Here is a 557496-nt window from a genome sequence, read left to right as displayed (position 1 = left end):
ACTGGTGTGCTTGTAAGAGGAGGAAATTTGGAATCACAGGGAGACATCAGGGACACGCATGCATGGAAGAATGACCTTGTGAAGAAGCAGCAAAGAGGCTGCCATCTGCAAGACCAGGGGAGAAGCCCCAGAGGAAAGCAACTCTGTTAGTGCTTGATCTTGGACTTCCAAACTCCAGAACTGTGAGAAAATAAATTTCTGTTGTTTAAGCCACCCAGTCTGTGGTGCTTTGTTGCAGGAGCCCAAGGAAACTAATATAATTACCATACAATTGGAACAGGTCCCACGGCGGGGTGGTGGGGGTCGGGGGGGGGTCTCTCCAGAACCTTTGCAGGGATGCAGCCCTGATCCCATGCTTTTGAGCTGAGATGCTCTCCTATTCACACGCAAAGTGTATACCTGGACATGTGATACTGGTAGGTAAAGAGGCCCTTTCAGGTTTAGAGGGAGGGACACATGGGAATGAGGTCTCTAAAAGCTGTGAATGGGGAAAAAGGACATGACCGCTGAAGCGAGGTGGGGCAGGGCATAGTCCCGTATCCTGCAAGTGTGTGTGCGCATGTACTTTACTGAGTGTATGCATAGCTGTGTGTACCTCGCTGCTCTAGGACATGGGGTGAGAGGCCTGGGACCTCCGTGCCCACCAGTACCCTCCCATCAACCCCAGTCTAGTTCTCTGCTGTGAATGGTGTCCCTGTAGAGGAGATGCTGTTGTGTGGCATGCAGCTTGACCTGCATATGGGCTTGGACCATGAGGAAATTGGCAGCAGCAGCGAGTTGCTCTAGGTAAAATAGTACCATTCCCTATTCTAGCAATACCCTAGACAAGAGAATGGGGTCAGTATTTCCCACCAACCCAATGGAATGGGAAACTGGAGGTAAATTTAATTTTATTCAACAAAAACAGATGACGTGACCCTTCTTGCACCTTGAAGTTTGTGAAATAAAATTCCTGTTTTATGTGTGATTCAGAAGCAGAGTCCCAGCAGGAAATTGATGGCATGCTCAAATGGAGTGACTGGAGAGGGATTCATGGGACCATTTGCAAAGATGTGGGCAGGGTTAAGGTGAACCAGCAAGAGATGAGGGGGAAGCCTAAGCGAGCAGCAGCTGAAGTGATTCCCTCCCTGCACCTGAGGGATGGATAAAGAACCAGAAGGACAAACAGGAAAATCCAGCACACCTTCTAAACATGCCTCATTCCATCTATTTTTCCAGCGGTCCTCCAGTGAGGTCCAATTATCCCCATTTTATAGCTACAGAGGCTTAGGCTTGGGGAGGAGTTTAAATGATTTATCTCAGTAGATTTTAGAATGCAACCTCTGTGAGGGCAGTAACCTTGCCTGTCTTGTATCCAGTTGTATTCCCAGTGCCTAGAAAAGCGCCTGGAACATAGTAGGTGCCCACTACATGTTTGTTGAATGACTAAGTGAATCCCTCCAAGATCACACAGAGTCCACACGATAGCACTGGATTTGAACCCAGATTGATGGCAAAGCTCACAGGCCTAATGGTCACAACCATGTTCCTAAACCAAGGCCTGTAGATCCCTGTAGGTCTAAGAGTTGGCCAAGGTAATTTTTAAATTTTGTGATTTTTTGTATTCATTTCAATGATAGCCTTAAAAAGTTAATATTTGCACATGCTGGCTCACCTATGATCACATATCCCATAAGCAGGTACAGTGTGAGATTTTCAGGTCGAAGTCTCTGTTTCAATTCACTGTCCTATTGGCACAAAGTGGTGCCACTGTAGTTATCTCGAGCTAATGAGAAAGGTACATGGGTGGACTTAATTCCTAAGTGATTCACACATGATGCCTGTGAATGCCAAATGACATCATGGAGCGCTGTACAAACAAGAAAAGTTAGGGGCACCAGGGAGGTCACAGCATACTCTCCTTGTGGTCACCATTAATGCAAACGCCATTTCTCACGTCAATGCTGTTGTTCTGATTTGTGCTTGTTATGCATAGGTTTTTGTTTTGTTTTATTAAATTCAGTTTTTTTTTTTTTTTTTTTTTTTTTTTGAGACGGAGGTTTGCTCGTTGCCCAGGCTGGAGTGCAATGGTGTGATCTCGGTTGACCACAACCTCCGCCTCCCGGGTTCAAGCGATTCTCCTGCCTCAGCCTCCTGAGTAGCTGGGATTAGAGGCACCTGCCACCATGCCCAGCTAATTTTTGTATTTTTAGTAGGGACGGGGTTTCTCTCTGTTGGTCAGGCTGGTCTCAAACTCCTGACCTCAGGTGATCCGCCCACCTCGGCCTCCCAAGATGTTGGGATTATAGGCGTGAGCCACCGCGCCCTGCCCAGTTTGGTTTTATAGTTGCATAGGAGTTTAGGTCTAATTTTATGTTTACGTACGTTTGGGCAACATGTAATTTAAACCAACCCTTAAATGCCTTTTCTTTTCCTTTAAAATATGCCCAGGCATTACTCAAGTGTATGAAATGCGAGTGTCATGCTATGAAACAGAGTATGAACTGCTTGTAGCAGGAACCTAACAGAAGCAGTCTAGATATAATTAGGGGTATCTGGGAAAAAAAGGAAAATCTTGATCTTTTTCCCCTAAAGCTGGAAATAGTCATTATTTATTGAGTGCTTACCAGTCACAGCACTGAGTTCTTTTTTTCTTCTTCTATTTTTTGAGACCGAGTCTCGCTCTGTCAGCCAGGCTGGAGTGCAGTGGTGCGATCTCAGCTCACTGCCATCTCCGCCTCCCAGGTTCAAGCAATTCTCCTGCCTCAGCCTCCCAAGTAGCTGGGATTACAGGCGTCCGCCACCACACCTAGCTAATTTTTGTATTTTTAGTAGAGATGGGGTATCACCATGTTGGCCAGGCTGGTCTCCAACTCCTGACCTCAAGTGATTCAACCACCTTGGCCTCCCAAAGTGCCGGGATTATAGGCGTGAGCCACTGCACCTGGCCAGCACTGGGTTCTTTATCTGTGTCATTTCAAATCCTCCTAACTTTGCAATGTAAATATTATTTCCCCATTTCACAGAGGAGGAAGCTGAGGCTCATGGAGGTGTGTAACTTGTCTGACACACACAACTAGAAAATGGAGAACAAGGAATCAAGACCAGTCTGTCTGACCTTAACAATGACATTACTCAGTCTTTCCTGGCATCAAAATAATTTTTAAGACTGTAGAAGGATGGCAAAACACTCTTGATATAATTCCATTTTGAAATATGACTAGTTTCATAAAAATAAAGGTTTGTAGACTTTTTAAAAAAGTCCTCTACCTTCCAAGTCCATATTAATAGGTGACAAGGGGTATTCTATCATCTACAGTGACTGTCAGGCTGTTAATAGTGATAAAAACATTTCCAAGTCCTATGTGGATACTGTCTAAAACTTCACTCAATTTTGTACTGATCTATGGACCATTTCTTATTAACATGAGTGTTAACTAGGGTGAAGCTGATAGTTCGGCTCTAATTATATTAAATGTTGAGCATCTTGGAACCTAGCATCTCTTCCCACTGAAAAGCAATCCTGTGTGAGCAGAGTATGGTATTTGCTGAAAGTCTCCTAGAGTCACATGGCTGAAGCTTGGATGAAGGAGGACTGGAGGCTCTCAGCATGGCGATCACAGAGAGCTGGGGCTACTCAGGGTACTCTAGCTCCTTGTGGAGCTTTACCAACTCAGCGGTGGTTCATCCAGGCCAATAAACAGCATTATGGGTCACCCTCAAACACAGAAGCAATTAAAGGCACAGCAAGACCTTTAGGTATATGGAAAATTCACATACATCAACTCAAGTATACTTCACTTAGGGGTATGATCCGCAACTTAGAGATGAGAAAGCTAAATCTCAAAAAGGCTAAATGATTTGTAGACTTTTTTTTTTTTTTAAGACAGAGTCACTCTGTCACCCAGGCTGGAGTGCAGAGGTGTGATCTTGGATCACCATAATCTCGCCTCCTGGCTTCAAGCAATTCCCATTCCTCAGCCTCCCGAGTAGCAGGGATTACAGGTGTGCACCACCACACCCAGCTAATTTTTGTATTTTTAGTAGAGACGGGATTTCACCATATTGGCTAGGCTGGTCTCAAACTCCTGACCTCAAGTGATCTGCCCACCTTGGCCTCCTGAAGTGCTGGGATTATAGATGGGAGCCACCGTGCCTGGCCGATATGTAGAGGTTTTGAGTTCAAGTCTTTGGACCAACTCTAAGTGTAGTGCTTATTTTTACAATTCTATTGGTTTCTTCAATCTGGGGGCTGTAGACTCCTCCGAGGCCATGGTGTGCTTGCAAAGGAATCTGTACCAGCATATGCTTGAATTATGAGAAATGTAAATTACACGAGGGTGGGGGTTTCCAGTTTTTTAAGAGCTGGAGCTCTGGACCTAGGTGGCTAGATTCAAATCTGAGCTCCATCATTAACTAGCTGTGTGACTTGGGGAAAGTACCTTAACCTCTCTGTGCCCTAATTTCCTCATTTAGAAAATGTTTATATTGATATATGATATGTAATTTATATAAATATTAATGGCATCTACATTATAGAGTTTTAGGAATAAATTAATGAGTACTGTACATATAAAACCCTTAACATAATGTTTAATACAATGAGTACATGAAATGCTCTCAATATCTATGACTATAATTATTAGTGCTTACCACTGAATTATTCAGCATACAGATTAGTGCCTGATACATAGTGTACCCTTCAAATATTTGTTGACTGAATTAAATATATTAAAAACAATTTTTTTTACCATAATCCAGAAGACATTACATAAATAAATATTTTATCAGAGGATTCTAAAAAAAATATTGTGGAGAGGGATCCTTAAAACATTTTTACTTTAAGAAGTATTTATCATATTCAAAAGAAATCTCATCCTGGGACAATGACATCTAATTTTGAACTTATAATATTTCTAGAGGACTTCAAATATCGGGAAGAAAATTCATTTCAAATCACTTTCACTTTAAAAAAAAATAAAAACACCAGTGGCTAGCACAAGTGGATGGCACACAATAGGCAATAAATATTTGTTGTTGATAATGAATATTGTATTTTGTGGCTGTTGTGGGCAGGAACGAAGAAGAGAGCATCACTCTTCCTAAAAAATAATTTCTGCAGAGCTGGCAAAACAATCACAAAGGCTGGTCCCAACATGACTGCTACTTTGAATGTTTCTTACTGAGTGTCAATCTTTATATTAGGAGAGGTAAACTCTACCCTGAGAACAGAATTTCAGGGGATTTTTCCCCCCTTCCTAGACTCAGGAACTCTGTTTTTGTGTAGTAATTTAGGAATCAAGAGGGTGGAAATACAAGTGGTTTTGCAACCAGGCAAGAAGCACAAGGCTGGGCATGCAGTATACCTGCATACCCTGTGCAGCAATTTACACAGAAAGCTCTTCGGTGTCAATTTTCACCATTCAGAAGAGATCAATGATCCTGGGTGAAATTGCCAGTATGAGAGCAATTTTTCTAGTACCAAGAAATTTTAAGCCGGGTGTGGTGGCTCACATCTATAGCCACAGCTACTAGGCAGGGTGAGGTGGGAGAATCACTTGAGTATAGGAGTTCAAGGCTGCAGTGAGCTATGATTGCACCATTGCACTCAAGCTAGTCTCTGGAAAAAATTAAAAAAAGAAAGAAATTTTGCTGCTTAGGAATTTGTGGCTTTGCAGTATGCAATTTCTCCCTTTGCAACCAACTTTGCTTCCCCTTTCTTATTAGACATTTCAACTTTAATGAATTTACTTAGAAAATTACATTTTCAGAGCAACTGGAATTCCTCCTTCCAGGATGGAGTTCACCCTCCTTCCCTCCCACACTGGGAATTTTTCCTGAGACAGGTTTCCGCAAAAGTACTCTTGAGTCTTTTCGACGTGGCGACTGTTCACAAGGCACAATTGTTTGTCTTCAACTCGGAATTCATCTCCATTGAGTCAGGAACAAAATCAAGGCAACAGAGGCTTTAAAATTCAGACAGGAAGTTCTGCCCTTTTGACTTGGGAAACTGAAAGGAAGGTGAGGAGGAAGATGATAAAGAAAAATACCAGGGGGAGGTTGGATATGTGTGCCTCTTATACACATTCCACATTTTCCCAACATTTTTTTAAGGCAGAAGCAGTCTTCCTAAAGACTATTGATGAACAAACTCCAAGTGAGCCAGGAGACAGCCCACCACCACCATCCAGCAGGCTCCTTTGCATACATCCCTTTTGCACAGATATAACGAAGGCAAGCAGTTCCAAGAGAGAGGTGGGGGAAAGAAACCTTGAAAAGAGTTGTACCCTCCCAACAGAGATGTACTTTCAACACTCAAGTCTGCCCTTTCCCACTCTGGTCTCTCCCTCCCCATTTTCTTGCCTTTGTTCTTCCTTCCTGTTTGGTTACTCCTGCCTCTTGTCTGTCTCTGACTTGCTTTGACCTGTTCTCCCCTGCGGTCCTTGGTGCATCCTTCCTCTTTCTGCTCTGCCCTAGTTATCCCCCAATCAATTTCTCTTTATTTATTTATGTTACAGACGAAGTCTTGCTCTATCACCCAGGCTGTAGTCCGGTGGCATGATCATAGTGCACTGCAGCTTTGACTTCTGGGTTCAAGCGATCGTCCCATTTCAGTCACCATGCCCACCTAATTTTTCACTTTTTTTTTGTAGAGAGAAAGTCTCCCTATGTTGCCCAGGCTGGTCTCATACTTCTGGCCTCAAGCGATCCTCCCATTTTGGCTTCCCAAAGCACTGGAATTACAGGTGTGAGCCACCACACCCAGCCCAATTTCCTCTTTATTGAAACCACTTTTATCCCATTTCCTTAATTTCTACCATTTATTCTTAACAGGGTTTTGAGAAACAGCCCCTCCTCCCTGTGTGTAGTATCAGAGGCTGCTTTACAAATTGTACAGTAGGTCCAGGAGTTACACATCTCAGTGAATGCTCCACTGACAACTGGGACTAAACTAGGCTAAAACTAAATCCGTCAGCCTGTCCAGATTCCTCTTACTCCCGCTACGACTTCTTTGGTCCTCCTTTGCCTCATCTACTTGGTAGAGCCAGACTAGATCCCTCTCTCTTCTCCTTCCCCAAGGCCTATTGATTGATATTACTACAGTGTCTTTTTATTTTTTTAACTTGAATGTTTTTTGAAGTCAAAAGTCTCCCTATTTTGCCCAGGCTGGGCTTGAACGCACATCCTTCTGCCTCAGCCTCCCCAGTAGCTGGGACTACAGACGTGCACCACTGTGCCCGAACTGGAGTGTTTTGTTTTGTTTCTTTGTGTTTTTTTGAGATAGAGTCTCGCTCTGTTGCTCAGGCTGGAGTGCAGTGGCGTGATCTCAGCTCACTGCAACCTCTGCCTCCAGGCTTTAAGCAATTCTCCTGCCTCAGCCTCCTGAGTAGCTGGGATTACAGGTGCACACCACCACACACGGCTAATTTTTTTTATTTTTAGTAGGGATGGGGTTTCACCATGTTGGTCAGGCTGGTCTCGAACTCCTGAACCTGTAATCTGCCTACCTCAGCCTCCCAAAGTGCTGGGATTACAGGCGTGAGCCACTGTGACCGGCCTGCAGTGTTTTTTAAATGTTTTCCTTCCTCTCTCCTTCCATTGCCCTAGTTCAAGCCTTCATCATCCTCACCTGAACTGTTTATATACATTCTAATCCTGCTTTGGCACCTTCTGCTCCTCCCCTTTCCCATCAGATTTGGTTCTCTAAAACACAGATATGATCGCATCATTTCCCTTGCTTAAAAATCTTCAAGGTTCCTAGCTCCTAAGGGCAAGTCCACGTCCTACAACAAGACATTCAAGGCCTTTCACCACCTGGTTCAAATTTACTTTTCGAGCCCCATCTCCCATCATATGCTAGATCCTTGGCCACCATGCATTGAATAAAAAAAATGGTTTGGTTTGTCTTAATGTTTTGTCCCATGCTTGTAGTAGCTGGAGTTTATTGCCAGGGCCCCAAAATGAAAACACACTGGTTCTTGACCGGGTAAATGCAGAGGCATGGCTACCCTGAGTTGTCAATCTGGGTCCTACAAAGGATCCCAAATACTAACTGTGTGAGCTGTGGTCAGTCCTGTGGGTCACCTCACTTCTTCAGGCCTAGCTTTCCTCATTAATACCATGAGGCTTAGATGACTTCAGGATTACCCTCCAGCATTAAAGGAGGATGCATAAGATGTGCAAACTCACCAAGCCAGACTCCATGGGCTGTGGAACCTTGGTGCATTTCCCCGGTACTAACTGACCTCCCAGTTCTGTCTGTCCGGAGCTGTTATCTCATCCAGGGATGACCTCAGACCCTGGGAGAACTGACTCATACTGCCTAGACTCGGACAAGTCAGATTTGTTCCAGAAAGCTCTTTCATTAGTATGCAGTAGCAGGAAAACTTTCATATGCTTTCCAGAACACCTTTTCCCTAGATTAATGGTATATGCCTGTTCATATACTCTCTAGATCTTTTTTCCTCTGGGTAAGTCAAATGAGTTATCAAGATATTGTATGGACATACAGATTCAGAACACGAAGGCCTCATGATCCAGAGGCTATTGTTTCCAGGTTGTGATCAGGCCTGATGAATTCCTTTTGTTCTATGTGTCTGTTAGGAGGGCTCGATGGCAAGCAACAGAAAATAACTGGCTGCTTAAAGCAAGAAGGAGGATTCTTGTGAAGATTATGGGCAGCTCATGGAGGATTTCCCTAACCACCCTGTCTGGTGTGGCCTCCCCAGCTGGGCTCCATCACCTACCTTGCTGATTTCTTTCACAGCTCTTGTGTAGTCTGAAACTGCCTTGTTCACTTGTTTGTTATCAGTCTTCCTCCTTAGACTACATACTCCATGCAGGCAGGGACATTGTCATTCTTGCTCATTGCTTTATCACCAGACTTAGGACAGTGCCCAGCACACATGGTACGCTCAGAATTATTTGTGGGATGACTAAATGAGTAGAAAGGAAGAGCTGAAATGTTAAGCCCTGGAAATGATTGGAGATAAGCAAGAGCAGTGGCAGGAACTCCTGGACCATCTTTTTAGGCGTTGCCATGCCATGACTTAACTAACTGCACTTGTCCCTCTGTGTTTCTGCTCCAGGTTTACATGCCTAGAATAGAGAATTAGTTGGCCCAGATGAGCATCATGTGCCCACTCTAGAGGCCATGAGGTTGGAGTCTTGGGAGGGGCTGCAGAGCACAGCCTCACATGGAAGGTAGGCGGTAGATCAAAGAAATGGCTACCAGGCAGATGTCCACTGCCTTCCAGCATAGTGGTCACTTTTCTTAGATACCTGTCCGTTGGATATAGCAATTCTGCTCCCTAGATAAATCTCTGTAAAATGTGTCCATGGACTCAGTTTTCTTGTCTCCATGAGTTCCACCTAAATGGGACTCACCTACTTAAAAGGTCTCCCTATTTTGCCCAGGCTGGGCTTGAACTCACATCCTCCCACCTCAGCCTCCCCAGTAGCTGCTCAAAGAAGACAGGCATGCTCAGGGCCTGCTGACGTGATCCAAGCACTCCCTGCCTAGCATATCCCACTACATCTTTTAATACATTTGTTTCTTATTTTCTAGCTCATGAATAAAACATACGACTACTTTACATTTGAAAAAGGTATGTTTTCACTTAACCCAAATTCCTTGTTTTCTGTAAACCCACATTTGGATGACTTCATTGTGGCTGATGCTCTTCACTGTCTACCCAAGGGCCTCTTGGGGCTGCCACTCACTAAGCCCCAGGGATGAATCATAAGGGAAGCCTCTTACTCCTTTGCCCATGGTTAGATTAGAGGTAAGATGTAACCCAGCTCTGGGATATGAGAAATCATGGACAGTCTGCTGAGGGCTTCTGGAAGGACTTTCCTCCCCGATGAGAGAATCATATGGAGAGAAGGGGTTTTTGTAACTACCCCTTCCTCTTCCTTCATTCTTGATGGGGTTGCCTGCATGTGAGGATATGATATTTGGAGCTGTGGCAAATGTGAAGTAATAAACATGGGAACAAAAGCCAACATGCAGAGGATGGCTGAGGTGGAAGAATATAAAGATCTGGGTTTTTGGACTTAATTAAACTAAAAAGCTTCTGCACAACAAAAGAAATAATCAGCTGAGTAAACAGACAACCCATGGGGGAAAATCTTCACAATCTATACATCTGACAAAGGACTAATATCCAGAATCTACAAAGAACACAAACAAATCAGCAAGAAAAAAACAATCCCATCAAAATGTGCACTAAGGATGTAAATAGACAATTCTCAAAAGAAGATATACAAATGGCCAACAAACATATGAAAAAATGCTCAACATCACTAATGATCAGGGAAATGCAAATCAAAACTACAGTGTGATACCACCTCACTCCTGCAAGAATGGCCATAATAAAAAAAAAAATAGATGTTGGCATGGATGTGGTGAAAAGGGAATACTTCTACACTGCTGGTGGGAATAAAAACTAGTACAACCACTATGGAAAACAGTGTGGAGATTCCTTAAAGAACTAAAAGTGATCTACCATTCGATCCAGCAATCCCACTACTGGGTATCTACCCAGAGGAAAATAAGTCATTATATGAAAAAGATACTTGCACATGGATGTTTATAGCAGCACAATTTGCAATTGTGAAAATATGGAACCAGCCCAAATGCCCATCAATCAATGAGTGAATAAAGAAAATGTGGTATATATATATATACCATGGAATACTACTCAGCCATAGAAAAAGAATGGAATAATGGCATTTGCAGGATCCTGGATGGAATTGGAGACCATTCTAAGTGAAGTAACTCAGGAATGGAAAACCAAATATCGCATGTTCTCGCTCATATGTGGGAGCTAATCTATGAGGATGTAAAGGCATAAGAATGATACAATGGACTTTGGGGGAGTTGAGGGAAAGGGTGGGGGTGGTGAGGGCTGAAAGACTACACACTGGGTACAGTGTACCCTGCTCGGATGATGGGTACACAAAAATATCAGAAATCACCACTAAAGAACTTATTCATGTAGCCAAATACCACCTGTTCCCCAAAAACCGATTCAAATAAAAAAACTAAAAAAATTTTTTAAATAAAGAAATGGGTTCTTGATGACTTTTTTTTTTCTCTTTCTTTTTTTTTTTTTTTTTTTTTGAGACGGAGTCTTGCTGTCACCCAGGCTGGAGTGCAATGGCGTGATCTCGGCTCACTGCAACCTCTGCCTCCCAGGTCCAAGGGATTCTCCCGCCTCAGCCTCCTGAGTAGCTGGGATTACAGGCACACTCAACCATGCCCGGCTAATTTTTGTATTTTTAGTAGAGATGAGGTTTCACCACATTGGCCAAGCTGGTCTCAAACTCTTGACCTCAAGTGATCTGCCTGCCTTGGCCTGCCAAAGTGCTGGGATTACAGGTGTGAGCCACCATGCCCAGCCTTGATGGCATTTTTGAAGCACATAAATCAACTCTGGATTTCTTAAGTGAGGGATGAGTGTCCATATGGCCTAAGTCATTTTGTTGAATTTACTGTTCCTTGTAGTCAAAAGCATTCCTACCTGTGAGACCTGCAAAGAACCACTCCTTTTGATCTTAACTCTGACTCCTTTGCTTTGTCACACTAGAGATGCTTCTACGGCCTAAGAGGAGGGGTTCTACTGGGGGTCGACGTGAGAGTAGGTCTGAGGAAGAGCCTAAACATTCACTGTGCTTCGTTATAAACTCTCCACTGTTTATAGCTACTTCTTATCAAGTGATCATTATGAATAGCTACTTGAAAGAATACTATGACTATTCATATAAATCTCTTTGATATATATTAATATGTTATCTAACTTCAAATCTTTTTCACATTACAATTTAATAGACTCCCATCTGGTGTAGTTTTAGAATTTCTATACAGAAGGGACTTAAAAGTGGCAATTAAGTGGGAAGTGAGGGTGGGGTCTTGAAACTGCTCTGTACTTTTCAGATTGAGGGCTGGGTGCAGTGGCTCATGCTTGTAATCCCAGCACTTTGGGAGGTCAAGGCAGGAGGATGGCTTGAGCCCAGGAATTTGAGATCAGCCTGGACAACATGGTGAGACCCTGTCTCTACAAAAAATAAAAAATGAGCTGGGCGTGGTGGTGCATGTCTGTAGTCTCAGCTACTCAGGAGGCTGAGGCTTAAGGGTAGCTTGAGCCCAGTATTTAAAGCTGCAGTGAGCTATGATTGTGCCACTGTTCTCCAGCCCGGGCTCCTGCGTGGACCTGCCTTCACTCCTCCCTATCCTGTGATAAAGTCAACTGAATACTAAATGCTTTTCAATCTTTTTTTTTTCCATAAATGATTTCTTTTTTACTCCCCTATCCAATGATAAGGATAACTAAGTGCTTCTCAATCTTTTTTTCTTCATAAATTATTATTATTATTATTAGTGAGAAACAGGGTCTCACTTTGTTACCCATGCTGGTGTACAGTGGTGTGATCATTGCTTACTTCAGCGTCAAATCCTGGGCTCAAGTGATCCTTCTGCCTCCCAGGTAGGTAGGACTACAGGCACAAGCTACCACTCCTGGCTAATTTTTAAATTTTTTGGCAAGATGGGGTCTTGCTAAATTGCCCAGGCTGGTCTTGAACTCCTGGCATCAAGCAATCCTCTCACTTCAGCCTTCCAAAGCACTGGGATTACAGGCAAGAGCTACTGGGCCCAATCCAAGGTATCAATGTTGATGGTTTTATGGTGTGAGCCTCCAAGATTGGAAACTTGGTAAAATAATACGGCGTTACATCTGCATTGTCATTGCTGCTGTCTAAATCACTCTACCTTGCAACATTAGAGTATCACTGGCATTTAACTTTAAAAGAAATTCAGGCTCAGCAGGCTTAAGTGACTGTACAAAACACACAGATAAGCAGCAGAACCAGGTCTACAACCTTGGTCTCCTGCTCATTACTCTTCCCACTGCATCAAGTTGTTCTCAGCTTAGAGATGAAGTCTTTAGGATCTGGAACAGTGTGGCTCAGAAGGAAGGTTACTGGTACATTAAAAGGAGCCTTTTAACAGCATGAGCCTTTTCCTGCCAGAGAAGAGGAACAAAAAACCGGAGGGTTTGGGGGTAAAATGAGTCATCTCATCACTCAATGAATCTGAGTATCTAGCTCCATGTTATGACAGCGTATTTATCCAGAATATGAACTGGCTTCTGCCCTACATGTGCCTAAGTGATACTGACCAGTGTTAACCAGGAAGAATGTTAGATCTTTGAGGAGGACAGAGAAGAGGTAGCCATGTCCTCCAAGTCTCCCCATACAAGTGGTTTGGAAGAGAATGTCTTCAATTTCTCAATAGGCATGTGATCTCAGAAAAAAGGTCCTGTGTCCCAGAGAAAGAGAAGAGTGTCTGCAGGAGCAGGCTGGCGGGCCAAGTGAGTGGAGGGTTTCAAGTCAAAGGCAGTCCTGAGTTTTCCAAGCCCAAAGGGAAACCAAGCTCGAGAAGAGACATGGAAAGTTAGAGCAGGGCCAGAGTGGGAGTGAAGGGGGAAGAAAGCAAAAGGAAAACTCATGTTGACAGACTGACTGACTAAAAAGGTTCACACATAAATGTGAAGAGAAGGCGAGTCTGACTTCTCCACTCAGGACCAGGGTAATGATGTAATCAGCATAAGTGAGACAGAGTGGTCTGGCAAACATGCCAAGAATGCGGGCTGGGGGGGCCTGGGTTATTCCAGGTTGCCATGCTTTTTAGCCAAAAGTAATAGAGCCAGGCAGGGAAAGGAGGCAGCCTTATGCCTCCAGGATGTCCGTGCATACTCTGAGGTCCAGGACAAAGGAGTCTTGTTTGTTCCCTTACCATGTTGGCCAATGAGCACAGCTAGGCATAGACTAAGTGTTCAAAGGCACAGGATCTGGAATTGGACAGCCTGGCCTTCAAATCCTGGCTCCTCGATTTACTTGCTGGGTGATTTTGGGCAAGTAACTTAATCTCTTGGTGCCACACAGTGTTCATCTATAGGCTAATCAGAGCACCTAACTGATAGGGTGATTGTGAGAATTAAATAAGATCTAGTCTGAGAGATGCTTGATCTAATGCCTAGTACAGAGTCAAAGCTCAATCTTTACCTATTCTTTTTCATAACAAAGTATGTACTGGGGAGAAACCAGAAAGACTAAAAGAAGTAGGAGAGTAGTCAACACTGATTTTGTATGTATCATAAAAATGTATTGAATGAATGAATAGGGAAGATGTGAAGACTAAAAATAGAGTCTGGGCCAGGCACAGTGACTCACAACTGTAATCCCAGCACTTTGGGAGGCCAAGGTGGGAGAACCATTTGAGGTCAAGAGTTTGAGACCAGCCTGGGCAACATAGTGAGACCCCATCTCTACAAAAAATACAAAAAAATTAGCCAGGTTTGGTGGTGCTCTCCTGTAGTCCCAGCTACTTGGGAGGCTAAGACAGGAGGGTTGCTTGAGCCCAGAAGTTTGAGGTTATAATGAGCTATGATTGCACCACTGCACTCCAGCTTGGGTGACAGAGAAAGACCCTCCCTTTAAAAAAACAAAAAAGAATAGTTTGTACCATCAGTCTCAGAGAAGAAAGCAGATGAAGTCATCTGGAATACTTTCACCAAGGAAATGTTTGGTTTGAGTTGGGTCAGGATGAAGTGAGAAATTTTGAGCCCCCAAACTACCACCAGGAAAAAGGAGACACTCGTGTGACATAGATTTTCTTTTCTTTTTTCTTTTTTGAGACAGAGTCTCACTCTGTCACCAGGCTGGAGCGCAGTGGTGTGATCTCAGCTCACTGCAACATCTGCCTCCCTAGTTCAAGTGATTCTCCTGCCTCAGCCTCCCGAGTAGCTGGGATTATAGGCACACGCCACCATGTCCAGCTAATTTTTGTATTTTTAGTAGAGACAGGGTTTCACCATATTGGCCAGGATGGTCTCGATCTTTTGACCTCATGATCCACCCGCCTTGGCCTCCCAAAGTGCTGGGATTACAGGCGTGAGCCACCGTGGCCGGCCACATGACATAGATTTTCAAATAAATGTTCACATGTGGAGACAATACCTTTGTTTTTATTTTTTATTTTATTTTATTTATTTATTTATTTTGAGATGGAGTCTCGCTCTGTTGCCAGGCTGGAGTGCAGTGGCACAATCTCAGCTCACTGCAACCTCTGTCTCCCAGGCTCAAGTGATTCTCCTGCCTCAGCCTCCCAAGTAGCTGGGACTACAGGCGCCCGCCACCACGCCCAGCTAATTTTTTATATTTTTAGTAGAGACGGGGTTTCACCATGTTGGCCAGGATGGTCTCGATCTCTTGACCTAGTGATCCACCCGCCTTGGTCACCCAAAGTGGTGGGATTACAGGCGTGAACCACCGTGCCCAGCCAATACCTTTGTTTTTAAAAAGCAGCAATTGTCACATTATAAAATATGACTCCAGAAAGGGCTGTGCCATTTACTGTCTGACCTAAGGCAAGTTGTTAAACTTCCTCATGCCTTTCCTCATCCATAATCATACGGGGAATAATAATCATACCAACTTCACAAGGTTGTAATGGAGATCGAATCAATTAATCTGCATCAAAGTGTTAGAAAAGTGGCAGGCACAGTGTTACCTCTGCTTATCCTAGACCACAAAAGCCACCTCTGTGTGTCGTGCCAGTGTCACCAACTCACCCACGATCTACCACTTCATAAGAGCCGCCTTTAATATTTCACATATCTTCTTCTGATCTTTCCTCATGCAGATGTAGTCATAAAAGCATTTATTTCTCAGAGAAAGGATTCCTCTGTAATAGTTTCTTATGACCTGCCTTTTCACCTAGCAAATTATGGCAAAGTGCTTCCCACTTGTCTGTCTCCAACACCTTCAGGGATCATGGTCACCCTCTCTGAGGATTCACTTTGGGTCTCAGTAGGGGTAGCCCCTGTTTCGGCAGATGCTTTCCATTTCTCAGCTGCTGCTTCTCACTCTCCCAGCTGTGCCTGCTTGCATGCCTGCTGCTCCCTTGCTGGCTGTGCAGGTCTGCAACCCCTCGGTGTAGGGCAGCTGCACCATGCTAACTCCCACGGGGGGCTCAATCAGGGAAGTTTTACTTTCTTCTATTGCTTATCTCTCAATTTTCCAAAATAGCACCAAACAAGACTGTGCATGCTTAACAGACTTTCCCAAAGGGTTAAGAGTAGCTGGGCATGGTGGCTCACTCCTGTAATCCCAGCACGTTGGGAGGCCAAGGCAGGCGGATCACCTGAGGTCAGGAGTTCGAGATCAGCCTAACCAACATGGTGAAACCCTGTCTTTACTAAAAATACAAAATTAGCTGGGTGTGGTGGTACATGCCTGTAATCCCAGCTACTCGGGAGGCTGAGGCAGGAGAATTGCTTGAACCCACGAGGTGGAGGTTGCAATGAGCCGAGATTGCACCATTGCACTCCAGCCTGGGCAACCAGAGCAAAACTCCATCTCAAAAAAAAAAAAAAAAAGGAAGAAAAAGAAAAGAAAAAAAGGGGTGCCCCATGGCTCACACCTGTAATTCCAGCACTTTGCAGGGTGGAGGCAGGAGGATTGCTTGTGTCCAGGCACTCGAGATGAACCTAGACAACATGGCAAAAAACCATGAGAAGAATAAAACCTTAAAATTTGTTAACTGTTTATTGAATCCAAGTGGGTGAAAAAAGTATGCCCTTCCTAGGAAGTCATCCCACTGGCATACCCCAGCCTCATTCCCGCTTCCCAGTTTTGGGGAACTTTCTCCTAGTTTCCCTCTGCATGTCCATACCGTTACTCAGGCAAACTGGCAGCCCTCAGGAACAATTCAACCATCAGAGGTAATTTGGTCAACAAGGTGCTTCAAAAAGATGTTTTCTTTTGAATGAGTTGTCATCATTTGAAAACCAGGAGATTTTATGTATAAACCTAGATTTCCAGCTTCTGTTAAATGATGAAAAGCTCTGGCACATTCCTGTATGGCAGCAATTTAGGGGCTGAGCAGCTCTTGCTCCACATAGATGGGACATGTGTCCACCAGGTGGCCTTGGTCTCCAGCATATGGCACTGGGTGGTATCACTTGTTTTTCTACCTCCCTGGCTCCTGTAGAAATTTTTCTTAATTTTTTTAGTTTTTTGGAGACCAAGTCTTGCTTTGTCACCCCGGCTGGAGTGCGGTGGCACGATCTCAGCTCACTGCAACCTCCACCTCCCGGGTTTGAGTGATTCCCCTGCCTTGCCTCAGCCTCCTGAGTAGCTAGGATTACAGGCGCCTGCCACCATGTCCAGCGAATTTTTTTTTTTTTTTTTTTTTTTTTTTTTTTTAGTAGAAACAGGGTTTCACCATGTTGGCCAGATTGGTCTTCAACTCCTGACCTCAAGTGATCTGCTCGTCTCAGCCTCCCAAAGTGCTGGTATTACAGGTGTGAGCCACCATACCCGGCCTCCTATAGGAATTTGAGTAAAAGGTGGGGAAAAAATTACACACTTTCAGCTCCTCACATTCACGGAGAACCTGCCTTTCAATCCTCCTCTCCACCCAGATGGCTGCCATCCTCTGGGTGAGCTTATGCCCATGAGGGCTGTCCACATCCCACCTGAAGCCAAGGCCAGCTGGGTGAAAGCAACCTACTCTGGGGTGGTGTCCAAGAAGGAGGGTGCTGGGGAGGAGGACTCACCTGAGAGAATCTGAAGATGTCGTATTCGGATGGAAAGGTGGAATCGTTGTGGGGCCCAGTCAAAGCCATTACTTGAGAGTGAAATAAAAAGCATGCAGGAAATCTGAGGAAGGAGGCAAGCAAAGGTGAAGCTGGTGAAATCGATGGCTGGGAGGGTTCGTGGAGACAGGATGTGGGGCAGGCTATGGCTCAGGTCGTCCACGTCTTATTCCTGGGACAAGGCTTTTGAGGTTTTACCCATTTTATGTGAACATCAAAAATCAAACTCTAATCTCGAGCCTTCAGACCACAGATGTGTAGCCTTTCTGCTTTCTTGTCGAGGATTTGAACCACGTCTACTAACCCCCATTGCTTCATGAACTATCTTCCTGTTCAGCCTGGATTCCACTGGTTATCAGTTTGCACTCGTGTGCTCTGCTCCTTCAGAGTTCCCTTCCAACACCTGCCTCCAAACCTTCAACCTTCACTCACACGATAACTGCCTTCTCACCTAACACTTGGTCACCAAGCACAGCGGAGCCAACCAATGCCTCCATGTCCAGCATCACTAAGTCTGCTCCTGCACTGAGATTCAGATCTTAAAATGCTCCCTTGACCCTGCCTCTGATACAGGAGCTAGAAATTATTTAGGCAGATAGTAAGGGCAACAGAGCCTTCAGCAAGCTTTCCCTCTTAACAAAAAGCAACTCCCAAATCATTTCCTTTTTAACAAAGAGCAGCCTGAAAAATCGAGCTTCAGAATAGATAAGCAAGCTGGAAGCTTGCACAGGTGAATGCTGGCAGCTGTGCCAATAGAAAAGGGCTACCTGACATGGAGGCTCCATCTTCCCTTTTCTTTGTCACCACATGTACAGTAAAGAAGCAGGCAACATGTTGCTGGCCAGGTAGAGAACCTGTCTGCATAATAAAAGATTGGGGTGGGCAGCCAGCTTTTTCACGTGCTGTGCAAACGGCATAACTAGTCCTAACCAGTTCTTCCCATGCTATGCAAATAGCACACCTGGTCTGACCAATCTTTCATGCTCTATGTAAATCAGGTACCACCTCCTCAAGCTCATCTGTAAAATTTCCTGCATTTCACCATGGAACCGGCAACCCATTTTTTCTGGGACCCCTCTCTGCAGGGTGCTCTTCTCTTTCTTTCGCCTATTAAACTTCCACTCTTAACCTCACTCTGGTGTGTCCGCATCCTAGTTTTCCATGGCTGTGGGACAACGAACCTTGGGTATTACCCCAGATGAGCGATGCCGCTTCACCTCCACTTTGTCTACAATCACATTCATCTCATTTCTGTCCCTCTTATCTCAGAAGGTTCTTGCTTCTGTTCCCGGGATCTCGTCTTCTCTTATCTCTCCTAGGACTTTGCTCTTTCAATAACCCTTTCTGTCTCCTGTATTTTCAACTTTACCCTCTCTCCTGGGTCCTGTCCAGACCATAAACATATCCACGTTTCTCTCATCTTTGAAGAAAAGTGCCCAAGAACTTCGGTGGAAATGACCACAAAATGATAACATTCAGGGTTCTAAGGAAGGAAGGAGAGAAATCAGCAAGATAAAGAAAAATGGGCTGCAGGAAGGTAGACTTTCATGAACTCAGGGTTTTGGCAAGAAAAAGCCAATGCGAACGAAATCTGAGGGACAAAGGTTCTGAGTGAACAGGATGCCCTTTTCACATCCTATGCTAAATTTGTCATGCTACCCTTCTCGTGTACAGGGTGGTGTCGCTCACATTGAATGTTTCTTCCAAATCCCACTGCGGTCCAGTGAGTTAGGCAGGGGTGAGATTGGGTGGGTGAGCAGAGGCTTCGGGGACTCCAGGAGGAGCTGGCACTGAGCTAGGGTGGGGCCCGACAGGCACCTCAAGAAAGAAGGGAAAAGATATCCCAGTGGCTGTGGCCAGCAGGGGAACCAGAGAACGGAGAGTCTCACGGTGCCTGCAGGAGAGATCATTTGCGTGGGAAAAGCGCAGCTGAAACAGGTTTCCTTAGACCTGGGAGTGCCTGTAGACAGAAATCAACTTATCTTTATGGATAGGGATCATTGAAAGAAGAAAATGATGGTATTAGCAAAAAGTTTGTGAGACAAAAAGGAAAAAAAGCCAGTCTTCAGTTTGTAAGATCAAAAGAGAGGACCTCGGGAGCCAGCTTTCTCCAGAAAATGTTGACACAAAAGCACAGACATTTTATGAAAAGAAGTCCAGGACCATCTGAACAGAGCAGAAATCCCTCTTGATGAAGCTCTGGAGGTGAGGCCAGTAGGCTTACCACTACTTACAGGCCTTTCTCCACTATTTACCAACTGAGTGATCTACAGCCTCCCGATACCTTTTTGTTGTTGTTGTTGTTGTTTGTCTGTTTTTTGAGACGGTCTTGCTTTGCTACCCAGGCTGGAGTGCGGTGGCATGCTGCAGCCTCAAACTCCTGGGCTCAAGCGATCCTCCTGCCTCGGCCTCCCCGAGTGCTGGGATTATAGTCGTGCACCACCATGCCTGGCCTACACGTTGGTTTTCTTCACCTCCATAATCCACCAGCCAGGCTCTCTTGCAGGTGTAACAGGAATCAAATGTGACAGCACATGGGAAAGTGCTTTGGGAATGGCAAAGCCTTAAGCAGCTCTAAGCCACTGACACTGACAATGGTGGGAACTGGTAAAGAACATTCTAACAGCCCCTGCACTCAGCTCAAAAGAGCCGTGTGGGACTAGACAGGAAGATGGTGAGTCCGCCCAGCAGGGTGAAGCTCTGAAGGCTGGTGGAAAACAAGGAACAGTTTTTTAAAGCTGCACAAGGGAACTACCATCTGCATTAATAACACGAACCAGGATTTTTCTTTCTTTTCTATTTGTACAAATTTATGGGTTGCATGTGCAATATTATTTACATGCATAGATTGTGTAGTGGTCAAGTCAGGGCTTTTAGCGTATCCATCACCTGATAAATGCAGATTTTTCAAGGTGGACCTTGTCAGGGGATTCTCCACTGGGGGTTTCCCTCTTGGTCACCTCAGAGGACCAGAGTTAGATTTTATTTAAAGAAGACTGCAGAGTTCTTACAAGGTGAAATCTCCATCTCATCAATGGGGAAAGGATGACTCAAGTAATTACAAATCTACTGTGCATCTAGAGAAAAGGCTGCATTTGATGATGGAGAGAGCACAGGCTTGAGATCCTAGCTGACCTAGGTTCATATATGCCCTTTGGTAGCTATGTGGTGCTGAATTCATAGCTCATCCACTCTCTGCCTATCAAATGGGGGCAATAAGGCTGATCTCAAAGGATGAAGCTGCACAGCACAGACAGGGCTCCTCAGTATTATACATGCCAAGTCCAACAGTTCCTGGGATGCTGGGTAGTGAAGAATGAAGCTCTGTGATGAGCAAATTTTCTTGAACCAATTTAATTTCTGTCTGGAGAGACAAGATCAGAGGGAAATCATGCATCTGGGATGGTTGTTCTCAACTGGGGGTGATTTTCTCCCCCAGGGGACATATGGCAATGTCTAGAGACATTTTTGTGACAACTTGGGGGTAGTTGCTACTGGCATCTAGTGGATAAAGTCCACAGATGCTGCTAAACATCCTACAATGTGCGGGACCGCCTTCTACAATAAAGAATTATCTGGCTCTAAATTTCAATAGTGTCAGAGCTAAGAAACCCTGGTTTGGCCCAAAGCAGAGTTTTTGTTGTTCTTCCCTGATATGGTTTGTCTGTGTCCCCACCCAAATCTCATCTTGAATTGTAGCTCCCATAATTCCCACGTGTTGTGGGAGGGACCCAGTGCGAGATAATTGAATCATGGGGGTGGTTTCCCCCATTCTGTTCTCATGGTAGTGAATAAGTCTCATGAGATCTGATTATTGTATAAGGGGTTTCCCTTTTCCCTTGGGGCTCTCATTCTCTCTTGTCTGCTGCCATGTTAAGACATGCCTTTTGGCTGGGTGCGGTGGCTCAGGCCTGTAATCCTAACACTTTGGGAGGCCGAGGCAGGCTGATTGCCTGAGGTTAGGAGTTCGTAACCAGCATGGCTAATATGGTGAAACTGTGTCGCTATTAAAAATACAAAAATTAGCCAGGTGTGGTGGCGCATGCCTGTAATCCCAGCTACTCGGGAGGCTGAGGCAGGAGAATCGCTTCAACCTGGGAGGCAGAGGTTGCTGTGAGCCAATCCAGACTATGCAACAAAGCGAGACTCCGTTTCAAAAAAAAGACGTGCCTTTTGCCTTCGGCCATGATTGTGACACCTCCCCAGCCACGTGGAACTGTGAGTCCATTAAACCTCTTTTTCTTTATAAATTACCCAGTCTCAGGTATGTCTTTATCAGCAGCATGAAAACAGACTAATACATTCCCACAGTATCTGTCAATAAGCCAAGTGGACCCAACTGCATATGTGGAGTTGTTCATGATCTGAAGCAATAGGTAAGGAGAAATATTCGTTGTTGATTCAGATGTTAGCTTAGGGGTGTTAACAATCCCTGTCTGAGGCTGGAGTAATTCATTCAGAATATGTTTATTGGTCGCAGAGGACACCAAGTTGGGATGACTTGTTAGTAAACTGGAGGTAGGAAATCATGTCCTAAGTTACCTCGACAAACAAGAGAAGTGGTTTTCCAAGAGCAGAATGAAATTCTTATTGGGGAAAAACTGGTTGAGACGTTAGGGTCATAGGAATGACCTGATGGCCACCAGAGACTAAAACATAAACATGGCCCGTGGTCTAGATAATGAGAGACAAAGGTTGAGAATGAATCTTTCAGTATTCCTCAGACCCAACGAGGCCGTTTTAAAGTCTTCAGTGTAAGGCCCTGCATTTTAAGAAGAGACATGGAGAAATCCACAGAAAAGCCAGAACAATCGCTGGAAAATAAAAAGATCTTCTGAAAACAGATAAAAGAGTTTGAGTTATTCAACGTGGAAAAGAGAAGATTAAGTGTGCCTTGATTTGAGCATGAGAAAGATTATCACAAAGAGAAAAATGGCCAGCTGTTTTCCATCTCCATGGAGGAGCAAATTATAGGAAATAGGCTGTGATTGCAGCACAAGGATGGTTATGAATAAGAAAGCATTCCTAATTGGAACCTGGAACAGACTTCAGAGGAAGATGGTTCAATTCCCTTTACTCAAGTTTGCTTTTTAGCAACTTTCGTGTATTTTTATACATGAAGTATTGACCTGACCACAGACAGGAGACTGGACATAACTTCCTGGGCCCCTAGTTTTATCGTTCTTTCTGCCTATGTCTTCACAAGGCCCAATTAACTAGCTGATGAGTGAAAAATTCAGTTGTTTTGCTGTATGGCCTTATACAAGGTAATTTTCTAACAACTTATTTGATAGATTTTCATCTATTCGTTTATTAAATTGACCGGTTGTTTTAGGGTCATGTTGACAAGCCTATAATTTTATAACATTCATTTTACTCCACAGAACTTGGACATGAACCTATAAACTACATTATGCTTGTGGGTCATCAAGTAGACCTTGTATTGATCTTAATATTAAATAGCTCAGTTTTATGAGCCAGTAGATTCTTGAATGCTGATACCAATATGCACTTGATATGGTTTGGCTCTGTGTCCCTGTCCAAATCTCATGTTGAATTGTATGTAATCCCCACTGTTGCTGGGGAGGGTCCTGGTGGGAGGTGATTGGATCATGGGAGCGGATTTCCCCCTTGCTGTACCCATGATGGTAAATGAGCTCTCACTATCTGGTTGTTTGAAAGTGTTGGGGCCAGGCATGGTGGCTGGTGGCTCATGCCTGTAATCCCAGCACTTTGGGAGGCCGAGGTGGGCGGATCCCTTGAGGCCAGGAGTTTGAGACAAGGCTGGTCAACATGGCAAAACCTCATCTCTACTAAAAATACAAAAATTAGCCAGGCTTGGTGACGCATGCCTGTAGTCTCAGCTACTTGGGAGGCAGAAGCAGGAGAATCGTTTGAACCCTGGAGGTGGAGGTTGCAGTGAGCCGAGATTGTGCCACTGCACTCCAGCCTGGGCAACAGAGGGAGACTCCATCTCAAAAAAAAAAAAAAAAAAAGAAAAAAAAAGAAAAAGGAAAAAGAAAGTGTGCAGCACTTCCCCCTTTGTTCTCTCTCTCTCTCTCCTGACATATGAAGATCTGTCTGCTTCAACTTTGCCTTCCACCATGATTGTAAGTTTCATGAGGCCTCCCCAGAAGCAGAAGCCTGGACAGCCTGCAGAACTGTGAGCTGATTAAACCTCTTTTCTTTATAAATTACCCAGTCTCAGGTAGTTCTTTATAGCAGTGCAAAAATTGACTGATACTCACTCTGATGTAATCTGAACCAGTCATTCAGACCAGAGTAAAAAAGGTGAAGAAATAGTTCCAGGCCTTTGGGAGGCTGGGGTGGGTGGATCACGAGGTCAGGAGATCGAGACCATCCTAACATGCTGAAACCCCATCTCTACTAAATATACAAAAAATTAGCCGGGCATGGCAGCGGGTGCCTGTAGTCTCAGCTACTTGGGAGGCTGAGGCAGGAGAATGGTGTGAACCCGGGAGGTGGAGCTTGCAGTGAGCCGAGATCGCACCACTGCACTCCAGCCTGGATGACAGGGTGAGACTCCATCTCCAAAAAAAAAAAAAAAAAAAAAGAAATAGTTCCAGGCTTTCAATTTGCTCCAAGAGTGTGCTCTTTGTATCAAGAATATATTATCGTATAAATGTTGAAGCCAAACATCTGAGTTTGAATGTGGCAGGTGGGGGGTTGCAAAAGATGTGATCCTGCTGTTTCTAGCATTGTACAGAAATCAATCTATTCCATATTCAAGTGAATTTGCTGAATTGCTGATCAAAAAGGACTAAATCCATTAAAACCTTATGTCCTATGCTGCAGGGGCATCAAGCTTGTGTGCTTCCTGGGACTCTCTTGTGCATCGATTTTAACTTTTTTATGTGGACAACCTAAGTGGGAACTGGAGCATAGATTGGCATCATCATCCATTAAGTGTTTAGCTTCTTTGTTAAACAATGTTCCCCTGCAAATGTTCATATTGTAAACACCAATAACCACTAGATCCCTTGTGTTCTTAAAAGGCATAGAAAATTGTAAAATTTTTAATGTGGATACAAAATGGCTCACATTCAAAGAGCAATAAGCCTTATCAAGGCAGAATTCTACACAAGGTCTTTTTACTTGATTTTGTCCCAGTGGCAATAGAGCAGGTTATCCCCTAACAGCTGATCTTCACTTCTTCGTTTAATAACATAGCCTCTGAATCTTAGCCAGATCCATGACTGTTCCACTAAAAACTATTTTCTAGCCTCCCTTGCACTTGGTTGAGGTTAGAAATACATTTGAACTGATGTAGGCGACGTGATCTGGGCAAAAGTGATAAGTACCACTTCTGGTCCATGACCTTAAAGGAAAAGGATAACACCCTCACTTCTTCCTTCTCCCCTTTCTGCAGGCTGGGATACAGCTATGATGGCAGGACCTGGAGCAGCAATCTTCAACCATGAGGTGGAAGACTTCTGTTGAGGATAATGGAAAATCAAGGTGGAAGAAATTTGAATTTCCGTGATTGTGGAGCCCCCGCATTAGCCTTGGACTGTTGATGCTCTGACTGAATTACAGGACAGAAGATAAACTTCCACTTGTTTAAGCTACTGTTATTCTGACCTTTCCAACAGTAGCCAAACTAGTATCCTAACTAATATCCTAACGCTTTGGGCACTGGAACCTTAACTTTAGTAATTTACATGTTTTTTCCTTTTTTTAAAAAATTTATTTTTTGTAGAGACGGGGGTCTTGCCATGTTGCCCAGGCTGGTCTTTAACTCTGGGCTCAAGTCATCCTCCCACCTTAGCCTCCCAAAATGCTGGGACTACAGGCATGAGCCACTGTGCCTGGCCCTAATTTAGGTGTTTTTTCATACAGTAGAAAAAATATATGTTGTTCCAGATAGATAGATAGATAGATAGATAGATAGATAGATACACAGACAGACAGACAGACAATACACACACTCATACAAACACTTGAGAGATTTATTAACTAGGGATTTAGAGGATCACTGCAGAACTGGTTGTAAAGAACTCATCCCACACTCTGCAATGTGAAGTATATACAACTCATTTTATTTTTTTGAGACAGAGTGTCGCTCTGTCACCCAGGATGGAGTGCAGTGGCACAATCTCAGCTCACTGCCTCAGCCTCCCGAGTAGCTGGGACTACAGGCGCCCACCACCATGCCCGGCTAATTTTTTGTATTTTTAGTAGAGATAGGATTTCACCGTGTTAGCCAGGATGGTCTCGATCTCTTGACCTCATGATCTGCCTGCCTTGGCCTCCCAAAGTGCTGGGATTACAGGCATGAGCCACCACGCTGGGCCCATTTTATTTTTTATATAGAATGTTCTAAAGGCTATAGAGTGAATGATAATGAACCTCCAGTGAGGTGGCAAAGAGCACAAGTTCTGGAACCAGACAGACCAGCTAAATGACCAGGGGCAAGTTACTTAACCTCTGAGTGTCCAGGTTGCCCCATCTGTACAAAGCAGGGACCATGAGGATGACCTGAGATCATACAGGTAAGACGCTTAGAACCAGACATTAGTGCCTGGCACATACCAAGCACTGAATAAATATTAACTACTACTATTATTATTAGTTACACTAATTAGCCAGTAATGATGCTATAGAAATGTGGCTAATGGAATAATTCTAGACTTTTCTTGATCTATTTGTACGTATCAGACGTGGTCTTATTCAAGACATCTAGTCAAAAATGTTTACTTCTGGCTGGGCATGATGATTCATGCCTGTAATCCCACACTTTGGGAGGCCAAGGCAGGAGGATCACTTGAGCCTAGGAGTTCAAGACCAGCCTGGGCAAAATAGCAAGACACTGTCTCTGCAAAAACCAAAAGCATTAGCTGGGCATGGTGGTGTGCACTCGAAATCCCAGCTACTCAGAAGGCTGAGGCAAAAGGATCACTTGGCCCAGGAGTTTAAAGTTACAATGAGCTATGATTGCACCACTGCACTCCAGCCTGGGTGATCCAGCAAAGCCCTGGCTCTAAAATTCAAAAAGGGGAAAAAAAGGTCTACTTTTGCCTGGAATGCCTTATTAACGAATCCTAATCTTGGTTTATGTGCATCCTCCAGGTAGTATCTGAAATAGTACAGCATCGTCTCTTTGTAAATTGATTTCTAAAGGAAGTTTGAACAATAGCAATAGAAGTTTAGATATAGCTGTCTGTCTCACTGGAGCCATCACCTCTGGCTTCTCCTTGCTGTGGACAAGGCTGTAATTTATCCTCCTCTCTGATGGCCACAGTCATCTCTGCTCATGGCAGTGGGGGCTTGGAGAAGTGGATTTACTGAGTAGTGAATGAAGTTTAACCTTCACGGCCTTTCATTTGGTTGGGCCCATTCTAAAGCTCCAAGCATTCCCTGCCAGGATTGCAAAGACCATGGGGCCAGTCCTGGGGCTGCAGGCAGGGTGGATAGGCTTTTTGCATCATATGCACAGCCACCCAGTGCCCACCTGCTGTTGGTGGACCTCCAGGAGGCTTCTAGTGCTATCTCTGATCCTAAGAAGGAAGGTTTGAACGAGATGCCGCTCTGTTCCCTGCTCAGAGGCTACTACAGCCAGGTTTCATGGCCACCCCAGGACTAGCCGGAACATGGAGTGGCAAGGAGCTGGCTGAGCTGGACCGGCTGCTGTCAAAGACACTGTTTGATTGGCCGGGTGTGGTGGTGCATGCTTGTAGCCCCAACTACTCTGGAGGCTGAGGCGGGAGGATCTCTTGAGCCCAGGAGTTTGAAGCTGCAGGGAGCTATGATCATGCCACTGTACTCCAGCCTGGGCCACAGAACGAGACCCTGTCTCTAAACAAAATACACTGAGCAAGAAACCATAGAGGATGTTGGAGGAGGAGCATTGCCAACAAAGAATTCTGAAGCACAAAGAAACTTTTCTAAACTACCAACATTGGCCAGGCAAGGTGGCTTACGCCTGTAATCCCAGCACTTTGGGAGGCCAAGGCGGGTGGATCACCTGAGGTCAGGAGTTCAAGACCAGCCTGACCAACATGGTGAAACCCCGTCTCTACTAAAAATACGAAAAATTAGCCAGGCATGGTGGTGAGAACCTGTAATCTCAGCTATTCGGGAGGCTGAGGCAGGAGGATCACTTGAACACGGGAGGCGGAGGTTGCAGTGAGCCGAGATCGCACCACTGCGCTCCGGCCTGGGCAACAAGAGCAAAACTCAGTCTCAAAAAAAAAAAAAAGAATAAAAATAAAAATAAAAAATCAACATTAGGAGAAAAAAAAAACATGCAAGAGGAAAGCCAGGATTACCTTTCTATTCTCTAAAATAACTATTTTACAACATTGTTGTTATGTGAACAGGTAAGACGGAATGCAGTCAAAACTGTAGGAAAAAACAGTGTTCTTGAGGTGACTCAGGTAGTTAATTAGCAGAGAAAATATTATGTTATTTTAATGGATTTTGTGGTGTTTGTGGTATTTGTCAGCTTTTTAAAAATTTGTCAATACTCATTTCATACCTAAGCTTGTACTTGTAATTTTGTACTCTTTTCCTTAAGGAGCCTCTCTGAAATTGGGTAAGCCGTGACACCCACAACAGCTGAATTTTCCCCCAGGAGAGAGTTTACACCCACTTCAGTGAGAACACTTTTTTGTTAGTGTTTTAGCTGAACACTGACTGGCCATGTTGAGTGACACTTTCTGGGCAATGTCATTAATCGGCCCCCAGAAGCAGGAACTCCAGCATCCGTGGAGAATCAGTTGATGCACAGGTCCGGGTGCCTTGCACAAGGATTAGTGATTCATCTCCAGGGGGTAATGAAAGTGAATGTGGTGTTTCCTTTTGATTCCTTGCAGCTCTCTTTCCAAATATCATGAATGTGCAGTTACTTCCTAACGGTAACTGAAAGGTCAAGAAAAGAGCTTTCACTTTTGGCCTTTCTGGCCTCAAAACCTCAGTTGGCTACAGTCTAGTTGCATTGGGTGCACTGACTGTGGTCTGGGAAAGTCACTGTCTTATCTCCCACATGCCCCTTTCATGCTTCTCTGCTCCACCACATGAGATGTTGAATGGAGTAAGGCAGTTCCATTTCTAAACCCAGCAAAGGAAATAGGCTGAATTTTAAAGATGATCTTGGCTAGTGTAATCCCCTTCCCTTGGAAATGAAGCTGGAGGGGGTGGGGAGGAGTTGAGGATGGGTCAAAGGTGAAGAGAAGGATGGAGCCTGCTTGTGGACCATGACATGTCATTCCTCACTGCTGTGACCGAGTACAAGACACAGAATCTCTCATGTGAACCTTTGTGATACTTAAGAGTTCCCCAGACAAGGCTTGCCCCTACCCCCAGCCCAGTCTCCACAGAAGGGCCAGAGCTGTTTATAATAAGATCATATCACACTTCTGCTTAAAATCCTCCAGTGGCTGCCCATGGCCATGACAACAAAAGGCACACTCTATACTGCGGCCTAGGAGACCTCCCACAGTGTGGCCACTGCTTCTGCTTCTGCTAACCACACATCCCCCACAACCCAGTCCCAGGCCAGTCTGCGCTTTAGCCTCTCTCCCTCCCTCCCTCCCCCTTTTGTCTGCCTAACTTTCTCCCTTCCTCTCTCCCTCCCTTCCTTCTTTCCTTCCCTCCCTCCCCCTTTTGTCTCTCTGCCTTTCTCCCTTCCCTCTCCTCCCCACCCCTCCTCTTCCATCTTTTTCTTTATAACAGCTTTATTGAGGTATCATTCACATACCATACAATATCACCCATGTAAAGTATGCAATTCAATGATTTTTAGTATATTTACAGAGTTGTGCAACCAGCACAATAAATTTTAGAACATTTTCATCACTGAAAAGAAACTCTGTACCCATTAACATCCTTCTTATTTACCCAACACTCCTCAACCCCAAGCCCTAGGCTACCACTAATCTATTTTCTATCTTTATAGATTTGCTTATTCGTATATTCCTTCTAAATGCAATACCATATACAGGCTTTTGTGCCTGGCTTCTCTTACTTAGCATAGTATTTCTGAGGCTCATTCATATTGTAGCATATATCCGAATTTTATTCATTTGGCTGAATGATATTCCATTGTATTGGTATTCCACACTTTATTTATCCATTTATCAATTGATGGACATTTGGATTTTTTCCATGTTTTGGCTATTATGAATGATGTTGCGTGAACACTTGTGTGTAAGTTTTTGTGTAGACATGTCTTCAATTCTCTTAGGTAAACACCTAGGATAAGAACTGCTGGATCCTGTGATAACTCTATGGTTAACATTTTGAGGACAGACAGACTCTTTTCCAGGGTGGTTAAACCATTTTATATTCCCACTAGCAATACAGAGTATCAGGGTTCCAACTTCTCTACACCCTCATCAACAATTATTATTTGTCTTTTTAAAAATAGTCATTCTAGCGGGTGTGAAATGGTATCTCCTTGTGGTTTTTATTTGAATTTCCCTCGTTATACATCTTTTGTTGTGCTTATTGGACATTTTGTGTATCTTTCTCGAAATATTTGTTCAGATCCTTAATCCATTTTTTTTCTTCTTTTTTTTGAGACAGAGTCTTGCTCTGTTGCCAGGCTAGAGTGCAGCAGCACGATCTTGGCTCACTGCAACCTCTGCTTCCCGGGTTCAAGTGGTTCTCCTGCCTCAGCCTCCCAAGTAGCTGAGACTACAGCTGCCCACTACCACGCCCAGTTAATTTTTGTATTTTAAGTAGAGGTGGGGTTTCACCATGTTGGCCAAGCTGGTCTTGAACTCTTGACCTCAAGTGATCCACCTGGCTCGGCCTCCCAAAGTGCATGGATTACAGGCATGAGCCACCGCGCCTGGCCTATTGACCCATTTTTAAATCGGGTTGTTTTCTTTTTGTCGTTGAGTCATGAGTTCTTTATATATCGTGGAGAGTAGACCCTTATCGGACATATGATTTGCAAGTATTTTCTCCCATTCTGTGGGTTGTCCTTTCACTTTTGATGGTGTCCACTGACGCAAACATTTCTAATTTTTATTAAGTCCAATTATCCATTTTTTCTTCTGTTGTGTATGTTTTTGATGTCATACCTAAGAAAGCTTTGCTTAACCCAACGTTATGGAAACTTACTCCTATATTTTCTTCTAAGAATTTTATAATTTTGGTTTTCACATGGAGGTCTATGATTTGTTTTGAGTTAATGTGTGAATATGATATGAGATAAGGGTCCAACTTCATTCTTTCACATGTGGATATCCAATTGTCCCAGATCCTTTTGTGAAGGACTATTCTTTCCCCCATTGAACTGTCTTGGCATTCTTAGCCACATCACTTTCTATTCCCCCATTTAAACAATGTAATAGATTATATTAGAATAGACAACATCAAAGTATAGTTAACCATGGACTCTAAAGCCAGACCTGCTGTACTGAACCTCCACAGTGTGACCACTTACTAGCTATGTGGCCTTTGGCAAATCACTTCTCTGTGCCTCAGTTTTTACACCTGAATAATGTGTTCTTCATAGAGCTATTGTAAATATTAAGTGGGTTAAAAAAATTAAATGGGTTGGTATATGTAAAGCACTTAAGCTCAGGTGTGGTGGCTCATGCCTGTAATCCCAGCACTTTGGAAGGCTGAGGCAGGGGGATCACTTAAGCTCAGGAGTTCAAAACCAGCCTGGACAACATGGCAAAACCCCATCTCTATAAAAAACACAAAAATTAGCCAGCCATGGTAGTATGCACCGGTAGTCTCAACTACTCAGGAGGCTGAGGTGGGAGGATTGCTTGAGCCCTGGAGGTGGAGGTTGCAGTGAGCCGAGATCATGCCATGACACTCCAGCCTGAGCGACAGAGCCAAATCCTGTCTCACAAATAAGTAAAGCTAAAAAGCACTTAAAACAATGCCTGGCAGGTGATAAACACCTTGTAAGTATTTTGCTATACAATTTCTACAAAAAGTTTTTGCTCAGTTTCTGCCATTGTGAAGAAAATAATGTTTATGAATCTGAATCACAAGGCATGATTTGTTTCTTATTGACCACGTTTGTAACAGTAGATTGCTAAAATAATGCCACATAACAATCAAAAATCTTAGTGGCACACAGCATGAGGCATTTACTTTTTTTTTTTTTTTTTTTTTTTTTGAGACGGAGTCTTGCTTTGTCACTAGGCTGGAGTGCAGTGGCGCGATCTCAGCTCACTGCAACCTCTGCCACCCAGGTTCAAGTGATTCTCCTGCCTCAGCCTCCTGAGTAGCTGAGACTACAGCTGCGAGCCACCATGCCCAGCTAATTTTTGTATTTTTAGTAGAGATGGGGTTTCACCATGTTGGCCAGATGGTCTCCAACTCTTGACCTCGTGATCCGCCTGCCTCGGCCTCCCAAAGTGTGAAGCATTTATTTCCCATGAGTTTGGGGGTGGCTGGGCAGCTCCACTGATCTCATCTGGGCTCACTCACTCCTCTGTGGATCAGCTGATAATCAGCTAATCTAGGCTGGGCTTGGCTGAGCAGGTCTGCTTCAAGCTTCAGGTCTTGCCAAGCTTGGCTCCCCATCACTGGACTTGGTTCTGCTCCACATGTCTTCTATTTGGGCCTAGTCTAAGGGGTAGCAGCTTCCTGGGGGAAGCTCTTATCATGATGTTAAAGGCACAAAAGGGCAAACTTAATCCTCTAAGCACGTTTGAAGTCTCTGCTTGTCTCCTGTCTGCTAACATCCTATTGGCTGAATGACAAGGTCAGAGAAGTTCACTCCCACAGTCTCATTGATCAAAGCCAGTCACACGACTGAGCCCAACATCAGTTAGATACAAAACAACGATCTGTTGAGCAATAATCTAATATATTCCTAGTCAAAAGAGTTTGAGAAGCATTGCTCTAAAGCAGCAGTCAGCAAACTAGTGCCTGCAGGGCAAATTGAACCCACCACTTTTTTTTTTTTTATATATAAAGTTTTACTGAAACCCAGCCTGGCCCGTTTATTTATGTATGGCTGCTTTTGTGATACAATAGCAGGATTGAGTAGTTGCAATAGAGACCTCATGACCTGCAAAGCCTAAAATATTCACTACCTGGTCCTTTACAGGAAAAGTTTGCCCACCTCTGTTTTTTTTTTTTTTTTGAGACGGAGTCTTGCTCTGTTGCCCAGGCTGGAGTGCAATGGCATGATCTTGGCTCACTGCAACTTCCGTGCCTCACTGGTTCAAGCAATTCTCCTGCCTCAGCCTCCCCAGTAGCTGGGATGACAGGCGCCCACCACCACACCCAGCTAATTTTTGTATTTTTGTGTTTTTAGGTTTTGTCATGTTGGCCAGGCTGGTCTCGAACTCCTGACCGCAAGTAATCCACCCACCTAGGCCTCCCAAAGTGCTGGGATTACAGTCATGAACCACAGCACCTGGCCCACCCCTGCTCTTAAGAAGGCAAAGTTTAGGAACTGATGAGAATTCAGCATCAAATCAAATCAAATAATCAAGGAGCTCCTTCTAAATGCCAGACACCGGTGAATGCTGCTCAATGACTATTTGATTTAATTTGACGCTCTGCTCTCATCCCTGCAGAGAAATGAGTGCTTCCTAGTTTGCAATAATCACTTGTGTGGTAAGAGAGAGCCCCATTCTGGTCTGGCACTTGGGTCTGTATCAGAGCATCATCATTGTAATTCGTATGCTGACTTTCCTATTCTTGTCCTGTACGGAGTTAAATATTGTGAGCTTTGGTTAAATGACATGCTACTGGCCAGGCACGGTGGCTGACACCTGTAATCCCAACACTTTGGGAGGCTGAAGTGGATTGCTTGAGCTCAGGAGGTTCCAGACCAGCCTGGGCAACATGGCGAAACCCTGTCCCTATGGGGGGAAAAAAAAAAAAATTAACCGGGTATGGTTGCACATGCCTGTAGTCCCAGCTACTTGGGAGGCTGAGGTGGGAGGATCACTTTAGCCCAGGAAGTTGAGGCTGCAGTGAGAAAGCAGTGATTGTGCCACTGCACTTCAGCCCGAGCAACAGAGTGAGACCCTGTCTCAACAACAAAAAAAATTAATAAGATATACTACCTTTGAAATAATGATGCTCAAAGTAAAAAAAAAAAAAAAAACTAAAAATTATACAGTCATCCAAATAAAACAAGATTTTTGAAACTTTACTGGACTACAACCCTCCAAAAGCTATAATCTTAGGTTGAAATCCAATATAGAAAACTGATCTAAGTGGAGTTGCTAAGGTTCACTGGTAGGTGGGAGGGGACTTGGGCTCAGGGCCACATCCATTAAGCAAGCTCCCCCATGCTACACCCATGGTCCTCTCAGAAGTCCCAGAAACTAAGACATGCCAGGGCTCCTCGGAAATTAATTTTGTTTTTGTGGATTTTCTAATGTCCAGAGAACAACTTTGGTATACAAACAAACAAACAAACAAAAAATTACTATGCACCACTTTTTTTCCCTAAGCAATATTTCACTTATTGGAATAACAAATTTACAATCCAAGGTTTTCCTTCAACCTTTTAAGTCACTTTTATAAAACTTTTTGGGCTATTTCTAGAGAAAATTTTACTAGCCTGTTTTATGGGAGGCTTTGCTTAAGGGTTGATTCCACTCAGACTTAATGAAACAACTGTAAGCGTTTTAAACTGCATTTGTAAATTTATTTGATTTGTGTTTCAGTGATACCTAACAGTTACAGCCCCTACCATGGGCAGACACTGTCCTAAACTGGCTGGGTGTGGTGGCTCACACCTATAATCCCAGCACCCTGGGAGGCCGAGGCAGGCAGATTACCTGAGGTCAGGAGTTCGGGACCAGCCTGGCCAACATGGTAAAACCCCGTCTCTACTAAAAATACGAAAATTAGCTAGGTGTGGTGGCATGGCCTGTAATCCCAGCAACTCAGGAGGCTGAGGCAGGAGAATTGCTTGAACCTGGGAGGTGGAGGTTGCAGTGAGCCAAGATCGCACCACTGCAGCCTGGGTGACAGAGCTAGACTCCATCTTAAAAAAAAAAAAAAAAAAAAAAAAAAAAAAAATTTACACCATTAACTCCTTTAATTCTCGTATCACTTCTAGCGAATATCTTATATTATTATCATCTCCGTTGCATATACAGGGAAACTGAGGTATACAGAATAATTCTCACAGTCATATAGCTAATAATATGTGGGCTACTTTTTGAACTAGCTGTCACTGAAAACCAAATAAAATATATTAAATTTATAAACACAGTTAAAAACCCTTGAAGTTGTTTAATTAACTAAGTCTGAGTGGAACCAACCCTTAAGCAAATCCTCCAATAAAACAGACTGTGCCCCAGATTCCAGGTTTGCGTGCTTACCTTTTACATTAAGAAGCTGACTACAAATTAACTAAAAAGAAAAAACCCTGACTCCTTAGTCATTTTCGTAAAACTAATATTATACTTATAAATATAGCATAAAAGGTTCAAATTATTTTATATATTCCAAAACTTACTTTTTATTTTTATTTTTGTGTGTGTATTTCTGCTGTTTAATATTTTTTATAGAGACAGGGTCTTGCTATGTTGCTCAGGCTGGTCTCCAACTCCTGGCCTCAGGCAATCCTCCCAGCTTGGCCTCCCAAAGTGTTGGGTTTATAGGCATGAGCCACCCCACTTGGCCTACAGATTCTTTTGTAATTCTCTTACAAAAATTTCTTGACCGGGCACAGTGGCTCATGCCTGTAATCCCAGCACTTTGGGAGGCCGAGGCGGGTGGATCACAAGGTCAGGAGATCGAGACCATCCTGGCTAACACAGTGAAACCCCGTCTCTACTAAAAACACACACACAAAAAATTAGCCAGGCATGGTGGCAGGCGCCTGTAGTCCCAGCTACTTGGGAGGCTGAGGCGGGAGAATGGCATGAACCCAGGAGGTGGAGCTTGCAGTGAGCCAAGATCATGCCACTGCATTCCAGCCTGGGTGACAGAGTGAGACTCCGTCTCAAAAAACAAAAAAACAAAAAAAGAACCCTCAGTATATCAAGTTGTTCAATATGCCAAATTCATTTAAACATTTAAGTGCTTAAAATATCAAACATATGGATTATTTTCAAAATTTATGTATATTTTTAAAAGACTTAACCCTACAGATTTGACATACTCCATCACCTTTATATTTAATTCTAAATCTTCCCTGGGTTGAAGACATTTAGCTATTACGGAAATTCCCTGTCCTCCCTGGGAAGGAGTGTTGAGGGGAGTGAGCAATGGAGTTGGTGCTGCTGAATGTCTGATAAGAGCTGAAAATTAACCACTGCATTTGGCCAAGTGAAGGTCATAGTGACCTTGACAAGAGCTGGTGTTGATGGTTTGATGAAATGAAGGTGTAAATAAAAAGGATACATGAGAGAAGAACAGGAGAGGATAAGGAGGCAAGTCTTTTTGCCATTAGAGGAGCAGGAAAGTGGGACAATAGCTGAAGGGAGATGTGGGGTCAAGTAAGTTTTTTGTTTGTTTGTTTTGAGACAGAGTCTTGCTCTGTCACCCAGACTGGAGTGCAGTGGTGCGAACTCAGCTCACTACAACCTCCACCTTCCAGGTTCCAGCAATTCTCCTGCCTCAGCCTCCCAAGTAGCTGGGATTACAGGCACCTGCCACCACACCAGGCTAATTTTTTGTATTTCTAGTAGAGATGGGGTTTCACTATGTTAGCCAGGCTGGTTTCGAACTCCTGATCTTGAGTGATCCACCAGCCTTCCTCCCAAAGTGCTGGGATTACAGGCGTGAGCCACTGCGCCTGGCCCCAAGGAAGACTTTTTTTAACGGAATTTATTGTAAATAAGTTGATAGGGTGGGAAAGGATGAATTCAGGAGAAAAGAGGCAAGTGACATTCCTGGGTAGGTAGAAGAGTTGGAATCTACTCTCCAAGTGAAGGAACTGACCTTGGAAAGGCACAGGAACCGCTGGACCATGGTCACTGGAGGGAAAGTAGCATAGAAGGACACAGGAACTGCTAGATGTGCTGGAAGCAGGTGCAAGTTTTTTCTGATTGCTCCTGTTTTCTCCAGAAAATAGGAAGTGAGGTTCTTAGTGCAGCACATTGGGGAAGGATGTATTGATGGTTTGAGGAAAGGGAAAGCATGAGATCGTCCTTTGGGAAAGTGGGAGAGTAATAGGATCACGGAAATGTAATGGGATTATCCATTAGCCTGAAGGGCCGTTGGTATATGAAGACTATCTGAAGCCTTAGGACTGGATGAGAACAGTACGGAGTGAGTTTGGACAGAGGAGAGGACAGGGTTGAGGATGGAGCCTGGCTGGCAGAGCTCACTGTAGAGCCAAAACGATTAGATCTGTGTGCAACATTATTTAATCCAGCAAACCACAGGGATTAGAGGGAATTCCCACTTCTCCAAACTTAGTTAATAATTGATCACTCACTTACCAGTCGGATCAAGTTCAATGGTTTACTTTCTGGACCAGGAAACGCTTTTGTGATACATTTTCCCCCACACAAATGGATGTCTGGTGCCTGCTGCCTTCCAACAATATTACTTGTATTTCCTGAAAGTCAGAACGACAAGGGACTTCAAACGCTATTATCAGTTAGGGCTGCAAAGCCAAACACAGCTGTAGGCTTTCAGAACCAATGAACACATCAGGTTTCATTAGAAACTGGAGAAGCCATGACTTCTGGTGATAAGTATCACTGGGGCAATATACTGAAATATCAATATCTGCACAAGGGAGCTAATTAAAAATTGGCAAATCATTTGCTCATAAAGGTTCTGGTTTTTCCTTCTGATACCAAATGCTTTCCAGTTGCTTCCAGCAGACCTCTTCCTCAGGTCCATCATCCCACCCCATTCCAATCCTATCTGTGCAGATACTCAGTTCACTTCACCATCTTTTCTTGGTCAGAGGTCTCAGTCTAGACCAAGGTTTCTCAGTGTCAGCACTACTGACATTTTCGGCTGGATAATTCTTAGTTGGGGGGCTGTCCTGTGCATTGTATTGTAAGATATTTAGCAGCATCTCTGGCCTCTACCCACTGGATACCAGTAGCACTTCTCCCTCCTCAGGTTTGACAATCAGAAATGTTTCCTGACATTGCCAAATGTCCCGAGGGGCAAATTTGACTCTGATGGAGGACCATTGGTCTGACTATTAGACTTAGAAACACTGGGACCCACAGGTACCCAAGTTAGAGCTTCATATGGAATCTCCCATGGTAACCCTTACAGTATAAATTAAGTCTGGTAGACCAGGGCAGGAGATGACAACTTCAGAAGTGAGAAATTAGACACTTTGCTTCTGCATAGAATGTGCAGTTAGCTGGCTAATCCCATTTAAACAAAAAAAGGAGAAGAACTTGTCACATTTTCAACCTTCTCACGAATTGCTGTGAAGATTCTCAGGAAATGATAATTAGTTGCCAACAGCATGAAAGATAAAATGCACAGAATGTTAGAATTGGGAAAATGCACAGGGAAATATAAAGAGGGAAAGAAGGAAGGAAGGGAGGAAGGGAGAGAGGGAAGAAAAAAGGAAAGGAGGGAGGGAGGTATAGAACGAGGGAGGAAAGGAAGGAAGGAAGGAAGAAGGAAGGAAGGAAGGGAGGGAGGGATATCGAGGGAAGGAGAGAAAGAAATGGCACAGAACCCAAATGCAAAGTCAGAGTTCAACTATACCAAGTCTTAATCTATGATAGCAAAATGATGTCTGCATTCAAATCCAAGTTGTCGGGGCCAGGTGTGGTAAGCTCATGCCTGTAACCCCAGCACTTTGGTAGGCCAAGGCAGGCGGCTCACTTGAAGTCAGGAGTTTGAGACCAGCCTGGTCAACATGGTGAAACCCGTCTCTATTAAAGATACAAAAATTAGCTGGGCAAGGTGGTACACGCCTGTAATCCCAGCTACTGGGGAGGCTGAGGCACGGGAATTGTTTGAACCCGAGAGGAGGAGGTTGCAGTGAGCTGAGATCACGCCACTGCAATTAAAAAAAAAACAAAAAAAAAACCTTAGCCTAGCATCCCAGGCTCTAAACAATCTAACTCCCACAGACCTGCTCCCACTACTTACTTTAATCTTCACCCTATTCCATCTGCTCCACTTACATCTCTGCAAGACACCTCGATCATCACTATTCCTAAATCTTTACAGACACGTGCTCCATCCAGCCTTGCTTGAAGGTTAAGAATTCGTTCAAATGCTTAACCTTCAAAAGACTGTCATCAATTCCCACCTCCTTCATTCACTCACCCACTTTAGCATAACTAGGGGCTGAAGCCAGGGTAGATGATAACAGCTAACAGCTCTACAGAACTTACCATGGACCGGACACTGCTCTAGGCAAGCTTCATTTTGGATGTCAAAGGGGATTTTGTTTCCAGGGCTGCCCACTGTGCTATCCACGGCTACCCCCATGAAGCAGAAGCAGACCTACTGGGACCCGCCAGTGTCTGCCATTGTGACATTGGCAACCCTTAGTCTTCATGAGCAGAAGTGCAAGGCTAGAGAGCCCAGCCTGGGAGAGGTGGGCAGAAAGTAGCCTCTGTGGCTGGGTGTGGTGGCCCACGCCTGTAATCCCAGCACTTTGGGAGGCTGAGATGGGCAGATCACCTGAGGTCAGGAGTTCGAGACCAGCCTGGCCAAAATGGTAAAACCCTGTCTCTACTAAAAATACAAAAATTAGCCAGGCATGATGGCGGGCACCTGCATTCCCAGCTACTCGGGAGGCTGAGGCAAGAGAATCACTGGAACCCAGGAGGCAGAGGTTGCAGGGAGCCGAGATCGCGCCATCACGCTGCCAGCCTGGGCGACAGAGTGAGACTCCATCTCGAAGAAAAAAAAAAAAGAGGCCAGGCGCAGTGGCTCACGCCTGTAATCCGGGCACTTTGGGAGACCGAGGCGGGCGGATCACAAGGTCAGGAGGTCAGACCATCCTGACAAACATGGTGAAACCCCATCTCTACTAAAAACAAAAAAAAATTTAGCCGGGCGTGGCAGCATGCGCCTGTAGTCCCATCTGCTGGGGAGGCTGAGGCAGGAGAATGACGTGAACCTGGGAGGCGGAGCTTGCAATGAGCCGAGATCACGCTGTGTCCGGAATTGGTGGATTCTTGGTCTCACTGACTTCAAGGATGAAGCCGCGGACCCTCGCGGTGAGTGTTACAGTTCTTAAAGGTGGCGTGTCCGGAGTTTGTTCCTTCTGATATTCGGAAGTGTTTAAAGTTTTTTCCTTCTGGTGGGTTCGTGGTCTCGCTGGCTTAAGAGTGAAGCTACAGACCTTCACAGTGAGTGTTACAGCTCTTAAGGCGGCTGGTCTGGAGTTGTTTGTTCCTCCTGGTGGGTTCGTGGTCTCGCTGGCTTCAGGAGTGAACCTGCAGACCTTCGCAATGAGTGTTACAGCTCATAAAGACAGTGTGGACCCAAACAGTGAGCAGCAACAAAATTTATTGCAAAGAGAAAAAGAACGAAGCTTCCACAGCGTGGAAGGGGACCCTACCGAGTTGCCACTGCTGGCTCCGGCAGCCTGCTTTTATTCTCTTATCTGGCCCCACCCACATCCTGCTGATTGGTCCATTTTACAGAGAGCCGAGTGGTCTGTTTTGACAGGGTGCTGATTGGTGCTTTTACAATCCCGGAGCTAGACACAAAGGTTCACCACATCCCCACTAGATTAGCTAGAAACTGAGTGTGGACACAAAGGTTCTCCAAGTCCCCACCAGAGTAGCTAGATACAGATTGTCGATTGGTGCATTCACAAACCCTGAGCTAGACACAGGGTGCTGATTGGTGTGTTTACAAACCTTGAGCTAGATACAGAGTGCCGATTGGTGTATTTACAATCCCTGAGCTAGACACAAAGTTTCTCCACGTCCCCACCAGATTAGCTAGATACAGTGTCGACACAAAGGTTCTCCAAGTCCCCATCAGAGTAGCTAGATACAGAGTGTCGACTGGTGCATTCACAAACCCTGAGCTAGACACAGGGTGCTGATTGGTGTGTTTACAAACCTTGAGCTAGATACAGAGTGCTGATTGGTGTATTTACAATCCCTTAGCTAGACATAAAGGTTCTCCACGTCCCCACCACAGTCAGGAGCCCAGCTGGCTTCACTCAATGGATCCCGCACCGGGGCTGCAGGTGGAGCTGCTTGCCAGTCCTGGGCCGTGCGCCCGCACTTCTCAGCCCTTGGGTGGTGGATGGGCCTGGGCGCCCTGGAGCAGGGGGTGGCGCTCGTCGGGGAGGCTCAGGCCGCACAGGAGCCCACGGAGCGTGGGGGAGGCTCAGGCATGGCAGGCTGCAGGTCCCGAGCCCTGCTCCGCCGGAAGGCAGCTAAGGCCCGGCGAGAAATTGAGCACAGCAGCTGCTGGCCCAGGTGCTAAACCCCTCAGTACCCGGGGCCGGTGGGGCCGGCCGGCCGCTCCGAGTGCGGGGTCCGCGGAGCCCACGCCCACCCGGAACTCGCGCTGGCCCGCAAGCACCGCGCGCAGCCCCGGTTCCCGCCCGCGCCTCTCCCTCCACACCTCCCTGCAAGCTGAGGGAGCCGGCTCTGGCCTTGGCCAGCCCAGAAAGGGGCTCCCACAGTGCAGCGGCGGGCTGAAGGGCTCCTCAAGGGCCGCCAAAGTGGGAGCCCAGGCAGAGGAGGCGCCGAGATTGAGCGAGGGCTGTGAGGACTGCCAGCACGCTGTCACCTCTCAACGCCAGTGCACTCCAGCCTGGGTGACAGAGCAAGCCTCCGTCCCAAAAAAAAAAAAAAAAAAAAGTGGCCTCTGTGATTCAGCTGGGGGTGGGGGTTAGGACGGGTGGGTTGCAGGGAGCTGAGCTGCTCAAGTGGCAGGGCGTGGGGGAAGGGTTTGTCAGCCTGCAGTGACCTTAGGGTTGGAGAGGAAGCAGATTTTTGCTGCTCCTGCTGAAGGCTTCCTGAAGGCGGGGTTCCTGTTGTCTGCTGTTCTTTGGCCTTCCTCTGGGCACAGGCTTAACCAAGGTGCTTACATGCCGGCTCCTTGATTCACCCTCTGAGGCTTTGATTTCACGGTAACTTCATTTCCCCGACGTGGAACCCAGCTCGCTGAAGAGCTAAGGCCAAGACCTCACCGTGTGAACTTCTGTAGTTTCTGGCTTCAATAGCCGAATTCACTTTGATTCTAAAATTGCTTTTTTGAATTTAGAATGGTCTCTTTGTTACCTCCTTTCTTATTTTCTGTTTTCTCCTTGTCTCCTTGGAGTCTGCTCAGTTATCGAGGAACTGCAGTGCTACTTTCAGAAATGTTCTCGGGTCGAGTGCTGGGCGCCCTGGGTGACCGCAGCCAGGTCCTAGGCTCTTCCTGAACCAAACATCCAAACCCCAACCCATGAGGGGAATTGTGTTCCTCTTAGGAAGGATCCTGGTCTGCTTGGGGTGTCTGTGACTGAAGCCTGTCTTGTCCAATTCTCTCATTCTGGAAAAACGGCAGTAAGAAACATTCACTGGAAGATTGTGGAGGTTTAAGTAATGGGAAACGAGTGTCTCTGGTGAAACTATACTTCTATGGTCCCAGTTCCTGGCCTTCATCTTCCCTGCTAGCCCAACTAGGCTGTCCCCTCCCCTGCCTTCCCCAGACCCCATCACAGTGGTGTTGGAAAGTGGAATAGCCAGTGGCTGGGGAAGGAGGCTTTGGATTCTGGCAGTCCTGCCTTTAACTCCCGGCACCATCACATGGGTTTGTTACTCAGTTTCCCCATCTGTAAAATGGGGACGATGATCGCTATTCCAGCGATTTGCTTGGAGGGTTGAATGAAACAACAGAGGTGTAAAGAGAACTTTTTATGTATCAGAATTCCTCTTAGGAAGGTAGAGCTGTCTTTGTTGAGAAAATACTTTGCTAAGTTCAAGTAGGAACCGAGATCCTTCTGGCCGGAGGTGGGAGGGAACGCTCCCAACAAGACAAAGGGAGGATTTTGTTTGCAACTCCAGGGAGGAAGTGGGGGGCCAGGAGAGGGCGGAAGCCCAGTGCTCCAGGAATGACCCCTCCCCATGGATACCGCACTCCCATCCCCACCCTCCACCAAAATCTTGAATCAGGTTTACTGAATTCATGGAACACTTGAAGTAATGAGGAAAGCAGAGAGGGGCTGAGTTGTGTCTCTGGGGAGCTCTGAAACAAAACCATAGTAGCATTTCAGAATGAGAGGGGATGGAGGCAAAGGACAGCTAAGGACAAAAGACACAGGACCCCGGGCTGGGCGTGCTGGCTTACGCCTGTAATCCAAACTGTTGGGACACTTTGGTAGGCCGAGGCAGGTGGATCACAAGGCCAGGAGTTCAAGACCAACCTGGCCAACATGGTGAAACACCATCTATACTAAAAATACAATAGCCGGGTGTAGTGGCAGGCACCTGTAATCCCAGCTACTCGGGAGGCTGAGGCAGAGAATTGCTTGAACCCAGGAAGCAGAGGCTGTAATGAGCTGAGATCATGCCATTGCACTCCAGCCTGGGCAACAGAGTGAGACTCTGTCTCAAAAAAAAAAAAAGGAAAAAAAAAAAAAAGACGCAGGCACCCTCCTAAGAAGAGATTGGACTATCAAGGGCAGCAAATCTGAGAGGTAGGGGCACCAGCCACAACCTGCATATGCAAGAAAACAAATTGTAGTTTAGTATCATTAGCCCCTGTTTCGTGCCTTCCTGGGTCTTTCCTTCTTGACCTTCCATCTGGTTAGACATTGCTTCCTTCAGGAAGCCTTCTCTGATTTTCCATACATGGGTAAGAACTGTACATTCTGAGCTCCCTTGTTCATTTTCATCCTGGAGATGTCACCCTGAGTTATAATTGCTCGTTTGGATGCCTGGTCTCTCCTACCAGACTATACACTCCATGGGGTGTACATCTTTTACACCACTGTGTTCCCAAACCTGGCATAGCACCTTGTACATCTGTTTTCAATAAAATACATGTTCAGCAAATGACAGTCTCATAGAAAAAGCCCAGTCTTTGGTGTTCTATAAAACCTGGGTTCAGATCCTGACTCTGTCACTTAAAAGCTGTGTAACTCTGGGCGTATTACTTAACCTCTCTGAGCCTCACTCATCATCTCTGTAAACAGGTGTAAGGTACAAGGTCAGTGTGAGGACTCAATGGGAGGAAATGTGGAAAGTGTGGTGCATGGCCACAGTCAGCACTCAGCAGATGTTGGGTTCTCATCTCTGTCTCCTATATTTAACACATCTATTCCAGCCACATGTCCCCACCAAGCCAGGGCCCTCGGCACCTTATAAAACCTCCTACTTGTTACCTTACTTCACACTGTCTGTCTCAGATGTATTAAGCTCTTCCTTTGTACCAGATACTGCTCTAAACTAGGTGTCAGCAGACTACAGCCTGTGAACCAAATCTAGCCCCACACCTGTTTTTGTATATAATGTCCATGAGCTAAGAAAGGTTTTCACATTTTTAAATGGTTAGGAAAAAACTAGAAATAATATTTCATGCCACATAAGAATTATTTGAAATTCAAATTTTAGTGCCCATAAATAAACTTTTTTTTTTTTTCGAGACAGCTTCTCACTCTGTTGCCTAGGCTGGCGTGTAGTGGTGTGATCATGGCTCACTGCAGCCTTGACATCCGGGGCTTAAGCCATGCTCCCACCTCAGCCTCCCGAGTAGCTGGTACTACCCGTGCGCCACCACGCCAGGCTTATTTTAAACTTTTTTTGCAGAGATGGGGTTTAGCTATATTGCCTAGGCTGGTCTTGAACTCCTGGGCTGAAGTGGTCCTCCTGCCTCTACCTCCTGAAGTGCTGAGATTATAGGCCTGAGCCACTGCACTCAGCCATAAATAAACTTTTATTGATATATAGCCATACAAATTATTTTTCATCTTGTCCATGGCTGCTTGTCTCTTTGGGCTGCTACAACAAAATAGCGCCTTATAAACAACAGACATTTATGTCACACAGTTCTAGGAGTGGGGAAGCCCAAGATCAAGGCCCCAGCAGATTCAGTGTTGGGTGAGGGCTTTCTAGTTTGTAGAAAATTCATTTCTAATTCATTTCTAGATGATACCTTCTCCCTGTGTCCTCACATAATGGGAGAGGCTAGCTAGCTCTCTGGGGCCTCTTTTACAAGGGCATTAGTCGCAGTCTTGAAGGCTTTACCCTCATAGCCTAATCCCCTCCCCAAAGCCCCATCTCCTGATACTATCACCCTGGGGGTTAGGATTTCAACATGCGAATTTGGGGGGACACAAAACATTCAGACCATATCCTCTGCTTTTTTTTTTTTTTTTTTTTTTTGAGGCAGAGTCTTGCTGTGTCACCCAGGCCGGAGGGCAGTGGTGCGATCTCGGCTCACTGCAACCTCGCCTCCCGGGTTCAAGCGATTCTCCTGCCTCAGCCTCCCAAGTAGCTGGGATTACAGGTGTGCATCACCACGCCCGGCTGATTTTTATATTTTTAGTAGAGATAGGGTTTTGCCATGTTGGCCAGGCTGGTCTTGAACTCCTGACCTCAGGTGATCCGCCCGCCTCAGCCTCCCACAGTGCTAGGATTACAGGCGTGAGCCACTGCACCAGGCCTATAGCTTCTACTTTTGGACTACAATGGCGGAGTTGAGCAGTTGTTGCAGAGACCATATGGCCCACAAAGCCAAAAATACTTACCATCTGGCCCTTTTTAGAAAACGTTTTCCAACCCCTGTTCTAAGCAGTGCCCACACTGATGACTCTCAAGCCGTCATAAGCCATGTGAAGTCAGCCCCAGTACTTCTCATTCTACAGTGGAGGAGCCCGAGGTGGAAAGAGGTTAAGTCCCATGGCCACAGTCACACAGTGGTAGATGGTAGAGTTGGGACCAAGCTCCTATTGCCTCTGAAAGAGGAGGTCACTGCTCAGGAGGCTGGGGACAACCCTAGACAGCCTCCATGCTGTGCTGGGGAGCCTGGCCTGGAAGGTTCTTGATCAGGGGAATGACATAATAAAGTGAAACCCTAAGGTGACCACTATGGTCACTGACTTGCAGGAGAGAGTGGGTGGGAGAAGTGGGATAGAGGAAGGACTAAGAACTGGAATTTTGGAACTAAACTTCCTGGTTTGGGTTGCAGCCAGCCACTGATCTCTGCCACCTTGGACAAATTAATTAGTGTCTCTCTGCCTAATTTCCTTCACTCTACAAAGAAGATAATAATAGAATCTGGATTCTACCTTATGGGGTTGTTGGAAAGATTAGAAGAGAAAGTTCTGTCTTATTTATCTGCCTTTGAGCACAGAGAGGCCCTCAATCAGTGTTAGCTATGGTTATGCCTGTTATTCATCCCAAAGGGAATATATATATATATGTGTGTGTGTGTGTGTGTGTGTATATATATGTGTGTATATATATGTGTATACATATATGTGTGTATATATGTGTGTGTGTGTGTGTGTATATATATATGTGTGTATGTGTGTGTGTGTGTATATATATATATATATATATTTAGATGGAGTCTTGCCCTGTTGCCTAGACTGGAGGCTGATGTGCAATGGCAGATGTGATCTCGGCTAACTGCAACCTCCACCTCCTGGGTTCAAGCAATTCTCCTGCCTCAGCCTCCTGAGTAGTTGGGACTATCGGCGTGCACCACCACGCCTGGCTAATTTTTTTTTTTTTTTTTTTTGTATTTTTAATAGAGACGAGGTTTCACCATGTTGGCCAGGCTGGTCTCGAACTCCTCACCTCAGGCGATCTGTCCACCTTGGCCTCCCAAAGTACTGGGATTACAGGCGTAAGCTACCATGCCTGGCCTCATCCCAATAGGAATCTACTGCTCCCTCCGTTCCAGGTGCCATTCCAAGCAATCAGGATGCAAAAAGGAAGAAAGAAAAATGAACCAAGTCTGATACCTGCCCATAAAGAGCACACAGACCACTATGAGGGACAGAGGAGTACATGAGTACCTGGGGAGTGGTGTGACAAGTGCCAGAGTGGGCTATGGCGGAGATCAGAGAGAGGAAACACCTTGTTCTACTTCTCCCTTCTGTGGCTCAGGTTCTACTCCTTCCTGAGCGCACCAGGCATCCTGTTGGGTTTGCCCTAGGCCTCTTCTCCCCAGGCCCTGGAGCCAGCCTGAATGGGGAATAACATGGGCACAGGCAGTTTTCCAGCGCCCTGGCTCGAGGCTGTGTCTGGAAGACTGTACAGTACATATCAGCCGGAAGTAGAGGGCCCCTGGGAGAACACGGGCAGGGGAATAGCTTGGTCACTTCCACTTACCAAACAGCAAAACAACAAATTCACAGCAAGGGATGTTGATGCCAAAAACCCGTCAGGTTCCAGCCTGGAATCTTGTATTTGTCAGATGAGTGTGCCCTTGAGGTGCAGCAAGAATCCACAGCAATTAAGAATGTGATCATAAAATGTGCCAGCAGCTCCTGCCTGCCTTGGTTTTTATTTTATTTTTTTATTTTTTGAGACGGAGTTGTGCTCTATTGCCGAGGCTGGAGTGCAGTGGCGCCATCTCGGCTCACGGCAATCTCCGCCTCTTGGGTTCAAGCGATTCTCCTGCCTCAGCCTCTCCAGTAGCTGGGACTACAGGCACCTGCCACCATGCTTGGCTAATTCTTTTTATATTTTTGGTAGGGGCAGGGTTTCGCCATGTTGGCCAGGCTGGTCTCAAACTCCTGACCTCAGGTGATCCGCCCACCTTGGCCTCCCAAAGTGCTGGGATTACAGACATGAGCCACCACACCCAGCTGGTTTTTTTTTTTTTAAACTACCATTAATTAGTGTTTGGTTTGCCATTTACAAGTGTGTATTTATGTGTATGCATATGTAGCTATGCCTGGAAGAAAGACTGGAAAGATACACGGGTGACATTCGACTGGGGTGGCAGTGAGGCAATTGGGGAGTAGAAGAGAAAAGTGGAGGCTGTTTATTAGCATCCACTAAATGTTTCACCCCAAATCCTCATGCCTGTCCTTCCTCCTTGAGTAAAGTACTTCAAGTATATACATATTTCAAAAGCTCCCCCAAGTAATTCTGAAATATGTTCTTCCCTTTCACTCCACATCTCATGTCTAATTTATCCACATATATCAAATGTTAACAGTAGTTATATCTGAGTATTGGGATTATAATGATTTTAAAACTTTTCTTTTTCTTGTTCTTCTTTTTTTTTTTTTTTTGCTTTGCTGGTGTTTAAAAATTCTACCATGGCTAGACGTGGTGGCACTTGCCTGTAGTCCCAGCTACTCAGGAGGCTGAGCAGGGAGGATTGCTTGAGGCCAGAAATTCTGGGCTAAAGTGTGCTATGCCAATCAGTTATCCGCACTAAGTTCAGCATAAATATGGTAATCTCCTGGGAGCAGGGGACCACCAGGTTGCCTAAGGAGGGGTGAATCAGCCCAGATCAGAAACAGAGCATGTCAAAACTCCCATGCTGATCACTAGTGGGATAGTGTCGGTGAATAGCCACTGCACTCCAGCCTGGGCAACATAGCAAGACCCTGTCTCTAAAAAAATAAAAATAAATTCTACCATGAACATGTAAACTAGTATAATAGTTAAGTGTGTTTGTTCTAGAACCAAACTACCTGAGTTTAAACTTAATAGTGGTAGGTCACTGTAACTCAGTGATGTCATCTGTAAAAGGAGAAAAATAATAACAGCTATCTAATTGGGCTGTTGTGAGAAGTAAATGACAATACAGATACAGCTCTTAAAGTAATGCCTGGTACATGTGATGCTTAATATGAGTTACTCCTTACTATTAAAACATAAGGAAAGTTAGCAATACATTTTAAAATTTAAGAACATTTTGAGCTGGATGTGGTGGCACGTGCCTGTAATCCCAGTACTTTGGGAGGCTGAGGCAGGTAGATCACTTGAGGTCAGGAGTTCGAAAAATACTGCCTGTACTAAAAATACAAAAGTTAGTCAGGCATGGTGTTGCATGCCTGTAATCCTAGCTACTCGGGAGGCTAGGCCAGGAGAATTATTTGAACCTGGGGGACTGCAGTGAGCTGAGAACCTTGAATCGCTTGAACCTGGGGGGCTGCAGTAAGCCAAGATCATGCCACTGCATTCTAGCCTGAGCGACAGAGCCAGACTCTGTCTCAAAAAACAAACAGAAAAGAACATTTGGAAATATATATATATATATTTATATATATATATATTTATATATATATATATTTATATATATATATATTTATATATATATATTTATATATATATATATTTATATATATATATATTTTTATATATATATATATTTATATATATATATATTTTTATATATATATATATTTATATATATATATATTTTTATATATATATATATATATATATATATATATATATATATATATGAAGAAGAAAAGGAGGCCGGGTGCGGTGGCTCATGCCTGTAATCCCAACACTTGGAGAGGCTAAGACGGGCAGATGACTAGGTCAGGAGTTCGAGACCAGCCTGCCAACATGGTGAAACTCTGTCTCTACTAAAAATACAAAAATAAGCCAGGCATGGTGGTGCGTGTCTGTAATCCCAGCTACTCAGGAGGCTGAGGCAGGAGAATCACTTGAACCTGGGAGGCAGAGGTTGCAGTGAGCCAAGATCGTGCCATTGCACTCCAGCCTGGGCAACAGAGCAAGACTCCGTCTCAAAAAAAAAAAAAGAAAAAAGAAGAAGAAGAAGAAAAAAGAACCGACGATCTTGGCATGCCTTTGGATCTTATCTGAGCTGGATGGCAAGCCCAAGCCCTACTCTTCCCCATCTGTGAAGTGGGAAAACAATAGGCTCTACCCGATTCTGTTGTGGGGATCAGATAGGAAGGGAAGAGATGGGAAAGGGCTATGAAAACATAAAGCAAAATTTTATAGTGAGGAGTGTTTATTGTAATTAGGAAGAGGATTATGCAGCATTGAAAAAAGAAAAAAAAAAAAGGCCAGGCGTGGTGACTCACGCCTGTAATCCCAGCGCTTTGGGAGGCCGAGACAGGCAGATCACTTGAGGTCAGTAGTTCGAGACCAGCCTGGCCAACATGGAGAAACCCTGTAAAATTACAAAAATTAGCCAGGCGTGGTGGCACATGCTTATAACCCCAGCTACTTGGGAGGCTGAGGCAGGAGAATCACTTGAACCCGGGAGACAGAGGTTGCAATGAGCCGAGATCACGCTACTGCACTCCAGCCTGGGCAACTGCGCGAGACTCCATCTCAAAAACACAAACATAAAAACACACACCAGCAGCCAGCTGCAAAGGCTGGTGGCAACAGGAAGGGGACGCTGGGCTTCCTCTTCCTGCTCTCTGGTTCCAGCCCAGAAACTACACCCTGGCTGGAGGAAAAAGATTGAACCTTACTGAAAGGCACAACAGCCATTCCTTTTTCTGTCAGACATTAAGTGGTATCTGCTTTGTATATGCACTTCTCTTCCTTTCTTTCCATTCATTTTTGCCTTTGGTGCTTTTTTTTTTTTTTTTTTTTGTAACATTATTTCTTAGCAAGTTACAGGCAACCCAAAAGCTAATACTCAGTAAACATTTATTACGTGCCCATTATAGACCTGAATGTTTGTGTCTCCCAGCCCCAAATTCGTATGTTCAAATCCTAACCCCCAATGTAATGGCATTAGGAGCTGGGACCCTTGGGAGGTGATTAGGTCCTGAGAATAGAGCCTTCATGAATGGGATTAATGCCCTTTTAAAAGGGATCCCAGAGAGCTCTGTCGGCTCTCTGCTGTGTGAGGATACAACGAGAATACAGCCATCTACAAAACAGGAAGCAACACTCACCATTCATGGGATCTGACGGTGTCTGGATCTTGGACTTTCCAGCACCTAGAACTGTGAGAAATAAAGTTCTGTAGCTTCAGCCACCCAGTCCATGGTCTTTGTTATGGCAACCCAAACTGACTAACAGAGTCCCAGGCATCATTCTCAGACTACATGTAGTAACTCATTTATCTTCTAAGCAACTCTAGGAGATAAATACCTTTTTATTATTTTAATTTTACAGGGAAGGAAACTGAGGCATAGAAAGGTTAAATAACTTGTGCAGTCTGTAGGTGGTAGATCTAAGGCTCAAATCCCAGCAGTGTGGCTGCAAACTCCTGATGCTCTTAGCCACTAAGACAATTAGAGAGCACAGGCTCCAGGAAGCCCACCGTACCACAATCCCTAAAATCTCAACCGCCAACCCTGTGCAGAGGATTTGCTAAGACTGGGATGCAGGGGCCATATCTGCCCACTGCCCTCAGCCCTGAGACCCCTCTTTTGGGTTTAGTAGTCCTGGAGGAGCCAGGAGGGAAGTCCAGGTAGTCTGATTCCACTGTCTGTCCTGCTCTCCGTGACCTTAAACTGTCTCCCAAAGAGCACACATTGGTAAAGGATTTTCAGGAACAAATGCTGAAGAAGGGTGTTGCTATTCTTGGAGACTTTGCCTTCAGAATCAGTTTCTACCCCATGCTTCCAGAAATTGATGAGGATGACTGTAAACACTCCAGAAGCTACTTGCCAATGATACTCTGTTTCAGGGAGAAGGACTGGCCCTCGTTGCTGGGGGAGCAGCTGAGATCCTGTGATGCCAGGTGATGTCTGCTGCGCTGACAGTTCCTGGGATCCATTCCTCCAGGATTTTGGACAGCATATGTTCTGAAGGTGGCCTCTTCTCTTACACAGCATGATGTAACCCTCCAATCCTCAGGCTCAAATAGGTTGCAGATTTTCTAGGGTGACTATTTCCTGTGTTCCAAGATCACAGGTGGTGAGAGCATTCTGCCTGAGAACTGTGGATAGCATTTATGTGAAAGCTGCTTATGTGGGTCAGGACATGCTTAGTGGCAAGTAATAGAAAATATAGCCCAAGGCCGGGCACGGTGGCTCACGCCTGTAATTCCCGCACCTTGGGAGGCTGAGGCGGGCAGATCACCTGAGATCACGAGTTCAAAACCAGCCTGACCAACATGGAGAAACCCCGTCTGTACTGAAAATACAAAATTAGCCAGGCATGGTGGTGCATGCCTGTAATCCCAGCTACTCGGGAGGCTGAGGCAGGAGAATCACTTGAACCCGGGAGGCGGAGGTTGCGGTGAGCCAAGATTGTGACATTGCACTCCAGCCTGGGCAACAAGAGTGAAACTCTGTCTCAAAAAAAAAAAAAAGAAAAAAGAAAAAGAAAATACAGCCCCAAATGGCATAAACAATAAAGGAAAGTGTACTGGCTCATGTAGCTGAACAGTCTCTGGATAGATTTCAGGTGAGGATGGATGCAGTGACTCAACCATGTCACAAAACACCTGGCTTTCTTTTTAACTCTTTCCTCTGCTTTCCATGTCAAGTTCATCTTAAGGGTGATTTCTCTCAAAGGAGCAAGAGGGCTACCAGAAGCCTCAGGGAGCATGCTTCCTTGTTCATTTCTAGCAGAAGCAGCAGCATCTCTCCCAGATTGTTAAATGAAAGTCCTGGGCCTCCGATTGGATAATCTAAGGTCATAGGACCATCCCTGAACCAGTTACTGCAGCCATGGCACCCAGTGGACCATAACTGGTTGAAGTCAATCAAGACCTACCCCTGGCCTGGAAATCAAGTACTTTATCCACCACAGTATACTGTTTATTTGATTTCTGACATGGAATTTTCTGGAGTCATTAAAAATACCAAATATAGTTTAATGGAGCAATAAAGTAAATGGCAACTACATTTTCCCAATTGCTCAAGTCAGAATCTTGAAATCAGGCAGGGTGTGGTGGCTCACGCCTGTAATCCCAACACTTTGGGAGGCCAAGGTGGGTGGATCACCTGATGTCAGGATTTCAAGAACAGCCTGGTCAACATGGTGAAACCCCACGTATTTTGTATTGTGTAAAAATACAAAAATTAGCCGGGAGTGGCGGCGCACACCTGTAATTCTAGCTACTTGGGAGGCTGAGGCAGGAGAATCGCTTGAACGCCGGAGGCGGAGGTGCAGTGAGCTGAGATCATGCTTGGACAACAAAAGTGAAACTCCGTCTCAATTAAAAAAAAAAAAATCTTGAAATCATTCTTGACTCCTTTATTTCTCACATTCCACTCCCATATCCAACCTATCATCAAAATCAATTAGCTCTACCACAAAAAATATCTAGAATCTGATCCCTTCTCACTTAACCACTACTGTCTCTTATCTACAGAGAAGCCAAAGTAATCCTTTTAAATAGTAAGTCATACCATGTCACTCCTAAGCTCAAAGGCCCTCAGTGACTCTCATATCAATCCAAAGAAAAGCAAAAAGCAAAAAGCAAGACTCTTCATGCTGTGGCCTGTTACCTCTCCACTCTCATCTCCTACTACTCCCATCTTGCTCACTCTGCTTCAGCCAGACTGGCTTCTTGCTAGATCCCCAAAAATATCCAGCATGCCCCTGCCTTAAGGCCTTTGTATGTGCTGTTCCCTTGGCCTGAACACCTTTCTTTCCAATATCCGCTGGGCTCATCCCCTTTGTTCAAAAATGACATTATCAGAAAGGCCCTGCATGACCAGTCAGCGTGAAAACACACCCAGCCAATCTTTAAGTCTCATACCTTGCTTTATTTTCATAGCACTTACCATTACCTAAAATATTTAAGTATTTGTGTACACGTCATTTTTCTCCCCTCCTGAATGAAAGTTCACGACAGCAAAATTATTCACTAGTACAGCCCCAATATCTAGAACAGTGAAGGCATTCAACATATAGTTACTGAAAGTGAATGAAAGCTTTAGAGCAAATAATATACGAAAGAGGAAATAGCTAACAACAGATGAAAAATGTTCAGTTTTTCCAATAAGCAAAGAAATACAAATTAAAATATAGCCAAGACAATATTTTTGCCTATTAAGTTGGCAAGAACTATCAAGTAATAAATCCATTGCTGTTGATAAGCATTGAAATTGGTATTTTCATGTAATTTTGGTGGCCAGTCTCATTAATTCATTTAAGAGATATTTATTGGGTACCTACTATATATACACTGTGCAATTTGCCAATATATACTCTAATGTGTCATAAGGCTCAGAGTCTCTGTATTAGTCAGGAAAGACTAGGTTACCAGTGGTAACAAATTAACCCCAGAATCCTAGTAGTTTACTGTAACAAAAGTTCCAACATACCCACCTCAGGTTGGTGAACAGGGAGGGTTGTTCTGTGTCACTCAGGGACTCTACCATCTGGAATGTCATTGGTCACCCTTGCAGAAAACAGGAGAGATTGGCAAATCATGCATAGGCTTTCTATAGCCACATCCAGGAAATTCACACATCACTTCCATTCACAATGAAGTGTGCTTCATTGTCCAGAGCTATTCATATGACCCTACCCAATGGCAAGGAGGCTGAGAAGTGAAGCCTCCTTTCTGCATGCCCAAAAGGAGCAGAGAAACACAGATGTTGGTAAATACTAATAATGTCTGCTATAGTCCTTGACCAAGAAATCTTACCACTCTACTAAAATAACCTAAAGTACATAAAAGGCCTCATTAAGGAAAATATTCATTGATGTTTTATTTATTATTTTGATAGCCCAAAAGAATCTTATTGGATAATGAGGAAATGAGTAATGGAATTATGGTTTATCCATATGCAATAAATTATTGTGCAGTCATAAAAATAGTAGTTAATGAAGAATCTATATATGGAAAAATAATTTTAACAAAGGAGTAAGTAAAAATTAGGAAACAAATAAAATGGGTATTATGATCACAAGGCCATAAAAATATACCTGATTTTAAAAAGTCTGAGGAAATACACTGAAATGTTTTCATTCAACAAATACCTGCTAGGCGCTAGGCCCTGCAGATTCAAAGATTAAATACACTATCTTTGTTCTAGAGGTGCTACAATCTTATAAGAATATCCAAAATGAGCCAAAAGAAATCCTTGCCTAAACCCAGAACAGTTATTCTAATAATTTTATGGTTGTACATAAGGATACACTTTCATGCCGTCATGATTTGAATCACTCAGAGAATGAGAGGCAGAGAGTCATCATTCATTCCATAGATAGTTATCAAACATGTCCTAAGTGGGTCACAGAGTTGATCAAGACACCATACCATGCTCACTGACCCCAGAAGGCTTAGAGTCTAGCTGGAATCCTACATGTCAAACAGGCTGGTCCTTGCTGGCCTCAGCTTCTGGCCTGATGAACTCCTTTACATAATGCTCTGTATCAGACCTATGAAAGTTCCTGGTGCCTAAAATAGTTCCTGGCATATAGTTTATAGTTTGGTGTCCAGTAAATTCTGGTGTTTTCCCCAAACCAACTCTACCTATAGGCTTTCCATTTCAGTTGATGGTATCTACATCCTTCAATGCTCAGGTCAAAAATATGGAGTCATTCTCAACACCTCTCTTTCTCTCACACCCTACAAATCTTTTTCAGAAAACCTTATAGCTCCCGCCTTCTGAAATATATCACAGAATCAGACCACTTTTCACTCCTCCACTGCCACCTCCATCTTTCGCCATTAGTGCCGCAGCCTCCTACCTGGTCTCCAGGCTTCTCCCCTGGCCCCTGCATTCTGTTCTCCATACGGCAGGCATGAAGAGCTGTTTAAATCCTAAGTCTGACCCCACCACTCCTCTGCTCAACTCTACTCAAACAACTCAGCTTAAAGAGTGAAATTTAGAGTTCTCACAATGACCTTTATGGTCCCTCTCTGGAGTCTCAGCTTTGTTAGATGCAAGTTAGCAGCTGTTAGTAGCAACATGGTATAACACCGCCTTTGCAATCCAGAATTGGAATTCAGAGATAATATGACCTCCCTCCATGCACAATTTTTAAGAGTCATATCTAAAATACAAAGCAGAAATAAAAAGAAAGCCCACAATAAGAGATGCATTTTAATATGTAAACATTCAGGCACAACTACAGTAGAAGACAAAAACATCTCCGTGAATTTCACAAACACCCACTATCAGATGGCACCACCCCATTGAAAACCACTGCCCTTTACCATCTGGGCTGGCTTCCTCTCTCTAAACTAAACACCAGCCCTCAGGCAGTTCACTCACTCTGCTCCAGCCACACCTGCTTCCCTGCTGTTTTGGACCAGTAAGTCACCTTCCTGTCTGGAGTCTTTGCAATTGCAGGATTCCCTCAGGGAGCCACGTGGCTCACTCCCTCCGCCTTCAGGTCTTTGCTCAAACATTCTTTTCTCAGAGAAGCCTTCCCTGACCACTCTCTTTAAAATAACGACCTTCCTCTCCCCAGACAGCACTCCTTCTCACCTCTCCCTGCTTATTTTTCTCCATACGCTTATTGTCTGACATACTAGATATTTTATTTATGATGTTGTCTGTGTCCACTCCATGAGGTCACTGATTTTTCCTGTTTGTCTTCTACTATATCCCTATTATGTAAATGAGTGCTTGGCACAAGGTGAGCGTTCAATAAATATTTGTTGAATGAATGAAAACAGTGAACAAGGGATATGTATTGAGTGACTGACTGAATGAATTGCTACAGACACCCAGCAATCATGGCATTAGTCCTGAACGCCTGGCCTCTGCTCCTCTGTACCTCACTCCTTGCCAAACTTGTTCTGTCCCACATGCTTGTTGCTTTCCACTGTATACATTCTTCATTTCCCAATTTGAAGCTCGACCTGGCTTCTTCCAACCTTGACTTCACATTATGAATTTTGTCTCACCCCCAGGCATGATGAAATTGTGACAGCTTCCTAGCAACACCCAACTTGACCTCCTTCCTGCCTTCTATCCTGTGTCCCTCCCCTCCCCGCTTTTCAACACTCCATAGCTTTATCCACATATGTACTTGCTCTAATATGCCTGTCAAAATCCTACTGGTTCTTCAAGGATAGATTCAAATGCCCCCTCCTTGCTCAATGAAGCCTGATCCACCATCCCGAAGTCAGTCTCATACCTCTAAGGCCTTTTAAGTATTTGTAACTCTTATGGCCCTCATCACAGCCTTTGCTGTATAAAATCTTGGTTTGCTTATCTTATCCCTTCTGCTGGAGTTTAAATTGTTTAAAGGCAGGGAGTAAGTCTTACTTATTTCTTGCGTTTCCCATGGTATATGAAACATGGTCAATAAGTATTAAATAAGATAGTTTCTATAAACTTCTTAGTACAGTTCTTGGCATATAGCGAATGTTCAATCCATACTGGCTGCTAATACCAGTTCACACACAAGGAAGGCAGAGTCAGTTCCACTCCAGATGAGAGCTATACCGTGTGATTTTAGCTAGGTGACTTTGAGAGCCCGTGACATGTCTAGGTCCTTACTTTTCACTGCCTGTGCCTCTTCCTATCTGTAGCAGGTTCCCCATGTTTCCTGGACCCACCTGAGTGCCCCTGAAGCTGTGGGCAGTTCCTGGCACAGGCAGACTGATGGCTTTCATCCCAAGTGCCTGCATAGGCCTTCTTTCTTTGTCTGGTACAGAAGCCTGATAGGCTACTTATAAGTGCAACCCATAGTTGAGGGAGAGGGTGTCAATGTTCCTGGGGCCGATTCTCAACCAATTTGGATGGAGTTGTTGGAAAAATGCCCCAGTCTCCCTGGCTTCTAGAGGGACAGTTCTGAGGCATGTTCCACATGGTTTCTCAGTCTGTACTGGGATTGAGTCTTTGTTGCCCCTGAGAGTAATCTGCTTTCAGCTTTTCTCTTTCCCTAACTTACTTCTCCTACTTCCTTACTTGGGTGTTCTGGGATCACTTCCCAGAACTCAAGTCCTGCTTGGGAGGGAACTATTGTCACTCAACCTTCCCGAAGAAATGGCTGTCTAGCCCCTTAGGCTGACAAAGTCCTACATGCCTCCCATCATGACACACCTTTCCTGTGGTCTGTCAGCACCAGATATGTCAATGATTGAGGTGGTGGGGAGGTGATAGGAATTCTTGGGTTATTGGCAGAGGCAAAGAATTGGGGGTGATGGGTGGGGTACATGTGGAGTTTAATCCTAGGTTTGCTGCTATCCTTACAGAAATTATCCCCCAAGGAAACAGTTGCAGTAACCCACCATTTAACAACAAAGGCCTACTCTCACTCCCAGATGTGATTGCTTAGACTTCATAAGGAAGAATACTACCTTATGAAGACCACAATGCTATGAAGACACAAAGGACTCACTGGTTTGTGGCCCAGTTTTCTTGGTGCTGTATAAGTTCATCAGAGAGGTTGTCATGTGTTCACCAAAGCCCGTTCGCCCTTCTCACTGAGCACATAACTACATTATATCCCTCAGCCTCCTTTGCATTAGGTGTGATCATGTCTGGGTTCTAGCCAGTGGAATGTGAACAGAGCTGATGTCCACCACTTCCAGGCCTTGACATTAAAAACCTCCCATGGGTAATCCTCCATGTCCTTAGTGATCTGCTGCCTGGAAGCAAAAGACTCCATGCTCTACGGCATGGCAGACACAAGGTGGCAGCAGCCTGAAGCCCTGAATCACCATGTGGAAGATGCCTGCTGTGAATTGACTGTGAGAAGAAATAACTTTTATTGGGTTAAGCTACTGAAATTCCAGGGTTAGTCATAGTATCTGGTGTCATGTCAATCAATACAAAAATTGGTATCTAGAAGTGGTGTGCTGCAATAACAAAAACCTAAAGTAATATGGCATTGGCTTAGCAGTGGAGTGGTAGTTGGTGAGAAAAGTAATATAAGAAGCTGGAAAAAGGAAACCTAATTTGTAAAGTGGCAAGACATGTAGTAAAGTATTTCCTTCGATGACAGATAGCATCCTACTAAGCCTGTAGTTCTCGGGAAAGTGGTTGGAAAGAATCAGAGTAATAGGATATATAGACGTTTCACAGGGCAGAGACAAGGGTGAGGTGAGTGAGGCACCTAGGATACAAAAGTAAGGAGGCAGTCTCTTTTGCCACCCTGTTTTTAGCTAGACATTATAAGACAGATGAAATTTATAGGAAAGATTTGTTTGCAAACAGAAGTGAAAGAGTCTAGAGAGGGCCCAGAAACACAGGGCCTCAAGGGTTATAAAGGCCCACCACTTCTGGACCTCAAAGAGCAACAAAATATTATTGAAACACAAAGGCCCTTTATGACTAACATGTATTAATACTATTAAAGATCTGATTAAGAATGTGAACTTCCCATCTCTCTTAGTCCATTCTGGCTGCTATAACAAATTACCATAGACCAGATAGCTAGAAAACAACAGAAATTTATTTCTCATAGTTCAAGAGGCTGGAAGTTTGAGATCTGAGTGCTAGCATGGTCAGGGGCTGGAGAAGGTTCTCTTCTGGGTTACAGATTTCCATCTTCTCACAGTGTCCTCACACCACAGAAAGAAAATGAGAAAGCTCTCTGAGGCCTCTTTTATAAGGGCCTCATGAAAAGAATGAACTTATCCCACTCATGAGGGTCCCATCCTCATGACCTAATCACCTCTTCAAGGCTCCACTTCCTAATTCTATCACCTTAGGGGTTAAAATTTCAACATATGAATTTTGGGGGACACATTTAGTCTTTTGCACCATCCGTGCCTGTTGTTTCAGAAAGCTCAAGCTAGCTGCTGTTAACTCAAGAGAGGGAGCCAGACATCCATGCCCTAGGGCATGGCAGAACGCACGATGGCAGTAGCCTGAGGCTCTGAATTACTATGTGGAAGATCCCTGCAGTGGACTGACTATAAATGATGTCTAGGAAAGAACTTTGGGCATGATCATTGCTTATGGAACTGATGGGAAGCAAAGATCAGAAGCTTTCTGTATTAGTCCATTTTCATACTTCTGTGAAGAAATAGCCAAGACTGGGTAATTTATAAAGAAAAAGAGATTTAATGGACTCACAGTTCCACATGGCTAATGAGGCCTCATAATCATGGTGAAGGTGAAGGAGGAGCAAAGGCATGTCTTACATGGCAGCAGGCAAGACAGCATGAGCAGGGGAACTGCCCTTTATAAAACCATCAGATCTCGTGAGACTTATTCACTATCATGAGAACAGCATGGGAAAGACTGGCCCCCATGATTCAACTAGCTTCCATCGGGTCCCTCCCATGACATGTGGATATTATGGAACCTACAATTCAAGATGAGATTTGGGTGGGGACACAGACAAACCATATCAGTTGCTAAGTTTCTGGGAAATTATATTGCCAAAGAAAAAAATGAGTCTACATTTAAAAGACTTTTGACAGTTAGAACCTTGAACCAATCCTTGAGTCCCCAAATTTGCACAAGCAGGGAGTGGGCTTCAAAAGCTGTGCAGCCTTCAAAGACCATGGGCTCCCAACACCCACCTCAAAGGCTTATAGGTGGCTGTGGAGAATAACCGTCAAGGAAGAGCCTCTTAGATAGCAGACAGGGACTACAAGGAGCTTCTCCCAGAGAGCCAGATCAGGCACCTTGTTCTTGGACTTCCAAGCCTCCAGAACCATGAGAAACAAATGCCATGAGAAATAAATGTCTGGCTATACAAGGTGGTTCACGTCTATAATCCCAGCACTTTGGGATGCTGAGGAGGGAGGAGGACAAAAGTTTGAGAACACCCTGGGCAACATAATGAGACCTCATCTCTGCAACAACAACAACAACAACAGCAACAAAAATCAGCTGGACATGGTGATATGTGCCTGTAGTCTTAGATACTCAGGAGGCTGAGGCAGGAGGATCACTTGAGCCCAGGAGTTTAAGGTTACAGTGAGCTAGGATCATACCACTACACTCCAGCCTGGGTGATAGAGTAAGACCCTGTTTCGGAAGAAAGAGAGAAAGACAGACAGGGAGAAAGAGAAAGAAAGAAGGAGAGAAAGGAAGGAAGGAAGGAGAAGGAAGGAAAGAAAGAGATGGAAGGAAGGAAGGAAGGAAGAAAGGAAGGAAGGAAGGGGCCAGGTGCGGTGGCTTACGCCTGTAATCCCAGCACTTTGGGAGGCTGAGGTGGGCGGATCACAAGGTTAGGAGATCGAGACCATCCTGGCCAACATGGTGAAACCCTATTTCTACAAAAAATACAAAAATTAGCTGGGCATGGCAGCGTGTGCCTGTAATTCCAGCTACTCAGGAGGCTGAGGCAGGAGAATCACTTGAACCCGGAGGCGGAAGTTGCAGTGAGCTGAGATCGCACCACTGCACTCCAGCCTGGTGACAGAGCTAGACTCCATCAAAAAAAAAGAAAGAGAAAGAAAGAAAGAAAGAAGGAAAAGAAAGAGAGAGAGAGAGAAAGAAAGAAGAAGGAAGGAAGGATAGAAGGGAAGGGAAGGAAGGAAGAAAGAAAGGAAGGAAGAAAGGAAGGAAGGAAGGAAGAGCCTGCTGTTTAAGCCACCTGTATATGGTATTTGTTATAGCAGCCTGAGCTGACTATATATATGTGGATATATGTATTAGTCTGTTCTTGCATTACTATAAAGAAATACCTGAGACTGGGTAATTTATAAAGAAAAGAGGTTTAATTGGCTAGTGTTTCCACAGGTTGTACAGGAAACATGGTTGGGGAGGCCTCAGGAAACTTACAATCATGGCAGAAGATGAAGGGAAAGCTGGCACTTTACATGGCCAGAGCAGGAGGAAGAGAGAATGGGAGAGGTACCACATACATTTAAACAACCAAATCTCAAGAGAACTCTGTCACGGGAACAGCACCAAAAGGGGAAATCTGCCCCCATGATCCAATCACCTTCCACCAGGCCCCATCTCCAACATTGGAGATTACAATTCAATATAAGATTTGGGCCAAGTCTGTATTAGTCTGTTCTCACACTGCTATAAAGATACTGCCTGAGATTGGGTAATTTATAAAGAAAGGAGGTTTAATTGACTCACAGTTCCACTTGGCTGGGGAGGCCTCAGGAAACTTATAATCATGGTGAAAGGTGAAGGGGAAGCAAGGCACATCTTACATGACAGCAGGAGAGAGAGAGAGAAAGAGAGAGAGAGAGAGCAGGGGAGACTCCCACTTTTAAATCATCAGATCTCTTGAGAACTCACTATCATGAGAACAGCATGAGGGAAACCACCCCCATGATCCAATCATCTCTACCAGGTCCGTCCCTCGACATGTGGGGATTATAATTGGAGACGAGATTTGGGAGGGGACATAGGGCGAAACCATATTATTCCACCACTGGTCCCTTCAAATCTCATGTTCTTTTCACATTTCAAAACCAATTATGCCTTCCCAACAGTCCCCCAAAGTCTTAACTCATTCCAGCATTAACTCAAAAGTCCAAGTCCAAAGTCTCATCTGAGACAAGGCAAGTCCCTTCTGCCTATGAGACTGTGAAATCAAAAACAAGTTAGTTACTCCCAAGATACAATGGGGATACAGACATTGGGGAAATGTTCCCATTCCAAATTGGAGAAATTGGCCAAAACCAAGGAGACAGAGGCCCCATGCAAGTCTGAAACCCAGCCAGGCAGCCATTAAATCTTAAAGCTCCAAAATCTCCTTTGACTCTGTGTCTCACATCCAAGGCACACTGATGCAAGAGGTGAGCTCCCAAGGCCTTGGGCAGCTCTGCCCCTCTGGCTCTGCAGGGTACAGCTCCTGTGGCTGCTTTCAAGGGCTGGCATTGAGTGCCTGTAGCTTTTTCAGGTGCACAGTGCTAGCTGTTGATGGATCTACCATTCTGGGATCTAGAGGACAGTGGCCCTCTTCTCATAGCTCCACTAGGCAGTGCCCCTGTGGGGACTCTGTGTTGGGGATCCAACCCCACATTTGCCTTCCACACTGCCCTAGCAGAGGTTCTCCATGAGGTCTTTGCTCCCGCAGCAGACTTCTGCCTGGACATCCAGGCATTTCCATACATCCTCTGAAATCTAGGCAGAGGTTCCCAAACCCCAATTCTTGACTTCCGTGTACCTGCAGGCCCAACACACGTGGAAGCCACCAAAGCTTGGGGCTTGCACCCTCTGAAACAATGATCTGAGCTGTACCTTGGCCCCTTTTAGCCACTGCTGGAGCTGGAGTGGCTGGGATGCAGGGTGCCATGTTCCAAGGCTGCACATGGTAGCAAGACCCTGGTCCTGGCCCACAAAACTGTGTTTTCCTCCTAGGCCTCTGGGCCTGTGTTGGGAGGGGCTGCCATGCAGATCTCTGACATGCCCTGGAGCCATTCTCTTCATTGTCTTGCCTATTAACATCCGGCTCCTCATTACTTATGCAAATTTCTGCAGCCAGTTTTAATTCCTCCTTAGAAGATGGGTTTTTCTTTTCTACTATGTGGTCAGGCTGCAAATTTTCCAAACCTTTTTGCTCTGCTTCCCTTTTAAACCTAAGTTCTAGTTTCAAGCCATCTCTTTGTGAATGCATATGACTGAACACTTTAAGAATCAGCCAGGGCCGGGCGCGGTGGCTCACGCCTGTAATCCCAGCACTTTGGGAGGCCGAGGCGGGCGGATCACGAGGTCAGGAGATCGAGACCATCCCGGCTAAAACGGTGAAACCCCGTCTCTATTAAAAATACAAAAAATTAGCCGGGCGTAGTGGCGGGCGCCTGTAGTCCCAGCTACTTGGGAGGCTGAGGCAGGAGAATGGCGTGAACCCGGGAGGCGGAGCTTGCAGTGAGCCGAGATCCCGCCACTGCACTCCAGCCTGGGCGACAGAGCGAGACTCCGTCTCAAAAAAAAAAAAAAAAAAAAAAAGAATCAGCCAGGTTACCTCTTGAATGCTTTTCTGCTTAGAAATTTCTTCCACCAGGTGGAGGTTGCAGTGAGCCGAGATTGCGCCATTGCACTCCAGCCTGGACAACAAGAGCAAAACTCTGTCTTAAAAAAAAAAAAAAAAAAATTATTCTACCAGATAACCTAAATCATCTCTCTCAAGTTCAAAGTTTCACAGATCTCTAGGGCAGGGGCAAAATACCACCAGCTGTTTTGCTAAAGCATAGCAAGAGTAAACTTTGCTTCTGTTCCCAATAAATTCCTCATCTCCAGCTGAGACCACCTCAGCCTGGACTTCATTGTCCATATCATTATCAGCATTTTGCTCAAAACCATTCAACAAGTCTCTAGGAAGTTCCAAACTTTCCCACATCTTTCTGTCTTCTTCTGAGCCCTCCCAACTGTTCCAACCTCTGCCTGTTACCCAGTTCCACAGTCACTTCCACATTTTCAGGTTATCTTTATAGCAGGCCCCCACTCCTGGTACCAATTCTCTGTATTTGTTCATTCTCACACTCCTATAAAGATACCACCTGAGACTGGGTAATTTATAAAGAAAGGAGACTTAATTGACTCACAGTTGCACATGGCTGGAGAGGCCTCAAGAAACTTACAATCATGGTGGAAGGGAAAGGGGAAGCAAGGCACATCTTACATGATGGCAGGAGAGAGAGAGAGAGCAAGAGAAGCTGCCACTTTTAAACCATCAGATCTCATGAGAACTCCCTCACTATCATGAGAACAGCATGGAGGAAACCAAACCTATGATCCAATCACCTCTCACCAGTTTGCTCCCTTGACATGTGGGAATTACAATTCAAGATGAGATTTGCGTGGACACACAGAGCCAAACCATATCAGGGACACACATCCAACCCATTATATATACTTTTTTCTGGTGAGAGGCTTCATAACCCAACTGCCTGATTCTCAAAGGTACCCTGATTAAAGAAATTTGGAGTCCCATTTGATTTTCTTCTCTCATTATCTAACATATGCCTCTACCAGAGCATGGGATCTCATCCCCTTCCCCTTTTATGATACCATTTATAATGGTTAATTTTGTGTATCAACTTAACTGGGCCATGGGGTGCCCAGACTTTGGTCAAACATTATTCTGGGTATTGTGTCTGGGTGAGGGTGTTTCTAGATGAGATTAATATTCATATCAGTAGAATGAGTAAAGCAGATTGCCCTCCCTAATGTGGGTGAGTCTCTTCCAGTCAACTGAGGACCTGAATTGAACAAAAAGACTGAGTAAGAAGGAACTTTTTCTGTCTGACTGCTTGAGCTGGAATCAAGTTTTTCTGACCTTGAACTGAAACTTACACCACCAGTTTTCCTGACTCTCAGGCCTTTGGACTGGCCTGGAACTACACCGCCAGTTCTCCTGTATCTCCAACTTCCCAACTATGGATCTTGGGACTTCTGAGCCTTCATAATTGCATGAACCAATTCCTTATAATAAATGTATATCTATTAATGTAAAAAAAATAGGTAAGGTCTCTGTCTTATTGAACTTTATCTTTAGAAGGAGAAGATATGAAGAAATATCAGTTAAGAATGCTAGGGCTGGGCGCAGTAGCTCACACCTGTAATCCCAGCACTTTGGGAGGCCAAGGCGGGCAGAAAGAGACCAGGAGATCGAGGTCAGGCAGGCGAGACCAGGCTGACCAATATGATGAAACCCCATCTCTACTAAAAATACAAAAATTAGCTGGGCGTGGTGGCATGCGCCCGTAATCCCAGCTACTCGGGAGGCTGAGACAGGAGAATCACTTGAACCCAGGGGGTGGAGGTTGCAGCGAGCCGAGATCATGCTATCGCACTCCAGCCTGGGCAACAAGAGCGAAACTCCATCTCAAAAAAAGAAAAAGAGTGCTTTGAGTTGCATGAAGCCATCCTAGCCATGGCTTAAACTTTTCTCACATGACATAAAGTGCAAAGGTAGGTGGTTTCTGGCAGCAATTGTCATCAAGGACCCAGGCTCTTTCTCTATTTTTGCTCTGTTATCTGTGCATCTTGACTTTATGCCATAACGCTTGTCACTCATGGTCACAAGAAGGTCACAGCAGTCAAGGTAGAAAGAAGGAAACAAGAGAACAACAGTGTCTACTTCCTTTGCAAGGAAAGCAAAAGTCTTCATCAAAACATACCAGAAGACTTAACTTTCTTCTGTTTCATTGGCAGGAGGGATACCAGGAAAGTCAGCATCTGCTATTCTTGCATCAGTTGCTGGAAGCAGCAGTTAAGAAGGCTGGGCTGGGCATGGTAGCTCAGGCCTGTAATCCCAGCACTTTGGGAGGCTGAGATGGGTGGATCACTTGAGCTCAGCCTGGGCAACATGGCAAAATCCTGTCTCTACTAAAAATACAGAAATCAAAAATTAGCTGGGTGTGATGGCATGGACTGTAGTCCCAGCTACTTGGGAGGCTGAGGTGGGAGGGTGGTTTGAACCCGGGAGGCGGAGGTTGCAAAGGCTGTCTTCACTCATTCCTGGGCATAAGTCAAGCTAAACATGGGAAGAATTTAGTTCATGGTTTAACTTTAAAGCAAGGATGGTAATAGTCCTTCCTTAAAACGAATCCCCTTAAACAAATCCCCTCCTTGCTCAGGGACAAAAGCTGCCTTTGTAAAACTAATGAAAGTCCACGAAGTTAGGATTATGGCGGTGGCAGCAGCGGGGGAGAAGGGAGGGGGCTGAATTATCTGAAAATGTAGGCATAGTTTCCATGATTCCTTGCTGCTCAAGTGTCTGATTTAGGGGCTGCCTGATTCTTGAATCATTCTTTGCTCAATTAAACTCCATTGAATTTAATTTGTCTAAGACCTTTCTTTTAGCGAGCCACTGAGACCCTGGAGTTGTTTGGTGTGACCACATATTCCAACTAATGAGATTTAGACTGAGGAAAGAGCATTTATCTCGTTTTTTTCTTTTCCTATAAAGCCAAATTGCTGGAAAGTATAATTTACCCTTACTAAATACTTTCTCAGGTTGTTACCATTTGGTTTCCACCCTTCCCATTTGACTGAATCTGCTTGTACTAAGGGTGACAGATAAGGTGCCACCATACACTGGTTCAAAAGTCACCTTGTTACCAGAAAGTAGGCCCGATCCAGACCCCAAGAGAGGGTTCTTAGACCTCACACAAGAAAGAATTTGGGGCAAGTCCATAAAGTAAAGCAAAGCAAGTTTATTAAGAAAGTAAAGAAATAAAACGATGGCTGCTCCATAGACAGAGCAGCGGCATGGCCTGCTCAACTGAGTACATTTATAGTTATTTCTTGATTATATGCTAAACAAGGGATGAGTTATTCATGAGTTTTCTGGGAAAGGGGCATTGATTTCCCAGAACTGAGGGTTCCTCCCCTTTTTAGACTGTATAAGGTAACTTCCAGATGTTGCCACGGCATTTGTAAACCGTCATGGTGCTGGTCGGAGTGTCTTTTAGTATGTGAATCCATTACAGTTAGCGTGTAATGAGCAGTGAAGATGATCATAGGTAACGTTTTTCGCCATGTTGGTTTTGGTGGGTTTTGGTCGACTTCTTTACTGCATCCTGTTTTATCAGCAGGGTCTTTGTGACCTGTATCTTGTGCCAACTTCCTATCTCATCCTGTGACTAAGAATGACTAACCTGCTAGGAATGCAGCCCAGTAGGTCTCAGCCTTATTTTACCCAGCCCCTATTCAAGATGGAGTTACTCTGGTTCAAACACCTCTGACAACCTTCTCTGTAAAAACATCACTGCCTCCCTCAGGAAGGGGTTGTTGTTCTCACACCTGTGGTTCCATGCCACTAATTATACATTAAATTATACTAAACAAGAGCAGGCACCATTTGTGTGTGCTGAATGGATTCTGTACAACGTGAGAGTCATTTCTTTGCTAATACTGGCAACCTACATACCTCTCAGCTGCATGAGCTCCTTGAGGATAAAGAGGGTATTCCTTATAACACTCTGACCACCAACACTAACTCATGGCTTGTCCTGGATGTTTCCTAATAAATGCTGCTGACACAGACCCACCCGCTCACCCACTTGCTCACGAAGCACACACTTGACACATGTTAACCTTCAGGTAAAGTTCTGTTCAACTCCTAGCTGGATTCCTCCAAGAGTTGCAGTGTTCCTCCCATGGATAGGTGTCAGGGGAAGGAAAGCAAGGGAAGTTCTGCTGGTTTTTTTGCTTGTTGCTGATGTTATGATATCACTGAGGAATGTAAAGGAGTGCAGGGAACCTTACCACAACATATGGCTCCGTGGGATAACGAGTATTTTTTTTGTTGAGACAGGGTCTTGCTCTGTCACCTAAGCTGTAGTATGGTGGCTTGATCACAGCTCACTGCAGCCTCTACCACCCAGCTATTTTTTTTTTTTTTTTTTGAGACGGAGTCTCACTCTTGTAGTCCAGGCTGGAGTGTAATGGCGCAATCTCGGCTCGCTGCAACCTCCGCCTCCCAGGTTCAAGCGATTCTCCTGCCTCAGCCTCCTGAATAGCTGGGATTACAGGCGTCCACCACCATGCCTGGCCAATTTTGGTAGAGATGGGGTTTCACCATGTTGGCCAGGCTGGCCTTGAACTTCTGACCTCAGGTGATCTGCCCGCCTTGGCCTCCCAAAGTGCTGGGATTATAGACATGAGCCACCATGCCTGGCCTAACTTTTTAATTTTTTGTAGAAATGAGGCCTCCCTATGTTGTCCAGACTGGTTTTGAACTCCTGGGCTCGAGCATTCCTGCCACCTTAGCCTCCCAGAGTGCTGGGATTACAGGTGTGAGCCACTGCACTTGGCCAATGAGTATTTTTGAGTTAAAGGCTCTCAAAGATCACAGATGCCAGAAGAGACTTTCCCCCTATCTACATAAAGACTGGACAGACCCACCAAGGAGAACAATTGTTTTTCCTCCCCGCTTCCTGTCTCTCAATCCCCTACCTCTCCAAAGCACAGGCTGAAGTTCCCTTATCTGCCTAAAGTCCGGACCTACCAAAGAAGAAAACAATTACCTCCAGTCCCTTCCCTGAGTTTTCATTAACAACCCATATCACAGGAAGTCTGTCAACAAACCTGGACAGACTTTCGTTATAAACCATTATCTGCTCTATGAGTCCAATAGACTTTGCCCCAGACCTTTGCACATTTTTCAAGCCCATTGAATTCCCCCCAAAAAGCATTAACCATACCCCAAAGTCAACCACAGTTCCCCATCTCCCTTTCCCCTAAGAAGTAGGACATATAAGCATCTGTACCTTTTGGGATATTGGGCAAACACTCTGTGATTCTCCCTGTGTACTCCGTAGTAATAAATTTGTAAAGTCTTTCCTCTTATTAATCTGCCTTTTTTGTGAGCTGAATTTTCAGTGAAACTTCTGAGGGTGAAGGGGAACTTCCCTTGGCCCCAACAAATACAAAACAAGACAGGCTGGGTGCGGTGGCTCATGCCTGTAATCCCAGCACTGTGGGAGGCTGAGGTGGGCAGATCACGAGGTAAGGAGTTCAAGACCAGCCTGACCAACATGGTGAAACCCTGTCTCTACTAAAAACAGAAAAATTAGCCAGGTATGGTGGTGTGCACCTGTAATCCCAGCTACTCAGGAGGCTGAGGCAGGAGAATCGCTTGAACCTGGGAGGCAGAGGTTGCAGTGAGCCGAGGTCGTGCCACTGCACTCCAGCCTGGGCGAAAGAGCAAGACTCCGTCTCAAAAAAACAAAACAAAACAAAACAAAAAAAACCAAGACCATGTGAATGGCTCATAGGAACAGTCAGCAACCAAGGTGAAATGATTTGTTTTTCCAAAGGTGAATCCTCAAGGCTGTTGTTCATTCATTCACAAATATTTATTGAGCACCTACTGCATGCTAGGCACTGGGTTAGATGCTGAGGGTACAGCAGTGAACAAAATAGACACCATCCTTGCTTTTTCTAATTTCCTAGAGCTGCTATAACAAAGTACCATAAACTGGGTGGCTTAAAACAACAGAAATGTATTGTCTCACAGTTCTGGAGAGTAGAAATACAAGACTAAGGTGTTGGCAGTGCCATGCTCCCACTGAAAGCCATAGGAGAATCTTTCCTGCCTCTTCCTAACTTTTGTTGCTTTTTCTTGTCTTGCAACTATGTAACTCCAGTCTCTGTCTTTGTCATGACATGGCATTCTCCCTACATGTCTGCATCTTCACAAGTCTGTCGGTTTTTTTGTTTGTTTGTTTGTTTGTTTGTTTTCCTGAGATGGAGTTTCGTTCTTGTTGCCCAGGCTGGAGTGCAGTGGCGCGATCTTGGCTCACTGCAGACTCCACCTCCCGGGTTCAAGCGATTCTCCTGCCTCAGCCTCCTGAGTAGCTAAGATTACAGGTGCACACCACCACGCCCAGCTAATTTTTGTATTTTTAGTAGAGACAGGGTTTCACCATGTTGGTCAGGCAGGTCTCGAACTCTTGACCTCAGGTGATCCACCTGCCTCGGCCTCCCAAAGTGCTGGGATTACAGGTGTGAGCCACTGTGCCCAGCAAGGCTGTCTTCTTATAAAGACACTGGTCATATTGGGCTAGGTGCTCACTCTTCTGCTGTATGACCTCATCTGAACTAATTACATTTGCAATGGCCCTACTTCCAACTATGGTTATGTTCTGAGGTACCAGGGGTTAGGATTTTAACATCTTTTTTGGAGGCTGGGGGAATAACTTGACCCATAACATTGCTCTTATGGAGCTTATAGTCTAGAAAGGAGGCATACATTAAATGCATCATCACACAATTAAAGATGAAAATGTCATTAGTAGTTAAGTGCTCCAACAGTAACAAGAACAACAAGAAATCGTAACAGGTGGACTGGACGTGGTGGCTCGTGTTTGTAATCCCAGCACTTTGGGAGGCCGAGGCAGGTGGATCTCCTGAGCTTGGGAATTCGAGACCAACCTAGGCAATATGGCGATATCCTGAGTCTACAGAAAATACAGAAATTAGCTGGGCATGGTGGAGTGCGTCTGTAGTCCATGCTACTGAGGCTGAGATGAGAGAATCACTTGAGCCCAGGAGGCTGAGGCTGCAGTGAGTCAAGATCGTGCCACTGCTCTCCAGTCTGGGTGACATAGTGAGACTCTATCTCAAAAAAAAAAAAAAAAAAGAAAAGAAAAAAAAGGAAGGCTGGGCGTGGTGGCTCAGGCCTGTAATTCCAACACTTTAGGAATCCAAGGTGGGTGGATCATGAGGTCAGGAGTTTGAGACCACCCTGACCAACATGGTGAAACCTCGTCTCTACTAAAAATACAAAAATTAGCCGGGCGTGGTGGTGCGTGCCTGTAATCCCAGCTACTCAGGAGGCTGAGGCAGGAGAATCTCTTGAACCCGGGAGGCAGAGGTTGCAGTGAGCTGAGTTTGTACCACTACACTCCAGCCTAGGTGACAGAGCGAGACTCCATCTAAAAAAAAAAATCGTAACAGGAGAAGCTAAGCCATGGTTGAAGGGGGTGGTCAGGAAAAGTTTCTCTGAGGAAGGAACATTTAAGCTGAAGCCTGGAGTGTTCCTCGGGGGGAGAGCAACACCGAAGGGGGCCCCAGGCTGAGGAGAAATTTGACAGAGGTATATTAATACATAAGAGACCCTCCAAAAAGGTTCTCAGAAAAGCTGAGAAGAAATAGAGTCTCTCTCTGTCACTTTGGTAATCTTAATGGTCCCAAACAGTTGTGTGCAAGAGGAAAATTCAGTTACTGAGTCTACCAAAGAAGGAAGGCCTGTCTTATTATTAGGTTCTCCTACTACATAAGTGGTTGTTTTGTTTAGTCTTTTTAAGGACCATGTTGAATGAGCCAAATTACATTTATATTCTTATTCCTTTGGGATCTGGACAAGTCTGCCAGATTTCTGGATTAGCAAAAATTGATTCGAGTGTATGATTTCAGTTAGCGGCTGCTGGGATCACTGTGAGTTTTCAGCATGACATTGTTTAGTAAGCAAACCTCTGAAAGTATGCTTTTATATCTATCAGTCCCCTCCCCAAAAAGCCTCCAAAACCCAGCTATTCTAAAGGGAGTTAAGACTTCCTAAAGCAGTAGACAAAGAACTGAGTGTCAGCTCCTTGGTTGAGTTCAAATTGCCTCCGACAGCAACTGGGCTACAGTATGTGGCACACATTTTCAGAGCCAGACGGGGAGAGGGGGTGGGTTGGTTCCCCCTGGAAAGGCTGTGCTGTGGCTGGGTGGGGTGGGAAGTTAGCCTCCCTTTTCAGGGACAATGTGTCCCACCCTATGCCGGATAGTGGCACATCACAGCTCAGCCTCCCAATTTCACCCACTGGCCTCCGTTTCCCATGTCATCTGAGGTCAGAGAGGTCCAAGCCAACAGAGGTGACTCCGCAGCCTTGCAGGAAGCTGAAGCTGTGAGAAGAAGGATATGCTGCTCCATGCACACCCCCGAGGAGCTGTCCACGGACGGGCCAGGGCTGCTTCCGGGCCAGCGTCCAGGTCTGCTGCTGAGGGCCAGGTGGTGTTGGAGTTGGCCGACTCTCCCTCCTCCATCACATTTTCCAGGAAGGGGTGGCTAGGGACCGGTGGTAGGTGGGGATATTGTCAGCAATGAATGTTGGTGTTTTTGACCAAGAGCCAAAGTATTGTGTGTTTCGGGGGTCTGGCAGACTGCCTCCGCCCAGGGAGACATGCATAACGAGCCTGCCGTCCCAGCCTATAGCACAGTTGTTTGAACTTCGCAGGGTAGGATGGGTGTGGGTGTGTGGTTCTCACCATGAGGATCAAGCCCCCCCTCTTTTTTTTTCCCCCCAACTCCTTTACATCTTTAAGTAAATGAAGCAAAGGAACTGACTGGTGGACTTGAGGAGTGGAAAGGGGCTGTTTATTACCATTCTTGCCAGTCATTTCCCAGGGTTAGAAGTCAACAGAGAGTTCTTTTCTTCCTTTCGTCCAGTATTTGAGTTTAAGTCTTAACAGAGGCAAGTGGGCATTAATAATAGTTGTCCAGGCCAGGCGCAGTGGCTTACACCTGTAATGCCAATGCTTTGGGAGGCTGAGGCAGGAGGATCACTTGAGCCCAAGAGTTCAAGATCAGCCTGGACAACATAGCAAGACCCTATCTCTCCAAAAAATTTAAAAATCATGCAGGTGTGGTGGCACGAGTCTGTAGTACCAGCTACTCAGGAGGCTGAGGTGGGAGGATCGCTTGAGCCCAAGAAGTTGAGGCTGCAATGAGCCATCATGTCACCACTGCACTCCAGCCTGGGTGACAGAACAAGACACTGTCTCTAATAATAATAATAATAATAATAATTTAAAAGTCCAGTTTGGCACCATGGGCATATAATCTGGCCTTGTTGGGTTCCCGTTTATAAAAGATCTCCCTGCTGTGGGCTGACTCCTTCCTCACATAGCCCTCCTTGGCCTGAGAAAACCCAGGAGAACAAAGGTGGGAGGAAATGTCAAAATCCAGAAGGGCCAACTTCTGAGCAACTCCGGGAAGTTTTCTCCCAGAACCAGGTCCTGCCCGCAGAGAGCTCTTCCTAAGGAACCGGGTTGCTGAGGAGTGGGTGGAGCTCAGCACCTTTCACACTCCATTGGATCACAGCCTGTTTCCATTAGGAAGGTTGGATGCTGCAGCCCGTTTCCCACCTGGTGTAAATTGCAGGGGCTACCGCTGCCACCAGCAGGGTATCAGCAAATAAAACCAGGCCTGAGGCCATTTGTTACAAACTTGAGGCTTGTGGTATTTGAAGCTGCACAGTCATTTGGGAAACTGAGTATTCCACAGAGGAAAAGGCTGGTGGGGCGGTGCATGTCCCAGAGGACACAAAGTGTTCTCCAAACCCACAAAGTCTGAAAATCCATCAGTAGAAATTTCTAAAATTTCAGAGATGCCAGATTTGGCTAATCAAAATTCAGGGTGTTCCATTAAGTTTGAATTTAAAATAAAGGAGGAACACTTTTTTTTTTAAGGATAACTATGTCCCAAACATTGCATTGGAGGACATACTTATGCTTACAAAGTATTTGTTCTTCCTTGTATGATGTTGGTGAGAATGTAAATTAGTATAGCCACTATGGAAATGAGTATGGAGGTGTCTCAAAAAATTAAAAATGGAACTGGCATATTGCTATGGTTTGAATATGTCCCCTCCAAAATTCATGTTGAAACTTCATCCCCATGGTGGTGATATCAAGAGGTGGGACCATTTGGGGAGTGATTAAGTCATGAGGGCCCCACCTTCATGGATGAGATTCAGGCCATTATAAAAGGGCTTGAGGGGGAGGCTTTACTCTCATCTTCCTTCTGCCACAAGGACACAGCAACAAGACGTGATTGTGGAAGCAGAGAGCAGTCCTCATCAGATACCAAATGCTGGAGCCTTGATCTTGGACTTCTGAGCTTCTTCAACTGTGAGAAAATACATTTCTGGCCAGGAGCGGTGGCTCACGCCTGTAATCCCAGCACCTTGGGAGTCTGAGGCAGGTGGATCACGAGGTCAGGAGATCGAGACCATTCTGGCTAACACAGTGAAACCCCGTCTCCACTAAAAAAAAAAAAAAAAAAAAAAAAAAAAAATTAGCTGGGCGTGGTGGCGGGCGCCTGTAGTCCTAGCTACTCAGGAGGCTGAGGCAGGAGAATGGCATGAACCCGGGACGTGGAGCTTGCAGTGAGCAGAGATTGCACCACTGCACTCCAGCCTGGGCGACTGAGCGAGACTCCATCTCAAAAAAAAAAAAAAAAGAAAAAGAAAGAAAAGAAAGAGAAAATACATTTCTGTTCTTAATCAATTACCCAGTGTCAGGTATTTTGTGGTAGCAGGACAAATGGATGAAGGCACGTGCAATCCAGCTACCCACTACTGATTGTATATCCAAAGGAAATGAAGTCAGTATGTCAAAGAGATATCTGTGTCTCATGTTCATTGCAGCATTATTCACAGTAACCAAGATATGGAATTAAAGTAAGTGTCCATCATGGATGTATGGATAAAGAAAATGTATATATACAATGGAATACTATTCAGCCTTAAAATAAAAAGAGGAAAATTATGTCACTTGTGACAACACGAATGAACCTGGAGGACATTGTGCTAAGTAAAATAAGCCAGGCACAGCAAGACCAAAACCACGTGATCTCACTTCTGTGTGGAATCTAAAACAGCCCAACTCATTAAAACAGAGTTGAATGGTGGTTACCAAAGAATGGGTTTGGGGAGATGTTGGCCAAAGGATACAAAATTTGAGTTCAATAAAAGGAATAAGTCCAAGAGATCTATTGTACAAACAATGACTATAATTGATAACAATATATTATATACTTAAAAATCACTAAGAGAATAGATTTTCAGTGTTCTCACCACAAAAAAAAGTATGTGAGGTAATGTATATGTTATCTCAATTTATCCTTTCCACAATGTATACATATTTCAAAATATCAAGTTGTACACCATAAATATATACATTTTTACTGGTCAATTACAATTTATTTTCAAAAGTACTTGTTCTTTATCTAAAACTTACATTTAACAAAGCATCATCTATTTTCTCTGACTACCCCACCCCAGGTACAGAATGCCTCCGGAAGTTTCTTTATCTTTTCTTTTTTTTTTTTTTTTGAGACAGAGTCTCGCTCTGTCACCAGGCTGGAGTGACTTGATCTTAGCTCACTGCAACCTCTGCCTCCCGGGTTCAAGGAATTCTCCTGCCTCAGCCTCCCGAGTAGCTGGGACTACAGGCGCGCACCATTACACCCAGCTAATTTTTTTTGTATTTTTAGTAGACATGGGGTTTCACTGTGTTGGCCAGGATGGTCTCGATCTCTTGACCTCGTGATCTGCCTGCCTCAGCCTCCCAAAGTGCTGGGATTACAGGCGTGAGCCATCGTGCCTTGCCTGCCTCCAGAAGTTTCTACTGAAGGCAGAGGTGAAAGGAAACCCGCTGTGAATGCTGACGTCTTATTCACTAGTCTTTGAACTCTTCTAGGGGCTGGCTGCCAGACTCAAAGCATTGTTTGCTTATGGGATGAACGTCTTAATGCAGGGAAACTGAATGGCCAGTTGTCATCAACCCAACCAAAGGGACTCCGCAAAAAAAGTAATGTTGTTGTTCTGTAATAGGTAAATGTCAGATAGTTCTATTCTCAATGGCAAGCTGATGAAGCCCACCCCAGTCCACACACTTTCTCTCCTGTTCAGAATCTGTTGCTAGGTGGGTGGCTCGGGCTGTTCTTCCTCTCCCTTCCTTGTTGCCCTCTCAGCCTCTGCAATGGGGCTGTGAGGAGACCAAACCCCATCAGCTCCTCCTTGGTATTTCCTCATTCCACCATTCAGAGCATTTCCCTGAACCTGTTTGCTGAGCATCTGGGCAAATATTTGGTGGGGAAAGTGATTTAATTTTTTTAATTGAGGTGAAATTCACATAACATAAAATTAACCTTATTTTTTTTTTTTCTGAGACAGAGTCTCACTCACTCTGTTGCCCAGGCTGGAGTGCAGTGGTGCAATCTCAGCTCACTGCCTCCTGGTTTCCAGTGATTCTCCTGCCTCAGCCTCCCGAGTAGCTGGGATTACAGGCACGTGCCACCATGCCAGGCTAATTTTTGTATTTTTAGTAGACATGGGGTTTCACCATGTTGGCCAGTCTGGTCTTGAACTCCTGACCTCAAGCAATCTGCCCGCCTTGGCTTCCCAAAGTGCTAGGATTACAGGCGTGAGCCACCGTGCCTGGCCAAATTAACCATTTTAAAGTGTACAATTCAGTGGCATTTGGTACATTCACAGTATTGTGCAACTTCCACCTCTATGTGGTTACAAAGCATTTTCTTCGCCCCTAGAGAAAACCCTGTACCCATGAAGCAGTTGGCTGTCAGCAATTTAAATTTAATTTTAAATTTTCACATTTTTAATTAAGCAAATTTAATTTCAAATTTGTCTCTTTAGAAATAGAGAGGCTCCCTCAAACTGCCCCTTGTGAGGCTGAAGTGAGGGGAATGAGAGAAATGGAAAGAGCAATTCTTGAGTTGAGTCAGTGGACAAGACTGGTTTCCAAACCTAATTGCAGATCTCTCACTGGTTTATAGGATTGAAGGCTATAGATTAAACGGCTCCAGAAAGACAGGTGTGTGCATGAAATGAGTCCCTGGTGATTGACAGAAGAGGGTTCACTTTAAGGCAGGGCTTACCAGGGAAAGTGGCAGAAGCTGCCAGACTATGCAAACAATGGGGAAGGGAGTCACAGGGCATGAAAGGGTCTTGTGAAGGGTGTAACCTGCTCACAGAGCACATTCTTGGGGACTAGGGTAAGAGAAGAGTCTACAAAAAGGAGCACAATGGGCTTGAGCTTCTGGGTTCAGAGGGAGCCGATGAATCACCTTGGGGAGGTGTCCCATTGCCCCTTGGCCAGTGAGAGCCTGAGATTTCCTGATTTACAGGAGTTGGTTCCTTCTCAGAGGAACACTTGACTCTCTCCTGTCTAGAGAGACCAATCCTCCTTATTGTATGTAAAATCTGGTGCAACTGCATTTTTGGAGACCACTGGTACTTCCTGCAGTGACTTGCTTGCAGCAGTTTTCTTTATTCTCCAGCTGGTTCCAGCTTCTTTTAATCTCTAGTTGTTTTCAGCAGTCCCTAGCTCACCACAAAGCCAGAAGCTTCCCAGTTTGGAACAGAGTTGCAGGGGTAATCCTCTTTGTTCAAGATTTGGGAGTTAACTGTTGGGCCAATGCCCCCTTTATTGCAAAGTTTGCAAGGAAAAGAACAAAGGAAGAGGAAGATCCACTGGGACAGTTGGAGCTGCCAGGTGGCACAGAGCTGTACAGTCCTTCACTGAACAAATGTTTATTGAGGGCATGCTGGCACAAGGCACTGCTGTAGAAGATGCAAGTGGTTATAGCCCACCCTGAGCTACTGCATTTTATGTGCCAGGCACTGTTCTTGGGGCTTTGCTTATATTCACTTATACTGAAGGACAACAGCCCAGTGATTATTTATGGGAAAGTGAGCTTTTCCCACCCTTGCCTCAGGGTGGCGGTTGCCCAAAAGTGGGGTTCGTCCTGTGTCCATGCCTCCTTACCTGCCACCTCAACCACCAAAAGGAACTGAACCTCCCCTGCTACTCCAGCTCATGTGCAATAATCACAGAACACAAGGAAGTTAGGGTAACAAGAGCAGAAAAGTGGAAAAACAAATACCTCTACCCCTCTGCACAGATGCTGTGTCTGCCTCACAAATATCTTTAACCTCCATCATCTCATCATTGCTCCCTTGCCCCATGGATGGAAGCAGTTGTCCCCTCTGTCTAGCTTTACAGACACTTTGCTCAAGCATCAGAGCAGATACAGTATTCAAATGGGATGCCCTGAATAATATGTCTTCTTTAGGCATCAGGCAGGAATGTCTGAAGATGAAAAACCCTAAAACAAGTGCACAAGGGCCTTGTTGATGTTTCTAAGAATAGCGCTGGGAGAATCTCCTTGGCCTAGCCTGGAAAGTCATCATTCATCCTGGGTTGCGGGGATGAAGAATCCTGCCAGTGTCATTCTATATACTCTTTTCTGATAAAGATACTTTGTTAAATGTAACTCAGTGCAATTTGATTTTATATCCTTAAAAGATTTCTTTCATATGAACAAATCCACAAGGTAAAAAAAAAAAAAGTTTTGGCCGGATGCAGTGGCTCATTCCCGTAATCCCAGAACTTTAGGAGGCTGAGGTGGGAGGATCACGAGGTCAGGAGATCAAGACCAGCCTGGCCAACATGGTAAAACCCGACTCTACTAAAAATACAAAAATTAGCAGGACGTGGTAGTGTGTGCCTGTAATCCCAGCTACTCGGGAGGCTGAGGCAGGAGAATCTCTTGAACCAGAGAGTTGGAGGTTGCAGTGAGCCGAGATTGCGCCACTGCACTCCAGCCTGGCGACAGAGCAAGACTCTGTCAAAAAAAAAAAAAAAAAAAAACCCTCCACTTTTTTTTATTTTTAATTTTTATTTATTTAATTAATTTTTTTGTATCATTATTTTTTTTGTGATGGAGTCTTGCTCTGTCGCCAGGCTGGAGTGCAGTGGTGCGATCTCGGCTCATTTCAACCTCTAACTCCCTGGTTCAAGAGATTCTCCTGCCTCAGCCTCCCAAGTAGCTGGGATTACAGGCACACGCCACTACGTCAGGCTAATTTTTGTATTTTTAGTAGAGACAGGGTTTCACCATGTTAGTCAGGATGGTCTCAACCTCCTGACCTCGTGATCCGCCCGCCTCGGCCTCCCACAGTGCTGGGGTTACACACGTGAGCCACCGTGCCTGGCCTAAAAAAAAGTTTTTATTGTGTCCTCAGTGGGGATCAGAAAATATAGTTACTGTGTTTTTCCTTCTGCATTCTGTCTGAAATTATGTCTTATTTTTAAATTTATTATTGAATGCCGCATACTGTCATTTTGTTTCCTATCTTGGATCAGGTTGTAGGTACTGTGTGTGAGTGTGCATTTGTGTGTGTGTGTGTGTGTGTGTGAGCGAGAGAGAGAATGTTGAATTGAGGTCTTTCAAGGAAGGGTTAAAGAGCCATGTGCGAATGAGCTTCTGTTCCACGGCAGGCATTTAGAATCACGGTGCTTAGAAGACGTGGTATAATGATAGGCTGCTGGTGATGATATTGCTTCCCTGGGACGCTTCAGGAAGGGTGAGGAGACTAATTGGCTGGTCTGGCAAACAATTCAAGATGAGACCAAAAGGAGGAGCCATCTGCTGGCAGGAAGTAAATGGAAATTCACCTTAGCGCTGGCCCTTCCACAGTGGGTGCACAGATGGTGACAGGCGGAACCCTTAGGGAGAGAGCGAAGGCCCTCATCTGCCAAGAGAGGAACAAAGGGGATTTGCTATTGCCTCCAGTGAACAGCCTCTTCTTTCATTTTGAGATCATGTAAGGAGTTTGCCCACATCACAAACCTGTTAGTATGAGCTTGGTGGCCTTGGGGAGTTTCCAGGCAGTATTACTGTGTAGAACTAAGAGTGAGGCTTTAGAGGAAGCAATGGAGATGGAAGTAATTGGTTTAAGATCCTGGACATGGGCACCCTCTAATCTGGGATGACCTCATGTGGCTGTGCAGCACAGAACAGCAACGGGGCTCCATTGACATGCAAAAGGCATTTCCTCGACACTCCCCCTCCCAGCCCTGCTGCAGGTCCCAGTCTGCACAGTGCTTCAGGGCAGACCTCCTCCTGACTGCTTGTAAGTTGAACCTTCGATTCAACTTTATTCCACCTGCTCAATGTAGTCCTTCGAGTTTCCAAGCAGGAAGCATTGCAAGGGCGAGTAGCTGCTGCAATAAGCCCTCATTTCTGCAAAGGAGTGGTAGTGTATGTTTTCCCAATATACCCACCTCAGATATAGTAATTTCTAAACATATCAGTGGAAACAGAATAAAACCTCTTAGATGCAAATTATCTTGGTTGCAAGGGTAAGGAGTAGGGGGGAAACCAATATGAGTTAATAAAAGAACTGAACATACTTAAAATAACATGAAATTTTTTCCCTCTAATTCCATGAGAGGTTAGACATGTAATTTCTTTACACTTGAATACATTGAGAGAATCAGTTAGGATAGCACTTTTTAAAATTTTTAATTTTCTGTCTGAAAGCCATCACTGTAAGGACTATTACTGAAAATTTAAAGGCCAAATATTTAAACGATATGAAAAATATACCATCTTGCTTAACAAGAAGTCCTGAGACAGGACAGATGCAAAGTTCGTCAACTCAATGGCTTAACAAGGTTAAGAAAGATTTGGGCTGTTTACAACCTTCCTATTCCGTTCTCACTTAGCAGGGCAGTTTTGAACCACCAGGTACCTCCCCTCATGGTCACAAGATAGCAGCCATGGTTCCAGCCATCTCACACAAATCCTACAACATCCTTTAGATGAATATTCCCTCCGTGTGTGTGTGTGTGTGTGTGTGTGTATGTGTGTGTGTGATCACAGAGGAAAAAACCTTCCCCAGGAGTACCTCATATACATACAGCTTAAACTGCTAAAACAAAAAAACTAAAAAATACGATGGTTCAAAGAAGAAAGCAATTTATTTTCTTTTCATGTATCAGTCCCAATGTATGTAAGTCTTTCTGTCTTGCTCTGCCATTCTCTGGAGTCATGTGCTTGCTTGAAGCTGGATTAGCAGTACCACCCAGTGTGCAGAAAGGGATTAAGAGAGAAAGTAAAGAACAAGCATTCTCCTTCTTAAAAACATGGTCTAGAAATTAGACTCATTATTTTTTTCTCACATCCCATTAGCCAAAACTTGGCCACACCTTGCAACGATGGAGGCTGGGAATTATAGTCTGTAATTGGGCATGCGCCTAGCTAACACTGAATGTAACTTCTGCTGAAAAGAAAGGTAAAGTGAATGTAGGGAGAAATTAACATTCTCTGCCATACTCCTCTTGTCAATTTCTGCTCACGTCTCATTGGTCAGAATTACTTAACATCATGGGATCTAAACCACTAACAGCTAGGGAATGAGACCACCAGGACTGGTTTAGGTCAGGGTTCTCAACCTCAGCACCATTGACATTTTGGACTGGATGGTTCTCTTTGTTGTGGGGGCTGTCCTGTGCATTGAAGAATGTTTAGCCGCACCCCTGCCCTCTACCCGCTAGATGCCAGTAGCACAATATGCTTACCTCTGTGGCAACAAAAACTGCAAAATATTGCCGAATTACCTCCAGTTGAAAATCACTACCTTACATCAACCACGATTTTGCCCTCTAGCAGGAATAGGATGCCCCCTTCCCTGAATCAAGTTTTTAAAAGATGGACGCTGCCAGGTGTGGTGGGCTCACTCCTGTAATCCCAGTGCTTGAGGGGCTGAAACGGGAGGATGGCTTGAGTCCAGGAGTTCAAGACCAGCCTGGGAAATGAAGTGAGATTCCATCTCTGCAAAAAATAAAATAATTAGCCTGGCATGGTGGTGCACACCTGTAGTCCCAGCTACTCAGGAGTCTGAAGTGGGAGGATCACTTGAGCCCAGACGTTCCAGGTTGCAGTGAGCTATGATCACTACATTGCATTGCAGCCTGGGTGATGGAGTGAGACCTTGTCTATAAAATAAAATAAAATGACAAACACAAAATCAGGGTTATTCTAACAGGAGTAATGGGGGCAATGGCTGCTGGGCAGGCAACCAACAGTCATCAATGTACAATGATAGAAGAAATGTCAAATAACATGTTATCCAATGAAGGCTGGTTGTGGTGGCTCAGTCCTGTAATCTCAGCACTTTGAGAGGCCGAAGCAGGAGGATCACTTGAGCCCAGAAGTTCAAGACAAGCCTGGGCAACACGGTGAGACCCTGCCTTATTTTTTAAAAAAAGGAAAAGAAAAAATAATATTATCCAGTGAAGGTTCTGTCAGATGATCTTTAATTTGTTTATTTATTCAATATATATGTATTAAAAGCATACCTGGTAGGCTGGTGCTGTGGCTCACGCCTATAATCCCAGCATTTTGGGAGGCTGAGGAAGGAGGATTGCTTGAGCCCAGGAGTTCGAGGCCAGCCTGGGTAACATGACAAGACCCCGTCTCTACAAAAACTACAAAAATTAGCTGGGTGTAGTGGTGCACACCTGTAGTCCCACCTACTCGGGAGGCTGAGGAGGGAGGATGGCTTGAGCCCAGGAGTTTGTGGTTATAGTGAGCTATGATCATACCACTGCACTCCAGCGTGTGTGACAGAGGGAGGCCCTGTCTCTAAAAAGTAAACTAAAATAAAGTAAAATAAAAAATTTGGCTGCTGAGGCTTAGCCAAAAGAAGAAGAAAAGAAGAAATATTTCCTAAAAAGAAAAAAATTATGTAATTAACAAAATATTTATGGGTAAATTGCTAATATCAAAGCTTTTTAAGTGCTTAAAAGCCATTTGACTTCTTAAATAGATTGTTTACATTATTTTCCTAGTAAATCCTTTCCCCCATTGAGTGGAAAAATAAACTTAAAACCAACTCCTATCTAAATCATGGGAAATATGGGTAAGATCCACATGAATTTATTTGGGTTTTAATTTTTTTTTTTTTTGAGACGGAGTTTTGCTCTTGTTGCCCAGGCTGGAATGCAATGGTACGATCTTGGCTCACTGCAACCTCCGCCTCCTGGGTTCAAGCGATTCTCCTGCCTCAGCCTCCTGAGTAGCTGGGATTACAGGTGCCCACCACCATGCCTCGCTAATGCTTGTATTTTTAGTAGAGATGGGGTTTCACAATGTTGGCCAGGCTGGTCTGGAGCTCCCGACCTTAGGTGATCCGCCCGCCACAGCCTCCCACAGTGCTGGGATTACAGGTGTGAGCCACCACACCCAGCCAAAGTTTTACATTTTTTCAAGTTATCATGTTAAATTCATAGACTTCATCTATACAAATAGATTTGAATTTGCTTAGAGCTTATTTTGGCTAAAGAAGTGGAAACAGAGTATAACAAACAATAATTGAACAAACTCTAAGAAATTATTGGTAACAACGTTGGCTGTTCTTCCAATTTGCTTATAATTATTTTATTCTGACTTTTTTTAGATAATCGAGCTAGTTTCACTTAGATAACCTCTAGCTCTCCTAATGTAGATGTATTTAATATAAATTAAAGAAATATTTCTTTTTATATCCTGTGGCAAATTAAATATAAATTGGGGAGCAATTGAAAAGTATGAGAGAAAACAGGCCCAAATTAATGTCATGCTGTCAGGTAGGGCTTCAGGGGCTGTTATCACATTCCTCATTTCTGCAAAATGTTTCACTTAAATCTGGAAAAATGAAAAGGCACAGTGTTTGTTAAATGCCTGAGGGCAGAGATGGGAAAAGCAAAGGTAAACTTTGTAGAGAAGTGAAGTTGGCAGGAAATTGCAAGATGAGATTTGGCTTGAAAATAGAAGCTTATTTATCAAGAAGAAAACTATGAAAAGATAAAAATACGCAATCCTCCTTGCACATTCTCCCAAATGACCCTGTGTATGGCTTGTGTGATTAGGTTAACCACTTCTATATTAAAACTAGAGAAACTTTATATTTTCCCATTGCTACTTTGCCTGAAAAAAATGGGTCATTGGCCGGGCGTGGTGCAGTGGCTTATGCTTGTAATCCCAGCATTTTGGGAGGCCGAGTGGTGGATCACGAGGTCAGGAGTTCGGAACCATCCTGGCCAAGATGGTGAAACTCCATGTCTACTATAAATACAAAAATTAGCTGGGTGTGGTGGTGCACCCTGTAATCCCAGCTACTTGGGAGGCTGAGGCAGAGAATTGCTTGAACCCGGGAGGTGGAGGTTGCAGTGAGCCCAGATCGCACCACTGCACTCCAGCCTGGGCAACTCTGTCTAAAAAAATAATAATAATAAAATAAAATAAATAAATAAAAAATCATTGCCCCAAGGTGAGTGGCAGGACTCAACTTATAGCTTTTATCAATTAGCTAGGCTTTTGCACATATAGATAACTGCATTTCTTTTTATATCCTGTGATCCAATTATATATTTTTCCCTTTAAAATATCTGTTGAAATAAGAAGCATAAGTTGTAATCACTAAAAGCATTTTTACATATTTAAAACAAAGTAAAATCTAGAACAAGAGTTGAAGACACACCAACAAGTACGTATACTCAAGCTCCTCCTTCTTGAATTAAGTCAGCTGCTAATATTTTCTGGTTTGACCTCAGAAATTAAGTAAGGAAACCACTGTGAATATTTTATTAGAGGCAAAAGTCCTTGATAATTTTTTCTTTTTTTTGAGACAGGGTCTTGCTCTGTCATCCAGGCTGGAGTGCAGTGGCATGATTACAGCTCACTGCAGCTTCAACCTCCCAGGTTCAAGTGATCCGCCTACCTCACCCTCCCAAGTAGCTGCGACTACAGGTGCCAGCCACCACACCTAACTAAGTTTTTAAATTTTTAGTAGAGATGGTGTTTTGCCATGTTGCCCAGGCTGGTCTGGAACTCCTGGGCTTAAGCAATCTGCCCACCATGACCTCCCAAAGTGCTGGGATTGCAGGTGCAAGCCACTGTCCTCGGCCCTTTATAAATGATTTTTCACTGTTGGAGCTTACTGTGCATAACAGACACCTCTGGGGATCTGTTCAACCCACAGTCCCACCTTTGTGGCCACTACTTCTGTTGGGTGGCCTCTGCCATGACTCCTCTCACTGGTCTCTAGTAACACCTTTCCTTTCCCGTTGCCCTTCAAGCCTCAGGGAGGTGCTGGCTCGTTGCTGCTGCTAATGCCTTGGTGATTTCTCATCCTGTTTGTTCGCCTTTAACCCTGGCCAAGCCTCTGTAAAACACAGTGTCTCATTAAACTTTGGTCAGTTATGTCCTATATGTGCGCCACTCGTTCCCCATAGGGACCCTATCACACTCTCTATTATTTCCTATTGCTTCTCTAACAAATTACTACACATTTGATGGCTTAAAAAAACACAAGTGTAGTATTTTATAGGTCTGGAGGTCAGAAGTCCAAAATGGGTTTAACTTAGCTAAAAGCAAGGTGTCAGCTGCGATTCATTCCTAGTGAGGTTCTAGGGCAGATTCCATTTCCTTGCCTTTTCCAGCTTCTAGAAGCTGCATTCTTCGGATCAGGGCCCCTTCTTCTCTCTTTAAGGCCCACAGTGTAGCATCTTCTCTCTCTCCTCTGCTTCCATCATCACAGTGTCTTATCTGGCTCTCACGCTCCCACCTTCATCTTTCCCTTAGAGAGCCCCCTGAGATTTGATGGGGTCCACCCAAATCATCCAGGACAATCTCCCCATCTCAACTTCCTGACTTGAAGCACATCTGCAAAGTCCCGTTTGCCAAGTAAAGTAACATACTCATATTTCCAGGAATTAGGACTTGGACGTCTTTGGGAGGCCAGGGTGGACATTATTCCGTCTACCATCCTTCCTTCAAGGCAATGGGTCCTTCTGTTTTCTTTCCCAATGCTCTGTTCCCCCAAATAGAAATACAGTCAAGTGTCACTTAACAACAGGGATATGTTCCAAGATATGTGTCACTTGTCAATTTGACCGTTGTGCAAACATCATGGAGTGTTCAGTACTTACACAAACCTAGATGGTATAGCCTACTATACACCTAGGCTATATGGTGTAGCCTATTGCTCTAGGCTGCAAACCTGAACAGCACGTTACTGTACTGAATACTGTAGGTAATTGCAACACAATGGTATTTGTATATCTAAACATATACAAACGTAGAAAAAGTACAGTAAAAATATGGTATCAAAGGTTTTTTTTCTTTAAAAAGGATACCCCTCTATAGGATACTTCCCGTGATTGGAGTTTGCAGGATGGGAAGTTGCTCTGGGTGAGTAGTGAGTGGGTGGGGAGTGAGTGTGAAGCTTCCTTCCAGTGGTTGCTCTGCTCTTCCCCAGCTTCCTGTCCTCACCCTCCTGTCAAAGCTGCCTCACTACTCCCCTAACCCTGTCCCAGCCTGGGGACAAGGAAAAGAGGACATAGAGGCAAGCAGCTTCCCTTTAAGGATGGAACTCTGAAATTGCAGACATCATTTCCACTCACACCTCAGGTGTCTAGAATGCAGTTATATGGCCACATCAAACTGCAAGGGAGGCTGGGAAATGTCGGCTCTCCTTGGGCAGCCATGTGCCCAGCCAAAACTCATGAGCTCCTGTTATTTAAATAAAGGAAAAGAAAATGGAAGTTAGGAAACCAGGAGGAGTCTCTGCCACGTTCTCTGCAGCTTAGTTTTCTCATCTACAAAATGAGAAGGCAGTTTTGATGATTAAATGTCATGCATAGAGAGAGATGAGAACTGTGTGCAGCACACAAGTGTTCAATAAACATTAGTTTATGTTATTGGATTATATTCTCTTCTCTTCTCCTCCATGCTTGAGTCTTGTCTTTTTGTTGTTTTTTGTTTGTTTGTTTTTGTGTTTGAGACAGAGTCTCATTCTGTAGCCCAGGCTGGAGTGCAATGGCGCGATCTAGCTCACTGCTACCTCCGCCTCCCAGGTCCCAGTTCAAGCAATTCTCCTGCCTCAGCCTCTCGAGTAGCTGGGATTACAGGCACGTGCCACCATGCCCAGCTAATTTTTGTATTTTTAGTAGAGATGGGGTTTCACCATGTTGGCCAGGCTGGTCTTGAACTCCTGACCTTGTGATCCACCCACATCGGCCTCCCAAAGTGCTGGTATTACAGACGTGAGCCACCGCACCCGGCCAATGCTTGAGTCTTAATGTCTGCTCCAAGGTAAATGAAGACCATGAATGATCCAAGGATGTTGGAGGCACATTCCATTGGGTATTGACCTCTAGGGTGTAAATGGACCGATTCCTTTAAAGGTGCAAGAATAGGGTGAACCATCTGGCACCCACAAAGGGCCTGGCCCACCAAAATTACTGGATGAATGTGTGGTGCGATGAATTAAATCATCTCTTTACGGACATGGAGCAGGTTCAGCCTGAAGAGGAGAGTAAGGAAAGAGAGAGAAAGGCTGAAGAAAGAGAATGATGGGGAGGAGGACAGGAAAACAACAGAGGAAAACGAAGGGGCCAGCACCTTTGTGTGAATGAGAAAAAGACTCCCCTTCCTCAAGACATGTTGCTGCCATCAGCCTCAACATTGTCATAATACATATGCAAACCTATGCTGACTATGGCATGAATGGTGCCCCCTGGAGTTTTCAGTTTACAATAAATACAACTAGCCCTAGAAAAGCCATATAAAGATTGAGGGATGGCGGATGGGGGTCGGGGGAAGAGTGGGAATAACAAGAGAGTAAGAATGAAAAACCACATTGGTAGGAAGTGTGAGAATTAGGAATTAAAAAATGAAAGGTACGTGTTATAAACTGAAGAGTGTCCCCTCCAGATTCACACAATGAAGCCCTAACCCCTGGTTTGACTGTACTTGGAGACAGGGTCTTTAGGGAGGTAATTAAGATTAAATGAGGTAACTTGGGTGGGGCCTAATCCCATAGGACTGGTGTCCTTATAAGAAGACGCTCCAGATCTCCCTCTCTCTCTCCCTCCCTAAAAACCCTATCTGCAGGTCGGTGCAGTGGCTCACACCTGCAATCCCAGCACTTTGGGAGGCCAAGGCGGGCGGATCACGAGGTCAGGAGTTTGAGACCAGCCTGACCAACATGGTGAAAACCCATCTCTACTAAATTACAAAATAATTTGCTGAGTGTGGTGGCGGGTGCCTGCAGTCCCAGCTACTTGGGAGGCTGAGACAGGACAATGGCGTGAACCCAGGAGGCGGAGGTTGCAGTGAGCCGAGATTGCACGACTGCACTCCAGCCTGGGCGACAGAGCAAGACTCCGTCTCAAAAAACAAACCAAAAAAACCCTATTTGCAAATACAGTCAAAATGGCGGTTAGGGCTTCATTGTGTGAATCTGACATCTCTCCATCTCCCACTCCCTCTCCTTCCTCTCTCTGTGTGGCACAGAGAAGAGGCCCTGTGAGAATAACAGTGGGAAGGTGGACAGCTACAAGCCAGGAAGAGAAGCCTCACCAGAAACCAGCCCGTATGGCACTTTGATCATGGACTTCCAACCTCCAGAACTGTGATGCATTAAATATCTGTTGTTTAAACTACTGAGTCTGTAGTATTTTGCTGTGGCAGCCCAAACTGACTAATATGTATTAAGTGGGAAAGAAAGAAATGGTTCATTACAGCAGAGAGTGAGCAGAGATGGGAGAGAAAGGAAGGGCAAGAGAGAAGAGGAACTTCACTTCAAGGCCTAAATGGGGTTCAGTGCTTTTTTTATTTTTTTTCAATGTGTATCTGGACTTCAGGAGGGAGTTCTCATGAGTCTCGTGTTTGGGTTCTGCCTTGATAGTGAGGCTCTTCTGCCACCTGGTGGCAACATGCTTAACCCAGTCATTCACTCATTCATTCCTTCATTCCAGAGACATCTGTTGCGTGCCTGCCCTGTGCAAGGTATTGTGCCAAGCAAAGGATATAATCCTTAATGTCTACTCTGTGCTGAGCTCTGTCCTATGTGTGTTTTGTTTTGAGACAGAGTTTCGCTCTTGTAACCCAGGCTTAAGTGCAATGGCACGATCTCGGCTCACCGCAACCTCCGCTCCCGGGTTCAAGTGATTCTCCTGCCTCAGTCTCCCGAGTAACTGGGATTACAGGTGTGCGCCATCACGCACAGCTAATTTTTGTATTTTCAGTAGAGATGGGGTTTCTCCATGTTGCCCAGGCTGGTCTTGAACTCCTGACCTCAGGTGATCCACCCGCCTAGGCCTCCTAAAGTGCTGGGATTACAGGCGTGAGCCACCATGCCCAGCCTGTCCTATGTGTTTTACATGGAGAAATGATTCACACTTCACCACAACCCTCTGGGCTAAATACTATTATCTCTGTTTTATAGAGGAGGAAATTGAGACACTAAGAAATTAAATAACCTGCCCAAGAGCCTACAGACAGTGAGAGAGTGAGATCAGGAAGCAAGGAGCCCAGCTCTAGAAGGCTTTACAGACATACTCCCTGCCCTGGAAGACCTTACAGTTTCCTTTTAAAAAGAGGTAAATAACCAGCTTAAAGGATATGTATTTTTAAAAAAATGAATAACGCGAAATGGCAGTGTACCATTTTATTCCGTATTGACAGGGACAGGATGCAGAAAAATTCTGGGCAGAAGAGGGTGGGTCCCCAGCGACGGCCCCGGCCTCAAGGTGAAAAGCGTAATACCGCGGCCCAAAGTGAAAACTTACATCCCTGTTTTCCTGCTGGAATGTTGCCTTTTCCAAAACCACCCACAGCCTGCCCTGCCCCCATCTTGTGTCTATAGTAACCCCAGAACTCAGCCGGCAGAGAGGAGAAGCAGCTTGACTTAAAAGTGTGCAGCACCTCCACCTTAGCTCTCTCTTGCTCTGCCTCCCAAAGTGCTGGGATTACAGGCGTGAGCCACCGCAACCAGCAAGGCTGTTTTCTTATAAGGACACCGGACGGCTTGACGTTGTAGCTTTCGAGAGGAGTCCAGCAGGGACGGCTGGACTTCAGGGGAAGATTACCTTCCTGCTCTGTCCCTTTTTCAGCTCCCCTTTCTGCAGAGAGCCACTTTCACTGGCAATAAAATCCCCCACATATACCACCTCCAATTTGTTGTGTGACCTCATTCCTCCTAGATGTCGAACGAGAACTTGGGTGCGAGTGCAAAAGGCTGTCACACTGACTTTCCACTGAGTTATTAACACTTAAGCTGTCCACAGATGGCAACGCTAAAAGAGCACTGTAACACTCTTTCTGGGGCTTCAGGAGTCATGGGTACCCCACTAGACCGTGCTGCAGGGCCTCATGGAGTTTTGCTCCTGCCAGCGCCCCAAAGCACTCGCCCCAATTCCTGCACCCACTCACCTGCACTCCCCCTCCTGTGAGGGGTCAGGGAAAATTTCCTGCTTCAGTATGAATTCTGGTTTTAATTAACTGTCAAGAATCCTGGGGCCTTCATCCCAGGCGAGGAGATCTGGCAGCCATGGATCTCATCGCCACTCAGAGATTTTAGAACTTCAGCTATAAAAATGGGCAGAATTTTCCTTGATCATATCGGTGGTACCTGTCTGTGTTCCTGTGCAAACTGACATGATCCTGACCAACCGCCCAGAACTCATCTCCACTCAGTTCACAGGCGCCCTGGCCTTTTAACAAGGTCGTTAACCTGCTGTGCAGTGAACTTTAAGATCTGGTCATGCTCACTGGCAGCCACAGGGTTCAAGATGTGAGCTGCAAAAGTTGCAATAGCAAACCGGGGTGGATTTATGAATTTGCCACTGGAGATAGCCATGTTATAAGGAAGGCTGTGTGATCCTGGAAAGTGCTGAAGTTCAAGAGAGTGAAGGCTCTGAGGAGCATGTATCATCTGATAATTCTTGAAGAAAAAGAGATAAATTCATCCTTCCCAGATCCCCCTTACTGAAAACAAACATCAGGTGACATTCACTGTCACCTTAGCATCAGAGTCAGATGTATGACCTGCAGGTTGCGAGAATCTAAGATGGAACCTTTAAAACAAAATTTTGTATTTTCCATCCAACAGCAGTGTATAGAGAGAATATTAGACAGATGGCCATTAATTTTTTCCCCTGTGTTTACATCTTGAGGTAGAAGAGTCTGTCTGCAGCTACATAGTGGGTTATGTAAGAAAAAATATCTGGGCTATTGGCATGAAAAGTGTGTTTTATGTGAATTTTGAAAGGAAAATATGACAAGAGTATGGTTTTAAACTTACTTGGGCTTCATTTTAAACTTAAAAAAAATTCCAGTTATTTCACTTGATTTGCTAACTTCAGAGAATAGATCTGAATCTGTGCTTGGCACTGAAGGCCCAGTGTTAGCATGGCTGTGCTGGCTGGTGTGCCATATTCTTGTTGGAAATGAACTGTAGCACCAGAGCCCATTCTTCCTTGTTGGTCTTGACCCAAAGCTGTCACCATTCCTAGTTATTTGTTGTCACATAATTGGTGATGATTGGAAACTTTTTCTGAAATGGGCAGAACTGCTTAGTTGTCTTTCTTCATGTAACTTAAGCCTAGTAATATAAATAAAGAAATACTTGGAAAAAAAAAAAGAATCTTTCCTTTTGACTAAAAGAGGCCACATTCAACTGGCTCATTGTGCATCCATTAGGTTAGGGCACTGGCCCCAACTGGGAGGATTTTTAAAACACAGGAAGTTGGCCAGTACAGTGGTTTACACCTGTAATCCCAGCACTTTGGGAGGCTGAAGTGGTAGGATCACTTGAGCCCAGGGATTTGAGACCAACCTGGGCAACATAGGGAGACCCTAGGAATTCAAGACCAAAACAGAGCAAGACCCTCATCTCTACAAAACACTAAAGAATTAGCCGAGTGCAGTGGCTTACACATGTAATCCCAGCTATTCTGGAGGCTGAGGTGGGAGGATTGCTTGAGCCCAGGAGTTCAAGGCTACAGGGAGCTATGATCAAGCCACTGCTTGGGTAACAGAGTAAGACCCCCATCTCTTAAAAAAAAAAAAAATGGAAAGCCGGCTGAGCACGGTGGCTCGCATCCATAATCCCAGCACTTTAAGCGGCCGAGGTGGGTGGATCACGTGAGGTCAGGAGTTCGAGACCAGCCTGGCCAACATGGTGAGACCCTGTCTCTACTAAAAATATAAAAATTAGCTGGGCATGGTGGTGGGCACCTGTAATCCCAGTTACTTGAGAGGCTGAGACAGGAGAATCGCTTGAACCCGGGAGACGGAGGTTGCAGTGAGCCGAGATAGTGCCACTGCACTCCAGCCTGAGTGACAAGAGTGAGAGTCCATCTCAAAAAAAAAAAAAAAAAAGCCACATTCCACGAGAGCATTTCTGCAAGAGGGGTGGTAAATACATAGAAGGCAGAGCAGGAGAGGGACGAGAGAGAGAAAGAAACCATCGAGCTACACTATCCCATATGGTAGCAACTGTTTAAATTAATTTTTTTTTTTTTTACAAAGTCAGATTGCAGAAGTGCAACAATCCCAGAGCAAAGCAAATGGTCCCTCTTCTCCTGACCTGTCTCAGGGATAAGCTGAGAGTGGCGATGTTGAGCTTAATTAGGACTTAGCTATTTTTCTATGTGAGGTGATAGGATTTTAAGAGTGACCTTATTCCTCCCTTCCACTGAGTCCTGCAGCTGGTTTTTGGGTGCTGCTACTCACACCTTACAAGTGTCCTCTTGCCTGGTGGTTACAGAAAGGAAGGACAACTTCACCTTCCAGTCTCCATTTCAATTGGGACCGTTGCTGGCAGTTTATGCTCCATTAAGTTGCCCAGGAGCAGCATTTACTGCACACTGAGTTATGTGGGTCTCTGAAATTCTACCCCTATTCTTATGAAGACCTGAAAGTATTGTTTAATAAAAGCTCTTTCTTATAATAATCATGCTTATTTGCTTATATGTGAGTCTCTGATTCTCTATCATTAATTTTTTCACTTGTGATAAACTAACAGAGACGGGTGATTTAGACAGGCAATAATCAGCCAGTACAATAAACTTTTAATTTAGGCTGGCTGCTAAAGAGACACCAAAAGAAACAAATACGCAGAACAGGGTAGCACTCAGGCTTTAATCTAACTATTGCTCCACCCCACTCTGTATCACTGCCTTGTTAAATCTTTCTTTGGTATTTGTCCCTTCCCTTTCAATCCTACTCTTCAACTTGGTTGAGTCCCTTGATCACATCTCACACTAAGTCCATTAGCCTTCCTAAAATGTCCCTCCTCTAAGGTCAGTCTCCTTCAAAACACCCTTCAGCTGAATTCATTTGACAAATATTGAGCATCTACTGCCCTCAAAGAATTATGGTTAGTAGGGAGACACCTTGGTAAAATGAAATACATATAGATATATAGACACAGATATACAGTGAAATGTATTTATTGGTTAATGTTCCTTTGGTTGCAAATGATAGATAAATCAAGCAGGCTTAAGCTCAAAAAGGGAATTTGTTAATGCACAAAATCCAAGAATATATCTTGAATTTAAGTGAGGCATCATTCAGAGGATCAAATAATGTCACCAGCAGACTCTTTCCCATTCTCTCTCATTCTTTTCACTCTCTTTATTTTTGCTTCATGCTCAGGCAGTATGTGAAGTCTGCTAGCAGCTCCAGACTTGCAACAAAAACTTGTGTGTTTCTTCCCAGCCGCTCATGCTCAGTCCCAGGATTCACTCTAGTTCGATGAACCTGGGTCTCATGATCACCTCTGAACTGTAGCTCCTTAGTGCTCTGATTGGCTAGACTTAAATCACATGGGCTACACCCAAAGTACGGGGTGGGGGTGGGGTGGGTTCCTGAACGCTTGTCAGAGAAGGCGGAATAGAAGCTAGTGTTAAAAGAAACAGTTTAGACAAATTAAATTTAACAGAGTTTATTTGGGCAAAGAATGATTCATGAATCAGGCAGCACTCAGAACCAGAAGAGGTTCAGAAAACTCCACTTGGCAGTGTGAGCAATGAGCTTTTCTAGGGTGAACACAAAAGCAATGTAGAGAAACCACTTGATCGGCAACAGCTAGGCATCTGCCTTATTGGGCGTGGTCTCATCAATTGGATGCTTATTATTGGCTGAAGCTTCTCTGTGATTGGCTGAAACCAGGCTATATGTTACAAAAATATACTCCTAAATTAGGTTTCAGTTTGTTTACATACTATTAGGTTGCTGTTTGTTCCACAGAAACTCAAAATATGGAGAGGGCCTCTGGCCAATGGCCTCGTGCTTATTTAATTTAACACTAGGTAGATAAAAAACAACAAATATTTCTATAGTATGGGTAAGATATATTGAGAACACAATAAACAGGTGCCTAAATCTGCATGTGAGTCACAGAAGACATCACAGCAGAGGGTAAATCCGAGTTGATGCTTGAAAAAGGAGCAGGAGTTTGCTGACAGGCAGGGAAAGCCAGGAGGATTGGGAGGGAAGGGGTCCCAGTGGCAAGAATGGCCTATGCAGAGTCACAAAAGAAAATAAACTATGTGTCCATCAGACATGGCTTGGGTGTGTGTTCCCATCAAATCCATGTGGAATTGTAGTCCCCAGTGTTGGAGGTGGGGCCTGGCGGGGAGGTGATTGGATCATGGGGGCGGATTTCTCATGAATGGTTTCGCATCATCGCCTTGGTGCTGTTCCTTTGGTGCTGTTCCCGTGATAGTGAGTGAGTGCTTGTGAGATTAGGTTTTTTAAAAGTGTACATCACCTCCTCTCTAGCTCTCTCTTGCTCTTGCTCCCACTATGTGAGACACCTCGCACCCCCTTTGCCTTCCGCCGTGATTGGAAGCTTCCTGAGGCCTCCCCAGAAGCAGAAGCCACCAGGATTCCTGTGAAGCCTGCAGAACCATGAGCCAATTAAACCTCCTTTCTTTTCTTTTCTTTTCTTTCTTTTTTTTTTTTTTGAGACGGATTTCCGCTCTTTCGCCCAGGCCGGACTGCAGTGGTGCAATCTTGGCTCACTGCAAGCTCCGCCTCCCGGGTTCATGCCATTTTCCTGCCTCAGCCTCCGGAGTAGCTGGGACTACACGCAACCGCCACCACACCCGGGTAATTTTTTGTATTTTTTTTTAGTAGAGACGGGGTTTCACCATTTTAGCCAGGATGGTCTCCATCTCCTGACCTCGTGATCCACCCGCCTCGGCCTCCCAAAGTGCTGGAATTACAGGCATGAGCCACCGCGCCTGGCCAATCTCCTTTCTTTGTAAATTACCCACTCTCAGGGTTTTTTTTTTTTTTTTTTTTTTTTTTGAGATAGAGTCTTGCTCTGTCACCCAGACTGGAGTACAGTGGTGCGATCTCGGCTCACTGCAACCTCCGCCTCCTGGGTTCAAGTGATTCTTCTGCCTCAGCCTCCCGAGTAGCTGGGATTACAGGCGCCTGCCACCACACCCAGCTAATTTTTGTATTTTTAGTAGAGATGGGGTTTCACCATAAGCCAGGCTGGTCTTGAACTCCTGACCTCGTGATCCACACGCCTCGGCCTCCCAAAGTCCTGGGATTACAGGTATGAGTCACCGTGCCTGGCTTCTTCTTCTTTTTTTTTTTTTTTGAGATGGAGTCTTGCTCTGTCACCCAGGCTGGAGTGCAGTGGCGCAATCTCGGCTCACTGCCACCTCTGCCTCCCGGGTTCAAGCAATTCTCTGCCTCAGCCTCCCAAGTAGGTAGGATTACAGATGCCTGCCACTACACCTGGCTAATTTTTGTATTTTTAGTAGAGACGGGTTTCACCATCTTGGCCAGGCTGGCCTTGAATTCCTGACCTCATGATCCACCCGCCTCGGCCTCCCAAAGTGTTGGGATTACAGGCGTGAGCCACCGCGCCCAGCAGATATTTCTTTATAGCAGTGCGAGAACGGACTAACTCACCATCTTTTTGCACAAGGCAGAGAGCCAGATTAAAAAGGCAGGTTGTGGAGCCTGATTGCTTGGTTTGAATTCCGGTTGAATCTTGGCTGCTTACTTAATTGCACCATGCTTCAGTTCACCATCTGTAAAATGGGAATAGTAATAGTACCTACCTCTCAGGCTGTTGCCAGGATTAATTGAAATGTGTTAATACATTTAAAGTGCGTAGAAGAGGGCCTGGGATATAGGAAGTGCTAAAAACAATTGCTAAATAAATCCAATGAAGTAAAATAAAATTGGTGTGATTATTAATTCATGCTGTGCTACAACCTACTTTAAAATAATGGCCTACAATTACTTGGTTCAATGCACTATAAATTTGGTTTAAAAGATCACAACAAAAGAACAACATGACTTTCTCATGATCATTTATATAGGTAACATACAATCCAGTTCCTTCTCATATATAAATTTCCCTGTTTGTAGTCATAGTGTTGTTACACTGTTATCCCACAGTTCCACATTTTATAGGAAATGTAGTTTCTCCTTCCGGCTTTTGTTGCCTAAGGTCTAATCTTGCAGACTTATTATAGCAAAATGTTGCTCAATTTAGCCCACCCAGTCTCATGAGACAACAGGCTGACCCAAACAACCCCAAAGGAGAGAAACTGAACAGAACGCGCATACAACCCACACTGCCTTGTGTTCATTTTGTAAACGTCAAGCTCTGAAATTGGGTCAATGGTCTTGTTATCCCTTGTCTGTGAGTTACATTTTCTGAATTGTGTATGTGTTAGGAACTTTGGTTAGATATTCTCTGTATATTTTATTCTTTGGAAATCTTCCAACCTCCACCCTTAAGTAACAATGACTTTTGAAATGGTCTAAGAAAAAGGAAAAATCTCATTTGCAATGTTTTGCGCGGTGAGGGGAAGAGAGGAAGTTAGAAAAAAAGGCCTGTGGTGAGGCCAGGGTATAGGGCAGTGTTCTAAAAGGATGTGTTCTGGGGTCTCATTGTCTGGGTTTGAACCCCAGACCTGCCTGTTCCAAGTTGAGTTGACTTGAGCAATTATTTATTGGAGCTTCTGTTTCTCCTCTGTGAAACAGAGATAATGCCTCACAGTGGCAGCCAGCTTCCAAGGAGTCTCCCAGTGATCACCCCTCCTGGTACTCATGGCTTTGTGGTGTGCCCTCCTATTGTATTGGGGTTGCTCTGTGTGACCACTGGAATATAACAAAAATAGTTGTATATTGTTTTCACGGCTCAATTGTGTTAGCAGAAGGCAGCTTCCCCATGGCTGCCATTTCCTCCACTTTTAGAGAATGGGAAACTTCAGTGATTCCCTGCCCTGATCACCAGGCCAGGGTAGACTAGACGGCCCCAGTGCACACAGACATCTTGTGTAAAATGTGAGGCATTCATTCTTCAGAAAAACACGTGGGGGTTCAATAAGTGTGTCTTAGTCCATTCAGGCTGCTATAACAAAATACCATAGACTGGGTAGCTTATGCACAACAGAAATTTATTTCTCACAATTTTGGAGGCTGAGAAGTCCTTGATAAAGATGCCAGCAGATGTGATGTCTGGTGAGGGCCCATTTTCTGGTTCATAGATGGTGCCTTCTTCCTGTGTCTTCACATGGTGGAAGGGCATACAAGCTCTCTGAAGTCCCTTTTGTAAGAGCACAAATTCCATTCACCAAAGGCCCCATCTGCCAATACCATCAACTTGGGGGTTAGGATTTCAACATATAAATTTTGGGGGTGACACAAACATTTAGACCATAACAAAAGATGAGTTTTTTTCTGAATTTGCTTTTTGTTCCTAACTTTGCTTATAACTGTCAACCTCATAAGAAGTATTTTCCCTCTCAAATACCCATCCAAACTTTACACATTCATTCATTAGAGGTTTCCAAAGTAGTATGGACATAGGCGTATGGACATAGGCACATGGCAATTATTTGGATGCAGGCAGAAACTATTAAATCTTTAAGATTATTTATGTAACTGGCTTCACAAACATAATTTGTAACATACAATTATAAACAACTATATTTTATTCTTCTACTGTCCCTTTAATTTTTCTCAGTGAACTGGTATTTCCTCTGCCTCTGGATAAACCTTGTGCAGGCTCGTGATTTTTCTGGATCCTCAGATAATTACAAGTTCTATGATCATGTTTCATATATTGCAGCCTTAATTTAGAAGTTAGAATGTAAGCATAAGTGAGTGCCTGGGTCAGCTAAGGCTGCCAAAACAAAATATTATAGACTGGGTGGCTTAAACAACAGATATTCATTTCTTACAATTCTGGAGGCTGACAAGTTCAAGTTCAGACTGTGAGCAGATTCAGTGTTTGCCATGGCCCCTTTTCCTGGCTTGCAGATGGCCACCTTCTTGCTGTATCTTCACATGGCAGAGAGAGGAAGCTCTAGTCTCTCTTCTTCTTATAAGGGCACTGATTCCATCACAAGGGATCTACCCTCATGACCTCATCCAAACCTAATTACCTCCCAAAGACCTCACCTCGTAATACCCTCACATTGGGGGTTAGGGCTTCAATATATGAATTTGGGGGAGACTTAAACGTTTAGTTCATAATATTCTGCCCTTTGTCCCTCTCAAAATTCACATCCTCCTTGCATTTAAAATACATTCATTCCATCTTAACAGTCTCAAAAGTCAACTCATTCCAGCATCAACTCTAAAGTTTAAAGTCTCATCTAAATATCATGTAAATCCAATATGAGTGAGACTCAAAATTCACCCTAAGGCAAAATTCCTTTCCAACTGTGAATCTGTGAAACCAGACAAGTTATGTGCTTCCGAAATACAATGATGGAACAGGCTCAGGATAGATATTCCTATTCCAAAAGGGAGAAATTGAAAGGTAGAAAGGGGTGACAAGTACCAAGAAATCCAAAATCTAGAAGTCAAACTTCATTAGGCTTTAAAACTGAAATACAATCCTCTTTGGCTCAAAGAATGCTCTGCCCTGTAGGCCCACTGGGGTGGTGGTCCTCCCTTCCAGAACCACTGGAAGGTATCACCCCCATCTTTCAGTGGGGTGTCCCTGCTTCTTCAGCTCAGTGTAGCACTGCCCACATGGCTGTCTGTGAGGGCCACACCCACATGAGTGCTGAGTAGCAGTCCCACTCTTTGAAACCAAGATGGAGGTAGCCTTGTTCCCAGGGGCCTTTCCACTCTGGGCCTGTGGTGGGAGTAGCAGCCCTGATGATGTCTGAATTGCCTTTGGGATCCTTCCTCTCTTTTCCTGAAGGGGATTGCATATTCACAGCCTTACTTCATTCCATCTTGTTTTCTCTTTTCCTTTTAGTCCCAACTGGCAGGGGACTAAAGCATTATTTCTCCTGGAATAATCCCAACTCTATTTCTGGCTTCTGTTGAGATGGCTGATTAGGTCCATGGTTGATACTCACACTACTCTCCTTATCAAATGGGTGACCAGCCACACTCTTAATAATCTCTTCTTTTCTTTTCTTTTTTTATTTTTTAAAATAGAGATGGGGTCTCACCATGTTGCCCAGGCTGGTCTTGAACTCCTGAGCTCAAGTAATCTGCCTGCTTTGGCATCCCAAAGTGCTGGGATTATAGGCAGGAGCCACCATGCTTGGCCTAACTCTTCTGAACATGGTTTCTCATTTTTTTTGCAGTAAGGACAGGCTAAGAATTTTCCAAATCTTTAAGTGCTGGTTATTTTTTGATTAACAATTTCTTCTTCAATTCATTTCTCTCTTCTTAAATTTTACTATCAGTGGTCAAGAGGAACCAAGCTGCTCTTTCAGCACTCTGCTTAGAAATGGCCTCAGCCAACTATCCAATTTCATTGTTTGAAAGTTCTACCGTCCACAAAACACTAGAACATAAACAATTCAGTAAGTTATTTGCCACTTTATAAAAAGGATTTTCTCCATTGTCCAATAACATGTTCCTCATTTCCATCTGAGGCCTCACAGAATAGCCTTTGCCACCTATATTTCTGCTAGCATTCTGTTCACGATTGTTTACGCATCCTCAAAGAAGGAAGACAGAAGCTCTTTTTGAGTCCTCACCAGAATCATCTTTAGCAATTTTTTCACAGCAACCTTGGCTTTTTGTAGCATGTATCTCAAAACTCTTTTAGCCTTCACCCATCACCCTGCATCATTACTGCTTCCACATTTTTAGAATTTATTTTAATTTAAAAAATGTATATAATGTAATTCAGAAGATCCAAAGATATCCCTTATGCACCATATGGATGCCAATTTCACTACGCAAATTTCACCATGCAAATTCTTCCTCCCTCTGAAATACTTTGGTCTTTATTAGTAGTAGTATTATTTTAATTTGAGATTCAGGAGGTACATGTACAGGTTTGTTACATGAATATATTGCCTAATGCTGAGGTTTGGGCTTCTGCTGAACTGTCACCCAAATGGTGAACATGAACATAGTACCCAATAGGTAGTTTTTCAACTCTCTTTCCTCCCTCCTTCCCTTTCCCCTTTTGGAGTCCCCTGTGTCTATTGTTTCTATCTTTATGCCTGTGTGTACCCTGTGTTTATCTCCCTCCCACTTATAAGTGAAAACATGCAGTATTTAATTTTGTTTCTGTGTTAATTCACTCAAGATAATGGCCTCTAGCTGCATCCACGTTGCTGCAAAGGACAGCTTCTTTATGGCTGTATAGTATTCCATTGTGTATATGTACCACATTTTCTTTTCCAATCCATCATTGATGGGCACCTAGGTTGATTCCACGTCTTTGCTATTTTTATACATTTGTTATAGCAGCACCCATCCTGGTACCAATTTCTGTCTCAGCTTGAGCTGCCATAGCAAAATAACAGTGAGCAACAAGAAAGATTAACAGACCTAATAATTCTCCTACTCCAAGATAAGATGAGTGTATTAACAAACAAAACAAAATAATGATGACAAATAAGATCTGACAAAATGTGCCCCCCATGCAAATCATAATTATAAGATGCTTATTTAAAGTAAGGATTTACATTGACCATTGTTAAGAGTAAACCTTGCCCTCAATGTATTTTGCATCTTAAGATATGATTAATTAGCACATGTAAAGAATTTGCAAACATTTATTGAGGGTGTGCCCACCTTTTTTGCTGATATTGGTGAACAATAACAAAAATTAGAACCCCCTGTTTTTTATTTCCATGCAAGCCTCACTGCTTCCAGGAAGATGCCCACTGATGTCTCCATTGAGCTCCTACAGCGTTTGTGACTGGTCCACCTGGATACCCTTTAATTATTCAGTCTCCCACACTGATCTTTGGTGGTTTAATTTTATAGTCCCCATTTTCCCAGTATGTTTGCAAACTTCCAAGGGACAAGTGGGCATCCCTGCTGTTTAGTACCCACAAAAGGTGTCTGATAACTTGCCATGGATGTGTTTATGCTTGCCATGATTGCCCACTTCCTTTTGGCCTAGAGTTCAGGAATTCTAGAATTGTCCTTCTCCAAGTGAAGATCAAGGAGTAGAGGATGAGGAGAGGGAGAAGAAAAGTTTGAAAAAAAAATCAAAGAAACTGGAAGGTTTGTTTTGTTAGATTTTGCAAAGAGCAGCAGAAAAAGCCAAATCTATCATAAAATATAACTTGATTTCTGATATTATATTATTCTAGTTCAATGATTCAATGAAATAAAGAGGAAGCATTTAAGGAGTGAGAGATGAGAAGTTCTGGGAAGCCACGCCCGCTTAGATAAGCAGCACCCTCAGCTTCCATGGTGCGTCTTTTCGTTCTGCCATCGTTCCTTCTTTTGTTCCTTCCTTTCTCCACTCCTGTCTTTTATTCCTTTTGAATCTTTTGAGGACCTACTATGTTGTTTGTACTGAGCTGGGGGCTGCAATAGAGACGACAGAATTGTAAGGTATACCTGGAAGAAACTGCCCCTCTCCACTTCTTTGGGAACAGAGTGAGAAAGGTATAAAGAAACAAATACAAATTAACCAGAAGGACAAGAAATATATACAGTCGATTCTCATGATTTGCAGTAATTATATCTTAGAAAGTTCATAAACATTGCATTAGTGAATCCTGAACCTTTGCTCCCAGGGGAAATATAGTAGGTTCCTGAGAGCCTCTGTTCACATTTTCATCAATCAATACAAAATCTCATTGTATATGTTTTTCTGTTTCAAGACACTTTTGTAATATATAGTTGATTCATTAACATTGAAATCACAGCCAACAGCACTGTAACTCATGCTTGATGCAGCTTATCTAACACACACACTTTGTCCCTAAACACATCGCAGCCTTCTTGCGCTTAACCCTGGACAGCACTTCAGCACCCACTTGGGGAATATTTTAAACTGCAAAATCACCAACGAAAAGCACAAAAATGTGTAAACAAGGTGACATTAGACTGCAAAAAGGACACTTGTTTACAGTATAAGCGCAGAAGCAGGAAGGCAGAGGGTCACTTTGTTTAACCTCAGTTGAGACTGTGTGCCTCCGGAGACTCAAATTTCTCACAGCTCTGAGTGTGTCCAAGAGTGACCACAAAAGCTCTGTAAATATTGATTTTGGAATAACAAATAAATTTTGGCAAGTAGGCAAACTTGTAAACACCAAATCCATGAATAATGAGGATTAACTGCATGTATATATGTATGTGTATATACATACACATACATACATACATACATAGGTATGTGAAGTTCATGTTCAGAAGAATTAATAACCAAAAGAGAGAAAAATACACTGGGAATATATCTATGGCGAAAGGGGGCAGTTGAGCAGAGGTGAGAGAAGTGGGTATGGAGGGCCTTCCAGGACCGTGCATTGGTTGGATAGAGCTGAGTGGGGTGCAGTGTGTGTGTGAGGAAGAAAGGAGAAGGGGGCTGCTTTGGAAGCCAAGGGGAGCAGCTTGGAAGGGAGGAGGAGGTCAGGTCTGGGAGGTTTGCGGAAGTGCTCGGCTGGGTTTAAGAAATCCTGAGACACATGTGCAGGAGAGGGCAGAGAGTGAGTCAACCATGTGAGTCTCTTCCATGGGTTTACTCAACTCTGAATTTCAAATAAAAACCTTTTGTAAGAAATGACAAAATAATAGTTCCTCAAACATGGATTTGTAGATGAGAAGAACGTTTAGGAGGAAAGCATTTGGGGTTAGCCTTTGCTCATGAAAATGTTATTTCCATGAGCAAATAGGCATAACCTGCTCTGTTGGCAGAGCAAGAGAAACTGGGCTCAAAGCCAACAAATATGACACAGAAATAGGACTTTTGAAAATGAAACCCTGCAAGCACTTATCAAAACCTACTTGTGCTTTAAGTCATCAGAACAAAAGGTGTAAGTACCTGCTGTGATGAAATATCACTGCCTACTTAGTGGGAAAAATGTAAGCTGAGCTGGAATCTGAGTCAGAAAGAAACAGGTACAATGAAGCTTGCAATCAGGCTTACCTGGAAAAGAAACGGAAGTGAGTGAGAGGAAAATAAAGTATGAACAAGGCCAGCAGTTGTAAAGAACTTTTTCTTGTAACTTGAAAACAGCTTCCCTCCCTACTTCATCTACTTTTAACCCCTACCCAAGCTGGGGTAGGGAGAAGGGTGTTGGATTTGTGTCAACAACTACAGAATCAGGTTGCTGCAATGCAGTGAATGTTTCTGGCCTGGTGCAGGGGTCTTAAAGGAAATCTCCTGGCAGGGTGCAACTGTCTAAACTTCAAAGCAGCATGTCAAAACCTGGCTACAATGTGTTCACCGAAAGACACGTACCAGAATATCCATAGCAGCACCATTCATAATAATAACTCAGAACTGGAAATCACCCACATGTCTATCCACGGTTGAAAGGATAAGTAAATCATGGTATATCCACACATGGAACACTGTACAGCAGTGAGTGTGCACAGCCTAGATGTACACACAACATTATGGAGAAATCTTGCAAAAGGAATGTTGAGCCAAGGAGCCAGGCATGACAGAATATACTGTATGTGTCTGTTTATGCAAAGGAAAGATAAATAGCCGAACAGGTCAAGGTAATATGCTATTGGAAGTCAGGCAGTGGTTACCCCTAGGAAGCAGGATTTATAGAGACTGAAACGGAACTTAAGGGAGGCAACAGTGCAGTGGTGGTAATGTTCTGTCTCTGATCTGGGTGCTGATTGCACTGGCATGCTCAGTTTATAAAGTTCAGTGAGCTATACACTTACAATATGTGCATTTTTATGAATGGATAGTATGCTTCAATAACAATGTTTTTAAAAGTGTTTACAATTAGTGGGGGGGTGGGCTGGCAAGGGCATTCTGTATCACAAACAAACATTGCCTGGTGACATCAGAGGACAAGGGCAAGTGCAGAAGGTGGCTTTTTCTTTGCTGCAAAGTCAACACAGAGTGAAACACTGAATAAAAGTTTGCCTGGAACCTCATGTGAAATCTCATTCGCTCATTTATACATTTGTTCATTCATACAACAGACATGTGCTGAGAGGGAGAATATACAATCAGGGTCTTAAAGACCCACCATGTAGTAGGGAAGGCTGACAAGTAAACTGACAATGATGCAGTGTGGTAAATGCTTTGTTGAGGATAACACTAGGGTATTAAGAGAGTACTGATATGGCGGTCAAGGGCAGTGGACCCTAAGAGAAGGAGTCCTGACATGTTTGATTAACACTTGGACTGAATTTTCTCCAATGCCAAAAGTATTTCTTGAGCCTCTAAGGCAGTGATCTCATTTAAAATGCACACAGATCTCCTGGGGATCTGAATAAAATGTGGATTCTGATCCAGTAGGTCAGGGCAGGCCTGATATCTGCATTTTTTTTTTTTTTTTTGAGACAGAGTCTTGCTCTGTTACCCAGGCTGGAGTGCAGTGGCGTGATCTCAGCTCACTGCAAACTCCACGTCCTGGGTTCAAGCAATTTTCCTGCCTCAGCCTACCAAGGAGCTGGGATTATAGGTGCACGCCATGCCTCAGACTCAGCCTCCCAAGTAGCTGGGATTACAGGTATGCACACCACGATGCCCAGCTAATTTTTGTATTTTTAGTAGAGACGGGGTTTTGCCATGTTGGTCAGGCTGGTCTTGAACTCCTGACCTCAAGTGATCCGCCCACCACAGCCTCCCAAAGTGTTAGGATTACAGGCATGAGCCACCCGGCCAAGATCTGCATTTCTGATGAGGCTTCTAGGAGGTGCAGATGCTGCTGATCTTCAAACACACTTTGTGAGACCTAAGAGAGAAGGCCATGTGATGGTTGGCACTGTCTGGCTCCAACTCAGGACAGCGTGACAGCCTATTTGGTTCAGGCCAGTCCCTCCCAAGGACACAAGCCGAGAAATAAAAGACAGAACTGTGTGGGAGGAAACACGGGTGGCTGTGGGGCTTTCCAGACTCTGCCTGCGGTCAACCATGGGGTGGGGTGGGGTGCCAGAAAGGCATCTGGGAGGAGACCACTTATGCTATTTTACAAAATTGGCAGAACTTTTTCTCGTGCTTCTTTCATTTTGGCCTTCCCAGCTGCCCAAACCTTGGGTTTTTGTTTTTTTTTTTTTTTTTTTGAGATGGAGCCTTGCTCTGTCACCAGGCTGTAGTGCAGCGGTGCGATCTCGGCTCACTGCAATCTCTGCCTCCTGGGTTCAAGTGATTCTCCTGCCTTAGCCTCCCAAATAGCTGGAACTACAGGTGTGCGCCACCACGCCCGGCTAATTTTTATATTTTTAGTAGCGATGGGTTTTCACCATGTTGGCCAACATGCTCCTGATCTCCTGACCTGGTGATCTGCCCACCTTGGCCTCCCAAAGTGCTGGGATTACAGGCATGAGCTGCCGCACCCAGTCCCAAACCTTTTCTTGACATGCAGAACAGACTGGAGATGTGACTATAAATATAGAATTCATGCGCATGGCTGCACAAGGAAGAAGAAATTTCACAGAAGATGGAGAAACTGGTCAGGATTGCCTCAACTATGTTGTAAGGTGAACATTAAAAATGTGGCTAAAATCATTTCTTCTATTTGCTCACACACTGAAGGGAGGAAGAGAAGGGTGTCACATGCACCTTGTTCTCTTAGCAAGGGAGATTCTACTAGACTCTAGCCCAGACTGGAGGGTGGTGGGGGGCAGAGTCCTGAAGGGGAGGAGGAGAGCCCTGCCAAGGTTGCGGGAAGAGTGGGAGTGGGAAGGGCATGCAGGCTCAAGGAAGGGCCAGAGAGTGCAGAGAGCTTGAACACCTTGGTTCAGCATGGCTGACGCAGGGTGTATCGAGCCACTCAAGTGGAAGCTGCAGAGCCCCGCGGGGCCAGTGGTAGACACTATGAAGTCCACAGGAAGTCAGCAAGGGCTGTTTTTGTTTGTGGTTTGGGATTCCAGTGACCTTTATTTTTTTTCATATCAATAAATAACCTTTTGACTGGGAAATATATTCACATTAAAATTCAAAAGGCTTACAAGATTATTCAGTTGAAATATCTACTTTTCACCTCTGTTCTTTGGCCTTCCTTCTCTGTCCACACAGGCAAACAATACCATGAGTTTCTTGAGCATCCCTCCAGAAGTATTTTATGTAGATATGAACAAATTTTTAGAATAAATTCTCTTCCCCCTTTTTACACAAAACAGTGAGTCATCCATAGTCAGAATTTCATCAGGCTCCCTGACCACACTGCTCCTTTATTTTTCCAGATGTCACTTGTCATCCAAGACACGGACTTCCTTGGTTTTCCTTCTTCATCGAGGCCATTCCTTTCCAGTCTCCATAGCTAGCGTCTCTTCTTCCCCCTGTGCCATCCACATGCTGAACTCCCAAATGTGTATCTCCAGCCCAGTTCCAGCTTTTCTTCTGGACTCATACTCATATGTCCAACTGCCTACTCAGCACCTCCACTCGAATCACAGACACCTCAGATTGAATATGTGAAAGATTGAGTTGGGCACAGTGGCTCACTCCTGTAATCCCACCACTTTGAGAGGCTGAGGCAGGAGGATGGTTTGAGGCCAGGAGTTCATGACCAGCCTGGGCAACATAGCAAGACCGCTGTCTCTAAATAAATAAGTAAATAAAATTAAGGGGAAAAAAAGGATTGGACTCCTGAATTTACCCTCGCCCACTCCAGTCTGCTTCTCCCACAATCTCTCCTTCTCAGCTAATCCTACTACATTTTCCTGGTTTATCAGGTCAAAAGTCTTGGCATTATCTTTGACTCCTCCCTTTCCCTCATACTCCATATCTAAACTGCCAAGAAATCCTAGTAGGTCTGCCTTCAAAATTTATGCTGAATTTGATCACTTCTTACCAATTCTACTGCTGATTCCTGGGTCCAAGCCACCATCATCTCTCACCTGAGAATTGCTGCAGCGCCTACTTTTATTCTCTCTCCAGTCTGTTTTCCTATAATAATCACCAATAAAACTCTCTAAATGGAAAAGAACTACATGTTTGTCTTTTTTTTTTTTTTTTTTTTTTTGAGACGGAGTCTCGCTGTCGCCCAGGCTGGAGTGCAGTGGCTCGATCTCAGCTCACTGCAGACTCCGCCCCCCGGGGTTCACGCCATTCTCCTGCCTCAGCCTCCCGAGTAGCTGGGACTACAGGCGCATGTTTGTCTTTTAAAGCAACAAGGGAAGAGGGCAAGAGGATGCATGGGCTTGGGAGTTTATTTTCTCTCCTCCTGTCTACACCTCCTCTAATCTGTCTCCCATGCTGCCACAGAGAAATCTTTCTAAAAGACAAGTACCGACCATGCATATCCCAGTTAAGACTCGTCGACTTCTTGCAGCCTTAAAGGTAAGTTCCAAGCTCCTTCTCAAGGCATGTGAGGTTCTTTCAAGTCGAGTCCCTGCCTACCCCTTCAATTCACCTCCCGGGTCTACCCGACATGTTCTCACTTTGCCAACTACTGCAGGTTGCGTCAGGGAGTTTTCTAGGCAGAATGTGGAGAAAGCAAAGAGGAGCAACATGTTTCTGGAGAAATAACACAAAAGCGAAGAAGTGGAGTTGTGAGATAGGCTGATGTGAAGGTGCAGTCCAAGGACAGAGTGCTTTGGGGGAAGAATGAAGTATGAGATGGGAATGGTAAGCAGGATCAAGATCCTGACAGACCTGGTGGCCACAGTAAGACTGGTCATTTATCAATCATGAACATTGCTGTGGACCAATATATAGAAATAAGTTTGATTTAGCTGAGCATGGTGGCTCACGTCTGTAATCCCAGTGTTCTTGGACCAAAGTGAGGGTCAGGCTGCTGTTTCTCGTGGCCCAATAATGAGATGCAGGTGAACTGGGGAGGAAGCGAGTTTTTATTTCTGTAACCGGTTACAGGAATAGGGACCTTTATTTTTTTCTAAGGAGAAGGCCTGGAAATTATCACCAGACCAACTCAAAATTACAAAGTTTTCCAGAGCTTATATACCTTCTAAGCTATATGTCTATATGTAAGTGTGCATTCATCTAAAGACGTAGGTGATTAACTTCTTTCCGTCTATAACTAAGGTCTGAGTCTTGAAGACCTTCCTGTGGAGCGTCAGTAAATTAATCTAAATGGGTGCAGGTGCTGGGGTGATTATCCTTATCTTGTCTCCTGCTAAATCATGGAGGTTTGGGGAGTTCCTTCAGACTCCCAATAAACTTGTTTAATCATGCTTTAAGGTTCAGGAAAGGCCTAGGCAAAACTCTTGGTGGGCTTTTGTTACATTCCAGCCTTTGCATAAGGGTACTGGATTTTAATATTTAATTTAACCACTCAGTCAGTACTGAAACAGTTGTTATGGAGGCCTGCGTTAGTGGACCTGGCCTGCCATACCAGCACTTTCTGGGAGGCTGAGATGGGCACATTGCTTGAGCTCAGGAGCTCGAGACCAGCCTGGGCAACATGGCAAAACCCTGTCACTACAAACAAACAAACAAACAAACTAAAAATACAAAAATTAGCTCGGCGTAGTGGCTTGTGCCTGTGGTCCCAGCTACTCAGAAGGCTCAGGTGGAGGATCACTTGCGCCCAGGAGGCAGAGGTTTCAATGATCTGAGATCGTGCCACTGCACTTCAGCCTGGGTAACAAAGCAAGACCCTGTCAAAAAAAAAAAAAAAAAGAAAAAAAAACAAAAAGAAACGTTTAATTTAAAACTAGGGGTTTATGGCCAGGCGCGGTGGCTCACGCCTGTAATCCCAGCACTTTGGGAGGCTGAGGTGGGCGGATCACGAGGTCAGGAGATTGAGACCATCCTGGCTAACACGGTGAAACCCCATCTCTATTAGAAATACAAAAAATTAGCTGGGCGTGGTGGCGGGCGCCTGTAGTCCCAGCTACTCAGGAGGCTGAGACAGGAAAATGGCGTGAACCCGGGAGGCGGAGCTTGCAGTGAGCCGAGATTGTGCCACTGCACTCCGGCCTGGGCGACACAGAGAGACTTTGCCTCAAAAACAACAACAACTGGGGGTTTATACTACTTTGAAGATAATAAGCTGAGTGATTTAACTTGGTGTAAAGGGGGATACACATTTCTTTTTTTGTTTTTTTTTTAATTGACATAAAAAGTGTATGTATTTATGGGGTATAGTGTGATGTTTTGATGCATGTAGAGGATACACATTTCTGTAAAAAAGAGGCAAGAGGCAGAGTTTAATCAGGAGCTAGCTAGACCACATCAGCAGGCAGAGCAAAGGGAGGAAACCATTCTGTTTAAATGGCAACATGGTCTCGAAGAGCACCCAACTGTGGAGTCCAGAGGTACTGCTGCAGTCTTCCATGTCATTTCTCAGAAAATTAGGGTTCTCAACTCTTACAAACATCAAATGCCAAAACAACAACAACAAAAAAGTGAACTTATACAAGAAATGAGACTCATCTTTCATTTTAATATAATTTCAGATTTAAAAAATCATAAAAGCATACAAATATAATATTATAATATACTGTGAATAACTGGTTATTTAAAAAAAATTTGCCAAAGCTTTCTTTAAAAAAAAAGCTTACGTTCATCTTTTAATCCCTTGGATTGTATGCCAAAAATTCTAGTATTTGAAAATGGGCCTTAAATCAAAAAAGGCAGATAATATCAACTGGCAATGTTAGTAAGACCTTGAAGGATTTTAAGCAGGGGAGTGAGATGATTACATTAGAAAGAATGCTCTAGCAGATAACACAAGCAAGAAGGAAGAAAGATCTGTCCACGATAATGTGGTGGAAAACCAACAGATAAGGGCAAGTATCTGGGGCAAAACTGATAAACTCACCCAACTGAGACCAGGAGTCTTAGTAAAGATTGAGTTCCCTGTGAAGGACAGAAAACCCAAGATAACACTGTCTTAAACAAAGTAGAAATTTATTTCTTTGAGAAATTCAGAGCAGTTCACATGGGGTTTCCATGATCCCCAGAGACCTGGCTATTTCCAGCTCATGGCTCCTTCTACCTTGCTGCTCCACCACTCTCAGCACATGGCTCCAACATCATGATACAACATGGTAGTCAGAGCTCTAGCCATCAATGTATCTTATCTACATTCCAGGAAAAGAATAGAGAAAAGGTTAAAAAGAAAATAAAGTTACTGTTAAGGACACTTCCTGGGAGTCATAATTGACAATTCCACTTACATGCCATTGGACAGAACTTAATGGTATGGCCTAACTGCAAAGAAGGTTGGGAAATGTCTACTTCCGGGTGGCCATGTGTCCAGCTAAACATGGAAGGTTTTACTACTAAGGATGAAAAGATATATAGGTATTAGAAGACAACTAATGATCTCTATCATGCCAGATGTATAACCTGGAGAGGAAAGAAGAAAGGCAGATTATTGAGGAGTGTGTGAGGGCACTGCATTAACTTGTAGGACTTTGTACCTTCAGAATTGTTCTTTCCCAAACACATCTCTACTTCTGGCCCCACGCCTTGATTCCTGCTAAGTCCACCTGAAAAATCTGCCCACCTCCCACTCCCCATGCTCAATCCTACCATTTTTCCTATTAATATTCGGCTCATCCTTCAAATCCCATCTCAAATGCTATGTTAATCATGACGTTATTCTTGACTTTCTCCAAAGGGATAGAACTTGTCCCTCTAGAATTTCATGTATAGTTTTTCTAGGGCCTTAGTCTCCTCTTAACACCATGTTGTCTTAGGTCATTAGTACAGCTGGGTACTAGAGTATAAATTATCCAAGAGGTAAGACAGAACCTTCCCCAATTATTTTCTAGGTAGCACAGTGTAGTAGAATGCATCTAATAAATATCTGCAAATTACATCGACTATTTCAAGAAAGGAAAGGTATATGTAAAGGAAGGGGAGAAAACAATGTAAAGTCTTTTTGCCCTTTTAAGGGAAGCATTTGTGCAACAATTGAAATTTCCCGTAAATGCATTTCAAAACATATCTTTGCTAATGTTGCCATTCCTTTTTAGAGGCCTAATTTGGTGTGACTTGTTTTGCTGTACAAACCGTGGTTGCTTCTCACTTCCCAGGTTGTCCTAAAAGCTCTTGCTAACACAACAAGGAAAAATAACATTACAGTGGTTAAAATAGACAAAAGCCAACAGCAATAATCATATTAGCTAACATGTAACAAATGCCCAATCTGTTTCAATCACAGTGCCAAGCAGTTCCCATACTTTATCTCATTTCATCTTTTCAACAACTGCACGGGCCACAGGTGCCTCAATTATCCTGAGGGGATTGAGGGATTAAGTAACTTTTCCAGGTGAATAGCAGGGCTGGAATTCTTCCTGTTCATATGGCTCTATAAATATAGGTATTATTTCTTTTCATAATATTTTATATAGATCATCTTTTCATCTTTAAGTCTCCTTTGGTAACTAAACCCTGATATTACCCTTCTTTTATTATTATTATTACTATTATTTGTAGAGACAGGGATTCACCACATTGCCCAGGCTGAACTCAAACTCCTGGGCTCAAGCAATCTGCTTGCCTCAGCTTCCCAAAGTGCTGGGATTACCGGTGTGGGCCACTGTGCCCAGCCTTACCCTTCTTTTATAGATGCAGTGGAAAGCCTCATTTTTTGAAGCATTCTCAATTCCCCATTGGATATCAATAATACTCCAATTGCTTGTAAATTGCAAATTTTGTACATTCTATATTTGGGGTGAGTGGTATCTCAGAAAACAATTCCTACTGTAATTTATTTTTTGATGAATATATTAATGGAGGAATTTATTTGTGGTTGTGTGTGGATATTTTTATTTAAACACAAGTGGCATAAACTCTGTGGGTTCCTGGTAATCAATAATAGAAGATGATGATAATGACGTTCTTATTAAAACAAACTATCCTTTCTCCATACTAGATAAATAAGATGATTTGACTGTGTATTATTTGACTAAATGAATTCTATGTTATCTATTGTATTTGTCACCCTAGATTTGGTGACCTCAAAAAATGTTTGCGGCTCTGTGTGGTGGCTCGTACCTGTAATCCCAGCACTTTGGAAGGCCAAGGCAGGTGGATCCCTTGAGCTCAGAAGTTTGAGACCAGCTTGGGCAACATGACAAAACCCCATCTCTAAAAAAATATAAAAATTAGCCAGGCGTGGTGGCGGGCGCCTGTAGTCCCAGCTACTTGGAGGCTGAGGCACGAGAATCGCTTGAGTCCAGGAGGTTGAATGTGCAGTTACCCATGATCATGCCACTGTATCCAGCCTGGGCAACAGGACATTTGCCAAAAAAATCCGAAAATGCAAATGTTGATGACAAATTCTTACACCCTATGAATTAGGACCTATGCATGTGTAAGGTATTAGATTTCATAGTTTGGGATTTTTTGGTTTTATTTTGTTTTCCTTTGGCTTGCAGGGGCCAACACAAGGATATCCAGAAATATAGCAGTTTTTTGTTGTTGTTGCTGGAGCTAAATTTCGTCACTTTTGATAGAGAATTGAACCATACCAGCATGCTAAACCCATCAACTATCCCTCACACCTCTGAAATCTTTACTTTCTTCTTCTCTACCTTTTTGCCTCTGAGTCGATCCTTCTGCAGAAACTTTCCTCTTCTCCAGAAGCCCTTTCACCTGTATATCTAAACATGTTAAAGTTTTCTCTTGCCTTAAAAAGCAAACATTAAAAAAATTCTTTCTCGGCCGGGCGCGGTGGCTCACGCCTGTAATCCCAGCACTTTGGGAGGCCGAGGTGGGTGGATCACGAGGTCAGGAGATGCAGACCATCCTGGCTAACACGGTGAAACCCCGTCTCTGCTAAAAATACACACACAAAAAATTAGTCGGTCTTGGTGACGGGCGCCTGTAGTCCTTGGAGGCTCAGGCAGGAGAACGGTGTGAACCCGGGAGGCGGAGCTTGTGTGAGCCGAGATTGCGCCACTGCACTCCAGCCTAGGCGACAGAGCGAGACTCCGTCTCAAAAAAAAAAAAAAAAAAAGCTTTCTCAATGCTGCATTCCTCTCTAGCTTCCCCTTTATCTTCCCTTCTCACATTGGCCAAGCAACTTGACAGTGGTTTATGCTTCACCTCCCTCTTCTCTTCATTGCTCAATCCACTACTCTCTGGCTTCCATCTTCAACCAAATCACGACAGTCAACAAAATCACCACCTTCCCCATTCTCACCCCACTGCCAAATCTAGAGAATTTTCACTTCTTACTTCGGTGGTCCTCGGGACTGCATCTGGCATTGTTGGTTGGCTCTTTCTGGTTTATTTCATGGGTTTCTCTTCCTCTAGCCCTTTTTAAAACAATAAATTCTGGTGTTCTCTCAGCTTCCAACCTGTTTTCATTACCCTTCTCTTTACACACTCTTCTTGGGTTGAGCTTACCCACTGTCATAATTTCATCCACCACGTTATGTGACGTGGTCATGTCTACCTGGCACTTCCCCAGAGCTGTGGACTTAAATATCCAAGTGACTCATGGACATCTCCACTTCCACTCCCATAGGTTCTCAAATTTCATATGTCCAAAATTGAATTTAGCATCTTCCCCTTAAATCTGTCTGATTTAGTTTGAATATATGTCCCTACCAAATCTCATGTTGAATTATAATCTCCAGTGTTGGAGGTAGGGCCTGGTGGGAGGTGTTTGGGTCACGGGGGCAGAGCCCTCATGGCCTGGTGCTGTCCTCGCCACAGTGTCTTGTGGGATCTGATTGTTTAAGTGTGTGGCACCGGCCCCGCAATCTCTTGCTCTTGCTCGGGCCATGTAGAGGCCTGCCCCTTCTTCACCTTCTGCCATGATTGTAAGCTTCCTGAGGCCTACCTGGAAGCATACTGGAGCTATGCTTCCTGTACAGCCTGCGTAACTGTAAACCAATTAAACCCCTTTTCTTCCCAGTCTCAGGTATTTATAGCAATGCAAGTACAGCCTAACATACTGTCCTCTTCATATAGACTACTACCTCTGGTTAATGACTAGCCAGCCACTGAAGCCGAAAGCCTGGGCCACCTTCGTCTCCTCTCAATCTGTGAATCCACTTATATAAGTATTCCTTCTATTCATTCCTTCCTCTCTATCCTAACTTACTACTTACCTATGTCAGGCCCCCAGCATCTTCTGATTGAGCCATTTTAATAGTTTCCTAAATCTCCTGCTAATGGTTTTGATACCGCATTTTATAACATGAGTCTGACCATGCTTTATCAGTCGCCTGCTGAAAACTCTTCAGTGGGTCCCCCATTAATGCACCCAGGATTAAAAGGCCACCTATTTAAGGTCCTTCGAAACCTAGCCTCTTCCAATTTTTCCAGTTTTAATTTTGAGGCCCCACCCTAAAGGCAAGGCATCCTTCAATCCTCCTTCACCTGCCACAAAGGCCCCAGAGCTGAGCTAGATGTCCCAGCTCTGTACTCCCATTGCGACCAGTGCATAACTTTTATAGAAATTCATTAGTTTCTAAGATGGGAATGTTGGCTTTCTCCGTTTGAGAGATGCAGGTTCTGGGGATATACATAATAAACACTGAAACTGACAAAACAACTGTTTAAACCTTGAATTACTTACAGCTAAAAACAAAAAACAATTACTGTGCCTCCCCGTCGGGGAATCGAACCCCGGTCTCCCGCGTGACAGGCGGGGATACTCACCACTATACTAACGAGGAACCGCACGAAAGAAAGCCTTCTGATAGGCCTTTTCTACGTTTTTGCTCCGCCCCGCCCTCGCTATATGCAAACACCAATGAACCTGATTTTCTTACGTTTGCCACCACAGCTTCCACGAAAGTTGAACAGAGCCAAAATGGTAGTGTTCAGTTTTATCTCCCCCTCCATTCTCATCATTTCCCTTCGGCCACCCTTCTAACTGCCCCTACTCCCCTCCTCTTCTTCAGCTCCAGGAGCACGCTTGGTCCCCCTCAACATCCCTAACACACACGCTCCCAGGTAGCCAAGCGCCCGCTTGCCGCGCGGCACCATGGAACTTGTAGTTCCTTCACCCATCCCCCAACGCTCGTCTGACTTTAAGAAACTTCCTTTCCCGGCGTGCACCGCGAATCCCTCCTCCTCTTCTTTACCTCTCTCCCTCCTCCTCAGGTTCTCTATCGACGAGTCTGGTAGCTGAGCGTTGGGCTGTAGGTCGCTGTGCTGTGTGATCCCCCAGAGCCATGCCCGAGATAGTGGATACCTGTTCGTTGGCCTCTCCGGCTTCCGTCTGCCGGACCAAGCACCTGCACCTGCGCTGCAGCGTCGACTTTACTCGCCGGACGCTGACCGGGACTGCTGCTCTCACGGTCCAGTCTCAGGAGGACAATCTGCGCAGCCTGGTACAGTGGGGCGCCTGCCCAGTGCCCGCCTCTCCCGGGCTCCCTGCCCCTCGACCCTAGTCCTTGCGGGCTCCCGGATCTCCGGCTCACCCCGCCGCGGCCCCTGCCTAGCCCCACGTCCCCGTCTGCTCTTCTGTAGCCTCCATCCAACTCATGTTGTGCACTTCAGCCCCCAGATCTCTCACAGCACCCCTTCTCAACCCCGCTTACGCCTCTGCATCCCTTCCCTCAGCCCCCACTTATACGTATGTCTCCTCCGCCCCTCGCCTGGATCCTCTCTCCGAGGTCCCTGGGCACATCCAGCGCCTCGTCCACTCCTCTCAACTCACCCAGCCCTTAGGTGTCATCTTTGCAGTAGCCCCCATAATTTTAGTTCCTGGCTCTAATTACTCCATGGCCTCCCCATTGCTTCGGCCTGCGGCCCAGAACCCCCTTCTTCAGGCCCCAGACTTTTCCCAGCCCCCTGGGCACCTTCCTCAGTCAACAATCTCACCCAAGTCTCAGATCCCATGTCCTGTCGATCCCTGATCCCACGGTTGCCTCCCGGGAACACTTATTTCAATCCACAGGTCTGCAGGGCACCACCCATCCGTCTCCCTCCTAGTTCCCTGGATCTCCCTGCTAGTCGTTCTCAAGCCTCTTAGGATTTCCAGCCCCGGCCGGGCAGGCCTCTTCTTTCCGCCCTACTTTGAAACTAACAGTCCCTGCTTGCTAACTCTAGGCGCAGCTCTCTCTCTTCAGGGTCCTTTCTACTTTTTAATCTTATCAACTTTCTTCTAATAATTTAAGAACGGATGGGACGTTCAAATTTTCTAAGGATGATTCAATACGCTTTTTTAATAGTTGGTTCCAAGGAGCCAAGTAGTTATTTCACTTAGAAAACACATACTTCTACAAACTCTATAACCATTGGAATGAAGAAAGGTTGTAGATTCATGGAATATTATTCAATGATTTTATCTGTATCATAACCTATATTTAATGTTCTTGCTCAAATTGCCCAATAGTATTTGGTTTATACCTTTCATCTGAAGGTACCTTTCACCTGAAGAATTTCATAGAAGATCATTTTAAAAATAAGAGGGTCATGAAAAGACAGCCAAATTCGGCTTCTTCACCAGGGCAGGATGCTACATGTGTATTTTACACAGTGTAGCATGGTGAAATCTACTAAAGCACATCAATAAGCAATCAGATCAGATCGGGCAGATAAGAATTGGTGGCTTTCAGGCCTCTTTTTCCTACTTGTGTAGGAAGGATCTGAATTTTGATTTCATTAATATGAACTAATAAGTACTTACTTTCTTACTCTTCATCCCTCAACATTTTGCTAAACTGATTGATTTGAAAAATAGGTCGATTCCTCTATGTACTGATAGGTAATCAACAAAAGTACCATAAGAAAGAAAATTAAGATATTATAAGCAGGAAGGCATCTATTTCCTTGCAGATCGCACTTTGGTCTTCTTGAAGTACCATGCTATCTTTAATTGCAGTAGCAACTTTGCCTGGGCAGGGCTGAAGTCCTATTTCAATGCAGTTTCAAAACTAAACACCGCATGTTCTCACTCATAAGTGAGAGTTGAACAATGAGAACACATGGACACAGGGAGGGGAACATCACACACCAGGGCCTGTTGGGGGTAGGGGCCTAGGGGAGGGATAGCATTAGGAGAAATACCTAATGTAGCTGACGGGTTGATGGGTGCAGCAAACCACCATGGCATGTGTATACTTATGTAACAAACCTGCACGTTCTGCACATGTACCCCAGAACTTAAAGTATAATAATAAAAAAAGAAAAACCACACTGTGAGACTGCCATATTTGAACATGAGTTTATACGTCCTACATTCAAAAGTACTAGAGATTTAAAAATTAAGCAATTCAGGACACTTGTGTTCAGATGTGAATAATTGCAAACCAAAACCGAGGTCGCTAGTGGAAGAAATTTAAAGAGGTTTTTCTAATATATGAACAGCAAATTCTTCCTTGAATCTTTAGCTGCAACATATATTTCAGAAGAAATATTCCAATTGGTTTAAGATATAATAAAACCTTGACTAAGCCCCAAACCCACTCAAAGCTCTTAGTTAACTGGAAAGTTCTTGTTCTTCACCTTTATTTAAAAAAATTAAATTATAAACTATGCTGATAAAAGTAAAAGAATGAAAATTTTTATAGCTTTTTGCTGCTTAATGTGACCTCACACTTACCTTTGTTTTGTAAAATAAAAACTTAAAAAATTTATTATTTGAAGTTCAGGTGTACTTCAAATGTGCAGGTTTGTTACATAGGTAAACTTGTGTCATGAGGGTTTGTTGTACAGATTATTTTGTCACCCAGGTATTAAGCCTAGTACCCATTAGTTACTTTTCCTGATCCTTTCCCTTCTCCTACCCTCCACCCTCCAGTAAGCCCCAGTGTGTGTTCCCCACTGTGTATCCATGTGTTCTCATCACTTTTGTAGAATAAAAACTTTATCTCTGTTCTATAAGTAAGCAAGAGTCAGGATGTTTAAATTTTGAAAAGAATGTCCCAATCTAAAAATCTGCTCATTGTTTTTACATTCCCCAAATCTAGAGAAAAGTAAGATTTTAAAATAGTGATTTCTGGTTGGCATGTCTGTTTAGCAAATTAGAGCCTGGAATTATAATAATGTTACATGTTATACAAGGAAGGCAATTTATGGTACAAAATAACATGTTTATAATTGTTTGCTTATTTATGACAAAAGCCTTAGACCAGGAGCTTATCCTTATTAATTAGTTAATTAGTATTTATTTAAAGTTAACTTGTTTCTTTCCTCCACTAGATTGTGGACTCTTGAATGTAGAGACTGTGTTTCATAACTCTTTGTATCTCAGCTTCCTAGTATAGTCTATGTCTGGCATGTAGAGGACATTCAAAAGTTTGATTAATGGATGATTTCAATTAGAAAACAGTGCCTAAGCTTAACATGGGCTACATTGATAATAGTGCCAGCTGTATTTCAGAGGTGAGATGGGAAGACCCAGTGCCAGTGCGGAATCAGGAGAGACGTCATGTCTTCTTTTCCTCTCCGTTCTTAGAGTTTGTGATGTTGAGGAATGCTGAAGGAGACTTAATCGGACAAATTCTAAGCTTTCTAAAATTCTTTTCAAGTTTTGGGTTATTTACACTGAAGTTTGATCCTCCAAATTTATGATAACTTTCATACATTTGTTTCTTTTCACTGAAACCTTCAGAAATGTTTAGGTGTTCTTTTGGTTAGTGGCTCAAGAGGTTTTAGTGCCATGGCCAAGGCAGAAGCCAGCAGTTAACAATAGGTAATTCTGACTGCAAACCATCTTGTTTTCACTAAGTAAATGTCTCAACTGGGAATCAAATCAAGGTGGTTTTTTAGTTTTAGCTTTGTGTTTCACACATAAACCTATTTTTTTTCATCATATCCCTGCACATAGCAAGTAGAAAATGTAAATTTAGACATCATAATGAGGCATAAAGCTTTTTTTAAAAAAACTCTGCTTTGTTCTAGAAAGGACTGAGACTGCTTGAAGCAACATATATAGTATAAGATTAAAAATAATTAAATAATTTGCAGGAAGAGAGAATAGGGATAGGAGAAACAAAACCCATGGCATAAAGCCCTCTATACTTTAAAAGAAGTGGGCCACAGGGTTGACATGGAGCTTCCTACCAGCCTGTGCAAAAAAGGAATCAGATACCTATTCCATGTCAACTGACCAGCTACTGAGAAGTACAACTGCTTTTTAGGGGGATGGAGGGTATTGTTCAAAGAGGATACTGTGAAACATATAAATTATATCCTATAATTAGTAGAGCTGTTGATGCTTAACACGTTTCTTAAAAAGTACTAAATCCAACTTGTCAACAATCCAGTTTTCTTTATTTTTCTTTCTTATTACAGTTTTTGACTATTTTTTAAAAATAACATCGCTGAAATTTGAAGGGGAATTTTAAAAAGTAGTTTGCAAATGATAGTTGAGACTTAGGACTTGAGATAATACAGCTTAAACATTGCATTTTTTGTTTTCTCTTGGTCTAGGACCTGCTTCATGCATTAATTGACACCTAGTGTTTTTGAGGCAGAGTGCTAAACCCTGGGAATACAGACCTAAGTAACATTCTCTGTTTTAGAACCCTTAGTCTAATGGAAAAAGAAATCATTATAATGCAGTACAGTAAGTATTATAGGAAAGGGTAGGGCCAAGAGCTATAACAGACACAGGGGATATCAAAACGTTTCACAAAAAATAGTTGTCACTATGACACTTCTGATTCTGAACAGATTTGGAAAGTTTAGCCAATATAGAAAACAGAATATGTTCCACTGGGAAATGACCCAGTTAATTCATCTATATAAGCATGTGTTATAAACACAAGATACTCAAATCAAGTTTTTAAAACAAGTTAGCTATTCTGAATAGCTATTCAGAACTAGGTACTAGACTATGAAGAGACTAGAGAGGTACTAGAATATGAAGGAGTAACCCTATTATTTTAAATAAGATATAAACCGTATCTTCTACTAATTTAGAGTAAGGATAACAAATGAGGTACCCCCAAAAGAAAGTACCCAGGGGCAGCTGGGAAATGGCTGGTTCTTGGCCTCACATGTAGCCAGGTCAGATTTCAGAAAAGGAAAAAAATAATGCCAGAGGTAGGGAGATCTGGTAGAAAGCAGTTCTGCCAGTCCAGGGCCTGACCTGGGTTAGTAGTGGAAAGAAAGGAAAAGTATGAAGACATTGTGAAAGAACAACTTTTAAGTGGCTGTGTGGGGTTGGGAAATGGGATCAAACCTTAGGTAACTGGAAGAGTTCTTTTAACAGAATCAAGAAATCTGGGGAGAAATCTGATTCAGGGAGTATAAAAATCATTTTTGGAATTTTTAGAAGCCTATTCAATGTGTGGTGCTATGTCCCATGGAAATGTTGAGCAGGCGATTCGACTGAGGTCCTGGGGAGGGAATACAACTGTAGAACTAGAATGGCAGGCATCTTCACAGAGATACTAATTGAAGATGTGGGCATGAGTAAGAGCTAGGGAGTGAAGGATATGGCAAGAAAATCAAAGGACCGGGGCTGGAACATTGGGACATATCCATATTTTTGAATTGGAATAAAGGAGGGGAAAGGAAAAAAACATTAGACAAATAGAGAACCATTTATGATGTATGCGTACAGGCAAAGAAGTGAAGGAAGGGGTTTTAACCAGATGACATAGTCCATAAGGGCTGTGAGTAGACAGAGGTCAAGGTTATTGGACAGAAAAGACTTTGTTGATCGGGGTGGGGGCTGCCCTTTCAATAGCAAGAAGCCAGATGGAAGAAGGGGAAAGGGAGGATGATTAATGAAGAAGTAGAAGTAGTAGTCATAGCAGTCAAAAACTCCCTTGGAGTTTAAGGAAGGAAGGAGGAAAACTAGAATATTTAGTGGGTAGATCCATCAAGTAGAATTTTGTTTATGTTGTTAGGAAACAGTCTTGTGGCATAGGAAGGTTCAAGATTCTAGGACAAGAGATTAGTTGAGAGATAATTAAAGAGTATGATTTGTAGGGCTCAGGATTTTGGGGATAGAAAATACTCTGACACTTGATGTCACTCCTTCATGCCCAAAGCAGTTGTCCTTAATTGGCCATGGCAAGTAGATATGGCCTCCCAATCCTCTGCAGAATCATTTGGTCTGAGTTACCATACCAGGTTGGGCTTTTTCTAGATATACAACCACAGTGATATACAGTTTGCTGATTTGCTTAACGAACATGAAGTTTGAAAGTACATGAGTTCTAGGAGGAAATATATTGTGTAATGTATTGAGGAGCCAGAGTGAAAGAAACTTAAGTTATAGATAAAGTTTTTCATAATAGAGAAAATTTTAGGAGTCAGAAGCAAACATATTTTGATTTAGATTTGACTTTTACTTAAAGCCCAAAATTTGTGTGACTGTCCTAGGGTTATTTAACAATATATATGCAAATCTTAGAACCCAAAAATTTTCAAGATGCTTAGAGTCCCAAAAAATGAGACCTAGACTAGCTTTTGACTCTTCAATTCTTCTAATTTCACTCTGTATTTTACTCTCCATAAGCAACTAGTTGTTGTAGCCTATATCTAATATGAGTTTTTTCTGGTAAATGAAACTATTTTCTTACTATTTAAAAATATTAATTTTAGGTTTTGGATACAAAGGACCTTACAATAGAAAAAGTAGTGATCAATGGACAAGAAGTCAAATATGCTCTTGGAGAAAGACAAAGTTACAAGGGATCGCCAATGGAAATCTCTCTTCCTATCGCTTTGAGCAAGTATGAATGTTATGATCTTTCTCTTTTACAGCTAAATAATGGGGAAACATATTCTTAACTAATTTAAATATTTTTTCTTTTTAAATTTTAGTTTGTAAATATGTAATGATTGGTACACTACTTATCCTGATCTTCTGTTCAGATTAAAGTTGATACAGCAGTTAAAATTATATATACTTAAGATACTAAAAATGTTGTTTGTATATAATACAACAAGGACTTTGGGAACTGTTAGTTTCTAAACGATTCATCCTTTTACTAATATCTAGAGTGATGGTGGGGGCATGCCATCATAAGAAGGCATTTCAAGATAACCTGGGCAGCTTTACAAGTTGCACCCTCCTTGCCCTTGCCCCAGAGGCCAGCTGCATTTATTAATGGGACAATGATAATGCCAAAGATAGAACTGTTACAGTGCAGCAATCTTGGGATAAGTGCTTTAAATGCATTCTTGTATCTAATCCTTACAGTAACCCTGCTGGTATAATCTACACTTAAAGATGAGGAAAGGGAACCTTAGAGAAATAACTTATTCAAGAAAGTGGCAACCAGAATTGTCACACTGGGAGTATATGCCACCTCTTGAGGGGAAAGAGGGTGAAAACTATTGGCCTAGAACAAGGGTGATCTACCCCAGTTGTTCAGAGGCCAGTGTTTTCATGCCTTCTCTTTCCCTTTAAGAGAAGGGAAACACTTAAGTCTAGCTTGTGAGGTAGATGGTATTCACCCCATTCTACAAGGAAACTGTGGCATAGGGAGGTCAAATAATTTCCCCAAGTTTACAGTACCAGTAAGTGATAGAGTCAGGATTCGAACACCAGCAGGGCTGCTGGTCTCTAAACCTCTGCTGTTTCCTTATTATCAGTGCTTCTCAAACTCTCTGGGGTAAAGGACCAATTTCTATCCTCTTCAATCTGTCATAGACTGATACTTTTGTACAATGCAATAAAAATGAAATATGAGGAAGAAGAGATGAAATACAAGCACACATTTTTTATTATTAGATTCAACAGACAAAAATGACTCTAAAAGTTTTGCAATGCTGACTCTCAACTTCTGGTCTTGTCTTGTCCTGGGCCGGTAACAGTTTGCAGACTAGCACTGCTCTGTGTCATGCTGTGGCACCTGCTGCTGTGGTAGTTGAAGCCCCAAAAATGATTTCTTTTACTTTTTCACTCTAATAAAATATTAAATGATATCACAGATGCAAAGTACGTGACACACAACGGGGTAGTCAACCACTGTTAGTTGCCATTAAGCCTTCGCTAGCAGTTAGCATGGGAGAGGTAAAAGGACCCACAGGCTGGCAATTAGGTAGGAAAACTGAGAGGAGACTTACCCACTGAGGATGTGGCATACCTAGAGCTTACTGCCAATCAGTGATGAGAATGCATACTATGTTATTTATATTATTCAGTGTATGTATTATGAGTTTAAATTTTCACTAGATGGAATCATACTCTACTAATATATTTATGTGTTTCATACAGAAATCAAGAAATTGTTATAGAAATTTCTTTTGAGACCTCTCCAAAATCTTCTGCTCTCCAGTGGCTCACTCCTGAACAGACTTCTGGGAAGGAACACCCATATCTCTTTAGTCAGTGCCAGGTAAAAAGGATTCCAGAATGATTTCTGATGCAGAAAATTTCAGCACCTATGGTTGAATGAAGCAAAATGAACAGTGGTTTTATGGATTATGTAGGTTTTACCTAATAAAATGTATTAATTGATCTTATAGAAACATATAAGATGAATTATATATTTTCATTTTATCTTTCACTATTAATACACTCATGCCTTACTTTAAATAAGAAGCTTCTTTCAGTTTGGAAATATGTCCACCTAGATTGGACTCTCTAGGCCTGACTTAGAACTTAGCAGAGAGTAGGTACTCAGTAAATAGTCATAAAATGAAAGGAAAAATTAATAAATAATATGTACTGGTTATGAAAAATGCTAATAGTAAAGAAATGGAAAGTGAAAGATTTAATTTCCAAACCTTTTCCAGACACCATTGCCCAGAGGTAACCACCATTGAGTTTGGAATGTAGCTTTTCCATATTTTTCTTACACATTTACAAAAGTATGTATTATATCAATATATTAACTGTACCTTTAAAATTGCATGACTTAAACTACTTTTGTTTTCTGTTTTAAAACTAAGGGTAAAGAGCCATACAATTAGAGATAACCTGTCACAAGGATAATACATTTCAAACTGTCTTCTGAAAGAAAAAATACCTACTTTTCATAGTAATCAAATAATTTACAATTAAGGGAACTGACTTCATTAAACGTTTGCTCTATTTCCAGGCATTGTGCTAGATTCTTTACATGTTTCATCCCTCCCAATATTCCTGTGTGTTAGGTTCAAATTTCAATACAAGTCCATTTAAAAAAGGAATTAGCATATGAATCAGACCTGTTTACTTTCTATGGCCACTTGAAACATCTTTTTAATCTAAGAAACCCTCAGTTTAATAATCTAGAAGAGATGAAATGTTCTACGCAAGAGTGTACAAATTGCACAATCTGTATCTCATAAATATCTGATTTTCAGGCAGTATGTCTTAATAGAATGTCTATTAACCAAAGTTGGCAAGAAATGCAAGATTTATGAGTCATGAAAATGTTAATTTTGAATATATTATTCCATTTCTTATTGGCAGCAATGGTGGGAATATGGGAAACAGATTTCAGCTAAATTAATAAATGATTGAGGTGATAGGAATCATGTAGACATGATTTTGTTTGATGAATTTGCTTACGGTTGTTCTGTATGCATATTTGCCTGGGTTTGGCCTTATCCAATGAAATACATTTAAAAACCCCTTTGGTGTTGCCATGTCACCTAACTAGAAACCATTAAGGAACTATAGAGGCATGGTCTTGGAAATCTATTTTGGGAGAGAGAACCAGGTGGCTCTGCTAGTCCTACTTAATCCATCTAGAGGTCATTTGGGAGCCTATATCTTTGGAGAATTTTCTAGAACTGAAATGAAAAGACCTGGAGTTTGGGGGTTTTAAGAAAGCTTGTGGTGGAATGAAGTATGTTTAGGATTTGTAATAGCTTCAGAGAAGGGTGTTAATATCAGAATTCCTTTGAGTTTAGTAGACTGTCTCAATGAGGCTGGGTTTTCATTTCATTGTTCACCAGCAGTAGACAGACTTATTTGTAAACAGACCGGGTATAAGATTGTAGGTGCTCTTTTTTTTTTTTTTTTGGAGACAGGGTCTTGCTGTGTTGCCCAGGCTGTAGTGCAATGGTGCGAACTTGGGTCACTGCAGCCTAGAACTCCTGGGCTCAAGCGATCCTTTTACCTCAGCCTCCTGAGTAGCTGGGACTACAGGTGTGCACCACCATGCCCAGCTAATTTTTTTTGTGTAGAGGTAAGGTCTCACTATGTTGCCCAGGCTGGTCTCAAATTCTAGAGCTCAAGCAATCCTCTCATCTGAGCCTCCCAAAGTGCTGGGATTGCAGGAGTGAGCCACGGCACCTGGCCTGTGGTCATACTGGATGGAACCAATGTTAATAACGATTGGTGTGGCAGTACAGAAACACTTTGCATATGATATGAATGAATATGTCTAGATGGTATTGAAAGAGACTGTTCTTTCTCCCTTCTTTGCTTCTTTGTTTTACTTACAAGGTTTGCTGCAAGATTGAAGTGTCAGGATTACAGCAACATTTCTCAGGCTGTGTTCATTAGAATACTGACATCCCATTAGGTGTTAAACCAGAGAGAAATGGGTTTTGTGTTAACATAAATGTAAGAAATCAAACAGGTTTCTTTATTGTAGGTCTGTTCAGAGCCTTCAGGCGGCTAATATTCTAGTGGCTCTGCAAGACAGTGGTGCAGTATGCCATACTTCTCAGGTCTGTTTTGCTACAGAGCCCTTTTTTCTCAGGTTTCTAAAAGCTTCTCACTGGGCACTACTGTCACCCAGACCATAGAGTAGGAAACACTGCTTAAGAGTTTCTCCATGCTTCAACTGAAATGTGAGGGTTAACCATAGATTAAAATGGAAAATCTGATTTTTAAAAGTCCAAGAATCTATTTTTGGACTTTAAAAGATCCCAAAAGGCCAGGCGTGGTGGCTCACGCCTGTAATCCCTGCACTTTGGGAGGCCGAGGTGGGCAGATCACCTGAAGTTGGGAGTTCGAGACCAGCCTGATCAACATGGAGAAACCCCATCTCTACTCAAAATACAAAATTAGCTGGGCGTGGTGGTACATGCCTGTAATCCCAGCTACTCGGGAGGTTGAGGCAGGAGAATTGCTTGAACCCGGGAGGTGGAGGTTGCAGTGAGCCAAGATCATGCCATTGAACTCCAGCCTGGGCAACAAGAGTGAAACTCCGTCTCAAAAAAAAAAAAAAAATCCCAAGAAATGAGGACTGTTTTTATTTTAATGTCTAAGAACAATGCTGCAATTTTTAATGATTTCTTAATGACTTATGCGAAAGATAAATAGCTATTTCTTCTTGTTTCTCCCTTTTTCAGGCCATCCACTGCAGAGCAATCCTTCCTTGTCAGGACACTCCTTCTGTGAAATTAACCTATACTGCAGAGGTAAATATTACGAATTATTAACTCAATTAAATGATGCATATCAGTAAATATGGTATAAATGATAAGCAGAGATGATAATTGAATTCCTAGAGCTAGAATTATTTTTCTTAATGAAATTCTACCTGAAATATGTAAACAAAGAGGCTGTGGCACTCATTCTGAATCTCTACTTTAAAGGCAGTTTTAAACATTTTAACTGTGAAAAAAAGGAAATGGAAACCAATCTGACTTTTAAAAAGGAATTCAGGGCTAGGTGTGGTGGCTCACACCTGTAATCCCAGCACTTTGGGAGGCCGAGATGGGTGGATCACGAGGTCAGGAGATCGAGACCATCCTGGCTAACATGGTGAAACCCCATCTGTACTAAAAAAAACACAAAAAATTAGCCGGGCATGGTGGCGGGCACCTGTAGTCCCAGCTACTCGGCAGGCTGAGGCAGGAGAATGGCATGAACCCAGGAGGCAGAGCTTGGAGTGAGCTGAGATGGCACCACTGCACTCCAGCCTGGGCGACAGAGCCAGACTCCGTCTCAAAAAAAAAACCCAAAAAACAAAAAAACAAACAAACAAAAAGAAGAAATTCAGAATCCTGGATCTAGAAATAAGAACTTAGGAACAATTTTTACTTAACTTTTAAAAATTGACATTTGCATGATTTAAGTTTCTATAAATGCATTCTGTAGCCATATAAGCCTAGTGGGCATATATTCCAGACTTGTCTGTATGCAATTCCAACTTATTCCCTTGGTAGGTACTGCTAATCCTTTTTGGAAAAGGCGGACTGTAATTACTAAATAATCACTATCCCGGAGGCTAGACCTACTTAGACCAAGCAAATAGAATGAGGACCAACCCATATTTATGGGGCCTTCTTGCTTCCCAAATCATCCCACAACCAAATTACATCTAGGATAGTGCAGTGATATATTATACTTGGAGGCAAAGAATCCCAGGGCTCTGGCTCTTCTCCACCACTTAATAACTGCGTGAAGTCCCAACTACTTGGGAGGCTGAGGTGGGAAGATCACTTGAACTCAGAAGTTCAAGGCCAGCCTGGGCGACATAGCGAGACCCCATTTCTAAAAAAATAAATAAATAATGATGTGACACTTGAACAAGTTTTATGACCTCGCAACCTCAGCTGGCACATATATATAACGTATCACCACCTAAATGAAGGGAGGTGGCTGAACCGAATTATTTCCTGAATAGTTTTGTGCTTTAGAATCTACAATTGTTGTAGCACTGGTTCAGGAACTTCTAATTCTGTGCCTGCCTCAGTCACAGCTTTGGGTCCTGAGCCATGCAAGAAGAACATGAAAGTCTAGCCCCTACTGGAATATATTCTTGTTTGATCATTAATACTTGGGGGAGTCCTTTATTCTGGCATTCATCAGAAATCAAACTTTCAGAATCATGGAGCTAGGATACACAGTTAAATGACTATATGGTTTGCCGCATAAGGGTCTTTTCCGTATGGATTTCCAGAGAAAATTATTTGACAGTTTTTAGCAATAAATTTTAGTTTTTCACAGTTACTACTTTTAAAATGTTCCTCTATTTGTAACTCCAAGTGTGTGTTTTCAAAACAAAATTGTTCAAAACCATTCTGTCCTACAGTGAGTATATAACGTCCTTTTGAATCTGTTTTGTGAGTGTAGCGGGAGCAGGGATGGTGGCTGCCATTGCCAGGGATGGTGCTGGGCTCTTCACTTATATTATTTATTCCTTGCAGCAAGCCTTTGAAGTTTTACACTTACTTGATGGGGAAACTGAGGCTCGGGGGTTATATTTATTTGCCCAAGTTTGTGCAGTTAGTTATTAGGTGGCAGAGCTGGGATTTTAATCCAGTTTCTACCAAAACTCTGCTCTTAATGTGCATGGGTGAATGGATAGAAATTTCACATTCACTTTTAAAGAAGCCAGTTTCCCATATTGCTAATTTTATTTACAAAACTGATATGTATATGTGTATATATATACTTTTTGTATATGTGTTTTATATATATACACATATATATGTGTGCATATATATACACATCTATACACGTTGTGTTCATATATATGTGTGTGTATATATATACTTTTTGTATATGTATATACTTTTTGTGTTCATAGTCTGTTTATTAGATAGTCAAGAATGGGAAGAAAAGGTTATTTTACATATATGGTTTAAGACACATAGAAGCTTTTATTTATGACTAGAAATGATTTTTCTCCTTGATTAGGTGTCTGTCCCTAAAGAACTGGTGGCACTTATGAGTGCTATTCGTGATGGAGAAACACCTGACCCAGAAGACCCAAGCAGGAAAATATACAAATTCATCCAAAAAGTAAGATCCTAGGGTCTAGATTTTTGTTTTCATTGGCGGTAAACTACAGTTAGCTTGTACACATCCAGAGGGCAAAATTACTTTTGAAATATTTCAGAATTTTGAGAACAGCTTTTGGTTTTTGTTTTCTTCATTTTTTTTTCTTTTGTGCTTTTAAAGGGTTTTGTTCTACTTACAGAGTGTTGTATTGAAGAGAGGGTTTGCTGTAGAGACAGAATAGGGAGCATACCTGTTTTCATTTTCCCTCACTCCAGTTCAGGGGCTGGCTTCCTGTTCTTTTGAGTTCTTACGCATTCACCTGCCCTGGTACTACAGTGTGGGCAAGTGGCTGTTGAGAGTGTTTACAAATGGAGGAGTCAAGACCAAAAAAGCACTCAGTTACAGTCCTGGTCATTAGACATGTATCTTTGACCTTCAGTGAACAGAATGTGTATGCATGCGTGAGTGTGTGTGTGTGTGTGTGTGTGTGTGTGTGTGTGTTTTCTTAATTGACCTCACAATGGATAATTTGACTTCCACTGCAGCTTCTGTGGTTCCAAGCTCCCATAACTTTGGCATCTACTTATTGCCGGGTAACTCTGTGTGCCTCTACAACATGCCAATAGTGCTTTGAAACATAAAGGAATAAAAAAAGAAAACCAAAACCTTTTAAAAGTCAGGAGGAAAAAGGCAAACATATGGGAAATGCGCTTCCTGTAGGTTACTTTTTGAGAAATGCTCAAAATGCACCTTTTAATAGTATGTGTGATCTTGTTTTTCATGTGTGAGAAGCTTTTGTTCCTAGCAGAATAAAAGGCAAATAGATGTTTTGAACAATGTTTTATATCACAATTTTAAGCTATATGTTAAAGATGAGAACTATTTGAGAAGTATAAAAGCAAAGTTATCCCTACTAATATTAGGAGATTTGAAAGGGAATTTACTTACTTTTAAATATGAATTGTCTTACTGTGTAACATTTGTGAACACTAATGCAAGCACGTGGTGTGCGTTTGTTTGCCCTCTTTAGGTTCCAATACCCTGCTACCTGATTGCTTTAGTTGTTGGAGCTTTAGAAAGCAGGTGAGCTTTTGGAAAAATTTTCAGGTTTGTGGAAAGATCAAAACTTAGGCATCTTGAACTTCTCTCAAGGTTAATTGGTCAATCATTTGCATATTTCTCAAGATATCAAGCTGACAGCTCTAGAAAAATTCAAATCTAAAATGTAGGCAACAAATTAATTTTACATTTAAAAATCTTGACCAGTTACCCCTTATTTTTTCAAGTATTGTAAAATGAGCATGCTCTTACCTTTAGAGATCTGGATTCTCATGTAAGCTTGAACAAGTCACTCTCAATCTCTGTTTCCTTATCCTTGAAATTATAATGTCTGACTTTCTACCTCATAGGGTGGTTATGTGAAACAAATGAGATAAAATATATTAAAGAACTTGGAAGCCTACAAATATTACAGAAATGTAAGATATTTTATCAATATTTTACAAATAAAGTGCCCTTCCTTCTTAATTTTTTGTTCATTCTTAGTTTTAAGCACACTTAACTGTTTTTAAGTGTGCGGTTCAGTAGTGTTAAGTATATCCACATTGTTGTGAAACAGATCTTCAGAAATTTTTCATTTTGCAGAACTGAAACTCTGCACCAATTAAACAATAGCTCCTCTTTCCCCCACCGCCCAGTCCTTGGTAACACCCATTCTATTTTCTGTTCCTATGAATTTGATTACTTTAGATACCTCACATAAGTAGAATCATACAGTATGATTTTATCTCTTTGTGTCTGGCTTATTTCATTCAAGGTGTCATAATGCCCTTAAGGTTTATCCACGTTATAGCATCTGACAGGATTTCCTTCATTTTCTATTTGTTTCTTCTTATATAAGAGTATTCAACCTTTAAGTGCATGACAAAGTTTATACCCATTCCTGTTCTAGAATAGTCTTACAGGCTGGGCTCTGTGGCTCATGCCTGTAATCCCGTCACTTTGGGAGGCCAAAGTGGGAGGATCGCTTGAGCCCAGGAGTTCAAGACCAGGCCGGGCAACATAAGTGAGATCATGTCTCTACAAAAAAATAAAAAATTAATCGGGCATGGTAGTGTATGCCTGTAGTCCCAGCTACTCAGAAGGCTGAGGTGGGAGTATTGCTTGAGCCCAGGAGGTGGAGGCTGCAGTGAGCTGTGATGGCCCCTCTGTACTCAGCCTGGGCAACAGAATGAGACCCTGTATATTTAAAAAAAAAAAAAAAAAAAACGCTGGGCGTGGTGGCTCACGCCTGTAATCCCAGCAATTTGGGTGGCCGAGGCAGGCGGATCATGAGGTCAGGGAATTGAGACCATCCTGGCTAACACAGTGAAACCCTGTCTCTACTAAAAATACAAAAAAAAGAAAAAATTAGCTGGGCGTGGTGGCGGGCACCTGTAGTCCCAGCTACTAGGGAGGCTGAGGCAGGAGAATGGTGTGAACCTGGGAGGTGGAGCTTGCAGTGAGCCAAGATCGTGCCACTGCACTCCAGCCTGGGTGACAGAGCGAGACTCCGTCTCAAAAAAAAAAAAAAAAAAAAAAAATAGTTTCTTATGAGTTGTGACTGGGTTTCTATAGTTGTGAAATTGAGGGATGAAATGAGACCCTCAAGAGGTCTTACAAGAGGCAATAAACTAATTGGGGACACCTTATGTCTTGGTTTTTTTCCTTTGGCCCAGCCTGTACCTCCTTAGAGAGCTGCATATCTATTGCTGCATATACAACAGCAGGTTTGCAGCTCACGCCATGTAACCTCATCCCTTTCCCATAGGCACATGGTAAATGCACTCTCACTGTAAAGGTTTGTCTACAAGACATTAACTACTTTTTAGAACCAGATGAATCATTTGCCATGAATTTCTTTTTTATTAAGCTTTTTAATCTTGCAGGCAAATTGGCCCAAGAACTTTGGTGTGGTCTGAGAAAGAGCAGGTGGAAAAGTCTGCTTATGAGTTTTCTGAGGTTGGTCATTTAGTTATCCTTTGTAATCATTGTGATAGACAGTAGATTGAAGATTTTGAGTGTGAAATGTGATGGTTTTAAGTGATACGGGGAAAGAACCAGATTGTCTTTTATGTAGATGTGTAGTTGCTACATTCTTTTTATCATTTTCATTTAACATAAAAATCATTAACTTGTAACCTTCATAGAAAGCAATATACAATTTTAAGAAATGTACAATGGTGATAATTAAGGCATACAGACATATATATGTTGATTTTTCAGACTGAATCTATGCTTAAAATAGCAGAAGATCTGGGAGGACCGTATGTATGGGGACAGTATGACCTATTGGTCCTGCCACCATCCTTCCCTTATGGTGGCATGGAGAATCCTTGCCTTACTTTTGTAACTCCTACTCTACTGGTAAGTGTAAATGTTTCTTCATTTGAAATTGACGTTTCAAAAATAAACTTAAGAACCTTAGGAGTCCTAATAATATGTATATATATGTAAAGAACCTTAGAGTCCTAATAATGTATATATGTATAAAAATCTTTTCTCTTGTTCGTGTAACCTTTGTTTCTAATTTTATTGTTTATTGTGGTTATCACAATCTCATTTTTTTTTTGTTGTTTTTTGAGACACAGGCTTGCTCTGTTGCCCAGGTTGGAGTGCAGTGGCACAATCTCAGCTCACTGCAACCTCTGCCCCCGGGTTCAAGCGATTCTCCTGCCTCAGCCTCTTGAGTAGCTGGGACTATAGGTGCACACCACCATGCCCAGCTAATTTTTGTAATTTTAGTAGAGATGGGGTTTCACTATATTGGCCAGGGTAGTCTCGATCCTCTGACCTCGTGATCCACCTGCCTTGGCCTCCCAAAGTGCTGGGATTACAGGCATGAACCACCCCACCAGGCCTCCATCTTGTTTTTGAAAGGAAAATAATCAGGCCATTTGGAGAAGGAGAATATTATGTTCACGGTATTTGGGGAGTTGGGCATGGGGGTGCTGTGTAACAACAATTCATTGATAAATTATGTATCCAGACAATCAGACTATACCAATTACACTTGGTGTGTAGGTACAATTAAAAAAAAAATCAGTACACCATGTACAGGAAAGGATTAGGGCCATAGAACGCTGCTATGTTTAATATGCCTGTGAGCTACTTTAAATTCTTCTTAGAACCAAAATGAGTGATGGATTAGCAATAAAATAAATAAAATACAGCACAGGACACATAGGACACTCTAAAGTTTTATTAAATATATTTTGGGTAATAGGAGAGAAAGAAAGTGATGGGTAAATAAGAGCAGATATAAAAATGGAAGTAGAAGAAATGTTTCATGGAAGTTAGACACAAATAGACTGGCTTTCATTGTATTGCAAAAATTCCCTAGAATTAGGGCAAGAAAGAATGATGCTAATTTTTAGTTCTGTATTTTTTTTGTTTTTTCAATTAAGGTCTCTTTTACCTTCTTTGAAGTGCTGTAGTAGAAATACAGTGGATCACCAGTGCCAGTATGCTAAGTATTTAGGTAGGCAGTCTTTTAGATAGTCTGTAATTCGATTACTAAAATACTAAGGTAATTTTCTTTTTTTGTAGGCAGGCGACAAGTCACTCTCCAATGTAAGTTAAACTTTTTCATTATGGCCTTACCTTCAAGAAGTATTACGTCAACTGATTTTAAAATATCCCTTGTATTTTTATGTTAAAGATATGGTTATAATGGACAATTTGGGGACTCTTCTCACATTATTAACAATTAGATGTAATAGATTTAAGGAAATTTTATGGTTTGATCTCTTCATATATTTATGAAATATTTTTAATGCAGTGATATATCTATTTAATATTTTCTAAGTAATTTTTGTTTTCTAATTACTTTATGCCATATTTGTGTGTGTGTGTATGTCTTTGGTTAAATTAAAGATTTTGCTGAACTGAGTAACTCCCTGAATATCTCAGCTAATATTTTTTAAAAATTGAATAACATGGAGTGTTTACAGTAGAATGGGTTATTTTAGGTTAAGATAATCAGTCTTACTATTAATCACACTGTTTTCTTTAGGTCATTGCACATGAAATATCTCATAGCTGGACAGGGAATCTAGTGACCAACAAAACTTGGGATCACTTTTGGTAAGATTTTTGTTATTATTTCTTTATTGGTTCATGTTGCTGATTTTTTTTTCCCTGCCTCCTACCACTCTGAATTGTTTTGTGTGTATCTCTTGTTTTTCTTTGTTATCATCTCTTAGGTAGGCAAGGATTTTTTTTTTTTTTGACATGGAGTCTCACTCTGTCACTCAGGCTAGAGTGCAGTGGTGCGATCTAGCTCACTGCAAGCTCTGCCTCCCAGGTTCAAGTGATTCTTCTGTCTCAGCCTCCCGAGTAGCTGGGATTACAGGCATGCGCCACCACGCCCAGCTAATTTTTTGTATTTTAGTAGAGATGGGGTTTCACCGTGTTGCCCAGGCTGGTCTCGAACTCCTGAGCTCAGGCAATCCACCCACCTTGGCCTCCCAAAGTGCTAGGATTACAGGTGTGAGCCACCATGCCCAGCTATTTTTTTTTTTTAATTGGAGACAAGGTCTCACTCTGTGGCCCAGGCTGTAGTGCAGTGGTGCAATCTCTGCTAACTGCAACTCCAGGGTTGCAATCCTCCCTCCTCAGCCTCCAAAGTGGCTGAGACTAAAGGCGCATGCCACTATGCCTGGCTAATTTTTGTATTTTTTATAGAGATGGGATTTCACCATGTCGCCCAGACTGGTCTCAAACTCCTGAGCTCAAGTGATCCGCCCACCTCGGCCTCCCAAAGTGCTGAGATTATAGGCATAAGCCGCCACGCCCAGCCAACAAGGATTTTTTTTTTTTTTTTTTTTTTGAGATGGAGTCTCACTCTGTCGCCCAGGCTGGTGTGCAGTAGTGTGATCTCTCTGCCTCTCAGTTCAAGCAATTCTTGTGCCTTAGCCTCCCGAGTATCTGGGACTACAGGTGCACGCCACCATGCTCAGCTCATTTTTGTATTTTTAGTAGAGACGGGGTTTCACCATGTTGGCCAGGCTGGTCTTGAACTCCTGACCTCAGATAATTCTCCCGCCTCGGCCTCCCAAAGTGCTAGGATTACAGGCGTGGGCCACCATGCCCGGCCAACAAGGATAGTTCTTAAAAATTCTGTAACACTTATTACAGCGTTAGGAGTGTTAGGTTCAGTCTAGGTGTTAAGTTTAATTCCTGATATACTCCCACTTTTAACATAGGGACATGCAAGAGCAGAAGCAGGGCTTAACTTTCCCTGCTGCCATCTGCTGGGCTGGGCTTCCCATTGCTCTGGATTGACTGCCTGGGAGCCAGAGTCGGCTTAGACTGTAGTGGTCATGCCTTACAACTGCTTTCCTCTGTAGAAAAGCCAAAAAGAAAATATCTTGATTGAAATGTCTTTTCTTCTCAGCTGTGTCCGTGTTTTTATTAAAATATTTTTTTTTCAGGTTAAATGAGGGACATACTGTGTACTTGGAACGCCACATTTGCGGACGATTGTTTGGTGAAAAGTTCAGACATTTTAATGCTCTGGGAGGATGGGGAGAACTACAGAATTCGGTAAAGGAGTCAAAGTTTTAAAAACCTTCATCCAAAGTTGTATAGGTGTTAAAAACTGAGTTTTTATAAAAGCGTCTTTACTGTGTAGCAACCAAAAAGTCATTTTTACAAGTGTGGAAAGTGAAGTCAATGCTGGTATAACACTGTGTTGATCCACACTGTTCACTGTTCTATGTAAGGTAGTTTTGATGACCTGGTCTAAATAGGGAGCTGTGGGACCTCACTGGGTCTTTGCTATTAATATAGCTGTTTACTATGTTTGCATCTTATTTGGTATGTCATTTTTAAGTGTTGTCTCCTGAAAGCCAAATTTGCTGACCAGGCATTAAATCATTTTTCTAGTCTTTTTATAAGAATAAAGCCTGTATTATTGAGCAAGAAACAACAGAGAATATTACTTAAGTAAGCATTCTATTAATAGACTTCCAGAAGTTTATGCCAACATATCCTAGTGTTCCAGTCTCCAAGTTTTAGATTCCCCTAAAGTTACACCACTGAGTGAAGTAATACCTCCTTATTAGCTTATTTGCGTGGTGATAGCAGTCTTTCTATATGTTTCTCCATGTTATTTCATGTCTTGCAGGTAAAGACATTTGGGGAGACACATCCTTTCACCAAACTTGTGGTTGATCTGACAGATATAGACCCTGATGTAGCTTATTCTTCAGTTCCCTATGAGAAGGGCTTTGCTTTACTTTTTTACCTTGAACAACTGCTTGGAGGACCAGGTAAGTAGTTGGTATTTTATGATTTTTTTTTTCTTTTTGAGGGTAATGTGAGAATTAGGAAGAATTGTAAACTATTGTTTTGTTCCATTTAATACTTCCAATTCATTCTGGATGTAGCTGCTGAAGAAATCTGTATTGTTTTCTGAGTTACCTCTCAACTTAAAACCATTAATAACCCCTAAGGTTTAAATTATGCTGCTTCATTTTTTAAAAAATCTCATCAGTTTTTGAAATTAGGATAATAGTGTGTATTCCCTGAAAACATTTCTATGGTACAGAAGTTTATAAGAGTAACAAGTGAGAGTCCATCAACCCCTTTCCACTCCCCAGGGGTAACCACTGTTAGCAGTTTGGTGTAAATGGCTCCAGATCATTTTCTAGGTGTAAATTAACAAGCAGACAAATAAATACATGTAATTATTTTAATTACAAAAAATGGGTCATGCTATATATTGGCTCTGCATTTGTGTTTTGTTTTGCTCGATATTTCACATACACCCTTCTGTGTCAGTACATATAAATCTGTTTCATACTTTTTAATGCCATCATACTAGTTCATGATAAAGCTATGCTGAGTTATGTACCCATCCCCCACTGATGGACATTGAGGTGTTCTCCTTGGTTGATTGACTTGGAAGGCTGTCTGTCACCTGGATCCATTCTGCCTGTCCAGTCTTATTTTTCTCCTTTCTAGTCATGTGAAGGTTATTGCTTTTAGAACTTGGGTTATGCATTCCTTTTCTGTGTCTTCATGTGTTATCCCCTTACCTATAATTAGAATTTCTCTTCTCCCTTCCACTGAATTACATATATTCTTCAAGGCCCAACTTAAGTCCCACCTCCTTTTTTGAACATTCTTTCACTCTGAAAGTCCTCGTAGATTTCCCTATTCTCTGAATGTTCTCTGTTCTCTGTGGTTAATAGTACAATGCCAAACACGCACACAAAATGTCAAATAATTACCTTTCTATGAATTGATTTCTTTTCTTTTTTACTCTTAGAGATTTTCCTAGGATTCTTAAAAGCTTATGTTGAGAAGTTTTCCTATAAGAGCATAACTACTGATGACTGGAAGGATTTCCTGTATTCCTATTTTAAAGATAAGGTTGGATTTAAAAACCTTTTCTATTTTTCATGCTCGATATATCTCTATTTATTGACTGATTAGGTTAACTTGTATTATCTAATAGTAGTATTGGTTCAGAACTTTAGGACTCAACCTCTCATTGCATATTTTTTCTATTTTAAATGTGATCTTAACCACATGAACTACCTGTAGAATTTTCCTATTTCAGAGAAGTCATCAATAGTATGGTGATGAATATAAATTTTAGAAGATAGAGTTAGATGAGGTAATGGATATATTAGCTTGACTTAGTCCACATTGAGTACATATATCAAAACATCGCATTGTGTCACATAAGTATACACAATTATGATCTATCAATTTAAAATATTAATTTTTAAAAAAGATTTAGAAATTATCTTGATATAGCAGATTAGACAAAATTATATATCTAAGGACTTACAAGTTTAAATTTTTTTTTGACAGGAAAGGGCATTCTATTGTAAACTGTGAATTCTTACTATTCATAGGTTGATGTTCTCAATCAAGTTGATTGGAATGCCTGGCTCTACTCTCCTGGACTGCCTCCCATAAAGCCCAAGTAAGTACTTGCCTGCTAATGCTTTCCTTCTCATTCTCCTAACTCCTAGAGAGCCTCAAAATATCTGAAAGAATAGTATGCCTTCCTGAAACTGTTACTAGTAAATGATGAAAGCAGAGTTCTTAGGTGTTTTGGCCTTAACCCTGAGGCCAAAAGAATAATTTCTGCAGTTTACAAATATGGTTTTTCACTTCAAGTAATTGAGTGCCTCCTTTCTGCACAAGGATGGTGAGGGATTTAGACAATAAGCTATTGTATCTTCCTTCAAACTTCTGCAATAAAAATATTTTATAAGTATTATGTTAATTACAACACTGTTATAAGTTATTATCCCCATTTCCCAAGGAGGTAAGTTAGGTTTAGCTAGGTAAAGTGTCTTGCCCTAGGTTGCACAGCTAGTGAGTAGTAAAAGTTGAGATTCAAACCCTGGCAGTCTTATTGCCTCCAATATACTGCTTTCTTCCTTCTTTTTTTTTAGAAACAGGGTCTCACTCTGTGGCTCAGCCTGGCGTGCAGTGATGTGATCTTAGCTCACTGCACCCTCTGCCTTCCAGGCTCAAGTGATCCTCCTACCTCAGCCTTACAAGTAGCTGGGACCACAGATGCGCACTACCACACCCGGCTGTTTTTGTACTTTTGCTAGAGGCAGGGTTTCACCATATTGCCCAGGCTGGTCTCGAACTCCTGAGCTCAAACAATCCACCTGCCTTTGTCTCCCAGAGTGTTGGGATTACAGGCGTGAGCCACCGTGCCCGGCCTCAATATACTGCTTTTTATACTGAACCCCCTCCTTCAATCGGACCTGAACCCTGGTCTTTCACGAGTTGTGTGAGGACACTGACCATGGCATGTTCCATGGCATGTTCTCTTGTTGCCTTTCTTTTGGATCACCAAAATTGCCTACCAGCTTCTCTTACACTAAACAGGCCAGTTTAATTGATGTTCAGGGAGCAGCAGGAGAGAAGCTAAGAAACAAGATGAGGCCTGGTCATGTTTGTTTGTAAAGCACTTTAAACAGCCAGGCCGAGAAGTGTTTGGTTGAGAAGTTACTGGGAGTTCTGAGTATGGAACAAATGTGGTCAGAGCGCCCCACTAACTGGGCAGTCCTGGTTATCATAGGCTGTGGTGGGAAACAGGAGCTCAGGTAGGGAGGGGTGATTACGATAGAATGTTTCGAATTTTGTGTTGGAAACAGGTGGCACAAATCATCAGTAAACCCTTTTAACGTCTAAAAAAGGTATCAGCAAAAATAATACTTTAGATTTTTTTCCTAGCACTTCATTAAGAAGTGCCATACATTATCTCGTTAATTTTTACAACAGCCTTGCTAGAGATTATGAGGACCTGAAGTCATACAAAGGCAGTGGAAAAGAAAGGAGTAACTGAGAGAAGAGACGTTTGGGGGCTAGAATCTATTGGCAACTGATTGGCTGTGGTGAGAAAAGAAGAAATTAAAAATGACTGAGCAGAGATGTAATAAAGATTCAGCTCAATCCAGCACACATTTATTGTCAGGCACTAATATGATGAATAAGGAACTCACAGAGCAAATATGTATGTATCAAGTAATTATAATACAATGAAAAGTATTTTTTTTAAAATATTAAGTGTTGTGGGTGAGGAAACTATTAATTTTAATGGTGATGGATTTGGACATCGTCTTGGAGATGACTTACAAAGGAGAATACAAGAAGTAAACTGTAGAACCTTAGAGGATCTTCATTTTAGAGCTAGGACAGAGGAAAGGTAGCAAAATAAATGGAAAACTAAAAAGATTTCAAAGGTTCATTGTTAAGAAAGCTGTGGGAAGAAATAATTTAAAAGTGGTACGGAGAGTGGTCAGCAGTCTGGTGTGCTGTAGAATTATGAGGAGCCTGAGAATAAAAGCATAGAATTTGGAGTTTGGAGTCTTTCAAAGACTCTAACTTCAGGGGCCTGATATAGCCAAAAGACAGTTCCAGGAAGTTTAGGAGTGGAGAAGGCTTTGCCCATTGCTTTTAAAATTGGGGAAATCTGGGTGGAAAATTAGTTCTTCAAAAGTGTTTCTTTGATATCACCGCTGCTAAGGGATCCTTTTTGGGCGTTGGTTCATTCTAGATCCCTTAAGATTGCTTTCAAGTAATACCAAAGTGCTGGAGGAACCCTGGAATCATTCGTGTGCCCGGGAATTCTGTAAAGAGAGAGTATCTTAGAAAATCTCAAACCACAGAAAATACTTTGATCCATTGCAGCACAGAATCTTGGCTTCCACGATCCTCTTTTTATAATGCTCTCATCATTTGTATATGTATTTAAATATCTGAGTCTATCCACATCTCTCCATTTCTACTACCACTGTCCAAGTTCAGTATCACATCTTCACATCCTGGAAGACTGTTCTGGCACCCAAACTGTGCACTTGTATCTGTTCTGACTTCTCCCAGCCACTCTCCACACTAAAGCTAGAGTAAACCTTTAAAAGCACAAATGTGTCATGTTGTCCTCCTGCTTAGCAGTCTCCACTGGTATCTCTTTGCTCTTGGGCTAAGACAAAATCCTTTAGTGGGGATTATAAGCTCCTAACACTCTAGCTCCCTTTGCTTCAGTCACACTGGCAGTTTTGGAGTTTCTCGAACTCCCCATATGTCCTCCAACATAGTACCTGAGCATGCTGTTTTCTCTACCCGGAGCCCTTTGCCCAGTTAATTCCAATCTCAGCTCAAGAACCACTTCCTCTTGGAAGCATTTCTTGACATCCCTGGCCAGGTCAAATCTCCCATTCTAGGGCTTTTTAGTGCTATATCCTCTCTTCGTAGCAGTTGCACAGTTCTAACTTTACATTTATTTATTCGTATGATTAAAGTATTTCCTCTTCGCTATACTGTCAGCACCATGAGAACAAGGCACATATCTGGTTTTGCTCTTTACTTTTCTGAAGACTTTGCCATAAGTAGGGTCCTTTCCCAGGCTAATTCTTAACTTAGTACTTTTAATTACACTAATAAGGAAGTTTCAGGACACGAAGAAACAGACCAGCTAAAGGTTTTCTACTTTGCTATTATTTTTTAAGAAATCAATGCTAATAATGTTTTGGTTGAAAGCAGTGTATTCTGATCAGTCAAGGACCTCTGATCCCACCTGTTCTTGAAGACAAAATGGCATGCCTGCAGTCCACAGCCTGACACTTCATGTAATAAACTGGCAGCTGCTTCGAGGTGGGAGCTGTGTTGACCTTTTTATTGTCTCCCCTAGGGAACAAACGGAGTCCCAGTCACAACTCTCTTTAAGGGAGATTCAGTGGTAACTTCTAATCAAAACTTACTTCATTTAGGCTCTAAGGGGCAGGTGCCTCTCTGTTCCCTAATACAAGCATTTCAGTACAAGCAAGCATGATTTACGGAGAAAGAGGGATGTTTTGCAAGAATTTTGCACACACTACATGTTCTTTCCCATTGTTGCAAAATATGATTTCTAAGTTGAGAACACACAAATATTGGTATAATTTGCTTAACAATTACCATGTGTTAATTTCATTTTCTTCTAAAAAGGAATGAAATCATCAGGCAATGGTATCGGGCTCTCTCAAGGGTCTAGCATCTAGAACGGTGCCAATTATGTAGCAGGTGCTTGCAGGTTTGTTAGATGATTAGATGTTTGGAACAACCAAGTAAAATCCATGACAGCAAGGACTTGATGTTGTTCATCTTGTTGTCTTGAGTGCCTAGAACTGTTCCTGCCATGTACTAAATATGCTCAACTGATTCCAACTACTTTAGCATATACTACTCGAGCACATGACAGTCTTTTGCTGAGGTGCTTTGGCATTCTTTCTAAAAGATAGATGGGTGTTTCATTAATGTGGTATCCATTTGGGTTTGTGAGTTCTTGGATGATGCCAGTAGTATGTAAGTTAGGTAAAATATTTCCTATTTTCCTCACTTTGGAGTTTGTTTTCCTTATTTAAAAGGGACTTTGAAATTTAAGTATGTACTGTAGCTTTAAAACTGCATTTCTGCAAAAGCACGTGCATTTTTAAACAATGTAATCTTTATCTTTGCAGTTATGATATGACTCTGACAAATGCTTGTATTGCCTTAAGTCAAAGATGGATTACTGTAAGTAATAATGTGTGATTTTTGATTCCTTTTTGAATTGTGCAAATATGTCTTTACTCATGAAGCAGGGAGGGTACTTTAAATCACAAACAGTTATATTTGGAAAGGCTATTTGAAAGTCAGGTTTATCTAAGGTGATATTATATCTACTCTCAATATAGAAAATTAAGGGTTTGAGACAGGGTCTTGCTCTGTTGCCCAGGCTGGACTACAGTGGCGTGATCATGGCTCATTGCAGCCTCAACCTCCTGGGCTCAGTCAGTTGTCCCACCTCAGCCTCCCGAGTAACTGGGACTACAGGCATGTGCCTCCATGCCTGGCTAATTTAAAACTTTTTATACAAACAGGGTCTGTGTTGTACAGGCTGGTCTCAAACTCCTGGTCTCCAGTGATCCTCCCACCTTAGCCTCCCAAAGTGCTGGAATTACAGGCATCAGGCATGAGCCACTGTGCCCAGCCTAGAAAATTAAGTTTTATGGGGGGAAAAATTGATGTTGAAGGCATTAATCCTGATTTTTCTTGCTTCTTAACTCTTAAAAAAAAAAAGTATGCAAAAATATTTGCATCTTACCTTTCTTCTTTTCCTTTTAAATCATTTATAAGATACTGCTTCCAATATGGCAATTTCACATACCAGGTAAATCTAAAATGATCTTGGGTGACCAGCTGCTGACTATTAGTGGTGCAAAGAATCGAAGCACTTTTGCTCTTTGTTCACTTTCTATGAAGCTTCTTAAAGAGGAGCTTCTTCATATATGTACTAAAATAGAACCCTTTACTGAAGCCAAAGTAAGGATGAGCCCTTGATAATTCTTTAATGAAAAATAACAGAAGATTTAGGAATACTTTTATTCCTATTAATTTGCAACAGATTTATCATTTTTTTACGTAATTTCAACTTTTAAGTTCAGGGGACACATGTGCAGGTTTGTTACACGTGCATATTGTGTGATGCTAAGGTTTGGGGTATGATTGATCCCATCACCCAGGTACTGAGCACAGTACCCAGTAGTTTTTCAACCCTTGCCCCACTCCTAGTAGTGCCCAGTATCTATTGTTGCCACTTTTATGTCCATGAATATACAGTCGTTTAGCTCTCACTTGTGAGAACATGCTGTATTTGGTTTTCTGTTCCTGTGTTAATTCACTTAGGATAATGGCCTCCAGCTGTGCAATCAGTTCAGCTATTGCCTTTTAAAACCTGTTTTGTGTAGTTGACAAACTTGTCATGAAGAAAAGTATAAGAGATTTCTATGGGAAACAGGATTTTTTAACAGTGTGAGTGTATTAAAATTCTCTGTTTTAGTTTGAAAAATGTATTCCAGCTTATTTGGTGCTAGTTAAAACTGCTACTAATTTCTGCTCAAATATTCCTTTGGGCCCAGCAGTTAAGGTGGATAATGATCAACTCTTCAATATTAGTAGAAACAGGCATTGTTAGGAACAGATTCAGGACACTGTATTCACTAATGCACTCTTTTCCTTATGTATTTTATTTCTCAATGATTTGTCTTAAATAGTAAATAAATGCAAAAGAATATTTATAACATATTCATATGGTGTATAAAACAATTGTGTGACCCACCACTAGCATAAGAAGTAAAATCTTAGCGGTACCTCTGTAGCATCCCTCCCCATCTTATGCCCCTCTCCACCCTCCTTGCTGACCCATCCAGGTTACCATTGTCCTGAATTTTGGTTTATCATTCTCTTGCTTTTTATGTTTTTACCACATAAATATATCCTTAATTAATATATAGTTTAGATTTGCAGGTTTTTGCACAGAAAATGAGCTGGAGCTGTAAGTTCTCATATTAAGGATAAGTTGTAAAGGGAAAAGAAGTATTGCTATTAAAGAGAGTTCTGAAGAGGGGGAAGATGCAAAATATTTATTTAAAAGGGTATATACCTATGCATTAAATTTAGTGGAAGGATATACAGAAACTACTAATATTAGTTACTGAGGAGTAGTACTTGGAGACAGGGAGCAGATCCAAAAGAATTTTTCCTTCTGTCCTATTTGATTTTTTAGTATTTGCATATATTTCTTTTAAAGTAACAAAAGCCCTAGTTTAAAAGATTATAAAAGTAGTTCTAAAAGATTTAAAAATCCTTATTTTTATAAGCTTTATTTAATATTGCTTAATCATCTTCTCAAAGATTTTTGAGAGTAAATCCAAATTTGAAAAGTGCAGACTCATTTTTATTTTTCTTAGATGGTTTCTAAGATTAAGTGGGGAAAACAGAATATGTGGGGATGGAGGAAAACATTAGTTTATGGCCTTACCAATTTATTAATGTAATATTTAAAAATATACGATTTCATTCTTTACCTTTTTGAATTGGTCTATAGATTAGTTGACATGCATACATTTTGAAATGTTTCTTTGCTTTGGAAATTTCTATACCTCGAATGGTACAATGAATGTCAACAGTTTCTTCCACTCTTCCTACCCATAATCTACTTTTTCTTAAGTAATATAGATTCTAGGAGTCATATCAGCTATTTAAATTACAGTAACTCAATCTCAGGATTATTTAAGTAACTCAGGCTTAAATTTATTTTGAATAATCTTGTTCATTCATATGGTTCTTTTTCTCAATTTTTACTTTTATGTCAGATAAACCAATAAGTATTATTAAATTGTACTTGAACAAAAATAACTAGGTAACATTTATTTCAGGCCAAAGAAGATGATTTAAATTCATTCAATGCCACAGACCTGAAGGATCTCTCTTCTCATCAATTGAATGAGTTTTTAGCACAGACGCTCCAGAGGGTAAGTACTAGCTCAAAATCTTAGAAATTAAAATGGACAGAAAGGCACAGCATTTATGTTCTACCCAACTTGGCAAAAGATTATTAATGTGGAAACTAATGGGGAAAAAATCATTTATAAAATTTATTCATTTCTTTAAAAAAGCATTGAATGCTTACTGTGTTTTATATTGTGCTAAATATGAAAATATGTAAGAAAGGATATACCTTATCTTCAAATAGCGTATAATCTAGTAGGAAGGGGAACACATGCAAAATTTAGCAATAAGCCAGGCACGGTGGCTCACATCTGTAATCCCAGCACTTTGGGAGGCCGAGGCAAGCAGATCACTTGAAGTCAGGAGTTCGAGACCAGCCTGGCCAACATGATGAAATCTCGTCTCTACTAAAAATATAAAAATTAGCCGGGCATGGTGGCAGGTGCCTGTAATCCCAGCTACTCAGGAGGCTGAGGCAGGAGAATCACTTGGACTGGGAGGCGGAGGTTGCAGTGAGCCGAGATCACACCCCTGTACTCCAGCCTGAGCAACAGAGTGAAACTCCATCTCATAAAAAAATTTTTTTAAAAACATTAGCAATAAAAGGAGGCATACTTTAGGTATCATTTGGAAAAACTTAATTAGTGAAAGACTCTTCCAACTGGGGGCATCAGAGAGGGAATTTTGGAGGAGACTTGCTTTGCACCCCCAGGGCTAGCAGGGAGGTAGAAATTGAAGGTGGAGGGAGCAGCAAGGGCTGGAATTCGTCTGCAGCATTGCTGGAGTAAACAGTAGCACTGGGTAAGGAAGTCAGTGAAGGTAACACTAGAAAAGCTGGTAGGACCAGATGTGATGACTCTCAATGCTAAGCTAAGAAATTTTAGATCTTACACTGATCAGTAGGAAAAGATTTTAAAAATCCAGCAGAAGAGTCGGGATGAAATGCTGGGTTGTAGAAAACTAATCTGGGGCCATGAAGGTTGCATGGTGGTGAAGTTACTAGTTGGGAGACTGGCAGGAGTACCGGACTTGAGGGAGTAAGTTGCGGGGAGAGGAGAGAACAGGACGTGAGAAAGAGTTTACACAGGGTGAAAGCACAGAGCTCTGTGACTGACTGGCTATAGGGGTTGACAGTAAAGAATCCAAGCAGATTTTAAGGTTTCGAATCTAGGCAATTGAAAGAATAGATGAAACCGAAAGGAGTTGCTGCATTTTGAGATAAACCAATGACTGGATTTTAAAGACTTCCATGAAAGGGAAGTCTTCAGTCTAAGGACCTTGAGAAGAAAGAAGATTTGGAGCGGAATTTTCTGTGGAATTGATGCAAAAATTAGGAATAGGATTTTGACGCAACAAAGGACCCATCAAAGAGAGAATCTATTTTTAGTGCATCGGGTCATCATGGTTTCATAAATTGCTCTACCACTGGTGGGTGGTCTAGGGCCACAGAGAGAGAGAACATGGTAGGGTGATTCTGGAATGGGTATAGCAAAACTTAGGGCAAGTCAGGGAGCCTTGGAGATGACCTTAACCAGTTGGTCTACCAGGGTAGACTTGGAGTTGCATGTGTCCATAAGGGGCTAATGGACTAAATTATTAGCGACAGGATTAGTAGTTCATGAAAGCAGAGATTGGTTAGTGAGTGTGGAGTCCTGTAAGGTAAGGAGGTCGTGGTTGGAGGGGAGAGTTATCATCTACCTAGAGGCACCTCTGCCTCTCACAGGCACTACAAACTCTCTGCTTGTCCAAACTGAACTCATCTTTTTTCTTTCCTTCACCCAAACTTGTCCTCCCTTTTAGGGTGAGTTAAGGTAGGGATAGGATGCTTATAAACCCCCTGAAATTGTATACAGAAGTTTGTATTCATGTAGTAAGTGTATTTTCCCCCTAGGGAAAGAGTCCACATTATTCATCAGATTCCCAAAGAGATCTATAATACAAACATTTAAGAACTGCTATTATGTAGGTATGCAGATAATTTAACAGGGATTTCAGAGGAAATATACAAAGATAAAGCTAGGGGGAATCAGGCAAAAATTAAGGAACTATGATTTCATCTGGAGAATGGAATTGCATTTAAGATATATAAGTTATAGAGAATAACTAGAAAAACTCTAGGAAAAGTCTGAAAGATAATATTTATACATGCTAAAAAGTCTAAGAAGAGCAATTCTCATTTAATGCTGAATACTTCACAAAGTAAATTATCCCTGTGCTCCCAGTAGAATATCCTCATCTGGAATAAGTTTGCACAGAATTTACTTAGTGTGCAATTTGTTTCTTTTATTTTTATCTGACTTATTTCTATATTATAAAATATTTAGGATTTTAATCTGGCTATGCATTTCTCTCCAGCTCCTTTCTTCCAAGGAATCCTGTTGAAATGATACGGTATACTTCTTTATTTTGCTCTTAGGCACCTCTTCCATTGGGGCACATAAAGCGAATGCAAGAGGTGTACAACTTCAATGCCATTAACAATTCTGAAATACGATTCAGGTACATCATTTTAACTTGTCTCTGTGGAAGAAAGCAGAAAACTAAACTCCTTTGAAAGATGGAGAAAGGGAATGCAGAGTATGAGACATACTTGAGTCTTGAGAATTCCTTGTCAAACTGACTGCTTCTATATAAATACTTATAGTGGTATTTAAGGAATAGTTGCAATATGTAATCTGGTAGTATTAATCTTTTTGTTAGACTTTGCTCTAAACCTCTCTTGCCTTAAAAGAAAAAAAAAAAATTAGAATGAAGGATTCCGTGGTAAATAGGCTTTCTCCACAACCAACTAAATCTACTTTGAAATGGGAATAGTTAGAAATATTTTATTCTATTATATGTTAATCTTTCTTAATTCAAATTTGTAATGTGAGGCTTAAACCAAAGTTTAATTCCTTCAGAAATTGCATGTATAAGGTATGTGAGCACCTACCTGATCTTTCTTAATTCAAATTTGTAATGTGAGGCTTAAACCAAAGTTTAATTCCTTCAGAAATTGGATTTATAAGGTATGTGAGCACCTACCTGATCCAGACCTTTAAAAATATATGATCTTTTTCAAGAACCAGCTCCTCTTCTTTCTCTTCACCAATTATTAAATTGTATATATAAGGATTTGAGAGTCTCAGAATCAAGACATACCATAAAGTGGTGTACAGTATAACTATAGTGGGGTTATTCATATCACTACAGAAGTAATATTAAGATATACCTGTCATATCCTGCCCCTTCCTCATTTTCTACTCCATGCTCCCCCCAAATCCTCCTTTTAGATGGCTGCGGCTCTGCATTCAATCCAAGTGGGAGGACGCAATTCCTTTGGCGCTAAAGATGGCAACTGAACAAGGAAGAATGAAGTTTACCCGGCCCTTATTCAAGTAAGAACCCACTCAGACCGTACTTTGAATTCATCTAAGAAACAGGAAGAAAACTGTCAAATATTTAAACGTAATCTATATGACAATATTTTTTAATTTGTTAAAGTTTATCAGTATAATTTTGGAATAGGGATTCACACTTATAAATATTTAAAATGTGAAATAATTTCATTCCTCTTTTTAGAAGCATTATATATGGATTACTATTTTGGATCAAATAGAGTTAGATACTGATAAAATAGAAATAAATCAAAGATAGCCTTATATACACAAAGATTTTTAAAGGTAACTAGAAGATAATTGGTGGGTAGGTATAGACAAGAAAGAGAGTCTGAAGTTAAATGTAAGGAGAAATAAGCAGATAAAGCTAACTCTTTTGTGTTCAAATGTTGCATAGAGGTCAAGGGTAGGTTGCTTGACATAATAAAGGAATGCTTAGTGAGAGGGGGATAAGTTGTATCTTGACAGCAAGATACAAGAATATCTCAGTCAAGGTCTTTATGAATTTTGTCCAAATTCTGGAAAAAAAAATCATGCCATAAATATCCATGATTACTTTTGTTTGCTTTTCATTTACTTCACAAGTATTTAGGTGGGTGCAAAAGTAATTGCAGTTTTGGCCATCAAAAGTGATGGCCATATAATATCATAAAACTTGGCAAAATAAGTCATTATCTCTTTTTTGATGTGACCACAAAATTAAGTTTTAAGTATATTTTATATGCTTTCCCTAATTAAAACCCATCTAGCTTTGAATTGAGTAAAGTATACTTTAAATAGGTTTTTAAATAAGAGTATACTTGGGCCGGGCGCGGTGGCTCACGCCTGTAATCCCAGCACTTTGGGAGGCCAAGGCAGGCAGATCACGAGGTCAGGAGTTTGAGACCAGCCTGGCTAACATAGTGAAACCCTGTCTGTACTAAAAATACAAAAAATTAGCCAGGTGTGGTGGTAGGCACCTGTAATCCTAGCTACTTGGGAGGCTGAGGCAGGAGAATCGCTTGAACCCGGGAGGCAGAGGTTGCAGTGAGCTGAGATTGCGCCATTGCTCTCCAGCTCCTCCAGCCCGGGTGACAGTGCGAGACTCTGTCTCAAAAAAAAAAAATGAATAAAATAAATAAGAGTATACCTTTTGTGGGAAAAATAAGTATTTCTGTTTTATGATGTTTATAGTAGTTACATTAAAAATGACTAATCCTACCTTTTGTATGGTAGGTCCTTTTTATTTAGTGTATTTATTATTTATTTCGTGTATTATTTATTATGTATTTATTATTTCACTGTGGTCAGGACTTTTATTCTCAATTATTTGAAGTTTTCAGAAATTCTATATAAATTTTAGTGTTTTCATACTCTTAAAATCTTGATTAAAAAATTTTTTTTAAAAGCAGTTTTTAAAAAGAAAGGCTTTGAGGCTCACTCTCACATACAGGGCTGATATTTAGCCAGGAGATGAGAGGACTCTGTTCAAATAATAAAATCCTTCCATGCTGCTTGGTAAATAGCCACGGGTCCCAGCCACTCTAGCCCTTCCCTGTAACTTGCTGCAAAATGTCTGATCTGCCAGTATAAAGGCCAGTCTCTGGTACAGAAGGAGGTCTCTGGGACCCTGTGGCAGGACCATACCCATCTGATTGGCTGGGACTGGTGCCTTATTTGGGTGATGCTGGCTGTCACCCCTGCTGACATCCTTTAATTTAATCTTGGGTATTGACTTGTGTTCTTATTCTCTTTCTCCTTCCTTTTTCCTTTCCTCTGAACCCCTTCCCTCCTTTCTTTCTTCTCTCCCTCCCTTTCTCCTCCTCTGTCTCCTTCTCGCCTTTCTTTCTTTTCAATTTTTTCTTTTTTGGCAGGGATCTTGCTGCCTTTGACAAATCCCATGATCAAGCTGTCCGAACCTACCAAGAGCACAAAGCAAGCATGCATCCCGTGACTGCAATGCTGGTGGGGAAAGACTTAAAAGTGGATTAAAGACCTGCGTATTGATGATTTTAGAGATTTCTCTTTTTTAAATGGAATTCGTAAAGAAATATAAAACTTCAGCTCACAATTAAAACTGTCTTTTTAGTTTTGGCTTTTTATTGTTTTGTTGGTGATTTTACTGAAATAAAGTTGAGCTACTTCTTCTTATAGTGGCATATTCTTTGTAAATTTTAACAAGGTTTAATCTTTTGATTTACAAATTAAAAAATTTTGAATTAGCTTTATATTAATTTTCTCTCAGTATGATCACAAAATATGTCAAGGTAGTATTTTACCTGATATATGATTTAAATTCATTAATTTGAATCTGCTGCAGATTCAAAAATTCAACATGGTTAGGATTTTGCTTTGCTTTTTAAATAACCTTAAACATAAGTCCGGGCGCAGTGGTTCATGCCTGTAATCCCAGCACTTTGGGAGGCCAAGGCGGGTGAATCACCTGAGGTCAGGAGTTTGAGACCAGCCTGGCCAACATGGTGAAACCCCGTCTCTACTAAAAATACAAAAATTAGCTGGGCGTGGAGGCACGACTGTAATTCCAGCTACTCAGGAGGCTGAGGGAGGATAAGCACTTTAATCTGGGAGGCAGGGGTTGTAGTGAGCCGAGATGGCGCCATTGCACTCCAGCCTGGGCAATGGAGACTCTGCCTCGAAAAATAAAAAATTAAAAAAAAACCTTAAACATGAATGCTTAGTTGTATTTGCACACCACCTACCTGGTGGACAGCAGATGAACTCCTTACCAGAATGTGTCAACCCTAGCAGGAGCTCTCAACTCCCTCCTCCTGGACCCCTCCGGCTCATCCAGTGGGCTTGTCCTGGTCTCCTGTCCATCAGGGGTCAGATGGCCACCCCAAGCACCAGTCTTTCCCATCCCTCTCACAGTCTGTTCAAAGACAACAAAATAACTTGAACCAAATAAAAGACAAACATAACAAAGCACCCCTGCCAATGCAACGTAGTGCCCCAGGGCATCTCAGCACACATAGCTGTACTAGGTAGAATTATTAGTGTATTAGCTCTATTAGTTAGAATTAATTAGAACCATAGCTGTGTTAGAATTCTTTGATTGCAAGTAACAGCAATCCAAGTGACCAGAAGTCAAAAAGGGAAAAGGAAGATTATTTTAAGGATGCTAGGTATGGGGAGATTATCAGAACCTGGGACGGACAGAAGGGGTCTGATGCCCAGGACTGCAGCACCGTCAGTGCTCCTGTCCCTCACCTCTGCCTCTCTAGTCCACGTTGTACAGGCCGGCCACTCTCCAGCTTTACTGTTACAAATAGCTCTGACCACATGGGGAGGCTATCACAATTCCAAATTCCCAGAGGTGAGACTCTAACCCAGGTTGGGTCCACCTCTGGTCAAATAAATTGTGTAAGAGGAATGGTGTCTTAGAGTATAATTGTTGGCATGGGGTGGGGGTGGGGAGCGGTGTCCTGACCAAATAACCCCTCAAAGTGCTAATGCAGTGACTAAAGTTACAATAGGAGTGAACACCCAAGGTGGGACAGGTATGGAAGAGACATATTCCTGCCTATTCCCGGAATCCTGACTTTTCCCTGGCTCTCACTCTCCCTAGCAGTTTTTGTTTTGTTTTGTTTTGAGACAGGGTCTCACTCTGTCGCCCAGGCTGGAGTGCAGTGGCATGACCATAGCTCACTGCAGCATCAGCCTCTGGGTTCAAGCCATCCTCCCACCTCAGCCTCTGGAGTAGCTGAGACTACAGGCATGCACCACCATGTCTGGCTAATTTTTGTTTTGTAGAGAAAGAGTTTGGCCATGTTGCCCAGGCTGGTCTCGAACTCCTGGGCTCAAGCAATCCACCCGCCTCGTTCTGTCCTCTTGGTCACTTATCTATGCTGCAGTGTGATTCTTTCTCCAGGCTCTGCTCTCCCTTGCCTTCCTTGCCAAGAATACAGAGAAGGGAGTTCAGCTCAAATCACTGGCATAAGATCATGTTCTAAGATTAGACTTTAGCAAATCCATTTACCCAAATACTGCTCTTTAAGGCTTCTGCCCTATGAGCTTACAAGACAAGCTGTAAGTTAATGTCGTTTTTAGTTATCACTTAGTGATACTGAAAGTGAATTGTGACAAGGGATGCTTGAAGGGTGGCATGGAAGGGTGCTGTGAAGAAGGTAGAGGGCGCTAAAGACAAACTTAATCCTGCTTGCTGGTTTACCTAGGGGCCAGCTCGGTGCAGTTCACATTTCTTCAGTTCAGCTAGTAAGCATATGCTAAATGTCTTTGTGCCAGATCGGATATATACATAATTATGGATGAACACAGACAAGTAATTTCCTAGATAATACTAAAGAAGAGCTATGCTAAGGCATCCCAGAGAAGGGCCACTTAACCCAACTGAAGAATTTAGGGAATGCTTCCTGGAGAAGAAAAGGCCTAAACAGGCTTAAGGAGTAAGAAAGATCTAGACAGGCAAAGGAAGTTGGAAAGTGCGTTTCTGGAGAAAGAATAACAAGGAAGACTCTGCTCCACAATGCGTAGGGCCTGAGTTTAGAATCCTCAAACTGCTGGGGGTGACTTACATGGCTGGGAGGTGGTATCACCTGGAAGCTCCTTCCCTCACTAGTCTGATGCCTGGGCTGAAATTACTCAGAAGCTGGTCTCGGCAGTGACAGTCAACTGGAGCATGCAGTAGTTTGGGTTGTTTTGCAGCATGAAGATAGTTAGACCTCTTATTAGTCATCTTTATACAGCTTTATCCATCACCAGACAGTAAGCCTCATGAATGTAGAGCGTGTTTGTTATTTATTTCATCCCCAGCACCTCGCATAGAGCTTGTTACATAACAGGTGTTGAAAAAATATTTGTTAAATGAGTCAAGGAATGAATGGGGGGGGGTGGGGCAGAAGGTTAAGGTGGTTCACATGTGCAGTCCTCAGTTTTCTCACAGATGTAGGAAGTAAGGTCTCCTTCTGAGAATTAGAGGTGGATGTCGAGAAGGTCCTGGCAGAGGGGTCAAAGTTTTGGAAAGTCACTGTGGGCTGGATGGAATAAAAGGGCAATACCATCAAACTATGTGATCACAGGACTTTCTCTATCAGTGTCTTCTGCCTGGGTGAACAGATATGACAGTTTCTTTTAATTTTAAACAGGGTCTTGCTCTCACCCAGGCTGGAGTACAGTGGTATAATCATAACTCATTGCAGCATTGACTGCCTAGGCTTAAGCAATCCTTCCAAGAGATGGCTGTTTTTTGTGATGACTAAGGGGATGGGTGTTATTCCAAGTGTAGACATAAGTTTAGGGATGCAAAGGAATCTCAGAGTGCTTAAGAAAGAGTGGTCCAGTGAGCGACTAGGGACCAGCTTCCTAGGATAGTAAGTGAGGATGCTGGTGGGAAGTGGAGGGATGAAGAGACTGACTGGAGGTCAGGTCCAAGGCTGGCAGTGACTAGAGTAAAAGGGCAGCTGGAAGGTTGTGGTCAGAAGGTGGAATATTGGAATTTCAGATTTCTTAAGTGTGTCAAATTCAGGTCGTGACAGATTCCAGGGTGATTTCTTAAGTGTGTCAAATTCAGGTCATGACAAATTCCAGGGTGCAGTCATGGTGTGGGTATCTGAAGAGCAAGTTTCAATAAGGCTCAAGGAAGGGTAGCTATTTGTACGCTTCCTGGGAAGCTGTCAGCAGATGAGAGGGACTCTGGGTATGAGTATAGGTGTTTTTCTTGAGCAACCATGTCTCTCTTCCCAACAGAAGTCTGATTTAGTGGAAACAGACTTTTCAGGATTTTTCTAGTGCAATAATCAAATCTCTAAAAATTGGCTTACGATGAAAGTGCTGCTTAGTCAAAATAGCATCTGCATATCTTTGATGCCGTAATCATGCTATCCAGAGTTCCTTAATACCAATGGTAATAAGGCGGGTGCAGGGAGCAGTTATCTGTGGTGAAGAAGCTTAATTGGGTGAGGGATATCCATGTGCCAAGATGAAAGAGCATTTATGGAACTTTATAGCTTTATGATTCATACAGAACATTTATAAAGCATTATAGTTACATGGAGTATTGGTGTCCAGATACTAGTAATCACAGACACTTCTATAATATTTCCACTATGCCAGGTGTTGTGTTGAGGGCTTTACATATATGAACTGACTTCATCCTCCCAATAGCCCTTTGACATATATACTATCATCATTACCATTATCTTCATTTTACAGATGAGGCAACTGAGGCCCAGAGAAGTCAAATCACTTGCCCACAAGTCATACACTTAGCAAATGGCAGAGCCAGGATTTGATCACAGGTAAATCCTGCACATACTGGAAGGAGGCAGTTAGCCCCTAGGCCTTCTGATAAGGAAATACAGGGTAATACTCACCTAATCAAGGCTAATAAGTAGTAGAGCTGGACTCTCATCCACGGCTGTCTGAGCCCCTAATCTCCAAGTCAGAGTGGTTCATTTGCCCAGATGACGACCTTTAGTTGTGAAAATGATCTCTGGCCTTTGCAGTCTTCCCTGGTGGAAAGAAAGCTTCAGAAAACCTTACTGGTGACAGGAAGTAGTTGCTCAATACATGTTTGTGGAATAAACAAATGAGTGACGATTGCCACACTCCCAGTGTCACAGTTGGCCCACAGAACACGTTTTACAGTTGAGTAATCTCAGATAAAGACAGGAACATGGTGTTTATAAGCTGCCCTTAATGGCAGAGAACACAGACAGAAACGAGGGAAGAGAGAGAAATTGGGGACCCTGAAGAAAGGGGGCCAGCAGCAGGTAGGTGCCATCAGGGACAAGAACAGCACCTCCCAGGGTGGGAGACCCCAGGCCTTTCTGGCAGCAGGTCTGGATGGAAAGTGGACAGGAGGCTCACCCGTCTGCATCCCCTGCTCCTGCCCCTGCTCGGCTACAAAAACCAAAGGGACAGCAGGTACCTCAATAAATATTTGTCCAATGCATGAATGAGTAAAGGTGAAGGAGGGGGAGTGGTTTGAAAGTCTATTCTCATCCTTCCAGCTGACCACACCCCGGTAGCCACTCCTGCATAAAGCTCTCCCCTCCTGTGACCAGCTGAGGACCTCAGGCTGCAGCGGAGCCATGCCCAGATACACGGTGCACGTACGTGGGGAATGGCTGGCAGTGCCCTGCCAGGACGCGCAGCTCACTGTGGGCTGGCTGGGCCGGGAGGCCGTGAGGCGCTATATCAAGAATAAGCCCGACAATGGTGGCTTCACCTCCGTGGATGACGCGCACTTCCTTGTGCGCCGGTGCAAGGGCCTGGGCCTGCTGGACAACGAGGACCGGCTCGAGGTGGCCCTAGAGAACAACGAGTTCGTGGAAGTGGGTGAGTGGCTGCAGGAGAGGGCCGCGAACGGGTGCGGTTTGGCCTGGCTTAGTCTTTGCAGCATTGAACCCCCACCTCAGGGAAAATGATGAGCAGAGGTCAGGCTTGCCGAGGCTGGCCCTGTGCAGGCACATGCCACGCCTCTGGGGATCTTAAGTCCTCACACAACCCTGTGAGATGGGTAGGATTCTCCTCCACCTCTGATGGAGGAGAAATCAGAGAGGAGGTAACTTACCCAGACTCCAGCAGCTAGTAAGTAACAAAGACTAGACTGGTACTCAAGGCTGCAGGTCTGAATCCCTTTGCAGTGACTGAATCATTTTGAGGTTATTTTGCCTTTCGAAAGAATCCACCCCCACCCCCAGACTGGAGGCCGGCAGCATAGCATCAGTTCAGATTTTGAAGAAAATAAAGCTGGGAATGGGGATGGAAGTGGAATTCTGTCTTGAACTTTCATCTAAACCCCTGGTCTCTGCCCTGACACCTACCTTTCTGCTTTTTGCTCTCCTCCTACATAAAGATGCTAAGACCACATGAAACCATCTGAAGCAGTTTTAAAGCAGCCATTTCTATAGAATTCATGGGCCAATGATGGGCCGTTCCTTGGTTTAACAGGGGGAACATGGCTGTACAATGTGATCTGTAACGAGTCTCCCGTGCATTGTTTTAGTTATAGAGGGTGATGCCATGTCTCCTGACTTCATTCCATCTCAACCAGAAGGAGTTTATCTGTATCCTTTCCCACAGGCTCTTTGGTCTGCTCTGGGGGTGGCTCCTGCAGATGGTGGGGCTGGGGGTTTTTCCACACCACCCTATATGTTCCTTTACCTGGATACAGATACAGCAAGTACCGGGAGCCTGAAAAGGTAAGCTTCAAACCACTTTCTTTTTCTTCAGAAAATTAAGGCCCCTTATTTAAGAGGGAGGAAAGCCAGGAAAACTTCTGAGAAAACACTGTCAATTAGAACAGGGCTGGCCGGGAGCAGTGACTCATGTCTGTAGTCCCAGCACTTTGGGTGGCCGAGGTGGGCAGTTCACTTGAGGTCATCAGTTTGAAACCAGCCTGGCCAACATGGTGAAACCCCATCTCTACTAAAAGTACAAAAATTAGCCAGGTATGGTGGCGTGCACCTGTAATACCAGCTACTCAGGAGCCTGAGGCACGAGAATTGCTTGAACCCAGGAGGCAGAGGTTGCAGTGAGCCATGTTTGTACCACTGCACTCCAGCCTGGGCTGGAGACTCTGCCTCAAAACAAACAAACCAACCAACCACAGGGCTTTATCCAGCTCTGTAGTGGGGAAAGGGGGCTTGGAAAGGCATTATGCTTTTGCACCAATAAGCCTCCTCTTATGCAAGATGCATTTTTATTTAGCATATTCATGTTTCACGCAATGATCAGATCTCTGAAATGTCAGTTTGGTTCTGTTGGAGGTGTCCCTACTCTGGTTAGAATAATCAAGCTGTTCAGACTCACTGAGATCCCCTTCTTTTGTGTAGTACATCGAGTTAGATGGAGACCGTCTGACCACGGAGGATCTGGTCAACTTGGGAAAGGGACGCTACAAAATAAAGGTATGGGGAGGGAGGGGAAAGATGTCCTCTGGCCATTTTTGTTGCCCGTGGAAGTCTTTAACGTGCTCAGTTCTGATCAACATTTTCCTAGCTCACCCCAACAGCTGAGAAGAGGGTGCAGAAATCCAGGGAGGTCATAGATAGCATCATAAAAGAGAAAACAGGTATCTTTTTATCTTTATGTTATAAATATTTTTATAAACAAACAAAAATCCCTGCATTTAATTGCATAATGTCTCTTTTTATTCTAGTTGTTTACGGTATTACTACAGGTTTTGGGAAATTTGCCAGAACTGTAATTCCTATCAATAAGCTACAGTAAGTTTAAAACACACATATGTTCACGTTCCACCTACCCTCATCTTTTAAATATTTTTCAACAAGGGAAATAATTCACATTTGCCCCAATTTACAGATCAGAGGATGAGGCTTGGGTTACCTTGCATGTGAGTTGGTATTGAAAACCCAGGCTGGCTGGTTTCTCCCATTGCCTTCCTTCTGTCCCTCCAAGGATTTGACCATGATTCCCTTCATTTTCCCAGCTGAGGGAACATTTTCTCACTGCAATGTATCTAAGAGGGTTTTTACCTTTCTGTTGCAGGGAGCTTCAGGTCAACTTAGTACGCTCACATTCTTCAGGTAAGTCAAAACGTTGGGTGCCTCCTGGATCTTGTGTGATTAGATGAATAAAGCACAGCACAGTGTGAGTTATCCAGTTATAGTCACAAAAAGCTAGTTTCTCAAAACAGCATTTCAAGAACTAGGTGCCGAGGTGAGAAGGGATGCAGAAAGAATCAGCTGAGCCTCAGAAAAAGAAATGGGCCAGGTGGAGGGATGGGGTTGGTATGAGAACACATGTCCCATGCCATGGAGACACTGTTGCATTCAGGGAAGGAAATAAAGCCTGGAACTCAAAGAATGAGTTAGGATGGGCATAGTGAGATGGGAAAGACTGTCACCAATCAGCACCCATCAGATGGTAAAGAAGTTGTGCTAAGGACTCTGGATGCTATTCTAAAGGTGAGTGGGAGGTCAGGGGTTCACTGAAGCTTCCCAAAAAGGGGAATTGAGAAGGCAAAACTGGGGTCTTAACCTTTGTCAGGAAGATGGGGCTCAGACAAGTCAGACAGGCAGGAGGGAGAGTAGTCCAACTACCTGAGCCGAGAGGAGAAGGTAATAGCAGGCTGGGCTACATATGGGAAAGATTGGAGGGAGGGAGGGCAATTGTCAGGAGACAAAAAGGAGTTTGCTTTTCTTGGAGAAAACATCAATTCTGTTTTGCAGGTGTTGGGAAACCACTAAGTCCTGAGAGGTGTCGGATGCTCTTGGCTTTAAGGATCAATGTCTTAGCCAAAGGATACAGTGGCATTTCCCTGGAGACCCTCAAACAAGTCATAGAAATGTTTAATGGTAATGCAATGGCTCCCTAGACGGAACCTCTGTGGAGGCTGGACATGTACCACAGGGTAGAATTGATTGGCCAGATGCTGAGGAATCACCTGAGAAGACATGAAATAATTGAAATGAGTGGGAAATGCCGTTGGCAAAAAGTAGGATAGTTAGATGGGGGAAGAGGAGAAAGTCGATCAGAGATGCTTACTCCTATGAACTTTAACTTATTCTGCAAGACCCTTTCCCTAGCATTTGTCATCTTCAAGACTAGAACAGGACTCTTAAGTCTGCCCTTACATTCAAGCCTGCCTAGAAGAAACTTGGATTAAGTGGTACATGAATATGGTTAGAAAAATTGCATGATATCAATGTCCATCCCAAAGGCCAATTCAGTAGTTCTGGTTGGTGCCTGGGAATCTGAAATCGTAATGTCCCCCAGGTGATGGCCAGACTTGCACACTAAAATCCAACTTCTTGCAAGGGTAGAACAGAAATGCAAAGAGGTTAATGACTCCCTTGTAATCAAGAAGCCATGTAGTGGCAGGATATGAGGGAACTCAACTCTGGAGCTTTCTTCTTGGATAGGAAAATTCTAATGTGGAAACCAGATTTGCAGTGATTGGAGGTATTGTCCCTTCTCACAGGTAAGGACAAGCCTTCTAGGTCAGTGGAGACTCAGAACTCTTTGAGGGGAAGGAGAGGGAGGAGAAGCAGTGCTGAGGCAGTCACAAACAGCAAAACACATTCTTGAGTTTCCATGTTATGGACGCAAGTGGCACGTGAATAGGATCTGCCAATGAGTGGAGAGCAATTTCAATGAGCAGTCTATTGTATATACAGGGCTGTGCTGAACAGACTAGTAGTGATTCCAACACCTATTTTTACTCCTACCTTGGTCTGCCATACTATATAGCCCTAAAATCCCAGATAGTAGCACTCCAACCTTAAACCCACCTGTACTTTATGGGGGAGTCTAAGGCACCTCTGAGAATTCCCCAGCGTGAACTATCAGCCAGAAGTTGGTCTGTGGATGGCACTGCCATACCCGACTGACATTATTTAACAGTTGGAAAAAATGCTGCTGTCAGGAATCTGATTTTATTTCAGAAAAATGAAGCCTCTTTTTTGGTAACTTTTTGGGAATTTCTTAGAAAATGGCACGTGTTCATTGATAAGGGGCAGTGGAGTGTAGACTGGGTGACTGGCAAAATGAAAAGACTCAGTTGCCTATGACTTCTCTTCCCCTGGGAAACCTTGTTAATGCTTTGGTGCACCACCTCCTTCTGGAACATTTTATATTACTTTTCCAATGTTTCCAAACATTTTCCAATAGCTGTGAATGGCTAAACTTGGTCAAATGAATGTCCTTTAATTTCATATTTAGATAATTTCTAACTATTTTTCCTATAATAAACAATGAACTGTAAAACAAAAACAAAAACAAAAAAAAACAGCTAGTTCCTGATCACTTCTTCAAGATATATTGCTAAAATTTCTACAAGTGGAAGTACTAGGTTGAATTAGAGCACACAGATTTTGAGGGCTTTGCATCCAGAAGTGTCCTCCTTCCTTCTTCTTATTTATTTAGGAGACAGGATCCTGCTTTGTCACCCAGGCTGGAGTGCAGTGGCACAATCTCGGCTCACTGCAACCTCCACCTCACGGGTTCAAGTGATTCTCCCATCTCAGCCTTCCCAGTAGTTGGGACTACAGGCATGCACCACCATACTTGGCTAATTTTTGTATGTTTTGCAGAGACAGGGTTTCACCGTGTTGCCCAGGCTGGTCTTGAACTCCTGGGCTCAAGTGATATGCCCGCCTCGGCCTCCCAAAGTGCTGGGATTACAGGCTTGAGCCACTGCGCCTGGCCCTTCTTTCCTTCTTGCTGACTTTCCCTCCAGCCCTCCTTTCCTCCCTGTCTCCTCTTTACCTTTCTCTCTTCTTCCTCTCCACCCCCACTCCTCTTTTTCTTTCTATAACAATTCATCCAGGTCCCTTACATATTAGCTGGGTTTGAAGAATTGTCTTTCCCCAGGTATCTATGCCATAAAGTGATAGATATTGGAGGCAGGGTGTTTGCGGGGGCAGTGGGGGCACTCACTGGCAAAGCAAGGAGAGTCAGAATGCAGTACTCTTGAACTAATTGCTGCCTACTTCTCTCCCAGCCTCCTGCCTGCCCTATGTCCCAGAGAAAGGAACCGTTGGTGCCAGTGGAGACCTTGCCCCACTCTCTCATCTTGCTCTTGGGCTAGTTGGAGAAGGGAAGATGTGGTCTCCGAAGAGTGGCTGGGCTGATGCTAAATACGTAAGACTCGTAGCAGCTTCTATCTGCAGCAATTGCCCCAGGTTGGACACCAACTGTGCTTGCATGCTTCGTATCACCTAGTCCTTACAACAGCCCAGTGAGGGAGCTCCTACTATCCTTACTTTACAGATGAGACAGCGAAAGCTTAGAAGTCAGACTAGGCAAGACTGTTGTTAGCTTCTATACTCGGCTGTCAGCCTTCTGGGTTTGGTCATCACCTTGGTGAAAAGGCATAACTGCTACTGTTAATCCCAACTATTTATCCTGCACCTACAACATTTCCAGTGCCTAGCAGGGAGGTCACACACTCTCACAATTTTAATTACGAGCTGGTCTCACAGGTGCAGTGGTATGGCTCATAGCACTTACTATATGGCTTCTGGAAAGCAGGTTTCATTTTTCCCTAAGCTCTTACCCTAGTGGCTAATCAAAAAAGCCTGTTTTTGATAAAGCTTTGGTGTTTTCTTCATCTGTGTCTGAATTTCATTACAGCAGCATAAAGCATCATTTAATGTATCATCCCTGATGAACTGCTGGGAGCTTCCCTGATAGTAAGTGAAAGGGGTAGAGGGCCCCAGAAGAGGAAACAGCTAAGGAAATAGATAATCCTTTTGGGGATGCAGCTTCTAGATCATCTGTCTTCCGTGCAGGCTTGTCTTTGATTATTTCACTATGGACAGCGTTTTCCTCCGACCACCCTCATACAGCAATCACCCTGACCTTTCTAAACAGCAAATTCAAGCATGTTCTGGTGAAAACTTGTAATGCTTCCCATTGTCCTCAGGATAAAGGCTAAACTTAAAGTGGCTTTCAAGGGTCTTGTTTGTCACATTAGCCCCTAATCCCTTCTATGTGTGGTTCTGCATTGCAGAAACTGGAGGTTGCTTGGAGAAGGAATGTTCTGGGCAGAGGGTCTGGTACAAATACGTTCTTCTCTCTCCTATTTCTGCTTCTGAAACATCTTCTAGGGATCTTTTGAAGCCAGAAGTTCAAGACCAGCCTGGGCAAGAAAGCGAGGCTCCGCCTCTACATAAAATAATTAAAAAATTATCCTGGCACAGTAGCATGTGCCTGTAGTCCCAGCTACTCAGGAGGCTGAGGATCACTTGAGCCCAGGAGTTCAAGGCTGCAGTGAGCTAGGATTGCACCACTGTGCTCGCTCTAGCCTGGGTTACAGAGACAGGTGTCTAAAAAATAAAAAGAAAAATAGAAAAGCCCTCTAAGAAGCTTCCGTCTCCGCTGCTCCACTTCCTACCTCTCGAGTTCCTTGTGACCCTCCTGTATGCTCTCCTAGCAAATGATTGTTTTCCACTGCACCCCACCCACTTCCCACATCCTCAAGCACTGAATGTACTATTACTCAGATTGCCCTGAGCTTGCCTGTCTTCATTTTGCCTACTCCTAGACCGACCCCAACACCCAGAACAGAATCCAGCCTCTAGCTGATACTTGAATCTGTGAAATTGACGTAGTAAATGGGACCAGCTCTGTCCTTCTCTTACCTTAACTTCCCCTTCCTTCTTTCCTAGAGAGACCTTAACTTAATGACTCTCTACTTCTTTTCTTTCAAGGGAAGATTGTTCTGCCCATCGCCCCCTCGGGATTCTGTCTCCATCTAGTAGAGGGAATTTTATAATCCCCTCTTCATTGGTGCTCACACATGTGCCACAAAAACCCTGCTCTGAGGTTTTGCCAGTATTTAAATGAAGCACTAATGAGGTTAGAGGACTTTTTAGGTCAAGCTCTGGAGGCAAGGGAGCGTGAACTGGGAGGAGTCCAGCCTGAGCACAACACAGATGCATGTATGTGTGTCAGATGCCTGCATGTCAGGAGGCAGTGGTAAAAAAGGTGAACTGCTAAGGTAGAAACTGAACACGAAGGACGTAGAAACCAAAATTTAGGGTTGATTCTATAGACAATGGAGCCCCTGATTTCAGTACAAAAATTAATTGAAAGATAAGTCTGCTTTCATGACTAAAGAACAGAACTAGAGAATAGACCAGAGAACATGAATACAGCCAGTTCCTGTAGGTCTCATTTCTTATAAGATGGACTTTTGGGCATAAAGAGCTATTATTGGATTCCATATGATATTGGAAATAGGCTAGTATTTCATTTGATACCCATTTTCATATTTTTAATCATTCTATAGGTGCTAGAAGCCCATGGATTGAAACCAGTTATTTTAAAACCAAAAGAGGTAAGGAAACTCAAGAAAAATATGTTCATAGTGCATGAGTTTTTATTTATGCAGTATTTTCAGTTTTAATCTCAGCCTCAATCATTCCTTAAATGCAACTTGCATGTTTGCTTAAAGTTCATCCCTGAAGAAGGGGCAACTCCGTAAGAATTTAAAAGATTCTTTATGCCAGGCATGGTGGCGGATGCCTGTAATCCTAGCACTTTGGGAAGCCGAGACAGGTGGATTGCCTGAGCTCAGGAGTTTGAGACCAGCCTGGGCAACATGGTGAAACCCATCTCTACCCGCCCCCCCCGCCCCGCCAAAAAAGACAAAAATTAGCCAGGCATGGTGGCGCACACTTGTAATCCCAGCTACCCTGGAGGCTAAGGTGGGAGGATCACTTGAGCCCTGGAGGTCAAGGCTGCAGGGAGCCATGATCGCACCACTGCACACCAGCCTGAGCAACACAGTAAGACCCTGTCTCAAAAAAGAAAAAAAGATTCTTCATGCCACAATGCATAGGGGGTCTCTTAGGAACTTAAAACTTCAAATCGAGTTCTGTTAGGATCTCTGAGAGATAGATGTTCTCAGCCCAAATTCCTTAGAATGCTCTAAGCTAAGAGTCTTGGACCAGAATTGGGTTTTTTTGGATGTCTCATCTATAACAGTAAGAATTTAAGGAAGAAATGCAACCTAATGCACTAAAGATTTTATGTGCAGTCTACACTCCAGAGCTGCATTGCTGCTTTGGGAATGTGGATACTTAATGAGTGTTTCATTTGCCAGATTTGTGCTTACGAGTTCACATATGATAGCACTTATTCTTCAAGGGCTTAAATAAACATTACTGTCCCGCACTTTAGAAAACATAAACATAATTTTTTATGTTTATGACTGGCTAATTTTTCTCTTATGAAAGCAAAAGATACAAAATCCACGGGTATGTAGGTTCGTTACAATAATCACAGTAGGAAACTTTGCTCTCTCCCCCGACAGGGCCTGGCACTCATCAATGGGACGCAGATGATCACATCCCTGGGCTGTGAAGCTGTAGAGCGAGCCAGTGCTATTGCACGGCAGGCTGACATTGTGGCAGCCCTGACCCTTGAGGTGCTGAAGGGCACCACCAAAGCCTTTGACACTGGTCAGCAGGGTTCTTCCTTTTGGTTGTTATTCATTCAACCAGAGGTGGTGGGGCGGGGTGGCTGAGATCTTTAGACACAGAAGTGGTGGGGGCAGGTAGTAGGGAAGGAGAAAACCCAAGTGCCTGTGGCGTACCCAGTGTGCTGCCTCTTCATCTAGGCTATGGCACAACTGATCTTTGAAAGAACTGCAATTTACAGATACACACAGCCCGGAAGTTGAGTGACTTGCCTGAGAGCACCCAGGGATCTGGGTGTGTCAAGCTCTGTGCTGTCTTAGGAATCTTTTTACAGGACTTAGGAGTCCTGTAAAAAGGAGTAGGATTAGAGTTGGTCCCGACTAGAAAATTGGGGAAGAAAAACTGTCGAATTGGTAGCTTATTTAGAAAGTAGTGAATTTTGACGACCTCCCAACTATAATATGAAAAAGGGCAGAACATTGTCTAAAAGTGAATGAGTTAAATTAGGCCACTGTAGGGCTCCCTCCTGTTATTCGCCCTGTTCCTTTAAGGTAGGCCCAGTGTCTTGAGTGGAATTCCCAGTGGTCTCAACATATAGTTTGCTCTCAGATATTTAAAGTAGAAGGAGTCAAGTCAATAAGGAAAATCGTGCTTTCGGAGTTAAGTTTCTAATTCTGAGTGGTGGCTAAGGACCCCTGGGACTTTTGAGGGCTGTGTCAGCACCGTAGATGGTCCTGAACCATTGATGGTCATTTGTTCTAATATCAGAATTACTCGACCTGGCATGGTGGCTCATGCCTGTAATCCCAGCACTTTGGGAGGCCAAGGTAGGAGGATCGCTAGAGCCCAGGAGTTTGAAACCAGCCTGGGGAACGTAGTGAGACCCCCATCTTTAAAAAAAATAAATAAATGGAATTATTCAGACTTTTTCTCCTTCATCAATTCTAGACATTCATGCTCTTCGACCTCACCGTGGGCAAATTGAAGTTGCTTTTCGGTTTCGGTCACTCTTGGACTCAGATCACCACCCATCAGAAATAGCAGGTCTGACCATGTTTATGGGAGTGACCTATTTGGTTACGTGTTTTGTGAAAAGAATTGGTAACATGATCCCTGTCTCATCCCCTCCACCTCTTCCACAGAGAGTCACAGGTTCTGTGATCGCGTCCAGGATGCATACACCTTGCGCTGCTGTCCACAGGTAAAATAAAGAAAAAAAAAAAGGTCAATAAAAAATGCCAATAAAGTTTTTCTTTCCCCAGGTTCAGGATGAAAAATTTTAAAATAGGAAAGTGTTAGAAAAACATGTAATGGTCAACTATAGTCCAAATTTCTTACTGTCTCTATGAAAAGTTATGTATATTTTACCTTTATGTGTGCAATTGTTGTAAAGTTTCTATTCTATATGGTGAACTATTTGTTTTCTTTTGATTGTTCAACCTACTTTCAGAGGACAACCTCTTTTTTTTTTTTTTTTTTTTTTTGAGACAGACAACCAACAAATAACCTCTTTGATTTGGAGACAGAGTCTCACTCTGTCACCCTGGCTGGAGTACAGTGGCATGATCTCTGTTCACTACAATCTTCACCTCCCAGGTTCAAGTGATTCTCCTGCCTCAACCTCCCGAGTAGATGGGATTACAGGCATGTGCCACCATGCCTAATTTTTGTATTTTTAGTAGAGATGGGGTCTCACCATGTTGGCCAAGCTGGTCTCGAACCCCTGACCTCAAATGATCCACCTGCCTCAGCCTCCCAAAGTGCTGGGATTACAGGCGTGAGGACCGTCCCCGGCCCAGACAACCTCTTATGTTGATTCAGTGCCCTAACTTTTAAAAATTCTTAGTAATAAAATCATAACCAGTTAGTAGAGTTGTACTGTTTCTCCCTGTTAAGATGAAACTTTAACCAGATAGTCAGAGGTGTTTACAGGAAAGTCTTAATTATATCATTTTGAAACTCAGGTGCATAGTAATGGTTATACCTTACTTGCATTTTATGGGCAATATAAATTATTTTAAATGAATTTGTGATGCTTAACTTTAAATTAAAAATGCAGATGACCTGGGTTGGCATTAGGCATCTGTATTACAGATGTGTAATTTACATATGACAGTTAGAGAGCCAGTCATCTCAATAAACCATATTTTGGTCTGTGCCAAATTTCAGTCTATGGTGTAATAGAGAGTCCTCCCTAGAATAAATACCCTCATTTCCCTTTAGTCAGCAAGTTATCTTTTCTAGCTAGCTTATTGAGCAATAGATCAAAACACCTATGGGTAAGAATTGCCAAATTAGATCTACAGGAAGATTAAGTCCTGATGTAAGACTTCCCTGATATTTTAATAACGATAGCAGATTCTATGTGACAGGCACCATTATCACTGTCTTTCATTTATTAATTCATTTAATCTTCCCAACTATAAGATACTCTTTCTCCCATTTTGCAATGGGGAAACTGAGGCACAGAATTAAGTATCTTGCCCACGATCACACAGACAGATAATTACTTCCTTGACTTCTGGGAGAAACCAGAGCCAGGTGCTGCTTTATAGCATTGTGGCTATTTCTGGGGTTTGTACAGCGTAGCTGCCTTATGTGTGAGCATCTTCTAATGTGATGCCTTCGTGCTTAATGAACTTTACCGCCTTGGATAATAGCTACCATTTGAGTAATCTCTGCGAGTCACATCTAAGAATTTGTTTGCATTATTTTATGTACTTCTCAAAAGCCATAAGTGCTATTGTCTCTTTTCTAAGTCTTCCTATCTTTTAACTATAAACCTAAGGAACTTGCCCAAGTCCTACCACTAACCTGGGAGTGAATCTGCCTGTGTCTAGAGTTGGCATTCTTCCTCCCACACCATGCTGCTTTGTATAGATTGATCTAATGTGAATATATATGATAATGAATTTATTCTAATTTGTTTCAGTGAAAACCCAAAAGAATTATAACAAAATTATCTTCAGTTCAAATAATTTCCATGGTTATAACTTTAAAATAAGATCTTCTGTATTCTTTATAACTTTAAGATAAGATCTTCTATATTCTTTTAAGAATATTGGTACTCTTCAGGTAATCAAATGGGTCATATACCTTATTTTGATTGTATTTTAGGTCCATGGTGTGGTGAATGATACAATAGCATTTGTGAAGAACATCATTACCACAGAACTGAACAGCGCAACAGATAATCCTGTATCTTTTGATTGTATACTAACCTGCAATTATAGAATTGCAGCTGGTAATTTTAGGATCTACTGAAACAATCATTTTGTGTAGCTTCTCAGTTCCATTGCTCCATTTCACAGAGTAAATGAATCAGTACCTGAGGCTCAGAGGTTAACTGACTTTCTCCAGGTCAGAGCTGGTAAGTGGCAGAGGTGACCTGTGAACTTACTCTCAGGTTCCAAGTCTAACATGCTGTACTTTCAAAATGGACCTATTCAAGATTTAAGAAGATATTTCCAGCATTGGCTGACATGTTTCCTGAAGACACTGGCCCTAAAACCCACTGCCAAGGTTGTTGGTGGAAGGGTGAAGACGTGGGTCACAAATGTGATTGCAGAAATGCTGAACAATTTATGCAGGCCTCTCTGCTTTGAGTGAGAGCAGTTTGCATTATGCAGAGGTCAGCCTTTTAACACTTACCAAAGTATTGATTAAAGAGTTATGGCTTCCTCATCCTGAGGTTTTTGGCATTTTTTTTTTTGTTTATTTTTAGACGGAGTCTCACTCTGTCTCCTAGGCTGGAGTGCAGTGGTGCCATCTCGGCTCTCTGCAACCTCTGCCTCACGGGTTCAAGCGATTCTCCTGCCTCAGCCTCCTGAGTAGCTGGAATTACAGGCATGTGCCAGCAGGCCTGGCTAATATTTGTATTTTTAGTAGAGACAGGGTTTTGCTGTGTTGGCCAGGCTGGTCTCAAACTCCTGACCTCAAGTGATCCACCTGCCTCGGCCTCCCAAAGTGCCGGGATTACAGGTGTGAGCGACTACACCCAGCCCCCATCATGAGTTTTTATTTGTCATGCGCACTTTGCTCAAATTAGTGCTTTTGCGTTTGTTCAAAGAAATAGTAAAACTGATTCCATTTCTCAAGGATGGAGGTCCTCTCTTAATGGTGTGGCTTATCTCAGAGCCATCTGGTTTTTCTCTGGAATGTTCCATGATGGCTCAGTTCCCCAGATGTTGAGGTGATCAGTCAGGAGTCACACTGGCACAGTTTTCATGGAGATAGCACTGCCTCTGAAGATAATCAAACGCCTTTGGAATCTATTTTTCCTATTCCACATCTGCCTCAGTTCTGAATCCTAGAGAAAGTGCTGAGTAAGCAGCCCCAAAAGCAGGTCACAGGCTGAGTTAGAAGATGGTTATGTGATAGCTCCATAAGGTTTCCCATGAGATGGCTTTTGTATGTATGTGTTTTTTGACAAGCTTACTTCAGAATGTGTGTTTTATGTTCTCTCACATTGTTTTACACTGAAGTCAAACCCACACTAAATAAGCCTCAGAAATTGTGGGTCTCTCCATTCACCTCAATACCACCCCATCCCCCAGATGGAATAGTAGTTTTTATGAACTCTATGTAGTCTTATCTCACGTACCAGTCTTTTCACTGTAGGGAAGAGGTATCTATTCTACATTTACATCATTGCTTTTAAAGGGTATCTCATAGTTTTTAGAAATTACCATTCAATTACTGAATATGGGGCAGGGGATAATTAATTCCTCACTAAATTCTTCTGCTACCAATTGCCTCAGCAAGAATTTCAGCCAAAAGTCTTTTATTTTTTTCAATTAAAGATTGCTAATTATTGATAAATTTCCAATAGGCTAATATTTGGGAGTTCTCTTGCAATACTGCTGTTACCTGAAAGAATATGTGTCTCAATTTTCTGTTGCAGATACGGAGCCCCATCACACATGCTGGATATTATGGGAGTTAAATTCTAATTGTTTTAATCTAATAGCCAACAAACAAATTTGGAACAACTAGAGGACAATAAAAACATGTCTAAGTTCTAAATTGATGCAGAATTCCATTGCTATAGGGATTCAGAGAATGGAGAAGAGGCCAAGACCAAGGAGCTAGACCCAATGGGCTCACAGTTACACATGCAGAACAGAGTAATCCACACTTGAGTAGGTTAATGTAACACATACATCTCTAACTCTTTCAAAGTTAGAAACTTTCTTGCACACAGCAAGTTCTCAGTTAATAGGTAATGAATATTCTTGAGCCCAAGAGGCAAAGATTAGCTCTTTAGAACCAGGAAGAAGGATCTGTTACTGCCTTTTCCTGGGTGCTTGCTGGTTTAAGTAAAGTGCATGATGGAATAGAATTATCTGAGGCTGGGTTTGGTGGCTCACACCTGTAATCCCAGCACTTTGGGAGGCCAAGGTGGGCTGATCACTTGAGGCCAAGAGTCCAAGACCAGCCTGGCCAACATGGCAAAACCCTGTCTCTACTAAAAATACAAAATTTAACTGGGTGTGATGGTGCATGCCTGTAATCCCAGCTACTCAGGAGGCTGAGGCACAAGAAATCACTTGAACCCGGGAGGCAGAGGTCGCAGTGAGCCGAGATGGCGCCCCTGCACTCCAGCCTGGGTGACAGAATGATACAGAAAATAAAAAAAGAATTACCTCAGAGTAATAATATTCAGCAAATTTAAACTTGCCACCTACTTAAAATGGATTCATGAGGACATATTGGCCACCATCTGCTGTTGAACGCTGACACCAGATTACTGAGTAAAGAATTTGAAAATTTTCTCAAAATTGATTGTTCCAGACATTTTGGTAGTTGCTCATCAGCAGAGTTTCCCATTCAACAGATTCTTCTATGGAACACAAATTTGCAGTGCCCATTGAAGAAACAGAAGTTGCTTTCAAACAGATGTGTTGGTCTCTGTTTTTAGTTTCAGGCTATAAACCTTTTGAGGGCAGGTACTAACCACCAGGTTAGTACAGTTATGGTGCTTTAGAATCTAATCTCAAGAGAAAACATCATTTCAAGGTTCATGTTTTTTCAGCCTCCAAATTGGGTGTACATGATCCACCTTTAAGGCTTTTTGTTTTTTGCTTTTGTGCCCCTTTATATCTCTTGCAGGAAGACTTGTCTCTTTCCCTCCACCCCACATTTGTACACAGACTGCCACCTCCACGTTAAAAAAGAAGGCAGGAAGGGGTTGTACTTGAAGTGACCAGCAAACATTATCTTCAAGCCTTAACCTCTTTTGAAAGATGGTCTTTGCCAATAGGGGAGAGACAGTTTCTGGAGGAAACTTCCATGGTGAATACCCAGCCAAAGTAAGCTTTTTAAAACTGCTCCTGACCCAGAAGGCACATTTCAATATAGGCTGACTAAATGGAGACCCTCTTTCAGGCCCTAGACTACTTGGCCATTGGCATCCATGAACTTGCTGCAATCAGTGAGAGAAGAATCGAGCGGCTCTGCAATCCCTCCCTCAGTGAGCTGCCTGCCTTCCTGGTGGCTGAAGGTGGTCTGAACTCTGGGTTCATGATAGCTCACTGCACGGCAGCAGCCCTTGGTAAGGACACTGCCCCTTTCCCAGAACACACGCCCGTCCATCTAAGGGTCTTTCCATTTCACCTAGAAGTATCAAATGTGGTCTGTGAGTGAGATCTAACTTTTCACCACTTTTATCTGCATCCTAGTTCTCTCAGTGCAAAGGTAACAGGTTAACTCTAATATTTTTCAGAAAAAAATAGTTTAAAAACTTCGATACTGTTATGCTGAAATATAATAATACAATAATAAGGCTGTAATGGACAATTTCTCTGTGGAAAGCAATTTGACATTGCATATGAACTTCATCTCTATAGCTTTTTTCCAAATCTCCATTTGAAGACTATTGGAAAAAGACTAAGATGGTTATAGTTAATGGTGAAACTTGAACCAACCTATAATTAAACTTTGAACTTTTAAACCTATAATTAAACTTTGGATTCATTTCACTAGATATAACAACCACTAAAAACATAAAGATGTTATTGCAACATTAAAAAAATGCTTATAAGAATCAGGATACCCTCTGTGAAGATTGAGCTTCAATATAGTTTATTTCTGACTCAAGATTGTAAGAGACAGATTAACACATCAGAACAGTGCCTGGCACTAAGTAAGTACTAAGGGCCTCATTTATGTTCATTCACTTAATTGCACAATTGTCACCTGAGGTAAGTGCTATTATTGTTATCTATAGATGAATATCTGAAGATCTGAGAGTTAAGTGACTTGCCCAATATTGCACAGCTAGCAAGATGTAAAGCAGAATTCAAACCCTGAATTTTGGCATGCAAAAATGTGCTTTTACTTCAATTAATGAGGATCTCATTTTAATCAATACTTAATCCTAAAATAGGGTTGTCAAATTTAACAAAAACACAGGATGACTAGTTAAATTTGAATTATTTGGGACATACTTGTACTACAAAAATTATTTTTTTAATCTAAAATCAAAATTTAACTGGGCATCCTTTACTTTATCTAACAACCCTACCCTAAAAGGCAGGATAGCATGAGTTATTACATGCGTAGATGCTAGATCAGAAGCCCAGCTCTGCCATTTACTAGCTCTGTGAGCCTCTTTATCCTGTTGATCCTCAATTTACACCTGCATAAAATGGAGATCAGTTTACCTAAGGGGGTTGTTTGGAGGATTAAATGAATTGATGTATATAAAGCCTGGCACATCATAAGCACTAAAAAAATACTAGTTGCTATTAATATTATTCCCAACGAACACAAATAACCAACTAAGAGCCACTGAATTCACCTCCTCTGACCGGTATCTTCTATTTGCTTACTTGCTTATTAATAAAATACCCCTTTAACAGGTAGAAATTTCTCACAATAACGTAGTAGTGGGGGAGTAGTCATTGATTTCTAGAGAACAGGATGGACATTGGGAAGCCTCATTTGAATATGTTTTAGTTTCCCAAGCTGCCTATTGAGGTTGTTTGGCTTGCTTTCATTGTAGTAAAATTAGTGTTTTTCTTTTTTTGGCCCTTGTAAGTTATCTTTCCGAACAAGCCTTACCACAGTTTACTTATCTGTATAGTCCACAGTTTAGGGTCCAAGGACTTGGGACTTACAGTGCTGAAACCTGGAAAGTCCTTGGCCAACCAACATGACCTTGACAAAGTAGCATGACCCTAGTTTAAAGCGAGATCATCTTAGGATGCGATCCCATGCAGCATAGAAAACAACTGAAGCCTCACCCATGACCACTCTTAAAGCCAGAGAAAGAGGAGAAGAGACTTTGAGTCTGACCTTTCCTGACTTCTAAGCTAGGGTGAGGGAACTTCATAACCTAAGTTTTTGCTACTTATAGTGTAGTCCTCAGACCAACAATATGGCCATCACCTGAGAGCTCGTTAGAACAGCAGAATTTCACGCCCCACCCAAAGCTCAGTATATTTGTTATAACAAGGTCCCTGAGTGATTCATGTGCACTGGAAAGCTTGAGAGTCCCATGTCTTGGTCCTCCCTAGAATTCCCCCACCTCCCAGATATTTCTGGCAGTCATCGAGCCCCTGTTTACATCCATTTATGTCATCCTTGAACACTCTGAAGTGTTAAATCTTCTTGCCCAAGATTTATGGGTCCAGCCTCAGTCCCCAAATGCCACATCGGAATTCTGGTGACACAACCAAATTGACGTCAAGTACCTGAAAATGGCCATCATGTCTCTTTCTCCCCTAGTCTCCCTGGCATGCTATATGCTTCCCAGGTTGTCATCTTGGCCTTGTTATATTAGAATTCCCAGTTCTCCCATCTCCGTCTTACCTCAGAACTCACTATTGCTTTAGAGTCCTCACTTGGGGAAAAAAAATGACCTGCTTCCTTTTCCCAAAGCAGCTTTCTACCATCAGGTGCTTGGATAATGTCCAAGATCTTCTGGAGAGTGTATCCCATGCTGTGGAGCACTCTGTGGAAGCCACGGGTCCTTTAGACAGCTCATCCTGTGAGGAGCACTTCTTAACTGGCACTGGTCTCTTGCAGTTTCTGAGAACAAGGCTCTGTGCCATCCCTCGTCTGTTGACTCCCTCTCCACCAGCGCAGCCACGGAGGACCACGTCTCCATGGGAGGATGGGCAGCAAGGAAAGCCCTCAGGGTCATCGAGCATGTGGAGCAAGGTAATGCTGATGAGTTCGGGGTGGCGGGCCTGCCTGATAGACCACTGTGCCCGTGGTTCTCAAGTGGGATCTCCCACCAGCAACATCAGCATCACCTGGAAACTTGTTAGGAAGGCAGACTCTCAGGCCTCCTTGCAGGCTGGCTAATTCAGACACTCCAGGAGGAGAGCGGAGCAATCTGTGTTTAACGAACCCTCCAGGTGATTCTGATCTTCACTAAAGATTAAGAACCAAGGAACCATGCAGAACTAAGCTGGTCCTTTGGCTGGCTTTTTTTTTCTCTTTTTTTTTTTTTTTTTTTGAGGCAGGATCTCTATCTGCCACCCAGGCTGGAGTGCAGTGTTGCAACAATAGCTCACTGCAGCCTTGAACTCCCAGGCTCAAGTGATCCTCCTTCCTTAGTCTCCTAAGTAACTGACACCTCAGGCAAGCACCACCACACCTGGGTAATTTTTAAATTTTTTGTAAAGATGGGGTCTTGCTGTGTTGCCTTGGCTGGTCTCAAACTCTTGGCCTCAAGCGATCCTCCCACCTCACCCCCAAAGTGGTTTTTTTTTTAATGAGACTTTTAAAACATATTCAAAGTGGAGAGAAGAGTACCATGAACTCTCACACCCCACCTTGATTCAACAGCACATTCAATTTATGAAGTACACTATGAACTCTAGTGAGTGCAGACAGGTCACAGTGGGAGAGGATGAAGTTGTGGAATTCACGGTGGACCTGGAAGCAATTTCTCATCTTCTAGTCCAGTATCCCCACCCCGCAATTCATATGGAATTGGAAACCACGAGATGTAAAGCATCTTGATGAAATGCATACAATTATTTAATAGAACTGGGGCTCAAGATGAGGATCAGCTCTTCTTTCTGACTTCCTTCCCTACCCACATGACCCAAACTTGGCCAACAAACCTTTGTTAGAGGATGTGAATGGGGGACATGGCAGATTTTGCTAGTGCAGATGAATGGGCAGCTTCCTGGGTAGGTGTGCAGGTCTGGTAATTATTCAGGTAAATGTCTCAATTCTCCCCTTCTCAGCATTAAAGATATAGTCAAGGGGTTAGAAAACAGGTTAAAATGGCAACTAAATACCAAAGCAACTTCATTCTACCAATAGACAGAGAACAAACCATCTGTTAGTTGGGTGGTGATGGGTGTCAACTTTGGGAAATCCACATTCCTTAAGCATGAAGTCAGACTTTCATAAGCTACCCTCTTGGAATTTCTTGTTTCAGTGCTGGCCATCGAGCTCCTTGCAGCCTGCCAGGGCATAGAGTTTCTACGTCCCCTGAAAACAACCACTCCGCTGGAGAAGGTCTATGACCTGGTGCGCTCTGTTGTAAGGTAAGATCAAACAGGTCTCTGAAAATTACATCAGTTCAGCACTGTGAACCCTGGCAGGGTTTCATGTTTGGCTGATGGGCGGATGTGCTCTCCCTGTAGGCCCTGGATAAAAGATCGCTTCATGGCCCCGGACATCGAGGCAGCCCACAGGCTGCTCCTGGAGCAGAAGGCAAGCTGGCTCCTTGGCTTGTTTCTTAATTTTTAATTGTTACAGGAAAGCAAAGTCGGGGATGGAGAAACATTGCCTTATTCTATTGTTTTCTGGCCATTCCTTGGGAATGAGCAAAAAGGTATTTGAGCAACAACTTGCAGCACCACTAAGAAGCCATATAATAAACACTAAGTGCACCAGGGTGCAGCCAACGGTTGAATATCTAAGGATTAGAAACAGAAATGGATTTTAAATGGAGTTTTGGGACAATATTCATGGGGAAAAAAATAAGATGTCAGGTTCATTGATGCCTCCCCACCCCTGCAAGATGTCCTCTTTGATTCAAAAGTGCGTTCCCTTCTGGGTGATGCTATCACAACTACCACCACTGGGTGCAATGGCTGCGTAGACCTGGAGAGAAAACCAAGGCCCGGGTGTTTACTTCAGAAGACTTTCGGTCTGTCTAGTGCTCTGGTGAGATGCGGGTTTTTCTTTCTTGCATATTTCCACTGGTTACATTGACCGTATACTCAGCTGCCAGGTACAGATGCCCAGCATGCTGGCTTATCTTTTAAATATCGTTTTTGAAGTGCTTTAAACCTTTTGAATAACTTGTGGGTGTTATGTTCCCTAGAATCGCTTGATTTCCTTAAAACAGTTGCTCTGCTCTGGGGCAGTGATTTTTCCCTGTGATTTTCACACCCATTATTTCTAAGCATGCCCTGCACTCTGGATGGGGAAGCTGCTTGCCTGCTGCCAACTTTGGTGCTAGGAGGGAGGTATACGAGAGGTTAGCCTTTAAGAGTATTCATTTGCTAAGGTCATAAAAAATAATAGGAAAGGCTCCTTGGCTGTCAGTGGCAATCAGTTAAAAAGCAGATATAAACCAAAAACAGGGCCTTAATTTCATTCAATTTAAAAAAAAATTTTTTTAGAGATGCGGGTCTTGCTATGTTGCCAAGGCTGGACTCAAACTCCTGGGCTCAAGTGATCCTCCCACTTTGGCTTCTTGAGTAGCTGGGACTACAGGCACATGCCACCATGCCCGTCCAGGGCCTTACTTTGAGATGATGTTATGCTTAAGAAAAAAAAAAAAAAAGAAAAAAGAGGTTGGTGGGTGGGAGGCAAAAGCTAACCAAGGATCTGAGGCAGTGCCTCTCCAACATTAAAGTGGCTATGAATCTGCTGGGCATCTTGTTAAAATGCAGGTGTGGATTCAGTAGGTCTGGGTGAAGGCCAAGATTCTGACTTGTCCCAGGTGATGCTGATACTGCAGGGGCACAGGCCACGCTTTGAGTAGCAGGGTCAAAGGAACAGAGCACCTGTGGCATGGAAATAAGGCAATAGGGAAATACAATTCACTGCCTTTTACCATTTAAGGCTTGCTTTAGAAAACACACAGGTCCAGGCCATGTGTGGTGGCTCACGCCTGTAATCCCAGCACTTTGGGAAGCTGTGGTGGGTGGATCACTTGAGGCCAGAAATTCGAGACCAGCCTGGCCAACATGGTGAAACCCCATCTCTGCTAAAAATACAAAAATTAGCTGGGCCTGGTGGCATGCACCTGTAATCCCAGCTACTCAGGAGGCTGAGGCACAAGAATTGCTTGAACCTGGAAGGTGGAGGTTGCAGTGAGCTGAGATCATGCTACTGCACTCCAGCCTGGGCGACAGAGTGAGACTCTGTCTCACAAAAAAAGAAAAAAAACAAAAAAACAAGAAAAAAACCACATAGGTACTGTTAAGACCCTGGAGCAACTATCCTTCACTCTATCCACACTGAATTCTCTGGGTTTTGTTATTTGCTTGCTTGTTTTGCTTAGGAAAAGTATGCAGCTTAAAATCTTTATGATGACTTTAGAAAGTTTTGGACTTTGTATATTTACAGTCTTTAATGCAACCAAAGACTAATTGACACAGGTCATGTGTCAAATGGCTTAAAATAAAAGCAAGCAAACAGCAGCTGTGTCTGGTCATGTATAGAGTATGTTTTGACTTCGGATGAAGTTGATGTTTAATAGCATGTGGAAACAATGTCGTCAATATTTCAACTTTGTTTTGTCCTTGCTTTTCAGGTTTGGGAAGTAGCTGCTCCATACATTGAAAAATACAGAATGGAGCATATTCCAGAATCAAGACCTCTTTCTCCAACAGCCTTTTCACTGCAATTTCTGCACAAGAAATCCACCAAAATCCCGGAGTCTGAGGACCTTTAATGGGCTTTGTCATGAAGTAGCAGATGAGAGGGCAGTCAGTTTAGCACAAAGCAATACTAGGCTGAAGGAGAGACCTGAGAACTTTCCTAGGTAGATCAATCCATTGTATCATTCAGTTCTTCTAAAGCCTACGTTGGTTAGGCTGATGGCAGTATTATAGTTGCTAAATTCAGCACTGTGTTCCTGTTGTCGTGGTTCAAGACCCACCAGGTATTTTCAGATTATAAAACTTTTCTTTCTTTCTTAACAGTTTCAACAGGCCACTCACTCTTAAGGGTGAGAAGAATAACCACAATTGTATGTGCCTGTTTTTTACTCTTAGCATTAGATGAATTCAAATTTGGAAACAGATTGATAGCAATTTTTTCTAAAAACATTAGACTTTTGTTAACCTTTTTTTTTTTTTTTAAATTTGCTTCAACAAGCTCTCCACCAGTTGACTTTCTTTGGCTAATTTTACTTTGCATGATATGCCTTAATATGCCTTCATAAATAACCATTTTAAGTCATAATTTGTCCTTAAGCTGCTTTTTTCTTCTATTAATTGGATCATAGTAAAGAGTAGTCAATAGGGTCTTCAGCTATTAATTGTAGAGGTGATTAAAACCAACAAGGAGTTTCATGTGCAAAGGAGATAAGGAATGAATATAAAGATTGCTATTTGGGTGGCTCTTATTAAACTGTGTATTTTGTACTTATCACTACACGTATCCCCCAAATGCTTACATGGGAGTTTGAGGTTAGTATTTTCACTTCCTTGGTGTTAGTACTCTATTCACATTCTTATTGTAACCTTCCTCATTTCACAGATAAGGAATCTTTGGGGATTAACCAACCTCCTTTCTGTAATGGTAATCATTAAAATAAGTCCTATTGATAAAGGTCAGATGGAGCCCTAGAGTGTATTACTGCATCTATTTTTTTCCCCGAGAAGATAAAGGACCTTCAGGGATGGCTTAAGTGTATCTGTCCAGATGAAGGATGGGTCACATGACCTCTTGGCTTCCCAAGTCTAAGCTCTGTGACTTTGCACCAGTGTGTGCATATATGTGCAAGGCCCTTCAAGTGGTCTGAAACCGTGGCTCTAAAAACCACAGCTGGTGGAGAGGAGGACAGACACACTTGCCACCTTGCCTACCTAATTGCCATCTAAAATGGGCCGAACAGTGGATTTCACAATAGAGTTTTCACCCTTTAGATTTACAACCTGTCAGGTGGAAACTGAAGTGAAAACTGCTGCACACAGCAATTCAGGGAGCAAAAAATGTGCTGAGGAGACTGTTTACCTAAAGGTTGTTCTTGGTGCTATTCCTTGTCAAAATGTGAACACACACAAATGAGGTTTGTGCATTGTCATCCGTGGGCTGCCATTGAGCCAGTAACCCCCAGTGGTCTCATGGTGCTCTTCGCTCCAGTTTGGGGAATGCTGGATTCTTTCAGCCCCTGCAGCCCTCCAGGTCAAAATGACACTTTGTCACTGAGTTTTCTACACAGCTCTATTAGTAACTGACAGCACACGCCTTCAAGGGAACTTCAAGGGAAACATGGAATAAACTAAGTCTCAATTGCCTTATGGTGTCGCTTTATTCTTAGGTATTTATAGCAAAGTTAAGCGCCTCTAACAGCAGTTAATCAAGCTTCTGAAGGATTCAGTTGACAGATGTCAACCGTTTTAAGAACAATATGCTTGACTCAGTACACTCTTTTTCCCATTGGCTAGCAACAAAAGAGTTGGAGGTATCAGGATTTCCTCCCCAGCCCCGCAGGCTCACCTGGTCTTTGTCACAAGTTGTCTCAGGGCAGCTGGAGGAGGCAAACCCTAAAGAACAAGGGCTTTTCAAGTCCCTGTTGTGCCACGTTCGCTAATGTCCTGTTGGCTAAAGCGAGTCACGTTCCAGGCCCAGAGTCAATTTGGGAGGGTAACACTCAAGGGCATGGGCATGTGATTTGACGTGATCCATGGGCCTGTATCTGACAATCTACCACATGCATAAAATCCCATCACAGGCTGGGTGCAGTGGCTCATGCCTGTAATCCCAGCACTTTGGGAGGCCAAGGTGAGTGGATCACGAGGTCAGGATTTCAAAACCACCCTGGCCAAGATGGTGAAACCCTGTCTCTACTAAAATTACAAAAATTAGCCAGGCACCGTGGCAGGTGCCTGTAATCCCAGCTACTCGGGAGGCTGAAGCAGGAGAATTGCTTGATCCTGGGTGGCAGAGGTTGCAGCGAGCCAAGATCGTGCCACTGCACTCCAGCCTGGGTGACAGAGTGAGACTCCATCTCAAAAAAAAAGAAAGAAAGAAAAAAAAGAAAAGAAAAAGAAAAAAAAGTCATTACAACCGGCAAAATTCAAAAGCAGATACATTTCATACTGCTTTAAACCTGTGTCTGATTTTTGGGTCTGGTCACTGGATTGCTTTTTATTAAACTTTATGGTTCTCTTTATGGTTCATTTTGCTTTTTTTTTTTTTTTTTTTTGAGATGGAGTCTCGGCTCTGTCACCCAGGCTGTAGTGCAATAATGCTACCTTAGCTCACTGCAAACCTCTGCCTCTTGCGTTCAAGCAATTCTCCTGCCTCAGCCTACCGAGTAGCTGGAATTACGGGTATGCGCCATCACACCCGGCTAATTTTTGTATTTTTAGTAGAGATGGGGTTTCACCATGTTGGTCAGGCTGGTCTTGAACTCCTGACCTCCAGGGATCCACATATCTTGGCCTCCCAAAGTGCTGGGATAACAGGCGTGAGCCACTGCTCCCAACTCATTTTGCCTTTTTGCTTACTTTTGTTGAGAGTATTAATTTATTAAATGTAAACATTGTAAATGTAAATGTAAATGTAAAAAATAGTTGGAGAACATTAGTTTCAGCCCAGAGGGTAGACTTCATTAGTCTAACATACAAAAGACAGTTAAATTACAATGCTACAAAGGCTATCATAGAGATGTGGGAATGTGGGGAAGGGCGTCCAGCTCCAGTTTCCCATGTAAGGAAGAGAAGGAAAGCATTCTGGGCAGAGGGAACCGTATTGCATGGCCCTGAGCAGCTCACTGTCCCCTAAGGAACAGTGTGAAGATTGGTGTGATTAGGGCTTAGAACTCAGAGCTGCTCAGACCTTAATGTGCATGTGAATCACCCGGGGCTTATTAGCATGCAGATTCGGACTCAGCAGGTCTGGGTCCAGCCAGAGGTTCTGCATTCCTAGCAAACTCCGTCAGTTGCACGGGCTTGCAGCACGCTGGCCTGGGAGGACTAGGGCAGTTTGGGTAGATGTCTTTTTCTGTCTTCTTTCAAAAAAGGCATGAATGCTATTTGTTTAAAGTGAGTGCCTCCTAGATGAAAAATCAGATGTGCTTCTCCTTCTTGTTTCTTCAATAGAAGAATCTAATCTTGTGTTGCTTGAGTTCCAGGGAAGACTCGACCTAACATTCCGTTTTGGCTTTTATGTGTATCTCCTGCGCCCCAAATGTTCAGTGCCTAGGTGACTGGTCACAGGGGAGCCATCACACACAGCAACTGTGTGCCCCCTACACTGTCTCAAGACTTCTTAAATAATCGCATGAGGTTCAGAGCTCCAGAGACCCCATTGTGATTGTGTCCGGAATTGGTGGGTTCTTGGTCTCACTGACTTCAAGAATGAAGCCGCGGACCCTCGGGCTGAGTGTTACAGCTCTTAAGATGGTGCGTCTGAAGTTGTTCGTTCCTCCCGGTGGGCTCGTGGTCTTGCTGAGCTCAGGAGTGAAGCTGCAGATCTTCGTGGTGAGTGTTACAGCTCATAAAAGCAGCGTGGACCCAACGAGTGAGCAGTAACAAGATTTATTGCAAAGAGCGAAAGAACAAAGCTTCCACAGTGTGGAAGGGGACCCCAGCGGGTTGCCAATGCTGGCTCGGGCAGCCTGCTTTTATTCTCTTATCTGGCCCCACCCACATCCTGCTGATTGGTAGAGGCTAGTGGCCTGTTTTGTCAGGGCGCTGATTGGTGCGTTTACAATCCCTGAGCTAGATACAAAGGTTCTCCACATCCCCATCAGATTAGTTAGATACAGTTTCCACACCCAGGTTCTCCAAGGCCCCACCAGAGCAGCTAGATACAGAGTGTCGATTGGTGCATTCACAAACCTTGAGCTAAACACAGGGTGCTGATTGGTGTATTTACAAACCTTGAGCTAGATACAGAGTGCCGATTGGTGTATTTACAATCCCTGAGCTAGACATAAAGACTCTCCCTTTGGGAGGCCGAGACGGGCGGATCACGAGGTCAGGAGATCGAGACCACCCTGGCTAACACGGTGAAACCCCGTCTCTACTAAAAATACAAAAATTAGCCGGGCATGGTGGCGCGCGCCTGTAGTCCCAGCTACACGGGAGGCTGAGGCAGGAGAATGGCGTGAACCCGGGAGGCGGAGCTTGCAGTGAGTCGAGATTGCGCCACTGCACTCCAGCCTGGGCGACAGAGCGAAACTCCGTCTCAGAAAAAAAAAAAAAAAAAGACTCTCCACGTCCTCACCAGAGCAGCTAGATACAGAGTGTTGATTGGTGCACTCACAAACCTTGAGCTAAACACAGGGTGCTGATTGGTGTATTTACAATCCCTGAGCTAGATATAAAGACTCTCCAAGTCCCCACCAGACTCAGGAGCCCAGCTGGCTTCACCTAGTGGATCCCGCACCGGGGCTGCAGGTGGAGCTGCCTGCCAGTCCTGCGCCATGGGCTCGCATTCCTCAGCCCTTGGGTGGTCGATGGGACTGGGCGCCGTGGAGCAGGGGTGATGCTCGTCAGGGAGGCTCGGGCCGCACAGGAGCCCATGGAGTGGGTGGGAGGCTCAGGCATGGCGGGCTGCAGGTCCCGAGCCCTGCCCCGTGGGAAGGCAGCTAAGGCCCGGCGAGAAATCGAGCACAGCGCTGGTGGGCCAGCACTGCTGGGGGACTCAGTACACCCTCCGCAGCCACTGGCCCGCGTGCTAAGTCCCTCACTGCCCGGGGCCAGCAGGGCTGGCCGGCTGCTCCGAGTGCGGGGCCTGCTAAGCCCACGCCCACCCGGAACTCCAGGTGGCCCGCAAGCGCCGCACGCAGCCCCTGTTCCCGCTCACGCCTCTCCCTCCACACCTCACTGCAAGCTGAAGGAGTGGGCTCCAGCCTTGGCCAGCCCAGAAAAGGGCTCCCACAGTGCAGTAGGGGGGCTGAAGGGCTCCTCAAATGCCACCAAAGTGGGAGCCCAGGCAGAGGAGATGCCGAGAGCAAGCGAGGGCTCTGAGGACTGCCAGCATGCTGTCACCTCTCATGATGACAACAATGTGCAATGTTACCCTTAACCTTCCAGTGAGGGGCATTTTGAGTTGCTTTATATTGACTACAGCAAAGCCTCATTCATTCAGGCTCTATTAAACTGAAATTAGTGATCACTTGGAGAGTTAATCTTTACTTCTCAAATCATTTCTTACCAAGTTTGGTAATGCAGTTGTGATTATAAAGATGATCGAAACACTTAAAAAGATTTCAAATCAACTTACATGGCTTTTAAAAACACCCATTTATATGTAAATAATTATCGACTCTTTACAAATAATTTTGTAATTTCCTAAAAACTCTAATAGACAACGCTGCTGATCTACTTCCAGGCTGAAAGGAAACAACAACAATAAGAGCGACAGCAAACATTTATTGAGAGCTGTAAAATGTGTTTCACCCAATTGTAATGTAAAGAATCGAAAATTTTAAAAAATTTCCAAAAAAATTACATGATTGTAGTTGGTAAAAATGCACCCATTTCAGGAAGGCCCCTGTGCCTGTGTATAAATGATGTGTCTTGAACGCTGCTGGGAAGCTCTATTGCTGAGATTGAGAAGACCTTAGAAACGGAAGGACACTCTTCATCAGAGGACATTAATTCATTTGACAAGCATCTAGAAAATGAACTACTTGGGGAAAGGAAATACTATTTGCTTAACAGAAGGCTATATTTTAGCTTCATTGGGGCGTATCACTTAGATTTCTTTCGATCCCTCAATGTTCACTAAATATAGTTTAAAAACTGAGATGTGAAATACAGACACAAAATGGAAATTTTAAGCCAAGCCTACTTTTCCCCACAAAGGCATTTTTGTGATACCCCACCATATTAATCTACAGAATATTTGTAACCAATATTTGTGAACTAATTGGATGTTTTGTGATTTTAATCACAATAGGTTTACCTGTTTATATGTCAAATGCATGTGTTAAATGAAAATAAATCTATCCCTTGGGTTTTTTGAGTGACTTAAAAAGACATTGAAGTACATTTAGGTTTAAGTGATATAATTCTTGTAAATATTAAGGTGTTTTAACTTTTAATATAACTATATTGACTTATTTCATATAGTCAAAAAGTCTTCTCTTTTCAAATCTATCATGTTTTATAGATGAGTTTTCCTTTAGCTATAACATATTCAATTAATTCATGATGGCCTCCGAACTGGTAAATCAAATGCTCCCATCTAGAAAAAAAAAAAAAAACAACAAATATTACTTCAATGTGTGCAAGTAAAAATTATTACTTTATCAATAAATGCTAATTTTAAAATGCATTCCCTACACATTTATTTACACCCAGTCAATGGTATTTGGGCTTTCTAAAAAACCGTATATAACTAACTGGTCTATGGTAAATCAAACATTGTTTAATAATATCATTTAAGTACTTGATCTTAAAATATTTGCTTCATTAAATGATACATAAATGTCACCATCAGCATTATATCCAATACAGGGAGTGGTTTCTGATCATGGAGAGAATTTTAAAGCAGGTGTCTCTGGAGGACTTGAGGTCCAAGGGCTGCAATGGGCTCGTAAGAGTCAAGTAGCCATAGGATTTACAACTTGTAGGTCTAGAACAGTAAAACCCTGATATGGTTTGCTGCTATGTGCCCACCCAAATCTCATTTTGAATTGTAGCTTCCATAATTCCCACATTGTGGGAGGGACCCAGTGGGAGGTAATTGAATCATGGGAGTGGGTCTTTCCCATGCTGTTCTCATGATAGTGAATAAATCTCACAAGATTTGATGTTTTTATGAATGGGAGTTCCCCTGCACACGCTCTCTTGACTGCTGCCATTTAAGACATGACATTGCTCCTCCTTTGCTTTCCGCCATGATTGTGAGGCCTCCCCAGCCATGTAGAACTGTGAGTCGATTAAACCTCTTTCCTTTATAAATTACCCAGTCTCGGTATGTCTTTATTAGCAGTGTGATAACAGACTAATATTACACTGGAGGCCCAGGTGGCAACAGACTATGGGTGGGTGAGTGATAAGTCACCAGGAACAAGAAAACTAAGTTTAAGCTTTTGGGAGCCAGTCGGCATGAGAAATCAGAGAGGGAATGAATCAGAACCAAAGTGAGAAGCCAGAGTTGGGAGCAAGTTGAAAATCAGAAGCCGAGCAGAAAAACACAAACACATGCCAGAGGGCACAACCCGGCCAAAGTCCAGGTAAACAGAGCAGAAATCTGGAAATCTACGAAAAATACCAGACAGATGAAGAGATCTTGAAAACTTGGTCTACCCTGTTGTTTAGGGTCTGTCAGTAGATTTGCTCTTTGGAAAGGGATCAAGATAGAGGGGACTGGATAGTGTCTGAGTCCAGACAGAGTCTGACACTAATAATTAGTGGAAAAGGGATTTAGGCCTCATCTGCATACTTCAGTGGGCATAATATAAAAGAGCTAAGTTGAAGCACACTCACCGGGATGAATTGATGATAATGAGATCTCCCTGTTTGCCAACTTCCAACGATCCGTGTGTGTGAGACTTTCCCAGTGCATAAGCTGCATTGATGGTGGCAGCGGCCAAGGCCTCAGGCATGGACATTCTCATGTTTACACAGGCCAGATGCATGACCATTGGCTAAGGCAGGAAGAGAAAAGTGTTGGAGGAAAGTGACATATGGCAACTGCAATTTAAAACATTTCTCAACACAGCACAACAAATAGAGGCAGTTAAAGGTATAGGAGGAATTGGCTCAGTTGCAATGGGAAAAATCTAAGTTTATACATAAAGATTCTTAGACTTTGGAAAAGATTACTTTATTATAGGGATTGCGTATTTAATATTTATTGACAACTTTTCAAGACCACTTACTGCACACAATGAAGTTCACTTCCATACTTACTAAGACCTCTTGGAGTTTATGCTATTCTCTGGAGAAAGGAAATGGGTTACTGTAAAACTACAATACTCAAAGCTGAATCAGAAAATAATGCATGTAGAAGCTTCTCTCCTCTCTCTATGCCTGCAGGCATTTATGTGGGACAGAAAAATCCAATTACACTGCTGTCTACCCCTTTTTTTCTTGTTTCACAGAAAAATATTTTTAGATTTTTTATACTGTTTTAAAAGCTAGTGAAATATTTTTAAATTATTTATATGCTTGGTAGATACTCTGCTCAGAAAGGTACATGAAAAAAATAATTACCATTGAAAAGCAATATGCATTGGGGTTGAAATCACTTCCCAGAGCAACTATTACTCCTTCATCTAACATCTTCCTGGCTCGAGGTTGTTTCAGTCTAAGGGGAGGAAAAAAATATGTCAGTCTCTAGAATGGGAGCTTTTGTAGAATAGCTGTTCAGAACAGAAGAGAACTTGAGACAGTCAACGCCTTCATATTCTGGAAGAAGAAGCAGAAACTCAAGATTAAATGATTAGTGGTAGAGTTACATATATAATCCAAGGACTCCTGATTTTTATCATTCTGCTTTTGCAGTTACTTAGATATGACTAACATTTAATTAATGATTGTTTATCTCATCCATCTTTTTACATATTAAGGCATTCTTGCAAAGGGAGGAAAATATAACTTACAAATGGTTTTGGAATTTAATAAGCTTTTTGGTGACTCCCAAATTAAATAATAAATGAGGTTACACTATGCTTTTTTTTTTTTTTTTTTTTTTGAGATGGAATCTCTGTCTCTTGCCCAGGCTGGAGTGCAGTGGCACGATCTCGGCTCACTCCAACTTCTACCTTCTGGGTTCAAGCGATTCTCCTGCCTCAGCCTCCCGAGTAGTTGGGACTACAGGCACCCACCACCACGCCCAGGTAATTTTTATATTTTTAGTAGAGATGGGGTTTCACCATGGTGGCCAGGCTGGTCTCAAACTCCTGACCTCAGGTGATCCACCCACCTTGGCCTCCCAAAGTGCTGGGATTACAGGCATGAGCCACTGTGCCCAGCCACAATATGCTATTTTTATTAGTTTCCATTTTGCAATTTCCTATTCACATCTCTCCCTTTGCCCTCTTTTTTTTTTTTTTTTTTTTTTTGCCTCAAACATCTCTGTAGGTCCTTTAAAATCTTGAAGGCCCAAGAATTTAGTGTGTAAAATGTTTATACTTCTTCCTGGATTAGGCATCCCCTTGACCTCCCTGGTGAAATATTCTTTATTCTTTAAGACATATCTCAAAAGTGTTACATCAAAAATAAACAAAGCCTAAAAGCTCGTTAAAGCAATGAGGACAGATTTAATTTGGGAATAACAGCTGCAATAGAGAAAGAGTCCAGCAGAGATAATTCTCATCCTAGAGTCACTCCCAGTCTATGATCGATCATTTGTAGGACCACTTAAAATGTTTTTCAACAACGTATGAGAGGAGGTGAGTGAAGCAGAGACAGAGAGTGAGGAAAGGGTACAGCTTCAAATGTCCCTGCAAGTCATTTGAATGGCCCTCCCCCCCTTCCATAAATACTTAGGGGTAAAAGAGGAAAAAGTGAGGCTGTAAAAGTATTAGGGCACTCCATAAAAACCAAGGTGAATATTTCCTGAATACATTTAAATATTACATGCAAATTTACATAAAATACATGATTAAAGCAAGCCCTTAAGTAGCATAAGGCAATGGTTATTCTGGAAATGAGAGTCAAGAGAGGGTTCAGGGGAGAGCAGGGGGCCCTGCTGGTCTCTCCTGATGCAGAGATCAGAAAAATATAGAAACGAGAAGCCAGAAAGCAGAGTGTGGCCTTCACTTCGACTGCCCCTGTGGTCCTAATAGGAGGCTAAACCTGTCTGTGGCAATGGCAGATGACAGCCTCCGCTGGTATAGGAACAAAGTTCAGACTTTTAATGCTGAATTGCCCTCCAGTACCACAAAGTCTTAGGCTTTTGCTCCATGTCAAGAGATTCAAGACTAGTTAAAGAAAGGCCTTTTTTTTTTTTTTTTTTAAGATGGAATCTCACTCACTCTGTTGCCCAGGCTGAAGTGCAGAGGTATGATCTTGGCTCCCTGCAACCTCTCCCTCCTGGGTTCAAGGGATTCTCCTGCCTCAGCCTCCCGAGTAGTTGGGACTACAGGCGCGCGCCACCATGCCCAGCTAAATTTGTATTTTAATAGAGACGGAGTTCAACCATGTTGGCCAGTCTGGTCTTGAACTCTTGGCCTCAAGTGATCTGCCCACCTCGGCTTCCCAAAAGTACTGGGATTACAGGCGTGAGCCACTGTGCCCAGCCGAAGAAAGCCTTTTCTTTCCAAAAAAATAAAAAACAAAAAACTTATTTCTTGGGTGGTGGAGACAAATATTGATTGATGACTTAGACTGATGACACTTGAAATGTATAAGACGTTGGTCATACCAAGAACCGTTATTGATATTTCCTGATTATAGTCTACATTGTGTTTACTCTTTAAGAGAATAGTAATAATAATAAAAATGTATAATATCATACATGTGCATATAAAATCATAGTAGATTTGAGAAAAGCACTGAAGTATTCCTTTCTTCGCCCTTCTAAAAGTTACTTGGAGCCTGGTCTTACCTAACCTCAGTACAATTCATGTCTTGGGCTGGATAATTCTTTGTTTTGGGAGCTGTTCTGTGCAATGAGGACTGTTTAGCAGCAACCCTGGCCTCTACCCACTAGATGCCAGTAGCATCCCCTAGTTGTGACAACTAGAAATGTCTCGAGACATTGCCAAATGTCCCCTGAGGGACAAAATTACCCTGGGGTTGAGAACCACTGTCTTAACTGCAGAATCACTCCCCATGAAAAAGACCACATGTCCTAGCTACACAGAAAGCACCTAGTCCTAAGAGAAGATAAACTTCCTCTTGACTGCTGGCCTCCCAGACCACAATCTTGGATATCATATAAGTAAGTGGTACAATGGGAAGTGTCAGAAGACCTCAGATCTCATATTGGTTAGAATCAGAGCAACAGTAATAACAGACGAACTAAGTATATTCAATTCATAGACAGCATACAGCAAAATATCTGGGGAGATTTTATAAAATATATGTCTCCTCTTTCCTCCCACCCCCAGGATTTATAAAGATTTATGGCAATTATGGTACCCACTAACATCCCTTTAGAAAACAGCTCATGCAGATTCTGAATACTGCTAAATATCTTTAACATCTTATGCATATATTTAAAAGTATAGCACCTATTTCATTATTTACTAATTATAAAAGTAATGCATAGTAATTCTTTTTAATTGAAAAATTCCAAAATCCATGAAAAAAAAGAAAAAGAAAAAGAAAGCACCATCTTCCTCAATAATCCTGCCACTCAAAGGCAATCTGGGTCTAAGTTCCTTCCTCAGAGAAATTCGTTTACGAACATCAGTCCAGGGTTGGCATCTTCATTAGCTGAGTTTTCTTCATCTGCATTTTTAAGGGATTTGTAAGGGCAATGAAATAATGTCTGGGCACTTTGGACGTCTGTGTCTTCACAGCTTGTACTTGCAGCTCTTGGTCTGGGGTGAGAAACGACCTTACCTCAGCATGTAGGCTGTGGTGGGCAGAAGGATGGCAGAGCACCTGGCCGTTGCCATGGCAACGATGCCTTCATCACTCACTTCTTCCAGGTGGCTGATTGCCTGCGCTCCCAGTTCAGCCCCAAGCTAAGGAGAATGGGCAGAGAGGGAAAGATTTAACAAATAGCAACAACGAATCCATGAAGTTCCATTAAATTGCTTTGTTTGTTTTATTTTTGAGACGGAGTCTTGCTCTGTAGCCAGGCTGGGTGCAGTAGTGCAATCTCAGCTCACTGCAACCTCCGCCTCCTGGGTTCAAGCAATTCTCCCACCTCAGCCTCCCGAGCAGCTAGGGCCACAGGCGTGTGCCACCATGCCCAGCTAACTTTTGTATTTTTAGTAGAGATGGGGTTTCACCATGTTGGCCAGGATAGTCTGGATCTCTTGACCTCGTGATCCGCCTGCCTCGGACTCCAAAAGTGCTAGGATTACAGGCGTGAGCCACCGAGCATGGCCTAAATTGTTTTTCCCATAAAGAGAAACAGCGTTTTATTATTAAGATTTCTTGCCAACCAACCGTTGTAAGCCCAATCCCCCAAATGGGTAAAGGGTTTGTAATGGGCACTCATTTGAAAATTAGCTAGTGGGCTACTTCAAAAACTATTCTTAAACACAAATCCTTCAGACATTTTCTGAAACAGAAAACTTTATGAATCTTATGGATCAGAGGTGAGATAAGGGGATCTAGAGCTATTTGGGAGAATTGGGAGGAATTGGTGTTTGCATGAAATGCGGTAGGTGAGGGAGAGGCAGCAGTCAAAATGATATCCAAGATTTTGACTTAAGCGACAGACAGGTGATGGCGTCATTTACTGAAGCAGAAAATGGGACAAGACTTGGAAGAAATACGAAGAGATCAAGCTGGATATAAGCCAGTTAAGAGGCATGCAGGTGGGGTATCTATGTCTGTATTTATGCCCCAAGGGCTTGTTTATTTAGGTCTCAGGCTTTAGAGGAGAGAAGCCTAGACTCATGATTGTAGGGACTTTGTCTTACTGCTGATTTCTCAATGCCTAAAACAGTGCCTGGCACACAGTATTCATTCAAATATTTGTTGAAAGGATGAATAAGTGAATTAATTTGAGCAAAGATATATGGATTTGAAAATCATCTTGTGGCTATTTTTGGTGTGCTCCACTAAAATGATTTGGATGCTGCCACAGAAAGATCTGAAAAGGTACAAGTGAAATTAATATACTGTGCTAGTGTGGCTTTGTGTGCCAAGCAAAATACTTTAGAAATTTAGTAAAAGAGATCACTGAGGTAATTCTTTTTCTTTTCTTTCCTTTTTTTTTTTGAGATGGAGTCTTGCTCTGTCCCCCAGGCTGGAGTGCAGTGGCATGATCTCGGCTCACTGCAACCTGTGCCTCCCAGTTCAAGCAATTCTCCTGCCTCAGCCTCCCGAGTAGCTGGGATTACAGGCGCGTGCCACCACGCTAATTTTTTATATTTTTAGTAGATATGGGGTTTCACCGTGTTAGCCAGGCTGGTCTCAAACTCCTGACCTCGTGATCAACCCACCTCGGCCTCCCAAAGTGCTGGGATTACAGGTGTGAGCTACCGCGCCCAGCCAATTCTTTTGCTATTAATACTAATATCACCAGTGGATGATAATGAAAGTAAATCATCAGCAAAAAAGTAAGTTTTTAATAGAGGTCAGGGTTTTCAAGTCTCAACCAGACCAATCTGTACATTGTTCAAACAAATTTCCCCATTCAATATCTTTTCAGAGGGCTTTGAAGAAACTAATTAAGTTTCCCATAGCATGAATGTGCAAGAATGAATGTTGACGAGGGAAAAACTAAAAGTCAACCACACCTCAGCAGCCTTCATCGGGTGGAGTTCATCCCCATGGAAGTTAATCTGTAACCCTATATCTTTTCCACGTTGAAGAATCCTTCTGGTGGAATCGAGATCAAAGACACCTTTCTCACAAAATACGTCTATATTGTCCACGTGTATTTCCCCATTTCTGCCAAGTTCCTTCAGCTTTGGGAGGTGGTTATTGATGATGTCATCAGCAGCTTCAGTAGCAGTTTTTCCTCTGGGGAAGAAAATGAGATTGCCATGGGCAAATATTAAAAACAAAACACAAAAAGACAGGGTAATCTGGCACTTGAAGAACCTGAGGAGCAGTAGAGGTAAATGACTTCAAGCCTCAGAAAGGTAGAGAAAGACTCAAAGCTACAACTATGGGCTCTTAACTATTGGGCCATGTCTACATAGTGGAGGTATTGACAAGACTTCTGTATGCACTGACCCTATGCACAGAGACTCAAATGGTTTATCCATTCTGGCATACCTGTGTTACCTTTGGGGATGCCAGCAAGGCTACCTGGCTGAAAAGCTTAATTTGGCCAGGCACAGTGACTCATGCCTGTAATCCCAGCACTTTGGGAGGCCGAGATGGGCAGATCACTTGAGGTCAGGAGTTTGAGACCAGCCTGGCCAAAATGGCAAAACCCCGTCTCTACTAAAAGTATCGGGGCATGGTGGCATGCATCTGTAATCCCAGTTACTCAGGAGGCTGAGGCAAGAGAATTGCTTGAGCCAGGGAGGCGGAGGTTGCAGTGAGCCGAGATCGCACCACTGCACTCCAGCCTGGGCGACAGAGCAAGACTCCGCCTCAAAAAAAAAAAAAAAAAAAAAAAGCATAATCTTCCTGTCAAGGACACTCAGAGGGCATCCTGGATACTCCCCCTGATGACCCACCTGTGGTCCCCTTACCTGAGTCCAGCTATCACCCTGCCTTTTTCTTCCTCCACAATGTTTCCTGAAGCACCTGCCTTAGCTTTCTGTCTCACTATCTGGGGGTATGGGGGAGGAGGATAGTAGGAGGCTGTGAAATTCTCTCTAAAATTCTGGTGGAGTTGGGCATGGTACCTCATGCCTATAATCCCAGCAACTGGGGAGGCTGAGGCAAAAGGATTGCTTGAGCCCAGGAGTTTGAGGCTGCAGTGAGCTATGATTGCACCACTGCACTCCAGCATGGGCAGCAGAGCAAGACCCTGTCTCTAAAAAAAAATTAACAATAAGAAGAGTAGATAAAATAAAGTTCTGCAGTAGTTATATGTTAGAAAAGCCTGGGCTTTTAGAGTCTGGTAGACACAGAGCTCTACCACATGGTGGCCACGTAACTTAGGAGATGCTCTTTAGCTGTTATTTGAGCTCAGGCTTTACCAATGGGAATCCAGATGCAGACCTCAGAGGCTCATTGGCAGATGGAGAAAATTTCTGTGAAACTTCAGCCCTATATTTGGCACACAGAAGGCTCTCACTCAGCAAAACCATTTGGGTAGGTGGGTAGAGGTGGACTATGAGAGACAGGCACTTACGCAAGTTATTTCTTTTTCTTTTTTTCTTTTCTTTTTTTTTTCTTCTTTTTTGAGACAGAGTTTCGCTCTTGTTGCCCAGGCTGGAGTGCAATGGCATGATCTCGGCTCACCGCAACTTCCACCTCCCGGGTTCAAGTGATTCTCTTGCCTCAGCCTCCCAAGTAGCTGGGATTACAGGCATGTGCCACCACGCCCAGCTAATTTTGTATTTTTAGTAGAGACAGGCTTTCTCCATGTTGATCAAGCTGGTCTCAAACTTCTGACCTCAGGTGATCCACCCGCCTCGGCCCCCCAAAGTGCTGGGATTACAGGTATGTGCCACCGTGCCCTGCCTGCGCAAGTTATTGTTAATTCTCAAGACAATCATATAGAATAGGGTGGCATTTAGCTCTGTTTCACAGATGAGTAATTCATGTTCAGAAAAGTTAAGTCATGACCTCAAAATCACCCAGCTGGAAGTAGCCAAGCTGGATTCAAACCCAGGTCTGGCATCACTTCAAACTGAGACTTTTCCACCATGCCACACTATCCTTTCTACTGCAAAAGAAAACAGACTATTATACACTTTATATTCTGTTTGAAAAAAAATCTACTGTTTTCTATAGAGAATGTCTCAAGAGTCTCAGTGAAATTTTGAGCTTTAATAATTTCAGAAATATAAATGCTAAAAACTTACAACAAAGATCACTGGAAATATTAAATATTTATGTCTTTTCTACACAACTAGTTTTGTTAATTTTGAATAATAAATTTTAATGTTACTTTTTTAGTTCCTCTGATTGAAGATAACATGAAGTTAATTTTTATTGATATTAAATATTTATATTTTTCCATTAAAAAGTGACTATAGCTAATAGTAATGTATTGTTTTCCTAAAAATTGTTAAAAAATAGATTTTAAGTGTTCTCACCACAAAAAGTGATAAGTATGTAAAGTAATGCATATATTAATTAGTTCGATTTAGCCATTTCACAAGGTATACATATTTTAAAACAACATGCTCTACATGATAAATATATTATTTGTCAATTAAAAAAATATATATATATTTTTTGAGATAGAGTTTTGCTCTGTCGCCCAGGCTGGAGTACAGTGGCACAATCTCGGCTCACTGCAACCTCCGCCTCCCGGGCTTAAGCGATTCTCGTGCCTCAGCCTCCTGAGTAGCTGGGATTACAGGCATGGGCCACCACGCCTCGCTAATTTTTGTATTTTTAGTAGAGATGGGGTTTCACCATGTTGGCCAGGTTGGTCTCAAACTCCTGAGCTCAAGCGATCCACCTGCCTTGGCCTCCCAAAGTGCTGGGATTACAGGTGTGAGCCACTATGCCTGGCCTAAAAACGGAATTTATATTCCGAAGTTTACAAAATCAGATAAATGTAAAAGAAATTTAAACAATTAAATTTTTAAATAATGATTGTAAGTCTGTAGTATTATATTTATCTATTTAAGTTATCAATGTTTAAGACCACACTAAGACTTTGGAGGCACCTTATGCATGTTCAAGTCCTGGATTTCTTTTAGATAGTTCAGTTGGCTGTTGGAACCATGAGCCTTCCTATTTAGAAATTCCAGGACCAAAAGGAACTCTGGACAAATAAAATGCAAGTACAGAAAGGAACAGAGTTCTCTACAGTAAGGCCATGTAGGAGGAACTTTTAGATAAAGGGGAAGGCTAAAAATCATTTACAACAACAAAACAAAAATGTTTGCTGTTAAGAAAGCAAGCAGATGAACAAAAACGAACCCCTTTGAGTCACCTAGACCACAAGGTTTGAGCTACCTCTTAAAGAGCATTACTATTAACTTCTAAAGTGCTTTTAGAAATGCTAATTAATTATCATGGGAAATTATTCAAATTAATATGTGTAATTTTAAACGACCTACACGGAGCCATTTCTTTGTCTTAACCCAAAGAGCTTGAAACATCTCTTCTATCATAATTAAAGGACTAGCAGACTGATGAGGCTAAGGGATCGCCTTCCTAAAACCGAGTCTGCGGGATGAGTGGCCATTAGAATCAGGTCTTTCCAAAGACTTCTATCCATCTCCCTGCAAGAGCTAAAGTGCTAATGCGCCTCCACCCCCGGGGTTCGTTTTCAATGCTCTGAGTTAAACCCGGGCCCCCACTGGCTGAGATTACTTAGGCACTGAATGAGCCCCGCAGTAGGTAGCCGAGATGCCGATGTCCAGCTCCCGCCGGGCGCGCTCAATCACGCGCAGCATCTTGAGCTCGGTCTCCAGGTCGAGGCCATATCCACTCTTGCACTCCACCAGCGTGGTGCCAGCCCTCATCATGCACTGGAGCCGTTGCTGCAAGGAGCGGAACAGCTCCTCCTCTGTGGCTTGGCGCGTGCGCTCCACGGTAAAGTGGATCCCTCCTCCGGCCTGGTGAATTTCCATGTAGGTGGCTCCTGCCAACTGAACACACGCCTCACCTTTAGGCCAGCACATGCCAGGAAGTTGCAGGGAGGTCTGAAGAATCTACTTCCAGGGGCAATATTATATAATGATTAAGAAGCCATATGGCATGGGCACCAACCCATCAGATTAGAAAGGTGCTGGGATACACAGTCCTGGAAGCCCCTAGTCTGCCAGACACTGGATTGTGGGGAGCTCCGAAGGGGTCTTGGGAAGAGACTGGAGTGGTAGAGATGGGAGATGTGGTGGGTGGCCTGTTGGGATCTTAGGGCAGTGAGGCCTGGCGCGGTGGCTCACGCCTGTAATCCCAATACTTTGGGAGGCCTAGGTGGGCAGATCACGAGGTCAGGAGTTCAAGAACAGCCTGACCAATATGGTGAAACCCCATCTCTACTAAAAATACAAAAATTAGCGGGGGCATGGTGGCACACGCCTGTAGCCCCAGCTACTCTGGAGGCTGAGACAGGAGAATCACTTGAACCCGGGAGGCGGAGGTTGCAGGGAGCTGAGATCGCACCACTGCACTCCAGCCTGGGTGACAGAGCGAGACTCTATCTCAAAAAACAAACAAACAAACAAAACAAAACAAAACTGGCACAGGAGTATTGCAATATTTTAACAAGTCAATCAACCCGCAATGTGTACTTGCTAAGTATCAGCCCTCCCTCCATCCCTCAGCTTGTTTGAGAAAACAAAGCTTAGGCAATTCAGGAGTTGCAGGGAACCCCATTGCAATTATTCAGATCTCCACTAAAGCGGCCCCAGGAAGTTTCCTTGTCTCAATATTTGGCCATCCGAGTTTGGAGCTTGATCTTTGTCACTCAAAGAGGCTCTTTCTAGGGTCCCACTGGGCTCCAGTTACTCTGGGCAGCAAGGAGTGTGGTGCAGAGAAAGGATGCAGGCCTGGGGTCTCCTGGCCGGAGTTTTCATCTGGGTTCTGCCATCCTCCAGCTGGTGACGCTAGTCAACACTCTTCCCTTCTCTAGACCCAGCTTTCTCCATCTACATAATGAGAGGATTGGACTGTAAATCTCTTTCTCCGTCTATACAATGAGAGGATTGGACTGCTTTTGGCTCTGAAATTCTGTGATTTAATAAAACAATCTTAAAAACAGCTCTAGTTTGTTGAAGCAGGTACATGATAGCTGAAGAAAAGAATTTTTTTTTTCTTTTCCTGAAATAAGCCAGTTTAGCTGCTAGGAGGCACATCTTTTTTTTTCTTTTTTAAAAAACACATGTGAAAATCTCTCCAACCAGGGATTTAGGAGTTGGTTACAGCTAATATAGGACTAACACAGCTTACATTTTGTGATTCTTAATAAGTCTCAGTTTATAACAGAAAAATTAAGGTATTTTATTTTTGTGATTAGTAACATATTTTTCCAAGCTTTACTCCAATGAATGGCAATTTTCAAACTATTCCTTGGAGCCCTTTCAAAAGCTACTAGAGATAGCGATTTGGAATGGGAATGTGGGGAAGGAAAGAGAGGGAGACATTAGTGGGCAGGAATAGCCCTGTGTATAATACAATGATTTGGGGCAGTTATAAATAAGTTTTGTTGTCATTTGTTTCCCATACCCAAGCAAGTAAAAATATCCATTAAAAAATATGTTGACATATGTTGCAAAGCTTGATAGCCTACTAACTCTTCAGCAAAAGACTTCATATTTGTGCTTTATTTTGATTTGCCATGATTTGTTGCAGTTACCTTCATTGCAAATTCGTGAACTCTTTCACCAGCCCATACTGGATGTGTGTGTGCATCCACCAAACCTATAATCAATAAATCAAGTTATCTTACAATTAAGAAATAGAGAGCACTTAGACAGCAGGCAAACAGCAGCACTATACCCTGCTGCTCTGGGGAAAGTGTGATGGTGGCCATCCATTTTGGAGGAGCATGAAAGGAAGAATTTGTCTGTCTGGTTCCCTTGATAGAGAGAAAAGAAGACTGCCCTGTTGTATGGTTGGTCTAGAAAGCTCTAATGAAGGAGGTGATGCAACATGATGAAAATATCCCTTACAGAAATACAGCTCCTTTTGCTCAGTAAGTCCATGCTCACCAAATAAGCTTTTATTTTATTTTATTTTATTTTATTTTATTTTATTTATTTTTGAGAAAGGTTCTCACTCTGTCGCCCAGGCTGGAGTGCAGTGGCACACTCACAGCTCCCTACAGCCTTGACCTCCCAGGCTCAAGCAATCCTCCCACCTCAGCCTCCCTAGTAGCTGGGACTATAGTCATGCACCACCACACAAGCTAAAATTTGCCATGTTGCCCAGGTTGGTCTTGAACTCCTGGGCTTAAACGATCTGCCTGCCTCAGCCTCCAATGATCTGCCTGACTCAGCCTCCCAAAGTGCTGGGATTACAAGCATCAGCCACTACTCCTGGCCCAAATAAGCTTTGAAATTAGGTTGTCAAGCCCCCTAGTTGGCAAAACCATGAACCTTATCACAAGGAATAATCTGGATATGAAAACAATACTACAATCCCCTCCCCCTGCAACTCTGAGAAGGGAAAATGTGAAATCAGAAAGATTAATCTATTTTCAAGAAAGAAATGTATTTTAATTAAGGAGAAACTGTAAAGCAATCACTTGAAACTTTTGTTTATCCAGGTACAATTCAGTAAAGTGTGTCTTTCCAAAATGTTTTAGATACCTTATGGATTAAATGACTCATTATTGGCTCTGATTGGACTAAAATCAAAAGCGCCTACTCAGATTGCTTTCTGCTATATTCCTCTTTTTCATAACATTTCACCCTGACTTTGTCTCCTGACTCTCAAGAATCATAAGGAAGGCCGGGCGTGGTGGCTCATGCCTATAATACCAGCACTTTGGGAGACCGAGATCAGCAGATCGCTTGAGATCAGGAGTTTGAGACCAGCCTGACCAACATGGTGAAACCCTGTTGCTACTAAAAATACAAAAATTAGCCAGGCATGATGGTGCATGCCTGTAATCCAGCTACTTAGGAGACTGAGGCAAAAGAATTGCTTGAACCTGGGAGGTGGAGGTTGCAGTGAGCCAAGATCACACCACTGCCCTCCAGCCTTGGTGACACAGTGAGACTGTCTCAAAATAAACAAACAAATGAAAACCCATCAGTTAGAAGCTCTGTCAGATGTGTACAATAAATATTTAAAAGTATAAAAATTTTATATAAAAAAATATAAATATGAAGCCCTTTTGTTTGTGTAGAACTGAAAGTTTGTGAAACTTGTTTTGGATGATTATATGAAGCCATACAACATAATGTAGGAGATGATGGTTAATAAACTGATTCTGTTGTCAATCATCAAAGATACAAGTGAACTGCAGTGAAAGCTCTAGGATTTTTGTTTTTCTTTTTCTGCCCAGAGCTGGATCCTTTGTTTCACATCCTATACAAATTTAGAGTATTTCTAGTATTAGAGACAGCAGCTGCCTTGTTAGCCTCTCCTATGCCATGGATTAATAAAGTTCTTTTGACTGTTTTTGAACCTAAACACAACACAGCTGGTTTCTATTCAGCATGTGAGTGGGAAGAAGTGGAGTCGAATGAATGGGCTTGATTCCTAGGTTGTCTGTTTCCTGTTTAGGAACCTTGGGTAACATATTTCACCCTTAGCTTCAATTTTCTAATCTGTAAAGTATAGATAATGATACCTCCCACACAGGGCAGTTATAAGGATTCAAGGTGAAACCATGTTTGAAAGCAGCTATACATTCAATAATAGAAATTCAATACATGGAACGATGATTTTTTTTAAATATTATTTTGAGACTTTAAAATAAGCTGTTACTCTTCCTCTTTACATTTCAGGAGCAACTGTTAAAGCTACTTGTAGACCTTTACTGAAAAAGAGGTAAATACCTGGTAGAATACATTTCCCAGAGCAGTCAATTATTTCTTCAAAAGTTTCTCCAGAAAACTGTCTTTGAATAACATCAGCAGGACCAATAGCTTTTATAAATCCATCTCTGAAGAAAAATCAAGAAATAGTTATTAAATTTGGGGAAATCTTGTGAGAAATCTGATGAGTGACTTAAAATATGTTTTCAGATTCTTTGGTGTTAATTAGTCAACATTTACTGTGCTTCTATCTTGAACCTGAGTCTGGAAAAGCGTCTCTAGCCACATTCGAGGCAACCATAAAAGACCCAGATTAGCCAAAGCCTCCTCAGCAAAATGAACAAAACTGGAGGAATCACATTACCTGACTTCAAATTATACTACAGAACTATAGTAACCAAAAGAGCATGGTACTGGCATAAAAAACAGACACATAGACCAGTGGAACAGAATAGTGAACCCAGAAATAAGTCCATACATCTACAGTGAACTCATTTTCAGCAAAGATGCCAAGAACGTACATTGGGGAAAAGACAGTCTCTTCAATAAATGGTGCTAGGGAAACTGGCTATCCATATGCAAAAGAATGAAATCAAATCTAAATGGGTTAAAGACTGAAATCTAAGAACTTAAACTATGAAACTACTCAAAGAAGACCTTGGGAAAACTCTCTAGGACATTGGTTCAGGCAACAATTTCTTGAGGGATACCCCACAAGAACAGGCAACCAAGCCAAAAATGGACAAATGGGATCACTTCAAGGTAAAAGCCTTCTGTACAGCAAAGAAAATAATCAACAATGTGAAGAAACAACCCACAGAATGGGAGAAAATAATTTGCACACTATCTAATTGACAAGGGATTAAAAACCAGAATATATAAGGAGCTCAAACAGCTCAATAGGAAAAAACCTAATAATCTGATTAAGAAATGGACAAAAGATCTGAATAGACATTTTTCAAAAGAAGAGATACAAATGGCAAACAGGTATATGAAAAGGTGCTCAACATCAATGATCTTCAGAGAAATGCAAACAAAACCACAATGAGAGATCATCTTACCCCAGTTAAAATGGCTTTTATCCAAAAGACAGGCAATAAAAAATGCTGGCAAGAATGTGGAGAAAGAGGAACCCTTGTACACTGTTAGAAATGTAAATCAGTACAGCCACTATGGAGAGTATGAAAGTTCCTCAAAAACTAAAAATAGAGCTACCATATGATCCAGCAATCCCACTGGTAGATCTATATGCAAAAGAAAGGAAGTCAGTATATTAAAGAGATGTCTGCATCCCATGTTAATTGCAGCACTATTCACAATAGCCAAGATTTGGAAGTACACTAAGTGCCCACCCACAAATGAATGGATAAAGAAAATGTAATACATACACACAATGGAGTACTATTCAGCCATAAAAAAGAGTGAGATTCTGTCAATTGCAACAACATGGATAGAACTGGAGGACATTATGTTAAGTGAAATAAGCCAGGCACAGAAAGACAAACTTGGCATATTCTCATTCATTTGTGGGAGCTAAAAATGAAAACAATTGAGCTCATGGAGATAGAGAGTAAAATGATGGTTACCAGAGGCTGGGAAGAATAGAAGGGGAGAGGAGAAAAATGGGGATTGTTAATGGCTAGAAAAATATGGTTAGATACAGTGAATAAGACCCAGTATTTGATATCACAACAGGGTGACTACAATCAGCAATAATATGTTGCACATTTTAGAATAACTGAGGGAGTACGATTGGAATGTTTGTAACACCAGGAAATGATGAATGCTTGAGATGATGGAAACCCCATTTACCCTGATATAATTATTACACATTGTACGACTGTTTAAAATAACTCATGTACCCCATATATATGTACCCATGAAAATTTACAATTAAAAAAACTTTAAACGTCAAATATATGTAGCAGACAATTGCCATTTGTTCCCCAAGATCAATGTTCCCTTTTTTACACTAGTAGAGCCCTAAATTTTAGCTGGACACATGATGACCCAAAATACAGACTACATTTCCCCACCTCCCACTAGCCAGGTGTGGCTATGAGACTAAGGTCTAGCCGGTAAGATTGTCTTCTCTTCCTATTCTTACTGGCTGGAATGCAGACACCACAACTAGAGATGGGGTGGCCATCTTGGGTCATGGAGTGAGTGTAAGAAAGTGGGCCATGCATGGGAGAGCAAGGCAGCAGGGGCCTGGCTCCTAAGGACCCCATGGAGTATTGCAATCAACTAGCCCTGCATTCGTATGTCTGGATTTTCACATAGGAGAGAAATATACTTCCATCTTGTTTCAGCCACTATTAATTTAGGTCTTGGTCACTTACAACAAATTCGTATTTCCAACATGGAGATTGAGGGCTATAAACCTGAGAGCTGGAATGTGTTGTGAAAAGCAATTAGGATAAGGGATTCCGAACTGGGACAGAAGTGGTTGGGGTAACCTAACAAAATGTAAGAGTGGAAGAGCAGAAGAAACTGGATGGAAAGAGAAGATGTTATGATAGGAAAAGAAATAATGATTGTGGGAGATTTGGGGAGGATAAACTTAGGGTGGAATAAGAAATTAAGTCTTGAAATAGAATTTAGTATCCTGATTAAGACAATTCTTCATCACTAACAGCTTTTATCTGGCCCAGTTAGATAATCTACCCAGTGTGCAGTGAATCTGGTGGTGGAAAGGACCGGCAGGATTAGAAATTGACCCTTGAATGGGAAAGAACAAAGAGAATGCTCTTATGCAAAGAGTTAATGACTGACACTGCTTTAAGAGAGGTTGTTTTAACAAAGTCAAACCTAAGAAATAAATCTCTAACATTCTCCGTCTGTGCAGGAGGTGAATTTTGAGGGCACTGGGTCCTCTTCCTGACCCCACTAATCCCATGCTTATCTACCTTTCAACAGTGTGGTTCTCTCATTCATCTGTGGATGTACCTATGTTTGAACAAAGGCTTATGTTCCTTTGTTGAGGACATAATGAGGGCAGTTATTGAAGGAAACCAACAAAAAGCATTCCCCCAAAAGTGTTTTTTTAAGGTAGTCATTAAAATTACAAAGATACATATTACTGCTATGGTGAGATTTTCACTATTTATGACTAAGTGAAAAAACCCGAATACAAAACAATATGCATAGCTTCCTTTTCTAAAGCATGCATTTTTATGTGATTCTATTTGCATAGGAAAACATCTGAAAGCAGAAGCACTAAATGTTGGTATTAGTTCACCTAATGATGGGGTTTGAGTGACTTTTTCCTTTTTGTTCATCTGTATTTTCTTTTCCTACAATGAACGTATATCACATATACTTTTTTAGGGGATACAAATAATAGGCACATGTGGTTTTATTTACTTTGTATTCTGAGAAATTTAGGAAGAAAAATTCTGCAGAGTCTTCTGAAAGTAAAGCAAATTAGCAAGCAAGACCCTACTTTAGGAGCTAAAGTATAATTATAATGAAAACAGTAATGATGATGATTTAAGGAGGATGATGCTTCTTTGAGTGGCTCTCAGGGTGCTTTGTGAAAATTTAGAATTGGCACATACACTGTCTCAGTTTCTAAAACCTAAAAATTGGTCTTGTTTTATAGTAGATAAATCTGACACCTCTCCCGATCCTCCCATTGGTTCAGGCACCCCTCTGTGCAGTCTCTTTTTTTTTTTTTTTTTTCTTTTTTTTTTTTTTTTTTTAATTTATTTTTTTATTGATAATTCTTGGGTGTTTCTCACAGAGGGGGATTTGGCAGGGTCATGGGACAATAGTGGAGGGAAGGTCAGCAGATAAACAAGTGAACAAAGGTCTCTGGTTTTCCTAGGCAGAGGACCCTGCGGCCTTCCGCAGTGTTTGTGTCCCTGATTACTTGAGATTAGGGATTGGTGATGACTCTTAACGAGCATGCTGCCTTCAAGCATCTGTTTAACAAAGCACATCTTGCACCGCCCTTAATCCATTTAACCCTGAGTGGACACAGCACATGTTTCAGAGAGCACAGGGTTGGGGGTAAGGTCACAGATCAACAGGATCCCAAGACAGAGGAATTTTTCTTAGTGCAGAACAAAATGAAAAGTCTCCCATGTCTACTTCTTTCCACACAGACACGGCAACCATCCGATTTCTCAATCTTTTCCCCGCCTTTCCCGCCTTTCTATTCCACAAAGCCGCCATTGTCATCCTGGCCCGTTCTCAATGAGCTGTTGGGCACACCTCCCAGACGGGGTGGTGGCTGGGCAGAGGCGCCCCTCACCTCCCGGACGGGTCGGCTGGCTGGGCGGTGGGGGCTGACCCCCCCCCCACCTCCCTCCCGGACGGGGCAGCTGGCCGGGCGGGGGGCTGACACCCCCACCTCCCTCCCGGACGGGGCGGCTGGCCGGGCAGAGGGGCTCCTCACTTCCCAGTAGGGGCGGCCGGGCAGAGGCGCCCCTCACCTCCCGGACGGGGCCACTGGCCGGGCAGGGGGGCTGACCCCCCCCCACCTCCCTCCCAGACGGGGCGGCTGGCCGGGTGGGGGGCTGACCCCCCCACCTCCCTCCCGGACGAGGCGGCTGGCCGGGCGTGGGGCTGACACCCCCACCTCCCTCCTGGACAGGGCGGCTGGCCGGGCGGGGGGCTGACCCCCCCACCTCCCTCCCGGATGGGGCGGCTGGCCGGGCGGGGGGCCGACCCCCCCACCTCCCTCCCGGACGGGGCGGCTGGCCGGGCAGAGGGGCTCCTCACTTCCCAGTAGGGGCGGCCGGGCAGAGGCGCCCCTCAACTCCCAGACGGGGCGGCTGGCCGGGCGGAGGGCTGACCCCCCCACCTCCCTCCCGGACAGGGCGGCTGGCCGGGCGGGGGGCTGACCCCCCCACCTCCCTCCCGGACAGGGCGGCTGGCCGGGCGGGGGGCTGACCCCCCCACCTCCCTCCCGGATGGGGCGGCTGGCCGGGCAGAGGGGCTCCTCACTTCCCAGTAGGGGCGGCCGGGCAGAGGCGCCCCTCACCTCCCAGACGGGGCGGCTGGCCGGGCGGGGCGCTGACCCCCCCACCTCCCTCCCGGACGGGGCGGCTGGCCAGGCGGGGGGCTGACCCCCCCACCTCCCTCCCGGACGGGGCGGCTGGCCGGGTGGGGGGGCTGACCCCCCCATCTCCCTCCCGGACGGGGTGGCTGGCCGGGCAGAGGCGCCCCTCACCTCCCGGACGGGGCGGCTGGCCGGGCGGGGGGCTGACCCCCCCACCTCCCTCCTGGACGGCACGGCTGTCCGGGCGGGGGGGCTGACCCCCCACCTCCCTCCCGGATGGGGCGGCTGGCCGGGCAGGGGGCTGACCCCCCCCACCTCCCTCCCGGACGGGGTGGCTGCCGGTCGGAGACGCTCCTCACTTCCCAGATGGGGTGGCTGCCGGGCGGAGAGGCTCCTCACTTCTCAGACGGGGCAGCTGCCGGGCGGAGGGGCTCCTCACTTCTCAGACGGGGTGGTTGCCAGGCAGAGGGTCTCCTCACTTCTCAGACGGGGCGGCCGGGCAGAGACGCTCCTCACCTCCCAGACGGGGTCTCGGCCGGGCAGAGGCGCTCCTCACATCCCAGATGGGGCGGCGGGGCAGAGGCGCTCCCCACATCTCAGACGATGGGCGGCCGGGCAGAGAGGCTCTTCACTTCCTAGATGTGATGGCGGCTGGGAAGAGGCGCTCCTCACTTCCTAGATGGGATGGCGGCCGGGCAGAGACGCTCCTCACTTTCCAGACTGGGCAGCCAGGCAGAGGGGCTCCTCACATCCCAGACGATGGGCGGCCAGGCAGAGACACTCCTCACTTCCCAGACGGGGTGGCGGCCGGGCAGAGGCTGCAATCTCGGCACTTTGGGAGGCCAAGGCAGGCGGCTGGGAGGTGTAGGTTGTAGTGAGCCGAGATCACGCCACTGCACTCCAGCCTGGGCACCATTGAGCACTGAGTGAACGAGACTCCGTCTGCAATCCCGGCACCTCGGGAGGCCGAGGTTGGCGGATCACTCGCGGTTAGGGGCTGGAGACCGGCCCGGCCAACACAGCGAAACCCCGTCTCCACCAAAACCAGTCAGGCGTGGCGGCGCGTGCCTGCAATCACAGGCATTCGGCAGACTGAGGCAGGAGAATCAGGCAGGGAGGTTGCAGTGAGCCGAGATGGCAGCAGTACAGTCCAGCTTCGGCTCCGCATGAGAGGGAGACCGTGGGGAGAGGGAGAGGGAGGGGGAGGGGGAGGGGGAGGGGGAGGGGGAGGGGGAGGGGGAGGGGGAGGGGGAGGGGGAGCAGTCTCTTATAATAAGCCTGCATGCACACATCTCTCTACCTTTGTGCTTACCATATTGTATTATAATTATCTTTTCATGTGTCTTGTTTCCCAGTAGACTTTGAGCTCTTTGAGGTCTGAACCAGTCTTAGTCATTTTTGCATCCTCTACGCTGAGCACAATCTAACTACTCAGCACATATTTGTGAATGAATGAAAATGTCCTATTTTAGGTTCATTGTCCACCTGACAGTTTAATTGGCTTCTAGGAAGGAAAATATAACACCCACCAATTTTTCCTTCAACATTTTCCATTTTTGCCCCTCCTCTGAAGTGCTAAAACAAATGGTCCTTGTGTATGAATCTATATTTTAATTCCTGTTTGTTTTGTTCATTTAGACATTTTCATCTAGGTTTTAGCCTTTGGATGGGACAATTGTCAACTGGATGACAGTTTGTGCTTCTTTTCCACACCTGGGAGCCTCTTCAAGATTAACTGCAATCTACACACACACACACACACACACACACACACAGAGAGAAAGAGAGAGAGAACTTAATTTAAGAATGAGATACCTTTAGAGACCTAAATGAATGAACACAATGGTGGAATTTACACCCTATGGCAGACAATCACTGAGATATTTATTTTTAGGAAGGGGGAGTTTCTGGTGTCCCTCAAACCATATTCTTTTCCAGGACTCATTTTATATATCTATAGCATATAGGGGATTAACTATTAGTTGATCTTACTGAGATTCATTCTAATCAGGACACACCATGGTATGTATATACTTGTTGGGAAAAAAAAAAACACACACTGTTAAAATCCATCCAATTCTGGGCTTTGAAATGGAACTTTCTTCCACTTCTCTGTGCTTTTAATCAGTACCCCTCTCCCTATACACACTCACACTCACAGCCTGTGTTCTTCTTGTCTACCAAAAGAAGAGCAGGATTAAGTTGTCCTTGAACACACAGGTTCTGCATAAGGGAAGTGATGTGAAAATTTAAGACAATCACCTAAATAATTCACCCTGAAAACACTTTTACCTTAAAACATTCAGATAATGAGGTGGGAGATATATTTCAAAGCATCTCAAATAACCAGATAATTATTCCAATTCTATACTTGATTTTTGCACCAACCTAATATATAAGACAGTGATGATAGTAAGTGAAAATAAAAACAACACCATCCTGTACCGAGCTAATCATATTTGAATGGCAAAGTTCTCAATATTCTTGTAAATTTATTTCATTGTAATAAATCCAACAAACTGTGAGAACAATGTAGCAGACTCAAATGAAAAAGCCCCATCTTCCAGACCACAAGTCAGCTCCCTCCTTTTCCTTTCCCTACTTTTTGTGGTTTTGATGTGAACATAGAACATGTCTTGGAACCCAGGACTTCATGTTGGTGCATTAGTATCATTTTATTTATGTATTTATTTATTTATTTTTGAGACAGAGTCTCGCTCTGTCACCCAGGCTGGAGTGCAGTGGCGAGATCTCAGCTCACTGCAACCTCCGCCTCCCGGGTTCAAGCGATTCTCCTGCCTCAGCCTCCCGAGTAGCTGGGATTACAGACGTGCGCCGCCATGCCCGGCTAATGTTTGTATTTTTAGTAGAGATGGGGTTTCATCATGTTGGCCAGGCTGATCTCGAGCTCCCAACCTCAGGTGATCCACCTGCCTCAGCTTCCCAAAGTGCTGGGATTGCAGGCGTGAGTCACTGTGCCTGGTCGCATTGATATAATTTTTATAAGATACTCCAGTCCCAACCCAGGTACATATTTTTCAACTTTCTAAGCAAAATTTTAAATAATATTTTCATAGTAAATTGGGAATGTTTTCATCCCTTAATTAAAAATAAACCAGTCAAGCTGGGCGTGGTGGTTCACGCCTGTAATCTCAGCACTGGGAGGCCAAACCAGGTGGATGGCTTGAGCCCAGGAGTTCAAGACCAGCCTGGGCAACACAGTGAGACATTGTCTCTACAAAAAATACAAAAATTAGCCTGGCGTGGTGGCGTGCACCTGTAGTCCCAGCTGCTTGTCAAGCTGAGGTGGGAGGATGGCTTGAGCCTGGGAGGTGGAGATCGCAGTTGAGCCTGGGAGGTGGAGCCAAGATCATGCCACTGCACTCCAACCTGGGCAACAGAGCTAGACCCTGTCTCAAAAAAACAAAAAATAGGCTGGGCGCAGTGGCTCATGCGTCTCAAAAATAAATAAATAAATAAATAAATAAATAAATAAATAAATAAATAAAATTAAACCAACCCACAGTCCCTTAAAAGCTGGGCTCTTGCACAACCCTAAACTGCCTCAGATAAGCCGTGGTCAGTTTGTGAGACTCATTGATCGTGTGCAATTGTGGTCCCATGGCACGCTTTGGATTCAAATTCTCATCCAACTTCCCTTGCTACCCCAGGTCGCCCTCAAACTTTGTTCTTTTATTCATATCTGGCAGGAAGCTCAGATGAGTAAGAGAAATATCTTGTTTTCTGATGGTCAAATCTTGATTTATTATCACTCAGGGCCATTATCGTCTAAATGTTCTCCGTGGTTCTAAAGCTTTAGTGTACGAGATCACGAGGATGTGAAAGGTACTTTTGAAAAATTCAGGTCTCAGAACTCCAGCCCCAGTGATGCTGATTCTAAAATTCTAGGGATAGGGAGTGGGGGACGCAGGTGGAATCAGAAATCTGCCGTAAGAATAAAATAACCACAGGCCACCCTGACAAAGGTGGTCTTCTGGCCTCCCTTTAAGAAGCACTGGGGAGGACCTCAACCCCTTCTGATGGTTGGACAGTGATATTTTACCAGCAGAGGCAGGACCCTGATGCGTTCCAATGGGGTGTTCCTCTCTGAGCTCTTTGGACGGAATGACAACCCCAAGCAGCAGAGCGTGTTAGCAACAGGTACCCCAAAGGCTGGCTTGCCCGTGTATCTCTGTGCAGGGACGCTTTCACGGCGTTGTTTCCCTCCAGAGTGCACAGTGAGAGGAAGAGCGGCCAGCTCCGCCCGTGGCGGTCCCCACCCTGCGCGCCCGGCCACTTACTTGCCCACCACCAGGCTGGCGCCTTCCAGCACCGCCAGGCTGCGCAGCGCATCCCGCGCCAGGAAGCGCTCGCCGCGGGCGCACACCAGCACCACTTGCTGCGCGTTCTCCAGCAGGAGGCTGTGGCCGCTTGCCATGTCGCCTCGCGCCGAGGGTCGCCGGGAGGCCACCGGGCTCGGGCCACCGGCAGGACTCAGTGGAGGACGAAAAGCCGCAGCCTGCGCTGTCCGGGGCTGGGAGGGTGGGGCGGGGGCGGGCGCTCGCAGCCGCTGCCCTTTGCTCGCCTCCCCCAACCACAGCAACGGGGGCGGTAATCATTGCAAGAATGGCAACGAGTAATAAACCTGATGAGGAATCCTCTCTTTTTTGGTCGTCTTGTCCCATCCCGAGTAAACGAGATGGAGACTAGTGTCCCTACTTTTCAGATAAGGAAACTTAAGCTTGGTCACCCCGAGAGATCAAAGTGAGCTGTGTGGATCACGTGGTATGTGGAAGCGCGTCAAGGGTTGGCTGGGTGAGGGCACCCGGAGTGTTCGGGAGTGAGGGACCGGAACCTGGGGTAGAGCCCCGGAAGGGGGGCCATGGGGGAAACCTCTGCCCGGGGGGTTGGGGTGGGAGCCTGGAGATAGCGCTCCTGGAGAGGGCAGAGTAGGGGAAAGCTGTGCCCAGGGGCAGGGACGGGAGCTTGGAGGTAGAGCCCCGGGAGAGGACAGAGTGGGGGAAACCTCTGCCTAGGGTGCTGGGACGCGAGCCTGGAGGCAGAGCCCCGGGAGGGTACTGCGTGGAGGAAACATCTGCCCACAGGTTCTGGGGCGGGAGCCCGGGACGCGGAGGGCCGCGAGCCGAGGGAACCTGGGGGTGGGGAGGAGGGGGATGCGGTAGGGGAGGTGCTCCTGGGTCCGCGCGGGTGGCGGGTGCCCCGCACTTATCCGTTGGCCAGCTGCGTTCCGGGATCAGCTACCAGACGGTCCCTGAGATGACCGGGAACCGGGCTGGGGGAGGATAGAGCCGAGACTGGAGGATCGATTGGCACCTCCGCCCACTTTTCCCACAACGCCTTCCCGAACGATAGGTTGGAAAGGCTCCTGGATCCAAACTCGCTGAGGTAAAATAGGTTTCAGCTCAGTGTCCGCCCCTCCGCATGCCCCCTCCCACCCCTCAGCTGTGTCTGGTGGGCCTACAAGCAACTTGCGACCAAAATTGGAGACAGAATCAAGTTTATGGAAGATGGTCTGTGATTCTCAGCCTCGTCGCTTCCTGCTACCAATTGCTATGGAAACACTGCCAGGCCCAGGCTTTTGAGTCCTTAATTACTTGATTTCGTTTATTCATGTTTATCACAAGCTCTGTGTTAAGTCTTGTGGAACATACAAAGATAGGAAAGGCGCTTTCCCTGCCCAGTAAAGACTTTACAATAAAAGTGATAGATGTGGACACAAATAATATACTATAAAAGCAGACTAAGCCTGCAAACCCACAAAATATAAAAGTTAATTTAGTCTCATTAAAAAAACCTGGAACAGAAAGCAAACACTCCTTTAGATGACCACGATAAATAAGAATATAATTTAGCTTCATATTATGGCCTATAAAAGAGAGATCAGTTAGGAAAGAGAAAGATAAAAATTGGAAAATATATAGACAATGTGAGTGAAAGAGACCCTAAGGGTGGGGGGGAGGGGGCATCAGAAGATTATTCACAGCTCATATACACAATCACAAACAGGTTGTTTGTGTGTGTGTGTGCATAGCTTTTAAAAAGTTTATACATACATATATTTCTATGTCTTTAAAAAGAGAAGTAGAAATAGTGGGGAATAGAAACACATAAAGTCACTAATTCACAGAGAAATATTAAAATTTTCTATTATAAAATTTCTGCTGAAGACTTTAATCAGTTACATTTTGCAATTTTAGGCATATTTGCAGAACTATGCAATTGTATGTATAAAGGATGGGTTAAAATTATAGAAAAATAGGGTTCAATAAACTTGTCTTAGTCTGAGTTCTGTTTCCTATAAGCTGTTTGACCTTGGGGAATTTCTTTACAGTAATTTCTCGAAGCCTCGTTTTCTCATCCTCATCATAGGGAGAGCTGTTTCTACTTTATGGGCTTGTCTGAGTTTTAAATAAAATAAAACATAAATCACTTAGCCCAGTGCCCAGCTCTAAACAAGTAATAGGTATTATTACTATTATTCGTGTGTTTTAATCCTGCTATTTGTCTTCCTGGCCAATTAAGTTAAAGATTAGATTTCAGCCAATAGTATAGTTCCTCTCCTGACTTCACAGACCATGTACTTAAAGCTTGCAAGTTCTGGGTGAGTCTAAAAGAAATTATATTTCTTTTTCATAGGTATTTATGTTTGTGGGTGAACTGTGCATCTGATTCACAGTCCAGACAGACAACATTACCTGATAAGCTCCTGCAAACAGGAGGTTTGCAAAAGCAGAAAGGATGAGTGAATTTCTTTCCTTAGTTACTGTTCAGTAGTTATAGATGGATAAGGATGACACATTTTTCCTTGGTAATAACCAACATCCCGATAGCAGCTCTTATAAAATACTTTTCACATTATCTGACTTGTATATGCTGACTCCTTAACCCATCCTTCCTTCCTCTTGACCTCCAGTTTTTTTTTTTGTTTGTTTGTTTGTTTTTTTTCACTTCGCAAAAGGGGCAGTCAGAAATGTCAACAGAAGCGTCCATACTAAATAGCCTGACGCCAGCAGTGCCTTAAAGGTCAAGGTGAAAGTAATTTCCTCATCATTGTGCTGTGCTCTGACCTAGTCAGAAGCGGCAGCGTGCATCTAAGCAGGCCAAGGACCCAGTGGCTCCTGGCTTTTAGGTAAACAAAAAATTGCTAACTGTGATCTCCCCACACCATCCAAGGACACAGTTCACAGCCCCTTTTCCTAGTATTTGTCCAAGGTAGGCGGAGAGGAGGTGGGAAAAAAAAATGGAAGGGCATTGGGTCTGAGAGAACCAGTCTAAATCCTCATATGCATGTGAAGATAAACATTGCTTTTTATCTCACATTGAGATCATCTGGAAATTCGTTTTCATTGGGTTTTAGAGGGGGTTGTTGCAAAAAAACAAATAAACTGATTCGAATAATATCTGGTAGACAGTGTTATTATTCATTTTATTTAGAGTTGGTTTAGAAACTTAGGACTGGGCCTTATCAAATCCCACTCCTCTTTCCCCACTTCCCCTGGAGCTCAGAATGTTAAGACTCTACATGAAGCTGATTCAGGTCCCCCAGATTTGCACTGATATTGCTGGTAGACTCCTCTCCAATGACCAGGTTTCAAGAACTTTGATTGGGAGTTTCTTACAAAAAGTAGTTGTCAGTTATGCTCCCATTTCAAATGGCGGCAGTTGACAGAGTGGGCCAGAAAGAGGAAGGATCTGGACAATATCTAGTTTGAAAAAAGTATAAGGGATCACTTCTTCACAAGCCTACTATGAGCAGGCACTTTGCATATATTATCTGTGTTTGAAAATTGCACCAGGCCTGTAAGGAAGGTGTTATTATTCATACTTGATAGAAGATTCTACAGTGCATTAAGCATAATTCTCTAGACCCAAGAGAAAGAGTGGATAAGAGTCAGAGGCAGGAGTTAAACCTACCTGCCCCCAAAGGCCAGGGGTCTTTCCATAGTGCCATTCCTACTACCCTTGCAATGACACTTGTCAAGAGACCTGACTCAGAGACCACATATAATTGTACAGCTATTAAAGGAACACAACAATTAATTAAATCAACCAGCATGGGGTTCACTTGAAAGAACAGTATACATTACACCCATGTCCCTTTAGATATCTAATATATATCTCAAATTTCACATGTTCCAAAATGAGCCTCTGATCTTCCCAAGTGCCCCTTCCCCCACTGCCTTCTCTGTCTCCATTTATGGCAACTCCATCCTTTCTGCAATCAGTTCTTTATCTCATACTCCACATCCAAACCATCAGCCAATCCTGTAGACTCTACTGTCAAAACACATCTAGAATCGGACCACCTCTCACCACTTCCACTGCTATCCCAAGGAAGGGATAGCATTATCTCTTGCCTCCCAGTGGCTGTAGTCTCCTAGTAGATCTCCCTGTGTGACCCTTTTCCCTTTCTACAGTCTCTTCTCAGCTCAGCATCAGAGTGATTCATTGAATGGTTCCATTTCACTGAGAAAATGGCCTCCAGGGCCCTCGTGATCTTGGACTTCTTGTCTCTCTGGCTTCATCTGGGGTGCTGTCCCCTTTGTTCACTGTGTTTAAGGCCCACTGGTGTCCTTACTGTTCCTGAAACACACCAGGCACATTCCTCCCTCAGAGTGCACCTCTCCATGTGCTTACACTCCCATAGCACATACTATGCAACTGAGGCCATCCAAAGGCTGGACGTGGTAACTTACCTAACAATCCCACAAGGTAGATACTATTTGCATCATTCCTCTTGAAAGATGGGGAAATTGAAGTGTGAGGATTAAGGGACATAGAGAGAGTCTATGTTCTTAATCATTTAGCTTATGCGACCTCTAAAATGGATGGCTGGCAGTTATACACCACCATTTTACATTCCTGATATTTCTGAGCTTTTGATCTTTTTCATCTATTGGAAGTTGGATGTGAACGTGTATTTAAGATGTGAACTTTCAGGCATTTGCTATGCAATCCAATAACATTTTCCCTCTCTTTTGGTACAGAGCCTTTGTTTAGCCATCATGCTATTTTTATTTCGCACAACAAAGACATCCACTGACTTCAACATTTTTTCTGATTGGAAAGGGGACTTTATAATCCCTTCCTAACAATAACTGGTTCTGTTCCTCTCCCTCCCTTTTGTTCACCAACCTTTCATTCATCAATACAGGAATTCATGCATATGGAAGTATAGAAGTATAACAACATCTGGAGACTGCTGATTGCATTTACATGTTATATGAACTATATAATAGAGACAGAATAAGAGCAGATATCTGCTCTTAGCAATTGGTTTAAAGGAACAGAACTTCCAGTTTTTCTGTGAGTGAAAAAGTCCTTGAACCCATGGATAAAGATGCTCATTGCAAAAAGACTTTAAGGATAAAGGGAATGAGAGTGGGAAGGAGAGTGAATTTAGATAGATAGAAGGACCAAAGGAGTGAAAATGTGACAAGAAAGAGGTGATCAGAATCCTAAGAGTGGAGATGAGTACAGAGTGTAAAATTGAGAAAATCTACAAATCTTTAGTATTAGCCATCCAAATTCCAAATACTCATCAACCACAGGTTGTCACCAATTTTTCACCGATCTTTCTTTTCCCCCGTGAGAATGAATTTAATGCCTGTGAAAAAATGTTCAGTCATTTGAAAAAGTATAATGTCAATGTTATAGTTTTTATTCATTTTTTTCTCTTTTATAAGCTTTGACATAATTTTTTAAATATTTGTTTTTATAACCACTGGAACTAAAATCAGATGCTAATTAGTAAATATTAGCACATAATAGTTCCCACTTACTGAGCTGGTCTGTAAGCCAGGCACCCCACTTGGTTAAATCCATTGCCCACTGAATCCTCAAGAAAGCCTTAAGAGGTGTGTCCACTTTATGAAACAGGAAGCAGAGGCTCAGAGATGCTGAGTAATTAAGATGTAGGCTCCATGAAGACAATAGTTTTTGTTCTTTTTTGTCTTTTTAAAAATTGCCCTGTCCCCCACACGTAGAACAGTGCCTGACACATAGTAGGTACTCAATAAATGTTTTTTGAATGATACATGAACTTGCTCACACATAAGTAAATACCAAACCAAGATTCAAAAATCAGGCTTGTCCAAAGTCTGTGTTCTTAATCATCTGCTGCTCTGCTTCCGGGATATTTAGCTCTTATATATGGCTCTTTGAGATTCCTGAGGCACATATTTAAATGAGTAGCCCAAAATAGAATGTGTTGTCCATTGTTTCTGCTGCGGGCACATTTTTAAATATAAACTCCTGGGTGTCCTTTATCCCCAAAATGAATATATCTTTATTATTTTTCTCATTGTAACAGTTACACCAGCTCACTGAGAAATTTGAATGATACTCAAAGTATAGAAATCAGAACAAGGATTAGGGTAAGGCCAGTGAAGCTCTAGCTTCATGCATAAAATTTAAGGGGAAAGCAAAAACTCAGTAATCAAAATAAGCAATATTTTAATTCACTATTTTAAATATATAAATTAATGTAAAAAATTCATGATAAATGAAATAACAGAATTTTAAATAGAGACAAGTTCTGTGGGCCAGGATTTGGGTGAGTAGAGTGAGGCACTGGCTCTCAGGGTCACACAAGTACAGGGTCAGAGACTGTCCGTATTTACAATTTTGATATTTTGTTCATTATAGAATTTCCTGCATTTATTTGGAATTTTATAAAAATATATTGCATTAACATTTAATTTATCATAATAACTGAAAGTTGATTTTTTTGTTTTGTTTTTGTTTGTTTATTTTGGCAATCCTTAAGCTTTGCAGCTAAGATTGAGTGCCTCAATCACCTAACCCTAATCCCAAACCTGGTAAAAATGAGAGACTGCACCAAATCACATGTAATCAAGATTCATGTTTGATGAATGGCATTTCAAACACCTCTCAGATTTTTGCATGCATTTTTTAATCCACACTATCCCTACTCTTTTGAAATGTTTTGTTTTTTAACCAATACCATGGAGAGAGGTAAATAGTGACTACAGCATCATTTTAAGGGCCAACTGGAATTTATTTTATGGATATACCATAGTTATTTGGTCAACTCTGTATTTATGAAATGACATTGAACAAACATTATTGCACATGCTTTTTTGGCTGCTTGTCTGATTATTTTCTTGACATAAGATACCAGAATTGAAATTGCTGGGTCAAAGAGTATGTGTGTGCTCACTGCTTTTAAAAGCCATAAGGACTGTTAAGGAGTCATTGGCAGTTGAATTTAGCCCTTTTATATGATGTTCATAGAATTTTTAAAAAACGTATTTTTTTTTCTTTCAACAGGGCCAGGCAAGAAAATGTCCTCAAATTTATTGCCAACACTGAATTCTGGAGGTAAAAAGAAATCAATCAATATATTCTTGTTTGGGCCTGGCAGTGTTAGGCTCCATAACAGATTGTGAGCATAAGAAAAGGAGAATGTTACACCATAAATATAAAATGTAATGAGTTTATAAACTACCTGCAGAGAAGATTCTGTTCTACTTTTTAATTCAAAAAAAAAATCTTCAAATCAGAGGGTGCATTAAATTGTCATATTTAGCCAGATTGCCCCAGTCTCTCATGACAGAAAACAAGTAACTCAATTATTTGTCATAGTCAAGGACATACCTAACTAAACTTTATGAAAATCTGCCCTCTTCTTTCCTTTCCCACCCTTTCTCATCTTATCCTTCTGCCTATTTTTTATTTTTATTTATTTTATTTTATTTAATTAATTACTTTTTTTGAGATGGAATTTCGTTCTTGTTGCCCAAGCTGGAGTGCATTGGCGCAATCTTGGTTCACTGCAAACTCCGCCTCCTGGGTTCAAGTGATTCTCCTTCCTCAGCCTCCCAAGTAGCTGGGATTAGAGGCATGCACCACCACGCCCAGCTAATTTTGTGTTTTTAGTAGAGACAAGGTTTCACCATGTTGGCCAGGCTGGTCTCAAACTCCTGACCTCAGGTGATCCACCCACCTCGGCCTCCCAAAGACCTGGGATTACAGGCATGAGCTATCATGCCCAGCCTCCTTCTGCTTATTTATGAGCATACAAGGAATTAGTATTTATTGGTATATAAGGAATTACAATTTTCTCTTACAAATCTGACAAAAATTTAACATTTGGATAACACTAAGAGTTTGTAATAGGTAACAGGCACTCAGGCTCTCTATAGGCATTCTCTTTAAAGGAACATTTGACACTATTTGTATTTACAATGTAAAAGTTTGGCTGCAAGAGACAGAAAATATAAAACAACTGTGGCTTAAACATGATAGACGTTTGTTCTCTCTCAGGTTAAGTCTGGATACAAGCATTCCATATGGAGGTTCACATCAGGGGCCCAACTCCTTCTGGCCTGTTCCTGGGCTATGTTCTTGGTCCAAGACGGCTGCTTCCACACCAGTGATTACATCCATATTCCTGCCAGCCAGGAGAAAAGGGGAAGGGGGGACATGCCCTGAAGTTGCATTCACCACTTCCGCTGACCTGCCTCCAAGGGAGGCTGAGAAACATAGCCTCTACTCTGAGTGTTCATTTAGGGTTCTATTCCTATAGAAGAAGGAAGAATGGATATTGGGGGTTCACTAGTAGTATCTGCTCCACTACCATTTTTTTTAAAAAAGCATTTAAAAGGAGCCATGTTTGGAATTTATTCTACAGATATGTATGCACAAGTGATTAAAGATGTGTGTACAGGAATATTTATTGCAGCATTGTTTACAATAGCAAAAGACTGGAATCAATCATAATGTCCATTGGAAAGGGTTGGTTATGTAAACTATAATACAACCAGGGAATGGGATAATGGGATACTAGACAGACAGCTTCTCTGTCACCCAAGCTGAAGTGCAGTGGCACCATCTCGGCTCACTGCAACCTCCGCCTCCTGGGGGTTCAAGCAATTCTCGTGCCTCAGCCTTCCGGGTAGCTGGAATTACAGGTGCCCACCACGCCTGGCTAATTTTTGTATTTTTAGTAGAGACGGGTTTTCCCCATGCTGGCCAGGCTAGTCTCCAACTCCTGACCTCAGGTGATCCGCCCGCCTCGGTCTCCCAAAGTGCTGGGACTACAGGTGTGAGCCACCACACCCAGCCTAGTTATTTAGTTTTTTTTTTTTTTTTGATGTCGTGAATATATATTTGCTGATATAAAAGGAACTCCTAGGTATATTGCTAACCAAAAAAAACAAAATGCAGAATATTAGACTAGTATGGATTGGATGATGCCTTTTTTAATTAAAGGATTTATATTACTTTGTCAAGAACTGTGACAGGGCTAAGATTTTCCTCTACTTGCAAACTCATAAGTTAGCTTGCTACAGTTTCCTGGATGTTGACAAGAGATACAAAACTCTTGGGTCAGAGACAAACGACTTTATTACTCACAAAACAACAAGCAGCATGAGTTTTGACATATTTGGTACCAGTTCCCTAAGACCCATAGCCTTCTTTTAAGATTAATACAATTATATATTAATAACATAATATGAACCTTTGAACCCATCAGAACCCAAAGACGAGGATCTTCACAAGAAATTACAACCTGACAATAACTACATACCCTATCCCTTGGCTTTCAACACCTAAGCCAGGCACCATGTTGAAGTCTGTTTAGAATTTTTCTTCACTATTTTATTTGTATGTATAGTTTTATACTGTATATATGCAGTCTTAAAGAGCATATTTTTCATTTTAGTTTTAACTTTTAAAAAAGTATATCTTGTTGACTATCATATTTTAGAAATTTTTCAGTTAACATTATATATATACATACATATATATTTATTTTAATCTTTTAAAAACAATTGTTTTTATAGACAAGGTCTTGCCATGTTGCCCAGGCTGGTCTTGAATTCTCGGGTTCAAGCGATCCACTTCAGTGTCCCAAACTATTGGGATTACAGGAGTGAGCCACCATGCCCAGCCAACATTATATTTTAAGATTCATTCATACTGTTGTATGGTTTAGATCATTCATTTTCACTGCTGTATAATATCACAAAATGCAAATGTACCATAGTTTACAGTTGACACTTCTTTGGGTATTTGGGTTGTTTTCAGCTTATTGCTACTAAATGGTGCTGCTAATAAACATTCTTGTTCACATCTCCTGGTATACAAGAAAGTTTCTTTGCATGTATACCTAGGAATAGAATTGCTGAATCTGACGTTAGCTGAGTATTCAACTTCAGATAATAATGTCAAAGTGTTTTCCAAAGTAGTTGTGCCAATCATAACTCTACAAGAAATGTATTAGAGATCCTGTGGAATTATATCCTCTCCAAACACTTGGCATTGTCAAGTTTTTTAATGCTTTGCCAATCAAATGGGTGAAATTATGGTCTTTATTTGCATTTCCCTGATAACTAATGAAGTTGAACAACTCTTCATATGTTTATTGACCATAAATGTTTCTTCTTCTGTTAAATGCTTATTTAATACAGTCTTTTTTCTATTTTTCTTTAGGTTGTTAGTGCTCTTTATATTGATTTGCAGTTTTGTAGATGTGGTATATCCCAATTATGTCATCTCTATGGAGTACAAATATTTTCTCCCAGTTTTAATTTATCTTTCAATTTGTTTATGGCGTCTTTTGATGAACAAAGTCTTTAATCTTAATATAGCTGAATTTATCAATATTTTCTTGTATAGTTACTACTTTTTGTGTTTTTAAGAAATCTTTCCCTAGCAAAGGCCTAAATGATAAAACCTATATGTTCTACTGTTTGTTTTAAAGGTTTTTGGGGGACAATTTTATCCTTATTTCATCTGTAGTTAATGTTTGTATGGAGTGTGAGGTAAAGATCCAATTTCCTTTTATTCCATGAGAATAACCATTTTCTCCGACTCATTTTTTGAACAGTCTCTCCTTTCCCCATGTATGGATATGTTCCTGAGATTTCCATTCTAGTCCATTAGTGAATTTGTCTTTCCCTTTACTGTAGCTCCATAATGATACACAGCAGAGCAATCTCCCCATCCTGTTCCTCTTGGGAAGGGTTCTCACTATTCTTGTCTCTTGGTTTTCCTTACTAATTTTAGAATTTACTTATCAAGTTTATTTAGAGAAACTCGTATGGGACTATGTACTTATATTACTGTGAATCCATTGATCATTCGTGGAGAATTGGCATTTTTATGAAATCATGTCTCTCTATCCACAAACATGACTCATCTCTCTATTAATTTAGATCTACTTTAATGTATTTTAAGATTATGTTATGCAGTTATTTCAATTCTGCAGTTTTTTAGTGCCTTTTATATACTAACCTAGCTGCTCGGGGTTCAAATATGAATACATCAGTACGATTGGAGACAGTAAAAGCCATGATTTCTAAAAAGATACTTAATATTGGTATGTACTCCAAATATGATTTAAGAAAAAACAAAATCAAGTCCAGAAACAACACCAAAAAATGAAGAAACAAATGGAAGGAAGAAAGGAGGGAAAGAAGGAAGGAAAAATGAGTGCTTGAGGGAAAATACCTCATATGCAATCTATTAGGGAATTCTGTTGGTTCTCCCTTCAGAATGTACTCAGAACCCAACCACTTTTCACCATTTTACTCCTACCATGCTGGTCTGAGCCCATTACCTCTTACCTGAACTAGTCTGATCTCAATCCTTGACTCCCCCACTCCAAGTCTCTTCTTATCCAACTACAAAGTATTAAGTAGGTCAGACCACATTCCTTCTCTGTTCAAAGCCCTCCAATACTTCTCTGGTTTACTGAGGGTCATTGCCAAAGTCTTCAAGACTGCCTACAAGATACTAAGTAATTATCCTTGCTACTACAGTCCCCCGACCCCATTTATTTCACTCCAGCTACACTAGCCTTTCTTGAACACACACAAGAGATGATCCTGCCTCAGGACCTTTGCATTGGCTGTTGCCACAGCCAGTACCTCTCTTCCTCAGATATCCACTTGACTGGTTCTCTCAACTCCTTTAAATACCACTTGATCAATGAGACCCATTCTGATCACTCTACTTAAAATTGTTCACCCCAGCCCTCCTATATTCTGCTTTATTTTTCCCACAGAACTTTATTACTTTAAAACATAAAAGTTACTTTATTATATTAATGTTTATACTTTCTATTTCCAAACCTGCCACTTCACCTCAGTATAAGATCTTCAAGAGCAGCCATCTTTGTTTTGTTCACCAGTGTAACATCAGTGCCTAAAACACTACCTGGCACATAGTTGAGGCTTCATTGGTATTTGTTGAATGAATGAATGAGTGGATGAATGAATTAATGAATAAATAGAAGAATTAGGACAAGACAAATAGAGTGTCAGTAAGGAGCAAGTCTAGGAAAGGAGTGAGACTGTGTGAGACAGAATAATGGCCCCCCAAATGTGTCCACATTCTAATCCCTGGAACCTGTAAATACGTTACCTTACATGGCAAAAGGGACTTTGCAAATATGATTAAGTTAATTACCTTGATATGGGAAGGTTATCCTGGATTAGCCAATGGGCCTAATATAATCCAAGAGTCCTTTTATTCAAAGACCGAGAAGGTGATGTGACAATGGAAGTAGAGGCTAAAGTGATGCACTTTGAAGATGGAGGAAGAGACCACAAACCAAAGAATGCAGGCAGCCTCTAACAGCTGGAAAGAGAAAGGAAACTGATTCTCACCTGGAGCCTCCAGAAGGAACACAGCTCTATCAACATCCTGATTTTATGCTCAAAGGACTCATTTCAGACTTCTGGCCTCCAGAAGTGTAAGAAAATAAATTTGCATTGTTTTAAACCACTAGGTTTGTGGTAATTTGTTACAGCGGCAATAGGAAACTAATACAGTGAGGCAGAGAAGAGAAAGCCTTCTCTCAAGGTTGTTAATTAGTAATGTCAGGGATTTGCAAGGCAGCTTAGAGAAGAATATAATAGTAACAAAAGGAAGAGATCTAGAGTTTAGAGTTTAGAGTAGCCAGGATTCAGCTACTAGAATTTGATTTGTAGATCTAAGCAGACCCCTTATTGCTAAAATGGAGTATTGGAGAGAGGTTGAGCCTAGCGTCCAGTTTGCTAAAGAGCTGGTAGAATGAGACTCTGTGTTGAGGTAGAAGACATGATTAATGGTGGAATTTGATGTACATTGCAGGTATGGAGTGCTGTAAGGGGTTGAATTTAGACTCCAAAAGATATTTCCACCAAGAACCTGAAAATGTGACCTTGTTTGGAAAGGGGGATCTTTGCAAAAGTAATTAAAGTAAGGATCTCAAGATGAGATCTTCTTGGATTTAGGACAAGGGCTAAATCCAATTACTAGTGTCCTTATAAGAGAACAGAAAGGAAGATTTGCGATACAGACACACAGAGGGGAAGGTCATGTGAAGAATGGAGGAAGAGATTGGAGTGATGGATCTACAATCCAAGGAATCCCAGGAATTTCACTACCAGAAGCTAGGTTAAAGTCATGGAATAGATTCCCCCTCAGAGCCTCCAGAAGGAACCAACACTGCTAACATCTTGATTTTGAACTTGTGGCCTCCAGAACTGTGAGAGACTACATTTCTGTTGTTTTAAGCCACCCTGTTTGTGGTAATCTGCTACAGCAGCCCTAGTCCTATGTGACTAGGAAAGAAATACGGGGAGAAGTGTTGCCTAGGGACTAGTTCATGTGGTGAGTTTATAATATAGGAAATTTGGTGTAGCGGGTTGAATAGTGGCCCTCCACAAATGGTTGGCCTTCCTATTCTAACCTCTGGAAACTGGGAATGTGGCCTTATTTGGGAAAAGGATCTTTGCAAATGTAATTAAGATAAGGATCTCAAGATGAGACCACCCTGAATTTAGGGTGGGCCCTAAATTCAATGATAAGTGTCCTTATAAAAGAAAGAAAAGGAGAAGGCCATGTGAAGTTGGAGGCAGAGGTTGGAATTATCCAGCCAATGAATGTCTAGAGCCATCAGAAGCTAGAACTGTGGAAGGATTCTCCCCTAGAGGCTTCACCAAGAGAGCATGGCTCTGCCATCACCTTGATTTCAGATATCTGACCTCCAGAATGGAGAGAATACATTTCTGTTGTTTTAAACTACCAATTTTGTGATATCTTATTATGGAAACAAGAGGAAACTAATATACTTGGTGTTCAGAAATTTAGTTTTCTTCTATTTCTCTGTAAACTGAAATAAACTCAGCTTTGAACTTGGAGGGACAAAAATATCACCTTGTCAATTCCAAGACAGTTAACCTTGGTCAGTAGAGATTTTAACTCAGGCATTAAAGATTTTAAGACACTTGCAGGGGAGGAGCCAAGATGGCCGAATAGGAACAGCTCCCGTCTACAGCTCCCAGCGTGAGCAACGCAGAAGACAGGTGATTTCTGCATTTCCATCTGAGGTACCGGGTTCATCTCACTAGGGAGTGCCAGACAGTGGGCGCAGGTCAGTGGGTGCATGCACAGTGCATGAGCCGAAGCAGGGCAAGGCATTGCCTCACTCGGGAAGTGCAAGGGGTCAGGGAGTTCCCTTTCCTAGTCAAAGAAAGGGGTGACAGATGGCACCTCGAAAATCGGGTCACTCCCACCCGAATACTGCGCTTTTCCCATGGGCTTAAAAAACAGCGCACCAGGAGATTATATCCCGCACCTGGCTCAGAGGGTCCTACGCCCACAGAGTCTCGCTGATTGCTAGCACGGCAGTCTGAGATCAAACTGCAAGGTGGCAGTGAGGCTGGGGTAGGGGTGCCCGCCATTGCCCAGGCTTGCTTAGGTAAACAAAGCAGCCGGGAAGCTCGAACTGGGTGGAGCCCACCACAGCTCAAGGAGGCCTGCCTGCCTCTGTAGGCTCCACCTCTGGGGGCAGGGCACAGACAAACAAAAAGACAGCAGTAACCTCTGCAGACTTAAATGTCCCTGTCTGACAGCTTTGAAGAGAGCAGTGGTTCTCCCAGCAGGCAGCTGGAGATCTGAGAACGGGCAGACTGCCTCCTCGAGTGGGTCCCTGACCCCTGACCCCCGAGCAGCCTAACTGGGAGTCACCCCCTAGCAGGGGCACACTGACACCTCACACGGCCGGGTACTCCAACAGACCTGCAGCTGAGGGTCCTGTCTGTTAGAAGGAAAACTAACAAACAGAAAAGACATCCACAGCAAAAACCCATCTGTACATCACCATCATCAAAGACCAAAAGTAGATACAACCACAAAGATGGGGAAAAAACAGAACAGAAAAACTGGAAACTCTAAAAAGCAGAGCGCCTCTCCTCCTCCAAAGGAACGCAGTTCCTCACCAGCAACAGAACAAAGCTGGACGGATAATGACTTTGACGAGCTGAGAGAAGAAGGCTTCAGATGATCAAATTACTCCGAGCTACGGGAGGAAATTCAAACCAAAGGCAAAGAAGTTGAAAACTTTGAAAAAAGTTTAGAAGAATGTATAACTAGAATAACCAATACAGAGAAGTGCTTAAAGGAGCTGATGGAGTTGAAAACCAAGGCTCAAGAACTACGTGAAGAATGCAGAAGCCTCAGGAGCTGATGCGATCAACTGGAAGAAAGGGTATCAGCGATGGAAGATGAAGTGAATGAAATGAAGCGAGAAGGGAGGTTTAGAGAAAAAAGAACAAAAAGAAACGAGCAAAGCCTCCAAGAAATATGGGACTATGTGAAAAGACCAAATCTACGTCTGATTGGTGTACCTGAAAGTGATGCGGAGAATGGAACCAAGTTGGAAAACACTCTGCAGGATATTATCCAGGAGAACTTCCCCAATCTAGCAAGGCAGGCCAACATTCAGATTCAGGAAATACAGAGAACGCCACAAAGATACTCCTCGAGAAGAGCAACTCCAAGACACATAATTGTCAGATTCACCAAAGTTGAAATGAAGGAAAAAATGTTAAGGGCAGCCAGAGAGAAAGGTCGGGTTACCCACAAAGGGAAGCCCATCAGACTAACAGTGGATCTCTCGGCAGAAACCCTACAAGCCAGAAGAGAGTGGGGGCCAATATTCAACATTCTTAAAGAAAAGAATTTTCAACCCAGAATTTCATATCCAGCCAAACTAAGCTTCGTAAGTGAAGGAGAAATAAAATACTTTACAGACAAGCAAATGCTGAGCGATTTTGTCACCACCAGGCCTGCCCTACAAGAGCTCCTGAAGGAAGTGCTAAACATGGAAAGGAACAACCAATACCAGCCGCTGCAAAATCATGCCAAAATGTAAAGACCATCAAGACTAGGAAGAAACTGCATGAACTAACGAGCAAAATAACCAGCTAACATCATAATGACAGGATCAAATTCACACATAACAATATCAACCTCAAATGTAAGTGGACTAAATGCTTCAATTAAAAGGCACAGACTGGCAAATTGGATAAAGAGTCAAGACCCATCAGTGTGCTGTATTCAGGAAACCCATCTCATGTGCAGAGACACACATAGGCTCAAAATAAAAGGATGGAGGAAGATCTACCAAGCAAATGGAAAACAAAAAAAGGCAGGGGTTGCAATCCTAGTCTCTGATAAAACAGACTTTAAACCAACAAAGATCAAAAGAGACAAGGCCATTACATAATGGTAAAGGGATCAATTCAACAAGAAGAGCTAACTATCCTAAATATATATGCACCCAATACAGGAGCACCCAGATTCATAAAGCAAGTCCTGAGCGACCTAGAAAGAGACTTAGACTCCCACACATTAATAATGGGAGACTTTAACACCCCACTGTCAACATTAGACAGATCAATGAGACAGAAAGTCAACAAGCATACCCAGGAATTGAACTCAGCTCTGCACCAAGCAGACCTAATAGACATCTACAGAACTCTCCATCCCAAATCAACAGAATATACATTTTTTTCAGTACCACACCATACCTGTTCCAAAATTGACCACATACTTGGAAGTAAAGCTCTCCTCAGCAAATGTAAAAGAACAGAAATTATAACAAACTATCTCTCAGACCACAGTGCAATCAAACTAGAACTCAGGATTAAGAATCTCACTCAAAACCACTCAACTACATGGAAACTGAACAACCTGCTCCTGAATGACTACTGGGTACATAACCAAATGAAGGAAGAAATAAAGATGTTCTTTGAAACCAACGAGAACAAAGACACAACATACCAGAATCTCTGGGACGCATCCAAAGCAGTGTGTAGAGGGAAATTTATAGCACTAAATGCCCACAAGAGAAAGCAGGAAAGATCCAAAATTGACACCCTAACATCACAATTAAAAGAACTAGAAAAGCAAGAGCAAACACATTCATAAGCTAGCGGAAGGCAAGAAATAACTAAAATCAGAGCAGAACTGAAGGAAATAGAGACACAAAAAACCCTTCAAAAAATTAATAAATCCAGGAGCTGGTTTTTTGAAAGGATCAACAAAATTGATAGACCGCTAGCAAGACTAATAAAGAAGAAAAGAGAGAAGAATCAAATAGACACAATAAAAAATGATAAAGGGGATATCACCACCGATCCCACAGAAATACAAACTACCATCAGAGAATATTACAAACACCTCTACTCAAATAAACTAGAAAATCTAGAAGAAATGGATAAATTCCTTGACACATACACTCTCCCAAGACTAAACCAGGAAGAAGTTGAATCTCTGAATAGACCAATAACAGGAGCTGAAATTGTGGCAATAATCAATAGCTTACCAACCAAAAAGAGTCCAGGACCAGATGGATTCACAGCCGAATTCTACCAGAGGTACAAGGAGGAACTGGTACCATTCCTTCTGAAACTATTCCAATCAATAGAAAAAGAGGGAATCCTCCCTAACTCATTTTATGAGGCCAGCATCATCCTGATACCAAAGCCGGGCAGAGACACAACCAAAAAAGAGAATTTTAGACCAATATCCTTGATGAACATTGATGTAAAAATCCTCAATAAAATACTGGCAAACCGAATCCAGCAGCACATCAAAAAGCTTATCCACCGTGATCAAGTGGGCTTCATCCCTGGGATGCAAGCCTGGTTCAATATACGCAAATCAATAAATGTAATCCAGCATATAAACAGAACCAAAGACAAAAACCACATGATTATCTCAATAGATGCAGAAAAGACCTTTGACAAAATTCAACAACCCTTCAGGCTAAAAACTCTCAATAAATTAGGTATTGATGGGACGTATCTCAAAATAATAAGAGCTATCTATGACAAACCCACAGCCAATATTATACTGAATGGGCAAAAACTGGAAGCATTCCCTTTGAAAACTGGAACAAGACAGGGATGCCCTCTCTCACCACTACTATTCAACATCGTGTTGGAAGTTCTGGCCAGGGCAATCAGGCAGGAGAAGGAAATAAAGGGTATTCAATTAGGAAAAGAGGAAGTCAAATTGTCCCTGTTTGCAGATGACTTGATTGTATATCTAGAAAACCCCATCGTCTCAGCCCCAAATCTCCTTAAGCTGGTAAGCAACTTCAGCAAAGTCTCAGGATACAAAATCAATGTGCAAAAATCACAAGCATTCTTATACACCAATAAGAGACAAACAGAGGACCAAATCAGGAGTGAACTCTCATTCACAATTGCTTCAAAGAGAATAAAATACCTAGGAATCCAACTTACAAGGGATGTGAAGGACCTCTTCAAGGAGAACTACAAACCACTGCTCAAGGAAATAGAAGAGGATACAAACAAATGGAAGAACATTCCATGCTCATGGATAGGAAGAATCAATATCGTGAAAATGGCCATACTGCCCAAGGTAATTTACAGATTCAATGCCATCCCCATCAAGCTACCAGTGACTTTCTTCACAGAATTGGAAAAAACTACTTTAAAGTTCATATGGAACCAAAAAAGAGCCTGCATCGCCAAGTCAATCCTAAGCCAAAAGAACAAAGCTGGAGGCATCACACTACCTGACTTCAAACTATACTACAAGGCTACAGTAACCAAAACAGCATGGTACTGGTACCAAAACAGAGATATAGATCAATGGAACAGAACAGAGCCCTCAGAAATAATGCCGCATATCTACAACTATCTGATCTTTGACAAACCTGAGAAAAACAAGCAATGGGGAAAGGATTCCCTATTTAATAAATGGTGCTGGGAAAACTGGCTAGCCATATGTAGAAAGCTGAAACTGGATCCCTTCCTTACCCCTTATACAAAAATTAATTCAAGATGGATTAAAGACTTAAACGTTAGACCTAAAACCATAAAAACCCTAGAAGAAAACCTAGGCATTACCATTCAGGACATAGGCGTGGGCAAGGACTTCATGTCTAAAACACCAAAAGCAATGGCAACCAAAGCCAAAATTGACAAATGGGATCTAATTAAACTAAAGAGCTTCTGCACAGCAAAAGAAACTACCATCAGAGTGAACAGGCAACCTACAAAATGGGAGAAAATTTTCACAACCTACTCATCTGACAAAGGGCTAATATCCAGAATCTACAATGAACTCAACCAAATTTACAAGAAAAAAACAACCCCATCAAAAAGTGGGTGAAGGACATGAACAGACACTTCTCAAAAGAAGACATTTATGCAGCCAAAAAACACATGAAAAAATGCTCACCATCACTGGCCATCAGGGAAATGCAAATCAAAACCACAATGAGATACCATCTCACACCAGTTAGAATGGCAATCATTAAAAAGTCAGGAAACAACAGGTGCTGGAGAGGATGTGGAGAAATAGGAACACTTTTACACTGTTGGTGGGACTGTAAACTAGTTCAACCATTGTGGAAGTCAGTGTGGCGATTCCTCAGGGATCTAGAACTAGAAATACCATTTGACCCAGCCATCCCATTACTGGGTATATACCCAAAGGACTATAAATCATGCTGCTATAAAGACACATGCACACGTATGTTTATTGCAGCACTATTCACAATAGCAAAGACTTGGAACCAACCCAAATGTCCAACAATGATAGACTGGATTGAGAAAATGTGGCACATATACACCATGGAATACTATGCAGCCATAAAAAATGATGAGTTCATGTCCTTTGTAGGGACATGGATGAAATTGGAAATCATCATTCTCAGTAAACTATCGCAAGAACAAAAAACCAAACACCACATATTCTCACTCATAGGTGGGAATTGAACAATGAGAACACATGGACACAGGAAGGGGAACATCACACTCTGGGGACTGTTGTGGAGTGGGGGGAGTGGGGAGGGATAGCATTGGGAGATATACCTAATGCTAGATGACGAGTTAGTGGGTGCAGCACACCAGCATGGCACATGTATACATATGTAACTAACCTGCACATTGTGCACATGTACCCTAAAACTTAAAGTATAATAATAATAAATTAAAAAAAAAAAGACACTTGGGATAGGGCAGAATCTAAGTTTGTAGAGTTTCTCTTGGAAGAAGAGAAGGCTGATTGGGGAAGAGGTGTCCAGCCCACTAATTACTCATCCCCTGGAGGACAACAGTGGCTCCATATTGGGATGTCTGGGGTCCAGCCCTGGCCTGGGAGTGATGGTATATAAGGCATAGGTCCATGGACTCTGTAAACACCACTGTATTAGGCAGAACTCTCCAGAAAAACAGAACCAATAAGAAGGAGATTTACTATGAGTAATTGGCTCATATAATTATGGAGGCTGAGAAGTCCCATGATTTGCCATCTATACGCTGGAGACCCAGGAGAGCTGGTGATGTAATTCAGTCAGACTCAGAAAGCCTGAGAAGCAGGGGAACTGATGGTGTGAGTTCCAGTCTCAGCATAGGAGAAGATGAGATGAGATGTCCCAGTTCAAGCAGTGAGGCAGAAAAGAAGGGGTTACTTCCTAATTCCTCAGCCTTTTCTACTCAGACCCTCAAGAGATTGGACGAGACTCACCCACATGGATGAGGGCAGTCTACTTTACTGAGCCCACCAATTCAAATGCTAATCTCACCTGGAAATACCCTCACAGACACAACCAGAAATAACATTTAATCTGGGAACCCATGGCCCAGTCAAGTTGACGCACACAATTAACCATCACAGGCACCTGGCCCCAGGTCCTTTTGAGTCCTCAATCTCTGTGGCTACCTCCTGGTCTTCAGCCTGTTGGCTTTGCTCGTCTACACTTCTGCTGTCCCAGAGTCTAGCTGCCTGGACCCACCCTCAGCTGTTTCTACTTCATGTTTTTAAGGCCTAAAATTGTATGTGCTGCCTTGACATATTTCAGCCTCACAGGGCCCCAAAAGCCTAACCATAAATCCTCTTGCTCTTGCCAAATATGACGTCCACCTAGCAGGAAACTCTCCCGGCCTGGCTAGTTCCTCTATCAATTGGACCAGCTGCATTCCACCTGGTCTTCAACCTAATGGGTTTCACTGCACTGTCAGCCATGAAATTATTCAAACAAGTCAATCACATCCTCCTGTGGGGACCAGGGGACACCTCAGCCTTTTGTTACTACAAAGTTGCCTCCCACCACTGGTGATTCACTGTGCTCCTGAGTGCAATTCCCATGTGGCACTGCATTGCAGGCAGCATTCTCCTCCCCCAGGCTATGAGTATATATGACTTATAAACTGCTTTCAGTCTCATATGTCCAGTGTTGGGTATCATGTGTTCAGCTATCTCGTAGTATTTAGGATGGGGGATTCACTCCATCACCATCAGGGTGAATAGGAGATGATCAGAGTACTCTGTGTTGAACCCAAGACTTCCACTCTGCAATTTTCTTTCTCTCTAACTCATGACTTACAGAAAAATGTGTTTGGAGTTTCTATAATCCCAGCCACTCCCACTTTCTACACTGAATCTTTGGGCAAATGGCTGCTTCTCAGGTAGACTTTAAGCTCCAGTCCATTAATTCCTTAAACTTTGGTCCACTAGCTCTTAGTCCTGGATGTACATTACAGCCACCTGGGGGACTCTCAAAATATTCCAGTGCTGATGTTTCCTTGACAAATTAAGTCAGAATATCTGGAGGTGGGTGGAGCCAAAATGATTCTAGTGATTTGGGGCAAGAATCATTGAGTTTCTTCACAGGCCCTCTGCTTGCTGGGAGGATGTGGAGTCTTTTTGTAAGGTTGAGGTGGACATGGGATGTGGGGTAAGAGTTGGGGAATGTGTCTTCAGGAATCCTCTTCCTATCTTCCTATCTCTGATTTAAGGTGTCAACTCCAGGCTCCCAGTATTCTTGGTTATATGGTTTGGCTCTGTGTCCCTACCCAAATCTCATCTCAAATTATAAACCCCACATGTCAAAGGAGGGACCCGTAATCCCCATGTGTTGAGGGAGAGAGGTGATTGGATCATGGGGGCGTTTTCCCCCATGCTCTTGTGATAGTGAGTGAGATCTCACAAGATCTGATGGTTTTATACATGTTTGGAAGTTCCTCCTTCATGCTTCTCTCTCCTGCCACCTTGTGAAGAAGGTGCTTGCTTCCCCTTAGCCTTCTACCATGATTGTAAGTTTCCCGAGGTCTTCCCAGCTATGCAGAACTGTGAGTCAATTAAACCTCTTTCCTTTGTAAACTACCGAGTCTCAGAGAAGTTCTTTATAGCAGTGTGAAAATAGACAATTACACTTGACCTTGACTATTGGTTTTGAAAGCCAAGATTTCCATCCTGCCACATCCCAAGAGTTAGAAAGTAAGAAATAAAGAAATAAAGAGAGAGAAAGTTTTTTTGTCATATCAAATGTTATAAAGAAAAACAGGAAGTCCATGCAGAAATTCAACTGACTTTTCTTTTTCTTTTTCTTTTTCTTTTTTTTTTTTGAGATGGAGTTTCACTCTTGTTGCCCAGGCTGGAGTGCAATGGCATGATCTCGGCTCACCGCAACTTCTGCCTCCCATGTTCAAGTGATTCTCCTGACTTAGCCTCCCAAGGAGCTGGGATTACAGGCGTGAACCACCACACCCGGCTAATTTTGTATTCTTCGTAGAGATGGGGTTTCTCCACGTTGGTCACGCTGGTCTCGAACTCCCGACCTCAGGTTATCCACCCACCTCGGCCTCCGAAAGTGCTGGGATTATACGTGTGACCACTGCGCCCGGCCCTCTTTTGCTTTTTTAATGGCCAGCCTTCATTTTTTATTTAGTGTAGAACAATTATGTGCAACCATCACTACAGCCAATTTTAGAACATTTTCACTAATTCAAAAAGAAACCTGCACCCCTCAGCCATCAACCCCTAGGCCCCATCCACCCTCCAGCCCCAAGCAACTACTCACCTACTTTCTATCTCCATGAATATGCCTATTCTGGATATTTTATATAAATGGAATCATATAATGTGTGGTCCTTTGTTACTGGCTTCTTTTACTTAACATGTTTCCAATGTTCATCCATGTTGTAGCATATATTGTACTTCATTCCTTTCTCTGGGCAAATAAGAGTTCCTTGTATGGATATACTGCATTTTGTTTATCGTTAATCAGTTGATGGATATTGTATTAATCTGTTCTCATGCTGCTAATAAAGACATACCCAGGCTGGCTAATTTATAAATGAAAGAGATTTAATGGATTCACAGTTCCATATGGTTGGGGAGGCCTCATAATTATGGTGGAAAGTGAAAGAGGAGGAAAGTCACGTCTTATATGGTGGCAGGCAAGAGAGTGTGTGCAGGGGAACTCCCCTTTATAAAACCATCAGATCTCATGAGACTTATTCACTATCACGAGAACAGCACAAGAAAGAACCCCTCAACACGATTCAATTACTTTCCATTGAGTCCCTCCCATGACACATGGGAATTATAGGAGCTACAATTCAAGATGAGATTTGGATGAGGACACAGCCAATCCATATCAGATATCTAGGTTGTCTCTATTTTTTGGCTATTAAAAATAATACTGCTCTAAATATTCATGTACACGTTTTTTGTGAGCCCCTATGCTTTCATTTCTCTTTGGTATATCCTAGCAGTAGAATTTCTAGGTCATGTGGCAATTCTGTGTTCAACTTTTTAAGGAACTGCCAGATTGTTTTCCAAAGTGACTGCCCCACTTAAACATTCCTTCTAGGAGTGAATTTGGGTCCAATTTCTCCACATGCTCTCCAGCACTTTTTATTATCTTTGACTTTCTTTTTTAAGACTCTCTAATCTGGGCAGAGGCTCTCCCTAAGGGTAGTGGCTGTATCTGTTGCTGTTGAAATGGTGGTGTAAGGGTAATGGTGGTATATGTATAATGGTGAGAAGAAACATATTAATATCTCAAAATTTTATCCTACTATTTTGGTAAAGACCTCCTTATTTTATCAACTCATTCCTCATGAAGCAGTAAGAGCTATGTCGGTGCTGTGGGAAACAGACAGAGGAGCTGTGACTTCTACCCAGGAGATGTGGAGGCAAGGCTATCTGCATTCTACTGTTAAAGCAAACTAAACATGGCCTGAGAAGGACTCCATACTCCATACTTCTATATTTGAGTCCTTGTGAACGAACTGCAACCTAACTTAATAGGTAGACAAAATTAAAACCCTAACGTAGAAGTATGCCCTGTAACAATAGCTGAATCTTGGCCTAATCCCAGCAGCCGTACCTCAACCACTCATACACTGCTGAGTGCTCAAACTGTGTTCAAATAAGGCAAATGCCGAGCTGTAACCAATCCAGCTGTTTCTGTACCTCACCTGAGATTTCTGTACTTCACTTCCCTTTTTTGTCTATAAATTTGTTCTAACCATGAGATATCCCTGGAGTCTCTGACTCTGCTGTGATTCTGGGGGCTGCCCGATCCACAAATCATTCATTACTCAATTAAACTCCTTTAAATTTAATTCGGCCAAAGTTTTTCTTTTAACACTACCTTCTCAGAGATCCCTGCATCCCATTCATTCCACCCTAGCTGGTGGGAGACTTACTATTCTGGTCAGCAGAGGAAGGATGACAGAATTCATTCATTCATTCTTTCTTTTTTAACAGGTAAAGTAAAAGATGGCTCAACCAAAGAGGACAGGCCTTATAAGATCTTTTTCAGAGATCTCTTTCTTGTCAAAGAAAATGAAATGGCAGCAAAGGAAACGGTAAAGTTTAATTAAAATCACAACCCCAATTAATGTTAGAATCATATCCACTTACCTATTGCTCTTATGAACTTTGCTGGGCTGAGACATGGAGTCAACTAGACGCAGATGGTGTGTGCCCCACACCATGATGGGGAGACAGTGTGAACACAAACGACAGAAAAACATCCAGCTGACAGTAGGCAGCACAAAGATCGCCACCTAACGGAGGAAGAGAGATATACCACTGCAGTCCAGTAGGACACGTATGGTACACTGTCCTTCATTGATTCCAACACACACATCTCCACATTTTTTACATTTCTGAAATTGGTACCTAGCTTACATAGATGGGATGTCATACATCACTGGCCCTGCATAAAATAATAGCACATCTTACAATAAGTGGCATCTCAGAGTGGAGGAAATACAGTAACAGAGGCGTGCCAAAGAAATATAGAGAAAGGGGTGTTCATCTTTGTTGATGAGAAGATGGAAAAAAGGCTGTTAGTGGTGAGGAGATAAAAGGAGGTGGGTCTTCAAGAATCAGATATGGATAAGACAATGCATATGTGTGTGCTGGGGAAGGAAGAAGGGATGAAAGTAGAGGAGGGGGTGTTGTTTTCAAATTTTGTGGTATGAAGCTAGATCAATGATAAGGCTGATTTTCCCACTGTGCCTTGCAGAGTTAATCTCACCACTGCTGTGGTCATCACACCTACATCGCCTGGTTCACATTTCAGTAGATTTACTTTCTTTCTTTCCAGAGGTAAAAGTTGATTACAGGACTTTGTCTACCCTAATTAAGATAAGGAAATTATCTAGAAATGCTCAACAACAGATTCATCTGTATGCGATGGTTCCTCAGCAAGTGTTGTATGGTTTTGTGGAACATACTTAAAATTAAATTGAGAGAAGATGAATGAAATCACAAGCCTAATTTTTAAATATCTACTGGGGAGATCCCTTTCCTCTCAAGTTTTAATTCCACAGAACCAACACTTAGAATTTCCTTTTTTTTTTTTTTTTTGACAGTCTTGCTCTGTCACCCAGGCTGGAGTGCGGTGGTGTGATCTCGGCTCACTGCCACCTTTACCACCAGGTTCAAGTGATTCTTGTGCCTCAGCCTCCTGAGTAGCTGTGACTACAGGCACCCGTCACCACGCCCGGCTAATTTTTGTATTTTTAGTAGAGAGGGGTTTCTCCATCTTGATCAGGCTGGTCTTGAACTCCTGACCTCAGGTGATCTGCCCGCCTTGGACTCCCAAAGCACCAGGATTACAGACATGAGCTACCGCACCCAGCCCGGAATTTCCAAATTTTAACTGCATTTTGAGCAAGACTAAATTGTGAAAATGAAGCTGAGAGGACATTTTCCAGTCTTGTATTTGTGATGTACATATTTAATAAAAGTTAAATGATCTCAGCTTCATATGAGAAGGAAACTAAAACAACACACATTCCTTCAAAGAGAAGAACCTGGGGTTGTTTTTTTAATGTTAAGATTTTTGTTGCAAATGTTATTTTTATATATAATCACTAATTTTAAGATAACATACTTTGGTATATTAAAAATTCTTTTCAACTTTTCCACTTGGGCAGGAAAAATTTATGAACCGTAACATGAAAGTCTACCAGAAAACTACTTTTTCATCCAGAATGAAGAGTCATTCATACCTGAGCCAACTAGCTTTCTACCCTAAAAGGAGTGGTAGGTCATTTGAAAAGTTTGGGCCAGGTCCTGCTCCGATTCCTAGATTAATAGAAGGTGAGTCTAAATTACTCTTTAAGAACATCATTTTGAATATTTACTATTAATGTCAGGTTTGGGAGCTTTGTTGGAGGGTGATTAAAACAGACAGTATGCTCTCTTATAATGGTAGGGAGTCTTAGTACATGGGGATTGAGAGTTAGGAGAAATTCTATGTTAAATAAGAAAACATACTTTTCCAAGATGACTGTTACTCATTTTCATAACCGTCCTCCCAGGAGGACAGTTACTGCCAAAAGAATGTAGTATTAAAGTTTGCAAAAGCGGATAAAATGTAAAGGTAATAGCTCTGGCCATTCATACTCAGTTCTAGATGTCAAACTTAGAAGTTTCTAAAGATAAAAAAGCCTTGATATCCAAGCCAAAGAACTCATGCATCCAGAATGAGGAAGCTAATAAAATTAAATGAGCTTACCTAATGTTGCAAATACCTAATCTGGTTTTAGTGACCTTTGGAGGCAACATATTAAAATACTATAAGATGATCATTACTACTCAACAAAAGAAGGCAATCTGATTATCAAAAATGACAAGTAGGGGGTATCCTACTTGTCAAACCAAGTAGTGCCTATAGATGAGATAGAAAGTACTTTGAAGTTAATGAAAATAAAGTGATTAATGCTAGGATGATGGAGTCTAAAATCTTCCCCCAAAATGAATGTTTTCCAAATTGTTAAATTAAAAAGTTTAAAATAAGAAGGGAAAAAAGGAAGGAAGGAAGGAAGGAAGGAAGGAAGGAAGGAAGGCAGGCAGGCAACTTAAAAAAATTTTCTCTGGATCCCAAAGCCCATGCACTTTCTCAAACTGTAAAAAAATTTTTCAGAGAACAAGCAAACCACTTAGGGAAGGGCTTTGGAGTCAATAATTAATGTAGGAAAAGGAAGCCATGTTAACTTATTCAGAAGAGCTTCCAAGTGCATATATAATTGTATGTAAAAGCAGCAAATGATAGGCAGCAAGGTGATGCCAGGGACTGTACCACAAGTTCTAGGGCATATCTACGTTCAATCACATGCCTCATAGTTCGCCTCCGTAGAGTGGTAAACCTTAGGTCATCAAGAGCATTTACAATTACATGTGATATGTTTTAGAAAGAGTTCTACACCAAGTGGCTGGTTTAAAATACCCAGGACACTCCAGCAGTTCTTAAATAACTCAGAAGTATGGCTTTGCAGATGACCCCATTCAACAGCATTGCTATTTAACAGAGAAGTTACCGGTCTCTTAAAAGTAGGTGTCTTGGATGAATTTTGGGTACAAAGGAAAAACAAAGTAAATGGCATAGGGTCAACTCTTCAAAAGGAAACAGTAAAATTGTTTGGCATTATCCAAGGCAATTTGGGCTCTGTCAGCAATGGAAACCAGATTGTCAGTTTCTGCCAATTGCACAGATAAGCAATTTGGACATTTTAACTTAAAATATAGAAGTCACCCTCAGACTGTATTTCCAATCAGGAGCTGATTTGAGTGAAAACCTTACTCCTCAAACTTGCATCCCCTGCCTGAATCCTGATTGAAAACAAACCTACATGAAAGCAAAATGAGCAAGCAACCACACGCTGGGAGGTTAGGTGACTTTAATTTTTTGTGTATGCAGTAAGTGGCAAACTGCTCGGTGCCCATCAAAGAAATCACATGCACAACTAAGTGTCAGAGACAGATCAGTCTGCCTACATGAGAGAAGTGCCATTTCCATCTTCGCACAGCGAGCAGCCTGACTCTGGTTTTGCTCTCAAAGCACAACACCTGGGATAGTTGCAGGACTCTCTGTTGCAGTATTCTATGTCCTCAGATCTCTCAAGCTGGTCTTTACATCCCCAGAGAGTGGTGGAGGTGCCCTCAGGTCTAGGAATGTTAATGCTTTGGGAGGGCTTTATTAATTCATGGCCTCTTGGTTCAAAGATCTGCCTGATAGCTAGAATAGCCAAAATGGGAAACTCACTATAACGAGTCTACTTAGAGTTGAAGAATAAAATTCTATCAACTCAGCCAGAGAGTACCATGTCAAAGTAAGCTGAAATGGTGAATATGGCTCTAAGATTTAGTAAGTTGACAGCACAGGATTTTTTTGGATATTGAAGTTTATTTTCAATTTGGCTGACCCATCAGAAATGATCAAATGAAAGCTACAGTAAGCACTTTCATTCTTTTCTTCTATTAAAAATGTTTGAGTAAATTGAACCTGAATCTAATCAAATAAATATGAGGATTGAAGACCATGTTAGATAACACCATGAGGATACAATATGTCAGATCCATTATATGGGAAATTCTACAGAGAAATTGACCTCGTTTCTTGAACAAATGAATGGCTTGGGAAAAAAAAAAGTGTGTGTAGGGTATAGGGTGTGAGGAGCGGGGGTGGCTATTATAGATTTAAAAGAGACTTTAGGATCCTTACCATAAAATATTTAGATTTTAATTTTTAAAATTCCAAAAAGGTATTTTTAAGACAACTGGGAAGATTTGAATGCAGACTGTGTGTAAAACGACACTAAGGAATAGTTCATTTTGTTAGGGGTGATGGTGGTTTTATGGTTATGATTTAAAACTTTTTATCTGCTAGAGTTTCATATTAAAGTATTTATGGGTGAAATGATACAAAGGCTTGAATTTGTTTTGAAATACTCCAGTGACGGAGACATTAAGGAGGGTGGCAATAAATGAGACAAGATTGGTAAAATGTTGATAATGTTGAAGTAGGTGACAGGTACACAGGGAACATTATATGGCTCTTTACTTTTATGAATGTCAGTGATTCCCATAATATAAAGTATTTCTGTTTTGTTTTGTTTTGTTTTTGAGACGGAGTCTTTCTCTGTCACCTGGGCTGGAGTGCAGTGGCGCAGTCTTGGCTTACTGCAAAATCTGTCTCCAAGGTTTAAGCAATTCTCGTGCCCCAGCCTCCGAGTAGCTGGGACTACAAGCACATGCCACTATACCTGGCTAATTTTTTGTATTTTTAGTAGAGACGAGGTTTTGCCATGTTGGCCAGGGTGGTCTCGAACTCCTGTCCTGAAGTAATCCACCTGCCTCGGTCTCCCAAAGTGCTGGGATTACAGGCATGGGCCACCACTCCCAGCCTAAAGTTTTAAAATCTATTAAAAAGACAGCTGTGTGATAAATGCTGACTGATTTCATATGTATTTTATTTAATCATCAACAAAACATTGTTAAATATTTTTGCCTCCTCGTTGTGTCTGATGAACGTGGCTCACGGAGTCTGTCACTTATTCGAAGTTCTCGGTGGGTGCAGAATTCAAGCCAAGGCCTGTCTGATTCCAAAGCTTGCTTTCTTTTACCTCCCAATTAACATTTATTAATGATTATAATAATCATTGTTGCCATTATTAACCTTGAGAAATTAAATAATTACTCATCCCAATTGTATTGTTTAAATAATAGCCAGTAACAATTATTAAGAAGTTACTATGTGTTTTTGTAATATATTGCATCATTTTCCTCTCACAACACCATTACAAAGTAAAGTAGTGTATCTACCCGGGCTTACTTATGCTTTGGTAATAAATCACTCCTAAATTTCAGTGGCTTCCAATAACAGAGGTTTAATTATCCTTCACTTTCCAATGTGGGTGCTTTTCTCTGGGTCTTCTGCTGAAAGAATATTTCCTGTCTAGGATGTTGCTGGAGTTATAGCAAAGGGAGAAAGGAGAGAAACAGGTAGTGGTTCTCGAAGCTTCTTCCTGGAGGCAACATAAATCCCATCCGATCCCATTCCCATTCCCTGGGCTGAATCTGTCAATAGGCAAGTTTGACATCAACTTAGTGGGGAAAGAGAATCCTCTCACAGAGAGGGGCAGCAAATATTTGGGAACAATAACATAATCTGCCACAGGCAATATCCTCATTTCACAAATGAGGAAGCTGAGGCATGGAGAGAGGGTAATTTACTCATATTCCCACAGCTAGTAAGAGGTGAAGGTCAAAAGTGACCCAGGAAGATGTGGGCCTCCTAGGCAGCACAGGCTCACAGGTTACTTGGAAATATTGTTTCCTTTCTATTTCTATTTGCATTTTTTTTGCTTTTATTATTAACTTTTGAGACAGGGTCTCACTTTGTCACCCAGGCTGGAATGCATTGGTGTGATCATGACTCACTACAGCCTCGACCTCCTGGCTCAAGGGATCCTCCCACCTCAGCCTCCCCTCCCAAGTAGCTGGGACTACAGGCACACACGACCACGCCTGGCTAATTTTTGTATATTTTTGTAGAGACAAGCCTTCGCCATGTTGTCCAGGTTGGTCTCAAACTCCTGAGCTGAAGCGATCCACCTACCTCAGCCTCCCAAAGTGTTGGGATTACAGTCATGAGCCACTGCTGCTGGCCCTGCTTTTATTACTATTTTTAATTGACCCCATAATAATCATACATATTGATAGGGTATGGTGTGATGTTTCAATACATGTATACAATGTGCCATAATCAAATCGGAGTAATGAGCATATTCATCACCTCAAACATTTATCATTTATTTGTGTTGGGAACATTCAAAATCCATTCTTCTAGCTATTTGAAAATATGTAACAAACTATTGCTAACTATAGTCACCTTACAGCGCTACAGCACACTCAAACTTTTTCCTGCTGTCTAGCTGTACTTGTGTGTCTGTTAACCAACCTCTTCCTATCCCCCCACCCCCATCCTTCCCTGCTTCTAGTGACCACTATTCTACTCTCTACTTCTATGAGGTCAACTTTTTTAGCTTCCACGTAGGGATGAGTATTTAAATTCTTAAATTTTAGATTCAGGGGATACATGTGCAGGTTTGTTATGAGGGTATGTTGAATGATGCTGAGCTTTGGGCTTCTATTGATTGCATCACCAAAATAGTGAACATGGTACCCAATAGGAAGTTTTTCAACCCTTGCTCCTCTCCCTCCCTCCCTGCTTTAGGAGGCCTCAGTGTCTATTATTCCCATCTTTCTGTCCATGTGTACTCAATGTTTAGCTCCCACTTATAAGTGAGAACATGCAGTATTTGCTTTTCTGTTTCTGTGTTAATTCACTTAGGAGAATGACTTCCAGCTCTATCCATGTTGCTGCAAAGGACATTATTTTATTCTTTTTATGGCTGCATAGTATTCCATGGTATACATGCACCACATTTTCTTTAGCCAGTCCACTGTTGATGGGCATCTAGGTTGAGTCTCTGTATTTGCTGTGGTTAACATTGCTGTGATGAACATACAAGTGCATGTGTCTTTTTGACAGAACAATTTATTTTTGGGGAGGTAGGTACCCAGTAATGGGATTGCTGGGTTGGATGATAGTTCTATTTTTAGTTCTTTGAAAAACCTCCAAACTGCTTTCCACATGGGGCTGAATTAACAGTGTATTCCCATCAACAATGTATAAGCATTCCATTTTTCTCTGCAACCTAGTCATCTGTTATTTTTTGACTTTTTAATAATAGCCATTCTGACTGGTGTGAGACGGCATCTCATTGTGATTTTGATTTGCATTTCTCTGATGATTGGCAATGTCGGGCATTCTTTCCAGTTTATCGGATGTCACTTGTATGCCTTCTTTTGCCTACTTTTCAATGTGTTTTTTTCTTGTTAATTTGTTTAAGTTTCTTGTAGATTCTGGATATTAGGCCTTTGTCTTTGACAAAGGTTGCGAATATACATAGCTTGCAAATATTTTCTCCTATGCTATAGGTTGTCTGTTTAGTCTGTTGATAGTGTTTTTTGCTGCGCAGAAGCTCTTTAGTTAAATTAGGTGTGAATTGCCAATTTTTATTTTTGTTGCATTTGGTTTTGAGAACTTTTCCTAGGCCAATGTCTGGAAGAGTATGTCCCAGATTTTCTTTTGGGATTTCTTTTTATAGATGGAGGTCTTACATTTAAATCTTGAATCCCTCTTGAGTTAATTTTTGTATATGGTAAGATGAAGGGATCTAGTTTCATTCTTCTGCATATGGCTAGCCAGTTTTCCCTGCACCATTTATTGAAAAGGGGATCCTCTCCCCATTTTTTATTTTTGTCATCTTTGTTGACAATCAGTTGGTTGTATGTGTGCAGCTTTATTTCTCTGTTTTCTATTTTGTTCCATTGGTCTGTCTATTTTTGTACCAGTACCATGCTGTTTTTGTTACGGTAGCCTTGTAGTATAGTTTGAAATCAGGTAATATGATGAGTCCAACTTCGTTCTTTTTGCGTAGGATTGCTTTGGCTATTTGGGCTCTATTTTGGCTTCATGTAATTTTTATTTTATTTTTATGAATTATTTATTCATTTAGAGACAGTGTCTTACTCTGTCCCCCAGGCTGAAGTGCAGTAGCATGATCATAGCTCACTGTAACCTTGAACTTCTAAACTCAAGCAATCCTCCTGGCTTAGTCCTGTGAGAGGCTAGGACTATAGGCACGCACAACCATGCTCAACTAATTTTTTAATTTTTTTGTAAAGATGGGTTTCTTGCTGTGTTGCTCAGTCTGGTCTTGAACTCCTGGCCTCAAGCAATCCTCCCACCTTGGCCTTTCCAAGTTTTGGGATTACAGGCATGAGCCACCATGCCCAGCCTGAATTCTAGAATAGTTTTTTTCTAATTCTGTGAAAAGTGACATTGGTAGTTTGATAGGAATAGCATTGAATCTGTAAATTGCTTTCATAAGTGTGGACATTTTTAATGACATTGATTGTTCCAATCCATGAGCCTGGAATGTTTTTCAATTTGTTTGTGTCATCTATGAATTCTTTCAGCAGTGTTTTGTAATTCTCATTGTAGAGTTCTTACACCTCTTTGTTTACAAATATCCATAGGTATTTTGTGTGTGTGTGTGTGTGTGTGTGTGTGTGTAATGTAAATGGGATTGCATTCTTGATTTGGCTCTCAGCTCAAATGTTATTGATGTATACAAATGCTGTTGATTTTTGTACATTGATTTTGTATCCTGAAACTTTGCTGAAGTTGTTTGTCAGATCTAAGCCTCTTTTGGTGGAGTCTTTGGGGTTTTTTAGGTATCGAACCATATCATCAGTGAAGACAGATAATTTGACTTCCTCTTTTCCTATTTGGATGCTTTTGTTTCTTTCTCTTGCTGGATTGCCCTGGTTAAGACTTCCAGTATTATGTTGACTAGGAATGCTGAGAGTGCAAATCCTTGTCTTGTTCCAGTTCTTAGGGGAAATGCTTCTAACTTTTACCTGTTCCGTATGATGTTGGCTGTGAGTTTGTCATAGATGGCTGTTAGTATTTTGAGGTATGTTCCTTCGATGCCTAGTTTGTTGAGTGTATTTATCATAAGGGGATGTTGGATTTTATTGAATGCTTTTTCTGGGTCTATCAAGATGATCCTATGGTTTTGGGGTTTAATTCTGTTTATGTGGTGAATCACATTTATTGATTTGTGTATATTGAACAAACCTTGTATTCTAGGAGTAAAGCCCACTTGATTGTGGTGAATTAGCTTTTTGATGTGTTGTTGGATTCAGTTTGCTAGTGTTTTTTTGAGGATTTTCATGTCTATGTTCATCAAGGATAGTGGCCTGTAGTTTTCTTTTTTGTTGTGTCTTTGCCAGATTTTGATATCAGGATGATACCAAATTCATAGGATGAGTTAGGGAGGAATCCCTTCTCTTAGATTTTTTTGTAATAACTTCAGTAGGATTGGTACTAGCCTTTCTTTGTACCTCTGGTAGGAGTCGGCTGTGAATCCATCTGGTCCAGGGCTTTATTTGGTTTGGTAGGTTTTTTATTACTGATTCAATTTCAGAACTCATTATTAGTCTGTTCAGGGTTACAATTTCTTCCTGATTCAATCTTGGGAGATTGTGTGTTTCCAGGAATTTATCTATTTCCTCTAGATTTTCCAGTTTGTTTTCATAGAGGTGTTCATAATAGTCTCTGTGGATCTTTTGTATTTCTGTGGGATTGGCTATAATGTTACCTTTGTCATTTCTGAGTGTGCTTATTTGGATCTTCTCTCTTTTTTCTTTGTTAATCTAGCTAGTGGTCTGTCAATCTTGTTTTTCTTTCAAAGAACCAACTTTTTGTTTCATTGATTCTTTGTATGATTTTATTTTTTTGTCTCAATTTCATTTAGTTCTGCTCTGATTTTAGTTATTTCTTTTCTTCTGCTAGCTACAGTTACATTCTTATCAAGAGATTTTATTTTATGCCACATTCTGTTGGTTTTTATGAAGCAAACATTATTGAAATGTAGCATATGTATAAATTTCCAGAATGAAAAAAGCTTGAAAAGAAACATTTGGTATTTTCTATTGCTAGATGGTAAAACTAGTTGTCATCATTTCCTTTCCTGACAGAAGTTTGGTTTATGAGCCAAAAAAGATTTTGCCTAAGAGCTTTGGTATGTGTAGATTGGCCAAACATTAAGATTTAAAATACTTCAGTCTTACTTGGTACAGCACAAGCTTAGGTTAGTTGTGTGACCTTGGATAAGAATTTTGACAGCCCCCTCTCCCTCTCCCTCTCCCTCTCCTCCCTCTCCCTCTCCCTCTCCTCCCTCTCCCTCTCCCTCTCCCTCTCCCTCTCCCTCTCCCTCTCCCTCTCCCTCTCCCTCTCCCTCTCCCTCTCCCTCTCCCTCTCCCTCTCCCTCTCCCTCTCCCTCTCCCTCTCCCTCTCCCTCTCCCTCTCCCTCTCCCTCTCCCTCTCCCTCTCCCTCTCCCTCTCCCTCTCCCTCTCCCTCTCCCTCTTTCCACGGTCTCCCTCTGAAGCTGGACTGTACTGCTGCCATCTCAGCTCACTGCAACCTCCCTGCCTGATTCTCCTGCCTCAGCCTGCCGAGTGCCTGCGATTGCAGGCGCGCGCCGCCACGCCTGACTGGTTTTCCTATTTTTTGGGTGGAGACGGGGTTTCGCTGTGTTGGCCGGGCTGGTCTCCAGCTCCTAACCGCGAGTGATCCGCCAGCCTCGGCCTCCCGAGGTGCCGGGATTGCAGACGGAGTCTCCTTCACTCAGTGCTCAATGGTGCCCAGGCTGGAGTGCAGTGGCGTGATCTCGGCTCCCTACAACATCCACCTCCCGGCAGCCTGCCTTGGCCTCCCAAAGTGCCGAGATTGCAGCCTCTGCCCAGCCGCCACCCCATCTGGGAAGGCCGCCACCCCGTCTGGGAAGTGAGGAGCGTCTCTGCCTGGCCGCCCATCGTCTGGGATGTGAGGAGCCCCTCTGCCTGGCTGCCCAGTCTGGAAAGTGAGGAGCATCTCTGCCCAGCCGCCATCCCATCTAGGAAGTGAGAAGCGCCTCTTCCCGGCCGCCATCCCATCTAGGAAGTGAGGAGCGTCTCTGCCCGGCCACCCATCGTCTGAGATGTGGGGAGCGCCTCTGCCCTGTCGCCCCGTCCGGGATGTGAGGAGCGTCTCTGCCTGGCCACCTCGTCTGAGAAGTGAGGAGACCCTCTGCCTGGCAACCGCCCTGTCTGAGAAGTGAGGAGCCCCTCCGCCCAGCAGCCGCCCCGTCTGAGAAGTGAGGAGCCCCTCTGCCCGGCAGCCACCCCGTCTGGGAAGTGAGGAGCGTCTCCGCCCGGCAGCCACCCGTCCGGGAGGGAGGTGGGGGTGTCAGTCCCCCGCCTGGCCAGCCGCCTCGTCCGGGAGGTGAGGGGCGCCTCTGCCCGGCCGCCCCTACTGGGAAGTGAGGAGCCCCTCTGCCCGGCCAGCCGCCCCATCCGGGAGGGAGGTGGGGGGGTCAGCCCCCTGCCCGGCCAGCCGCCCCGTCCGGGAGGTGAGGGGCGCCTCTGCCCGGCCGCCCCTACTGGGAAGTGAGGAGCCCCTCTGCCCGGCCACCACCCCGTCTGGGAGGTGTACCCAACAGCTCATTGAGAACGGGCCATGATGACAATGGCAGTTTTGTGGAATAGAAAGGGGGGAAAGGTGGGGAAAAGATTGAGAAATCGGATGGTTGCCGTGTCTGTGTAGAAAGAGGTAGACATGGGAGACTTTTCATTTTGTTCTGTACTAAGAAAAATTCTTCTGCCTTGGGATCCTGTTGATCTGTGACCTTACCCCCAACCCTGTGCTCTCTGAAACATGTGCTGTGTCCACTCAGGGTTAAATGGATTAAGGACGGTGCAAGATGTGCTTTGTTAAACAGACGCTTGAAGGCAGCATGCTCGTTAAGAGTCATCACCACTCCCTAATCTCAAGTACCCAGGGACACAAACGCTGCGGAAGGCCGCAGGGTCCTCTGCCTAGGAAAACCAGAGACCTTTGTTCACTTGTTTATCTGCTGACCTTCCCTCCACTATTGTCCTGTGACCCTGCCAAATCCCCCTCTGCGAGAAACACCCAAGAATGATCAATAAAAAACAAACAAATAAATAAATAAATAAATAAATAAATAAAAAGAAATCTTGATTGGAAAAAAAAAAAAAAGAATTTTGACAGCTCTACACTTCAGGACCTCATAGACAGGATGGGGATAGTAGTAAGTACCTTATTCAGGTTGTTGTTAGGATTAAATGATGTGCTTAAAGTGGCTAATGAGGTTTCTGGAATATGATAGACATAAAATAAATTGTAATTACTATTACTAAATTAGTTTGAGTGGCTAGGAAAAGGTTTATTTCAAGATATAGTATTTTTAAAAGATCAGATACATACTGTAGAATAATTTAATTATATGGCTTTTATTTTATACAGCATTTTTAAGGATGATGAACTAAACTTAAGTCTATTTCAACTTTCTTCACAGGTTCCGACACAAAAAGGACTGTCCATGAATTTATTAATGACCAGAGAGACAGGTTTCTGCTCGAGGTAGTAAAAATAACTTTTCTCCCCTAGCCAAGTGGAAGACTTCTTTCATAGTGTTTTCAAATATTTACCTTGACATTTTGCTTGTCTATTACATGTCCCAAATCTATTGGTTGAACAGGTTGGTTTTTTCACGTGTTCATTAATTTGAAAAATACTTACGGAGAGTTTACTATGTGCCAAGCAGTAAACAAAGCAAAGACCTGCCTCTCAAAGGATTTACATTCTAATATCCCAGACAAGGTTTTATACTTCCTGGAACCTATCAGAAAAATTATTCTAGAAAATGTCTGGTTCTAGTTTGTCCCTTTTTCTCCAATTATCTCTTCTATGACCAGGATAGTGCCTGAGATGCCCTATTTAATGCAGCTTCTCCTGATGCTTTGGCTGAAGATGGTGGGAATCCAAGCACTCTGGAAATTCAGACAATTCTAGAATCCCTCCAGCTTCCTTGATACCTATTCATGTCAGAACAGTGTGCCAGGTCCCTTATGGAGTCTTTTATAAAAAATAATAGAGGCTTTTTTTCCTGCCATCAAAAACTTTAGCTAGATGCCAGGCATATAACTGAAAACATGATTATTTGCTATGTCTATATGCATATTCATTTGCCATAGATAAAGCAGAGATGCCAAGCACTTAATGGGAAAATAATTACAAAATGAATGAATTGAACATTTTTATACCTTTATTGTCAAGTATCTAATAATCTAAAGATGTTGATGTGTCTCAATTAAACTCTTTGATGCTAATGAGTAAATAACAATGTACTTGACTTTTCCTAATTTCACATCACACATTTTGGGGCATAAATTTAGTTAGTTAGTACTTCCATACGCTGCCAGCTGCAATCAACATAAAATATCTCACTTAAAGTAACTGATAAAGTTATAAATAGAACCTGATGGCTTTGTTTGTTAAAAAGCATTTCCTGGGTGTGAGTTTGATCTTTATTATAAAGTCCTACTGACATAACTGATGTCCTAGGTAGTTTAAGGTGGTGCTTGACAGATACACTAGGATTTCAGGACATTTATATTAAATATACCTCATTTCCTTTCTTTACTATATCCCTCCCTCCCTCAACCAGTTTGGTGAAGTGTCCACTTATCAAAAAGACTTGTACAGTCTACCCTCTGTATCCACAGGTTCAGCATCTGAGAATTTAACAAACTGCAGATCAAAAATATTCAGAAAAAATGATAAAAAATAACAACAAAATAATACAAATTTTGAAAAATTATAAAGTATAACAACTATTTATATATAGCATTTACATTGGTATTAGGTACTATAATTAATCTACAGATTATTTAAAGTATATGGGAGAATGTACATGGTTATATGCAAATACTATTCCATTTTACATAAGCGACTTGAGCATCCACAAAGTTTGGTGTCCTTGGGGATCCTGGAGCCAATCTCCTGTTGATGCCAAGGAACAACTATTTGTAGTAAAAAATCTGGCCTTGTCCAGAAAGAGTCTGGCCTTTGCTCTTGACTTCCGGGTGGTAATCTATATCATACTTAATCAGGCTGTCTTTCTTTAATATAGAACTGGTCACATCTGACAGTCTTAGGGTGGAGGCTGCCCATCCCAGAAATATTAACAATGGGACTTAGAGGTGGGGCTTTGGGTCACACTCAGAGGGTCTGGAGACTGGAGACAGATCAACCACATGGTCAATCAATTAATCATGCCTAGTTAATGAAGCCCCAGTGAAAACTCTAGACACTGAAGCTCATTTCTGCTTCCCTTGTTGACAATATTCTCTGTGCGTTGTCACATGTAGATGCAGGGAGGATAACACCTCCTAGTTCCATGGGGAGGGAACACTGGAAGCTTTGCATTTAGAACTTACTCAGGCTCTGCCTTATGGGTCTCTTCCTTTGGATGATTTCAATGCATATTCTTTCCTTTTAATAAACTATACCCATGAGTATAATAGCTTTCAGTGAGTTTGTGAGTCCTTCCAGAAAATTATCAAAACTGACGGTATTTGGGGGAACCCCTCAAACTTGCGGTCAGTGTCAGAAGTGAGAGCAGTCTTGGGGACTATGATATGAAATTTTCAATTTGGCTAACTCTGGGTAACTTGTAATAGTTTTCAAAAACTGAAGTGGCTTCATGGCATCTTTATTTTTTTATTTATAGCAGAGTTGGGACATGAAATACCCATTTAAAAATTATTAACATTGACATATTATGAATTTAATATTATAAACACTTTATGCCAATAAATTTGACAACTTAGATGAAATAGATTCCTTGAAAGATGCAAACTACCAAAGCCTACCCAAGAAGAAAGAAATAAATGGTAGCTTTATGTCTCTTAAAGAAATTGAACTTACAGGTAAAAAACTTCTCACAAAGAAAAACCCAGATTTATTGGTTAATTCTGCCAAATATTTAAAGAAGAAATAAATTTAATTTTATACACACTGTTCCAAAAAAATGAGTAAGAAGAGGGAATACCTCACAACTCATGCTGTGAAGCCAGCATTACCCTCATATCAAAACTAGATAAAATGATTAGAAGACAAGAAAGCTAAAGACCAAGATCTCTCGTAAGCAAATATGCAAACATTCTGAACAAAATGTAACAAACCAAATCCAATAATACTAAAAAGATAATACATTATGACAAATTAGGGTTTAATCTAAGAATACAAAAGTAATTTAACATTTAAAAATAAATCAATGTAATACACATTAACAAATTAAAAATGAAAACCCATATGATTATCCCAATTGATGCAGAAAAACCACTCAACAATATCCAAAATTCATTCTTGATGGAGACTCTCAGCAAAGTAGGAACAGAAGAGAAGTTCCTCAACTTTATAAAAGGACATCTACTAGAAACTTATCACTAACATTACATATCTAATGGTAAAAGACTGAATGCTTTCCCCCTAAGATTAGGAACAAGGCAAGGATTTCCACTGCACCACTTCTTTTTGTCAGTGTTCTGGAGGTCCTAGCTAGTGCAATAAGACAAGAAAAAAAAATGAAAGACATTTAGATTGGAAATGAAGAATTAAAGCTGTCTTTATTTACAGACAACACGATCCTCTCTGCAGAAAATCTGAAGAAATCTATTTTAAAACTACCATAACCTATGAGTTTAGCAAGGTTGTAGCAAGGTCAATTTACAGAAATCAATTGTATTTTTATAAACTTGTAATGAAGAATTAAGAAACTAAAATTTAAAAAGCAATGCCATGTCCAACAGCATCAAAATATGAAATAATTCTAGATATGTTTGTAAAATATGTACAATAGATGTACACTGAAAACTACAAGACATTGCAGAGAAAAATTAAAGACCTAAATAAATGGAGAGTGATACCATGTTCATTGATCCAAAGACTCAATATTGCTGAGATGCCAAATCTTTCCAGATTGGTTTATAGATTAAATAATTTATTTAATCTATAAATGCAATCTCAGTACAAATCCCAGGCGTCTTTCTTGTAGAAATTGAAAGGCTGATTCTAAATTTTTTATGGAAATGCAAAGGACCTAGTTTCAAGAGCTATGAAGGATCTAAAATGCTATCCTACTTGCAAGCTAAGAAGTTAGTCTGCTGCAGTTTCATAGTTTCAATAGAAGACACCAGACTCCTGGGTCAGAAATAAAGAACAGTTTCTTATTTATAGCCATTCCACTCCTGGGAATTTATCCAAGAAAAATAAAAGCATATGTGCTCATAGCAACCTTATTTGAAGTAGCCCAATGTAGGAAACAAGCAAAATGTCCATGAACAGGTAAATGGGTAACCAAACTGGGGTATATCAACATAACTGATTACTACTCAGCAATAAAAAGGAATTAGTTATGGATATTCTACCAACATGGATGACTCTTAAAATAGTTGTACTAAGTTTATAAATCCAGACAGAAAAATAGTTCATACTATAATTTCACTAGATAAAATTCTAGAAAATGCAAGTTCGTCTATAGTGACAGAAGACAGGTCAGTAATTGCCTGGGAAAGGAGGTGGGGAGGAGGGAAGAAGGGATGGATTACAAAGGGCTTGAGTAGACTTTTTGAGGTGATGAATATGTTCATTGTTTTGATTGTGGTGATGATTTCCCAAGTATATACATATGTCAAAACTTAACAGATTGTATACTTTAAAAATGTGGAGTTTATTGGATAGTTATACCTCAATTAAACTAGAAAAAAATTATGAAAATGATTCTACAATTACTGATCTTTTCTAATTATTATTTTTCCCTCTCTGCTGGATTATTGCCACCAACATACAAACATCCTATTATTTACCCCATCTTTTAAAACAACCCCACCCCAAAAACCCTCTTTAGATATCAGTTTGGCTAACTCTGGGTAACTTGTAATAGTTTTCAAAAACTGAAGTGGTTTCATGGCATCTTTATTTTTTTATTTATAGCAGAGTTGGGACCCTCTTTAGATATCACATTACATACCATCTTCTGCCCCAATTTTCTGCTCTCCTTTATAGCAAAATTTTTCAAAAGCATTATACTTATTTCCTGCCTCCACTTCTTCTCTCCCTATTCTCTGCTAAATCCACTTCCATCAGGGTTTTGTCCTTATCATTCACCAAAACGACTTTTGTCAAAGTTACCAGAGACTTCTCTGTTGCTAAATCAAATTGTCACAGTATTCCTTTTATTTAACACTTGGCCTTTCAGCAGCAATTGGTCTATTCACACCTTTTTTGAAATACTATCTTCTGTGGGTTTCTGGGAGCCACTCTCTCGACTCTTCCACCTTGCTAACTGCTGCTGCTTCTCAGTTTTATGTGCTTGTTCTCCTCTTCTCCCTGATCTTCAAGTGTTGGAATGTCCAGGGCCCATTCCTTACCCTTTGCTCTGTCTACCCTCCTTCAGGCTCATGTCTTCGAATTCCACCTCCATATTAACAACTTCCAAATTTATTTCTCTAGCTTGATCTTCTTCCCTGAACTCCAGGCTCACAGATGCAACTGTAATTCTTAACATTTCCCATCGAGATGTTCAATAACCATTTCAGACTTCATGTTTCCTAAACTCCGCCCCTAATATACTCTTTCCTACCCCTGCAAGTCTGTATCTCATACCATAGTCCCTGGCTCACTAAATAGCAATTCCATTTTTCCACTTGCTTAGACCAAAAATATTGGGGTTATCCTTGACTCCTTTTTACAATCCACATCCAAACAGATCTTCAAAAATATTCTTTTTCAAAATATATCCATAATCAGACTACTGTTCATGACCTCCACAGCTACTACTGCAGTCCAAGCCACCAACATCTCTAGCATGTATTAGGGTTATAACTTCTAAACCTGGGTCTCCTGCTTCTACTGTTGCTCCCCTGCAGTCTGTCTGTTCTCCATACAGTGATAGGATCATGCCCTTCCTCTGCCAAAGGCCTCTAGCGACTTGATCTGGTCCCCAGCTTACTCTCTGACCTCACTCCTATCACTCTTTCTCTTGTCCCAAAAGACAACGATCCAAAATGCCATAATCCCAAACACTGAAATCCTGAAAGATCAAAATCTCAAAAATATAGTTCTGGAAAATGTAAACTTAAAACATTTTTAAAAGATATTTATTTATTTATTTACATTTTTAAAGGGGGATTTTTTTGAGAACATATAACAACATGACAGACCACCTGTTAAGCCACTTTGCACAATGAAGTAGGCAATAACAGCAACATATGTATTTTTGCCAGTACAAATACTCAGGCATTCTAATGACAATTGCACAGGTGTAACCATTATGAGCAGACTAACTATATGCAGAAAGAAATAGATCCAAAAGCAAAATGTATAAATGAATATTGCTATGGTTGGTAATTTGTGCACCCAGCTTTACAACTGCAGTCATCAAATAAACTTTATCAATAACACGTTGAAATTTTTTTAGAAGTCTTTGATCACCCCTAATTCCAAATCTGTCATTATGTCAACATATTGTTTGGAGACTCAACTGAAATCCGTTTTCGTCTGAATAAAGACGATAACAAGGTAATAGTTTTGTCTAACATGATGCCACTATCCTGTGATTTTGATTTTCAGGATTTTAGACATTAGGGATTTTAGAATTTTGATCTTTCGGGATTTTGACATTTGGGATTATGGCATTCAGTATTGTGTATTAGGGATTATGATTCAAACCCTTTCTCTTGCTCACTCTGCTCCAGCCTTGGTGGTCTCTTTGCTGTTCCTGGGACACACCAATCACTCTCTTGTCTCCAGGCTGATGCACTGGAGGCTCTTCCTTATATTAGGCTGGTGCAAAAACAACTGTGGTTTTTGCTATTTCAATGGCAAAAACCACAATTACTTTTTCACCAACCTAATAGGAGGAACATTCCTCCCTCAGAAATCCTCATGATTGGTTTCCTACTTCCTTCCAGTCTCTGTTTAATTCTCACCACATCAGGGAGACTTTCCTTGGCTGTTCTATACATGATAGCAACCCCCTGCCCTTGTCCACAGCACCCCATCCCGCTTTCATCAGCTTCCTTCCTCTTCTAGAATGGACACTCCATACAAGCATTTATGTTTCTTTGGTTCATCACTCTATTTACACCCCTTAAAACAGTCCTGGCACACAGTAGGCACTCAGTAAGTACTTGCGGAATAAAGTAATGAATGAAGCATTTTTTGCTATAAACTTGGAGGGTCTAATTATTGGTTGTTATCTCTTTAAAATCATCTCATTTCCATATTTTCAATTCATTTATATTATGTATGTGGCCTTATTTATGATTTAATTTTTTCCTGCATGGTATTAAAAACCCAAATAGGTCTGGGTGTGGTGGCTCACGCCTGTAATCCCAGCACTTTGGGAGGCCAAGGCAGGTGGATTGCTTGAGCTCAGGAGTTTGAGACCAGCCTGGCTGACATGGCAAAAACCATCTCTACTAAAAATACAAAAATGAGCTGGGCATGGTGGTGTGCACCTATATAGTCCCAGCTACTTGAGTGGCTGAGGTGGGAAGATTGCTTGAGCCTGGGTGGTCAAAGCTGCAGTGAGCCAAGATCACCCCACTGCACTCCAGCCTGGGTGACAGAGCAAGACCTTGTCTCAAAAACAAAACAAAACAAAAATCACCACATGGACTTTTATATTCTGTACTAAAAAAATAGAAGGAACTAGAAGGCAGATGTCAAAGTTGTGTTTGGGGATCTAAACAGGCCTCTTTGATTACAGTTAGATGTGGTACCCTTGGGCTGGCTCCCAGGAATGCATCACTGGCATGGCAGAGTTGAAACTGCTTTCTCCCATGGTCTTCCTATTGGAGGAGAAGCTGGTAGCTTTTGTGACTGCAGACAACCCAGTTTCCCAATTCCCAGAAAGTACTGGAGGGTAATACACTGTAGGTAATACCAGATGCACCTGCTCTTTGGAGGAATATGCAGCTATTTTTTATTTGTAGGGCAGAGCCCTTTTGGAACAACACTGACCCTCTTCATAGAAGTAAGGGAGGGAAATTAGTCTCCCCTCTAATTATCCCTGAAAATAAAACTCCTTCAAGAAATAAAGTCCATTGCTCCAAGATTTAGGCGTACTATTATTTCTAATACAAATGTTCACTTGCTGTGTATAAGACTGTTGAAATTACTAAAAATGTGGAATCATGTTTTTACACCTCTGTCTTCAATGCCCCTAGTATGCTTTGTCAACCAAAAGAAACACAATCAAAAAGTTTGAAAAAGACATAGCAATGAGGGAACGGCAACTAAAAAAAGCAGAGAAAAAGCTCCAAGATGATGCACTGGCCTTTGAAGAGTTCCTTCGAGAAAATGACCAGAGATCTGTAGACGCTCTGAAAATGTTTGTTTCATCACTCTGGCCAAATCCTTCCCACCTCTTTTGTTTGTTTGTTTGTTTGTTTGTTTCTAAGAAGCAAATTAACAGATCTTCATTGCTTTTCAGGGCAGCACAGGAAACAATAAACAAACTCCAAATGACAGCAGAGCTGAAGAAAGCAAGCATGGAGGTACAAGCAGTGAAAAGGTGAGGGTGGGCACAATCTTCTCGTGGCCAAATTTCCACGACCCATTAAAACCTATTCATGCCAGGTAAGACCTAATAATCCTGATCATCCTTATCAGTTGATGATGTCATAAGTATGAACGAATTTTAAAAAATAAGTAACCTGTCCATCAAGATTTGTTCCTGCCTGGGTATCAGGACAGTATGTGGCTTCCGGTTGGAAAGTCTCTCTAACTTGTAGATACAGAAGCAAAGAAGTTAGATGAAGCAAAACAATTAGGAATAAACAATAAATTATTATCTAAGTGCCCTTCCTCATTCATTCATTTTTTTCTTTTTATATTTTTAGTTTAGTCTGGTTGCACTTTTGCATTCATTCTGAGACATTTTTTCCCCCACATTTTAACATCTCTGAAATTGGGACTCATTCTACGATCATCTTACAGTCATCATGGGCAGTATTTTTTATATTTACGCTTACATAGTGGAAACTAGTATTGCTATTAAAAACTAAGATCTGCTGGGCACACTGCTTGCCTCTCAGCTCCTTTGGAAGCTGAGGCGGGAGGATCGCTTGAGCCCAGGAGTTCAAGTGAAGTCTTAGCAACACAGTGGGACCCCATCTTTAGTAAAAATAAATAAAAATAAAAAACTAAGATCTATAAAGAGAAAAAAGCATTGGAGCAGGAGTTGGGATAAAATTGTACCATCTGCCACTCTTTTTCAAACTTGGATGTTTCCTTCTATGGTCAAGGAAACTCACTTGAACTAATTTTTTTTTTTTTTTTTTTTTTTGAGAGGGAGTTTCACTTTTGTTGCCCAAGCTGGAGTGCAATGGCATGATCTCGGCTCACTGAAACCTCCACCTCCTAGGTTCAAGCGATTCTCCTGCCTCAGCCACTTGAGTAGCTGGGATTACAGGTGCCCACCTCCACGCTTGGCTCATTTTTTGTATTTTTGGTAGAAATGGGGTTTCACCACGTTAGCCAAGCTAGTCTCAAACTCCTGACCTCAGACAATCCACCCACCTCAGCCTCCCAAAGTGCTGGGATTACAGGCGTGAGTCACCGCGCCCGGCCTAACTAATTTTAAGTAGCTAAAGAAGCTTCCTTCTGTCATCATTTTTGGACAGTAATTTCATGATTCAGAATACACTGTAGTGTTGGTATCAGGTCAATGCTAAAACTTACTTTTCCTTTTTGAGAACTTGATGCTTACCTCCCCTCTAGAACTAGGTCCTAGGCTTCTTACATCCTTCAGACAAGCGAGTCTGAAATAAAGCAGAGTTGGTTTCTCTGAAACCAACTGCACTAACAGAATGTGCATTTCATATTCTGGCTACAGCAGGCTCTTCTATTTTAGGAGCCTAAAGCTGAAGCTGCTCCAAGATGGAGAATTTCCTTCTCTCTTTCACCCCCGATGCAATTAGAAGTTTCTATCCATTTATAGATTATTTCTAGAGCTAGAGTAGCAGCCTCTATTTTTGTGCAAAGTATTGCATTTATGCACAATAGCCGCCGAGTTGAGCCCTCCAAATGGTCTTGCTGAAGATAACTTGATCGTTGATGTATCACATCATCTAGAAAGGTGCAGGAGATCATGAAAAACAAGCCTGTAGTGGAGCAAGGGCAGCAGGTGCTCTTCTCTCTTTATGGCTCGAGATGGCCCCAGGAGGCCTCCTCTACGGGTAGGGCTGGAAAGGGAAGGGGGCATCTTCTGAAGCTTTTGCTTGGAAACTGTATCTTTCCAGCCAATTGTCACCTCGTGTTCTTTGTAGCATATCTGGGAGGATTTCAATCTAAAACGGAGGCAGCAGTAGAATGAAGGTCTCCCATCAATCTTCCAACTGGTGATACGTGAAGCAGCCATTTACTGACCCTTGAATATCACTCTTGCACCAGGGCTGAAGGAAGGCTCTGACAGATAGAAGTATTAAAGCTGAAAACATTGATACAAAGTAATATTGATATCTTTCAGATAAAGGTTTGGAAGCTCCCTTTCAAGTGGGCCTTCTTTTGTTATTTTAACATCCCTCTTTGTCCACTTTGTAATGTAATTACTATAACGCAATGTGAAGCTGGGCAAAAGCTTTTGGTCCAAGTCACTCAATATTGGCAAGAGCTTGGGCATCTGAGTCAGATGGACCTAGGTTTGAGTGCTGGCTCTACCATTTACATCTCCTTTCCAAGATAAGAATAATAGTACCTATTTTAAAGTGCTGTCCTGAGGATCAGCCTATGTCTGTAGTGTGTCCTGCCTGTAGTAATAGGTCCTCATTAAGTGTTAGTTTCTTTCTTTTCCTTACAAATGTACCATCTTTTGCTACTTTCTTTTTTTTTTTTTTTTTTTTGAGACAGAGTCTTGTTCTGTCGCCCAGGCTGGAGTGCAGTGACGTGATCTCAGCTCACTGCAACCTCTACCTCCCAGGTTCAAGTGATTCTCCTGCCTCAGCCTCTTGAGTAGCTGGGATTACAGGCATGCGCCACCACGCCTGGCTAATTTTTGTATTCTTAGTAGAGACAGGGTTTCACCATGTTGGCCAAGCTGGTCTTGAACCCTTGACCTCATGATCTGCCCTCCTTGGCCTCCCAAAGTCCTGGGATTACAGGGGTGAGCCACCATGCCCGGCTTTTTTTTTTTTTTTTTTTTTTCGAGACAGAGTTTTGCTCTTGTTGCCCAGGCTAGAGTGCAATGGCACGATCTCGGCCCACTGCAACCTCTGCCATCCGGGTTCAAGCGATTCTCCTGCCTCAGCCTCCCAAGTAGCTGGGATTACAGGCGCCCACCACCATACCTGGCTAGTTTTTTCTATTTTTAGTAAAGACGGGTTTTCTCCATGTTGGCCAGGCTGGTCTTGAACTCCTGACCTCAGGTGATCTGCCTGCCTTGGCCTCCCAAAGTGCTGGGATTACACGTGTGAGCCACTGCACCCGGCCCTTTTGCTACCTTCTAATTTCTCCCTATATCTAAAACTTAATACAGTGTTTCCTACAGAATAATAAACAAGTCGAGTAAAACTATCATGTCTATTCTATGTGTGCATATCCTTGGACATGTTTTATTTAAACAGCATTCCTAGAGTTTTCCTTCATCTCATTTCATATTCACTGAAGCCCATATTTTTATGGCCATATTTATCCTTTTTGATAATTAAATTATTAATTCAGTACATAAGAGAAACAATTTTATAAAAATTTTTTTCTAATGAATGTGCTTTCACACTGATATACCTAATCATATCTTTGTTTCTTTTGAGTAGTGAAATAGCAAAAACAGAATTCCTCCTCAGGGAGTATATGAAATATGGTTTTTTTCTGCTGCAAATGTCTCCAAAACATTGGCAAATCCAGCAAGCACTAAAAAGAGCACAGGCATCAAAAAGTAAAGCAAATATCATCCTTCCAAAAATATTAGCAAGTAAGTTACTTATACTCAACTTTCATGAACTAAATATCCCTAACTCTAAAATCATCTGCTTCAATGTTTTTTATCTAAATAGATATTTTTTTAAGCAGGATCTAAACTAAGATTTTCACTATCTCTGTTATTGTATATCATTAATTTGGAAACTTGAGCTAATTTCAGATATAAAGTGTCTTTGCCTATTTATGTTGCTGTAGAGGAATACTTAAGGCTGGGCAATTTATAAAGAAAAGAGGTTTATTTGGCTCACAGTTCTGCTGGCTGCACAAGAAGTGTGGTGCCAGTGTTTATTTCTGGTGGGGGCTTCAGGCTGCTTCCACTCATGGCAGAAGGGAAACATGTGTACAGAGACCACATGGTGCAAGGAGAAGCAACGGGGAGGGGAAGCAGGTGCCAGGCTCTTTTCAACAAGGAGCTCTTGTGGAAACTAAGAGAGTAAGAACTCACTCATTCCTATGAGGATTGCAACAAGCCATTCATAAGGAGTCTACCCCCATGACCTAAGCATCTTTCACTAAGCCCCACCTCTGACATTGGGGACCAAATTCCAACATGAGATTTGGAGTGTAGCATAAAGCAATAAAAATATATGCATGGGGAAAGAGAAAATATATTATTTGCAACTGATATGGTAGCCATACCTAGAAATCCCCTCTAAAAACCTGAGAGACTGTTTGATTTTATTAAAGGATTCTGTAAACAGACACAAAGTCATTCATTTTTATTTTTATTTTTTGTTTTGTTTGGTTTTGTTGTTGTTTTTGAGATGGAGTCTCTGTCTGTCACCCAGAGCTGGAGTCCAATGGCACAATCTCAGCTCACTGCAACCTCCGCCTCCCAGGTTTAAGATATTCTCCTGCCTCAGCCTCCTGAGTAGCTGGGACTACAGCCACGCACCACCATGCCCAGCTAATTTTTGTATTTTTAGTAGAGACGGGGTTTCACCATGTTGGCCAGGATGGTCCTGATCTCTTGACCTTGTGATCTGCCCGCCTCGGCCGTCATGTTTTATTAACCTAACAAATTAACCTAAGTTTTATGTTTTATTAACCTAACATGTTATGTTTTATTTATATATTAACATATTTTTATGTATGCTATATATATATGTTATTTACTTATATATTAACATATTTATGTTTTATTAACCTAACATATTAACCTAAGTAAACTAACTTTATTAATTAGAAAATACACAAGAAGGTGGGACATGGTGGCTCATGTCTGTAATCCCAGCATTTTGGGAGGCCAAGGCAGTCAGATCAGTTGAGCCCAGGAGTTTGGGACCAGCCTGGACAACATGGCAAATCCCCTTCTCTACAAAAAACAAAATATTAGCTGGGCGTGGTGATGCACACCTCCCAGCTACTCAGGAGGCTGAGGTGGGAGGATCACCTGAAACCCCGGAAGTTGAGGTTGTAGTGAGTTATGAGCATGCCACTGCACTCCAGCCTGGGTGATGGGAGTGAGACCCTGTCTCAAAAAAGAGAGAAAGAAAGAGAGAGAGAGAGAAAGAGAGAGAGGGAAAGAAGGAAGGAAGGGAGGGAGGGAGGGAGGGAGGGAGGGAGGGAGGGAAGGAAGATAAGTTAAATCTAAGAAAACCTGTCTCAAAAAAGAAGGAAGGGAATGGAATGGAAGGGAAGGGAAGGGAAGGGCAAAGGAAGGGAAAAGGAAGGAAAGAAGGAAGAAAAGAAAGAAAATATATGAGGAAATTAAGTCTAAGAAAACAACAATAACCTTAATGTGTGTGAGCTGGAGTTTTGAGAAATAGAAAGCTACGTCATGTTTTCAGATAGAAAGATTGATATTGTAAAGTTGCCAAATATTCTAAAACTAATGTATAAGTTTTATGGAATTATAATTAAAATGTTACCAAAAATGTATCAGAGAATTGGGTCTTGGTTGGGGAGAACTTTGCACAATGATCCAAAGGTTCATCTAGAAAGATAAACAAATACTTTTGAATTCGGAAGGTAATGGGAGGAGGATTACAAATGCTTTAAAATTTTATATATTATCATGGAGTCTCAGTAATTGAAACAGTCATGTACTGGCATTGGGTCAGCTCAACGGACCAGATATGGGTCCCACTACATATATATATAAGAATTTAAGTCCGGGTGTGGTGGCTCATGCCTGTAATCCCAGCATTTTGGGAGGCCAAGGTGGGTGGATCACAAGGTCAGGAGTTCGAGACCAGCCTGACCAACATGGTGAAACCCCGTCTCTACTAAAAAATACAAAAATTAGCCAGGCATGGTGGCGCATGCCTGTAATCCCAACTACTCAGAAGGCTGAGGCAGGAGAATCGCTTGAACCTGGGAGGCGGAGGTTGCAGTGAGCTGAGATCACACCACTGCACTCCAGGCAGACCCTGTCTCAAAAAAAAAAAAAAAAAAGAATTTAAGCCAGGTACAGTGGCTCACATCTGTAATCCCAGCACTTTGGGAGGCTAAGGAGGGAGGATTGCTTGAGCCAGGAGACCAGCTTGGGCAACATAGTGAGACATAGTCTCTACAAAAAATTTAAAAATTAGCTGAGCATGGTGGCATGCAACTGTAGTTCTACCACTAGGGAGGCTGAGGTGGGAGGATTGCTTGAGCCCAGGAGGAGGAAGTTGCAGTGAGCCATGATCATGCCACTGCGCTCCAGCCTGGGCAACAGAACGAGACCCTGTCTCCAAAAAAAAAAAAAAAAAAAAAAAGATTGTAATAAGTGAAAGCGGGGTCACAAATCAAAGGGGATGATTTGCACTTTCAACTAACATTGGGGTAACCAGGACCAGACTTAGCCTCTTGCCTGAAAAACTGGATAAATACATGAAACAGGAATTTTCAGACATTGGACATCAAACAGTAAAGCAGAGTGAGACTCCGTCTCAAAAAAAAAAAAAAAAAAAAAGCAGAGTGATCCCTTGGAGAGGGGAAACCAGGGAGGTGAGCCCTAGGATTGCCTCAGCTTACTACCTGGAGAGAGAGTTTCCAGGATGCAGTGCAGGGATGGGAGCCAGGGGCAGCCCAGCTGAGAACTGATGCCACTACTCCAGGATAGGAGCATTTACAACACAGAAATTGGCGAACTACAAATCAGGGGGAATTTGCTTTCTAGAGAGTTGGTTGTTAAACCTTTACCAACACACCACTAATGGTTTCCCTGCTGAGTTCCCTAGGTCTCTCACTGTGCCAAGTGTGATTAAATTAGGTCATATGTGTAAAGTGTTGAGCACATGAAAAAATTTGGTTAAAGCTAAATGGTGTTGCACAAGAGGGAAAACAAGTGGGAAAAAAAAAACAAGAAGTATTTGCATTCAACAATTTAAAATTCAGTCCTTCTGGGGCCAGGTGCGGTGGCTCCATCTTGTAATCCCAACAATTTGGGAGGCCAAGGCAGGCGGGGTGCTTGAGCCGAGGAGTTGGAGACCAGCCTGGGCAACATGGTGAAACCCCATCTCTACAAAAAAAATACAAAAATTAGCCAGGCATACTGGTGGACACCTGTAGTCCCAGCTACTCTGGAGGCTGAGGTGGGAGGATGGATTGAGCCCAGGAGGTCAAGGCTGCAGTGAGCTGTGATGGTGCCACTGAACTCCAGCCTGGGTAACAGAACAAGACCCTGTCCCCAAAAAAATAAAATAAAATAAAAAATTTCATCTCGGTTCATGATCCAAATAGAGAATGTTCAGAAACTAGTTAAGTCTGTCAGTCCAGAGGCTTGAAAGCTAACATTTGGGATTTAAGGAGTTACGACAGATGGATGTTGAAAATGGAGATGTCCTAGTGCCCTACCAGTCAGTTCTCACACATTCTCTTAACCCAGGGACCAGCCCTTACTATCTGCATATTGTGTTTGCATATTACCATCTGCATATTATGTTTGCATATTACTATCTGCATATCACGTTTGCTGGTTGATAATGTCTCCAACTTATATTTCTGTCCCTGGAAGTTTTGACAATAACTCTATCTTCACCCTGAGACAAAGCTCTCTTTCTCAGCAGTGTTTTTTTCCCCCCATCTTTCTCTGTCTCTCTCCTCTTCATTTGCCATTTCTAGAATTATCATTACATTCAAGTAACAAGGAAGGCATCCTTGAGGAGTCCGGGAGGACAGCTGTCCTTTCAGAAGATGCTTCTCAGGGAAGAGACAGCCAAGGTAAAGGTAGATTTGGGACTCATGAAAGTAAAACCTGCGAATGTGTCCATCTCAAAGTGGAGACAGAGGACTACAAGCCAACCTGGAAAATGGAGGGCTGTGTCCACCCCACCCTCAATCCTAGCAGCCAGGGGCTCTGGTTCTCTCTCTCACGTTATCACAAAATGCCAAGAGGTGCACGAGTGGATAGAATAGGCAGAGAATCAGAGGAAGAGGGCCCCTGAGACATACCCTGGCTGGCCAGCACATGTCCTGAAGTCCTTCCAAGCTGAGGCCCCTCGTTTCTCTGGCGCGGACCTGCCTTCTGCCGTTGGCAGGCCCACTCCCAGGGTCCAGAAAACCAGGCCATTTGCAACGAGGTGACTGACTTTGGCCAGTGATTCAGAGAATTTACCCTTGGGAAAAGGATTAATTTAGAGCAGAGGTAGCTCTAACCTACCCACCATCAACTCCAAGAAGTCCTTCACTATCACCATCTCTCCCAGGTGGAATGACCCTCCTCCTCCCACTCTGCATCACAAGTTCAGACCGGAGATTTGGCCCACTGGGCTGCGCTATCTGGCCCCAGTGTTTTGGTGTTGTTTGGCTTGGTGGCCAATGTTTAAAAATCAGCACATGTAGGCCAGGCATGGTGGCTCACACCTTTAATCCCAGCACTTTGGGAGGCTGAGGCAGGTGGATCACTTGAGCCCAGGAATTCAAGACAAGCCTGGGCAGCATGGAAAAAACCCATATCTGCCAAAAATACAAAAATTAGCTGGGCATGGTGGTATACGCCTATAGTCCCAGCTGCTGAGGAGGTTGAGGTAGGAGGATCGCTTGAGCCCAGCAAATCGAGGCCATGGTGAGCAGTGATGGTGCTGCACCACTGCACTCCAGCCCGGGTAACGGAGTGAGACCCTATGTCAAATAAATAAATAAATAAATAAATAAAGTAAAATAAGCATATGTCATGAAAAAAATCTGTATTTCTATCTTCTCTTGAAAACCACAAGATCTGAAGTCTGGGATCAAGTTGGGAACTTTCTTGTGGGAGGGGTCTGATCTCTCCAGTTGCTTTGTTCTTACTGGGTCCACTCCACTCCTTTACCTGCCCTTCCCTGTATCCATCTGAGTTTGCAGCCCCCAATTCAGGCTGACTCCTGGGGACTCCTTTTCTCCTGTATCCTGCTATCAAACTTGGGATGTATTTAGTATTGGGATAAAGGTCAGGAATACAAGTTGCCTGCCCAGAAATGACCCTGGTATAAGCCTGAAGCCTTGTGCATCTGGCCAGCTGATTGAAAAGTAAATTCTTTTGTGTTGTGAGGCCACTTTGGCTCACTTTAAGACATACTACTTTGCCTGTTGGAAGATCTTGAGTAGGGTGTGGGGGCAGGGGTGGGGTAGAGGGAGTGGGAGGTGGTGTCAATGTTCCCTTCTCTTTGAAATTTTGAATATAGAAGTTTCTCAGTTTAAATAACACCTCTTAACAATACTTTTTAGTAGTACATGTTAGGGTACCAGCTTAAAAGCTGAGACAGACCGGGTGCGGGGGCTCACGCCTGTAATCCTAGCACTTTGGGAGGCTGAGGTGGGTGGATCTCCTGAGGTCAGGAGTTCGACATCAGCCTGGCCACCATGGTGAAACCCCGTCTCTAGTAAAAATACCTGTAATCCCAGCTACTCGGGAGGCTGAGGCAGGAGAATCGCTTGAACCTGGGAGACAGAGGTTGCAATGAGCCGAGATCATGCCATTGCACTCCAGCCTGGGCGACGAGAGTGAAACTCCATCTCAAAAAAAAAAAAAAAAAAAAAAGCTGAGACAATAATAATAATAAGATGGTGATGGGACCCATCTGATTGGTTCTTCTTCATCCATTTTTTTTCCCCTTCTTTCCTTTACTCACCGTGTATTTATTGGAGACATAAATGTTTCAGGTGCTCTTCAAGACCCCACGTACACAAAGACAAACAGTACATAGTTCTGCATCCCAGAACTACACACTACAATGGGGCGAATGATATATAGTTATAGACAGTGAGGGCTCTGGAGGGAAAAGCCAAAAGTGTGATCTCTGCCTGAGGCATTTAGAAGAGTCTGTGCCTTTCATTTTATTCTTACGCATGCAACTCAGTTTCAATAGAATAAAAGACCTCCATTTTCTATGCAATTATCATTCCAATAATAAAATAATTTTTTAAAAAAAGAAAGAAGTAATGGGCATGTCTGTGCAGAAAAATGAATACCTTGCACCAAGTGCACGGGCTCATTTCTAATTCCATGTTATTTCTTTTCACTCCACCATCACCAACGGCATGGCCTCACCTGGACATTTTGAACAGGAAAGCCAAGCAGAAGCCTGACTCGCACTCCAGAGAAAAAGAAATCAAAGTACAGTATATACTTGACTAACTCCCTTGGAAACTGGGAATGGTTTTCAGCAAATAACTTTTAAAGCCTTTTCTCAACATATATGTCATGTACCCATAACTGTTGTAAGAGATCCTGGAAGTAGTGGTGCCATTTCTGTGCACTCCTGAGATCTCACAGGCCTCTCTCCAATCTTTGTTAAGTACCTACAGCTATTATTTGCAGAAGCTATCTGCCCCGCCCCCTGCATCTTGGGTCTTTGCTTCTCAGAACCCACTGCCCTATTTTTTATTAAGCTATTCTGCTAGCCTGTGTGTTTGCAATTTCACCATGTGATTCAAAATTCCTGCAATTAGGATCATAAAGTATTTTTTTGTTGTTGTTTTCCCCCTCACTTAATTGTTCACTCATTTGTACTCATTATTTCAGAAGTCACTCGTTCTCAACCCTTACTACCCCAAGAGAGCTTCTTTAAGAAAATATGTTGATGCCTGGGATGGGTACACCAGCCCAGAGGAAGGGATCTGGGCCAGCATCACAGTATCATGACAATCACTGAGAGAAACGGAAACATTTTGCTGTGAATTCTAGGCACCCTCTGAATTCTAGACACCCACTTCTGTGGCATTTGGCACAGATTTTTTTGTAATTAAATGTTCATTTTGAGATCGTTTTAGATTCACGTACAATTGTAAGAAATAGTACAGAGAGACTCCATATACCTTTTACTCAGTTTCCTCCAATGGCATCATCTTGCAAAACTGTAGCACAAATACCATAACCAGGATATTGACATGGATGCCATCAAATACAGAACGTCAGCGCAGGGTTCTTCATGTTGCCCTTTCAGAGCCACACCCACTTCCCTCTCCCACCTCCCCTTAAACCCTGGCAACCGCCAATGCGTTCTGCATTTCTATGATTGTGTTATTCCAAGAATGTTCTATAAGTGGAATCCTACAGTATGTAATCTTTTGGGATTGGGTTATTTTACTAAGCATAATTCTCTGGAGATTCACTTAAGTTGTTTGGTCTATCAGTAGTTGGATCCTTTTTATTGATGAGTAGTATACTATGGTATGGACGTGCTACAGTTTAACTATTTGCTCATTGAAGGCCATCTGGATTATTTTTAGTTTGGGGATATAGTGAATAAAGTTGCTACAAATATCTTTGTTCAACCTTTTGTGTGAACATAATTTTCACTTCTCTGGAATAATTATAATGTAATGCCTGATTGGATGGTAGATGTGTGTTCAGTGGTTTTTTTTTGTTGTTTGTTTGTTTCCTTTTTGAAATGGAGTCTCGCTCTGTCACCCAGGCTGGAGTGCAATGGCACAGTCTCTGCTCACTGCAACCTCCACCTCCCAGGTTCAAGCAATTCTCTTGTCTCAGCTTCCTGAATAACTGGGATTACAGGTGCCTGCCACTACGCCCAGCTAATTTTTGTTATTTTTAGTAGAGATGGGGTTTCACCATGTTGGTCAGGCTGGTCTCGAACTTCTGACTTCAGGTGATCCACATGACTTGGCCTTCAAAGTGCTGGGATTACAGGCGTGAGCCACCACGCCCGGCCGCATGTTCAGTTTTTAAAGAGATTGATAAGTTGTTTCTCAGAGTGGCTATGTCACTTTACATTCCCACTAGCATTGTATGTGGGGTCCAGTTTCTTCATATCCTCAACAGCATTTGGTGTTTTCACTGTCTTTTATTTTAACTATTCTGGTAGGTATTAATTGATTTTCCTAGTAGCTAATGATGTTGCGCATCTTGTCGTGTGCTTGTTTGCATCTTTATATCCTCTGATGAAATATCTATTCATGTCTTTTGCTCACTTTCTAACTGAATTGCCTTTTATTAAAACTGTTGCATTTTGAAAATTCTGTATATATTAGATACTAGTCCTTTGGGGATATGTGGTTTGCAAAGAATTTCTCTGAGTGTATAGATTGTCTTTTTTATCCTCTTAATAGGGTCTTTTGCAGAGTGAAAGTTTTAATTTTGATGAATTTCGGGTTATGAATTTTTTCTTTTATAGTTCATGCTTTTGGTGTCAATTCTAAAACGTTTTCCCTAGCCTTAGACTCAAAGATTTTTTTCCATATTTTTTCTTAGGTGTTTTATAGTTTTACATGTAAGTTTGTGATCCATTTTCCATTTTGAGTTAATTTTTGTATAAGGGGTGAGGTTTAGATTGTGGTGATGGTGCTTTTTTGCCTGTGTATGTCAATTGCTCCTGCACCATTTGTTGAAATGGCTTCTTTCATTGAATTGCTTTTGCACCTTTGTCAAAAATCACTTAGGCATATTTGTTGGGGGCTATTTCTGGATTCTCTATTCTGTTCCATTGATCTTTGTGGCTGTCCTGCCACATGATCTTGACTACTGTAGCTATTAGTTTTTTGTTTGTTTGTTTGTTTTTAGTATAGGCAAGCTTTATTATGTATGGCCTTGATTTCACAAAGTTAGAATAGCAATTACACTTAAAATTAACTCATTAAAAGGTGTAAATATCACAGTATAGATATGTTATCCAAAACTCCAAAGGTAGTGAAACTGGTAACATACTGCTACTTATCTTTGGACAGATACAACCATAGTATTAATGGAACTGGTTCTCAGACAAGTATGTACTACTTGCTCCCGTGCCTTAGGGAGGATAGGATGTTATAACATAGGCATTATTGATGCAGTGACTCGTGGATAGTTGCTCCTAATTAACACTGCTAAAATTAGGTTCACATGTTTTACTTTGTGTGGGAGCTGATGACTCTTGTTCTTCTATGTTTTGAGTGATATCTTTCAAGGTGTTGACATCAAATCCACTCATTCCAAAATGCATCACAGATGGGAACTTAAGCCTCTTTACAAAGCAAACCACTGGAAATTTATAGGTAGTATGCAGCACTGGTCTGTAACTGATCTCTGATAATATAGCAACATCATTTCTTTGGAACATAATTTTCTTGATCCCACAAGAAGTGACAGGATAAGAAAACTCATAGTTAAATGGCAACAGTCTTGTTACAGGACAGTTATCTCCCAGGTGTATGTCACCAGTTTTAATTTCTGAGTTGTTATCAAAGGGCCTTATTTTCATTCTAACAACCAATCATCAGAACACATTGAAACTATTGCAAGTCAGACAGTGACCTAAGCCATCAGCAGTCAACTCAGTCATTGCTGCAGTCCAAACAGTGTCTTCTTTATCCACTGAAGATCTGTGTCTTAGGACTGGGTCGAGTCCAGAAGAATTCCAAAACAATAGAGAAAACAGGAAGGACCCGCCTAAGGGCACAGAGGTCTTCATTGCTCCAGATTCCAACACACAACACAGGGAACAGGAAATGGCCTGTAGCTATTAGTCTCGAGGTCAGGGAGACTTCTTATGTAATTCCTGTTTTTCAAAACTGTGTTGGCTATTCTAGCTCCTTTTTCTTTTTATATAAATTTTAAAATAACCTTATCTATATCTACAAAAAAACTTTCTGGAATTATGATGGGAATTGTGTTAAGCCTTTTTATGGGTTGAATTATGTCCCCCACAAAGATATGTAGAAGTCCTAACCCATGGTACTATGTACATGACCTTATCTGGAAAAAATATATATATTTTTATTACACCTTTGCAGACTTAATCAAAGTAAGATGAAGTCATTAGGGTAGACCCTTAATTCAGTATGACTGGTGTCCTTACAAAAGAAGAGACACTGAGACACAGGGAGAATGCCATGTGATGACAGAGACAGAGATTGAAGTGATGTGGCTGCAAGCCAAGGACTGCTGGCAATAGGAGCAGCTAAGAGAAAGGTATTAATAGATTCTTCCCTGGAGCTCTCAGAGAGAACATGGCCTGTTGACACCTTGATTTCTGACTTCTAGCCTCCAGAACTGTGAGAGAATAAGTTACTGTTGCTTTAAGCTGTTGTTTGTTACATCAACCCTAGGAAACTAACACAAACCTGTATATCAATTTGGGGATAATTGATTTCTTTACTATGTTACATTTTCCAATCCATAAACACAGTCTGACTCTCCATTTGTTTAGATCTTCTTTGATTTCTTCAGCCTTCTGTAGTTTTCAGCTTACAAATCCTATACATGTTTTGTTAGATTTATAGCAAAATATTTTTGTCTTTTCTTTTTGAACAATTGTAAATGGTATTGTACTTTGTATTTTGGTGTCCATGCAGTCATTGCTAATATAGAGAAATACAATTGATTGTATACCCTGACCGTACTGAACTCACTTATTAGTTCAAGAATTTTGTTTTGTTTTTAAAGATTCCTGTGGACTTTCTAAGTAGACCATTATGTCATTTGCACATAGCGACAGCTTTATTTCTTCCTTTCTGATCTTTATGCCTTTTATCTCTTTTTCTTGCTTTATTGCAATGGGTAGAACTTTTGATGTTGAATAAGAGTAGAGGGAGCAGATATCTTTGTCTTGTTCCCAGTCTTGAAAGGATTCAGTTTTTCACCATTAAATATAACGTTAGCTGGAGGATTTTTGTAGATGTGCATACTCTATCAAGTTAAGAAAGTTCTTCTCTGTTCCAGTTTTCCTGAGAGTTTTTATCAAAATGAGTGTTGAATCCTGCCAAATGCCTTTTCTGCATCTAGATGCTCACAGTAACATGCAGACACCACATTCGCTCCCTCAGAAAGCTCACCACTCTCCTAGTCTCATCCATTCATTCAACAAATACTTATTGAGTGCCCCAACAATAAACAAAAGATAATCTCTGCCCTCAAGGGCCTTACCATTTAGGGAGGAAGACAGCCAAGTTGATTGCAATACAATGTGATAATGTTATTAGAAGGATAAGCCCAGAGTGCCACAGGCATGCAAAGGTAGGACTCAACCCAGAGGAGAGGTGAGGGCATGGGAGGGCAAGGGCAGGATCAGTGAATGTGCTTCAGAACAGGATGCCTCTAAGCTGAGTCTATAAGAGGAGGAAGAGTTAGTGAGGACAAGCTCTGGAAGAGGGAGTGCTTTCTGGTACAGAGATGACAGAGCTTGGCTCTGTTCAGAATGGCAGGTTTATCATTCTGGGTAAAAGGGGGAGAGGCTCAAGGAGTACATGGGCACTGCACCATGAGCAGGGAAGTGGTGATGCTATCTACCTAAGCAGCCTGTGCTTTGTCCCAAGGGCCCTGGGGAGACACTGTATGTTTTAAACAAGAGTGTGACAGAGACCCAATCCTATTTGCACTTTAGAAAGATGGATGTGGCAGTATTTTAGAGAATGAAATGGTGGAGGACAAAACTAGAGGTACAGTGGCCAGTTAGGAGTCTATTGTCACAATTCAGGTGAGAGAGATTGGACTGCCTAAACCAGATAATGGCATCGGAAACAAAGAAAGAAAGGCTGTGAGAGACATAGGGAAGTGGCACTGACAGGACTTTGAACGGCTTATGTAAAGATTGAGGGAAGTGTCGGGAAAAGAGAGTGGTTACAGATAACGCCCAGATTTCTAGCATGGCAACTGGGTGCATGGTCTTGCCATCCAATAATATTGGGAACCCAGTAAGAGGAGCAGGCCTGCCTGAGGAGAAGAGAAGGAGTGTGATTTTGGATGTTCATTTTAGCTCCCTGTGGGACAGCCATGTGGGTAATGATGTCCAGTTGAAGGTTGGACATTGAAATCTAAAGCTCAAGAAAGAGATAGAGATGTGAGAGTCATTAGTGTATTAGCAGTGGTTGAATCCATGAGATGGATGAGGTCTCCCCAAAAGAATGGGTAGAAGGAGAAGGGAAGAAGACTGAGGAGGAGCCCCAAAAGACCACAAGAGTATCAGAGAGGTGGGAAGAGAGTGATTAGAAAGTGATGTTGCTCAACCCAAGAGCAGAGAAGGGTGGACTGTAATGTCAAATGCTTTCTCAGGGTATGTTTCCCTAAAATTCATCTATGTCCCTGGTCCTTTCTGTTTTCCCACACTTTCTCTCCAGCTGCTCAATAGGCAGCTCCAGGTGTGTATTTTGTCCCCTCAAACTCAACATGAATAAAGCAAATATTAATCTTTTCCTTATCCCATCTGTAAGCTGTTTTCCTTCCTGTGAGTGCTACCTCCATTTTTCCAGGCTCCAGACCACAAATGTTGGAGTCATCTTTGTCTCTTCTCTCATGGCCCCAAGAGCCCTTTCTATTTTTGGTTCCCATGATTTCATTCTTCCATATATCTCTAAATTCTCCTCCCTCCCCACACACTTACTCATCGTTGCCATCATCACTGCCCTCTATCTGAAAGTGTTAATGACCTAGATCACAACAACAGCCAACTTACTCTCTCCCTATCCCTGCTTCTTTAATATTGCAATCAGTTTCCACTGATCTTTCTTACAGGATTTTTCCAGAGCCACTTTCCAAGCCACATGATTATGCTTTAAGGAGGTATCTCACTGTCCATCACCCCAACCAACATTTTGTCAGCCTGATTGGAAGATATTTTGAGAAGTAAAATCTGCTCTTAAAGAGAGAAGCATTGCCTTACTTGGGGACAGTCAGAAGGCTGTGATACAGCTTTCATTTTGAGAAGTAGAGCACATTCAGATTCTCAAGAAGAATGCATTAAAAGGACAAAAGGATGAGGCAACATAGGCTGTCATGTGTTTCTTTAAAAATAAAGTTACCTTACTTTATAGATGCACCTCAAATAATTGGTACCATATGGTATGGCCCTCCCATGTGGTCTCATTGTTTGTGTATGTCAGCTGTGTCTGGGACAGAATCCAATTTTCTTTTGTATATTCATGGAATCCATTGATTTCTGCAATCAGCAGTTCCCTAAAAGGCTAAACCTGCTATTGAAAATAATTATGTTACAGTTGGGTTCCAACGACAATTTAGAGAGGAATGCAAACCTGTTGACAGAAAATGGCTCACAAATCAGACATTTTCTTTTTCTTTTTTCTTTTACAGCCTGGCTGAAAGTTTCGGTTCAGAAGACAGTTTGGAATTCCTTTTAGATGATGAAATGGACGTTGATTTGGTAACCAGATTATATTTGCTAGTTTAAATATTGGGTTTGGTGAAAAATACTGATGATCATTTATTCTTTTGAAATTAAAATATTTTATTCAAAATATTGCACAAACCTTCCAGAAAGAAATATAATTTTGATACTATTCTCCAATTGGATATATAATCTATCTTTGTCATAAGACATTTTATAACAAATAAGTATCTAGAAGAAGGTAATGATTTAGGATATATATATTTTATATATATATAAAAATATATATAAAATCTACAATCTTCTTGTAAAAATAGCCACTTGCTGATTGCATTTTATTGGGACTTGAGATGTGTTGGGTAGCTGAACCATAAAATAAATAGGCCTTCAACAAAACAACCCTTTATTGCTGCAAGATTGACTTTGAGCTAACCCCACCCGAAATGCAACCACAGAAACTCAAAAGGGATAACAAATACCATTCATTGTTGTATATTACACACCTTATCCAAGTCATCTTTTTAAAAAATTGTGACAAATAAACATGTAAAAAATTTACCATTTTAGCCATTTTAAGTGTGCATTACAGTAGTGTCAACTGTAAGCAATAGATCTCTAGAACTTTCTGATTTTGCAAAATAGAAACTCTATACTCATTAAACAACTCCTCTTTTCTCCCTCCCATAGCCCCTGGCAACTGCCATTCTACATTCTGTTTCTAAAAGTTTTACTATTTTAGATACCTCATGTAAGTGGAATCACTCAGTATTTGTCTTTTTGTGCCTGGCTTATTTCACTTAGCATACTGTATCCAAGGTTCATCTATGTTATAGCATATGACAGGATTTGTTTCCTTTTTTTTTTTTTGAAATGGAGTTTCACTCTTGTTGCCCAGGCTGAAGTGCAGTGGCACGATCTCAGCTCACTGAAACCTCCGCCTCCTGAGTTCAAGCAATTCTCTGCCTCAGCCTCCCAAGTAGCTGGGATTACAGGCACCGACCACCATGACTGGCTAATTTTTGTATTTCTAGTAGAGTCGGGGTTTCACCCTCTTGCTCAGGCTGGTCTTGAACTCCTGACCTCATGATCCACCCACCTCGGCCTCCCAAAGTGCTGGGATTACAGGTGTGAGCCACCGCACCCGGTCAATTTCTTTCCTTTTGAAGCTGAATAATATTCCATAGTATGTGTATACTACATTGACTTAATCCATTTATCCATTGATGGACATTCTTGCTTCCATGTCTTGGCTATCGTGAATAATGAGGAACATGGGTGTGCAAATGCCCAAGTAATTTTTTAAAAAAATGTTTAAGGTAACACATACTTTATCTTAAAAATGTAGGAAATATAAAATAATTAAAATGTGGGGAGAAAATGACTTTCACTCAGCCTCCTGTCATCTTTCTTCTATTCCTTCTCCCTTTCCCTTTTTCCCGCACTTGCCTCCTCTTCTGCTCTGTCTCCTTTTCCTCACCCTCTTCTTCCTTTTTTCTTCCCCATCCCTTTTTTAATACCCTCATCTCCCCACAACACTGCAAATGTGCTCTTTCTGAAAGCCAGCTCTCACTTGGAAATAGGCGAGTTTCCCATACAAGTTCCTACCTGTGTCTCCCTCATCCTTAGAACTGTCTTCCTTTACCCCACTGTATTTTCTAGATAAGTCACATGTGCATAGGTAGCATATTTTTAAGTAAATTATATTCTTCATTATTGATTAATTAGGAGCCAGCACTTTATTTCAAGGAACCAGAGGAGTTACTTCAAGTCCTCAGAGAGCTGGAAGAGCAGAATCTTACTTTGTTTCAATATTCCCAAGATGTAGATGAAAATCTTGAAGAGGTAAACAAAAGAGAAAAAGTTATACAGGATAAAACGTAAGTCATTATAAACAAGTAGATTTATTCCATTAAGCAATTTCTAACCAGAGCCTGGGTCCAACTCACTCACATGTGGCTCTTCCTCGTGGTCTCTGTGAATGTAGGCTGGGGTTTTTAATAGTTTACATTGTGGAGTGCAAAACGTAGACGTCGTATTTACACAGAATAGACTGGCTTTAATTTTGTCCCTACTTCCTTTCACTTGTCAACGTATTTTCCTACTAGTAATAATAAAAGATACTTTGAAAAATGACTAAAAAGAATTAAAATGGTACCTACTGCCTTAACTTTTGTCCGGTATAGTTTTCGCCCTATCACTTGGCTAGCTGTCATTTACTTTACCAAATCATGCTGTGGATGATAATGCTAACAAATGTATTTTCATTGGCTGTGACTCTCAGAAAAATAATTTTTGTGATTAAATATTATATCATTTTATAAAGTTCCTGTCAATATCTCAGGGCGAATATAGAAAGGATTTCTGTCAGGGGAAAGCAGCTGGATTTGATCCCTCACAAAATTCCTTCCTCATCTAAAAATATATAGTATTACAAACTTGAAAAAGAATTGAATTACAGAGAATAAATCTTTGTATCTACTCATTGCAAAAATGTGTAGAACCTTTTCTCAGAACAGTTTTCTGGGCCAGAAGATGGCAATCTTTTTAAACAATAGGTCAAACTACATTTAACTTCAAAACAAATTAATTTGTTCAGAAGAATCTAAATAAAAATCATTATCTCACAGCTACCCATTACCATTTCTGAGACTTTTTAATCCTTGTATCTTTTCCAATCTTCACAGTGTCTAATGGCCCTCCACCCACCTCCACAATAAGATTTTCTGGGACAGGGTGGGTGCAGGTAGGCAGGAAAGGGGGATATATAGAATCTATCTCTAGAGGATCTTATCAGAATCTTTAGGTGAGGGAATTAGGAGTCTATATTTTCCCTCTCGGCTCCCCACATATTCTGATTATCAGCCACGTTTGAGAACACTGGGTTCCTGATGCCTCAGCTCTGCTGCTATTTGGGGGAATTCGAATGGAACCACAAAAGTAGGGGAGGGGAAGAAAATGCCTTCTGATGGAAGTTAAAAACAGCATTTGTGCATGTATTTTTCTCATTTTAACTTGAAAAGTTGCATGTACTTTGGCAATGTCTTCAAATACAGACTTGTATTTGGCTCACTACATGGATTTTGACACATGATCTAGAGTGTTAAAGCTCCTGACTGATGGTTATTTCACTAACCACAAATTTCAGATGAGGGTCTCTTTCTTCTTTTGTAATAGAAATAGCAACATAGAGTTTCTTTTGGAGCAAGAAAAAATGCTTAAAGCTAACTGTGTGAGAGAAGAAGAGAAAGCAGCAGAATTGCAATTAAAGTCCAAGCTCTTTAGCTTTGGAGAATTTAATTCAGATGCTCAGGTAAATCACTCTTTGCCTATGGTGATTTCATTTTGGCTCATGATTATAATTTTTATTCCCTGTGTCCTAAGTATGTGAATAGGAGAGTTAAAGCAAATCACAAGTCCTAGATTGATGACAGAAGTGGAAAGCCAGCTTGGAATTTATCTTGCCATTATGTAATAGCCAATTTACATAGGCAGAAAGCATTCAAATTGGCATTGGGGTTCTCTTAAAACGTTGCTCTTTTGCAATGCATGATATTGACCATAGTTTCCCCTCGAAATACATTTCTTCAGAGCCTAGACATATGTAGTAGTTCACTGTGTGTTATCATTTTGGTGGTAATTCCAGGAGTAATTAACAGAGGAAGCCATGAATCAACACAATTAACAGTGACTCAGCACTGACTAGAAAATTTTCCCAACACTGAGCCTGTACTAGATTTTTGCCTCTTCAGGCCTGCATAGACTCATTATCAAAACAGCTGTGATATGTGCTAGTACACTTATTTATTGACAAGTTCATCTCTCAGCTAGATGCAAACCCCCTTGAGTGCAGGGATTGACTTATTATTCTTCATTCAGTTGAGGGTCCCTTTAAAGTTGGTGCTCAATAAATGTTTGTTGAATGAATGATGAGGTTAGCTTTTAGACCCACAACCAGCTCCATCTAACATTGATTACCTTATAAAAACCTCAAATGAAATAAAAATTCAAAGCTAATATATAAGGCTAACATTGTTTCGGGACCAAACTGAGGGTTGGGCTGCTATTTCTCGTGGCCCAATAACGAGATGCAGATGAACTGGGGAGGAAGACAGTTTTTATTTCTGTAACTGGTTATAGGGAGAAGGCCTGGAAATTATTGCCAGACCAACTCAAAACTACAAAGTTTTCCAGAGCTTATATACCTTCTAAGCTATATGTCTGTGTGTAAGTGTGCACTCATCTAAAGACATGAGTGATTAACTTCTTTTGATCTATAACGAAGGTCTGAGTCCTGAAGACCTTCCTCTGGAGCCTCAGTAAATTTACTTAATCTAAATGGGTCCAGATGTTGGGGTGATTACCCTTATCTTGTCTCCTGCTAAATCAGGGAGGTTTGGGTAGTTCCTTCAGATCCCCAATAAACTTGTCTGTGGAGGCCTGGAGAGTTTCTTCATCCCCAATAAAACTTGTTTAATCTTAACTGAGTCCTGTTGAGAATTCCTTCATTATTTTGTCATTCTTTAAGACCCTGGAAAGGTCTAGGCAAAACTCTTGGTGGGCTTTTGTTACATTCCAGCCTTTGTATAAGGGCACTGGCTTTTAATATTTAACTTAACCACTCAGTCAGTACTGAAAACAGTTGTTAAGGAGGCTTGCGTTAGTGAGACCTGGCCTGCCACAACATCACATTTATGGATATGAACTTGATTTTCAAACAGAAGTAGAACTGGGAGAACTGCATCAGAAGAAGACTGTCCTCCCCTACCCACAGGTGAACAGGGTTACAAAAAGCACAAGCTGGTTATGGCTCCTCCAGACACACACACATTTCCTAGGGAGTTATAGTGCCCTGAGTTAGTAGGGGATGGGGTTGTGCATTGCCGGGGCCAAGAGGTGTGATGATAGCCACCTTTCAATTCAGTGCTGTTTTTTTCTAACCATTTTTTTTAAAACTGTGGTACAATATACATAACCAAATTTACCTGTTAGCTATTTTAAGCGTGTCATTCAATGGCATTAAGTACATTCTCAATGTTGTGGAACCATCACCACTATTTCCACAACTTTTTCATCATCTTTTCAACATAAAAATGTAACATCTTAACCATTTTTAAATGTACGGGTCAGTAGTGTTAAGTACATTCATGTTGTTTTGCAATCTCCAAAACTCTTCATCTTGCAAAGCTGAAATTCTATACCCATTAAACAATAACTTTCCATCCCTCCCTCTCCTAGCCCTTGGCAACCACCATTTTACTTCGTCTCTCTGAATTTGACTATTCTAGGTACGTCACAAAAGAAGAATCATACAATATTGGTCCTTTTGTGTCTGGCTTATTTCATTTAGCATAATGTTTTCAAAGTTCATCCATGTTGCAGCTTGTATCAGGACTGCATTATTTTTACAGCTAGATAATATTCCATTGTATGTTTATACCATATATTGTTTATTCATTCATCTGTTGATGGACACTTGAGTGGTTTCCACACTTCAACTGTTTAAAATAATTCTGAAACCAATTGACATGCAAAATGTCTGATAAATATCTGTGATATCTCCCCTCCTCCCTGCCCCATCCCAACCAAGCCCCTTTCATCCAAGTTTGGGGCAACTATTAAAAAATAAAAGCGGCATTTTTGATACTCTTTAACATTGAGGCAACCAGATACCTAAAGAAAGAAAGTAGAATTGACGTAAAATTCCTTTTTAAATGGCTATCCATGAAATTTTGATCACAAGTGTAAATTTGGCATTCATGTATTGCACTCTGCGGAAATGGGACTAATAATCCATAGTGTCTTCTAGAGATGTGAAATGTGGGGTGGGGAAGGGGAGGTGAAGCAGGAAAATTGGGAGGGAAACGTATTCTTAGGATTTTTTCCTTCTCTACCTCCATTTTTTCAGCTCTCAGAATATACAAAACATAATCCTTTGAGTAAATTTAGCTGCAGCTCATTTTTTAAAAGATTCTTTTCCAGCGTTATTGAGGTATAATTGACATATTTGATTGTGATATTCATAAATTATGTTACTCTGGAGCTATCAGTATGAAATGAATTTTAGTCTTTCAAAACTTCCACTCTTAATGATACTTAATCCCCTAAAAATTTTGCCCTTGATCCAGTATTTCACTTTTAAAATAACATTTTAAGTTCAAGTATAATGTAATGTTGAGAAGTGCACAAATCACAAGTGTACCTCTCAAGAAATTTTCTCAAAGCAAACACACCCGTGTGCTACCCCCCAGATCAGGGAATACACCATTATCAGCCCCTGCAAACCTCCCTCACACCTGCTTCCAGGCTTTACCAGCCCTCTTTCCCACTGTCCTGACGTCTCATGCCATCAATCAGCTTTCCTGTTTTCGAACTCTGTTGGAATGGAATCATGTAACATGTCTGGCTTCTTTCCCTCAATACTGTGTTTGTGAGACTCATCCATGTTGTTTAGTGTAGCAGTTGTTACTTCTTCATTGAACATGAAATGGAACATAAACTGCTCCACTGTTCAATGTGAGGAATGTGTTTATCTCTGGTTTTATTGTTTTCTTTGCACAAGGAGAAGATCAGCTGCAATTGAGAGAACTGTGTACAGTCAACACACAGCAGAATGTCACATGGATTAGAATGACAGAACCCTTGAGTTTGAAAAGACTTTCAATGACATCTAGATATCCACCCCGGCAACCTTTCCCCTCTCCCGTTTTGATACAATGATTCCTCCTAAAACACTGCTCTGGTCATATCACTTCCCGTTCACTGTTGAAAGGCACCTGAAGTTCTCTGATCAGTCTTCCATAATTCCTGTCCCATTCACCTGGGCAGACTCCCTTGGCAGCTCCTCCTCCGAGGTACTGTGGGCTGGGCCTGCCATCTGGGGGCAGTTCCAGGGATGGGGCTGAAACTTCCCTTCCCTGTCATCAATTGGCCTGTGCCTTGTGCTCCCTTTTGACTTTTTGCTTTGTCAGGCCAGGCTCTCAATCCCTTTTTCATATGTGAATTACCTTCATTCATCTCATTCTTCTCTATCTCTTGTTCTTACCTTGTTATATTAAGAAAATATCTCTTCTCGCCATTTTCTCTCCTCTCAGAAGAGGGAATTTAAGAAAAAAAGGGGGAGGGGGTGGTGGTGTAGAAAAGACATCGTAAAAAGCCACTGCCCTGCTCATCCATCTCTAAAGCCATCTAAGTGTTCAAGAGGTCTCCTTCAGAAATTTCCATCAACTAGCAACCACTCTCATCTTAAAGTTGTTTTTCCTCAAAACCTGTGGTGAATATATTTTTAAAGTATTTTTCTGTGCTTTATTTAGTGACTCACATTGCAGCAGTGTTGTTTTCATATGCAATTTACAATATTTCAATCCGATGGGTTACTTTTATTTTCTTTTATATTTTTCTGTGTCTCCAAGGTTTAGAAAAAGAATGTGTTGTTACATAAATAGGAAACACAGTAAGTGTTATTTTAGAGAGAGGGGAAAAGGGAAATTTATGGCCAATATAGGACTTTTGCTGTTTTCTTTTATATTATTATGTATTTCTCCAAGTTTTCTAAAAGGATCATGTCATTCATGTAAATAGGAAATATAATAAGTGTTACCTTATGAAGGTAAAAAGGAGCTTTATGCTAAACAGGACCATCAGAAAGCTTTTTAAGCTAGGAGGTGGAAGAGAAAAGCTGTTGGAAGTACTCTTGGTATCAGATCTTGGCTTGTAATTGTGTTGGTGGCTCTGTAAGGTGTTTGTGGTTCCAGGAGGGGCTTCCCATGGCTCCAGGAGCCACCTCTCTCTTGAGTGTTATTTGTCGCTGGCTTTATGGTGATTCTCATCTTCTTGAGTGGAAGCAGGAAATGGGGCAGAATGCTACCTGAAGAGTGATTCACATTGCCCAGCAGTTTGTTGAGCTCTTCTTAATTGCAAACACCGGGTTCACAATGGAGACAGAGGATGACAATTTTCTTACGGTCCTGAGACAAGTTACCTACCACCTCAAGAATCTCCACCAACAGTTAAACGGCACAGTGTCGAGGTACAGGGATCAGCAAGGTTTGGCCTAAGCTTTTGTTTAGACTAGAATACTGCAATGGCTTCCCAACGAAAACAGTGAAAATGATACTTCTAAAAAGGCTTTGGTAGGCCAGCCTGGGTACCTGTTTGCTTGCAACTTTTTTTTCTGAGAATGCATTTAGTCATTTATTCAGCAAACATTTATTCAGTGCGTAGTTATGTGCAAAGCACTGTTTTAGTTGTAAGTTTAAGCATAAGATGTAGCTCCTGCTCTCCTGGACTATAAGGATAAGGCAGAGAACTATTACATAGGATGATTATAGTTTCGCAATTATAACAGAGTAATACATGCAAAAAAGGAGGGGGGCTGGGTTACATATTGTGCCAAAAGGAAATGCATCCGAGTGGCAAAAAAACGATTTAAAATGTTTGTTGCCTGTATTTGAATTCTTAGGGAGTCAGATATACAAAAACATTCAAGCAAAAAATATTCCACCCATTATAATTACTTTTCATATCTAGAGTTCAGTATATTTTAAGAAAATAATCCAAGGTGTTCTATAGTAATGCTCTGACTATAAATTATAATATAGGTTAAATATCACTGCTGCATTTTCTCAATGATTTATTAAAACTTCTCATTTTAAAAAGTAAACATTAGGCCAGGCACAGTGGCTGATGCCTGTGGCCGAGGCAGCTCGATCACCTGAGGTCCGGAATTCAAGACCAGCCTGGCCAACACGGTGAAGCCCCAGCTCCACTAAAAATACAAAAATTAGCTGCGCGTGGTGGCGCATGCCTGTAGTCCCAGCTACTTGGGTGGCTGAGGCACAAGAATCGCTTGAACCTGGGAGGCGGAGGTTGCAGTGAGATGAGATTGCACCACTGCACTCCAGCCTGGGTGACAGAGTGAGACTCCGTCTCAAAAAAAATAATAAAAATAAAAATGTAAACATTTAATAGCATATACATGGGATTTTACTGTAATATAGTAAAATGGTATATTTATTGAATGTGGAATGTGATGTTAATGTTTTCTGCTCTTCTCAATCTCAGGAAATACTGATAGACTCACTTAGTAAAAAGATTACTCAAGTATACAAAGTCTGCATTGGAGATGCTGAGGATGACGGCCTCAACCCAATTCAAAAGCTGGTAAAAGTAGAATCTCGCCTGGTAGAACTGTGTGACCTCATCGAATCCATTCCCAAAGAAAATGTGGAGGCAATTGAGAGGATGAAACAGAAAGAATGGCGGCAAAAGTACAGTCAATAAGGATAAGAATGACTTAATGAGTAGCTGGTTTTGCTCAGATTCCACAAACACATTAGCAAGTCTCTTGTGTAATGTCATATTATAGGGACACAGTGAGGAGGAATGAAATCCAGCCCTGCTCTCCTCATATAGCTATTATTTAGCATGGGAGATCATTCATCAAATACTCTTAGGAAATAAATGTGTCATTACCAATGGTAATGAGCACCACGAAGGAAGGAACTGGGTGAACAGAGTTCACCAGGGGCAACTGACCTAGTTTGGGATGGACAAACTAGCCTGGAAAAGCAAATCTTTGTAATTATATGAAATTTATGAATAAGTAATTACATGAAAATTTTTGAATAGCTATCATGGGGAAGGAGAATTGCACTGGTGGTGAAGGACCCAAGATATAGAATTAGGAGCCTGTCATGGGAAAACTTCAAGCAGACTCAATCTACCTGTGGTTCTCCCATGAAGGGCTCCAAATTCCTAATGAAGGAATTGTTTGAAAGTCTGAGCAACACAATGAGGGTTTTCCGCAGTGTATAACTGCCAACATGTACACAACATTCACTCATTTATTCCTCAAGACAACCTCATGAGGATTATCATCCCTGGAGCCCCAACCCATCCCCCACATGCTTACATAGCTTGGTGCCCTTCAAAGGAGATCTGTGCATTGAGGGCGGTATGGCCTGACCGGGGCCTTTCAGAATGCGTTCACTTACAAATTTCCATACCAAGTTAAATAAGAACTTTTAAGTACAAACAGTTGTCCCTTGGTATCTGTAGGGGATTGGTTCCAGGACCTCCCAAGGATACCAAAATCTGCAGATGCTCATGTCTCATATAAGACGGCATATTTGCATATAACCTACGTACATCCTCCTGTATACTTTAAATCATTTCTCAACTACTTATACCTAATATAGTGTAAATGCTAGAGTTGTCATACTGTATTTCTTAAAATTTGTATTATTTTTATTGTTGGGGCTTTTCTCCAAATATTTTCAATCTGCAGTTGGTTGAATGCCCAGATGTGGAACTGTGAATATGGAGGGCCTACTGTCCTAGTTTGAGGCAATGATTATTGTAAATATGACCCCTAGCTTACTGTGGCATGTAGGGAATGTTTACAAGTGGGATAATGTTCACGTAATGGCAAAAAACATGTTGAGAGGCAGACTAGTACTCAGGCTACCAGCCTGGGGATTAGACCATGCTGAGTGAGTTCAGTTCAACTATTTATGACTTTGTGACCTTAGGCAACATAAGCACTCTAGTCGGTTTCTTTATCCGTAAAACGGGAGTAATACTGATAAATACAGGTTGTTGTGAGGATTAAATTAGATGATCCAAGTAAATTATGAGAGCATGCTTGGCGCATAGTAAGTACTCAAATATTAGCCAGTAGTGTTAGATATTTTGTTATTGCCTACTACTTTATGGATGTAGGGTGGATATGCTTACCCACAGTAAAAATGATGTCCAGACTATATCATGGTGATCCTGATGGGATCTTATTGAACATAAAGCAAGCTTTAAAAAAAACTATAAATGAAAAGTTACTCCTTCCCTAAGATGACCTCATTATGACTACACTAACAGCACTTCCATCTTTTTTACACTAGCAAATATATTTGCACCAAAGTGTAATTACAACTCATTTTTAGCAGTGATACATGAATGTAATTCCAATTACTTACATTCTTCTTAAAAAGAATTTTAGCTGATTTTCCCCATGGTTTGGGGCACCTAACACGGCACCTAATTTTGCAATAAAAATGCTCAGTACATGTTATTTCCATTCCCTAGTATATAACCTTACACTTAGAATATCATTAAATAGGTCCATAAAATAGCTATCACATATTTAGTGCCTATTGCTCACCACCTTGTACTTGATAAGTTGCACAGATTACTTAATTTTTCCCTCAAAACAACCCTAAAGAGAGTATGACAAATAGCATTTCTTGCTCACAATTTGAGGATATTATTCAAAAAGATTAACTGGAAGGTACACTTTTGTGGCAGCTCACTAAGCTATGCATTTATTTGTGTACTCTTCTGTATGTATGTGACATTTCAATTAAAAGTTTTAAAAAGAGGAACAAGTAGCTGAAAGTTAATTCAAGTAGCTATTATACAAACTATCTGTAAAGTGCTGAAATGTTTAGGAGGTCAAGGTGGGCAGATCACGAGGTCAGGAGTTCGAGACCGGCCTGGGAAACATGGTGACACCCCGTCTCTACTAAAAATACAAAAATTAGCCGGGTGTGGTGGCATGCACCTGTAATCCCAGCTACTTGGGAGGCTGAGGCAGGAGAACTGCTTGAACCCAGGAGGTAGAGGTTGCAGTGAGCCAAGATCATGCCACTGCACTCCAGCCTAGGCAACAGACTGAGACTCTGTCTCTGAGGAAAAAAAAAAAAAAATAGACCAAGATCTGGGTATATTTTATATTTTCCAAAATGATGAAATTTCTTCCCATTTCAAAATAGTATTTGTTGTCGAGATTTACCTGAATATTCAAAAGCCACGGTTATGAGTAAAGATGAAGTGTCATTTTCATTTACCTTTAAAGGAGGTCTTCTAGTCACATGGCTCATTAACAAATAGTAATGTACTTTTCTTACTCAATGTGATTTATAGTTACAAGAATGTTTCTCCCTTCTTGTGACAGGTTTCGTGATGAGAAAATGAAAGAAAAACAAAGACACCAACAGGAAAGGCTAAAAGCTGCTCTGGAAAAAGCAGTAGCACAACCAAAGAAAAAGGTTTGTTTTGCTATTAATAGATCCAGCCATATCAATATGTGATACAAAATACAAAAACAAAATACTTTATTCGTCTAACTTATCCAGGTTGAACTTCAGAAAGATAATCTTTCTTGCTCACAGCTACAATTGGTCTCTGGTTCCTTGTTACTTTTAGAATAATTCAAATTAGTGGCTCTCCAGTTCTCAATTAGACACACATTTTAGTAAAAGAAGCCTCTTCTCTCCTCTTTTTAGACCTAGGTTCATTAAAATCAGATAATTTTTTTCTTGTTTTTTGGAATAGATTAAAAGCATATTGTTCAAAGTTCAAAAGATACAAGAGTATTCAGTATAAAGTCAGTCTTCCTCAGTTCCCCTTCCTGAAGGCAACCACTGTTAACAGGTTCATTTGCATCCCTCTGGAAATATACATACACAAATATGTATTTATGTACATATTCTTTTTCTTACTAATGATAACTAGGAACTTGGCTTCTTTCACTCAGTAATGTTTTGGAGATGTGAACCCAGAGAATCGCATGTAACTGTGGGGACTGTGTATAATCCCCACATTGTAAAGACAATGAGATTGACAGTTGGAGTTAAGATGATTTGCCCAGAGTCACTTTGACTTAGCAGCACAATCAGGACCAGAAGCCAAAGTTCTTTATTTTGCAAGACTACCTGTCCAATCAGAAGTTTGGGATTAGGTAGTCAGGTACATGTGGTCCATCAATTCTACACAGGGTAAGGAGTTTGTTTCTATATGACACTCTTTCCCTCCTCTGGGATAGCATCTGAAATATGTTCCAGAAAGACAATTTCATGGTTATCTGCAAAGCTATTGCGGATGCTGATTCTTACCACAGTGATAGCTAACACATAACGAATGCTTACTGTGTGCCTTACAACTAACCTCAAGAGGTAAGAACTTGAAAACAATTCTGAAGTATGGGAATTAATATGTGCCATGACAAAAAAACGATTACTTCAAAATATTTTATTGAAATAAATACTTCATCTTAAAAAAGGTATTTATCTAGTTCAATTCTTTCCATGAAGACTTTCCTCACCTGTCCTCTCCTCCCAAGAATTAACCATTCATCACCCTTCCACATGGACTACTTAGCAAACCCACCAAATTGAAATTATTATTTTTTAATATATTCACCTTTCCTTCTAGACCATGAGTTTTATGACGTTTGTATTCCTAATACCTGGCACATCATGGATACTTGATGTGTAGTGAATTAACAGACTAAAAATGAGCATAAAAACTAAAACTGGAAAAAATTGGGGGAAAAAATGGTTATCTGATAAATCAACAACACACAAAGACCTCTGATAGAAGCTGACCCAGTTAGGACACTTCATCATTGCTAATTTTCTCAGACACTATTAATAACAAATGTTACCAAAGATCTTTGACAGTTAAAAATTCCGATATTGCAGAAGGAATTCAAAAATTCTAGTCCCCCAAGGATATTTTTGTTGTTACAATGATGGGGAAAAGTGCTATTGTTATTCAGGTTCTCTCAGGCCTGCAATGCAGGGGACAATCTCACATAAGAATTGTCCTACAATGTCAATAGTGCCTTTTGAACACAGTGGCAATGTCCCATCAAATCTCATAGAATTATGGTAGTTTCCCCACTTATACATTTAATGTATACAAATTCAGCTATAAAAGCAAAACAAAATAAAAAGTGGAGGAGGGAATCCCAAAAGTAAAGAGAAAAATAAGTAGTAATATATTTGAGTATATATGACCCAGAGAGAATGAATAGGTATGAACTCGGGGTTTCCCAAAGCCTCTTCTGTTGGGAACACCTCCAGAAGCCAACCAGTATTCAAGATGGTACATGGTTTTCTGGACTTTTTATTTAACAAGATTTCTAAATGCTAGTCAGGTGCTCAACAGGAGAAAGCCATCTCTTCCAACCATGGACGAAAAACTGGCTATGGCACTTACTGAGAAATAAAATGGTGGCCTTCAACATGGTGCTTTTCTAGGCTGACCACATTTGAACCATATACTATTTGATGACTTTACCTAAGTTTTCCCACTTCCCAATAAAACCTAACTGCTGTTCCTTCTGCATAGTTATTGGTGTCCAGTTTGCTACTCAACTTTGCCTAGCATGTTAGACATCCGTTAGGTTATAAGTCCCTTTTAACTGTGATTAGTTAATGTTACAAACCATATTATTCCTTGTAAAAATCAAGTTAATATTGGTATTTCACAAATTTCAATAGAAAATGGCTATGCTCAAAAAATATTAAGTATTTTGTTTTTCTTTTGTTTCAGTTGGGAAGACGACTTGTCTTTCATTCAAAACCTCCATCTGGTAACAAACAGCAGCTACCTTTAGTCAATGAAACAAAAACAAAATCACAAGAGGAAGAATATTTTTTTACTTGAATAAAAGCAGTAAGACATTTTATTACCAGAATGTCTTAGGTGTATTTTGTAAATTTTAAGTCTTTAAGTATTCATATCATAAGTATTATTCCATATAGCTAAACACTTTCTTCTATACTTTGAGTTGTCCCACTTGGGGATACACAAAGATAGTTTACTGATAAAACTATGGTAAATGAACACTGAAGTGTAATAATGGCCATTCTCTTACAACATGAGAATGTAAATGATGTATTTTCTCAACCCATCTGTAGGGAAGTTCATAGCATACTGTTATTACTATGGACTATACATTTTAACAATGTACAACCCTAAAATACCTGAAGGGTTTTGAGGGGCTTAAAACTCAACCTCGAGGTTATGTCTCAGAACATAATGGGGAGACTGGTTTTTATTTGACATTACATTTTGTTCAGAGAACTTTTTTCTCTTCAGTGAACAAACCGTATGCCTTCAGCCTGAATGTCAGTTCCCAATTTCTGTTGTGCCCTGTCTGTACAATCATTTTAATTTTTAGAAGATGCTTCAATTTTAGCTGCAATATGTGCATTTAGCTTATATTGACACAGAATTAACATGTAATTTATTGACTACTAAGTAAAATAAGACAGTATATTATTAATACCAAGAAAATGTTTAATTTTATACGTTAAAAGTAGCTCAAAAATAACTTTAAAAGAAAAAGTTGCATTTAAAAGGTCTCAGCTAATAGATAATTTTACAAGAAAAGGTCTGAAATTCACCTTCATAAAAATATCTAAAGCATATAAATAATTATCCTTTATGGGAAAAAAAAGAATATTGGGCTTACAAAAGAAAAGCAACTTAAATGAAATTCAGTGGCTTTTAAAGCATTAGTTCAGTGAGTAATCTTTCCCAATTGGTTCATCATTTCAGCTTTGCTTGTAAATATCTGAATACAAATAGTTCACAAGTCAAGTTGAAAAACAAACAAATCTTTATTGTCTAGAAATATATATAAAAAAAATCCCCCACAAAAGATGCTATTCTCTCATTTCCCCATCTTCTTCCTCTTCTTCCACACCTCTGATATAAAGGACATTATTACACCTGTAAATAGAAAAAGTCGATTTTGTTGTTCCAACCAGAAACCATGTATGATATGAATTACTATATTTTTATTATGAAAATACTGAATACTATATTTATAATATTCTTGTCTTTAAAAAAATTTTTTAAATATATTCATTTTAAAAAAAAGTTTCACATAGATTTGTTGAAAAGCACATGGCACTTATTTTCCACCATATGGTTGTTATAAAATGACATCTTTATGATTTTCCAAAGGAAATAATTACCAGAATTTGGAGCTTTGAAGCTAGTACAGAAAATCAATATAACAAAACAGCCAGACCCAACTAAAATTCAAAACTAAGTTCCCGCAACAAAGGCCACTGCAAAAGGTTGCCACTGCAAAAGATTATAGCTAAGAGCTAGAAAATTAAACATCAACACTAGAAAAATCTTTTGGCCAGTTCCAAAACATTTGAAAACTTACCTTTGACAAGTTTAACAATTTCAAAGACTTCTGAAGTCTAACTGTAAAGTATTATAATAGTGATTTTTTAAAAAAAAGTAATTCCAAAATTGAGGCACTAATATATTTAGAACAGGTATTCCTAATGCTCACCAGTAACTCCTTACATATACTACTGCTGTTTGTTACCTTATTAAAACTTCACCCAGATGTCCAGACAAAGCTCCATCTATGTATTCTTCTGTATTTGCAAGCTTTCAATAAAAAGAAATATATTAGTATAATCACACAGGAGGAAAATATTACAATACAGCTAATATTGGTGAGAGAACTCATTAACTGAGACCTTTCTATACCAACAACTCAAATTTATCTATAATTAATAAACAGAAGATGAGCTTTCTATTACTATTGTAGTACTTTTGGTTTCATATAAACCTTCAACGAAATTAATATTCAAAGCTTGTTTCAACATAAGTTTCTGAATCTCCCAGGTTATGTAATATTTCTTTCTATTAGATATTAAAACAGTGTGTGGAAGAAGGCAGTCTCTAACTCATATTGAGGTGTCCAAATAGGTATACGAAAGCTATGGCTAACATGCCAAATACTTTTATATTAGTCAACAACCAAAGCAAATAATTGAGTAAGAATTTTCTTCTTTTCCTGTCTTTTAAGAAACAGGGTCTCCCTCTGTTGCCCAGGCTGGAATGCAGTGGCACAATCATAGCTGACCAAAACCTTGAACACCTGGGCTCCTCCTGCCTCAATCTCCTGAGCAGCTAGGACTAAAGGCATGTGCCACAAAGCCTGGCTACTTCGAAACAATTTTTTCTGTAGAGATGAGATCTTGCTATATTGCCCAAGCTGGTCTTGAATTTCTGCCTTCAAGTGATCCTCCTGCCTTGGCCTCCCAAAGTGCTGGGATTACAGGCATAAGCTATCACATCTGGGCCTGAATAAGAATTTTTAATTATGTACTAATAAACAGGGAAAAACAAGTTCTTAAGAGAAAGGTAAATAGTTAACAGTGACCTTTACAGCTATTTTGGTGAACTACAGCAAAGTAGTGTGTTTCCCTTATGGTATTATTATGAATCGAATGTCTGAGCTCTTCTTACTTTACCTACAGTTATTTTGGTGAATTATTTCTAATTTTATATCAAAATGTTTAGCTTTCCTTCTACATATAGGTAACAAGCTCTACTTGTAATTAAAAGAAAAATCACAATCAATGCCACTTGGGACTCAGAGAAGGAACTAAGGAGTGATGGGAGAGAGGGAGGTTTCCTTCACAATTAGGCACGTGGAAAAGGAAAAGAAAAATAGGGCTTAACAATAAGGATTAAAATAGGATGTTTCATAAGGCATGAAAAACATGGTAATGAACACTACTACTGGATGTTACTCCCTTTCTTATAGACAACAAAAAGTAATCTCCATTATCCAGATGATATAGTTTTGTCTGAAATATACGAGGTTGTTGAGACAGTTTGTATGTAACAGCTATAAGAAATAATGTATTAAGAGCAACTAATTTTTTGTAAAAAGTAATTACAACATTTAACATTTCTAAATTACACAATAATGTTCCAAATACTTTCTATCATGTTCTTCACCATCACTTAACAGGCTCTCTATGGCCGCCATTTTAACCTAACTTTCTGTCATTCGTCCCTTAACTCAATCTGCTCTGGCCTTTTTGCTGTGCCTTGAACACACCAAGCATGCTTCTGCCACAGGGCCTTTGTACTTGCTGTTCCCTCAAACTGGGATGCTTTTCCCCAGATACTCAACTGAGTTGTACACTAATTCTGGTATCTTCCAGAATTCGCCTCCTCAGAGAGGCTACTCTATATAATATTGCACATACTGTCTTCCCCCTTTTCTTCATGGATGGCATCTATCATGCCTATTATCACATTATATTACCACCTCCCACCACTAAACCATAAACTGTTGAGGGCAGGGACTTTGTTTTGTTCAATGCTATATTCACAGTGCCAGGCACATAATGGAATTCAATAAATATTTGCTGAGTGAACAAATTCAAACACTGGTATCAATATGGTTGACTACTCAAAGTGGTTGGTTACTCAGACATTTTGCAACTCTAGCAGGGTCACTAGCAAGCTATATTAATTCTAAAACAAATATTAAGTGGTAATTCTTTTATTATTGAGATGTTAATTTCCATAGCATAAAATTCACCCTTTTAAAGTGTACAATTCAGTGGTTTTCAGTATATTCAAAAACCTGTGCAACTATCACCACTACTTCCAGAATATTTTCATCACAATTCATATACTTCCCAGATTTTTCTATGGTCTTGGTAAATGACTCCTGTTTAAGGAATTTTCCACACTCAAACTATGCTTTGGGGGCCTTAATGTCATGTGCTCAGGTGGTAATTGCCTAAGTTAAGGAAAATCATAGCTCTCTGCCTACTTAAGTACTCCTTTTAGTACTCTGCTTACAAGTATGGAATCCTTGGATTCATGATTGGATTGACCACCTGTCTTGATAGCCTTTAAAAACCTGCCTGGAAACTACTACCATTAAAAAAACAACAAAAAATCCCAAACTAATTTTTTAAATGTGCAAAAGACATGAACAGGCATTTCTCCAAAGATAAACAAATGGCCAATAAACACATGAAAAGGTGCTCAACATCATTAGCCAAATGCAAATCAAAACCACAATAAGATACCACTTCACACCCATTAGAATAACTATTTTATAAACACCCATAGAAAATAACAAGTGTTGGTGAGGATGTGGAGAAACTGGAACCGTTGTGCATTGCTGGTGGGTATGTAAAACCACGTAGCTGCTGTGGAAAATAGTGTGACAGTTACTCAAAAGAAAAAAAAAAATTTCTCTGTCATCCAGGCTAGAGTGCAGTGATCACAGCTCACTGCAGCTTCAACCTCCCCAGGCTCAGGTAATCCTCCCAACTCAGCTTCCTGAGTAGCTGGGAATATAGCTGCCCACACCATCATGCCTAGCTAGTTTTTGTATTTTTTTTGTAGAGATGCAGTTTCACTATGTTGCCCAGGCTGGTCTCAAACTCCTGGGCTCAAGCAATCTGCTGCCTCAGCCTCCCAAAGTGCTGGGATTACAGGCATGAGCCACCACGCTTGGCCTCCTTAAAAAATTAAACATAGAATTACCAGTAATCCAGTAATTCCACTTCTGGGTATATACCCCAAAGAGCTGAAAGCAGTGACTGGAACAGACATTCGTATACCCATGTTCACAGCAGCATTATTTACTACAGTCCAAAGAGGGAAGCAACCCAGTGTCCACCAAGAGGCAAATGGATTAGAATGTGGTATATCCATATAATGGAATATTATTCAGTCATAAAAAGGAAATTCTGACACATGCTACAACATGGATGAACCTTGAATAATACACTACGTTAAGTCAAACAAGCCAGACACAAAAGGATAATACACAATTCCACTTACATGAGGTATTATGCACGGTCAAATTCATAGACATGTAGACTAGTGGTTACCAGGGGTTAGTTAGGTGGAGGAAGGAATGGAAAATTATTGTTTAATGTTTAATTGTAAAATTATTGTTTAATGGAAAATTATTGTTTAATGGGCAAAAAATTTCACTTTTGGATGGTAAACAAGTTCCAGAAATGGACAACGGTGATGGCTGCAGAACAATGTGAAGGTACTTAATGCCACTGAATTATACACTTAAAAATGGTTAGAGTGGCAAAATTGTAATGTATATTTTACCACAATAAAAAGATAATTAATTACAAAAAAACCCACCAAAACACATGGCTGAATCATTTACAGAAACTCGTTTGACAGACATACAGTCAGTTCAATTCCTTTGGCAGATCTGTCTTTCCCCTGAAGGAATGAATTTCCTCAATAGCTTTGGTGTTGTGCCTTTAGCATTCATTAAAAGACTCAATAATTTCACTTGAAAACTTTCTTTCAGGGCTAAATGATGAGAAATGTTTTGTTTTCTCCAGCAAAGTAGTGTGTTTCCCTTATGGTATTATTATGAATCAAGTGTCTGAGCTCTTCCTACTTTAACTACTAGGAATAAAATCTGTAGCTGAATTCTGGTTTAAGTCCATGTCTTGTACCTAGTATATCACAGTATCCCTCCTGGCTTTGACTTTATTTTTGAATTTTGCCGTATATTTGTCAATTTAATTGTATGTATTCTTATTAGTCAGACTAAACCTTTGAGAAATAAGGTGAAGCAAAATAAATGCAATGTTATGACCTTTACAGCTCTTTAGCTTACCTGCATGTTCATGTAGCCATCTACAGATACCAGATAGCCCTTGTACTCCATTCCCCACTTAAGTTTCACCATCACTGGCTTTCCTGTTAGTCCATTGAGGAAAGGTTTGGGATTGAGGGGTAAACTCTGCACAAAGAACAAAAAAGGATCTAATTAATTATTTTTCCTCCCACCACCAACTCTCTTCTACCGAATCACCAATATTTTGTGGTATGCAAATGAAGAAAACTTTTGACTCCTTATTATTTTAGTACATAATTTTCACTTTTATTTGTTGAGAGTACCAGGGAAATTTAAATATCCAGTTAGCCAATTTCACCTTTAACCCATCAAAACAAAACACTGACTATTCACTTAAGATACACTGACTACCTACATCACTCACTGTTCTGAGCTCTAAAGAAACAAAGATAAAGGCACTAAAAAAAAAAAAAAAAAAAAGCGGGCCAGGTAGGGTGGCTCGTATCTGTAATTCCAGTAATCTGGAAGGCCAAGGCCGGGGGATCACTTGAGGTCACGAGTTCAAGACCAGCCCAGGCAACATAGTGAGACCCCCATCTCTACCAAAAATAGTCAGGTGTGGTGGTGCACACCTGTAGTCCCAGCTACTAGGGAGGATGAGGTGGGAGGACTGCTTGAACCCAGGAGCTCGAGGCTGCAGTGAGCTATGATTAGGCCACTGCACTCCAGCCTGGGCAACAGAGCAAGACCTTGTCTCTTATAAATAAATAAATAAATGAGTCCCTGTCAAGAAGTTGGAGATGGGGAGGGGAACTCCTCACATACAAATAATTATATTGCATGCTGCACTGTAGTAAAAGGAGATATACTAGGCACAAGGGTACCAAAGCAATCCAGGGGAAAAAGGAAAGGTTGCCTGAAATAAGTAATACCTCAGTTTTAAAGGATAAGAGTTTATTTCCAGAGCGGGAAAAAATGCTGTTCCAGGCAAGGCTAGCTACTTATGTAAAAGGAGGGAAGAGTGATGCAACAAGGTGGTTTTGGGGACATACAATTCAGCATTGTCAGTCAAAGCCCCAAATATAAAACTACAGAAGGAAGCAGAGGGCAGATCACGCTTGACAGTATTTAACTGGGGAAGCTAGGGCTAGGTCCTATCTGACTTTGTCAGTAGCACCGCCTCTTACTTACAGCAATTACTTAATGTCTATTTATTCAGCAAACCATTAACATCTCCAGTGATTTCGGTTTTTGCCCTCTTCTGCTCACTCACCAGTCAAACAAAGAAGAGAACTAAGAAACTTGGCTACTAACCCCCTCTAACATGAGCATATTCGGAGTGATCTTGATATGGCGATTACTCCAATAACCTAATGGGTCTCCAGTTTTCATTCTCCAATTTGTTATCCACCACAGTAACTATGATTTTTTAAAGTGCACATCAGATTGTCATATTTCTGCTTAAAATGATCCAATGGCTTCCAACCGAATCATTTTAAATTGATTTGGAGTACAATCAAAACCTCCCAATACAGCCTAAGAGGTCCTGCCCAACGCCTGCTCCTCCGATACCATCTCTTAACCACTATTCGCGCAAGTGGCTATACCTTTCTGTCAATTTCTCCAAATGACCAAGCTTTCTTTCCGGCCGCAGGTCTTATGCTCCTATTCCCTGTGCTCGGTACACTCCTCCTCCTGCTCTTTAAAGGGTCGTATTTCATGACACTTAGGCTTCGAGTTAAATTCCACCTCCTAGGGAGGCCATCTCTGACTAAGCCTCTAATGTCTAACGCGCACCCTCACAGCCTCCTGTCTGCATTGTTCTTAGCACTTATTATTTGCAATTACATACTTGTTATTTTTTGACTAATGTCTGTCTTCCCCACCCAAGTGAGTTAATCTAGAGCATGGCCGTATCATTACTTTCACGGAATGAAAGTGAATTCTGGAGTGTGGTTAAGTGGGAAGTGCAAATTCTCTTTGACTTTTACCCCGACCCTATAGCCCCAACTAAGAATACCCCAGGCCCGGATTCAAACAAAGAGAAGAAGGCACGGGCACTCCTAGGAAAAGAAAGGCATCGGGAGGAGCACGCGCCTCAGAAACCTAAAAGCAGAGTGAAAGGAGCTGGCGACAGGGTGCGCGGCGCCTCACGCGGATGAATGGGAAACGCGCGAAGGAACCAGCAGGCCCCGCGAGGCTGGTCTCCCTCCTTCTCTTTCTCCCCGCTTCTCCCGCCGTTCTCTTTCTCCTTACCATCGTAACCACGGCCGAATGTTGCAGGCTACTCTCTGCCGACCAGGCCGCCGCCCGTCCCTCGTGACTACAGCAGGTACCGCAGGTCCCGAGCCGCAGTTTCAAGAGAAATGGCCGCCAAACAGGACTATGACCTTTCACCTCCCACCACGGCCCTTCCTGCCTCTGTGATTGGACGCAAAGAGGTGCGTGCTGATTGGAGGAGATGGCTGGCCCAGTATCTCCTAGCAACCAGCAGCGGCTTGGGTTTGCGCCTTGCAGGCGGCGCGCGGACCTTGGGAAACCGGCTCTGAGCATCGCTGTGAGGCAGCCAAGGACTGGAGGCAGGCCGGTGTTTTTAAATGTGGTGTCCTTCCTAGAGGGCGGTCTGGGAGAGGCTGTGTAACGGATGTGACTTCTCCCCAACTTGGCTAATGGGGATTTACTTTGTCTTTTTACACCCGTGAGAATGTTCGGGGTCCCAGAGTTCCTTCCTCACTCTTCCAACAGGTTCCATGATTTGGGGGCGCCTCTGCCGCAGGCCCTTTCTACCTGAGTGTTCTCTCTTCTGCAACACCCGTTTTAACCCCTTTTAAAGGAATTGGGGGCTAGCCAGACTAGACTAGGGGCGGCGAAACGCACTGAAGAGAGTTGGATACAGAATTTCTTGCAAACGAGGTCGAGTTGCGTCTGGGATACGGTGTCATGCCCCACCCCCGCCCCACGACCCTGCCGGCCCCACCTTTCTTTTGCTTCGCCTGCAGAAACCCGCACGGCCTTCATACGTGCATTTGAAATTACCTAAGGGCGTAAGCAATATTTCCTCTGTCACGGATTAAAACTTTCGATGTAACGGTGTTATCTGAATCTCACTAGTTTTTGTCGTAATCCTATTGAGTTCGGGTCACTCTGATCTGAAATGCTAAATGCAGTTCTTGGAGAACACGCCCTTTGGGAAGTAACGCTTTTTTGCGGCCCTGAAGAGATGGATTTGGAGTTGAGGATGAAATGTTGGGTGTTGAGGCATTGTGGAGCAGTGGGCAAGACTTTGGAGGGGGCCTGCATTCGGAACCTGCGTCTATCAGGCGCGGCCGGTGTTGGGCAGTGTCTTAACCCCGAGGGCCATTGTTTCCTCGGCAGGAACGCGGCTTTAAAAACGGAACCATCCTCAGGGTGGTTGCGAGAATTTAACGTAAAACGGGGCTTGGCCTTGTAAAAGCTCAGTGTTTCACGTAAATGTTGAACACTGACCAGACAATGATTGTCAGTGTAGTTTTTACCAAACAGTTATTAGATTTATTCACCCTAAACTTCAGTGGATTTCTCCGTTTGTCTATTGTTTTATGAACTTTAAGTCTTTGTATAGACTTTGAGTTCCTACTATGTGTCAGGCTTTTTCAACAATCGTGGAAATCTTACCTTACTGTCTGATTCGGGGTGACAGCCCCGTTTAAGAGATGAGGAAGTAGGCCCAGCAGGTAACTGTTACCAGTTGAGGGTAGCTGTCCGAGTTCTTGGCGTTTTCAACAAAGAATTGGACAAAACGCACAAACAAAGCAGGGCAGCGAAAGCAGAGATTTATTTTAAATGAAAGTACACTCTACAGGGTGGGCACCGCCTGGTGCAAGCGGCTCAAGAGCATTGGTTATAGAATTTTCTGGGCTTTAAATACCCTCTAGAGGTTGCCCATTGGCCCACAACCAGTCTGATTGGTTGCGGGAGGGGACCAATAAGAGGTACTTTCATTTTTCAACTGCCACGCAGAAAAAGGAGGGGTTGAAATGGGAGTAGCCTCTGATACCCAGTCAGCATGGATGGGCCCTAGGTTCCCTGCTTCCAGCCGCTATTCTTCTGCCTCATAGCTTGCTCAGGACCACATACCTGGGTTTCAAAACTCTGCTTTTTCTACTTCATGAAGCTACCTTTCAAAGACTCAATATGTGTTTTAGAAGCCTGACTCTTTAGCTGTTTTCTCAGTGAAGTGAAACGAAATACTACAGTAAACACATTCTGTAAAGATAGTGTATTTAAGGTTGGTTTTTCTTTTCATGTTAAATTTTTTTTTTAATTTGAGACAGGGTCTCATTCTGTCACCCAGGCTGGATTGTAGAGGTGAGATCTTGGCTTACTGCAGCCTTGACCTCTTGGGCTCAAGAGATCCTCCCACTTCAGCCTCCCGAGTAGCTGGGACCACAGGCATGTGCCACCACACCCAGCTAATTTTTTAATTTTTTTTGTAGAGATAGGGTCTCGCTGTGTTGTCCAGGCTGGTCTCAAACTCTTGGGCTCCAGCTGTGTACCCACCTTGGCCTCCCAAAGTGCTGGGATTACAGGCGTGAACCACCATTCCTGGTCCATATTAAATTTTAATCTTAAATACCTTATTAAAATTAAGTGGGCATAAGTCACTGATATTTGTCTAATTATAAATATTATACAAAATTTTGGAAAATGTAGAAAGTTCTAAACAATAAACCTAAAATCACTAGTAATCCCACCAATCAAAGAGAACAACAATTAACTTTTACTGTAACATATGCACTTTTTTTTTTACAAGATATCTACAGTTTTTTGTTGCTGTTGTTTGTTTTTTCTTTTTTGTTGTTGTTTTGGAGACAGAGTGTCACTCCGTCACCCAGGCTGGAGTTAAGTGGTGCGATCTCAGCTCACTGCACCCTCCGCTTCCCAGATTCAAGCAATTCTCATGTCTCAGCCTCCTGAGTAGCTGGGCTTACAGGCATGCAGCATCACGTCCAGCTAATCTTTTGCTAATTTTTTTTTAATTTTTAGTAGGGATGGGGTCTTACCACTTTGCCCAGGCTGATCTTGAACTGCTGAGCTCAGGCAGTCTGCCCACCTCAGCCTACCAAAGTGCTAGGATTACAGGTGTGAGCCACCACACCCAGCCTACACACAGTTTTGTAACTTGTTTTCTTCACTTTATATTGAGCAAATTCTCATATGACTGAATATACTCTTCTAAAATGTGGCTTAATGTCTTCATTATACTTTGTATTTTGCATCTGTGATAATGTATTATTCTATTATTTTCATTTTTTCTCCTGTTATAAACAGTCTGCACTGAACATACTTTTACATGAATCTTCAAGTGTATTTTTGATTCTTTACCATAAATTCTTACAAATATAATTCCTAGGTTAAAAGGCATTACTATTTTAAAGGCAAATATATATATTGCCATGTTGGCATATGGCTCCACAGAATATTCATCAGAATAATTGCTTCAAATATAGGGGAAATAACAGACTTTGTATTTTTTCGAAGATGAGATAGAATACATTTTGAGCACATATGAAGAAAACGACCCCTAATTGTTAATTAGGATGAACAGTTTGGTGAGTTCTACCATTATTTATCCTATAACCCAAAAATTCCAGTTGTATACAACCATCTAAAAAGGAATTTATGAAATGATTTAGAAATATTTACTGAGGTGAGTAAAATGAATGTATGATGTCTGCCCTTGTGGAATTTTAAAACCTCTTTGAGAAGAAGGGGACCAATACATATTGAATGCCTTTCATGTTATGCTAGGATATTTTATTATGTAATTTGTCTAATTTAAATCCTCACAGTACTTCAAGGTAGATATTATTATCATCCCCATTTTAGAGATGAGGAGACAGCTTCAGAGAGATTATGTATTTTTGTCAAAAGCCATGTGGAAGGTAAAATGGCTCCAAAGCCTAAGATTTTTCCTTTATACGATGCTGCCGCTCCCAAAAATGTGGTTAAGTAGAGTACAAATAAACAAATATATAGAAATACAAATATTAATGCAGTCAATGAAGAGGGATAGCATTTAGGAAGTTACTTTTGAAATTGATGAGCTCTTCTTTTTATTTTGTTTATTCTCATAATTCCAACATCTTATTTTTTTCTGATTATGGCCAGAATCAGCTACAGGTATGATCGGAATAGGTTTAAAGGAGGAAAAATCCAAGATTTGAATGCTGTCAGGTGGAAGCTTTTTATATATTTTTTGTCAAACCTGAGAGATATGGTATTCTGTCTACCGAAGAAGTTAAGATTAAAAAATATATAAGCTTCTTTGGATCATACAAACACTGAACCTAGATTAGAATTCAAATCTTTTTGGTGGTTCAAAGCCCATTGTACCATTATAGAGAGACAATCATACCTCAAAGGTGTAGGAGCATAAGAACCTCCTCTCTCACCTCTTGAGGTTTGATATTTGAGTCTGAGAAATAAATAGACAATAGACCAATTGGTCTATCTATCCAAAACAAGGAGAAAAAGCACAGCGTAATTGATTTATGCGCATGGGAGCATCACAGGAAGGCGAATGCCCAATTCTAGTAGTGCTAGACCCAATAAGGTCTAGAAGTTTATATACCCTTATGCATAGGGGAGAGGGGAATGCAGGATGTAGGCAATTTTAGAAGAGTAATAAGTGATTTTTACAAGAGATGAATGGGTCCATGGAACAGACAATAGTCTGGGACAAAGTTCATCTGGGCTGTGGGTATGGTGTTTGATTTTCAGTCTTTTCCTCTGTGATATGAGTTTAATTTTCCTTGGTTAATGAAATTTCAGTAAGAAGATTGAAGACAATTGTTTTCCTCTTCAGTGGATTGGATCTTTAGGTAGATAAGGAAACTTCAGAGAAAAGTCTCTTCCTGTGCTTCAGGAGAGGAGGAGGGGCAAGAGATGGGGGGTGGGAGAAGGTCAGAGAGAAGGTCAGACCTTGGTTCTGAGGCTGCTGCTTTAGTGCAAAGTAGCAGTATGCTTCGGGGTATCATTTTCTGAGCCCCAACAAAGGAAACCTGGTATTGTGGGTAGGAGCCAATACTGTCTGAGTTCAAATCCTGACTCTGCCATGTGCAGCTTATCTCTGCTTCAATCTCCTCATCAATAAAGAGGATGATCATGATAGTACCTATCTTAAAAAAATTTTTTTTTAGTGAGGTGGGCTGTAACTATGTTGCCCAGGCTGGTCTCAAACTCCTGGGCTCAAGCAATCCTCCTGTCTCAGTCTCCCAAGTGGCTGGGATTATGGGTGTATACCACCATGCCCAGTTCAATACCCATCTTATAAGGCTGCTATTAGGATACAATATTTGTGGTGTTTATCCACCTCCTGATACTGAATAGTTTCTGTAGCGAGGTACGTAGGCACGTGAGTAGGTCAATGTGACCTACAATAACTAATGCTAATAACTAATATTGGACTACTTGTTTGCTGTTTGCTAAACTGCTGCTTGCTCAAAAAGTTCTGGGCTGTTGGCTTTGATTCTTCAGCTGTGCTGGAATCCACTGTGCACATCTATCTGTCTGGGTCTATCACTTCACCTCTTGGGACCTGGGGGGCAAGGGAGGCTGACATGGCTAAGACAATGCTTCTGTTTGCTGTGTGTAGTAAACTGTCTTGTTCTGATCCACATAGTCTCATTGTCTCCTTTCAGCACCTGTGGAGAGACAGCAGGTTTACTCCTTGCTACCTGAAGTTGGGGTTCTCTCCTGACTCTCACAGGGTTAACATTAAATGAAGAACATTAAATGAGATAATATATGCAACGCAGTACAATATCTGGTCAGTTCGATAAATATTTGTTCTCCTACATTTATATTCAATCAAAATCTAATTATCCCCAAAAGCTTGGTTTAAGTAATGTAAAACCAATGTAAAAGTAGCACCTTATATATTTATGGGGAGACCAATCCCTTTATGGACCAGAAAATTAGTTTGCCTAATAACTCAAGATATAAGAGATTAGTCTAGACCCAAAACCACATTTATTAGCCATTAAGTGCAGAGGGAGCTGGAGGGAGCTAGCAATCAAGGACCTGGGAAACAGATGAGACAGAAAATGAGTGGATGCATACAATTTGTTCATATATATTGAGTTATATTAAAAAAGCAGTATAGGCCAGGCAGTGTGGTGCATGCCTGTAATCCCAGCACTTTGGGAGGCCGAGGTGGGTGGATCACTTGAGGCCAGGATTTCAAGACCAGCCTGGCCAACATGGTGAAACCCCATCTCTACTAAACCTCGTCTCTACTAAAAGTACAAAAATTAACCAAGCATGGTAGTGCATGCCTGTAAGCCCAGCTACTCAGGAGGCTGAGACACAAGGATCACTTGAACGCAGGAGGCAGAGGCTGCAGTCAGCCGAGATGGCACCACTGCACTCCAGCCTGGGCGACAGAATGGGACTCTGTCTCAAAAAAAGAAGGCAGTATATACGGCAGCAGAAGATAATAAAAACAGTATATTTAATAGCACATTATATGATTGTTTTATATGATTGACAACATAATGGTTGATAATGCTGGTTCTAGAGGCCAGGTTCGAATCTGAGTTTGAATCCTGCCCCCAACACTTACTAGTGGGAACTTGTGTAAGTTACCCGCCCTCACTAAGCTTATTTTCCCATGACATAGGGATAATTGTTTCTTTCTCCCAGTGTGGTAGTGGATGTTAGGAGTTAGTACAAGGTTGTTCCTCTATCCTTCCTGAAGATGTGGTTTTAAAACCATTAGATGGAGTAAGCAAAGTATGCACCTGTGCTGGGGTATGGGGGTAGTCACAGTGGTCTGAATGGAGTGAGGAGAACATCCACATAAGAGAGCAGCCAGTGTGGGGTGTCAGAGCCTGAGCAGGAGGAGGAAGGTATCTACATAGGAGGGCAGGCAAACATGGGAAGTTGGTGCCTGAGGAGGTGAGGATGGTGATCACGCATGGCGAGGGGCAGCCCAGCACCAGCCATTGGAGCCCAAGTAGGATGAAGCATCCCCAGAGGGTGGCCTGACAGGGAGTGTTGGAGCCTGAGTGGGGTTAAGAGGGTGTCCACACTGCGGGGAAGAGGGTGGCCTGCTGTGGAGTGTCAGAGCCTAAAGGAAGCAAGGAGGATGTCCATGCAGAATGACCTGGCACACGGTGTCAGAACCTGAATGGAATGAAGAAGAAATGCAGGGGAGGGGACAATGGCAGGAAGGGAAATTTGTTACAAGGGCACTAATCAAAGGAATCAACCTATAATAATGAGCATACTTAATGCTCAGGTTTTAGTTTCTAGAAACTGCTTCCCACTAAAGGAATCAGGATCCCTTCGAACATTGGCTATTTTCAGTCTTCTTCACTATAGTAACTGGTAGACACCATCTTATTACAATCCAGTGATCAAACAACTATCGTTAGCAACTGGAAAATCAAAATCAGGTGCCACATGATAAGATGCAAAGAAAAGATGCATTCTGTGATATTCTTACCAAAGCCACATAACCTGAATCTAGTAATCAGGAAATATCAGACAAACCACATTGAGGAACAAAGTGGCCTGCAATGTTCAAGAGTGTCAAGGCCACAGAAAGATCTCCATGATAAATTGCTGAGAAAGACAAGGCACCGAATAATTTGCAAAATATGCTGCCTCTGTATAAAAAGAGAAAGAAGGGGATAACAAGCTATCCATTTCTGTGTATGTGCATAAGTATACTGGAGGGCTCCTAAGATACTAAGAACACGGGTTGCCTATGGGTGTAGTGGGAACTACACTGAGGGCAGACAATGATGAGATGTTTCACTATGCATTTTTTAAAAACTTTTAATTATGAAATTCACATATTAACCATTTCAAAGTATACAATTGAGTGGCATATAGTACATTCACAATGTTATTGCAACCACCACCTCTATATAATTCCAAAACATTTTTGCAAGTTCATTTATTTGTTTGTTTGTTTTGGGATGGAGTCTCGCCCTGTCACCCAGTTTGGAGTGCAGTGGTGCAGCCTCGGCTCACTGCTAACCTCCGTCTCCTGGGTTCAAGCGATTCTCCTGGTTCAGCCTCCTGAGTAGCTGGGATTATAGGCACATGCCACTACACCCAGCTAATTTTTGTATTTTTAGTACAGACGGGGTTTCACCATGTTGGCCAGGCTGGTCTTGAACTCCCGACCCCAAGTGATCTGCCTGCCTCGGCCTCCCAGAGTGCTGGGATTTCAGGCATGAGCCACTGTGCCCAGCCCATTTTCACAACTTTAAAAGAAAACTCTGTAGTCATTAAGCAGTTCCTCCCTATCTTCCTTCTCTCCTAGCCCATGGCAACCCTCAGTCTGCTTTCTATCTCTATAAATTTACCTGTTTTGGATATTTCATATAAATAGAAACAACATGTGACCTTTTATATCTGGCTTTCACTAAGTGTAATGTCTCTGAGCTTCACCCACATTGTAGCTTGTTGTAGTAGTAGTACTTCATTCCTTTTAATGTATGAGTATGATTCCACTGTATGTATATACCACATTTTGTTTATCCCTGCACCTGTTAATGGACATTTGGGTTGTTTCCACCTTTTGGCTACTGTGAATTTTGCTGCTATGAGCATTTGTGTACAAGTATTTGTTTGAATACCTGTTTTCAATTTCTTTGGACATATACCTAGGGGTGTGGAATTGCTGGGTCATATCATAATTTTACACAGAACTTTTTTTGAGGAACTGCCAAACTTTTCCACAGCAGCTGCGCCATTTTATATTCCCACCGGCAATGTATGAAGGTTCCAATTTCTCCACGTTCTCACCAACAATTTGTTATTTTCCGTTTTTGTTGTTGTTTTAATTATAGCCATGCTAGTGGCTATAAAGCAGTATCTCATTGTGGTTTTGATTTGCATTTTCCTAATGACTAATGATGCTGAGAATCTTTTCATTTGCTCATTGGCCATTTGTATATCTTCTTTGGAGAAATATCTGTTCAAATCCTACATACCCTTTTAATGTTCTATTTTTGGAACTTTTGAATGTATTGCCTACTAAAATAAAAGAAAAAGTCATTTAATTGTCTTGGATCTTATTTTCTTCCTTTATACACTGTAGGGATTGGGCTAGATCAGAGTTTTCAACCTTGATATTATTGACATTTTGGACCAAATAATTCTTTTTTCTTTATTTTTCTTTTTTTCTTTTTTTGAGACCCCGTTTTTTTGAGACGGGGTCTCTCTCTCACCTAGGCTGAAATGCAATGGCTCAATCTTGGCTCACTGCAACCTCCACCTCCCGGGCTCTAGTGATCCCCCCATCTCTGCCTCCCAAGTAGCTGGAACCACAGGTGTGCACCACCATGCCCAGCTAATTGTTTGTATTTTTGGTAGAGACAGGTTTTCGCCATGTTGTCCAGGCTGGTCTTGAACTCCTGAGCTCAAGCAATCTGCCTGCCTCGGCTTCCCAAAGTGCTGGGATTACAGGAGTGACCCACCGCAACCAGCCACAAATAATTCTTATTTTGTGACTTGTCCTGTGCATAATAGGTTGCTTAGCAGCATCCTTGGCCTCTACCCATTAAATGCCAGTAGTCCCTCCCCCACCCAGGTTTGACAACCAAAAATGTCTCCAGGCATTGCCAAATGTCCCCTGGGGAGCACAGTTGCCCCTGGTTGAGGACCACTGGAGATCAATGGCCCCACAGGCCCCTGAACCTGGATCAGTTTGCAGGTAGTGTTGTGGCTTTGCAAACTATTTTCAAAAACAAAGAAAAATAACCAACAAATTGTACATTTATTTTAATAAAGACACTATAGACTAAGACCTCATGTGTCTTTGCTTTTGCTTGGAATGAAGTCACCTTAAAATACGAATACTGGTGGATCATCATGGGTCAGAAGCTCTGACTGGCATTTATTTATGTATCTGATTATTAAAATGGGAAACAAATTTTAAATAAGTAATGTCTTTGAGTTTTGTAAATCATAGATTCAATCTGTGGGGGCGAGTAGATAATAAAAGAAGTCTGTGGATGAAATGGCTGGAAACCACTCAAGTAGATGATCAGTGTTCAATACTGACTTTAAACACTTTTCTGTTTTTTGCCATGGTTCCAGCGGGTGGCAGTGGTGAATTTGGAATAAGAGTTCTGTTTGCCACATAAGCACTTCAAAGTTAATCAGTACAAATAGGACTTCACTGTTCTCAAAACACTAAAGGAAACAAAACAAAACCTCATGGAATTTTCCCCATAGTATCCTGTGCCATACAGTCTCCCCCCACCTCCTTCACCCCTCAAATGTCTCCATTGAATCCAATTTTAAAAAATAAAGCTTATTCTACTTCCTCATCTATTACCCTGTTGCCAGAGGTATCTGACCTCCTTTCCTTCAAAACAAACCGAAGACCTGGACATTTTAGTTGGATATGGGTAACCTTTGTTGGTTACCCATGACTAGCAGCCTAAAACAAACTCCTTCATCTCTTTCCCTTCTGTCCCATGAACCGCAAAGCTGGCCCTTGCACCGCCGGCCATGCTTTTTCTCACAACTCCACGTACTTACACAGGACGTTCTTACCACCTAGAAATCCCTCCCCATTTGCTTTGCCTGAAAAATGCCTCCTCATCTAATCTCCATGGCCCCACTCAAATGGGCACTTCATATCTGAAGCTTTCTCTGACTTCCCTAGGTAACTAATTGTTCTGTCACATGGGCTCTACCCCACCTGTTTTAGCACTAACTACACTCTCTTTTAGAGAAAAAGGTATTTTATTCATTAACCCTTTGTTGCTATTACTAGTCATTTACTAGCACATAATTAGTTCCCTGGCACATAATGGCAAATTTCTGGAATGAATAAATTAATGAATAACTGACTTGAGAGACTTGGACTTTAAAAATTTGCACCAATTCAAACATATATATATATATGCCAAAAAAAAGGGGGGTGGAATCAGGGTGTCCACCCTTCTTACTCAAAAGAATGGAATATACTGAACAGTAGAGCATTCTCCTGCATCAGCCTCCCGAGTAGCTGGGACTACAGGCGCCCGCCACTGCGCCCGGCTAACTTTTTTTGTATTTTTAGTAGAGACGGGGTTTCACCGTGTTCGCCAGGATGGGCTCGATCTCCTGACCTTGTGATCCACCCGCCTCGGCTTCCCAAAGTGCTGGGATTACAGGCATGAGCCACCGCGCCCGGCCCTAGATAGCCTATATATTCTATTGGCTCCATTACTTGTGCTATTAGCCTTAACTTCTTGATTAGGGAACTATCTGCCAGGTTTCTTCATTGCAAAGTTACCTTTTAAAATTGTATTATTAAGAAGTATTTTGTGAAGGTACTTTGAGGCTATGTAGTTATCTCATTCCTCCTCAAACTTTCACCTACTGCATATTAGCATCCACTGTATTTCTGAGCTAAATCAGTTACTTATGCTGGCTGCCAAATGGTGATTTTCTGACTCCATCATTTCTTCTCCATGCATCAGTTGGCATTCCACTGTAAGAAAAGCTTTCTCCTTTTCCCACTTATTTATATCAGTATGGACTCATAGATTCTATTTTATTTAGTGGGTTAATCATGTCATGATTACTTATTTTGATGCTCTTTATTTTAAGGACTCATGAATTTCTATTTTATTACATGAATTTATAATCTGTTACTATTGTTATTTCTCTGCCTTAATTGTCACATATTTGGACAGGGGGATCCCCCATTAAGCTGTCTTCTGTGTTCTTTTGACATGTCATCCTCATTCTTTGAGCATTTCCTTATTTTCTGTCCCAATAAGATGTTCCCTGTCCCAAACCTGGAATCAGTCAATTCTCCAAAAAACACTGCTTCGTTTTAGTGGAGAATGGCATTTAGGAAACTAAAGATTGGTCTAGACAATAGGCACGCTCCTTGGTAGGGGGGTGTTGGTGCTTCCAGTCCCTCTCACTGGACAAAACTAGAGAACGTATGCATGTGTATACATACATACATGCATGCATATATGACCATATCCATACTTGTTTCAATATCGCTATTGAAAATTCCAGTTCAACACCACATGGCTTATTTTAGTTTTTTCAGTTTCCATATTTGTAGTCCCTTCCCCAACAGTTAGAAAACTGTCTCCCTTCATCCTCAATTTGTTTACTTATCTGATCAATCCCCTCCATGTAACCAAACTTCCATCACCACTACCATCCCCCCTCCCACCCAACCCAGCAAGACAGCCTTGCCTGACTCTAACAGCATGAACTGGGCCACCACTCCAGAGCGCGCTGACCTCCCCATTCCCACTTTGCTCAGCCCCACCTCATACTTTTAGACAGGATTATTCAGAAATGAAGGATAGACAGAAGCAAACTATAAATCCCCTTTAAACTGATGTTTATAATAAAAACTAATACAAAAGAAAAAATATAGAGGGAAAGAATTTTAATTTTTTCTGGACACCCTCCAATTGTTTCAGTATACCAGTATTCCAAGTAAATAAAAAAAAAATTTAGTCAAGCTTTATTATGTGATACTATTTTAATGTGAAAATTGTGAGGAAGGGCTATTCTTCTTATTCTTTTCCAGTTTCCTTTTCTCTTTCCATTTCTTTTTTTTTTTTTTTTTTTGAGACAGAGTCTTGCTCTGTTGCCCAGGCTGGACTGCAATGGTGCGATTTCAGCTCACTGCAAACTTTGCCTCCTGGGTTCAAGAGATTCTCCTGCCTCAGCCTCCCAGGTAGCTGGGATTACAGTCATGCATCACCACACCTGGCTAATTTTTGTATTTTTAGTTGAGACAGGGTTTCAACATGTTGGCTAGGCTGGTCTCGAACTCCTGACCTCAGATGATCCGCCTGCCTTGGCTTCCAAAGTGCTAGGATTACAAGCATGAGCCACCATGCCTAGCCTTCCATTTCTATTCTATCTCTTCTATTTCATGGGTGGCCGAAATAAGAGCAAAGGAATTATATCACAAATTGATCTAATAAAATACACAATGCTAGAAAAATCATTTGAGAAGTGTGTGACTGAAGGTAAAAAAAAATCTCTTATAAAAAATCATATAGTCAATATTTTAAGAGAAGTTCATAAATATGGTGATTAACTCTTAGGAAAGAACCTATTATTTATCAGTATATTAAAGTCTTACTGAAGTAAAGTAAACAGGATAGACTGGTAGATTTTAAGGCAAATTAAAGCAAAAAGATTAAGGATGAGAGAGGGAGCTGTTATTTATGGAAGGAGACTTAGTTAGGATTGAGGAAAGGAACTATAATTTATAGAGGGTAATTAGGTTGGGATTATGCTCAGCTATGATTAACAAAGACCCAAATTAAGGATGATTTAAACCAGTTGAATCATACAGTTTGGATATATGTCCCCCTAAATCTTATGCTGAAATGTAATCCCCAAAGTTGGAGATGGGGCTTAGTGAGAGGTGTTTGGGTCACGAGGGCAGATCCTTTATGGCTTGATGCTGTCCTCATGATATTGAGTGAGTTCCTGCGAGATCTGGTTGTTTAAAAGTGTGTGGCACCTCCAGGTCCTCTCTCTCTTGCTCCCCTTCCTGCCATGTGAGACGCCGCCATTCCCTCTTTGCCTTTTGCCATGGTTGGAAGCTTCCTGAGGCCTCCCCAGAAGCTGATGCCGGCGCTATGCTTTTTGTACAGCCTGCAGAACTGTGAGCCAATTAAACATCTTTTCTTATAAATTACCCAGCCTCAGATATATCTCTGTAGTAACACAAGAAGTGCCTAACAAAAAGAAAGTTTATTGACCTCTTTTGTAAAGGTGAATAGTTCAATACTGGGGTGACGCTTTGCTGCTTGAAATCTTCAGAGACCCTGACTGCCCCTAGCTTTTGATCTGCCCTCTTAGGCTATGACCCTCATCTTCATCATCCCAGATGGAGCTCTAACTACCACATACGTAGTCGAAGGGTTAAATGGAGGAAGGAGGGAAAAAAGGGCAAGCACCAGCTATCTTTAAAGGAAATTTTCTGGAAGTGGCTGCACAATTCTTTTCCTCATAGCATGTTGACCAGAACCTGGTCACACGGCCACACTGGCTGCAAGGGAGGATGGAAAAGGATTCTTACAGTCCCAGTGGCCCTATGCCCTGCTGAGAATCAGGGGTTCTAACACCAGTAGGCTGTTTGGGGTAGGCAACCATTGATCTCTATTGCCAGAGGGTCTACTGGATGTTGTCTATTTCCTTATCATAAAATGGGTTAAATTGGCCTGGTGCATGGCACATGCCTGTAATCCCAACACTTTGGGAGGCTGAGGCAGGCAGATGACTTGAGGTCACGAGTTTGAGACCAGCCTGGACAACATGGTGAAACCCCATCTCTACAAAAATACAAAAATTAGCCAGGTGTGGTGGCACATGCCTGTAATCCCAGCTCCTTGGGAGGCTGAGGAAGAAGAACTGCTTGAACCCGGGAGGCAGAGGTTGTGAGCCGAGATCACGCCACTGTACTCCAGCCTGGGTGACAGAGTGAGTCACATAGAGTGAGACTCTATCTCAAAAATAAATAAATAAATAAATAATTTTTAAAATGGGTTAAATATTATTAACAGGGTTAAACAAGGTAACAACAGCTAATACTTATACTTCTTATATTCCAGGGATTTCAGGTGAAAAACCTGTTTATAATTATCTTATACTTTTTAACATAATTTTTTTTGCTCTTAACACTGCATTTTTCAAAAATACAATTATCATGTAAATTCAGAGAAGACTATGCTTGCTTTTGTTTAGAGTTTTACTAACAGTTTTCACTATTTCAGAAAAGTATTGACAATGCTGCAAGCTGCACTTGAATCACCAAGATAACATCCATGGCTCTGTTTACAGGTTCAAACAGTTGACTACTTTGTGAGGTTTTCTAGTGTAAAAGTACTTGAGCGTTTGCATATTTTTATGATCAATTATTTTACATTTATCTCTGCTTGATGCTACAGTTTAGGCATTATATTTATTTTAAAATTACATGTGTACGTAGGTTGTATTCTGTATGAATTTCACTTGATAGTACAGAACAGAACTGCTGCTAGCATATAAGGTGCCTCTGTACAAATAAGAGGCCCCCTCTGAGTGGAGGAATTAGGAAAAGGCACCCCTTCTTTGGGGTTGATGTAGCCCCCTGTCAGGGTGCATGACTAGGCAACAAAGTGCACCTAGAATTTGCCCCCCATCTACCACCTGTGTAACTGTAGATGGCAAGCCCCTTTAAAGGCAGCATGAAAAAAAATACTTTTTTTTGAGACAGAGTCTTGCTTTGTTGCCCAGGCTGGAGTGCAATGGCATGATCTTGGCTCACTGCAACCTCCGCCTCCCCAGTTCAAGCAATTCTCCTGCCTCAGTCTCCCTAGTAGCTGGGACTACAGGTGTATGCTACCACGCCTGGCTAATTTTTGTATTGAAAAAATACTTCTTGTAGAAGATAGGCATTGGGTCTGATGGGGCTGATGATTACTAATTTAAAAAGATAGTCAAGGATTGAACCTGGAAATACTTCCATGTTTAGAGGTGTAGTAAGTGGACCCAACAGTTAGGAAGAAACCAAGAGAGTAGTGTACTAGAAACCAAGTGAAGACAGTACTGTAAGAAGAGAAAGTGATCCATTGCATCAAAGGCTGCTGTTAACCAGTGCTTTGGGAGGCCAAGGTGGGCGGATCACTTGAGGTCAGGATTTCAAGACCAGCCTGGGAAACATGGCGAAACCATCTCTACTAAAAATACAAAAATTAGCTGGGCGTGGTGGCACACGCCTGTAATCCTAGCTACTTGGGAGGCTGAGGTGCGAGAATTGCCTGGGAAGCGGAGGTTGCAGTGAGCCAAGACCATGCCACTGCACTCCAGCCTGGGAGACAGAACGAGACCCTGACTCAAAAAAAAAAAAAAAATCAAGACAGATGAAAACTCATTCTGTCCACTAGAGTAGGCCATGTGGGGGTCACTGATGATCTTTACAAGAGCACCCAGTGAGGTAGTAGGATTGAAAGCTTGATTGACATGGATTTAGGTGGAAACATAGGGAGAAGTGAAGAAGGTAAGTATAGACAACTCTGGCGCTAGAGACTAAGGAGCTGAGGGTCTGTGCAAGGGAGTGTTGATACATAAGTCAATGAATAACAAAAATAATATTAGGTAGTGATTTACACTTTGAAGAAAAATATGTAAAATAGCACCCAAGGGACTGGGGCTCTAGTATTCATTCAGTCATTAGACTCTTTGAGTCCTTGAACAGGTCACCTTTACCTCATTGGGTCTCAGTTTCCTCAACTGAAAAAAATACAAAGGTTGAACTTGGTGACTTCTTTTATCTTTAGCATCTGTTATTCTATATATTGAAAAATAGCTTCCAAACAAACGAGTTCACGCTTTACCATCTTGTACAAGGTATTTAGCCTCCCTATATCTTCATTTCTTCTAGTATTTTATTTTATTTTACACTTGATCTTAGCCAAAAAGCCAAGAAGCAATATTTTATTTTATTTTGAGACAGAGCCTCACTCTGTCACCCAGGCTGGATTGCAGTGCACTATCACGGCTCACTCCAGCCTCAAACTCCCAGGCTCAGGTGATCCTTCTACCTCAGCGTTCCAAGTAACTGAAACTACAGGCACAGCCACCACACCCAGCTAATTTTTGTATTTTTTGTAGAGACGGAGTTTTGCCATGTTGGCCAGGTTGGTCCCGGACTACTAGGCTCACGTGATCTGCTTGCCTCAGAGTCCCAAAGTGCTGGGATTGCAGGCACAAGTCACCGCATCTGGCCAGTTTCTTCTATTTTAAAACTGTGGATCAGCTCTCCCGTCTCCCTCTCCCTCTCCCGTCTCCCTCTCCCTCTCCCGTCTCCCTCTCCCTCTCCCGTCTCCCTCTCCCTCTCCCGTCTCCCTCTCCCTCTCCCGTCTCCCTCTCCCTCTCCCGTCTCCCTCTCCCTCTCCCGTCTCCCTCTCCCTCTCCCGTCTCCCTCTCCCTTTCCCGTCTCCCTCTCCCTCTCATGCCGAGCCAAAGCTGGACGGTACTGCTGCCATCTCGGCTCACTGCAACCTCCCTGCCTGATTCTCCTGCCTCAGCCTGCCGAGTGCCTGCGATTGCAGGCGCGCGCCGCCACGCCTGACTGGTTTTCGTTTTTTTTTGGTGGAGATGGGGTTTCGCTGTGTTGGCCGGGCTGGTCTCCAGCTCCTAACCGCGAGTGATCCGCCAGCCTCGGCCTCCCGAGGTGCCGGGATTGCAGATGGAGTCTCGTTCACTCAGTGCTCAATGGTGCCCAGGCTGGAGTGCAGTGGCGTGATCTCGGCTCGCTACAACCACCTCCCAGCCGCCTGCCTTGGCCTCCCAAAGAGCCGAGATTGCAGCCTCTGCCCGGCCGCCACCCCGTCTGGGAAGTGAGGAGCGTCTCTGCTTGGCCACCCATCGTCTGGGATATGAGGAGCCCCTCTGCCTGGCTGCCCAGTGTGGAAAGTGAGGAGCGTCTCTGCCCGGCCGCCATCCCATCTAGGAAGCGAGAAGCGCCTCTTCCCCGCCGCCATCCCATCTAGGAAGTGAGGAGCGTCTCTGCCCGGCCGCCCATCGTCTGAGATGTGGGGAGCACCTCTGCCCCACCGCCCTGTCTGGGATGTGAGGAGCGCCTCTGCTGGGCCGCAACCCTGTCTGGGAGGTGAGGAGTGTCTCTGCCCGGCCGCTCCGTCTGAGAAGTGAGGAAACCCTCTGCCTGGCAACCGCCCCGTCTGAGAAGTGAGGAGCCCCTCCGTCTGGCAACCACCCCGTCTGGGAAGTGAGGAGCGTCTCCGCCCGGCAGCCACCCCGTCCGGGAGGGAGGTGGGGGGGGTCAGCCCCCCGCCCGGCCAGCCGCCCCGTCCGGGAGGTGAGGGGCTCCTCTGCCCGGCCGCCCCTACTGGGAAGTGAGGAGCCCCTCTGCCCGGCCAGCCGCCCCGTCCGGGAGGGAGGCGGGGGGGGGGGGGTCGGCCAGCCGCCCCGGCCGGGAGGTGAGGGGCTCCTCTGCCCGGCCGCCCCTACTGGGAAGTGAGGAGCCCCTCTGCCCGGCCAGTCGCCCCGTCCAGGAGGGAGGTGGGGGGGTCAACCCCCCGCCCGGCCAGCCGCCCAGTCCGGGAGGGAGGTGGGGGGTCAGCCCCCCGCCTGGCCAGCCGCCCCGTCCGGGAGGTGAGGGGCGCCTCTGCCCGGCCGCCCCTACTGGGAAGTGAGGAGCCCCTCTGCCCGGCCAGCCGCCCCGCCCAGGAGGGAGGTCGGGGGGTCAGCCCCCCGCCTGGCCAGCCGCCCCATCCGGGAGGGAGGTGGGGGGGTCAGCCCCCCGCCCGGCCAGCCGCCCCGTCCGGGAGGGGGGGGGGGGTCAGCCCCCTGCCCGGCCAGCCGCCCCGTCCGGGAGGGAGGTGGGGGGGGTCAGCCCCCCGCCCGGCCAGCCGCCCCGTCCGGGAGGGAGGTGGGGGGATCAGCCCCCTGCCTGGCCAGCCGCCCCGTCCGGGAGGTGAGGGGCGCCTCTGCCCGGCCGCCCCTACTGGGAAGTGAGGACCCCTCTGCCCGGCCAGCCGCCCCGTCCGGGAGGGAGGTGGGGGGGGTCAGCCCCCCGCCCGGCCAGCCGCCCCGTCCGGGAGGGAGGTGGGGGGATCAGCCCCCTGCCTGGCCAGCCGCCCCGTCCGGGAGGTGAGGGGCGCCTCGGCCCGGCCGCCCCTACTGGGAAGTGAGGACCCCTCTGCCCGGCCAGCCGCCCCGTCCGGGAGGGAGGTGGGGGGAACAGCCCCCCGCCCGGCCAGCCGCCCTATCCAGGAGGTGAGGGGCGCCTCTGCCCGGCCGCCCCTACTGGGAAGTGAGGAGCCCCTCTGCCTGGCCAGCCGCCCCGTCCGGGAGGGCGGTGGGGGGGTCAGCCCCCCTCCCGGCCAGCCGCCCCATCTGGGAGGTGAGGGGCACTTCTGCCGGGCCGCCCCTACTGGGAAGTGAGGAGCCCCTCTGCCCGGCCACGACCCCGTCTGGGAGGTGTGCCCAGCGGCTCATTGGGGATGGGCCATGATGACAATGGCGGTTTTGTGGAATAGAAAGGCGGGAAGGGTGGGGAAAAAATTGAGAAATCGGATGGTTGCGGGGTCTGTGTGGATAGAAGTAGACATGGGAGACTTTTCATTTTGTTCTGTACTAAGAAAAATTCTTCTGCCTTGGGATCCTGTTGATCTGTGACCTTATCCCCAACCCTGTGCTCTCTGAAACATGTGCTGTGTCCACTCAGGGTTAAATGGATTAAGGGCGGTGCAAGATGTGCTTTGTTAAACAGATGCTTGAAGGCAGCATGCTCGTTAAGAGTCATCACCACTCCCTAATCTTAAGTACCCAGGGACACAAACACTGCGGAAGGCCGCAGGGTCCTCTGCCTAGGAAAACCAGAGACCTTTGTTCACTTGTTTATCTGCTGACCTTCCCTCCACTATTGTCCTATGACCCTGCCAAATCCCCCTCTGCGAGAAACACCCAAGAATGATCAATAAAAATAAAAAATAAAAAATAAAAAAAAAAAAAAAAAAAAAAAAAAAACTGTGGACATGTATAAAGACGTTCATGGTCAATACTAGTGAAGTGGCTAAATAATACTTCAATTGGCAACAATATTTTCATATGATAAAATTTAATACAGGCTGGGCACCATGGCTCACACCTGTAATCCCAGCACTTTGGGAGGCTGAGGTGAGTGGATCACCTGTGGCCAGGAGTTCAAGACTAGCCTGGCCAACATGATGAAACCCTGTCTCTACTAAAAGTACAAAAAAATTAGCTGGGCATGGTGGTGGGCACCTGTAATCCCAGCTACTCAGGAGGCTGAGGCAGGAGAATCTCTTGAACCTGAGAGGCAGAGGTTGCAGTGAGCCTAGATCACACAATTTTACTCCAGCCTGGGCAACAAGAGCGAAACTCCACCTCAAAAAAAAAAAAAAAAAGTAATGCCATAATTTAAAATAATATTTACAAAGATTCTAATGACATGGGAAAATATAAGACATCAAAATATGTAAATAAATATTAATAATGTCAAAATATGGACATTTGAATATATGTGTCTAGAAAAACAGACTAAAAATAAACACCAAAATGTTATTAGTTGTTATGTTTAGGTTATGGGATTTGGGATGGTTAAATTTTCTTTATAATTTCCCGGGTTTTTCATTTTAAAAAATTTTGCCATTAGAAAGTGTGCCCTTGATAATAGAGAGATTATTTTTTAACTCAGTTAGCGTTAGGTCTTTAACATTTATGAATGCTTATGCCCATAACTATTCGTTCACAATTATGTTCCATACGATGGATTTACAGAATATGGTCACCATGACCCTGAAGTCACTTGCATACACACTAATTTAAACATGTAAATGTTCATTCAAGAATATATTCATCTGGCCAGGTGCAGTGGCTCACACCTGTAATCCCAACACTTTGGGAGGCCGAGGCAGGCGGATAACGAGGTCAGGAGTTTGAGACCAGCCTGGCCAACATGGTGAAACCCCATCTCTACTAAAAATACAAAAATTAGCTGGGCATGGTGATGCATGCCTATAATCCCAGCTACTGGGGAGGCTGAGGCAGGAGAATGGCTTGAACCCAGGAGGCAGAGTTTGCAGTGAGCCATGATCGTGCCACTGCACTCCAGCCTGGGTGATAGAGCAAGACTCCATCTCAAAAAAAAAAAAAAAAAAAAAAAAAGAATATATTTATCTGAGGAGATTAGCCAGTGAATCTTTCCTTTAAGAGGTGGTGGAAATGTATTCATTTTTAAAGTTAGCATTGGTAATATTAGAATAATAATAATCTAAACAATATCTTGTGCTATAGTCAGGTGTGAGCAGGGAAGGAGAGGGCTCCCCCACTACTCACACACCAGGTGTGTCGGGAGGCCATCCTGTGAGGTCAGGCGGTTGTTAACTGTTTCTCTACAGTAATAATTGGTCACAGCTGGCACTAGGGAAAGACAGTCTCGTACCAGATAGAAAACAGCTGAAACTGGTGATCAGCAGCTTCCGGATCAGATCTCAGCGTTGGATGAGCAGGAGAAGCAACGCAAGACCTCGGAAGCCTGCCAAGGTATAAAACCCCAAGTCAAAAGTTCAAACCGTGCTGGTCTTTCAAATCGCCCGCTTGGCCCTCTTTCAAGTGTACTTTCCTTCCTTTCCTTCCTGCTCTAAAGCTTTTGAATAAACTTTCACGCCTGCTCTAAAACTTGTCTTGGTCTCTCCTTCTGCCCCTCAGTCAAATTGTTTCTTCTGAGGAGGCAAGAATTGAGGTTGCTGCAGACCCAGATGGATATGGATTCTCCACCGCTAACAGGGCTATATACACAATTAATATTAATCATTCTGTTATAATCAAAATCATCCAGCAGAATTTCAGAATCTTGCAAAAGTTGACCATAATGTATCATATGGTCTTTTCCTCAAACCTCCTCCCCCCTCACCGCCGCCCTTTGTTTTAAGACAGTGTCCCACTCTGTCGCACAGGCTAGAGAGCAGGGGTGTGATCACAGCTTACTGCAGCCTCAAGCTCCCGGGCGCAAGTGATCCTCCCATCTCAGTCTCCCAAGTAGCTGGAACTACACCCATCACACACATTTTAAAATGTTTTATTAAGACAGGGTCTCATTACATTGCCTAGGCTGGTCTTGAACTCCTTGGCTTAAGGAATCCTCTTGCCTCAACCTCCCAAAGTGCTGGGATTACAAGCCTGAGCCACTGAACCTCTCCCTCTCTCCCTCTCTCCTCCCTCATCTCTCTCTCCCTCTCTCCCTCTCTCCTCCCTCTCACATCTCTCCCTTTCTCCTCCCTCCCTCTCTCCTCCCTCCCTCTCTCCATCTCTCTTCCCTCCCTCTCTCATCCCTCTCTCTCTCCTCCCTCTCTCCACCTTCTCTCCTCCCTCTCCGCCCTCTCTCCCTCTCCGCCCTCTCTCCCTCTCCTCCCTCTCTCCATCTTTCCCTCTCTCGTTTCTCTCTCCTGCTCTCATCCCTCTCTCCCTCTTTCTCTCTCTCCTCCCTCTCTCCACCCTCTCTCCTCCCTCTCTCCTCCCTCTCTCCCTCTCTCCCTCCTCCCTCTCTCCCTCTCCGTTTCTTCCTCTTTCCCTCTCTCCTTGTCTCTCTCCTCCCTCTCTCCCTCTCTCTCTCCTGCATCTATCCCTCTTTCCCTCTCTCCTCCCTCTCTCCCTCCCTCATCCCTCTCTCCCTCCCTCACCCTTCTCTCCCTCTTTCTCTCTCTCCTCCCTCTCTCCACCCTCCCCCTCTCTCTCCTCCCTCTCTCCCCGTCTCCTCCCTCTCTCCCTCTTTCCCTCTCTCCTCCCTCTCTCCCTCTTTCCCTCTCTCCTCCCTCTCTCCCTCTTTCCCTCTCTCCTCCCTCTCCTCTCCATCTCCTCCCTCTCTGCTCTCTCTCTTTCATTCTCAGGTTGCACACACTTACACTCCAAAGACTTATCTTTTAAGCACACTTCACCAGTAAACAAGGAAGCTGGCATTAACTCAAGCCAACACATTCCCTGCTTTCTGGACATTATAACATCTTGAGCCACAGTCCCTTCTGCATCTGAGTAAGTTTCCAGTATTTACCCACATTTCTGGCTGAGTTAACTCTCTCCTGCTGGGCAAGAAGATGAAAGTGAGATGAGATGGGGAGAGGAAATGTATAGAATGTGGATTTTAAACCAAGTATCTTCACCTATCCAAATAGGAACAGGACAGATATTTAGCCTTCCCTGAGCAGACGGGATGAAATAGGTAGTGAAGATCCTCTTTTTATTTGGACATAACGTTTGAAGTAGTTTCAGAGTGAAGAATTCAAGATTGTTTCCCTACTGCTGTTCAAAGTCTGTTTGCTACTTAATTACATTCACGAATGCTCATTCATAAATCGTTTGAAGAGATTAACTGGAATGATGCCCAAGGCAGCATATGCCTTTTCCAGGCAAGAATAAGGATACACTCAAGTATGTGAATATGGACAATAGGCAAGCCAGCATAATGACACACTTGTTTCATGAGTCATTTTAATTAAATAATACATGAGCAAATACTGAGTAAGGCCTTACTCCATGACAAATAATAGGAATTTGTATGAGATCAAAGAAGATCATGTTTTCATAGATAATTTGATATATTTGTGGTCCATTTGTGGGGAAAAGAGGATATTCTGTTCTTAATCATTTCATTCTGGATTATAATAAATCTGCATTCATATAAACTTGACTAATTTGGACTTTATGGGAATTCCATTAGAGCTGAATTTATCATTGTTCTCTGAAAAGAAAATCTTGCTAAGAAAGTTACTTGTGTAAACAAGAATGCACTGCACATGTATCCCAGAACTTAAAGTAAAAAATTTAAAAATCCCAGAAAAATAGAATGCAGAAGAAATCATTAGGAATTTGCAAAGAATATTTTCTGACTTTTAAAAGGCATCCTTGATATCATCAAAATGTATAGTTGCAATAGAAACAAAAGCCTGCGAGTTCTAGTTATATCACCTGATACTCATCATTGCCACTCTTTACTCTTCTTCTCACTTAGCAATATATCATGAACATTTTCACATGTCAATATATATTATTTTACAACAAGATTTTTAATAGCTGCATGATATTGCATCTCATGTTCTACCATCATTTATTTAACCCATTGTTGGACGCTCAACCTGGTTATGACTTTTTTGTAATTGTAATGGCGCCGTGAACATCCTTATCAGTATTTATTTGTGTGTACCTCTTTGATTGTGTTCTTAGGGTAAAGTCTTAAAAATAAGATTGTTTGATCATAGGATATGTTTAATTAAGGCTTTTAAGGTATTCCCAAATTAAAGGGCTGGAAGTCAGAGGGCAAGGGATTCCACTGATAGAGTCCATAGATTAACCTCCTGTGACAGAGCAAGGCAGAGAAGGACAAAGAATGCATCTCGAGAGGCTATCACAAGTCATTCAGCATCCTCCTTCCCCAAACTAGAGCCTCCTTGCTGCATTTTTTCTGTAAAGCTTATTTCCTATTCATGTATCCTATAATATATTTATTTATTATAATAATTATTATTTTTTGAGACGGAGTCTCTCTGTCACCCAGGCTGGAGTGCAGTGGCACCATCTCGCCTCACTGCAACCTCCACCTCCAGGGTTCAAGCAATTCTCCTGCCTCAGCCTCTGGAGTAGCTGGGATTACAGGTGTGCACCACCACACCTGGCTAATATTTTTTGTATTTTTAGTACAGATGGGGTTTCACCATGTTGACCAGGCCATTCTCAAATTCCTGACCTCAGGTGATCCACCCACCTTGGACTTCCAAAGTGCTGGGATTACAGGCATGAGCCACAGCACCTGGCCAATTTATTATTTATTTTAATTATTATCTGTTTGCCTTCACTAAACTGTTAGGTCTACCAGGTCAGGAATTGGCTTTTTAATTCATTGCTGAATATCCAGTGCCTAAGCAAATGCCATGTACATCATAAACAATAATTCTGTTTTTAATGAATAAGTAAAACAAAGGGATTGGTAGTCCTGCTAGATTATGTACCAGTCAGATCACCTTTGAAGTATTCCGGTCAGGCCAGGCCCTACCTGGAGAGGAATATTGACACACTGACAAGTGGTCTTTAAGTGTGTCCTGGGCAGAATGATTGAAGAAACTCTAATTGTTTGGTTTGGAAAAGAGAAGGGAGTTAGGGATAGGAAAGCTTGTCTATCTTAAAATATTCAACTCTCTTAAAACATTAAAAAGCCTTTCATATGAAAAATATTTGGGCTTATAACCTGTGCCAAAGGATGGAAATTGTTGACTTTTGCTCAGCCTAAGAAAGAGCTTGTTCGCATTTAGAGGTGCATAAGAATTGAATAGGCTTCCTCTCTCTCTCTCTATATATATATACACACACATACATATGTATGTATATATGTATATGTGTGTGTGTGTGTGTGTGTGTGTGTGTGTGTGTGTATATATATATATATATATATATATATATTCCTCCATTTCTCTTCCTTGATATGTATGAAAGAATTGGCTTTTTAATTCACTGCTGGATATCCAGTGCCTAAACAAATGCCATGTACATCATATGCAATAATTCTATTTTTAATGAATAAGTAAAAAAAGGGATTGGTAATCCTACTAGATTGTGTACCAGTCAGATTACCTTTGAAGTATTTTGGTCAGGCCAGGTCCTACTTAGAGAGGAATATATCCTTGATAAATATGAACAGTATATATATAGAGGAATATATATATATATTCCCTTGACCATTTTAAGGAGAAAACACTTATTGGGATGTAGAGGTGATGCAAGTGTCTGATGGGTAAAAAGATTCTGAAGGTTTCTTTCAATCTGGAGGTCTTATGATTCAGTAAATATATTAACATGGTTTTTATGGTTTTTATTTTGATAATTTTCCTACTGGTTCATCACCAGAGAAGGGGCCAACATAGGGACAAAGAAGAATATCGTGATCTAATATAAAATAATACACATTTTGAGGGTAGCCAAAAGTTTTGCTTACCAGAAATGGTATCTTCCATTCATTTCCTAGAAAGCTAGAAAATTTACCATTCAAAATTAATTGCTTTAGGTTGAAATTGACAGTAAACCTTCTATTTATTCAGGGCAATGCTCAATAGAAAAAAATATAAATATAGGGTAACATCAAGTAAGAAAACAATCTAATTTTAGAAAAAAAAACTTAGAGAAACTATCCTAAATCAATATAGCTTAATATTATTGAGTTCATGGAACATAAATAAAATAAATGTTAAGGAATATATTAATAACCTGGTATGATCAGTAAGCTCCTTCCTTTCTCCCATCTTTTATCTTACTGTTTCTTCTTTCTATTTCTATCGCTTCTCTCCTCTTTCTTTTCCATTCTTCAGTAAGTACCCATTTATCACTGGCTACTATAAGCTCTGGGAATACAATGATTAACAAATAGAGACATGGTTCCTTTATACTTGGACCTAGCAGGAGCCAGTTAACAAAAGGAAGAAAAAAAGACTTTCAAGACCAAGAAAGGAAGGGGGAGTAGAAAAGCAATGAACAGAAGGAAAATGGGCAACATCGTTTGCTTATTTTTTTTCTACCTTCATCCCACTCCATTCCTTGTATAGTTTTTCTTGCTGGGTGCCATCTTCTTTCAACTTCTGATAAAACCCACTGTAAGGCAATACTCATCCAAGTGTTCTTCTGATTGGATAGCAAGTTCATTTATTTAATTATTTTCAATAAATTATTTTTAAATATGATCTTTTTCCCCAGGAAAAGAGGAAGACAGTAACTTGACAGTGGAGAAACCTGGAAGCCATTGCCTTAACCGAGTCATGAAGGTTAGTGTTATCGGTGATGTCCTCAGGGTATCATGTCATCTGCCAGATTTCTATTCTTTCCCTGGGCAGTTAATGATGAGCTAACTATCTTAGAAGTCAAAGGAAATTTTTGTTTATGAAGAGACTTTGAGAAGTCTTGGGGCTCTCTTGAGTGCTACTCGCTTTCCCCTGAAATCCATTCCTATCCCATCCCTGCCCTCTGCTGGGTCTGCTCTCCGTCACTTCGACCTTATTTAGGGTTTGGCTTACTGGTTGGGGCCACTTCCATCACCACCATGTTTAACACAAGTTGCTTGATTGCTTTCATTTAAATTATGGAGTATTTCAAACTGCACAAAAATGCCAAAAATAGTATGACAATGTAAAACATACTCCATCCCTGATTTAAAACGCTGTAACATTTTGCCGTATTTGCTTTGCCCCCTTACCCTCAACTTTTAAAAAAGATATAGAAGTCCCACATCTACATCCCATTTCTCACCTGTCTCTTTGAGGACTACAGGCTATATACCTGGAGTTGAAATTGACTATACCCATCTTCAACTTTTCTAGATATTGCTGAATTGTTCTTTAAAGTTAGTTTATATTAATTGGGGTTCTCCAGAGAAACAGAATCAAGAGGATAGAGATATAGAGATATGGGTATGGATATGTATATAGATGTAAATCAGATATAGATTTATTTTATAGAATTGGCTAACATGATTGTGGGCATGGTGGGGTGGGCCAGCAGGCTGGAGATTCAGGTAAGAGTTGTTGTTGTAGTCTTGAGTTTGAAACCTGCAGGGCGGTCCAGCAAATGGGAAACTCAGGCAGAGCTTTGATGTTGGAGTCTTGAGGCAAAATTATTCTTTATTGAGTCTTTTCTCCTAAGCCCTTCAACTGATTGGAAGAGGCCCACCCACATTATGGAGGGTAATTGACTTTACTCAATATCTATTGATTTAAATGTTAATCACATCTAAAAAAATACATTTGCAATAACATTTAGACTCATATTTGACCAAACAACTGGGCACCTCAGCCTAACGAAGCCGACACATAAAATTACCTATAATGGCTGGCACAATGGCTCATGCCTGTAATCCCAGCATTTTGGGAGGCTGAGGCGAGTGGATCTCTTGAGGTCAGGAGTTTGAGACCAGCCTTGCTGACATGGCAAAAACTCATCTCTACCAAAATTCCAAAAATTAGCCAGGTGTAGTGGTGGGCACCTATAATCCCAGCTTCTCGGGAGGTTGAGGCAGGAGAATCACTTGAACCTGGGAGGCGGGGGTTGCAGTGAACCGATATCATGCCACTGCACTCCAGCCTGGGTGACAGAGCGAGACTCCATCTCAAAAAAAAAATTAACTGTCATAGGGTTGTACCAGTTTATACTCCCACCAGCACCTTTGAGAGTTCTTGTTGTTTGATACCCTTACCAGTCCTTGGTACTTACAAATGTTTTAATTTTGCCAATCTGCTTAGTGTGAATTGGTATCTTGTTGTAATTTGGATTTTTTTATTTTCCTGACTACTAGAAAATTGAGTATTGTTGTGTTTGTTTATCGGTCTGAGTTTTCTCTTCAGTTGATTGCCTATTCAAATATTGCTCATTTTTATATTGGGTTCTTTGAATTTTTCTCATTGACCTATAAGACTTTATAATTCTGGATAAAAATACCTTGTAGATTATTATAACTTTCTTTTCCTAGACTAATGGTTCTCAACATTGGCTGTACATTGGACTCACTTGGGGAGCTTTTAAAACTCTAGGTACCTTGGCTGTACCTTCAACCAATTAAAACCAGAATTTGGGGAGGTGTAACCTAGGATCAGTACTTTTCAAAGCTCCTCAGGTGCTACCTGTGTGCTTCTGAGAAACACTGTCCCAGACTAAGGCAGTAGGGTCTCTGCCATACAGAAAGTTTTAATTTTAATGTTTTTGATGCCTTAATTTTCTTTTATAGTTTCTACTTTTTGTTTTCTTTAAATTTTTCTATACCTGATGTCATTAAAATATTTTACTATATATTCTTCTCCCTATCTCTTTTGTGTATTAAAATTCTTACAGTGTTGTGACAAGGATTTTTCTACACAGATGACTAAAAACTCTTGTTTTGACAGATTGACAACCTCCTTTTTTTTTCAATTTGTCATTGCAGAACTAAGAAAAGGTAATTTTAGTAAAAGTTGTGCAAAATACTTATTTTTATGATGTGGCTATAAGTGAGAAGGAACCGTTGATTTTAATCATTGCATTCCAATTTTAGAGCTTCATTTTCTTTTGTATTAATATCCAAACTTTTGAAGGGTGGTGGTTGGATGATGTGCTCTAATTCAGCTTCAGTAAGAGTTATTAATCATATGTGTGGTTCCAGTGGAAGTATTTTAATTACCATTGACTAAACTGAGGATGAAAAGCTACTGACAAAAACAGAAAGTTAAACTACTTCAGTGAAGTGACTAATTATTGCTGGCTCTAACTGTGGACACAAGTAGGATTATTGTAAAGTAGGGAGATGGTGGATCTGAAGAAGCCTAGGATGAGGTAGCACTAGATAGATCTTATTTGTGGAGCATTGTTGAGTGTGCACTTGCATCTTTCTTTGTGACTAGAACCAGAAAAAGTAAATACATCTGTGATGGTTAATATCGAGTGTCAACTTGATTGGATTGAAGGATGCAAACTATTGTTCCTGGGTGTGTCTGTGAGGGTGTTGCCAAAGGAGATTAACTTTTGAGTTATTGGACTGGGAAAGGCAGACCCACCCTCAATCTGGGTGGGCTCCATCTATCAGCAGCCAGTGCAGCCAGAGAAACATGGAAAGACTAGATCTAGCTTAGTCCTCCAGCCTGCATCTTTCTCCCATGCTGGATGCTTCCTGCCCTCAAACATTGTCTTCAGCTTTGGGACTCGGACTGGCTTCCTTGCTCCTCAGCTTGCAGACGGCCTATTGTGGGACCTCACCTTGTGATTGTGTGAGTTCATACTCCTTAATAAACTCCCCTTTAAATATACATCTATCCTATTAGTTCTGTCCTTTTAGAGAACCCTGACTAATACAATGTCTTTCCTGCCCTCTTCAGTGTTATTAGGAGCACATTGCTTCTTACTGTTTTGTTCTTTCCTTTCCGTTGCAACCCATGTGAGTTTTAAGTTTTCTTATTTTCTGTGAAACAAAATTTGTTTGTCCACATTTCTTTGCTGCTGCTTCTACTTGTCAAGAGTTTTGGTTGTATATAACAGAAACCTAAGTCAAACTAGCTTCAGCCAAAGAAAAAAGACCCTAATTATAGTTTTTGTTTTCATTTATGTATGCATTCAGGGAAGGAAACTATTGTTTAGGATCATTGACTAGTGCCTGAAAGAAATTTGGAAGCCAGTCAAGGAAAACAAAATGTGATTTACAAGAAAAAAGTAAAGTTGTTTGCTTTATGAATGGCATTTTACCAGGTACAGAGTACATTTTGGTTTCCCTAGCAGTACTGAAATACTTTCATTACACAAGAACTCTCAATGGTTTAAAGCTCACAATCTCAGCACTATTGATTTTTTTATTGTGGTAAAAATATACATAATATAAACTTACCATTTTAATCATTTTAAGTATACAGTTCAGTAACATTAATTAGTGACATTATTGTGCAACCATCACCACCATCTGCCTCCAGAACTTTTTAACTATTGACATTTTGGACTGAATAATTCTTCTTGTTGGAGTGGTGGTAGGGTCTGTCCTGTGCACTGTAGGGTGTTTAGCAGCATCCTTGGCCTCTACTCCTTAGACGCCAATAGCATCTCCACCTTCTCCCACCCCCACCCCATCCTGAAAATCAAAAATGTCTCTGGACATTGCCAAATGTCCCCTGGGAGGCGAAGTCATCCACAGTTGAGAACCATTGATTTCAAGGGGAAGAATTTCTATTGTAAGTTGTGCCATTTTAACTTTGAAGAAATAACTTGGGAAAAATGCATTATGGGCATTCATTAATATCAGACACAGAACTATTTGTAACTTAACTATGTACCAGATCAATTGTGCTTTCAGTAGTAAACAAATAGAGCATTTAATTGCCAGAACAGTGATAACATAATTACTTTGATTGGCATTGCTGCAGAAGAGCTAAGACTAATCAGAAATAGTCTAGATTGGAAATGACAGCTTTACATGCATGACTGAATGTGTATGGCTAAAAAATTGCTGAAGTATAAGGTTAAGAAGTTTATTTTAGTGTTTATCGTAATTACTGCATGTTTTATAGAGTGACATCAACTGACTTGCAGAAAAATAGCAATTCTGTGTTACTCTCATACAGAAAGAGTATCTTCTGTTAAGAATTATTATTTTCTTTCATCTTGTTGTACCAGTATATGCTGTAGTTACAGTGAACAAGACAATATAGGCAAATATTTGAGAGATATATTAATTGCATGCAAGGTAACATGAGATTTCCCAAAGCCAGATATGATTCCGCATCCAATTCTATCCAATGCCCAAAATGAAGAATCCTGAGTAGTACTTTAGCTTTCAAGGCACTAGAGAACATTTTTTCATGCATTATAGAATAATGTGATCCATTATTATCTTAAGAAATGAGGCACTTAATGTTATTCATAACGTCATTCACCATGTTCCAAATAGCTGATATTTGTCCTTAGATGTGACAACCAATTAAGATAGAAAAAGTCAGGTTTATTCCATGCAAAATTACTTCCATTATTTATTTCTAGCAATTATAAGGATATATTAGGTATGGCTGCTGCAATAGAGAAGACAAAAATTTTAAAATATTAAACTTGGTTCCATTGATATTTGCATAAGTCCCTTGACCTATCCAGGCCTTAGTTTTGCATTAGTCAAATTCAGGGATTGAGAGATAATCTTAGGGATCTTTCCAACTTTAAGATAGTATTATTTCCTTCCTTCCTTCCTTCCTTCCTTCCTTCCTTCCTTCCGTCCTTCCTTCCTTCCTTCCTTCCTTCCTTCCTCTCTTTCTCTCTTTCTCTTTTTGACAGAGTCTTACTCTGTCACCCAGGCTGGAGTGCAGTGGTGTGATCTCGGCTCACTGCAACCTCCGCCTCCTGGGTTCCAGTGATTCTCGTGCCTCAGCCTCTCTAGTAGCTGGATAACAGGCACCCACCACCATGCCTGGCTAATTTTTGTATTTTTAGTAGAGACGGGGTTTCACCATGTTGACCAGGTTGGTCTCGAACTCCTGACCTCAAGTGATCCACCCATCTTGGCCTCCCAAAGTGCTGGGATTACAGGCGTGAGCCACTGCGCCTGGCCAAGATGGTATTATTTTCTTATAGTTTAAATTAATAACTAGAAAGAATGAAGATTAAAATAAAGAATATCCTTTGATTCGTGACTATGCTTTCAATTATACAAATAGTTTATATAAATAGTCAAAATAAAGGGCAGGCTAGCTTTTCAGTTTAAGTAACAATGAAGTCTTTTTGTAGGTAAAGCTTTCAGCAGTTTCCCACATATGTTGAGGATGTGAGATGGTGCAATATAATTATTTTAAAACCATACACTGTAAAATGAGGTTTTGCAAGCATGCTAATACTTATACCTTGATTTCAAAGTAGAGTAGAGCAAGTAGAAGTGTGATAGATTAAGAAGATGAACAAAAACTGGTTCCGCTTTCTGCCTGATGACCTGATTATAGAAAGCAGGCTAGATTATTATGGATAGTACAGAAGATAAAATATGCTGGTATAAAATATTTTACTTATTATTCATTTATCCATAATTATTTATATTTAATAAAAGTTTTCATCTCCCTATAGGTACATATTCTGTTCTGGAGAAAGTCTAGACTGCTCTTGGATATACAGAAAAGTAATATTCATCATGATGATTGCCATTTATTGAGCACTTCTGTGCCAATGCTTTACATTCATTATCTCATTTAATCCTTACAGCCACTCCGTAAAACAGGTATTATTAGCTAGAATTCCTAAGTAACTTGCTCAAGGTTTCACAAAGAATAAGTCACAGAGCCAGGATCTGTCTGCTTCCAAACTTTACTCCTTAGCTCTTCTAACCCAAACTGTAAGAACTTCAGGAAGAAACAAACAACAAAACAAAACAAACACCTCAATTCTTAATGCTACATATAGTTCATAGCCTCAGTAAGACAGTGAAATTCATAAGTTGCAGCCTGAGTGGGAATTATTTTGATATCTGTGACTGTCAACTTAATTACCCATACACATGACCTTCTGGATAGTATCAGATTCATCTGTTGATCTCTGAATTAAGTTTTGTTGAGTTGTCAAAATTAAGATCATTCTGATGGTAGAAAGTCTGCTAGGCTTTATTTCATTCCCTGTCTATAAGGAGAGGGCCTGCAGAGACTCCTGGAAGTTTACATTAGAGGAAGACTTTCTTAGCCTCTTACAAACCTCACCCCCTCTTTTGAATTGTAGTCCTTCAGAGGCATGCTTAAAGAATAGACATTTTCCCACAGTCCCCTGCTGATTCTGAATGAACAGATTCTCAACCCCCTGCTGACTGGTGAATATATTGCATATCCCCATCTTTACCCTTTACTGACAGCCTTCATAAAAAACTAGCTTAGAAGACAAATGGCACTACAGAACCTCTGACAACTCATTAAGGAAGCATACAGTAGGTTTCTGCCAAAGATTGCTACTATTTTAATGTGACCTAACAGCAGTTTTGTCATGATGGAAGAACGAAAGGATGCTGCCAAGAATGACTGCCTTTGGTCAAATGCAGCATAATGTCCCTTTGCACTGTTTTTAAAGAGAGAAGTAGTGAAGAAGTCAACGAACGTATAGATTATCTATGGCATGTGGCTTTCACACATGCTGCTTCCTCTGCATGGAATACCTTTCTCTCCCTTCCCCACCTGCCCTTCGAGAGCTGGCCCAAATCCTACCTTCAATACGAACTCTTCTCTGTCACCCATGGCATAACTTCTTCCTCTGAGTTCTGACAACACTTGTTTCTACCTGTTGTAACCATTCACATGTTGCTGTATAGTTTGTAGAATTATTTGTCTTGTCTTGACTCAACTAGAAGCTCCTTGAACACAGGAACTATACCTTATTCACCACTGCATTTCTTTTCTTTTCTTTTCTTTTCTTTTTTTTTTGAGACAGAGTCTCGCTCTGTCGCCCAGGCTGGAGTGCAGTGGTGTGATCTCGGCTCACTGCAACCTCCACCTCCCGGGTTCAAGCAATTCTCTGCCTCAGCCTCCCGAGTAGCTGGGATTACAGATGCCCACCACTACACCTGGTTAATTTTTGTATTTTTAATAGAGACGGGTTTCACCATCTTGGCCAGGCTGGCCTTGAATTCCTGACCTTGTGATCCACCTGCCTCAGCCTCCCAAAGTGCTGGGATTACAGGCGTGAGCCACCGCGCCCGTCAGGTGGCATGAGCTTTTAGAAGGTCTGCAAATCTGCAAAAATTGCATGTAACAATTTTATATGTTTTTATATGTTTAAAAAAAATTTTTTTTTGAGACAGGGTCTCACTCTGTCACCCAGGCTGGGGTGCAGTGGTGTGATCTCGGTTCACTGCAACCTCCGCCTCCCGGGTTCAAGCGATTCTCCTGCCTCAGCCTCCTGAGTAGCTGGCATTATAGGCAAGTGCCATTATGCCTGGCTAATTTTTGTATTTTTAATGGAGACGAGGTTTCACCATGTTGGTGAGGCTGGTCTCGAACTCCTGACTTCGTGATCCGCCTGCCTCGGCCTCCCAAAGTGCTGGGATTACAAGGATAAGCCACCACACCCAGCCCACCATTGCATTTTTTGTACCCAGAAGAGCACCTAGCACAGAGTAGGTCCTGGGTTACTGATTGTTAAATGACTTCCCTATTGTCGTATGAGCTTATTCTTGTTGGAGGCCAGATCTACTTAGAGAGAATGGTGATTATGATCATGAAATGACTGATAAGTCCTGCCTCTGCCAGTGACTTGATATGTAGCCTTTCAAGTTTCCCCATTCTGTAAAAGGGGAATTGCAATGATACCTACCTCATGGAAGAAAATTTCTGCAAACGATTTCAGGGTTTTTTTTTCATAATTATAGATATATTCAGGTTTCCTGCTGTTTATTCTTGATCCAGTTATGGTAATTTATATTTCCCTCAAAATCATTCATATCTTGTTGTAATTTATTTTTTAAAGTAATAATAAGTATTCTACTTGCTGATTTCATCTGTACATCTGGTTATAGCCCATTCCTAATTTGTATATATGTGTATTTTCCTGCCTTTCTCTTTTCCTCTTTCTAAAGAGAAATATGTCAAAATATTAATAATAGTTGTCTGTGGGTGATAAGATTATACATTACTTTTACTTTTATGTTTGTCTGTATTTTCCAAATATTCAGAAACCAGTCTATATTATTTATGTGTTCATGAAATGATACTTCATGCTTAATTTTCAAATAAGGAAACTGAAGCCAGGAGCATTTCATAGGTGGATCATGGCCTTATATTAGGACCAGAAAACCTGCCCTGGCCCAGCCACTGTTTAGCCAATAGGGTGAGAGTCAACCAGCATGACTCTTCCAGTTCTCACTGATCTGCAGAAACTGAGCCATTAAACCACTTCACTGTCTCTTGTTCTCATCTTACATAAAGGGTTGTTAGCGTAAGGTAAACTGTCACTGTGAATTGATCGTTGGGGTTTAATCCACCTTACATGGTAAGTTTTATTTTTTGGCATCTCAGCATATAGTTGGTAATAAAAGACAATTATTATAGTGATAAAAGATAACAGTTAATATGTGATGATAACACATATGGCAATGAGTGAAAACATCTGAATGTGTAATTGGAAGGTAGATGCTATATATTTGATATTTTAAAATTTCCTGTGATTCTGTAGTAGGATTGTTAAAGGAAAACTATTTTTTATTTTTATCTTACTTTACTTTTTTTTTTTTGAGACAGAGTTTGTCTCTGTTGCCCAGGCTGGAGTGCAGTGGTACAGTCTCGGCTCACTGCAACCTCCAACACCTGGGCTCAAGCGATACTCCCACCTCAGCCTCGTGAGTAGCTGAGACTACAGACATACACCACCACGGCCAGCTAATTTTTGTATTTTTTTTAGAGATGAGTCTCACTATGTTGTCCAGGCTGGTCTCAAACTCCTGAGTTCAAGTGATCCACCCATCTCGGCCTCCCAAAGTGCTGGGATTATAGCCATGAACCACTGCGCCCAGCACAAAACTTTTTTTTAACACTGTTAGGAAAAGGCTGCTTGTGGTTCCTAACTCATAGCAAATTAGAAAGGAAGACATGCAGTGCAATTTGATTCAACAAATCTTTCTGGATTGCCTACTTTAAATCTTTTACTAGACCATATATAGAAATGCTTTATCTTGTAAAAATATAAGCTACTTTCAAAGAGATTTTCTTTAGTAAGATTTTAACCATTAGATAAGGCATCTTATTTATCTTCAAACTCTTAAGTGACTTGCCTGGTGATCACCATATGAACACAATAATAATTGTGTCTTTTCCTATGAGGATATAAGCTTTATGAGGGCAAAATTTTATCCTTATTTCATTGTCCTAAGGTTGTTAACAAACCTTAGAACACTGTAACAAAATGGGGATGTTTAACAGGTTTTTAAATAATGATACTAATAGATGGCGTTTTTAATATGCCGAACAGGTATTATCCCTTAAATGAGTTATTGCATTAAATCCTCACAATAAACCTATAGGACACTGTGAACATTTTCATTTTATTGAGGTTTAGAGAGATTACAGAATTTCTTCGAGGTTACATAGCTTGAAAATGGTATGGCCAGGATTCCACCCAGGTCTGTCTGACTTCAGAGTTGAGACTCTACTGCTTTGATCTCCAAACTCAAAAAATATTTGGTGGCCAAATAAATGAATGAACTTCCATTTGCAGAAATTTGTAATTAATTCATCACTTTTCCTAGAAAAGAAAAGGATTTCTGAATTCACAAACATTTCCCTTAGAGAAAGAACAAGTACAAGTGCCTATGAGATTTATTTTACTCTATTTCAAAGATGCACCATTGTTCTATATACCAATTGTTTGTTGATTATAATTATAGATATCAGGTATGTATTAATATATGTATCAACTAAAATTATAGACACCATTGATTACTAGTAGTATCCCAAATTTAGAGACATTATAGTGTGTCCCTTAGAATGGGTAATAAATGTAATGTGTGAATATATAGGTTTTCTGTAATGCAATGCGAATTTTTTTCTGTAAGTTATGAGGCAGTACCATGCAGTGGTTAAGCACACAGACTATGGAGACAATCAGTGTGCCTGGTTTCAAGTCCCAGTTGTCTACTTATTAGCTTGTAGTCTAGAGAAAATCAGTCAGTTTCTCTGATTTTAGATACTTCATCTATTAAATGGGGATGAAAATAATATCTTCCTCTGGATCATTCAAGATATACTTCATTAGACCTAGTGAAGCATTTTTAGTTTAATTTCTAGAGCCTTTTGCAAAATATGGATCGGATCCATTGCTTAAAATACCTATCAGCTGTCAGAGGACATATTTCTGCTTGTATTTTTTTTTCAAGTTTGTCTTCTAGTTCAAAGATTTTTAACGGTTGTCAGGAAGTCTTCTTCAGTCCTATGATGCCCTAAAAACAGCCATCCTATCAGGTTATTGACCCTCACTGAGCTTATGGTAAGTTCGAACATGATGTTAATGAGACACGTTTCCATCCACTCACTTCCCACTATAAGCTAGTTAATTTTGCGTAAAGAAAACCTCCCATCCATAACTATAGCCTATAGTTCTCATTCCTTCCATCTAGGCAGGTTCTTGCTCCATATCTCTTTGCAATTGGAAGATATATATTCACTAATATTTTCTTGCTGTCTTGCTCTCTCTTCCACCTCATCAGTTAGTCTTTGCACAAATAAGCCTCTTAGCTCTATTCACAGAGCAAATGAACAGAATTCATCTTTGTTAGATGAGGTCTATGGCCCAGTGGATCTATTTGGAATATGCCAGACTATTTGTTAACTAGGGTGAGTTATAATGCATTTTTGGAGATGAAAAAAATGATGTCTTTTGCTCTCCTAGGAAATGTTTTTTAAGGTTAACTTTAGGAACTATAAGATGTGGGTTTTGTATGATTTTGTTGTTTGCAATTCTGACAGCTAAGAAAGAATAAAGATGCTAACAAAGGTTAACTTTGAACAGAGGATGTAAGAATGACCATTGTCTTTTTTGTACTCTTCTACATTTGAAACATTCTCCCTGGGAAAAGGATTCTAAATTCCTCCACCTGCTTGAAAAGGTCAGAAACCTCTTTCCAAAAATACTTTTTTATCCTCTTAATGCAATAGTCTCAACCCTGGCCACTCGTTAGAATCACCTGAAAACATGTTTTTAAAATCTCATGCCTGGAAGGATATGAACAGACACTTCTCAAAAGAAGACATTTATGCAGCCAACAGACACATGAAAAAATGCTCTTCATCACTGGCCATCAGAGAAATGCAAATCAAAACCACAATGAGATACCATCTCACACCAGTTAGAATGGCGATCATTAAAAAGTCAGGAAACAACAGGTGCTGGAGAGGATGTGAAGAAATAGGAACACTTTTACACTGTTGGTGGGAGTGTAAACTAGTCTGACCATTGTGGAAGACAGTGTGGTGATTCCTCAAAGATCTAGAACTAGAAATACCATTTGACCCAGCCATCCAATTACTGGGTATATATCCAAAGGATTATAAATCATGCTGCTATAAAGACACATGCACACGTATGTTCATTGCAGCACTATTCACAATAGCAAAGAGTTGGATCTAACCCAAATGTCCATCAATGATAGACTGGATTAAGAAAATGTGGCACATATACACCATGGAATACTATGCAGCCATAAAAATTGATGAGTTCATGTCCTTTGTAGGGACATGGATGAAGCTGGAAACCATCATTCTCAGCAAACTGTCACAAGGACAGAAAACCAAACACCGCATGTTCTCACTCATAGGTGGGAATTGAACAATGAGAACACTTGGACACAGAGTGGGGAACATCACACACCAGGGCCTGTCATGGGGTGGGGGAGGGGAGAGGGATAGCATTAGGAGAAATACCTAATGTAAATGACGAGTTAATGGGTGCAGCACACCAACATGGCACATGTATACATGTACCCTAGAACTTAAAAGTATAATTTAAAAAAAAATCTCATGCCTGGAACCAAACACAAAGATTCAAATTTAATGTTCTTAGGTGAGATTTGAGCATTATTATTGTTTAAAAGTGTCCCCCAGTGATTCTGATTTGCAGCCAATGAAATCCAATGAACTAATGTGTTGCCTTATCTAACTGTCTCTCTGATCTCTTAGTTCCTTGAGAAATGAACTAATGGTAATATTTCATTTTATTCCTTATGGAACACTCAACTAATATTTGTTGTTTGATTGAGACTAAGAGGATAAATAGAGACATGATCTGGACTTTACAATACAATGCATGCCATTGTAATCCATCAGAGATATGATTGGATTTTTTTTTGTATTATATCTCAGTGCCAATAATTTATTTTTTTATTAGCCTTGAGCTAAATTTTAATGCCTCTCTCTGTTACAGAAACTAGAAATTTTACATCCCTGACTGGAATAATAATATAACATGCTCCAGGTCCCTCATCAATCTGTTCAATGAATAGATGATTGGCTATATGCCAAGGGAATCTGCTGCCCTCTGGAGGGTATTGTGCTGTTAGAGATGAAAACACCGTTTCCCAGTGGATATTCCAAGGCACATGGGAAATTATGAAACAAAACCAATGCAACAAAAGAAAAAGGTGTCATGGTCATTTGGAAAATTCATAGCATTTGAAAAATGCCACACACTCTATCTCTCTGTAGGAAAGTCACACTGCAAATTAGCAAAACAGAGACTGAGAAGTTCTATAATAAGATATTTGTTTCCCAAACTAATTGGCCCACCTCCCATCCCACATACACACCTAATTTCTGTTAATATTTGGGAAACTAATATTCTACAAATAATATTTTGTATTCATAATCTACAAATTAATTAAATTAGGTATTTGGAGAAATTGAAGGAGAATAACTTAATGAAGGATTTCTTAAATAAACTACCAAAAAGGAAATATTGATGAAATGAATACATTAAAATGCAAAGATTCCGCATCCTATGCCATGACATATTAACTGGAGGGATGCAATCTGATGTGGCAGTGTGATGTGCCATGCTATTATATTCACGTTTATCTTTCTTCTTAGTGCTTATCCTAATGAAACATTTGAGATATTTATACCATTGCATAACAAATGGGCTTGTCATTTGTGCTTTGCAATAGAAGATGTTGACTTCAAGTACTATCATATTAGGTTAAAGATGTGTGAAGGATAGGCTGGGTGTGGTGGCTCACGCCTATAAATCTCAGCACTTTGGGAGGCTGAGGGGTGGATCACTTGAGCCTAGGAGTTTGAGACCAGCCTGGGCAATATGGCAAACCCCATCTCTACAAAAAATACAAAAATTAGCTGGGCATTGTGGCTTGTGCCTGTAGTTCCAGCAACTTGGGTGGTTGAGGTGGGAGGATAGTTTGAGCCTGGTGGATAGAGAGGGACAGAGGTTGCAGTGAGTTGAGATTGTGCCATTGCACTCCAGCCTGGGCGATAGATAGAACCAGACCTTGTCTCAAAAAAAAAAAAAAAAAAAAAGATGTATGAAGGACAGCAAGAGGCTAGGCAAGGCATAATGGAGTTCACCCTGAAGTTCAGTTAGTACAGAGTGGAGGCCCCAAGTATGCAACTCGGGCCGGAAAGATGACAAGTTTGGTGGAAATAAAAAATGTGTAGTCAGGAGGCTTGGGTTTCATTCTTTTGTGTCACTAATTTTGTGATCCTGGCTAACTACATAAAATCCTCCTCATCTGTAAAAGGAAATCATGCAGAGCTGTCTAACGGTTGAATGAGATACCACATATGAAAATGCTTCATACAGCCTCTGACATCATAGGCACTCAACGAATACAAGTTCAAGGTAAATATGATTTGTGAGCACAGAGAAAACACCAAACTAGACAGTCAAGAGGTCAACACAAGAGGAAGCAAAAACCACAGGATACATCTAAAGTGACCAACCATCCAGGCCAAGTTTGCCAGGGATGGTCACAGTTTTAGCACATAAAGTCTTGCATTTGGGGAAACCAGGTAGTTTGGTCCTGGGAAAACCAGGATGGTTGGCCATCCTAGCTCAGAACCTAGAATAGGAGCGCAAACAACAAGGATTGGACCCCAAGAAAAAACAAATGGCCAGAACGCAGGAATGGAGTATGGAAACACTAGGAATAATGGTCCTGATGCTGACCAATATTTCTCAGACAACAGATAGCAAAACAGGCTCAGCATGTGAGTAGGGATGAACCCATAGGTGGAAGTCAGTATACACACCTGACTTAACTGAGGGAACCTCAGGAGCCAGGTAGTGCTATGCAAGACAAATCTTACAAAGTTATTATTTTTTTCTTTTTTAAAGATCTGTCACTCAGGCTTGAGTGCAGTGGTGCCATCAAAGCTCACTGCGGCCTAAAACTCCTGGGCTCAAGCAATCCTCCTGCCTCAGCCTCCCAAATAATGCAATGGCAGACACATCACTGTGCTGGGCTAATTTTAGAAAAGTTTTTGTAGAGATGGGAGTCTCACTTTGTTTTCGAGGCTAGTCTCGAACTCCTGGCCTCAAGCAATCCTCCTGCCTTGACCTCCAAAAGTATTGGAATTACAGGTGTGAACACTGTGCCTGGCCCCAAATTAATTTCATAAGTGACTTTGGTGATGAGCTAAAATGAACAATGAGGAAAGGATGGTTTCTTCAATAAATAATGCTAGGACAGTCATTATCCATGATACAAAAGGAATCGAATTTTCTACCTCACACAATACAGAAAAGTTTATAATTTAGAAACCTAAATAAGGAAAAAAAAACTTTAAACATTTTAAGAGAAAATAAAGGAGAAAAGCTTAATAAAGATTTTAAGGCCAGGCACAGTGTCTCAAGCCTGTAATCCCAGCACTTTGGGAGGCCGAAGCAGGCAGATCACTTGAGGTCAGGAGTTCGAGACCAACCTGGCCAACATTGTGAAACACCATCTCTACTAAAAATACAAAAATTAGCTGGGCATCGTGATAGACGCCTGTAATCCCAGCTACTTAGGAGGCTGAGGTAGGAGAATCACTTGAACCCCAAAGGCAGAGGTTACAGTGAGCCAAGATCGTGCCACTGCACTCCAGCCTGGGCAACAGAGCAAGACACCGCCTCAAAAAAAAGGAAAAAGATTTTAAAATAAGCAATAAAAAGGGAAAGATTCATAAAGTTGATTATTTTTTGTTTATTTATTTATTTATTTTTTTGAGACAAAGTCTTGCTCTGTCGCCCAGGCTGGAGTGCAGTGGCACAATCTCGGCTCACTGCAGCCTCTGCCTCCTGGGTTCCAAGTGATCCTCCTGCCTCAGCCTCCTGGGTAGCTGGGATTACAGGCACACACCACCACGCCTGGCTAATTTTTGTATTTTTAGTAGAGACAGATTTCACCAGGTTGGCCAGGCTGGTCTCAAACTCCTGACCTCGGGTGATCCACCTGCCTTGACCTCCCAAATTGCTGGGATTACAGGCATGAGCCACCGCGCCCAGCCAAAGTCGATTGCTTTAAAATGAAAAGATGCCATGAACACAGTGAACAGCCAAGCCATAAACTGAGAAACAATATTTGCAATATATCAAGCCTACAAAGTACTTATATCAGCAAGTACTTAAAGGAAAATGCCAGCAATCCAGTAGGCATAGAATAGGAATAGGCAATTCACGGAAGAAACTTCAGTAGTAAAAACATATTTTTAAAAAGCTCGGCCGGGTGCGGTGGCTCACACCTGTAATCCCAGCACTTTGGGAGGCCGAGGCGGGTGGATCACAAGGTCAGGAGATCGAGACCATCCTGGCTAACACGGTGAAACCCCGTCTCTACTAAAAATACAAAAAATTAGCTCGGCGTGGTGGCAGGCGTCTGTAGTCCCAGCTACTCGGGAGGCTGAGGCAGGAGAATGGCGTGAGCCTGGGAGGCGGAGCTTGCAGTGAGCCGAGATCGCGCCACTGCATTCCAGCCTGGGCGACAGAGCGAGACTGTCTCAAAATAAATGAATAAATAAATAAATAAGTAACTCAGTTTTACTACTTGTCAGAGAAATGCAAATTGAAACCACAATGAGATAAGATTTTACATCAAGCAGATTGTCAGAAATTAAAAAGCCTGGCAATACCAAGTGCTGGCGAGAATGTGAAGCCACAGAAGTTTTCTTACACTTCTACTAGGGTGTAAATTGGTACAACCATCTTGGAGAGCAAATGCTCAATAGCTAGAGATGTTTTGAAAGTATACACTTGTGCAATACCTCCTCGTTGTGCAGTCTAGAGAAACTCGCAAATGTGTGCACAATGGGTCACGTATAAGAGTGTTCACTGTAGCATGGTTTGTAAGAGCAAGAGACTGAAAACACTCTGAATGTCCATCAGCTGTAAATTAAATAAATTGTTGTACAATTCATTCAATGGAATGCTAACATACAGCAGTTACAGTAAATGACTGAAGTTAGATGACCAATATCACGAAATCTCCAAAGCATAATATTAAACTAGAAAAAGTAAGTTGCAGAAATATTTGTACCATATGGTATCCCTTATATCAGCTATAAAATATGTGCAATATTATAAATTTTATGTGTACACAAATATGTAATAAAAATACAAAAAGTCACAGAGATAATAAACCAAATATTGATTACTTCTAAAGAGAACAAGATGGACATGAAATCAGAAATAGTTAATAAGGCATCAAATGTGTCTATTACATTTTATGTTTAAAATATCTGATGTAAGTAAAGCAAAACGTTAAGATTTGACAGAGTTGGGTGGTAGATACGTAACTGTTATTTCATTCTCTAGACTTTTCTGTAGGCGTTAAGCATTTTATTTTGAAAAAATAAAAACAATGTTATTAGCATTTAAATTCAGATTATTTCAGAATTACTCTAAAATATTTTTAAAAGCAAAACTATGCTTTCCGGAGTTGGCAACTTAACAAAGCCAAGTTTAACAGTCTGTTCAAAGAAAGTTAAAGTATGCCTTGTCCTGACACATATTTCACTGCCACTTAACCAACACTAGATGTCACTTTACTTCATGCATTTCATTTGAGAGTTTCTGGTTGAAATTAGATAAACTTGGGTATGTTTTATCATTTTCTTTCTCCAGTAGATACAGAGAATTATGAAAAATGAAAATGTTCTCTGCTATATATCCATCCAGAAAGACAAAGGACACGTGTATTTGGGTTTATCCTTTTATCCTTGGCACATACTGCTTATAATAGGGTTGCAAAAGTATTGTTAACCAAATAAACAAAGGATACAAGAAACTTTCGCAGAAGAAATGTTTAATATCCCCAATATGTATATAATTACATTTGGAACAGTTTTTCCTTCAAACGGCAGCGAGCTGTTGAAAGCACACCTTCCAGGGATTTGCAAGGGAAAGGTTACGACTCTAATTTCAAAGCCCGGCTTGTGGTCAGTGGAGAGAAGACACCATTTCAGATCTTTCAACCCAAAATTGTATCTCAGTTCATTGGAGCATTGGATCTCCAATAAGGACTGACAAATAAGAACTCCTTAAATCAATAATTGAACCTTTTTAGAAGGAGAGTGACCTTTGATAATCATGAAAATCGTGAACTCTCTGGAAATTTTCATCTAAACATATAAAAATCAGCCAGGTGCAGTGCCTCACACCTGTAATCCCAGCACTTTGGGGGCCACGGTTGGCGGATCACTTGAGGACAGGAGCTTGAGACCAGACAGGCCAACACAGTGAAACTTTGTTGCTACCAAAAAAATACAAAAATTAGCTGGGCTTGATGGCACGTTCTTGTAGTCCCATCTACTCGGGAGGCTAAGGCAGGAGAATCGCTTGAACCTGAGAGGTAGAGGTTGCAGTGAGCTGAGATCACACCACTGTACCCCAGCCTGGGTGACAGAGTGAGACCCTGCCTCAAAAAATTTTTTTATGAAAACATACAATTGTTACATGCAGGTTTTGCAGATTTGCAGACCTCCTAAAAGCTCATGCATGGACTCCAGATCAGGACCCCTTGACCAGAATGGATAAAAGCACTTGCCCAGGTTCCTTTCCCAAGCTTTCTTAAACTCTGCCAATAACTAGAATTTCAGCTGAGGCTGGCACGTATCATGTGAACTAAACAACGTGACTACGCAAATGAATGGAATGGAAACCAACCCTGTAAATTCAGGTAATTAACCAAACGTGGGCAGTGTCTACTTTGGAAATATTTGACTTATGGATAACAGTCAAAGTGTTTATATGTACATTTTTTCTAAGAATAATTAAGAAAAGAAAAAAGTAATAGATTTGTTTGCTGAAATATTTATTTGGAAGCTTGTTTTTCCGTGGGGAGCAAACCAAATCCTAGGAGTTGCTCCACATAATGTTTTCTAGTGCCTGAATAATTGTCCAACTGTTTTCATTTTACACCTTCTAACCGGAAAGAACTAGTTTATAATTTTGTTACTGACTTTCTTGCATCATAAATATTACAGAATAGCCCAAACTAGGTGAAATTAGTTCATTGTATGAATACAAATTAATGAAATTTCACTACATTATGTAAAGATACTCTAAATCAAATAAGCTTGAACTGCAGAGTCTTTCCCTCCAAATCAAATAAGCTTGAAACTCCTTTATATTCTTTGTTCTAGAGTCTTTCCTTATTAAAAAGACTTCTTAGGCTGGGCACGATGGCTCAAACCTGTAATCCCAGCACTTTTGGAGGCCAGAAGTTTGAGACCAGCCTGGGCAACATAGTGAGACCCTGCCTCTACAAAAAAGTTTTAGAAAATTAGCCAGGTGTGGTGGCACTGCCTATGGTCCCATCTACTTGGGAGGCTGAGGTGGGAGGATTGCTTGAGCCTGGGAGGTTGAGGCTGCGGTGAGCCATGATTGCACCACTGTACTCCAGCCTGGGCAACAGAGTCAGACTGTCTCAAAAGAAAAAAAGACCTCTTTCCAGGGACACTCTGTTCTGTTAGCCACATATCAAGTTTTCAAAAACAGGTGTTGAATGACAAAGAGGGTTCTTCTTCTTCTTCTTCTTCTTCTTCTTCTTCTTCTTCTTCTTCTTCTTTTTTTTTTTTTTAGTGAAACGGAGTTTCATTCTGTTGCCCAGAATAGAGGGTAGTGGTGTGATCGTGGCTCACTGCAGCCTTGACCTCCTGGGCTCAAGTGATCCTGTTACTTCAGGCTCTGAAGTAGGAAGGACTATAAGAAGGTGTCACCATGCTCAGCTAATTTTTTTTTTTTTTTTTTTGAGACAGAGTCTCACTCTGTTGCCCAAGCTGGAGTACAGTGGCATGATCTTGGCTCACTGCAACTTACGCCTCCTGGGTTCAAGCAATTCTCCTCCCTCAGCCTCCCGAATAGCTGGGACTACAGATGCCGCCACCACACCCAGCTAATTTTTGTATTTTTAGTAGAGATGGGGTTTCACCATGTTGGCCAGGCTGGTCTCGAACTCCTGACCTCAGGTGATCCACCCGCCTTGGCCTCCAAAAGTGCTGGGATTACAGGCATGAGCCACCACGCCCAACTGCTCAGCCAATTTTTAAAATTTTTTGTATTGATGGTGTCTTGCTACGTTGCCAAGGCTGTTCTCAAACTCCTGGGTTTAAGCAATCCTCCTGCCTCAGTCCCCCAAAGTGTTGGGATTACAGGTGTGGGCCACCACACCTGGTCAGCATTCTTCTTTATCATGATCACCCTGTTACTGAAAGTACGTTATAGGCTATAGTTACAATAGATAAATTGGGCCAATTTTTAAGAAGTATCATTTTACTCACTGGAGATTATGTTAACGCCATGAGAATGGTAAAACCAGGGTTTGTTTTTCTTCTGTTATGCAACTTTGCTATATGTACTAGGCATATAAAGTAAAACAGTAGTATATTAGAGTCCTGATTTGGTGCAGTGATCATTTATAGGCTTAGCTGGTCATAGCACCCATTGTGAAATTACATGCGGAAAATGGATCCTGTTTTAAGAGAACAGAATCTAACTTGGATTCTAATTCTTCAACCACCAAAAACTTCCACACCTCTTTCTAGGAGATACAGAAAAATATATGCCCTTTATTGGAGTCATAAAGAGCTCTACATTCAGAGTTCTGTTTCCTTAAGGCAAAGAACCTGAATGCTAACCCTTCTTTGTTTGTAATTGACAAAAACCGTAGGATGTTTTCTTAAAGAAAATTATCATTATATATATATTTTTCTCCAGAGTTAAAATGTTGATACTGATAATTTTCTTTAAGAAAATATCTTAGGGATATTGTCAATTACAAACAAAGGAGGGTCAGTACTCAGGCATTTTAACTCTGGAGAAAAGTTTATATTTTCACAACTAAATACTTCACCATTTATCCAATAAAATCTGTAAATTTTCAGTTATTGATTTAACTATTTCTCTCTGACTTTAGAACTTGATATCATTTGACTGTTATCACAAGTACTTGATTTAATGGCCATGTTTTTCTCTAGACGATATCATCCTACATGAGTCATGGTAGGCTTAGTCAACAGACTTGTATTTCTTTTTGTTTGTTTGTTTGTTTGTTTGTTTTTGAGACAGAGTCTCACTCTGTCACCAGGCTGGAGTGCAGTGGCGCGATCTCACCTCACTGCCACCCCTGCCTCCCAGGTTCAAGCAATTCTCCTGCCGCAGCCTCCCAAGTAGCTGGGACTACAGGCATGCACCACCACGCCCAGCTAATTTTTGTATTTTTAGTAGAGATGGTGTTTCACTATTGGCCAGGATGGTCTCGATCTCTTGAACTCATGATTTGCCCACCTCGGCCTCCCAAAGTGTTGGGATTACAGACATGAGCCACTGCTCCTGACCTTGTATTTCTATTTCTATAGCCATGATTCTATAATCTTATTTGATCATTCCATCAATTTATGGTTCTGTAGTAAAATATTTTGTTTGTATATGTTCATATCATGTACCAAATGTAAGTGTTCATTTTACCATAATTTCTTGACACTTTAAAAATTGTTAGCATTTTCTAAAGTTTAGAATTATTCAGCTTGGGGGGAAGTTCAGTGAGGACTGCTGGTGGTGGATAGCATGAGACCTGGGTAATACTGAAAACAGCTCTGTGTCTAAGCTGCTCCTTGGATCAATAGACTTTCTTTCTGGGCCAAATTATAGCTCCTTTTCATTGACAGGTGAACATCTCAATATCTTGTAGCCTTTTCTCCTTCTTAGAAAACATGATAGAAATAAATGGGTGAATCCAAAGCAGTATAATTTTAGCAAACAGAAAAGATATTACACTCCTTCTGGAGTGTAATGGCATGATCATAGTTTACTGTAGCCTCGGGGCTTGAGTGAGCCTCCCACTTCAGCCTCCTGAGTAGCTGGAACTATAGGTTTGTGCCACCATGCCTGGCTAATTTTTGTTATCTTTAGTAGAGACGAGGTCTCAGTATGTCACCCAGGCTGGTCTCCAACTCCTGAGCTTAAGCAATCCTCCCTCTTCTGTCTCCCAAAGTGCTAGGATTACAGGTGTGAGCCATCACGCCCAGCCCCTTATTAATTTTAAACTTTCATGTATTCCTTTGGAGAATGTCTTTCTTGCCCCTTTTTAGCATATCCAAACCTTATCATAGTCGCCATCCAGCTTTTTTTTTCTTTTTCTGGGTCTCCCAGTCTCTAGCATGTTTTATTGCCTTATAGTAGTTTCTCATTGCTTTATGTGCAAATTATTACATGCCAAATCAGATTGTATGCCTCTTGAGAACAATCTTGTGCTTTATTTACCAAGCTTGGTAAACGCTGAATATATAATCTACTTTCCTTGCATTTAATTATCACTAAAGAGTTGATTCCCAATTTACTTTATCCCCTACCATTTATGCATTTTGTTGGGAAATGTTTACTTATGTGCTGGGAAACATAAATAAAGCCCAAGATTGTTCTCAAGAGGCTTACAATCTGATACAAATTCATAAACTTTCTTAAAACATTATGAGATTTTTTTTTTGCTTTTTTCTTTTTCTTTTTCTTTTTTTTTTTTTAGCTCATCAGCTTTCTTTAGTGTTAGTGTATTTTATGTGTGGCGCAAGACACTTCTTCTTCTTCCAGTGTGGCTCAGGAAAGCCAAAAGACTGGACACCCCTGCATTAGACTATTAATAAGCAGTTCTTATTTCTGAAGAAGCTTTGGGTCATATTCTTCTCTCCTTTTTTTGGCCTGATCTACTGTAGGTGAACATTTGTAGATTAGCTGGTTCCCCTTCATTCCTTCTCTTCTGAAATGTGTGGTAAAGTAAAAATGCCTAAGGCAATAATTTGTGGATAAAAACGGCTGCACATGAAAAATAATTGATGTGGTTTAAAAATTACTCTGAGGTGGAAAATAAAATGCCTTTTCAACCTACACTCTAAAAAGAGTACTAAAGCTAATTCTTTATAAATCATGGAATGGAAGCAAAGAAAGACACATTTTTGGGTAGTCAATCAATTTTAAATAAGGAGAGTTTTTAAATTTTGTATAAAAAATTAAAAAATGTTCAGTTCCCTAAAAGGACATAGCTGAAGATGAAGAAAGTCTTAACTACACCCTTAGCAATGTGAGTTTAATGTTTTCTATAATTATAAATATGAAAGCTGATCACTTTGGTTTCTTTATAAGTTAATCATTTTAAACATCACACACCAGGGCCTGTTGGGGGCTTGGGGGCAAGGGGAGGGAGAGCATTAGGACAAATAACCTAATGCATGTGGGGCTTAAAACCTAGATGACAGGTTGATAGGTGCAGCAAACCACCATGGCACATACAAATGTATGTAACAAACCTGCATGTTCTGCACACGTATCGCAGAACTTAAAGTAAAATTTAAAAATAATAATAATAAGTTAACCTTTTTTAAAAAAATGCCTTTGTAGTTTTAGCTTTTTTCTATTATGTCTCTGCAACTTTCCTGGGAGTGACCCAAACGCAAACATTCTCTGCTTATGGTACTTCCCAAGGTGCTCTTGTCACTGTAGTGCTGCCCCAATGCCACCTACACCTGGCCTGCATGTGTGTTTACGATGCTAAACATTGGGATGGGACTAGAAGGTTCAACAAGATACATCAACGTGACACAGATACTATTTGATTGATTTTTTTTCTTCTTATGTAGATCTATATAGAGCCATCCTTTCTAAACTTATAAAAGTGCTTTTGTTTTAGTCACTTATTTCTTCATCTGAAATTCTTTGCTCTAGAACAGGGGTCCCCAACTCCTGGTCCGTGGCCTGTTAGGAACCAGCCTGCACAGCAGGAGGTGAGTGGCCGGCCAGCATTACCACAAGAGCTCCGCCTCCTGTCAGATTAGTGGCAGCAATAGATTCTCATAGGAATTCAAACCCTATTGTGAACTGCACATGCAAGGGAGCTAGGCTGCAGGCTCTCTATGAGAATCTAATGCCTGATGATCTGAGGTGGAACCGTTTTATCCCAAAACCATCCCCCCACCGACCCCGTCCATGGAAAAATTGTCTTCCGTGAAACCAGTCCCTGGTGCTAAAAAGATTGGAGACTGCTGCTCTAGAAGATGCACTTGTTAAGAGAATTCTAATTCCTTGGTTTTTTTTATTTAAAGAATGAGTAATATTTTTTAAAGTCCAATACTTTTCTTTAAAAGGAAATTAAGCAGGAAATAGGAAAGAGTTTAGTCATTATCCTTTAAATTGCTGTATCTCATAGCTAATTCACACCAGAAGCCTAAAAATTAAGCAGCATTAAAATGTGATCATTCACTAGCATTTTTCACTGCTTGATTTGAGGCTGTTGTTAATTTCAATACTCATAGTGGTAGCTAAGCATAAAAATTAAAAATATATACATGTATTTTAAAAAATCTTTAAGCTTTATGATTTATGATATTTAGCAGTGTCTGTATATAAAGATAAAAATAGTCTAAGTATGTATCATATTTGTTATAGCCTAATAGTTTACTTTGTTAGTGAGGGAATTTACTAGTCAATTATATAAACATTATAATTGAAGCCTATGCATGGATTTTGAGAAAAGAAATAGGCTGAGATAATGAAAGGCAGTGATCTTAACTAAACATCTAAAGATTAAAATAGAATTAAAGCAATAACTACAATATATTACAATTAGCAATAACTACAATATATTACAATTACAATATACTACAATATATTACAATTAAAGCAATAACTACAATATATTAAAATTAGGCTGACATAAAGCCTTTAATTTCAACCATGTAATATTCAGCCATGTAAAATAAGTATGTTAAATAAGTATTAAATATATTTTGGACATTTAGAGTAAGGAAATGTAAATGTTTCTCTATGAACATTTTACTAATAAACTTGTAAAAATCAACTGGCAAAATATATTTTCTTAACTATATGGAAAAAGTATAAAAGAAACAACTTATATAAGTACATACTATGTGCAAGACACTCTTCCTAGAACTTTATGTGCAATGATGACTCATTTAGTCCTTGATATGGTTTGACTCTGTGTCCCCACCCAAATCTCGTCTCGAATTGTGATCCCCACGTGTGTAGGGAGGGACCTGGTGTGAGAGGTGATTGGATCATGGGGGCGGATTCTCCCATGCTGTTCTCGTGATAGTGAGTGAGTTCTCAAGAGATCTGATGGTTTAAAAGTGTGTGGTGGTTCTCCCCGCTCTCTCTCTCTCCTGCTGCCCTGAGAAGAAGGTCCCTGTTCCCGTTTGCCTTCCACCATGATTGTGAGATTTCTGAGGCCTCCCAGTCATGCTTCCTGTTACGTCTGTGGAACTGAGTCAATTAAACCTCTTGTCTTCATAAATTACCCAGTCTCAGGTAGTTCTTTATAGCAGTGTGAGAACAGACTAATATAGTCCTCATAAGAAATCTCTGAGAGAAATACTCGTAGTATCCCAATTTACAGATGAGGAAACTGAGGCATAAAGAAGATAGATAATTTGCCCAAAATCACTCTGCTAGTGAGTGGGATTCTAACCTAGAGTTAGAACATGAGCGTCTAGGCTCCTAATCATTTCACCATTCTGCTTTTGCAGCATGATCAGTAATCTTTTAATTCACTTTGGTTAGAGCAATTAAAAATGTCTGGTTAAAATAACAAATTATGGTGAGTTAGTATTATTACATTATTACTATCACAACATGGAATTACCCAAATAAGTTGTATAGAATTTTTAAAAATATGAGTACATTGCTGGACGTCACATCCTTAGGCTTCAGGAACTGAAGACACATTGCAATTTACTCTAGGCTAATTAGCAAAAAAGAAAAAAAGCACCACTGCACCTGGTAGGAAAAAGATAAATAATAGTTAATTTTTATTAAATGCGTATGATGTGTCAAGCATTATTCTGAGTGCTTTAATTAATGTATTTAATCCTACCACAATCTTCTAAGATATGTGTTATTATTACTCCCATTTTATGAATGAGGCTTAGTGGGAGTAACATGTTCACCCTGCCCTCTCCCTCCTCTATTCTTCATTGTTGGAGAGTTCAGAATCTTGGTTGTTTTCTTGTTTTTTACTGGTGGGTGATTTTAAAATTTTTAGGTGGCTTTTGCTGGTAAAGAAAGTTGCAACCTTTGGTTAAAGACTGAGTTGAGGCTGAGCGCAGTGGCTCACGCCTGTAATCCCAGCACTTTGGGAGGCCGAGGCAGGCGGATCACAAGGTCCGGAGTTTAAGACCAGCCTGGTCAATGCATTGAAACCCCTTCTCTACTACAAAAATTAGCCGGGCGTGGTGGCATATGCCTGTAGTCCCAGCTATTCAGGAGGCTGAGGCAGAAGAATTGCTTGAACCCAGGAGGCAGAGGTTGCAGTGAGCCAAGATCATGCCACTGCTCTCCAGCCTGGGTGACAGAGTGGGACTCCGTCTCAAAAAAAAAAAAAAAAAAAAAAATGAGTTGAAGGATAATTGCTGCTTCATGACAGAATTTTAAGAAAATGGCTTTGAAGGCATTTTGCTTTCTGCCAGTAGTGTTACTACTGCATGATCTGGTTTAGTACAATAATAATGACCAGGAGCTCTGGCATCTAATTTTTCAAATCCTGGCTCTGCCTCTGTCTTAGAAGCAGAGGTTCCTGTTCCTGCTGCTATAACAAAATACCTTACACTAGGTAATTTATAAACAACAGAAATTTATTCTTCATAGTTCTGGAGGCTGAAAAGTCCACCATCAAGGCAGCAGCAGATTAGATGTCTGGTGAGGGTCCCCTCTCTGCTTCAAAAATCACACCTTCTCAAGAAATCCTCCCATGGCAGAAGGGTGTGAACAGGGCAAACAGGCTTTCTCCAGTACTAAGGGCACTAATCCCATTCATGAGGTGACTCAATCACCTTCCACCTCCTAATACCATCACCTTGGGGGTTAGGTTTCAACACATGAATTTTGGAGGAACACAAACATTCAGACTATAGCAGCCTCTTCTTAGGTGATCTTGTGCAATTTCTTGAATGGATTATACAGAAACATCCCTGCTCTGTTAGTGTTCCTGGGGTAAGGGTAGGAGAGGGTCATGGGTTGGGATAGGAGGAGAGCTGATTGAGAAAGGGAATGAAAGAGGCCGGAGGCTATAAAAGTATCTAAAATTGTTTCCTCCTAACCTCATTCGACATTTTCCCTTACTTACTTGATGTTTTCTGTTTGCTTAATGATGAAATCTGTTTGATTCCTGTCAGCTTTTTCTTAGTCATATGAGAACTTTCTAGAACTAATGGGGTTGCATGAGAACTGACTTCCAGGCCCACCCATGCTGTTACAGTGAGATCACTTTTTGTAGCACTAGTTCTCGTTCTGCTTGCCATCTTTCCTGATGTGTCACCAATATTGTCTGTGAACCACACCCACAAAAACAACTCAGAAACAGATTTTCTTGAACCACATGTGACGTTGGCAAAGTGTGGTATTTTTAAGTAGGCCACATAGCTATCTAACCGATCACTCTTCCTCCATTGTGAACAAATATATATTGAGAACTTACCCTGTGCCTGGCACCAGTGATAGAAAGACAAATATCCCTGGCTACTTCGTATTAGCAGCAAGCCTAGTATGCCTTATACACTGCCAGGGTAGATGGTTTTTATTTTTTTTAAGTTAAGTTGCTTTCCAACTCTTGACTGTGCATAACTTTTTCTTATAACCTGTGGTCTCTATTTTTGCCTTCTGTTTAGCTCTTTCACTAGTATCATTACTTGCAAATATGCCAGAGCATCTCAACTTTATTCTACCAGGATCACGATTGATTTATATTCTTCTTTTGGCTCCTTGCAGTGCTTTTTTCTGCTAGTGCAAGCTATTTACATGCACTTACTCTGCACTTTGCACACATTATTCCCCTTGTGGTATTACCCCCTGTGAGGTCTAGACCTGTGCTATCCAGTACTGAATGAATAAGATATTCCACAAATACATATACTATATATAGGTGTCTATCTATCTATCTATCTATCTATCTATCTATCTATCTATCTGTCTATCTATAGTCTCTCCATATTACCTATAATGTATATTATATATATGTAACTTAAAACTCTAGATATGCAGCTAAAAAATGAACTGGCTATAGTCTTTGCCCTTTTTAGTATTTAACTAAAGACCTGCCTTTCTAAAGAAAGCTTCTGGTTTCAATCGGATAAAATTAATTTTTGACCTTGCTTGTACATGGGATGAGAGTTTATAAAGTTATAATATAATTGGCAATCTTGTGTCACTGTAAGTTTGACATATATCATTTGTTAGTGAGAAAGCAGAAGCTATGCTATGAAATCCTCTCCCTCTCTGCTTTGAAGAAATTTTTATGGCAGAAACTAAACTATAATGCAGCTTAAACTTGGAACTAAGCCGAACAACTTGGATTCATGGGCATATCAGCATCATTATGATGGTGATGATCATGATGATCATTACTACCTTACCATTATCATCTCATCACAAGTATTATTATTACTACTAATGAGAGTTGTAATTATATTACTTTTATGTTGATTCTTTCTCCAAAATGAATTCCTCCCCTCTCTTCCCATTTTTTTACCTCGTCCTAATTGTGTTTATAGAAACAGAAGTGACAATTTACTTAATTACATAATACTAAACAAAAGAATATTGTATCAACACTGATTTGGCATGGAATGAGGTTGCCTATTAAAGCTGTATTATCATAACATATCTCCCAGACATGATATTTTTTCTGCTTGCAGCCAAAAGTAGAAATTTTTTTGAAACACATTTAGAGTTGTTTCTGGAGTTAGGCATTAGTAGATTATCACTAATTGCTTGAGAGACCCCACAGTCCTAATTAGACGGAAAAGTGAAATGCAGAGGCGGGGCTACCACAGTCAGCCTTGAAGATTGCGTGCTGCAGAATCCCAGGGCTTGCTACTCACATGATGTGAATGGCATTCCCAACATTGTGCAGCAGAGCAACCTGCACATTTGGAAGTACTGAGAATATTGTAGGAAAAAATAAAGAACATTTCATGAAAGCATTTGGTAGATCCATGGTCATCTCATTGTCTTTGAAGGTAAATTTTATTTTTAAATTTAATTCTTTCTAGAAGCCATGAATATTAAGAAGTATAATAATTTGAAAAGAGAAAAAAGTTCTTGGTAGGAGATTCTACAATCAATATTCAATTTCACAAAAGTACACCATTAGAAATGAGAAAAGCAAATGTAAAACTTGGACTTAGAGTGTGTAAAGGGCAAATCAACTAGTAGAGAAGGTAAACATAGGAGAAAAGAGTTAAGAAAAGAAATGACTCTAGCAATAGTGCAGATTACATAGCTTGAATTCTCTCGGTACAAAACATCTAGTTGCCAGCTAAAAAACAAACATTTTAAAGCATATTGTTTGCCTCACAAAGATAATAAAGGAAATCACCAGTCCTCCAATATTGTGACTATTCAAAATGTACTACATATTCTAGCCAGTGTAATTAGAAAGGAAAAACAAATAAAAATTGTAAAGATTGGAAAGAAGAAATAAATGGTCCCTAAATGTACACAATATGGTTGTTTATATGGAAACATGGAGTTAGGCATAAGAGACTACAAATTATTAGAATTAGGAATTTAGTAAGGTTGCTGGATATAAGATCAATAGACAAAAATCAATGACATCCCCATACAGCAAAGATTAAGAAATATTACTTTTAAAAATATATCATATATAAAAATAATCAAAAATATGTATAGTAATAAATCTAATAAATGATTGGCAAGATTTTTATGTAGAAAATTAGGCAACTTTGTTGAAATGTCTTTAAGAGGACCTAAATACATGGAGAATATATGATGTTCATAAAAATGTAAACTAAATTCCCTAAAGATGTAAATACTCCTTAAATTAACTATAAATGTAATACAATTCCAATTCAACCCAACCCAACAGATCTGAGTAGTGGAATAGAATTGAGTTGCTGGTATTTGAGGCGAATCTGGAATTCTTTTGAGAGCCTAGTATAATTAACGGTGCCTCTGATAGAAAAAATATTCCCTGTAAATTTTGTTATCAAAAGGATGAATACTCAGATATAGGTTGCAAATAGAAAATCTACCTTATTTACCAAGAACTTGAATATTTACCTCAACATAAGAAACTAAGGATATGATGATTTCTTGGCAAAGGAATTGCTGTGTCAGTTGCAAGATGGCATTTTTCATCCATGACTCAGAAGTCTGGAATACCTGCCCAGTGCCTCATATGGATATAGACTCTAGGCTTCCAGACCCAGAGAGGAGAATGTTTTAGCAAGTGCATACTGCCACACATGAGAGCATCCAAAGCATCCAAAGTTATCTGAACTACTATACCTCACCCAGAGGCTACCTGTTAAACTATAACAGGCATGCCACCTGTGCCTTCAGAGGCCAATAAGTGATCTTTGAACAGGGTTGGAGTTAAAAAGTAAACCTATCCTTCACGTTTCTGCACTGTTAAAACTAAAGTACTTATAACAACGGACTTGATATGACTCTGCGGTCAATGTTTGCTTCTAAGATTGGCTCATTGTTTACATTTTAAAGGAAGAACACATTTGTTATGAAAAAGTTTTTCCGAATAGTGTGATTGCTTTGGAAGCAGCTCTTAAAACTGTAACACTATGTAATTGGCCAAACTTTCTGTACTACAGTTACCCTTCCAACTCTATAACTGTGAGTTTTTGGTATTTTTCAGTGAAAAGAGAGCCAGTTCAAAACATAAGATTATATAGATGTCTTTTAAAAGAGTTATACTATCACTTTTGTGTTAAAAAACAAGAATTCCAAAGAACGCCAATAAAGATTAAAATCTTCATCAACAAGCATTTATTTTCTCAATAGGCATGAAAGCATTACATAAAATATGGAAAAAATCTCAGACTGGTGATGTGTTTGGTGTGTCCTTTCAACAACTTCTTCTGTGTTTCTGGCTCACCCTCTTACCCTGCTTTTCCTCTCTTACATCCTCTTCATTGTGGAAAGAGGTAATAGATACAAACCAAAAACTTCATGGAAAGCATGCATGGCAGTCTGTTTCCTACAATATACACTAAAAGTGTAATTAGTTTCCTATTTACTTTTCTCTTCTGTTGTTTACTAGTTGCTAACAGTGACTATCATTTGAAAAGGGTGAAAATAGTAAAGCTATAGATGATCTGAACAGATCAGTCAATTTGACCTAGTGAACGTTTATCAAATACTTCAATAACAGCTGAATTACACATTCTTTTCAAATTCACAAGAAATATACACCATGATAGGCCATATGCTGGGCCATTAAACATACTTTAACAAATTTAAAAGAATAGAAATTATACAAAATATGATCTCAGAAAAGTTAGCTGGAGAATCCCCAAATATCTGCAAATTAAACAATGTGTTTCTAAATAACTCATGAGCCAAAGAAGAAATCTCAGGAGAAAATTTTAAATATTTTGAATTAAATGTAAATAAAAGTACAACTTATCAAAATTCACAGGACACAGCAAAAGCAGTGCTTAGAGGGAAATTTGTAGCATTAAACGCATATATTAGAAATGGAGAAAGGTCTAACTTCCTTAGGAAATTGGAAATTCATTCCATCTTAGATAATTAGTAAAAAGGGTGAAATAAAACTGATTAGCAAGCAAAGAAAAAAATTCAATTTTACATATAATCTAATAAAAGAAATACTAATACAAATATCACTTTTCACATACTAAATTGGAAAATTTATACTTTTAAAGTATAATATTCAATGCTGGTATGGGTGAGGTGAAATAGGCACCATACCTTAGTGATAGTTGTACAGATGGATGCAGCATTTTTGGAGAGAAATTTGACAATGTGGCCTAAATGTAACTTTTCTTTGAGCTGATATTTTCATTTTAATGATGATAAGAAAATAAAAATTAAAAAAACTCAAATTAACAAAATGTTTAACAGAGATAGCTATAAAACTATTATGAATAATAGCAAAAATCTGAAAATAACACAAAAGTATAATAAGGTAGATCCACTCACTGGAACAGTATATGGCCATGAAAACTGATGTTTGTGTAGAATTTCTAATAACTTAATAATAAGTGAAGAAAGGCCGGGTGCAGTGGCTTACGTCTGTAATCCTAGCACTTTGGGAGGTCGAGGCAGGTGGATCACCTGAGGTCAGGAGTTTGAGATCAACCTGACCAACATGATGAAACCCCATCTCTACTAAAAATACAAAAAATTAGCCGGGCATGGTGCAGACACCTGTAATCCTAGCTACTCATGAGCCTGAGGCAGGAGAATCACTTGAACTTGGGAGGCGGAGGTTGCAGTGATCCGAGATCACGTCACTGCACTCCAGCCTGGGCAGCAAAAGCGAAACTCCATCTAAAAAAATTTAAAAAGTAAAGAAAACATGGAACAAAAATTGTATGGCTATATAGGCTAGATATAAGATTAGAAGGAGCCATACCAAAATGAAAGCTGGTTTTATTAACGGTAGAGGGTGTCCAGGTTCTTGGTGTCCTAAACAAAGAATTGGACAAAACATACAAACAAAGCAAGGAAGGAATGAAGGGTTTTATTGAAAATGAAAGTACGCTCCACAGTGTGGGAGTGGCCCTGAGCATAGAGGCTCAAAGGCCCAGTTACAGAATTTTTGGGAGTTTAAATACCTAGAGGATTCCATTGGTTACTTCAGGTACACCCTATGTAAATGGAAAGGATGAAGTAAAGTTACAAAGTCATTTACAGCCTATGCCCTATGGAGACGATATTTCCTGTTATAGCTGAAGTATGAGTCAGCCTTATGCTCCCTGCCTCCAGACCCTATTTTCCTGCCTCAGTTTCTTTGGAAGATGGGTTTGCCCTACTAACTGCTTTTCTGTTATTTCCCAAAGACCCATGATGAACACAGTGGTTTCACTCATGGGCTTTGGAATCCAGTGGTTGGGTTACAGTCTCAGCTCTATTATTTACTAGTTGGGTGAGTCTCAGTTCTCATTTGTAAAGCAAGGATGACAATTGACAGTCTCTCCCTAGGGTGACTAAGAAGTCTGAAGGTGATCTTGTATGTAGAGTGTTTAGCACAAGGCCTGCTGTATATTAAGTCCCCAATAAATGCTAGCTATTTGTTATTGGTTATAATGAGGAAAAAATTTCTATCAAAAGTAAGCACATTAGGGCCAAGTGCAGTAGCATATGCCTGTAATCCCAGCACTTTGGGAGGCCGAGACGGGCAGATCACCTGAGGTCAGGAGTTCAAGACCAGCCTGGCCAACATGGTGAAACCCCGTGTCTACTAAAAATACAAAAAAAATTAGCCGGATGTGGTGGTGCATGCCTGTAATCCCAGCTACTCAGGAGGCTGAGGCAGGAGAATCACTTGAACCTGGAAGGCAGAGGCTGCAGTGAGTCAAGATGGCGCCACCACACTCCAGCCTGGGTGACAGAGCAAGACTCCATCTCAAAAGAAAAAAAAAAAAGATAAGCACCTTAGGACAGGCTCACCCAGATTTGCACAGGGAAGTTTTCCTTTCTCTGTTGGACTCTATTGATGTATTTCTTTGAATGAGTTGCATTTTCAAGATATTTATTTACTGATTGCAGGATATCTGGAGTTTACAAATGGGGCACTTAAATTTCCTTTTGTATACCAAAAAACAGGACACACGGAGAAACAATAAGTATATTTGATTGTCTTTGTGTATTTAAAAGTGCTATATCCAAGACCGTACCAGTGAGACTGAGAAAGGAATTCAAAGCTACTGACTTTAGCTACTTATTACCTCAAGTCTGCAGGCTGTGATTTTTTAAATTTCAGAGTAAGAGATAATAATCTGTACCTCCTTCACCCTTCCTATAGGGTCATTAATAGACTGGGAACTCCCCTGCCACTTCAGGATTCTTTTCAATGTAAAATTTAATATTATTTTGAAAGTGTTACTATAGCTTTAAAGGATTTCATTACCAAAGAAAGAATTCTGTTCATGATAGAAATATCATGCATTTTAAGAAGAATTCATCTTTTTTAAAAAAAAAAGATTCCTTTTTCTCTGTTTGCAATAAATATTGTATTCATTCAAACATTTCTGAAGGAGGACAGATAGTGGGGAAATGATGTGCTTTTTCTTTACGATGAAGGAATCTTCAATAGTTATGTTAGAGAGACTTACTACATGCATAAAAAAGTGCTTGGGCTTCAGAGCAATTAATATTTTTGTATTAATTTGGCTTTAAAGTTTTAATTCCTTAAATTTAGTGAGGAATATTTCTGTGAGTAAATAGCATTTATAAGTAGAGAAGGTCTAAGGTAGAACATTTGAGGTGTTATTTTGTAGAGTGCAGAAACCTAAATGGACTTACATTTATTGTAACCTTGAGTGGCTATGGCTAATTGGCTTAAAATTCTTCTTCTTCTTCTTCTTCTTCTTCTTCTTCTTCTTCTTCTTCTTCTTCTTCTTCTTCTTCTTCTTCTTCTTCTTCTCCTTCTCCTTCTCCTTCTCCTCCTCCTCCTCCTCCTCCTCCTCCTTCTTCTTCTTCTTCTTGTTCTTCTTCTTCTTTTGAGATGGAGTTTCACTCTTGTTGCCCAGGCTGGAGTGCAATGGCATGATCTTGGCTCACTGCAATCTCTGCCTCCTGGGTTCAAGCAATTCTCCTGCCTCAGCCTCCAGAGTAGCTGGGACTACAGGTGCCCGCCACCATACCTGGCTAATTTTTTGTATTTTTAGTAGAGACGGGGTTTCACCATGTTGGCCAGGCAGGTCTCAAACTCCTGACGTCATGTAATCCACCCACCTCGGCCTTCCAAACCAATTTGCTTAAAATTCATTTACAGGTTTTCAAAATGTATTAACATCCTGAAACCATTAATTTGAGCTCTGAGATGGTACAGTTTTAATACTGGTTAATGAAGTTTTTCTAATGTTTCTGATAACTGAATGCCTCTTCTATGATGAGGTCAATTATACTGAATTTAGGGTTGAAGCAGATTGTGTCATAGATTTACCCTCTAAATTGCATTGTAATCTTGTAAGGCACAATTGTAATAAAAATATTCAGAAAGGCACTTGTGTTTGAAATTGCAGCACAGGTTTAGGATCGGAAAGTGTCCAGGGTAATTAGGAGCTATAGATAAAACCAAACCAGAAGCATATCTAGCTTAATTAACATCTTGAACATATTCTACTATATTACATATCTTGAAATCCCACCTATGGACAAGGGATGTTTTTAATCAAATTGCTGCTTCAGTAGATTGTGAGCTTTTTTAAGCTTGATTTTCTAATACTTAGACAATAGTACTTTCGTTGAACTAGACAAATTGAGTAGAATCTTTGTACTCTCAATTGCTTGCATAAGAGTACTAGGCAAAGAAAAGGCTAAATTTGCAAACCCAGCTTAGTCACCAAACCTAACTAGCTGTATAACCTTGACTAGGCTGGGGCCTGTGAAATAAAAAGTTTTAAATGGACTTCAGTTTTCTCGTGTCAGAAAAGGTTGGACTAATAACTTCCAAGGTCTTTTCCTATGCTAAGGTTTTATCAGTGTAATTATGAATTAGGTAAAGTTATAAATTTTATTGTCTGACTGTCCCACTAAGCTTTAAAGCCAGTTTAACCATCTGCTGGACATGACTGGTCTGCCATCCTCACTAAGTCAACCCGTTCCAAATAGAATCAGTCACCTCCCAAACCAACTACATCTCCTGATTTTCCTATTTCTGCAAAAGAGATTATTATTTTTTCAACTAACCAGATTCAGAGCCCCCAATCCAAGTCACTTTTTTGTCCCCCCTCATTCACCCCCCACCCACTCCTCGCCACAGTGTTCAAGTGATTCTCCTGCCTTAGCCTCCCGAGTAGCTGGAATTACAGGCATGCACCACCACACCTGCCTAATTTTTGTATTTTTAGTAGAAACGGGGTTTCGCCATGTTGACCAAGCTGGTTTCGAATTCCTGACCTCAAGTGATCTGCCTGCCTCAGCCTCCCAAAGTGCAGGAATTACAAGTGTGAGCCACCGCACTGGCCCAAGTCATTTTTAATTTCTTCCCAGTCTTCGGCCAATCCCATGGTCAGTTACAAAGTTCTATCAATTTCTTTTTGGTTCTTCTTCAATTCCTCCCAACCCCTGTCCATTATCCCTATCCTCATCTTGGTGTAGACCCAGGTATTCTCATAAAGTAGCCCTTAGCTCACCTTCCAAGTCTTCTTTTCCTAATCTATTATATGTCATTTCTAAATTATGACTCAGAGAACCTCCCAACACAAAGCAGCTTGACTTGCCAAAGCCTTTATTTGTTTGTCCCTCCTCTGCTTTTTCTTCCCCATTCCACGAATCCCTATGAATCTCCTTCTCCTAATAGACTCCACTCATTCTCTCAGAGGCACTCTGTTTATTCACACTGGAGCACTTAGGCGACCACCACTGGCATATTCATCCACACCATATTCATCCACACCTACACAATTGTTAGTGCCCAGGTTCAGTCCACATCCTCCATGTGGTTTTTTTTAACTTCCTCAGCCCACAAAGTTTCACCTGTGCTAATAGCCTACTTTATATGCCACTCTTGAGGCACTGCCAGGCACTGCTTTATCATATCCTGCCTTAAGTTGTTATATTTTGTAGAACAAAAAATGGAATTATAACAATCCTATGGTATTGCTGAAAGTTTAGAGGCCAGAGGAACAGTCATCTCTAATATTTTGATGTATTTCTTTCCAGACCTTTTTCATATGTATGTTTTCTGTTGTTATAATGAAAGTGGCTGGGCACTGTGACTCATGCCTGTAATCCCAGCACTTTAGGAGGCCAAGGCGGGTGGATTGCTTGAGCCCAGGAGTTCAAGACCGGCCTGTGCAACATGGCAAAACCCCATCACTAAACGAACAAACAAAAAAATTAGCTGGGCATGGTGGTGTGCACTTATAGACCCTGCCACTTGGAAGACTTGAAGCAGGAGGATCATCTGAGCCCAGAGGTCAAGGTTGCGGTGAGCTGAGATTGCACCACTGCATTCCAGCCTGGGCAATAGAGTGAGACCTGTTTGAAAACAAAACAGAAACCAAAAACAATAATGAAAGCATATATACAATTTTGCTTTTAATTTTCTTTCACCCAGTATATGAGAAAAAAAAGTATAACTGAGAATAATAAAGTGATACAGGGGGTGCCATGAGAGGACAGAGGGGAAACTAACCCTGTTGGAAGAGGAGCCTAAGAAGGAAAGGTGTCACAGCAGCTATTGTCAGAACTGAATTTCCAAGGACCTGCCAGAGGTAGCCAGAAGGAGGAGAGGGTGTGCAGAAGCGAGAGGCATGAAGCAGTATTGTCCATCTTCAAGAGTGCAGGTTGTTCACTGTGAGTGGCAAGGAACCGGGACATTATAGGTTTGGGTGCCAAGCCAAGCAACATGCATTTTATGTGCCAATGATGAGAAGCCACTGAATATGTTAATAGGTGCTTGGGCCAAACACATCAGTGAAATTGCTAACTTTGGATGACATATACTGCTCCTGTAGTTGTCTACTTGATATCCAACCTCCCCTTCTTTCCAGTAGAATCCTGATTTTGTTAAGGGTGTCAATGTGCCCAGTTAAAATGCTTAGCTCTCCAGACTTCCTCATGGTCTGAAGAGGCCATGTAACCCAGTTCTAGACAATTAGATATAAGCAGATGGGTGAGGTTACTGGGAAAGTGTTTTAAGGCCAGCTGGCATGTATCTTTTACCCTTTTCTCTTTTCTAGAATAACAACACCCGTCCTGGAGGCAGAAAAACCATCTTGTGCCCATGAGGGAGAACACCAAACAAATCTGGATGACTTCCTTGAGTAGCTGCATTTATATTGGACTGTCTACCTCCTGACTTCTTGTCTTGTAAGAAAAATCAATCTCAATTTGGTTAAGCTACTGAGTTGGATTTTCATCAATTTCAGAAATAGCAATAGGTACAGAAAGTTTTAGCTAAGAGCCATTTAGAAATGTGTGTCAATATAATGCTGTCAATGGTAGCTATATCTGTAATAACAACACAACTGTTCTTGGTTTTTGTTTTTGTTTTTTTAAAAAAATTTCTTGCCCTCATATAATTAATTTCAACATGAGAGAGCATGCGTGCTTTTTTTTTTTTTTTTTTAGAAAAGTATGGTTACCTTCCTGGAAGAGCATGTGTATTTTCAAAGCCTCTCACTCCCTCCCTTCCTAGGAATGAGCAGCTGAAGCCAGGAAGCACATGAAATAAGAAAGAGCGCCCATGGCAGGAGGCTTAAGTTAAAGCTTAAGGAAATTCCCAAGATGATGTTTTTAAAGGGCATTCAAAGGGCACAGTCCAGGTAGAAAACAAAATCTAGGATTATTTTAATGAAAACAATTCTCCATTTTATCTTCTCCCAGTAGTCTTCTAGTTCAAAGAGAGAGAAGATTGTATTCATGGAAAATTGATGGATAAGCAATGATTTTTTTTTTTTTATCTGAAAACCCAGGTCCTATCTTCAGTGTGTATTTATTGTATGATCTAAGTTTGGCACTTACATCTTTCATCTCACTTTCTCTTTGTATAAATGGGCACAACTATTCCTGTTCCCTCCCACACATTGATGCTGTGAGGATAAATAAGATCATGTTTATACTTCCATGGAGAAAAAACACTAGGTATACTAAAAATATCACTATTTTCAGAGTCTTTCTTTTTCTTGGAAATGTATAATAATGCCAGTTGCAAATGGTATTGTTGAAGAGTCAAATTTTCCATAAAAGTGATCACCTTTTCAGAAAATAGGTAATTAGTTCTTTGAAAACTAAAAGTTTCTTTTAAAATTTGTAACCATTTTTCAAACTTAGCAGCTTAAATTTGTTGATTTATTCTTCAAATTCATGTTTATTGAATGCTTACTACATGCAATGTATTTTAATGGAAATATTTCCCTCTGGTAAAACAAAATATATTTTACCTTTTATTGATGACTCTGTAAGATACCAATATATGAAAAAAGGATTTTAGCTGACTTCAAATATACCAGCCAACATCACATTAGGTTACAGAAATATAAGCCATAGAGCTAAGTTAAGGAAAATGTTAGTTCTATTCTATGTTGATCAGACAAACCTGGAGTTGAGTTCTACATGCACAGTGTAAGACAAGCTGGGGTATATCTGAAAAGAGGTGATTAAGATGGTGAAAAGTGTGGGAATCCTGTCATATGGGTGTTTAAACTAAAAGGATAGTTAAGATGAAAATTATTAAAACTTTACTTTAAATCATTGAATACCTACCAGAAGAGAAATTGGACTTATTCTGTATGGTTGCAGATGACTAACCTATAAACACAGAATTTTAAGAAGAGAAACATCCCACTTAAATAGAACAACAGTGCCAAAAATGAGCAGAATTGCCTTTGAGGCTCTTGTTTATGGAGATTTTTAGAACAGAAACTGGATGACCTTTGGACAGAGGCTTTGTGGAAAGGGGTTTTGATGGAGTGAGAAGTTGGGCTCAAGGGTCCCTCCTGATTCTGAATGTCTTACGCTCCACTAGGAACCTCACTTACTCTACTAAGTTACCGGAGAGTGATGCCTTTATAGCTTTTTCGTCCTTTGTTTCTGCACTAGAAGGCCTCAGACTGCTGTGGATGTTTTGGTTTTGTTTTTGTACTTATGGCTGCTTTTTAGAGTTTTCCCATCCTTCTCATTACTGGATTGCCTCAGTTTATCCCCTGTCTTTAATAACATCCTGCTCCATTCTAATCTGTTACTTCTAATAGGCTGTGATCTAGAAAGATGTCATAACCAAACTTAATAAAAATACATGAATGATTTAAGTGAGGTCCTGAAGGGCTCTCCTGTGAGTAAAGTCTTTGGTGCAAAGAGTTTTGCCATTTATTTTATTTTATTTATTTTGAGACAAGGTCTCACTCTGTTGCCCAGGCTGGAGTACAGTGGTGCCAACACAGCTCACTGCAGCCTCGACCTCCCAGGCTCAAGCTATCCTCCCACCTCAGCCTCCCAAGTAGCTGGGACCAGAGGCATATGCCACCACGCCTGGCTATGCCATTTATTTTACTTTTTAAAGACCCTTTTAACTTCCTTTCAAGTTCTCAGGAATATTCTAGATTTAACTTATCAATTTTGTGGTTTCTGGGAATTGTTATTGAAATTCTGTAAGTTTGCTAAGCTTCCTACTAATTCATAAAATTACAAAATATTCTGAATCCATGACTGATGTTTTCAAAAACAAAATCATAGGCAATAATATACTTATCCAAGATTTTTCTTATGTAGGTAACCTTTTCTTGGATAGCTTCTTCAAAATGAAAATATCCTTTGTAACTAAACTGGACTATATAAGCAAATGATGTTTATTAGAATGCTGACTATTTTTCTCTCCTGAGCTTTTCATATAGATAGTATTGGTGTCGAATGTGCAGATTCCTTTTGAATATGGGAAATCATTGTGATATAACTGGTTTTCTCCTTAGTCCTTAGTCTCCTTAGCCCCTTAGTATATAACAATAGTTTTAACACAACTCAGTCAAAAACATGTAATGAACACTTATTGTAGGTGTTCTTGGCTAAGAATAAGGAAAAATATCAGAAAAACATAGTAATGTTTTGTATAAACTGAATATTAAAGACTGTTCTACCATTAGAGAGCTTTCTGTCTTGTTAAAGGAAATAAGAGCCAGTTATTCAGCAAAGAAATATATTATCAATGCAGGATTCGTGCAGACAGTAAATGGCTTTGAAATTTGTAATGAGATATGGAGTAGTTCTGTGATTGCTTTGGCAGCACATATGCTAAAATTGGAACAATACAGAGAAGATTAGCATGGCCTCTGCATGAGAATGGCATACAAATTTGTGAAGCATTCTATATTTTTAGCAATATATTGTACTCTTGAAAAATGCTAAGACAGTGAGTGTATTCTTAAATGCATGTTAATATGCAAAAATGCATATGTTCATTGGCTAGATTTAGTCATTCCACGCTGTATACATATTTCAAAACATCATGTTGTACATGATAAATACATACAAGTTTATTTGTTAATTAAAAAACAGAAATGGATTAGTTCTGCCTAAATATACTAGACTCAGAAGTTAATAATAAATGTGCATCCACCCCTTTGTTTAATTTGCCTTGGCTATTAAGTTAACATTTATGCTAAGAACCTTTGGCTGTTATAGTTTCCTATCATTTATTTGGTAAAAAGATTAATTGGAGAGGTGTTTCAATGGCTCCATTAGGAGATATGAAGAAAGCCCCACCATTGCCAGTATTTGGGAACTCAAAGCGTTTATTTTCTAAAGCAGGTGATGCTACATGAATTGCTGTCCACACCTTCTGCTACTTTCCTCTGTTGGCCAGAAGAATAATTTTAATGTCGCCCAAATGGATTATGCTGACCTCAACCCAGATCCCCCTGGGAGATATAAACTTCTTATATGTTCCTGGCTGGGTCATTGTAAATAATATCTACATGTATCCCAAAGCTCTGAATTATCCTCATCTGTAACAGACACAACGACTAAATGGTATCTGGAACGTAGTTAATTTTCTGGAAAATATTCAAAGGAACAAAATGAGCACTGCAATACAAAATTGCTGTCGACTTAACTTTTGCCAGTTTCCCTGGATGTGTAAGTAGAATTATATTTTCACAGAACTTGCAAAAATCTCAGACTCGGCTGCTATTTAATCTCTTTCCAGAAGCACCAGCCCTGAGCAATCCTATCTGCAATTAGCTGCGTGTGGTTGCTACTAAATTGCTCCCCATAAGTTAGTTCCTAACACTGTTTCACAGCACGGCATACTCTATAAAGGGAGAACGCTTGGAAGGACCGAAGAGTTCCCTTTGTCGTGCCCTTGCCCTGCCTCTGGACAACGATGTTCTTACACTGCCGACTAGCTAATCCTGTGACCCTTTTCTTTCAGCACCTTGAGTTTGAGTTAGGCAATACCTCTTACACCAAAGTGGGCACACCTTCGGATCATGTAGGCAGCGATTGTTTAGCCGAGACATCCCCCTACCCCCGCAAAAGGCAGCAGAGAAGCGGCGAACGCCGCTTAGCAGTTGGCGCGCTCTCAGTGCGGGTGACGCGGGGCTGGGTTGGGGTGTTCCGTCCCCGGGTCGTGGGACTCCCCGAGAGGGGGTGGCTGGAGGAGGAGGGAGGGCTTGTTTCGCTGGGGGATGTGGGAAGTAGGCGCTAGCCTGTTTCGCGGTTTTTTAAGCCCCTTGGCATGCCCTGACCTGATCTAGAGGGAGTCTACTGCTCTTAGGAATGTTCCGGGAGAAGGTGGGAGATTGCTTCCCAGGGGAGGCCTGTGGGTGCTGCAGGGCACCAGGGGGGTCACTAGGGAGATGCAGGGCGCGGGCCAGGAGGGGCGCCAGGGCAGCCGGGGGCCAGGCTGAGGCGACCGGGACCAGCGGGCAGCCGGGCGTCGGGGGCGTCGGTCGGGGCGCGGGGGACCCCCCCCCCGGGCGGCAGCGGCAGCGGCGATCCGATCCCGCGGGCTGCGCCGCCCGGGCTGTCAAGCGCGGGGGGCGGGCGGGAGGAAGGGGTGGAGGTGCGAGGGGAGGAGGGCTGGCACCGGAGCGCCGCGGCGTCGGTGCAATAAAAATGCATCGCATGGAACTGCCCGTGGAGAAGGACGGGACGGAGCCGGGGCAGCCAGAAGAGGTGGGAAAAGCGGAGGAGGACGCCCAGGAGGAGGCGGCGGCGGCGGCCGGGAAGTGAAAGGTCTCGCAAAGTTCAGCGGCGGCTGCGGGCGCCGAGCCCCGGGCTAGCGGCAGACGAGCCCGCAGGGCCGCTCCGCGGGGCAGCGCAGCCAGGCCGGCTATGGTCCCGGGGCTCCCGCCGCCCCCCAGGTGCCCGGGACCCGCCAGGCCGGTGCGCGAGGGTCACCCCACCTCCCCGCGCGGTCCCGGCCCCTGGCTCCCAGCTGCCGGCGACCGCTGACCGAGCCCGGCGCCCCAGGAGGAGGAAGAAACCAGGGCCCCGTTCCCTCCCGAGGACGGCGGCGCTTCATCCCGCAGCCCAGAGGTCTCGGCTCCCTCCGGCACCCGCCCGGCCCGGCTGCTCCCGGCTCCTCCCGGCCATGGGGAGCTGCGCGCGGCTGCTGCTGCTCTGGGGCTGCACGGTGGTGGCCGCAGGTGGGTGGTGACGCGGCGGGGCCCCCACCCCTTCCCTCGCTGCTTCTCTAACCCATCTCGGGACTCGGGGGTGCAGGGGAGCCAGGGCTGCGAGCGCAGAGCGCTGCTCCCGAGGGTGAAATGAGTGGCCATGTTCCGCCTCCTTTCCCCGGGGCTCCGCAGTTTCAAATACTATTGATTTATTTTTACAACTGGGATACACATGCGCTTGGATAACCAGCTATCCTGGGTGCGCCCTGCCGGGGATACTGCGACCGGGGTTTCTTTCTTGGTTTGGCTTGTTAAAAAACTGCTTTTCCACTTGGTGAGGGAACAAAGGACCCAGCTCGCCATCCCCCGGCACTTCATGGCCTAAGGAATGATGAGGAGGGGTGGCCCAGCGACCCTGGGCGCGCGTGGGCTGGGGCCGGTCTCTGGTAGAAGCCCATCGCTGGTGTCCCTGACCTGGTGCTGGGTACTAGAGAACCAGGTAAGGACACCTGGGGCAGGGCTGAGCGCCCTCTCCCCGGAGCAGTGACTGGAACGCAGTGGGACTCCTGGCTTGGACGATAGGTGGTGATCACCCCGGGCTTGCATTGAGCTGGCTGGCCGCCCCTGGGGAATTGGTACCCTGGCAGAGACTCTGCGGGAGGTCGGAGGCGGGTCTGCTCCCTGGCTCGGTAACTGGACAACCGGCGTCGGCGTCGGCAGATGCCCTCTCCCTCCCACTCCCATCCTGGCTTTCTTGGGCTGCCCTAGGCCACCGGCTCCTGGCTCGTGGTTTCTGTATTCGGGAGCCCCTTCTGCTCCTCTCCCTCCCTCTTGCGGGTCACCTGGTTTCCAGTTAGGCGTAAGCGCAGCCCTGTAGGTGAGGGGGAGAGATGTGAGGGAGTCTGCAGACATCCAGTCTCTCGTGCGGATCTTGACTGCTTCAGAAAGGGGCGCCTGGGCTAGAGGGATGCGCTGGTGGCTACAGAACATTGTAGCACGCATCTCCTCCCTTGGGCTTCCACTCTTCCCTGAGGGCCGCTGGCACCCAGCAAAATCCAGGCTTTCCAGTCTGCATCCCAAACCAGTCCAAGTCACAGGAGCATCCTTAGTATCATTGAATAGTCCCTTGAGTGACTCCAAGTATTTTGCCCCATGGATTCTTTATCTGGCTCAAATCTTTTCTGGACTTAGGAGTTTAGGGGCATTTAAAATTATTGGATATTTTTCCCAGGGACCTATTAAAGGCCTAAGATTTTACTTTAATTCTTGCACTCTTAAAATATGAGCTTTAAAAAAAACCTTTTCCTTCTCAAACCATATTATGGCAAAAACATGCAAGCCATTGAAAGGTTGTAAATAAACATCACAAGGCAAGTGTTTCAAGTCAAAAATACTTGTACAGGCAGTATATGATTTTCCTTGAAATTTTTTACAGGTGAGTCATAGCACATTGTGTGTTTGTGTGCTTCTGGCCACAAGCAACTGTTGCCCCAGCTAATGAGAAAAGTGGCAAACAGAACCCAGGCATAATGCACACTTTAATTTGACATTTAAAAAATAATGCCTAAGGAAGCCCTTTAGTTGCAAGGCTTCGTGGGGTTGGCCATTGTCAGTGTGTGAAATGTCTCTGTTGCAGCCTAAGCTGTCATTTGGCCTCCTCCAATCCTTACTATGACAACAGTTCAGAGGTACTGCTTCTTAAGCAGCAGAAACATTCAATTAGCCAGAATTTAAGGGTTGATTTCCTTTTCCCTCTTTCCCCCTCTGTTTTAACCTTTAAAATAGATGATTTTTGCTTAAGGTATTCACAATTAAAATGACAAACGCAAATCAAAGGATTATAGTATGTACTCAGAATGTTAATAAGTGGATAATGTTTATCATTTTAAGTCATTTTAAAACATTAAAGTCTGTTGGACCTTTGGGAGGAAAAGTGTGTTTTTTAAAGAAGGTCTTGTAGTTCACAGATAATATTTAAAGGTGCTGTTAGTGGCTGCCAGACTGTAGACACTCTCCTGTTAAGCAAACAGTTAACTACTCTATAACCTGTCACAGGTAGAAACCCTGAAGAGACAGCATGTAAAATAAGCTTTTCTGCCATTTGGCAGTTCAGAGAGTTTTTTTCTTAGTTATGTTTATGTAATGTTAGAAACTGATAGTGCACATCTGAACTCCAAAGGTCTCTAGCTTTGCCTCCCTCTAAATGAGGACCCATTGTATATTTATTAAATATCTCATATTGCTTTTCCTAGGGAATTTATCCCTTCCCTGGCTTAAAAATATAAAGAAAATAGAATTCCACATTTCCTTCTAAATACATTCTCATAATAAACATGTTAAATCATGTGAAGGACTCACATTAAATTTGAAAGACTAACTTAGGTGGTCTTAAAAACATTATGGTTTTTCAATAGTCATGACTTCAAAAACACATCAATGTATTTGAAATACAGAAAACATTTATAAGGCAAAGTACTTGAAAAGTTTTAGGCCAATAATCTTCACCCTGGTGGTTCTATTTTCCCTCCTCTTGCCCTCTGCCTAAAGTGTTTGTTTCTGTGATGTGAATTTTACATCTGAACATGAAAAGCAAATACACACACACACGCACACACACACGCATACACGAATGCATTGTGAATGCAGAACAGTGTTCATGCTCAAACAGGAACATGGTGGAGCATGGTAGAATTTGCCATTTATCGAAAGTCTCAAGCGCTTTTGGGGAGATCCTTGACTGTTGTTGATGGACTAGGTGGCCAAAAGAGCTTTCCAGATGGGTTTGTCTTGCATCATGCATGCTTTCCCTTTCTTAGGACTGAGTGGAGTAGCTGGAGTGAGTTCCCGCTGTGAAAAAGCCTGCAACCCTCGGATGGGAAATTTGGCTTTGGGGCGAAAACTCTGGGCAGACACCACCTGCGGTCAGAATGCTACCGAACTGTACTGCTTCTACAGTGAGAACACGGATCTGACTTGTCGGCAGCCCAAATGTGACAAGTGCAATGCTGCCTATCCTCACCTGGCTCACCTGCCATCTGCCATGGCAGACTCATCCTTCCGGTTTCCTCGCACATGGTGGCAGTCTGCGGAGGATGTGCACAGAGAAAAGATCCAGTTAGACCTGGAAGCTGAATTCTACTTCACTCACCTAATTGTGATGTTCAAGTCCCCCAGGCCGGCTGCCATGGTGCTGGACCGCTCCCAGGACTTTGGGAAAACATGGAAGCCTTATAAGTACTTTGCGACTAACTGCTCCGCTACATTTGGCCTGGAAGATGATGTTGTCAAGAAGGGCGCTATTTGTACTTCTAAATACTCCAGTCCTTTTCCATGCACTGGAGGAGAGGTAAGGGCACCTGTTTAACTCTACACTGTAAGTAAGATAGAAAAATGTTACCAGCCCGCATTTTTTTTTAAAGCATGAAGCTATACTTGTAGCAACATGAATGAAATTAGAATTTTTCATGAGATTTATTTGTCATAAATTATTTCTTACCCTTACATATGAATGTGTAGTCATTTTCAAGCAGATTGCCCACTGGCTGGGTTTAAGTCAGTATTCTAAGATTCAAATTTTTCACATATAAAAAAGAGCAGACACAAATCATCACTCTAGAGGCTCCTCATTGCTTCAGTTCTCGGGACTACTTACTGTGCTTCTGAAGGGGGAAGAGTTACTGAGACAGTCTGTTCCTGGAGCCCACACGGGTATCTTCCTGATAGTGTTAATATAAATAGGAAGTAAATAAAAACAAAGCCAAGAAAGAAAAAAAAATCTGTTTGACAGAAGGATACTTTTGTATGACAGTAGCAAACAAATGAAAGTAGTTTCTTTTAACATACAAAGGTTCTTCTGGGCTCACAGACACATGAATTTCAGCTTAGGCCATCTTAAACTCATTCTGCAAAACAGCCTCATTAGCTACTGATCCAATTTCTATGTGGAATGTTTTCTCTTTAATATTCCTTTCTCCTAAGGGAGAAACAGGTCTCTTTTTAGCTCTTCTTAACTTATGTGGCAATACCTTGAAAGGCTCCCCCCAACCCTCAGGTGTATGAGAACAGAGAAAACTGAATAAAAGCAGATTAAGAGAATATAATACTTCAATAAGTAGATGAAGAAATACTGATTCAGGAAAAAGAGAGGAGAGTATAATCATTCTAATTCTGGTCCATGTCATGAATATACAGACTAGATAAGTGGCTTTCAACTAGGGGTGATTTTTGGCTCCTCTTCCCTGGGGACATTGGGACACTTGGAAATATCTGGAGACATTTTTGCTAGGGGGAGGAACACCACTGGCATCTAGTGGGTGGAGGCCAGAGATGATGCTAAACCTCAGACGATGCACAAAATAGCGTTCCCCACCCCATCCCCAACCAAAAATTATCTAGCTCAAAATGTCAATGTACCGAGGTTGAGACAGCCTGGACGATTAGGCATATATCCAATACATGGATCACCATGGCTACAGAAACTAGGGTAAGCACTCTTCTAGCATCCTTTATATAACTATTCTCAGACTTCCCAGGTAGTTGTGTATAATCAGCATGTATTGACCCCCTCAGGCACTGTATTCAACGCTACTAATTCTGCTTTTGGTGTGGTATGGGGAGGTGCTTGCCAGGGGCCTGATGAAAAGGTTGGTTTGGGGCCTCCTTTCCCCACTTCCATAGATACATGGAGACTTTTGCCATGTCATTCAGCCGCTTCTTCTGTGTGCACCTTGAAGAGACCAGCAAGAATAGTGCTGCTGGCACCAGAACCAAGTAGGACATGGTGCAAGCAGCACACTGACTGTTTTCCATTCTTCATGGTCCCCAAAGTTGGCTGAATATTGTAAGCCCATTTGCAACCTGTCATGATGGACATTTTTAAAGATACCACGACAGGAAAGAGACAGATAAGTTAGTCTCATTGTTTTGTTATGTGGAGAACACTTTGTGCTGAAAACAAATGAATGGCTTGAACTCTCAAATTGCTTTGGAATTGATCCTCAGGCTCATATTGGCTCCTTACATCTCAGTGCTACTGGGCCTTGTGTATCTATGAAGTTGAAAAAATACAGTTTTAGTAACCAGATGGCAGGCATGCTCATTTAGCAAATATCACATTGAATTTATTGCAAATTTATTGCCACAGTCCAGCAATTATTTAAAGATGACTATAGTAATCTCTACTGGGCCTTGTTTATCTATGAAATTGCAAAAATACAGTCTGAGTAACCAGATGGCAGGCATGCTCATTTAGCAAATATCACGTTGAATTTATTGCAAATTTATTGCAACAGTCCAGCAATTATTTGGAGATGACTACAGTAACTTTGAACTAACCTATATGGAAATACAGTCTTGTCTTTTTTAAAACCAACTATTTATTGTCATCAATGTTTATATCAAATTCCAAGCAGATAGAGACTAACATTTATGTAAGTTATTTCAGTGTACAGATACCTTCTAAACCTAGTTCATAAGTGTTTTTAATTGTAGTTGTTATTTTAGCAGACTTTTTTTTTTTGAGACTGAGTCCCGCTCTGTCACCCAGGCTGGAGTGCAGTGGCACAATCTTGGCTCACTGAAGCCTCCGCTTCCTAGATTCAAGCAATTCTCCTGCCTCAGCCTCCTGAGTACCTGGGATTACAGGTGCACACCACCACATCCAGCTTTTTTTTGTATTTTTAGTAGACATGGGGTTTCACTATTTTGGCCAGGCTGGTCTTGAACTCCTGACCTAGTGATCCGCCCTCCTCGGCCTGCCAAAGTGCTGGGATTACAGGTGTGAGTCACTGCGCCCGGCCTCAGCAGACATATTTTAATGGTGAGAAAAGCATCAAGTGTGACCTAGTTCCCTCTAGAGCATTATTTGCAAGTGTAAAGTGTAAAGAAGTCATTATAGAATTTCTTCTTTACAGAGGACAGGTTTGAGAACTAATCTTTCTCTCCTGAGTTAAAGAATGGAAGAGTCTTTCTCTAACTCAAGGACTACAGGAAGCCTCCCCAGAAGTGATTATTGCCTTCCTCTCCCCTGTCATGTTAGAATATATATAAATCAGTGCAGTACTACAAATTTATTTCGCAGTTTCAACTCCATGTCACCAATTTCCATCTTTGAAAATTGTGTGCTCAGAAAAAGAAGCTAGTCAATCTAGTTTAAAAATAAGAAGTCTCAAATTTCATTTATGGCTTATTTGCAATATTATAGACCTATATTTTCCTCCATTCTATATAAGGCTTAAGACTTCTCTAGGTATTATCCTATTAATTAGGCTAACATAAATATATGCCAGACTCAATTTGTTTCCAATGTTCATTCAGAAATACTGCTTTGGGTTTTGAGAGCCTGGAGCTTCATGTCTAAAGAGTCAGCCACCTCCATCAACAGAGTGGAAGGCACCAGTCATCTGAAAGAGGACTTCAAAAACATGGGCCCAAAAATTCACCCAGAAGAACACTTTTTAAATAGACATTAAACCTGCTATATAGAAACTTCCTAAACTGCCCAGCTCTTTCAAAGAATGGGGTATGGCTATCCTAAAACGTGTCTCCTTCCTGGGAGATGAGATTGAGGCTTGAGCTAAAATGATTTGCCCAACAACATACCATTAGTTACGTGACAGAGCTAGGACTAAGTCACAAGTCTTCTGACCTGAAGTCTAGTATTTGTTCCATAAAATCAAGTTCTCTCCCTCTATTTGTGACCCTCAAGAACTACTGGTGGGGAATATCTTATATCTCCCTCCTCTCTCACTCTCTTAAAGCCATTTGCTGCTATTCATTTGGAGATGACATGAAGGTAAAATGGAATTTGCCAAACAGTTTTCTCCTGAGCAGTAATGTCCTCTGAGATGGCAGTGGTATACTGAGAATAAAAGATAGCATTGTTAACTTAGGCTGGGAAACACTGACTTGGTTTAACAAATTGAAACATTTATAAATACATTAATATTCTCATTATGTACCCTGTATCCCCAAATGGGAGATTTAGGATGTGACATTCCTGCACTTACTTGGCTATGAAACCCTCTTTTTGCAGAATTCGTTACTATCTTTCAGGACCCTAATGATCCACAGAGCGCAGCGTGGGAAATGCTGGGGTGGAGGTTTAAGTGCTCCCAAAACTCTGGTGAAAGGCACAGACAGGCCTGGGGCTAGGCATCCCTGGATATCAGGACTCTGTCCATTGGGAGCTTAGCCTCCTATTAGTTGGAGCAGTCAATAATAATAACCTTGAGGCTAAAAATGATAGGTTAATTAGGCTTTTTCAGGATGTAAAAGAAGCACTCTCAGATTACCTCTGGATACAGCAAACACAAGGAAGTGGGGAGATGTAGCAAACCGTCTTAGATGCCACACAGTCAGGCCTCATGACACTGGAATTGCGATGATCACTGTTAGGAAACAGCATCTGTTCCAGTGTGGCCCAAAAGTAACTCTAAAGGGATGTAGTTACTGTCTCCTTAGAAGGGAGCACGACTTGCTCCCTGCTCTATTAACTCTCTATTAAAAGAACTCTATTCAAAATTGGATAGCAACCAACCAAAGCACACAGATTTTTAAAATTTTTCTCCAGGGCATTATGAAAATGTACCATTCAAAGGCAGGACTGTAAAGTCAGAGTCAGCAGTACAGAGAAGCCAAGAACAGAGGGAGTAGCTGGGTCTCAAAGTAATCTTTGAATAGAAAAGGATTATTAGGCTGGGTACAGTGGCTCACGCCTGTAATCCCAGCACTTTGGGAGGCAGGCAGATCACCTAAGGTCAGGAGTTCAAGACCAGCCTGGCCAACATGGTGAAACCCTGTCTCTGCTAAAAATACAAAAAAGTTAGCCAGGTGTGGTGGCACACACCTGTAATCCCAGCTACTCGGGAAGCTGAGGCACGAGAATTGCTTGAACCTGGGAGGCGGAGGTTGCAGTGACCCGAGATCACGCCCCTGCACCTCAGCCTGGGCGACAGAGTGAGACTCTGTCTCAAAAAAAAGAAAAAAAAAAAGTAAAGGATTATTAAAGAGGGTAAGGCTCATGTCAGTTTTATTTACCTGTATGTCCCTAGCATTTAGCACATTGCTTGGATCACAGTAGGCAGTCAATAAATCTGTAACTGAATAAATAAATGAGTGATATGACAAGCAGGGAGAAATGACAGGGGATAAATGAATAAGCCTTGGGCAGGGGATGAGGATCAGAAACCTTGGTTAACCTGGAGAAGCTGAGTTGGTAGTTCATATGAGATTAGTTATGGTATGGGAAGCACAACCAATAGAGGATCTTAAATGATGTTTATTCACCCATTTATTCAAATAATTTTCAAGCTACTATGTGTCAGATCCCATTCCAGGTGGCATAGACATGGCAGTGAACCAAACACATAAAAATCCCTGTATCCATGAAACTCAGATTCTAATGTGGGGATGGGGAGATAGAGAGCAAATAAGTAAAATCTGTGTTATGTCGGAGTGTGGTAAATACTAAGGAGAGAAAACAAAACAGGGGAGGGGATGGGGAATGCTGGCAGGGGAAGGTTTGCTATTTTTATTTTTCTATTTTTTTAAATTAATTATTACTTTTATTCAATTAAAGCAGAAAAAAGAAATGGGGAACATAAACAAATGGAGAAATAGAAATGACATGGTAAGATGAGAGAATCAAGCTTAACAACTTTTTTCTTCCAACTTTTAAGTGCAGGGGTACATGTGCAGCATGTGCAGGTTTGTTGCATAGGTAAATGTGTGCCATATTGGTTTGCTGCACAGATCATCCTATTGCCCAGGTATTAAGCCCAGCATCCATTAGCTATTCTTCCTGATGCTCGCCCTCCTCCCACCCAGGTTTGCTATTTTTAAAACAGATTGAAGGATTTGTGTTTGATAGAATGGACAGTGACAAGGACTATGAGTTCCTGGCAAGTTTTCATGAGTGAACAAAACCTATAATTAAGGGTCACATTTGCTTTATGGTAATGGTATGGTTTTTTAAATTTTTTTATTATACTTTAAGTTCTAGGGTACATGTGCACAACGTGCAGGTTTGTTACATATGTATACATGTGCCATGCTGGTGTGCTGCACCCATTAACTCGTCATTTACATAAGGTATATCTCTTAATGCTATCCCTCCCTGCTCCCCCAACCCCACAACAGGCCCCGGTGTGTGTGTGATGTTCCCCTTCCTGTGCCCAAGTGTTCTCATTGTTCAATTCCCACCTATAAGTGAGAACATGCAGTGTTTGTTTTTTTGTCCTTGCAATAGTTTGCTGAGAATGATGGTTTCCAGCTTCATCCATGTCCCTACAAAGGACATGAACTCATCAATTTTTATGGCTGCATAGTATTCCATGGTGTATATGTGCCACATTTTCTTAATCCAGTCTATCATTGATGGACATTTGGGTTGGTTCCAAGTCTTTGCTATTGTGAATAGTGCTGCAATAAACATGTGTGCATGTATCTTTATAGCAGCATGACTTACAATCCTTTGGGTATATACCCGGTAAAGGGATGGCTGGGTCAAATGGTATTTCTAGTTCTAGATCCCTGAGGAATCGCCACAGTGTCTTCCACAATGGTTGAACCAGTTTACAGTCCTACCAACAGTGTAAAAGTGTTCCTATTTCTCCACATCCTCTCCAGCACCTGTTGTTTCCTGGCTTTTTAATGATTACCATTCTAACTGGTGTGAGATGGTATCTCATTGCGGTTTTGATTTGCATTTCTCTGATGGCCAGTGATGATGAGCATTTTTTCATGTGTCTTTTGGCTGCATAAATGTCTTCTTTTGAGAAGTGTCTGTTCATATCCTTCGCCTACTTGTTGATGGGGTTGTTTGTTTTTTTCTGGTAAATTTGTTTGAGTTCTTTGTAGATTCTGGATATTAGCCCTTTGTCAGATGAGTAGGTTGCAAAAATTTTCTCTCATTCTGTAGATTGCCTGTTCACTCTGATGGTAGTTTCTTTTGCTGTGCAGAAGCTCTTTAGTTTCATTAGATGCCATTTGTCAATTTTGGCTTTTGTTGCCATTGCTTTTGGTGTTTTAGACATGAAGTCCTTTCCCATGCCTATGTCCTGAATGGTATTGCCTAGGTTTTCTTCTAGGGTTTTTATGGTTTTAGGTCTAACATTTAAGTCTTTAATCCATCTTGAATTAATGTTTGTATAAGGTGTAAGGAAGGGATCCAGTTTCAGCTTTCTACATATGGCTAGCCAGTTTTCCCAGCACCATTTGTTAAATAGGGAATCCTCTCCCCATTTCTTGTTTTTGTCAGGTTTGTCAAAGATCAGATGGTTGTAGATATGTGGCATTATTTCTGAGGCCTCTGTTCTGTTCCATTGGTCTACATCTCTGTTTTGGTACCAGTACCATGCTGTTTTGGTTACTTGTAGTATAGTTTGAAGTCAGGTAGCGTGATGCCTCCAGCTTTGTTCTTTTGGCTTAGGACTGACTTGGCAATGCAGGCTCTTTTTTGGTTCCATATGAACTTTAAAGTAGTTTTTTCCAATTTTGTGAAGAAAGTCATTGGTAGCTTGATGGGGATGGCATTGAATCTATAAATTACTTTGGGCAGTATGGCCATTTTCACGATATTGATTCTTCCTACCCATGAGCATGGAATGTTCTTCCATTTGTTTGTATTCTCTTTTATTTCATTGAGCAGTGGTTTGTAGTTCTTCTTGAAGAGGTCCATCACATCCCTTGTAAGTTGGATTCCTAGGTATTTTATTCTCTTTGAAACAATTGTGAATGGGAGTTCACTCATGATTTGGCTCTCTGTTTGTCTGTTATTGGTGTATAAGAATGCTTGCGATTTTCGCACATTGATTTTGTATCCTGAGACTTGGCTGAAGTTGCTTATCAGCTTAAGGAGGTTTTGGGCTGAGACAATGGAGTTTTCTAAATATACAATCATGTCATCTGCAAACAGGGACAATTTGACTTCTTTTCCTAATTGAATACGCTTTATTTCTTTCTCCTGCCTGATTGCCATGGCCAGAACTTCCAACACTATGTTGAATAGGAGTGGTGAGAGAGGGCATCCCTGTCTTGTGCCAGTTTTCAAAGGGAATGCTTCCAGTTTTTGCCCATTCAGTATGATATTGGCTGTGGGTTTGTCATACATAGCTCTTATTATTTTGAGATACGTCCCATCAATACCTAATTTATTGAGAGTTTTTAGCATGAAGGGCTGTTGAATTTTGTCAAAGGCCTTTTCTGCATCTACTGAGATAATAATGTGGTTTTTGTCTTTGGTTCTGTTTATATGCTGGATTACATTTATTGATTTGCATATGTTGAACCAGCCTTGCATCCCAGGGATGAAGCTCACTTGATCATGGTGGGTAAGCGTTTTGATGTGCTGCTGGATTCAGTTTGCCTTTATTTTATTGAGGATTTTTGCATCGATGTTCATCAGGGATATTGGTCTAAAATTCTTTTTTGTTGTGTCTCTGCCAGGCTTTGGTATCAGAATGATGCTGGACTCATAAAATGAGTTAGGGAGGATTCCCTCTTTTTCTATTGATTGGAATAGTTTCAGAAGGAATGGTACCAGCTCCTCCTTGTACCTCTGGTAGAATTCGGCTGTGAATCCGTCTGGTCCTGGACTTTTTTTGGTTGGTAAGCTATTAATTATTGCCTCAATTTCAGAGCCTGTTATTGGTCTATCAGAGATTCAAGTTCCTCATGGTTTAGTCTTGGGAGGGTGTATGTGTCCAGGAATTTATCCACTTCTTCTAGATTTTCTCTTTTATTTCCGTAGAGGTGTTTATAGTATTCTCTGATGGTAGTTTGTATTTCTGTGGGATCGGTGGTGATATCCCCTTTATCATTTTTTATTGTGTCTATTTGATTCTTCTCTCTTTTCTTCTTTATTGGTCTTGCTAGCGGTCTATCAATTTTGTTGATCTTTTCAAAAAACCAGCTCCTGGATTCATTGATTTTTTGAAGGTTTTTTTGTGTCTCTATCTCCTTCAGTTCTGCTCTGATCTTAGTTATTTCTTGCCTTCTGCTAGCTTTTGAATGTGTTTGCTCTTGCTTCTCTAGTTCTTTTAATTGTGATGTTAGGGTGTCAATTTTAGATATTTCCTGCTTTCTTTTGTGGGCATTTAGTGCTATAAATTTCCCTCTACACACTGCTTTAAATGCGTCCCAGAGATTCTAGTATGTTGTGTCTTTGTTCTCGTTGGTTTCAAAGAACATCTTTATTTCTGCCTTCATTTCGTTATGTACCCAGTAGTCATTCAGGAACAGGTTGTTCAGTTTCCATGTAGTTGAGTGGTTTTGAGTGAGTTTCTTAATTCTGAGTTCTAATTTGATTGCACTGTGGTCTGAGAGACAGTTTGTTATAATTTCTGTTCTTTTACATTTGCTGAGGAGTACTTCCAGCTATGTGGTCAATTTTGGAATAAGTGCGATGTGGTGCTGAGAAGAATGTATATTCTGTTAATTTAGGGTGGAGAGTTCTGTAGATGTCTATTAGGTCCAGTTGGTGCAGAGCTGAGTTCAATTCCTGGATATCCTTGTTAATTTTCTGTCTGGTTGATCTGTCTAATGTTGACAGTGGGGTGTTAAAGTCCCCCATTATTATTGTGTGGGAGTCTAAGTCTCTTTGTAGGTCTCTAAGGACTTGCTTTATGAATCTGGGTGCTCCTGTATTGGGTGGAACTATCCTATATTTAGGATAGTTAGCTCTTCTTGTTGAATTGATCCCTTTACCATTATGTAATGTCCTTTTTTGTCTCTTTTGATCGTTGTTGGTTTAAAGTCTGTTTTATCAGAGACTAGGATTGCAACCCCTGCCTTTTTTTGTTTTCCATTTGCTTGGTAGATCTTCCTCCATCCCTTTATATGAGCCTATGCATGTCTCTGCACGTGAGATAGGTTTCCTGAATACAGCACACTGATGGGTCTTGACTCTTTATCCAATTTGCCAGTCTGTGCCTTTTAATTGGAGCATTTAGCCCATTTACATTTAAGGTTAATATTGTTATGTGTGAATTTGATCCTGTCATTATGATGTTAGCTGGTTATTTTGCTGTTTAGTTGATGCAGTTTCTTCCTAGCATTGATGGTCTTTACAATTTGGCATGTTTTTGCAGTGGCTGGTACTGGTTGTTCCTTTCCATGTTTAGTGCTTCCTTCAGGAGCTCTTGTAGGGCAGGCCTGGTGGTGACAAAATCTCTCAGCATTTGCTTGTCTGTAAAGGATTTTATTTCTTCTTCACTTATGAAGCTTAGTTTGGCTGGATATGAAATTCTAGGTTGAAAATTCTTTTCTTTAAGAATGTTGAATATTTGCCCCCACTCTCTTCTGGCTTGCAGAGTTTCCACCAAGAGATCAGCTGTTACTCTGATGGACTTCCCTTTGTGGGTAACCTGACCTTTCTCTCTGGCTGCTCTTAACATTTTTTCCTTCATTTCAACTTTGGGGAATCTGACAATTATGTGTCTTGGAGTTGCTCTTCTCGAGGAGTATCTTTTTGGTGTTCTCTGTATTTCCTGAATTTGAATGTTGGCCTGCCTTGCTAGGTTGGGGAAGTTCTCCTGGATAATATCCTGCAGAGTGTTTTCTTACCTGGTTCCATTCTCCCCATCACTTTCAGGCACACCAATCAGATGTAGATTTGATCTTTTCACATAGTCCCATATTTCTTGGAGGCTTTGTTCGTTTCTTTTAATTCCTTTTTCTCTAAACTTCTCTTCTCGCTTCATTTCACTCATTTGATCTTCAATCACTGATATCCTTTCTTCCAGTTGATCGAATCGGCTACTGAAGCTTATGCATGTGTCACGTAGTTCTCATGCCACGGTTTTCAGCTCCATCAGGTCATTTAAGGACTTCTCTACATTGGTTATTCTAGTTAGCCATTCGTCTAATCTTTTTCCAAGGTTTTTAACTTCTTTGCGATGGGTTCGAACTTCCTCCTTTAGCTCGGAGAAGTTTGGTCGTCTGAAGCCTTCTTCTCTCAACTCATCAAAGTCATTCTCCATCCAGCTTTGTTCTGTTGCTGGTGAGGAGCTGCGTTCCTTTGGAGGAGGAGAGGTGTTCTGATTTTTAGAACTTCCAGTTTTTCTCCTCTGTTTTTTCCCCATCTTTGTGGTTTTATCTACCTTTGGTCTTTGATGATGGTGATGTACAGATGGGGTTTTGGTGTGGATGTCCTTTCTGTTTGTTAGCTTTCCTTCTAACAGTCAGGACCCTCAGCTGCAGGTCTGTTGGAGTTTGCTGGAGGTCTACTCCAGACCCTGTTTGCCTGGGTGTCAGCAGCGGAGGCTACAGAACAGCGAATATTGCTGAACAGCAAATGTTGCTGCCCGATCGTTCCTCTGGAAGTTTTGTCTCAGAGGAGTACCCGGCCGTGTGAGTTGTCAGTCTGCCCCTACTGGGGGGTGCCTCCCAGTTAGGCTACTCAGGAGGCAGGCTGTCCATTCTCAGATCTCAAACTCCGTGCTGGGAGAACCACTACTCTCTTCAAAGCTGTCAGACAGGGACATTTAAGTCTGCAGAGGTTTCTGCTGCCTTTTATTCGGCTATGCCCTGCCCCCAGAGGTGGAATCTGCAGAGGCAGGCAGGCCTCCTTGAGGTGCAATGGGCTCCACCCAGTTCAAGCTTCCCAGCTGCTTTGTTTACCTACTCAAGCCTCAGCAATAGCGGGCACCCCTCCCCCAGCCTGGCTGCCGCCTTGCAGTTCGATCTCAGACTGCTGTGCTAGCAATGAGTGAGGCTCTGTGGGCGTGGGACCCTCTGAGCCATGCACGGGATATAATCTCCTGGTGTGCCGTTTGCTAAGACCATTGGAAAAGCGCAATATTAGGGTGGGAGTGACCCGATTTTCCAGGTGCCATCTGTCACAGCTTCCCTTGGCTAGGAAAGGGAATTCCCTGACCCTTTGTGCTTCCTGGGTGAGGCGATGCCTCGCCCTGCTTTGGCTCATGCTCAGTGCGCTGCACCCACTGTCCTGCACCCACTGTCCAACAAGCCCCAGTGAGATGAACCCGGTACCTCAGTTGGAAATGCAGAAATCACCCGTCTTCTGTGTCACTCACACTGGGAGCTGTAGACTGGAGCTGTTCCTATTCAGCCATCTTGGAACCAAGCCTCAGTAATGGTATGTTTTAAGGTATGGGAAAATGATGTTGGATATTAATTAAACCAACATTCATTGATAAAAACCCCTTTTGCTAGTGTTCCTTAGAATGAGAGCATTTGAAAAGGAATCTAAATGTTGTTAATGGAAAAGAATATTACTCATGAGTAATCTGCAGCCTAAAGATAGTTGAAGTGACTTGTCTTCAATTACTCAGCTGAAATCTGTGTTTCCTGACTTCTAGCCCAGTGCTATTTCCACTATACTAAGTTGAAATGCCTTTGTGCCAAGTCAAGTAGCATGAAAGATACAAAAACTATACACATTCCGTTCCTTCACACTCCTTACAACCTACTGGGTGAGAGAGTAAACATGATAACTTATGGACTGATTCATTAAATTATATGAGATAGTGCATGCTTAATCCCCCAAATATGTGGTGTAGATAATATGCCTTTCAAGATCCAAGTATTCATTTGTCTCTAGGCCATGGAAAGGGCTGTGTTTCAATACCTTGTGATAAAGTCAGTATGGCACAAGTGTGCAGAAAATGATAAATTACTTAATCGGGGTTTTATGGGCATTTACATTTATGATATGTTAAGCAATATTTAGAATTTCTCAAAAGATAAAACAAAGTCTTATATGAGTAGGAATGCTTTCTAAGCATGACTGTTCAGTTAACTACTTGTAGTCTTCAACTGGCGAAATCTGTTCATGCCTATCTCCACAGTAGCAGTAGTTACAAGTCATGATGGCTGCTAATAGCTGTTGAAGCCTTCCCACCTGCCAGGTGCTCCCAGTGCGCTGCATCCCTTATTCTCACAAGAAGCTCCTTAGTTAAGCACCAATATTAACTCTGTTTTACAGACAAAGAAACTGAAACCTAGTGAGTTGAAATAACACAGAGTCAAATAATAGCTAAAATTATTGAGCTAACCTATTCCAGAGCTGGGATGATTAATTTGCCTTGAAGTTATTTATATGATTAGACTTTATTATAATGCCAATCTTTTTTTTTTAAAAAAAAAAAGAGAGAAAAACTAAAACTAAATTTCCCTGGTAATCAGTAGGTATTGTATACAACATATAGTCTACTGATAATTTGTAATATGGTGGTATGCACTTTGCATAATAAAGTTACTGCTTTTACATTAGATAGAAGAAGTATATATAACAAGTGAAGGCTCTTTGCACTTAGTGTTATCCAAGATCATTTAAAATAAGCTGTATGGGAATGAACATCACAGTTCTTCAGTACCACTTAGCATGCTTTGTTATTTGATTGGTTTGGTTTTTGCGGGGAGGGAAGGTACTTTTTATCTAGTTAGTACCTACTTTAAGTAGTATTTCTAATGAAGTCATCTAATGTATTAATATTTCACCTTGCATCATATTTTAAATGTAAGGTGCTAAATAAAGTAAATAAGTAAAATATGTAGAATGCTACATAGTGATAAGTGCAAAGGAAAAAAAAATAAAGCAGAGATGGGTGCTATGGGGAGAAGAGGCTTATGTTGAGATGGGGCTCCCCGAGAAAGCCTCATTGAGACGTTCGAATAAGGACCCAAAGGAAAGTAGAGGTGAGTTGTGGACATACATAGAGAAGAGCAAAGGCCTTGAGGAAGTCCGCCTGGCACCTTCCAGTCTGCGAGGAGGTTGATACCAAAGCTAAGGGGTCCAGGTGCAGTGTAGTAGGTGAGATCAGAGTGATGGGCAGGTGTGGGCATGCGGGCCCTCAAAAAGAGGTGCCCAGGATGACTCAAACTTATGCCTAGATCAATTCAATCCTGTTCATTATTTTTAGCATTCCCTCAAAGGAGCCCCAATTTGAACCATATGTTATTCAGGGCTTACTTATAAAGTCATTTGTTTTTAGTCTGGGTGATATTAGAAGCCATTGGAGGCCAGGCATGGTGGCTCATGCCTATAATCCTAGCACCTTGGGAGGCCGAGGCTGGTGAATCACCTGAGGTCAGGAGTTTGAGACCAGCCTGGCCAACATGGTGAAACCCTGTCTCTACTACAAATACAAAAATTAGCTGGGCGTGGTGGCAGGTGCCTGAAATTCCAGCTACTCGGGAGGCGGAGGCATGAGAATAACGTGAACCCCGGAGGGCGGAGGTTGCAGTGAGCCGAGATCGTGCCACTTCACTCCAGCCTGGGCAAAAGAGTGAAACTCCATCTCAAAAAAAAAGAAAAAAGAAAAAAGAAAAAAAAAAGCCATTGGAGATTTTGAGATTTTAAGTGGTGGGGTGATATTATCTATTTTTAGTACGATTACTCTGGCTTGTGTGTTAATAAAAGACCAAAGAGGGAAGGAGGGTGAGGGAAGAGGCAGGGGGACCATTTAGAATCCTATTGCAATAATTCAGACTAGACTTGATGGTGCATGGGACAGAGGACAGAGGTAGAAATGGTGAAAAGTGGTTGAATTCTAGATCTATTTTGTTGATAGAGCCAACAGCATTTGCTGACAGTTTGGATGTAGACTGTAAGAGAAAGAAGTAAGTATGTTTTTAGTTTGAGCACCTGGAAGAATGCAACGACCATTTACTGAGATAGAGAAGATGTGCCAGGGAACAGATTTGGAGAAGAAGACCAGGAACTCATTTTCAGACACGTTAAGTATGAGTTGCCTTTTAGACATACAAATGGAGATACGTAGGAGGCCACTGGAGTTTAGAGTTCAGAAAAGCTGGCTGGACCAAACATATGTGTGAGATTTTAAGCTATGAAGCTGGATGAGATTGCCAAGGGAGTGAGTATGGATTAAAAAAAGAGAAAGTTCTAAAAACTGAGCCAAGGGGAGGATTAAAGTTAGTCCATTGATGCTGCCATTATTGAAAACACTTTTGCAACTAATCTTGGGTGGACGTGGTGGCTCATGCCTGTAATCCCACCACTTTGGGAGGCTGAAGTGGGTGGATTGCTTGAGCCCAGGAGTTCAAGACCAGCCTGGGTAACATGGCGAAACCCTGTCTCTACAAAAAATACAAAAATTAGCTAGATGTGGTGGCACACACCTGTAGTCCCAGCTACTTGTGAGGCTGAGGTGGGAGGATCACCTGAGCCTAGAGAGGCTGAAGCTGCAGTGAACCATGATCGCACCACTGCACTCCAGTCTGGGCAACAGAGTGAGACCCTGTCTCAAAAAACAAGAAAGAAAACCAATCTCACTAATTTATGGGTCCAACTTTTGTTCAATTAAGCAACAACATGAATTGATTTATGTTGGGTTACCATAGTCAGAATGGTGGGTGCAAACTCTAAAATCACAGGTGAGAGAGAAGTTGGGAATGGCAATTTCACATTTTCAAAACATGACCTAAAACAAGCAGGGAGAAGGCAAAGTACTAATCAGATAACAAATGATGATGGAAAAGGGAGAGGGAGCAATAGTTGGCATGCTATATTGAAGGAGGAAGAAAACTTTGAAAATACTGTGCTGAAAGAGAAATGTTGATTTTAGAGACCTTCAGATTTTGAGGGCCTCATATTCCATTCATGTTGAAATTATCTAACTTTTCATCCTTTTTTGACTCTCAAAATTTCAGCGATAGGAGCAATTTTTTGGAATGCCCCTGGACTATCACAGTATTGTAAACAAAGTTAAAATATAGCATTGTACACATTTTTCTGCTTAATGTTATGAAATTTGATTTACAAAATTTGATGGAGAGCATCTACTTTGACAATCCCATTTAAGTAAAAGGGTTTATACTTTCACAATTTCAATTTGTGTGCAGAATTTTTTAAAAATTTATTCATCTTCTAATTAGTATTGAATATATTAATATTTAATTGTTCTGTTAAGGAGGACAAGGGAAAACCAACATTGAGAGATCATCGTAGAATACAACAGTTTCTGTGCCAGGCAGTTTGCATACACTCAGTGTATCTCTAAGAAACAAATTCTTGGCCCCGCGCGGTGGCTCACGCCTGTAATCCCAGCACTTTGGGAAGCCGAGGCGGGCAGATCTCGAGGTCAGGAGATCGAGACCATCCTGGCTAACACGGTGAAACCCCGTCTCTACTAAAAATACAAAAAATTAGCCGGGCGTGGTAGCAGGCGCCTGTAGTCCCAGCTACTTGGGAGGCTGAGGCAGGAGAATGGCGTGAACCCGGGAGGCGGAGCTTGCAGTGAGCCGAGATCGCGCCACTGCACTCCAGCCTGGGCGACAGAGCGAGACTCTGTCTCAAAAAAAAAAAAAAACAAATTCTTTTCCTGGATGGTTCATCTTGCTAATGAGCAAACAAAAACAGAACAACACCCTTCTTTCTATGTCATATTTCTCTTCTCTTCTTCCCCTTCCTGCCACTGGCAGAGGAGCAGAAGTCTTCCCAGGCCTCTGCTATGTTTGCTGATGTTACTTTACACTTCATAATCCCAGTTCCTTAAACAAAAAATAATTTTGAAAAATATTCACGTGCTTTCTACATGACGTCATGTTCATTTGTGCTGACACTGTCTTCCGGCTGCTACTGAAAAAGGCTTCTCTGTTTTAAAGTTGAATTGAAGAGAGAAGATGTGATCACCCTCTTACACTGTTTAATCTATGTCAAGAACTTCTGTTACTTTTTATTTCAGCCAATCTGGCCCTTCTGAGGCCCTTGAGGTTTTCCACCAGTTTCTTTTGTAACAGATGCCTACACTTCTCTCATATTCTGTGTCCCAGTAAATAGCCCCTGATCCCACCACCACCTCCAAATAAAAAGTAAAGGTAATGGAGGTCACATCAAACTGGTGCTGCATCAGGAGAGCCGGGCACCTCACTCTCCAGGAACCCTCATCCTTGCCCTCCATCCTAACACACCCAAATGGGCGCAAAACTCTTCCTTTCGTAACCATAGCTCCCTCTCTGATGATCATGAAAGCTCAGAAGAATGTAAGCCCACTGGAACACCCTCTTGAAGGAGGGGAGTGTAGTGAGAAAGTGTAGTTTGCAGAAACCAAAACCAGGTGATTGGCTGCCCCTACATCCCACCTTTCTTACTCATTCCCATTTGTTGCTTCTGGCCATTTTTCTTTCTAATTTCCACTTCTGTTAAAGAAAACTAAATATGGCCTGAGAAGGACTCTGTACTTCTATATCTGAGTCGTTGTGGACAATCTGTAACCTAATTTAATAAGTAGACAAGATTGAAAACCCGCCGGGAGTGGTCACTCACACCTGTAATCCCAGCACTTTGGGAGGCCAAGGCTGGTGGATCACCTGAGGTCAGGAGTTCAAGACCAGCCTGGCCAATGTGCTGAAACCCCGCCTCTACAAAAAAGACAAAAATTAGCCGGGTGTGGTGGCGCAAGCTTATAATCCCAGCTACTTGGGAGGCTGAGGCAGGAAAGTCGCTTGAACCCAGGAGATGGAGGTTGCAGTGAGCGGAGATCACACCCTTGCACTCCAGCCTGGGTGACAAGAGTGAAACTCCGTCTCAAAAAAAAAAAAAAAAAAAAAAGATTGAAACCTAATTTAGGAGTATGCACCTGTAACAACAGCTGAGTCTTGACCAATCCCAATGTCCATACTTCAACCATTCATGCACTGCCGAATGTTCAAACTGTGTTCAAATAAGGCAAACGCCAACCTGTACCAATCCAGCTCTTCTGTACCTCACTTCCAATTTCTGAACATCATTTCCTTTTTTTTTTTTTTTTTTGGTCTATAAATCTTCTTCCACCACTGGCTGCGGTGGCATCTCTGAATCAGCTGTGATTCCGGGGGCTGCCCAACTCGCGAGTCGTTCATTGCTCAATTAAACTCCTTTAAATCTAATTCGGCTGAAGTTTTTCTTTTAAGACTCCAACTTATGTCCCAGTAGACCACTTATTTTATCTCTGCTCTGGCTCCTATTTGTCTGTAAAAATGGACATGATACTTAGCTTGCCCCCATGATTTTCTCTCTGGAATCTTCTATCAGTTCTCTCAATTCCACTGCCCCCTGTCCTTCTGTTGCATCCCAATCCCAGCTCAATCTCACTGTTTACCTTCTTGCTCCTTCGGCTAGACAGCTGAACTCTACTGGAGAAAATAACAACACAATCATACTGAGAGATGCCTTTATGTTTTCCACTCTCAAGTTTGCCCTAAAACTTCCCTGGAAGTTCTTCTTCCCTTCCGCTCTCTTTCTTCCCTGCAGAGACTCTCAAAGCTTCTCTCTTCTCCCTGACATCTCTGCAAACCCCCTGCTGACTCTCAGCTAAAGAGCTTGCCTCCTGCTTCACAGAGAAAATAGATGTATACATGGCATTGCTGTCTAACCCAGAGAAGCTCATCAAAGCAAAAAGCTGAGAGTTTCTCTCAATTCCTTTCTCTCCTTCAGCCAGCTTCGATCATCCACCAGGTCCTATCCCATTGTGCTACTTGGGTCTCTCTTTAGTGGGTATGCCTCTCTCCATCCCTGTAGCTACTATCTTAGAGCAAACCACTCTTATTTTTCTTCTGCGTAATTGTGGCATTCTCCTGAATGTTCTTTTCTGTCTCGCTTGCTCCCCAATTTATTCTCTATACTGCATTCTCAAGGATATTTTAAAAATACAAAATGTTACTTCCTTGCTTGAAACTCTTCAGTGACTCCCCAGGTGCATTATCATGAAGTCCACATTCTTGAATGTGGCTTGCTAGGCCCTGTCTGAATGCCCCCCTGGCCTCTTGTCTCATCCCTGCCTCCTGAGCTGTAGCCTCTAGCTGGATCTGTTGGGCTGCTTGGATCACTCTCAGGTGCCATGTTCTTTCTCACTCTCTGACCCTCCTTGGCTTGGTGGGGGAGGGCTCTCCTTTTCTGATCCCCTCCCCCTAATCCTGCCTCTCATTCATTTAAGTTAGTTAAGTCACTCAAATAATTTAGGGGTAGATGGAGAAATACTAGATAATTCCCACTCATCCTTAAGGAATTTGCTTAAACTTCACCTTGCACCAATATTCTGGGTTAGGTGCAGTGTACACGTACATCACATGTGTGCACCCACAGTATCCTATGTTCACCTCTGTCATAGCACTTACCACATTCTTTAGCAAGCTCCCTAAAGTAGCCCAGACCACACTTGGAGAAACACTGCCTTAGCATCTCACGTGCTGCCTGACATATTCAATAGCTATTGCTCAAGTAAACCAACTCTTCCACTATTGTTGTTATTGTTACTGACAACAACTTTGTATTGCTTCGTATGGTTTCAAGCACTTTTATGGCAGAATAAGGGATGTGCAGACACACTAAATAGTGTGTTGGAGAGATGCCTTGATAAGCGTCTCATAAGTTAGCCATTGAGGATGACAGATCCTCGGGCAGGCAGTTGGTCGGTGTGATTTCTCAACAAGGACGATGTCATGGGTTACATCCCTCTGCAAATCCAAACCACAGGCTCTATTCCCAGTATGCAAAGGCCTAGCACAAAGGGTTCCCATTTAGATGGAAAGGTACAGATCTATCACCACCTCCTGGAAAACAGTGCAAGGTGCCTCTGAAGGTTCACTTGGAGGGGGGGCGTTGCTTAGTTTTTCATCAATATGGGAAATGATTGGGAAGGGTGCCTTATGCTCCCAGCTGGGCTCTTTGTCACAATGCTGAGTTCGTTGCATGGGGAGTTGTTTTGTGATTCTGAAAAACAACTGCCTTATGACACTGTGGACAAGCTTGTGCAGCTATTTGGCTTACTGGGATAAATGGCCAAGCTTGTTACTTTCTCTCCATAAGCACTGCTAAGCTACATTCAATTCACCTGCATTTTTGGAGCTGGGAGGAGAAACTAGTTAAGGGAGAAAACTTTCTTCGGTGAGAGAGGTTTAAATATTATTTTCCTTGCCAAAACAAACAAAATAAACTTTTTTTTGTGAGAAATTTCTGAGCTGTGCCTCTTCCCTATTACCTGTACCTCATTATAGTATATTCCTGTCTTTAAGGAGTTAGTCTGATTGGGACCTTTAAATTGTTGTCTCTTAAAGGATGGGTAATAATTGAAAGGTAGAGCAGGGAGTTCCATGGAAAAGTGCACCTGTGTAAGGAAAGCCAATCCTGAGAGTGGTTGGAGAGGGTGGTGTGGTGAGGGGTGGGGAAGAAAGGGAGACAGAGGAAGATGAAGCTAGCCCTGGGTGCTCCACGGGGAGCAGTTTGGACTCAATCCTGTGGGTAGTGGAGATCCATCAACAGTTTTTCTGAGTAGAGATAACATAATCAGAACTGTTTAAGAAAGAAAACTCAGGGGACAGTGTGAAAGATTCTTGAGTAAAATGTATGAGATTAAACTTAACAGTGATAAATATTAATTCCTTTTTACAAAAATCAGCTGTACTACACCAGAGAGGTGGACTTATCAGCCATTCATGTGAAAAAGACCTGAAGGTTTTAATTGACTGAGATCAACGTGAGTCAACAGTATACCATGACTGCCAAAAAAGCGAATGCAATCTTAGGCTACATTCATGGAAGAATAATGCTCCAAACAAGAGAAGAGCCCTTCTGTCTTCCCGTCTAGGCAAGCACAGCTAGAATATTATGCGCAGGTCAAGATATTCCTATTTAGAGAAAGCTGAGCAGAACTGGTGAGATCAATGAGAAACCTCGTTATATAATGAACAATTAACTTGGGATATTTCGCCTATGAGAGAGGATTTATGGATGTTCAGGAATTGCTAGCATTCTTTAGATGTTTGAAGAGGGATTAAATGGGCTCTGATGCTTTCAAAAGGCAAGAGTATGACCAAATAACTTTCTAAAAAACTTGTTGTATCCAAAGACCAAATGAATTCCTTTCAGTTTCTCATCCCATGAAATGTTTCCGCAAAGGCTGAATGATCTACAGTGAGAAAAGGTACAGAGAGGATTTATGTCCAGATTCAGAGGCTTAGGTCAAGACCTTTGAATATCCCATTTAACTGTCAATATAGATTATGACTTAAGAAAATATTTTACATCCAACGACTCCAATAGAAGAGGGCTTGTGTTGGACACTGCTTAGCAAGATCACTGAGTCTTCAGCTAGCTAGGCAGGAGCCCATAATTTTGGTGAAACTCTTTTAGGGAAATCTTATTTCTTGCTACTGTAAGAGGAGCACCCTTTTTAGCCACTGAACATAAGGATGTCACTTAACTGCCAAAGAAAAGGAAGGCAGAGGAAAAAGGCGAGGAGTCCCTGAGTCTTTCTGAGTCTCTGTATTAATGGGTGACATTTTATCTATATTTATAATGATACTAGACACAATATGGCAGTCTGCGTGTGTGAGTTGGGCTCTAGTCTGTCACCAGGCTCTGATGGTGCCAGCTCTTAAGTTGGTTCTCCACTTCCACTATTATCTGTCTAGTTCCATCTCTCTCATTGCACACTCAAATCTCGAAAGTACCCTAAAAGGCTATCTCTGTATTTTAGGGGCCTTGGATTCTTCCTTTGTAAGTTGGATCAATGTGAGAAAGACTAAGATAAAGCATATATAAGCGTGTTTTATAAATGGCTAAGTACTATATAAGTGCTATTATTAATAATCATATAATTCTATTACATTATTAGTGAAGTAGACTTTTGGGGCCAGTTCATCCTGTCACTCGACAAATATGTGGGTGCCTCTATATGTCTAGCACCTTCCGAGGCTCCAAGGATATGGTGGTAAACAAAATGGACACAAAATGCCTTCTAAAGCCCAGACAACTAACGTACAAATACATCTTTAGAGCACAACCCAGTCGTAAGTTAGGGACTTCCAGTACTAACTTTGGTCAACTGTCAATGTCTCCAAGAGCGTTGAGGGTCTACATTTTTGCTTAGTGCTTTTGGACAGACATTGAGTTAGAGGACAACATCAGTCTTGGCATTTAATAGTAGATAACGTGAACACAAGAATTGTGTCTTCTCATTAAAGCAGTAGCCCAGTCATCTACCTAGACAGGCAATAATAGAGTGGGAGTTAGATTTAGATAAAAGTGAACAAATCAGAGGTACAAAGAACAATTCTTGTCTCTTCATTCCATATTTAGTTTGACATATTTATTGAGACTTTACAAATTCTTTTTGAACTGTGTTATGAATGTCAAGTACAAGATAAGGAACTATGTTTTTAAAGATATTTTTAGACAGCAATGTTATGGTAAGATACAAGTATGAGCTTAAAGTAAAATGTCTTATCAAAACTGAAAGAAATGTATCCACCTACATCTGGTTGGTATTTCAGATTCATGAAGGAATTTCCAAGTGATTCTGTTAAGAGGTTGCTCTACAGTGAGTGAGTGAACAAGTTAGATTTCTAGCCCTCCTCTGGCTTCCCTTTCGGGACTTGCCTTTATTCTTTTATTAGGGATAGGCACTCCTCATAATTTATATGACAGGTTAATATGCTTTAAAAAAATCTCTCTTAAGGTCCTGTTCAAGTTAGGGAGTTATAACGTGTAAAAGATTCTCAATTTGAAGTACTGTAATCAAAACTTTCACACACACTCATTTTCCAAGAACTTTATAAAACATGCACCAGGCACAGGTAGAAAGTGACAGCCAAGAGTTCAGTGATGTATTATTTCTGGTGCTTTTTTAGCTTTTTTTTTTTTTTTTTGGTCGGGGCGGGGGGATGGAGTCTCGCTTTCTCACCCAGGCTGGAGTGCAGTGGTGCAATCTTGGCTCACTGCAACCTCCGCCTCCTGGGTTCAAGCAATTCTCCTGCCTCAGCCTCCTGAGTAGCTGGGATTACAGGTGCCTGACGCCATGCACAGCTAATTTTTGTATTTTTAGTAGAGACGGGGTTTCGCCATGTTGGCCAGGCTGGTCTCAAACTCCTGACCTTAGGTGATCCGCTGGCCTCGGCCTCCCAAAGTGCTGGGATTACAGGCGTGAGCCACTGTGCCCGGCCAGCTCTCCTTCTTTAAAAGCCCACTTAATAAAGCAGTTAGCTACTTCTAGATGCTCTGGCAGGTGCTGTGAGTATAGCCAAGAGGGTCTGTTACCTATAGAGCTGACTCCAATTGCTGTCATCCACAAAGGCCATTTTAATCTCCTGCTCAGTTTCCAGTCAGCCTCCTGCATCACTTCAGCTGCTTAAGGGACAGTTACATGTTTTACAGCTGTGGCTCTCCACAACCCCACCCTTCTATGACTCAGCCTTGACTGCTAGTCTGCCTGTCAGTATCATTGGCATGTAACCAGAAATATTATTTTCTTATGAACTAAATGATGCAATGACAGATGTTATAGAAATATGCAGGTCATATCAAAACACTCTAATTCAGATGTGGAAGTGACTCTTTCCTCCCCTTTCTCACCTCCCAAAATAATGACATTGGAACTTCAGTCTTGCATTCCAGTTTTACCATGATTAGAAGTGGGTGCTCAAGAGGCTATGTAAATAATAGGTCTCATAAAAACATATTTTTCTGTCTCATGCTACTGTCTCCACTCAGTCAGCTTCATTTCTTCCCCAACAGCTGTGTTGAAAGTACTCTAGGTCTTTTAAAATCTGAATATTACATTATGGAAAAATCTTTGAAATTTATTTGGATTAAAAAATAAAATTGGAAAAAGAAAGGTTCAGAAATAGAGGCTAGAATTCGCTTGACATCGTGGAGAGGAAAATGTCTAGAAAATACCGTCATTAGTAACATGTGCTTACGAGTTACAGAGAGGTCATCTGCTACTTAGCAAGAGTGGTAAATGGTGTAGAAACTATGTGATATGAGACATTATAGATAATTTACCTGGAGAATAGAAGTTAAGTTGATGGCTGCCCTTAAATATTTGAAGGATTTCCATGTTGAAGATAAAGTAGACTTGTTTTGTATAGCTCTAAGGCCAGTATTAGGAGTTTCAGGGAACAGACTCTAGCTTAACACAGAAGAACTTTTTGTTAATTAGACCTTTCTAAAACTGAAACACGCTGCCTGATGAGGCTGTAGGAGCTAGCAGAGAATGAATGGGCATCAGCCATTATAGAGGAACTTCTTGCATTGAGAAATTTGAGTTAAATGGCCTCATGTTCTTTTTTGATTATTAAAAATTCTTTGAGCTGTTTCTAATACCACTTTTGATAGAGATCAATTTTCAAGAATTAGGGGACAATTGGAATCTTATGCATTATTAATTTATCCATTTTTGTATCCAGAGTCTCAGTGCCTCATACAAAGCATTTCCTCAATAAGTAAAGTTTGAACTAATAAACAAGTATTTCTTTATGAAAAGGCTTAAGGTCACAGAAACTTAGGATTTTTATCTTATTTAATTATGGCTTTGTCATTATTTAAAAACAAAAATGACACTGATGATGAGAGACACAGTCGGAATTTATATGAGCCACATTTGCAATTGATTCATGTTAGAAATGCCTTTTCTTATCTAAATGTATAGGAAAGAAACAGTTTTAGAAGCCGAAATGAGAGTTAGTTTGTTTGCCAATTTCTCTTTCGAGCCCAGAATTTCTATTGTGAGCTTTCTTGCTCTGCAAGCCCAAAGCTTAAACATCCTGAAAAATTCTGTACTTTCAGCTCTCCTATATAAATCTCTACTCCATGAGCAGAAGGAAACAGACTAATTTCATACCATTTACTGTTTTCTGTCTCTATACGAATCATGTGAATTAGACTCACCTCTCTTTCAGTTGCACTGCTCGTACTTCAGTACATGTAGGACACAGTAGAGAGAAAAATATCTGCTTTTTACTTTTAAAGCCAATTGCTGGTCTTTATTTCTGCAAGTCTTTTCTTCTAACTCAGCTTTCAGTTCTCTTTCTTAATTCAACTCTTGCAACTAATCCTCATACTTCAGACCGAAACTTAATGGGAAAAGATATGTGAGATTCATCTCTACTGAGAAAACCTTTCATGATGTGATTAATACTTATCCTCAAGGTCTCCTACAAGTGAAGGACAAAGTGGCCCTATGCTGCCTAGTACTAGAGTAACAGCAAATATTTGTCTGTGGCTTAGGGCAAGTTGGAGGTGCCTTTGAAGTCTGTTTGGTAGCCAGGATCTCTCCACCAGGGTAACAGGGTTTAAAACTTGAAAATTTTTTAAACCTTAATCAGCACATTGGGGTTGCTCCTGATAAAGACTCTTGAATGAAAAAAATGGAAAGTACATTCTAGTCTAAGTTTGCATTTTGGAAATCCCCAGTAGGCACACACATGTTCAACAAGAAACTCAATTCGTTTTAACATCAAGTTAATTGCCAACTGTGGTGGTTTTCTGTGGCACCCAGTCAGGGAACGTGTTTAACATATATAATATGAATAATATATATGTATATATATGCATTTTATAAGGAAGATTAATTGAGGAGATAAACAGGAGGTAATAAAATAATTTTAATGACTTAAACAGGCAAAAATGGCTAAAAGCTTTTGCCACCATGGATAAGTTCACTAGCATTTGGTCTCATTACAGCTGAAGAGTTATCTTACTCTTAAAGAGGGGGATAAAAGAAAAAAACTATGTGTTAATAGAAATGTAGATATAATTAGGTAGACTTAAAGAATTATTCTGGGTGCTCACAACTATGTGTTCATGGTTTATCGTTTTCCTAGTGTGACCAGGTTTTGTAGGTAAATTAGACAACCTAGGTGACTCTTCTAATGTCTTTTGACGCACTTTACTTATAAGACTATCTCTTTTGGGCTGGGCACGGTGGCTCACGCCTGTAATTCCAGCACTTTGGGAGGCCAAGGTGGGCAGATCGCTTCAGGTCAGGAGTTCGAGACCAGCCTGGCCAACATGGTGAAACCCCATCTCTACTAAAAATACAAAAAAATTAGCTGGGCATGGTGACGAGTGCCTGTAACCCCAGCTACTCTGGAGGCTGAAGTGGGAGAATCGCTGGAACCCAGGAGGTGGAGGTTGCAATGAGCCGAGATCGCACCACTGCACTCTATCCAGCCTGGGAGACAGAGCGAGACTCCGTCTTGGGGAAAAAAAAAAAAAAGAATATCTCTTTTGTCCTGCCTCGGGAAAATTCACTTTTACTATGCACAGAATTCTACATTCTGCATTAAAATACCTTGATATTAGAGTTAATTGACTGAAGCATGGAAGAGTATACATAGCTTTGTTCTGATCCTGTTGAATGACAGCAGGACCAAAATGAAAGTCTAAGAACTTTTAACCCAAGAAGTGAAATATCTACCCAGAGCTGTTGTAATTTTCATTTACTTCAGGGGTAAAAAAAGGATATCTGCAACACTATAGTTTCCGCTATTTATATGCTGCGCATACCTCCTAATACAACAAACTATATAGGAAGCAATTCTTGCGACTTTCATTTGCTGAAAGGAAAATAAATCTCAAGTAGAATCCTCTCCCCTTTAAGGAAGAAAGGGAGATGGAGTAAAAAAGGAATAAGAAAGAATAATTACATTTTAGTATTCAAACTAATCTCCTTAAAATCAGATTGATTTTTCCTTTTGTCTCACTTCTGACACTCCAAAAGTCCCAACCTCTTAAAACTTATCAGTTTGAAATGAGATTTCTGCTTCTGCTCATGAGGGATTAACTGCTACAGGAATGACTGCCCCCCTCTTCTTTCCCCACTACAAACACACAGCTTAAGCGAGAAAAAAAAAAAAAAAAAAGATGATACAATTGTTTTCAGACATTGGCAACAGGCAGCACAAGACCGTGCTCTGAGAAAGAAGAAACAAACATAACAATCCCTACAATTGCCCCAATTTGCTGATTGGACATTTCCAAGCCAACACATAGGAAGGAGAACCCAGAGTCCAGTGGGCCCACCAAGTTGAGGAGACAGAGATGAGTGCTCAAGGAGGCCAGGGCAGCTAGAATTTGTTGGGTAGAATACTGGGGAGGAGAAAGCTACATAAGAGAAGTCCAGAGATCTGTACACAAAGGTCTCCTTAAGTTTTCGGCTAAATACTGAGCTGCATATGTGTGAGGTAAACTCTAAAAGAGTGAAGAAAGAACTGTCAGAAAGTAGTAGTTGAACCATTCTTAGTATTCCTATGAGTCTGGGAATAGTTCACCTTCTCACTGTCTGGACCGGAAAGACCTCATAATTCACAGGCATCTGGTAGAGCCCTCAGAAAACCTTTGTAATAGGGTTAAATTAGCCCTAAAATAAAGGCAAAACTGGGTTCACCCTAATAAAAATTTACAGCAATCTTCAAAAAGCTGAACATGATCTCAAATAAATTAACTGCATATCAAAACAAAGTCTAACCCTTTTTGGAGAAATATATCAAAATCCATCAAGCAACAATATAAAATTCACAATGTCTAATGTTTAATAAATTACAAGGCATGAAAATATGACTCCTAACCAAAAGAAAAATTGATGAATAAGAACATCCAGAAATTACACAGCTGGTAGAATTAGCAAGCCAGGACATTAGATCATCTACTATAAATATACTCCGTATGTTCAAGAACATGAACATGTGGAAGAGAGAAATGGAAGATATTTTTAAAAGATGTAAGTGGAACTTCTAAAGATGAAAAATACAATATCTGAAATTTAAAAAATATACTACAAGGGGCCAGGTACAGTGGCTCACACCTGTAATCCCAGAACTTTGGGAGACTGAGGCAGGTGGATCACTTGAGGTCAGGAGTTCCAGACCAGCCTGGCCAACATGGTAAAACCCCGTCTTTACTAAAATACACAAAAATTAGCCAGGTGTGGTGACAGGTGTCTGTAATCCCAGCTACTCAAGAGGCTGAGGCAGGAGAATCACTTGAACCCAGGAGACAGAGGTTGCAGTGAGCCGAGATAGAGCAAGACCCCATCTCAAAAAAAAAAAAAAACAAAAATACTACTAGGGACTGACAGTAGATTAGATAGTGCAGAGGAAAAGTTTGGTGAACTTGGAGGCATAACAATAGAAACTATTAATGAATCACAGACAGAAAAGATGATTAAGTAAAAAGAGCATCAGTGAAGTGTGGGACAATGTTAAGTGGTCTAACATTCAAGTAATCGGAGTCTAAAAGAAGAAGCTGAGGACAAAAAACATCTTTGTAGGAGTAACAGGAAAAAAAAAATTTCCAAACTTGATGAAAGTTATAAATCCACAGATCTAAGAAGCTCAGTAAACCCCAAGTAAAAAATAAAACAAGCTGTAAAGAAAAGCACATCAAACAAAGTTACCACGCTGATTCAATGAAGAAGCGTTAGTCTTTCTAATCAACAGTGCTGGAATAATTAGACATTCATATGTGAAGGGACAGAAAAAAGAACCTCAACACTTAGTTCAACTGTAGAGAAAAATTAACTCAAAATGAACTACAGACCTAAATATAAGAGCTGAAATCTATACAACTTCTAGGAGAAAATATTTATGACCTTGAGTTTAGGCAAAAATTTCTTAGAATGGGACACAAAACAGCACAAACTGTAAAAGAGAAATACTGGTAAACTGAACATCATAGAAATTAAAAACTGGACAGGCACAATGGCTCACGACTGTAATCTCAGCACTTTGGGAGACCAGATCACTTGAGCCCAGGAGTTTGAGACCAGCCTGGGCAACATAGGGAGATCCCATCTCTACAAAAAATTAAAAAGTTAGCCTGGTGTGGTGGTGCTTGCCTGTAGTCTCAGTTATTCAGGAGCCTGAGGTGGGAGGTACACCTGGGCCCAGGAGGTTGAGGCTGCAGTGAGCCGTGATCGTGCCACTGTTCTCCAGCCAGCCCAAGCGACAGGGCAAAACCCTGTCTCAAAAAATAAAATAAAATAAAAAACTATTGCTATTAAGACACTGTTAAGGAAAGTGTTAAAAGGAAGCCACAGATAGAAAATATTTGCAAATCATTACAAACTGAATATATATTTACATATCACAATTCATAAGGAACTCATAACTCAATAAGAAGAAAACAAGAATTGAAACTGAGCAAAAGATTTGAACAGACACTTCACCAGAGAAGAGGATGCATGTCAAACACATGAAATGATGCTCAGCATCACTAGTCAACAGGGAAATACAAACTAAAACCACAGGGAGATACTGCTCACTTTCACTATAAAGCCTAAAATTCAGAAGACTGATAACACTAAATATTGGAGAGGAGGTATAGCAACTAAAATTTTCATCATACATTGCTGCTAGAAATGCAAAATAGTACAACAACTTTAGCAAACACTTTGGCAGTTCCTTATAAATATCCACTTACCATACCACCTAGCAATTCCTCTCCTAAGTACCCACGAAAAATAACTTACATGCTTATAATGACTTCTGCGTGAATGTTCACAGCACTTTTATTCATAATAGCCAGAATCTGTAAACAACCCAACTATCCATCAACTGATGAATGAATAAACTGCCAAAATTCTTCAATCAGTTCTTTCTTGCTTCCATTTACTTGTCTCATGCTCTTTCCTGAATCCTTTATAGCTGTCCCTTATTCCATCTAAGCTCTCAATAGTCTTCTGTTATCCAGCCAAACCCAGAAAGGTTTTTGTAATCTCCTTTTTTCTAATAAATTGCATTTGCCATTTTTAATTACATTTTTTTTTTTTTACTTTGCATTCTCACTTCCTTGGGCTTCTATGATAATGAATTTTCACTATTTTCCCATATTGCTCACGGATCTTTTTTTTTTTTTGTATTATTTTTGGCTCTTCTTCTTTCTGAGCTCTAACCATAGATGGCCCCCAAAGCTCAGCCTTTAGTTCTGTTTTTGTTCCAACATTCATTTCTTTGCCTCTCACACGTGGCTGTTCTTCCCCTGCTCCCCACTACATCTCTTATTCCCCAAACTGCCTTTACCATGGTTCAGAGTCTTCTCTTTGCCATATTAATTCTCCTGAAGGGAAGGTCTGTTCATTTCACTCCCCTGATCACTTGCTATGTATTCTATAACCAAACAAAGTCAGCTGTGATGTAATGGTAATAGCACTGAACTTGGACTCCAACAACCTGGGTTCAAGTACTGGCTCTGCCACTTACTAGCTAGGTGATGTTGGATAGGTTAATTAACATCTTCTCAGAGTTTCTGTATCTGAAAGAGGGGAATGGATAATACCACATCATAGATTTACTATAAGGATGAAATGAGATAAAAATAAAGACAGTTTATAAAATGTAAGCCATTATTAAGCATGAATATGAGTTTTCAACAAATATGTGTTAACTCATATATGCCAAGCATTGCCTACACACTGATGGGCAAGCAGACAAGGTCCCCTGCACTCATGTCTCACTCACAGTCTAGAGAGAAATACAAGCAATTAAGCAAATTTAAAAATAGACATGGTATATTCTAAGTCTGGAAGAAATAACGGGTGCTTGAAGTAGCACATAGAAGGAACAGGGATGATAAAGAGAGCTTCCTGAATAAAGTTACATCAAAGATGACATCTAAAAGATTGGCATGAGTTGACCAAGTAGAGGGTGGGAGCGGAATGGGTGGCAATGACAGAGAGGTGTGGCAAGTGATCCAGCTGGGGAATAGCATGGGCAACAGCTGGGCAGGCAGCAAGTTCATGGAGCTTTCCAGGAACAGAAAGGGGTTCTCGGTATGGCTGGAGTATAAAGTTGGGTACAAAGAGAGGAAGAAAGAGTGGGGAAGGATGGGCAGGGAAAAAAAAGAGAGATCATACAGGCAATTTCCACCAGAGGTCAAGCAGGCAAGAGATTGATGATCCAAGACGAAGTAGTGGGGTATTCCTAAGTGTGGGCCGAGCATGGTGATAGGAAATTGAGGTGATCAGTATTGGGAAGTTACCAGTGTAGGCACACAGCATCCAAGAGGCCTGTCCATGAATCCTAGTCACCGAGCTGTACTCCCCAGGAGGACTCAGTCCCAAAGAAGGGAGATTGACAAAAACAAGGCAGGTTCCCAACAAAAAGCGACACACCAATCAATCTTATTTATAAAGGGCAGTGATTTTTCAAGGCATTTCCACATCTCAGACCTTTGAAGAAAACGTTCACTACATCTTTGCGAGCCAGGCAGAAGCAGGTATTACTACTTTTAACCAGTGTACAGTTAATCACATCCATTCACAGAATAAAGGTGGCACAGTTCATCCTATCCATTATTTGGTTGACAAGTGCTGATGGTATCAATCATATATAATATTTTCTTTAATCCTATGTTTTTAATTTTAATCCAGGAATGGCTAACTCTAAAACAAGTATAAAATGGGATATAGTGAAAAAATCATTAGATTGGAGGTTAGGATTTTGATTCCAGTCTTAACTCTGTCACCAACCTATTGATTGACACTTGGCAAATCACTTCAAGTTCTCAGAGCCTCAGTTTCGTCTAATTGGACTAGCCCATTGATTGCTAAGGACGTTTCTGACACTCAGATCCTTTGACTTCAAGTCCTGAGGGCAAAAAGAAAAAAAGGCTAGGATTCCACATGTATTGAAGAATTTTTAAAATTTATTTTTAGCCCCAGTCTTTATTTTCAATTTGGTTTTCTATCTTGTTTCTCATTCCTCAGTTACAGTTCTGTCATTTCCCTTTTCCCTGAAGATATTTACGAAGCTGCCTTTGCATCACTTTAAAACTGTAAATATGCCCTTGAAACATGCAAAGAGGCTTTTGTGTACTTACAAATTGAGGTTATTATCGTACAAGTAAGTCACTTGAGTGCACTGCATTCTTCAGCTTGCTCCATTGAGAGCTTTATTAGGTTATATTGTCCTATCTCAGAAGATAAGACTTTCCCACTTTAAAGGGTGGGCTATCTGATGAAACAGGGTGCCGAATGCTCCAGAGTATAAGCAAAAGGATTTTGGTGCTGCCCAAAAGACAGACACACTTCTCTAATACAAGTAGGTACTTCACTTAAAGGGGCACAGTCAAGGACAAATGTTCTAAAATTAAACCAACCAGCTGCAGACGCCCACATGTCAATTATGCTATCTTCTAGTCCAGCCTTCTCTTTCCATGAAACCAGAACTCCCACTCGCTGCAACCCTGGAAACTTCACATACTTTCCAAGTGGCCACCTATCCATGGAAGCAGAAAGCCCGTTTCAGAACATACTAGGATACATGTCCTCATCTGACAGAATGTATGCTCTTTGGGTTTTTCAACTCTGGTACCAAAATGTCAACTTAGGCGATGCCAGAAATTGGTTTCACGAGTCAATTGAAGTATAACCTTCCTCTTCAAGTGAGGTGACAATACAAAAACTAGTCTGCGAATTACATATATTTTAGGAACCTAAAAAGCATGACAGATTTAAGTTTTTACATAACTTAATAAACAATAGAAATGGAGACAAATGTGTCTATTTCTACGTTTGGGTTTTAGGTGTATTAGCAACCTAACAATAATCAGAACAGTTGTGAATGTGTAGTGACAAGATTTAACTGAATTAACCAGATGCTGTTTGTAAATAACTAGTAAACAACCACATAAAACAAATGATGGCTTTATAATACTTTCATGCGCGTCCATGTGAAGAGACCACCAAACAGGCTTTGTGTGAGCAACATGGCTGTTTATTTCACCTGGGTGCAGGCGGGCTGAGTCCGAAAAGAGAGTCAGTGAAGGGAGATGGGGTGGGGCCGTTTTATAGGATTTGGGAAGGTAATGGAAAATTACAGTCAAAGGGGGTTGTTCTCTGGTGGGCAGGGGTAGGGGTCACAAGGTGCTCAGTGGGGGAGCTTCTGAGCCAGGAGAAGGAAATTCACAGGGTTAATCACTCAGTTAAGGTGGGGCAGGAACAAATGACAATGGTGGAATGTCATCAGTTAAGGCGGGGCAGGGCCTTTTCACTTCTTTTGTGATTCTTCAGTTACTTGAGGCCATCTGGGCGTATACGTGCAAGTCACAGGGGATGCGATGGCTTGGCTTGGGCTCAGAGGCCTGACATTCCTGCCTTCTTATATTAATAAGAAAAATAAAACAAAATAGTGTTGAAGTATTGGGGCGGCGAAAATTTTTGGGGGTGGTATGGAGAGAGAATGGACGATGTTTCTCAGGGCTGCTTCGAGCGGGATTAGGGGCGGCGTGGGAACCTAGAGTGGGAGAGATTAAGCTGAAGGAAGATTTTGTGGTAAGGGGTGATATTGTGGGGTTGTTAGAAGAAACATTTGTCTTATAGAATGATTGGTGATGGCCTGGATACAGTTTTGTATGAATTGAAAAACTAAATGGAATAAAAGAAGGAGAAAAACAGGTATAAAAGGTCTAAGAATTGGGAGGACCTAGGACATCTGATTAGAGAGTGCCTAAGGAGATTCAGCATAGTCCTGCCAGCCAAGATTGTTTGTTTACTTCAGGAGTTAAGTGTGGCAGTTTGGGGATAGCACCAGGAGATATCAGCTATGATGGCTTGGAGAAACAGTGTAAACCGGCAGTGTAAACAAGAGCAGGGCATGTATGAGTAGTTGAGAACGGTGAATAGGAGTATGACTAGACAGAAGATAGTAGGGATGACAAGTTTTTTTGGGGCACAGTCTAAGTTGGTCTGGTGTCGAATGAGACTGGGGCCTAATAAAAAGGAGCGTCTATACAGGAGCTTAAATTGGCTGTACCTTGTAGCATTCTGAGGACAGGCCTGAATTCTGAGAAGCGAAAGTGGTAAAAGTATTGTCCAGTCCTTTTTAAGTTGGTAGCTGAGCTTGGTGAGGTGTGTTTTTAAAAGACCTTTAGTCCGTTCTACTTTTCTTGAAGACGGAGGACCGTAAGGGATATAAAGGTTTCACTGAATACTAACAGCCTGAAAAACTGCTTGGCTGATTTGACTAATAAAGGCTGGTCTGTTATCAGACTGTATAGAGGTGGGAAGGCTAAACTGAGGAATTATGTCTGACAGAAGGGAAGAGATGACTGTGGTGGCCTTCTCAGACCCTGTAGGAAAGGCCTTTACTTATTCAGTGAAAGTGTCTATTTAGACTAAGAGGTATTTTAGTTTCCTGACTCGGGACATGTTGAGTAAAGCTAATTTGCCAGTCCTGGGTGGGGACAAATCCTCGAGCTTGATGTGTAGGGAAGGGAGGGGGCCTGAATAATCCCTGAGGAGTAGTAGAATAGCAGATGGAACACTGAGAAGTTATTTCCTTGAGGATAGATTTCCACAATGGAAAGGAAATGAGAGGTTCTGAGAGGCGGGCTAGTGGCTTGTACTATAGCATAGCCTGCCTTTGCTGGTGTGTGGCAATTAGGCCTGGTGGAACTGCCGTCAATAAATCAAGCGTTATCAGGGTGAGGAACAGGAAAGAATGAAATATGGGGAAATGGGGTGAATATCAGGTGGATCAGAGAAATACAGTCATGGGGGTCAGGTGTGGTATCAGGAATAATGTGGGAGGCCAGATTGAAGTCCGGACCAGGAACAATGGTCATTGTGGGACTTAAAGAGCGAGCACAGCTGAAGGAGCCGGGGAGCAGAAAGTATATGCATCAGGTATGAGGAAGAAAATAGATTTTGGAAGCTATGAGAAATGTAGAGAGTGAGTTGAGCATAGTTTGTGATTTTTAGGGCCTCTAACAGTATTAAAGCAGCGGCAGCCGCTGCACGCAGACATGAGGGCTAGGCTAAAACAGTAAGGTCAAGTTGTTTGGACAGAAAGGCTACACGGTGTGGTCCTGGCTCTTATGTAAGAATTCTGACTGCGCTAACCATGCCTAGGAAGGAAAGGAGTTGTTGTTTTGTAGAAGGTGCTGGGGTTTGAGAGATCAGTCGGACACGATTGGCAGGGAGAGCACGTGTGTTTTTATGAGAATTATGCCGAGATAGGTAACAGATGAGGAAGAAATTTGGGCTTGATTGAAGTAATGGGGGCTGTCTGTGAAGCTTTGTGGCAGTAGAGCCTAGGTAACTTGCTGAGCTTGATGGGTGTCAGGGTCAGTCCAAGTGAAAGCAAAGAGAGGCTGGGATGAAGGGTGCAAAGGAATAGTAAAGAAAGCATGTTTGAGATCCAGAACAGAATAATGGGTTGTAGAGGCAGGTATTGAGGATAGGAGAGTATATGGGTTTGGCACCACGGGGTGGATAGGCAAAACAATTTGGTTGATAAGGCGCAGATCCTGAACTAACTTGTAAGGCTTGTCTGGTTCTAGGACAGGTAAAATGGGGGAATTGTAACGAGAGTTTATAGGCTTTAAAAGGCCATGCTGTAGCAGGCGAGTGATAACAGGCTTTAATCTTTTTAAAGCGTGCTGCAGGATGGGATATTGGCGTTGAGTGGGGTAAGGGTAATTAGGTTTTAATGAGATGGTAAGAGGTGCAAGGAGGGAGTAGAGGTATCTTATACTTGTGGGTTAAGGTGGGGGGATACAAGAGGAGGACGCAAAGGAAGCTTTGGATTGGGAAGAAGGGCGGCAATGAGATATAGCTGTAGTCCAGGAATAGTCAGGGAAGCAGATAATTTAGTTAAAGCGTCAGCCTAATAAGGGAACTGGGCAGGTGGGGATAACTAAAAAGGAGTGCTTAAAAGGGTATTGTCTAAGTTGGCACCAGAGTTGGGGAGTTTTAAGAGGTTTAGAAGCCTGGCTGTCAATACCCATAACAGTTATGGAGGCAAGGGAAACAGGCCCTTGAAAAGAAGGTAATGTGGAGTGGGTAGCCTCCGTATAGATTAAGAAGGGGACGGCCTTACCTTCCACTGTGAGTTACCTGAAGCTTGGCGTCCGTGATGGTCTAGGGGGCTTCCGAGGTGATCGGGCAGTGTCGGTCTTCAGCCGCTAAGCCGAGAAGATCTGGGAAGGAGTCAGTCAGAGAGCCTTGGGCCAGAGTTCCAGGGGCTCTGGGAGTGGCTGCCAGGTGAGTTGAACAGTCCGATTTTCAGTGGGGTCCCACACAGATGGGATGCGGCTTAGGAGGAATCCCGGGCTGCGGGCATTCCTTGGCCCAGTGGCCAGATTTCCAGCATATGTAGCAAGCTCCTGTGGGAGGAGGTTCTGGAGGAACGCCTGGCCGCTGCGGTTCAGGCGTTTGGAAGTTCTTGTGTGCTGGAGATGTGGCTGGGGTTTGTCTCACAGTGGAGGCAAGGAATTGCAACTTTTTTCTATTATTGTACACCTTGAAGGCGAGGTTAATTAAATCCTGTTGTGGGGTTTGTCTCACAGTGGAGGCAAGGAATTGCAACTTTTTTCTATTATTGTACACCTTGAAGGCGAGGTTAATTAAATCCTGTTGTGGGGTTTGAGGGCCGGAATTTAATTTTTGGAGTTTTATTTAATGTCGGGAGCAGATTGGGTAATAAAATGTATTTTGAGAATAAGACGGCCTTTTGACCTTTTAGGGTCCAGGGCTGTAAAGCGTCTCAGGGTTGCTGCCAAACGAGCCATGAACTGGGCTGGGTTTTTATATTTGATGAAAAAGAGCCTAAATGCTATCTGATTTGGGATAAAGAAAAAGGAGCATTAACCTTGACTATGCCTTTAGCTCCAGCCACCTTTTTAAGAGTAAATTGCTGGGCAGGTGGGGGAGGGCTAGTCACGGAAGGAAACTGTAAGCCGGACCAGGTGTGAGGAGGGGAGGTGATAAAAGGATTATAGGGTGGAGAAGCAGAGGCTGAGGAAGAATTGGGACCTAGCTCGGCCTGGCGAGGAGCAGCCTGGGGAGGAAGGGAGAGGTCAGATGGGTCTGTAGAAAATGAAGATTAGAAAGACTCAGCGACGCTTGGGGTTGGTACTGAGGGGACAGGCGGGAGGGAAAGAAGGAAGATTTGGGACGAGTTGCACTGGGCACAGAGGCTAGGAAGGGACTGATGTGTAAAAGAATGCCTGGACGTCAGGCACCTCAGACCATTTGCCTATTTTACGACAAGAATTATTTAGATCTTGCAGGATGGAGAAATTCAAAGTGCCATTTTCTGGCTATTTGGAACTACTGTTGAGTTTGTATTGGGGTCAAGTGGCATTGCAGAAGAAAATAAGGCATTTAGGTTTTAGGTCAGGTGTGAGTTGAAGAGGTTTTAAGTTTTTGAGAACACAGGCCAAGGGAGTAGAAGGAGGAATGGAGGGTGGAAGGTTGCCCATAGTGAAGGAAGCAAGCCTAGAGAAAAGAGAGAGTAGAGAAACAGAGAGAAGGGGTTCGGCGGTTCTTACCTTCCAGAAAAGTGGGAAAAGGGGTTGGGGCGCAGAGATAAGAGGTCGGGGCACGGAAATAAGGGATGGGGCACAGAAATAAGGGGTTGGGGCATGGAAATAAGGGGTCGGGGCACAGAAATAAGGGATTGGGGCGCAGAGATAAGAGGTAGGGGCGTGGAAATAAGGGATTGGGGCGCAGAGATACGAGGTTGGGGTACTTGCCCCTCCTCTAGAAAAGCAGGACTTGCCGCTAAGAGTGAAGGAGAAGGGGTTGAGGGGTACTTGCCCCTCCCCCAGAAAAGCGGGACTTGCCACTAAGGGTGAAGGAGAAGGGGTTGAGGGGTACTTGCCCCTCCCCCAGAAAAGCGGGACTTGCCACTAAGGGTGAAGGAGAAGGGGTTGAGGGGTACTTGCCCCTCTCCCAGAAAAGCGGGACTTGCCGCTAAGGGTGAAGGAGAAGGAGTTGAGGGGTACTTGCCCCTCCCCCAGAAAAGCAGAGAAGGGGTAGAGACAAGGAGAGAAGGGGTTGGGGTACTTGCCCCTTCCCCAGAAAAGCAGGACTTGCCACTAAGGGTGAAGGACCAAGGCAGGCGTCCCTGCGTGATCTGACACCTTTGAAACGTGGGTGTATAATCAGAGAGGCGTCCCTGCAATGTTTAAACACCAAGGGAAGGCTGCCTTCCCAGTCCGTGACCGGCGCCAGAGTTTTGGGTGCACGGATAAAATGTGTCTCCTTTGTCTCTCCCAGAAAATGAAAGGAATTGAAATTAAGAGAAGGGAGAGATTGAAGAGTGGAAAGGAGAAAGTGGTTGAGGGACAGTGAGAGAGGTTGGAGAAGAGAGTAAGAAGAGGCCGCTTACCTGATTTAAAATTGGTGAGATGTTCCTTGGGCTGGTCGGTCTGAGGACCTGAGGTCATAGGTGGATCTTTCTCACGGAGCAAAGAACAGGAGTACAGCGGATTGATCTCCCAAGGGAGGTCCCCCAATTCGAGTCACAGCACCAAATTTCATGCGCGTCCATGTGAAGAGACCACCAAACAGGCTTTGTGTGAGCAACATGGCTGTTTATTTCACCTGGGTGCAGGCGGGCTGAGTCCAAAAAGAGAGTCAGCGAAGGGAGATAGGGGTGGGGCCGTTTTATAGGATTTGGGAAGGTAATGGAAAATTACAGTCAAAGGGGGTTGTTTTCTGGTGGGCAGGGGTAGGGGTCACAAGGTGCTCAGTTGGGGAGCTTCTGAGCCAGGAGAAGGAAATTCACAGGGTTAATGGTGGGGCAGGAACAAATCACAATGGTGGAATGTCATCAGTTAAGGCAGGGCAGGGCCTTTTCTCTTCTTTTGTGATTCTTCAGTTACTTCAGGCCATCTGGGCGTATATGTGCAAGTCACAGGGGATGCGATGGCTTGGCTTGGGCTCAGAGGCCTGACAAATACAAGTGGAAATGTTTCTCACTATAGATCCTATTCCAACCAGGCTTAGACACAGTAGGGAAGAAATGTGATTTTATATATATAAATAGGGCCAGGCATGGTGGCTTACAGCTGTAATCCCAGCACTTCGGGAGGCCAAGCTGGGTGGATCACCTGAGGTCAGGAGTTCGAGACCAGCTTGGCCAACATGGTAAAACCCCAGCTCCACTAAAAATACAAAACTTAGCTGGGCATGGTGGCATGTGCCTGTAATTCCAGCTACTCTGGAGGCTGAGGCAGGAAAATCACTTGAACCGGGAGGTTGCAGTGAGCCGAGATCATGCCACTGCATTCCAACGTGGACAACAGAGCGAGACTCCATCTCAAAAAAAAAAAAAAAAAAAGAAAAGAAAATAGGTTTTACTATGGAGGTGATTTGTCTTTTTATTAGATTATATTAGGCAAAAGTTCCAGGGATTTCTCCCTAAATGTTTGTAGTCATTCCTGCAGTTGGTGTAAATTTATTACTGAAAATATTCAAATATTTAATACTTTTTCAATGCCATATTTGAATAATGTAATGAATAAATAATAAGCTGATTAATATTAAATCTATTTTTTCTTTTCTTTTCTTTTTTTTTTTTTTTTTTGAGACAGAGTCTTGCTCTGTCGCCCAGGCCGGATTGCAGTGGCATGATCTCGGCTCACTGCAACCTCTGCCTTCCAGGTTCAAGTGATTCTCCTGCCTCAGCCTCCTGAGTGGCTGGGACTACAGGTGCGTACCACCATGCCTAGCTAATGTTTCGTATTTTTAGTAGAGATGGGGTTTCACCATATTGGCCAGGCTGGTCTTGAATTCCTGACCTTGTGATCCACCCGCCTCAGCCTCCCAAAGTGCTGTAATTACAGGTGTGAGCCACCATGCCTGGCATATTAAATATATTTTTTCTATAAAGTAAAATTGTGCTAGTTATGTTGAAGGGGGTGTAAGATTACCATAAAAATTAAGATATTTTTTAAGTGATAAAGTTTATTGTGAGGCAATATGTACCTAGAATTTTTGCTTATTAATGAAATGTACATTATAAAAATAAATTTTTATTATAGTTATTCCATTATTTTTATATTGGAAAATCAAAATAAACCTGTATTGACATGATTCAGATTCACTCATTCAGTAACATTATTGAGAATTCATAAGGCATTGTATTAGATGTTGGGGATATATAAGGATGCATCAAAACATAGCATAAACACACACACAAAAAATATAAATAGTCCAAGCACAGTGGCTCGTGCCTGTAATCCCAAAACTTTGAGAGACCAAGGCAGGAAGATCTCTTGAGGCCAGGAGTTTGAGACCAACCTGGGCAACATAGTGAGACTTAGTATCTACAAAAAATAAAGAAGTTAGCTGGGCATGGTGGCATGCACCTGTAATCCCAGCTACGCAGGAGGATTACTTGAGCCCAGTAGTTCAAGGCTGTGGTGAGCTATGATTGTGCCACTAGACTCAAGCAAGACATTGTCTCTGAAAAAAAAAGAAAACAATACATACATATATAGGCGATCATAATAATAGGTATCACAAATTATTTGAAAAGTTATAATGGGAGTTTACTGGTATATTCAGACACAAATTACTAAAACAGAATTATTGAATAAATGTACAAAGTTTAGATGCTTATATTTTCTTTTTCAAATTTTTCAGGAACATATTTTATTGATTTTTCATGCCTTTCTATCTACTAAATATAACTATACTTCTAACTTTATTATAAAACATCCAATATGCCATTTCTATATATTTGAGTACAAAAATAAAGGCTTAGTTTATGTACAGTTTTATAAACTGTGTTTTATAAAAGTTAAGCTGCCTTGGGTTTTTACATGTCACTTCTCATCCAGGATGGGTAATAAGGACCAGATTTACCCTCCCACCTGAAACTACTAAAAAACTGGACAAAATATGTGAAACAATTGTTTTAAAGTATTGAACTTCCAGCAGAAGAGGACAATGATCCCTGAGAGAAGGGAAACAAATGAGGTGAGCCCTACAATTACCCCAGCTTACTGCCTAGAGAGGGTGTCCAGTCTGCAGTGCAGGGAAGAGGAACCTAGATAGAGCTCGATGGATTTCCTGACTTAAGGACTCGAGAATCTAGGAAAGACCAAGGGAGCTAGAGTTTGCAAGGTAGAGTTCCACAGAGGAGAGCACTATATGGAAGAGACTTTCAGAGATTTGCAGATAGTCCTTCTCAAGTCTCCAGCTGAGAACTGTTCAACACATATGCAAGAAAACTACCTGAGGCCAGAGAGAGAAACACCCTTGTTGTACCTGAGCGAGTTAGAGAAAACGCCACACTTTGAGATGAATTAAGAGTCCGTTTATTTAGCCGGCGGCCAAGAGACAGCTAATGCTCAAAGTTCTCTCGGCCCCGAAGAAGGGGCTAGATTTTCTTTTATACTTTGGTTTAGAAAGGGGAGGGGGGGGTCTAGTTAAAACAACTTTACAGAAGTAAAGTAGGCAAAAAAGTTAAACGGATAAATGGTTACAGGAAAGTAAACAGTTCCAGGTGCAGGGGCTTTAAGACTATTACAAGGTGATAGACGCGGGGCTTTGGGTGTTATCAATCGGACGAATTCCTGGGAACTGCAGATATTGCTCGCCACAGTATCTTATCAGTTAATTGCATTCTTGGATGTGCTAGGAGTCAGCTTGCACAAGTTAAGTCCTTGAGGAAGGGGCTGCCAGTGAAAGAGCCAAGATGGAGTCTGTCTGGCTCTCTTAGCTAAGGGAGAATCAATTCAGGTGGAAACAAGTCTAGGTGATTAAAGGAAAGGGAGAGACTAAGAACAGGGTTAGTAAAAACAAGGTTGGGCATTACACCCTGAAGGAGGGAGGGAACAATCCCCAGAGGTAACATGGGGCCAGGAACAGACAGTGTGGAAAACCTTGTAATTCATTGTTAGAGTAATTCGAAGAGTATCACCTCAGTAGAGGGGCAGAATTAGCCTTATGCTAGAAAATGCATTGGTCCCACATAACAAAATGTAAAAGCAAGACTCAAAAGGATCCAGCTATTTCCAGGAAACTGAACTGCATCCCAAGAAAAAGCTCAAGAATACAAAAATATTCAGCCCCCAACAAGGTAAAATTCATGATACCTAGCAGCTAATCAAGACCTGCAAAGAAACAGAGAATACAACTCATAATAAAAAGAAAAACAAATCAATAGAAACAGACACAGAAATGACACAAATGATACAGTTAGTAGCTGAGGACTTTAAAACAGTTATTATCACTGTATTTCTTATGTTCAAAAGGTGGAAGAAAGATGGAGCACATTAAGCAGAGGCAAGGAAAAGATAGCAAAAAAAAGTTGAATGACCATTTTTGAAGATTCTGATGCCTGAGATGAAAAATACATACCAAACAGGATTAGTAGACTAGACATTGTAGAAGAAAAGATTAGTGACGTTTAATACGTAGCAATAGAAATGACCCAATATGAAACACAGGGAGAAAAAAAAGCCAGAAAAAGAAATAAATATAGCATTAGTGAGCTCTGGGACAGCTTCAGGCAATTTGGTACATGTAGTTGGAACCAACAAAGGAAAGAAGGGAGAGGAGGGGAACAAAAATTTTTAAGAAATAATGGTTGAAATTTTTCTAAATTTTATAATAACTATAAATCCATGGATCCAAGAAGTGCAACAAACCTTAAACACAAGAAACAAGAAGAAATCTACTCCAAAACACATAACAATCAAATTGTTTAAAAAGCAATGGTAAAAAGAAAACCTTAAAAGCAGCCAGAGAAAAAAATGGCACATTACGTACAGAGGAACAAATCTAAGAATGACAAAAGCTTTTTGTTGGAAACAACGTAAGCCTGAAGACAGCGGAGGCAGAAACTTTTAAAGTGCCGAAAGAAAAAAAGAAGTCAACTTAGAATTCTATACCCAGCAAAAAATATTTTACAAAAATGAAGATGAAGTCAAGACTTTTTCAGACATAAAGAAGCCAAAAAAAAAAAAAAAAAAGTTTTTCACCAGCAGATTTGCATTGAAGGAAATCCTTCAGACAGAAGAAAAATGATACCAGATGGATATCTGGACCTACAAAAAGGAATGAAGATCATCAAAAAGGAAAAGTAGGTGAATACATGTGAAATGCCTTTTTATATTTCTAAAATCTCTTTAAAGATAATTAGTTGGCTTTTTAAAGCCAAGGTATTAACAGTGTGTTGTGGAGCTTATAACATATACATAGAGGTAATATGGATGACAACAGTGCAAAGGTTGAGGGGAGGAAATGAGAGTATACTCTTCTTAGTTTCTTATACTATATGTGAAGTGGTAAATATCATCAATCACATTAAATGTAAAAGGTGTAAATATCCCCATTAAAGGCATAGATTATAATATTGGACAAAATTTTTGAAAAAGATTAGGTATGCTGCCTATAAGAAGCTCACTTTAAATATAAAGATATAGCTAAGTTAAAAGTAAAAGGATAAAAAAAGATATACCCTACTAATACTTTAAAAGAAAGCTCGAGTGGCTATATTACTATCAAAGTAGATTTTAGATCAAAGAATATTGCCAAGGATAAAAAGGGACATACACTGATAAAACAGTCACTTCATCAAGAGGATATAACAATCCTCCATGTTGGCGGGGCACGGTGGCTCAGGCCTGTAATCCCAGCACTTTGGGAGGCTGAGGCAGGTGGATCACCTGAGGTCAGGAGTTGAAGACCAGCCTGGCCAAGATAGTGAAACCCCATCTCTACTAAAAATGCAAAAATTAGCCGGGCGTGGTGGCAGGAGCCTGTAATCCCAACTACCTGGGAGGCTGAGGCATGAGAATCACTTGAACCCAGGAGGTGGAGGTTGCAGTGAGCCAAGATCGCGCTACTGCCCTCCAGCCTGGGGGACAAGAGTGAGACTTCATCTCAAAAAACAAAAAGCAACAATCCTCCATGTTTATGTACCCAACAACAGGGCTTCAAAATACATGAAGCAAAACCTGAAGGGAGAAATAAAATAAGTTGATAATTATAGCTGGATATTTCAATACTTTTTCAAGGATACAAGGTGCATTATCAAGACAGAACATATACTGAGTCATAAAACAAGTATTGATAAATGTAAAAGGATTCATATCATACAAAATATGTTCTTTGACCACAATGAAATTAAGTTAGAAATCAATAACAGGAAGGTATCTGGGAAATCCCCAAATAACTGGAGTAAACACACTTTTTATTCCAGTTATTCAAAGAAGAAATCAAAAGGAAATCAGGAGTATTTTGAAATTGAATGGAAATGAAAACACAGCGTATCAAACTTCGGGGGGATGCAACTGAAGAAGTACCTAGGGAAAAAGAAACATCTCAAATCAATGATCTTCAAGTCCAACAGAGCTTAAAAGTAAAATTCACTGCTTAGTGAATTATTTTTAAAAAGTCAAATCAATGATCTAAGTTTTCCCTTTAAGAAACTAGTAAAAGAAGAGCACATTAAACACAAAGTAAGCAGAAGAAAGTAAATAATAAAGATAAAAGCAGAAACCAATGAAAAAGAAAAACAGAAAAACAATAGAGAAAATCATTAAAACAAAAAGCTGCTTCTTTAAGAATGTGAGGATGTGTCTAGTATCTTAAGAACTGTTAAAGAACAAATGCAGTTATGTTCCTGAAGTTGCTATTTTTAGTAAATAAGAAAACTAGATCAGAAACTATGGAAAAGATTTGTATTTCTTGGAGTGTTTGCTATACCTGCCTGATCCATTTTCTTAAGAATATGAAAGATCTTGTGTGCTACTGAAGAGAAGAAATCCATAAAGCATTTTGAAATGTATTACATATTTTTACATAGTGTTTATACATAGATGTGTGTGTTCACATCGTTCTCATCAAGAGTGCGGAACTTGTGGTAAGAGCATCTTGCTATCTGTGTTCTTCTAAACTCTAGACCCTGTTTGGCTTCTCCTCTTAGAATGATACTTGGAGAAATAGTTGATTCATTTATTCATTCAGCAGTCATTATGAAATGCTACAATGTGCCAGAGACTGTGGGACATGCTGGGGAGCACAGCTGTGAACCAGACAAACAGGATCCCTGCCCTCTGAGCACTGAGTCTGATGTGAGATACAGACAAGTAAATAGGCAACAACAATAGAACAGTGTAAGTGTGCCATCATGGAAGGAACGAGTTCCAAGGGAGTCCACAGGACGGCCTTGAATATTATTCCTCAAGCTAGCAGCTAAAAAGAATTTTTAAAAATATGATCACATTTATTATTACAAATTTTTATAATTCAACATAGGCAATACAATGTTAGGCATGGAGCAATATGTTAAGATATGAGTTTGATTCTCAAAGAATTCCTTGACTATTATGTACCTAATATTTATTCCTTATTCTGTTCACACTGTATTGATGCTCTGTTTAAATTTTCATCTCAAAGCATAAATAAGACATATAGCATGCTTTTTTTTTTTTTTAACGCCACCATGCCTGGCTAATTTTTGTATTTTTAGTAGAGATGGGGTTTCACCATGTTAACCAGGCTGGTCTCAAACTCCTGACATTGTGATCCACCCACCTCAGCCTCCCAAAGTGCTGGGATGACAGGCATGAGCCACCGCACCTAGCCTAATTTTCCATCTTCTTATTGAGAATTTTTTATGAGTATTCTAGAATAGAAAGATCATATAGGTCATTTTCACCTGTTCAGGACTTTGTATGGATTTCTCTGTTACACTGGGGCACAAAGAAATGGCAGAGCCTGAGCCAAGAATCCCCATCCTCAGGCAAAGTTCAAGGGATTCGAGGCTTAGAGAAATAAGGCAAGACCAGGAAAATGTGAAGATTCCAAAGGTTAGGTAGGAAGGGGTCCATGATTCATTCAGAGGGTCAGATATTTTTTAAATTATGCATTTCCTTTACCCATTGATTTCAGCTTTGGAAATGTATCTTCAGGAAATTATTACAGTAGTCCTCCCTTATGTGCAGTTTCACTTACCGTGGTTTCAGTAACCATCAACCATGGTCCAAAAATAGGCGAGTACAGTAAATATTTTGAGAGAGAGAGAGAGACCACATTTACATAAATTTTATTACAGTGTATTGTTATAATTGTTTTATTTTTCGTTGTTCTATTTTATTATTTGTTGTTAATCTCTTACTGTGCTATTATAAAGTTTAATTTATAAATTATATATAATTTTTATATATATATATTAAACACTTTAAAAGAAAGCTTGAGTGGCTATATTACTATCAAAGTAGATTTTAGATCAAAGAATATTGCCAAGGATAAAAAGGGACATACATAGATAAAACAGTCACTTCATCAAGAGGATATAACAATCCTCCAGGTTGGCATGGAGGAGATATATATATATATATATATATATATATATATATATATATATATATAATTTATACATAATTTACATTATAGGTTTTTCCTATACATACATACCTATGATAAAGTTTAATTTATAAATGAATTATATATAATTGTATTTAATATATAATAAATATATAATTATATATCATATATAATTCATTTATAAATTAAACTTTATCATAGGTATGTATGTATAGGAGAAACATAGTCTCTATGGGTTCAGTACTGTCTGCAGTTTCAGGCATCCCTTGGGGGTCTTGGAAGTCATTCCCGGAGGATAAGGGCGGACTACTGTCTGTACATCCACATTTTAGCTACAAGGTTGTTCCCTGCAGTGGGTTACACTGAAAAGCTGGAAGCAACCTAGTTGCCTAACAATAGCAGCCTGGCTAAATAAATTATGTCATAGCCACACACTGTAATTCTAAGCAGGTTTTAAAATTATGTAACGGTGTTTCTCAAATTTTGTTATGTGTCAGAATCACCTGGAAGGCTTGTTGAAACACAGATTGCTGGGCCCCACCTGCAGAGTTTCTGATTCAGTTGATCTTGGATAGGGTCCAAGAATTTGCATCTCTGACAAGTTCCCTAGGGGTGCTGTTGGTCTGGGGAACCATTCTTTGAGAACCTCTGATGTAGAGATACACTTAGTGACTTGGAAGAATACTCACAAGGTATATAAAGATGTTTATGTTGTATTTTATATGTATGCATACATACAGAAGTTTAAGTAGAAAGATATTATCAAGTTGGCATCCCTGGTTATCTTTGGAGGTAGATCACTTTGTAGGTACTTATTATCTTTAATATTTTGCATGACCGATTTTTCTGTAATGAGCATAATATTAACCACCAAAACATAATAAAAGTTCTTAATTAAAAAATGAGATCATGAAGTCCTGGCCAATAGCACTAACGAGCCAGAAATACTGAAGTATGCTTGAACCTGGTCAAAAAGCGCAATCCCTGACTTTCTAAATATTAATATATCTTGTTGGGAGTGTGTATTAAGAGGCAGTTGTAGACAGAGGATCAGTGATGGGCCTATAGATACATTCCCTTCCTTATGGGAACAAAACACAGAAGAGGCTGATACTATCCTGAGGGCTTCTACGTGTTTTCTTACTTCATTTCACTCATGCCATACAGGCTTCTTCTGGGGAAGTTTGAAGAAAAACTGGGTGGGACCCAAAGGGCGACCTGCCAGAAGTTGGAAGCATCTGTACTGGCGGACTCTTTGTTTCCTGACGCAGGGTAGATCCATTCCCAGGGTATCAGATTAAGGCGTCTCCTTTCTGGAAAAAAGATTTCATGGTTTAAATTCCCGTTCACTTTTGTGTCTGTGGCACTCTGCTGTCTCCTTTCCAGCACACAGCCTCAGGGGTCATGATGTCCCTTCCCTACTGATATCCGCGTGCCAACTGTGGTGTCATGCACACCAAGCACAGAGCCGCCATTCAGCTCCCACTGTCTGGGCTCAGGAAGCAGAAGAGCTTCAAAGTTCCTACAGACCTTGACAGAGCTTCCTCTGGCTTTGCCTGTGCGGAACAATTCTGAGGGTGAGGGGGAGATGGAATGGGGTGAGAGAGGGAACTAGGGTAAATGTCAAGGGTAAATACGTGGCAGAGACAGAGAGAGACCAAACAGTTGCCACCGAGGCTCAGGAAAAGGAAGGGTGGGCAGATAACGAGGAGAAGGACACCACAGACTTTTCAGTGGAGCTCTTACTTGGTTAGCACTGGTGTGTCCTTTTCCATGTCCTTGCATTACTGTGGTTGATAAAATAGGAGGTAGCACTTTACTGATATCATTTAGAGCAAGGGTTCTTCCTGTCTAACAGAAATGTCAGTGTTTGGAGGTCACGTTGAGAATCAGTTCCATATAAAGCCCATAATGGATTCAATTTTTAAAAAATGCTTCGAAACAGAAAATCATGTTCTAGCTGTTGTTAAAAGAAAAAGATGTTACTTCTGTACTGACTTTTGAATATATGACATATTGTTTGTTGGAAAATTTTATTTTCTGATAAGCTTCCTTCCACCACTTTGCATGTGGATAAATGGGACAGAATGTGGTTTGAGTTTAAGATACAATGTTGTTTAAGCTTTAAAAGTTCAAAAATAGCTAGAAATACAAATACCGGTTAATCCGTTATTTCTTATTATTGTCATAATACTGGTGTTTAACGTGAAATTCAGTATGCGAATGAATTTAGACCCGACATAAGGAAGTTATTTGGAATTCTCACCTATTACACAAATGCCAAGAACAATGTTAAATTAATTAATTTGTTTACCAAAAATTTATTGAATACTTACTATGTGCCAGCCACTGTCCTGGGATACATACGTGACCGCCTACATGAAGTTTTTGGTCTGGACTGGGAAGATAGTAAATCACTAAACCACTACAAATATAATGTCAGATGGTGATAAGTACTAAGAACAGAAACCAGGCAGAGCCATTATAAGGACCTTGCATCTTGTTCTGAGGAGAATGGGAGGTCTTCAGGTGGGGGTGGTTTAAGCAAGGGAGTGACACGATCCAATCTCTGTTTATAGAGAACCACTCTGGCTACTGGCTAGACCATGAGCTGCAGAGGCCAAATGTCTGCTGAATTATTACCCTCTCCCCCACAGTTATATTTCACTGAGGACAGGTCTGTACCAGTAGACCTTGGACATGTGACACAGTCGATTCTTTCCTTTTCATACTTTTGGTATGAAATTGATCTCTAAGGTGATACTTTTATATCCAAAAAGAGAGAGTTATATTTTTAGGCAAGGTAAATCAGATATCACCTCTCTGCCTACAGTGTCCCAGTGGCTTCCGCTACAGTCAGCATAACTCTACTGTGACTTCCACAGGGCTCCATTCATGTCTATCTCACACCTGCTCTCTGTCCGCCTCTCCAGCCACTCTCTCTTTGTTCACTGGTCTCCAGTCACACTGACTTCGTTGTTCTTCCTTGAGCAAGCCAAGCTTGACTCTGCCTCAAAGCCTTTAAGCTTGCTCTTCCCTCGCCCAGAATGCTCTTCCTGGCAAGATCTTTGTATGGCTGCCTTTATCTCAAGGGTCAGGTCTCTGCTGGTCACTCAATGTATACTTCTGTGTACAAACAGGCAGCACATCTGCTCCTTAGAATAACAGGGCGGCTCTGTCCCAGGTGTGCTCAAGGTCTAAAAACTTCTTGTTATCTTATCGTTCACAGATGACATAAGGCATAAATCAAACAGGGACTACATTAGGCAAACAATTCAGGGTTTGCGCACAGTCCTATAAACGCATGGTATTTTCTTTCTCCTTACAGGTTATTTTCAAAGCTTTGTCACCACCATACGATACAGAGAACCCTTACAGTGCCAAAGTTCAGGAGCAGCTGAAGATCACCAACCTTCGCGTGCAGCTGCTGAAACGACAGTCTTGTCCCTGTCAGAGAAATGACCTGAACGAAGAGCCTCAACATTTTACACACTATGCAATCTATGATTTCATTGTCAAGGGCAGCTGCTTCTGCAATGGCCACGCTGATCAATGCATACCTGTTCATGGCTTCAGACCTGTCAAGGCCCCAGGAACATTCCACATGGTAGGTGAAACAAGTCCTCCCCTAAGAAAAACAAATCATAAGTTACCTTCAGCTTTGGGCATTGGTTGGTATATGCTTAACATAGTGCTGCTGATTTTTTCCTCTGCCCATCACAGCTCCGACTCCATACTCATCCTATAAAGTGCCTGTTAACTTGTCTTTTAATCTTCAGTTTTAGAGTTGTAGTCAAGCCTGATAACCAGATTCCTTGGAAAACACCCATGCCAGTTTTTAGTACTGTGACCTTCAGATATAAAGTGTAAAGTGAGCAGGAGTGAGAGGATGGCATGATTATATTAGTGGTATTATCACACACAAGCCAGCTTTGACAGTAAATGGGGACCATTGTGGAGTAGATTTTAAAGTTGGAAAAATAAGAACCTCGATTTTATGCCTGGTATCTTTGCTGTCCAGCCAGCAGAATGAATAAAAATTCTCCTCCATGAAGAGGACTGACCCCCTCTTCACCTAAGGCAGAGTTAAACTCTCTTTCCTCTAGGTTCACACATCTCCTGGGCTTTCCTCTGAATTTTTACTTCTCTGCATCCCCCAGGAGACCACGAACTCTCTGAGGAACTGTATGATCTTTGTATCCTCAGGACCAAGTGTATTACCTGGGCCAGAAGTAGGTGCTCAGTAGGTGTTTGGTTGAATGATAGCAACATAGGAATAGGGAGATGATGAAAAATTAGTGTCATTGTTTATCTGTCCTTACCTCCCCGACTTCCAGAAAAGATACAGAGTGGCTCAGCAGTAAGCACCTTGTTGGGACACATCCAGAGACTATGGATGGGGATTGGGCAAGGAGAAAATAAGGATGAGCGCTCCAATTATTTGATTTTCTATTTTGCTCTGATACTTCTGAGCAAACCAAAGCAAAATGAATAAAATGGAAAAGGCTGCAGAATATGCTACTGCATTTCCTAAAGGATAGACATCCCTATTCTTTCTTCTTTCTCTCAGCCCTAGTATACGATAGGCCACCAGCAGCCATGATCCAGTTAGCCAGCAGGACAGTTTGTGCTGGCTGGGCTGAGTCGCTGGGGCAGCATCAGGGTAACTAAAATGACTAGGACAGTAGCCAGAAAGTAACCAAAATAGAAACAGTGCTATTACTTGTAGAAGTTAATCCAGGCTCCCAGAGTTGAAGAAAATGCAGCATTCATTCAACAGATACCTGCTAGTTTCTAGACACTGATGGATCTTTGAAATCCTACAGTATTGTTTCAAATAAAGGGTGCTATGATTTAGTGTATCTCAGTTAACTGGGTTCAGGTAGGATTCAATCAGAAAATAACAAATATTTAGAGACATGTCAACCTACCAGACTGTGAACTAGAAAGTTTATGTGAGGTAGAGTGCTCAAAATATTTTGCCATGACATTTTAGTGAATTTGTGAAAGGAGAGCATGCAGATCTTTTGTTTCCTCGACTGTCTCTTATAATCCAAGCCATACAGGACCACCTCAGAGTAGAGTCCTGAGCAAAATGACAGAGGCCCCCATAACATGGCACAGGGTGGACCCTCAATATTTGTGGACTGAAGGACCTATGAGACTACCTGCATGGCTCTGATCAACCACAACAAAGTGCCAGAGTTCTCAAGGGCCTTATAAAAACTTCAGGTGGCCGGGCACAGTGGCTCACACCTGTAATCCCAGCACTTTGGGAGGCCAAGGCGGGTGGATCACCTGAGGTCAGGAGTTCCAGACCAGCCTGGCCAACACAGCAAAACCCCATCTCTACTAAAAATACAAAAATTAGCTGGGCATAGTGGTGGGCGCCTGTATTCCCTGCTGCTCGAGAGGCTGAGGCACAACAATCACTTGAACCTGGGAGGCGGAGGTTGCAGTGAGCCGAGATCGTGCCACTGCACTCTAGCCTGAGTGACAAAGCAAGACTCTGTCTCAAAAAAATAAATAAATAAATAAATAAATAAATAAATAAATAAATAAATAAAAATTTAAAAAAAATCATGAGCAGGCATTTAAAAGTATTACTTTCTTTTTTTAAAGTAAGTCCTCTAAATATAAACTTTCAGAGTTAACAACACTTTCTAAGGCTGAAGATAAAAATTCTAGAAGTTTCTCTTTGTTCTGCCAAATTCAACAATGGATAATTACTCAAAGCTAACAGACACTTTTGAAGAAGTCTTAAAATACAACTATTCTATACAATATACTGCCAGCAAGAAAATTATCAGCCTGTAAAGAGGTTCAGGATAACCAAGTAAAGGAGACTATACAGTAAGTGTTTTTCCATTCCAAAAGGATGTTAGAATGAGACATCTCCATCCTAGAAAACCCTATGGAACGGAAACCTCATTTTCTTACTAATCTCCTGCTGCTTTGAAATTGGAAGCAATTTCCTTTTAAAATAATATTAGTTTGCTGACATCTTTCTATTCCATTTTCATACTGATTTCAATTTGTGCAGCAGTGGTAGCAGCCCCTAGTGCCATTACTAAGCATGTGTTTGAATGGAGCTAAGCCAAGCCAAAACTGTGGATAAGGCCAGGTAGGGGGTAAAAAACAGCCTAAGTGGCCAAGACTATGTTGACTTCCAGGGATCCAGTTCCATCACAATTCTTGCTATCCCTATTCTCTTTAGAAAAAAGAAAAAAGAAGAAAAAAGAACCCATAAGCAATTGGACCAATAGCAGCCACGGTTGGAAATGTGAATTATTCTGGTTTTCGATTTTTCCACCCCTAAGCTTGGGTGTATTTGACTTTTATCTATACTTTTTTCTGAATTAGAAAAGAGCTTGTATTAAATTTGGAAATGGTTGCCTCCTTTGAATGTGGTTTTTGTTTTGTTTTGTTTTTTGAGATGGAGTTTCGCTCTTGTTGCCCAGGCTGGAGTGCAATGGCACGATCTTGGCTCACCATAACCTCTGCCTCCCTGGTTCAAGTGATTCTCCTGCCTCAGCCTCCAGAGTAGCTGGGACTATAGACATGTGCCACTACGCCTGGCCAATTTTGTATTTTTAGTAGAGATGGGGTTTCTCCATGTTGGTCAGGCTGGTCTCGAACTCCTGACCTCAGGTGATCCACCCGCCTCAGCCTCCCAAAGTGCTGGGATTACAGGTGTGAGCCACCACACCCAGCCTGAATGTGATGTTTTAATTCCTATGATTGCTTCACTGAGCATATTGCACATTGAAAGTATAGCCTTTTGCCTTATTAGGAACATAGGCATAGATTAATTGTCCCACATTTGTGTGTCTCTAGACGCCATTTATTTTATGTACACGGCTGTAGAAGAACTGAAATCTGATTGTGCCTGCAGAATGGAAGGTAGCTTCTTAAGAAATGCTGTTCTTTTGCAGGTCAGCTTATCATAGGTATGTGCACACAAATCTAAATTTTTAGCACAGTTTTTATTTGCAGCAGTGGAATGTGGTCCCTGAACCAGCACCATCAGCCTCATCTGGCAACTCGTGAGAAATACACATTCTCAAACCTTACCCCAGACCTACTGAATCAGAAATTCTAGAGATGAGGCCTAAGAATCTATGTTTAACAACCCCTCCAGGTGTTCTAATGCTTGCTAAAGTTTGAAAACCATTGCTTTACAGACTATGCCAGTTCGTCTGTGGCTAATATTGTTGCTAAAATGAGTAATTAATGAAACCTGATTTTATGGGCTAGAATTGTTTATGGCTGATGATAGCAAATTAGGGAAGTTAATGGAAATGGCACCCTATTTCTTAAACTATCGAAAAGAATAGGAAAAGAGATTCAAACTAGGAGCCTCATTTACCTTAATACATTCCTTTTTTTTTTTTTTTTTTTTTGAAATGGAGTCTTGCTCTGTCACCCAGGCTGGAGTGCAGTGGCGTGATCTTGGCTCACTGCAACCTCCCCCTCCCGGGTTCAAGCAATTCTCATGCCTCAGCCTCCCAAGGAGCTAGGATGACAGGCATGCACCACCATGCCTGGCTAATTTTTGTATTTTTAGTTCAGATGGGGTTTCGCCCTGTAGGCCAGGCTGGTCTCCAACTCCTGACCTCAAGTGATCTGCTTGCCTCGGCCTTCCAAAGTGCTGGGATTACAGGCATGAGCCACCATGCCCGGCCCCCTCCTGTGTCTTTTAAAACAGCATCACCTTCCCCCCATGTTTCCCCTTCTCCCCAGATCCATTCCACTTAGTCTCACCAGTTCAGTTTTCCTTCATCTGTCTATTTTACTGGAAGACAGAACTGTGTGATGATTAAGACCCTGGTATTGGAGCCAAACACAGCTAAATCTGACTTACCACAGCACTTACTAAGTTACTTGGTCTCACTGAGCCTCAGTTCTCTAATAAAATGAGGATAATATCTACCTTTTGTAGTTATGGTAAGGATTTAAAAGTCTGATGCTCTGTGCCCGGGATATGGTAGACACTACTTACATTGCTGTCATGATTCTATTGTATTATCTCAGCTACCTCTACTCTTCTCCTTCATACACTTCTTTGCCAATAATGACAAAAATAAATCACAGCTTATGTGCTGTTTGACATGTTTACAAGGCTGAGGGTTTTGTGGCAAGGAAAACTGTGCTTTGACTCCAGCCTGCTGGAATCCCGGAAATTGTGTGAAGAGATCTTAAGCTTTTTTCTCTTTGCAGCTGTAGAGGACTAATTTAGTTCTCTTTTTCCTAGCAGCTGGTGATTTTACAGCTGTTGGGTGATGAATGGTAATAAGAGGGAATATGGAATGTTTCATTATTTTATTCAATTATCATCCACTGGATAACATGGAGGCCTTAGAATACTGTGAGAAATATTTAAATGCCCTGAGCTGCACTTGTTAAGGCAGATTTTTCTCCTGTAATTTGGAGCTTATTTTAAAAGATGGTCAATATTTTGACTGATGCGTCTAAGTCTGAGGGTAAATGCTGAGATCTGTGGAACCATATAATGGGGTTTGAGGAAAATGTTCCTTAGCTACCTAGCTGTATAAGGCAGGTTTTAGAATCATTCATATAGTCTCATTATGAAAGTGTTTCCCAAGGAATCCGGATACATTCATTCATGTATTTATGTTTTCATATATCATATGTCATGTTTTATAAATTAAGGACAGATTTAAAGCTACAGTTTTCATCTTCTTTTTAAAATTTATTTTAGATTTTATTCATGTTCTATGAATAAGCCAAAAGTATCATTAGAAAGCTCTTCAGGCTGGGTACGGTGGCTTATGCTTGTAATCCCAGCACTTTCGGAGGCCAAGGCAGGCGGATCACCTGAAGTCAGGAGTGATCTGCCCGGCCAACACGGTAAAACCCTGTCTCTACTAAAATACAAAAATTAGCTGGGTGTGGTGGCACGCGCCTATAGTCCCAGATACTCCGGAGATTGGGGCCGAAGAATCGCTTGGACGCAGGAGGCAGAGTTTGCAGTGAGCTGAGATTGCGCCATTGCACTCCAGCCTAGGTAACAAGAGCGAAACTCTTGTCTGGAAAAAAAAAAAAAAAAAAAAAAGAGGAAGAAAGAGAGAGAGAAAAGAAAGCTCTTCAATCTTTAAGATGTTAAGGAAATGAACAGGAGATTTTAAAAACGATAAAGTTATTAAATTTGACTGTAAAATCAGGATTTTAAGGGAGAGAGAGAAAGAAAGGAGAGAAAGAAAGAAAGACAGAGAAAGAAAGAAAGAGAGAAAGGGAGAGAAAAGAAAGCTCTTCAATCTTTAAGGTATTAAGGAAACGAACAGGAGATTTAAAAAACAATAAAGTTATTAAATTAGACTATAAAATCAGGATTTTAAAATACTTCATATGGTAAAACATGCATGTATGTTTGGAAATGTACATCTGTAAATTAGTTTTCGGTTTTAGCACAGAAAAAAACTATCATGGATTATAAATACTGATGACAACAGTTACCCCTTACTGAATGCCTACTATGTGCCAGGTCTTGTGCTGTCATGCTACAAGTATTATTGAATTTAATCTCCATAACAACTACATGGAGTATCATTATTTTCTTTCACAGATGCGAAACCGAGACTTGAAAATGTTGACTTCCCCAAAACGAACGAAGGGTAGAGCCACAATTACATTCACCTGTCAGACACTAAAGCCCATTCTCTTTTTGTTGGTGTTGCACTGTGAAAGACTTGGATCTAACCAGGGTTGACATCGTGCCAAGAACAGAGAAAAGAGAGGGAGGGGAAAAAGGATTGGAGAGGGCAGGGGCGATGAGGCTGGGTTCAAGGGACTGATCATCATCATAACCACAGAATCTAAACTAAGGAGGGAAGTGAGAGAGTAAAGACAATTCTCACCCCCAAAGGTTAGCTGATTTATTTATTTATTATTATTTTTTGAGACAGAGTCTCACTCTGTTGCACAGTGGCGCAATCTCGGCTCACTGCAACCTCTGCCTCCCAGATTCAAGCGATTTTCCTGCCTCAGCCTCCCGAGTAGCTGGGATTACAGTTGCCCACTACCACACCCGGCTAATTTTTATTTTTAGTAGAGATGGGGTTTCACCATGTTGGCCAGGCTGGTCTCGAACTCCTGACCTCAGGTGATCTGCCCACCTTGCCCTCCCAAAGTGCTGGGATTACAGGTGTGAGCCACCATGCCTGGCCTAGCTGTTTTATATTTTATAAAGTTCTTTCCTCTGCATTATTTCACTCCATCTTTACTATAACCCTAGAAGGTATGACTGCTCTTACAAGGATAGGTAAACTATCCAAGTCCTCTACATTTCAATGTCACCAGAAATTAGCATTGATTCTCTTCCATTAACAACTAGTGAAATGGCTCCAAAGGGAAGAAAAAGAGAAAGAATAAAAGCAAAAACTTTGGATATTCTACAAAGTAAATAATTTAGAAGTGACTATCTTTGGAGGGGTATGGATATCTATGGTTTTATTAGGAAGAGGAATTTCTGGATCTACCATCCTTTACTTCCCTCTCTAGCCCTAAATCATTTTTGCTGCTGATGAAAAGCACCAGCAACCTCTATCATTTAATTTGTCACATTAGGATCTGGAGGAATAGGTAATCCTGTCACCAAAGGAGTGCAACATATTCCTAATATTAACAAAATGTAAAGCTTGCCAATTTGATACAATTAGTGTGAGCCTATCCTCAATCCTTATTTCAGTGCTCCTGTGTTAGCATGGCATAGTTCTGCTGGTAGTCCCTTAGCACTGAGTAACCACAGGTGCTATAGAAGGTGTACAGAATGTTGATTTTACTTTATTTACTACCTCATATTTCCTAATAGAAGGGCAAGCCAAATTCACGTTCATGGCTGGAAATTGTTAGTGTTTTGACTGTGTTTTCTCTCCACACAGTAAGATATACTTTCTTTTAATGGAAAAAATTGCCCAGGATTACTGTTTCTGATGATTAGGAAACAAGAAGACTTTGGGACCAGAGGCATTCTAAAATAATCTTGGCACCCATGGAAGGATTTCCTGTGGGGTTCCTTTCAAGAGTTTCCCCAGAACAATTAGATATTTATTTATAGGCCTTTATTTCACAGAGAGGTGAAAGGATAAAAATACCTGAGAGGTAAAATGTTGGTATCAGAGCTGACATCTCTAAAAGTGAAATAGAAGCCAATGGGAAAGTAAGGTTGAGTCTCCAAAATATAATATTTGTTCATTTAACTTTTCATGAACATGCTTTCCAGAAAGTGAATGTTTTTCCAGAAAACATATATATTTAGGTCAAAATTGGGGCACTGTAAAAGTGCAAAAATGAATCTAACAGGTTTGAAATACTTGTTCTATAAATTTGGGAAGGAATAACTCATATTTGACTTTTTTCTTACTATAAAGTACTCCCCAAATATTCAAGGCATATCTCACTTTGCAAATTTTCTCATGAATACTTCCTTTTCAGTATAACATTTTTGGGTCCATCTGTGAATAGCTGGGAACCTGGAGTCAGATCTCTGTGTCTGGAAGACCTGGCCTTCCAATTTCACTGCTAATATAATGGGTTCATGGGGAGAAGGAAGCTATATGGAAAGAGAAAAGCTGAGGTTACTGATAGATATCTGACTTCTGGTGCACAAATCGTGTCTCCATGGTATTTCATTTGTGTCTTGCCAATTTTGTAATAGCTGGAAGCATACTTCAATTTGTCCTGAAACAGTTATATTCAGTAGAAGATAAACTGTGATTTAAGTCCTTATTCTCCCTTGCAAGGGAAATTTTTAGTGACAAGACACGTAAGGTTAAAATACACACACACACACACACACACACACACACACACACACACACTCTCTCTCTCTCTCTCTCTTTATAATAATTCCAGAAGATGGAAAAAAACCCACAGCCATTTCAAATAGTAAGGAAAACAAGATCTGTTGATGTTGACATTCAAAACCTTAATAATATAATTGGGACTACGATTGCATTACATCTTAGCAATGTAAATATTTTAATGGAATAAAATAGTAAATTAGTACACATATAGGGATATAAAAGGGCTATAATATTTGTTAACTCATAAAAGATTTTTTTGTAATATGGGATTCTAATTTGGCATCTTTTTAGCTCTTTTCCTAGTCTTTAGGTAGAACAAAAATAGAGAAGATTATGGTTTCAAAAACCAAGACAAAATATATTTTAGCTTTAAGATAGCTCACATATTATAATGGAAAAAATTATTATATTTGTTATACTATTAAATATTTTATATATAATATAAACATTATGCACTTCATACAAGTAAACATGAATCAAGTGTCTTGCCTTTTAATTTTGCATCTCTAAGGGCATGTATTAGTCTGTTCTTGCACTGCTGTAAAGAAATACCTGAGACTGGGTAACTTATAAGAAAGGAGGTTTAATTGGCTCATGGTTCTGCAGGCTGTACAGGAAGCATGGCAGCATCTGCTTCTGGGGAGGCCTCAGGAAGCTTCCAATCATGGCGGAAGACAAAGCAGGAGCAAGACCCCTGACATGGCAGGAGCAGCAGCAAGGGTAGGGGAGGTTCCACACACTTTTAAACAACCAGATCACTTGAGAACTCACTATCCTGAGGGCAGTGCCAAGGGGAATGGTGCTAAACCATTCCTGAGAAACAGCCCCCATGATCCAATCGCCTCCCACCAGGCCCCACCTCCAACACTGGGGATTACAGTTTGACATGAGATTTGGATGGGGACACAGATCCAAACCATATCAGGGCAACACTATCAGGCATGTAACTTAGCTGGCTCAGTGAGCTCTCAGAATTTCTGAAAGGCAGTGATTTTATTGTTTCCCAGATAAGAACCTAGTAGCCATTAAAATTAAAGAGAACACAGGATCATAGTATTTCCATAGGCTGAACAGAGGCAAAAAATCCTGTAGCCTATTTGTCTTTTAGTTCAAACTTATAACTTAATTCAATTCAACTTAACACACCAGGAATAAAAAGGAGCTTCCTCAATGTAATAAAGGTTAGAAAGGAACTTCTCAATGTAATAAAGGTCATCCATGAAAAGTCCCCTGTTAACATCATACTTAATGGTGAAAAACCAAATACTTCCTCCCATGATCAGGAATCAGACAAGGATGTCTGCTCTCACCCCTTCTATTCAATATGGTGCTGGAAGTTCTAGCCAGGGCAATTAGGCTAGAAAAATAAGTAAAGAGCATTCAGATTAGAAAGGAAGAAGTAAGCCTATATTTATTCACAAATGATATAATCTTAGATTATAGAAAACTCTTAAGAATTCACCAAAAAACTATTACAGCTGATAAACAAGTTGTAAGATACAAGATCAACATTTCAAAAATCAATTATATTTTTATACACTGGCAATGAACAATCCAAAAATGAAATTAAGAAAATCTCATTTACAGTAGCATCAAAAAAGAATAAAATAGAGAGAAATAAACTTAACCAAATGCAGGGCATATACACTGAAAACCCTGAAACATTGTTAAAAAAAAATTAAAGAATACCTAAGTAAAGGGAAAGACATTTTGACTTCATGCATTAATTAGAAGGCTTAATATTATTAAAATGACAATACTCTCCAAACTGACCTATAGATTCACTGTGATATCTATCAAAATTCTAGCTGCCCTTTTTGCAGAAATGGACCAGCTGAACCTAAAATTCAGGTGGGAAAGCAAAGGACCTCAAATAGCCAAAACAACCTTGAAGAACAGCAAAGTTGGAGAACTCACACTTTCCAATTTCAAAGCTTACCTCAAATCTATAGTAATTAAAACAGTGTGGTACTGGCCAAAGGATAGGCATATAAATCAATGGGAGAGAGAGTTCAGAAATAAACTTATACATTTGTGGCCAAAATTAACAAAAATTAACCAAAATGGATCAAAAACCTAAATATAGAGCTAAAATTATAAAACTCTTATAAAGAAACATAGGTGTAGATCTTCATGACTTTGGATTAAGCAATGGTTTCTTAGATATGACACCAAAAGCACAAGCAACAAATAAAACAAATAAATTGGACATCATCAAAATGAAAAACTTTTGTGCATCAAAGGATGCTATCAAGAAACTGAAAAGACAATGCACAGAATGGGAGTAAATACTTTCAAATCATATATTTGAAAAAGTTCTGGTATCCAGAATGTATAAAGAACTCTTACAACTCAACAACAAAACAAAAAATAACCCAGTTTAATAATCAGTAAAAGATTTGAATGACTGGTCTTGAGCCACCCAAAGAAGGTATGCAAATGGCCAATAAGCACATAAAAAGACATTCAACATCATTAGTCATTAGGGAGATGCAAATCAAAACGATATTGTGATACCACTTTACATCCATGGCTATGATCAGAAAGACAAACAATAACAAGTCTTGGGGATGATATGGAAAAGTTGGAACCTTCATACATTGCTGGTAGAAATGTAAAATGCTACTGCTGCTGTGGAAAACAGTCTGGCATTTTCCCCAAAAAAATTTTTTTTTTTTGAGACAGAGTCTTGCTCTGTCTTCCAGGCTGGAGTGCAGTGGCGCAATCTCCACTCACTGCAAGCCCCGCCTCCCAGGTTCACGCCATTCTCCTGCCTCAGCCTTCTGAGTAGCTGGGATTATAGGCATCTACCACCATGCCCGGCTAATTTTTGTATTTTTAGTAGAGACGGGGTTTCACCATGTTGAAGGCTGAACTCCTGAAGGTCGAACTCCTGACCTCAGGTGATCCACCCATCTTGGCCTCCCAAAGTGCTGGGATTACAGGCGTGAACCACCATGCCCAACCCTGTCAAAAATTTTAATATGGAGTTGCCATATGACCCAGCAATTCTACCCCTCAGTATATACACAAGTGAATTGAAAACATGTCTACACAAAATCTTGTACATGAATGTTCATAGAAGCATTATTCATAGTAGCCAAAAAGTGGAGACAACTCAAATGTCCATCACTTGATGAATGGATAAACTATGGTATGTCTATACAATGGACTATTATCCAGCCATAAAAAAGAATGAAATACTGATACACGTTATAATTTGGATAAACCTTGAAAATGCTGTGCTAAGTGAAACCTAGACACAAAAGGCCACATATTGTATTATTCCTTTTATGTGAAATCCCCAGAATAGACAAATCCATAAAGATAAAATAGGTTGGTGATTGGCAGGTATCAGCAATTAAGGGGGAATGAGAAGTGACTGCCTAGTGAGCATGAGATTTCTTTTTGGAGTGGTGAAAATGCTGTGGAATTAGATGGTGGTAATGACTGTACAACATTTTGAATATACTGAAACCACTGAAATGTACACTAGAATGGTTAAAAATAGTGAATTTTATGTTACGTGAATGTTATCTCAGTTAGAAAAAAATCAATAGCTTAAAAAAAAAACCCAAACAAAAACAGAAAAACAAACATGGTGGGTTATACAGGAATTTTACAGAATAAATATATTTCTTTTCAAGACCAGTCATTAAACTGACTGATTTCAAAAGCAATAGCTTTTGGATGGATGAGTATTGAAGAAAACCAATTCTTTCAATAGCTGTGGCTGTTGTTTCTGGCCATACACAGATAGTCACAGATTTCTGAATGGCTCTGTATTCTGATAGAGTTTCTAAACAAGCGTAACTTTTTAATAAACCAGTATTCCACCTTCATTTTTCATATGTGCATACTCAATAATGAAGACTGTGTTTTACAAGATTCACCTAGAAACAAACAATTTCCCGATATGAAAAGAAGCATCTGAATGAATTAACAACAAAAAACAATGGAAGACAACATGCCCTAGTAACTGACTTCTTGTACTACAATCAGGGGCTCATTTATCTTAAACATGTCAACTTTTGTAATACCCTGTGCCCTGTATAGAATACTGAGTGACAATCAGACAGTGCTGTCAAGAAAGAAGGGAAACAGCAGGAAACGTGAACTAGACTGGATCTTTAAAAAAATCTTTGTAAGAGAATGCATAGTAGCCTGTGACAAGAAATTTTTTTCCTTTAAAACAACCAGAAACTATGCAAACACATTGAGCAAATGAATCTTAACGGGTGAAAAGTACTTAATAATCCTTACAGCATTTCTAATAGAATTTACCTGGCCCCAACTAATTATAACAACTTCTAAATCCTAGAAGACAGTGAATAAAACCCTACAACACCTTCCTTCATTCTCAAACACTACTTGACAGATAAGTTGCTTACAAAATTAGTTCTACTCGTTTTTTGCTTTCACGCAGTTTCCCAGGTTCTTGCCTAATAGTTGTATTAAGAGTTTAAATGGCTTACTAGAAGTTATATATTGTTAATTCTATTTTTGCTGCCTCTTTCTAAAATTATTAAAATTAAATAGGTACTAAGAAACTGAAATCGATGTAATCCCCTTTTCCCTCCAAGAGATTCTATTATAAGAAGTTATTTTAGGTGTTTGTGGGAAGCAAAAAAAAAAAAAAAATCCTGATGACATCACTGTTCTAAGATGGAACTTCTAATATTTTAGGAATCTCTTGGGAGTTCTGTTCCCTATTCTGTCATTGATTTGCTTTCTGACCTTGGGAAAGTTTAAGTATAAAAAGACAAGTGCAAAGGAAAGTTATGAAAACAAGACTGAGATCAAATGAAGAACAAAGATGGAGTAGGTAGAATGACTATGTAGCTACTGTCTTAGTAACTGAGCATAGTGACCTAGTAGCAATTTGGCTTGAAAGAAATTTCAAATTACTTGGCTGTGTATTGAGATAGTTTCCCATATAGTATTATAGAAAAGTCTGTCTATAGACAGGAATTACAGCAAAAATCTAGTATTTTTGTTGTAATACTTGTTGATCATCTTTTGCTCTATATTTGCAGCTGAACAAACTATAGCTGTTATAAAGGAGAAAAGGAGCCAATTTGATATTCTAATGCAATGAAGTCTTAGATATATTGAAATAAATGTCTTAAAATCAGAGTGCCTTACTTTATTGCCATTGCATACATGCAAATCTGCAGCCAAGTTAAGCCCATACACCAGCTCAGTTCACTTGTAGGATCTAGTCAAGTAAATATCCCTGTTGGACAGAAATCATTTTTAAAAGGCCAGTAGTCAGAAATAATTTTTAAAACCTATTGGAAACAAAGAATAAGAAACAGTTCTATAGAGTGGAGTAATGATGGAAAAAAATCTCATAATTGGTAACAGTATGATCTTATCTAAATGTAATCTTCTTAAGCCTCCTGGGCATTACAATTCTTAGTCTAATGCTATTTGCATTTTTATGGCAGAAATATTTATTACAGTCCCCAGAGGGAAGATAAAGTGCGTGATGATACTGAAAAGAGGAAGCTAGTAGAATTAATCTTGTGAAAATATGAGGCATTCCAACCCCACTATACGAAACATGTTAAAATTCCATTTTTAGAAGTAAATCCTCAAGTATTCTTGATTTAAAAAAAAAACTCTAGGTAACATGTGAAGGGTAAGAAATGGTAGTGTTAAAAAATAACTTTGTAAAAAGAAAGGTCATGACTCTCATATATATATAAAACGAACATGAGTCAAAGATGTATTTAACTCATTAATGAATGACAGGCCAGTAAGACATTACAAACAGTTCAAAGGAAAATTCAAAGAATCACACATATATAGGCAAATAAAGAATGCTGAAATAGGCCAGGCACAGTGGCTCATGCCTGTAATCCCAGCACTTTGAGAGGCTGAGGTGTGCAGATCACCTGAGGTAAGGAGTTTGAGACCAGCCTGGCCAGCATGGCGAAACCCCATCTCTATTAAAAATACAAAAATTAGCCGGGTGTGGTGGCGCCTGTAATCCCAGTTACTCAGGAGGCTGAGGCAGGAGAATCGCTTGAACCCGGGAGGCAGAGGTTGCAGTGAACCAAGATAGTGCCACTGTACTCCAGCTTGGGCAACAGAGTAAGACTGTGTCTCAAAAAAAAAATAATGCTGAAATGTATTTACAAATAGATGCAAAACAAGTCAATATGAAGGGCAATGATCAATTGCATTCTACCAGACACAACTGATTTGCATTTCTATGGACAGAAATTATTTGCATTATTAATCATTTCCTACAACTTACAGAGTTGTAAAATAGCTGAATGATGATAAAAGGCCAAGAAAACCTAGCGAGGGTGTGCTGCGGTAACACACTTGGTAATCTCTTGGTGGTGGGCACAGGGAGTGGATTTCAGAGTCTTTCACTATTTTTCCCCGACAGCAGGAAAGGTAATTTTGGTAGTAAGGTTTCCCAAAAGATGCTATATTTGAACCTAAAGTCCACAGTTATCAATAAAGATAGTCTATCGCTGGCCTCACAAAAGAGAGATTTGTTTTGTTCTAGGAAATCATTATTCTGAAGAGTAAGACAGACTCCTACCTAAAATTACTCAGCCCAAATTTAAACTGTACTGCTCACTTGCAAAAAATACTCTTGAGCCAATTATATAGTTTTAAAACAATGGATTTTTTTTTTTTTTTTTTTTTTTTTTGAGACAGAGTCTCACTCTGTCACCCAGGCTGGAGTGCAGTGGCACGATCTTGGCTCACTGCAACCTCTGCCTTCCGGGTTCAAGTGATTCTCCTGCCTCAGCCTCCCAAGTAAGTGGAATTACAGCACACACCACCATGCCCAGCTAATTTTATTATTTTTCGTAGAGACAGAGTTTCACTATGCTGGCCAGGCCGCTCTCGAAATCCTGACCTCAAGTGATCTGCCCGCCTTGGCCTCCCAAAGTGCTGGGATTACAGGCATGAGCCACAGCACCTGGCCTAAAATAATGGAAATATTTTAAAACCTTCTTTCACTTGGCTTTTTAAGTGAGGTTTTTGTTTTGTTTTTCGAGACAAGGTCTGGCTCTGGCCCAGGCTGGATTGCAGTGGCACAGTCTCGGCTCATTACAACGTCTGCCTCCCAGGCTCAAGGGATCCTCAACCTCAGCCTCCCGAGTAGCTGGGACTATAGGTGTTCACCAGCACACCCGGGTAATTTTTGTATTTTTTGTAGAGATGAGGTATTGCCATGTTGCCGAGGCTGGTCTCCAATTTATGAGTGGAAGCCATCCACCCTCCATGGCCTCCCAAAGTGCTGAGATTACAGGTGTGAGCCACCACGCCCAGCCTAAGTGAGGTTATGTTATCAACACTATTTTTAAACTCAAACGTGTTTTGTGATTTATTTGAAAAGGCCAAGCTGCGCTTTTCTCTGCCCTTGAGCAGTTTCTGCCTTCCTTCCTGCAGATGGGTGGGTTTGGGGGTTTGTTTTTGCTTTATTTCATTTTTGGCTAATCATCTAATTTTTACAAAAGTGGCCATGCTGTATAGAGAAAGATAAACCACAAAACTTGACTTTAGGTCTTAGTTCTAGCTGTAATACTACCAAAAAAAAAAAAAAAAAAGATCTACTGAATCACAACTTTAAGCAGTCTCGGAATCAGTGCCCACCGTGTATATATATAGATGTATACAGATGTGGCCAGTCAATGTACACAGATGGGGTCGCATTTGGAAATTTGTGTGTGAGTGTGTGTGTGCGCGCACGTGTGCATGCACATGCACACTTGCACTTCTGAATACTCTTCAACTCCTGATTTCTTATGGTAAGTAGCATATGCCATGGCACAGATGAACTTGGACTTAGATAAATAATTCAAAGCTTTGGGGCATATAAAATTTTGTACATGAAAAAATGGAAATAAGCCAGCAACCTCAATTTAAAAATTTACCTAAATCATTCGGTTATGCACAGTGTACTTCTTATTCTTCATAACTAGATTTAAACTGACTAGAAGTCATCACACTACCTATTACCATTCTTACCAGATCGTATCTAATAGGGATGGTAAATAACATAAAGGAGGTGCTATCCACAAAGAGCAAATCTTTAATTAGAGTTTATTTACATTCCTGCTGTCATCTCTGTTTGTAAATGTATTCAAAGGAGTTCCTAGTAAGGACTTGTTGAGGCTTGCAGTGGCCTGGAAATTCCCCTAGAAGGCATCAGAATCTCCAGTGCGCAGATAGAAAGGTTTTACATAGAACCAGTGAAGATCAAAAAGTATTCTCTACCCTTACTTGCCTGAACTTTATGCCAGGTGTGGGAAATTGGGGCCAGTCTCTCTGTATTCACCTGTCTTCAAAACTGCTTGGCTTCTTCCAGAGGAATAGAACCGATAATCCATTCAAGCACAGAACACTCATGAAGTGGCTCACCATGAGTCCAAACCCGACTCTGTCCTGGACAGCTCTTACTTAAAGGACAAGTTTTGGGAGGACACACCAATTTTATTTATAAAAGTGTCATCCCGAAGAGACTTGGCCAAAGTGGACCCCTCAAAATCCTTCTGCCAAGGGTCTTACAATGGCATAGTTTAGGGGTTAAGATGAGGATGCTAGAGTGAGACTGCTGGAGTTCAGGTAGCTTTACCACTTATTGGCTTTGTGGCCTTGGGCCGATTACTTAAACTCTTTGGGCCTTTGTTTTCTCCTTTGTGAAACTGGGCAATAATAGTTATACCTACTGTATGGGGTTTTCGTGTAAAGGAATTGAGTTAATATTTATACAATGCCTAGAATGGTGCCTGGGTATATAGTAAGAGCTACTCAGTGTTAGTTACTATTACTATTGTTGTTGTTATTTATCATCAGGTCCATAACTGACCCACATTCCTTGAGCTTACAATAGATCTCCAGGAGATGACCACTACGCATGAGGACATATTTATCAACATGCCTTGCCCAGGTATAAACCTGTATACCCCTTATAGGAAGCAATCTGGACAAAGCTAAATGTGACAAGTGAAATTATCTCGTTCCCACTTCAAATGCATAATTATCACCCTGCCTTCTTGGCAGTTTTAAAAATGAGACTAAGCTCGGTAACTTGAGTTCTCAAGGCTTCATAATATATATATTCCCTGAATGAAAAAAAAATACACGTTTATTGGAAACCCATTGTATGTCAGTTACCAGGGATTCAAAGACATTTAAGCCACTGTTTGTTCCCTGCAAGGTCTTACAATCTAGTAGAGAGAGGCGGATAATGTATGATTCCCATGCTGTACACTAAATGCCGTTTTCTTAGGGAATTTGCATTGGCTCCATTCATGGTTTTTTCAGGTCTGTCCATCAGAGCAAGGTCTTGGCAAATTAGTGAAGTAGGCACAGTTTGTTTTTGGCTCCTCTCTCCCCTTAAGACATTCCCTTTCCCTCCTCCGGGAAGTCCCAGTTCTAGGATTGAAAACATGATTATAATCTCTGCTGACATGTTTTTGCTAATAATATAAGGATTTGCCCCTCCTGAGGGTAAGTGCATTTTTGTAAGGAGGTCTTGAACCTAAAACATCATTCTAGAGCTAAAGGAATGAATTTATACAGAAAGAATTTCAGGTTACAGCTTAGCTGGGGGAAATGAAGCCTTAAGTACTGGTTAATTTTTATTCTTTAATTATAATTGTTTTTACACTATGCCTATCTTTATTTTATTGCCCATGCTTTTTTATGAGTGGGTTTCCTCAAGTGTTCAAGTATAGACAAAGAATAAGCAGTAAAGCTTTTCATTTCTACTTGCATTTTTACTACTTATATTATTGGGCAAGAGTTTGAAACACTCAGCCTTCAACCTATTTTGCCCCATTCTGACAGTAGGTTTCAGGCCTCCTTTTCACCAAACTCAATTATTATGCTTGATATTCACCATAGAACTTCTACTTCTTCTGTTAAATTAAAACATGCAAACCTTTAATGGGAAAGGGCATATTTTATTCGTTAATGAAAAAACATGTTTTTATCACAATGCTTTCTATTCAAAGGTTGTGTTGTAGCATTTGTTGTGCATGTTTTTGTCCTGAATAAGAGCAGCAGGTTCTAACAGGCTAGCCCATTATTAGAATTTATTTCTTTTCATGAATAACAAGTTCATTATTTTAGAAGTTTAATCCTTTTCTCTAAAAGGGGCATACTATCTCTTTAGAAATTAATCAGTTTTTGCCTTCACATTTGGTCTTCAATTGCTGTATAGCATTGTTTCACTCTCTAAATTATGTGTCATAGCTATAGAGGTCCATGAATTGCTGCAGCTGTCGTTAAGGGGGCATTTTTCTATGGTCCATAGAATAAGCACTGTTTGTATCCTCTTTTCACAAACATTTTTTTAAAGTTCCCATGATGGTCTAAGAGAATATTCATTTTCAATTGGAATTAAAATTTGCATGGTAACAAATTGAAATCATGTATATAAATAATAATGACACAGTAGCACAAGGAAATTATTCAACTGATGAAATTCAAAGATTTCTGTGTACTTTGCTCTAAAACAAATCTTTTTTTCATTAACTTTCATTATAATTTTTAGTAGGACATGATCAACAAGAGACTCAAACAATAGTTGTTCCTTTCTTTCTTGGAAAGCAATTGGGAAGCAAATTTTATCAGACATTCCTAGAATAATTTAGTTAATGTAAGTCCTTCAAAGCATTAACCAGGTGGATTTTCTGCTTTTGTAATTCCATTATGGTCAACGTCTGTGGTACATCACTGGAGATAAAGTACATCTTTATTTGGGAGGAGGAACTAGAATAACATTTAGTCCAAGAGTACCATAGTCACAAGCAATGGGAAACATGCAGTAGAGAGAGAAGAAAGCTGAAGGAGAGAAATAAAAAAGGATCGTATTTATTTTCATTTAAGTATAGTCAATATAGATGAATGAAAGTCTGTCTTCAGAGACTATTAATATTTATTTACTTTTCCATTTGTGTCACATTGGGTAGTTGCTGCAGGAAAGAGGAAATACTCTCTTAGCTCTTCCTCGTTTGATTTTCAGATGATTCCAGGAATGTTCTGCATTGGTAAGTGGCAACAGGATCCAGCTATATGTCATTTAAGCCTAATCTGGGGGCTCAAAAAGGATTTTGGGTAGTTTCTGCAACCAAATAGTATTTACAATACAGAGAAACAGGCCTTGAAATCATAGAACCTTAAGACTAGAAGGAACCTAAAAGTTGTTTAAGCCAATCTTCCATGTTTAAATATTCTACAACAATCTTGGTAAGCATCCATCCCATATGCTTGATGCTGTCAATGAACAGCTTCCCACAACCTCCTGGCTGGTCAGTTTCAAACTCAACCACATGATTGCTGACTACTGAAAGCGTTCTGCCCCAAAAGGAAGGACAATGAAAAAGCAGCTTTTCTAGGCAAGTCCCGTGTATCTTCCAGTTATGAATCTAAAAGATAATAATTTCCCTATTTCACCTCCCCCTGACCTAAATTCTTATGTCTCTTGCCTCAAATATGAGGAAATAATATTTTATCTTCCATGCCTATTTGGCTTTAATATATGATATTATCACCAAAGTAAACAGCTCTTAACGAGCATGCTGTTCCAGTAATTCCTTGACTGACTGGTTCAATGTGTGTATGAGTCCCTTCCTGTAAGATAAATGTGCTAAAAATGACTGGCAAGTGCGTTAATATTAGTAGCAAATAAACTCAATTAAATACGAGTGTGAAAACTTTTGACATTGGCAGAGAAGAGTATTCTTAGCATAACAGGGAAGTTTATGGAAATCATAGAATATCCAAAATTCTATTCACCTCTTGGGTCATTAGAAGTTGTAGTTTTGCTGTTAAGGTAAATTACTCATTTTTTAATTAGATAACTAGACACCGCTTTTCTTCAACTCAACCTTAAATACATAATCCCATTTTCCTGCTCCTTATCTAGTTCATGTTTGTATACCAAACAAGAGCTATGTTTAACCTATTACTAAAGTTTCCTTTTTCTGTTTTTTTTTTTTTTCAATGAAGACCTAGTTTTACTTGCACATTTTTCACGAGCATCAAATAGTGGATGATCTTTCAAGCTTGAACAGCAACAGTTGTATTGCTGAGGAAGGATTTCTTGTTTCAAATTGTCTAGGTAATGATTTACAGCTATTTTTGGTAATTCTCAAAATGACAGCTCCTTGAATTTTTCTGTATGCAGAAAAATTTGCTGGGCTAGCATCTTTCAGACCCCGGGAGGTTCATCCCAATCCTTGGCATGTGGGATCAAGGGAATGCTCTGAAATCCTCGCTGTAGAGGGAATTGACTTGTCCAACATTATCTTGTGATACATGTGAATGTTTGACGAGGTAACTCTAAATATCTGCGGACTCCTGAGGCCTGAGATTTGTGGCAGGATGAACCCATGTGTTGGGTGATATTACGTATAGGCCTTAGGCCTTCCAAGACCAAACCTGATAAGTTGAACCTATGATGATGGTTGAGCTCCTTTGAAGAGGACTCACAGTACTTTGCAGCATCTTGCTTCATACAGTATTCAATAAACGGTTGCTAAAAAGTGGAAAAGAGGGCCAGGCATAGGGGCTCATGCCTGTGATCCCAACCCTTTAGGAGGCTGAGGTGGGAGGATCACTTGAGCCTAGGAATTGGAGACCAGCCTGGGCAATGTAGTGAAACCCTATCTTTACAAAAAATACAAAAATTAGCTGGGCATGGTGACATGTGCCTGTTGTCCAAGCTACTCGGGAGACTCAGATGGGAGGATCACTTCCGCCCAGGAATTCAAGGTGTCAGTGATCTGTGATCACACCATTACACTTCAGCCTGAGCAACAAAGCAAGACCCTGTCTCTAAAAAAAATTAAAAATAAATAAGTAAAATTAAAAAATGGAGAGGATGCAAAAAAACTACATAAGAATTAACATGCTGATGTAACTGGAAAATCAGGAAAAAGAAATTAACAACCTTTTCAACTTCTGAATATTTTCAGAAAATACATGTGGGTGCCACTGGTTATTGTAAGGCATGAGCTGGGGGGAAAGCTGGAGAAGAAACCATAAAAGGAAAAAGGGAAGAAAGAACATAACAGGCAAGATAGGAGAGAGATAGAAATAATATTTTTAAAAAAAGAGAAGAAAAGAAAGTATATTTAATATATCTTTCACATCATTTCCTTACTCAAAAATCTTCAATGGATCTGCATTGCTTACAGGATAAATTTCAGCCTCTTTAAGCTAATGTTTAGTGTGTTCTGTGATCTGGATTGAACCTACCTCTCGAACACATACCTCTGGTTTATTTATTGATTGTCCCTGACTATTCCTTTAGGGTTTTTATATTCTTGTCTTTGCTCCCTAAGGAAAATCCCATGTACCCTTCAGGACACAGACTCAGGGACTGCACTTAGAAGTTTTATACAGACAGCACTAATTGACTTTGTTTTTTATCATATTTACTTTACACCCCTTAACATTTTCCCTAATGCCCTCCTTAGATAGAACTCCCTTAACAGCAGGAACTCTGACTCCAATTCTATCAGATTATTTATGTGTTTTTATGTATGTTTTGCTTTTTTGTGTGTGGGTGTTTTTTTTTTTTGACATGTAGGATTTAGATAATTACAAAACTGTTTTTCCTACTAGTCTCCATTGTGTTACTTCTGCCAGCTACATAAGGATGCCTTCATCTTACTAAATTCTTCAGCCTCGGAAGATTTTTCCTACACAGTCATTTTCTCAAAGACTCTCTTTTCTTTGAAGTCAGCATTTAGTACTACAAGTAAAACAAAGAATCATCAACTTTTCCTGAGAGCTTTTACAGAAATTTGCCACATAGAAGTTATTTGATTGGCAAGAGTTTATATTTTTTCATGATGAGAGAGAACACTGAATTTAAAATGTTCAATAAAAGTAATATGTCTGAGGCATCTCTACTTCATATATTTTATAATAAAAAATGGATAGGAAAAATCAGATACCCAGGAGCTAGGATGAAAAAAATCTCATTTTTATAGAGCAGTAGAAGTTGAATTCCTGCAGCTCTCAAAATTTAAGTGCAGATTTGTCTTTAGAGCTTGCCTGGATGTGTGAATGGAGATTTGTAGTGAACCCTTATAATTCCATGGAATTTTGATATAGAAACTTTTCATATCAGAGAGCCATGAAGAGAAGGCCAAGAAGGTAGATTATCATAACTCAATTCATACTTGGGGATTCCAAGACCAAAACCAGTGAATTGAATCTATAGTATTAGTTGCATTTCTATAAAGAAAATTAACAAAAATTTTTGCAACATCATCTTTTTTTCAAGGAGCCAATTTACCCTATTTTTAAAAAATCTGTATACTCACTAATCCCTGAGAATTAAAAGAACTTCTATAATTTTCATGAAGCATGAGAACCTTACATGACAATACACTGAAATGAAATTTAGCAAGATGGCCACCAACATATTGCTTATGAAATTTTCCAGCTAACTCTTAGGCATCATGTTCACTCACACGCAGCCCGAAGTCCTCTAAGCCCTGTGTGTAACTCCTGAACTTGGACATTATGTGAGCATAAGGCCCATAGCAGTCATATAGCACACTCGGATAATTGCACAGGCCACTTGCAGAGTGCGACCACCAGTGGTAGGAAAGTATTAAAAGAAAGAAAGTCCTGGATGAGATGACACAAGTTACTTGAGTGTTATCTTAGGTCAAGCAGTAGTATATCAGTGTATCGGTGTGGCTGTTTTCAGGTTTGTTGAACTTTACCTTAGGGACTCATTTTGGTTTGGCCACTCTGAGCACATGTCATTTTTAGTAATTCATTTTTTGTCACAATCAAAATATTTTAGATGCATTGAAATAAACTTTGCTCACAGATTCTCCTTACACCTTGGTTCATTTTGTTTCCTTTTCCTGAAAAGTTTCTTCCCTTCTGTCTGTTAAAAATGCCACCCATGTGTCAAGGGCCAGCTCCAATCTCCACCTTTCTCATAAAGCCCTCCACAGCTGTCAGCCTGTGGTGATTTCTGCATCTTTTGAACGCCAGCATTATTTTGCTTCTTAGGTATTTGTTTATTGTCTTGTTTATCTGTTATTTTCTTCTATGTAACTCTTTTTTCTCCAGCTATTATACATTTTATCTTTCTTAAAGACAGGAAAGTTTTCTAATACTTTGTGTACCAAACATGGCCTAGCATAGTGACTCTCCCTTGTAGGTACCCATTAAATATTTGTTGACTAGTTGATATAATTTGTTACCTTTATGTTACCTTTAACACTGTTTCTCAAGGAAAAAATATAAAACCTCTTAGATCCACACTTATGGACCCCATTCTGAGCTACTTTGCAAACCTTTCCTTTGTACAGTCATGACATCATGTAAATAAATAATCTTGGTACTGGAATGCATCTTGGTTGAAATTCATTGCAAGTCTCAGTTATCAGGAGATAGTTCAGATGATTCCAAACATTAATTTTTAGAAGTTATCAGTGAAATAATACAAAAAATATTAAAATTCCCATGTTTCTAAGAATTCTACTGAAGTATTTCTCTCTGGGAGAAATACTATTTTAATAAACCCTATATTACTCTGAACTATGGGGAGGAAAAAAAAATGCCCAGTCATTAGGACAAACTGTATTCAAAGCCCTAACAATACACATATTTTCAATATTACTTCTAGAAAATACATTCAAAGGAAATAATTAAAGATGCACTCAAATACTTAGCTACAATGATATTCATTATAGCATTGAATATAATATATACATACATTTAAAAACCTAAATTACAATAAAATAGGTGGTCAGATAATTGTACATCATACGGGGTGCCATTAGGGTGTGTATTATATGAGAATATTTAACAAAATGGAAAGATATTCACAATATATTATGTGAAAAAGATTGTAAATATAATTTTTTTAAGTACTGGAATTATATGCTCCAAATGTTATATTAATGTCATTTTGCAATGAGATTATGGATTTCTAAACTTTCTAGAATGAAGGTATGTTACTTTTGCATAAAGAATTTTAAAAAATTAAAGATATTAAAAACTTAGCCAGTACTTTAGAATTCAAGTGTTTGCTCAGCCAGTACCTTAGAATTGCTCTATAGGGTCATATACCCTTCAGCCAAGAAACTATATTACTTAATCTTTTGAATTTTTCAAAAGATGATAAGACAAACTAAAGAAAGCATCTCTCCTCTTGATGGCTAACTTCTTCAGGAAAGTGAATGAACATCTTATGACTAAAGCCAATCCATGAGATTAGATTGTGGGAAGCATGTTCTGTTCTTCTTTGGCGACATGTGTGCTCATAGTTCTCACTTGATGTTGCTTGTAGGTCCATGGGAAGTGTATGTGTAAGCACAACACAGCAGGCAGCCACTGCCAGCACTGTGCCCCGTTATACAATGACCGGCCATGGGAGGCAGCTGATGGCAAAACGGGGGCTCCCAACGAGTGCAGAAGTAAGTAACAAGCCCACGATACTCAAAAGCTTTCTTTGTAAAGTCAACGCATCTGTGGACTCCTTGTTGTCTCTAGAAATACAACACAAAGTGGTGGGTGACAAACACTAGACCCTACACAAACATAGCCATATCACTGCCCACTGAGGCTTCAGCCACTGAAAACAGTTGCCGTTCATTACATTGCCAATGTGACTGTTTTGCCAAGAATATGTTGCCTATTTGCTTGGATACTTTGTGGGAGCTAAGAACTCTTTTATAATTTGACATAATAAAAACAGGAGGATGGCTCACACCTGTAATTTCAGCACTTTGGGAGGCCAAGGCGGGTGGATCACTTGAGACCAGGAGTTCAAGACCAGCCTGGCCAACATGGTGAAATCCCATCTCTACTAAAAATACAAAAAAAAAAAAAAAAAAAAAAGAAAGAAAGAAAGAAAAAATTAGCCGGGCATGGTGGCGTGCACCTGTAAGCCCAGCTACTTGGGAGGCTGAGGCACAAGAATCACTTGAAACCGGGAGGTGAAGGTTGCAGTGAGCCGAGATCACGCCACTGAACTCCAGCCTGGGTGACAGAGGGAAACTCTGTCTCTAAATAAATAAATAAATACATGAATAGACACGAGAACATCTGATTCTGTTGTACTCTCATTGCTGAGATGGTGAATTATAAACATGAAAATAGCTATGTTGAATTCAGTTCTCAAAACTACCCAATAAAGCACGTGGTGTTAATCCCATTATAGAGATCAGGAAACTGAGGCTCAGTAAGATTAAGTGATTTGCCAAAGTTAGTAAATGATAGTGGGGACTTGATCCCAAGTTTCAAGACTCCATATTAGGTACTTTTTCCCATAATACCACATTGCCTTTTTTTTTCACTTTATGATGCTTGAAATGAAAGATTAGATTTGAAATTAAGCCAGTAAGTTAAGAATGAGATTTCTCTACAAGGACTAACTAACTTGAGGTTTGAGGCTGGAGATTAAATAGGAAGGTTAAAATATGGGAACATGAGCCATTTTTTTCTTTGCAATTTAAAATGTTCAGAGAAATGCGCGTGCCCATCACAATGTTAACGCTCACGAACCTCTCTTTTACAAGAATTTAAAAGCAGGTTCTGTGGGTAAAACTGTGAGAAGTCTCTTCCCATACGTAATTTGGAGTCATAACTGATTTGTTTTTGTTTCTAGGAAATGTAAAGGATTTCCTGTAAGAATCCATCTTAAATTATCTTGTAATATACTTTTAAAAGATATGAATCTGGTCAGAATTTCATAACACATCAAGGAAACAATGAAAAACAATAGCACAAACATTTTCAAATACATTTGACCTCCACAAAAATCTGGATTCTTATTCTAAATCACTCATGAAGAGAATCTAAAGAATTTCTCCTGAATTCCTAGGGTGACTTTCTGGCTCTTTCCACAGAAATCAGCTGCCTATCTAAATACGTATAGAACACAGAGACATGTCACTTGATGCTATTGACTTATAATCTTAGAAATGCCTTTGAAGAATTGTTATATAATAAATACTGCAGGCCTCTTCTGTAAGAAAATTGAGGCTTCAATAGGAGTCCACCTTCTACTCACCAGTTCAACAGCTGAAGAATATACTTTATGAAAGATAAATCAATCTACTTGCCAACTTACTAAGCTCTGTCCACCAGAAGCTTCCTTCCAGGCTCATTAGTAAGCATGAATTCATGCCTACATCTGCAATATGAATGCTCCTTTCCACATAAGGCCTGACAATCTCAGCTTTTCTTAGCAAGGACAGGAGACCCACAGGGATGACCCTTGAGATGTATCAGGAATGGGAATTGTGAAGTGTTACCAAAAGAGAGGGTAAAAAACTGGTTGTCACTCCTGTAATCTTTCCATAATAAATGTCAATCCCCGTTGGTAAGTTCATCATAATATCTCTGCCCAACTAGACAAATCTACACTTTGTTGATTTTCATGCATCTCCTGAAACTTATTTTTTTTAATTAACAGCCTATAATGAAAAACTGGAAGGCTACACAAGAAACCCTTTTAAAAAAAAGTAGTAACCTATTGAAATCAGGAAAAACAGGGTAAATGGGGAGGCCGAGGCTAGATTTCTCAATGGATACCTTTCTATATTGCTTTGATTTTTGTATTGTTAACTACTCAGAAACTAAAACTAAACATTAACAATCAGTTTATCCTATTTTTAGTTTATTTATTTATTTATTTTGAGACAGAGGCTGGAGTGCAGTGGCGCAATCTCAGCTCACTGCAACCTCCACCTCCTGGGTTCAAGCAATTCTCCTGCCTCAGCCTCCCAAGTAGCTGGGACTACAGGCGTGTGCCACCGCACCTGGCTAATTTTTTTGTATTTAGTAGAGATGGAGTTTCACTGTGTTGGCCAGGCTGGTCTCAAACTCCTGGCCTCAGGTGATCCACCTGCCTCAGCCTCCCACAAGTGCTGGGATTACAGGTGTGAGCTACCACGCCTGGCCAACTCATCCTATTTTTACCTATCTGAATATGAGATAACCCATCATTTTATTTTTACTTATTAGTGTTTCTCTCCACGCTTCTTATTTCCAGCCTGCAAGTGTAATGGGCATGCTGATACCTGTCACTTCGACGTTAATGTGTGGGAGGCATCAGGGAATCGTAGTGGTGGTGTCTGTGATGACTGTCAGCACAACACAGAAGGACAGTATTGCCAGAGGTGCAAGCCAGGCTTCTATCGTGACCTGCGGAGACCCTTCTCAGCTCCAGATGCTTGCAAACGTAAGTAACCTGTGGTTTCCAGAAAATAGGCTGATTTGTACAAGAGATGAATCTCTTTATCCCTCATTCTGCTAACCCAAAAGAAGGAGGTCATTGAGGTTCTGAGATAACACACTCACAGATATCGGTTAATTTCTTCATTGATAAGAGGCAAGAATTTTCAACCAGTTGGGTGAAAACAGTATAATATTCATCAAAGTAATTTCCTTTCTCATTCTCCATAAAGTAAAATTATTTCCTATAGCACTGCATTTTGGTAAACAGGATGACTAATAGAAAAAAGAGTGATGAAGAGGGAGAGCTATTTAAGATCTTAAGACTACTTGTGAGTAGAAGGTAGACAATAAATGGACTCAAGCTGATGAAATAAAGGATAGTTACTGCACTTGGATTATTCTTTTACCTTAACAGTGAACTTAAACATGAAAAAAGACTAGTTTTGGTTTCCTTATAAATCCATTTTGATTGACACTGCTCTAATGTATCCTCACTATCATAACTAATTTAGGAAATCATATTAATTTTATGCTCTCCCCCAAAATACTAAACTCTTATAGCATGGGTTCTGCTTTTTTATTGACATAACTCTGAGAAGAGGTTTATTTGGAGGCCAGGCATGGTGCCTTATGTCTGTAATCCCAGCACTTTGGGAGGCCAAGGCAGGCGGATCGTTTGAGCTTACAAGTTCGAGACCAGCCTGGGCAACATGGCAAAACCCTGTCTCTACAAAAACTACAAAAATAGCTGGGTATGGTGCTGTAGGCCTGTAGTTTCAGCTATTTGGGAGGCTGAGGTGGGAGGATGGCTTGAATCCAGCAGGCAGAGGTTGCAATGAGCTGGGATAGTGCCACTGCACTCCAGCCTGAGCAATAGAGCCAAACCTTTCCAAAAAAAAAAAAAGAGAGAGAGAGAGAGAGAGAAAGGAAGGAAAGGAAAGAAAAGAAAAAGAGGTTTATTTGAAAAAAGAATAGAATTTGAAAAGATCTATCCGATTCATAGGACATTATCTGAATTATGTGAATGTAAAGGGTGCATGCAGGGCTTATGTAAATGTCAACTGTGGATGAATAGCTCATCTAACCACATCAGTATTTACCCTCTCTCAGCTCAGAAATCATCAGATAACAGAAGCCACTCAAGACTATTAATGGAGATTGATGATCATGCCCTTCCTTTCCCTACCAAGGACTCCATGTTCTAGCTCAAAAACAGTGACAGGAAGAAAGCACTACAATGGGAAATAAGCATTTAAAACCTTGGGGTTATTTGCGAGTTTTTTAAAGGAAAAACTATATTGCTCTTTAAAAATATTTTTTTAACATCAGGGAGAAGATATCAATGTGCAATTTGAACAGGCTTGCTTGTTAAAAGCTTTTTCTCTTAAATAATGGCAGATAAAATATAGTACTGCTCACTTTCCACACCAAGCCCCAAATCTGGATCTGTGTCATAATATTTCTCCCAGCATCCTGTTTTACTCCTGCTCCTTGTTTGTACTCAGACTTTGTAATATTTAATAGGTTTCAAACAGATGTAGATTCAATGCCTTCACTGCCAATTGCCAGCTGTGTGATGTTATGCCAGCTATTGAAGCTCTTCAGACTTCAGTTTCTTCATATGTAAAATTCCTGCCTGTAGTGTAATGAGAACTATATAAGACAAAGTGTGTATATAAGATAAAAGAGATGGCACATTGCCTGTCATAGAATAAGCCCTCAAGAAACGAAAACTACGCCAGGTGGGGTGGCTCGCATCTGTAATCCCAGCACTCTGGGAGGCTGAGGTGGGAGGATCACTTGAGCCGAGGAGTTTGAGACCAGCCTGGGCAACAGAAGAAGACCCTGTCTCTATTTTTAATATTATATTTAAAAATAACAATAAAGAGGCTGGGCGCAGTGGCTCAGGCCTGTAATTACAGCACTTTGGGAGACCGAGACCATCCTGGCTAACACGGTGAAACCCCATCTCTACTAAAAATACAAAAAATTAGCCGGGCGTGGTGGCGGGCGCCTGTAGTTCCAGCTACTCGGGAGGCTGAGGCAGGAGAATGGCGTGAACCCGGGATGCGGAGCTTGCAGTGAGCCGAGATCATGCCACTGCACTCCAGCCTGGGCGACAGAGCAAGACTCTGTCTCAAAAATAAATAAATAAATAAATAAATAAATAAATAAATAAATAAATAAAATAACAATAAAGAAATAAAAATGAAAACTAGTATTATAATAACTGTCATGTCCTATAAGCCAGAAAGTGGAAAATAATACTATAGCGTTTCTACTCTTTATTGATCAAAAATACCTTATTTAAAGATAATTACTTCCTTAAAATCTGCAGCTCCTTAGGGTCTAAAATATAGATCCTAATCTCCATGTGCTAACAAAATGGTCTCTGCTTATAATAATGGTGTCTTAGAACATAGTCCTGACACCATTTTGTACAGAATATGTTTAAATGAATAGATATATATACGTGTGTATCCCATAGCCTCAGACCACTAGTAGAAATGTCTAAAAATGAGAATGTCTGAACTACTAAGCAGATAAAAGAGAAAAGAAAAATAATTTGTCACTAACTTGGATAAGTTATCTTGTAGGGCAACAGGTAACATTTTCAAAAAGATACAGTTATATAGCATTTCCTTGAACAGTATGCTGTACAGTATACCTAATGTGTTCATGTATTCATTCATCCAGTTACTTTTATTGAGCGCCTACTATGTGCCAGGTGCTTAAGATGCATCAGAGAATAAGACAAAGATCCTTGCCCTCAAGGAGCTTATATTCTGATAGAGGAGACAGACAATAAATATAACTAATAAGTGAAATATACAGTATGTGAGAAGTTCATAAGGGCTAGTGTCATCAAAGAAGAAAAAAATAAAACAAGAGGGAAGGGATCCAGGGAACCAAGGGCTTGGGGTGGGAAGAGGAGTGGCAGGGTACAGTAAGGGACAGGATGATGAGGGTAGTCCCCAGCACTGGGAAGGTGAGATTTCAGCTAAGATTTGAAGACAGTGAAGAAGTTCACCAAAGAGTTAACTGGGGAAAGAACATTCTAAGGAGAGGGAATACCTAAAGTGAACGTCTTAAGACAGGAAGGTGCCTGATGTGACAAAGGAAATAACATGGGGGTTAGCGTGGCTGCATCAGAATGAGAGTTGGGGGTGTCAGGAGATGAGACTAGAGAGGTGACTGGGGAGGGGAGAAAATCTAATATGTACTGATGAGCCACTGTAAGCTCACCAGCTTTTACTTGGAGTAAAATGATGAGCCACTGCAAGGGTTTTCAGCAGAGAAGTGGCATGGTCTGACTTAGTTTTCAAAAGACTGTTCTTGTGTTACACAAAGGCAGCTCAATTCATATTGAACTTGCACTTTCAGCATTCAGCTTTAGTTGAAGTTAGCAAGCAAACTAGTGATTCTCAAAGTGTGGCTCTTGGACCAGCACCATCAGCATCACCTGGGAAATCTGTTAGACTTGTAAATTCTCGGACCCTGAGACAGATCAACTGAATCAGAAATTCTGCAGATGGGGCCCAGCAATCCGAGTTTTCACAAGCCCTCCAGGTGATTCTGATGCACAGTAAAGTTTGAGAAACACTGATCTCAATAAAGCATGCCCCGCCCCCCCAAATTTTACATTGGTTAACAAAGCCAGTTTCTAACATTTTGCTAACATTTGAGCCTCTTCTATGTGCTTGTGTAGCAAACAGCTAGTCACTTCCATTAGAATAAAGAGTAGAATACCAAGGGGAATAGTGCAAGAAAACGTTGGAGGATTGATTGGGGCTAGATTTGAGAGGGCCTTAACTGCCAACCTAAAAATGTTGGTATTTATTTTCTAGGGTACTAGGAGCCATCACAATAATTCAATTAGTATAGTGTGATATATTTGCAATGTATTTTAATGATGTATAGCTCAGATTAATTTCAAAGCATTACATATTATTCATTGCATTTTACTTTACTGATTTTTAAATTGTTTGGCTTTGTAAAGTCATAAGATAGGTAAATGTACAAAGAATTAAAACAGATGAAGCCCTTTTATAGTGCCTAAGTCTGACCAATTAAAAAGAGAAAAAAGAAAACACTTACTGGCAAAGTTGGAGCCAAAATAAATACCTTTTTGTTTATTTTGTTTTAGTTTTTTTTGTTACTGTTCTATGTTCAAGATATGGCTCATATTCTTACTAAATGTAAAAAGGTCACCAGCCCTAGCTTTTTAAATCCTAGAATACTCATAGCTTCAGAGTTTTATAAAAAGAGTATGAAAGAGGAGTTAGGAAAAAAAGTGACCTCTTGTTAGTAGTTACTGTTACTTATACAGCTCATCTAGAGACTTGTGCAAAACAAGTTCTATAGGTTTTGGTTCCCAAACTACCAGGTCTGTGAAAAACATAAGCAAATTGTGAGAATGCAGCTAAAATTAAACAACACCCGTAACTTTTTATTATTTTTTCAATCCATGAAAATGTCTGAACATTCATCAACGAACTTGAGCAATTAGAATATTTTTAAAGCTTATTCCTTCACTCAACTCATTCTTACTCAGTGCTACTATGTGCTAGGTGTGCTAGTTTCTGGGAATTACAACTGTAAGCAAAAGAGACACCATCTTTTGACAAAGCTAACAAAGTCTAGTGAGTTATCTGTAATGTATACATACACATATGTATATATAGGCAACTAGTGGTATACACACACACACTCATACACAGAAGTATAATAAGTATTGTGTTACGGAGTGTGGAGGGGAGCACATCAGAGGGGCAGTCAGCAAGAGTGGAGTGTTCTGAGTTTTGAGAACCTGAGACCTGAAGTTTAATGGAAATTAACAAAGCATGAGTAGAGATATTCCCATCAGAGAGAAAAATCAACAGGATTTGCCAAAAAGGAACAGAAGGAAGAAAGAATATAGCATATTCTGACAACTGAAAAAAGTCCTGGCCATAGAGACAGGAAAGAGTGAGGAGGTGGTTAAAGCAGTGTGAGGATGAGGGAAGTAGGGCAGGTAAGTGGTTGGCTGAAAGTGCCTGCATCTTGGACATCTCAGTCAGGGAGCAAGAGTAACTCTCGAGTTGAACTACCAACAAGTAGTTGATAATCAGTCCATGTGCGTCATCTACTATAATTGCCTGGTTGATATTTATAGATATAGCCATGTATATTTATAGATAATACCCAAGTACCAGAAGACCAAAGGCTCCAAAGTCATTTCAAGGAAAACTCCATCAAGACCACATTAAGATACTCTTAAAAAAAAAATTGCCCTGAAACATAATAAGGTAATTGTAACATATTTGTCTGTAATTCTAACATAATTGTAACAAGTTTCTGATCCCCTTATATGTTGTTATGGATTCAGCTACATCTGGCTACTGAAAAACTTGAAGCTAAAAACTACTACTACTAAGTCATATTAGTAATCATTCCTAGTTAACAAATACTTGGATGGTACTTAATGCACCAAGTAGGAAAATTATGAAAATAACCAACACCAATTTAGTTCTTTTAGCATAATGTATAGGAGGTAGATGGGTTCATAGGGAAGATCTGTATTTCTTTCTTTCCCTCTCCAGACAGCTCCCCGATCCCTGGGTAGGCTTCCCTAGGAAAGCCTATCTCCATTCGCTTTGTGACTATTCCAGGATACATTTGGGGCAGAGATGCCTGTGTCTGCTTCCCTAGCTTACGTTTCCTTACTGGCATCTGCTTCCAGAATATTACTCTGGTTCTTCTCTTTTTCTGAGCCTGCAGTAGATCCCAACATTTATCAGCACATCCAGTTCTCTCTACCTACGTACTCTCTACCTACGTTGTTTGATTAGGAGTATGTTTGAGAGCATTTTCATTACTCTTTAGTAATATTTTCATATCATTAATTCCCTCCTTAGTAGATGTATCCCTATGTCACCTCTTTGTCACTGCTTCAGTTATAACTGATAATAAAGCTTATGACAAATAAGTTAACATATTTAACATTTATTAAGTACCTATAATTACCAGATTTCATGTGAGGTGCTGACAGCGATATTCTTATAGCTAGATGTTTTCCCCCCATTATTTCCCACTTTACTTTTATGAGGAAGGTAGTATCAAGAAAACAAGTTGATATTTTAAAAATTTAAACTATTTCAGTATGTGGTTCCATCAACAACAAGTACAATGTTATTCAAAATAACAATTTTATTATATTTATTTTACTGAGCTTACCAAGGCAGAAAAGCAAACTGCTACTCTGTGTGTGGTCTGCAGACCAGCCGCATTGGCATCATCTGGTTGCTGATTAGCAATTCAGAACCTCTGATCCTACCCCAGAGCTATTGAATCATATTAAAGGTTCAGAGTAGCCAGGCATGATGGCACACAGCTGACATCCCAGCTCCTCAGGAGGCTGAGGAGGGAGGATCACTTGAGCCTCCAAAATTCGAGGCTGCAGTGAGTTAGGATCACGCCACTGCACTCCAGCCTGGGCAGCAGAGAAATTTCCCATCTCTTAAAAATTTTTTTTTAAGGTTGAGAGTGCTCTTGAATGCTTTTCAACAAGGGTTCTATGCACTTAATTTACAGTTAAATTTTTCAGAGTTAGCCAGAACAGCCTAGTTAAGCAAACATCCAAATTAACGAAGGTTTACATCTCTATTTGTGTGCATATAGGCTTAGAATATTTTAGAATAAATTATGTAGAGGTTTACTGAGAAAAAATGGAAATCTGAATAAATATGTTTCTGTGGTACAGCATTTTCCAGAGTTTGATCTGCAGAGTTCTAATTCTATGAAATGTTAATAGAAATTATGTGAGGGGAAATTTTGCTATGGCCTTCAAATTTAGGAAATAAATTAATCAAAGGTTTCTTCACTTCAGTATGTCTCAGAGCCTAATATGCTAATGTTTATTATAAACCTGTTTCGGAGTTTTGACATCTCTCCAATTTAACCAGAGAATGCTTTTCTTTCAAAGCATCTTTTGGGACCCGTGTTCTATAGCACACACTGGAAAATGTTGTTATACTGGCCATATCTATATGAAGACTTTACTTGGGAAGACACACGCTAGAAGATTTTTTTCTATATATTTGTTCCCCATTTCCAAGTGCTAGAGCCTACAAATGCGTACCAAGGAAATAATGAACCTTACATTTCTATCAGTGAAATAATCATAAACATAATATTAACTAGGCTTGGGCAATCTAGTCTATTGGACTGCCAGCAATGAACATATGACAGCCCTTTTCTTCTTCTCTCTCTTCTTTTCCAGTTTTTATCTTCTCAAAAGTTAGAACTGGGCCAGGGGTGGTGGCTCACACCTGTAATCCCAGCACTTTGGGAGGCCAAGGCCGGTGGATCACCTGAGGTCAGGAGTTCGAGACCAGCCTGGCCAACATGGTGAAACTCCGTCTCTACTAAAAATACAAAATTAGCCAGGCATGGTGGCAGGCACATGTAATCCCACCTGCTTAGGAGGCTGAGGCAGGAGAATCGCTCGCACCTGGGAGGCAGAGGTTGCAGTGAGCCAAGATTGCGCCATTGCACTCCAGCCTGGGAGCCTCCAGAGCAAGACTATGTCTCAAAAAAAAAAAAAACCAAAAAAAAAAAAAACCATTGAAAACCTGAAGCAACAGTTGAGATAAATTTACTAGAAGCACATAAGTTGTAGCTCAGTTTAGTTCAGAAAACATTTATTGAGTGCTTCCCCTGTGCCAACATTAAGTCTGTGAAAATCAGAAGATCTTCCCTAAGAGATGTTACATTCTAGATGAGGAGAAATGTATAATAATAGATCATTTCAGTACTCTGTGGTGGTGATGATGATGACAATATCATAGTAATTGCTGACGTATATTGAGTGCATACTATTTTCTGGTCACTATTCAAAGGGCTGTGTATGTTTTCACTTTTTTAACTTTCACTAAAGCACTTCAATGTAGGTAACATTATTACCACCCATTTTACAAGAGGAAAGTGCAATGAAAAAGATACAGCAAGTGCCTTAGGGAGAGTGTGGGGGTGAGTGAGGACAATTTAGGGAAGACTTCCTTGAAAAGATCCCTCCCTACTTCTTAGATGGCTGTTTCTGTTTTTTCCTGTAAAATTGCTGAAATACAGTTTGTCCTGATTTCTTTTTTTTTTTTTCTTTTTTTTTGTTTTTTTTTTGTTCTTTTGAGACGGAGTCTCTCCCTGTTGCCCAGGCTGGAGTGCAATGGCGCAATCTTGGCTCACTACAACCTCTGCCTCTTAGGTTCAAATGATTCTCCTGCCTCAGCCACCCGAGCAGCTGGGATTACAGGTGCTCGTCACCACACCCAGCTAATTTTTGTATTTTTAGTAGAGACGGGGTTTCCCTATGTTGGCCAGGCTGGTCTCGAACTCCTGACCTCAAGTGATTCACCTTCCTCGGCCTCCCAAAGTGCTGAGATTTCATGCGTGAGCCACCGCGCCCAGCCAGTTTGTCCAGCTTTCTAATCTCAGTCATTTTTAATGAGTTGATCTAGAAAATGAAACAAATTGATGATGTTCTTCCTCACAGCATCTATGATACATGTAATAAAATACGTACCTGGGCATGTTGATTCATTCAACAAATATTGATGGCATTAATCTTGGGGTTTTGTTTGCAGTTAGGTAGCTAGTTTCCTGCCAGGTTAAGCCAAGGACTTACTGGTTCCACGAATGTTCTAGGAGATTTTTCCTCCCACTCTCCTGAGAAGCACCATGCTAAATGCTATGGTTTTATGTGTACATTTTTACTTAATGGTTATAAATTCATCAAACCTGAAGAAACGAGGCCCTGAACCAAATCTTCTAGCCAATAGATTTATTTCTTGTGAGCAATTAAATCATCCCTGTTCTCACTTCCTCTTTATTTCAACCTTAATCAGAGTCTACTGTTGGACCCAGCACAATCAACTACACATTACCATGCCAAGAAATCACTTCTGAGGATTCCAGGGATGTTGTTTGTTTTTTTAAGACTGGGGAGATCACTGAAACTGAATTTATTTCTACAGCTTAGGAAAAAAAAATTTTTGAAAGGACAGTGCATTTAAGGTCTGTAAACACAAGGGAAAACATGAATCTCTCCAGCTGAACCTAGGGCTGAGAACAGAAATGGAGGCTCAAAGTGACTCGTTGCTCAGGCACAGAAGGAAAAAGGGGAATGTAATTCTCACTGTGTACTGAGGTACTTTGAGGAATCTCATCTCTCTGTTCAAAAAGTGGATAGTCTCTTTTAGAGTAACTCACTTGAAACCTTTAAAGTCACCTATGTGACTTTGGTAACCTATAACACAGGTAGATTTTTCTATAGCAGGCATATTTTTAAAATGTGACAGCAGGGGTGGTGGCTCACACCTGTAATCTCAGCACTTTGGGAGGCCAAGTGGGCAGATCACCTGAGGTCAGGAGTTCAAGACCAGCCTAGCCAACATGGTGAAACCCTGTCTCTACTAAAAATACAAAAATTAGTTGGGAATGGTGGAGGGCGCCTGTAGTCCCAGCTACTTGGGAGGCTGAGGCAGGAGAATCACTTGAACCGAGGAGGCAGAAGTTGCAATGAGCCAAGATTGCACCACTGCACTCCAACCTGGGCAACAGAGGGAGACTCTGTCTCAAAAAAAAAAAAAAAAAGAAAGAAAGAAAGAAAAAAGAAAGGGAAGAAAAGAAAAAGAAAGAAAGAAAAAAGAGAATAACCTTCCTAGATAATTGTGTACTGGCTTTTGCGGCAGGGTTCGTGGTGGGAGGGAACCCTGACCTGATTCACACCATTTAGCAATTTCTGTGGTTGAAACATTCTCACCACGGCCAGTTTCAAACTCTCAGGTCATTTTTCATCAGGAAGTCAGACTCAGACTCTGAGTCAAAAGTAGAACGGTTTGGACAAGGTCTTGCCTCCACTTTCACAGCCCCACTTCTCTCACCTCAAGTCATTGGTTCCCAAACCTGGCTGTGGGTCAGAATCACCAGGGAGCACTTACTCAAAATGTGCAATCTTAGAGTCCTGCCCAGAATACACTGAATCAGAATCTCCAACAGGGCGTCCGGACAGAAATCTGCATTCCTTTAAAAAGCATCGTTGGTGACTCTGATTCAGCCTTTTGGCCTCTTGGCTCAGCATTTGAAAACCACTGCTTATAGCAGTCTTGTCTCTAGCATAAGCTCTCTTTAAAAAAAAATTAATTAGCTGAGCATGATGGTATGCACTTGTAGTCCCAGCAACTCAGGAGGCTCAGGCAGGAGGACCACTTGTGCCCAGGAGTTTGAGGCTGCAGTGAGCCATGATCACACCACTGCACTACACAACCAGGGTGGCAGACTGAGACCCTAAGTAAAAAAAAAAAAAAAAAAAAAAAAAAAAAAAAAAATCCTCACTTTAGAAGAATACACTGTTTGAAACAGGTGTTTAAAGAAATGCCTGTAGAACAGAATTAACTCCTTTTAGGAAACAACCAGTTAATTCCTTTACAATAAATTTATTGACTTTTATGCCAAGACACATATTTTAAACTATTACATAGTCTTTCTCCATATTAAAAGGAAAATCAGAAAATGGAAAAGAAAGCAGAATTCATTCTCTGTCAAAGTAAACAACCTCTTGAAAGATTGGCATGCCCTTCCTTCCTCCCTGATGGGCCAAAATAAATGTAGTCAATTGCCCTTTAGCACAGAGTGAATAAAAATAAACTTGGTCTCTCTGCCCTAAAACCCAAACCAAGCATTTACCAAGATAGCATCTGGTTTCATGGCTACCTACCCAAATGAACCAGCTATCTTTGTAAAGAAAGGGTTATATCATCCAGATCTTTTTTTTTTTTTCCTTCTTTCTGGCTTAGGTGAAAACTACTCAGCTGTTGGAGATGCAGGTGCTTTGGGTGGATGACTCTCTTGCCTCAGTCTCTATTGCCATTCTTCACATTCTACTCAAATAGCCCCTTCTCATGATGCTCTCAGGAAGAGTCTCTGCATTTCCGTTTGCACTGATCTCTCTTAAACAGTTATTTCATTTTACCTCCTGTATAGTGATGCTTCCATTTCAGTCTATCTTTCAAGTACAATTTTTACACTAATTAAATCCAGAATACCTTACCACAATTACACATGTAAGAAAACATAAGCACCTTTCATTTGTTTATTCTCGTGCCTGTGAACCAGTCCATTCCTTCCCAAAGGTTATTGAGGTCTCTTCAAATAGTAACTTGTGGGCTTTTTCTTTCAAATTGTAGGTTTGGCAAAGTCACGTGAGTTCATTTTATACCATATAAACAACATAGACATCCTTGTTTTATATTGAAAGCAACTGTGAATGATTCCAGCATAGAATCAATATGAAGTAACTGTTTGTGGAAACCACACTTTAAATAGAACAGTAACTTGGCAGTAATAGTTGGGAAACTTTAATCTCAGCTTTTTTTTTTTTTTTTAATCCAAGAAGTAAAACCAGAGTTTAAGAAGTGAGAGAAATAGAGAAAATAGATATGTCATAACATAATAATCATACTAAGGCAATCCTTTAAAAAGATTAAATAACACATATTGAAATTCATCAAAAAAAGAGAAGCTACGATTATTTTTTATTTTATTTTTTTTTTGAGGCAGAGTCTCACTCTATCGCACAGGCTGGAGTGCAGTGTCATGAACATGGCTCATTGCAGCCTCAAACTCCTGGGCTCAAGCAATTCTCCTGCCTCAGCCTTCTGAGTAGCTGGGACTACAGGCATGTGCCATCATGCCCAGCTAATTTTTTAATTTTTTATTTTTAGTATAGACAGGGTCTCACTATGTTCCCCAGGCTGGTCTTGAACTCCTGAGCTCAAGTGATCCTCCCACCTTGGCCTCCTAAAGTGCTGGGATTACAGGCTGGAGCCACTACACCCAGCCAAAACTTTACAAATTGATGGATAATAAAAATCAGTCACATTTGGGAAGAGAAGTGGACAAGGTCATGAAATTCTCTAAAATGTCTTCCAAGAAGAAAGTGGAATGCAGTAATTCACTGAATAAATAAATAGTATACCATTCTACTTTTGATGAGGACATGTAATAATCAAGCAAACAATTAGAAAATATCAAAATCTTCAGAAGGTCTGGACAAAATTAGAAGGTGCATAAAGAAGAGAATGAGCATTTGGTGAATGGCTGTCATGGACCAGACCTCGTGGTAGGTAATTTAGCAATGTTTATGTGCTAAGTTATAGCTTTATGTGCTATATTTTCTATTTTACAAATGAAGACACTGAGACTTAAATTGATTACAGTTGTCCCTGTTCCTCCATCCACAGTATCCTCGAGGGATTGGTTCCAGGATCCCCGAGGATACCAAAATTCATGGATGCTCAAGTCCCTTATATGAAATGGCTTAGTATTTTCATATAACCTATGCACACCCCCCTGTATACTGTAAATCATCTCTAGGTTACTTATAATACCTAATACAATGTAAATGCTGTGTAAATAGTTGTTATACTGTAGTGTTTAGTTGTATTGTTGTATTGCTATTTTTTACTGGGTTTCTCCTCAAATATTTTTGATCCACAGTGGGTTGATTCTATGGATGCTGAATCCACGGATGTTGAGGGATGACTGTATATAATTTGCCCATGTTCACATAGCTGGTCAGTGCCAAGGCTGGGATTTGAACCCAGGTTAGTCTGACTACAAAGATCCCATGACCTGCAAAGATCCAAAGAACTGTATTACACACCGTGACCCAGTTAATGACAACAGAATCAAAACCCAAAGGAAGAAATAATAAAATATATATTTTAAAGGCAAAAATAATTTTTAAAGAACCTAGTTTTTTTGAAAAAAAAAAAAAAGTAAAAGCCTTTAGTTTTGTAAGGCCCTGCTTACTGATAAATAGCCATGTAGTATTTGAATCTAAAGAACTGATTTCATCCTAAGGAATCTTAGTATAGGAAAGATGGAAATGACTGGAGAATATTCCAGATAGGCCAACAAAAACCATCAAGAAAAGAGAGATACTAATGAATAAGTGTGAAAGATGATAAATATTGTCAGATTATCCAGGAAATTTCTCAAGGATACTACAGCAACTTTCTATAAATACTCAAAAGGTGTAAGGGGGAAGTAGAGGTGTGGCAAAAAATAATTTACTTTCCTTGAACAAAGAGTTCTAATTGGATATAATTGGGTGAAAGGAATTTCAGATTGATTAATGTGAAAGAAATTTTGCTGCCAGTGAAAGGTACTTACGGGTGGAGAATGTCCCCTATCAAGTTAGAATAAATAACTTTTTTTTTTTTTTTGAGACAGGGTTTTTGCTCTGTCACCCAGGCTGAATGGAGTGCAATGGCATGATCACAGCTCACTGCAGCCTTGACCTCTTGGGTTTAAATAATCCTCCCATCTCAGCCTCTCGAGTAGTTGGGACTACATGCACATGCCACCACACTCAGCTAATTTTTTTTTTTTATTTTTTGTAGAGAGGGGCTCTTGCTGTGTTGCCCAGGCTGGTCTTGAACTCCTGGGCTCAAGTGAACCTCCGGCCTCAACCTCCCAAAGTACTGAGGTTACAGGTGTGAACCACCGTGCCTGGAAAGAACTTTTCTTACAAAAAATAAATAATAAAGCTGGACTGACTGAAGCATTAAATATAGGATATAGTCTTGCTCTGGGAAGGTGCAGAATAATCTGCTTTGTTTTGACCATTTGAGTTTACCATAGATTTGTTGGGGTGGTTTTCTGTTTCTAGTATCCAGTATCCAGTACTACAATCCTGTGGTGTTAAGATATTATTCACAGAAACCTATAAAGAGCAGTATGGACCTTCTAGGAGGTTCATCAAAACATAAAATCATTTCATGATTGTTGCTTATTAAGATGCACGTTCATTTATTAATGTAACAAAGGTGAGTGATTTGCTAAAATGGGTCAGGCATTGACCTAGGTTTGGGGGATACAGCGATAAAACGATGTGGTTCCTATCCTCTAGCCCTTTACAATGTACTATAGTGACGGCAGTGAGGTGAAAAATCAGAAGATTATTGGAGGCCATAAGATCATCAATTATTAAGAAATATTTTTTAAATGACACAAATAGTTCAATTTAAAAAACTCAACCTAAATTTATTCAGTGCCTCTCATGTGGCAGGCCTATTCTAGTCACTGTCTGTACAACAAAATTGTCTCTATCCCCGTGGAAATAGACTCTAAATAAATTTACCCAAGTAAATATGTAATTAAAAGCTATAATAAGTGTTATGAAAAAAAAAGGGGAGCATGACAGATTATGGCAGGATGAACCGCATCAGTTCAAAGGCGAGATCGAAGATAGACACAGTTAGGTTTGTTTCTCCAAAGGAAAAAGGAGCTAGGGATAACTCCAGTTCCTGGCTAGGTGCCTGCATAGATTGGAAATACAGGAGGCTGAACAGGTGGAAAAATAAGGAAGGAAGGAAGGAAGTGAGTATGGGAGGGAGGGAAAGGGGAAGGGGAAGGGGAAGGAAAGGAAAGAAAAAGAAAGAGGGAGGGAGGGAAAGAAAGAAAAGAGAAAAGAAAAGAGGGAGGGAGGGAGGAAGGGAGAGAATGGTGCACCCAAGTTTTCCCATGATAAAATTTGTCTGTATATGCAAAAGTGCTTTCTTCAGTTTTAATTAAAGTAGCAAATCAAGAATATAAAATTGGCTTTTTAGCTGCCTAAGATCTCTTAGATATACCCAGGAATAAATAGTAACTGGCCCAGCTACAACTAGTAAACATGAAAGGAATGATACAGAAATTAAATAGGGAATCTGAGCAGTAGTCACATAGCAAGCATTAAAAATAAAGGCTATGGCTGAGCGCCTGTAATCCCAGCACTTTGGGAGGCCGAGGCGGGCAGATCACTTGCGGTCAGGAGTTCAAGACCAGCCTGGCCAACATGGTGAAACCTTGTCTCTACTGAAAATACAAAAATTAGCCAGGTGTGGTGGCACACACCTGTAACCCCAGCTACTCAGGAGGCTGAGGCAGGAGAATCACTTGAACCCAGGAGGTGGAGGTTGCAGTAAACCAAGATCACGCCATTGCACTCCAGCCTGGGCGACAGAGCAAGACTTGTCTCAAAATAAAATAAAATAAAGGCTATGACTTTTGTATTTATTTGCAGTATGCATTTAAATGTGTATAGAAGACAGGAAACAGACTTAAATACTGTACATTTATTTTTTAAAGCTTTAGAGGCAGATCTCATGCATCCTACCCCTCTTTTGGGTAGGATGTACAAAAACTCAGGAGACACTGAACTTCAGTAAATGAAAGGCAAATCATAATTCAGATTGTTTTCTTATTAAACTGATTCAAGCGTCATTTTTTTTTTTTTGAGACAGTCTCGCTCTGTTGCCCAGGTTAGCGTGCAGTGGCGTGATCTCCGCTCACTGCAACCTTCACCTCCCAGGTTCAAACCATTCTTGTGCCTCATCCTCCCAAGTAGCTGGGATTACAGGTTTGCACCGCCACACCCAGCTGATTTTTGTATTTTGAGTAGAGATGGGGTTTCACCATGATGACCAGACTGGTCTTGAACTCCTGGCCTCAAGTGATTTTACCTGCCTTGGCCTCCCAAAGTGCTGGGATTACAGGCATGAGCCACCATGCCTGGCCATAATTTTATTTGAAATTAAATACCCCTTGAATATTGTGGAACTAGCTACCATTGAACGTAATGTATATAACATTGCAAGGATCAATAGAAAAATGTTCCCTAGGATAGTAAAGGGGTACCATATGGCCTTTCACAGAGTAAAGCACATTTACAACTTTTTCTTATTTTTTTATAGCTTTTCATCCACTAGCAAAAATAGTTGATAGCAGAAGGAAAGAAGAAAACAGTGCCAAAAAGAAAAAAAAGATAAAAGATCTCATTTTTTCTACTATTTAACTTCACACTCTATTTATGTATAACAGTTCAAATTGTGTCGTTTCTTCTTAAAGCTGTGTCTCGAAATCATCTCCCTTAAGTCCCCCTTGCTCTAAGAATTCAGCAGGCAGCTGGGCAGCTTTTGGAATGACTTCACTATTAAAAATCCCCCTCAGAAATTCTGTAGGGCCTTGGCCTTTTCAGGAGAAAACAATGTTGGGAGCCTGGAGGCGCTGCCGAGGGAGTGGCCGCGCGGAGGGAGTGGCCGCCGGGGTCTTGGTGAAAGATCTTGACAAGCAGCTTCTTTCCCAGCTAAGGGCCTTGAACTTTGAGTTCTGTTTTTAGAAAAGCTAAATCAGGAGCAAATACTTTTAGGGTATTTTTCTCCCAGTGTAGCTTTTATAACAAAATAACAAAAGTTAGAGCCATCAGGTAATATTAAAGGAGGCCAGTTTCAGAGCGGTAAGATGCTGAATTCCATTGGTGGTTTCAACAATGAGCTTAAGATCACAGATCACTCCCTCAGTGGAAGACAGGCAGACTCCTAGAGTTCTAGTGGAAGGTGGGAATAAAGATGAACCGGCAGCAATTACCTCCTTTGACTCCATCATCAAAGGCTATAGCAATCTCTTCAGAATAAAGGGAGCCATAATGGTTCCATTATGTTCCTGTCTTGTGCTTGTGTTTGTGTACTTTTTATATTCATGCAGGTTGACCGCTGTGACTCTTGTCCTATATGACATTTCAGGGCAGCAGGACCATAGATCACACCCTCCTTTTTTTCAACATACTCTGATCCACAAAATAAGAGTAATAGGTTAATTTTTTTTCTTTTTCTTTTTTTTTTTTTTTTCAATTGAGACAGGTTCTTGCTCTATCACCCAGGCTGGAGTGCAGTGGCGTGATCTCGGCTCACTGCAGCCTCCGCTTCCCAGGTTCAAGCGATTCTCCTGCCTCAGCCTCCTGAGTATTTGGGATTACAGGGATGCACCACCATACCCAGCTAATTTTTGTATTTTTAGTAGAGACGGACTTTCACCATGTTTCTCGGGCTGGTCTCTAAATCCTGACCCTAAGCGATCTGCCTGCCTCGCCCTCTCAAAGTGCTGTGATTACAGGCATGAGCTTCCGCACCTGGCCAATAAGTTAATTTTTTTTGTCCAAGGAAAGGAACATATAACAGGAGAGTAACTTAATTCCATAGAACTTAGAGTAGTCAAGAAAGCAGTGTTCCTCTCTGATACAAAGGCAAGGAGGCTATTTTGAAAGCCAGTTCAATCATTAGTTTCCTTTAAAAAAAAAAACATATCTACAATGAGGCAGTTTGTTGCTCCTGTATTCTCATGCACCCTGAACTACCTCGGGTATAATGCTTACTGCCCTGTCATTATCTACACTTCTCTCTTCCCTCACTCAAGAGATATGACTTTTTGTAGTCATCTTTGTATCTTCGGCCCCTAGCATAGTTCATGTTAACCTTAAAGTTCAATAACCCTTTGGTAAAGTTGCAAGTGAATGAATGAACGAGTGGTGAGCATTTTTATACGAATACGTTTCATCTAGATAATAATATCCTTTTTTTTTTTAGCATTTGGTGCCACTAGATGCCTGATACATTGCTAAATATTTACATACATGATCTCAAACCTCACAAAACATCTCTGTGGCTTCCTTCATTAATGAGAAAACTGACAGCTGAAGAAGTTAATTTCACAAAGTCTTGTAAATAATAAGCCTCATCACCAGAATCTAGTTCTGGATAGAATCTAGTCATCTAGTCTGATTCCCAAGCTTGTGCTCTTACCAACTTTATTATATTGCTTCTATTTTATTTTCTGTCTTCTAAGAAATCTTACAGCAAATTTCCAAACAACTGTATTTATTGTCAGCCTTTGTGATTGATACAAATATTAGTTTTAGAGCCTTATGCACACACAAGATATTTGAAAATGTGCCCATCCATCGTTTCATTAACAGGTGTGTTTCCTGCTAGAAAGTCCTACACAGCAGCATTGCCTCCTTTTCTATAAATGCTGCAGGGGCCCTGCTTCACTTTCAGATGTATTGCTGCAAACATATAACTATAGATAAAATTTCTATCATATTCAGCAATTATCTAAATTCATTACTTGAAGGGAATCTGTTGTGAAATCTTTTGTAAAGTACTCATTTCCTCTACCTCATCTGTTTCAAAACTTTTGCACTGTTACCATAGATTTTCTTCCAGTAGAACACTTGGGTAAAGAAGGTACCAGCCAGGCATAGTAGCTCATGCCTGTAATCCCAGCAGTTTGGGAGGCTGAGGCGAGTGGATCACCTGAGGTCAGGAGTTTGAGACCAGTCTGGCCAGCATGGTAAAACCCCATCTCCACTAAAAATACAAAAATTAGCTGGGCGTGGTGGCGGGTGCCTGTAATCCCAGCTACTCAGGAGGCTGGGGCAGGAGAATCACTTGGACCCAGGAGGCAGAGGTTGCAGTGAGCAGAGATCACACCATTGCACTCCAACCTGGGCGACAAGAGCGAAACTCTGTCCCCCCCAAAAAAAGGTACTATTCAAAGTAAGTCTCATGCATTATTGATGAACTCTTGTGAAAATATCCGGAAATTAAATTGACATTTTTAATAATTTTGTTTTGCCACCATGGTTGTGGGTGAGAGCAGGTTAGGGCAGATGTTTTGGGGGGAAAATGATGACTCCAGTGATGAATGATTTACCACCTAGACAGGCCATACAGCTTCTAAATATACCTGGTTACCACTCAGTGTAATATTTTGGCTCTTAAGGACAGTTCACCACAGCTGTGAACACTAAAAATTATAACGAAAAGAATAATTAATGTCAGCATAATAGTATATGATGATGGTTCAACTGTTGGGTCTAACAAGAAGACAGGCCGGGCATGGTGGCTCACGCCTGTAATCCCAACACTTTGGGAGGCTGAGGCAGGTGGATCACTTGAGGTCAGGAGGTCAAGACCAGCCTGACCAACTGGCAAAACCCCGTCTCTACTAAAAATACCACAATTAGCCAGGCGTGGTGGCACGTGCCTGTAATCCCAGCTACTCAGGAGGCTGAGGCATGAGAATAGCTTGAACCTGGGAGGCGGAGGTTGTAGTCAGCCAAGATTACGCCACTGCACTCTAGCCTGAGCAACAGAGCAAGACTCTGTCTCAAAAAACAAACAAACAACAACAAAGACAAAGCTGAAGTTAAGAACTTCTGTCACTCTGGGTCATAACTTTGACATTTATTGTGAAAAAATAAGTTCTTGGGTTGCATTTTAGAATCAACAATTAGTAAGAAATATGTGTTGGGGAATCAGAACTGAACCAGAACCTGAGGAGATCCTTTTTCCTTCCAAACAAGAAGAAAATATGTTTGCATTTTGGAAGAAAATAAGAAAAGTAGATTGTATGTGTCAGATATTGACTGCTATCAAGCTTCAGGAGATAAGTATGCAAGGCAGACCTCGGTGTGAGTCTTGAAAAAGTATGCCATGAAAGATGTCAGGGCCTTCGGCCTGGAGCTAGTTCTGCATAGTTTCCAAATGGTATCTTTATCTTGTAATTATGTGAGAAGTCACGCTGACAGAAATCTACTAGCACATATGACAGAAACACATTCTTCTCTGGCCATTCCTGAAATGAGTGTAGCTTTTAAAATATATGGTAGAAGGGAGAGGTCAACTCCTGGAAATGCTTGAATTTTCTATTAGAGGAAAAGATAGGAGTGGTGGACTACCATATATTACCATAGAAGGGGTTCTTATAATATCTTTCTTCTGGCTAAATCTCTCCTATCTGCTTTAAGAACCAAATTGACTTGACTGAGTGATATAGTAACTATAGGTTTCGTCATCTCAAAATTATATAATTTTCATACTAGATTATGTGATTTCATTTTAAGTAATGTCTACACTGTTTTGAATATAGCATTTTGATATATTCATATTGCATATTATATAATCCAAATGAATTATTTCTTAATTAGAAACAAACCATAAATCAATAGTGCTTTGATACTTTAAGAGAAAAATGCCTAAATGTTCTCATAATAAAAACCAAGTGAAGAAAAAAATTAGGAAATTTAATGTAGAGACAGTGCTTATCATAACTGTATGAATATAAAGATGTTCTCCTTAGAACCTCAATGTTTTAGAGGCAAAATCTTTACTTTCCTCCGGTATAAAGATCTTTAAAATCTTGGAATAATTCTTTTAAACTTGGGATCTCTTTAAGGACCAAGACTGTTTTATTCAAGTTAGATCCCTAGCAATTTGCACAGTACTTAGCACATAGCAGGTGCTCATTAAATGTTTGTTGAGTAAGTGAATGGGTAAATAAACGCTGCCTTAAATATACACATTATTAGCCTTTCAAACAGTGTCTCCTATGCTGTTTTCCTCCATTGTCCTTTGTAAATAGTGCTTATATCATAGCCTTTTAATTCAGTTCAAGGGTCATTTTTGAGCAGCTGTAATCTACCATTTGCTAACGTCTTACTAAGTGCTAGTGACGTACATTATCTCTGGTTTAGTCCTCAACAGAACCTGGTAAAATAGAAATGTGGGGCTCAGAAAGGTAAAACAAATTTCAGCTAGGAGTTAAACTCAAGTCTGCCTCCGCTAAGCACTGCAGGGGATAGGTGAGTGAGGCCCATGCTCCACTTCAAAGAGCTTACAGACCGGTGTGATAGACAAAGAAAACCCCCAACTGCCTAATGCAAAGTAGAATGTGATCAGAGCTATAAGAAGAAATGTTTCTTTAAAGCACTGGAGGGTTACAAAGAAAGGGTAAATCATACTCAACTGCATTGGAATAAGGAATGATTTCTAAAATAAGGTGGACCTGTCCCTTGTGGGCAAGTGGAGCTACTGCTCTGGCTTCACATTTGGTGAGGTGGGAAGGGGTGGCAGAGGAAAGGGTGTTGAATCCCACTTTTCTTTTCTGAATATCATTGTATGTCAAAAGTTCTGTCTTTAACAAGGAAGATACCAACAGAGCTCCCACCTTGAGCACGCTAATCCCCCCAAATGGTTGAATTGCAGCAACCCTTAGGGGTGACATTAGATATAGGTTTTGAAGGACATATAGAATTTTGAAAGATTGTTATGGGAAGAAAGATTTCACTGTTGAAATTAATAAAGGCAAAGAAACAAGAAAGATGGAGGGTGTGTCTAGAAATTGTCCTAATTAATTAGAACAAGGGCTATATGCAAGAGAATAATGAGAGGAAGGACTGGAAAAGTAGGCTAGGCCTCTGCTATGAAGGACCTTACATGTTTGGCTAAGGAGTGACCACATTTTGGAAACTACAAATGCTTCATAAACATTAGAATTATTATTATTAACATTTGTTGGTTGAGTGAGTGAATCAATGAATGAGATTCTAATAAATGAATGAATATGAGGTTATCCAAGAAGATAATTCATACCTTTGGCAGAAGAAGCAACATTTCATGCTCTATTGTAGTGGTTCTCAATGAAAGAGAGCTTATGGGGAGGGGCGTGGGGGGAAGGTTGCACAGATGTTAGAAATTTTTTGCAAACCTCACACATTCATACTGGTTTGAGAACCTTGGCTCTAATGATTATTGGTTAAAGAGATGAAAGAGAGATCTAAACAGTAGCACAGTACACCATCAGGGCCTGTATTTCTCCAGCTTCTGTTCTCACAAAAGTCACCAATGACCTCCTGATTGATGGTGTTGCTGGCCTATTGTCCATCGTATGTGACTTGAGCATTCTGCACTGTTTGACACTGTTAACTGCTTGAAACTTTCTCATCCTTTGGCTTTTTTTTTTTTCTCCTCCTTCTCTACCTTCTCCTTAATAATCTTTTTGAAAGTTATTGCTCCTCCAACTGCCAGTACCTATGGATGTTTCCACCGTGTTCTATCCTTGATCATCTTCTCACTCTACACACCGTCCCTGGGAAGTTTCATCTAGCCCTCCTAATTTCAACTGCCACTGGGTGACAACTCTCAAAACTGTATTTATGACCCCAACTTTTCTCCTAAGTGTCAGAATGTTTCCAGGATATATTTAAGATAGCCTTTAAGCATCTCAAGCTTAATGTGTTTGATCCTAAACTCATTCTCTTTCCCTTCCTTCCCTATCTCCACCCTCAGCATGGATCTATCTGCCCCAACTTTCTCTAGTCCTCTCTTCTAGATCTTTGTGAATAATGTCACTAATTATTCAGTTTCATGAACTAGACACCTGAAAATCTTCCCCGACTTCTATTTGTCCCTCAACAACTCTTTCTTCCTCTTCCAGATGGTCTCCAAACCCTATCTGTTCTAACTTTAAAAAATAAGTTTTTCATATCCAAACTTACCTCCCATTCCCACACCTACTGTCTTAGTCATTTCCTTGCTGTCTCTCTTTTCTTTGATTATCCTGCCACCAGCCTCTCCCCACTCTAGTCTATACAATGCCTCCAAAGTGTCTGTCAAAATTCAATTGTAACCGTGCCATAATTCTGCTTTATAACTTCTTATGATTCATTATGCCCATAGGACAAAATTCAACCTCTAAAGCTAGGCAATTCCACAACCTGGAATCCTATTACCATCCGACCTGACTCTACAGCTTTTCTTCTGCCTCATCTCCTTCAACTGCTTTCTACTCAGTGTACACTCAGGCACACTAAACTTCTCACATTCCCCACATGGGCTCTTTCACATAGGATTCCCACAGCCTGGAATATCCTCCAGGTCAATTCCACAGATGCTGATTAGGGCATCTATGATGTACCAGACACTGTTCTGGGGCCCCAAAGACAAAAATAAGAAGATAAAGATCCTTCTGTCAATGAATTCAGACTCTACTAGTAAGAGAGATAGGCATATCAACAAATAATTATTTTAAGAAACTGTTTAGTGGCTGGGCGTGGTGGCTCACATCTGTAATTCCAGCACTTTGGGAGGCTGACTCAGGCAGATCACTTGACGTCAGGAGTTCGAGACCAGCCTGGCCAACATGGTGAAACTCCATCTCTATTAAAAATACAAAAAAATAGCCGGTATGGTGGTAGGCACCTATAATCCCAGCTACTTGGGAGGCTGAGGCAGGAGAATAGATTGAACCCGGGAGACAGAGGTTGCAGTGAGCCGAGATCACACCACTGCACTACACCCTGGACAGTAAAGCAAGACTCCATCACAAAAAACAAAAAAACAAAAAAACAAAAAAAAAAATTTTTTTTCACCAAATTATTTTTACATGGAATGTCTCAAACAGATTTAAGGCTGCAAACTTGTTAATTTTATAGTCATTTGCTTTTCAAAGTGAAACTCAGAAATACTTAAAAATAGCTGTAACATTTGCATTAGGAAAGATGATGTTTATTCCAGTTTGCATTTTTATGGTGAAATAAAATCCTTTTCCAATGGAAAAAATAATAATGATGCACTGTGATAGGGACAAAATAGAAATATATGCAAAGAGGCAGCTTAGAGGAGAGAGTGGCTAACTGTCTGGAGGGAGTGGGACAAGAAATCCTGTCAGAATCTAGATGGACAAGGTGGGGAAAGGCCACACAGGCATGGCCAAGGGCCAGGAGCACTGAGGCATCAGAGAGAGTAGCATTTCCAGGAAGCAGTAAGAGCTCCCACACAATGCAGAAACGTAAAATGCAGAAGGGATGAACGGTACACCCAAAAATAGCTAAGACGGTCAACTGTATAGTGTGTGTTTCTTACCACAATTTATTTATGAAAAATTTATTTTAAAAAGATGCACTGGGGAAAGTGTCTAAAGACTGAGCTGGAATCAGCAATTGCCTTCCTTGCCCTCCTTTTCTTTTTTCTTTCTTTTTTTTTTTTGAGACAGAGTCTTGCTCTGTCACCCAGGCTGGAGGTCAGTGGTACAATCTCAGCTCATTGCAACCTGGGCCTCCCAGGTTCAAGCGATTCTCCTGCCTCAGTCTCCCGAGTAGCTGGGACTACAGGCGTGCACCATCACGCCCGGCTAATGTTTGTATTTTAGTAGAGATGAGGTTTCACCATGTTAGCCAGGCTGGCCTCGATCTCCTGACCTCAAGTGATCCACCCGCCTCAGCCGCCCAACGTGCAGGGATTACAGGTGTGAGCCACCACGCCCAGCCCCTTGCCCTCCTTTTCAACTTGCAAACTCCTATTCATCTTTTATGAACTGGCTCAGATCGCTAAATGATCCCTCCTTTGTTGATCCCACCTGATTCCCTCAGCTTGTATTGCCTTCACCTTTCCTCTGTGTTCCCACAGTGCTTTATGTATACCTCTGTTACAGCACATCACATGTATGGAAATCTTTTATTTACTTCTCTGTTTCCCCCACAAGACTATAAGTTCCCTGAGGGCTGGCACCATTTCTCAGATAAACATAGGTCCTATATCTCTATAAGAATTATCTGATGGGCACAGTGGCTGGCACCTGTAATCCCAGCACTTGGGAGGCCAAGGCAAGAGCATTGCTTGAGCCCAGGAGTTCAAGACTGCCTGAGCAACATAGTGATACCCTGTCGCTATAAAAAAATAACAAATTACAAATTAGCCAGGTGTGCTGGCATGTGCCCATAGTCCCAGCTACTTGGGAGGCTGAGGTGGGAGGATCTCTTGAGCCTGGGAGGTCGAGGCTGCAGTGAGCAGTGATGTGCCATTGCACTTCAGCCTGGGTGACAGAGTGAAACCTTCTCTAAAGAAAAAAAAAAAGAATTATCTATTGGATTAATTAGTTAATTTAATTTACTATTAATCATGTACCAGACATCACACTAACTGCTTTGCACACATAATCTCTTTTTATCCTTACCACTGCATAAGGATAGTTCCTATTTTTATTGTCTTTACAGATAAGGGAACTGAGATGAGAGCCTAGGTATCTTGCTCAAAGTCACACAGTTAGTCAGTAGTGGAGATTTGAAGCCAAACTGATATTTTAAAGGAAAAATAATCAATAAAAGAAGTTTCCAAGGGGAAAAAGCAGAGAACAGGATTGAGAATATTAGTTGAGAAGGTGCAGCATGAAGAACTGGCTTCTTCAGTGTGTGACACTGTGCTATGCACCTTGCTGAAGTAGTTTCATTTAAAATCATGTCAACTGCATGAACTCTCCATGAGATGTAGATACCACAATAAGGAAACCAGGATTCAGGAAAGTTATATTTCTCACCTGAGGTCACAGAGGCTCTGGGAGGCAGAGCCGTCAACCAAGGTTTCTCCCAGCGTTTCTCACTTGATTCTCAGAGAAAGCAGTGGGAAGATGAAAAAGATTTTGAAATGGAGAAAAGATTATCCAGAGGACCCTCCCAGTGAATTAGAATCAGACTAAGTGGGTAGGTTGATTGAGAAGCCTAGGGAATTTCTGAGGCAGCCACTGTGAGAAATATTATTATTTTTTAATCCAGGAAAAATTGAATAAATAGAGTTGATGGGCTAGGCACAGTGGCTCACGCCTGTAATCAATCCCAGCACTTTGGGAGGTCGAGGTGGGCAGATCGCTTGAGTCCAGGTGTTTGGACCAGCCTGGACATGGTGAAACCCCATCTCTATAAAAAATACAAAAATTAGCTGGGCGTAGTGGCGTGTGCCTGTAGTCCCAGCTACCTGGGAAGCTGAAGCAGGAGGATTGCTTGAGCCCAGGAAGTTGAGGCTACAGTGAGTGGAGATAGCACCACTGCATTCCAGCCTGGAACAAGAAAAGACCCTGTCTCAAAAAAGCAAAAATAGAGTTGGTGAGCATTGGTTTGGAGATCCAACTGAAGTTAGGGCTCACGAATTTGTGATAAGCCCAGAAAGCACATTTCACACATACATATATATGAAAAGTGTATATATGTATGTATACAAACACATAGATATACACTTTGTTCAACTACTTTTGCCATCCCAAGAACAAAGAAACTGCTGCAGGTTGTCAGACTGTGAGCAATAAGTAATTCCAGGAGTAGGGAGAGGGCTGAGGAGAAGGACTTTTGACTAGTATTAAAGACTTACGGCCAGGCGCAGTGTCTCACGCCTGTAGCCCCAGCACTTAGGAGGCCAAGGTGAGAGGATTGCTTGAGGCCAGGAGTTTGAGACCAGCCTGGGCAACATAGCAAGACCTTGCCTCTACAAAAAAAAAAAAATTTTTTTTAAGTAGCCAGGTATGATGGTGCCGGCTTGTAGTCCCACCTACTCGGGAGACTAAGGCAGGAGGATCGCTTGAGCTCAAGAAGTTGAGGCTGCAGTGAGCCATGGTGGTACCACTGCACTCTGGTCTTGGTGATAGAGTGAGACCCTCTCTCAAAAAAAAAAGCAAAGCTCCTCAAAAGAGCTATCTGTTCACATGCTCAAATTCCTCTACTCCCATACTCCCCTGAATCCTCTTCCACTGGGTTTCCCTCTCACTATGTATTACACTGAAACTCTTCCTGTGAAGAACACCATCAGCTTTTGTGCTGTTCAAATGCAATACTCCATCACATGCCCCATCTTCTTTGACCTTTCAACATCTGCCACAGCTGATGCTGCCCTACTCCTTGAAACCTTCTTTGGCTTCCAGAACACTATACTCTCATGACGTCTTTTCCTTTCTCACTGAATCCTTCCACCCTGTCTTCTTTGCTGGTTCGTCCTCATCACCCCAACCAAAGGGCATTCATATTTCATGCCTTCCATATTAGGATAAATTATGTGTTTATTTTTGCAGCAGACATGCTTTTCTGATTATATCTCGCTTATCTGTCATTTAATTAGCTTTCATTCTCTGAGCATACACTCACTGGCTAAAGAAGGAGTCTCAGAAATATGCTGTGTGGTGAAGGGAAGCCACTTGGGGATGGTCAAGCCTAATGTTCACACGGGTGATCTACAGTCAGTCTTTGATCCTTGCGTGTCCTCTCTGTTGTAGCGTGTTCCTGCCATCCAGTAGGATCAGCTGTCCTTCCTGCCAACTCAGTGACCTTCTGCGACCCCAGCAATGGTGACTGCCCTTGCAAGCCTGGGGTGGCAGGGCGACGTTGTGACAGGTGCATGGTGGGATACTGGGGCTTCGGAGACTATGGCTGTCGACCATGTGACTGTGCGGGGAGCTGTGACCCTATCACCGGAGACTGCATCAGCAGGTGAATGTGCAAGGCTCTTGCTCTCAGCTGCATGTATTTCAGGCTCTTTTGAAAACCTATAGTGATTTGGAAAATCTTGCATTCTGTTAATGGAGCAAAGATGTATTTGCACATCTCTTTTAAAGAATTTTTGTCAGGCTGGGCGTGGTGGCTCACGCCTGTAATTCCAACACTTTGGGAGGCTGAGGCGGGTGGATCACCTGAGGTCAGGAGTTCGAGGCCAGCCTGGCCAACATGATGAAACCCCATCTCTACTAAAAATACAAAAAAATTAGCTGGGCATAGTGGTAGGCACCAGTAATCCCGGCTACTCAGGAGGCTGAGGCAGCAGAATCGCTTGAACCCGGAAGGCAGAGTTTGCAATGAGCCAAGATTGCACCATTGCACTCCAGCCTGGGCAACAAGAGTAAAACTCCGTTTTAAAACAAAACAAAACAAAACCAATAATTTTTGTCTAATTACAAACTCAAGTAATTTGTTCTTGCAAGATTCTAGAGATCATCTAATTCATTTTGCAAAATAATTATTGTCTTCACAATAGTTCCTTAAAACACTATTTCTGGAAAAAGGAAGAATGGGAAGGCAGAAGATAAGGTTTAAATCTCTATAGATTCATTTCTATACAAGTTCTAAAAAATTCCTGAATACGTTCTTTATCATGTTCTATTTTGTTAGCCACACAGACATAGACTGGTATCATGAAGTTCCTGACTTCCGTCCCGTGCACAATAAGAGCGAACCAGCCTGGGAGTGGGAGGATGCGCAGGGGTTTTCTGCACTTCTACACTCAGGTGAGATGGATGTAACCAGGCATCATATTTTCAGGTCTGGTCTTATGTAACAGTGATACGTGACAAACCAGGGTCCAGCTTTTGGATCCTATGAGGGGAACTCTTTAGTTCTGGGGTTTCATGGTATAATAAAGTAGTGACTCCTGTAAGTATGAAACTGTAAAATATAGCTAAGGGGTATTTTAACACATTTTTGTTTGTTTTCTGATGATTAGAGTAATATATGTAGTTGGTATAGAAAATTTGGAAAATGCAAAACATCATAGTAAAAAAAAAAAAAAAAGAGGTCACCCAAAATCTCATTATTCCACTGTTAATACTTTGGTATGTTTTTCTCACTCTAAAACACAGTTAAGAGCCTACTGAGTGGGGTGAGTATAATCCCAGCATTTTGGGAGACCAAGGCAGAAGGATTGCTTAAGGCTAAGAGTTCAAGACCAGCCTGGGAAACATAGCAAGAGTTATCTCTACAAAAATAAAAAGTTAGCCCAGTGTGGTGGTGCACGCCTGTAGTCCCAGCTACTTGAGAGGCTAAGGTGGGAGGATCACTTGAGCGGTCAAGGCTACAGTGAGCTGTGATCGTGCCACTGCATTCCAGCCTGGGTAACAGAGCAAGACCTTGTCTCAAAAAAAAAAAAAAAAAAAAAAAGCCTACTGAATATATTAGGTTTGGAAATTTACAGATCCATTGAAAGGAAAAATATTCTTATAAACCTAGCTTAACTTAATAGGTACAAAGCAAAAGCTAGATGTGAACTCCTTATGTTTATAGCTTTTTTACAACTAGAAAGCAAAAGTAATTCTACAAACTAAATATAAGCCAAATAATGAAGCCAAAAAAATCAAATTAATGACATTAACTGAATATGAAAAATGATTTGTACCAAAGCCAAAACACTGCTCACTACATAAATATAGCTCTTTGAGTTTACTCAATATGGGCTCCTCTTTCCTCTGACTCAATTTCCCTATGACATTGTTCTGTTTCTTCTTTCGAAGGGCATGCCATGATAGTGGTATGAATCCTCAGCTTCTGTGTTCATCTTGCCTCTATTCTCTTCTTGTAGAAAAGCAAGTGATTATACTTAGCACTAACTTGCTCCTTAACACAAACTCAAATGTGGGCATGAAATATTGCGTCAACACTTGGCTATAAAGTGCTCACCAAATGCTCCAAATTAAACTCACATCAAGTTAAATATATTTTATTATGAAACATTACAAGTAGTAAAAATGTTATGCAATGAGCACCCATACACACCTTCAAAGGGTTAGCAAATCTCACACTTTGCCGTAATTGTTTCATATTCTCATTTAGGTTATAAAATGTTACAGATGCTTTTGAAGTCCCCGATGTACCAGCCCCAAGCCCAGTTGCCTCCCTTTGTCCACAGAATAACCACAATGGTGAACTTGGTGTTGATCATCCACTTCCATGTTTTTATTACCTATATATATATTGAGTATTTCAGAATTCCATGCACATGATATCTACTCTTTTTTTTTTTTTTTTTTTTTGAGACAAAGTCTCACTCTGTTGCCCAGGCTGGAGTGCAGTGGCACAATCTTGGCTCACTGCAACCTCCGCCTTCCAGGTTCAAGCAATTCTCCTGCCTCAGCCTCCCAAATAGCTGTGATTACAGGCACCCACCACCACACCTGGCTAATTTTTTGTATTTTTAGTAGAGATGGGGTTTCACTATGTTGGCCAGGCTGGTCTCGAATGCCTGACCTCATGATCCACCCACCTCGGCCTCCCATAGTGCTGGGATTACAGGCGTGAGCCACCGCGCCCGGCCGTTATATACTCTTTTAAAATGTTTTTGGTAGCCAGGCTTGGTGGCGTGCACCTGTAGTACCAGCTACTCAGGAGGCTTAAGCAGGAGGATCACTTGAGCCCAGAGGTCTGAGACTGTAGTGCACCATAATAGCACCTGTAAATAGCCACTGAACTCTGGGACAACATAGAAAGAGCCCATCTCTGAAATGTAAATAAGCAAAACATTTTTTACCTGATTATGTAGTTTTTTGAGGTTTATCCATCTCAAAAAAATTCATATAAAAGCGGTTATGTGAATATACCATTTTTATTCTCTCGTTTGTTTGCCATTTAGGATATCTCCAATTTCTAATTTTCCACCATTATAAATAACACTGCCGTAAATGTTCTCTTGTATGTGACTTTGTGCACTTGAGAAGGTGTTTCACCAGGCCAGGGGCTGGCAAACCACAGCCCTCAGGCCAAGTCGGCCACCTGTTTTTCTATAGCTTGCGGGCTACCTGCCCTAAGAATGGTTTTCACAGTTTTAAATGCTTACACTTTAAATGGTTATAGAAGTACCTGTCTTTATTCTTGGCCATTCAGGTTTCCTTTTCTGTGAATTTCCTATCCATAATTTTCTTACGAATTTGTAGTAGTTCTTTATAAATTTATTCATTCATCCAACAGATATTTATTAAGTACCTCTGTCATGTGGCAGCGCTGTAAATAAAGTGAACAAAACATTAAATCTCTGCTTCTGTGTCTCCTACATTCTAGTGAAGGAAAACAGCTAATAAACAAATAAAGTATTTAGTATGATGAATGTTTAGTGTAATAGAAAAATAATGCAGGGACAGGGAATAAGATATGTTTTAGAGGGACATACTTTTAAATAAGGTGATCAGGGTAAGCCCTTTGAAAGGTGACATTTGAGGGGAAAAAAATTCTGAAGGAGGTAAGAAGGCTAGCTATACAGGTGGCAGAGAAAAGAGAGTTTAGGCAGAAGATACAGCAAGTCTTTAAAGCCCTGAGGAGGAATTCAGGAAACAGCAAGAAGGCCAGTGTGGCTGGAACAGAGTAAGCTGGGAAGACAAGTGGAAGAGGAAATATAACGAGGCTGCAGAGGCCACTATGAGGACCTTGGCTTTCACCTGGAGTAAGATGGAAGCCATTGGAGCATTTCAAGCAAAGGTGTGGCATTTAGAGTAACACCCATCAGCATGGTTGTGTGTTTTCCCTAGTCACATTCAGCACTGTGGATGTAGGCATACACAAAGAGATGACTTTAAGCTGGGTTGAGGTTTTTCCAAGCAAGAATGAAGCAAGAGAGGGCAATAATTGTTCATAGAATTTAAACTGGGTAAATAGGGATGTGAGGGTGAAATGAGGTAGGGTCAAGGATTACAGGGTTTCAAAGGATTGTTGGAGTTGGAAACAAGCTAGGATGGGATGTAGAAGTCAAAGAATGAGATGCTTGAAATTGAGACTGGAAGAGTAGCAGTTATCGATAATGGCGATGTCTAAGATATGGTCATGGGAATGAGCAGCTGAGGCCATTATCTGTAATGCTACCTTATCATATATCAAGTTTCTATACATGAATGGATCTGTGTCTTGTCTATCATGTTTCATGAGCCAATACCACAATATATTATTACAGTTTTATAATGAGTCCTGATATCTGAGATGGCAAGTCCCTTCATTTCATTGTTCTTTCTTAAAATTATCTTAGCTATCGGTTCTTTGCCTTTCGTGTGAATTTTAGATTAAGTTTATTAAATCCCACAAAAGGCTCTGTTGGGATTTTTATTGCAATTGCATTGACTTTATGGATCATTTTGAAAAAAGTGATAGCTTTGTAATATTGAGTAGTCCCAAACATGAAGATACCTTTCTATATATTAAGGTGCTCTTTAAGGCCTTTCAATAGCATTTGTCACTTTTCTCCAAAATGGTTTTACCTGTCTTTCATTAAATTTACTCCTAGATACCTTTAGATTTTATTGCTATTGGGAAAGTGTTCTTTACCTGAATTTTTAAAATGATTCTTAAAAATCATTTTTTATGGCTGCATAGTATTCCATGGTGTATATGTGTCACTTTTTTTGTATTTTTAAATGATTATTGATATAAAGGATATAAATGTATATGTGTCACTTTTTTTTTGTATTTTGAGCTTGTATCCAGCGACTTTGCTGAACTTGTTTACTGATTCCAGTATGTATGGATTATCTTGGATTTTCTAATGTAGGCCATCATATTATTGACAAATAAGGACAGTTTTGTCTCACTTGTGTAGTTCTCATGCATCATTTTTTTTTACTGCAGTACAATGTTTTCCCAAATTTGATGGAAATAGTTTGAAATTTTCACCACTATAAAACTTGATATCGATTTTTGATAGGTAGCCTTTATCAAGTAAATGTCATTCTCTTCTATTTCTAATTTTATCGTTAATGAGTTTTGCTTTTAGCTGAATGCCTTCTCTGCATCTTTTGAGAAAATCAGATGGTTTTCCTCCTGTAATCTATCAATGTGGTATTTGAAAATAATTTTTTTCCGGTATCAAACTATTCTTTTTTTTTTTTTTTTTTTACTTTAAGTTCTAGGATACATGTGCAGAGTGTGCAGGTTTGTTACATAGGTATACATGTGCCATAGTGGTTTGCTGCACCTATCAACCCCTCATCTAGGTTTTAAGCCCTGCACGCATTAGGTATTTGTCCTAATGCTCTCCCTCCCCTCGCCCCCCACACCCCTAATAGGCCCCAGTGTGTGTTGTTCCCCTACCTGTGTCCATGTGTTCTCATTGTTCAACTCCCACTTATAAGTGAGAATATATGGTGTTTGGTTTTCTGTTCCTGTGTTAGTTTGCTGAGAATGATGGCTTCCAGCTTCATCCACGTCCCTGCAAAGGACATGAACTCATCCTTTTTTATGGCTGCGTAGTATTCCATGGTGTATATGTGTCACATTTTCTTTATCCAGTCTATCATTGATGGTCATTTGGGTTGGCTCCAAGTCTTTGCTATTGTAAATAGTGCTGCAATAAACATACGTGTGCAGGTGTCTTTATAGTAGAATGATTTAGAATCCTTTGGGTGTATACCCAGTAATGGGATTGCTGGGCCAAATGATATTTCTGGTTCTAGACCCTTGAGGAATCACCACACTGTCTTCCACAATGGTTGAACTAGTTTACACTCCTGCCAACAGTGTAAATGCATTCCTATTTCTCTACAGCCTTGCCAGCATCTGTTGTTTGTCAGAATGGCAATTATTATCAAGCTATTCTTTTAGTCTTAGGATAAGTTTTATTTGCTGTGATGTATTTTTATTCATACGTTGCTGAATTTGATCTGCTAGGGTTTTTATCTTTCATTTATTTATTTGCTTGCTTAGGATTTTCATATTGATGTTTATAACTGATATTGGCCTATAATTTAATGTATTGCATTGTATATTTGAGAAAGTTAGGAGGTCCCCTTACCCACTACGTTTTTTTTCTATTCTCTGCAATTATTTATATAAAAATAGAATCATCTGTTACTTGAATTTTTGTTAGAATTTATCTATAAAACCATTGAGACACAGTGTCTATGAGTAGACGAAAGTATTACTGATTCAATATCTGTCATGGTTATTAATTTGTTTTATTTGTGATTTGGTGTTGGTAATCAAAGTTTTCTAGAAAATTACCGATTCTTTTTTTTTTTGAGTTGGAGTCTCACTCTGTCACCCAGGCTGGAGTGCAGTGGTGCAATCTCGGCTCACTGCAACCTCTGCCTCCCGGGTTCAAGCAATTCTCAGCCTCCCAAGTAGCTGGGACTACAGGCGCATGCCACCATGCCCAGCTAATTTTTTGTATTTTTAGTAGAGATGGGGTTTCACAGTGTCAGCCAAGATGGTCTAGATCTCCTGACCTTAAGATCCACCCACCTCAGCCTCCCGAAGTGCTGGGATTACAGGCGTGAGCCACCTTGCCCAGCCACCAATTATTTTAATTTTAAAAAATTGTATTGGCATAGAGTTATACATGGTATTCACTCATAATTTATTTAACCTTTACTCAATCTGTCCTTAATCTTCTTTTTGTCCCTAAGCTTATCTGTGCCTTTTTTCTTATTGTCTTATACTGATCTTAATTTGCTTCTCTCAGAGATTAACTTTTGGTTAACTTGATCCAACCTATTTAATTTTTCTTTATTTCACTAATTCTGCTCTTATCTTTATTTTTTTTTTATGTTTTCTCTAAGTTTGCTTTTTTAGTCCTTTTCTGCCTTTGTGAGTCCAGTGATTATTAACTCACTTACTTTTAGTCTTTCTTATTTTTAGCAAGTACTCTTAAGGTTATACATTTCCTTATAAGATCTTTTAGCTGGATCCTATTGGCCTTTATATGTAGTATCTTCATTATCATTCAAGTTCTAATGTTTTTCTAATTTCCATTAAGAATTTCGCTTTAATCCATTGAGTTGTCTAGGATATTTAATTGTTCAAACATCAGGGTTTTTAGAATATTTTTTTTTTTTACCCGGGGCTGGGCACAGTGGCTCACACCTGCAATCCCAGCACTTTGGGAGGCCGAAGTGGGTGGATCACCTGAGGTCAGGAGTTGGAGACCAGCCTGGCCAACATGACAAAACCCCGTCTCTACTTAAAAATACAAAAAAATTAGCTGGGTGTGGTGGCGCGTACCTGTGATCCCAGCTACTTGGGAGGCTAAGGCAGGAGAATCACTTGAACCTGGAAGGCAGAGGTTGCAGTAAAGTGAGATCAGGCTACTGCACTCCAGCCTGGGTGACAGAGGGAGACTCCATCTCAAAAACAAAAAAACAAAAAAGAATATTTGTTTACTGATTATCTCTAATCTAATTTCATTGTATTATATCTATTCTTTGAAAACCAGGAGGGCAACTTGGATTCATTTCTAGGTCACTTAAGGACTAGCTACATAATTTGCAGGACTAGATGCTGGATGAAATGCAGAGCCCTTTTTAAGAATGTCATCAAGTGGCCATGAATAATAGTTTGGAGTTTTGTGTACGTGGTTGGTTTATTGTTTTTTCCCAGCCTCCTTTCATTAGCAAGGAGAGCCTTACCCAATCTGTCTTTAAAAAGTGAGTCTGACTGTGATCTCTTTTTTGTCCTATTAACTCCTTTGTATCTGAACTCCTGACCACTGCTGCCTGATTCTGAAAGCGGACCCCAAAGCCCTATCCCCCGAATGCACATTCATTCATTTCTTTTCTTTCTTTACATTTTTTTTAAATTCAAGAAGTATCAACAAATTGAAAACATTCATTTCTAGTCCACAGAGATAAATATCTAGTTTTTGATGCAGGCTATGTCTTTTTTTCCGTCCTTTATCTAATATTGCTATGTGCTTGGAGCTGAGGATGTGCTGAAGTATGAATTCACAAAGTTGTGTTGATTGAGAATGTCTGTGATAATTTTCCCAACATTTTATTATGAAAAATTTCAGACATCCAGAAAAGTTTTAGAAGTTGTGCATTCACATACCCGCCACCTAAATTCTATCCACCCATCAATCCACATTTTAGATCAGAAAGAAATCACAGTTTTAAAACCTTCTCATAGAGAACATATGGACCCTTCAAGAATCAAGAACCTAAATCTGAGAAACAAGGTTATTTGCCCATCTGTATCATGGTTTTTTCACTTAACATAATCTCGTGATAATTTTCCTAATGGCTTCATGTTCAATCACAACAGGAAAGAAGGTGCGAAAGAGAAGGCAACATGAAGTTATCATATTTATCTTTTCAGCATTTGAAAAAGAAAACAAGTCTTTACTATGAATTTTTTTTGCCTTAATGCTATGTAGTCTGGAATTTTATGATTTTAACTTTAATAGCCACTTTTAAAGGTGTTCTTCTATTTTTCTAAGCACACAATGACTTTTTATAATTCTCCAAGTTTGCTAAACCAAATCTGTAATAATCCAGTTTTTAGGACTATAGGACATTCACTAAGCCCATCATGCATGTTATTAGAGAGTTGGCAGCATTCCAGCCAAGCACATAAAGTGCTGGCACCAGAATGACTGCAGACTCTCATGTCCACAGCAGCTGTTAGGTCTGTGATGTCCCCAGAGAGTCTCTGAAATTCATCTGGATGAACGCCAGATTGAGGAAGACTTTATTGAGTTCCCTGCATTGGGTATAGAATGGTGCTTCTGAGCACCTTTTTCAACAAGTGTTCTAAGCACTGAAAACAATCTACCTACCTATATACCTCCCATAAGTTTCCATAAAAACAGCTTTCAACTAGGAGTATAATATACTTTACCAACAAAACACCCTTAATTTCTACCACTTCTTATACCAGATGTAAAATTTCACTTCCTAAATAACAAAACTGGCCTTAACTAGTACCACAGAACTGTAAACAATGCTCTTTTTTTTTTTAATGTCCTAATAACCTAGCATAACTAAACAAGCTTTTCTTCCCTTCCAGATTTCTTTTAAGAAAACACATCTGGGCTGAAGCCTGATCAACAAATATTGTTTGAGCTCTAAGCATATGAAAAAGAAGTATTGGAAAGCAGCCAAAGAAAGGTCATCAAACAATAGACCTATGTCTGCTCTTCTAGGCTGAAGGGTTAAAGAGAAAAGCATTGTGTTGAGGAACAGTATATGCCATTTGGAGTTCCATTAGGTTTTATAGCACAGTAGTTACTGTACTCTTCTGCTTTGTGGAATTATCAAAGGCCATAGGCTATTCACTTAGGTTACTACAATTTCTTTTCTTTTTTTTTTGGCAGAGTCTCACTTTGTTGTCCAGGCTGGAGTGCAGTGGTGCCATCATGGCTTACTGCAGCCTTGACCTCCTGGGCTCAAGCAATCCTCCCACCTCAGTGCCACCAATGCTCCCCTCCACGGGTAGCTGGGACTACAGGCACATACTACCACACCAGGCCAATTTTTTTAATTGCACATAACTCCTTTATTATACTCATTCCTGGAGAAAGGATTTAGTACAGTGATGCTCAAATGAGCACTGGACCCATGTGGCCGAGCAACTAGAACATGATTCAGAAATCAGTCAGTGAAAGACACACTTGGACAGGACCAAGAGGCATTTTACTGCCATGAAACAAGGCAGCAGAGGGATTCTAAAACACACAGCAGGAAGCACTCCTACTCCTCTGAGGTCAAGGAGCTTATCCCATATTAGTATGAGGAATGGCTTACTTTCTGATGACCACATGTGGGACTATTTCAACTGCCACAAGAGATCCGAGAAGGATTATGGTTTTGTATTATTTATATATACTATACTTTTTTTTTTTTATAAAAGTAAATGTAACACCTAAGCTAAATTCAGGATTGATCCCAACCTTCTAGAGCCATCTCCTCTGGGGTCAGGGAGGAAACAGCTGTCACATCACCATGCGAGTTACATTCATCTTCCACTGGAATGACTAGAGCTCCCAGGCAGTGGCCTGACTACAGAAGAGCAGAGGACTGGCTCTTGGGGACAGACAGGCTCTCTTGCTTCTCCTCATTGGTCATGGCTTAGCATGGTTCCTCCCCCACAAGTTCTTAGTAAACAAAGCGGTCGCAAAAACCCAAGTCACTACCTTTAAACTCTCTTGGACAAGGGGAGCTTTTCCACAGCTTGGACTGAGAACCCATGCCCTAGAAGTGCTATTCTGACTAGAATGAATGAAGGGAGTGGGTGCAGGAGACAAAAATGGCTAAAACGAAAATGGGAGCCACTGGTCCTCATCTGCAGCTACAGCTCAAGATGCCTACAGATGTGGTCAGTGTGGCGTGTGCAGGAGGGATGAGCAGAGGGACACACCAGGCAAGGAGGGTGCTCCTGGGGACAGTAGTCCGCCCGCCGGCCTTCACTTCTTGGCCTTGCCCTGGGCAGCCACAGCTTCCATGGCTTTACACAGGGTCCCTTCATCCCCCAGGAACTCCATGCACCTGATGGGCTTCGAGCTCTTGTCCAATTTACAGACAATGGGAATACCAGTCAGCAGGTTCAGCTCCATGATAGCCTCTTCAGAGAGACCTTCCAGATGCTTGACAATGCCCCGGAGGCTGTTGCCATGGGCTGCAATCAGTACCCATTTCCCTTCCTTGATCTGGGGAACTATTTCTTTATTCCAAAAGGGCAGAGCGCTGGCAATAGTGTCCTTCAGACTCTCACAGGAGGATAGCTGATCATCTGTGAGGTCTGCATACCTACGATCCTTACTGATGTTGCTGTAGAAAGGATGGTCAGGCTCCAGCAGGGTGGTGGGACATCATAGGAGCACCTCCAGATCTTCACCTGGGCCTCACCATGCTTTGCAGCAGTTTCTGCTTTACCGAGATCGGTCAGACCCCCATAGTGCCGCTCATTGAGGCGCCAAGTCCTCATTACAGGTGGGCCACATCTGATCAATGGCATCTAGCACTGTCCAGAGGGTCCGGGTCGCTCTCTTCTGCACTGAGGTGAAGCAGATGTCAAACTCATAGCCAACATCTAGCAGCGCCTGCCCGCCTGCGCTTCACCTCCTGGTGGCCTGCCGGGCTCAGGTCGGAGTCGTACCAGCTGCTGAAGTGGATCTCCAGGTTCCATGCACTCTCCATGCTGGATCAGCACCAGTTTGTAGGCGGCCATGGCGGCGGGCTTGGGAGGCAGTGCCAGCTGGGGTTCAGATTCTAGAATCACAGCCCGCCCCCTGCCCCCGCCTCCCCTCCCTCCCCCCGCCCGCCCCCCGCAACCCGACCATTGCGCCTGCGTGCTCGACAATTTTTAATCTTTTTTGTAGAGACAATGTCTTACTACGTTACCTAGCCTGGTCTTAGACTCCTGGGCTCAAGCAGTCCACCCATATCGACCTCCCAAAGTGCTGGGATTACAAGCATGAGTCACCACACCTGGCTGCTCACTCTTTTATCTCTATAATCTTCCCAGATTTCTACCTATGAGAATATTAAATGAGTAAATTAATGTAAAATGCTTAAAACGGCCTGGTATACAGTAAGTGCTCCTCAGTAAGCACTAGCTGCTGTTATGACCACTCAATGCCTATGAAATGCAGTGCATGAGGGCAGGAGGGGGCAGGAAAGGGGAAAAAGTATATCTAATTGTTAAATCAGTGAGTGCAAATCCTATCCATGCTGGGCTCCAGAAATGTAAGGTTGATAAGATATAGCCATTGTCTTGAAGGGACACAGTCTAGAGAGGAAACGAATATATAAATGAGTATGAGAATGCTATATATCTGTGGTCCCCAACCTTTTGGGCACCAGGGAGCGGTTTCATGGAAGACAATTTTTCCATGGATGGCAGGGGCAGGGGATGGTTTCAGGATGAAGCTGTTCCACCTCAGACCATCAGGCATTAGATTCTCATAAGGAGAGCACAACCTAGAGCCCTCACATGCACAGTTCACAGTAGGGTGGGCACTTTTATGAGCATCTAATGCCGCTGCTCATCTAACAGGAGGCGGAGCTCAGGCGGTAATTTGAGTGATGGGAAGTGGCTGTAAATTCAGATGAAAATCAGCTCTCTCTCAAGCTGCTCACCTCCTGCTGTGTGACCCGGTTCCTAACAGGCCACAAACCAGTACCAGTCCACGGCCAGGGGTTTGGGGTCCCCTGCTACATATAAACTATGTACAGGCTGGGCGCAGTGGCTCACACCTGTAATCCCAGCACTTTGGGAGGCCGAGGCTAGTGGATCATCTGAGGTCAGGAGTTCAAGACCAGCTTGACCAATATGGTGAAACTCCGTCTCTACTAAAAATATAAAAATTAGCCAGGCGTGGTGGTGTGCACCTGTAGTCCCAGCTACTCAGGAAGCTGAGACAGGAGAATTGCTTGAACCCGGGAGACAGAGGTTGCAATGAGCTGAGATCACGCCACTGCACTCCAGCTTGAGTGACAGAATGAGACTCCATCTCGATAGATAAATAAATAAATAAATATATACATACATACATACATACATACATACATACATACATAAAATAAACTATGCACAAAGGCATTTTGAAAGTCTTCCATAGGGCCTGGCAAATCTCTCACATGTAATAGTGGCAATATATAATTTAAACTATTGGGAGAAAATATTCTACTTATTCTTCAAAGTCCCTTTTAAATCCTTCTTGATCCAAGAAGTTTTTTCCCATCTTCCCAGACACATGTGACTCTTCCACCCAAGTATATTGTACCTCTCCCAGACCACTTATCACTTTATCACTTTTTGTACACTTGGTTTCTTCACCTTACTGAATTGCAAGCCTTAAGGCAAGAATTGTATCTTGCTTATCTTTATGGTGCTGAAGTGCGAAGCACCATGCCTTGCATACCAAAAGTGCTCAATAAATACTTTTTAAATGGATAACAACAAAAAAATTGAACGACATTACCTTCAAGGGACTGCCCAATCAGTTTATTTAATTTCACTTTTGTGGTGGTGAACATTAACTGCAGAAAGACAATTGTTTTCCATTCAGTTTTTCCTTCCTGTTAGCATGGAATATTAATACTAGACTGTATTTATCACAACATCAATTACAAGCATTGAAATACATCACTGTTTCTACCTTCTGTATTTCTCTTGGATGAATACTTTATTGGAAGATAACTAATTTAGAAAGAGACTCTACTTCTTTTGAATGACTTTCGTGGTTCCTTGGTACTTACAGATTACACTGTATGCATCACTCAAGGCTTAAGGGATGTGTTATCTGGATACACTTGCTGATCTCTTATTTTTTCTTTCTTTGCTTTTCTAATAACTAACACCATTTTTAATTTACTTTCCATAGGTAAATGCGAATGTAAGGAACAGACATTAGGAAATGCCAAGGCATTCTGTGGAATGAAATATTCATATGGTGAGTCTGAAATCCTTGAATGCTTCTGAGAACCTATTCACACTAAGTTCAGAGAATTTTTAAGAAAATGGGAGGCCTGACTGATGACATTGTGTATAAATGAAAGCACAAAGCATTAGTCTTACATAATAACACTAAACACAGTGTTCTGGTCTTGAGCTAGATTTTCCTGATGTAGTTGGTGATGGATGTCCCAGGGAGGACAGAATGCTTGTAGAGCAAAGGTAGAGTTATTATACCATAAGAAAAAGAGGCAGAGAGCAGAGAGAAGAAATCATGACATGAAATCCTTTCTCGTGGATACTTCTTGCCTTATTCATCCAAAAGGGACATTTCTAGCCACTTCAGTGACTCTTGTGTTCGTTTGTCGTACAGTAATACTGAGTAGAAATCAGTTTAAGGCAGCATTTCATTATAGTTGAGAGCACAGGCTTTGGACTCAGACCTATGTGAGTTTGATTTCTGGCTTATTGGTGGGAGACTTAACCTCTCCAAATTTGTTTCCTCATCTGTAAAATAGGGATCATGCCACCTTCCTCGTGGAATGAGATGTTTGAAAAGCATGCAGCACATTATCTAGCACATATTTGATGCTCGGTAAATGGTAGGGGGAGGGAGATGATGTCTTACTTGTGAGGCACTGAGACCAGCTGTCCACCTGGGTCTCTTCCCCACCCTCTCTGTATACTCTAGATACCCCTATCTTTCAAATAACAGGAAAATACATCCTGTACAAAAAGGGAAATGGCACTGCCTAAGTAAAGACTGTTACTATCTTCAAATGGCTTTATATTTACTATTAAATATATTAAGATATCATATCTTGCCAACACATTCTTGCCTAGTGTCTGAGACTTTTTTTTTTTTTTTTAGACAGAGTCTCGCTTTGTTGCCCAGCCTAGAGTGCAGTGGCACAATCTAGACTCACTGCAACCTCCACCTTCTGGGTTCAAGCGATTCTCATACCTCAACCACCTGAATAGCTGGGATTACAGGCATATGCCACCACGCCCACAACCTCCACCTCCCAGGTTCAAGCAATTCTCCTGCCTCAGCCTCCCAGGTAGCTGGGACTACAGGCATGTGCCACCATGCCCGGCTAATTTTTGTATTTTTAGTAGAGACAGGGTTATCCCATGTTGGTCAGGCTGGTCTCGAACTCCTGACCTCGTGATCCGCCTGCCTCGGCCTCCCAAAGTGCTGGGATTATAGGCGTGAGCCACCACGCCTGACCTAATTTTTGTATTTTTAGCAGAGATGGGGTTTCACCATGTTGGCCAGGCTGGTTTTGGACTTCTGACCTCAAATGATCTGCCTGCCTCGGCCTCCCAAAGTGCTGGGATGACAGGCGTGAGCCACCACACCCAGCCTGAGACTTTTTATTGGTCTATAATATATATGGCCTGAAATATACACTACAATGAGGAGAAAATTTTAAGTCATCATTTATGAAACCAAGTATTTAGGTTCTGGATAACATTGTCTCTAATCTCATACAAGATTTTAAAAAGTAAATAAGTGGTAAAAACCTCATGAATCTTATCTAAAATTATATGTACACTTCCCTCTCTACTTTCTAACTTGGCTAAACAATAGAAGAAAACTTGAAATGTACAGCGCTCAATAAAGGAAAGGCAGTTTAGAGGGAATGGCATTGACTATTAAGAGCAAAGAATATGATAATTTAGTTCAAAGTCAGTTCATTCAGTGAAAATATCAACTGGTTTTCCTTATCACATCAACTTGGTAGCTCTCTGAATTTACAAATAACCAATCTTTTAATACAACTGCATTAATTTTCTACTTAAGAAGAATTTGAACGCTCTTAATGTAATGAAACATCTTGGTCTTATTAAGTGCAATACTGCTAAGACTTGGAAAAAATTGGTTTCCTCCTCCCCATTCCCTGGCTTAATAGAAAAAAAAAAAAAAAACACTTGACTTACTTGCTTACTCCTTTAGCAAATATCTATTGAGCAATAGAAGTGACAGACAAGGTCCCTGCTCTCTTTTAGCTTACAAGTCTAGTGGAATAATAATAGCGAACATTTACTGAGCGTTAGCCACACGCCGGGCACTATGCTCCCTGTCCTTCATGCATTTATCTCATCAGGGTTCTAGCCCAAACTCTACCTCTAGCCAACCAGTTATGTGAACTTGAAAGGTTCACTTTATTTATTTGTTTTATTTATTTATTTATTTATTTATTTATTTTTGAGAGATGGAGTTTTGCTCTGTCGCCCAGGCTGGAGTGCAGTGGCGTGATCTGGACTCACTGCAACCTCTGCCTCCCAGTTTCAAGCATTTCTCCTGGCTCAGCTTCCCAAGTAGCTGGGACTACAAGCATGCACCACCACACCCAGCTAAATTTTTTGTATTTTTTAGTAGAGACAGGATTTCACTGTATGTTGGCCAGGCTGGTCTCAAAGTCCTGACCTCAGGTGATCCGCCTACCTCAGCCTCCCAAAGTGCTGGGATTACAGGCATGAGTCCCTGCACCTGGCCTTAATTTCTTAAAACTTGCTTCCTCGTGTATAAAATACATGAGCTTTTAAGACCCCTTAGAAGTCTAAAATGTGATGACTCCATAAAGATAGCTGTCTGACGCTGTATTCGCAGAGTATGAGACCAGCCAAGATAGAGTGCTCTCATTACACACACTCTTCCATGGAGATGTGGATAAGCCGATAAGAACTTCCCTGTGAAAAAATATATATATATGAAAATTAGCCGGGCGTGGTGGCCTGTAATCCCAGCTACTCGGGAGGCTGAGGCAGGAAGAATTGCTTGAACCTCGGAGGCGGAGGTTGCAGTGAGCCAAGATCGCACCATTGTACTCCAGCCTGGATGACAGAGCAAGACTCCATCTCAAAAAAAAAAAAAAAGAACTTCCCTACGTTCCCTAGTGTTCCTGAGTAGCTCAGTGATCCTTAGCTTTACTTTCTTTCCGACCCCAAATTATTCCATTACTTAATCCCCAGCCATATCAATTTCATCAATGGGAGGGCGTAATAGAATCATAAGTCATACAGAATACTGGAGCTCCATCATCATGCATGGGTGTCCAGCCCTTTGAATGTGAAGACTTTTTGGTTTATCTGTGGTGGCGGATATCACAAAAATTATGCACAGACTTTTTGTTTCAGTTCATCAGCTATCATTAGTGTTAGTGTACTTTATGTGTGGTCCAGTGTGGCCCAGGGAAGTCAAGAGGTTGGACACCCATTAAGGGACAGCTTCCCTAACTCCAGTCAGCTTGCATTTTATTCCAGGAGAAGAATATTAAGTAGTCAATCATATTATATAATCTCTTTGGAATATGCAAAATATATTCTAGGAGTAGCATTTTTCTCTCTATCATAACATTAAACACAATCAGCCACAAAAGAATAATATAGTCAGAACCTAAATAAAAGCCAGGATAATTCTACTTCCTATGTTTCCTCTCTCTGTTTAGATGTGGTAGCTGAATGTATTTAAGATTATAATTGCAATAGGCAAATGGTTGATATTCTCTTAGGATAATGATATTGGAGGGAGTCACATTTGAAATTGCCTAACAAATAAGAATATAGTTAATATAGATAAACGAGATAAAGCCAGTGCAAAACTGAATGAGCCTATGATTTTTTTAATTCAGTATTTTTATTTTATTTTATTTCAATAGTTTTGGGGGAACAGGTGGTTTTTGGTTACATGGATGAGTTCTTTAGTGGTGATTTCTGAGATTTTAGTACACCCATCATCCAAGCAGTGTACACTGTACCCAATATATAGTCTTTTATCCCTTATCCCCTCTCTTCCCCCTGAGTCCCCAAAGTATATTATATCATTCTTAGGTCTTTGCATCCTCATAGCTTAGCTCCCACTTACAAATGAGAATATAATGAGGTTTGCTTTTCCATTCCTGAGTTACTTTCCTTAGAATAATGGCTTCTAACTCCATCCAAGTTAATGCCTAATGATTTTTAAAGCAAATTTTCACATCCTCATCATCAATTCACCTTTCCATTATATTCTGAAATGCATACTTGAGTGTTATTCAAACTTCAAATGATAATATGAAATTCTATGCATTTTGACTTCTGTGTTAACAGTGCTAAAAATAAAGATTTTATCAGCTCATGATAAAGGTACTCATGTTGAGGTCAATGTGAAGATTAAAAAGGTCTTAAAATCTACCAAACTGAAGATTTTCCGAGGAAAGCGAACATTATATCCAGAATCATGGACGGACAGAGGATGCACTTGTCCAATCCTCAATCCTGGTGAGTATTAGACTTTCCTATCTTAGTACCTACCTTGTCTCTGCTGATTTGCTGCTTGTCTTACATCCTCTGAAGCACAACATAAACAAACTCAGCAAGAACATCTCTCCCTTTCACCATCTGACTCCTGCGGAAAATCCAAATGGAATTCTTTGAACTAACATCGAAAAATTATTTCTCTTCCATGTGCTCTATAAAAGTTTAATATTTTAAAATCCAGAAATATAATACTCTCTATCCTAAAAGAGGAGGCTCAGATTGGTTCCAGGTGCCAGTTGCATAGAAAGCACTTTCATGAATTTATCTGCCACTTACTCTTTATCTGAAAGCTAGGTCCTATTACAGTAGAACCTGTTCCCAAAGGAAGTTCAAATGCAAAATTCCATCTGTGGAAATAATATTGAATTCATTTCGACTATTGCTTGAAAAGCATCTGTTTCTCTTGGAGAGAAAACAGTTCTCAAGTTCTCATCATCTTGTTTTTCATGAAATGATATTTCTGGTTTCAAATTAGAAACAGCAGAAATAAACAAAACAAAAACTGTAGGATTTTAGAGCAACTTGAAATGGAGAGAAATTTGATTTGCACCTTTAAATGTTATAGCAGAAGTGAAGACAAATAAATAAGCACAGGGGTTCTTGCCCCAAGCGCATGGTTATCCTGGGTTATAAGCTGCTTATTTCTCTGTCTCCCTCATCAAATTTGAGGATGGGATTTAGGCTTTTGATCATAGTATCTTCAATACCTACCATTAGTACCCAGATAATGGTAACATAATACTTAGCAGGTTCTAATAAAACAAATCATAATTCAAAAAATCCTCTGCATCTCCCTGCTTGTGTGATTGTCATCTGTGTCTTAGCGGCACTGATGAAACAGGTGCATTATTTATGTTCTTCCCCATATAAACTCATTGTTTATATGAGTTTATTCCTTCCCCATATAAACTCATTGTTACATTAATAAGAAGTCTTTTGTGCCCAACCTGGCCAACACAGTGAAACCCCATCTCTACTAAAAATACAAAAATTAGCCCAGTATGGTGGTATGTGCCTGTAGTCCCAGCTACCCAGGAGGCTGAGGCAGGAGAATCACTTGAACCCAGGAGGCAGAGGTTGCAGTGAGCTGAGATCGCACCACTGTACTCCAGCCTGGGTGACAGAGCAAGACTCCATCTCAAAAAAACAAAGTCTTTTGCGGTCTTTGATTGATTAATAAATTTGAGAGAAGCAGATAACTGAGAGAGAAAGAGAAAGAGAGCATAAACTAACAATAAAATATCCCCTCAGTCTAAACAAACTCAACATTGATACAGAACTTTTGATTTTGGCCAAGTGTTGACCAATCTCTCACATCCTTTTCTACCCTTTCAATAATATATTTAAATTAATTTAGATTTTAATAAGGAAACTGTGAAAAATAATGTTTTAAATTATATAAATAAATAAATAGACTGGGCATGGTGGTTCACGCCTGTAATCTCAGTACTTTAGGAGGCCAAGGTGGGAGGATAGCTTGAGCCCAGGAGTTCAAGACCAGTTTGGACAACATAGTGAGACCCAGTATCCACAAAAAATTTTTTAAATAATTAGCTGGGTGTGGTGGCAAATTCCTGTAGTCCCAACTACTTGGAAGGCTGAGGTAGGAGGATCACTTGAGCCGGGGAGGTCAAAACTGCAGTGAGCCATGATTGAGCCACTGCACTCCAGCCTGGGCAAACAGAGCAAGACCCTATCTCAAAAGAAATTAAAAATACATAAATAAAATTCCAAAGAACAAATTGAAGTAATAAGAATCCTGAGCTTTGAATACAGGACACTAAAAATAATTCATGTAAGTTCTATTTCCCAGTGATTTGTGCTTAGAGGCATCTCTTATAAGAGCTTTCCTACTGTCTTGGCAAAAGAAAAAAAAAGTCTGCCCAGTTTAGTGAGACATTAAAAACAAAAGCTTTGACCATGTGAGCCACCCTCCAGGAAGTGAACTATACTTCCTAATCAGGTTTCTGCCAAGCCAAGTCAAAGAATCAACTGAGTTCATCACAATTGAAAACATAAGCGCAATTATTTAAAGAATTCTTGAAAACATGTTTACTTGCTTTGAAGAAAAGACTGGAACTTGCCAAAGCAAAACCAGACACTCTTTCATTTTACTTTGTTTTTCCATTTTTACAAGTTCAACAGCCAAGGCCAAAGAAAGCTGATAAGAAAACTGAAACCTTACACGCCAACCTGCTTCCTTGGCTACTTTGGAAAAGAAACAATCCTATTGGGTATCCCTGCATATTCATTCATTCTTAATTCATGCATACATTTACTCATTCATCAGTCATATATTTTAGAACACCAAAACTAGCACTAAAGTATTGTATCTTCTTTTTCTATGGATACAAAATAAACTTCGTGTTCTCAGACGTGTAGCAAAGTAGATGTCAAAACCCTAGAGATAGGAAAATAAAATATAAATGCTAATAAGAGGTATAAAAGAACATTGTTTTGCATATTTGTTTTTGGTGTGATGCTGCTTCATAATTTATGGTTTTATTCAGTATTGTTTTTATCAATTTAACTTATATTTATACTTTAATGGTAAATTCCTGTTTATTCTATTTGTAGTTTCAAAGTAAATTCATGTAAAAATACTAGACTTAACCCTGAGATTGATTTCTTTCTTTTTTTTTCTTTTTTTAAAGACAGGGTTCTCTGCTCTGTTGCCCAGGCTAGAGTGGTGGTACTATCACTGCTCACTGCAGCCTCGACCTCCCAGGCTCAAGCAATCCTCCCGCCTCAGCCTCTTGAGTAGCTAGGACTATAGACATGCCACCAAACCCAGCTAATTTTTGTTTGTTTGTGTTTTTGTAGACAGGGTCTTGCTATGGTCTCAAACTGGTCTCAAACTCCTGGCCTCAAGCAGTCCTCCCACCTCGGCCTCCCAAAGCACTGGGATTACAGGCGAGAGCCACTGCATCCAGCCCTAACCTTGAAGTTTCTTAAAAATTGATTATTGTATTTTTAAATGAGGAGTTTATTATTTTAGACATTATACAAACAATTTAAGGCTATTATATTTTTAACTAGTCTGTTAATTAAATATTGAGATTCTTTTTCATGCAGAAGTTAAGGTTGCCTTTTATAATTTAAATGCCTTTTCATTCATTTTACATTGTACTCTCCAGTGTTTGAAACCTCTCTGTGTCATTATTTTCCTTTTTCTCTTTTTCTGAAAACACCATAATAGCTTTTTTGAAGTTTAGGATGAGTTTCTTTTAATAATCTTTTAGCAGGGTGCAGTGGTTCACACCTGTAATCCCAGCACTTTGGGAGGTTGAGGTGGGTGGATTGCTTGAGCCTAGGAGTTCGAGGGCAGCCTGGGCAACATGGTGAAACCCCATCTCTAACAGAAAATACAAAAATTAGCCAGGTTTAGTGGCATGAGCCTGTTGTCCCAGCTACTCAGAAGGCAGAGGTGGGAGGATTACCTGAGCCTAGGGAGGTGGAGGCTACAGAGTTCAGATGGTGCCACTGCACGTCAGCCTGGGTGACAGAGTGAGACCCTGTCAAAAAAAAAAAAAAAGAAAGAAAAAGGAAGAACAGAAGGAGAGGGGAGGGAAGGGGAGGGGAGGGGAGACGTTTAGGGGAAATTTTTAAATTTCACATTTCTATCCCCCAGAGATCATCTCTGTTAATAGCTTAGGCAAATCCTTTCCAATCTTCCTCTGTGTGTATGTATTATATTTTTTAACCAAAACGATATCATAGTATATGCTCCATTCTGTAACCTGCATTATTCTGTTAATAAGCTTTACCTTCAATTTCAGTTGATTTTCATGTTATCTAATACTCAGGTCATATTTCTATTTCCCAACTGATCCCAAAATGTCCTCTACAGCTGATGTGTCCTTGCCAGTATTCAATCCAGGATCACACGTTATATCTAGTTTTTCAGTCCTTCAACTCTTTTTTTATTCTAGCACAGTTCCTTTTTTATGACTTGTTGAGGAAACCAGGTCAGATGCCCTATCCATTATCTGACCATCAACATTTGTGTGGTTGGTTCATTTATGGTGGTGTTTAGCTTATTCCTCTATCTCTTCTATCTTCTGTAATCTCTAAAGAAAGGCTTGATTGATTCAAGACAAACATTTTGGCTAGAGTCCATTATAGAGATCATGGTGTGCTTCATGTTGAATCATGTCAAATGCACATGGTACCTGGATAACCTCCCATCAGTGTCTCTAAGCTTGACCTTTGGATTACAATGAAGGCAGTCTGATCTCTCCATTGCCAAAGTTTTGTTTTACCTTTAGAGATAGAAAAGAGTGAGTGTGATATTATGTAGCATTCTACAAGCATCCAGCTTTCCATTAATCATTCATTTAATGACTTTATCGCCAACTGATAATCCTTTCCTGAATCAATAATTTCATTAGAGTCTGAGAAATGATGTTTTTCTAATTCTTTTGAATTCTCTTCTCTTATTAGCTGGCATTCTTCCGTAAGAGGGCTTTCTCTCCCAAGCTGGGCAACTAGGTTATCATGAAATACAGTTCTTACTGTAAAGACAGGATAAATGCTACATTCCTTCCCTGTAATTTCTAATTTTCAAAGTAAGAAATGGTTTTAACAGCTACCTCTAAAGATGACAAGTTAATTTTTCTCTGGCTTTCTCATTTTTTAGTGTCATTTTGGAATTATGGATTTCTATGGATTTAATGTGTTTTCATAAACACAATTATTATGTTTCTTGGTGCTCAACTTACCACAACTTTGACAAGTTATAACCCCTTCCTGCTAGCTGCTGTGTCCTTTTAAAAAGACACACATTCATCTTTGAAAGCTTTCTTGTTTTTTAATACAATAAGATGTCCCATGCTCAACTTCCTGCCCTGAACCTGGAATAAGCCGTTTTCCAAGAGGCCTGTATGGTTGTTACAGGTGTTCATTACTACTTGGATGACATTTTTTTCTCAGTCATTTCAGTGAAAAATGAGCAATGAATCAACTTGTGAAATTAAATTGATATTTTCAGTTGAATTTTAGCATCTAGCATTCACTTAATTTCGTTTTTAAAAGTGTGCCTCTATTTTATATTGGAAAGTTTTTATTTTATAAACATAATTATTTTATCTACCCTATAATTTTTAAAAATCGTTCCTAAATACCAAAATCTACGTTATTACAAACATTAACTAAGGGCAATTATTGTATTTCTTTTTACTAATCTATAGGTGATGAGACTGTCCTTTCATTTCTTGGATATATTAGCTAAAATTTGTTATCTAAAGCTTGAAACGAATTTTGAATACAAGGTCATCACAAGATCTAGGCAAGTTTTATCATTTATTTAGTTTTTTTTTTAATGTATGACAAACAAACATCCTATTCCAAAAACACATAGGCTTTATATAGGGAATATGTGTTATTTTCTAAATTCATAGCTTCTTTCCTATATGTTTTCCCAAATGCTTGTTTCACTTTTATAAAAATCCTCCTTAGGCTGGGCACAGTGGCTCATGCCTATAATCCCAGCACTTTGGGAGGCCGAGGCAGGCAGATCACCTGAGGTCAGGAGTTCGAGACCAGCCTGGCCAACATGGTAAAACCCTGTCTCTACTAAAAATAACAAAAATTAGCCAGGCATGGTGGTGCATGCCTGCAATCCCAGCTATTTGGGAAGCCGAGGCACAAGAATTGCTTAAACCCAGGAGGCAGAGGTTGCAGTGAGCCAAGACGGCACCCCTGTACTCCAGCCTGGACAACAGAGCGAGATTCCATCCAAAATCAAAACAAAACAAAACAAAAACAAAAAAAAAACCTCCTTAATATACACTACCATACACAGTGAGTATCCAAGATGTACTGATCTAGGGCAGTATGATAAGTGTCCTTAGAACCCTCAGTTCTTTTGTCATAGAGCATGGTATAGTACAAAGGAAAGGTTCTAGACTCAGCATGACCTGAGTTTGAGTCCAGATGCTGCTATACTTACAAAAAGATATCGAACAAGTTTCTTAGCCTTGCTGAGCCTCAGTTTCCTCATTTGCAAAACAAGAAGGAAAAAATTATCTACCTCACAGGGTTATTTTCAAAGCTAAATGAGATCATACATGTAAAGCATACATGCACTAAGCATAGTAAATGCTTACTAAATGGCAGCTATTAATGTTTCTTACTCCTTATTCCAACCCTGAATATATAAAACTGCTGGAGTCAGGCAGGCGTGGTGGCTCACACCTGTAATCCCAGCACTTTGGGAGGCCGAGGTGGGCAGATGGCTTGAGTTCAGGAGCTCGAGACCAGCCTGGGCAACATGATGAAACCCCATCTCGACAAAAAATATGAAAAAATTAGCTGGGAGTGGTGGCGCACAACTGTAGTACCAAGTACTTGGGAGGCTGAGGAGGGAGGATTACCTAAACCCAGGAGATTGAGGCTGCAGTGAGCCAGGATTATGCCACTACACTCCAGCCTGGGTAACAGAGCAAGACCTTGTCTCAAAATAAATGCAAAAGAAAACCTGCTGGAGTCACATCTCTCCCTTCAACAAAGTATGATACTGTATAGCCCCTAATTTTGTTCTTTTTTAGGTTTGGAATACCTTGTAGCAGGACATGAGGATATAAGAACAGGCAAACTAATTGTGAATATGAAAAGCTTTGTCCAGCACTGGAAACCTTCTCTTGGAAGAAAAGTCATGGATATTTTAAAAAGAGAGTGCAAGTAGCATTAAGATGGATAGCACATAATGGCACTTGTCTATGTACAAAACACAAACTTTAGAGCAAGAAGACCTCAGACAGGAAACTGGAATTTTTTAAAGTGCCAAAACATATAGAAATGTTTGAATGCATGGGTCTTATCTAACTTATCTCTTCTGGACCCATGTTTAAATACAGTTTTATTTCATGAAGAGAAATGAAAACCCCTACACTGATATCTGTTTTCTATGGGACTGATTCTGAAATTCTTAACTATTAAGAATATTTTAATAGCAGCATGACATTTAGCAGTAATCCATTAAGGGCAGTACCTCTAACAAGGACGCCTTCCAGCTTCAGCGATGTTACTTACGTTTGATGCTACTTAAAGTAATGAATGACGTTTTAAGGAATCCCTAACCCTACTATCAGAAAAGGTGTTTGTTAAAGAGCCTTCTCTTGTGTGTTACGCATGAACTTTGGTCTGTAGGTGTTAAATGGAACCTCTCCATGTGTATATAGTATTTCCTTGTATAAAGCACTTTACTACCTACCACTTGTGTTGTGAACGTTTGGTGACTGCTGTTGAAAGAAGGAAAAGGGTGTGTGAGAAAGCCTACTGAAGCAGCAGCACTGCCACTACATGTGGACAAAAGTGACCATATAAAAGAAGTTGTGCTATTTAACTCTGAATACTTGGAGAAACTAGGTGAAGATGCAACCAGAAAGGAGAATATGTATGCGTGAAGTCTCAGCTTTGAGCTGGAGGCTAGATTCCAAGATGACAGCCATGATGAAACTTTTTAAAAAACTAAACCAGAAGAGACTTTAAAATAAGAGAAAGAAATCATAAATGTAGACATATGCTTGGCTAAAGGGGAAATGGACTTTAAATTTTAAAGAGCTCATTTGCAATGCACTTGTATACACTTCAAAAATTATTGTAGACACAGAATTTGTTATATTTTTGTGCTTAGTATTTAAACCTGAACATTGAAACAGTTTTCCTCCTTGTCTTTCTTAACAGTAATAGTCATTATATTTACCTGTTTTTTAACACAATGTATGTGATAGTCAAAAAATCACAGTTTTTCATTATTATTCATCTTCTGTACCCACGCATAACCACTATACATAGTTTCTTTTGTACTTGAATATACAAAACATGAACACAGTGCCATATGAATAATTTCACATACAGAACCTTTTTTTCTCTGAAGTCCTGTGGACTTGCAAATATATATATATATTGCTTTGTTAATTTGTTTTTATATTTCATATATGTAATAAAGGAATATGATCTGATTTTTGTCTCATTTCTTAACTCTTTCAGTGATGCTAAAGATTATCTTCTCATAATGAGGGAACTTAAATCTAATTCATTAATATAAGAAAATAAAAGAAGACCCGACTTTCTGTTACTCCGGGGTTTTGGAATGGAGTGGAAGCTAACTCAGATGGATTTATTTTCTGTAGCCTTTAGACACAAACTTTTTTCATCAGATACATTGTGATTTTTATATTACATTAATTTTAACTAATTTTAAAAGTAATAAATGTTCATTGTTGAAAACACAGAAAAAGCATAACGGGAAAAAAATATTTATACGCCAGCCATCCTGGGATAAGAGCCATTAGCACTCTGGTGTCTATAACATAGACTGTTTTCTGTGCATACATATGTACGTTTTATATCATTGGAATTATACTAAACATAGTCTTATGAAATCTGCTTTTTCACCTGCAGCATGTCTCTTAGCTTCTTACCTATCCTATCTTATCCTGGTAGGTGGACCACTATCTAGTACGGTTATCATTTAGAAGCAACTTATAAAACATGTTGGTAAGTATAGCATGCCAAAAAATATTTTTTAAATACATCAGATACAGAATTTTCCATTTCACTTTATTTAAAATAACGAATACCCACTTCAAAAAGAGTAGAAATTTTTGTTTTGTTTTGTTTTGTTTGTTTTGTTTTTTGAGAGGGAGTCTCGCTCTATCCCCCAGGCTGGAGTCTCGCTCTGTCCCCCAGGCTGGAGTGCAGTGGCGCGATCTCGGCTCACTGCAAGCTCCGCCTCCCGGGTTCATGCCATTCTCCTGCCTCAGCCTCCCGAGTAGCTGGGACTACAGGCAACCGCCAACACGCCCGGCTATTTTTTATATTTTTAGTAGAGACGGGGTTTCACCGTGTTAGCCAGGATGGTCTCGATCTCCTGACCTCGTGATCTGCCCATCTGGGCCTCCCAAAGTGCTGGGATTACAGGCATGAGCCACCATGCCCGGCCAAAGAGTAGAATTTTTTTAAAAAGAGTAGAAAAAAGTCCATAAAACATTAAGTTAAAAAAATCGCAGAACATACATAATTAGCCCCACCCCAAAAACACATTTATAGTATATATAGTGTTTTTAAAGTTCTGAAAGAGGGCCAGACACAGTGGCTCACAACTGCAATCATAGCACTTTTAGAGGCTGAGATGGGAGGATTCGTAAGGCCAGGAGTTTGGGACCAGCCTGGGCAATGAGTGAGACCCCCATCTCTTAAAAAAAGAAAAATAGCCAGGTATGATGGTGCCCACCTGTAGTTTCAGCTACTCAGGAGGGTGAGGCAGCAGGATGTCTTGAGCATAGGAGTTCAAGGTTACAGTGAATTCAAGGTTACAGTGAGCTATGATCATACCACTGTATTCCAGCCTGGGTGACTGATTAAGACCCTGTCTCAAATACATAAATAAAAGTTATGAAAGAGAGACAGATTATAACAGTATTGGTCCCTGTCTGGCAAAGAATGAAGGAGATTTTTCCTTTCTTATTTTACATACATTTGTATTGCTTGACTTTCTTTCACTAATCATGTACTACTTTTGTAATTTTTTTTTTTTTGAGACAGAGCCTTGCTCCATTACCCAGGCTGGAGTGCAGTGGCCTGATCTTGGCTCACTGCAGCCTTCGCCTCCCGGGTTCAAGCAATTCTCCTGCCTCAGTCTCCCGAGTAGCTGGGATTACAGGCACTCACCACCGCGCCTGACTAATTTTTGTATTTTTAGTGGAGACAGAGTTTCACCATGTTGGCCAGGTTGGTCTCGAACTCCTGACCTCAGGTGATCCACCTGCCTTGGCCTCCCAAAATGCTGGGATTACAGGCGTGAGCCACTGCACCCGACCTGTAATTTATTTTATAAAAAAAAATTTAACCAATTGTTTTTAAAGTGTGTTCAAGTAAAATCAGAACTGAAAGTTTAATTTTTTCTAGTTTACCAAATTGTTGGGTCCCAGTGTCTTCCCAGTCCCCTTTGACTAGAATCTGCTTCCTTCATTGCTCTTTCAAGTACCTTTTCCAGCAACATTCAAAAAGATAGGTTACTATTAAAACCGTTTCTTAAGGTCTTAATTCTCAAATCACTTGCAGCCTTCCAGTGCAGTTTTAAATTTCCTATGAGCATCATTTGGCTTCCAAAGTGGAAAAAAAAAGGAAAAGGAAAAGAAAGAAACCTTATGTTCCCCATTTTGTAAATGCAAAGAAGAAAATGGAGCTGTCCCCCTCATGACCCCATTCCCATTCCCATCATCCCATCATCCCAACATGCCATCATCCCAACATCCCAACATCCCATCATCCCAACATCCCATCATCCCATCATCCCAACATCCCAACATCCCCACATCCCATCATCCCATCATCCCAACATCCCATTATCCCAACATCCCATCATCCCATCATCCCAACATCCCATCATCCCAACATCCCAACATCCCATCATCCCAACATGCCATCATCCCAACATCCCAACATCCCAACATCCCATCATCCCAACATCCCATCATCCCAACATCCCATCATCCCAATATCCCAACATCCCATCGTCCCATCATCCCAACATCCCATCATCCCATCATCCCATCATCCCAACATCCCCACATCCCATCATCCCAACATCCCAACATCCCATCATCCCAACATCCCATCATCCCATCATCCCAACATCCCAACATCCTCACATCCCATCATCCCATCATCCCAACATTCCATTATCCCAACATCCCATCATCCCATCATCCCAACATCCCATCATCCCAACATCCCATCATCCCAACATCCCATCATCCCAATATCCCAACATCCCATCGTCCCATCATCCCAACATCCCATCATCCCATCATCCCAACATCCCCACATCCCATCATCCCAACATCCCATCATCCCATCATCCCAACATCCCAACATCCTCACATCCCATCATCCCATCATCCCAACATCCCATTATCCCAACATCCCATCATCCCATCATCCCAACATTCCAACATCCCATCATCCCAACATCCCATCATCCCATCATCCCAACATCCCAACATCCCAACATCCCAACATCTCGTCATCCCAACATCCCATCATCCCATCATCCCAACATCCCAACATCCCAACATCCCAACATCTCGTCATCCCAACATCCCATCATCCCATCATCCCATCATCCCATCATCCCAACATCCCATCATCCCATCATCCCCACATCCCATCCTGCCATCCTGCTACATGCACTTTCTCCTCCTTAGCCTCTTTCAAAATAACCATCTTGGTACTAAGGCAACGGAGTCAAATAAGATTTCCATCTATGGCTTCAGTGGAACCTCAACACTTCCTTCGAGAGCTACTGGGAAAGTCTCTGCTCCTGGACCTTTACTCTGTGTGCCGCTGGGCTTTATTAGTCAGCACTGAGTTTCATAATTGCCACATACCTATCCATGTGATTTGCCTGAGGTCAACACAGTCTTACCCTCTTCTTACATCATTTTCCCTGTAGAGGAATCTTACTAATATTTGCTATTTGATGCAATGGAAATTCTCAATAATAGGATAATCTTTTAATAGTGTCCTCTAAATGAGGTCAAATCTGTGGGGATATGACCATGAGCCAAATAGCAGTGTCCATCTGGCTCTGTTAAACAGAGAGCAAGGCCTATTATGGGTAAACATAGTTCTTGGGGACACTTTAGGTTCTTGCAAAACAAATCCTTTTCTAAACGATCGGAGATTTACCAATTCTAAAGGGTGGGAAAAACAACCTTGAAAATGTCTCGTGCTGGCTGTCCCTCTGCCACTCCCCTGGAATGCCTGAGAACAAGAGTGAGCACCGCCTGGCCCGCTGAGTTTTGTGAGAAGTCCCAGGACTGAATCGCTTTTGTGCTCATTGTTTCAATGATAAGCAGTCCCTGAGCCTAACTTTATCAAAGGGCCAAACTCACATCTTATTTCCCACAGTTTGGAAGGAAAACATTTATGAATAACATCAATTTTGCAAGAGAGATTGGTATGATAAAAATGGAATAGAAGCAAAAGGGTATGCCTCAAATGACTGACAGTTTCTTTTTTTAAGTCTCTCAGAAAATGATTTGTCTGAAAATACTTTTTAAAAAATGATTCCCTAGTCCCTGTGTTCCTACACTTTAACCAAAGAAATGTAAACATGTCTCTACTGTTTGAGGATTACTGATTGTGTTTGAAATGTGCATTTTTTTAAATGACAAATTCCCAGATTTATTATCAGTCAGTTTATGTATGTGAATAACTAAAAAAGCAGAATGTTAGTCATGAGAAAGAAAGAAATATGCACTGGGATAATAGATATTTCCAGAATGTGAGATGTATGTTCCATTAAGAGAGGGTTTTGGCCAGGTGCGGTGACTCACGCCTGTAATGCCAGTACTTGGTGAGGCCAAGGTGGGCGGATCACTTGAGCCCAAGAGTTTAAGACCAGCCTCGGCAACATAGGAGGACCTCATCTCTACAAAACCCACAAAAAATTAGCTGGGTGTGGTGGTGCATGCCTGTAATCCCAGCTACCTGGGAGGCTGAGGTGGGAGGATCATTTGAGCCTGGGAGATCAAGGCCATAATTGCAACACTGCACTCCAGCCTGGGCCACAGAGTGAGACCCTGTCTTAAAAAAAAAAAGGAAGAGTGTTTTGGTAAATGCTGAATACGTTTCTAGTTTCTTAGTATGTCACAGGCAGGGAAACATGTTCCAAAGTGTGATCATTAGTAATTAATTTATTATTAAATCCAAGAATATCCAAGATTTACTAGGAATGATTTAATCATAGTGTGCCCATGTGACCAGGGGGGAACAGCAGCCAGACAAGGAACGCTGCTTCCCAAAAAGCAAAACAACCACTGTTAGCAGATTTTCACAGTATCGGTTAACTATTCTGCCCAGAAACTCCCTGGATGCCTCCTCAGCTAGGACACTACCAAAGATTTCAAACTTGGTGAATAAAAAATAATCCCAGCACTTTGGAAGGCCAAGGTGAGAGGATTGCTTGAGCTCAGGAGTTCGAGACCAGCCTGGGTAACATAGTGAGACCACGTCTCTCCAAAAAAATAAAACAATTAGCAGGGCATGGTGGTGTGTGCCTATAGTCCTAGCTATTCAGGAGGCTGAGGTGAGGATCACTTGAGCCCAGGAGGTCGAGGCTGCAGTGAGCCATGATCTTGCCGCCATACTCCAGCCTGGGCAACAGAGCAAGACACTGTCTCAAAAAAGAAAAAATATATCAATGCTAGCAAGCAGCAATTAAGAGTTTACTACATGCAAGGCACTTTTCTTAGTGCTTTACAGGTGTTATCCCCATTTTATGCTCCTAACCACCCCTGAGGTGCATGCTATTATTATTCCCATTTCTCAGAGGAAGAAACAGAGGTGCAGGAGACTGATTAAATTGTTCAAGGACAGTCAGATAATAATTGTGAAGTCTGAATTTGAACCCATGCATTCTAACTCACAGTGTTCATATTTCAGCTCCTAAAAGGGCATTCTTGCATTTAGAAAGGAGTCCATGTGAGATAATGCCAACTGCACCATTTTCCTTCACGCCTGTTTCTTTAGTTGAGGGAAGAGAATTGAAAATCAGCATTTTCTTCCGGTTTTTTTTTTACACACTCCAAATTGTAATGTATTCTATCATACCACTATGTGGCTGTGTCATTTTCTACTCCTTCCTATGGTTACAGCGCCATCAGAGTAATGCTGCCTAATGTCATTTATATTAAGAGGAAATGGAAATGGTAAGAGTCCCTTCTTTTTTTTTTTTTTTTTTTTTTTTTTAATTTTTTCGAGACAAGGTCTCACTCTGTCACACAGGCCGGAGTGTGGTGGCGTGATCACAGCTCACTGCAGCCTCAACCTCCTGGACTCAAGCAATCCCCTTGCCTCAGCCTCTTGAGTAGCCTGTGGTCCCAGCTGGATGCACGCCACCACACCCAGCTGATTGTTTTTTAATTATTTGTAGAGACTGGGTTCTGGCTATGTTGCCCAGGCTGGTCTCGAACTCCTGGGCTTAAGCAATCCTCCCTCCTCAGCCTCCCAAAGTGCTAGGATTACAGGCATCAGCCGCTGCCCAGCAAGAGTCTCTTCTTTACCTTTGCCCTTTTCCTCTTGGTCTGATTTTCTGAGGTCGATTTTGGCAGAAGGTCCACTTTTGCATGTATCAGTAATGATCTTGAATGAGCAACTATGAAATTCAACAGCATTTCAGATCAGTCCTGTCAGCTCTGACCTTTGCTGTATAGAGAAATTCTGCTTGCAAGATGAATGAGAAGGAATTACACCAGAGAGAGACAAGGAAATGGGAAAAAATAGAGAATGTAGGCACTTTGTCAACCAAGGGGAGGGAGATAGGGGCAGGAAACAAAAGATAATGATATAAGAGAATCAAGGAAAGCAACAGCTAGAAAAAGGCAGTTTGCAGGTGGTGGAGGCTGCAGTGAGCTGAGATGACACCACTGCCCTCCAGCCTGGGCAACAGAGCAAAACTCTGTCTCAAATTAAAAAATAAAAATAAAAAAAGGCAGTTTGTTCTAGTAAAAATATGCAGAATATTTCAAGGTAGAATATATTCAGTTAATCAATTCTTCCATTGCTAGACACCATGATTTATGTAAGGTATTTCTGAATATTTATTACAAAAATTTTCCATCTAATTTTCCTGCTGTTAATTGTGTTTGAAGAGCCAGAAAAGCTACAGAAGGTGAAATAATACAGAAACCGTAAACAATGGTAACCAGGAAATTAGGGAAACCCATTACTTTTACCATATACTAAAATTGATTTTTTTTTTTTTAGACCGAGTCTTAATCTGTGGCCCAGGCTGGAGTGCAGTGGCACGATCTCGGCTCACTGCAACCTCCGCCTCCCGGGTTCACGCCATTATCCTGCCTCAGCCTCCCGAGTAGCGGGGACTACAGGCGCCCACCACCACGCCCGGCTAATTTTTTGTATTTTTAGTAGAGACGGGGTTTCACCGTGTTAGCCAGGACGGTCTCGATCTCCTGACCTCGTGATCCGCCCGCCTCGGCCTCCCAAAGTGCTGGGATTACAGGCGTGCGCCACCGCGCCCGGCCCCACAGCTGTTTTTAATGCAGAGACCCAGGCCTCTACCTCAGAGAGTCTTGTTTCCAAAGGTCTAGATGGGGCCCGGGGAGGGAGATTTTCATAAGCACCTGTGGTAACTCAGATAGAGGTGGTCTACAGACAAGACTTTGAGAAGCACTGCTCTGGACACTTTTACAGAATAGACTCGACAAATCCACTTGGATTTGTCGGATATGAATCTACTTGGCCTTTGTCACAAATATTATTTTATGAATAACAGAATCATTAGTCCTGTTATGGTTACCCCAAAACTAAGATGATGGAAAAGGAAAATTGAAAGAACCTCACATAACAGCCCTGTAGAGTCGGTAAGAGAGATTCCTTAAAGTCAGTCAGAAAGGAGATTCCTCTGGCAATTATGTACCCTTACTTCCTAACCTGGCCTTGTATAGACCTGTGAAATACCTAAATTTGTCTTTGCTATCTCTACCCCTCAATCCACTTTGTACAATCTCTCCCCAGCTACCTGTCGACTTCATCCTGCACAGGGTGTACACCAAGATGCTGGACAAAGCTCTCAACTCCCAACTTTCCCTCCAGCCTCAGTCTACTTACTTATCAAGATGTTACTCTTGACCAAGAGATTGATAGGTTCATAATATAAATCATTATAATGCAATACTTTCCCACTTTCCCACTTCCCAATTTTCTCCTAACACAATGCCTTCATGACCCAAAGAAGCCAGGCATGTCTGCAAACTTTTTTTTCTTTCTTTTTTTTTTTTTTTTTGAGATAGTCTCACTCTGTCACCCAGGCTGGAGTGCAGTGGAGCAACCTCAGCCTCAGCTCACTGCAACCTCCACCCCCTGGGTTCAAGCGATTCTCCTGCCTCAGCCTCCCAGGTAGCTGGTATTACAGGCGCCCGCCACCACGCCCGGCTCATTTTTGTATTTTTAGTAGAGATGGAGTTTCACCATGTTGGCCAGGCTGGTCTCCAACTCCTGACCTCAGGTGATCCGCCCGCCTCGGCTTCCCATAGTGCTGGGATTACAGACGTGAGCCACCATGCCCGGCCTGCAGAAAACATTTTAATGGGTGATTCTAATCATAGGTATTTCAGGCACTGGTGGCAGGCCAGTGGTGGGGATATTTTTGGTCAGATGTGCCTTTCAATGCCTCATAAATCAGGCTGCCTAGGCAGCTTTGTAATTTTCCCTTAGGCAGTAGCAGTCCTGCACACACACCCCATTGTAACCCTCAGAGGCTTAAGAATAAGGAGAAAGGTGAACAGGAAGTAACATTGAGAAAGGAAAACATGGAGAGTGGATTCACTTACCCTCTCTCAGAAATGTACATTCAAGCCACAGATAAAATAAGAGAAATCCACACGGACTCCACACTTTTCCTTCCCATTCCTGTGAAAGAGAAATAAAATCCAGGATAGCATTTTTTTGGTTACATATGGGGAGAAAAATCAAGGAGATGTACACAACTCGCATCACAGCAAACAGAATTCCTTAACATCAGAAACACTCTTACATACCAACACTCTCTTACACATGGGGACTTGCTGGGCAGTGACCTTCAGTGACCTAGCTTTTGATACCAACTGAGAATACACAACTGGATATTTTTATCCGCATGTTTTCTGCCTCTCTGATAAATGTTATACTAAACAGTGGGAAGCAAAAATACAGTGAATGCATTTTTTCAGACCATATTTACAAGTACACTTAATTTGCACGCCCCCAAATTTTATAGGTTTCACCAAATGCTTCAAGAGAGAAGATTAAGTTTAGGAACAACCTGCCTCTCCAAGTTTTCACTTGCCCCGAGGTTATTATCCTACCAGAACTGGCTAAGGCTCTTTGAGAAGTAGTGTTTAAAGCCTCATATTGTTCAGGCTTACATCTATAATCCCAGCACTTTGGGAGGCTGAGGCAGGAGGATCCCTTGACCCTAGGAGTTCAAAACTGGCCTGGGTAGCATAGGGAGATCCCACTTAATTAATCAAAAAAATTTAAAAATTAGCCGGGCATGGTGCCACGCACCTATGGTCCCAGCTAGTTGGGAGGTTGAGGTAAGAGGATTGCTTGAGCCCGGAAGATCGTGGCTGCAGTGAACCATTATTACGCCACCTAACTCTAACCTGGGCAACAGAGTGAGCCCCTGCCTCAAAAAATAAAAATAAAATTAAAGTTGACTTTTCGGGATTCAATAGCTTTATGAAATGTCTTTTCCTTTTGTAAACACAAAATAACACACGTGTAAGAACAAAACAACAAATACCTTAAGACATCACGAGTAATTTGTAATCTACAGATCTGTAAATGAATAAATAAATGTATAAACTATCAACTTTTTTTAAGACAGGGTGTCGCTCTATCATCTTGATTGGAATGCCGTGGCAAGATCACAGCTCACTGCAGCCTTGACCCCCGGTGGCTCAAGTGATCCTCCCACCCGAGTAGTTGGGACTACAGGCATTTGCCACCATGCCCGGATAATTTTTTTTTTTTTAAGAAGATATAGGTTCTCCCTATGTTGCCCAAACTTAATCTATAAATTTTTGTGGCAATAAACAGATGCTTCCGCTTTCTAACTCTCCCACTGAATAGATAGTTCATTATGTAAATTCCTTACTGAACTGACATGATTTAAGGAGAGATAGGGTTGGGATCAGCATTTTCAGAGTGTCAAACACCATCACAGTCATCATCTCAAGGAATCCTCAGAACAACTTTGAAGTTGGGATTATTATTTCATTTTACAGATGAAGACCACGAGATTAAGGGGAGTAAAGTAACTTGCCATAGGCCAGACAGCTAGCAAACTAGCAGAGCCAAAACCTATAGGTGTTAAGTTAATGAATAAACCTATAGGTGCTAAATGAGCAAATGAAGATCTACAATCCAACAACACTATATCTGCCTGATTCCACACCCTACGCTCCTGCAACTACATCACACTGCTTTAAAGCTCTGAGCTCCCGAACAGTGTCATTTGTTGGATTGTAGATCTTCATTCGTTACTTTAGCACCTATTTCTTGTCAGCCTCCTGTGCGATAGGACCAGTTCTAGGTTCTGGAGATATAGCAGCGCATGACACAAAATCCCTACTCTGCATTCTACACTCTCCATTCTAGTGGGGGAGGTCCTTCAGAAGATCTCTCTAATAATCCCCGCTCTTTCTCTCCATTGTAGGGCTTCTTTTGGGAGTGCTCAATGCCCTAAATGGATTCAGAGAAGTATTTTGTTTCCATCACTAAAGGGAAAATTCAGAACAAGAGACCTCATCCTCTTGATCGTATTGAATACTGTTTTCCCCCAGGTGACTTGAAAGCAGTCAATGACTAAATTCTCCAGAGTAGAAAGCTGTTATAATTGGACAATGGCCACAAAACAGGAGTTTTTGAGTTACACTTAATGCCCAGGAGGAAGCAGCAGAATTCTTCCTCCCACCACCCATTACCGAGCTGACAAGGTCCTGCTCTGTGCTGCGCTCGTTAATTTTCCTTTTGGCTTTAAAGATTTACAACAGCTCCTGTCGGCCCCCCATGTGAGAGAAAGTCAGGGATCCCTGCCCGCCCAAGCCATGGAGAGCTGGCTGGCTTTGTTCCCCACAAGCCTGCCAGGAGCTCCTCGACTCCCGTCATGGTAGCTTGGGAAGATTCACTTGCCTCTGTGAGAAATAACAGTGACCATAAAAGAAAAAATAAATTCTAGGCATTCTTTCAAGCCTTTGGGAAGTTCCGGCACATTCCAGCTGCGAAAGAATTCAAGTCTCTCCACTCATGTCAAAGCTCCAGCCCCTTGCATGTGTGCTTTGCACATTTAATAGAACCAAGCCTAGTAATTAACTCTATAAATTCTCTCCCTGCCTTATTTGTCATGAACTGCAAGCTGATGCTATAGGGAGGTCAACCTGGGATTTAGTGAGTTATTCTCAGGCTTTGGGCAATGACAGATTTCAAAGGTTTGAAGCTTCTCAACATTAAGCATTGCTATTCCAGAGCAAGGAGCCAATCATCTGTGACCCAGAGATTTTGCTGAATATTTTGTTCCTTAAGCTTCAGAAATTCACATCCAAAACTATTTATGGTTGTTGTAAAGAGAAGTCTTCACTCCTTTATACAGTCCAGACAGCCAGATGTTCTTGTGTCTTTTTCTGGGCCCAGGTGCATCCTCCAAATCACCCGTTTGAGCCTCTCCTGTAAATCTCAAACTCACCTATGATTCCATTTAAGAAGACTCGCTTCCTGCTTACCTCCTAACTTTTCTTTGCCTATTTCTTCCTCTATAAAGGAAGGGAGGGCCAGACGCGTGGCTCACACCTATAATCCCAGCACTTTGGGAGGCTGAGGCAGGAGGCTTGCTTGAGCCCACGAGTTTGAGACCAGCCTAGGCAACAAAGCGAGATCCAATCTCTAAAAAAAAAAATTTAAGGCTGGGCGTGGTGGCTCACGCCTGTAATACCAGCACTTTGGGAGGCCGAGGTGGGCAGATCACCTGAGATCAGGAGTTTGAAACTAGCCTGGCCAACATGGTGAAACCCTGTCTTTACTAAAAATACAAAAATTAGCCAGGCATTGTGGTGGGTGCCTATAATCCCAGCTACTCAAGAGGCTGAGACAGGAGAATTGCTTGAACCTGGGAGGCGGAGTTTGCACTGAGCCGAGATCACGCCATTGCACTCCAGCCTGGGCAACAGAGCAAGACTCTGTCTCAAAAAAAAAAAAAAAAAAAAAAAATTAAAAATTAGCCAGGTGTGGTGGTGCATGTCTACAGTCCCAGCTACTCTGGAGGCTGAGGTAGAAGGATCCCTTGAGCTCAGGAGTCTTTGAGGTTGCAGTGAGTTATGATCATGCCACTGCACTCCAGTCTGGATGACAGAGTGAGACCCTGACTCTAAAATAATAACAACAATAGTGAAGGAAGGGAGAAGACTAAAAAGACTAACAAAAGAAGTTGCTTCAAGTTTTCTTAAGGCAAGAAAAAAAAATCATTAAGAAGTGTTCCTGAGGCCAGGCACAGTGGCTTACGCCTGTAATCCCAACACTTTGGGAGGCTGAGGTGGGTGGATCACTTGAGGTGAGGAGTTTAAGACCAGTCTGGCCAACATGGTGAAACCCCATCTCTACTAAAAATACAAAGATTAGCGGGCCATGGTGGCAGGCACCTGTAATTCCAGCTACTCAGAGGGCTGAGGCAGGGGAATCACTTGAACCTGGGAGGTGAAGGTTGCAGTGAGCTGAGATCATGCCACTGCACTCCAGCCTGGTCAACAGAGCGAGACTCTGTCAAAAAAAAAAAAAAAAAAGGCAGGGCACAGTGGCTCATGCCTATAATCCCAGCACTTTGGGCGCCAAGGCAGGCGGATCATGAGGTCAGGAGATCGAGACCATCCTGGCTAACACAGTGAAACCCCGTCTCTACTAAAAATACAAAAAAATTAGCCAGGCATGGTGGCGGGCACCTGCAGTCCCAGCTACTCAGGAGGCTGAGGCAGGAGAATGGCATGAACCCAGCAGGTGGAGCTTGCAGTGAGCCGAGATCACGCCACTGCACTCCAGCCTGGGTGACAGAGCAAGACTCCGTCTCAAAAAAAAAAAAAAAAAAAAGAAAAAAAATTGTCCCTGAGGCCAGGCGTGGTGGCTCACACCTGTAATCCCAGTACCTTGGGAGGCTGAGGTGGGAGGATCACTTAAAGCCAGGAGTTTGAGACCAGCCTGGGCAATATAGTGAGACTGTCTTTATTTTATTTTTTATTATTTTTTTTTTTGGGAGATGGAGTCTCGCTCTGTTGCCCAGGTTGGAGTGCAGTGCCACCATCTCGGCTCACTGTGACCTCCGCCTTCTTGGTTCATGTGATTCTCCTGCATCAGCCTCCCAAGTAGCTGGGATTACAGGCATGCGCCAACACACCTGGCTAATATTTTTGTATTTTTAGTAGAGACAGGGTTTCACCATGTTGGCCAGGCTGGCCTCAAACTCCTGACCTCAAGTGATTGGCCCACCTCGGCCTCCCAAAGTGCTGGGATTATAGGCGTGAGCCACCATGCCCGGCCAAGACTCTGTCTTAAAAAAAAAAAAAAAAAAACTTAAATTAGCTGGGCATGGTGTTGTGCACCTGTAGTCCCTCCTACTGGGGAGGCTGAAGTGGGAGGATGGCTTGAGCCCTGGAGCTCAAAGCTGCAGTAAGCAGTGATAGCATCACTGCACTCCAGCCTGGGCAACAGAGTGAGACTCCAGAAGGAGGAGGAGGAGCAGGAGGAAGAGGGGAAGGCAGAAAATAAGGGGAAGGGAGAAGAAGGGGGAAGGAAGGGGGAGAAGAAGGGGGAAGGAAGGAGAAGAAGAAGGGGGAAGGAAGGAGAAGAAGAAGGGGCAAGGAAGGAGAAGAAGGAGGAAGGAAGGAGAGGAAGGAGAGGAAGGAGGAGAAGGAGGAAGAAGAAGAGGAGGAGGAGGGGGAGGAAAGGAGGAAGAAAGGAGGAGGGGGAAGAAGAGGAGGAGAAGAAGGAGGGGAAGGAGGGGGAGGAGGGGGAGGAGGGGGAGGAGGGGGGAAGAACAGAAGAGAAGAGAGAAGAAAGAATAAGAAGTAGTGTTCCTGAGCATCTAAAACTCGTACAAGTTTAGGCTACTAGTCCTAGAAGTCCAAAGCACTGACCTTGCTAACACAGCAGAGATCATTATTACACCCTACAAAGAGAAGACATTTCTTTATGGCACCACAGATTAGCACTTAATTCCTTCCATACAGAATGCAAGTGTCCTCATGCCAACAGTTGGGAATGAAAAATTAAGGGGTGGAAAAGGAGAAAAGACTAATACAATTCAAACACTAGCCAAGAGAGGCCTGACTGGGGAAATAACGCAAACAAGAAATAATGTGGTGCCCTGGAAGAAATGCTATCAGTAAGTTACAAGTCAGCATTGAGGAAGCCCCGAATGAGACTGTGGAAGACATTCTAGAGAAGACGATCTGAACTAGGTCTAGCATCAGCTTCCCAGCTTTTGAATCTCACTAGGCAAGGGGGACAGAGCTCCCTGTTGTGGTTTATAACAACTGTGATAACAGACACCCAGACTCCCCTGCAATCCAAATACTGTTGTCACTGAGGGCTGCTTTATATGAGTTATCTTCACAATTTTATGGTAACCTCTGAGGCGGGTGCTATTATTATTATTATTCCCATTCTACACATAAGGAAGGGAAGCTCAGGTAAGTAGGCTGTTGTATCACTGTTAGTAAGAGACGCATCCAAAGTCCAAGCTCAAGTCTGCGCCCCAGAGTCCATGCTCTCAGTCATCACACTGAAACACCTCCTCCTGAGCACATGCTTCCTCGGTCTGCAGAGGCAGCTAATGACCCTGGCTCCCCCTGGATCTCTGTCTTCCTTCAGGATCATTTGCTGGAATGATACAGGAATTGAGGCCTGAGACAATGAATTGAGTTAGGAGCTGTAGGTGACTCCCTACAGCAGCAGTTCCCAACCTTTTTGGCACCAGGAACTGGTTTCATGGAAGACAATTTTTCCATAGACACAAGGCAGGGATGTGTAGGGGGCAATGGGTTGGTGCTGGTTTGGGATGATTCGAGTGTATTACATTTCTTGTGCACTTTATTGCTATTATTATTGCATTGTAATATATAATGAAATAATTATACAACTCACCATAATATAGAATCAGTAGGAGCCCTGAGCTTGTTTTCCTGCAACTAGATGGTCCCATCTGGAGGTGATGGAAGACAGCAACAGATCATCAGGCATTAGATTCTCATAAGGAACGCGCAACCTGGATTCCTCATATGCACAGTTCACAGTAGGGTTCACGCTCCTGTAAGAATCTAATGCCACCACTAATCTAACAGGAGGCGGAGCTCGGGGGTTAATGCAAGTGATGGGGAGTGGCTGTAAATACAGACGAAGCTTAGCTTGCTTGCTGCCACTCACTTCCTGCTGTGTGGTCTGGTTCCTAATGGGGGTTGGGGACCTCTGCCCTACAGCTAGTCACCATCAGCAACAGAAGCTTCATCATCCCCATTCTCTTCTTCCTGCTAAGGCTGAGAAAGGTAAGTGCCCTTCAATTTTTTTTTTTTTTAATCACTGACTGTAGGAAATGCTGTCACCATGGTCCTGTTAGCTGATAGTATACCCTATAGAAGAGGTCTGGGTGGATAAGTGGTACTCCGATTGCCTGAAAAGGAAACCATGCATTTGGATAATGGCCAGTAGGTAACAATGTGCAATGATATAATCGTTGTCATATATAGTCTATTCTCTTCCTTCATACTGTGCAAGCTCTTTGAGGGAGAGGTCCCGTTTGCTTTGTTCACATTGCATCCCCAGGCAGATCACAGTGTCTGGCATATTGTAGGTGCTCAAACAATAGTCATTAAATGAATAATTAGATGATGTCTTCAGATTACACCCAGCTATTTTTTATTTATTCAAACATTTAAGAAACATCTATTGAACAGCCGCTGCAAAAAAAAAAAAAAAAAAAAAAAAAAAAAAAAAACCAGCATAATGGAGCGGTTATGTACGTGTAATCTAGAGCCAGATTGCTTGGGTTCAAACACTGGCCCTGTCACTTACCAGTTGTGTGACCCTGGGCTAGCCAACTAAGCTTTCTGTATTTTAGCATCCCAGTCTCTACGTGGAGAAGATACTAGCACCTACCTCACAAGGTTGTTGGGAAGATAAAGTGGATGAATATACTTAGAACAGTGTCTGGCATATCATCAATACCAGGTGTTTGCTACAGTGATGATAATGACATACCAGGCTGGTCAGGGCACTAAGGACACAGGAGTAAAGAAGTCAGGTAGGTCCCTACATTCATATAACTTAGATTCTAGTAAGAGAAACAAACAACCAACCTATAAACAAAATTTCAAAGATTTGTAAACACTGAGAAGGAAATGATGCTTCACTGCCGTGGAGAAAGCCACACTGAAATGGACTTTAGCATGCAGAGCATTTATCAAGGAGTGTCAATGTCAGTGGAGAGCGGGAGGAGAAACTGGAAGTGAGCAGAGAGAGAAGGTGAGCTGCAAAGCATGCCTAGTGATAGCCTCAGCCAACCCCAGAAGGAAGGCAGAAGTGGAATGACCCTTCAGGGTCATCCCAAGTTGACCTGAGGCAGACAGGCCTTCAGATATCCCACTGGATGCTGGCCACCCTAGGATGGGGCATGGCATTGGGGAAATCTCTCTGTGGCTGAAGCAATTCCTATAGGGGCTGACAGCTGGAGACTGTCTGCCACTGGCCCTCCAGCAGCTGCAGCAGCCAGGTCTCCATTGCAGGAGTATCGGCCACACACTCAGTTTGCAGATAGTGTGAGTGGGAGCTACCTAAAATAAAACAGTCACACCTTAAATATTACCTCTTTGAGGAGGTAATATTTAAGCTGATAACCATATGGTGAGAAGGTGGTAGACTTCCAGATAGATAGATAGATAGATAGATAGATAGATAGATAGGAGAAATAAATAGATGGGAGAAAACACTCTTATTAAAGGGAATAACAAGTGTGATATCCCCAGGTCAGAACAAGCTGGCAGCACTTGAAGTGCAGACAGCAAGAAGACCCATGAGGCCAGAGCATGGCATAAAATGAGGTCTGAAGAAGCCAGCAAGGGCCAGAACATGAGAACCTTGCAGGAGTTTAGATTTATTCTAGAAAATGATGAGTAGCAATGGGAGGGATTTATTTTTTTAAAAAAGGTCCCGCTAGCTGAATGGATTGAAGAAAGAACCAAAATGAAAGCAGAAAGAACCATTAAAAGGTTACGGAAGTTTTCCAAACACGAGGTGGCATGTGGATGAAGATAGAGAAAAGTGGCTGTGTTTATATGCAGTGCTCTGTAGGAAAACCCACAAGGCTTGCTAATGGATTAAACGTGGGAAATGAAGGAAAGGGGAATGAAGACTGACTCCTAGTTTTTTGGCTTGATAACTGGAAGGATGATGGTATAAGAGCAGATTTAGGCATGAAAATAAAGAGTTCCATCATGGATTCTTTTGGTTTGAGATGCATGTTAGCCAGTGAGTGGAGATGCCAAGTAGCCAGATACACAAGTCTAGAGCACAAAAGAAGCAACGTCAAAGGCTGAACATCTGTACTTGGAAGGCATAAGTAAACCGATGATATGTTGATTTGTTATTGCTACATTACCATTCCCAACACTCAGTGTTGTAAAACCATTGATTTTTGCTGCCATCTGCAGATTGCCCGGGGTTCAAGTGAGGCATCTCTGCTTCTGTCTGCAGGTCTGTGGGTCAGGTGGGCAGCTCTACTCTGTCTCTCATCCTCCTGGGACCAACAGGCCAGCCAGGCAATGGCGATGGCTCAAGAGGAAGCACTGGAGGCCTTGAGAAAGACCTGGGGGCCGGGCGCAGTAGCTCACACCTGCAATCCAAACACTTTGGGAGGCCAACAGGAGGAGGAGGATCATTTGAGCCCATGAATTAGAGACCAGCCTGGGCAACATGGCAAAACCCTGTCTCTACCCAAAAATACAAAAATTAGCCGGGCCTGGTGGCACACGCCTGTAGTCCCAGCTACTTGGGAGCCTGAGGTGGGAGGACTGACTGAGCCCAAGAGGTTGAGGCTGTAGGGAGCTGTGATTGTGCCACTCCAGTCTGGGCGATAGAGTGAGACTCTGTCTCAAAAAAATAAAAATAAAAATTTACAATAAATAAAAGGTGGGGGCTCATGATACACCTGTACTTCTGTCAATATATTAGTACCAAAAGCAAGTTACACGTCCAAGTCCCACATCAAGGGCAGAAGTATATTCTGCCTGAGATGACACCCTGGATGCAGGAAGTGGGAGAGAGGATAAAATTGGGATCCATAATATAGTCTACCACAGATGAGATGACCAGGATAAGAACATAGGCAGGGCTGGGCGCGGTGGCTCATGCCTGTAATCCCAGCACTTTGGGAGGCCGAGGCGGGCAGATCACGAGGTCAGGAGTTTGAGACCAGCCTGGCCGACATGGTGAAACCCCATCTCTACTAAAAATATAAAAAATTAGCCAAGTGTGGTGGCACATGCCTGTAGTCCCAGCTACTTGGGAGGCTGAGGCAGGAGAATTGCTTGAACCCGGGAGGCGGAGGTTGCAGTGAGCCAAGATCACACCACCTCACTCCAGCCTGGATGACAGAGTGAGAGTCTGTCTCAAAAAAAAAAAAAAAAAAAAAAAAAAAAAAGAATGTAGGCAAAGAACAGGGCCTTGGACAAATCCCTAAGTTACCTCTGCATTTGCTGCTCAACCACAAGAAGAAAAACAAACAAGGATTTAGAAAGAGCAGCAAGTGCCATTGGAGAATAATTAAGAGAAGGTGAGAGAAATGAGAGAGTGAGATTTCAGGAAGAAGACTGTCAAATGTTGCTGAGACGTGAAATCACATGTGAGCAAAGAAGTGGCTACCATAACTGGCAGCCTGGTCGACAAATCCAGATTTCCTATGGCAAGACGAGAAGACAGTTGAGACGGTTTTCATCTCATCCTGGGTTCTCAGAGAGCAAGAAAGCAAATTCTGTGCGGACAATGAAAAAACACCACTCTCTCCAGAATAGGAGGATTAGGAAGGTGAGCAGTGGATGATAAGGTTGGAAAGGTTGTTGAAGGCCAGATTGTCAAAGCTCTTGAACACCTGGCTAAGGAGTTGGAACTTGGTCCATTGGGCAAAAGGGAGTCATCCAAACCTCTCTGAGCACAGAGTAATGTATCTCAAGTTTTGTTTTAGGAAGAAAAATCCAAATGCAATATAAGATGGCTTAGAGAGAGAAGAAAGTGGTGGCAAAAAAGCCAATTATCCCGGTTCTGTTGGTCTGGCCTCTTGCCCAGAACTTAACCTCTCCGGAGGGCCTGGGGTCCTTTTACATTAAGCTGCTGGTGTTTGCAGTTGTTGATTGATTGATTGATTGATTGATTTTGACAGAGTCTCACTCTGTCGCCCAGGCTGGAGTGCAGTGGTGTGATCTTGGCTCACTGCAACCTCTGCTTCCCAGGTTCAAGCGATTCTCCTGCCTCTGCCTTCCAAGTAGCTGGGATTAGAGGCGTGCATCATCACATCCGGTTAATTTTTGTATTTGTAGTAGAGAGGGTGTTTCGCCATGTTGACCAGGCTGGTCTCGATCTCCTGACCACAAGAGATCCACCCGCTTCAGCCTCCCAAATTGTTGGGATTACAGGCGTGAGCCACCATGCCCGACTAGTTGTTGGCATCTTTCTTGCTTGCTTCCTCCTTGCCTGATTGACCTTAGTGGCTTTATGATAACTTTCTAATCGCAATCTGGGTCCTGACCCTCTGCTCCACTTTCCATCCCAGCACTCACTCATTGAGGAAAAGCAGAGGCATCTCCTTCCCTCTTGTGTTCGAGGGGAACCACAGCCTGGCCTATTGGACCAGGCTCACAATTCCAGGCTCCTGCGCACATCTGTCCCCCCAAGTTCCTGCTGCTCTCCTTCCCCAGGTCCCATTCCTGTCCACCCTCCCAGACTCCTCACAGCCTGCTAAACGTCCATGGAGTTCAAAGCATGGTGACAGCACCTGACTTACTGGCGTAGGCTCTATTCTTCTTCCTGTCTCACCTCAGGTGTGGTATTGGAGAGATCTTCCACCTCGTGCAAATGCTGGTCCTATCTAAAGTCTCACTTGGCCCCTCTAGTGACTCTTAGCAGAAAGTTGAGGTGGGGAGAGCATGTAAGCAAGCCCTGATCCCGAGAAGCAGCCACTACCTCCACTATGTGATACCATCTGCACCATTTTGCAAGAAGCCTAAAAGAAAAATACGCCAACAAGTGTCTCACATAATGAAGTATCACTATTAGTATTACATAGTAATTTGGCTTGGAAAATTTTTCCTGCATTCTCACGCCTGGGCTTCCAACAGATCTACAGCAGGATGAACAGATGTTGTTTCTAGAACATAAGGATTACGTGAAATGAACTATAGTTAACGTGAGAAGTCACTATTGCATCTGTGCTAGGAATTTTCCTTGTTGATTTTATAGGGCCAGGAGATTTTTCCATAGCACATACATATTCAGTTGCTATGCATGGTATTTTCCTGTTGTCCACCAGCCAAATATTCTTTAGCTGACTGGTTCCAGTGGGAAATAGAGAAAAGCATAAAACTGGAAATGAGGAAGTAATGACATCAGTGTTCAAATCACAACAAACAACGTGAAAACAAATATTCCACTTTAACCTGATTTATGCTGTTAACGAAGGATTGGATTTGGCAAAATCAGAAACTGCTAACTCTTCTGTGTCACTGCCATTAAGAAACAATTTGTTTTCCTCAATTTGGTGCCTCTTTTGCCAAAAGGGCTCACTGGGAAGTCTTTTCCCATGTAAAGGGACACGTGCACGCTCTCGGATTCCACCACTGGGTTCTAGTTGCACTCCTTGCTACTGAATCCTTTGGTGATCTCTGCCTCTGAGAGCAGCCATGCTACCTGCCTGGTGACAGAGCCACTCTGAGCTGCCTGTTCTGACGTTACGTTACGTTACGTTACGTTACGCTACGCTACGCTACGCTACGTTACGTTACGTTACGTTACGTTACGTTACGTTACGTTACGTTACGTTACGTTACGTTACATTATGCAGGTCCAGAAACAACTTGAACTCCAGACTCTGCTCTCTGACTATTCCATTATTGGATTTATTTCAGTTTGTGATAACCAGACTGGATTACTGTGCTCAAGAGGGACCAGGCTCTTTAGTCTCAGGCTCCATGCTGTTCCCTCCTGCCATGGCCTACCCTACTGGCAAAGCTTCATGTGCTCTGATGTCCCTTGTTGCCTTGGCAGTTAGTCACTAACATCTCATAGTCATTTCTTTGCCATTGTGAATAGTGCTGCAGTGAATATTCACATGCATGTGTCTTTATGATAGAATGATTTATAGTCCTCTGGGTATATACCCATAATGGGATTGCTGGCTTGAATGGTAGTTCTGCTTTTAGCTTTTTGAGGAATCACCACACTGCTTTCCATTGCAGCACTATTCGTAATAGCGAAGACATGGAATCATCCTAAATGCCCATTGATGACAGATTGGATAAAGGAACTATGGTATATATACACCATGGAATACTACACAGCCATAAAAAAGAACCAGATCATGTCTTTTGCAGGAACATGGATGGAGCTGGAAGCCATTATCCTTAGCAAACTAACACAGGAACAGAAAACCAAATACCACATGCTCTCACTTATAAGTGGGAGCTAAATGATGAGAAATCATAAACACAAAGAAGGGAACAGCAGACACTGGGTTCTCCTTTGAGGGTGGAGGAGGGGAGGAGGGAGAGGAGTGGAAAATAACTGCTGGGTGCTAGGCTTAGTACCTGGGTGATGAAATAACCTGTACAGCAAACCCTGTGACACAAGTTTACCTATATAACAAACCTGCACGAGTATCCCTGAACCTAAAACAGAAGTTTTTTCTAAAAAAAAAAGTTACTTCTTAGAGGTGCTCTGCAATACCTTCGTCAAAGGGTAGCTCATAGCCGTTTCTCCACTGAGTCTCCATACTGCTGCAATAGATTATATTTCATAGCTCTTTCCAAAAAGTCTTTTTGAACTAAACTTGTGTAAGTCCCTAAAACATTAGTAGAGGAGGCCGGGCACGGTGGCTCATGTAATCCCAGCACTTTGGGAGGCTGAGGCGGGCAGATCACCTGAGGTTGGGAGTTTGAGACCAGCCTGACCAACATGGAGAAACCCCATCTCTACTAAAAATACAAAATTAGCCGGGCATGGTGGCAGGGGCCTGTAATCCCAACAACTCAGGAGGCTGAGGCAGGAGAATCGCTTGAACCCAGGAGGCGGAGGTTGCAGTAAGCCGAGATCACGCCATTGCACTCCAGCCTGGGCAACAAGAGCAAAACTCCATCTCAAATTGTCACACTTGAAGCTGCCATTTAGACTGTGTCCTTTGGGTCCCTGAGGTGGGATATGGCCCACTGTCTCTCTTGTAGCCTCATGTCCTTCAGTGTGTTATTTGCCTTTCCTAAATGAATCCTATCCCTACTGTCACCTCCAGATGAAACAAGGATGCATTAGTAACACTAGTCCCCAGTCTCTCAGTTCCCCAGGTGTAGCCCTACCATACCCTGGGTTATATTTTTAAAGGAATGGAGACCATGACTATAGGCTGCGTAAGAGTCAAGTTACTCAACTATTTATTAAGCACCTTTTTATGCCCACTACCAAGGAGTTCCTGGCACTCAGCTATCATCACTAGTCTCAACAGGAATCCCTGGAAGGGTGATTACATCACATGCTTTTCACAGCCCCCTTGACCTCCAATAGCTGTGGTGTAATACTGGGTGATCATGGACACAGAATAGAGCAAGTCTAGGCCGCAGATGACCCCAAGGCAGATGCAATGCAGCTGACTCTCACATCCTCCTCCATCCTTCAAAAGGTTCAGAGTAAACAGTGCCTTTATGTTATGGTCATTATTCTGTGATTCCCTTCTCTGCTTCATTACCTCATGTCTGTTGCTTTGACTATAAACACAGACCAAATGCCAAGACAGAGAGTAAAGTCACCAGGAAACCCAGCTCCAGTGCCAAACCCACCTTTGCACCCTTGGACTGCAGCTATGTTTGTTTAAGGATGGCAGGAAAAAGGTGCACACATGGCTCAGTGCTCATTTGCTTCCTGCTCTGTTAGGTATTAAACCTCAGAAACTAGGGCAACTCTCAGTCTCTCTCGCTATAGCCAACTGACTAGAACATTAACCTCCAGTTTAACATCTGATATGGTTTGGCTGTGTCCCAACCCAAATCTCATCTTGAATTGTAGCTCCCATAATTCCCACGTGTTGTAAGAGGGACCTGGTGGGAGATAATTGAATCATGGGGGCGGTTTCCCCCATACTGTTCTCATGGTAGTGAATAAGTCTCACAAGATCTGATGGTTTTATAAGGGGACACCCCTTTTGCTCGGTTCTTATTCTTTACTTGCCTGCTGCCATGTAAGACGTGCCATTCACGTTCTGCCATGATTGCGAGGCCTCCCCAGCCACATGGAACTGTGAGTCCATTAAACCTCTTTTATAAATTACCCAGTCTTGGGTATGTCTTTATCAGCAGCATGAAAACAGACGAATACAACGCCCAATGAGTGTTTGCCTCCTCTCCTCTTCTCTTCTTTTTTCTTATCTCCTCCCAAGTTCCTGTAAGCTAAACACCATAATGTAATAAGCAAGAAGTATATGTTGCAGGATTTCTCTTGTTTATGGTTCTTATAGAAAAAATATTGTTGATTATCTTAACCTGCATGTAACTTATAATAACAAAAAGATTCCTGTCAAATAATTCTCCCTTAATAAATTCCCTTTGCCATTATAAACTAAGACATGACCTTGAAGAATTAATACCCAGACAATACAACATTTGTGTGTTATTTAATTAGCTTACTGCTTTTGTTAATGTACATTCCTGTGGTCACACACCACTTTCCACTCAAACCTAAAAAAAATGCTACACGGGATGAAAAACTTTTTTACCAGTGTGTCCATATTTATGCTCCCTTAAAAATCGTTTTTAACCTCCTAGCCAGGAGTTTTGAGGTTATCTCAGGACAATAGCTAATTTATTAAGTCCTAGACAATTATAACAACAATAAGCCTTTGTGCAAACTTTTGGCATACTAGAGATTTGGGGTTAAAAAAAGAGAGAGAGAGAATTTGTCAGATCCAGCAGAGACCACTGTCATTTTGGTACCATCTAATCCCCATTATGAAGTGATTTTTATCAAACTGGGAAGTGATCATCTGGCAGCATAAACGACACTGGAGAAACGAATTCAATACATCAGAGAGGTTATTCCATGTCATCTACATGCTCAAACAGGAGAGACAGAGAACATTGGCTCTCATAAATCCTTAGTTTCCGGCCAAAGGCCTCTCAGAGCTCTTGGCTGCCTAATCAGATGTCTGGGATTGTGAAAGCAAATGAAGTTTATGGAGCTGAGGGGGAACTTCTGATTTACCATAAAAAGGAGGTTTGAACTGGATAACTTTTTCAGTATTCTACATAATTATCTGATAATTATGTAATTATCTAATAATTATTATCTCCATTTTACATATGACACAACGAAGACTACAGAGAGTTGAGAAACTTGCTCACAGTCCGGCAGCAAGGAAATGATGGATTCAGAATGCAAATCTTCCCACCACACCCACATCACAGAGGAAGCTGCAGATCTTTACCGGTGATTCCATTTCAGCGCCCCCAGGTTGCCCAGTCTGGGCATGATGTAGTAACCCGGTGACTCACAGCACCGCACTCATGAGGTTGAGAGTCATTCAGTGATTCAGCAAGTACTACTGGGCAGCTACTGTGTGCCAGGCACTGGTCTAGGTGCTAGGGATACAGCAGTGAATGGAAAAAACTGCTGTCCTCACCGAGTTTACACTCTACTCAGGGGTAATAGATAAATAAATAAGTACATAATAATGTCAGGTAGTGATGAGTGCGATGAACACAGATAAGGAAGGGCAGGGGGCAGTGGCTCATGCCTGTAATTCCAGCACTGTGGGAGGCCAAGGTGGGATGATCGTTTGAGGCCAGAAGTTTGAGACCAGCCTGGGCAACACAGCAAGACTCTGTCTTTACAAAAAATAGAAATAAAAAATAACTGGGTGGGATGGTGTACGTCCATGGTCCTAGTTACTTGGAAGGCTGAAGACAGAGCAGCAGGAGGATCATTTGGGGCTGGGAGGCGGAGGCTGCAGTGAGCCAAGATTGTGCCACTGCAGTCCAGCCTGGGCTACAGAGTGAGACCCTGTCTCAAAAATAAATAAATAAATAAAATTTAAAATTATATGTATTTGAAAAGAAGAAGAATACATTTGAGCAAAGACTGAAGGAAATTAGGGGAGAGGGAAGAAAGTGACCCATGTGGTATCTGGGAAAGAGCATTTCAGGCAGAGGGAATATCAAGGGAAGGGCCTAAGCAGGAAGCTTAGACAGTTAAGGAAAAGTTCTTAGAATATTGCGCCAGGCTGCAGCAGAGCGAGCAAAGTGGTAGTTGAAAGAGATGAGGGGCATGGGGTGGCAGGGATGGAGGGGATCAGGAAGAGCCCTATGGCTTCTGAAAATAATTGGGATTTTACTCAGTCTGGAAGTCTTTGGAAGGTTTTCTGTAGCAAAGTGATATAGTCTGATTTACATTTTAAGAAACTCACTCTTAGTTGCCAGCTAACTTGGCTGTCACCAGTTAGCAAGGCCCCAAACCACAAACAGAATGAGAGGTAAGATGATAGTGCAAAAAGCACAGGTTTGGGAACTAGATCTGTTTCCAAATCTCAGCCTTCATCATCTGCTGGCTCTATTAACCTTGCAGTTGTTACTGTAGCCTCTCTGAGCCTCAGTTTCCTCAACTGCAAAAGGAAAAAATAACCTCCTCTATACTTATTAATTAAATATAAAGCACATGAAATATAGTAGTTAGCACTAAAAAATAAAAAATAAAAAAACCAGCCTTGTAGTTATTCGATTTAGTGATCAACTATTGAGTTACTTTATCATTATTAAAAATAATGCAGGCAAAAATTAGCCAGGCATGGTGGTACACACCTGTAGTCGTAGCTACTCAGGAGGCTGAGACACAGAATTGCTTGAACCTGGGAGGTGGAGGTTGCAGTGAGCCGAGATCGCACCACTACCCTCCAGCTTGGGTGACGGAGGGAGACTCTGTCTAAATAAATAAATAAATAAATAATACAGGCAAGACCTGGATTGAATAATATGTCTTCTCTGCCACTAGAATAATCACAACAAAAAATTAACAGTGGGGAAAAAATGAAAGAAAGATGTGCTCTTCCTTGCTCTTAAAAAACAACCCGGAAAATTGTATCCTAGGAAATTTTTAAGTATATACAAATAATTGTAAAGCAAGTAATGAATCTTAGTTCATTGTACATAGTTTCAGTAATTAGCATTTATCCAATCTTATTTTATCTTGTTTTTCTGGAATATTTTAAAGCAAATACCAGATATATTATCATTTCAACTATAAATCCTTCAGTTTGTATTCCTAACAGAAAAGAAGTTTTTGTTAACATAACTCCAATACAATGATTGTGTCGAACAAAACTAGCAATCATTTCTTAGTATCATCTAGTTAGTACCTAGTCCATGTGCAGATTTCTCAACTATCTCAAAAGTATCCTTTTACAATTATTTTGCTCAAATCAAGATCTAAACTAGGCCCATCAATTGCAGTTAGCTGATAAGGCTGTCAAGTCTCTCTTTATTTATTTATTTATTATTATTTATTATTTTGAGACGGAGTTTTTTTGTTCTTGTCGCCCAGGCTGGAGTGCAGTGGCACGATCTCAGCTCATTGCAACCTCCACATCCTGGGTTCAAGCGATCCTCCTGCCTCAGTCTCCTGAGTAGCTGGGATTACAGGCACATGCCACCACTCTTGGCTAATTTTTGTATTTTTAGTAGAGACAGGGTTACACCATATTGGCCAGGCTGGTCTCAACCTCCTGACCTCAGGTGATTCACCCGCCTTGGCCTCCCCAAATGCTTAGATTACAGGCGTGAGCTACCTCGCTTGACCTCAAGTCTCTTTTTATCTGCAACAGTCTCTTCTTCTTCTTCTGCCCCTTCCCCTGCTCCTCCCCTACTCCCTCTCTCTCTTCTCTCCTCCTTCCCCATCACCTCTCCTCTGTCTTTTGCTTTGAAAAAACTGTCCCTCTACATGCAAAGACATCAAATACTATACTGGGGACACTCTCCAGTGCTTCAGAGAGGAGTAAGAGGAATGCTTTTTTGTTTCCAAGAGAGGAGGTGAATACTATGAACTCCCGTAGAGAAAATACCATGTAATATGGTGAGGAGATGGCTGAGAGCCGACTTAGACTTTTTAATATGGGTATAAAGGGCTGTCATGGAAACGGACCATATGATCTGAGGCTTCTCTTCCAGTCCTAGAATTATCTGGGATCTATCAAGAGATAGGTATTTAGATGATTACCATGGGAAAATGACCAACAGAATTTCCTGTTTTCTGTTAAGGAGCAACCAGAAAATGTTTCCTTGTTGGTTAGAAATGACAAAAGTGTTTCCTTCCTGCCTGGTGGAAAGGAAGGGGATAGGCCGGTTGTCACTATGAAAGGCCGATGCTGCCCTTAGCACTGATGGCCTAATTGGGTTGGTTTAGCTAAATCCAACTCTGGAGTCATAACTAAAGCTAGTCAGCCTTTATTAATACTGTCAGGTAATTCTTAGAACAAGACTAAAAAGAATTACAGGGATACTGATAAATTCTGAATGAGCAGAAGTGGTTTTTTGAGATGAGAGAAAAGAAAACCAGGTTAAGATAGCTCCTTTTGATTCCATACCATGGTATAAGTAAGTTTTGCCAAAGGATCACTTGTGGAAATAACTACCAAGGTGCTAAACTTTCAAGATCTTGTCCAAGAAGTGACTTCTGAAAGCAAGTACAAAAGTCACATTTAGATATTGGTTCCCATACAGTTAAAGAAAGTGTATTTATTTAATTACTTTATTTAACTATCAGGTACAAAATCCCTTTGCAGACTTTAATAAAACCTGGGATCATGCCACTTCACTCCAGCCTGGGCAAAAGAGCGAAACTCTGTCTCAAAAAATATACATATATATGGTGATAAAGTTTCCCATTTTCCAATGCAGCTTCACATTTGAACAGCTCTAATTGATACAGCATTATGGCAGGGTTTTTGTGTGTGAGTGAGATCCAAAACACTCAATCATGTAAAAGGGTACAGTCCTGTTGTATGTTAACACACTGATCATATAAGCCTATGAGATGAGCCAATCACCAATTATGTTACAGTCGAATCTGCTTTGTGTTGGGATGCTTTAATGTAGGGTTTCACTAAATAAATGAATTTTCATATACTGAACTGAAAAAAAAGACCAAAATTAGAAATGAAGTATATTTGTATTCATTGCAAATTATTTTGGACTTGGGAATCCTTTTGAAATGCCCACGTGAATCAACAAGCAGTGGGAGGTGAAGAAAAAGAGCGTGGTCTCCCACTCATAGCTAATTCTGGCTCTGGTAATCAGAGAAACATAAGAGGCAGCCAAGTAAGGACTGGCAGCTCCAACCGGCTTGTTTTGTTATTTTGTCTTTGACTCAGTAGTCAACCTTCCTTTGGCATTCATTGGAGTGTGACCTAGGACTAGGCCCACTGTGTTCTGAGTATAATAATTCCTCATCAAAATGTAAAGCCAGGAGTCTAGTTGAATGGGAGGGCCTATCACATGGCTGAAAATGATGCAGGACAGGCAAGCCCCAAAATTAGGGTTTAGCCCAGGAGGGTTCTTAGCTTCACCCAGGAAAGAATTGTGAAAGGAAAATCTTGGAGTCCCAAAATCATTAAGCTAAAGGGAAAAGTCAAGCTGGGAACTGCTTAGGGCAAAACTGCCTCCCATTCTATTCGAAGTCACCCCTCTGTTCACTGAGATAAATGCCTATCTGATTGCCTCCTTTGGAGAGGCTAATCAGAAACTCAAAGTAATGTAACCATTTGTCTCTTATCTACCTATGACTTGGAAGCCCCCTCCGCACTTAGAGTTGTCCTGCCTTTCTGGACCAAACCAATGTTCATCTTATATATGTTGATTGATATCTCATGACTTCCTAAAATGTATAAAACCAAATAGTCCTCTGACCACCTTTGGCACATGTCATCAGGCCCTCCTGAGGCTGTGTCACCTATTTATTGGCAAAATTAACTTTCCAAATTAACTAAGATCTGTCTCAGATATTTGGGGTTCACAGAATCCAAGGGTGAGTGGTGGCATTAGAAAGCAGGGCTGCTCCATGCGCTGTGTGCCCAGATGAGCAGCTCACAGGCAGTTCTGTACTCGTATCTATACCCACTTTTAATTATATGCAAATTAAAGTGCAGTTTATGCAGACATTTCTAGGATGAGGGTGGTAACTTCTGGGTTATCAGAGTTGTTGCCATAGAAAGGGGCAGTAGCTTCAACATGAGTGTTGCCATAGCAATGGTAATCTGACATGGCACACTAGTGGGTGTGTCTTACAGAAAGCTGCTTCCACCAGGACCTGCTTTTTGTTTTTTGTTTTCTGAGAAGGAGTTTCCCACTTGTTGCCCAGGCTGGAGTGCAATGGCACGATTTCGGCTCACTGCAACCTCCACCTCCTGGGTTCAAGCGATTCTCCTGCCTCAGCCTCCCGAGTAGCTGGGATTATAGGCACGGACCATCAGGCCCAGCTAATTTTGTATTTTTAGTAGAGATGGGGTTTCTCCATGTTGGTCAGGCTGGTCTCGAATTCCCGACCTCAGATGATCTGCCCGTCTCGGTCTCTCAAAGTGCTGGGATTACAGGCCTGAGTCACCGTGCCTGGCAGGACCTGTTTTAGCTAGTCCTTGGTTTGGTCCAGTGTCCAAGCCCCGCCTCCGGAGTCGAGTCCTCCTCCTGCCTCACTCCCTGCTCAGAGATTAGATACTCCATTTTTTTTGTTTGTTTGAGACAGAGTCTCACTCTGTCGCCCAGGCTAGAGTGCAGTGTGCAGTGGGGTGATCTGGGCTCACTGCAAGCTCCGCCTCCCAGGTTCACGCCATTCTCCTGCTTCAGCCTCCTGAGTAGCTGGGTGCCCGCCACCACGCTTGGCTGATTTTTTTATTTTTATTTTTATTTTATTTTTTATTTTTTTTATTTTTAGTAGAGACGGGGTTTCATCGTGTGAGCCAGGATGGTCTGGATCTCCTAACCTCGTGATCCGCCCGCCTTGGCCTCCCAAAGTGCTGGGATTACAGGCGTGAGCCACCGCGCCCGGCCTAGATAACTCCTTAATCTCAAGGGGGCTGCAGAAGGGCGGAGGTCCATCTTCTGTAACTGCTTCCTACTGAGTTCATGGGCAGTCGGCCCCACGTAGCACTGGAGGAGTAAAAATCTCTGGATAGCTGGTCTAAGGGGCCCAAAGGCAGGACGTGTTCACTCTCCAGATCAGCAGACCAGATGGGTTGGAACTAGCTGGTCCTCAGTTTGGTCCAGTGTCCAAGCCTTGCCTCCGGAGTTGGGTCCCACCCCCTGCCTCAAAAAGAAGGCACAAATCTCACTAGGTGGGAAGGAAGCAAGAAGTATCTGCAGATAAAGGGAATGGGAGCGGACCACAGCTCTCCACTCGAAAATACATCTCTTCATCTCCTGTGTTTGTCCTACCTCTGGGAATTAAGTTTCTGACAATAAAGCACACGCTAGAGGTAGCACATGCTGTGCGAGGGTTGCCAGTTTGGGTTCAGCGCCCTGAATTACCCTATATATTTTTTTAATAGTTAGCCATGTCTTTTAAGGTCCAGAATTGATAGAAAGAGCAAAATTTTTAATTTTTTCCATTTTAAATTACAATAGGAGGAATTTTGGTTAGATTTGACCAAGATTCTAGTTTATAGTAAGTTGCTTTTAAAGGAAAAAAAATGAAAAGCCAGCCACTGATAAAGGCTGTTCTTTGGAAAAAGACATAATGTACTAATCCCATTTCCTCAAACTAAAATCAATAAGACCAATGGGAAAATACAGGGAGACAGGTTTCAAGTCAGTACAAGGAAGAACATTGTAACACTTTTATCGGCATTAAACATATCACTCCCTGAAGACACACAACAATGGAAATAGTCACGCTTGGATGACTTCTTTTTGTTTTTGTTTGTTTGAGACAAACAAACTCAGCCACCCAGGCTGGAGTGCAGCGGCATGATCACGGTTTGTTGCAGCCTCGACCTCCCTGGGCTCAGATGATCATCCCACCTCAGCCTCCCAAGTAGCTGGGGCCACAAGCATGCACTACCATGCCAGCTAATTTTTGTAATTTCTGTAGAGACAAGGTTTCACCATGTGGTCCAGGCTGGTCTCAAACTCCTGCAAGATTAGATGACTTCTTATTAGGAAATAGACTACCAATGATTTCCAACCACAGTAGGTCTGAAGATCCTTAGCATAAAGAATTTTGAGAACCCCCCACCCCCAGGGTAGTATTTGCACTCTAAGAATCTATTTAGAACCAGTATGCCACAATAACTGTACACTTAAAAATGATTAAAATAGTAAGTTTTATGTTATATTTTACCACAATAAAAAATATGATGACAGCTGGGCGCAGTGGCTTATGCCTGTAATCCCAGCACTTTGGGAGGCCAAGGCAGGCGGATCACCTGAGGTCAGGAGTTCGAGACCAGCCTGGCCAACATGGTGAAACCCCATCTCTACTAAAAATACAAAAATTATCTGTGTATGGAGATAGTACCATTGCACTCCAGCCTGGGGGACAAGAGCGAGACTTCGTCTCAAAAAAAAAAAAAAAATTAGCGGGGCTGTGGTGGCACGCCTGTAATCCCAGCTACTCAGGAGGCTGAGGCGGAAGAATCACTTGAACCTGGGAGGCTGAGGTTGCAGTGAGCTGAGATGGCACCACTGCACTCCAGCCTGGGAGACAGAGGGAGACCCTGTCTCAAATAAATAAATAAATAAATAATAACAAGGCCAGGCACGGTGGCTCACACCTGTAATCCCAGCACTTTAGGAGGCCAAGGCGGGCGGATCACCTGAGGTCAGGAGTTTGAGAGCAGCCTGACCGATATGATGAAACTCTGTCTCTACTAAAAATACAAAAATTAGCCGGGCGTGGTGACATGCGCCTCTAATCCCAGCTACCCGGGAGGCTGAGATGGGAGGTTGAGACAGGAGAATCGCTTGAACCCGGGAGGCGGAGGTTGCAGTGAGCTGAGATCATGCCATTGCACTCCATCCTGGGCGACAAGAGCGCAACTCCGTCTCAAAAAATAATAATAATAAAATAAAATAAATTTGTATTTTATTACAATAGCATTTGCAGATAGGAAACTCGTGTTTATTATTCCTTTTATGAATTTATTGACTTATGGAATGCCTAATATGTAGCAGGCACTGAGGTAGGCACTGAAGACACACAGGTAAAACCAATACGGCGCCTGACCTCATCGAGCACAGATACATGCAAGATGTGCTATTTATTGTGTCTACAGACAATGCTCACAGGTGGATGGGAGCACCCTGTCTCTGACTCCTCAGAATTAGCAGTTGCTTCCTTCTTTAGCCAGCAAACTTCTGCTGTATACATTATAAACAAACACACAGGTCAGGAATAATACTTGGTTACCAGTAATGTGATAAAGTGTGAACACCCAAAATGCCCTTGACAATGAAAGTAACTGATACGTGTTGATTTGTCACTCTAGGTCTGGAATTTTATGTCTATTGTTCAAAAAGAAAAAAGAAAAGCCTGCTTTTCAAAGTTCTTAGCATGGACATTTTGGGGATCTCCAAAGCAAGACTATGAACTAATAATTTAAAATAAAGAGGCTTTGCTTTAATATCACACTCAATTTTGCTCTTGTAAAAGAATAGTCGGATAGTTAACAATTTACCTGATACGCTGGGTGCCTGCCAAGGTACTTGCCGGTTTTATTCTAAAATATGTCCTGCCAGGGGGACAAATGAGAGGGATTCCTCCATTTTGCATCTGTGTTTCATACCTGTGCTCTTAGCAAAGGAGTAGGTTGTGGGGGAGAAGGAGGGTCTTTTATATTCAGCTGTATGTACTATTTGACATCAGAGACCCCATGAATAATCACTCTTTTTTCCATTCGGCCACCAGCTAGCAGGTTGCAATTCTTTCCTACCTGGAGCGCTGCAGGGGGTGGGGCAAGTGGAGACATTACTGGACATTTGCATTTAAAGAATTAATAAAAATTCCTTATTTGCCTGAAAGCCCCATGAAGTTTATAACCTTGACGCTTTATAGCCCCCTGCACTGGTTTCTCTCCTGGTATGGCCCAACGAAGCAGCATAAATCTGTATTTTAAAGTATGCAATTAGTAATGTGCTACTGGACCGCATCCTGGAACTATGCAGTTCCCTTGGCCACAGAATTTCACAAAAGGGAAACAAACAATACAGAACAATGAAAGGCATTCCCTGAGCGATACTAACCTTGAGGTCACCCATATTAATGGCAGCTATTCCACGTGAACATTTCTTACTTCGAGCAAACAATGTGTCGAGGACAAAAAGGTCAAAACTGCCTTTCTTTGGGTTGACATAAAAGAACTTTTTAATTATTCTTGCCTAGAAATGGACATTACTGGGACTTCTGGGGGCTGATTTTCAGGGTTTAGTTTGCAGACCTACCATAGGATGCTCTGAGATCCACCCTTACAGCAGTCCCTGAGCCCAGGCAACCTCTAGGGTCCTGCACCCTTCTAGGGAAAACACAGAAAAAGGAGATTAGGGCTGTTACCAAGACCACTAGACTCCTGAGAATGGGTCCTGATGGAAGAAGGTGGGAGTCTCCACCGCCAACACCCTGCAGGTGCAGGGAGGAGGTGGGAGCACTGGAAAGGGAGTACCTTTGGAAAATTCAAGAATATTTCCTAGGTCGGGTGCGGTGGCTCAGGTCTGTAATCCCAGCACTTTGGAAGGCCGAGGTGGGTGGATCACTTGAGCTCAGGAGTTCGAGACCAACCTGACCAACGTGGTGAAACCCCGTCTCTACTAAAGCTACAAAAATTAGCCAGGTGTGGTGGCAGACGCCTGTAATCCCAGGTACTCGGGAGGCTGAGGCAGGAGATCGCTTGAACCCGGGAGGCGGAGGTTGCAGTGAGCGGAGATCGGGCCATTGCACTCCAGCCTGGGCGAAAGAGCGAGACTCTGACTCAAAAAAAAAAAAAAAAAGATTTCCTGACCTCAAGGAGAGAGAAAGAACCTAGGCCTGGGCTTGGCAACTGAAGAACACCAATTAGGGCTCCACAGGCCTGCCTCTCTTGTGTAACCTTTAAAAAGGAATTTCTTGGAATGTAAATGGAATCCCAAACTGGTGAGGCCACTCAGGGATTTGGTAGAGACTCAAGCGCCCTCTAGAGGCGACGCTGCGGTGTCTGGTCATTGGGCTGCTTGAGGAGGTTTGAGGAGGCGTGGGCGGTAGAGGGTAGGGGTTGGGGTGGGGTAGTTACCAAACACAAAAACAGGAGAAGGTTGTCAAGACACAGCACCCCTGGGAGCTGCCAAGGCAGCCCTAGTTAATAAGAGCGGTTCCCAAAAGCAGCAGTATCTTCTATTCCTGATTGTCACCCTTAAGGGAAACTGAAATTAGTCTTTGCTGACTACTTAACATCTGGGGATAGAGTGGGGAGGAAGAGCAGTCTTGCTTTGTTTTTTGAGACAGGGTCTTGCTCTGTCACCCAGGCTGGAGTCCAGTGGCGTGATGACAGCTCACTGCAGCCTCAACCTCCCAGGCTCAAGTGATCCTCTCACCTCAGCCTCCCAAGCAGCTGGGACTACAGGTGCACACCACCACGCCTGGCTAATTGGTAGTTTTTCCATCTTTTGGAGACCACTTTGTGCTCTTGAGCCCTTTTATGCTACACTGTCTGGATCCTTGACTCCAAAATTAATTCTTCTTATTTCTTCCTCTGAAAAACCTTTGCAGACTTCAACTTTACCACCTATCCGGGAACCTGACTCAGGCCACTGCCTCTCACAATGTCCCTAGTGAGACAGCCACTCTACAGAACATAGCTTGCTCACCACCGCTCCCACTGCTCTGACCATAGGAGGAGGCATCGTCCTCCCTTTTGCCACACCTTTGTAACCCCACAACAGGCTCCTCTAGTGACTGACTCATCACAGCAGAACACCACCTAAGGCTTCCACAAAGGTTCAAAAGCAACCAACTGGAGACAATATAAGATCACCTATCTTCTAAAATGTGAACTAAATGAATTAGAATTATCTAGGGTGTTTGTTATAAATAAGATTAAGGACCACATTCAGAATTTTATTTATTATTATTATTATTATTGTTATTGAGACAGAGTCTCACTCTGTTGCCTAGGCTGGAGCGCACTGGCGCAATTTTGGCTCACTGCAACCTCAACCTCCCAGACTCAATCTATCCTTCTACCCTAGCCTCCCGAGTAACTGAGACTTACAGGTGCACACCAACACGCCTGGCTAATTCGTGTATTATAGAGACAGGGCTTCACCATGTTGCCCAGGCTGGTCTGAAACTCCTGGTCTCAAAGCAATCCTCCCACCTCAGCCTCCCAAAGTGCTGGGATTACAGGTGTGAGCCACCATGCCCATTAAATACTTCAAATTTTAATTAGAATTTCTGGAAGTGGGTCAGATATCTGCATAGATGGCAAACTTCCCAGGTGGTATTTATGCACATTAATATTTGTTTTTGGTTTTTCTTTTTGAATTTTTTTTTTTTTTTTTGAGACAGAGTCTCGCTCTGTCGTCCAGGCTGGAGGGCAGTGGCACCATCTCGGCTCACTGCAAGCTCTGTCTCCCGGGTTTACGCCATTCTCTCGCCTCAGCCTCCTGAGTAGCTGGGATTACAGGCATGCGCCACCACGCCCAGCTAATTTTTTGTATTTTTAGTAGAAACGGGGTTTCACCGTGTTAGCCAGGATGGTCTCGATCTCCTGACCTCGTGATCTGCCCACCTTGGCCTCCCAAAGTGCTGGGATTACAGGCATGAGCCACAGTTCCTGGCTCATGCGCATTAATATTTGAACCACTGGCATGAAGAATAATTTTTAACTGTTATAAGATGTGGCTCTTCTTAGCGCCTAGAGAACCAGGTCCCAACACGGGGAAACCTTCCATGCATAGATTTCAACCTGCATTATTCCGTCAAACATTGTCCCACCCCCACCACTGGAAGTATACTGGTATGTCTGCTAAGTAAAGCCCTCCCAGGCAAAATGCCAAAAGACCCAGAGAAAGAGTTCTCCTTTTGTCCTTAGGCTAAGGCTTGCCCAAGTCCTTATTTCCAGTCCCAGGAATTGTTTCTTCCAAGACGACTGACCTGGGAATTACCACTGCCATGATGGAGACCACCTCCGAAATCCACAAAGGTATGATCTTGCTCTCAGAGACTCAGGACAATCACTTTAATATGCTTCCAAAAGTCGGGATTATTCTTTTCCTAAATAACACCTCAGGTCAGGCCTTGACAGTCCCAGCTGAGCTTGCTCAAGTCTAACCCAGTTTTTTTTATAGTCTCTCCTCTGTTATAAGATAAAGATGATGCCTAAGGCCAGGTGTGGTGGCTCACACCTGTAATCCCAGGACTTTGGAAGGCCAGGGCAGGAGAATCACTTGAGTCCAGGAGTTCGAGACCCATGTGGGCAATGTAGTGACAACCTGTCTCTACAAAAAAAATTTAAAAAATAAAAATCACCCAGGAATGGTGGTGTGCTCCTTAGTTAGCCTCTTAGGAGGCTGAGGTTGGAGGATCGCTTGAGCTCAGGAGGTCAAGGCTGCAGTGAGCCATGATCAGACCACTGCACTCCAGCCTGGGCAACACAGCAAGACCCCATCTCAAAAAAAAAAAAAAAACATAAAGCCTATATCCCTTCCTTGAACTGGAAATACAGCAGAATTCCTTAAGAAAAAGCAGGTGGTAACAGAAGAGAAAGCCCCATACCTAGAAAAGAGACATTTTGAATTCTTTGATCCTAAAATGTGATCGATTTTTAGACAGACCATCAATATGGTGCAGGGTTGTTATTTTTTCCAAAAACGACCAGTATATTAAATGCACACAAAAATGTTTTACCAATCAACCACAGCATACATTTATTCATGCAATTATATTCCACTTTGTTGTGTTCTGTTACAATCAAAGTTTGAGGCTTCTCTTCCTCATGAACTTCCAAATCACTTCTTACGGACAGCATGGTGTACGGCATCCAGTGGCGAACCTCCATGTACCATAAAACTTGCTCATCTTTACCACTTTGCGGACTAACAGGATAATGTCAAGGCATATTAAAGAATTCCAGGTTGTGGCCGGGAGCGGTGGCTCACGGCTGTAATCCCAGCACTTTGGGAGGCTGAGGCAGGCAGATCACCTGAGGTCAGGAGTTCGAGACCAACCTGGCCAATATGGTGAAACCCCATCTCTACTAAAATTACAAAAATTAGCTGGGAGTGGTGGTGCATGCCTGTAGTCCCAGCTACTTGGGAGACTGAGACAGGAGAATGGCTTGAACCCAGGAGGCGGAGGCTGCAGTGAGCCAAGATCGTGCCACTGCACTCCAGCCTGGGTGACAGAACAAGACTCCATCTCAGAAAAAAAAACCACATTGTTTCTGCTTTCTGCATTTGTTTTTATTTCTCAGTAAAATTACACGTGACTGGAAGTTAGGCAGCTTTCTTCAAATATTAGCTAGAAAATGTTGACATATTCTAGTGCCTGAGTTTTTCATGATATGTGATCAGTCATACCAATGTCTCCTATACTTGGCAACTTCCATTTCCTTTCATTGCATTGCCAGGCCCTTGACATAATCGCTTTCTGCATCACAGTGACAAAATCAAATAATGTATTTGTGAGTGGCTCCCCTTCTTGGAACCTGTAAAGCAGGGGTCCCCAGCCCCCCAGGCCATGGACTGGTACCGGTCTGTGGTCTGTTAGGAACCGGCTGCACAGCAGGAAATGAACAGTGAGTGAGCATCACTGCCTGAGCTCTGCCTTCTGTCAGATCAGCAGTAGTGTTAGATTCTCATAGGAGCTCGAACCCTATCGTGAACTATGCATGCAAGGGATCTAGGTTGTGCGCTTCCTATGAGACTCTAACTAATGCCTGATGATCTGAGGTGGAACAGTTTCATCCCAAAACCATTCCCCTTCCCCACCAGTGCATAGAAAAATTGTCTTCCATGAAACCAGACCCTGATGTCAAAAAGGTTGGGGACCACTGCAATAAAGCATATGACTTTTGCTAATCAAGAAATATGAAGAGGAAGCCAGTCTTCCAGTGACAACTTTTGTTCCCTTATAAGAAATTTATATCTCATAGCTATATGTCCATGCCCTTCCAAATACACAGTAACTTTTTTCAATGCTACAATAAAGTGTAACCCTTTGAAATTGATTTTTGTTGCTGTTGTTGTTTTTAAATTAATATGAGATAGGGTCTCACTATGTTGACCAGGCTGGTCTTGAACTCCTGGCCTCAAACAATCCTCTCATCTTGGCCTCCCAAAGTGCTGGGATTACAAACATAAGCCACCACGTCCAGCCCGAAATTGATTTTAAACGACAGAGGCTGGGCATGGTGGCTCATGTCTGTAGTCCCAGCACATTGCAAGGCGGAGGCAGGTGGTTCACCTGAGGTCAGGAGTTTGAGACCAGCCTGGCCAGCATGGTGAAACCCTGTCTCTATTAAAAATACAAAAAAAAAATGAGCTGGGCGTTGTGGCAGGCACCTGTAGTCCCAACTACACGGGAGGCTAAGGCACGGGAATCACTTGAACCCAGGAGGTGGAAGTTGCAGTGAGCCAAGATTGCACCACTGCACTCCAGCCTGGGTGACAGAGTGAGATCCTGTCTCAAAAAAAGAGAAAAGGAACGTCATCTTACTCCTTCCCTATACCACCTAATAAGCAGTATTTCGTTCTGCCACGGGTCTTTTGTAGGGTACAGAATTGTGTAAGGCACTTGTTTGCATTCTATGGTTTCTAAGCAATAAGGAGAATATAGAAGACTGTGCCAAAATTGTCTGGTGAAGAAGTACACTGATATACATTTGCAAAAAAAAAAAGACAAAAAAATTATTTAATGATGCAAAATTGTATTTTGCCAGTTTGGTTGGTTTGTTCCTTTACTGAATTTTGATGATACAGTTTTGAAATATTTTCACTGTGCAAATTCCTTCAAACTGTTTCCTATTACCTCAAGTTTAAAAGGTGGTTAGGTTCATTTCTGAAAATTTGATAGCTGTCAAAGATAGCATTATCAATTAGTTTATAAAGGATGTACTATTCAATAAAAGGTGTTAGGATAAATAGTTATATATCCATGTATAAGAGTTTAAAGCTCTTAGAAAAAAATAAATAACTTGGAAGAATTATCAATAAACATCTAAAGAGTAGATGTCAGAGGCCAGGTGTGGTGTTTCACACCTGTAATCTCAGTACTTTGGGAGGCTGAGGCAGGCAGATTGCTTCAGCTCAGGAATTTAAGACCAGCTGGGGCAACATGGTGAAACTCTGTCTCTTCATATAAAAATTAGCTGGGTGTGGTGGTGTGCACCTGTAGTCCCAGCACTTGGGAGGCTGAGACGGGATTGTTTGAGCCCAAGAGGTAGAGGCTACAGTGAGCTATGATCATGCCATTGCATTCCAGCCTGGGCAACAGAGTGAGACCCTGTCTCAAAAACAAAAACAACAAAAAGAGTATAAAACAGTCATACAAATACCCCCAAACAAAGTAAAATACCCCAGGCATGGGAATGAGAAATAACAAATTGAGGATAGTGGTTAACAGGAGAAGGACTGAGGAGAGATATACCAGGTATTTCAACTCTATCTTACTTTTTGGTGCTGCTATTCCTTCAAAGGAAACAAACAGATCTGAAAGAAACATGTTATGGCAAGATGCTAAGATTTGTTAAAGCTGGGTAATGGGTATATATTATTTGTCATATTATTTCCAGAGTCCAGAATGCTAACCATTACACTATGGATGTCATATTATTTTCTATATGCCTAAAATATTTTATTATTATTATTATTATTAAGACTAGTCAAGGCCAGATGTGGTGGCTCACACCTGTAATCCCAGTGCTTTGGAAGGCCAAGGCGGGCAGGAGTTCGAGACCAGCCTGGCCAATATGGTGAAACCCTGTCTCTACTAAAAATACAAAAAAATAGCTGAACATGGTGGCAGGCACCTGTAATCCCAGCTACTAGAGAGGCTGAGGCAGGAGAATCACTTGAATCTGGGAGGTGGAGGTTGCAGTGAGCCAAGATCACGCCACTGCACTCCAGCCTGGGTGTGACAGAGCAAGCCTCCATCTCAAAAAAACAAAAAAACAAACAAACAAAAAAAGACTAGTCAAGTGCAGTAGTGAGAAGGAGGAAAAGACAATCTGTAACTGACTGTGAACAATCGGTTGAAATAGTACAGTACCTTTGGACCAGCTTTTTTTTTTCTTTTTTTTTTTTTTGAGATGAGTCTTGCCCTTTCGCCAGGCTGGAGTGTAGTGACGCGATCTCCACTCACTGAAACCTCCACCTCCCAGGTTCAAGCAATTCTCCTGCCTCAGCCTCCTGAGTAGCTGGGACTACAGGTGCATGCCACCACTTCCAGCTAATTTTTGTATTTTTAATAGAGACGGGGTTTCACCATGTTGGCCAGGATGATCTCCATCTCTTGACCTCATGATCCGCCCACCTTGGCCTCCCAAAGTGCTGGGATTATAGGCGTGAACCACCACAGCCGGCCCAGGCTTTTTTTTAAAAGGAAGGGTATACTATATTATGGTGTACTAGCAACAGAATAGTACAACAGTGACTAACACAGTATAACTGATACCGTGTTAGCTTTGTCTTCCACTATAGATAAGAGTTACTCCAAGTAGATAAATGCTAATGTCCAAAGTTTTCTGTGGCACAGTGCTTTTAAGCATTAGTATAATTCTGCAGATATTTTAAACATATAAACATTTCAACTGAGTTGTGTTAATGGGAAGTAATTTTCCATCATTTCTGTTTAATGATAAAGCTTAAAATTGAGGACAACTAATATAAGAAAACCTCATTTTAGTTTTTCTTTAGAAATGGTCCTCTCATTTTGAAAACACTAGTTCTTTCATACCTCTGAGGTTTTGGGAGAGATCATTTTCTAAGTGACGTTTTAGTGACTTGAAAGAAACAGAGTTCCAAAAGGTGAACACGCTGTCTTTTTTCAGTGCCAGATGGTTATTAACATGGTGGAGGCAGAACACAAACCCAGAAATCAAGAAACTGAATTCTGGCCAGGTGCAGTGGCTCATGCCTGTAATCCCAGTACTTCTAGAGGCCAACGTGGGCGGATCACTTGAGCTCAGGAGTTCCAGACCAGCCTGGGCAACATGGCAAGATCCTGTCTCTACAAAAAATACAAAAATTAGCCAGGCGTTGGTAGCTTACGCCTGTTGACCCAACTACTCGGGAGGCTGAAGTGGGAGGATCGCTTGAGCCCAGGGGGGCAAAGGTTACAGTGAGCTGAGATAGCACCACTGGACTCCAGCCTGGGCGACAGAGTGAGACTCTCTCAAAAAAGAAAGAAAGAAACTGAATTTTAATCTTGGTTTTGGTGCTAACTAAACAGAGGGAAGAGTATAGTCTCTTTCTCTTTTTTTAATAAATAAATTACTAGATATTTTTAATAGAGACAGGCTCTCACTATGTTGCCCAGGCTAGTCTCGAAATCCTAGGCTTAAGCGATCCTCCTGCCTCAGCCTCCCAAAGTGCTGGGATTCCAGGCATGAGCCACCATACCCGGCCCTAGCCTCATTCTTAAAATCAGTAAAATATGGATATTGGACCAGTTACTCTAAATTCCCTTCCAGTTCTGACTGTGAATATTTGTCTTGAGCAGTAAGGTATATGACATGGTGGTAAGCAAAATTAAAAAGCAAAATGTAAACCCCAAATGAAAGAAAAGCATTTTAAAACTTCCATCCAGTGGCCTAATCATCTGAATTAAGAATACAACCTACCAAGCACCAAGTAATAGCCAGATGGTCATTTGGATCCTGGAGGTACTTGTAATATAACACTATCTTAATGAGCTTCTTGGGGCTTGGGAAATGTTGGAAGTAATTGAGGAGAACTAAAGCTGTTGAGAGGAGGACACTATAATCAGTGGTTCTCATCTTTGTTATGTATAAGAATCACTCATTTGTCTCATGGAAAACACAGCTGCCTGAGCTCCACCCTAAAAATTCTGATTCAGGAAATAGACTTGGCTGCCTTCTTCAGAAGCCCCACAGATGATTTTAGTGTACACAAAAGTATAGGAACTGATGCCATCAGGGAACCATACCAGCAGATTTCCCTGTCATTTTACTTGGTGATTAATAACAGAATTGTAACCACATGTCTACAATTATTTATTTATCATTGACTGCCTCATATTATCTTTTTTCTTTTTTCAGCAGGTCCAGGATTATTCAGTCTGATACTGCCTCACATTACAATTAAAACATTGAGCCCAGGAGTTTAAGACCAGACTGGGCAACATAGCAAGACCTCATCTCTACAAAAAAAAAAAAAAAAAAAAAAATTAGCCAGGCGTGGTGGTATGTGCCTGTGGTCCCAGCTACTCCGGGGGGCTGAGGTGAAAGGGTTACTTGAGCCAGGGATGGAGGTCAAGGCTACAGTAAGCCATGATTGCACCACTGCACTCCAGCATGGGAGACAGGATTGAGACCACATCACCAAAAAAAAAAAAAGAAAGAAAAAAAGAAAAAGAAAAACCAAAAACTGATGTAATGATGATGATAATGGTGATAACAATGATGATGAGGTTGATAGCAGCTAATATTTATTAAGCATATATTGGGTGGGTGCAGTGAATCCTAGCACTTTGGGAGATCAAGGCGGGCGGATCACCTGAGCTCAGGAGTTCAAGACCAGCCTGGCCAACATGGCAAAACCCCATCTCTACTAAAATTACAAAATATTAGCCAGGGTGGTGGCACAGGCCTGTAATCCCAGCTACTTGGGAGGCTGAAGCACGAGAATCACTTGAACCCGGGAGGTGGAGGTTGCAGTGAGCCGGGATGGTGCCACTGCACTCCAGCCTGAGCAACAGAGTGAGACTCTGTCTCAAACAAACAAAAAACAAGCATATATTATGAGCCAGACATCATACTACTATTATATTATATTATTATTACCATCAGCTGGCCCAATTTAATACAGTTAATGAGTGACCATGCCAAAATTCCAACTCAGACATTCAGAACCCATACTATCAACCACTACCTTATACTGCCTCTATACCTATAGTACCATCAATAATAGCTGTTGGTAACAAGAGCTACCATCCTATAGTGTACCAGCTACATGCTGACCTCTGTTAAATACATTATCTCACTTAATTCTCAAGGGGTTCCTGCAACTTAAGTGTTTCTGTTCCTGTTTTACAGATTGGAAAACTGGGACTGAGATTAGGGAAACCCAGCTATGAAGTGGCGGAACTCCAAGTTGAGGTCAGATGTGCTGACTCCCAAGCCTGTTCTCTTTTGGCTACATCAAGCTGCCTCTCTAGCTATCAGTGGCTAAGCCACTATTCTGTCCAGGAATTTTATCTTTGTCCTGTCTGGGTTGGTCATGTGACTCTAAAAGTATATGGTCCATTATATCTACTTCTGAAGGCCAAACATCGCTTTTGGATACCTGCCTCTTAAGGATAAGTTTTCATTTTTCAAGCCCTCCAAGGTAGTGGGTCCAAGACTTTTTTTTTTTTTTGACTGCTCAACTCTACCAATAAAACATTTTGAGCACAAATCCCACTATATGTATATTTATTTCTAAATTATATCATATAATATGACCTCATATATTATGCATTTGATAAAACATAAAAATACAGAACATTTTAAAGGATGAGGTTTTTGTTTTTGTTTTTGTTTTTGAGATGGAGTCTCACACTGTCACCCAGGCTGGAGTGCAGTGGCGCCATCTTGGCTCACTGCAATCTCTGCCTCCCGGGTTCAAGCAATGCTCCTACCTCAACCTCTCAAGTAGCTGGCATTATAGGTGCCCACCACCACACCCGGCTAATTTTTGTATTTTTAGTAGAGGCGGAATTTCTCCATGTTGGCCAGGCTGGTCTCGAACTCCTGGCCCCAAGTGGTCCGCCCGCCTCAGCCTCCCAAAGTGCTGGGATTACAGGCATGAGCCACCACTCCTGGCTAAGGATGAGATTTTTAAATATATAAATATTTCTAATGTTTTCTTCCAACATCCTCCCTTTGGAGGCTGTTGTTTTAAGAAACCCCCACTAGGCCAAATGGCCACAGTCACTGATCTAACAACTTGAAAATGGGAAAGCTCCAAGATAGTAGCTTCTAACCTGGCTGAGTTGAAAAGCTGTTGCTGTTTTGTTTTTTGAGACAGGGTCTCACTCTGTCACCCAGGCTGGAGTGCAGTGATGCAGTCATGGCTCACTGCTGCCTCAACCTCCTGAGCTCAAGAAATCCTCCCACATAGCTAGGACTAGGGGTATGCACCACCACGCCCAGCTAATGTTGCCCGTAGGGAGGCCTCATCTCTACAAAAAAAAAAAAAAAAAGGGCTGGTCTTGAACTCCTGGGCTAAAGCCCCCCCAAAAATTCTGATCCTCCCCGCTCAGCCTCCCAAAGCGCTGGGATTACAGGTGTGAACCACTGCACCCAGTGAAAAGTTTTTTTTTTTTTAAGATTCTCAAGCCCCGTTCCCAAAGATTTTGACTTAATAGATATTAACACCTCAGTGTGTCTGACGCTTGGATGTGGAAACTGCTGCTCTAAAAGATCCAATCCTGGCCAGAAGACCAGAGTCAGTGACAACAGTGACTACATCTGTTGGTCCTAATAGCATTGCCTCTCCCTGCCTGGCCTCATCCCTGGCCATCTCATCTTTCTGATAAACTCTGACTCACAAGATTCCCATTATCCTCCTGATGTATGCTTTAACTTGGGAGGACGGATTTATTTCAGCTGTTCGATTTTAAGATGGAAGAAAATAGTTTCCAGGTTAGGCACGGTGGCTCACACCTGTAATCCTAGCACTTTGGGAGGCCGAGGCGGGTGGATCACCTAAGGTCAGGTATTTGAGACCAGCCTGGCCAACATGGTAAAACCCTGTCTCTACTAAAAATACAAAAATTAGCCGAGTGTGGTGGTGGGCGCCTGTAATCCCAGCTACTCGGGAGGCTGAGGCAGGAGAATCACTTGAACCCGGGAGGCGGAGGTTGTGGTGAGCCAAGATTGAGCCATTACACTCCAGCCTGGGCAACAAGAGCGAAACTCCGTCTCAAAAAAGAAAAAGAAAAAAAAAAGTTTCCAAAGGATTTTTACCACCAGGAAGACTATCCTAGGTAACAACAGATAACTTTCTCAGTGGGCTTGTCCTTTATCGCTTTTAAAGAAAACTCCCAATCCCAGCACTTTGGGAGGCTGAGGCGGGCGGATCACCTGAGGTCAGGAGTTCAAGACCAGCCTGACCAACATGGAGAAACCCCACCTCTACTCAAAATACAAAATTAGCTGGGTGTGGTGGTGCATGCCTGTAATCCCAGCTACTCGGGAGGCTGAGGCAGGAGAATCACTTGAACCCAGGAGGCTGAGGTTGCGGTGAGCCAAGATCACACCGTTGCACTCCAGCCTGGGCAACAAGAGCAAAACTCCATCTCAAAAAAAAGAAAGATAAATAAATGAATTAATTAATTAATTAAACTCCCCTTTTTCCGACAGTATAGCACAATAGCTTTTAGAGCTTCTGGCTAGGCTCAATGCAGAACAGCTTTTAATTATTTCTTGTCCACTACCTATGGATTACTCTCAAGATACTACCACTTCTAAAATAAGAATTGTTAGTAATTAATTATATTCACACAGCTGCATTTATGGACCTGTGTGTGTACTGTAAATGACTGAGGAATATAGCCATGCAATCTGTTCCCAAGGTCATGGCTTAATGACTAACACACCTGAGAATGCTTTATCAAATGTTTGCATAAGCCATTGTGTTTGGCATATCAGGAGGAGGTTTTCACTAGGCCAGCTGATTAGCATTCATTAAAATGAGAAAAGTATCTACTCTGCTTCTCAGACCTACTCTAACCAGCCTCAATTCTCGTCATTTACTTAATTGCTTCTTTCCTGATTTGCTATTAATTCCCAATCTATCTCTCATCACCCTACCACTTTTCTAAGGTCTTTGTCCCTACTTCCACCCTCCAGACACCTGCCCGAATGGCAGGAGTGATAACATCAAGCCTACAGCAGTAGGTGGATTGCTATGATGAGAACAACAGGGCATTCATTTAAGAGGGACTCCAAGCCATTTTGTTCCACAAATACATTTGCAATATTCACAAAATCAGCTTGGTGCAGTGGCTCACACCTGTAATCCCAGCACTTTAGGAGGCTGAGGCAGGTGTATCACTTGAGGTCAGGAGTTCGACACCAGCCTGACCAACATGGTGAAACCCCGTCTCTACTAAAAACACAAAATTAGCTGGGCATGCTGGTGCATGCCTGTAATCCCAGCTACTCGGAGGCTGAGGCAGGAGAATCGCTTGAACCTGGGAGGCAGAGGTTGCAGTGAACCATTGCACTCCAGCCTGGCCAACAAGAGTGAAACTCTGTCTCAAAAAAACAAAAAAAATTCACAAAATCACATACACACAACCACTGATAAAGCTTCATTTATTGGACAAGTCAAAACTATCTTTCACATTTTTTAAAAAGGAAGACTATTTTGTCAGGAGAATTATCTGTCATGTAGAAGCTGAAAGAAATTTTAGACTTGAAAATAACAATTTTGGGGGCCAGGCATGGTGGTTCATGCCTATAATCCCAGCACTTTGGGAGGCCAAGATGGGCAGATCACTTGAGCTCAGGAGTTGGAGACCAGCCTGACCAATATAGTGAAACCCCGTCTCTACATAAAATGCAAAAATTAGCTGGGGCATGGTGGCACATGCCTGCAGTCCCAGCTACTTGAGGGACTGAAGCGAGAGAATCCCTTGAGCCCAGGAGGCAGAGGTTGCAGTGAGCGAAGATAGCACCTGGGCAAAATCCCATCTCAAAAAAGAAAAAAAAAAAAAAGGAAAGAAGAAAGAAGAAGAAGAAAATAACAATTTTTAAATTATTTCACCAGTTAAAATTGAAGTAACTCTGGTCGCCGTAATCTTAGATTTAGGGGTTTATCCTAAGGAAATAATCAACATGCATTCAAAGATTTATGTTCAATGGTGTTCTGCTGAATGTTACTATAAAAAGAAAAAGTTGAACCCAATCTGAATGTCCAACAATAGAAATTTTGTTTAATAAATTGTGGTATGTTCATTTGATTAAGCTTCAAAATCATGTAAGCAAATAATATTTAAAGAAATAATAAAATGTATAAAATATCAACATATGGTGGGAGGAAGAGCAGATAGTAAAACGTGAGTTTATGCTGATTTTGATGTCAAAATGTTCTAATTATCAGAAGTAATTATCTGATGCAATTTCAGGGTTTTTTTTTTTCCAAATTTTCTATAATAAGCATTATTTTATTTAAATACATATGCACACATATATTTTTATTTTAAAAGAAAAGGGTGAAAAAAACGGTAGGTATAGTTGTTGAAACACTAAAAAATAATTTCATCATGAAAGTATACTTTGGTTCCTAAATCAATTTAATTTGAAATCAGTGTAAATGTAAGTTTCCACATTTTTAAATTTTGACTACTCAGTGCATACAAATTATTATTCAGAGCACTAACTTAGCTATCACAAAATGTTTAAGCCATGTTATTTGCATAAACACATGGATAATATTCTTCTGTTGTTTTTATCCCATCTGCTTTTTTTTTTTTTTTTTTGAGACAGAGTCTCGCTCTGTTGCCCAGTCATGAGTGCAGTGGCGCGATCTCGGCTCACTGCAAGCTCCGCCTCCCGGGTTCACGCCATTCTCCTGCCTCAGCCTCCCAAGTAGCTGGGACTACAGGCGCCTGACACCACGCCCGGCTAATTTTTTTTGTATTTTTAGTAGAGACGGGGTTTCACCGTGTTAGCCAGGATGGTCTCAATTTCCTGACCTCGTGATCCGCCCGCCTCGGCCTCCCAAAGTGCTGGGATTACAGGCGTGAGCCACTGCGCCCGGCCTATCCCATCTGTTTTTCTTATTGCTTTAGAAACATGAGAATAATAAAAAGAAAGACACTATGACATTCAGTACTAAATAAATGATAATATGCATGCTAAGCAGCCTACTCATAATAATAATGTTTCTTTTGTAGAAAAAGATACATTTTGAGTCAATTACTCATAACTAGTAAATGACCTGATTGCTGCTAAGTACTGATACGACTCATATTTTCCAAGATCCTATATTATCTGTGTTTATACTAAATGATGTCACCTTATATATTCTTTTTTTTGAGACAAAGTTTCACTCTTGTTGCCCAAACTGGAGTGCAGTAGTGCGATCTTTGCTCACTGCAACCTCTGCCTCCCTCCTGTCTCAGCCTACCAAGTAGCTGGAATTACAGGCATGTGCCACCATATCCGGCTAATTTTGTTTTTGTTTTTGTTTTGTTTTTTGTAGAAATGGGGTTTCACCATGTTGGTCAGGCTGTTCTCAAACTGCTGACCTCAAGTGATCGGCCCACCTCAGCCTCCCAAAGTGCTGGGATTACAGGTGTGAGCCACTGTGCCCAGCCTTATATAATTCTTTAGGCTATAAATTACTAACTCTAAAAATTATCAAAAGGAGAGTTAGAGCTTTTTATACATAACTCCTCAAGATTCTTAGTCTTTTAGACACAGCAAAAGAGGAATAAAAATTTTCAAACAAATAGTTGAAAGTGTTCACTGTGGGAATCCTTTTTTGGTTTGTCCGTTTGAGACAGTCTTGCTCCATTGCCCAGGCTGGAGTGCAGCGGCAAAATCTTGGCTCACTGCAACCTCCACCTCCCAGGTTCAAGCCATCCTCCTGCCTCAGCCTCCTGAGTAGCTGGGATTACAGACGCCTGCCACCAAGCCTGGCTATTTTGGATTTTTAGTAGAGACGGGAGTTTCACCATGTTGGCCAGGCTGGTCTTGAACTCCTGATCTCAAGCAATCCACCCTCCTCAGCCTCCAGAAGAGCTGGGATTACAGGCGTGAGCCACTATGCCCAGCCAACTGTGAGAATTCTTAATAGCCCATCTCTTCATGGGAGTTTTGCCTTTAAAAACACAGATAAATCACAGAAAAAAGCACCATTCATCTAATTATTCCAAAGAGGATGGGTCAGAGGAAGGAAAGGGAAAGCTTTTACGCAGCAGCTTGGCTTTGAGCCTTCATGTGTTTTTCGTCTGAAAAGGATCCCACTGTTTTTGGGACATAACAACATGACTAGTTTGAACACACCCAGGAAACAGTATTCCTCTGACAAGGTATTTAAAAGATTAGTGCCAGATATTGAAAGGTAGGTGTGAGTGTGAAGGCTGAGCTCAGTTGGTTTAATCGTGGGTCTTTAAATTGAGCCATCAGATAATAATATTTTTCTCCAGTCATCTAAGCAACATAAGACAAAAAGGGCAGGGAAGCTTAAAAGAGCTACTCAGAAGAACAAAATTAGAGCTGTGAGTCAACTATTTGCACATTGCAAATGTACTTCACCCACATTAACACAACATTACGCCTGGCGGTAAAGCCTGCCAACCTTGAGGCTGTGAGCCTGTTATAAGTAGTGGTTAAAGGAGCCGGCCAGATGCGGTGGCTCACGTTTGTAATCCCAGCACTTTGAGAGGCCGAGGTGGGTGGATCACGAGGTCAGGAGTTCGAGGCCAGCCTGACCAACACGGTAGAACCCCATCTCTACTAAAAATATAAAAATTAGCTGGGCATGGTGGCACGCACCTGTAATCCCAGCTACTCAGGAAGTTGAGGCAGGAGAATCACTTGAATCCAGGAAGCAGAGGTTGTAGTAGTGAGCCGAGATCGCGCCATTGCGCTCCAGCCTGGGCGACAGAGTAAAGACTCCAACTCAAAAAAAAAAAAAAAAAAAAAAAAAAAAGGCCAAAGAAGTTGACAATGTGCTTTAAAATGTCCCAAAATGCACTGTTCTTCCAAGCGAAGAGGGAGCACCTGACTTTTGGATTACCTGTCTCATAAACCTACTGTATAAACTCCTAACTTGGAATCTCTTAGTATATCAATGCTATTGTAACTGGAAAGGGTTTCCCAGATAAAAAGCAAACATGGTTCAAGGTTGAGACCTTATTAGCATTTCCAAAGAGCTGTGAAAAGCCTCTAAACTCTCTCCCCTGCCAAGTAAATTTTGTTTTGCTGAGCTTTGGCACAGTTCCTCTGTTGTCATGGGGGGGGGGGCATTATTGTCACAGCTGTCTCGGGGGTGCTGCCTTGAATACATTTCGAAAATAACACACGAATAAGGAACATGACATTGGCTATATCAAAAGAGTTTTATAAGACAATCACACCTGCTACTGCAAAACTCCAAACTGGCAGTATAAACATCACTTTGCACTTATTTAAAATTATGGGACCAAAAGATGACATTAGGTAAATGAATAAATAATTAGGTAAATAAATGTTCTTAGAGACAAGAACTTAAAGAATAAGTTAGAGAACTTAGAGGTAAGAATTTAGAGAATAACTACTTATTAGGTAAATAAATAAACACAGATGCCTTTGCTAAAACGACTAAGGAAAGCAGAGAAGATACTTGGAAGATATATTTTTAATGTGAACAATTAATGTAAACTTTCTCAAAAACAACTGTAATCCATTCTTTCCAACTGCTTCATTCAGTAAATTTCTTCTTCAAAATGACCAATTATTTTGTTTTGATTATCTTGCTCTGTAGAAAATAGTGGACTGTCATCAATATGAAAAGAATTTCACTATTCTTCTTAATTTTATGTTGATGATAAATTTAAAAGGTGGTTAGGGAAGTTGACAATAGCACATGCAATGCCTTGAATGATGGGCAAAGTGTGAATACGTTATGCAATATATGGAAATTTTCTTTACAAGTATACTGCCTTTAGGATATTTATGTTTAACCAGAATTGCAGGTTGGAACCTGCAACTAACTTGCATTTAGTGAAATTCAAGTTATTTATTATATCCTTACTAGTGAAAAACTGGCTCTGAGGTCATTTAACATCTCCTAAATGTCAAGAGGTCATTCAACTTCTTTACAATGACTTCAGGTTAACAACAAAAGCAAAGAAACGTTATCTTTGGTTGCTGCTTCCAACTGGCATCTTCAGAATCAAGGGATATAGTGCCACATCAGTACCATGTCAGACTTGCTACAGGATTTTGAAAAGATGAGTTTCCCAATCATCACTCTTTTTTCTAGAACTAGATTAGTGACTAAAATAAAGTAATAACACTCCCAGGGAACTGTGATCATCCATATTTAGATACTTCTCACCAGAAGATACAGTTGCATTACGATATTGGTTTGAACACCTTAACAGAATCCAAAATAACAGTGACTTACATAAGAGTTAAAAACTTATTTCTCAGGCTGGGCACAGTGGCTCATGCCTGTAATCCCAGCACTTGAGGAGGCTGAGAAAGGAAGACTGCTTGAGCCCAGGAGTTCAAGACCAGCCTGGGCAACATGGTGATACACTGTCTCTACAAAAAATTTTTAAAATAAAAAATCAGCCAGGCATGGTGGCATATGCCTGTAGTCCCACCTACTTGGGAAGCTGAGGTGGGAGGATCACCTGAGCCAAGGGAGGTTGAGGCTACGGTGGGCTATGATCCTGCCACTGCACTCCAGCCTGGACAACAGTGTGAGATCCTGTCAAAAACAAAAAACAAAACAAACAAAAAAAAACAAAAACAAAACGCCTTATTTTTCCTTCACATAGACATCTGAGTTAGTAGGTGATCTGGAATGTAGGGCAGTTCTCTTTCCAGGGCATCCAGAGAACCAGAGTTCATGAATGTTATTGTTCCACCAGAGCAGAGATACAGAGATAAACAAACTATAGTTAGCAGGCACCGGTTTTGGCAAATAAAATTTTACTGGAATACGGCCACATCCATTGTAGAAGTCTTGTCAATGGCTGCTTTGGAGCTACAAGGTCAGAATTGAGTCACTGGGACAGAGACCCTATGACTTTCATGGCAAAATATTTCCTATCTGGCTCTAAGAAAATGTTTACTTGGCTGGGCATGGTGGCTCACACCATAATCCCAGAACTTTAGGAGACCGAGGTGGGTGGATTGCTTGAGGAGTTCCAGATCAGCCTGGGTAACATGGCAAAACCCCACCTCTACAAAAATTAAAAAATTAGCTGGGGCCAGGCGCAGTGGCTCACACCTGTAATCCCAGCACTTGGGAGGCTGAGGCCAGATCACTTGAGGCCAGGAGTTCAAGATCAGCCTGGCCAACATGGTGAGCCCCCTCTCTACTAAAAATACAAAAATTAGGCGGGCATGGTGGCACATGCCTGTAGTCCCAGTTAGTTGGGAGGCTGAGACATGAGAATCCCTTGAACCCAGGAGGCAGAGGTTGCACTGAGCCACGATCACACCACTGCACTCCAGCCTAGGCAACACAGCAAGACTGTCTCAAATTAAAAAAAAAAAAAAGAGAGAGAGAGAGAGATTGAGAGAACGGATATCAGAGGCCAATTAGCAGGTTCTATAGACCACCTTTCTGGCCACCCAAGAATCAATGCATACCCTTCTGAGACATAAGAACACATTCATCTCCTTCCCAAGGAAACCAATCCAAAGTCCTACCCAGTTACCTCGCAGAGTCCAAGACCTCTCCATCGAGTTTGGATGTGGTTCCTTTTGGAGAAGTGACTCATCTACTAAACATCCACTCTCCACTTCTGTGACAAAGACAGGATAACCACAAGTAAAACTCCAGGTCAGACAAGGGAAGAATGGGAAACATACAGCTGTCACTCATCCTCAGCAACTGTAAAATCCTAATGAGCAGAAGCTGCAAAGATTCCCTGTCCTGGCAGAGAGTAAGTTCCTTGGTTGACCCACATGATCACCCCCAATTCTGTTGTCTGGGAGGATCTTTTGTGTCCATTATTCTCTATAGCAGCATCTGGGTCAGTATTGGAAACTACATCCTTCTTATTTTATTTATTTTTTAGAGACAGAGTCTTGTTCTGTCACCCAGGCTGGAGTGCAGTGGTGCCATCTCGGCTCACTGTAACATGTGCCTCCCGGGTTCAAGAGATTCTCCTGTCTCAGCCTCCTGAGTAGCTGGGATTACAGGTGCCTGCCACCATGCCCAGTTAATTTTTTCATTTTTAGTAGAGACGGGGTTTCACCATGTTGGTCAGGCTGGTCTCAAACTCCTGACCTCGTGATCTGCCCGCCTTGGCCTCCCAAAGTGCTGGGATTACAGGCGTGAGCCACTGCGCCTGGCAGACTTCCTCATTTTTAAAGTCAGTTTGAGTTGCACATTCCATTAACTGCATCGACATCAAGCTTTTATTAAGTAACTACTGCTGGGCACAGTGGCTCACGCCTGTAATCCCAGCCCTTTGGGAAGCTGAGGCAAGCAGATTACTCGAGCTCAGGCATTTGAGACTAGCCTGGGCAATATGACAAAACACTGTCTCTATAAAAAATATAAAAACTAGCCAGGTGTGGTGGCACAAGCCCGTGGTCCCAGCTATTCGGGAGGCTGAAGTGGGAGGATTTCTTGAGCCAAGGAGGTCGAGGCTACAGTGAGCCAAGATCACACCACTGCACTTCAGCCTGGGCAACAGAATAAGATCCTATCTCAAAAAAATAAAAACATAACTACTGTGTCAGGGACAATATTAGGCACAGAGAATATAAAAATGAAGAAGACAGCCAATTGGCTCAACATAGAGTTTTTATTCCAAAGGAAGACATGAATACCTAAAGAAATAATTATGATATATGCTATAATCAAGACAGGTGTAATGTGAGCCTAATAGAAGAAGCATTCCTTCTGCCTTTCTGGGACATTGAATCTGTTTCCCATCATAGATTCCTCAAGGGCAGAGAATCAAATCATTTTCTTCTTCTCATTCTCAATATTTGGCATAATTCCTTACACACAGCTGCTCAATAATAATATAGTATACTTATCAAAAGGATCAATTTTACTAAGTTCTCTAATGTGCTTGTTGATTTTTAGAGGATAAAGTTGAGTCCAAATGCAACGCATAATTTCATCAATATTTCCACCTAGTTTGCCAGAAGTCTCCAGCCCTATCTAGTATGTATGTGTGTATTTGGTGTACCTCCAAAATATGTTTAACATAACTTAAAATATAAAATACAGATAAAATTTAAACTGAAAATCACTTATCAAAGTGAAAAGACAAAATCAAAGTGAAAAGACAAAATTAAAGTAAAAAGGAGGAAAGGGAAGAAGTAGGAAGAAGGAGACATTCCGAAACATCTTAGAAAATCTTAAAGCGGATGATGCCAGTGGGCTTTGTAAAGATAAAAATGCTTAATTACAAAGCTTGGAGTGAGAGACAAACTAAAAATGAAACTACTGATTGTCTGTGCTTAAAGCGTCCTTTTCACTTCTCCCAACACACCCAACAGAAAATAGCTTAAGCTCAGTGGATTCATCCATCATATCGTCAGTAGATCTTAAAATCAACAGGCATTCCTAAAGAGATACATGGGCCACAGTTCCTTCATTTCAGTTATTTCCTTGGGTCCTGTATTCCTAATATTTTGGGACAGAGTGAAGCAACAACTCTATTCCCTGAACTAAAACTTCCCAGTAGGTCACAATACATTTTTTTGAAAGATTTGGATGGAGAATCTTGTCAGACAAGGCACCACCTGCCTGGATTAAGGAAACCACTCTCGCCTCTAAAAAATTCTCACCTTCCAAAAAATTACCAAATTATATGAAAACCTGTTCTAAAGTTTCAACAACTGTGATTTACATTTCTAAGAAGGAAGCTATTTTTAAGGTTGCATACATTTTTCTTAAAGACTACGTTGCTGTTAATGATGACTCTTGGATTGCAAATGAGACAAACACAACTTAAATGCGCTAAAGTAAAAAAGTAAATGAATATCTTAGAAGTTCAAATATAGCTGTATCCAGGGGTCAGACCAACATTGGCACTTCTCATCTTCTCTGTTTCCACTCGGCTCCCATGTGTTAGTTTTCTATTTATTTATTTATTTATTTATTTATTTATTTATTTATTTATTTTTGATACGGAGTCTCACTGTGTCGCCCAGGCTGGAATTGCAGTGGCGCGATCTCAGCTCATAGCAAGCTCCGCCTCCTGGGTTCACGCCATTCTCCTGTCTCAGCCTCCCGTGTAGCTGGGACTACAGGTGCCCACCACCACGCCCGGCTAATTTTTTGTATTTTTAGTAGAGACGGGGTTTCACTGTATTAGCCAGGATGGTCTCAATCTCCTGAACTCATGATCCACCCGCCTCAGCCTCCCAAAGTGCTGGGATTACAGGCATGAGCCACTGCGCCCAGCCTAGTTTTCTCTTAATATAAGGCAGACTCCATGTGGCTTAGGACAATTACTATGTGTGGTTGCATGCTGCATTCTAATGTAGCATCTTCTGCAGAGGAATCTTCCACCATCATCCATCTATCAGTTCAGCCAAGTCTCTGATTGGCCCTGCTTGGATCAATTGCCAACCTGAACCAATACCGGTGTCCAGACGAAGAAGTTACCATGACTGGTCAAGCCTGGATCATGTGCTGTTACTATAGTGAAATAAGTGAAGCCTGGGAATTGTAGCCCATCAGAATCACAGGATGTAGAGGAAAGACACTTCTGAAGAGAAAGGATGCTGAACAAAAAACAAAAAAAGACCCACTACGTAGGAAAGCACAGAGTCATGATCTCTGGGGTAAATCATATTACCCCAGAAAGTGTTTAGGCAAATGTTTAAGGGGCCTGTGACAATGAGTGCTTTTCCAATTGGAGTGGGTTGAGGGGTGAGTTGGAAAAACAGTGGCCTTCTGCCCTAGAACTAGTAACCTTGCACCATGGGAATTTGTGTTGCGTGAACCTTACAGTCTGCCTGCCCCATAGATCAACGCTTCTATTTTGTTGTTGCGTCAGGTAACATGTTTAGCTCCTAGATAGTCTATCATCTGCAAGAAAGGAGAGGTGGGCCCTAAAAGGCATGCAGTTCTTTTCAACAGCATTTTTTGAAATCCTAGGAAGATGGGAGTTATGGCATATGCTCCAGTGAGCCTGTTAAGATTACTCATGATGACTCTAGGCTATGTTTGGAACTCCTTCTAAACTGAATAAACAGATGGCCAGCAGTGGCTAAACCTGAAAGTAGTTTGAAAAATGCTGAGAATCAATTACTTTAATGCTCTCCGAGCTTAAAGGTCCTTCAAAAATGACTGGACAATATTTATTAGGAAACATGTTCCTTCTGGAATAAATTCAGCTCAAGAACAGATGTGCTGCAATATTCTGAGACATGAATTCAACGTGATGTAAAAAAGAATTATTGGCTTTACATCCCTATCACAGAAGTCTTGAGGCATAGTTAATTGATGATGATTACTTCAGGAATATTCTGAGCCAAGACTCCACCAAAAAAGAAAAGTATTTTTCTCATTAACTTCCTAATAGCACATGTTATTCACAAGAAATTCACAGGAATGGGCATGCTATATCTTGGAAAAAGAGACCAATTTGGGAATATGCTTGAGCCAGAAACAGCAAAATGGGTCGGAAAGGCAAGTTTCAGAGTTTTGAATCCTAGAAACTATGCCAATAAGATTTTCTGAGGGCCAAAAAGGACAGCGAATCTGCCAGTCCAGCTGTGAGAACACAGCTGTGAGATTTCTGAAGGAAATGATGGAGGAGAAGGCAAGCTCATAAAGTGGACACATCACCAAGCTGGGAGCAGTATTAACACACTGTAGGATGGAAATCAGCACCTAAAATACCGATTTAAAATGATTCTGGCGAGTTAGAGACTTAATCTAAAGGGGAGAAAAAGACAATAAATTTCAACAAGCCTAGTCACAAGTTAGTATCAAATAAGAAGATACAGGACCAGTATCAGGTTGTGGGCAGAAGTTGAGCAGCAATGGAACAACACAGACTACACTCTAATAGGTTATAAGAGGTAGAGATTAACTTGTCCAACTAATTCACTTTACAGGTGAAAAAAAGAAAGCCTCGCCCAGAGAGAGTGTTTCAATTATTTCTGGGTATTTCACAAATTACTCCAAAAAATACTGTCTTAAAGAAATGATTTGTTCACAATTCTTCAATTTGTGCAGGGCTTGGCAAGGAGAGCTTGTCACTGCTCCACATGGCAGCAGCTGGGATGGCGCAACTATGACTAGACAATCTACTTCCAAGATGGCCTCATTCATAGCCAGGCCAGTGGGTGCTAGCTGTCCGTTGGAAGATCGGCTGAGGCTGTTGGCCAGGGACTTTGTTCTCCACCACATGGCTTCTCCGTGTGGCTAGGTTGGGCTCGTGGAGAGGCCATGTGGAGGACAACTGCTCACAGCATGGCGGTCTTAGGATGGACATATTACATGGCAGCTGGCTTCCCCGAGAAAGCTGCTAGGTCTTCTTAAGGCTTAAGCCTTCCTCTGTGTTCTGTTGGTTAAAGCAGGCCTCACGGCCAGCCCAGATTCAAGAGAAGACTGCAGAGGGTTATGAATATCAGGAGATGTGGTTCAATCTGCTGCAGAGGGGATATGACTTGTGCAAAGTTAATTATATGCTACTGTCAATTACAGGAAAATTTTATAATAAAAATTATTTTCTTTAAAAAAAGGAGAAAAAGGAAAGTCAGCAGAAATAGTAAAAATAATCCTATTACAAGGAACATGATCAAATCTCAGCTTCACAATGTAAAAGAAACCTGGAAATCTTGGAGATAAGGTAGAAGAGAGAAATGATTATGACTGAAAGATAGGAAAAGAAAACAGAATGAATTATTATTATTATTTTTATTTTTTTGACGACAGAGCAAGACTCTGTTGTCCAGGCTGGAGTGCAGTGGCACAATCCTGGCTCACTGCCAACTTTGTCTCCCTGGTTCTAGTGATCCTCCCACCTCAGCCTCCGCGTAGCTGGAACTACAGGCCTGCACTACCTCGCCCAGCTAATTTTCTGTATTTTAGTAGAGATGGGGTCTCACTATGTTGCGCAGGCTGGTCTCAAACTCCTGAGCTCATGCAATCTGCCCACCTCAGCCTCCCAAAGTGCTAGGATTACAGGCATGAGCCACTGCACCTGGCTGAAAATTTTTTAAAAAGTAAAATTGTATAGCCTGGCATGGTAGTGCATGCCTATAGTCCCAGCTATGTAGGAGGCTGAGGGGGGAGGATCACTTGAGCCTGGGACTTGGAGGATGCAGTGAGCTGAGATCACACCACTACATTCCAGCCTGGCAACAGAGCAAAACCCTGTCCCCATCTTCAAAATAATAATAATAATAATAATAATAATAATAAAATAAAATTGTATAGCCTGTAGAGTGACTTAATAATTAAGTGAATTAAAAATTAAGTCACTGGAAAGTAACTTAATAATGATCCTCAAAGCCTGTAGATGAATATTCACTATCAATTCCTATTCTCTAAGAACAGAAATTGATTATATAAGATTTAGGTTGAAAGAATTTCCTGGAAAAAATGATAGATCAGAAAGAGGAGAATATAAAACTTTCTTTCTAAAAATCTGTAAGAGGCTAGGCACAGTGACTCACACCTGTAATCCCAGCACTTTGGGAGGCCAAGGCGGGAGAATCACTTCAGCCCAGGAGTTTGAGACCAACCTGGCCAACATGGTGAAATTCTGTCTCTACTAAAAATACAAAATTTAGCCTGGTGTGGTGGTGTGTGCCTGTAATTGCAGCTTCTTGGGTGGTTGAGGCGGGAGAATCACTTGAATCTGGGAGGTGCAGGTTGCAGTGAGCCAAGATCACACCGCTGCACTCCAGCATGGGCAGGCAGAGTGAGACCCTGTCTCAAAAAATAAATAAGTAAATAAAAATTAAAAAATAAAAATGCTTAAGAGAAGTTACAGTTAAATATATAGGGAAGAGGCCGGGCGCGGTGGCTCACGCCTGTAATCCCAGCACTTTGGGAGGTCGAGGCGGGTGGATCACGAGGTCAAGAGACTGAGAACATCCTGGCCAACATGGTGAAATCCCACCTCTACTAAAAATACAAAAATTAGCTGGGCATGGTAGCGGGCACCTGTAGTCCCAGCTACTTGGGAGGCTGAGGCAGGAGATCGCCTGAACCCAGGAGGCAGAGGTTGCAGTGAGCCGAGATCGTGCCACTGCACTCCAGCCTGGCAACAGAACAAGACTGTCTCTCAAAAAAAAAAAAAAAAAAAAAAAGTATATATATATATATGAAAGCATTCTCTGCCCTTCAAAGAATGGAAGCCTCCATGATGACTCTTTTATGAAGCTGTGAAGTTCCTAGAAAGTGGTGACACTATCTATAGTCAGGTGTCTACACCTGCCCACCTGCATTATTATTAATCCTTTTATGCCCTTGTCCTTGTCCCTGCCCTAAACCCCACTGAGGATTGGAGGTTCCTTGAAGGCAAAGATCATGTCTTGATCTTCTTATCTCAGAGCCTACAACTTGCTATCGACAGAGTATGTACTCAACAAATAAAGCATTTTGTTACTTTTGCCCATGGTAACTGATTAGATGCTAAGCATAATGATTAAATAATTGTCCAAGTATTTAGCTTAATTGATATTTACTGTGCATTGACTCTGTGCCAGGTACTGTGCTATATGCAATGAGATACTGTGGCCAGCAAAACAAACATAGTGTTCTTATAGTATAGTTTCAAAAAAAAAAAAAAAAGCCCCACCAACAGTGTAAAAGTGTTCCTAAACCTTTGTGGAAGACAGTGTGGCGATTCCTCAAGGATCTAGAACTAGAAATACCATTTAACCCAGCCATCCCATTATTGGGTTTATACCCAAAGGATTATAAATCATGCTGCTATAAAGACACATGCACACCTATGTTTATTGCGGCACTATTCACAGTAGCAAAGACTTGGAACCAACCCAAATGTCCATCAATGATAGACTGGATTAAGAAAATGTGGCACATATACACCATGGGATACTATGCAGCCATAAAAAATGATGAGTTTATGTCCTTTGTAGGGACATGGATGAAGCTAGAAACCATCATTCTCAGCAAACTATCGCAAGGACAAAAAACGAAACACCGCATGTTCTCACTCATAGGTGGGAATTGAACAATGAGAACATTTGGACACAGGAAGGGGAACATCACACACCGGGGCCTGTCATGGGGTTGGGGGAGGGGGAGGGATAGCATTAGGAGATATACCTAATGTAAATGACGAGTTAATGGGTGCAGCACACCAACATGGCGCATGTATACATATGTAACAAACCTGCACGTTGTACACACGTACCCTAGAACTTAAAGTATAATTTAAAAAAAAAAAAAAAAAAGCTTGTAATCCCAGCTACTTGGGCGCAATGGTTCACGCCTATAATCTCAGCACTTTGGGCAGATCACCTGAGGTCAGGAGTTCAAGACCAGCCTGGCCAACATGGTGAAACCCCGTCTCTACTAAAAATATAAAAATTACCCAGGCATGGTAGCAGGAGCCTGTAATCCCAGCTACATATATATATATAAAACATACATGTATGTGTGTGTGTATATATACATGTATATATATATATACACGTGTGTGTGTATATGTGTGTGTGTATATATATATATCTCACTATATAGTTTTTTAAGGAAAACTGTAGGATAACATAAGTGATGAAAATAGGAGGACTGGCCGGGTACGGTGGCTCACACTTGTAATCCCAGCACTTTGGGATGCTGAGGCAGGTGGATCACCTGAGGTCAGGAGCTCAAGACCAACCTGGCTAACATGGTGAAACTCCATCTCTACCAAAAATACAAAAATTAGCCAGGCGTGGTGGTGGGCGCCTGTAATCCCAGCTACTCGGGAGACTGAGGCAGGAGAATTGCTGGAACCCAGGAGGCGGAGGTGTAGTGAGCCAAGATCGTGCCATTGCACTCCAGCCCAGCCAACAACAGGGAGAATCTGTATCAAAAAAAAAAAAAAATAGGAGGACTAATTTATCTGGGGAGATTGAATAGTAAGTAATTATGAGCATGGGCTCTGGGGTTGGACTGGCTGCAAGGGGTTTTTTGTTTGTTTTTTTGCTTTTTTTTTTTTTTTTTTTTTTGAGATGGAGTCTCGCTCTGTCACCCAGGCTGGAGTGCAGTGGCGTGATCCTGGCTCACTGCAATCTCCACCTCCCAAGTTCAAGCATTTCTCCTGCCTCAGCCTCCTGAGTAGCTGGGATTGCAGGTGTGTGCCACCACACCTGGGTAATTTTTGTAGTTTTAGTAGAGATGGGGGGTTTCACCATGTTGGTCAGGCAGGTCTCAAACTCCTGACCTTGTGATCCACCTGCCTTGGCTTCCCAGAGTGCTGGGATTATAGGAGTGAGCCACTGCACCCAGGCAGACTGCAAGTTTCTTAACCCTGAACACCGAGGGTTTTTTTAACTGTAAAATGGGGATAAAAATAATATCTATCTTGTAAAATTGTTACAAAATTAAGCCCTTGGTATATCAGTGTCTTTTAAATTCATTTTGATTTTTGATTTATTTTTTTTCTTTTTTGAGGCTGGGCGTGGTGGCTAACGCCTGTAATCCCAGCACTTTGGGAAGCCGAGGCAGGCAGATCACTTGAGGTCAGAAATTCAAGACCAGCCTGGCCAACATGGTGAAACCCTGTCTCCTCTAAAAATACAAAAATTAGCCGGGCATGGTGGCGTGTGCCTGTAATCCCAGCTATTGGGAGGTTGAGGCAGGAGAATTGCTCAAATCTGGGAGGCGGAGGTTGCCACCACTGCACTCCAGCTTGGGTGACATGGCGATACTCCGTCTCAAAAAATAAAAAATAACATAAAATAAATTTATTTTTTGAGCTGTTCTATTTGTAAGGATTGACTTTTTCATAAGGATCTTCCTCTGGGAAGATTGACTTTGGTTTTATCTTAGAGTTCTTCAAAAAACAAAGACAAATTTTGCTCTTTGTTTTTGAATTTAATTTTCTCTTATTATTTTATTTTTAATATTTGTGGGTACACAGCAGACATAAATACTTATGGGGTATGTGAGCTATTTTGATACAGACATGCAAAGCATAACAATCACATCAGGGTAAATGGGGTATCCATCACCAAGCATTTATCCTTTGTGTTACAAACAATGCAATGATACTCTCTTTGTTATTTTTAAATGTGCAATTAAATTATTTCTTTGTTTTTAATAGGCTAAAACGTATTCTATTTTGCAATTGCCATATGCGTCAACTGGACCCTTATAAAAGCTAAGATAAATTATGAGATGTTAGTGATCTTGTTTTTCTCACATTTTGAAATATTTTGCTGTTTCATTATCCTAGGAATTTGTTCACCATTTCTGATCAGCTTTTCTTAACTATGATTTTTTTTAAAACTAAAATAATAAGAAAATGGAAGAATTGTGGAATTGCTTAGAAGGATGATACAGTAGTGAAGTAAATTACCACTAATACATTAATTTCTAATTGTACTAACCAAAGTATTAAATCGTCTTTCAAGGAGGTATAAAAGATAAATGAAAAACTATCTGCATTTTTTTTCAGCTTTTGTTAAACACAGTTGAGAGATCTGAGTGTACAAGTGAAGTTTAGGAGATGAGAGAATTCAGAAAGGGGGAAGTAACACTTCATGTGGTACACAAATACAACGACGACAGAAAAATGGTGAATAACTAACTAAGGTTTAGGAAACATTCCTCTTGATAATCTTGTGATCCCTCAGCTAGATTAAATGCACAGAAAACGCTTATAATTTTTTTATTCCCCCAACCCTGGCTGTGCTGGGCTCACAGTATGTTTTTAATAAAGACTTGATTGACCATTTGAAAGGAATGTATTCAAATCAGTCCTTAATGTCAATAAAATGGAATGGATAGAGGCATGAATCTTGCAGTCCAATTAACCTGGGTTCTCATTCCTGCTCTGCACTTACTAGATGTTTGACCTTAAGCAACCTCCCCCTCTGAGCCACAGTTTTATCATCTGTAAAAGAAGATCAATAATATTATTAGCCTCAGCCGGGCACAGTGGCTTGCGCCTATAATCCCAGCACTTTGGGAGGCCGAGGAGGGCAGATCACCTGAGGTCAGGAGTTCGAGACCAGCTTGGCCAACATGGTGAAACCCCGTCTCTACTAGAAATACAAAAATTACCCGGGCATGGTGACAGGAGCCTGTAATCCCAGCTACTCAGGAGGCTGAGGCACGAGAATTGCTTGAACTCGGGAGACAGAGGTTGCAGTGAGCCCAGATTGTGCCACTGCACTCCAGCCTGAGTGACAGTGTGAGACTCTTACCTCAAAAAAAAAAAAAAAAAAAAAAAAAAAAAAATTTATCAGCCTCTTAAGACTGAGAAGATACTTAAATGACATAACACAGGTAAAATACTTAGTACAGAGCTCAATAAGTGCTAACCTCTATTATTCATATTAGTATCATTTTCCTAGTTAACAGATATTTTTCAGCAGCATAGCAGTCAAATACAAAACCAAATGTCAACAGCAATAACAACATAGTCTCACATGATTATTCTTCCTAGAGCAGGAACCAAGTTTTTATTTAATATTAGGACTTCTGATGGTGTTACATTTGTCAGGGGGATGAATTAAAAGCCTCAGCCTGGCTTTTCCCTTAATAAGCTGGGAAAGAGAGTTCCTTAGGAATCATTGAATGACACTGAATTCGATCTCATAAAAGAAAAAGGGAAGATTAAAATGTTCATTATCATGTGTAAAGGGATTAGCACTCATACTACAGGAAAACAACCCCAAATTTGAAACTTTTTCAGGGCCAACTCGACATACTGTATGTACAACAGAAATGTAATAATATTCTTTTCAACTAGTATCAGAACTGTTTCCCAAGCTTTGTTTTTATTAAGCATGCTTAATAAAAACAAAGCTTGGGAAACAATACCAGGTCTTTTCAAGACATCTGCTAAATGAGAATAATATTAATAATTATAATAATGATAGCTAACATTTAATAAACCATAAGTATTTCACATTTTCTCATCGAATTATCATACTGATACACACTACATCAATTTTGAAGAGAAATAAAAGACACATAATGGTTTTAAACTCTGAGAAGCTGATCCCAAAAATAAGAACAGTGCGTGAGGTAGGCATTGTGATAACCACTCAGAGGCGTCTTCAATGAAGGACGTGTTACCCAGCTGCTAGTTCTGTTGGCAGATAGCCTTACCCTGTGTTAGCAACTCGATTAGCCTTCAGCTGTCACATATTCACTTCCCAGCTTGCCTCAGAAGCAGAGAGCAACCTTGCCCAAAGTCACACCCTTTCCAGGGTGGCCCATATCCAACGACTGGATGATGAGGGAATAGAAAGACTTGGCCATCTAAGGCCAACTTGGGACAACCCCAAAAGGCTATTCTAGCTTCAGAGCTTCTGGTGGGATTGGCTGAGACTGTGGCGGGTGTGCATCACAGCTGGATTTATCCCTCTGCTTCCCTCCCCCTCATTCCACAAGTCGAGATCCCAAGGGCACTCCTTAATAAATATCCTGCATGCTAAGCTCTGAGTCTGTGGCTGGGGAGCCCAATTTGCAACAATGCAAGTACACTACCAATAAAAGGTCATCTGTAGTCACACAAAATACATCACATTGTTAATAATTTACGTTACTAAATTTAGTCATCATGAAATACTGAATCTCAAACAAGCTACATTATTCTTAGTCTTATTCTCCACACTTCTACAGCCTGCAGATTGGAGGAAAGATGGCCATGGAATATCTGTGCTTTTGATGCATAGAATACAGTGCTAGTTCCAGCATAGAGTTGTAGGTGAATATTGAGAAAGAAAATTTGTCAGGCTAAAGGTGATAACTGATATTCTTAATCCAGATACAATCAAAATATAGAAAAGTAGTATCTTCCCCAGGAATAAAGAACAAATGCAAGAATACACTGCAAGGGGAGAATTTTAATTAGAGAAATTGTAAAAATAAAAAGGGAGGCCAGGTGCAGTGGCTGGCTCATGCCCATAATTCCGGCACTTTGGGAGGCTGAGGCAGGTGGATCACTTGAGGCCAGGAGTTTGAGACCAGCCTGGCCAACATGGTGAAACCCCATCTCTACAAAGAATACAAAAAATTAGCTTGGTGTGGTGGCACGTGCCTGTAGTCCTAGCTACTCAGGAGGCTGAGGTGGGAGGATCACTTGAACCCGGGAGGTTGAGGCTACAGTGAGCCAAGCTGAGATTGCACCACTGCACTCCAGCCTAGATGACAGAGTGAGACCCTGGTTCAATATGAAAAAAAAAAAAAAGGAAAGATACGACCCTTTTCCTTACCTCAACTCCCATTTAATTCCCCAAAGGAAATAATTTGTGTACATTGTTTCCAGACCTTTTTCCTTGAGTATTTGTGTATATGCTTGAACATAAGTGTTTAATAGAAATGAAATTTACTATATGTATTGCTTGACAACCCACATTATGGAAGGCAATCTGCTTTACTCAAAGCCTACTGACTTAAATGTTAATCG

The 557496-nt window shown here is 41.6% G+C and overlaps 6 protein-coding genes, 6 long non-coding RNA genes, 1 other non-coding gene and 4 pseudogenes across 42 annotated transcripts, besides 56 other annotated features; 9 read left to right on the top strand and 8 right to left on the bottom strand.

Annotated features, from left to right (window-relative positions):
* Window positions 1–41366: 41366 nt before the first annotated feature.
* LOC105369923 (uncharacterized) lies at window positions 41367–53940 on the bottom strand. Its single transcript, XR_945238.2, has 3 exons — window positions 53651–53940; window positions 50314–50364; window positions 41367–42002 (listed from the first exon to the last, which is right to left on the bottom strand). It is a non-coding gene; the product is annotated as an uncharacterized LOC105369923 (long non-coding RNA).
* RN7SL88P (RNA, 7SL, cytoplasmic 88, pseudogene) lies at window positions 47740–48032 on the top strand (annotated as a pseudogene).
* Window positions 78226–78726: an enhancer, noted in NCBI's record as "H3K4me1 hESC enhancer chr12:96465035-96465535 (GRCh37/hg19 assembly coordinates)". NCBI's record gives its function as "activates a minimal SCP1, AML or CMV promoter by ChIP-STARR-seq in naive H9 embryonic stem cells {active_cell/tissue: H9 hESC(naive)}" and the evidence as "EXISTENCE:reporter gene assay evidence [ECO:0000049][PMID:30033119]".
* Window positions 89553–90643, top strand: YPEL5P3 (YPEL5 pseudogene 3; annotated as a pseudogene).
* On the bottom strand, window positions 96430–97335 carry LOC124902990 (uncharacterized). The gene is made up of 2 exons (XR_007063413.1): window positions 97237–97335; window positions 96430–96639 (listed from the first exon to the last, which is right to left on the bottom strand). It is a non-coding gene; the product is annotated as an uncharacterized LOC124902990 (long non-coding RNA).
* Window positions 101696–102895: an enhancer, noted in NCBI's record as "MED14-independent group 3 enhancer chr12:96440866-96442065 (GRCh37/hg19 assembly coordinates)". NCBI's record gives its function as "activates an origin of replication core promoter dependent on BRD2, BRD4, P300/CBP and CDK7 cofactors, and independent of MED14, by STARR-seq in HCT116 cells {active_cell/tissue: HCT116}" and the evidence as "EXISTENCE:reporter gene assay evidence [ECO:0000049][PMID:35650434]".
* LTA4H (leukotriene A4 hydrolase) lies at window positions 106463–149230 on the top strand. Of its 12 annotated transcripts, none has more exons than NR_182266.1 (20): window positions 114396–114622; window positions 120798–120928; window positions 122419–122539; window positions 125436–125504; window positions 127732–127836; window positions 128846–128898; window positions 130743–130815; window positions 131080–131220; window positions 132403–132426; window positions 132869–132939; window positions 134289–134400; window positions 134984–135128; window positions 136130–136233; window positions 136725–136795; window positions 138118–138230; window positions 140835–140889; window positions 143574–143669; window positions 146063–146145; window positions 146919–147023; window positions 148877–149230. NR_182266.1 is itself a non-coding variant. In NM_001414266.1 (20 exons), coding segments are annotated over exons 7-20 (1200 nt in total). In that variant the 5' UTR covers window positions 114396–114622; window positions 120798–120928; window positions 122419–122539; window positions 125436–125504; window positions 127732–127836; window positions 128846–128898; window positions 129225–129291; the 3' UTR covers window positions 148995–149230. The 12 variants fall into 12 exon arrangements, 9 of the variants coding, with proteins under 9 accessions (NP_001243572.1, NP_001243573.1, NP_001401195.1 ...); NM_001414266.1 differs by lacking the exon at window positions 138118–138230 and adding an exon at window positions 129225–129293; NM_001256643.1 differs by lacking the exons at window positions 114396–114622; window positions 138118–138230 and adding an exon at window positions 106463–106694.
* Window positions 113638–113687: an enhancer, noted in NCBI's record as "active region_6824". NCBI's record gives its function as "activates an Ori minimal core promoter by ATAC-STARR-seq in GM12878 lymphoblastoid cells {active_cell/tissue: GM12878}" and the evidence as "EXISTENCE:reporter gene assay evidence [ECO:0000049][PMID:35858748]".
* Window positions 113708–113757: an enhancer, noted in NCBI's record as "active region_6823". NCBI's record gives its function as "activates an Ori minimal core promoter by ATAC-STARR-seq in GM12878 lymphoblastoid cells {active_cell/tissue: GM12878}" and the evidence as "EXISTENCE:reporter gene assay evidence [ECO:0000049][PMID:35858748]".
* TRD-GTC2-8 (tRNA-Asp (anticodon GTC) 2-8) lies at window positions 113891–113962 on the bottom strand. Its single transcript has one exon. It is a non-coding gene; the product is annotated as a tRNA-Asp (tRNA).
* Window positions 114198–114617: an enhancer, noted in NCBI's record as "active region_6822". NCBI's record gives its function as "activates an Ori minimal core promoter by ATAC-STARR-seq in GM12878 lymphoblastoid cells {active_cell/tissue: GM12878}" and the evidence as "EXISTENCE:reporter gene assay evidence [ECO:0000049][PMID:35858748]".
* Window positions 114668–114767: a silencer, noted in NCBI's record as "silent region_4740". NCBI's record gives its function as "represses an Ori minimal core promoter by ATAC-STARR-seq in GM12878 lymphoblastoid cells {active_cell/tissue: GM12878}" and the evidence as "EXISTENCE:reporter gene assay evidence [ECO:0000049][PMID:35858748]".
* Window positions 115208–115297: an enhancer, noted in NCBI's record as "active region_6821". NCBI's record gives its function as "activates an Ori minimal core promoter by ATAC-STARR-seq in GM12878 lymphoblastoid cells {active_cell/tissue: GM12878}" and the evidence as "EXISTENCE:reporter gene assay evidence [ECO:0000049][PMID:35858748]".
* Window positions 116932–117101: an enhancer, noted in NCBI's record as "experimental_31194 CRE fragment used in MPRA reporter constructs". NCBI's record gives its function as "activates a minimal promoter by MPRAs in K562 erythroleukemia cells, with activity observed for the introgressed 12:96426745 variant allele {active_cell/tissue: K562}" and the evidence as "EXISTENCE:reporter gene assay evidence [ECO:0000049][PMID:34662402]".
* Window positions 127294–127463: an enhancer, noted in NCBI's record as "experimental_31179 CRE fragment used in MPRA reporter constructs". NCBI's record gives its function as "activates a minimal promoter by MPRAs in K562 erythroleukemia cells, with activity observed for both the introgressed and non-introgressed 12:96416383 variant alleles {active_cell/tissue: K562}" and the evidence as "EXISTENCE:reporter gene assay evidence [ECO:0000049][PMID:34662402]".
* LOC102723340 (uncharacterized) lies at window positions 138279–153501 on the bottom strand. 5 transcript variants are annotated; one of them, XR_945236.4, is made up of 4 exons: window positions 153353–153501; window positions 151556–151976; window positions 149723–149892; window positions 138279–140022 (listed from the first exon to the last, which is right to left on the bottom strand). It is a non-coding gene; the product is annotated as an uncharacterized LOC102723340 (long non-coding RNA). The 5 variants fall into 5 exon arrangements; XR_945237.4 differs by having other exon boundaries at window positions 151556–151652; XR_001749275.3 differs by lacking the exon at window positions 151556–151976.
* Window positions 138600–138769: an enhancer, noted in NCBI's record as "experimental_31174 CRE fragment used in MPRA reporter constructs". NCBI's record gives its function as "activates a minimal promoter by MPRAs in K562 erythroleukemia cells, with activity observed for both the introgressed and non-introgressed 12:96405077 variant alleles {active_cell/tissue: K562}" and the evidence as "EXISTENCE:reporter gene assay evidence [ECO:0000049][PMID:34662402]".
* Window positions 139402–139571: an enhancer, noted in NCBI's record as "experimental_31173 CRE fragment used in MPRA reporter constructs". NCBI's record gives its function as "activates a minimal promoter by MPRAs in K562 erythroleukemia cells, with activity observed for both the introgressed and non-introgressed 12:96404275 variant alleles {active_cell/tissue: K562}" and the evidence as "EXISTENCE:reporter gene assay evidence [ECO:0000049][PMID:34662402]".
* Window positions 151232–151291: an enhancer, noted in NCBI's record as "active region_6820". NCBI's record gives its function as "activates an Ori minimal core promoter by ATAC-STARR-seq in GM12878 lymphoblastoid cells {active_cell/tissue: GM12878}" and the evidence as "EXISTENCE:reporter gene assay evidence [ECO:0000049][PMID:35858748]".
* Window positions 151738–152032: an enhancer, noted in NCBI's record as "tiled region #10760; HepG2 Activating DNase matched - State 7:EnhWF". NCBI's record gives its function as "activates a minimal TATA promoter and a strong SV40 promoter by Sharpr-MPRA in HepG2 cells {active_cell/tissue: HepG2}" and the evidence as "EXISTENCE:reporter gene assay evidence [ECO:0000049][PMID:27701403]".
* Window positions 153257–153426: an enhancer, noted in NCBI's record as "experimental_31163 CRE fragment used in MPRA reporter constructs". NCBI's record gives its function as "activates a minimal promoter by MPRAs in K562 erythroleukemia cells, with activity observed for the introgressed 12:96390420 variant allele {active_cell/tissue: K562}" and the evidence as "EXISTENCE:reporter gene assay evidence [ECO:0000049][PMID:34662402]".
* HAL (histidine ammonia-lyase) lies at window positions 153639–177321 on the top strand. Of its 5 annotated transcripts, NM_002108.4 has the most exons (21): window positions 153639–153905; window positions 153992–154319; window positions 154990–155050; window positions 155158–155185; window positions 155819–155893; window positions 155985–156057; window positions 156145–156211; window positions 156495–156532; window positions 157178–157303; window positions 159451–159590; window positions 161743–161790; window positions 162769–162916; window positions 163823–163918; window positions 164017–164075; window positions 165992–166072; window positions 169120–169185; window positions 169262–169427; window positions 171905–172039; window positions 173277–173385; window positions 173485–173554; window positions 175611–177321. In NM_002108.4, exons 2-21 carry the CDS (start codon window positions 154073–154075, stop codon window positions 175749–175751), a joined length of 1974 nt encoding a protein of 657 aa, NP_002099.1. In that variant the 5' UTR covers window positions 153639–153905; window positions 153992–154072; the 3' UTR covers window positions 175752–177321. The 5 variants fall into 5 exon arrangements, with proteins under 5 accessions (NP_002099.1, NP_001245262.1, NP_001245263.1 ...); NM_001258333.2 differs by lacking the exon at window positions 156145–156211; NM_001258334.2 differs by lacking the exon at window positions 173485–173554.
* Window positions 163883–164027: an enhancer, noted in NCBI's record as "145 bp 12:96379806 sequence used in MPRA reporter constructs". NCBI's record gives its function as "activates a minimal TATA-containing promoter with rs3213737 allelic activity by MPRAs in C283T melanocytes {active_cell/tissue: C283T}" and the evidence as "EXISTENCE:reporter gene assay evidence [ECO:0000049][PMID:36423637]".
* Window position 163955: a transcriptional cis regulatory region, noted in NCBI's record as "rs3213737 or 12:96379806 MPRA-significant variant associated with a GWAS melanoma risk locus at 12q23.1". NCBI's record gives its function as "allelic transcriptional activity by MPRAs in C283T melanocytes {active_cell/tissue: C283T}" and the evidence as "EXISTENCE:reporter gene assay evidence [ECO:0000049][PMID:36423637]".
* Window positions 167344–167513: an enhancer, noted in NCBI's record as "experimental_31139 CRE fragment used in MPRA reporter constructs". NCBI's record gives its function as "activates a minimal promoter by MPRAs in K562 erythroleukemia cells, with activity observed for the non-introgressed 12:96376333 variant allele {active_cell/tissue: K562}" and the evidence as "EXISTENCE:reporter gene assay evidence [ECO:0000049][PMID:34662402]".
* Window positions 178587–179232: an enhancer, noted in NCBI's record as "OCT4-NANOG-H3K27ac hESC enhancer chr12:96364529-96365174 (GRCh37/hg19 assembly coordinates)". NCBI's record gives its function as "activates a minimal SCP1, AML or CMV promoter by ChIP-STARR-seq in naive H9 embryonic stem cells {active_cell/tissue: H9 hESC(naive)}" and the evidence as "EXISTENCE:reporter gene assay evidence [ECO:0000049][PMID:30033119]".
* Window positions 179233–179878: an enhancer, noted in NCBI's record as "H3K27ac hESC enhancer chr12:96363883-96364528 (GRCh37/hg19 assembly coordinates)". NCBI's record gives its function as "activates a minimal SCP1, AML or CMV promoter by ChIP-STARR-seq in primed H9 embryonic stem cells {active_cell/tissue: H9 hESC(primed)}" and the evidence as "EXISTENCE:reporter gene assay evidence [ECO:0000049][PMID:30033119]".
* On the bottom strand, window positions 181263–206652 carry AMDHD1 (amidohydrolase domain containing 1). Its single transcript, NM_152435.3, has 9 exons — window positions 206448–206652; window positions 197160–197266; window positions 195008–195072; window positions 193021–193298; window positions 189360–189585; window positions 187504–187628; window positions 184204–184297; window positions 183475–183635; window positions 181263–182227 (listed from the first exon to the last, which is right to left on the bottom strand). The coding sequence occupies exons 1-9, from the start codon at window positions 206582–206584 to the stop codon at window positions 182140–182142; spliced, it is 1281 nt and encodes a 426-aa protein (NP_689648.2). The 5' UTR covers window positions 206585–206652; the 3' UTR covers window positions 181263–182139.
* Window positions 183347–183831: an enhancer, noted in NCBI's record as "AMDHD1 eExon fragment used in the reporter construct". NCBI's record gives its function as "weakly activates a pGL4.23 vector minimal promoter by reporter assays in HepG2 cells" and the evidence as "EXISTENCE:reporter gene assay evidence [ECO:0000049][PMID:25340400]".
* Window positions 192607–193119: an enhancer, noted in NCBI's record as "H3K4me1 hESC enhancer chr12:96350642-96351154 (GRCh37/hg19 assembly coordinates)". NCBI's record gives its function as "activates a minimal SCP1, AML or CMV promoter by ChIP-STARR-seq in naive H9 embryonic stem cells {active_cell/tissue: H9 hESC(naive)}" and the evidence as "EXISTENCE:reporter gene assay evidence [ECO:0000049][PMID:30033119]".
* Window positions 193120–193633: an enhancer, noted in NCBI's record as "H3K4me1 hESC enhancer chr12:96350128-96350641 (GRCh37/hg19 assembly coordinates)". NCBI's record gives its function as "activates a minimal SCP1, AML or CMV promoter by ChIP-STARR-seq in naive H9 embryonic stem cells {active_cell/tissue: H9 hESC(naive)}" and the evidence as "EXISTENCE:reporter gene assay evidence [ECO:0000049][PMID:30033119]".
* Window positions 206653–206749: 97 nt separating the features above from the next.
* CCDC38 (coiled-coil domain containing 38) lies at window positions 206750–282935 on the top strand. Of its 5 annotated transcripts, none has more exons than XM_011537883.3 (16): window positions 206750–206931; window positions 213460–213510; window positions 231007–231107; window positions 232689–232854; window positions 243532–243596; window positions 251252–251415; window positions 251518–251598; window positions 254837–254994; window positions 259053–259151; window positions 261477–261525; window positions 268429–268498; window positions 270188–270339; window positions 271637–271772; window positions 277523–277728; window positions 280410–280503; window positions 282794–282935. In XM_011537883.3, the coding sequence occupies exons 2-16, from the start codon at window positions 213474–213476 to the stop codon at window positions 282905–282907; spliced, it is 1692 nt and encodes a 563-aa protein (XP_011536185.1). In that variant the 5' UTR covers window positions 206750–206931; window positions 213460–213473; the 3' UTR covers window positions 282908–282935. The 5 variants fall into 5 exon arrangements, with proteins under 5 accessions (XP_011536185.1, NP_872302.2, XP_011536191.1 ...); NM_182496.3 differs by lacking the exon at window positions 206750–206931 and adding an exon at window positions 207369–207552; XM_047428281.1 differs by lacking the exons at window positions 206750–206931; window positions 213460–213510; window positions 231007–231107; window positions 251252–251415 and having other exon boundaries at window positions 232767–232854.
* Window positions 220789–221290: an enhancer, noted in NCBI's record as "NANOG-H3K4me1 hESC enhancer chr12:96322471-96322972 (GRCh37/hg19 assembly coordinates)". NCBI's record gives its function as "activates a minimal SCP1, AML or CMV promoter by ChIP-STARR-seq in primed H9 embryonic stem cells {active_cell/tissue: H9 hESC(primed)}" and the evidence as "EXISTENCE:reporter gene assay evidence [ECO:0000049][PMID:30033119]".
* Window positions 241196–241705: an enhancer, noted in NCBI's record as "H3K27ac-H3K4me1 hESC enhancer chr12:96302056-96302565 (GRCh37/hg19 assembly coordinates)". NCBI's record gives its function as "activates a minimal SCP1, AML or CMV promoter by ChIP-STARR-seq in naive H9 embryonic stem cells {active_cell/tissue: H9 hESC(naive)}" and the evidence as "EXISTENCE:reporter gene assay evidence [ECO:0000049][PMID:30033119]".
* Window positions 241706–242216: an enhancer, noted in NCBI's record as "H3K27ac-H3K4me1 hESC enhancer chr12:96301545-96302055 (GRCh37/hg19 assembly coordinates)". NCBI's record gives its function as "activates a minimal SCP1, AML or CMV promoter by ChIP-STARR-seq in naive H9 embryonic stem cells {active_cell/tissue: H9 hESC(naive)}" and the evidence as "EXISTENCE:reporter gene assay evidence [ECO:0000049][PMID:30033119]".
* Window positions 282936–283842: 907 nt separating the features above from the next.
* SNRPF (small nuclear ribonucleoprotein polypeptide F) lies at window positions 283843–291031 on the bottom strand. Of its 2 annotated transcripts, NM_003095.5 has the most exons (4): window positions 290907–291031; window positions 288690–288815; window positions 284595–284659; window positions 283843–283978 (listed from the first exon to the last, which is right to left on the bottom strand). In NM_003095.5, the coding sequence occupies exons 1-4, from the start codon at window positions 290907–290909 to the stop codon at window positions 283912–283914; spliced, it is 261 nt and encodes an 86-aa protein (NP_003086.1). In that variant the 5' UTR covers window positions 290910–291031; the 3' UTR covers window positions 283843–283911. The 2 variants fall into 2 exon arrangements, with proteins under 2 accessions (NP_003086.1, NP_001381138.1); NM_001394209.1 differs by lacking the exon at window positions 284595–284659.
* Window positions 290707–291322: an enhancer, noted in NCBI's record as "H3K27ac hESC enhancer chr12:96252439-96253054 (GRCh37/hg19 assembly coordinates)". NCBI's record gives its function as "activates a minimal SCP1, AML or CMV promoter by ChIP-STARR-seq in primed H9 embryonic stem cells {active_cell/tissue: H9 hESC(primed)}" and the evidence as "EXISTENCE:reporter gene assay evidence [ECO:0000049][PMID:30033119]".
* Window positions 290709–290758: an enhancer, noted in NCBI's record as "active region_6819". NCBI's record gives its function as "activates an Ori minimal core promoter by ATAC-STARR-seq in GM12878 lymphoblastoid cells {active_cell/tissue: GM12878}" and the evidence as "EXISTENCE:reporter gene assay evidence [ECO:0000049][PMID:35858748]".
* Window positions 290789–291018: an enhancer, noted in NCBI's record as "active region_6818". NCBI's record gives its function as "activates an Ori minimal core promoter by ATAC-STARR-seq in GM12878 lymphoblastoid cells {active_cell/tissue: GM12878}" and the evidence as "EXISTENCE:reporter gene assay evidence [ECO:0000049][PMID:35858748]".
* Window positions 291139–291198: an enhancer, noted in NCBI's record as "active region_6817". NCBI's record gives its function as "activates an Ori minimal core promoter by ATAC-STARR-seq in GM12878 lymphoblastoid cells {active_cell/tissue: GM12878}" and the evidence as "EXISTENCE:reporter gene assay evidence [ECO:0000049][PMID:35858748]".
* SNRPF-DT (SNRPF divergent transcript) lies at window positions 291144–354638 on the top strand. Of its 2 annotated transcripts, NR_135014.1 has the most exons (3): window positions 291144–291229; window positions 316899–316966; window positions 354326–354638. It is a non-coding gene; the product is annotated as an SNRPF divergent transcript (long non-coding RNA). The 2 variants fall into 2 exon arrangements; NR_135015.1 differs by lacking the exons at window positions 316899–316966; window positions 354326–354638 and adding an exon at window positions 291396–291746.
* Window positions 291249–291308: an enhancer, noted in NCBI's record as "active region_6816". NCBI's record gives its function as "activates an Ori minimal core promoter by ATAC-STARR-seq in GM12878 lymphoblastoid cells {active_cell/tissue: GM12878}" and the evidence as "EXISTENCE:reporter gene assay evidence [ECO:0000049][PMID:35858748]".
* Window positions 293701–293845: an enhancer, noted in NCBI's record as "145 bp 12:96249988 sequence used in MPRA reporter constructs". NCBI's record gives its function as "activates a minimal TATA-containing promoter with rs10859965 allelic activity by MPRAs in UACC903 melanoma cells {active_cell/tissue: UACC903}" and the evidence as "EXISTENCE:reporter gene assay evidence [ECO:0000049][PMID:36423637]".
* Window position 293773: a transcriptional cis regulatory region, noted in NCBI's record as "rs10859965 or 12:96249988 MPRA-significant variant associated with a GWAS melanoma risk locus at 12q23.1". NCBI's record gives its function as "allelic transcriptional activity by MPRAs in UACC903 melanoma cells {active_cell/tissue: UACC903}" and the evidence as "EXISTENCE:reporter gene assay evidence [ECO:0000049][PMID:36423637]".
* Window positions 298825–298969: an enhancer, noted in NCBI's record as "145 bp 12:96244864 sequence used in MPRA reporter constructs". NCBI's record gives its function as "activates a minimal TATA-containing promoter with rs12302918 allelic activity by MPRAs in C283T melanocytes {active_cell/tissue: C283T}" and the evidence as "EXISTENCE:reporter gene assay evidence [ECO:0000049][PMID:36423637]".
* Window position 298897: a transcriptional cis regulatory region, noted in NCBI's record as "rs12302918 or 12:96244864 MPRA-significant variant associated with a GWAS melanoma risk locus at 12q23.1". NCBI's record gives its function as "allelic transcriptional activity by MPRAs in C283T melanocytes {active_cell/tissue: C283T}" and the evidence as "EXISTENCE:reporter gene assay evidence [ECO:0000049][PMID:36423637]".
* Window positions 299748–299892: an enhancer, noted in NCBI's record as "145 bp 12:96243941 sequence used in MPRA reporter constructs". NCBI's record gives its function as "activates a minimal TATA-containing promoter with rs11108303 allelic activity by MPRAs in C283T melanocytes {active_cell/tissue: C283T}" and the evidence as "EXISTENCE:reporter gene assay evidence [ECO:0000049][PMID:36423637]".
* Window position 299820: a transcriptional cis regulatory region, noted in NCBI's record as "rs11108303 or 12:96243941 MPRA-significant variant associated with a GWAS melanoma risk locus at 12q23.1". NCBI's record gives its function as "allelic transcriptional activity by MPRAs in C283T melanocytes {active_cell/tissue: C283T}" and the evidence as "EXISTENCE:reporter gene assay evidence [ECO:0000049][PMID:36423637]".
* Window positions 311465–311665: a silencer, noted in NCBI's record as "peak1901 fragment used in MPRA reporter construct". NCBI's record gives its function as "represses an SCP1 promoter by STARR-seq MPRAs in K562 erythroleukemia cells {active_cell/tissue: K562}" and the evidence as "EXISTENCE:reporter gene assay evidence [ECO:0000049][PMID:32103011]".
* On the bottom strand, window positions 326669–346886 carry LINC02410 (long intergenic non-protein coding RNA 2410). The gene is made up of 2 exons (NR_135016.1): window positions 346713–346886; window positions 326669–326894 (listed from the first exon to the last, which is right to left on the bottom strand). It is a non-coding gene; the product is annotated as a long intergenic non-protein coding RNA 2410 (long non-coding RNA).
* RNU6-247P (RNA, U6 small nuclear 247, pseudogene) lies at window positions 357348–357454 on the top strand (annotated as a pseudogene).
* Window positions 358828–492176, top strand: NTN4 (netrin 4). Of its 4 annotated transcripts, none has more exons than NM_001329701.2 (10): window positions 358828–358871; window positions 362515–363044; window positions 411839–412117; window positions 436645–436771; window positions 439354–439542; window positions 466272–466485; window positions 467161–467276; window positions 479837–479905; window positions 484003–484173; window positions 490761–492176. In NM_001329701.2, exons 2-10 carry the CDS (start codon window positions 362571–362573, stop codon window positions 490895–490897), a joined length of 1776 nt encoding a protein of 591 aa, NP_001316630.1. In that variant the 5' UTR covers window positions 358828–358871; window positions 362515–362570; the 3' UTR covers window positions 490898–492176. The 4 variants fall into 4 exon arrangements, with proteins under 4 accessions (NP_001316630.1, NP_067052.2, NP_001316629.1 ...); NM_021229.4 differs by lacking the exon at window positions 358828–358871 and adding an exon at window positions 359219–359728; NM_001329702.2 differs by lacking the exon at window positions 358828–358871 and adding an exon at window positions 359788–360197.
* Window positions 402437–402581: an enhancer, noted in NCBI's record as "145 bp 12:96141252 sequence used in MPRA reporter constructs". NCBI's record gives its function as "activates a minimal TATA-containing promoter with rs7131946 allelic activity by MPRAs in C283T melanocytes {active_cell/tissue: C283T}" and the evidence as "EXISTENCE:reporter gene assay evidence [ECO:0000049][PMID:36423637]".
* Window position 402509: a transcriptional cis regulatory region, noted in NCBI's record as "rs7131946 or 12:96141252 MPRA-significant variant associated with a GWAS melanoma risk locus at 12q23.1". NCBI's record gives its function as "allelic transcriptional activity by MPRAs in C283T melanocytes {active_cell/tissue: C283T}" and the evidence as "EXISTENCE:reporter gene assay evidence [ECO:0000049][PMID:36423637]".
* Window positions 409035–409179: an enhancer, noted in NCBI's record as "145 bp 12:96134654 sequence used in MPRA reporter constructs". NCBI's record gives its function as "activates a minimal TATA-containing promoter with rs11108230 allelic activity by MPRAs in C283T melanocytes {active_cell/tissue: C283T}" and the evidence as "EXISTENCE:reporter gene assay evidence [ECO:0000049][PMID:36423637]".
* Window position 409107: a transcriptional cis regulatory region, noted in NCBI's record as "rs11108230 or 12:96134654 MPRA-significant variant associated with a GWAS melanoma risk locus at 12q23.1". NCBI's record gives its function as "allelic transcriptional activity by MPRAs in C283T melanocytes {active_cell/tissue: C283T}" and the evidence as "EXISTENCE:reporter gene assay evidence [ECO:0000049][PMID:36423637]".
* LOC105369919 (uncharacterized) lies at window positions 415157–436632 on the top strand. Its single transcript, XR_001749273.2, has 3 exons — window positions 415157–425160; window positions 429165–429258; window positions 431288–436632. It is a non-coding gene; the product is annotated as an uncharacterized LOC105369919 (long non-coding RNA).
* Window positions 418105–418164: an enhancer, noted in NCBI's record as "active region_6815". NCBI's record gives its function as "activates an Ori minimal core promoter by ATAC-STARR-seq in GM12878 lymphoblastoid cells {active_cell/tissue: GM12878}" and the evidence as "EXISTENCE:reporter gene assay evidence [ECO:0000049][PMID:35858748]".
* Window positions 418217–418434: a silencer, noted in NCBI's record as "fragment chr12:96125327-96125544 (GRCh37/hg19 assembly coordinates)". NCBI's record gives its function as "represses an EF-1alpha promoter that drives an FKBP-Casp9 reporter gene in an ReSE screen in K562 erythroleukemia cells {active_cell/tissue: K562}" and the evidence as "EXISTENCE:reporter gene assay evidence [ECO:0000049][PMID:32094911]".
* Window positions 418217–418454: a biological region, named in NCBI's record as "ReSE screen-validated silencer GRCh37_chr12:96125327-96125544".
* Window positions 418375–418454: an enhancer, noted in NCBI's record as "active region_6814". NCBI's record gives its function as "activates an Ori minimal core promoter by ATAC-STARR-seq in GM12878 lymphoblastoid cells {active_cell/tissue: GM12878}" and the evidence as "EXISTENCE:reporter gene assay evidence [ECO:0000049][PMID:35858748]".
* Window positions 449492–449541: an enhancer, noted in NCBI's record as "active region_6813". NCBI's record gives its function as "activates an Ori minimal core promoter by ATAC-STARR-seq in GM12878 lymphoblastoid cells {active_cell/tissue: GM12878}" and the evidence as "EXISTENCE:reporter gene assay evidence [ECO:0000049][PMID:35858748]".
* Window positions 449592–449661: an enhancer, noted in NCBI's record as "active region_6812". NCBI's record gives its function as "activates an Ori minimal core promoter by ATAC-STARR-seq in GM12878 lymphoblastoid cells {active_cell/tissue: GM12878}" and the evidence as "EXISTENCE:reporter gene assay evidence [ECO:0000049][PMID:35858748]".
* Window positions 455136–455640: an enhancer, noted in NCBI's record as "H3K4me1 hESC enhancer chr12:96088119-96088623 (GRCh37/hg19 assembly coordinates)". NCBI's record gives its function as "activates a minimal SCP1, AML or CMV promoter by ChIP-STARR-seq in naive H9 embryonic stem cells {active_cell/tissue: H9 hESC(naive)}" and the evidence as "EXISTENCE:reporter gene assay evidence [ECO:0000049][PMID:30033119]".
* Window positions 455641–456145: an enhancer, noted in NCBI's record as "H3K4me1 hESC enhancer chr12:96087614-96088118 (GRCh37/hg19 assembly coordinates)". NCBI's record gives its function as "activates a minimal SCP1, AML or CMV promoter by ChIP-STARR-seq in naive H9 embryonic stem cells {active_cell/tissue: H9 hESC(naive)}" and the evidence as "EXISTENCE:reporter gene assay evidence [ECO:0000049][PMID:30033119]".
* PGAM1P5 (phosphoglycerate mutase 1 pseudogene 5) lies at window positions 475984–500728 on the bottom strand (annotated as a pseudogene). The gene is made up of 5 exons (NR_077225.1): window positions 500577–500728; window positions 484207–484300; window positions 479435–479492; window positions 478842–478963; window positions 475984–477705 (listed from the first exon to the last, which is right to left on the bottom strand). The product of NR_077225.1 is annotated as a phosphoglycerate mutase 1 pseudogene 5 (transcript).
* Window positions 495796–496090: a silencer, noted in NCBI's record as "tiled region #15569; HepG2 Repressive non-DNase unmatched - State 8:EnhW". NCBI's record gives its function as "represses a minimal TATA promoter and a strong SV40 promoter by Sharpr-MPRA in HepG2 cells {active_cell/tissue: HepG2}" and the evidence as "EXISTENCE:reporter gene assay evidence [ECO:0000049][PMID:27701403]".
* Window positions 515825–517024: an enhancer, noted in NCBI's record as "MED14-independent group 3 enhancer chr12:96026735-96027934 (GRCh37/hg19 assembly coordinates)". NCBI's record gives its function as "activates an origin of replication core promoter dependent on BRD2, BRD4, P300/CBP and CDK7 cofactors, and independent of MED14, by STARR-seq in HCT116 cells {active_cell/tissue: HCT116}" and the evidence as "EXISTENCE:reporter gene assay evidence [ECO:0000049][PMID:35650434]".
* Window positions 526205–526274: a silencer, noted in NCBI's record as "silent region_4739". NCBI's record gives its function as "represses an Ori minimal core promoter by ATAC-STARR-seq in GM12878 lymphoblastoid cells {active_cell/tissue: GM12878}" and the evidence as "EXISTENCE:reporter gene assay evidence [ECO:0000049][PMID:35858748]".
* Window positions 526282–527236: an enhancer, noted in NCBI's record as "H3K27ac-H3K4me1 hESC enhancer chr12:96016523-96017477 (GRCh37/hg19 assembly coordinates)". NCBI's record gives its function as "activates a minimal SCP1, AML or CMV promoter by ChIP-STARR-seq in primed H9 embryonic stem cells {active_cell/tissue: H9 hESC(primed)}" and the evidence as "EXISTENCE:reporter gene assay evidence [ECO:0000049][PMID:30033119]".
* Window positions 534366–534993: an enhancer, noted in NCBI's record as "H3K27ac hESC enhancer chr12:96008766-96009393 (GRCh37/hg19 assembly coordinates)". NCBI's record gives its function as "activates a minimal SCP1, AML or CMV promoter by ChIP-STARR-seq in primed H9 embryonic stem cells {active_cell/tissue: H9 hESC(primed)}" and the evidence as "EXISTENCE:reporter gene assay evidence [ECO:0000049][PMID:30033119]".
* Window positions 537682–538250: an enhancer, noted in NCBI's record as "NANOG-H3K27ac hESC enhancer chr12:96005509-96006077 (GRCh37/hg19 assembly coordinates)". NCBI's record gives its function as "activates a minimal SCP1, AML or CMV promoter by ChIP-STARR-seq in primed H9 embryonic stem cells {active_cell/tissue: H9 hESC(primed)}" and the evidence as "EXISTENCE:reporter gene assay evidence [ECO:0000049][PMID:30033119]".
* Window positions 538251–538819: an enhancer, noted in NCBI's record as "H3K27ac hESC enhancer chr12:96004940-96005508 (GRCh37/hg19 assembly coordinates)". NCBI's record gives its function as "activates a minimal SCP1, AML or CMV promoter by ChIP-STARR-seq in primed H9 embryonic stem cells {active_cell/tissue: H9 hESC(primed)}" and the evidence as "EXISTENCE:reporter gene assay evidence [ECO:0000049][PMID:30033119]".

This window comes from Homo sapiens, chromosome 12, assembly GCF_000001405.40.
Source record: "Homo sapiens chromosome 12, GRCh38.p14 Primary Assembly".
In the NCBI taxonomy this organism is placed as follows: Eukaryota; Metazoa; Chordata; class Mammalia; order Primates; family Hominidae; genus Homo; species Homo sapiens.
The sequence above is the reverse complement of the archived record's forward strand: the minus strand, read 5'-3'. Positions and strand labels throughout refer to the sequence as shown.

Bases quoted from the DNA above. Each gene is read 5' to 3' on its own strand.
- SNRPF (NM_003095.5), bottom strand. The intron at 284,660-288,689 runs GTAAGCTAAAGA...TTTTATTGAAAG, and splicing joins ATGGCTACATGAACATGCAG to CTTGCAAATACAGAAGAATA. The intron at 283,979-284,594 runs GTAACAAACAGC...TTCTATTTACAG, and splicing joins CTGGGTGAAGTTTTAATAAG to GTGTAATAATGTCCTTTATA.
- CCDC38 (XM_011537883.3), top strand. From the start codon at position 213,474: ATGTCCTCAAATTTATTGCCAACACTGAATTCTGGAG. The intron at 231,108-232,688 runs GTAAAGTTTAAT...CCACTTGGGCAG, and splicing joins AAATGGCAGCAAAGGAAACG to GAAAAATTTATGAACCGTAA. The intron at 251,599-254,836 runs GTGAGGGTGGGC...TCTTTTGAGTAG, and splicing joins GAGGTACAAGCAGTGAAAAG to TGAAATAGCAAAAACAGAAT.
- HAL (NM_002108.4), top strand. From the start codon at position 154,073: ATGCCCAGATACACGGTGCACGTACGTGGGGAATGGCTGGCAGTGCCC. The intron at 156,212-156,494 runs GTAAGTTTAAAA...TTTCTGTTGCAG, and splicing joins ATTCCTATCAATAAGCTACA to GGAGCTTCAGGTCAACTTAG. The intron at 166,073-169,119 runs GTATCTTTTGAT...CTCTTTTGAAAG, and splicing joins ACAGCGCAACAGATAATCCT to ATGGTCTTTGCCAATAGGGG.
- AMDHD1 (NM_152435.3), bottom strand. From the start codon at position 206,584: ATGGCAAGCGGCCACAGCCTCCTGCTGGAGAACGCGCAGCAAGTGGTG. The intron at 193,299-195,007 runs GTAACTGCAACA...GCGTGTGTTCAG, and splicing joins TTCACGAATTTGCAATGAAG to TTGGCAGGAGCCACCTACAT. The intron at 189,586-193,020 runs GTAATCTCAGCC...TTTCTTCCCCAG, and splicing joins GGGGCTCATTCAGTGCCTAA to AGGAAAAACTGCTACTGAAG.
- NTN4 (NM_021229.4), top strand. From the start codon at position 359,674: ATGGGGAGCTGCGCGCGGCTGCTGCTGCTCTGGGGCTGCACGGTGGTG. The intron at 359,729-362,514 runs GTGGGTGGTGAC...TCCCTTTCTTAG, and splicing joins CTGCACGGTGGTGGCCGCAG to GACTGAGTGGAGTAGCTGGA. The intron at 479,906-484,002 runs GTGAGTCTGAAA...CTGTGTTAACAG, and splicing joins TGGAATGAAATATTCATATG to TGCTAAAAATAAAGATTTTA.
- LTA4H (NM_000895.3), top strand. From the start codon at position 114,464: ATGCCCGAGATAGTGGATACCTGTTCGTTGGCCTCTCCGGCTTCCGTC. The intron at 132,427-132,868 runs GTAAGTTAAACT...TGTTTTCTTTAG, and splicing joins GCGACAAGTCACTCTCCAAT to GTCATTGCACATGAAATATC. The intron at 136,234-136,724 runs GTTGGATTTAAA...TACTATTCATAG, and splicing joins ATTCCTATTTTAAAGATAAG to GTTGATGTTCTCAATCAAGT.